Consider the following 576,716-nt stretch of genomic DNA (forward strand, 5'->3'; position numbering starts at 1 on the left):
TCTTAATATCTTTGAAATTTTCAAATGAACTATCGTATACCTTTTATTAGTTTTAATATCTAGTAAATTACTAGTCATATAAGCTTACAAGTAAATATTGAAATATTTAGTTTGATTAGTTCAATCATAACTGTAAGATTCTGTAAAAAGAAAGCAATACACATAAATAACTATCTCCTCTTCTTCACTTCTAGTTTAATTAATTTTTATTTACTCGAATATGGAAGTAAAATAAAATGAGAGAGTAAATCTAAGAAACCGAAACCAATGACGTATAGCGTAGTAATGTGTTTTTAAAGTACTAACGTTAATTAACCAAAAGTATCGACTTTTTATACATCTTCCAGTCGATTTAAGAATCATAGGATCTTCTCTTCGAAACTTTTCCAGAGTATTAAATGTTAAGTAACTACTGAAGTTCTTTCGGTATGCCGATATCCTCTGCGAAACTACATCAAGAAGAAATTAAGGTGAAGCTAATTAAATTAATGGTAGTTTTATTTAATTTAGCATTTACGAAACGAGCGCTTATTAAGTGGAAACTTGAATTGTTGTTTAATTTTTCATCCTATAGACATAGGCGGTTGTGGCTTCTCTATGTGAAATATTAATGCAGAAATGAGAACCATCTTTTACAATATTTTATCTGACTGTGAGAGATTCACTTGTGTAAACTTTCTATATTTTCACAGAACATAGTTAAATTGATTATCTCTTAATCGAATTTTACAAAATTTTAAAGAAATTTTTTAAAAGAATAGCAAAATCTACTTTGTTTATTTACAATCTTAACTATGTCATAAAATATTATAGTATAAATATCGTAAAATGTATTTACAGTATTTATAAATTCTATAATATACAATTACAGTATATAAATAGACAGTACTTTAGAAGTTGTTACACTTTAAGGAAAAAACAAAAATTTCAAACCTCGTGGATATTTTTTAACCCATCTAGGGTTAAATTTAGTCGTATCATAAAATTCAGAATCTATATGTATATGAAATAATCCACAAGCATCTTTCATAGCAAAAATATTGAAACATTTAATATAGCAATTATCTTAGCAACCTTCCTACTTATCAAATAAGTAAAAAATTACTTGATATTAAACTCACGAAAAATATCGACCTTAAAATGTGGTACCAAATATCCCCACATTTTTCGTTAATTTCCTGTTCGAAACCACCCTCCAGATCGCCAAGCGTCCGATACACGATACTTGTTATCGTAACCACAGCTATCATAAAAACGCCGACGATCGATAAAAGATTATATGGCTCCCAAAAGGAGCGTGCAAAGTGTAAACCCTGTCCGATACAAGTGATGGGAGGGATTATTATCGGATCAGGAAATCGATGTCCGGCAGGTGGAAAATTACTGCGAATATTATCCGCGGCCAGCGAGGCAGCAGTTCTATACAAAAGCATTCAATTTCCTCGAAAAAGAAAGAGAGAATGATAACGTCTAGTTGAGGAATAAGGAAATAATATTCGTGTCGAGGTATAATATGTTTGAAAAATAACAAGCTTGAGAATAATTAACACAGAACTACCAAGCCGATAAAAATGACACGTATGATTATTCCTTATATACATTTCATCTTTTATAAATTTTATTTTTTTCTCTCAATTAGTGCTGAAGAATACAAAAAGAACATATAAAATGAATAAACTTTATTATCTGTAAATTACATACGTTTTCAGACATTTGTAGTTGTGGCACATCATTAAAAATAGACATAGATTAGTCACGGTGGTTCTAGTGTCAATTTCTTATCTTACGAACTTTTCTTAGGTTTCATACATTCAAGTTAATTTAAAGATAAAATGGTACATGATGCAAATTTATAATTTAGTTACTCAATATTATATACTCAAGCTAATTTTAAATTAAGTACTATTAGTTATTCAAGGATTTTACAATTTCTATACTTTTCATATAGGATGTTCGATAAAAGGTATTAGAAATTTTAATTTTGACAATTAATTGTCAGTTCTATAATAGGCAATTCTGCTATTATTAATTATTGAGAAAATGCCTAAATTATGCGTGAAATATGTCTGACCTCAGACGTACATTATTCTACTGTCGATGTGGATTAGCTAGCTCAGGCACAGCGAAGTGAGTACAGTATGTCCCGAGTCAGACACACTTCCCACGAATTTTAGAAGTTTCTTCAACAATAAATATCTTTGAAACGAAGCTTCAAATGCAATTTTGCAATTCCTGCTTTTCGTTCTATTTTGATATGTAGAATCACTTCTCAAAAATTTTAACACCTATTGTCAAACACCCTCTACATTTAATAAACACTTAATTCCTGAAAATTGATCTAGTAATTCTAGTGTTAAAATGACTTAAACCAAATGAAGAATATCTTGAAGAAATGAAAGATTATTGTAAACATATAGAAAAGTGTAGGAAAGTACAGTATAGATCTCTCTGGTCTCCTTACCCTCTCTCTCATCTAGCTGAACAGTTACATCGCCCTAGAGAGTGAGTTTCCTGAAGAAAAATATATGTATGTACAGGGGGTTAGTAATTTCAGCCATAAAGCAGGAATCATTTGGGAACGGACAGTAAAACTGTCCTGTAGATCAACGACGAATACCCCAGAACGTCTGCGCCATTATTCAAGAATGTAATTTCAGTTTTCTCGGTAGAAGATTGACCGACTGTTATCAGCTTGTTGTTGCATTCAACGCATTAACCTCGAGAAACGAAGCATCTTCTCTTCTTCTTCGTGGAACGACTCTTTTAGACTCGCTTCTGGATGCTGGGTGCTTTGATTTCTGATAGGAAAGAAACAGAAGCTTCTTTGTAGATTACTAGGAAGTTCCAGAGCAAGAGAAAGAATTTAAAGTTATACTGCCACTTTTAACGATGATTTCAGAATATATGTAAAGTATTTCGTGAATATAGACTCATTCTTGCATCTGCTATAGTTTATACTATTTTTTTCTTATTTTTGTGGACTGAATTTATATTTGAATTTATGCCCACATGCTTTGGAACAACCCTGTATGTAGTAAAAATGTACTTTTTTATGGAACAGTGGAAAATTTAATCGACTAATACTGGACTATAAATTTTCTTTTTCTTCAAACAAGAAAATCGAGTATGTGAATATAGTTCATATTTTTCCTTCTCAGTAAATTATCCAAAGTAAATTTTTTAATGTTTCATGAGGATCTGGTACTTTCTGAATTCTCTGGAATGCATAGATGATATTAGTAGATTAGGTATACAAACTCGTGGCTGAAAGAAATTCAATTTAAGCGGATTAAATGAATTTTTATCTCAGGAACGCGAAATTCGATTTCTTCAGAAGAAATGTGATCAGCTGATCTCAACATAGAGTTTAAGTGAATTGGATTCGAAAGTAGATTGGGAATGAATCCCAAAATTACTGCTATATTTCACAAACTGACCGACAGGTACTATGAAGAGATTCGAAGAAAGCTTCTATTATTAATTCAGAAACTTACATAAAATACAATTCTCTTTCTAAAATCTGAAACTTACAGAGCATTCAATATAAAATTCTGATTTCAACTATCACTAGTAGACAGATATTTACTGTACTCTCTAAAATTTCTTTAGATCTAAAATCCAACATTTCTGAAAGTGTTACAAAATTTCTAAAAAGACTGAAAATATTTCAAGTCACAGTAATCTCCCAAACACATCACTCCACATGTAAATATTGAAATAGGCTTCAACTTTATACAAATTGTTCTTCTTAAAAAATGTATCTACAAGTCAGCTACTATACCAAGAAGACGTCATTAACAATAAAAATTGTGCCATGCAGTTGTCATTGTTGACGGTTTCCAGACACCTCTAACAGGATGTGCCCTGAATTTTTCACTACATTGTGCCGTATAATGATGTCGCTCAGGAGGAATGGCGGCATTTACGTCGCTATTGTATAAATTATTAAACGACTCTCGTAAAAGGCATTCGCGTACCTTTGGAAATTACGAAAATTTACGGAAGCATCCTGGAAGAGAAACTTGCATTTCGAAGAGGGTCCAGGAAGAAAGGGGACAAAGCAACCTTCTTCGAGCACTGGTAGAATTCTGAGGAAGATACGAAACTGGAAATACGATGGAGGACGAAGATTTTTCTCCGTGAAAAACTCTTGAAGGAAGCAGGGACTGCTAGTTGGAAAACATTGAGATTTCTATTTATCCAAGGAAGGGGTCGATTTATTCAATACAATTCCTTCGTGAAAGCTTGGTGAAGTATGACGTTGGACTGAAAACGCAGTCAAACAGTTTTGGAAATGTTTATCTAGCATGTGTATAGGCGAAGAGAAAAGTCTATGCTTAGAAATATTTAGGTATTTAGATTTTTAGAAATTAGAGAGTTAAATTTGAGATTGCTTTCGTGTAATTTAATACAGAAACAAATTTATTCTTGCATTTGTAATTTTTAATTATTTGTCCACATATTGTTCTTATTTTATACCTTATACTATTATTTCGTTTCTATTTTCATTTAGAGTGAAACATGGATGTTATGTAGCACAATTTCTCCTTTTTATTGTCTTTATATGGTCACTCAAGCGTTCTAATATTCCTTCTGTTTATTTCACATTTCATAGTCCCTTTCATATACTGTTTTCATTTTCTCTGTTACGTTTCAATTATGAAATCTTTCGTCTGGATACTGAACGTTCCTTTAAAATATCGCTGAACCTTGATCACTCTGTCAAGACTCGTTTCAAGGTTTTATTTGATGAAGGTTAAGAATTTCGAGCACAGTGCCCGTCAGAGATGCAGCACGCATCGGCATAGCGTGAAAAATGCCTCGCCAGTGACGGTCATAAATTTTTATTAGGGGTAAAAGCGCGGGGGAGGGAGCTCGAGGACGATGCACATTTGTCAAGTGATGTCGCGACGTCGAACGAGGCTGGGGAACAAAGAGATTCATACAGCATAAAATAATAAAGGTCTTTTTTTGGAAATGGCCGTCTCGGGTGATTTGTGTACTGCGGAGTGCACTTAGCCGTGTAGCAGATATTTTTACTTTGGCCACTATCGCGGATAGGTTTTCACTTCAAAAGTAAATTTCGAACTGAGCTCCTTCACGAGAGTTTATATTTAAGGGTTGAAAATTTCAAGCTATAGTTACAAGACTTGCTGTTGGCATGTAATTTTATAAAAATTGTATAATTTATTTTTGTTCCATATTTTTACAATATTTCATAATATTTCGCAATAATATTTCATGATAAAATATTTCACAATATTATATTCCAACTTAGGAATTCTTCTTTCATGCAGCATTTTTAATAACGTGAACCGTGAATAAAATAATGAATTCTTTTGCTTCCATGAAATTAAAAAATGTTCTAAGCCACCTGTCATATTGAACCATTTAATTTTTCGAAATGTATTTCTCCAAGAAAAAACAAAAAACGATTACTTGGAATTTAGTTACTCATTCTGAAACAGCACCCCAGTGCAGCTATATTTTTCTCCATAAATAATTGCACAAGAGAGTTTCGTCAAAGGCGATCATAATTTCGCTCGCGCGGACATTTAATTTATCAGCACAAAAGGACCGTAGCTGGGGGTGCGCGTATCGCCATTAGACTAAAGTGAAAATGTCGCCTTCTTTCTGGTAAAGGCTGGGAGGAAGTAGGAACCATGGGAAAACGAGGAAGACGTAGGTATCCGCTGTAAGAACGCGTGCCTTCGTCTTCGTGGGAGCCGCTGCTCAAAAGAAGCTGGAAGAACTTGAAAGCGAGCTCGTCAGGCCGCGGTGAGAAACAAAAGGTAGAAAACAATGCGATTCCTGATACACGGAGAGAGACGCCAACGCCAACCGCCTTTCCCTTTGTGCGAAGTTGAAATTCAGAAGTGGTCGAGGCTCTAAGCTGTTCGAGCGAACTGCAGGAATTTCTGCAAAAAAGATTCGAAGATGCAGTTTGCAGTTTTAAAAATCTATGGTGCAATTTTGGAAACGATCCGTACGTGTTGAAGAACGAAAGAAACAGCTTTCAAATAAGCTTGGAAGATTTTTATTAAATATTCTGGAGAAAGCAATTAAATCAAGTCTGAATGTGGGAAGCTCTCTATGCAAGATTTTATGATAATTTTTGGATTGAGTTCTGATGATAAATACACTGTTCTTCTATTAATGTAGTTGGTTATTTTAAAAGCTTCAAACTTATCTTAATTTTTTTTTAAGAGTTTAAACATATTCTTTGAATAAAGACTTTGTTTTGAAAGGAAGTTACCAATTATTTAAACTATTTAGAATAGAAGAAATATGAAGACTGTATTTTTCATCAGTTTTCTATAGAATTTTCTGTGACTGACGGAAATAACTTCAGTAACAGGAATAAATCTTTCACCTGTCGAAAAACAAAAATCGCTTTGGAGCAGAACAAGGGAAATAAAGGAGGGTGAATTGGGTGAAACGAGATTTGTGTTAGGAGACTGACGTATTCTCTGATTCCACATAAAAGTTACGACTGGTTCGCAAATACGATAATAAATAATATAAGGTGAATACTCATAAATGTATTTCTTTAAAAGACAGACAATTTTGCAATATAATACATTCAACTATCATTTCATTCTTCAACAACAATCTGACAATTCCAGAAATGCATCTCACGAACACTCTAAATGCAGAACTAAGAATGATAAATTCCTGCAAAATTCTACAGACTTTTAAATCAATTATGTATTTCTTAATTTTATATTTACTAGATTCTTGAGAAAACATTATAAAATTATCACACCACTTTCAGGAACCAAAAAGTCACAGCACCACTACAGTTCTTAAGTCCTTATGCAGACCCCTTATACCAATTATGCAAACGAGAATCCACTATCCATAAACAAGATTGCTTCAGATGTGCAAGAAATTTCTTTCGGAATGAATCTTGTTCACCATCGATTTACTGAAAGCATCGAAGCATCGATTAATACCGAGTACCAGCAACAGAGATCGAAAGTAGCGAAGGGGGTGGTTCGATACAGAACGTAGAAAAAATCGTTCAGTTGGATGCAAAAGAAGCGCCAGGGAGCGTGTAGGATAAAGGAAGCGCGATGCAACTTGAGACCCACGCTCCTGTCGAAGCTTTTGCCTGGTGAATTTTCGTGAAAGCCTCGGATACCTCCAAGACGAGGATCGCGTGGATGAAAGACCATTCGATTCGTCTATTTTCGTGTTCCATCGTCTTCCATCTCGGTTTCAGGAGCCCCTGCGATTCCCCTTTCACCTCCATTTGCCTGCAAAGTGCTCAACCAGTGAAGTCTTTCATTCTGTCGTTTCGCGACACGTGCTATCGCCTGGAACGCGAATATCTTCTCTTGGGTACTCGTCTTGAGTGAGGCATTTAAAATACTGGTATTTACACTCTCGTGATTGTTCAAATTCAAATTAGTGTGAGGGTTTATATAATAGAGATAGAGGCTTGATAATAGTCAGAGAGTGGAAACTGGGAAAAGTAAATTGGGTGTATAATCAAATTTCGTTTCTGAAACTGACGGTCTGTGATCACGATCACAAAAAGCAGGAAGTTTGGTCTCCATTTGGTTCTAGCGCTGAGTGTGCTCAGCGCGAATCAAACCTTGAAAGCGTGAAACATGGCTAATTTGACTGGGAGATCCAAGTTCTTGCTCGAGTTTGAATCGGTTGCTGTACAACTTCGAAACTACTGCCTTGCTTGGAATGGTTGACGATCTTCCATTTGCTATCGAGGGAAGGAATTTGATTCTTTACTCTTAATTAGTCTAGAGAGGATCACAGCGTTTAGGTGAACTCGATTTTTAAGCGAGAATTTTAATATTTGTTATATCAATGATATATTAATAATTGCTGTGCCAATTTAAATAGAAGACTAGGATACTTTCAGGTCATCAGTTTATTAAAGTTACCATTTGGAATTTTGGAAAATATATGTATTTCTTGTTTAACTCTACTTCAGTGTTATTAAAAAGACTGTAATAGTTGGTGAAATAGGGCGATGATGTAGAGCTGTAGATACAGATGGATTCTTGTTTCAGACCTCTGTTCTACTTGAAGTAATTGGCCATCTTCCATTTGTAACTGTGAAAAGCAGGAACTTTTCTTCTTGCTTGGCTTTCACTCCAGTTCAAGGGGATTGTAGCAGCAGAAAATTAGAAAAATAGGTCTTAGAAAAGGGAAAATAAATTTGTGCTAAAATTGAATGATCTGGACCCTTGTTACAGTTTAAGTGTATTAATTCTTATGTTACTTTCCTTAACTGCTTAACTCGTTGTTAAAAACTGGAGAAAAATTTTGGAGAATTAAGACTGATCTTGACCCTTTTTCTCTTTCTCTTGCTCACAGTAAAAGAAACCTCCTATTAGACATTAAATAGGACAAGAAATTTAATCTCGTTTATTTCCATTTGAATTCAGTGACCTCGAAAGAAGTTCACCAAGAAAGAAATTAGGAAGAACTGTTTTAAGGCCAAAAAACAAAATCGTCGTTTCATTCAGTGACGTGAATCTCTTTCAGTGAAACACTGTAGAAGTTCGAAATTGCTGTTCTATTTTAAGTATCTGGAAATTTTACGCTTACCATTACCAAAGTAACAAGTTTCTCTCTTCTTTTAAGGCACTTTTGTTCTATGTCCTTAAAGAAAAGTTTCAAAGTAGAAGATTAATCTTTTAGTGGAAAGAAAATTAGAGAAGTGATTTAGCGTTCGTTTAAAACGATAAAGTCAATTTTTCTTGGCAGTAAAATAAAACAGCTGTATTCGAAAGTCAAGATAACTATAAAATAAAATAATGTATTATCTGAAATAGCATTTGAAATCTTACAATAAGTCTGGTTCTGCAGCGCCTTTCTGATGCAAGAGGCATAGAACAGCTGACCTACTATTGGAAAACAAATATTTCGTTTCCGCTCGATCGTTTCGACTAATTAATTTCTGCCACTTAAAACTCGCCAGAGAAATGGCCTCAGGTATTTGGATTTCCCTCAATTTTGTCGAGCAGCTTCCATAAGAAAACTTTTGTTAGCATAAGCCTCGTTCAGCGGCGCTGCTGCCAGGAAGAAAGACGTTCGCCCCATCTTGTCGGTACACCACCCCAGATTTGTATAATTTGTTACTCAGTCAATTTCACGTCACGCCCCTACATGCACGTCGTTGCATCCAACGCGATCGCGCGCGTTCTCTTGATTCCGTGCTCAGAGCTAAGTACGTTTCAGAGTTGAGAGTTAAACCGGGCCAGGGCTTCTTCTCGACGATGTAAGACGTCGTGATTGTTCCACGCTACGACCCTCATTTCGCTCTCGTTCCCCCTCTCTTCCTATCTACCCCTTCCTCGTTTGTTATTCCGTGTTCTTTATAGTAAACCGCCTGGAAAACTTCCGAGCTCAGCCGAGGTGCATTTCACTCCATCACCCTAGTGTCTTCTCGCTCGACGAATATCCTCTTTCAATTCTGGCAAATACATCCCCTTTAAATTTCTTGTAGAGTTGTGCACGCTTCAGTTGTTAGATTACCCTGGATAGATGTGGAAGTGGAGTAGAAACAAGTGCATGGAAGTGGAGAGGAAGTGTGTTTCATTTTTAATCTTGGTGGTGTGCTGAGAGGGAGAAAGTGAAACCAGTAGAGTATGTATTTTGTACTTTTTATTAATATTTTGTTACACCATTGTGAAGAAATGTTTATATGATGATACGTATTTGGGAAATAAGTGTTAAGATATTTTAATTTCTCTGTGGATGCTTGTTAAGTAAGTAAAATAATTACTTATTCTATAGAGAAAGAAATTCGTTATTTTTATTATTAAGAAGACTAGAGTTACATCGATTACATTTTTCAATACCAATTTAAAACAGACAGACAATTGTAAATGAAAAAAGAACAAGACTGGTACTGGAATATTTTTCTGTATCCTTTAATCCTAAATAGTTTAAAAAGAAGTAGGTAGTACCTACATATTTTGTAATAACAGAGGACAGGAAACTTAATTATGCAAAAAGTTTCAAAATGCTCACAGTATGCAAAGCATACAAAATATCAAAAATAAATGTTTCACCGGTTCCATTTGCTTTTCTGATAAATGTATGTAGTTTAATAATAATTGATGCTTTAACTTTTGCAGAAATTTCTCAATTCACAAATTCATATATCTTCAATGTGTCACACCTACAATAAACGTAGATGTAAACTCAAATGAAACAAAAGGTCGAACTAATGCAAGTAAATTATATAAAATATTACAATTCGTAGCTTAATACACTTCGATTTATATCTGCAATGAAGCGCGTGCATTTGAGCATATTTTTATCGCGATGAATGGATACATTCTTGGATGTGTACCAGCTGCAGGGGGCATTCCTTGTTTATTTCTGCCCGTTGTAAAAATGCTCGTCGCAGCAGGCAGTATTTCTTCTTCTTTGTCCCAATATTGGATGCTTCCACAAAATATGGGAATCCACTTAAGTAAATTTCCGCATACTTTGCGTAAAGTGTTATCGACATGGATCGCTATTCAGATTTCACGTTCAGGCTGGCTTACTAGTAGCACATGCGGCACCCTACTTTATCTACGCGTTTTTTCCATCCTACCTGTATAAATTTACACTTGTTCAAGCCACGAAATCCTTTTTTTTCCACAGTCGTAGAAAACATGGTTCTCTTGATTGTCGAGGGTCGCTGGGAAAAAGAATTGAATTTTTGACGACACCTCTATGAAAATTTAACTACCAGCTTTAGTCAAATTGCTCTGTTACTGGGGTTTCCTATATTCTGTCCCTTTGTGTTGGGTTAAATAATTCAAATTGACAGCGTAGTGTTTGTAATAGGATTTTCTTTCATGAATCATCATTTTACTTTTGGTGGAATAATATACCTAGAAGTGAATAGTCATATTAATCACTTTTATGAGATAGGTATTAATCATTTAAAGTGTAAATTATTACTTTTGGAAGATCTTAAGGTTCAGAAATTTCTAAATACTTTAATGTTCTAACATTTAAATTTTCTTATATTTGCTTCACAATGAATATTAAATGTTTTTGCTTCGTCAAGTATATAACAATAACTATATAACAATAACTTGTCAAAAGAAGGAATATTTACATTAATCTCAATTGAAACTAGAACATGTTCCTAATTCTCATGTTATATCTACCAAATTGCAAAAATTCGAAATCAGAATGCTCATTTTCAAATGAAACATTTTCAGCAGAAATATTTTTAAAATGATTTAAGAATAGAAATTTTCATGAAAAATAATAGGCAATCCGTATCTCTATCTTTTTCAAAAACAAAACCTAGAGCCCCCTTATTTCCTCGCTTCCCAAGCACAATGGCAGCAAAAGTAGCCCCTAATTAACCAACTCCCACTTCATACCATAGCAAACCTTCTCTCCCCAATTAAGAAGAGAACACCCAGCGTTCCGAAAATTGACTCCCACCGTAACTCAAGCCACGTCTGGCAACAATATCCACGCTGGCAGGTACGCTGTCACTCGTTCGCCTAAATAATTTACACGAGTGCAGCGGTATTGCCATTCGAAGCGTCAAAACCATGTGGCAGCGGAAAATTTCCATCGGGCGAGCAATAACGCCTCACAGACGCGTTAATCTTGTTAACCCCGTTCCGTCGTGGCTAGTCGTTCGCAGGGTGAGATTGCAGCCACGTTATGGACTGTCGTCGGTGTCTATGCGCGGGCAAATGGAAAGGAAACGGCCACAGGGTTGGAGGCAAACGAGGGATGAAAGTCGAAGGGGTTGACGAGAACGGAGGGGTGGTTACGGCGGGGCTGACCGTAAAAAAGCACGCGATTTTACGAGCACTTGCGCTAAACGACGAAACGCAATTCCACGGCCGAGCACCCCGCGAGGTGCTTTCTCGAGAAGACGCCACGTCTGCGACGCGACCCCTCGCGTGGCATCGCTGTGAGCACGAGGGTCGCGAGGGAAGCTCCGCGGTGAAATTGCATTGTTCACTCGGAGCCTGCACTTTTCCATTGCTGTAATTTATCGTAATGAGCTAGGGAGACGCGTGAGCCGTGGCTCTGTTGCAGTTCGGGAGAAGGGGATGCTGAGTGGGGAGGAAATATGGAGGCGGAAATATTTTTATTTGGGAATTTTAATGGTAGGAAAAGTTGCTTTTTAGGATGGTGTTCTAGATGGGAAGAGGAAATTCGGGTGGGAAAGTTTTGAGGTGTTGCAGGATACTCGGGAATTATCATTGTCGATTTTGTGAACTCTGTTTCTGGTTATTATTTCTGGTTTTATGCAAATTTGGAATTTATTGTCCCAGAGATGTAGATTTGGTACAATTTATTTACATTACTTACAGTATATAGAAAAGAATTAATAAATTTATGAAATACACTAACGAACAGTTATAGTGAAAAAATAAACATTATTTTTATTAAAAAATCGATGTAGTGTAATGTTGCTGTAAAATTGGATCAGTAACATAAAATGTAATATGTTACTTCAATATATAAAATTAACATTTCATGAAATTCTTTGCAAATAAAAAATTCCAAATATTGAAAATAGCGCATGGATTCTGACAGATTTTGTAAAACAATAAATACATATTCTACTTTCCATGTTATCAACATATTTTTCACTTATTAAATAATCACTATTTGCTCTTCAGCGATAAATTTCAAACGATTCTGTTCAATATCCCTCAAACAAGAATTCATAATTGCGCGCTAATTTTGAGATGCGCGTCAGAGGTGCGCCGCCTGGCGGCGAGGCTTGTAACTAGCAGCATAGTTCAAACGTTGCATGGAGGAAGCACGCACGAAATTACTCTCCAACATTTTTGCTCAGAAAAAAGATAAAAGAACATTACAGAAGTCAACTTTGCACAGAAGTTAATAAATAAGTTGTAAGTCACTCCGTGGTATACTATTTTTGGCGTAGAATTCTTTCTTTCAAAAGTTATGAGGAAAAATGAGTACGCGTCCTCAAATCTATCGTTCAAGGGCACTATTTTATTTGAAACAATGATCTATAGAATCTAATAACACTTTATCAATGTTATTTCAGAGAATTTGAGTCGATGCAAATATGGATTGGGATATTAGACTCAAGGTGGAGAATTTGCTGGTTTTCTCGTTATTTTGGGAGTCTTTTTCTACCATTTCTTGGAGAAACAGCAAATCGACAAGTGTCATGGCGGTCGTAAAACGACGCGGTTTTGGAACGTCTCTTCGAAATGGTGAGTCTGTCAGATTATTATGCTGTGATTGATTATATATTGGTGTACGAGCAAAGTATTATGATGCAATTGAATTTTTAACGCAATTTTTTCGTTATAACATAAAATATTGACACTCGATATGATAATATGTATATGTTAATAATATATGTGTTAGGGAAAAATGAGAAATTCTTATAGAATTACTAATAAACAATACACAATGAATAATTCTGTAATTCTTGGTAATTAAAGATCATATTTGCGTACCAATTTATCATGTATTACACAAATTAACATATGGTACATTGGAAAATTGATATAGTATTACCTTGTATGTAACTAATGATAAATTTAATTAATCAAGCAATGCATTCAACTTTATAATTGATAGCTTTTATAATCATCTATATACAATTGAATGAAAATGATACAAGGAGATTAATGTCATTTATTAAATTTGTAAGCACCTAAAATTATTAACATAAATAGAAAAAATTAACATATGCATATTTACATATTTTTTTATTAACTTAGGAAATATATTTTCATCTTCTGAAATGATTTATATGATATTTTGTAGAAAATATATGTGAAATATTTTGCTCCAATTAATTTCAATATGAATATAATTATATGCATCATAGTAATATAATTATTGCTGTAATTATTCATAAGTAATGCTTATTTTAGTAGTACTCTTAATACTATTACTTATTAATTCATGGAGTAGAATGTTCTGCTCCAGAACTTGGTTGATTGAAAATTCCTTAAGTTTTTTAATTATGGAGACCTCAACGTAGTATTTTCAGAATACTTCACTGAAGTTTCATAATTCCAGGAAACAAAAAAAAATAATTATTCTTATCATAGTAGATTCTTTGCGTACCACTTTACCATTTAATAATTTTTTAATTGTACAGATTGCATCATAATATTTTGAAAATATTTTCCTGAAAATTCGTATTTTTAAAATTGTAAAAATCAAATGTTATTTTTTTTAATGCATGCATGTAAACAAATTAAGTTTCTTATAATTTCATGAATTTGTTAATGGTATTTACTTTTTGTATTTCATATTGATGCAAATATTTTTCTAAACACATTATATTCATATCGATGCAGAATTTTTAAATGATTTGTGTGTAAATATTTAAGAACACTTCGCATACGAAGTCATAACTGAGCATATATGTCTATCATTTGATTTTGAAAAATCACAAAAATTAGCAATTTTTGCCATATTTAAGGATTTCATATCCTTTTGATATCAATATCTTTAGAATTACATATTTATTGTGTCTCAAACCATCGAAACTATTTTTTAAATATCTACAAATAACTGGTATCGATACTTTAGTGCAAGTATCGATGGTTAATCAATTCTTTTCGGTACTCGCGTGTTTACTGGATCGAAGCTTACAAACTATATCAATTCTATCGATAGAATCGGTCTCAACACTACTCAGCCCCTCAATCGCAGGTCGCCATTCGTTTAGATTAAACGCCACCGCCTCTCGATACTTAATCCACGTGCGCTCTGTGTTTCAGCGGCAAGCATACATAAATTCGTAAGCTACCCTAAGTAAGCCAACAAAGACGAGGTTAGACCCTGTAAAGACCGGAAAGTGTTCCGTTTGAAACGCTTCCCGTACACGGTGCACCAGAATTAACTTTCAGCCGTATGTCTCCGTGTATCACGGCACGCAAACACGTCCCGTTACGTAATTCGAAGTCTGTTTAATTCGCCACCCACGAGCCCTGTTTCCCAGCGTGTTTCATAGGGACGGTAACAGGAACTGGCTACGATTTCCGTTCCACCTACTCGGCGCAATACACAGAGCTCTGCTCCAGGAGATGCAGGACTCGAGGACAAATCCTTTCAAACAGTGTCTCTGTAGTCGTGGGGTCATCTCGCTGGCGTCGCTCGTCCCGCAAGATGGAAAAACTTAGATTACCGCATTTATCTTCACCTATAGCTCTCATCCTCCGAACCTCATTCTACCTCTGCCCCCTCTTTCTCTCTGCCTCTGTCCTTGCCTTTCGAGATCCCCTTCGCACGCATTCCGTCTTCAGCCAGAATTCGACGACGCAGCCACGACGATTTTATGAGACCCTTCCAGTTGGCTCTTCGTCTTTCTTTTCTTCTGGTCTCGCTGCGTCGAATATTGTCTCACCTTTGCCATTCCCATTGTGGGGCACGCGCTTCTGCTTCCACGTTGACTTTTGTTGGGGCTGTTTGTAGGCATTTGAGAGCTGGTGTTTGAAGTGGTGTGAGAGTTGGGCGAGGCTGGCGTTAGAGATAGGGGATTCTCGTTATGGTAACGCTTGTGTAGTGTTTTGTGGATAGGAGTTTTCTGTGGTTGATGCTGGTTTGATGAAGAATCGGTTTATGTGGAGTTTCTTCTTTAGGGGTGGTAATTAAGTGAAAATGTCTTGTATGCTGTTTTAAGTGATATTTTTTTTTTTATTGGAAATATATTGGTTTAAATGACTTCCAATAATTATGTGTCATCTGATAAGGTAGAAGCTATAGCTATGGGAGCTTTAAAGCATATCTGACTACTAATTTCGTGTTTACTTTTGCTACATTTTCTTTATTTTAAAGTATATAGTCTAATACTGTTCCTTTTTCAAAAAGTATTTATATGTATAATATTTATGTAATGTTTATATTTATATGGTCTTGACGTGTCTTTATTTAAGATTTTTTTAGAAGAGTTCTGCATTCATTAATTTCTTAAATCATGTTTGCCTATACAATAAAAGTGAATTTGTTCTATTTGTATTTGCAGAATTATTTGAGCAGTGTACAAGGGTTAAAATTTAATATCAAAAGAGAAGCAATTGGTTTGATGACTAATACTATATTCTTTGCAATTTGTATTCTCGTTGAAATAAACAAGAAATTGTAAGGAATAAAGAAGTCTAACAATTTCTCAAGAATCTAAATTTTCGTTTCATAAAAAAAATACAGCAGCATTTTTTACTGTGTGAATGTAGGCAGACATTAAATCACAGTACGGAAAACAGGAATATCCAAAAGCATTCAATTTTTTTCTTATGGCATTCTTTTTATGTCTAACCATTTCAATGGTACAGCTGACCCAGTTACACAAGACAGTGTGTGCTATTATACTATTCTTTTCTTTCTACCTTCAAAGCACATACATTTGATACTTTCTTGCTTTCTACTAAATTCTCGCTCTTTATGTTCCTTCCCACCCTTTGCATCGATTTATTCTCATACAAGGTGCTTCAAAGTGGAAAGTACTTGCTTAGAATGTGGCGAAAAATATTTTGAGTAAGAGTCGACTTATTTTTATTAAATAACTTTTAATATAAAATATGAAGCAGAAAATACTGTTCAATGTTTTACATGTATATCATAATGTACATAGAAGGCTATTTTCCTGTTTTATTTTAATTTCAATTTCTTTTTAAAAATGGTCGAAAACTAACAGCTTATCCAGAAAATAAAATACAGAATTTTATAACGCTATAATATCACTTGTATCAAATTTTCCAGAAGTGGAGCATTGAGTTAAAAAAACACGTCTGCTCGTTCCATTTCAAACTCCACTTCTGTATTAACATGTAACGTTTACACACACCTATATATATAGATTAAAATGAACGATACCTCTACATCCCGCACAAAATTTTGTCATTTTAAAATTTCTGTAACAGTAAATTCTCCAAAGTAACTGAACTTAAGCCCTCAGCAATAACACTCCAAGAAAATATCTCAACACAGAATAGTATTTTCTGCTATCTCCCACTCCACCATGCCTCTACTTGCAGACACCCTTTACACTCTCTCTTGACATTGTTTGAAACACACACAGTGTACGATTTCCCCTGTTTTTCTTCCCCGTTTGAACAGTCCTCGCTCTGATTCTGCGATATTCTTCCTTATCTTTGCCAGAACGTCCTTCTCTATATTTCCAGTATCGATACGCGTGTACACCCTTTCCGTATCACCCCCGTTTCACCAAGAGACTTCCCTCGCCAGCCTCCTTCTTCTTGCATCGTCCTCTCACCCCTTATCCTTCAGTCACACCAACGTTACGGCCCCAGGAATAAAGGAAAGTTTCGTGGATGCCAGGAATTCTTCTTCGCTTCAGCTTTTTCCGTTCGCTGGATTTTTCTGGCCCCCTTCAATCTCCCCCGCAGCCCCGCTTCCCGCGCCACAGATTTACGACAGCCAAGTACGTACTTTGGGAACCGTAATTCCAAAAAAGTTTTCTTCTTCGCGCGCTGAGCCGGTTTAGAGGTCTGCCTGCGGGGTAAAAAGGTGGAGGGCTAGCCATTCCGCGGGAATCCCGTTCTTTAAATTGTCCTGTATCTTCGGAGTGCTGTGTTGTGATACAATTCTCGTGTTAGAGATTTGGTGTTCTTGCGTTTCACTGGTACTCCTTCATTGGCGTCGATTCGTCTTGGAAAATCGAAGCTCTTCGATGTATCGTATTCAATAGGTAATTTAACTCTGCTATGTTTCTGTTGAAAATCTTGTGTGAAAAAATAGTAACATTGTAGAGTGTTATAAATAGAACTAAAGAGCTTTTAGTAGGTATAATATCAAGTAATGAGGAATGTAGGTATTAATAATAATTGTTTCAAAATTTTATATCTCAAAATTTTTGAATTAGGAAATTTGAAATTTTGAAAATTTAAACATTAGGATAAGTTGATATTCGGAAAATTTGAATATTTGAAAGTTCAAAAATTTTCAAATTTCTGAATTTAAATATTTGAATATTTGAAAGTTCAAAAATTTTCAAATTTCTGAATTTGAATATTTGAATAATTAAAATCTTGAAATATTTAAGTACTTGAATATTTCAATGCTTGAATAATTCAATATTAAAATATTTTAGTATTTAAAAACGTGATCATTTTATTTGGAGAGCTCTCCTCAGATATTATCGACTACTGGCAATCAAAATAACTATTCTATTCAAGATAAATATTTATTCTTCGTTCGAAGTCAAGCAGGATCAAAGGTAAAAGAAATCAAGTACTTAAAATTCGAAGTTATACACATGTGTAACTATTTCTTGACTTCGTTCTGCATTCCGAAACAAAGAATTCTTAGCTATTTCGATAAGGATTCGAAGCTCTCGACAAAAGAATTATATTTATTAACTTCCTAATGGTATGTCGATATTCGTCCAGTATCCCGTGAAAACGAGCAAATAACTTTAAAGTTCGATAGAAAATGTAGAACACGATTCCCTCCGTCGCGCATTACCTTTCTTTTCTTACGACTTGCCTAACATGCTCCTCGAATTGCATTGTTAAAGGTCGACTTATAGCATCCCTCTGCTTTGATCGCGACTTAAGAGTCGTAACGACTTTTGGTTATACTTTGAAGATTCAGAAAGAGTACGATCCTTGTCCTTGTTTCCACGTCGATAAATTCATAGATTCAAAGAGTGCACGACGGAACGCGAACAAGATCGGCAATAAAATGCTGGGACAATCGATTTGCCCAGGAATGACGTTGGAAAAATTGAATTCTATGTCCCATGAAAGTCATTGTACACGGTTTATGGAAGTTAGGAGTTTTACAGACATTTTTTTACTGAAATTAGGTTTTGGAAATAGTCCCTCAACCTTCTTCTTTCTTTGACTTTTTCTGGGATTATAGCTGCATCCTCATCTTAATTCTATTCTATACCTGACATACATTCATGCAATATGTATACCTTTTTGATAATTCTGAAGTAGAAATTTTATTCGTTTTCATATAATGTATTTACAATCACATTTTTGTTACTTACCATTAAAATATATTTGTTTACTACACTGTCTAATAAAGGGTTAATGTTTCTGCCCTTTGTAGTACAATTTTTATTCAATGTAAGATTTGAAAAAAATTGTATCCATAAGTTAATTGTGGCAGACACTTATAAAGTAAAGTTTATTGAAATTTTCATAACAATCACTGAGTCACCTATTTGAATAACCTAGTCACAGATAATCGATAAATTATAATCACGTTGTAGCTAGTAATTTATTACATTAGAAATTTACGCCTAAATTATTATTTCTAGATTTCATTGAGACTTACATTTGCATCTCTTTTACACATAAATTTATACATTTATCTGTATCCTATTTTCTCCATTTCTGCATCTAATTTATTCTACTCGATATAACACATTGAACAATAGAAAAGACCCACGAAGTCAGTCACAAAATGGGCAATAAGCTCGAACGAGCCACCGACACAGCCGATTTAGAATCGAGAAAGGACGGTTGAATTTTATGCCCTGGGAGATCGAGCGAACCCGTTGTCCAGGTTTAGGGGTTAGATTCTCGGCGATTCTTCTTCACACGGTCAATGAAGTTCGGTTAATGGTCAGCGAACTTTTTATTTACCGGACCGAGGAGCTCGTATAAAATCATCCCCCAGCGAAGCTCCAGCCGTGTATGCATCCGGGTGAGCTCTTCATTCTTATGCGAATTGCACTTTGAAGAGTCTTCAGATGCCGCGGCGTAGAATGGCCAGTTAAGCGGGTCGTAGTCGTAGAATCGGCCTCCCTTTATAATCGAATAAGTCCTCGTTCCTCGACCTACTTTCGACCACTTTGAAACTGTGAACTTCGGTTCGTGCCGCGTTTAGATAATAACGAGCGATTTTTATTGAAATTCGTTCGGACTGAATGCGAATTAACGTGTCATGGGTTGCTCGTTGCAGCGTGAAAGGCGATAGCGAGGGTCGTCGGGTAAGTGATTTGAATTTGAGATCGTTTTTATGTATTAAGCACTTTGAAAAGGTGTGGATAAGGGAGGGTAGTTTTTAACGTTTAAAAGGAAGGGTTTTAAAGGAACTCGAGGCAGATTGAATTTTTATGTTTGAGATCTTTCAAGTAGAATTCGAGATTAAGTGTTTTGTTGGGAATAGAGGTTTTGAGGGTTGCTTTGGGGAATTTAAACTTTTTTACTATTTTACTAAAGTATAGTACAAAGTATTTTTTAAATGTTTCACGCGTAAAAATACAAATATATTATACTACAGTAGTTAACGTCAAACTATGAGATATAATAGATATAAATGTCTAATATAGGTAATATATATGTATATATTACATGTTATAATTACAGAATATGTATTCTCGTGGTAATGAAATGGATGGGGGACTGAACCATTTGGTGTTTCAAATTTTTTACAGATGCTATGTTAAATTAATCTTTTTCAAGGTAATAATATATTAGATATTTCTTTCTTCCTTTTTTATAATTAAAATCTTAATTAAGAAAGATCTGTAAAATGGTTCACTCCTCTATCTATATCATTAGCACAAGAATGAGTCAGTATCTTCGCAAAATAGAAGCGTTACAAGACAAGAATATTTTTATTCTAAGTCCTACGAGTTTATCAAAAAAGTAACAACTTCAGTACCCACCTCATTCATAATGCTACCCTTCTCTAAACTCGTCATCCTACAAATAACTTAGCAACCCTCACGATTAATAATTCTTTGGAGCAACATGAAATACTCGAATGAAATAATCACAAAGTACACGATTCACATTTTCTCTGAAAATAAATTCCCCAGGCACAGCATTACCAGGTCAGACAATGGTCGTCGATACCACAGCAATTTATGACTCGACCCTCCATGTGTAGGCAGCACCTAATGTCCCCGATTCAGCTGGACAATCCAGCTCCGTGTATTAGATACAGCTGCGCATAACAAACCGGAAAGACTGGAGCATATATAGCGCAACTATAAATGCATGGAAACTGCGTTTGGCAGTTGTGGGTGGCGGTGGCGTTGAATGCCTTCCGAATCGCACGAAGGGAGGAAACGAAGCTCGTTTATTTACCTATTCGAGGGGGAAGCTCACACTCAGACGGTTTCCTGGCTTCGCGTTGGGATTCACGCTTTCTCGTCCGCGAATTGCACTTTTAAGGGGCATCGGAGATCGCATCGCGGAACAGCCAGTTAAGAGTTTGATTGCGCCGAAACAAACCGTCCCCCTAATCGGATAAGCCGCTCCCTGTGTTCGACGTAAATCCCAGGATAATTCGTGACGCCCAAAGATAATTGCGGAAAATTGCCAGCAGGTCTGTCGAAGATGAGTGTGAGTTCTAATCTGTTGGAAGTCTTGTTGATTATGTTTACGTATTTCTTCGATAGTAATTAGAGGAAAAGTAGGGTAAATACTTGGAGGTATTTGAAATATTGAAAATTTGGGGATTTAGAGGTCTGAAATAATTAAAAATCAGAATTCAAACTATTCTTGTGGCAATTACTCTTCGCATTAAACTCGTTAAAGTAGACAATTGTTAATTCAAGGTACTTTCCTTTAAATTAAATCTGCAGTTGTCCTGATTCCAGGTCTGTAGATACAAAATTACACTTTTAGGTGAAAAGCATTAAATCTTAGAGTATTTATTTATTTATTTCATGGGTGAAGGCTTTTCGATTACAAATGAAAAAGAGAAGAGATAAAACGAAAGAAAATTTTTAGAAATGTTTTAGAATTTGTATAAGGTACAGCGTGTCTAGGATTTAATTGCGTTCACAGATCCACAAAAAATCTAGTTTATCCTTGAATTCAATAGTAAAAAATATGAAAAAGTTTCTTATCTTTGAGATCTCTCTACGATACATTTAATTATATCAAGTCAGGAGTAATGGGACAATCAATTTTAAATTATCTTAAATTATCTTAAAGAGAAACGTGAAATCCACAGTATTAACCAAGAAGCTAAACATCTTTCACGACTAGTTCCAATTTTTGTTTAAATATTGCAGCTATCTTGAACAAAGCATCTCCCTTTCAAGAAATATACCCACTTTCCCTCCTCGTAGCGTTAATTTCGCCCATTCACTTAACAGGGAAGATAAAATTGAATCAATTAACGGTTTCATTTCTCGCTTTCGTTTTCGATAAAACGACTGCCCTCTGCCTCGCTCCCTGACCTTTCCAAGCTTAATTAAACTTCGAATTAAACGACGTACTTGCAGCTGGCAAAGAACTATGCATTTTTACAGCGCGCTTTGGTTTTTTACCTTTATCAAAGATTATGTTGTCGCTTTTCACGGGTGAGAGCGTCGGTTGCTCGTTTCGTCAGAGCCGCGAAAATATATCTTCTACCCATTTAGAAAGTGTTTTCACAGGCGTAGTTGGCTTTCGTGCTTTAAGGAGCTGTTTTCGTCGGTCGTACGCAGACTGTGGAACTTTATCGCACTGCTCTCGAGATGAAGGATAAGATTCCTTAGAGCGAGTAATTACGAAGATTCATAAGGATCTCAGTTCTCTACTTATTGAAGACAAATCTCATCAAGTTGATTCGCTTGGAATTAGTTTTCAAATCTTCAGGCAAACCTAACGTACATTATCTCAGGTATTGAAACTAAGAATAGTTGAATAATAAGATTCCAACTGTAGATTTGCAAACAAAGAGCATTCAAATTTAAACATTTGAGATTTAAAAATTTAACATATAGTATCTTTTTATATTTAAACTCGACACTATTTCTCTTATCTCTCGGGATCTATTCTTGTGTCTTTTTATATTTGAGTGTATCTGATTAAGCAATATATAAATGAATTCTTAAAAAAAAGTTTCCAATATTCATAAGTAAATTACTTATATTGAATCTTGGGGTTATAGTGAATAAATATTATGAATTCGATATAAATTCAATACCTGTTTTAAATTTACTAGTTTTTGACTCTGGTGTAGAATTCGCGTAATTATTTTTAGGAAGAAACAGCTGAGAATAATGCACTTAAATGCACTCAAACAAATTGTTTACAGATAGAAGAGGTGGTGTATTTTTTCAAGTGTTTCCAGTTTTATGGCGCAAGTAGTAATACCGCGCGTTAAGCAGAATGTAGAGTCATTTGTTCAGGAAATCGTAAAAAAGCCATGAATTTTCTTGAAAATAGCTACGAATACTATCAGTAAGTCCGTTGAAGGCTATTGATAACAGTAGCTCTCGTAAACACGCAGTCGAAAGTACTTTTAGAAAAAAGGAGACGGAATCTCGTATTCACTCCTGTTTAGACGCGGATTTATTTCATTCGCGTGCTTCTACATTTCCTTACACATTATGTGTAAAACATCGAGATACTGTGAACATTTTTCCAGTAGCCACGTGAAAAGATTCAAAGGAAAAAGTTGGCAGACAAAATGTTATTAACAAGATTCAATGAGCGACAGTGCTGGAATATTTCGCTCAATTTTCTGCATAAATGAATAACATAATGAGGTCATTAATTATGGTGCATGAAAAGAATTGATCATATTGTCCTGTGTTTAAATATTTGAAATTTCTTCGTATAATTCTTCTTCTATTTGCTATATCAACGAAAGTAATGAGAAGCAAAGGGGACGAATTTTTCTCAGTGAAATCGGATGACAGAAAGGCAAAAAAATTCTCGTTATTGCGAACGACATTCATTTCTTCCTACTGACCTGTTATTTAAAGTCTGTAGATTCCTCTTTAAACGTTATAAGTAGGACCTAGAATTTTGGTACACGAACGAGGTTCAAATTAAAATTTCGCGAAGACGAAGAAATTGAATCTAAAATTTTACTGAGTTCAAGACACATGTAGTATCTAAAAGACTTTTTACAAGATACATAATAATCTAAATTTACCTATTTTCTTAATTTCAATTCCACCTTCCTAAGTAATATCGTATAAAATATACTTATCAAGCAATTTCCAAAATTCATTAATTTGTTGTAAAATAGAAAATTTCTCTACACTTGGAAATTTAATTTCCTTCCTAGTGCAACACTTTCTAGTTCCAAGTATCTCTTACCTATATGCTAAAATTATTCAAAAATTTCTAAATTCAAAATTACAAAAATTATCCAAAATTCCAAAAACTTGTCTCATAATATTTTTACTGTATTCTGCAGTCAACCATCACGCAAGATAAAAATTCTATACCTTCTCAACCGCGAACTGAAACAGACGTACCATAAGAAAAATGTGTTTATGAATCACGAGAATCAAGAAATGATATTCGAGTGTATCATATCGGCTCAGCCAACGAGTTCCCCGAGAAATCGTCGAAATTTAGTTGACACAGTTCTGTCGAGGCAGCATAGTTTCCCTGTAGCATAGACGTGAGACTACTACGAATATCGACTGATGAAGCTTGCGTTGATTTCTTCTCCAACGCTACCCTGAGACCACAGGCAGGTAACAGGATATAGGATTACGTGGGTTTCAGAGTGTTAGGGGATTAAGGCAGAGGTTGTATCTCCCGCTCTGTAACTCGTTCTAGGCGACACATCGGCTGTGTCATCACACTGTGCCTACTGATCTGTGCAAACGTAGAGTCAGAGGAATTCCTTTTGATTAAATTTGTGGGAAAGTAATACAAAATAGAGAGGAAATACTAGTTTCATCTATAGAGGAATCGAAAAATAGATGGATTCGATTAAGCTTTTTAGTAAATGAATTTTTCTGTTTCGGTGGTGTCCAGTTTCTGTTACATTCTTTTTAATCTGATGCGTCGCTTTTTTGTTCTTTTTAAATTGTTTCCACGTACATAAAGAGAAGGTGAAATATTATTTATAGGCGAGCAACTTTCTCCCTGATTCATTTTAAGTGAGGGTGAGATACTTTCAGGTTTATTTATTTTATTGTGGGGCAAAGTGAAGTCATCTGTCTTTAAGACATTCTTGCAGAAATTGTGGGAAATATAAAGACTTTGGAGATTGAAAAATTGAGGAATTTAGGAATTTATATTTCAATTTCGAATAATTTGAATACTTTAAGATCAGAAGGTTTGTGGAACAAAATTATGGAATTTGATGGTTTCGTAAAACTAGTACATTACAATGATCATAGTTTTACAGAAGATTCCTACATCTCTTGTTTTACATCAATAATGTCTTAAAATGTGAAACTGTCAATATTTCCAGGTATGAAACTCTACAGGTACGAACGTCTGATGATGTCGAAGTTTCAAAACTTCGATATCTAACAAGACCTTAAAATATGAAGGAATCAATATTTTAGAACTTCAGACTACTAAGCTCTCAAACTGTCAAAATGTCAAAACACTATCTAATTTTAACACAAGCGACATAGTATCCACTTTTTCAACCTAAATAATCTCACAAACTCATCAAACCCTCTTAGACAACAGCAGTACTTAACCAATCAAAGTTCAGAAAGATTACCTCACATTAATTTCATAATTACTCTCATAAACGATAATTCACTCTATACTCTCATCTCTTCTTAGTTCCATCACACTGTCATTCGTTTACCATCTTCATTACTGTACAGCCTGAAAGTTCCTCCACAAAGTGCAAAATTTCACGTTCAGTTCAAAAAGATCCTAACAAAATGACAGATAACGAATTCACAGCGCCGCAGAGTACAAACCCAGCAAAACCATCGATCTCAGCCCCTGATCAGAATCGACACAGCTTAATGTCCCCGACAAACATCACTTGCCAGACTATCAATCTCTACCAGCAGGCCATCGGATGTCCGTTACCATTTCGATGGCGCGTTCAATCAACGAGTTATCCATGCTTATCGATCGTCGTGCACGCTCATAATTATTTTCACGGGACGCTGGAATGCGTCGCAACAGGCCTCGATTCTCGCTCAGGGAATTAATTATCATTCATACACACGAGCTCGGTTGAAATTTCAATTCGCTTACACATCGTTCGCGTTGCGTAGTCCACAGGGTATTAAGATTCGGAATTAAACGTGGGGTAGCGTTCTCTGCCGTGTCTTTATTGTAGGCGAGCGAGCACGTGTTGCCAGGGACACCATCCGAGAGGATTACAGAGGCGAAGGTTAGTAAATTACACGACTGCATTAATTGCGATACAACCAGCCCAGGTTTCGGGCTCGGCTTTGACCTCTCACGCCTCGGCGGCGTAAAATTTCGCGCGGAATTTCATAAGTTTCGGTGCCCTCCCGACCCTGTCCTCGGTCCACCCCCGCATAATTTCAAAACTCTCCGCTGCATTGTGCTGGAGTGCCACCCCTGTCGGTTTAATTAACTCGATGCTTCTGAAGGGGCGGAATAACCGAGCTGGTCGGCCAAGTTTTACATCGCTGCAACGCCAAGATTGACGATTCGGCTGTCTCGTTAATTATTTGTCGCGGAAGGGCGTTGTGAGGGAGGGTGAATCCACTCCGTTCATTTTATTCTAGAAAAAATATGGATTGAGTAAAAAGGAACATTTATATATTGCGTGTAATCAAATAGTTTTACAATGGTTTAAAGCTGATACCAGAGAATTGCACGTGACGCGTGACTAAAGTCATATTTATTTATCGCGTCGTTCCGTACACGTGGGAACGAATACAAAATTTTGTGAAACTAATCGCTGCCCGTGACGTGAAATATTTCCACCATTGGCAGAACAGTTTGTCGAAGGAACACAAGGAGAAACCTTTTGTCCATATTCCATCAGGCACCAATTTGACAACGTAGAAATTAATACTGACAAGCTTCGTTGTTCATAGGTCTCACATCCTCCACTCTCACCGTAACAATTATTTTTCCCGTGTCACTAGCCGTAATAATTGATTGGCGCGAACAAAACGCGGATGAACTTTAATTTGACTCGTCACGAGCATTCAACATAAGCTCGCGGCACAGTGCACCTTCGTCGATAGCGAACGACTCTTCCCGCGTCGTGGCTGAATTAATTTCACCTCTCTATTAAAATGGAAGTAAAGGAACAACCAAATGTCTCGTTACAATGATGGAGGCTGTGAAGGAAAACGCCCTTTTCAAGATAAGAATGAGCGAACATAGGACTAAGGAAGAACAATTTACAATTGTATTGGCTAATAAATTACGAACTTGGGGACATTTCGACGAGATTGGAAATCGGTAAATCTGGTGCTATTATTTAGTGCTCGTTTTAATACCAAACAGAGGAAAATAAATAACTGACTTCATTACTTCATTCAAGAGGTTGCGTGTAAACAGGGAAGAGGCTGTTTTTAAGCTCTAAATAATGAGATGCAATCGTGCAGATCTAAAAAGTATATTATTTCGTCGTTATAAACTCTATTCACTATATCTTAAAATTGTTTAAAGATTTTTAGAAAATTTTCAAATCTTCGAATATTTAGAATTTTCAAGAAGACAAATTGAATAGAATTACATTAATTTTTAAATAGAATAAAATGGACAGTATCAAATGAGGTCTTTATTGTACCAGATGAAACTTATAAAGAAACTAACTCGATATCTTGAAATATATACATGAATATGTACCTATGTATGCATGTATTAGACTTTGCAAAAGTTTGTCATGGATGAACAGATCACGGATACACGTATCTAACAAACTTCCTTACCTGTCACACGCTGCCAATTGAAACTTCATCGCTTCAAGTATTAAATCGAACATTACCATTTCCTGGCTCGGGTGACAAAATATGACTCGTTATTGCCTCTAACATATTAATGCAAAACGCAATGACGACTAAAATTACAGCATCAGTAACCAACTGGAGTGTAGCATTAATTATCCATTCGCAGATAAATTTCATTGTCGAAACGAGCTGACTCCGTGCGCGACGAGGCCAGCCTCTGACGTTTGAAATTCGCGAACGATTAAAATTATGTTTACATTGTAAACAAGCACGCAATTATTACCGCGAAGCTTCCAGTTGATGTAATTACCAGTGAGTACGCGACGCGAAATTAATTTCCAGATGACTTAACTGCAAATAAGGCGTAGAAGGTTCATGAAATTATCGCCACTCGAGAACTCATACATAGAATGTCGCGGCAAAACATTGTCATTCATAAAAAGAAGAATAAAATATCGTATCTGTCTTCGTTTTTTATTTTTATTTTTAAAGTGGCAGGGATATAAGATAGAATTGCATGAGGTGAAGCGAGAAACGAGGAATTGATTTAAAAAATATTTTGGTCAGAGGACAACATAGTAAAACAGTCCAGCGTCCTCGAAAAAAAGATTTAACAGTCAGAGAAATCGTGATACAGAATCCAAGCTTTCCATTAACGTTGATGAGTCGAAAATATTTCGCTGGATAGAGCGACTCCGCGAATTATGGGTAATTGCGTGAAAGCGGATCCTGGTTATTGTCGACTGTACTTTGCATTGAAATGCTTCTTCCCTTTATTTTTCCTTGGAGCTTTCTTCCCCGCTTTCCGCCTTTTTACCTTACCATTTATTTGTCCTGATACAAAGCAGCTTTTTCCCATTCCAGTGTTTACTGGAACAATCCATCACTCTTAATCGCGACTATCGACGATGATTGATTCATCATGAGTCTGATTAATGACCACCATATTCGTTCGTTAATCAACGTCGTCAAAAGTGTGCTTCCTGACGGTCTAGATTAATGATACCATGAAACTAAGTGGTCATTTGTTAATGATGGTTGATAGAAATTCTTGTTTCGTGCTACACATGTGTTTTAAAGTGGAAATGGTCAATCTTTTTCTGGACAAATATTTCATATTGTAGAATTGTTTAATGATTTTTACAATTAATTTATTTGCGTCGAAAAAGCAGCTACGAATCAAGAAGTTATTAGCCTCGATAGGAGAGTACTTTAGAGCACAATCAAGTCTGAAAGTCTTTTGTAGTTACCGCCAATTTTCATTACTCACGTAATAGTAGCTATAAAAGGGTCGAAAGATCGCTAAAATAACGTCGTTTATTAACGACGACGACAAATGTGCGAATATTTAATGCTAATATTTTATTGCGTACCAATTGACGTATCATAAATCTATTATTCACTTACAAAGATGTAATAGTATGTGGTAGGATTTGCATATAAATTCATTTCTCTTCATAAACATTATAATTATGGAAATTTCTTTACTATCCTCAATATTCTTTTATCTTTCCTTTACTGTAATTTTTTTTAACTCTTCCCTTTTTTTCTACAATAAAATAACAAGTGAAATCATCATAAAAGAAAGTCTAGAAATTTTGAATATTGAAATATTCGAAAATTTAGTATCCACAAAAATTTGAAAGCTTTGAAAATTCTGCAAGCTTGTCTAAATCAATATTTGTATTAATATTTCAATGTTTGAAAATGTAGAAATCTAAAATTCCTCGCGTTAGAGAAGTAAAAATAATTCACCTTGAAAAAGGTAATAAAATTGTAATTGGACACTTCTGCATTGCTCTTACTGACCAGTAATATTTTCGCAATTCATCTTATATAACAGAAACGTCTCATATTTTTCTTCAGATCACACTGAAACTTCTCTGCCCACGAGTTTCATTAAACAAAATACGAACTTCCCTTTCAATCCTCATTTAAGTTCCTATTTAAATTACAGTCAGAAACAGTACGTAAAATGTCAGCTGTTTCAAGAAAAAGCGTTCACGCGATATAATCAGGGCGTCTAATGATCAAGGCGTTCTGAATACAGATTGCAGGGGAAGTTCCATCATTTGCCAACGCGAAACCGTAGGAACAGTACGCCAGTTCGCGAGCCGACGGTATACAGTGACTAAAAGGGACTGGAAATCACGCGCTAATTAGTCGCGATGCAATTACTGGCCAGATTAACGACGACCGCGACGCAGAAACAGCGATACTCTTTTTTTCCCCCTCGCGACACTTTTCCCGTGTTAACGAGCATTTTCCGCAACTACCATCCCCCTTCCCTTCTGTGGCGTTCCGCTTGAACTGTATAAGAAAAGTTTCAGAAACGCATCTTTACATTGACGAATCGCAGAAATGAAACATTTTAAATGGATCTGTGAACATTTCTGGGAAAAATATTCATTACCTTTGATGTCGATCTTGGTACTCTACTGGTGAAAACTTGTTCAGGGGTTGTTGGAGTATCGTGCTCTTTTTGTTTATTTCTTATGAACAAATTTCGGTAATGAGAATATCAATTTTTCTGTCTAATTTCTAGAAAATTTTAATATAAGAATGAGAGGAGTGAAAAATTTATTTCTGTAAGTTTAACCCTCTTATTCCTATAGATGTTAATACACGTATCTTATTAAGGAGTATAAACTATACACTAAACCCTAGACAACAGGTGTAAAAAATTTGAATGTTAATAATTGTCGAAAAAATGCTTAAACTATATGTAGAATGTGTCTGACTAGAGACTTATTCTACTTCAGCCGTGCATGAGCTAAATCAGCGCAGTCATGTCAGTAGAATCAGCCCATAAGTAGACACATTTTACTTGCATTTCAGACATTTCTTCAACAATTAATAACTACACAACAAATACAAATTAACTGATTTAAATATAAAAAATAACAAATTTTTTACTTATTTTAACATGCGGAATTATCCTTTAAAATTTCTGACACCTGTTGTCAAACACTCTGCACGTGTTTTTACCTGACAGTGTACAGAAAAAAATAGTGGAAAAAGCAGATTGACATTTCCGTGTGAGGTACCCTGAAAATTTGTAAAGTTTAAAAAAGAACTGAAATTTTCCAATTACCAAAGACCTTCTGTTAGTCAAACACGACGCCAACCCTTGACCCAGTGTATCGGGGCCGCGTAATTTAACCCATTGTGTTATTTTAGCTGATTAAAGCGTTTACATCGGAACGATCGAATTTCAAAGAGTTTCTTCTCAAACAGAATCTTTTAACCGTAGATATTTGTTACTAAAAGACTTTAAAGGGCTCGTTTCAGATTCAGATATTTTATTCTCCGCGCTGAACTTAAACATTTGATGTCGATGTTCGGAGGTTCATCATGATTTCACGGATTCATTTAAACAACCCTCATCATTGAGAAGGAAGTAATAGAAGAAACTCGTTTCGCCGCTATTTACTAACTATCTTCAAAGAAATGTAATCGAAATACACACAGCTTTCCATCCAGAGAGTTTCGCGAGGAAGCCTTATTTCCCATTACCTCTGTAAGGATTTCCCTGCTGTCAAAGGAAAATTTTAATTTTCTACTCGTTCCTTCGTCATATAGCCGTGTGTATCAAAAGAGACTCAAAAGACGACAAGGGGAAATGATTCTCGTTAGCGTTTGGTACAAAACAGAGTCTTTTCGGTGTACTTTACTGTGAAAGTTTGTAAAGTATTGCGTCTGAGATATATCCTGTGGGGATATCATCTTGAAGGGCACAATAGTAGTTGCAAAATAGACTGTAACGGATTACAAACTATAGAAATACATCTCTGAGATATTCTAATATTCTTTGAATAGAGAAATCTATTACTTATGTGGGAATATTTTCAGAGCGAATATTTTCTTCTGCTTCAAACCGATGCAAGTTCAGCACATTCTTCCACTTCTTTCCTTTTTATTGATATGATACAAAATATAGACAGGATGGACCGCATAAATATAGTGATTCATAAATTCGTTCACTATTTCTTGCTATGCTATATTCTATATCTTTTTTCCAATTTTCTGAAAAATTAAAAGACAAATACAGTGACTATTCATAATAATAACAGTTAATATTTCTTGTGTTTAGGTTTCTAGAAATGTATGAATTCACCAAATGCAGATTTAGTAATTGTTCATTAATATTCTATTTATATAGTCTACTTTTTTCTTATTTTTGTGTGCTATATGCATTCATAAAGTTGTACCCAAGTGTTTTCGAAAATCCTATATATTCAGAGGAGATCACTACACTTTTAATTTCCTGTAAATTTTTCCCATATATTAACATGTTCATATTTTAATTTACAATTCATATTTTAATTCTCAAGATATAAATTCTCGAGTACTTAGGTACATTAATTAACCTAATTCTGTTAAAATAAATAAGTAGATACCTACAAATTGAATCTTGCTATTAATATTTACAACCTAGAAACTTAAAACTCATATTCCATCCTGCAGATTACTTACAAATTAATCATATTTAAATACTCAATATTCTTGTATTAAAAATTCCATGAATCATTACGATTCCTTAAAATTCCACGAATTGAATTATATATCACTTCCAAATTAATAACCCATAGTTCATACCCAAACGTGCTTATTATTCGACGAACACGTTACCATTGCAAATAATTTCCTTATAATCTGTCTAACCTTAGCTGGTCGTAATCCCTTTAAATATTATTCTGTATTCACGAAGGCGACGCAGCTAGATTTCCCTTCGAGTGTTGTACACCCACGAGGGAAACACAGATTGCAGGAGGCACGGGTCGAAGGGGATGAGTCGACGAAGTAGAAAGAGATAAGTTTTAGTCGGACCAGAGGGGTCGCGAGTGATCTTGTTACGTGAGTGAAAGCTCGTATAGTGGGTTAGAATAGCTGCAAGTACGTCGACTCCTTTGCTCATCGTTGTCCACAAGAATGAAAGGGAAACAAAGTGATCTTTGACAGGCCAGGGAACGTTATGTAAAACCACTATCCATTTATAATCTCAGAAACAATTTGCACTCGATTCGCCGACCGACTTCTAATGAATATTTAATCGAAGTAATTACCCCCACGTTTCCTCGTTGCTATATGGAGAATGGTAAATTGGAAAAATGAGTAAATCGAGTTTCAGGATTCTCGTTTCACGTTTGGTCCTGGGTAAGGAAATTTTGGGATTTTTTAATTGAACGCTGAATTTTGATCAGAATTTCAGGGGATGGAAGATTCGACAGAAAGAATTTTCAATTCTTGTCAGGTTAACAAGGTTTCAGTTAAAAGAGGATAGACGAATTGGGACAAGTAACGAGATTTGGCAGAGATCGCAAATAACATAAAAATCAGCACAGTATACAGTAAATGGACAAATAAGTAAATTGAAAGTACGATATGAATAAGTAGTATTAGTTTATAATGAACAGACGTAATAGTGAATATAGAATCTCATGGTCAGACAAATTATTGAGTTGAACTACTTTGTAGTCATTGACTACTAGTCTACAAATAGAAACTTGCAAAAAGGATATGAACTATCGAGTGATTATTGTATCACTAATACAATATTAATAACACCCTATATTATTTTGCCATTAATACAAGCCCAAAGAAGTTGAAACTTTATCACAAAGCATGCTCAAATATTTCATTTTCCATATCTCGCAATGAATGAAACGATCACCAAAAAGAAGTAAATTTCCACAATCCTTTTTACGACCACTGTTTCAGCACAGTTGAATAGTAATTTCCTACTGCTTTGCTCATATCGAAACCGAATGAAACAGTGAAGAATATCGTCTGGCATCGATAATTCAATAATGCGGCCTTTGATATCGAACTTTCGATACCCGCGCAGTTTCAATCTGCATAAAATCACCGGGAAGTACTTCGTTATGCATTTTTTTACGCGAGCCCGCTCTCTCGGCTGTAAATAAGCACAGATCCCTGTGTTTGGGTCGTTACCACTGCATTTTCCTTGTTCATGAAACGGCAGCGTAAAGAAAACGCAAATGGAACGACTGCATAAAACGAATTCATGTCCGAAAGCAGGCCATCCCTGCATTTTATATGCTCTCAGTTGCCCTGAAAGAATAGTTGCGCGCTTCATTATCAACTTATGATCCCTTGTATCGGAGACGCTTTTTAATTAAACTCTATCAAAGAATTCCCTTTGTAAATCTCGATGGAAGCCATTTGTTTCTATACATGATGGATGGAAAATCGTAGTACAACTGGCCAGGGGGTAATTCTACGTAGAAAAATAAGGAAAAAGTGTTGGTATACAATTTTTTTAACAAACAATAGTTACTTTAATTAAGCAGAATTTTTTTCAATTAATTACAAACCTTTCACTGGATTCGATTTTCCATTACATTTATTAAAATTATGGATTATTTATATTTTAGGAGTATTTTTAGTCGAAAAATAAAACGTAGGTGAATTATGCCTTTAGCAGCCAATTAATTTGTCGTTTTTAGTGTCGTTAGTTAGCGTTCTGAAGTGCGAATTCGTCAAAATCGTGTTTAACGGAAAATTTCAGTTTACGAAAGTCGTATTTAGCCAAAGTTGCCAAGTAAATTTCCGAAAGTTGCTAGAAGTTTGCGTAACGCGTCAGTGAAAGTGTTTAATCTACACATTATACTAGCCTCTTACGCTGCTTCGAGTTTCGAGTATTAATGTGAGCAGATTAACACGACGTTTAAGGTAAACGAGCAAATGAAGGTAATTAGAAAAGTGTAATTAAACAAATTTTGCTTTAAGAACTTTACCTTTCAAAAAGAGCTATTTCTTCGTGGTAAACGTCCACGTGATAAACGTCATTTGTATTAATGATAGTTAATCAACGATATTCGGGAAAAAATTCAATCAATATTAAATCGAAGTTATTTGACAGTTGTATTTATATATTCCTCCGAATCGATACTGAAACATACAATTTATTTACAACAGATAAATGAATAACAAACGAAGATGGAACCTTTGCTGTTGTTTCATTTCCCACTTTTATAAATATTAAACACTTCGGATTTGATACTAAAATCCGTGAACCGCTCGCGTAACTTGAAATTAATTTAAAGATTGAATGAAATTAAATGAACAACAAATATTAATACACGGGTTTTCAGTTGGCGCTGGAATCTCTATTTTTATCAATATTAAACACATGAATGCTTCTATTAGTTTACTTTAAATGCGCGGAACAGTGATGAATTTTAAATTTCAAATACAAATTCGAAATTAATATCACAGCATTCAACAATTTTGAGAAACGAATCTCTTTGTCATAAAATGCATAATATTACAGGAATGTGTTTTATAATTTAAATAAATAATCTGAATCGATTTTTCAACTTTACGACTGCTGGAATAAATTGGCAATAAATTAAAAATTCTCCAATAAAACTTTGTTTTAATATTACACTTTGCTTCTAACTCAGAATGAGATAAAATATGAACGAGGTTTATTTTCACGCTACTTTTATTTAGCGTTGATAGAATCTTAAGCATTCATTTATTCATGAATGAATCATAAATTATTGACAAATGCGTCTTTCGTGTAAACTCGTAAATTGCCTAGCCATTATCGATCTTTTCGCGTAATAGCAAGTAATTTGCAGCGAAATTCACATCGTTGTATGGCTATTGATCGCGGAAAATGAACTCTTTTTATCGTGCGACGATCGCCTCGTGCCCTTAAGTCGACAAACAAACGCTCTAAAATAGTAAAAAAAAGAGCATCTAGGGAAAAAGGAGAACGCTGGTGAACGCGGTTAGTTAAACAAGAACACGCGGGCAAAGTTCTTCCCATCGCGATTACTTGCAAATAAGAGGGGCATATTTCCTTAAGAAAGCAACTTTTATATGAGCAACAGGCACACGAGTAATTCTAATTCATAGAAAGATAATCAAGTGTATAATCTTAATTTTTCTTTCTCCTTAAAAAAGAGGCATAAATATTGCGGTCCTTTAATAGTCCACCATTTTCTACATAAATTTAATCTAAAAAATGAAAATATGACGTTAATCCAGGTTCTGTTTCTATATTCACAACATCACTTAAAGGTTATTATCGCAGTCCCAGAAGACAGGATGTCTTACGTCAATATTTAATTCCTCTGAGAAATAGGATATCTCACGATAAGTGTCAGGAACCTTAATGGGTGATTTTTCCTGCCACAATAAGACAAAAATAACGAAACTGCGTTTGACATCTCATTTTCGAATTATCAATTACTAAAGACACTTGAAATGTGCTTGAAATAGATCTGACTTATTTTATTGACATTTACTTTTAACCCGATTAATCTAACCTGTCAGTAGAGTAGGTAAGCCATAAGTCAGACATATTTCTTAGAAACTTCAGGCGTTTCTATAATAATTAGTAATCATTCTTGATTTTTGTTCTACTTGGCATGTAAAATCACTCTTTAAAGTGTCTAACAAATAACGCTCTGTATTGTAAACTACAAAATGTTGCTAATAATCTAAAAATCGATATAAAATTAGATTCCAATAAAAAAAGTAATTTACATGTTAAATAAAATAATGTATAAATAATAATTATAATTAACACCTTGATCAAAAAATACTTTTAGTTCACAGAAAATAAATAATAATTTCAGTACGTTCACACAAAGATATTTTCAACTTTTTTCTCTTGTTAAAAATAGAGGAGAATAGATTGAACGTAGAATAGGAGTCTCTTATCGTTTGATGTCGCTGCGGGAATTTAGTGACATGTAGACTGTATATCACATAGATCCCTTTGTTTAAAGTTGGACGCTTTGTCACGAATCGAAGTTCGTAAATTTGAAAAGTAGGAGGATAGTATCGTTAAGGGCTGAAAATTGTGCGCGAACGCGAGGATTTCGCGATATCGCTCACAGTAAAAATTTATTGCTGAACTTTTTCACTTAAACTTTATTTACTCGTGAAGAGATGGGAGCTGGGATTCGAGTTCGTGAATGAAACAATGACGGGTCGTGAAGCCGGATAAAATCGAAGAAAATGGATCAATGTTGTCGAAGGCAAAAATGCTATGAAAACAGAATATACATATATTCAGGTTTTGATATAGGAGTGAGAGAGATATTTCCTATATTCCTACAAATTTGAAAATATACTATTATACTACTTGCTAATTATAATTAGACCTCAGATTTTTATACATTTATAGAAATTTCGCATATGTAAAAAATTATAGAACTCACACAATATTAAAAAATATACAAAATATGAAAAATGAAGTGGAAATTATAGTATTTGAATAGCAAAGAAAATTTCTATTTTGGTTACATTTTTTAACTGTGTTTACGAAAGTATAAAACAGCATAAAAATCATGAGTCTAATTATAATTATTAAATATCAAGTTGTGGAATAACTTACAGCATTCTGTTTCTGAAATAATTACTGATTCACTTTTTCATGTAAATTCACTATGTTCTTATACTATCAGTTCTAAATTGCCTAACTATAGCCATGGAAAGAAAACAATATCCACTGAAAATATTTTATTGCTATTTTGCACTAAAACAAGACACAAAATGTTCAATATTATCAAAGATGCAAATAACTTAATTTCACATTTTCTACAGTTACTGCCGCTCTCCATGGTTCAGCAGTAAAACATTCTAATACTAAAAAATCTCACCAATAAAAGACTCGCGTTTAAATTGCACACATTTCACAAAAACTTGTCGACTGGTACGGTTATGAGATGCAATATTCTCTCGCTTGCCGAAACATTCATAAATAAAATACCATTGAAAATCGCCAGAGTAGTGTTCTCTGTTGAATCCAACAAAGTACGATACTCGTTTTCAATAAATTTTCATACCCAGCGCGAATACACTACCCCTTCAAAACGTAACATCCACTTGTCGGTTAATTAACGTCACATTTATTTGTTTAACGTATTATCGCCGCGTATTTAAACCCATGGAAGTATATAATTTCCAATGGGGACTGATTGAACCCCTGTGCGCGTACGTAGCGAGATTAAAATTTAATAAAAAGCAGAACGCTGGAGCGGGGAGTACGAGAAAAACGCTCTCGACTGCAATACTCTGATTTTCCCTGTAAATTACATTGCCACGGGAGGGGATGAGCTTGCCAGGTTTGTACGCCCAGAGACGCGACGCTCGTAAGAAAAGTGTGATTAACGAGCAAGAAACGACAATGGAACGAGACAAGTGGAACCGGTCCGTTTTTGATCAGACAAGTCAGACAGTCTGAGAACGCAGCGACAAAAATAAGCTGATTCGCTATTCTATTCGTGCAGTCTGCTTGGCGGGCAGCTAATTGTGCATGTAGATTATTTATAACCTGCTCTACCGAGTAAAAGACTGCAGATTCATTTTAGAGATCGAGTAATGTTGGTTTGAAATAGACATTCCACAGAGTAGGCAAATTTTCCTCATTAATAACTAATTATACAAGTCTGCGATGAGGAAAGCTTTTCAATGTTTTAGTAATTTTCAGTATATTTTTGGTACTCAGTATGCAATGAACGCATTAAAAGTTTCTGGGCACATCGCATATAAATGTTTATTACGATTGCTGAAACGGTTGACGCAGGTAAATATTTAAATTAGATATTTTTAGGAAATCGTAAAGATGAGATCTAATGCAAGTTGTAAATTGCGTCGAATAATCGTCTGGAAATCAAGTGATTTATAAATAACTTTATTAAGACTTCGCTGGAGTGGTATCAGGCCTTCATGTTCAGCCATGCAGGTTATTAATCACTGCACGTGAAGGAATACAGTTTTGCCTATTATAAATTTTATATGCCTTTTTTAACCCTCTATTTCTTAGACCTATATTAATCTAGAATAATACTATGGAAAATTTATTCTGGTTACACATTGAGATTTTCAGTATAAATTTAAACATTGTAGTTTCTTAAAATTTATACTATTCTAGTTGCAATCAGAGTAATAATCGATTAATATCTATAACACAATCTACTAATTTCTGATTTTCTGCTCGCATAGAATTCTCAAAATAATATTAGAATAATAATATTACAAACATTCCTTCAGTTACGATGTAGTCATTTCAGCCCCCAATCGACCTAAAACTTTCTCAGTCGTAATTTACAAATAAATTTCAATTTATTGAGCCAAGTAATGAACCACATCCGATAGAGGTAGAGGGTATTAGAACAGATCAGGTCCACGACGATTTCGGCAAATTGCAAATTGCACGTAGCTTGCGACCATTAACCGCTTAAATCAATTACAGTCGTTTAGGCGAGCTTAAATCGTCGATCGATTCACGCAAATCTTTCAGAGATCAGGGCTTCCCGTAGGCTCGTTGAACTCGATTTCCTATGCATATGCAATTGCTGTGTTGAAACTGGTAACGTTAACATATACGTTATTTTGTAACATTAACATTATAAATTCTGCTATATTAACACAATAAGGACACAAAAATTAGCAATACAAGATGTTGCAGAAAATGTGGAACATTTTTGAAAATTAAGTTCTAAGCACAAGAACAATGCATATCAGGAAAGGTTACATGTAAAAAATATGAAATTTCTTATGAAAGTGGAAGAAAAATTTGTTTTAAATATTATTGGGTTGCAGTACTATTTTAGGAGCACAGAAATCTATTTTTTATTAATTAAAACGTTTTATGAGATACTGTTATATCTAATATTACTATTTTATAAAAGAGTTCCAAGTGTTCGTGCGATTTTCTTTCTTCGTTGATTTTCTTATTACACCTAAATGTTTTAATCATAACGAACAAGTGTCCGAGCGATTACCTCGGTTTTCTTCACGGCATTTTAAAGCTTCCCGTTTCTTCCAATTAGAAAAACGAACGTATTAACCCAAGCTTGCGATTTAAGCGGATCCAGGACGAAATGTGCAGCTAATGTTCTTCCTAATTACTGCTCCTTACAATTAGCCCAATTCTCGTCGCAGTAAAAAGATGGAGGGGAACAGTCATTCCAGTAGTCTCGGATGGTGGGTTGAGATTACCCGAGTGTTTCATTAGAGAAAGGTCCATAAAAATAAACAATTCTGCAAATCTAATCTTCCACTTCAAAACAGAGGATGAATGAATGAATTTTAGTAGAATATTTTTAACAATAAATCAGTCGTCTTTATTCATTACATTTTAACTCCATTCAAATCCTCTTTATAATTGAGAGAATGTTTCCACCGTAATTCAGGTATTTTCAAAAATTTGATCTACAAAATGCGAATTGTTTCGGAGTAGTAGAGAAAATCTCGGTAGTCCAGATAGGCAAAAAATAAATTGGTAATTTTTACTACAGACACGTCGCCTAGAGGGATTGTTCAACATTTACTTTGGCCCTTTTTATGGTCGTTGTGTGTAACTGAAAAATCACAGCTGCTCCGTTTCATGGGTTAAATTGATTTAAAAAATTGGACGATAACAGAACTAAACAAACAGTAAATTGCTAGAGATAGAAATAGAATTCTACCAAAGACGAGGAAAAATATATTTTGTAACACTGAAATACAGGAATAAAAATATTTTAAAGAGACACATTTTCAAAAATATGAAATGTAGATTCGTAAATTTGAAATCTACAGAAGTAAAACTATTTTTCTGTTTATCCCATAAGCACAGTTACCTTCGAAAGCAATAGGTAGATACCATCCCCTAAAATCTCACATACACTATCGTACATATTTGTTCATTTTCACGTTATTCAAACATGTAAAATGCACCAAGTAGAATTCTATAATCAAACGATTATACAGGGTGTCCATGGTGAGGCAGGCCACTTGAATATTTTTTCTATATTTAATGACCCGAAAATTGTCCACGACATAATTTGAATGATTTCGAAGAAGGAATATCATGGAAGAACGATCTTTTATGAAAGATCATTTTGTTAATTTTTTTAGATTTTCGTGTTATTAAAAATACATAAAATATTTAGACAGCCTGCTTCAGCTTGAACACCCTATATAATCGTTTAACGTAACATTCGTAACCAAAACTGTATTACACAATTTTACTTAACATTCAACACTTAACACCAATCAGCATAAACAAAAAAGTGCAAGTATTTCATGCACTTCCAATAATATCAGTATGTCCAAATATTTACGCACAGTAGCGTATCCAAAATAACACACTTCAAACATCCCGCGAGCCCTTTTCATCAAACTCTATAAATACCCTCTCACAGACAAAACTTCGCCCCTTTCTACTTCCTCCCACAGAGACACCCCTTCATCCCCTCGCCAGCGCAGCCTCCCGAAAGAAAGGAGGGCCAGGGCTCAGTATCGAACGGTGGTAAAAATTTCACGGGCCTTCGAGCCCCAAAAGGGACGCCTCGGGCGAATTTAATAGTCCGACATGTCGCAGGAACTGCTCTGTCGTGTCGAACTTGCATAGAGCTATTACCGCGAAACGTTACATGCAGCCGAGGCTTTGGCCGCCTTTGCACGAGGCGTCCCTGTTGGTTCATCATCGCAGTCTGCGGGCTGCTTTTGACTGCCTCGGCATAGGTGCAATGAGAACACGGCTAGCATCCGCTATTAAGTAGAACACCAGGGGTTCATTTCCTCGACAATGTTGGAATAATCGTTTACGGAACAAGCTATAACATTGACCGCCATTCGGCCCCACCGCCCACGCCCTCCAACCATTCAACATCGAGGAGCCAGACATATTAATGCGCATCGAAATGAACGACCACGGTGGATTTGCCGCTTGCAAATCGTGTGCATTAAAATCGAACGCGCGACGAGCTCGGATCGTACCCCTGCGGTTTTTAATTGTGCTCGGGGAGCCAGCAGGCGGAGCATGATTGCGCACGAATGTGCCTCGAATCGGATCCTGTATAATTGAATGTATTGGAGTCGCAGAAACTGTGTCAGGTTTAATGAGAATCGCTTTTTTTAGATAGCAGAATGACGGGAGTGAGATATTTGTGAGATGAATATTCTGAGGGGAAGATTATTTATTGTTTTGAGCCCTTTAGGGGATGTAGGGGTTACAGCACCTTAGGGGGTTGAAAGAATGGACAGTTTATCGGGGTTTTTTATGGGGAAAATGTATATTGCGATTTTTGTTTTGGATTTTAGTAATATTTGCCTATGGTGGTAAAAGGAAATTGCGATATCTCATTTTGGAAGATGTAGGCGTGGGCGAAGAAAGTCTGTCAAAACACCTAGCTGAAAATGATATTCAAAGTTCGATGTTATATGAATAAATATTTCTGAATAAATTCTACTTTAAATTATTAGAAAAAGAATTGATTTTTGTCAAGTTCAATCTTCTAATCAGCAGAATCTATAATATAATTAGTCTGAGGATCTTATTCGCGTACTAAGTCGTTTTGATATTTTCCTCGGTTATTTAATATATCAATGCCATAAGCTCGCTAGTTCTGCTGATAGCCGAGTTATTTAATGCAGGAAGCAACTCTACTGTTTGGATGAACTTGCACTTTGAATGAATGTTTAGTTGTGTCATTGTATGCACCGTAGTCTATCGTAGCACATGCTCCAGGCTGAGGTATAATTAGCGGCACGATGGAACTGAAATTATTCTACTAGCTGTAAAGACTTGTGAAGCAAGCTCACATCTAGGTTAAACAATTCTTCTGTTGAAATATTCAACATAAAGCTTCTTTTCGTGTTAGCGTATCAACTACCACCACACTAACCTTAAACTGAGCTGCCTGAAATTATTAAACAACATTTTGTCTACCACGTCAGGCATATATAGTGATGGTTTCATTTGTACGTCTCTGAATGATATTGATTTACTTTAAAGTAAATGAAATTGATGGAGAACTCTTAATAGTGATATGTGGTCTATTAGAATGAACAAAGCTCGGTGAAATTAATGAAATATTTGGGTAAAAGCAGTTCTAATGAAAGTTAGAATGACTGTGCTAGGTTGTATTAAAATAACGACGTAGCCTTGCGGCTAACGTGTTAATTAATTACCGTATAACACATTCCTTTCTTCATCGTACCATACAACTGGGATTCCTTATTACCTCTGACGTTCAGACATAAATCCTGCATCTTGCAATTTGCATACAGAAATTTCAAGAATAGGAGAAAAGAACATGAAATATCACGAAAAAGCTTTTAGTCTACTAGTAAAGAAAATATGTTCGATTAAATTAATTCTAGTATTCATAAAGTAAAATTAATCATTAAATTAATTTTCACTTTAAACGTCGTAAACACGAAACGACTTCCGTACACTGTTACACGACAGTAAGATATCAAACTTTTATATACGTAAATATATTCCGCAATTTAAAATTAAAGCAGGTTGGAGGATGAGAAAGGTAAAGGCTATAAACAATTCAACGCAACCGTTGCATTCCTATCCCTGGAGATTGCAGTCTCATCTTTTAAATAGTCTTTAAGGTACCATCGTAAACCTCCAACTCTATTGTGGTACGGAACGTGTTGACCTATTAAGCAGGTCACCTTGACCAGAAGTTGTTTTTATATATAAATAGATTAATATCTTCTTAGAATTGCAAGTTGCAGCGATTTGTGGATTAAAAATTCTATAATTCTACTTAGGAAACGTCTGTGATTTTTGTATAGAGCGTTCTACAACAGGTGTCAGAAATTTTAAAAAATGATTCCACGCGTGAAAGCGAGATGAAAATCAAGAATAACGAAATTGTGTTTGAAGCTTTATTTTTGTAGGCAGAAGACGTCTAAAACATACATGAAGTATGTCTGACTTGGAACTTATTCTACTGACATTGTTATGGCTCTCCTAGGTTCTGTACATTCGCAGTAGAATAAGTCGCTAAGTCAGACATATTCAATCTACCCCAGTTAGGTGTATCTGAGATGTATTTAAAACAAATATTAACTCAAAAACGAAGCCTTAAACACAATTGTGTCATTTTATAATTTTTGTGTTATTTTAACCTATAGAATCACCTCTTGAAATTTCTGACACCAGTCATTCAACCCTCTATACAGTCATTCACAAACCAAAGTGATTAACTCCACTTATAGAATTTAAACAAACTGAATCCCAAAGCATTCGATTGATTCTCAACATTCTACATTTAAAACAAACACAAATCTCTTTCACGAAGTTAATCAATTCATCGAACGAGCTCATGCAAACTAAACCGAAGTCAGCGATCAATCTACAATCGAAAAGCGGTAATTATGACAGCAGGATTTCTCCCATGATCTCGCCAAGTCTTCCCCCCCTAGTCACCACGCTAATGACTCCCCTGAAAGGCATCATTTCCGTACAATTTATTTCTCCATTGATACGTGTCTGTCCACCCAGTGTTCAATCGCACGCGTCGACTCGCTGGGCGTGTTTCGCGTCTCTTTGTGGCCGTTACAAAAGCGGGCGAGGGAGCCAGGAATGAATACAGATGGCTCGTCGGCGGATGGACTCGTAGCTGGGTCTGGCGAATCGATTTCATGATGCAGGTATCGTCCCACCTCGAAAAACCATCCCCGCCGTCGGGCGTCTCGATTATCCTACTCGACGCGGCGATATCGTCATTCTTTCCGTCGCGTCGCGCTCGCTGGCCGACGATTCTCCATCAACATCCGGAACAATCGAGAACGTGATACATCTCGCGGCGGGATCTCTGAATTCATGGCGCGGAACTGGATCCTCCAGCTGCTTCGGCATGCGCCGAACGTCTTAGACGCACGATTAATGCATAGATCCAGGGTAGACGGCCCACCAGGGCTGCATCCCCTTTCGCGATATTTCGTTGCCGCGAATGTGCTGTTCTCCCTGGGCCAGCTTCTAACGACGACACGGCGGAAAGTGGGAACGGCTCCCCTGGGAACTGTTCGCGTCGTAAGGTACTCGAATTTTCGGGAATCCCCAGCCTCGTCCCTTATGCAGCTACCTCTTCTGCACACGCTGCGGCGGTTAGGCGTTCCGCCTGAATCAGCCTGGTGCGTTTATGAAGCGGCAATAATGACGCTGTTGCGGTACTGAGTTTCTTTAGACGATCAGAGTTTGGAGAGAAGGAAGATACAGAGCGTTTGTCATTTTTCTTCGGGGGAAATTTGTGAAAGATTAACGTGGTTGCTTGTTGGTCACTTTAACCTTGTTTCAAGAAATGAAAGTAAGATGACTCTGGCAGAAAGCTCGCGAAAGCTGGAATATATTTTGTGTGCTAATGACAACAGGAGAAACAAGGCTTTTTTTAATGGCTACACAAATTTGTTTTTAATGAAGGAGCAGGACTGGTGTGATCAGAATAATGGCACAATTTACTTGAAATAAATTGGCAGGACTCATCTGGTCAGTATGTATTACTTTACATATTGTCATGGATACAGATATATACGAATGATGACCAAACTTGCTTTAAATAAATTGGCAGGACTGATACTGCACAAATTATCCTAAAAAGGTTAATGTTTCTGCTCAGTCTGCTTGAAAAAATATTTAAATACAAAAATGGTTTTCATTTTGTGTTTTACATAAAGCATAACCTACATTTTAGGCTGGAACGAAATGATTTCCTATCTCTCTTTCAAGAGTTTTAGATAATGGTGGAACTCTGAAAATGTTAACTTCATTTTTCCCATTGAAAAGAGCAGAATGAAAGAAATGATTTTTAGCTTGAAACTGCAGAAAAATTAAAAAATGTAAAATTATGAAAAATTCAGTCTTTACCGCGACTCAGAAATATTTCCAACAAAAGCTAGCCTTTGCAAGCTTAATCTGAAAGACTGAAGGCAAGTTTTTTCCATCACTACAAAGCAGTCACGCAGTTTAAATTTGTTATTTCCAGTCGAACGCACAGCCCCACAATCTACCTGTAGTTAATGATCCAATAAATTTTACATTTACTCCAATTAACTACATCTCAGTTGATTACGACCTGGTATCCAGCACGATTAAACAGCATACCATACATCGTTTCGAGGAATTCCGCTCATATTCATTGTTTATAATTCTGATGGACCGTGTCCCAGAACAGAGGGGTAATGGTGAATTACCATGGAGAAATTTGATCAGCACGATTGCTTCCAGTATGATTGTACGAAAGTGGACTCGAACGAGCTGACTGTTCCAGGCGAAGCTTTTAGGTTAATATCATAGTTCCTAGTTGCCCGAGGAGCAGGACTTCAACGCGCTTATATCGATCCACGTTGACCCGTGACGCGAGTGGTTATCCATGACTACGCACTTTCATGCATTTTCGCTGCGTTTGAGCGTCTTGTTCGCGCGCTGGACGCAACGACCTGGGATGGGAAAACAATGTGTGTTACGCCTTTCGAGCCTGCAGCGCGTTGCAGTGAGAACGAAAATGCGACGCGTGTTCAGCAAACCAGAAGAACGTTTTGAAGTTCAAGCATCAGGTTCACTCGAAAGCGACGTTTCGTTTCTCTGGAGTTCGGATAAATACCTTTCATACGAGCCAGTGATTTTTGTTTACAGAACTGTGTCGTGAAAGAAGTTAGAGAGAGTGGTGGTTTGTAGGATGATTCTAAATACTAAAATAAAAATCAAGAAAAGGAAGTAGGTCTCTTTTTGTTTCTGATTGTAGAATGAATTTCTGTAACAGCATATTACTATCAATCACTATTGATTGATATCTACCTACGTGCTAATTCCAAAAATGTGTCTTTACTATAAACTCGTAATCACTGAGTTCTGAGCCTACAACAAGAATATATTTCAGAGCCAAGTCCTAACTTAGGTATTCTCAAATGTAACTGTAATGCTAGCAAAGCTCTAAGATACAACCCCTATAAGATACACTATGCACTCAGGATCCTCAAACAGTGGTGTCAGAATCACTTTGCTGCATAAAAGTTACTACTCAATAAAAAAGGGAAGCACACTTCTAGGAAGTCTTAAAACCTCGCTGCTCTACGTGCAGGAAAACGTTAAACAGAAACACAGTGCGTTCCATTTTGCGTTCTCAGTCGAATTCCCTTCGTCCTATCGATACTTCAAGTAGCGCAGCGTGAAAGGTTATAAAGCTGGGTCTACACCAGTGAATAATTCGTGGACAGTGGAAACATTGTGTGCAAATTGTTATTCCGAAATTTTTATCACTTTAGTTGATTTTTCCGCAAACACAATACATGAATAAATACGCGAATAGACGATTTCTAGGAAATATTATTTCCATACTGTTCGCGAACAGTTCACAAACGCTATGGTGTGTTCACACTTTAAGTGTTGATCAGATTAGTGAAGTAACTTGAATTCCAGCTGTCAGACAAAAAGAATAAAAATGGTGTCGAAGAAAATGTCACATATTCGTTTATTTGCTTGAAACTTGCCATGTATGGTACAATATACACCATGGCATGCATCAATCAATGTGCATTTCAAGGCAAGGAAAAATTGAAAAGACGTCAACTTCACTGGAAACTTGAAAGAATATTTGAAGTCAAGTAATATAACACGTTCACATTGGTCAAATTTCCCCAAATCACTTACATTTAAGTCACTTGAATTCAAGTAACTCGACTAATCTGAACAAGGCTTTAACGAAGTTACCGCATGCCGACATGCAGTAACCCAAAAGCACGATAATAGCTAAGCTTCAGGAGGCACAGCAGGGAGGGAATGGATGGCGATACGTTATCCACGGACTTGATTTCGCCACGGGCTAAAGGATCTTGAGAGATGATGAAAAATGGAGGACACGATTTACGAGAACCGAATCTCGAGGAAATACGCGGGAAAGTGTGGCGCGATTGGTGAGGCGAGGAAGATCGAATGGACGAAGAGAGATCGCGAGTAGGGTTCCCCAGAGCTTGCTTAAAAAACAAGGAGCGCCTCTGGGGTGAATGGACAGGGCTGAGAAACGGAACTAGAAACCTAAAACGGTCCCTCCGAAAATGGGAATTGAATTATGTAAAGGGAGCTAGGCAGGGATCAAAGTCACGAACAGGTTGGAAAGAAAAGCAGGACAGGAAGGAAACTGAGTGAGCTATGAAGATAGAAAAAAGTAAGGGGTACGAAATTTAAAGAAAAGTAGAAGACTTTGAGTGAAGAACAGTGGAAGAAAGAGGAAGATAAAGTGGACTGTTGTCTTGGAGAGATAATGAGTTGAATCTTGAGAAGTTGGATCTGAAAGTGAACGACCATGCGGGTCCAAGGTAAAACTGATTTAAGAGTAATTTGATATTTAATCAGGAAGAGATAAATCATCAGGAACATTGTTTTCTCACGTTCAATATTTTCTGGCTGAATGTACAATTCTTCGAGCCAAAGGTGTTTGGGTTTACTACACGCAATGTCTTCAGCGTTTCGGTCGTTGTCCTGTGTACTTTAAAGCATTCAGCTCGATCAAAAGTTTCTTTTTGGTGTCCCCTTCGCGGCGTTACAAAGTCTACTGGACAAAGCAAGTATTCTTTCAGACAAGTTGGACGCGAAAACCTATTATTCCGAGCAACTATTGTTCCATGAAAAAGAGACTCTTTTGTGAATTTTACAGATTCTCTTTAATTGCGGTTTGCCTCTTATTCCATATCTCGCGTGTTCCCTTCTGTAAATTTTGTTGACTTATGCATTTAGTAGACAGGATACGGGCCTCAAAGATTCATTAATTTGGCAACTATAAACCAAAAAAGTGTGTCTCTCTAAATCACTTCTTTTGTTCTTCTGCTGACGATTGTATCACGTAAATTTTAATTAAAAATCTTCCTTTGATTTGCAATTATTTTTCATCTGGTAAAACATAAAACAATTTATGGAAAACTTTTCGTTTCATTCAAATTGTCCAATTTTATTCATTTAAAAAATTTATTTCTAGGAATATTTTTTATTTAAATTTGATCGTCATGTACTTTAAGTCACTTTATGCAAACTATATTATATTCATAATATATCGTATTGTAAATAATATAGCAAACCACATAAATGCCACCAGAATGAACAGCAATTTGACATCGCGTCAGTTCTGCTAGCTGAATCGATGCCAGCTCGGTCGAAGGTTATCAGCAGAAATATTTCGAAGGAAAAATCGTTACGTGCGATCGCTGAGCCGCAACGAGTTGGACTTTTGGCCTTTCGCCGTTAACCACTAATTACAGGGTGATCTCGAAATGAAAGGACACCCTTCTAACCCCTTCGCCGATAAAACGACATCGCAAGGCCCCATTAGAATGGTCACATTTAGTCACCGAAGCCATGTCAGTGGAATTTCACGCAAAATCTGCTATCATATCCTTTTCGAAAATGTACAGTGTGCCAGAAAATTGAGAAAATTGAAAGATTTCGTTTCGCTTTCTTGCCACTTGGTACATGAAAATTAATTACATTTCCTTCCCTTTTGAAATTCTTTCAAGTTTCAAGTAACTAACTAATGAATTTACTCTTGAAAGCTGAACATGAACATTATTTAGATGGTGTTCTTTAATATTGAATAATTAGAAATTTAGTACATGTGAAATATAAATATTAATACTTGCAGAGGTGTCGGCGGGGCTTTTTATACTCAAAAATTAAAATTTTGTCACCTAATTCTTTTCTACTAAATATTTTGAATATACAATTTAAAAAACAAGTGGTGTGTTTTGTATTACAATGTATATCTCAATTTTTACAAGAAACGAACTCAACTTTTTATATAGAAATAAAAAGTGAATACAAACTTTTACGTAAATATTAGCATAGAAAGATGAAGGTTTAAAAAGTCTCTTTTCACCAATGGCCCTGCAAGTGTTAATCTAACCCTGACCTAACATAAAATCTATTTCACTAGTACGATATATTCATATCACGTTGGCACACGAGAATTCCTCTAACTTCTTAAATTACTTCAAAAATAGAATTACGTACTGTTTCATATTATCATTGAACACTTCATTCTCCTCACAAATACCACAAAAACACCATCCTACAATCACACAATTTTCCTCCCGAAAATTTTCGACCGTACCTCATGCGTCAACAGCAGTCAAAGTATTTCCCACTTCCCCATGCAGCCGTTTCCAAACTATCCAGCATTCGCGTGTAGATGCAGGTCGATAGAAGGGCCAAACAGCAGGGAACCGTCTTCCTGCGCTCGTTCGCGAGCGTCACGGCAAATACATTAGATATCGATGTAGGTTCACGTGAAAAGGGCCATTTGCATGAAGAACGGGGGTTCGCAGCAGGAAGAGATTCGTCATCGGCTGCATTCGTGCGTTAGGTGGAATCGTCGGTACGTAGGGCGTAGAACGCTCGGGACTTCGCATGATAACGAGAGGGCTGAGATACGATACAGGAAATGCACCGCGAGTGCATCTGAACTCGCGGCATACGAAACTCGAAACCAGCTCATATTTCCATACAAATTGCAACGCCGCGGACTGTATCTTGGCGTGACGAAGCACGGGGACTTAATTGTTCGCTTCGATCGCTGGGGAAAAACGTGAGGGGGTGGGCATTTTTCTGATCCTCCGTTTCCCACCTCCGTGAGACACGTCGACTATATTGTGGATCATTGTCGGTGCTAATAACGTGATTAGTGGATGGTATAGTATTTACTTGTTATAAGTTCGACAATTTTTCTTACACCTCGCTGTATTGCTTTTGTGAAACGATTTTTTATCTTTATTTTTAATAAAGATTTAAGGGAGAGAATAGCGATCCATATTTTATTTTTTGAAGTAAAGTGTCTTACAATAGTTGTAAATAAGGCTAGTGTTAGGTGGGAATGTTGAGCTAGATTTGCTAGGAGCAAATTTAGATTATTGAGCTAGAATACAATCACTGATTATGTTTGAAACGTGGTCTTTGAGCTGTTGCTTGCAAGGAACTTTCAGTATTGTAGAGTACAATTTTCTGAGTAGATTAGGAAAGCGTTTCGTGGAAGTGTAAGGTGAAACTACTTTATATTATATTCTTAGTTTTCGAGTGTTATCTGAGGAACCAGTTTGCAGAATTGTTTGGATAAAGGTTTTGTAACTTCTAGGGAGAAAGGGTTGTGAGAGAAAGAAATTAACAGAGAAATTAGGAAAGTATTTTTATTACAACACATTTTTGAAACACTGTTAGGTTGCTATGGTAATACTTGCAACGCTGTAAAGTAAAAGAGAAAATATTTATTTGTGCATTCATGATAAAAGGAAAAATTAGAAAAGAAAAATAATGTGGTACTATAATCAGATACGAATGTACTATGTTATTAAAATATCAAACCTCAGTAGAAATTAATTTCTTCTTTATTTGTACATCTTTGCTAATTAACAGCAGTCTGCATTAGATATTTGACGTGTATAAATATCCATGTATGTTATCAACAAATATTTTGATAGAACTACAAGCATTCTTTTCAATTATACTAAGACCGCAAATAGAATGACAGTGTTTCCAAATAATTGGCAAATATCTACATAGATTGAAAACTATCAATCATTCAATCATGTTATGATTCAACGTATGTACAATGTACGACAGTCTGTGGAACTCTTCATCCATGTGAAACTCCATCCATCTACTGTTCAAACAGAGACATAGAATGTAATTGTAGACTCAGTTTACTTGATTGTGATTGTAGAATATACTGTTAGCATATCAGGAATGTAATTAATTTTGTCCCTGTGTATTTAGAAACAACATAAAAATTACCTAATATTATACCATCTACAAAAACAACTGCAATAACAGTCTATAATGAAATCCATGACACTGGCTATTTATTAAGCACACGTGTACTCGACAGATATTTCACTTTAATTTTCTCGAAAATGGAGCCTCCCACGCATTTTCGTTATTCTTTTCGTCTCATTTCCTTTCACAGAATCTACCTGCCCCAATCTATGCCATGAATGACGAAACACCCTGTATTACACCACAGTAATCCTGGTAAAAGAAGCATAGGTAGAGGCAGACTCATCAAACAGACCCAGATAGTTAATCCGTGCTGTGCAAGTAGTACCACAAGCAATTAGGACGGCATCAACTTAATCGCTGCTCGTTCGGGTGATGTCAGGTCGGATGAAGTCCTCCTCTCTCGCGATTTATTCTCCGTAACAGATGCCACACTGTCATCGACTGGCTCTCTGCCAGGAGCCGTGGCCCGTCCAGATGAATATTTAACGTTCGACTACGTCGGCCTGTAGGCCATATGATGTGTCGCTGCGCATTTTACTGGCGTGAAGGGTGGCCACCCTCAACTGCGTGGCTATCTCCCACGCACCAGTGTAAATACGGGGTCACTCGTTCACAGAGATGTTCGACGAGGGTGTCACAGAGGCGCAGCGACTGTGTCCATCCGCTCGATATTGGAGCTCTCGTCTACTTGCTCGCTTGGAACCATCCCCTTTCTACTCGAGATTAATTCGCCCCTCTTTTTTTCCTCGACTTCCTTCCGAAACAGCGAATCGCGGCTGGGAGAGCTGCGGATTCCGCAATTACGCAAACGGTGAATTAAAAGAGTAGCGCGAAGGTTAATTTACTCTATTCAGGGTTAACAATGGGCTTTCAGCTACTGGTCGCCGGTCGTAAGTGGCGCGTTTTGTGTGGAGAAGAATGGATGATTAATTCGATTTTAGTATTACTTCTGGAGGTAGAGTGCTGGATGAGAATGCTTGCCCACTGCACGGGTAAATGGTCATACAGATCTTCCAAGTGTCCTGAGTAGATTTAAGCAAGGATTCTTTTATGGGATCTGTTACAGACCTTTGTGACGTTAACAAAGGTAGCTTGACTGAAGCAGGAACAGCTTTGATAAATCTACAAAGTCGATTCTTAATGATTCCATTAAACTCAGACCTGTTAGAGGACTTTTGTAAATTCTACAAGAGACTTCAATTACTTCAGTTTAACTGTTTTCTCTGGATGTTTGAGAATGAATCCTTGGCAATCTTTGGGGAATCGAGAGGTTGGAGTTCCTGTTTGGTAATCAATACTTTGAAAATTGACAATTTGAAGATGATACTATCGCTGTAGAATGTAGTATTGACAGAGATCAAGAATGTGTAATTTCGAAGCTGATAGTTTCGGAAGTGACGGTTTCAGATTCGATAGCCTCGGAATTGATGGTTCCAAAATCGATATTCACCGATATGATAATTTGAGAATCGATAACCTCAGAATTGGTAGTCTCGAAAGCGATAGTTCGAAAATCAATCATTTTGGAATTAACAATTTAAAAGTCGATAGTTTCGGAATAGATAATTGAGGTTTCGATAGTCTCATAGTATAAACACTGACAGTTGGTGACATAGTCCATCCTCTGCATTCTCAGATTCTCCCTTTTTCTTCTTACATTTTCATACTTTTTCAAATTTTGTTTTGTGTTAGTATTATTCAAGATAGAAAATAATTGAAACCCTTTTAACACAGATTCTACATCATATCAAACCCCATCACTCTACAATCCAGACAAATGAACACAGACAGTTTCGCTCGATCCTCTCCACGCTCCATGCACCAAACACTTGATCCAAGACATTGTTAAAAGCAGTTTTCATTTCCCCCAAACAACCCAGCCAATATTCAAATATCTTCAATTCAAATGGCATTCGAGGATGCGCGGTAGAACGAACATTTTAATTGCTCACACTCCACCGGAAGAATTAATTGAAATCGCGCGGCATAATTTTTTTCCTTTCGTCGATGGTTTCCCAGCGGATCTGCGGAGGGGAACGAAACGGCCTATTGATTCCAATTTTGTTCTGCATTTGTTAGCAATAATGGCCACGATCGCGACGATCGAACAGGAGGACCGGAAATCGTGGATTTCCGGGCTGGAGATCGCGCGAAATGGAAGCGTTCCGTTGGAAATCGTCGAAAGGACGCATGACGTGGTTTGTCCCAATTAATTCTTAACGATCCTCCGATTGGTAACGGCAAACTCGTTCCTTCGTTTTTCATCTATCGATTCCGATGCAAATTCGAGCTACGCAGACCGCAGATACGAGTTTACTCCCAGGTTTGAGTTTTATTATATTTTATATACAGGGTGTCCAAAATCTGATGGTACAAGCGAAAAGGAGACGATTCTACATGAAAAGGTAAGTCGAAAATGTAAAATAAACTTGTTTGATATCGTGCTTCGTTTTCGAGGAAATTGAGTTTTGAATTATGGTAGGGTGCAAGTGTATGAAAAATTCTGAAAATATTAACTTTCATTATTTTAATTTTTTCTGATTTCAGAATATTTTACGAACTTTCCCTCAAGTTAGTTCAAATTCCCATATTTCATTACACGTTACTGTATTTTTACAGAGTGTACAAAAAAAGTTGAAAGTTTTAAAAATGTAGAACGAAAAGAGAAAAAATTAACTGTCCTACATGAGTTTCGTTTTAAGAGTACCTCCACAAAAATTAATAGACGTGAAATTTTAAAAATATATTTAAGGGAAAGAAGTTGATACTTCAGGACCCTTGCAGCACTTAAAAAGTTATTTTAACAGAAACTAGTTTTCGCAGGTGTAATTTGGAAGACTAAATAGATTCTTTTCGTTATTAGAAAATCGCCACACAATCTTGATTTTTTTTGTGCGACCCTAGTAAACAGCTGGTGTCTCGTAAATTCACGAGTTTTTGTTTACGAGTCGACTTTTATGGCGAACGTGACCAAGCTTTATTGCGCAGTAATGCGATAATATTACGTGATAACGTTATATCGCGTAAGTGATACAAAATGGTGGTAATAGAGTGTTGCTATCAATTTATTACGAATTGAATTATTAACGCAAATTGCTCATCTTTGAACTGTTATTTTCTGATTCTATGTTACTTTCTTTCATAAAAAACATTTTCCATAATCTACAAGTAATTGCAATTCATCCTTCAAATATTCAAAAAGTTCTGTAACTTATTATAGAATCTTTATCTGAAATTTCAAATTGCAAATCTTGACGATAATTAGCGAAGAGGAGAGATCCACAGACGAATTCCTTTTATGCAACCAACTTTCTATCATTCCTCGTTATTCGTACAATTTCCTAATGAACACTGTCCGAGAATAATTTTCCCTTTGTCACAGGCAGGACAAGTACCCCCTGCCGTTTTACCATTTTTATTAGAAAAATTTGAATCCCTTTGCGGGCAGAGTTCCTGCAGAAATGAGAAGTTACTTCTGAAGTTTCTCTGACAGACAGCCCCGATTTTTTTTCAAACGGAAGGGAAAGGGAGACGGAGATAGGAACTGTATATACTCCTTGGAATGACGTGACGAGCGAGGCGCGGGGTAAAAGCTTGACAGGAAATCTGTTGAAGTAATTCCTCAATGTAATTTCCTCTTCTCCCCCTTCTTCAGTGGCTTTGGCCGTAGTTGCGGAAACTTCGTTAGGTTCTTCTCTCCACCTTATTTTCTTTAAGTCTCATTTTTCTTCTTAGTCGATTCCACGCCAGAATAGTTGCCCACCATCCCACGGACATATTTGTATTGGTTTAATTTTTCACGGCTCTCTTCAGTCTGGATTTAGCTGAACGCAAGAGACTGAAAGGATTAAACTTATGGTATTCTTTCAGTAAAATGTTTTCGAGATTGTTCTTATTATTTGTAAGGAAGCTTTTTAATAAACCGATTTGAATGAAGTAGGTTAGTTCTGATTGAAGATTAGATATTTAGGCTGTTGGATTATTATACTGTGATGCACTGTATTTGTAATTAGTAGATTTGGTATTAATTTTTAATTACCTGTGTATTTTCTTAAATTATATGTTTCTTGTATGTATGTTTTAAATTATTTTTTCAAACTTTATCAGGATGTTCAATAGATTTGTGTTCTGATAAAGTTTGACTAGGGAAAATTAAAATACCTAGTACAAAAAGGTACTTAAAGGATTTGGAAATAATGAATCTAGAGTGTGCATTGTTTTCAATAATCCAACAGCAAAAATGAAGCATTGAAAATTCACATTGTGAACATGAATCTAATTACCTAGTTGAAATTCCAGTAACATTGCAAATGGAGAGAATGTAGGATACGGTTTGTATGGTAGCTGCAGTATCATTCAATCCATTTCGTCTAATAATGACGTATCGGTTACATTAAACAGTCACCATAGATGACTGGACGATTGTATTCGATAACGATTTATGTATCCATATGGTACAATATGGTACTAAATTGTTAACTTTTACTCTCATCCTATAATTGCTGAATTTTATTAATTCATTGCATACGAGTATACTGATTCACATGTGTCTGTGAACAAGTTCTAAATTTGAGTGAATATAAATTACGAGAATATAAGTAAGGATAGTACTCTTAATCTACTATTACACAGAATAGCTGCAATCTTGAATGAATGAGACAGCGCATAAGTGAGACTTGGTTAATCTAGACTCTACTGTATCTGAAGTCCCCAGCCATCGCAAGAACCCTCCCACGCTCGAAGACAGTCCCACTGGCCTCCTCTTTAGTTACAAAACCGCGACCCGCAGTATCTGGGAAACTTTTTTGCGAAAGTTTAAACGCACCAATTAGCATCGTGGGAGGAATCTCAATTCGACCATGCGACAGTTCAGGTCAGTGGCATGGAAAAAAGGGATACTCTCTAGCCTGTGACCGCCTTATGGCGTTTCTCATACGTGGGAAGCCACTCTGTGACCCTCCTTGTCCTCCTTTTCGTCTCTGACTTATACCATGTAGGGTGGTCCCATAAAATCGGACATATATATGCATACTGGGTGTCCAAAAACGTCGTGGCCTTTTATTATGAATTTTACTCATAATATTAACATGTACTATGTTTTAATGAGACTAAGTAGACGAAAAAATTTCATTTGAACTTATGCTCGAAAATGCTTGAATGAAAAAGTATAAAGATTCTAAGATTTATGGGTGAAATTGTTCTTAGAATTTGTAAAATGGGGTGAATAGAAACATAACTCTAGGTGAGAGTAAATACTATTTAAATACTATTTAATAGTAAATACTATTTAAATACTATTTAATAGTAAATACTATTTAAATACTATTTAATAGTAAATACTATTTAATAGTAAATACTATTTAATAGTAAATACTATTTAAATACTATTTAATAGTAAATACTATTTAAATACTATTTAATAGTATTTAATATACTTAATATTTAATAGTAAATACTATTTAAATACTATTTAATAGTATTTAATATACTTAATATTTAATAGTATTTAATATACTTAATATTTAATAGTATTTAATATACTTAATATTTAATAGTATTTAATATACTTAATATTTAATAGTATTTAATATACTTAATATTTAATAGTATTTAATATACTTAATGGTATTTAAATAGCATTTACTATATACTATGTAATAATAATAAATAGTATTTACTATATACTATTTAATAATAATAAATAGTATTTACTATATACTATTTAATAGTATTTAATATACTATGATAGTATTTCATACATCATATAGTATTTAAATACTATTTACAATCACCTCGAGTTATGTTTCTATTCACCCCATTTTACGGTAATCCTCATTGACAGTAATTGTTTACATGCCCTGACCTACAGCCTGAAGACCTCTATTATCCGCTGTGGCACCTATTATGCTGGGATTTCCTATTGTATAAACAACGTATTCAATGTGTTCGAAATGCATTTAATACTACCAGTTGCAATATAGTACAAATATTTAAGCATTCAGTGAATAGAACCATATAGAAGCATGTGTACAATATAGAAGGGTATGTAGAAGGGTATGTGTACCATTTCTGACCATTCGTTACAACTCCTTTAAAAATTGATAAAAGCCTTCCTCATAACATTTCAGTATACAAAGCATTTTCGGACATAAATTTACATGAACTTTGTTTATCATCTCACGTCATTAATACGTACCATAAGCTTAGCCTCGACCTTTTTAAACACACCGTATATAGAGCGATAGTAGGAAGCAAGCATGGCTGAGCTCTCTGTCAAGGTGATCGCGGGAGTGCAACCGGTGCAACCGTACAGTTAGAACGTTGCTAGTAATACCCCAACTGATTTCCCATATGGCGTCGACGAGGTTCCCTAGCCAGGCGAAAAATTCCACGTCGGTGCGTGAAATCGTTTTATTTCCGCGAAAATATCAGCGAAATAGGGGCCCGCGAGCTGACGGACACGAGCATTTATTTATCGTTTGCGACAACATGTGGAATCGATCAGCAAACGGTATGTAGAACTCGATGCTAGTTTGTCTGTAGAATCGCTGACTAGATGGCAAAAACTGTACTATTTGTCACGTGGCGCTGAGCATCGCTGTGTTTTGTTTACTTAGACCCTTGACTGCAAAAGCTCTGCACAGAATGTTGGGTAATATCGTTCATTTGCTGCTGTAGTGACATAAATCTAGAATTATAGGTTGCAGAAGAATGGGATGGTATCGTTATTTAGAACGAGAACTGTTCTTTTTACATTTTTTTAGGTATGTCAATGTTGCAGTAAGGAAGAGATATCGCATACTTACAAAAGAAGTATCACAAGTAGAAATGATACAATTTTGTAGGAGAGTGGAAAATAAATTTCATTTGACAAAATTGTCTAATTATAGAGAAAAGTAAAATACTATTCAGATATCAAAATTATTACAATTTTAAATTTAAAAAATCCTATTAGAAATCTTTCCCAATAGTTCGAGCAATTCCATGTCACTATAATCTTCACTTAAATACAGTAGTCACTCATTAGCCAAGCATCGATTATTAGATCCCCATCTCTTCACTGAACGAAGAATAATTATATTCAAATAATGAATACATACTCTATATGCATGAAACAAATCTATATGCAGTCTAAAGAACATACGGAGTTATTATATTACGGATAGGATGTCAGGAAATTATTGGGAAGATAACGAGTTAGATCACGCTCAGTTCTCAATTATTATCGCTGATAGTCAACTGATTGGGAGGACAAGTAATTTCAAATAGCAATTTAACGACGCTTCTTTCAGAGGAATACGGTGATTCCCCCCTCTCTCTGTTCGTCTTTGGGGCAAGTAATTTATCGAGAAAATGGCATTTGGGTGGCGCGATAGAAATCAATTCACCAATCCTTTCCCTTCTCGCCGAACCTATAATTCCTTGCGCGTTCGATGGCTACTCCGATAGCGTCGTCCTAATCCGATCCTACTTGGTTTACACGGTACCGAGTCGAATTTAATCCGTATCTAGTTCAGCATAGACATGTTATCGGTTAGTAGAGAGGTGCTTCCCACTTGGTCCTCAATAGAATCAGATTTCAGGTTGATACCGCCATAGCAATATGGTAAAGAATTTCATACGTCGCCCAATTTGAATGGCGCAATATTTTCGCGCCTTTCTCTGGAAAACTTTTGGCTAGGTTTTGAAACATTTTTTAATTTTTTATTTATTTTGACTGTGATGACCTATTTGGATGCGTGTGAAGGTGCATGATGGATGTCAAAGGGCAGCGAGAAATTGAGGTACTAATGAATTGTTGCCACGCAAACTGCACCGCAGATTAGTGGCGCGAATTTGTGGTGGGTACATGTAATCTTGTAATCGTGCTGCTCGAAATTCGAAACCGCGCAAAATTAGAGGCTACTTACAATTAGAGATGGAAAATGATTAATTAGATCTTGGTTAAAATTTGGACTTGCTCGGAATTAGAGGCCACTTCGTAATTGGAGACTAATTTAGAGTTAGGAAATATAGAGAATAAAGAATGTTGAAAATTGAATGTTGCTTGAAACTTTAGAAAAATGTTGATTTCGAAATTAGATGTTATGAATTAGTTAACATTGATGTCGTGAATTATTAAAAATAAGAGCTATCTTAAAAATAGTCTTATTAAAAATAAGAGCTATCTTAAAAATAGTCTTATTAAAAATAAGAGCTATCTTAAAAAAAGTTTGACGAAATGCACGGACTTCCAAGAATTTTTTTCGAAGATGCTCTATGCAGAAGCATAAAATTCGATTCTTCTCCTTTAATTTAAAGAAAGAATCAAGTCGCTGCGATTTTTTTTCGCAAAGTTACAGCACTTCAAAGTAACCCTTACATTTTGATAACACATCGAGTAGTGGCAATACATGGCAAAAATGCAAGGGTTACTTTGAAGTGTTGTAACTTTGTGAAAAAAAATCGCAGCGACATGGTCTTTTTTTTAAAGTATAGAGAAAGGTTCTAGTTTTATGCCCCCGTAAACGAAATCTCTGAAAAAAATTTTGCCAAGGCTTTGCATCTCGTCAAAATTGATAATTTTCAGTTCCGACAAATTGTAAAGTTTGACAAATTAAGCACCATTCAAATTAAAATAAGTGAAGTCAATGAACTATCTCAAAAAGTGCACAAGAAATCTAGTATATTTTTAAATAAAAAATAAATTGCATAGCGAACCCTCAGTTAATTCATCACGATCGTTCACAAGCCCGACCTTTTAGTCCCTTTATTATTCCAGATTCTCATTTCGAATTCCACTTGACGAGAATCGCCAAAAAAGCCACGTGCCCACTGGGATTATCAAGTTACCAAAACCTGCAAAGACAATGAACTCTTCGTAGTTTCCATTTCCCTCTCTGATCATTCTTCATTCTCCTTCATCTCCTCGCGCGACGTCTCTCTTACCCATTCGAGATGGTTGACATTTCTTTCGGAGAGGCATTCGCCCGCTTAGGTATTCTTAACTGACGGACGCTTATTATGCAGCGAGCGTAGTGGGTGACGGACTACGAAAGGCAATACTACGAGACACAGCGAATAGAATGCTTAAACTGGCGTACACTGACGTCGAGAGTGAAAAGGGATTGTCAGTTGTGTGTACTTGAACTCGTCGCGAGACAGGCGACAGGTGTTATTGCGTGTCTTTGTTACTGTACGTGTCGACTCGCGCGTGAAAGCAACGATCGATGATTCGCCACTCGGAGTAGCTTGGATCGATCAGCTCTTTGCGTTTTAAATCAGTGCCTTTTATTTATAGATTTGGTCTTCCTCGAAGAAAAGATTTGATCCTCTCTTAGTTACAAGAGGTGTTTTATATAGAATGCTTGACGACAGGTGTCAGAAAATTTAAGGAGTAATTCTGCATGCTAAAATGAGAGAAAAATGAAGATAGACGAAATTGCTTTTCAGACTACGTTGCTGAGTTATTGATTGATGAGAAAATGTCTAAAATGTGGGTGACATGTGTCTGACTCAGGACTTATTCTACTTACTTCGTTCTGTCTGACTTGGTACTTATTCTACTGATTTTATTTTGTCTGACTTGAGAGTTACTCTTTTGATTTCGTTGTGTCTGGCTTCAGACTTATTCTACTGAATTCGTTCTGTCTGACTTTGGACTTATTGTACTGACTTCGCTATGTCTGACCTGCCTAATGCAAGCGCAAGTAGAATAAGTACCAAGGCAGACACATTTCACGCGAATTTCAAAAGTTTCTGCAATAATTAATGGAAATTCCAGACGCAGTTTCATCATTCTTAATTTTTATCCGATTTTCACAGATAGAATCACCCCTTAAAATTTCCGACACCTCTTGTCGAACGCCCTATATAAAAATTTAAGAGGAAATTCTATACCTGAAAGTAAGACGAAAATGAACATTAAAGAAATTGCATTTGAGCCTCGAAAACAATACACTGCGGGAAATATAAAATAACTTGAAAAATAATATAGATAACAGCATGAAACTTATACTTTGTTATCTTAAAAGGTGACTAAACACGTACAAAAATTTCAAACCTCTTAGACTGTAATTGCACGATACTAAATTCTTTGCTATAACAATCATCCATAATCAACGCCTTCGAATATAAATACACCCTTAAGTATAATTTACCGCGACTCGAATTTACCCAAAATTAAATTAAACCGCGATTCAGATTCAACCAGTTCCTCCTCGAACCACAATACCCTAATTCCAACCTAACCAAGGCTTCAGTCATTGTGTCAGATCTAATTTAATAAACCAAAATTACGATGACTCAATCTGACTCTGTAACCTAATCCAAAGGTACCCAACAATGCTAATACCTAGCACAGTTACAATGCACCATGACATAGAATAATTCCGACATGCATTCAGAACACACCGCCGCGACAAAGGTAATGGATTTCGCTGTATCAGAGATATTAATTGACCGAGGTGTTTGAAAATTACGCGAGTCCTATCGAGCGTAATCTCGACGTGGATGTATGTAGACTCTCTCGCATATAAATTCGCCCGTGGAGGATATCCCAGAAAGAAAAGCAGCTTTTATTCGCGGAAGAATAATAAGCGAGTGTAGTGCATAAATAAACTGTCTCGCGGAGGCGCGTTCGCGAAAGGGACAAAAGGACAGAGGGTCACAACAGTTAATTAAACTGCGGACGCAAGGACGGGGAGGGGATGGAGAGGGAGGGAGGCTCAAAAATCTTTGAGCAGCTATCCGATATCGGCGCGTGGGAGGAAGGAATCACGATGAAAGGCGCTGTGGCGGGGAATAAAAGAATCGGAGAATTTTGATGGCCAGCCCCATCCGAATGTCGATGTTTTCAGCTCCTCTTTTTACGTCGCGTCGAGCCACCGTTTCCACGATATAATCGATAGCTCGCCGAAAGTTGCTGGCGGAAAATAAACGAGGAATCGAAGTCGAGGAACCAATTCTTGTTATTCTATGTCTAGAAATCAATGCCCCGATACTCGCCGATGGTTTCGAGTGTTCCTTTTGCGGGGAATAACACGAGTGAAATGCAAAGCAATTAGTTCCGTAAGTGGAACGAAATTTATTCGTTTAAAAAAGATGCTGTTAAGAATTCTTGTCGTGCCCTGTGCGAAACGATGGGAAATCAAATGAGGAGAATGATGGATCTTCGGGGAACGTATTGCCTGGGATGTTTTTTAAGTCGGTTAACAGTTTTTATTAAAATTATACGAGATGGAAAAGTTTATTTTTCGTTGGGTATCATTGCTGTGAATGCTGATTGGCTTCTTTGGGCGGTTCAAGGAATTGTTTGAAGGAAATTGATAAGCAGATTGCAGATCTTCGTGTAATTATGAGGAATTTTTATATTCAAAATAGTACAGAATTCATATAAAATATGAAATGTTAAGTATAGAATTTATAATACTTGGAGATAGTGGATCTTTCTACTATTTCAATGTAGCAGATATTTTATTCAAGTCATAAACCCTTCACTACCTCTACAACTGACTCAATTATCGCATAGAAAACAATTTTTAAAAACTGTGTAGAATATGTGCTGTCTAAATATTCATTTACAGAAAAATGGATCTCGTGTAATATATAATTTTTCATAAATTTCATTTTCCTTCTCGTCATCTCGTTTTAAATTAAATTTACAAAATACATTTATTCGCTCGATCAAAATTCCCTCTCTGGAAAACATCACCTCAGAGAGCAAGGAATATATTCACATTTTCTAGAAAAAAAAAATCTTTAATATTAAACTTTCATTCAAAAATAGAACGTACTCATACATGAAGAATAAGAAAAGATATTTGCCGACTACGGTCAGACACGCTATAGCACACGACGTTCTAAATTCGTGAATTAAGCAGGTGGGCAGAAATCGAGATTGGGAACAGGAAGGAACCGACGAATCACGAAACCAAATTTTTACCGAATCCCTTCGCGTGAACTCGCGCGACTCCCCCTACTGGAAGTTTCCCTTTCAGATTATAATGAGCCGCTTAACAATTCCGATTTTATTAAGAATCTCCCACGAAGAGGGAGAGTGAGTCAGACTTCAGTAGACTGGAACGAAGGATGAAGAAAAGAGGGAAGTGAAAGGGGGAGAAAGACCTGTCCTCGGTTATGATAATCAAGAAAGGGAGATCCTTAAAAGAGGATTCGGGAAACGGATAATTTATGAGCAATATCTCGTTGTTCTTACTTCATCGCGCGTTATGTCTCTTCCATGAATTAAAGTGACTATTGTAATTATTAATATAGATGATTGACGTTGTATTATTGTTATTACTACTCCATTTATTTACGTAATCTGCCATTCGATGTAAAAAGAATTTTTATTCTTCGAATATCGAACTTTTCTTTAAGTCACTTATTATTAGATTTTTGTGAAAATCGCTTTTTATCGTTAGTAATCGTGGTTCCACTGTGCTTTTCCATTCGTTCCAATGTTCTTCAATTTTTTGTTTTAGGTTGTTTGTTAGGTTGTTAGCTCTTGAACTTATTTATACATAGAATTACATGTTACACTTTTCCTACATTTTTATTTGAAATGTATCAAAGCTGAATCTAATTGAATTCCATGCTGAAGTTATTCACATATCTGTGTTCTAAACCGATCGTTAAAGGTGAACTATTTCTAAAATTCCTATTCTCGTGCTGGCATGGAACATCGATCTCACGTAATAGCCACATTGTGGTTTCAGTTTTCAAAGGGAATAATAGACCAAGATAGCGACTGAAAAACATTGGCAAAAGTTCACCCCGCCGTTCGTTTTGATCCTAGAATTTAAAAACTCTCTCTACCTCTCGCTCGCTCTTTCATTCGTTTTTGTATGCTGTTCAGAATTGTTATCATGGACAGTGTAGCTTTATTTATGGAAGTTGATTCTTAAAACCCTTCCAATGACCACATAACGAGAACAGAATAGAACGGAACAGCGAAATCCGTTGTATAAACGGTTTTTGTTAAGCTTCTGCATGTACATTTCACATCGGGGAAAAAAGGGTGATGGAGCTCGAGATGTTACTGTTGGGAAAACGTGTGGATATATCGCGTTTTATACTTCCCTCGGTTCATTTAACCATCGCTCTGTTATTATTTCTTGTGGTCTGGAATAGAGCGGTAGGATTATGCAAATATGTGAAGCTTAAACATGAAATTCATTCATTATTTATGACATTGGTCATTTATCCTAGAGAAGCTGAAAATATTGTAAATTGAATTTCATTGTACGTTCATTCGATAAGTATGAATCTATTTATAGAATAAAAGAGTAAGTTAAATTTATGAAAATACTGTTTGACGTTAAGCAGTAAATATTCATGAAACTTCAAATCTAATTAAGGTGTTCCGAGATGAAGCAAACAGTGTTTAGTACAAGTCTGATTGAAGAGTTTGGTACACGGAAACTTCATCCTGAGACAGATAAATGGCAAGTGTGGGTAACGAGAGGGAGGAATACATTCGAAATAAATCAATGACAACAGGACAGTTTGTCACGCGTATGACAAACTGAAGATTAATAAATCACAATTTGAGTGAATCTTGAGGTTACTTTGTTGATGGTACTTTGCTTCACTTGGGATCACTTTCTGAACCAGTCGTGCAGTGAAAATTCTACATAGAGAAAATCTTCATTCCAGCTGTTTAGAGATAAATTTATACAAATTTTATGAATAAATAGCTTAGTAAAGCTATTGAAATTAATTAAGATAATCAATTTCAGAGTTTCCATATTCATACCTTAAAACGATTTAGAGCTGAAAAATTTAACTTAATCCACTGTCACTCAGAGCTTCATTGACACTAAAGTTCCCTACCATTATTCCTATCAATGGATCTCAAAAGTATATCTTTCATCATAAATTCATCAGTGACCTCTGAACCTAAATTACTATCCCGATACAAGCTCAACACTGGAAATCAGTTAAGAGTGTATTCTCGTCAGCAGCTTGAATATAGGCTCTCGAATTCAAGGATCGAGTAAAGCAAAAAAGGTTTCAAAAAGAACTTGAATGCATCGTCGAGCTTGCATAAAAAATACTGTACTTGTGAGGATATCAATAACTAGTCCAGTACATTGATTTTTTTACGAACCACAGTGGAATGGTTTATTATTAACACGTCCATCAATGCTAACGTCATTAGAGGTCCATGGATCGAACGATTTCGATGTGAATAGATGTTCGATCGGCATAAGGGCAACGAGGAGGGCTAATGTCTCCAAAAACGTCGGTCCAATAAATTGTCAGTGTCGGTAATCTTCTCTGGAAGTTTTCCGATATTTCATGGTGGTAACAGGTAAATCGGGCAGGCCGTGAAATTGCGAGATCCCAGAGGCCATTGTCGAGTGCCACGATCGATTAGATATCCTCCCGTGAACTTCGCCGGATTACAGGGCTCCTGGTCGAAAGAAGGTCGGGCTAAATTCGAGAGGAGGACATGCGAGACGATTAGGCGACGTCAAATCGGATTACACCAGGGCTGAGCGAGCTCGGATCGCTTGATTGTCTCCACTTGTGGTATTTAAGGATATCGAGAGGCTAACGATCGGCGATTGTCGCATTGACGATTTAATTTCAAGCAACGATTACGTTTAATGGAAAGGAAGCACTTTTAGGCCTTCAAATCGTGGGTGATTTTTCCAGTGAGAAGGGTCTTCTAATCGTAATGAGCTGATGTTTAATCTTGGAGTGGTGATGTACGTCAAATTGACTCTTAATATCAGTGGTTATGTACGTCAAATTGACTTTGTATCAATTAATGATGAGTTGACGTCAAATTGACTCTGCATGAATACTGTAACTTTTACGTTTTCTTTGTAATTAATTTCTATTCTGTCAATTATTCATTTCTATTGTTCTTTGATGAACAAAATATTAGATTAATTTCTATTTTGTCAGTTATTAACCTTGTATTAAAATGTATTGTTGTATTATTGTTAAGTACAATACATATTGTAATATATATTGAGTCAATCATCTATCATGATTCGACAGATTGTTGAATGTTATAGTTTTAGGAACATTTGTCTTTTGCGAAGTAAATGTGTTTGGAAGTTGACACTTCATTGATCACTTCGGTGTCAATGTGTGGCTACAAGAAATGGAGTCCTCTAAAAAATTAGTACCAAACATCTTTATCTCACGACCTCTTGGAACCATACTTTTCAAGCTTCAGTATTTCAAGCCCTATCAACATCTAACTCATTACAATCCTTCACCTGACTAAATTTTTCTTAAAATCAATCAAATTCACTGATCTCTATGTATATTATAAAACTTCTCTCTAATACCAATTCCTCTCATAACTACTTTACTAATCTAATATGACTTCTTAGAAATGTTACAGACACTGCTTCAATACATTTTACAATTCTTCTGAATCTCACAAACTCTCAACATTCAATATACAGAACCTCAAAATTATCTTCTAGATCAAAGTCCAAAATTTATATCAATGGTGTTAGGTAATTAAGAAACTCTTATCCATAAACTCCCAAAAGAGGGACCCCACATATCCAGGAAAACTCTTGTCCTTTGTCGACTCGTAATCGTTCGTACGTGCACATCTCTTTGTCCACGGTTGACGGATAGAACTCATTGTCAGTCCTTCGCCCAGCTTAATCAACGTTAGAGGCCCTTTGACTCGAGTTTCAAATGATTCCGCGGAATTAATGTTTCCTCGTACATTCGGCGCGCGCTGTTATTACGCGCGTTTAACGGGAAACGACAGGCAGAAAGTAGACAAAATTACGGTCTGAATGCATCGTAATACGGTCCATTAAATAAGAAATGCACAAAGCGTGGGTGGCGCGTGTGTGACGCAGAAACATTACAGAGCTACATAGAATTCCGCATGGTCGTGCGAATTAACACAGCGTAAACAAACTCGGTTGCGATGCGCGCCTGCAACCCTCCCCCTCTTCGCTTCGAAAATTGCCTTTGGTGTTTTGGCTCGATTCAGATCGAAACTCAAGCCTGACTGTAGTTACGTTTGCGCGTTCAATAAAACTTGGTTTCTCGCGGATTGATGGAAACTGTATGATGTTTAATGTGAAACGATAGGGTTATAAAATGGTAGATATGAAAGTCTTACGTAAATTCTCAATATTCTATTATTTTTTTATTTCGACTTGTGTGGGTTATTAATAGACTGCAGACATTTATGTAAATTCAGATTTTTATTAACGAGCTAGACATTAAGTTTAGGCTCCAAATACTATAACCTGTATTTTAATTTTGAAATTTTCACAGGCAGAATTTTTACAGAAATTTTTTATTTTTTACGAACTTGAATTTTTTATAAAAGTATAAAAATTCGCAGTCTAGCTATTAGCAACGTAGAGAGGAGTAGGAAGATAAATATAAATTTTTTATTTCCTTTAATCTGATGTATTTTAAGCACCATAGGAGTTCTACAGGTGTTTGCCTTTCGATTGTGTATTACAGTGTATTTTATTTTTGCTGTTCTCACTAGAACTTTCACAGAATTTTTTTAAATAATTTTTTCACTACCGTATGTACAATTTAATTCAGAAGATAGAAGCTTTCTAATGAAGCTTTCTAAACTTTCATTTCCACTTATGCAGATGAAAATTTTATTATTTGTATTACTTAAACATTGAATCCTAAAAGATACTTTTATCTTATTAATAAATTATTATGACACAGGATGGTCCAACACCCCTAGATACCATTCAAGTTGCACGTAAAATATTTCTTCTATCATAAAAATTAAAGGAACTATTTATATGACCTTACGTAAATGAACCACCCTGTATTACCATTTAAAACATGCTCCATCCATAAAAGGTCAAAACCCTCTACATAAATTCACATTCGAATTCCCTCTCACCCAAGTTGACCCTACGAAATCAACCCCAGCTCCATAATCGAATTCCATCCCCGAGTAAAATTACCCCATTGACCCTCGAACCCGCCGAAAGAAAGGAGCCCCTATTCGACAGGGTGCAGTCGATCGCGAGCCCCGAAACGCTTTTTCGTCCGCGAGTCGAAGGAGCCGAGGGCAAATTGCCGCGAAGGGAGGAACGGGGCCGGAAGTGACACGATCGTTGTCAAACCCATTGTCCCGACTTTGGCGGGCGCAGTCAAACGTCGGGGCCAGGCCATTTAGGCTCATCCGCTTTAATTGGCTTCGTTTGTAATTACGCTGGAGGATGGCTGCGGGGGACGGTACCGCGGGCAGCGAGACAATAAGAAGAAAGGGGGGTGCAGGGGGTCGAGGGGGTGGCGGTGCTCCACGAAATACCCCGAATACTGCGCGTTGACGTGGATTGTGGCTTGAAGAGAATCGTGGAAGTGGGTTAGAGAGCGCGGCCATTGTGCGGGATGCTTCCAGCCAGGAAAGACCCGATAGAAGTTCGCTGGACGAAACAAAGGCTTTGCCCACGTTTCTTTCCTTAACCCCCTTTTTCCGCGTAATCGCGTATTCGTTGCTCGAGAATCGTCTCTTGATGAAGCTGTGTTCTTACAGTCAAGGGGGCTGGCCTTCTTGAGTGTCGTTGGGGTTACAGTTTTTCTTCTGATTTGGGGTGATTGATGGACCTGCACATTTGGGGTAGTTGGATCATTTGCTGCGTGTCAGTAGTTAGTGATGGTTTTATATCGTAATCTTGTAGGTACTACAAAGTATCCAAGCTGAAACAGAAAAATATCTCTTCTGGTTTTAATAATACGACAAAAAGATTATTCTTCCGTGATATTCCTCCTTTGAAATTATTCAAATTATGTCATGGAGGATTCTCTTGTCATTAAAAACAGAAGAGATATTTAGGTGGTTTATTTCAGTTTGGACACCCTGTTTAAAGATTTCAAGCTTTAATAATAATAACGATAAAAAACAAAAATAACATAGGAAAATATATTTAAGTGAAATACAGATATTTAGGAAAAGCATGGAAATTAATATTTGGCATAAAAAACCTTGCCAGCATTTAAACCACAGTTCACATTTTCCCTTTTTAGGCAGCAAGGGATATTCGTTAAAATTATCGTATCGCGTACAAAATATATCACGCTGCATGTAAAATTCATAATTTAATTATATTCGTTCGCAAAATGGAGAATTTTAAATTTTACCCTGTAGCTTTTCTCAATTTATTGTTTCAATATTACGAACACGGCACAATATATTGATTGCATTTAATTAACAAACATAATATATAACTGGGCGTAGTATTCAACAAATTTTTACTTATTTATTTTCATTTAGTTTCTGACTAAATGTAGATAACTATTTCTATTTTCGAGACTAAGGTTTCCAAATCTGACTCTATATTATGGTTTCTCATTTTTGAAGGAGGATTTATCACTTCATCTCACTTCCCTACTCTCAAAAATATAAATTCCATCTCCCAGATTTCAGTGAAATCACAAATGCAATTTTTCTAAAAACTCGACGCGCCAATTAATCTCACAGTGATCGAAACATCCACATCTATCGCATCACAGTGCTCCAGCTCGCCCTCCCAGTCGCTCCCGAAACTCAGCCGAAAATTAGTAGAAATTCCCGCACAGACTCAGACCGATAGCCATCCGTAAATACACTGAATGGTTCGTTTCGGTCCAATCTCGGCCCTAACACCGTCGTTAAGCCCTTTCGCCCGCGCTCCATGGCGACAGCAGTCGAACCAAGCGCAGGGTAAACCTCCGCGTCTCGGAGACCACATTGCATCGCCCCTTCAATCAGTCGGTGGCAATCCTGCACCTTTCGATCCGATTCCGTGCAAACTCGAGCGAAATTTCAACAGCCTCGTTGAAGGGACCCTCTCTGGTCGCGAGGGTCGCGTGCATCACCCAGCGTTCCCTGCGAATCGACCGCTTTGCATTCATGACCCGATCCCGCACCGAGAACCGATCCACCCATTTCTCCAGCGATCGCACGCTCGGGGATGGCTGGTCCGCGCAACAAGTTTCGAAGTGGAGGGTATTAAGCCGCGTCGACGGTCCCTTGGATACTGTGCAGCCTCTGAACAGGTTTCCTACTCTGTCGCGAGCCTATGGGCGTCCTAACCCTTTTGCGTGAGTAGGTTTTGTAGCGTCGTTTGAGAAGCTTGAATGCTAGGCGTAGCTTTCAGGTGTAGGATGAATCTTTAGTGTGTGATGGGATTCGCGAAGAACGGGAAGCTGTTTTTTAATGGAGGGGTTGTGGAGTAGGTCGCTTGTTAGGGATTAAGGGGACGAGTGAAGTGTGACGTGTGCTTTAAGAGGAAAGGTTGAAATAAGATGGCTACTTTTACTTAATTATTTAGGTATCAAAATTTTCAAGTAGGTGAGGTTTCAAGCATTCAAGTATTTAAGAATTTAGTTGTTCGAGTAGCGAAATATTTAAATATTGTAATTTTTAAATATTGAGATTGTATGAAATTGTCAAGGATTAGGATTAGGATTTTTTTGTAGAAATTAATTCAGAGCCTTTTTAAGTAAATTTACCATATATTCATCCGAGAAACGATCCAATGTTCAATGTTCAAAGTATTCTCCATTACTTTCAATAGCTTTATTCTTCCTTTCAAGTATTTTCTGAATACCTTAATTAAAAAAGATAACCAGAGTTATAAAGAATTTAACGCAAAGACACCGAATTAATTTCTACACCTAATATTTTACTAATGCTATCTATCATTTTTATCTATTATTTCCGATAAAACAATAACTAAGTTCCCTATTTGCTATATTTTTGTCTTTATTAGTTTCTAAGTAAGTTAGGTCTTAAATGTGTCTTAAGTCCCTTACTTTGAGAACTGTTTCCACTCGATCAAACTAGGTGAAACTGTCCGTAAAAATGCATAGTGAATATTTTTAAATATGTATGAGTAATATTGGTTGAAAATTGTCATTAGTATTCTCCAGGGGTTGGGACACATCACCATGGGAAGCTTTTCCTGTGAGGATGTGCCTCAATACGGGAACTAACGATCCCGGAGTCCCGAGTTAACTCACCAGTGTTATAACTGTTGAGACTACTTCTATTCAATTTTTCATAGCTTTACTTGTGTTCCTTGTCACTTTTAAACACATTAAAATTGCAAAACCTATTAAATCATTTGGTAAAGGTCGGCTTCTAACCAAAACGGAACAATCTTGCTAATTGCTCTTAATCGATACAGATGCAGAAACTCTGTATTTTGTACTTACGAAACAGTTTCGATGATGAAGGTTCCTTTCACTGAAAACAAGTTCGCTTCCTAGTTTCATGCTTGTAATTTAATAGTGTTATCTCACGCCTATATTTAATATACTTTCATTGCTCGCTAGACCAACTTTTATGTTAAATACGATTTCCTTGGAGTCCATGAACTCATTAATAATATTTCTCTTCAAATCCAAAGTTATTTTACAATATGTTTTAGTAGATACACAAAGTAGCACTCTTAATGCCAATATCAGAAATATGTAATTTATTACATTATAAACAATCACAATGGAATATAAAATGTTATTAGATAATTTTAAAAATAAACAAAGTAGAGCTATAATCACTATTATTATGTTATTTATAAATGCAGTAAAATACAATTGCAAAGCCATTTAACCCACTTCTTTAGACAAAAGTGAAAATTCTCACATTCATGTGTCTGACACAAAGGGAACTCTACTATCTCTTCCACTTTCACTCTTTTGTCTTTAAATAATAATTACACAGTTATTCGTTTTATCATTATCATCTTCATTATTACATCATTATTACCCATAAAAAATACAATAAATCAGGATATGGTACACGTATACTCGAGTAAATACATCGAGCTACAGCTCAGTAACTGTAATGCACCTCAATTAATAATTATCCCATATTATCTACTCAATATTACATTTAATATTACGATTCATACAAATACAACGCATTATTCCCCAAAATTAACCAATTTACTCTCCAACAAAGAAACAAACTGCCCTACATTTCTCAATGAACTACCCCAGCAAACACAGCCATTCAGCAAATTTCAAAGGACAAATTTTCATACGAAAATCCTTTGAAGTAGAAGAGTATACACTTCATGCGACCTCAGGAAAGGAACAGAGGAAACGAAAGACGGGTCGATAAAGGCCGACTACAAAACGGCTCAATGCCTCTCGAGTACGTTTTTTCGGTAATCATATGGTTCCGTGTGTGACCACGACACACCTTCAGCCCGTTTCCTGGCAGAAAGGCTGGACACGCACGTTGAATCGGAGAACAGGATGCGTGGGAAAAGTCGTGCATGCGTGGCGGTTCAGATTCGCGTGGAGGAAAGAGGAGGTATTGTTGACTTCTGGAAGGTGGTCAGTCAGGTGTAGAATAATTCTTGGCTGGCGGAATTTGTGGGCTGAACGGCTGTTTGAAAGTACACTTGATACCAACGGTAGCCTCGTTCGAGTTTAAATTACATATTTCCTATCGCTGTCTGCTATCACTTTCTGCTGTACTACAAGCCCAACATTAACTTCAAAGTAATTCTACAAGTGGTCTAACAATTTTTAGATCTGATAAAGAGCAGATATGAGATCCTGGATAATCTGAAACTTTTGGATTGTGTGTATAGAATTTACTTACAGGCAGGGACACAAAAATAAGACACCCTGTGTTTCTTCATACTTTGATATATTAGCTGACGAAAATGTATGTTTTACAAAATCAGCTACAGCTGTAAGTACCGAAGATTCTACGTAGTATTCGTCCCTCAGAAATTGTATATTGTACAACAATGAGATTTTCTGACAAAAGAGAAAGCCAAATATCTATTGAATGTAATTTAAGGAAGCCACTATTGTCATATCTTCTGTTACCTAAATAGATATTTTAGCTGCTATAACTATCAGTGTATTTTTAACTCATCTTATTTTTTATCTTATTTTCGTACGTTTAATTCCCATGTTCATTAAAAAATTGCAAACGATCATAGAAGTATTGTATCGTCCAGGGATCATTGATCTTCGACTGCGCGGCGAAGATTGCATAGGTAAATAAATACAATGAAAATAGTTAACGAAGTCATGGAGTTATCCCAGCGTGGAAATTTTTGTACGGGTCTCGGGTTAATAGGAATGTAAGAGAAAGTAAACTGAAATGTAGGTTACCAGCTTTCAATTTAATTCCTGCGCGAATAAAGGTTTCGGTTTACTTTAATCAGCTGAAACATCAGACTTCCCGATGTGGGTTGATCCTCGCGATGGTATCGTTTTCTGACGAGCCAGGCGGGAAAATATGCAGCCCTGGAAAAATGATCGCCAGCCGTTAATCCAACACGCGGTAATCCACGCTGAAATATTGCTGCTTCGTTTATATTTCATTAGCCCGCGATGATGAAGCCAGCGAAAGGCTAGAAACGAATTCTGCACGGAATACGAAATCCCGCCGATCGATAGCGTTTTATTTGATGGAGTGCCAAGGTGCTTTGGAGAAATCTTTGGGGAACCCTCATTTAAGTTCTGGGGGAGGAGAAACGCGAAAACGAAGTGGGAAGATGTCGACTTTTCTGTCTGTGTATTAACCAATTGCCTTATGCCTCCTCTTGGGCTGTGTCTGCTGGAATTTATTTTAATGGAAAGACAATAAAGCGATTAAATGGCGTGTCAGTGGATTGCTGATTATTGGAGAATTATTTGGTTCTAGAGTTATCAGAAGTAAAAGTAAAAAGAATTGACTGTTTTTATTAGTTTTGAGTCATGTTTCTGGTTGTCTAATATGTGGAGCACTTCAATGCTTATTTCTTGTGAGTATCTGTAACACAATAATTTTTTTTATTGAAAATACAGGAAAGAAGCGAGTCCCAAAATTCGTGAAAATTCAAGATAAAATAGAGTAAAGGATTGTTTCTTAAAATAAGATTAATTAGAATTCTACAATTCCATTAGTTTCTGATACTTAATTTAATTGATTTTCGTAGCCGAAGCAATCTTATGACTGATTGTTCGCAGTGTGAGCGCTGCTGTTCATCAGGATCATTAATTATTTAATTAATTAACGGAACGCTCATTAGTCATACTTCTGGCATCTTATGTTTCCGAGGAGTAGGTAATTATATTTCTAATCCTTTAGTGTCAATTAAAATTTTGACTGAACATCCACAAGTTTTCATTTATTAACGACATATTAGAGATATAATTAATCTCTTAACAGCCTCCACCAATTAATCATTTCACTTCTCAACAAATTGAAATATAGTAGGAATACTCTAGCACAGGCTCACAAATCTCAAACAAACTTATACCGATCATGAAACAAACATATTCAAGATCAAGCTACATGATAGTATCACCAGACCTCATGATTCTCTTAAATATATTTCATCGATAATTATCGAAAATCATTTCTTGAAACAATAGTATATTTCAAGCGTGCCTACGTTCACCCACCCATCCACTCACTTCCTCAGAACCACTCACCCAAATACTTCCACTCTTCAGTCACGAAAGGAAAATCAAAATTCATTCATCCTCCCCTTCAGAACCGAAGGAAAATACCCAGAAATCGTGCACGCGTGACGCAGTCGAAAAATTAATCCGAGGCATCAGAACGGAAAGAAGAGCGTATCAGGGAGCGGAAGTGCATCGTTCCCCCCGAAGCGAGGGTCGACAGCTGGGAGAGCGTTCCCTCTCCCTCAGTCGCTCAATGGCCACGTGAAACGAGCACGTGGAACAGAGACGCTACTCTGTCGCTCTTCGCCCTTTCCTCCCTCCTCGTCGTTCACCCCTCTCCACACCTTCGTATCCCCCCCACCCCATTATCAGCTTCTTTTTTTCGCCTCCTACTCCCTTAATCCATCGTCCTTCTTCCTCTGCCAACCTACCCCCTCCTCGTCGACTCATTGTCCCTCTCACCGTCCTTGTCTGACCTCTGGGCCGATTCTGCCACGCTCGTGTAACATGGTCAACAGGTAGAGAGACAGACAGGTGGCCGGACGATATATTCATGATGTGTACTACGCGACAATCCTGAAACCTAGCCAGTGCTCGCGATGACTCGCAACGGGCGCGAGATCGAAAGCTTTTGGAGCTATTGATCGCGATAGTGGTGGCGTTTGGTGACTGCTGGACCGAGAATTTTTCATCAGTGCTTGTGATTTGAAGTTCTCCTATGTCCTTTGACTGTGCTGGATGACTTCAGTGGTGATAGAGTTAGTAATAAATGTGATCGGTGTTAATCTTGCAAATTTCGTGGACGAGTGGAGGATAGTCTGAGACAGAGTCCTCAGGCGAAGCTGATACTAGGGATAAGCTAAATTAATGAATCCTCTCAAAACACATTTTCATGTTACTTTTGGTGGTGTGGTAGTAGTAGGTTTTCTGTGAGACTCCCAAGTGACGTCAGTGACTTATTATTATGGTTACTAAACGTTTAAATAATAATATTGACAGCTCTTCAGTGGCACCAATATCTTCGTACTAATATAATTACTAGAAATGATCGGACGATAATTCAAGCAATCTTTCCGCGAGATCTTCAAGTGATATTAATTTCCTTCTGCTAACAGAATTACTGGAAATGTTTAAACCATAGTGATAAAATATCAAAATGAGTGTTATCAGTGGAACTGAGTGAGGTTCTTCGATAGCTGTTGACTCAGTAACGATTATTCGCGACATCAAATTTGATTAACGTTGGTAGAGGATTCGATGGTGGGAGGGGGTTGTCTGGCATCCTTGATGACCACGAAAGTGGAACAAAGTGCGTTTCAAGGGCCTTTTGTTGCTCAGAGGCAGGAAGATTTCTTTGTGTCCTATTGGGGACGGAAGAAGTAAGTGCTAGTCGATATTTGTGTCAAGTATTTTCGGCTTGAATGAACTCGTAGGAGGATTCTTGGCCTCGCGTTGAACTAATGCTACTGTTGGGTATTGTTGGATTTCAGGTTTCGAGACGCGATTAGTATTCACGGTAATATTCTCTGTGCGTGCTTGTGCATCGTGTACAGTGTCATTCGAAAGTTTGTAATCTCTGCTGGGTAGTAATACTAAAGTCTGTAATTTGACGTTGACTAAGACGATTATGTGGGATTCAGATGTTCAAAATTAAAATACTATTTTGGGTAATTTTTTAAATGTATAATTGTTACGGTTGTTTAGTTTCTTGAGGTGGTTTCTAATAGTGACAATAAGTAACATTACGTTATTATATCTCAGAATCAGAATATTAGCATTAATATTTAGAAAAATTTAGGGAATTGTAAAATTTTGTAGACTATGTACATCTTTATTGCATTATTAGGTTTCTGTGTTTCTTCTCTCATGGACTTGGTTTTAATTTCGTATCTTATGATTTATGGTTAGACTGGATTTTTATGCAAATTCACATTTTCATAAATATGACTACAGAAATGGAACTTAAATATACATTTTGTCCACCCTCAAAAAATAATATTATACTTTAAGTATAATATTATACTTTAAAGTGTACTTTAGATATTTTATATATTTTCACAAACAGTGAGTACTCTGTACTATTTTGGAAACTTAAATATCTCATAAATGCATAAAAATTCGCGGTCTATTTATAATACAGCCTTCTAGTAGATACTTTTTATAGTTACAGTCTAGATCAGTTTGACACCTAGGCTCGTATAACCCTGTTCACCCAGATCAAAAGAATCATTTCCACAGTGAAGCACCCGTCGCTACTCGAATCACCATTTCAGGTGATCATCGTCTCAGGAAAAATCCGAATTAATGGCATGCTCTTTGCTCGATAAGTCTCCTCGAACAGCGGCAGTCGTTTCTCGGATGTCCTCAGAAGCAATGGTAATTTGTATCATTGTCTAGCGAGTATTTATCAAATCGCTCGTGCCTCGTCTGGAAAGATGGAAAGTGGAAGGAAAACGGCTCCTTGTTTCTTTTTTATCGCATTCAAGAGGCTCCCAAAGGCAGACAGGTTTCTTCTGCCTCTTCTTCACAGTCTTCTTCGACTTGAGAATCCTTCCTGGTATCTCGTTAACGTCGAGAAATCGTGAAAGATGTTCCTCCCCCGCTCCCATTCCGCGAGAACGGAAGACGCGAAACTCCTCGGGTGTCACTTAACCTTCCGGTTTTCCAATTAACCAGAGAACCAATCGGCGCAGTTAGCCTTGGCTTTCCTCGCTGCTCTTTAACTGTCGACGATCGAGGGCTTCCACTCTTATTTCAAACGTCGATCGCCTACGCCAGCCTCTTCGCTCGATTGTTATTGGACTCACGTTTAACGCGGTCTCGAGCATCTTTTAAACAATGTACAAGTGATCGTGCATTTTCCTCGTTCCATTTTTCTTGCAATTAGTTTTATTCAAAGTGTTCTTGAAATACAGTTAACTACTGTAGAAACATAATGGGGTGTCCAGCATGTTTAGTGTAATAAAGAATTTGGAGTTTAGGATGAGACAGGTTTAAGAAAAGATGTAATTATAGTACAGTGTATAGTACAGTGTTTTAATTTCATTTCGTAGTCGAAGCACAATCTATTTTGTTCAGAATTTACGAAGAAATTATATTAATTAGGCAACATTTGTTTTAAATATTCAGAGGAATGCATTTTCAACACAGCTGTTTTAGAAATCGGGTTAGGTGCTTGAAGTAAATATTTCACAAGATTATAATCCTGGTTTCCTGGCTAAATAGAATTTTAATTACGAGGAGGATATACAAATTTTAACAATTTTCTGTATCTGAATTTAGCTCATGTGTTAAAGCATATTTAAAGGAAATACAGGTCATGTTATGCATACCTACGAAATGAGAGACTCGTAATTACTCCTTTGTGTTAGAATGGAAACCGTGGAAAATCTGCAATAGACAGCATATTTAACAAAGTATTCGAAGAAATAGACCGTGTAATGGCGCAGTACTTTTTTTAAAAAAAAAAAAAAAGAAAAATGAAATTCCTCATTAAATGTAACGAAACAGTTCGCTAAAGTGGATGTTGCCTCAGTAGCTAGTGGCTGCTCATTTGCTAAATAAGCAAACTCAAGAGAAGTTCGCTTGAGAAAGTTAACACGAGTTTCTTTGTTACACTTTGAACGCATTTCATTGAATTTTCAGTTCTGTATACAAAGTAATCCATTAACTGCCTTCACTTTGATAGCTTTCAAAGAACTGGACTTTAAAAACGAAATAGGTAACAAGTTTTAAGTAAATCTTTAGTGAACTTACCTACGTTTTAAAATGTTCATATTTCTTGACTATAGTGATTTCGAATTCTGTCAGGTTTATGTTAAAAAATTACAAAATTCGAACAACTTTTTATCATGGAATTTTTCAATTTTAAATTGTCTAAAGGATCTATTATTGAGTAATAGATTAGAAATAATCATACCATAAATTGTTAACAAAGTATACAAACTTGACGTTTTTAATCATGATATATATTTTGAATTTGAATACATTTTTTTACCAGTAAATTAGTTTGGAAGTAATATAGTAAAGCAAGATTAGATATTATACTATTTTCCTCTTCTTTCAATTTCCTAAAAATATCAATAATTGAAACGTTATAATATTATCAAAGAATTACGTATCACGTGGAAATATACAATGATTACAAGTAGAATACGTACAAGGAGAAGGCATCGTACCCAACTTAGTCGTTCAAATCACGTATCGTGTTTTCTATTTATCTATCACTAGACCACCAAAAAGGATTCGTTTATCGCTGCATCCGCAAAATTTATACCAGCTTGAAAGACACTCCTTTCTTTTACCTCTATCCTCGCCGTGTAGAATATTCTTTCAACCGAAAACTAATTCAATATTAGATTATACTACTTACAAAAATTGGCGATAATATTTAGAGACTAAGAAGAGTGTTCTTCAGGAATATTATTGTCACATTTCTATATTGCAAAATTTTCGATGAAGAAATAAAACTAAATATCGAGGATAGATCTACAATAATGACACTGTATTTCAGAATTTGAATCTACAATTTAAATCTCAAAATATATCTCCAGTTTTTCTTGAGAAGCATTATTATCATCATATTTCACCACAAAATTCATCTGAGAATTTGATAAAAAATCATGGGTATAGATACCCACTCTACGCTCGATGGCCAAGAATCCTTCCAAGCGTCACTTGCTCAAATCTACTTCCATCAATAAACAAATACCTTGTTCCACCAAAACAGCCTAGCTACATCACCTCAGTCAGCACTCTCGACGAACCAAAACAACCAGTTCATCAGAACTTTCCTAAACACGTACCCCAGGACGCCAAACAAAAAACGCCATGAGGACAACAAGCATAGAAAACTCCTCGAAGCCGCGGTGTAAATAGTGAAGGAGCTCAAAGAGCTGACGACCAATCCGCAATCAAGATGGTGATCGCGGGTGGTTCCCCAGGCGGAACTGTGTGCAACGCGTCCAGCAAGCTGAGGAGGTCACGTCGATTGTCTTCGACCAGGGGTCTGAAGGTTAGGGCGAGCGCAAACACAGCTGGGCAAGCGATCCCTCGGCAAGATCTCAATCAGAAGCTGGGTTTGTGTCCCATCGTGAGCGTGGCCGATACAAAAGGCCGACCAGCAATCAATTGGGAGCTGAACGAGCGAATCAGCCTCAGCAGCGGGTCCAGCACTGGCCTGGAGGTGCGTCCAGACGCTAGAAAGGGCATCGAATTCAGCGGGAATCGCAAGATGCCGGAGATCGATAGCAGAGGAGCAATTAACGACAACCTGGACGAACGTCGCGAAGGCAGGCCTGGTCTAGAGCTAATGAACGTGTCTGGGTTCCAGCAGGACCCGGAAAAGAAGCGTCGAAGGTCCTGGTCGATCGAGATCGACGTGATCGAGCGATCCAAGGAAGAAGAGAACGTGATTAAAAGCGACTCGAAGTATGAAATTGGGATCCCCAGCGAGGGATCGGCTAACAGGAAGCCTAAGCAGAGGCGTCAGCTGTCTGGTTCGTCGAAGGCTCAGAAATCGGCGAAGAACGAAGACGAGGAGGTCGCGAATGGTAAATGGGGCAGGAAGAAGAGCGATAAAACGAACGACTCGATCTCGAAGAGGCTGGAGCTGATCCACGAATTGAATCAGAAGATCCTGGCGAACTATGAACGGTTCCAGCAGAAGTCGAAACGAAGCCATTCTAAGGAGAAGGAGAAGAGTAGCTCCAAGGATCAGATTAGAGGTCGTGGTACCCTAAAGGACGAGAAGGAACCGAAGGACCTCAAGAAGGAGGAGCAGCTCTATTCAGAAGTGAAACGTAAAAGCAAAACGAAAACCGAGTGCGTCGTTCAGAAGTGCCAGGACTCGCTGCGACAGCGCAAGCTGGACATCAACAAATTCACCTTCTCGAAGGACCACTGCGAGAAGCTGACCACGGCCAAGGACCGAGGCGACACGTACGACAAGAAACGATCTTCCAAGGCCTCGCAATCACGACTCCCCTGCGACAACGAGAACTTCATCATGACAGCGAAGCCTGGCTTCGGCAATCCTGAAAACGGGATCAGACGATCGGCGACAGGCTCTGAATTCGGTACGAAGGACGAGAGGAAGGACTCGCAGACGGTTTTTTACGCCAACGGCGATTCCTCGAGGAGGCACGTAGACGAGGCGATCATCGACGACGCCGATTGTCTGGGGAGCTCGAGATTATACCCCGAGAGCTACCCAGCTCGCTCTAACGAAGCGAAAATCGATGCCACGAGGGAGGACCATCGACGAAGCGCGTCGAGCGGGCAGGCGAATCGAGAGGAAACTCGCGACACAACCGAGCTGAGTCGGGACGAGACAGTCAATAGGCTGGACGAGGGGAGGAGGAGCGAGGCGATCGATCAGAGGGACTTGGAGAAGGAGATCCTAGGGAACCTGGACGAGACTATCGAGAGATTCGATAACGACAGGTCGGAGAGGAAGGCAGAGTCCCATGACAAGAAGACTGACAGTTTCAGCAGCGATTCCATCGAGAACGCTAGCCTTTTGTCGGGAACGAGGAGCCCGAAGGTGGCCAGGCTTCAGGAGACTTTTAATTCCTCGTGGGACTCGGGGGTCGGTGTGGACGTCGGTACAGGAAGCGGCTGGGTCAGGATACACACGGGGATCGAGAGCAGCCTGGTGTATCTGACTCTGGATACCACTGCCAGAGACGTCTGCAGGGACATGCTGTTAGGCGACGACTTGTCTCTGTTTATTCAGGTAAGCGGACCCTGGAACTTCCATGGCTAATTATTCATTTGATTTACGAATGGAGGACTACGTGCTGAACGTAATGAGAGAGGTGAACATGCTAATGAGGAATGTTCAACGACGGTGCGTGAGACGACACTTCTTAGATGTATGGTTTCTAGGGCGTCTTTGGGCTTGGGTTTGCTCGAGTCTGCGAATGATAGAGAGGTGGGGGTTGTTGCTTCTTGGTAGAGATCTTTCGGGAGGTTGGAGTGTGTCAGGAAGGGTGTTTAAAGATTTGGGATTAGTTTTTCATACTTGGAAAATGATTCATTCTTTTTATTCTTTTGTAATATTTGAAGCTTTGATAGTCGAAGCTTAATTTACTGATGCAAGTCACACAACTTACGCTACTATGTATACTATTCCTTTAAAACTACCATAGAACAGAAAAATACGACCTTAAAACACTTACTAAAAACCCAATAAAATATTCAACTATCCCTCCAAATATATCGCGTGAACGTATCAAAATGATCGTGGAAATCTTGTGAAAGAATTTCCACAAACAAAGCAAAAATATGACGGCCAGCGTCGTCCATAGCGGGTTTAAACTTTCGTGGAGCGCGAGGCGAAGTGAAACGTGATAAGAAAGCTCGATTTAAGGTGGAAAGAAAAATGAAAGAGGCTCAGGGGTGGCGACAAAAAACAACGATCCTGAGAAAAGAGACGTGAAAGAGAAGAGAAATGTTGGGGAAAAAATGCAAGTAGAATTTCGACCGAATATCGCGCCGCAGGGTTTATCGCGTGCTCGAGCATTAACGACGCCTGCGACGGAGCAAACCGGAAATCCTGGGGAACTGCAGGATGTCTCTGTGGGGGGATAAATCGCGCGATTTCACGTTTCGTCATTTTCACGATGGCGTACCTACAGACGACCTGTTATTTTCCTTCGTGAACAAAGCGTGAGTGTCATTTAGATTCGTGGTCGTTTTCCTTGCAAGAGGAAGTCCTCCTTCAGTCGAAAGTATACGTAGTCAAAGTTAAGTGCACGAAAGATTTAGGCCTTCTGTGTGGTGTTGGTCTTCTAGTGATAGTGGTGTAGTGAAGTTATTATGGATCTATATATTTTGAAGTATTATTTCAATTTTTTGGTAAGACTGCATAGTATTTTAGGTGAACAATTTGTGTAGGCTACTGATTGAAAGTAGTAGATCTGAATATTACAGTCGGTTACAGTTTCGAATTTGGTGCAGTGAACTATGAATGTTTTTAAACAACTGAGGAAAGTAATTTTTTAGATAAATTTAAAAAACACAGTATAATTAGGAATTTATTTTTAGAAAATTAAGGAAAGAAATTTTACGTACATATGCAGTTAAAAACTTTTATATTACATTAATATCTTTATTGTTTATCAGCTTTAATTACACTACACTTTAATTTCATTTCTCGATTACTGTCACTCATAAAATATTATCTCTGCGTTTGAATCACGTTATTTAATATCGTTATTCATATTATAAAATAGAGGACACGAAATAAAAAGAGTAAACTTTAACAAAGAGTACAGAAAAGAATACAAAGTAAAAAATATACTATAGAAATTAATACAGAACAAATAATATGGAAATTTTTAAAAGCCATGCTGTGCACAGGCTTTTCTGATATTGAATTTAATTGGTAAACGCAACAAAGCTAGAAGATTAAAATAAAATTTTCTCTCAACAATCGATGCAGCAAATGTTTCAATGCGGTGTTCGATACAGTGTAACTTAATTTCAAATAAATTAGGTTTGATTTCAAGATAAGAGGAACACAAAATAAATATTTAAATTGAGGAAGGTTTTAAACTTGAAACTAGTATTCTTACTTAAAGCTAGAATTATCCTCTTTCTACTCAACTTATTTAAAAATACCTCCTTAAAAATATTTCTAAATTGTTTTCCTCATTAAATGAAATTCGATCACTAATAGAAGTTCTACTTCACTGCCTTCGATGCATTTTTAGAGTGATGTAGTTTCAATCCAAAACCTTTCTTATCTACATTTAAGTATATTTAAAATTTTTAAATATTTCATGATTAAGTTAGAAGTTAAACAGCGAAACGAGCAAAAGGAGATAACTATTTTATATGTCGATGTTCTTGCAGATTTCTTCCTCGATATATAGTATCATTGCTTGAAATAGTGGCGGTATTTGTAAACCAATATCGGCTTTCGTGCTGCTTTTATTAACTTTACCTTTATACATTTACCGGGTAATATGTATATTGGAAACGTGATCGTTCTCGGAATCCCCAATGTTCAATAACATCGTCCTCCTGCGTTTCGGGTCACGCTGAAACAGATATTCAACAAAATTAAGGCTTGGAGGAGATGCCTCACGTTCTGGTATCACTGGAACGTGAAACACGAGGTTTCATCGAAAAATGATAAAAATAACAATGCTAATTGTGGCCTATTTTCATGATAGATCGTTTTAATTACTCAACTCCACTTGCATTTTTTAGCACTTTAAAATCAGTAATTTTCGAATCTCATTCCATTTACCTTATATCTGTCGAATCATCATATTAACAACTAATTTTCTTGAAAATAAAATAATAATAATAATGAAATGATTTCTGCTTAAACTAATAAAATGTTCGAATTAATTTAAAATATTAATATTAATAGAAAATTCATGAATAATTTCACTTCTGATATACTACATTTTTCACAATTCGCTACCATAGCTTATTATACAAAAACAACAATCTTAACTCTTTAAAGCATGGTGGGATTAACAATGCCCACGTTTTTAATATCTAAATATGCATGGTGGAATACTTCCTACACCACCTTGATAAATTAAAACTACTTGGAGCACCGTAATAATTCACGAGAAAATTAAAATAAATCAATTTTGTTAAATTTTACAACAAAAAAATTTCTATGCAACATGGTCCTTTTTATTTTCTAAAATTCTGCGTTACAAAGAGTTAAGACACTTTTACCTAGCAATTTCGCATTTCCTTTACGTAACAAAACAGACTTTTGCGCGTCGAAACGCAAGCAGACGAGATCACAGCAGAATGGAAGTAGAAAGGAAATAGAAATGGAGTAGAAAGGGAGGTAAAAGTGGAAGGCTGCAAAACTTGAGGGATTTCCTTTTTCGAGTCGTTCGCCTTTCCCATCCCAGCGAGCCGATTTCGACGTGGCATCGCGCCGAAACTTTCCCTCTTCTCTTCCTACCGTTCGTGGTTGAAGAGTGACGTCGTATAATGAGTAGAGACGTGGCCCTAGCTTCTCAAAGATAACGAGGTACGCGCCAGTAATCAAAGGAGGCTAAGACTTTAAATAGCAGGCAGCCTCTTAAAAGAAGCTACGTTGCTGGTTGCTATTGCTGCCGGGCACTCGAGTCTGCTAGTGTCTATGCACAGACTGTCAAAATAACGACACTCTGACAGTTTGATGGGCCTCGTGTTTTTTGCCCTCCTAGGACCTTTCTTTCTGTCATTGGAATTCAATTATGGGGAAATATAATGAGTCTTCGATGCTATCTCGTGACATTATGATAGGATACAGTAGAGCTACGCCTATCTAAATATTTTAATATCTAAACATTCGGGTAGTCAAGCATTCTATAAATAAATTTTAATGCTGACGATATAGTATGAAACTAATATCTTTATTTAGTATGAAACTATGCAATATACAAAGTATGAGATAATTGAAAATTCTGAACTTGGTGTAATGATTAGATTCTAAAATATAGGTTCTTGTCTTATAGATATTTTTAGTAGTCTTCTATAGTAGAAAGAGTAAAAAGATAAAAAGGAGTAAAAAAATTAAACTGTAAAATTGCTTGTTTGTTCAGGGCGAATTTAATCAATTCAAATTGTGCTAGCTAAACCTTCGATTAGAGAAACTATAATCATTAATTTATTAATTGACTCTAGAAAACTGTTTATTACATTTTATTGTCTATTTACTTATAATAAATTGCAAGATTATACAAAATTAAAAGAAGTTCTGGTATCGTATTGGAAAATAAGGTGTGTCTGACCATGCATTGACCATTACTACTTACTATCTTGTACTCCACTGTGTCGCGTTCTAGTGATACAAACCAATGTATGTCTAGCGTATGTTTGTCTGTATTTTACCACACTATGCAAGTTTTTATTACTTTGAAAATGTACTAAGATAAAACTTCTCAGTTTATTACAATTTTGACGAAAATTTGTGAAGCTAAATCCATATAATTGTAACTTTTAGTTTAATATTTTATAGGTAAAACATGTTTAAATGATTACAATACAATTTCAGAAGAAACTATATAACTTATATTATCGATTCATAATATCATTTATTATAGAAATTATCACGCTACAACAATTACAGTATTACAATTTCAAATATAATTATATCTTTTCTCGAGTATCGGCAAAGTAAGCTGTGGCGTAAATAATTCGCAACTGTGAATTCCTCAAAGTGATTAATTAAATATTAATAGGATCAATGTAATAATTATCCCATCGAAACTCGAGACGTAACTAAATCTCTGATAAATTATTATCAAAGTAAATCGTGATCAATTTCAAATCCCTTCACTTTGAAAACGCTTTTTTATTATAAATTTCACACAATATTTCTCAGGTCGAGGTTACATTACGAATTTCTCTTATCAGGAAATTTATAAAATTAACTTAAATAACAATATATTAAATAACAATTAATATCCACACTCTAAAAATCAAAAGAATCCAAGAAAGTAATAATTCATTCATATTAGTTAATGCCAGGTGTTCTTACTCGCGCTTTCATTTTTCATCCTCATCGTTTTAGCGCCACATTCGCCGCAAGGAGATTTAATAATTATCGGAATTCCATCCAGAGGACAGGGGAATAAAACCCACCAACTGTGTTCCATTTATCTGTATTACTCGTTCGACTGATATCTAAATGAACCGCTTTTAGTGGCAGACGAAACTGGATCGAGCTCTCGGGTATCAACGTCCCATCCTGACTCGATGCTCGCAGTTATCCACCCCTTTTCCTCCGCTAAAGGGTTGACGTGACGGATATTTTTAAGGTCATTTGTTATCCGGATTAAGCGGGGCAGACCCACCCTCTTTTTACGCGCGCTGAAAAACATTCTAAGAAAAGCGACTAAGCTTTCTCGATCCTGGTACATTAGCGAGCACAGCTTTCTGTCATACACTTGTAAGAAAGTCTATACTCTGTGTTTAGACAGTAGATTTTTGTGCAAATAGTATTATAGACACAGTCGAAGAGATAGAAAGTAAGAAAGAATAGATCAATAAGTAAAATAGGTAAATTGAATAAAATTAGAATAACTAAATATAAATTTCTTTCACTTTTCATGTACTATAATTTGTACTTCACTGTTTACGTGTTATATACTTTTGTATATAATATGCAGACTGTAACTTTTTATGCAGTTAAAATTCATGCAGATAAAATATAGTATTATTATTATTATAATACTAGTATTATTATATAATACTAGTAGAATATAATACTATTCTTATTAGAATATAATACTACTTCTACTAGTAATATAATACTAGTAGAATAATACTAGTATTATTATTCCTGGAGTAAAGTACTCTTTATCTACCCTCAAAAAAGTTAAATTTATTACTCTAAGAACGATTACAACATAAAATAAAAAGTACCCAGTTATAAAATCATGCAGGTACTTAAAAAATTACAAAAATTTAGATTTTAATTCTCACTAAATCAGGGAATTCATTTTATATCTATTATTTGGTAACATAAACTTCTCTCAGAATTGGTGGGCAAACTTAACAAGCAAAATTCAAACCATGACATGGTCTCGAAAAAGTAGGTCGTTTTCCCTGTTCGCTTTTTCCGTAAATTCATTAATGGTGGAGAAAGAAGAGGCAGACGTTAATATCGCAAAATACCTCGCACAAGAGAAACGGATTTCCCCCGAGCGAGGAAGTCCAGTCGTCAAAAAGTCTCGTTACTCCTCGAGCGTGGCGAGTTCGGGAAACCAAAAAATTAATTGAAAAACAGGGAGCTCCTCGAACGTTTTAAACTGACGCGATGAGCCGCGGCAGCAGTTTTCGACGAGTACGTGATTTTAAGCGAACGAAGGCAAAATCATGACAGCAGGAGGCTTCGATAAATCACGATTCCCCCGCGATTGTGTACTGTTTAATCGCGTGTTTGTATTGATCACGCGTTTGTTCGTGACATCGACGGCTAGAAATTAAATAAAATTTCTGCGTTCTCCGGTCGAAAATATTGCGACGATTCGAAAGAATAACAGGAAACATCCATTTCCATCGATGCCCTGTTCAGACGTCGACAGGCGCTTTGTTTACCGAAAAATTTAGCTTTTGTTCGGGATGAAATTTTTGATGTACACTGGGAAAAATTATATCGCGAAATTGAAACAATCGGCCGTTTCATTTTTCTCATTCTGGAGCACTCTCGTCCGCGGAACGATCGCTTGATTACTACGCGTTTTTAATACTTTATACGCCGTGGAAAATAACGTTCTCCATTTTGTTCAACAAATCCTGCGGATCAGGTGCTAAATTTAATAAGGTACAATTCAATATAAAATTCATCTGACTGTAGACCTTCATCAAATTTTCAAATGAAATCATATTAATATATAACTATTTAGAATAATGAAAATTCATTTAATAATAACAAAAAGTATGACTACAGATATTGTTGAACGAAGCAAAAAATACAGCTGTGTATTATTTTCTATGCATCCTGTATGTATATAATTCTTATCTATCGATTAAAGCAAACAATACAGTACGATATAAAAATGCCATATTAAAAAAAAAGTTATCGTATAAATAAGTTAAAAAATAGGTTTGGTAATTAGGATAGTATCTGAGGTAATGTTAGGTAATGAATTTTCGGGAAAATTCTCGAGAGTTCAAGGATACGTGAGACCAAGCGCGTAACCCCGCACAAACTTGTCCCGCCCTTATGTAATTAAACACCTGTTCGCCGCGTAAACCGGTCAGTCACGTGTTACAAACTACCTGACTTCCTTGCCGCAGTTTCTCAGGACGCGGACACACCTGTTTCGACCGTGTTCTCAGCACGACAGCTGCCCCATGGCAAATTCGTTGGAATACCTCGCTTCGAATCCAATAAATTCATGGCACCAACGTGAAGTATCGTTAAAATACTATTCTAATTCAAGTAACGCATGAAATTACTCTCGATTCAGATGTAGCTTAAAAATAGAAGATTTATTAATACACAGCGAGTATTATAAAAATTGATTGAAATACGATAATAGTTCATTAAGTTTGAAATTGTATAATAGTTAAATCCTTTTATTTTACGTTTTACGTAATTTTAAAATTTTCTCGTTGTATAAACTGTGTAGCCCTCTATCAAGCGTGACGAGGGGAAAGAAAGTAAGTGCCAGAACGATTCCAGTTAACGAACTTTTCAATTATCTCGACACGAGTATTTTTATCGACGGGGAAATTAACATCAGGCGTCTTCCAATTAACAGTGGCGCTTCAAAATTCATTCTCTGCGTCAGCAGCTTCATTAAAGTGCATTATATCGCGCACAGATGACGATTCACGTTCGAATACGACCCTCTTCAATTAATCCGACAACAAGTTGTTGTCTTTTTTAGACTCGTTAAAATGAAAAATCGCAGCATCCCTTTCCCTCGGAGAAACTAATTAAGCGATATTCCACATTTTGAAGCCGTAATAAAAAGGCGACATGAATAAAAAAAAGCACTAGAATATATCAACGAAGACATTACGAAGAATAATAAAATTTTAACATACTACCAACCAAAAATTCTTTATTCAAAACTTTGCACAATAACTAAATGTCAGATCGAAAAATAGTACAGAGCTTTTCGATCCCTTTTATCATTTAGAATTACATTACAGGCTGTTCGACTATTTGAAATCTCTCGGTGCTCAAGGTTTCCCAAAAAAGGGGATTCCAGTGAAAAAATCGAAAAGCCTGAGTTCACACTGTCGTCATAAATAAACAGAAACTGTGCCAATCCGGGCTGCAGGTTTTGTAAAAATCGTAAAGTTACTGGACAAGCTCGACCAAGCGTAGAGTGCTTTTTGACGAAGCGATCGTTGCTTTATCGTCGGCCATTAAACGGAATATTTCTTCCTCTCCCGCTGTCCCCCCTCGCGCTACGATGTGAACAATATAAAAAGGGACGGCCTTTTAAAAAGGGGGGTAAAGAGTAATTGTGTAGCAACGTCACATGGCGTGCAGCAACAATCGTTAAACAACGTCCAGCCGTAAAAAGGACTCGTTAAATGCGACAGCTCGTAAATTGCTCTTCGTGAACAGGCCGAGGAACACTTTTTCCGAGAAACCGAGCTTCAAAGTCGAAATGAAATCTGAAATGGAAATGATCTATGCATACGCTGCGACAAATTTTTGAGGCTCATTATTTTTATGCTTTGGAGTGTGAAATGTATGTTATCGATGTATCTCGGTATCATTTGTGGGACTAGAAGATTGGTAATTTTATGGTAGTGGTAATAAAAGGGCGTTTAAATGGTGTTCAGATAAGTAGCTGCAGATAAGATGGAAGGTGGTTATTCTTTTTTGAAGATTTTGAATAATTTCTTCTAGAAAAAGTAACGTGAGGAAGGAACCAATATTGGTTTCAGTATTTTCATTTTTCTATATTTTATTATTCGAAAGAATAAGACACTTGTTGCGCTCCCATTTTTTTTCTTTTTAAGTCTTTATGAATCAGTAGCTATTGAATTAAGTGTTCTTGAATTAATTGACTTAATTAAATGTTTAAGATTTCTGGTTTTTTAACAACCTTCTGCTTTCCATATGTTACGATTATTGCTGCACGTAATATTATATTAATATTGACAGTTCAGTAAATGTAAATTGCAAATATAAATTGACAATAATAACTATTGTTTTTGTATCTTATACATTATTATTTTAATATAAGCTATAATGTGATAACATTGTAGTATAAATTGTTATTTAATAGTAATAGTATCTTATTTCAATAATAATGAGAACATGAAGCATCAAAGTTTGGAAATGGTAATAATTTTATTTTTGTCATATTTTTTACTGGAATTTTCATCAGTTTGAAATTTCAGTAAAAATTACATATATGATACAATTTACACAAAATTGCAGAGTTTAACCATTTCATTGATTTCAGTTTTGTAAAAAAGCCAGGTTTAAAATGTTTTGATATTACAGATCATGCTTTCACTCGATACTCAGATAAAAATTTATAACAAATACCCACATTCTTAAGTAACTTCACTAACAATTTCTACATTAACCATTGGATAATTAACTATGTCTTAATTCCCTGTAGACCACATCATTACTAACTTTCATAACCGAAAAAGAAATTATCACTTACCTATCAAACACCTTAACATAAAAATTAATACTGACAAATGTTTCACAGCCCTATTTCACCATTTTTATTCTAAAAAAAAAGACGCTTCAACACTTGTTGCATCTCTGTTTTTATTACACTTCCATCAACAACGTTCTCAGATCGACGACCATAATAGTAAACAGAAAATTATCGAGCCTCGCGAAACGACGTGCCAAAGATGATTATAATCACGATATCGCTGGATTCATGGCTTCATTCTATTTTCCGCGTCGATAACCTTTTTTATATTTCGTATAAAGCGTCTCGATCGCCAGGGAACCGCCATCCGCCTTTATCGCTGCCCTTGCAGCATTCCCAGTGATAGGAGCTCCATGCTCCAGGGGACAGACTTTCGCTCCGCGCTGAAGAATGACAATCGTTAAGGGGAAAGTGGTTAACGCGGCCAGATTAGATCAGGTCTGTTAAGTCTAATTGGACATTTTTTCGCTCGACCGAGAATCGAGATATCACGAACGTACGGGGGAGAGGCGAGAAATTTCATTCGACGAACTCTGCCATGCGTCAACTTCCGCTTCTTTATGTGGAAACTTCTCTTTAGGCAGTTTGTGAGCATTTCGAGCATGTTTAGGGACTTAGTATGCATGATTCACATACCACTCGTTGGTGTCTAAAATATGGTATATTTTTCCTTGGAGAAAATTACTGTACACTCTTGAAAGACACAGATAAGGCATATTTTGTTTATTAGGATTAACGAAGGCTCTCAATCTTGCTCTTTTAAGATTTTTTTGAGATGTTCTAGAGGTGTCTTAATTTTTTTTTTAATTTAAAATTCTTAATTTCTCGCACAAGGCCTGACTGACTCTTAATTTATTTTGCAAACTCTTAATTTAGCTCTTATAATGTTTATGTAATATTTATATAATAGAAATACTGGTTTTAATACTATTGTTTAATATTTTAGAGAATATAGTATACCCTACCTTTTTTTACAAAACTCTATTCTCCTTCAAATCTTTTTCAGTAACAAGTCTATTTATTTTAAATCAATGAAGTGGATGCATTTTCATTAAGAAAACTGGCCCACCAAAATATACAAAAAATGCACAACTTTTCATTCAATTAACTTCTGTAAATAATTTATGAACATGAAGCGTTTTAAATGTAAAAGGCTGAGTTAGTGTAGTACGATTTCACCATAATAACTAAATGTTAAATATAATTTCAACGCTACTAACAAAATAGTTCAACCACATTCAATCTCATTTTGAAGGTGATAATTTGATTATGATTCTATTTATTAATTTCTGTGACCAAACATTTTGGCGAAATTGAATTTTTCACCACGTGCGAGATAAATGCACAGTAAGCGACGGCTTCGACCGTTAATTTATTTTATAATCATCTTTGAAGCATGCATCGAGAATAATTTCGACCAAAACAGTGAATAATTTTGGTGACGAAAATATGTAGCTCGATACAATTTCAGTGGACTGCTGATTGAATTACGTCGTTGACGGCCTAAACGTCACTTTGCTTTCGTTCAATTAGCCTTTAGCCAATTAAAAGTGCAGCAGAGAATGACAGATGATTGGCGTGTAGAATATAGTACCCCAAAAATGTCGAATAGAAATATAATTGTTTGTAAATAATCAAATATATCGTATACCGTGATATATAATTGTGTTTAAAAGTTCATTTTACATAAAATGGAAAATAAAACGTGTATTGATCGATGAAATTAAGAGAATAATATTAAATAATTACTTTTTAAGATAGTATGGATTTTAAGCTCGTCTGAATTTTTTTGTCACGTCACTTTTTCATGATACAAACTTTACAGATGTTAATGTTAAACAGAATAATACTAATAAATAAGCCAACAATACCGAAAATGATATTCTATACATTTTCGCTGTAAAAAACGAAATTTATAGTTACCATTAAATAACAATATCTCTCTCATTTTGAAATTCACAGCACGATGAAGTACTAAAATTACAAATTCACATTTATCGAACAATATTTCTCAACTTTCGCAGAAATATTTTATCCACTCCAAATTCTATGAATCATTTCAATCATTTTCTTTAAACAATCATCCATAACTCAAAAATTAAAATATGTAGGACACATTATTCATAGTAACACATTTTTCTGCTTAATGTAGTTCGAGACACTATGTGTAAAGAAGCTTTCAATTTCCGTGACTATTATTTAATGCAAATGGAGTGTAGCGTCACGAAAGTAGTTCTTCTGTTATCTGACGTTTCTGTTATCTCTACGCATGTGTCTACCTATTAATGCGGATACCATAGTATATCTTTGCCATTTAAATTAACTTGAATACGTGCAGCCAAAGAAAAACAGAGGATCAAGCACTCTCTGAACTCTAGAACGCACAAGAACTCCTTGATGAAGCTAATTTGAAGCATTCGATTGTCCCTCGAAATAACGAATACCAGGGAAATTCGTCCACATACAGTTCACTTTATAATGAGTTTTGTTAATTACGTGTGAACCTCTGGGGGACAGCCTAGCTCCTCTAGCGCGTAGGATCGATAATGTCGTTTCTATCGAACGAAAGTAAGGCTTTCAAAGCGTTAACGAGGATTTTAAAGCTAAAACCGTTCGGATTGTTGAACTCCTTTCTTTCCCTCCATTCACCCTTAGTCTTCCCCCTTCGCCCCTTTTCTTCAGTCGCCCCTTCATTTGCGAACTCACTGACTTGCCCACCCCTCCTCCCCTCTACCGTTCCTTTCCCCCTTTCAATCGATTACTCGTTTTCTTTCTCTCATTAGTTCGGTTATTCCAAAGGTATTTCATTTTTTCTTCTCCCTCGTTTCGTTTCTATGAGCATTTATTCTGTTTCCATCGACGAGCTGAGAAACTTCTCTCTTGCGAGGATTTTTCCTTCTTAGTTGTTCACTGAACTTGTTTCTGTATTTTTCTTTTCGGTTTATCGTGAGACTGTTCATGTTTATGCAGATACTTATTTTCATACATAAAATTAGAAAAGTCGAACCTAATTAAAGACTTGTTTCACCCCTCAATTATTATAAAACGTATTTATCTTGCTGTAGTTTCCATATTTTTCCAGATTATGTAAATTCTGTCCTCTTTTACATATTGAAATTTCCCATAAGTGCATAAAAATTCGCAGTCTAATTATGAGCCACTATATTGTTCAACTTTGCGTAAAATAATATGAGTTGCTAGTGATACTTTCGTCAGTTTTTTGTTATAAGTATTCTGCATTTTGTATTGAGTCAATATATGATTAGAGATATTTTATATTGAGTCAATATATAATTATTAACATCTCTAATTTCACTTGAAGGAAACTCAAAACTTATTGCACAAAATAAGGATCAGCATGTTAATGACGAAATGTATTTTCAAAACTTATATGACAATTTACTATTGATTTTATTGTCCCATCCTCGTACATTCTATAGAATTCGTTCTAGAGCACAAAAGCTTTTGGTAGCCCTTACTAACAATGAAAATTCCACGTAAAAACTAAAGCTCATCGTGGCCTGCAGAACTCCCCCAAGGGCCACGTAAAAAATTTCTTCATCAAGCTCCTTCAAAAAATTTCCACCCCCACACAATATGATTATGAAACTTGCTATTAGGTGATATAAAACACAGACTCAAGAAGAGCACTCCACAAGTGCATTTCTTTCGAAAACAAGTTCGCTCCGCAGCATCCTTTGGTCCAGTGCTCTTCGTTAACTTTAAGTAACATCAGAAGATCAGTTCTGCCTCGCAGAAAGGAGAGCTCCTACTTATCTGAAATGAGTGAGAAAATGCTTTTCCAGCATCTCATCTTCCGAAGCAAAAAGATCTATCTCGAGCGATCCAAGACCGAAAGAAGTCACTCCTCTCTAGCGGGGTTCGAAAAAAGAGGAGCCACTGTTTCATCAGACCTTGGCTGATCGATCGATTCGATCTAGTCGAACGATCCTTTCGTCACCTCGAGAATGCAATGTCCTCTGGAAGGAACGATGACGCTGAACACGTTCTCGAACGAAACTAAATGCCAACAAATTTTTTGGTATATTTAGTTTCCTTCTTTCGTCAATTCCCAAAAATAATGGTTCAGTATTGCGTGTCGTGATTTGTTAGAATGTATTTGTCTGTGTAGCAATACTCGTGTTAATAGATTGGAGAATCTTGATGCAATATTTAGTTAGTCTATTGTGCTAGAACCACTTAGATTAAGTGGAATTGATAATAGTGGTGACAAGTGTTTGAAGGGCTTTGTCGCTCAATGGAATTTAGAGGCTGCTGGAATATTCAAGTAACGTTTAATTGCGTTTCAGTCAGCTCAAACAAGCCTAAGATGTGTTTCGAAAATTGTTGGTGAATGTAGAAAAATTAGATCAATTTTAAGAAGCTTTAGTAAAATTGAAAGAGTCTAAACGAGTTTGAAGATATTTTATCCAGTATGACAGAGTTTAAATTAAAATTTATCGAAGCTTAAAAATCAAGTTTAACTTAAACTCTTAATTTAGAATCATTATGCTTTTTCATGAAATAACTCAAAAATATTAAAGAATTTTCAAGTATGTCTTCATAAGTAGTTCCTTAAAAATAATTCAAATTCTAACTTCAATATCAACTTCATCTCACACACAGGCTTCTAGTATCAACGACAACCTCACCAACAGTAAATCGACACATTTAAGTATACGTATATTCTCATTCATCAGAGTTACTTCTCTTAATCTGATATTGCGTTAATTCTTCATTAACACAGACTTGACATTGCGCGCAATAAAGCCCCATTCCCGTTCTTCGACAAGGATATCCTTTTATGGCAATTTGGGTGTATGGCTGTATGAGCTTTGTCGGCGATGATAGCAACTCCAAAGGAAATTACGCCGAATTGCTGAACTTAGGAGAAAGCGAATAATCCACGATCCCATCTCGGGAGTATTGCACAAGCTGCCTTTATATGTATAGACAGCCTCTGTGTGCACACGCCTAGCCATTTTGCAGGAAGACAGGCCAACAACAGTTTCTGTATTATTGACTACTATTGCAGATATGAATTTTGGTTTTCTGCTGACATTAACATTTTACCTTCTGCAACCTGTGATAGGAACTAGTTTAGCGAGAGGCAGGGTATTTTGCTAATTTTGAATAAGTTTCGTACTTAGGTCATAGAATATTTAAAGACAGAATTAAATAGAAAATAATTGACACATGATGGGAGAAAACCTGTGAAATTAATCGATAAGTAGATTATTAAACAAAGAACATTTTAGATGTTTAAATGAGAAGGAAAATAATTTTTTGTTACAAATATAGTTTTATAACAAAATTTTCCTTATGTTAGTGCTATGGTTTTCCTTGTATTTTTGACAAGTATTTTTATATAATGTTTGAGATACTGAAGTTAAACTTTTGAAAATAGTTATAGTACCTGTTTATTTATATTTTGGGGTATTTTAAGTTGAACTTAGAACGAGCACCAAAAAAGTTTGGTGTAGATGTTGAAGAAAGGTTTCAATTATGATTCTGAAAATGTTTGTTTAAAAAATAAGGAGAAATATCAGATGGTATATACGGTGACTTTTATTATATTTTTAATAGTACGAAGAGAAATTTAAAAATCATTAAAAATCGAACTGATAGAGAGAGAGAAAAAGAAAGAAAGCAACGTCACATCGTCTCTCTATGTGAAGCCGAAAGATCAAAGTTTCTTTCTCAAACTCTGTCTGATTGCACGTAAAAAGGGTGTTTGGCCGAACTGCGACTTTTTCCACAGGGAACTTTTCGATTGACGCGACGTCGAAAGCCAGGGTTGACGATTTCTTATGGGAGACCCGCCTCGCGACGTGGTTGGTTCTTAAACTTTGAAACTCGGAGACCGAGGGCGGTTTTACGATTCCCTGTATTAAAATCGCGCCATAATGTGGTTACTAGGAATTGCTAGGAATTATTGAGAACCAATCCACCATCAATCACAGAATCCTGTTTTGTATCACTTTGACTTTTTTCGAGGCGAAGTGAAGCAATAAAATAAATCTCGTATGCGATATTAAGTTAGTCAGACTAAAGCTTGTCGTAGAATCGTCTTCTTTTCTTTCTAAACAATATTTCTAGTAGCCCACTGTTTCTGTGGAAGATTGATAATATATTCTTAATGCACTCTGAAGTATTATAATAACAGTAGAATTCTTCTGATAGCTAATTTTTCTTCTGCAGTAGACTCTTATTAAATCATAGTCCACCTCTCACAATCAGCCGATGTTATACCATACTTGTACCGAATAGGAGTAGCTCTGAATAAATGGGACTGTAAATAATTCAGTTCTGATTGAACGAGACTCTGTTCTGTGAACCTAAAATGCACGTGAAATATGTCTGACTCGGATGACTTATTCTACTGTCGCTGTACGTCAGGCAGACTAAGCGCAGTTATGTCAGTAGAATAAGTCAAGTCAGACATACTTCAGGCACGTTTTAGACTTCAGATGTTTCTACAACAATGAAGTTAGTACAGGAGCCTTAAATGTTATTTCGTTTGTTTTTTAATTTTAATCTTATTTTACCTTGTAGAATCATCCCTTAAAATTTCGAACACTCTGTACGCGTACAGTATCGCTCTCATAAGTATTCGAACTATTTTACAAGTTTGGAAAATTATAAGTTTATTGGTAGCAATTAATATTTATTGCTTAGACTAACCATTAATTACTGCTAAAAATACAATTATACTATAATGATTATATACTTAATTTGAAGACATAATAGAAATACGAAGCTAATGTAAAGAACATACATCAATGACTACAAAGAAAGCTGTATTTTTCTTAACACGAGACATCCTTCGAATACTTATGAGTGGTGCTGTATAAATAATTTAAGTATAATAAGGGAGCACACTGTGACTGGGCAATACTCTAAAACTCAATACGAGAAACATCTACTAATTTAAATACAGATTAGCTGCAGCGCAAAACAATAAATATCGTAGAAAATCCGATACTCGCACAAAAAAGAATGAAAATAGCTCCAAAATCTCCTTTTTCTAAGCTCCTTTCACGTCAATAAAAAGTGATACACGACGTATCCAATGCCACAGAATTTATTCTACAGAACTTCATCCTCCTGTAACGCTCGTGGAAATGTTTGTCACAGTGTGGACTCGTAAAATATGAAAAATAATCCGTTCGTGAATAATCTGGCTGCAGGCGGCTGACCATTTCTGAACGATGCGTATTTCTGTTTATTGACACGTCGCGCAGGGCGGTGGATCGGTTAAAAGTTTGTCCGCGGGATTATTAAAAATAATCGACCGCCAATAGTACGCAGGCACGATTTTTACATTGCTGATCGTCGTTTCGCCGTGATTAAAGCATCTCGTTTCTCTGGCGGAACGAATGGGACGCGGATACGAAGCGCGACGCTTTTCGAGTACAGTTTTTAAGCATTAGCGCACGTATCACGTGCAGCCCCACGTGAAAATACGCGTCACGTAGATTAGCATTCCCATTGGTAACCGTGTGAGAACATCCCTTTGGCTTTTCGCTTTGAAAAGTGTCTGTTTACGAACGTCGGAGTTTTATGCTCCCTTTTCACTTTCGTGATTCATATCTGCCTTCGTAGGGATTATTTAATGCTTTATTTTAATAATTGGACTGTGTTACAGTAATATTGTAATTTTTCGATTCTGCATTTTGCACTTGTTATTTTAATGACGAGATTATAATGTAATATTTTTTCTGTGACATATTTTGTTTCGTAGGGGTGAGAAAAATGTGGTCGACGTGTGTGGAGAATAATGGGGCAGGTTTTTGTTAATGTACCTACTTTGTATTCATTGAGAATGGCTATAGAAACTCGTGCAAGAAATTAATGTGTAGTAAACTGTGTATTAATAGTTAGCTAGTTACACAAGGTCTTTAAATATGGAGACTTCGATTGAAATATGTTTTTATTATGAGGGATTAAATAGAACTTAATGACAGCTGAATTTAATGTTTTAACAGTGCTTACAGCTGCGCGAGGAAATTGCTAAAATGTCCTAGTGAAATGTATTTTCTGTGTTTTATAAGTATTAATATATCCAAAGCATAATAATATTTAAAAAATAAAATTTTCTATTAAGATTCTATTTCCTAAGTTATGTCTACAAAACTGTAAATATATGTACACGTTCCCACTCGAACAATAATTGTATCAATACTTCATGCTCCAAATATTCTATACGACTTCCCACATTAACTCGAGAAAATCGTCAACAATCATTAATATTAATTTCGAGGCACGCAACAATCGGCAACAGCTCTTCGTCGAGCTAATTTTAAATGCAAAACGAGTTCCATTTTACTCTTAACGCTTAATCGCTAACCAAACATTAACGTCGAGGATTAAATTGAGAAGATTTACTCAGAACGACTGGGAATTGCCTCTCCTGGTAGAATGGTGAAATATTTGTAAACCAAGCGAGAAAACAAACAGGGAGATCGATTCTTCACTCCCCACGTGCTCCATCTATGCATCCTTCGATAAGATCCATTAACAGATTACCCTCGTTTTTCAGTATGGAGGCGAGGCTGGGAGGAGGTTGGCTCTCCAAGAGAAACCGCTGGAGATACAGGACCAATTTCTTCAGAAGCTCGGTTACCAAGACGTGTCAAGGCGATCACGACTCGGAGTCGATCCTGAACTACGCCACCTCATTGCGTTCCACGTGGGTGAGTACGATTTATTTGATCGCAGGGAGCATTGCTTTGCCATCGATCCTCACACGCGAGAAGATTTTAAGATAGATCTTCGATAGATTAGTTGCTTTTCCAATTCTAACAAAAATTCCACGTTAACCCATTAAAGTCCTATATTGCGTAAGTGCAATATTTTACTCGGTGTTATTTTTAATGAATTTAGGTTCATTATTGGATTCTATTCCTTCGTGTTATCGTTATGGAAGGAGAGTTTAATATTTTTTTCGTTACTATTTCTCCTTTCTGATCTAGATTCTACAACGTTTTGAAAATTGAAAAGATTGAAATATTTATAGCAATAGAGAGTAGTAGCTTTTTGTAAGTCAGAAACTTTTTTTGTGGATCTTTTTTATTTAGTGATCGTCTATAATATAATGTCCATTATTATAAACTGAACTTTTATGTCAGTAAAAGAAGACAGAAGGTGCACAATCTATAGGATATCTACATTTAAGTTTCTCAGTAACTGCATGTCTACGCAATTGTGTGCCTTAATGCGTTAAAAAGTCGCGAAATCTTCTGATAAATATTTTCAAACAGACACATCATAAAACCAAAGAATCTGCTAACAGTATCTTCCTAGCATTTTTCCTCTCGCACGATGTTTTATCGATCCAAGCGACTGCAAAAATTGTCAGCCGAAAGTGTAGCACCTTGAAAAAATAAGGGTAAAAAGGTCCCTCGAAAAAAATTGTGGCGAGCTGAATTCTGCAGAGAAGTAAAACTAAAAAGATGCCCCTGAAAAATTACGATGAGCTGAATTAAGTCAAAAATCCTCGTTTTCTCAAGGGACACCACGAGCGACAGCTTCATCCCCTGTTGGTTAGCGCGAAGCCACGTCGAACGGGGTGGTTTTCACGCCAGTTCTCATTTGAGCCCTTTAAATTTTCAAGCACCCCGCCACGACGCACGGTGGAACACAAGCCACCTAACGAAATTTCGCTCTCGCCAACCCTGCAGGAAATTACGTAGGCTCGCCCTTTTGATTGGGAAGGACGGTTTCCTGGGGACGTTGGACAAATAGCTTGTCGAGTTCGCAGAATTATTCATACGAATGCATTGCTCGCTCGATCATATTTTCCCTCCATAAATTCTGCCTCAGTGATTAAAAAATTGGGGACGCAAATCAGTCGTTAAGGAAAAGACTACCACGCTGATTCCATTTTTTGAGAAATAACAAATTTAACTTCTTCTTATGAGTGCTTGAAATTTTGTACCCTTGAACATGTAACTGATTCATGGAAAGAGGATTCGAATCTATGGGAATAAATAAGCGAGTGGATTTCTGGAGAGAATGAATTTTTTGCGAAGTTGAATTCTGAATCTTCGAAATGCATTGCAAATTTGTCGAGTAGGATTCAGTCTGGGAAAGGATTCAATTTGAATTTCAGATATTTAATTCTGTTAGAAATTCGGGGAAAAATTGATGAAAAAGGAAACGAATTCTCCAGTATGGAACAGGAGAAGGTTTGCGTCTTTATAGTGGATGGTAATTACGAGCTCCGTTGGAGCAGTTTCGTCGATCGATCATTTACGAGCGCATAATTACGTGCGTTAATATTGCTAATTAGATGCGCATCGGAAAACGCTGATAAGTATATAATTCAAACGGTCCGATAAATTGCTAGGGAATGGTTAATTAGGTTAATCCGCTTGAACGCTGGCAACCGTCTCGCCGATACAATCCAAAACCAACTAGCAGAGTAAGGAACACATTTTTACGTTTTATACTTCGATTTAAATTTGTAATCATTTGAACACAAATTTCCATTTTACTGAACCAAAAACTTCAAACAACTTCTGATAGAATTACTTAAAAAAAAAAATTAAATTACAAACGATGTAAATAATCTTTTGAATTATTTGAATAACAATACAACTTTTATACAGTAATATAACAATTTTTCACAACATATAAAAATTCAGGAAGAAAGTTACAAAATGATGAAACTTTATTTTAAGGAAACGTATGTTAACTGCTAGAATTAATAATAGAAATTACTCATACTACAGTTACTTAAATCTTCGAACAATCCCTCTTTAGTGAGTTAAAATTATGCTACAACTAGTAATCATCAGTCATATTATACATAATACTAGTCATGTATATAAGTACTAATTAATAGAAATTACTTGTACTACAGTTTCTTAAACTCTTCAAGAATTCCCCTCTACCTAGTTAAAACTGTATCAAGCGACATACTCCTGACAAGAACTTTAATAGATCAATCTTCGTTATTGCTATCGAAGCTATAGCCACTGTATCGAGGAAACGTCAATGTATGAAGCTTCTGACTGATACTATCGTTCCATCAAAACGACTAATATATGAACCATCAACCCGTGATAACCGTGCTACGATGCCCCACGGTGAAACCATTGTTGAGCGTTAATCGGTCGATCGACTAACCGTACAGTTTAACGCGACCGAATTCCACGGAGTGAATGGTCATCACCGGAAATCGGATGTGCATTGTTCGCGATAACTTTACACCATCACTCGAATGACACTGGCAGCGCGTGTTTTCACTATGATTCGCACGCACGTTCACCATTTCTTCTCGCTCCCTGTTTCTACCACAGATACTCGTTTCATATGCAAATTGTAGAATACCGCTATGTGAACGGGACAAAAAAAGAGAGGAAGAATCGTATCAATCACGAATACAAATTTTGAATGCATGTAGAACGGAGGTTTGTAAGAGAACTGTGTTCTACAGTGGAAACTGACTCTACAGATTTTTTAACTGTTGTAGATTCTATGTTTTATTTTTTTAAAGAGATTTTTACGTTAATAGAAGTGTTCTTGTGAAAAATAGTGGACCTAAGTGTCAAGATTGAAAAGTCTTTTTGTTTAAAAAAAATGATACTGCTTATGCTACTGCCTACAAGATTACTTTTAGATTTTTAAAAAGGTGATCCAGTTTAAAGTTTTCTTTCTTGGTAAAAAATTATTGTATGTGCCACATAGAACAGTTTTCTAACAAAAGACAAAATTTGGTAATTTTGGTGCCTATATTATTTTCTACAGCATCACTTCATAAATGTTTCTGTAGTAAATTTAGATTTTTAAAAAAAAAGTGATCGAGCTTGAAGTCACATAAGCCAATTACAAAATGATCCTTGGAACGAATGATCCCTGGCTAATTACAAATAGTGTTGAAGTTGATACTGTTCCACAGTTCCTAATATCCCATTTGAGCTGAACACGTAGTTCTGCACAATCTCCGGTCCAGACTGTGACCTTAACAAAGTCCTCGGTTACTCTTCCACCCTGCCTCTCTCCTTCCTCTTGGCACTTCGGAATGGTTAATCGCTGTTTGCCCATCAAATAACGCTACTAATTGCCCACCACCTTAGATGCACGTTTATTCCTTCTATCTCCAACCCTGGAGATGTACACGTTGTTACAGAGGATATCAACACAGTTTCGAGATTGTAATTAAATGATAGTTCACGACAAAGTTGATCCTCCCTGGAGGAATTGATAGTTTGTGACACAATTGGGGTTGGTAACGAGGATATTCTCTTGAAAGAGCACCACGGGAATATAATTCATGTTCTATATTCTCCTTTTCTTTGAATTTTCTATAGTTATGTTATAGTTCAAATATTGTTACTTTACTTGAAGGACTAAGGTCTAAAAGAACTGTATTGCTATCTGAAACACCAAGTAATCAAATATTCTGTAGACAGTATCTTCTAGTATCTATCAGTATTTTCCATATTCTTAACTAACAAGATTAGAAATAGGTCACCTAAATATTATCTACTTATTTATAATATTCATTCTTCCTTTGCCTTTGAAGTAAGATTTTCCAGCTCTACTTAACACAAATATTAACTTTTGCAATTATGAATCAACCTCATAATAACTTCCAAAGAATTCAACTGCAATTGACAAAAGACTCCTTCATTTAATACCAGAATCACCATATAAAGTCCACTGGAAATTCCAACAAACGTAGAATCCATATAATGATTCATTAAAAGCAACTTTGTGTAATACCAGGATCACCATAGAAATCCTAACAGTCTACCAAACTTGGGATGTCGATTAACAAGCTGAACTCGTATTTTAAAATTAATAATAATTCTAGCCCCCAGATGTTTTCAACATTTTCGCCTTTCTGGCGATAGAATCGTCATGGTCTCAGAGTCTAAACGTCGCAAGGTAGCCCTTCGTAACGAGTGAAACTTTCGCGGAGAAATTCCAAGCTGTTAGCCAGTCTGTAATCGGCATTTAACGTTTCAGCTTGGCCAGCCGCTAGGTCGTACTCTCTGGCAAAGGCGAACGCCTCGTTTCCGGAAGTTCCGCTCCTGGAAACTCTCAGTCGTTAGCGGTTATTATGGTTTAACATGGTCGGTCCCGTGGCTGCGCGGCTCTGGTCAGATGAATTTACTGTTTTAAAGCCCGTCGAGCGTACAGTGGTGACCTCCAACGTTGATATAATCGAGCATATATTGGCACAATGTTTTTCGCAGACAGGGTGCTCCAGTTCCAGGGAAAATCTTGTTACCTGCAATTTTCAATATTTAAATGTCTTGGAGTTCCATTAGCTAAGGATTTTTACAGCTTGGATATTTGATTATTTTAGGATTCTGATATTTTTAATGTTACCATTTTGTTGCTGTTAATTCAGAATTAGTGGAAGTTTGAGTCTCGAGTTTGAAGCAATTCGAAGTTTTTGAAGACTCTAGATTCGAATCACTTTGAACATGATCTGAAGCCTAAAACTGTTGAAAGTTTTAAAGGAGAACTTAAACTTTTCAAACTCTTTTTAATACTTTAGTAGTATTGCTCACACAAAGATACATATTGGAAATGATTCTAAGATATTCAATTGTAACCCCTTCCTCAAGACCTATTAAACCGCCCAAAGCTTCTGAAACTATCAAGACTTTCAAGAGCTCTAAGCTTCGAAACATGTTTGAAGTGATTCGAATTTTTCGAAGCTCCACCTCAAAAAGCATTTATAACAAATCATATATGTAATTATATGCATATAATAATCGTGGGTCTAGCTAATGTACAGCCGATAATGTTAACATGCCATTGGCTGCACTAAATACACACATCAGCTTGTTGATTTCATTAACACGGTTCACTTTGATATTGAGGGGTTTACGATTAGCCATGAAGCCAGGTGGTCGTTGCAACGTTCATACGTGCTGTCAATTGTCCTCTGACTCGTCAAACACGCGCATCACCGGAAGCGTCAAACAACAGACGAGCACTGTACCGTTATCACTGCGCTGCGCATTGTTTTGCAATAGTCACAGCCGAAGATCGGCTCTCCATTACCTTGATTAATGCATCGTTGGACAGCCATGGGATTCATTGACGTTACTCATTTGCCTGTTATCGATAAACCTCTGCTCGCGTACTGTACGAACGTGTGTAATTAATTAGAGAAGAGAGATGTTGTCTCGCGATTATCTGCGGGAAATATAACGAGGCAGAGTTATTAGCTCCTTAATGTGCTTTAATGTACCATAATTCCGTGATAATCGACTCTTGCTCAACGTGAATATACTCTTAAATACCTGCCTCTGGTATACGGTTGTTTTGATAACATATCTTTACAGGATTTATTTTCTGTATATAATTTCTCGACGAATTTATAAGGGAATAAGAATTTTGGGTTTGTTCAAAGTGGTATGCATTTGTTAAATATTGAAAAATGTTACAAATATTTGACGTAAAATACTTGAAATAGTATTTCTTTTAAGGGACTCTAGGTTTGGTATGAACAGTGAATTGATGAATGTTCAGACAGAGGCAAAGGTGGGCATTATCTAGAAAAAAATTATTTCAATAATGATTAGAATAGAAGATAATGTATTTTCGAAGGCTAGGAATTGCAATCGACAACGCGTTTCTAAGAACTGGGGATTCTGACGCGACCCTGAGGTCATTCTCGTGTGACACTGATGAGACCTTGACGTGACCCTCAGATGACCCTGAGATGACCCTAATGTCACCTTAACGTGACCCTGACAAGATCTTGATATGACCCTGACGAGATCCTGATATGAACCTAACGTAAACGTGGTGTGACCCTAACGCGACCCTGACGTGACCCTAACGTAACCCTACCACCCTGCTACCAATCTCCTCCCATACTGTGCAACAATTCTTGTGATGCATTGACGAAAAAGAATATCGAAAGAAAAATCGAAACCACAAACCTCATAAATGCTAATTATTCTACCTCTAATTACACGCGTGTCATTTTTATCGTTAATTTTCATCCATCTCGATAATTTAATGAAAACGACGTGACGAGTTGTTTCCTGTGGAATAGTTGAACGCTGCGAAAAAAGGGACCCAGCTCACGATGAGTCAGTATCACGTAACCACGCGCGGCGTAACACTTTAACTTAATTAGTCTGGTGAATTGTATAAGGCAACTTCGTGTAATGCACTTGAAGTTTACGCCTGCGCCACGCGATGGCACAGAAGCCCTGGAATTGCTCATTAATAGCGGCAATAACGTTATAATTATCCATGGTACGCGTGAACTCGTCCATGGCTCTGTCGTGGGATGAGGGGGTGTGTATGCACGCGAGCGCGCCATTAAATTTCAAAAAGCACGAACGACCGAGCCACTTGTCGACTGGAATAGATACTCGTTTTATTAACGCGCTTAGTTTGGGCGAAGTACTTGTTAGTTTTGCCATTTAGCTTGGTGAGGGATGAAATAAATTGAAGGGGGCTGAGATTTAGGAAAATGAATTTTTTGGAATGTTTTTGTTACAGGGGGTGTTTGGGAAATCGGTTAAACCATTTGAGAAACACTTTAAAGCGTTTAGTTTTTGCTGTTGTAGGTCTCTTATGCATCTGGCAGATATCACGAAATATTTTATTAAAATTATTTTTACATGGCACAAAATAATTTACATGAAATTAAAACAGATATTTAGCTTCAAAACTACCAATTTATTTTACACATTTGTACATATAATTTTTTTTAAAGGTCATCTGACATCTTCATTTTTTTCCAAACTTCATAAAAATGTAATCATTTTTCTATACTTTTAAAAACTTAAATAACATTTCTTTTCTAAAAAAAAAACAGTGAAATAAAACTAGCAGAGCCGTGCATAACACTTCTAAAGCCAAGGAATCGATTTAGGAATCAGCAACGTAACGTGAAACGTTACCTAACGATATTTTAGAAACTTCAAACTGCCTTGTTAAAAACTTCTGTTACCTGACTTACGTCCTTAATCCCTTGTCCCAGTAATACCAAATCTCAGACGTTCTTTCAGCCCAGTAAAAAGTATACAATTAACATTCTAATTGTGTTAGATAAATCGAAAAATTTCTTAAGATCTTTGTGTTAAAAAATGTAAATTATTTTCTGCTAGTCAAATACTATACAAACATAAACTGACTAACTACTTTATCCATGAATTTCATAATATAATATAATACACTTCTTTTGCAATACAATTATAAAAACTAAATACACTATATTGTCTATTTTTCTAGAAAAAGACTCATACTTCTATTTCGAAAAAGAGTATTTATTAGTGTCTCTAAAAATTTCTCCAAAATTAAATGTAGACTTCTCTCACATAGACAGACCAAGCTTCAGAATATTATGCCTCCATTTCATGTAACCAAATGTAAAATCGATAATAAAGAGAAGGAGGCTTAAGGCGATTCACAGTCAGTCAACGACTAACATTCGTGATTCGAGTGAAATATTAATTGATCGTTACGCGAGTTTCATCGCGAGGGGGTGCATAAGTAATGAACGAAGAATACAAATATTTAGGGTTGCGAATACGGTGTTAGGCTGACACGTTTCGTGGCGTCGTCTAATACAGGAGAATTTCGGGCGTGGAGGGCCGAAAGTTGGCCAAGAGAGGAAGTTTCAGTATAATGACAAATGGAACTCGACGGCGGAAGTTGGAACAGAGCTAACGCGGCCTGACGCGAACGATACTTGGTCCATTTCTAAAATTACGTTCAACGACTTGCGAACTTGCCGCGTCGCTGCGAAATTTCCGCGGGACCTACCTTAACAAGTTCGAGTAACTGGGCTGGTAAACATTCGCCGATGGTTTATTGACCCCGAGAAATCCAACTTGTCGAGTATCTCACCGATTTCATCGACTGTTCGCTCGAACTTCTTGGAAACGGATATTTATCGCTACTTTACCTCGCTATAGTTTCTCCACTGTTTCTCTTGGCAAGTATTTAGCGTCTTAGCCCCTTAGTTTGCAACGATTAGTAATATGATAGGGTATTGGCTTAGTTATTCATTTCATTTTTGAGAAGAAAATAATTTTGAATGAATCTAATGTTATATGAATTATAATTTACTTATTTTAAGGAACTATTATGTCATTTGATGACAAATTAGAAAAGAGATAACATAGTTTAACTATCATAACTTTAGGGTATTTTTAGTTTAAAAAATTGTTAGAAATATAAGGGTATACATTGCATGCCTCACCATGCATTGACCTCTACTACTTATTCTCCTGTTTCATGTAGATTACCATGCATTGACTTGTACTACTTATTCTACTTTGTTACAAAGACGACCATGCATTGACTTCTACTACTTATTCTGCTTTGTTGTAGGGATGACCATGCATTGACTTCTACTACTTATTCCCCTGCATTTTACTGTCTTCTGTAGTTCGGTAGTACAAATCAATCTAGTAGCATATCTTAAATATCTTTCCTTCTTAAAAATTACTTATTCACAATACAGAAAATATAAAAATTATACCCCTATAGATCTCACAATTCAAAAATTTAATTTTAATTCCATAAAGACAAACTTTTAAATCACTGTATTTATACTACTGAAAATAATTCCAATCTATACAATTACTCATTTTTGCAATAATAGTGCCTTAAAGTTAACACATCTATATTCTAAACTACAGAACATTTCATGGTCCCATTTGAATCTACCACCCCTTAAAATATCGAAGGCTATATTTATCACGCCCTATATAATTTTTTGTAACAGTCTTTCATTCCATAAAAAATATTTAAAATCCCTCCAAAATAAATTGCTGCTCTGTCGAAAGAAAATGTGAGATCAAAATTTCTTATATTTTGCTTAATTTCAATTTTAAGTGTCGATAAAGCAAAGGTTACAAATTTCAAACAGCACCGCTCTCAGAGTCTGTCATGTTTAACAAACGAAGGTCCCATAGTCAATTGATCATCGTGACGCTATCGATGTTTACCGAAAAGCCAGCGTCGCGACGATGGGGTTCGCGTTGTATGGCTAAACAAAGTTGCGACGCTCGATGGTAAGATGACAGACGGGGGCGGGAGATGACGAAGTGCTCAACTAACGCAATTAACCTGACGTTGGCGCGGCTGCTCTGGTAAGCCATTAAAAGCATAGCCGCGGTGTAACAAGACCTCGAGCACATCCTGTAATTACCTGCAGCTGTAAAAGGTCTTGTACTGGAACTCGGACGCCAAGTTCCATTTGCGGACTTTCGCGATTTGACTTTGTCAGTCGTCCACTGGAGAGATTTCGGTCACTCGAAAGAATTTCAATTTTAAAAGTTAGACGTTAATGAGAGGGAGTCCTATTAAGAGTCAGATTTTTATGAGAGGAAGTGGAAAAGCAAAACCCACGTACATAGAGATTTCTTTCAACCCCTAAATACTGTACATGTAAGTACTTTAATTTAGATACTTCGTATAGGTATTCTTGTATATTCTTCATAATTTTTTTCATTTCAATTTTAGTTTCTTAATTTTGATAAAATATTTCTCACAAACTCAGTGACAAAATTTAGAAGAAAAAGCACTTCTTCACGTGCATTGTCAAAAAACCTTTCATAGAGAAATAACTCAAAATGTAAAAATTTGAAACTTAATGAGATAAGGAAATTAAAAGTTCAAAGTATGAGTTCATAAAAATCGAAACAAGTAATACTATTTTTATGTCAAAGGTAAAAATATAGAATGATAACTACGCTAGAAGCTTTTATCGTTTTTATAATAATTGCAACGAGAGAATTCTCATGGTACGTTGCACCTGCTAGCACTTTGCACGCTGTTAACGATTGATTATATCATATACTCGAAGTTAGCGATAATTAACCATCGTTAATCTGCGAACAAACAGAAGGCCGCATCAGAAACCGCGTGAACGTCAATATTTATTCGATAGACTCTTGTTTAATATGCCCACGGATATATCCGACTCTAGTTCGCCGTGCAAACAAACGGCTTCGCGCAGGACTTGAATTCTCCTCGCCAGGATCAATGAAGACTAAAGGTAAACACGCTTGACAGGAGGCTTATTGAATTAACGTTGCAATTACATCGTCCTGAGCACTTTCAACTTTGCGCTATGTTCTAATGAACAGTATTAAAATTATGCAACAATGGATTCGTCGAGAAAAATTCAGTGAAAAATAACAATATAAGGAATTGAGTCATAAATAAAGTCAGCTTCTAAAAATAAAATTAATTCATTGAAATTAATTATTAACAATGTATTGCCATTTTTAAGGCAATTTGTGAGTTCCTTCTGTATAAAATTCTTAGAATTAGACAAGTAGACTCTACCTGCATGGAAATTTATTTATGACACAACCTAATAAAAAGCTCAATATATGAATAAAATGAATTGTAAGCAAAAGGAAATAAAACAGTCACAATATTTTTATTTGCATCAGAATATAATGCTGGATGATAACTGATACATGGAAACTGCTATAACATAAAATTTAACCAGTTGAAATAATAAATATTCAATTTTAAGTGGGCGAGAGACAAATTCGTTTTCCATTATTAATTTTCATGAGCTGATTTATTACATACTAAGTGGTCATTTAATTTACTAATTTATTGTATATTAATTATAACAAAAATTCAACAGAAATATGAAACACTATATTAGATACATAACAATAAAAAAAGACACAGGAGGAATTATAAAGGGAAGGAAATAGTAGTAACCACCTTACTGAAGCTAGACAAAACGATCAGAAACGGTTCCTGAACGATATCAACGTTTATGCACGTCTACGCATGAAATATACATGATGGCTTCAGAGAGAAGGAACGCGGTCTATGAAGTCTCTGGGGTATGATTTGCATGCTTTACATCGTGAAGCGTTATTTAACGGTGAATTGCAGCAATAATCGGCGGCGAATTCTGTGAATTCCTAGTATTGGTTTAACATTGACGCAAACCTGATGTCGCATGCAAATGTTACCCTTGGAGCAACCAGTTTCAGTACATTTTAGTAGCAAGCGTTTGACTAATGTTTCAGCATTTTTCTTTAACTCCTCTTAAAACGGAGGCTCTTTATTGGAGGAAATTTAATAAAGTCGCGAGTTTCTTCTTTAATTTTCCGCGTTGCCTGTATTCCCTCGAAGTTGCTAAATTCCATGCGCAGAATATTTCGCGCCCCGGGGGGCATGCCAGTTGAAAATTACAATTTCATGAATTCGAAATCTGTTCGGGTAAGTTCTTCCATCGGACTTCATCGTGATTCTGGGTTATACTTTTTAGCAATGTGCAAAATGCTCGAAGTGTATTAAGTAACAGGGTTCGTGGACTGGTTCTGAAAATGTGAAGCAATGAATAATAATGAATTATTGTGATGTTTTTTTGGGTGCAAACGTAATAATAATTTATATAAGTACTAAATTTCAGTGTTTGTTAAAATAGCCTTTATAAACTAATATTAAAAGAAATGTTAAGATAAACTATTTTATACTTATGTTTCTGAAGTACTGCATCTTTGAATTTCTGTAGTTATAAATGAAATCTTTATGGAATAGTATTGAACAGTTCAGAAGTCTTTTTTAAACGATTAGAGTATTTATTAGTAGTAAATGTTAAAAGATATTGCAGAAGTAAATCATTGTCTTATAAACATTTCACATTGTAATTACAAAATATGTAAAGTCAAAGAAGAGAAGATTCCTTCTTCAAGGAAAACTTGAAAAGATGGATATCATAAAAAAACTACCTTAAACAAAATACATGTCTTCTCAGACACGTGATGTTAATGCATTAAAAAATTTAAGAAGTATTTTTTATATTCAAATACTTTAAAAAATACTGAGTAATTTTTTACATTTTTCAGTGTTTTCTTCGAAGTTACATTATATTTTATTTGTAAACTATTATCCTTATATTTAACGACTATTTTAATGAATAACATTACAAAGAATGCTATTAAAATTGCTATTACACAAGATGTTTCATAATTCATGATACAAATTGAGTCTGCATTAAAATCCATGACATCGGTTATTTATTAAGTACCATACCATGCATTCTGAAACACCTGGTACATGTTATTCGCGAAAGAATGTAAAATAATCAATTCCTCAAAACCAGTTATTTCTGTGTTAACCCTCCAACACATACCAGTGCCCAAAAACCCACAGTCTAACCATTACCAGCCTCCTGAAGTCTTTCACAGCTTCCCAAAAATATCAGGAAGCCTTTCCTCTCGATTAGAGCCAATTCCTCACTTCTTTATCTTTTTCTTGCAGGGCCCGCAGCGCCATTAGCCGACCTGGCGGGGTACAGCCGCTGCGGGTACGCGCTCGTGTTGAAGGGGTTGGTTTTTCCCCAGTGGAAACGGCGACCGTTGGCTGTCATTGGATCCAGGCTCTTCCTTTATCCGGGTAAGTGTTCCACTCGAGATTCTGCCAATTCCCCCTCGACCCATCCTCGGCCAGGGATAAGAAACAGTCGGTAAGAATAGAGCCTAAGGCCTTGTCGAGCGGGCAAGAAAGGAGCGCGGACGTCTGCCAGCTTCGTGCCCCAGCCTCTGGCTCGCCTTCTTGCGACCGCGATTATTGAAACGTATATCGTCGAGATAGACGTCGTGATACGGGCACGGTGAATTATACTCGAGTGCCCTGACACTCGAAGCATTCGAGCATTGATTGTTTGATTTGTTGGGGGTGACTCTGGGGATACGATATGGCGTAAGGGTGAGGCCCTGGGTGGGGATGGAATTTATTGGCTTTGAATTAGTATCGTATGTGCTTTGACGCTGTACAGAGGGTGCTATCTTGTTCACGGTTTTTGGAATTGTTTTGAGCATATTTTTTACACACATCTATGACTTTGTTTTTTCTGTGACGATGAAACAGTGTTGACTATTGTTTCTTGTAAAAATATTGAGTGTTCTCTTTGTATGTTCTAGTCTGCTAAACAAATTTTTTAGAGACAGATAGAATATCGACCAGTAGTAAGGATTTGAGTTTCTTAATCATCAGTGCTACCAAGGGCTTTCTTAGTATTATTTCTTCAAGCCTGAGTAGTGGCACGCTTGTTTCTAATTTATGAAAAAAAATTCAGATGTGTACAAAAATTCTAAAAAATTCATTGTGAAAGGAAACCGAAGAACTTCAAATTCGTTTCGTGAATAAATAGAAAATACTTTGATAGTGTTTTGGTTTCCCAATTGTTCATTTAGTGTAATTAATTATTACAGTGCTTTAAATTTTTACCACTTGTAAATCGAAGCAATAGGGCATCAAAAATGTATTGGTTCTACTAAGTGGTTAATGTATAACAAGAAAACACTGTGTAGTAGATTAAAATTTATTAATATGGGGAAGTTAATATGAAAATTGAGCTCCTAAACGCACTTGCAAGTACAAACTTAGAGGTACTAATACTGACTAGCAATGTACGTACTTGGAATGGGAAAAGCTAACTATCTTAAACTACTTCACGATTAATTTAGTATTATTACACGAAAGCTTTTAGAAGTGACTATCAATGCAAGTTCCTAGGAGCCAACAGGTTAACATGCTAAATTATATTACGAAACACTTAACCATGAAGATAGTTAACTTTGTGTTCCCAATATCTATATAAAGTGGTAACTAGTTTGAAAGTAATTCTACAGTTAATGTTAAGTTAGTAATCAGTTAGAATCTTCTGTAGGAAAACATTTAAGGCTGTGAACAGAAAAATTGAATTATCTTGATGGACAATAATATGAATATTTAATCATTTTCAATCTTGTAAAAAGCTCTGAGCCGTTTACAAACCAATATATTCCACTTCCAAGTATCGCATTTTATTAGTGAAAATAAAAGTCAACTCTCTTGCCAGCAATGTTAGCTATTAGAATAAGATGCTTTTGGGCATTATGCCAGCAGGATTAGTAGTTACAGCATAAAGAGTTAAAAGTATTAGTATTTCGTGGACTCTTCCACAGATTAAATTGAGCTATAGGGTTGGATTAAATTTTTTCAATATTTTATGGTACAAAAACAGATGAAAAAGTATTGATTCATTGTTATCCTGAACATAATGAACGTTACATACTTTTAATAAGTTCTTATGATTCACACTACTAACAATAATTTATACAATGTTATACAAATTTCTCTTTCCTTTTTTTAAGAGTTCTGAAATAAGAATTAGAAATAAAATAAAGTTTTTTAATTTTGTATTTCATGTCAATTATCTTTTGATTAATTTATATCGAGTAATATTTAACAAAAACGATACTAAAAGGGGAGTTAAAAAGTATTAGAATTTAAACTTTATTTGCTTCTTGTATCTCCCCGATCATGGATCTCATCTAACCACGATTACTCTACTGTACCGTTTTCTTTCGAAACGAAGATGCATTTCGTTTTGCTTTCATAAGAACTGGAAAGTATAAAAGTCGTAGAGGGAAGATGGGGAAACAATCGAAAGAAGCGGAGTCGATGGGAGGATGAAACGAGATTTATAACTCCAAACTTCGTTGGAACGACTTTATGGAAGTTTCAATTGTCGAATGAAAATTACAAAGTTGAATTACGAAGTAGGACGTAGGTATACATGAAATCCAACAGTAGATTTCTCAATTTCGTCTTTGAGCAAACGTACTTGATGAATTTTACTAGAATTTTTTTGGATGTTTCGGTAACTTTATTTGAGAAACTTTGGAAATGTATTAGACATGTAAATTAGTTCGGGGTTTTTTAAGCAAAATTCAAATATTATTTATGGATCATGAAAGATTTGTTACATGGGAAGAGTCATGTAAAATTATGCAAACATAGCTAGTATTTCTTGAAAAACGATATAAGATAGAAGGTTATTTAAATTTAAAGTAATTACTAAGAACGAATTATTTATAAAAAAGGTAGAAAATTGTTAGAGATATACTAGTATATATTGCATGTCTGACCATGCATTGACTTCTACTACTTATGCTCCTGTATTTTGGAGATGCCCATGCATTGATTTATACTACTTACTCTCCGGTGTTTGGGGATAACCATGCATTGACTTTTACTACTTGTTCCTCTACATTCGACTGTTTTCTATTATTCAGTAGTACAAATCAAACTAGTACTACATCTTAAATATTATTTCCATTCAAATCTTCCTAACACATTCACAATACAGGTAATAGAAGAATTATATCACTATAGTTTTATATCACAAACCAAAGATTTTAACAAAATCTTTACCAACTACTTTAGAATAGCTTTATTCAAAATTAAACACAGTCGAAAAAAAAACAGCAAAATCTCTGCCAATCGTAACGCAATACCCCTCTTAAAAGACCCTCTCCTCTCCCCTAAATCATCAGCCCGCAGCAAAAACAAGATTCCCAATTCGTCCATACATTCATAAAATCCCAGCCCCAACAAAACACCCTCTTCATAAGAAGCTTCCTCAAACCGTGTACCGAATAAATATTAACATCCCCCTGGCTCAGTTGATCCCCCATCGTTGCACCGTCCCTCGGCAGTTTCTTACTCGTCGCCCTCGCCCAACGCCCCTAAATCCCATATTGAATAAGAGGGAAGCACACGATATGGTTCCCCCAAGCTGTCATAAATAAAAGAAGCCGCGAAGTTAGCCACGATGTCCGCAAGAACCGACTGCCTCAACTGCTCGTGCAACACGGATCCAGCATCGCTAGGTTTCCACGGGGGAGTGAGCGAAATGGATGTTTTTATTCACGCTGACAGCTTCTTATCCGAACGACAGCGTTCAGGGTGAAGCGGCCCGCGACACGATAGACGTGGGAAAGAAATCCAATTTAAAGTTCACTTATCAGTCACAGGGTTACTTGTATCGGGTAATGTTACGCCCTTCGACGAGCTCGACTGGTGCTGCGTTCGACGATTGATCGGCGCGACCGAGTCCCGACGCTGCTCCCCTTCCGCCCCTGACTCGTTGATAAATCAGAGGCGAAGATAAATCGGAGCCTGGGTCGATAACGAAGGCGAAAGAAGACGTTCCTTTTCGACGATACGCCCTTATCCGCGAGATTTCGTTCCAGCGAGGCTGAGATAAATCGGGGGCTATTATTTGTTGACTATGGGCACAGTCGTGGGGGCGGGTCGAGTGGATATTGATTGTTCTACCTGTTAACTAGGGGGACGAGGAAGTTGAGGAATGAGATCCTCTGAGTCAGGGTTCGAGCAAAGCGAGGCGGTTTGCAGAATAGGGGAGGATGTGAGGTAGAGTCATGACTGTCTCCAGAATGTAGGAGGATAAGTAGTAAAAGTTAGTACATGGTCATTTATAAAATTCACGAGAATAAGTAGTAGAAGTCAATGCATGGTTGGCTGCATGATACAGAAAAATAAGTAGTAGAAGTCAGTGTATAGTTATCTGTAGAATACAGATGAATAAATAGAAGTCAGTGCATGGTTGTCTTCAGGATATAGGAGAATAAGTAGTAAAAGTCAATACATCGTCATCTATAGAATACGAGAGAATAAGTAGTAGAAGTCAATGCATGGTCATCTCCACAATACAGAAGAATAAGTAGTAGAAGTCAGTGCATAGTCATTTACAGAATACAATAAGTAGTAGAGGTCAATGCATGGTCCGATTCAGAATACAAGAGAACAAGTAGTAGAAGTCAGTGCATGGTCAGACACGCAGCACATCCTAACATACATATCTGTATTAATTTTTTTCAAGTACGTAATCTACATTAGTAACAAATTTTGATACATGAACTTTGTAGTAATTGTATCACATAATAATTTTCAACTGAAACACTTTTCTATTGATCTACTCTTGCTATAAAATTTCGTTATTCGTAGAATAATAAATTTACATTTGTTTTAATATATAAATTCGCAATTCAAAGATATAGAAGAGTCTGAATATACTGAAATATAATTAAAATTGCATGTTTACAAAACTTCATAACGCTATACCTACATGTCGAAAGAGGTCCATTCTATAAACAAATCTGTAAAGAGAAACAAGTTTACGCATGACGTATTCAAACTTTAAATCAATGTTAATAAAACAATCTCTGATGAAGAAACACATTAGCATTTAAATGAACAAATAGCATTAACTGCCAGCAGTTGATGTTACTTAATTATTCAGTGCGATCACTGAACTCTCTGGCTACATTTACATACTTGTACTACTTACTCTGTAATGTACCTCTACAATCAAGATTGCAATTATCTTGCATTTTCTAGTTTATTTATTTATGTAGCTTTTCCCAAAGATCAACAATAGCTCAAAAATATGTTTCGAAAATTTCATTATAGTATAGTTAATTTAATATCAAACTACTTTCACCGAATCATCTTTCTGCGTGGCACAGAAAATTTCTAAAATATTGGACCTTTTTCACCGCGAAATTCCTTTATATGAACAGTATTTATTCCAGCATGTTAGTCTTCCTTACTGTCGCTATCTCTCCCCTGAAATTTCGTTCGGAAACAACCATATACGACCACGATATTCCAGTACATAAATCATTCCCGAGTCGTTGACACTTTTTATAGAATTACAATCCTTCGCCCGTTTACGTAAATGCCTCAAAGCCCGTGGCACTTCTTCCAGAAGATAAAAGCACGTCAGCCTGGGCTAAAGCGAAAACATCCATGGCTCGATCCCTGCTTCCCAACCCCTTCTCATCCCTTTCCCTTTCCCGATGAAACACCATGATTTATCTACGTCCTGTCCTTTATCCTTCCTGTGGAACGATCCTGTCACCAGGGCCGAGTGCGTGCCGCGGATCAAGAATTTCTTCCAACGAAAGGATTTATCGTCGTGACGTGCAATTACGGTTTCAACCATCCAGGTGCGATGGATCTAACGGGGAACATCGTTGATCGTGGAACAGTGCTTGTTGAATTTAACGCATTACAGGTAGAATAGACCTGTCACCAAGCTAGCAGACGAGTCTTTTGAATCTGCTTTATGAATTCTTTTTCAAATTTATTGTGTTAAGCTTTTATGCAGAGTATGGGGCATTTCATTGGTATTGTTATTTTGGGGATAATTATAACTCTGACCTACTTAAAGAATTAAAATTTTCAGTTTGCTGGAAAGAATTTCTTTTGGAACTTTATATTTGAAATTTTTTAATAATTCTGTAATATTGTGTTTCATGAGTAATCCTCATTTCGAGTTTGCTTTTTGCAACTGAAATCAGTAATTTCACAAATTGAATTAAATTTTGCTGAAATGCCTGAAACATATATGTCAAATAAAAACAATGACATGGTAAGGTTGTAGTATACCTAACAATAAAATACCAATGAGATAATATAATATAATAATAATACCATAAAGAAAGGTAACATTAGTACTTCAATTGCCTTCATGAAAAAAAATCGTATATCAATCAATCAAAACTAGTATATGTAAGGCCAACAAATAGCAGCTTAACAGGTCAATAGAATCACTCTAGTAGGTATAACCATGCATTGCAGTGGGGGAAATCTTCAATAGCCTTGAACAGTCATTCGATTTTATCCCAACAGCAATCGCGTTCGTTCGCACCCAAGCCAATCACGAGTCTCCTCTACGTAGGCAAGAGCACCAGACTGCAAATTGCATTCTAACAAAAAAAATTGCTGGCCAATATGTCGAATAAAGCTGCCGAAAAACGGGATGTCTTGTTCCAAATTGATCGATCAGCGACCCTTCCAGTATTCCCAGTCGAACTGAACATAGGTGAAGGAATATATGGAAACGAAGTGATCGAATCACGGTGCAGATTGTGAAGCGACAATTTTTTCGCGAGAAAGAGTAGCTATCACCTAAATATTAAGTAAGAAATTAAATTAATTGTTGAATTCTGATCATTAATATTTTCTGCAATTTTCATTCTAAAGGCTTGTTCAGATTAGTCGAGTTACTTGAATCCAAGCGTCTTGAAAGCAAGTGTTTGAGGCGACTTAATTAACGTGAACGTGTTACTTTACTTGACTTGAGACTTCTTTTGAAGTTTCAAGTGAAATTGACGTCCTTTCAACTTTTTCTTGCCTTGAAATACACATTGAATTTTGATTCAAGGGTACTGTACTGTACAGGGCAAGCAAATCGACAAACATGTGAACATTAAGATAGCTGTTAAAAGTGCATGCTTTATTTGAAAAATTCAGAACCAGACAACCAGCACGCCATTTTTATTTTTGTGTAATAACTTGAATTCAAGTTACATTCGAATTCAAGTAACTTGACTTGTGTGAACATAAACTAGACATCAAGCTACACGAATACAAGTGGCCTGAACTCAAGTAACTTGCTTGATCTGAACAAGGCTTAAGAGCAGTCTTGGGAGAAGACAATCGACGAAGAAGAGACGAAACCTCTGGCCTGCGTGTATTTTCCACGAGCATTGCGAGTCATTTATAGGTTGGGAAATATCGAACGACCTCGGACAGACGAGAAGCCGATGATTCGATTCCGATCACGTTCGGCAAAGCGACGTTCAACTTCGTTTGATAAAAAATGTCGGAATCAATGGACGTTTGTATGGATTCCGCCATTCGCGTCGATTGCTGGCCAATATAGGCCAGAAAATAGCTGCGACACGACAAAAAGGCTGCAAAATGCTTTTGTAAATATCGCTTTGTAAATATCGTTTCGATGTCCTGCGACTGTTTTTGTAACGAAGACCATAATGTCCTTTTCGCAATTTGTGAAAAATGATGCTTTCTTTTTTATTTAACAGAATATTAATATTCAAAAGGGAAGCGTTATAACTTTCTTTCTCTGAAAAAAACGGGAGAGTACTGTGACTTTTTGATTACTCACTCTTGAATTTTAGTGTTAGTATGCTTTGAACAGTAGTCATATCGCAGAGTAGTCACGACTATCGTGATTTCACAGCAGTGTGTTTGATTTCCACTGGGGTTGCTGCAGTTCTCATACACGTTTTCTCAATATCTCTTTTTTCCTGATTTTGGAACTGTTTTAAACGTTACAGGAAAAAGGTAAATGCTACAATGTGAACCACATTTTTACAGATTAAATATCTAGCTTAAAAATATAAGTAGCATAGATAGTAATTGGTAAATACTCTGAATAATAAGAAATTAGTTACAAAATTGTTTCATCCTTCAAATATTATTATCTACACTTCACTTTTGTATTTTTGCATGCTATGTGGGTTCTCTATTTTTCCCCACGTTCAGATTTTCCATAAGTGCATAAAAATCTGCAATCTACTAATTAAATTCATTCTAAAAACCACTCATTCTATAAACTAACGCAGTTGCATTTTGAGGACAGCCAACCTTCGTTGTATTCCAAAGTTGCAATCGAAACAACATTACACAACACATTCAATTTCCTATTATAACTTTAATATTAACTGTTATGCATTTCTCAGTCACAGCTGTCTTCATCCCCTCATCGTTACCAATGTCCTTTGACCCATGAACAATCGACCATCCAACAGCAACACAAGTAACCACTGCTAGATCATTCATGTCCCATATTAAAGTACTCATATTTACTCCAGAATGAATTTCTCTAACAAAATCACCTCTTATCGCATCCCTGAAAGACTGTCAATTAGCTCTAACAGAGAATAAAGAACACAGATTGGAAATGAAGGAAAAGATCGGGTCAAAAGTGTCCCAGCATCAGCTGCTCGACTGTTAAAAGCGAATTATGGCAAAAAGTCCATCCCAGGACATCCAAGCGATTCTGAATCGGCCAGCCCTGAATTCAGGCTACCCCGCAGCGCCACGTCATTTAAAAGGGGACACGCTTTGACGGCTGCTGCTTCGGTAGCCGGCAGCTTGATTAAACTCGAGATAGCTGACGGTAACAGGTGTTCGCCATCGGCGAGGGTGCTGAATCAACAGCAAACAGCCCCTGCAGGACGCTTCCGTCGCCATTCGAATTTCGCGACACTACTTTCGGCGAGCTTCTTTCCTCCTGGAGTCACTTTCTGATTGTGGTTGAGGGAAGGAAAGGATTTTCCTGAATTTAGTCTCATGATTTAGTGGAATTCTTCGTCATTTCCTCTATTGGTGTCCCCGTGTTTCTGTGGTTCTAAAGCAGTTCACTTATGCATGTCACGTTTTCAAAAAATTCTAGCTAAGGCCTGAATTATTTAGATCTAGAATGCAGAATTTATATTTGCAGAAAGGAGAAAGGACAGAGAAGTTTTTTAGACAGGAATAAGAATTTAGGAAGATAGAAGTGCATAAAGATGGGTCTACGCTATACAAATATAACATAAATATAATAAAGATAGTAAAGTTATATGATCTTTTTAGAAAGAGATATATGTGTAACATCTTTCTTTTCTGTTTTGTAAATAGCTATACAGGGTGTCATGTAATTGGTGGTAGAAGCGAGAAGGGTGGAATTCTACATGAGAAACTGAATCAAAAATATAGAATGAGATTTTTTTATACGAAGTTTTGCTACCGAAAAAAATTCTTTGAAAGTTATCGAGTATGCATGCACTTGATCAAGATTTAATTCATGATACTCTGTATAACTTTGTTATATAATACGTAATGTAAATCCACCTTAAGACAATTAACCCCTTTTGCTTTATAACAAATTTAACCCTTAATTAATATAGTGGGGTTACAGCATTTATATTACCTCACTTTTAGTACGCATTTGTTATCTAAAATAGCAATAAATTTCTTATAGATAATAATAAACTGCAAAACTGTGAATTTTCTCTTTACTACTATTAATTATTTTCGATAATGGAATGACAGTATTTCAGCCACGTTATGTTATAATAATGACACGTTTACTGTGGTCGACTATATGTAGAGGAATTTTAAGAGCTGATTCTAAACCTCAAAGTAAAGCGAAATTGTGGCCGAGTCATCGTTTTCTGTTTCATTGCGGTTTTATGTCACATCAACTACAACGTTATTAACGACGCCGCAGGGGATGTTCTTACTATGCATAGTTACATTAGCTTATTGGATCGTTAAACCTAGAGTTGGGTTGTGGATATTGTACGAACTCGGTTTTATTGAGAATTTTTGCTTTAAGTAGTGGTTTAATAACTGTAAAATACGTGTGAGTCCATTGAATTTGCAATTACAAGATGCAAGTTCTCTGAGGATATAATTTTCTAATGAAATAAAGAGAAAACAGTGGGACAGTGTGTGAAACTCAATTTTCATAGAAATTAACTTAGGTAAGTCTTTGAGACTCTACATTTTTTCAAACTTGAGTTTGTAAAATATCAGAATTTAGAGTGGTCTCAGGACAAAATTCATCCAATTTTATAAAATCAGAAAATAAGATTAACAAAAATTGAAAATGTCAATTTTGAAGTACATTACAACGTCTCAAAAACTTTGCCAATAAATATCTAATTCTGACATCTTGGATACCATTACCAGACATAACTTACAGTCACCATTAGTAGCCCTAAATAATAGAAAAGCTCTACTCTACTATTCTGCTTCACATTGATTCCACATTATTCCCTCATGATTATGCATTACATATTCTATCAATATTCAAACATACTATATCCAATTCCACCGTATCATACTCCACCTACTTTCAACTCGAACACTTTTCGAAACCGAGTCTCTCAACAAGCAAAATCCCTCTAGAAGGAAGCTTATTTCCCGTTCTCGCCTTACATCTACAAAAGGAATCGCCTCCATTCTCGATCGCGCAGCACAAATTCAACCGTGAGACGATAAAAATCTCTCCTGACCGAGGAACCTTCGACAGCATAAAGGTTACAGTGTCCCACAAACCCTATTAACTTAGGTCAGTTTTAGAGCGAGAACGATGGCCAGGCGAATTTACTCGCGGACAAAAAGAACATTCTCCTCGCCCTCTCACCCCTCTGTCTAATTTCTGTCCCATGTCGCTCGCCCCCAGGAGTGTATTCCGCTTAAACGAGCCGAATTCTCCCGACCGCTGTTATCGAAAAGTTTGATCCTCTAATGAGTGGGTCGCTTAAATTCATTTAACTGGGAACTCGAATTCCCCCCGCGATTTCCCGCAGTGATGCTCTCCATCGGTGGCCAGTTTTAATGCACTGTATAAACTCGACAGTTAGTCGTCCAGGCCGAATAACTTCCTATCAATTAAGCGCTAAATAGCGAACGTGTGTCGTTTGCGGAGCTGGAAGGTGATTTATTTTGGGGGAAGATTGGATAGAATTAACGTCGTGCCTTAGGTGTTTGGGAATAAACTGTGTTGAGTTCTATATGTCTCGTGAGTGACAGGTACAGGATTCTTCAATTCTTAGCGTAATGAGGGATCAGTTAGAGATCAAGTACAGAGTTTCTGCAATTGGACTAATTGGGATCCCATTATGGATTCTTATATCTTGTAATTGCAATTGTTGACTTCCAAATAGAACAATTGAAATAAATTTTATAAAGGTTTCGAGGATTTGAAAATTTGTACACTTTAAATATTTGAAAATTTTAAATTTTGAAAATTTGTATATTTTAAATATTTAAAAGTTTAAAAATTTGGAAATTTGTATATTTCAAATATTTGAAAGTTTAAAAATTTGAAAATTTGTGTATTTTAAATATATGAAAGTTTCAAAAATCAAAATTATAAAACTTTACCAATTGAAAATTTCTATTTTAAGTATTTCAAAATTTCCAAAAATTTAAATACTAGAAAATTTTTAAATCCAAGATTGAAACATCTGAAAAATTAAAGATTCATATATTAAGATTTAAAACTTCAAAATTATTAAAAGTTCAGTAAATAATTTTGTTCTATTTAACCCATTACATTCTATTTTGTCATTCTAGCCTGTTATCATTTCTAACTTTGAATTTTATTTAATCAGAAAATATCTCGCGTGTCACATGTACTCTAAAATGGTTTCCAGAGACAAAACTTTTATTGGATGGATAAACGTAATCTCTAATTTTAATTTAAAACAATCTCCTACAAATGAAAGCTAAAACTATGTACCTAGTATTTAATACAACTCTCTCTTGCTATAACTGAATACAGTAATACTCGGGTATTATGTCCTAATTGGTTCTAGAGTCACCAAAGTAATCAGAAAATCAAGGAAGACTTAAGTCGAAATAAAATTGAACAGATAAAGGAAAGTTTAAATGTAAATCGAAATGAAAACATAGAATTGTGGACAAATAAATGAGGAAATATTTAAAATGTTGCATGAAATGAAAATCAAATCATCGTCTTGATTTTCTTTCACTTAAAGTTGAATATCCTATTTTTCCCTAGACTCTTCCCTCATTTACATACTTACCTAATTAAGTCAAACACTGACTTGGCATTATTACTAATTTTACAATGAAGTTGATTTTATACTTTTCAAAAATATTTTTCTCTACCCCTATTTTACTAACGTATATGTCAAAAGCCTGTAAAGTTTTTTAAGTTTGTTTTGATAAAATAGGATATTCTCGAACGAAACGATCCATTGAAATCTGTTTGCCTTTTTTACAGCAAAACTGATTGCAGGAGAGAGTTGAAATCTATCGATAACGCCGAAAACGTTCAGTGGATAGTTTCACTTGAACTGATCAAGGGGCTGATTGAATAGTCGCATCCCCAGTTCGACGATCGAAAATTTCACTCTAAACATCGAGCTGACAGATACATTTAACTGAATCGGTAGTCGACTGCTGGTCGAGAACCATTTAGTTTTACTCAAACCGATCAATCGACGATTGTATTCGAAACGATGCTTAAAGCCACTTCGAAGTTCCTATGCACCTCCTCGCAGGAGATCGCATTTAATTGCGTACAATCAAAACATGTCGACCCAGCACATTAATCAGTCTCAGAAATATTCTATAGTCTCAACTGAAATCATTATCGTGATCATTTAATTGGAATATAATATGACATAAATGTTTCATGCTATTTATTATTTTTGAAGAAGGAAGAGACTTTATTATTTTAATATGAATTAACTCTTAGCTCGTATGATTAAGTCACAGTATTTTTACTGTCTCACCTTTCCATGTTAGCTATACTTCTTAAAATATTCATAAATAATTTATGGAAATTAATAAACTAGAAAATTGTGAATTTTTCGGTTAAAAGTATAAATTATTTTTCATAATGAGAGACAGTTCTAAAAAAAATATAGTATTATAGTACTTTACAATCTTCTTTTCCTAATTCGTCAGTTTCACTAATTGGAAGAATAATTTTATTTATCATTCAAAATTCGAAAAAAATATCGTTATATTGTATCAGAAATTGTGTCGATCGATGCTGCAACCGAAATGGGAGCCCCTGTTAGCGCGTGTCAATGATAGAAAACGAGCCAGCTTTTTGGCAATTTACTGTCTGGGATTAGTGGCGCTGGTTAGAGTCCAGCGACTCCACCGACACTAACTGGCGTTAATCGGAACGGTAGTCGCCATTGATGCCAGCGAAACCGCAGAATTTGTTTCCGTGTCGTTAAAGGGCGAAGGTTGGTCGACTCGATTCGAGCAACTCCTAATTGAAACTGACCACGGATGCAGTTTAAATCAGCAAAACGGCGAAACTCCAAACTATTCCGTGGCTCTACTTGTCGCATCCCTGATTGCACGCTTACGTTTTTAGCCATGTAAATCAAGTACTGTTTATGCAAAAGAAACTGGAATTTAATTCGATTGGAAGGAGTCGTTGACAGTGAGTGAAACACATTTTGAATGAATTGACCAATAAGAACATCATCATTGATATTCTAACAATATTCCAGAATATTGGCACTGTAATGACTTTCGATGTTTAATGTGCTGGTAATTAGAAATAAATAAGAAGAGATAATATTAGTGTTTGGCTGATTTGAAGTGACTAGTATGAAATTTCGTATAATGATCTATATAAAACACCATACTAGCTAAGGATTGAACCCAACAGACATTATGAAATTTTAATATCTCCATTAATCACACTCTCCTTAAAAAGTCTTCATACAAAAATTAAAACAGAAAAGAACTAAATAACAAAGTAACTACTTTTCTTTTTTACTCGATCCACTAGGTATTAACTAAAATCATCTTCTAATACTCTCGAAACCAATTAATTGGAGTAACTATCCTCTTATCGGAACCTATTTCGTTGATCGATTAAACCGTCGATGAAGTGGATGAAGGCGATGTCATTAGCATCAGAAAAGAAAAGTTCCGAGGCTTGCTTAATAATGAAGTAAAGCGTTGACCGATCCTGTACTCGAAAACCTCTCGAAAAGTTTTAATTGCCCCCATTTCTACTACAGCTCTATGTTACTTTACCCCTCGCTACCATGATAAGGTTAGTAATCAATTGAACAGAGCTTCCTCTGAATAAACCTTCGATCAACTTTCCGTTTTTCGATGCTACAACTTCCAGTTGTCCTTAGAACTTATTGTTTCTTTAGTGGACTTCAATTAAGAAATTATATCTTGTGCAGTTTCGAATTTTGATGGCAAAATAAATGACACAGTAGTTATTGTATTTCCAATTAGTTTAGGAAACCTTGATTAAACAGATTCTGATTATTTGCATTTTGGGTTCTTCAAGATTAACGATAGAATTGTAATAGTACTGAAAGTAGAACCTAGTTAATGATAGTTTAATAGAATTTTGAAAGGTAGGAATCAAAAGATGTTTTAGTTTAGTTTTAGTTAAGATTTATCGAGATTCTACTGTAACATTTATAAAATATATCAGAAAAAGTTTAACGATATTCGGGCAGGGATGATGTCATAAAGAGTTCAATTTACTTTGCCTTTTTATAACTTCATATATTTTCCTTAGTTTTCATTTTATATTCGTACATTCTTGACAAAACTTCAATTTAAATCCAACTTTTATTTCGCAGTAAAATTCAGCTTAAAAGTCCTTTTTCTAGCAAACGATTCATTGGATCGTTTTTCTTCCTCTCGTATAATCCAGGAAAAAATCGTGCCCTCAGGATTTCGCGGGAATCCATGCGTATTTCAGCGTGCAATTGTTTTCGCGCACGAGCAAATCAGTGGCAATTATTAATTCTCTCGCGGTTGAATGTACGGGGAACAACGTCCCATAAGGATCCCGCGTAAAATATGATATTGTACCAGGCCACGCGTGAAAATGATAATGAATATATATGTTCGATGCGAGCACTCCAAGTTAAACTGCATTCGCTAACTCGTAACTCGCAACTCGCATCGTTGAATATGATAGTTTTGAACTAGGCGGCGGTAAATTGCACTCGCGGTGACGTAAGATGCGACACATTTTTTGGGTGAATAAGGGTCGAGCAATTAAAATGCAACTGCCTGAAATATACACAATTGGTATTAATTAATGTTAAATAATAACCTTGGTACGTATATCTACAGGAATTAGTGATTTAATACAAGTTTTAATATTCTTTTATTTACCTTTGAAACATGTAGAACGTGAATTTTGTTGAGCTTTAAAATGAAATGATTTAAAGCTTGAAATTTCAGCTTCTTCATTTTCCCGAGTGACCTTTTCGTTATTTTTCATTCTTTTTTAATCCTGAATTACTCACGTACTTTCGTATAAATTGTTTACATATTTTTCGTTGTGGTTAATGATCTTTATTCAAAAAATTTGTGAAATATTCCACGCTTCATAAAAGAGCTGTACTAGGCTAAAAAAAGCTCGCTACAATAATTGAAGAATTAAATTTGAAAAATCAAATAAAATCCATTTCAATCCCTTGTGAGTGGGATAAAGGAAGGATTAAATCGATGTATGATTTCACGTAAAATGTGTTTGACTTATGCATTAGCCTGATCACGCAAGGCGCTAGTAGAATAACCAAGCCTTAAGTCAGACACATTTCACACAAAAATCATTATACAATGACCTAACAGCCTAACGTGTCCACCATCCTCATCACTCTTCATTTCCCTCCCAAGGCAAGCCCATAAAAATTAACTCCCCTCACCCAGGAAGCCCTCACACCCCAACCCAGCCATGACATTCATGGCTCGTCATTATTCCACTCAGGTCGCCCCAGGGATATTCATCCTGCGGTTCCGATGGCAACGCCAGCGTATCATCCCTGTCGCGGAGTCGTGGGAGAAATAAATTCCGATTTACATCGGTGTTTTCCCTGGGAAAAGCTGTCGGGGAAATTCGATCACGCTGACAGGCGCGTTGTCAAACCGCGGCTATGTTAGGCGTGGTTCACGCGCCATGGAACGAGCGAGCGGGGATTTAGAGCCGTCACTCTGGACGCCGATCGCCGACTGCCATTGCACGGCGTTCCTGTAATTAGATGATGCGGCTCGATTGCGTCCGCCAGCGCGAAAAACCTCGGAATGGTTGATCCCCCTGTCGTTCGAGGGACGCTAATTGATCGATCGACGCTCGCCCCTTCTGCGACGCGCGCGCTTTCGAATTTCGAACGATTGCCTCGGAGCGAACCCTCGATGAGCCTTGTTCCATGGACGCGTGGAGAGCGGCACGAGATGGATCAAAAATTCGGCGGACTCGAGGGCTCTCTGGGCTGAATGTGAGCTGAGAGTGCTTGGTCAACTTCAAGGGGTAATAGAATGGAACGAAAAGAGAGAAATTGGTTGACTATTTTCTAATGGCCAGAGAAACTTGCGTTTGGTCTTTGGGATTAACCCTTCAGAGAGGGGAGAATTATTGTAGATAGAGTGTAGAGTATTTTCTAGGGAAAACAGCTCGAATTGGATTATTATGTTTCTTTTTTGAGTGACTGTATTAAGGGGACATTCTACCTTGTAGGTAAGAGAGGAGGAGGCTTTTTGCGATTTTTTTTGGCAGGATGTTAGAAAACAGTTAATTCAGGGCTTTGTGGATATACTTGTTGTATAGTTTGCTGTATCTTAGAATTTTTGCAGCACACAGTATCGAATGTTTCTACAGTTTTTGTTAATCGATGAATAATAGTTTTCGTGTACGACGTTTGGCTGTGTAGATGGTATCTTGGGAACCAGTTATCTGAAACGCAAAAACTAAAGGTATTCTTCATGCATTAAAATTAATTAAAATAGTAGATTACATAATGGACACTGTCCTGTATTTGTACTGCATTTTTACTATACGAAAAAATAGATAGTCAAGTAAAATACGTTTGCAAGAGACATCCCTATTTTTACAAAAACTGCGAATTCGTGAATTGTCCATGAAATCTTTTAACTAGCTGTGTACACGTAGGTTGTTTCATGTAACCATTAAAAATGTGTACCGAAACAGCTTTTTTTGCTGGAAACAAACACTCCATGTATTACTACAGTTTTTCCAACATTTCGCAACTTAAAAATATGAGATTCATGAATAAAATTAATGATCTCTTCATTACTGGAAAAACTAGACTGCCCTACTACTGTCTATAACAATTTTTTAATTTACTGAAACCTCCAAACTTAGTCATTAAATTAACTTAATCAATTTGATTAAAAGGTATTGTATATTTAGAACTTCCTCAATTTTTCAGTCAATTATTTATTCTTAAATTATTGTACAGTCAAAGCATATCAGTGATCTGGAAAGCTAAAGTGAAACAGAAATGAGAGTGTACATAAAAACAATGTAAACACGTGTGATCTAAACCTGGAAGGACGTCATAACTGAGTGGATGCTCGTCAACAGTCGTAAACATTTATTACCCACAACCAAGAAATCTCCCACCATCTAGGCTTGTGTAGGCAACACAAAGTACCCATTGACCAATCGTAGCTCAGGAAGTCAGGTCACCGAGAGACTTACGAAAAAGATTCAACAGCTATGTCGTCAGTCGCGCTTTAACCATCATCGAGTGTGTACCTATCCACTGTAGTTGTGTTCCAACCATAGTTCTTTGGACTTTAGCCATCTATAGACGATAATCCTTAGGTAACTACATTGATGTGTATTATTAAAGTGTACTAAAAGTGAATATTTTGGATACTTTTGAGTACTTTTGGATACTAATGGGTACTTTTGAGTATTATTGGGTACTCTTGGGTACTATTAGGTATTTTTGGAAACTTTTTGATACAATTATTGATGTGACTTACTTCTATAAATTTCTTTTAAAATATTCAAGAGATACTTGCATATTCCAGACACCTTTTAATCCCTAATCACACTAACGAAATTAACTTTATATTATACAGTGAGTGAAAAGTGTACTCTATCTTGTGTGTATAAAGTAATTAAAAAGTTATAAGCCTAGAGCCTTAAATACAAAATTTTACTGTCTTTTCCCCGCCAGTATCTAACAATAAAAAGAATCGAATTAACAATTCCTCGCGCGCATCCTAATAAGCAACTGTAACTATCGGCCACCACAGGTTCGAATAAATCATTCTGATTTCAGCCTGTCCCGAGTCTCGACCAGAATGGATGGAACTGGGCGGCAGTGGTGGTGCAGTGTGTTATGCGCCGTCACGTCTCGGTAAACTGGTGCTGCGTATCACTGGATTTCCAAGGGTCACTCAGCAATGTCATCAGAGCCAGCAGCAAGAGGACAGTCACCATCGCGAAACGAGACACTTATATCTCGGCTTTCACCACCCCTGGGACAGAGACTTGTGGAAAAGTTGGATTAAACAGGTAAGTCAAACAAGAACGATTCAAACTGGAATGGAAACTTCGTGTCTCGTGCGTACAGTACACGCAGACTTCCCTTCTCTTGAGACGAAAAATGGCAAAAAGCAGCGTGGACAGCATACCGATAGACGAGAATGTTCAATGCTGCTTTCGTGGAAATTTTGGGCGATTTTTGTTGGGAATTATTTAACGACATTTTTTTAACTTGCATTGACAGAAATCTTTTTCAATTTTAATATTTTTTACTTTAATATAATTCTACTTTTTGATCTAATAGTGCTTTAAAGAACAAGTTGTTGAGGTATAGAAATTTGTTAATATAGAATTATTTGCATGGATCAAGTACTCTCAACAAATTTTTAGCTTTTGATCGCTTACTTTTATCGAGTGGGAAATTGGAGGAAATTGTATTGTAGTAAAATGTGTCGACATTTTAATTACCATACTATAAACCTGTCAGACGTAGGAAAGTGGCAGACTCACTTTTGTAATTATAAATAATATTAATTTTCTTAAGTGTGGAGTTAAGTAGAAAAAGTTTTTAATCGTGTTTATTGAAACGAAAAATGTAGTTTAGAATTATTAAGACACTTGATCGAAGATAGTCTTATTCAAATGAAAATAATTATGCAAAATCGAGTAAAGAATTCTGTCAAATGAATCACAGCTGTCTAAATATCTAAAAAAAAATTTTTTCATCAAGTTTAAAGAATATTATACCTTTCCAATTTATAAATTCTCGATTTTTGATAACACAGTAGCCATATAAAAATGGCATCAGCTATCAAAAACAATTTTGCAATGATTTTCTATCTTCAGTAATCAAACAGTCGTGTTAATTCCAACGATAAAAAGCTTATGCCAACCTGTCGCTTTAATTAATTTTCATGTTAATGTATCAATTAAATATAGTTATTAAAATTGAATAATGTCATCGACATATATTCCGTCCAAGTCGATTATCGATTATCCCATGTTCTGCCAATTCAGCAGGTTGCTTCAATCGAATGAGAAATGTGCCCCGAAATGTTAGCTTTATTCAATTTCGTATCGATATTGACTAATCGCTATCATTAGAATCAGATAAAACATGCTTTACTCATTGGATCTCAGCGCAGCGAGGTATTTGGACAGAATGCAAAGAGTTTAATCGGTGAAACCGCGGATCTGGGGGATTAAACGAGTTGCCAATTTCAATTAGGAGCGCGATTACAAAGAAACTGCCTTCCCCCTCGACGAAGAAAACCTATTCCAACCACGGTTCATTTAATTTCCAATCAGATTTTTAACGCTCGCTTTCCCACCAGGAATATTCTAGCTCCCCTGATACCAAAGACTTGAGACATTTCTTTTTTCGTCCTTAAAGGGTATTATGAATGGAATTTTTCCTCGTGGAAACTTTACTTTGATACTATTCAACTATTAATTGAAAAGTATAGCAATTGGTGAGACTGTTTTCGATGGTAGCTGAGACTATAAATGGTAATATTTGATGGTGATAATTATCATAAAGGAAATCAGCTCTCTGATGGTGCGTTTAAACTAAGCATACGAATGCTCCATTATTCCACACTTTAGCAAAATTCAAGTGACACGAGCATTCTTCCATTGTCGATTTTATTCATTCATAATAATTGAATTTTTCTGAATATTGGAGAAGAACGAACACTCGTTCAAGTTTAAAGTTCAAACGCGCCATTAGGGTGGGTCTACACTACATATAGAAATATAAAGCATTTTAGAAAACACAAAACAGATGTTACACATCTGTCTCTTCTCTATTTTCAAAAAAATTATACATCTTTATTGTATAACATATATCTTAACACAGATACTTTAGCAACTTTGAATTTATACTGCACATACACACCGATGAAAAAGAACCATCACACCATCTTAAAATCAGATATCTTAAATAAAATGAATTTTCGTAAGTATTTATAATCATCAAAATAGCTAATCAATTACTCAGCTAAAAATGTCCTCGATTGATTCATTACTTACGAACGATACAGAATGTTATAACGAAGACAGGTTCACTAACAAGCATCGAACACGACAGAGGGGTGGTGAAGCAAAAAAGAGGGAAAAGGCGTGAAAAGTAAGACGGCTTCCGTCAAAAGTTTCAGAGTCGAAATCAATCTTCGAGGGGGTGGGAGTCGATGTTTGCCAGACAATTGCGAGCGACTTAAACTTTAAGCCTCCGCCGACTGAAAGCAATTCCCAGAGAAAGGTGGCTGGGGATAGCTCGTGGAAGAATGAGCGATCCTTATCCTCGGCGGCGGCTTGCTTGAATTTTGCATGACATCCTGGAAATGAGCATTTCGACACCGCGAAACCGGATGAACTATGAGGGTAATGTAATATTCGGGGATGTGCGAGGCAGCTTGTTACGAGAGACTGGGAATTTCTGGGATGTTCGAAATAGAGGTGGGACGTTGCTGTAGACGTGTGTCTATTTTTCGCCAACTCTGTATTTAGTGAATAGTTAAAGCCGACAGGATGAAACGTGGGACCAGGGTCTATAAAATACAATCGCGTGGTAGGATTCGAGGAATAAAATCGGAGGATATGTATTATCCAACTATGACTGTTTATGGAAATCTAAAATTTTAGAAATGTATCTAATTCTGTAAGTATTGTAGTGTGTATTTTAGATTGGATACTTTTGTGTAATACGTCCATTCTGTATTTCTAGAAATTTTCAGATATTCTGATACTCAACTTTTCAAATATGTGAATATTTCAATTTTTTAAATATTCCAATATTTAAAGTATTAAGATTTTCTGATAATCAAGTATAAGCATTTTCTAATATTCTGATTTTCTAATTTTGAAATCTTCATGATCTTTTTATTTGCCTTAAATACTGAATTATAATTAAAGTATAATAAAGTATCTAATTAGGCGACCTTAGGTGTTAGGTTTGAATTAGATTTCCTTATTACTAATTATTATTTCTTATTTTTATTTCAAATAGAATTTTCTAATGACTATGAAATTCTCTAGTCCCTTGTAATTCATCACAAAAAGACAGTTATCTACCTAAAGTGAACTCTGCTCCACTCGAGAATTAGTAGAATAAACGTTGAATTTCGAACGTGAGCAAGAATGATGATCTAACATAATAGTAGAAAATTATTTGGAAAATTCTAGTATTTTTTTTTCAAGATAGAACACTTTGTAAAATAAAAGAGATCGAAAGCCTTAAAATGCAGAGATAGGATATTGAACACGGAGAATAGTAGAGAAATGAGTGTAGAAGCGTCTGACAATGGAGAACCTGAACTAGATCTTTGTCAGTGCTTCATTAGCCACTGGTGTTTGCTAAAAAAAACGTAGCACTTTTTGGCCAAATCTTCTCCACTTTTGCAAAAGCAAGAGCAAATATGTCTACTGGGATTATGTGGTTCGCTTAATCGTTTAGGTTTCGATTCTTGAATTTTATCACTACTGCTTTTACTGAGCTGCTTTCTTCTACTAAGCCTGATGTATTGGTTCTTGAGGTTTATTCTTTATCTTGGGTAGCTTTTATAAAATTTATGGAATTTGTAATGTTTAATTCAAAGGGTTTGAAAGCAACAAGTTAATGAATTTTAAAGGGAGTGTAAAAGAAAGTTTTGTTGAATATTCAGGTGTTTATTGATTACAGTAGAAAGTCTTGGATAAATCAGACTTGGATACTTTTAAAATATTATTTTAAAATATTATTTTATTTTAAATATTATTTTAATCGTATCTAATCTAATTTGAAATAACTTGTTTTATTTGACTGATATCTCATCTTTTACATACAGTTGCCTTATTTTAGTTCAAGTAACAATTTTGAGATAATCGTTTTGTTAGTCGAAATAATTAAATATTCTAGATTCAACAAGAAAAAGGAAATCTGATATAAATGATGTTTCTTATTTGATATTTCTGCTATTCGAATAAATCAATATTTTCCATATCTTCAATTAATAAGTGTTACTTCAAATAGTAATTTATTTTGATCAATATTCTAATTTTCTGATTTTCTAAATTTTGTTAGACTATCATTAAGTCACAATCTGCTTTGAATTCCATTGTACTCTTGTCGTTAATACTCTGAATAGTGAATATAACAAAGAAACAAAGGGTCCCACTCCCTCTCAAGCAACTTAGAGCTTATTAGAACTGCTGCAAACGAATCTACCTCAACAACCACCACTACCAATAATCCTCTATTCATCCTCATCCACAGAAGAATCACCGTGAATAGACCTTGTACAATACACCCTTCGTGACCTAGCTCATTAATACACTAAATAATTGAAGAACAATAGAAATCCAAAAAGCACGTTTGAATACATTTGATGTCGAGGTGTAATCCTATACATTTTACATTTCTGGATCCCAGAGCCAAAGGATATTAAGTCCAGTTATTCTCTACCTGATTTAACTCTCGAATGGCTGATCTTCGATCATGACGTAAGAGGTCGACCCTGAATCTTTTTGGATGCATACTAGTATATATTTTAAAAATAGTTTCTCTGCCAAAATTATATATTATTATACATCTAAAGGATAGTTAGATAGTAACACGAATACAAGATACAGAAAAAATTATTCTCTATTCATCATCTGCACAGTGTATACACTAAACACTCAGATTAAATCTGATCCAGGGTTACATTAATACGCTTTGGCTTTGAAATCCACATATAATTTTGAAATCACTCGAAAATGGCTAATTTTAGACTTCTACTATTCTTTCTCTCACGAATTCAACTAACACTATGAATAATCAAAAATATAGACAGGTACCTAAACAAGGACCCATTAAACCAAGTCCTCCTGTACCCAAAGAGTCATCACACCGACCAATCAAGGCTATGATCACAATGTATGCGTTTTCTGACGAGCTAATCTTCTGCCAAATATCAGTGAACTTGTCTCCCTCATACAATAAACAGTTCAGACACATTCGTCACATGAATTCGTCAGAATTCAGCTCACGCTGGCCAATATCAGCCCCGCCCCCTTCAGCAGCCCCCAGCACCCCAACACAGCAATAACCATGCGTCCCAAGTGTATTCATATAAAACTCGCTCAGGATCCTTCGCTCGCGACCAGGCTTCATGGAACGAGATTCAATAAAGCCGAATTGGCCCATGGTAGTCATCTCTGCCCAACGTCCGAGATCGATGGTTTGCATCTCGGTCGGGAGAGCTCGTTATCCTCCACTCGCGGCAGAAAGGAAGCTGGTCTCGAAGCAGGTCCAGTGTCCTCCGTGTACGCCGAGCGATATTTGTTTGAGCGCGAGTCACCGACGCTGACTTATGGGATTATGCTCGGCTGTAGCTGGGAAGCCATTGACCCCGCCTGGTCGTCATCCCTCGAAAGGATACCGTCGATTCCGACTGCATTCTCCCAGTCGAACGTCGATCCTGCCGAGAATAAAGAAGCTCCGCGGGTTCAATAAGCGGCACGCTCTAGAATTCAATCGGCATCGTCCGCCCAATATTTCATATTTCCCCGATATTAGCGGCACGAAACTCGACTGGGTAGTTCCTCAGCGAAGGGTTAGGTACTGGGCTGGCCAATAACTGGGATATATCGGTCGATGATTAGGGAAGAGAGAGAGAGAGAGAAATGGCTCGGGATTGCAAATGCATGGGAGAGTTTGTTGTGTCAGGGAAAGCGTCTTGGGTATTGGAACGGTGGAGGGTGCATTGGAATTTGGCGGATGATAGAGGAAATGAAGTGGTGGATTGAGGGTTCTGGGAGGGAAGTTGAGGAGGTAGTTTTTTGTGAGTTAATGGTTGAGGTATTAACTCGTTATTGGATTGATGGTTTGTTCAGAGTAACTTGGGATTATTTCTGATGGAGAATTAACGCTGTAATTGGTACTTTTGATCAATTAGGATTGGTATTACCTTGTTATTGGGTCGGTGGTGTGGTCGATGTATTTTGGGATTATTTCTAATGGAGGATTAACTGTAGAATTATCAAACCTGCTAAAATTACTGGTATAATTATTCCTTATATACATTTTATCCTTTGCAAATTTTTGTTCTCAGTTAATGCTGAATAATATAAAAGAAATGGATGAATAAACGATGTTTCTGTAAATTACATAGCTTTTCAGACATTTGTAATTGTAGTATATCGTTAAAAATAGACACAGATTAACCATGGTAATTTTGGTGTTAACTTCGAAATTTAGTTGTACTTTGATCAATTAGAATTAGAAATTTGTTCGAAAATATTAGAGTATTTATTCAATATTGGCTGCTGTTGCACTGAATACATTCGTGGATTATGTTTGTACGTGAGTTTAAAAATTAATGTTGAAATTGATAACGTTAAGTAATTAAGGTAGGAAATACTGTGGATATGTTACAAACTATTTCTCATTATTAGGTGTTTTCTTTAGTCTAAAATGTTTCAAATTCACATTCAATTTTAGTAAAAAATTTTAGTTTGAATTTTCGATTTACTCAGTATCACTTAGTTAAAAGTTGGAATATTTGAAACTTCAGTATTTAGAATATTTGAATATTTGAATATTTGAATATTTGAATATTTGAATATTTGAATATTTGAATATTTGAATATTTGAATATTTGAATATTTGAATATTTGAATATTTGAATATTTGAATATTTGAATATTTGAATATTTGAATATTTGAATATTTGAATATTTGAATATTTGAATATTTGAATATTTGAATATTTGAACCTAATTATAAACCATCCCCTTAACAAAGTTTAACCATAACAACTGCCCCTTATACATACCATACCCTCTATTTATCGAATAAAATACTCCACGATCCTCAAAGCCCAATAAAACCTCTTAATCCACCTCCGCCCAGAAAGAGTGTTTAATTCCCCAACAGTAAAACAGTAATGGAGTGCATTCAGATCGTACCGTCAAAGGAGCAAAGGGCGATTAACGCTAGGTCCGTGCTTCTGATATCCCTCGCGAAGAATCGGATCAGCCAAAGGAGGAATAGAGCTCGTCGTGAGCGATTAATATAGGATCAAAATCAAAAAAGGAGCTTTACCCATCCGTCGAGGCAAATCCCCTGATAATACCGAAAAGATGGACGATTGAGGGTGGAAGGGAGGGGGTGCTTGATGCGACTGATTCGAAGGATGAAAGACTGTCGGAGCCTAGGGTCGCGAGGCGACGGGAGGAATTCGGAATGGCGCAAACATTGGGCTAAAGGCACAGCCTGAATATGAAATCGCGATGAACAAACTTTAATATCCAAATGTAGATCACGAATGGAGAACGATGGTATTGGCGAACAACGAGGGGAAGATAAGGAACTAATCGGAATACCTTTTGCTTCTCGCTTGAATGGTGTCTTCAGCTTCGTTCGTGTCAGTCTTGGCTCGCGGAGACGCTTATACTGTATGATATCGGTAGAATGGCTGATGTCGGTGACACAGATACGTGGGAATGAATAAAAAATGAGAAATTCAATTTCTTTGGAATTGTTTTCATTGTGGAGGAAATTGGGTTTGGAAATTCTATGCTGTAGTATCAAGCTTTTTATCAAGCGTTACACAGTGTATGCTATTATAATCATTTCATGGTTCAGAAAATGATAAAGCAGTCTTTGTGTTTTATTAGCTGTGCATATAATCCATTTTGAGGAGAGTTTATTCATTTATAACATTTGCAGCTTACAAGGTCGTTAAAAATTGCTTAAAATATTTATTTATGTATTTTAGATAATTATAATGCATTACGTTCTATAGAGAGTCTGACGAAGGAACTTATTCTACTGCCGCAGACAGTAGATACTTGCTCACAGTAGAATAAGTCGACGCTGTGTCAGACACTTTTCATGCGCGAACTAATATCTCTAAATTTCATTCTAATTAATTATAGAACGATCAAAATAAGTACAAATACAATCTATATTTGTATTATTCGTATTTATTTATATAAATATTAATATTTTAATTCGTATTTATTTATATAAATACGAATAAATTTCAGTCAATCGAAATGAAAGATATCTAAAAATGTTTTGAACGTTTTAAGAGAATACTGAACAAATTATGAGGTACATAAAACTCAAGGAGTCAATGAATGCAATTATTGGGAAAAATAAAAATGACAGATCGTGTAATCGATAAAGGTGTACGTACGAGATTATATTGAGAAGTATTCGAACACAGGTGCCTCATCAAAGCATTCGACATTAACGATATTAGATGCTGGACGTAACATGAATTATGGAGAAAGATTTATACTGTTCCCTCCTCTGAACAACTCTAGTCGCTCGAAATATCGGCGTGTAGTACACGTTACACATTATAGTCGCCAATTATTCAACCTGGGGTTCTGATATCAGATAAATTTATCTTGGATATTGGGCAATTTGCTCACTTTGAATAGGCGCTATGCTTGCATGGTGCAATGCTTATATTGCACTATTCCAGCATACATTTAGTCTGACCTTTATTATTAAAGAGCATTTCTCAAATTTTAATCACAGGAAGCCTACATACCTAGCTAAATCTGCATTACATTTAGTATCAAACAGTACCAGTTTCACCACGAAATCAAATTTACTTTAATGCTCAAATATTCTAACGTCAAAACATTCTAATTTCAATACAAATCCCAACGTCGATTTAAATTCAATCTAATATTGAAACCAGTCTAACTACAATACTGAAACATTCGAATATCAAATACACTAATTTTTGTATCACCACAGTTTCTACTTCGACCTCGAATACCCACTTGCTTACGAACACTGTTTTCCTCGAGAAAATAAAACACCATTACCATCTGTTTAGTCAGCAATCTAGTCAGTAATGTTTTAAATAGACACCTGAAGCTCAAATTACTTCGAGTCTACAACTCTATTTAATCATTCTAAACAAATCAGATACATCAGGTGTATCCTCTTTATTTTTTCCTCGATTAAGCCTCATTCGAACCTTCTCAAAATTTAGCCTTTCGAAAATTAATAACCTCTGAAATCTCTGAAAGCAGCGATAGGGTCAGTAACAAAGTCCTCAGAAAAGAACTCAGTTACGCAGGTATCGATTAAAACCGAAACGTCCCTCCGAGATGGAGGAGCATCCGAGGACGAACAGTCTGACAGGAAAACGAGGATAGCAGGAAAACAGGTGGCACGTGAGGTGAATTATTCAGAGCTAACCGAGCGAGGAGCAGAGTCGAGCCACTGCTATTTGTATCAGCGTTCGACGAATATTTAGCAATGGAATTATTCGGGATCATGATCTCGCGTTTCGATCAGCGTGTCACGTTCGCCTGACCCGGAAACTGAGGCTCGATTGAAATCGCAGTCGAAATCAATGGTCTCGGAACGAATTCCCGCGGTGTGGCGCGTCATAGACTGTGATCAGTTGCACGCAGTCAAGAGAATACAAAGTCTCGTCTGTTGGCTAGTTTCGACCCTGATAGGAATTTCCTGTGATTTTATCTCACAAAGACATAACTTTTACTAAGTTATCTCACAAAGTTTCGCTCGATGCATTTCACATATTTCAATAACCTGAAAGTGTTCAGATTCTTCTGCACCTTAGTGTACTTGCTACTCACAGCAAAACCTAAACTGATGAACCTGGAAACTACTGTGCAAAATAACCACAGTAAACAAAATAGATGGACGCTTTAATTTAAACCTGTAGAACTCGTCGATAGTCGTCAAACAAACTATCTCTGTGTACATACACGCGTGGAACAAATCGGGGGTGCAGGAACGCAGGAGCTGCGACTGCTCGCGCCCTCCTGTGTCACTGCATCATTAATTAATCGTATTCATTGCGCCGCACGCCGCTGGGGATTCGAGGTACGGTGTCGAAACCGAAGTCCATGTGTTCGACCATGGCAAGCTGGGACAGCTGCCACCCGCAACCGCGGAACCGTGTTCGAATATTCGGAGAATTAATCTCGCCACTGACTGTTCGGATATATCTGGAACTGGAATGCAAAATGACGTAGGTCTGGTTTTAATTTACCCACGAGTCGCACCCTTGAACTGTAAGAAGTGCTAGTCAGTCAGTCGCGAGTTAGATTCAGGCAACTGTCACAGAAAATATCTTTGAAGTAAAAGTAGTAGTAAATAAGAAGTAGAAACTTCTAATTTCCATATTTGTAATAATATTACACTATATTTTTCGTAAGTCAAGATAGAAAAAGACGCTTTTATTACCTAGATAGAAAACATAGACTTAATTTATTATTAGTGAGCTCCTAAAGCATGGTTAAAAATTTCTGTTCGCAATGGTAGATAAGGTTTAGTGAAATTCTTTAAAATTATTCTGGCGAAATCCAAAACCCCAAACCATAAGAAACTTCGAAAAAGAGAATTGAACTTCCTCAAGGCCTGCGCTGGATTACCCCCTCAAAAGGGGCTGTTTACCCTTCGAGTTTACCATCACGCAAATTCTCCAAAAGGTGTGCGCTTTAATCAGAATGCATTCTTTGACGCGGCCTGTTCGACGCTCCGAGAGACTTCGAAGATGATTTACGCGCAAAAAACGTGAATCTTCTCTGTGCGTCCGCCACCCTTTGTGCCCCGACTAACGAGCGAAAATTCATGTGAACTCCGCGCCCTCCTCCAGTCAGCCTCTATACCGAAAAGATCCTGTGACAGCATGAAAGCGGAAGACAGAGCGTCGCTCAGGGACAGGGTGGAAAAACTGACGCGAGACTAAAGTGGAGGAAGACTGTAACGCTCCAAAAAGCGAGTAGGAGTCGACTGTCTGCCTTTTTTCGGCTTTTAAACACCTCTGCGTTCGTAGAGGAGCTTAAAAAGGACGTGTGAATTAACAAGTTCGCGAAAAACAGAGAGAACGGCTCCTGGATCCGCTGCGCTTCTTCTGTGGCAGATTTCTGTGATTTAAAGGTAGTCTGGTGAAATAATACAATCATTTATCTGAGCAGTTCATTAGCTGCGATAAACAGTTTCAAAGGATCAGTTTGGATTCTACTGTTTAGTTTAATTAAAACCTTGGCTGCCGCGTCAAGTACACGTGTATTATTAGTATTAATTTACGTGGGTATTAATGGGAGTAACAAGAGAAATTTGAAAGCGAGAGGGATAAAGTAATTAAATATGGATATATGTAAAATGTGATTTTCCAGGGTTTTAAAGGATTTTCAGCGTTCAATATTTGTATTTGCTCCATAAATATTCAAGAATTATATCTCGTCAACAACTGAAGAGTGGAAATAAAAAAAGGCAGTAAGTGCCACTTAAAACAAATTGTTTTTTTCCATAAAAAGGATATTTATGTTAGTAAACTGTTCTTCTTGAAATTTTAATTTTGGCAATTAAAATAGCAGTCGATCACTTCAATAAATAATAAGATAACGTTGACTTTCTCAAACTTTCTCAAATTAATCACACAATAAGTTTAGATACCTGTCTCATTATATCATACAATAAATAAATAAATAAGTACTTCAAAAACAGTATTTATTGAAATGATCAACTACTGACTCCTGAGACGTAGTTGACTCCATACTATATGCACCTACTAACTTCTTCTTTGTCAGTAAATATTATTAATATAAATTGCAACGTGAATGAATTACTTAAAAAGAGTCCCTTCTTTTTCTTCAGTTTAAACCTATCTTTTCATTTAAAAAATCGACATCTCTCACTAAGTAATCCACTACTGGATCAACTACCTTACAACCTTCTTCATTTCCACTCTTCAATTATGAAACCAAAGAACTTATCAAGCTCCTTTTAACATCGACAAACCACAACATATTTTAACACCACTAAGATCCCAAACACCAAAATACGAAACAATCGCTCAGACTTACAACCCTTATAAAATTTAGAAAAATCTTATGCTGCATCGATCACCTTCCTCAAATTAGAAAAATTGAATATTGCAAAGTAGTCGATCCCACGGAAATTCGAGAGACTCAGCTTTGATGTGCCACAACATAATATAATAAACCACAACATATTTTAGCACCACTAAGATCCCAAACACCAAAATACGAAACAATCGCTCAGACTTACAACCCTTATAAAATTTAAAAAAATCTTATGCTGCATCAATCACCTTCCTCAAATTAGAAAAATTGAATATTGCAAAGTAGTCGATCCCACGGAAATTCGAGAGACTCAGCTTTGATGTGCCACAACATAATATAATAAACCACAACATATTTTAGCACCACTAAGATCCCAAACACCAAAATACGAAACAATCGCTCAGACTTACAACCCTTATAAAATTTTAAAAAATCTTATGCTGCATCCATCACCTTCCTCAAATTAGAAAAATTGAATATTGCAAAGTAGTCGATCCCACGGAAATTCGAGAGACTCAGCTTTGATGTGCCACTTGTGGAACGATTCGATTACCGACCCAGAAACTGACGCCATAAATTATTCGAAGAATCGTGCGCCGAGTTTGACGACCGTTTCCCTTCGGTCGCTAGATTATAAACAAGGTTTTCCATACGAGGGACTTTTATTGGCCACGTTAGGTCTGAGCTCGCGAGACGCTGAGACTTCGACGGCTGCAGAGGGTCGAAAAGCGGACGCTGGGAGGGGTTGAGGAAGTTGTAACCAGTAAGTTGAGCGAAGTGCCTTTCAGCGATTAAGAAGAAACTTTCGCGATTTACAGTGGATTTCGCAGGCGGCCGCAGACCTCGGCGATCCAATCGAAGATTTACGACTGGAATCGCCATTTGAACTTTATATCTTCCATCGGGCAACTTCGAAATTGGCGGGGCTTACACGAGTATCGGAGGGAGGGGATCGACGCTGGTTTCCTTTACATTTAATTACGAGCGATGCTTGGGATTTTGATCGGTTTAGGTGTTAGGAAAGTAATTAGTGGTGATATTTTAGACTGTGTTTTATTTTAATGATTAAATTCTTATTTTTCTTTGATTTTTCGTCGTTAATCAAATTCCTCCCTTTTCGTGGCACGTTTTTATCGTATTTCATCTACTCTATTCGTTCAAGTAAATTCAATTATGAATATTCGATTAAGTTATGATATTCTATATCGATTCTAACTGAATACATTTACATATTTGGGATCAGTTAATTGGTAATATTCAGGCTAAACAAATTTCGCGTTAAAGCTGCACTAACAGTGCAACTGATTATCTCACACTGCAGGATCTCGTGGAGACAGTACCAAAATTGGATTCCCTCGTCCAATAACCATTTCAAGAAAACCTGCCTTAAAAGGTAATCCAAAAGGCAGCAGATCTTGATAAGAACTTTCATAGTATTTTGAATGCCTCAAATTAAAATAGCCAGTTTTAATCTTTCTCTCTTACCTTCTTTACTTATTTTAGTTCTCAAATTTACCTTTCTAAAATATTGACATTCATTTATGAAGCACCTTCTAGGGTACTTGTCCATATTGTTGTGCCTTCGAATTGAAATAATTATTAAAACAGATTTTCTGTACATAAAATGTAGAATTATTTAACATTAACATATAAAATTAAGAAAAAGTATTATACTTTAAATACAAACTCTTTTTCTACAAATAATTCAATCCAAAGGCACAGAAACATGTACAAGAACCCTGCATCACAATTTTCCATTAACTTTGCCAAAATTCCTTACAATCCCTGCAATATCAATTCCCTCCACACTAATTCCACCCAGCAGCAAGTATTCCAATTGACACAGCTCCCTGTCGTAGTATTAAATAGCAACTATCATCTCGTAGTCACGAACGACACAGTCGAAAGTTAAACTCAATTACGAGGGAGGCATTATGTTCAACGCAGATAGGAGTTAGCTGAAAGCTTCCGCGCAGCTCGGAATACCCAGCGATAAATATCCAAAAATGGCCAGCCCTAATACCAGGACTCTCGCGGGTCTGATCGTTTCGCTTCGCCTCTGCTGTTCCCCAAGGTTCGACGCCTCGACCGCGGGAAATTAGGGCGCGCCGTTTCCGGTTTCGCCAGGAGGCTCGATTTTTCGCTCGGCGATGCGTCCTCGGCAAAATGGCGCTCACGACCGCGTGAATATCGCACAGAATCGCGCGGGGCGCAGGGAAAAAAAAAAGGCAGATTAAAAATTCAGTGACGATGCTGTCCACTTTACACGCGCCGCCAGCAATTATGCGTACGCGAAATTTAAATGCCTCGTTGCAGCGCGCAATCGTCGCTGGCAGGAACGAGTGAATTTGACGGAGCACTTAAATTGAATGCAACGCTCTGCCTTGGTAATAACTGTCAGCGACATTTTGGGAGAGACTGGGAGGAACGATGGGCGCAGTTTTGCGACGAGTAGCGTTTTCAGCTTTCTCAATATTTAGTTTTTTGGGGAAGTGGTTTGCTTTTATTTGGAATTGCTTCTGTTGGGAATTTTATTAGTTTTCGACGGATTTTTCAAATGATATTGGATTTATCGGATGAGACGCATTTACTCTTTTTTAGTAAAAATATTGTTTTTTGCTTCCAAATATTTGTTGTGGAAAAATTCGTTCGTGAGGTAATGAAACGGAATACCTATATAGTTTATTTTAAATATTTATTTTGATATAATTCTGTTGTAGAGGAATTGAGTTAAATATAGTATTTATTGTTATAGTAATTAAGAGGATTGAAGAGATGCAATGTTTGTGCAGTTGAATGAGCGCAAGTAGTTTGATTACTACTGCCATCTGTAGTCCGCAGAGAGAGCAGAAGGAAGTCTTTCGTGTTTCGTTGCAAACGTAGTAATCTGTAAGGTAGTGCATTTCTGAAGAATGTACTAATTGATATTCTACATTAATTTAGTAACCAGTGATAGCCAAAATTAAAATTTCAAACAATTCTATCTAGATAAAATATTGTAATACAAATTTGAAATAATTATCACACATAAGAGGACTGAGAATCAGTAGTATAAGTAAAGCGATGATAATTCTACATGAAAAATAAGTTGGAAACTTAAAATACAAATGTTTGAAATCACCCTTTACTTTGTAGAAAACTGAGGTTAAATATTAATCAAATTTAGAAGATCGAATATATGAAAGAGATACAATTAGGAATGCCTGAGTCTTACTCGAGTCTGACCACTGTCTCTATCTACTGTGAAGTAGAAACTGTCCTTTCGTTCAATGTGAGGTACAGAGAAATATAATACAAAAATCACAATTAGGTAACTAAAATAAATTATATAATTAATTACATCAAACTCAACTAAAACTCAACATGAGTTTTCAATGAATTAAAAACAATTTTTTATGCAAAAAATACAACAGATTTTATTCCACATCTTTGACTTATTTTTTCGAGTAGAAGCACCATTTTTCCATTTATACTACTGGCTCTGAGACACACTGTATAGTTAATTAGAATACATAAAAAGCTAAGCCTTATTTTAGTTAAAAATTTCTTTTATTGAATAATCGATTAAATTTTATCATTCGACTAGTATTCTACTTTCTTATTCCATAACTGAACATAAGAAAATTTGTTATTCTATTGCGAGAAAAAGATACAAAAGAATTCCAGATACTTTCGACAAACTTTATAACCCTACAGCAGTTTATTTATTCAACACCAAAGTTTCTCAAAATTTAGGCCAACACGTACGTATGTAGGTTTCTTTTATACTTTGTTTCCAATGTTCAGAGCAATATTTCTCGATACTCTACAGACTCCTACCTCCTTGAATCTTACGTTTCTCTGTATTTCTTCATTCCTCTGGGACAGTTAAAAAATATTTCCCATTCTTTTCTTCTTCGAATCTCGTCTTCGCTTTCTAGACTCTACTCACGTTCAATTTCCTGTGTAGTTAACAATACACGACACACAATAGACAGTAGGTAATAGACACTAGTGTAAAGAATTTCATCGACACAATTATCCCTTACTTAGAATTTATAATAACTCAACTTCTTGTCTTTGTTATAACTCACTTAAGTTTTCGACTTATTTTTCATGTAGAATTATCATCGCTTTACTTATACTACTGATTCTCAGACAATCTATGTGGGATAAGTATTTCAAATTTGTGTTACAGTTTTTATCTGAATAGAATTATTTTAGCTATCACTGGTTACTAAATTAATGTAGAATATCAATCATAGATAATTTATAAAGTCTAATAAACAGAAAAAATTTGAATTTCCTATTACTCTATTATAATATATTATAATACACGCATTTGATAATATTGTTCGATATCTTTCAAGAAGTTCATAACTCCAGAGCAGGAATCTGCTTTTTGTAGCATACTTGCAAAGTTTCATATGTTATATTGCGTTCTTTTGTCATTGCATTTGAGGCGCTGCACTAAAAAATGTCCTATAATAATTTTCGTCTTGCACATATCGCAGATTTTTGGACTTGACTTTGTAATCAAAAAAGAGTGCATTAAATTTTTGTGTCCTATTCTTAATCCAGTAAGCGTTACTCGATCTTTTCGGTTCATCGAGAATGCTACACTAACGAGGACACTGTGAAGGATCACTCTATACCAAATTATTGATCATTGATTTATACAAGATTACCTCAGATGAGTTTGATCGAATCAGATCTGTCTCCCCATTAATTCGGCTACTCAGCGCTTCACCACACTTCACCCTTCACATTTCGGGCAAACAGGTCTGCACGTCACACCAGAACCACGCAAGCTCACTTGTTACCGAACTATGTACATATCGCACATATTTGTTGGCGAAACCATCGCTCCAAGTATCTTCATCGCGAGCTTCGCTAGCTGACGCTGGCACCCCCGAAAACATGAACCAGAGGAAACGAGTTTATCGCGGTATACGGAAGAATGCTTTATCGCATTATTCAAATACCATGCTCGCGTTCATGCGCGCGTATCAAATATCCGCGCGGCCTCTGTGTTTCCTTGCGCTCGGCAACGCTTCTTCGCAGGAAGTTCCACCACCCACCCCTTATATCGCGCTTCGATAGAAGACACCCCGTCGACTCGAACCCCTCGTCGAGTCTAACCATCTACCGTATCCCCAGGACACTTCTTATATTTCTGCACATACTTGCTGTATTCCTGGCTCGTTGTTCGTATTCCCCTTTGGTTACTCGACCCGTAAATCGCTAGTGGTGGCGAGATAGCGTTCTTATCAGAAACTGTGACACTTGGTCCTCGTTTTTATCGCGATGGAATTTTTAGGGACGCCTGGCCTGACACTTTCGTGAGCAGTTTTTGGGGGTTGATCGTTGTTATTATGGGGTAGAAATGGTCTCGATGGGGGTTGAAATAATGTGTGATTTTAGTATGATTTTTAGTGTGTTATTTTTTATCTGCAAGTAAGAAGTAGGTACAGAATAGTGATGATTAGATTATGGATTCTTGTGCATTTATGAATATTCGAAATATATGGACAGTTGCAGAATATGTTTAATATTGAACCATGTAGAAGATACGAGAAATAGAGTGAAAATTATAGTATTTGAAAGATGAAGGAAATTTTTATTTAGGTCCTACTTTTTTAAATGTATTTATGAAAATATGAAATTGTATAAAAAATGGCATAATTAGCATAGTAGCATAATTTATAAAATATACATAGTGTTCGACGATAAGTGTCAGAAATTTTCAGTGGTGATTCTGCATGCTAAGGTAAGATGAAAGTGGAGATAGACGAAATTGTATTTGGGGTTTCATTTACGAGTTATTTATTGTCGAGAAACTCGCCAAAGTGCGTCTGAAATGTGTCTGACTCGGGACTTATTCTACTAATTTCACTGTGTCTAGCCAGACTAATGTGCGCTGGCACTGTCGACAGTAGAATGAGTCCCTAGTCAGACACACTTCAGTCGAATCGACAATAAACGTTTTTATAACAATTAATAACTCTGAAGTGAATACACAACCGCAATCTTTTTTATCATTCTTCATTTTTATGTTACTTTGACGTTTAAAATCATTCCTTAAAATGTCTGACACTTGTCAAGTACCATTAACCTACTGTTTAGTATAACTTCGTACATCATAAAGACCATTTAATAACCAGCAATCGTATTTGTCACAATTTCAAACCAACAATACACTAAAATACAGAATTCCCAAAACCAAAAACAATCAAAAAATCGCCCCCCAAAATACCACTAAAAAAATGTACCGATTAAACTCCCAAAAGGCTAGGTAAAAAATCTATCAATCAGCGTTAGCCTAACACAAAAAGTTCCATCTACGACCCGCATAGGTTCCATTAATCAAACAACCCAGGGAAACCCTTGAATCGATGAAAAACGGTTCTCCTTCGTTTCGCCAGTCGCCCACCGACATCTGGAAAAACGCATCCGGATCCACGCGAGGAATGATAATAAACGAGGGCAACGTAGTTGCGTATTGCTTGTTCTGGCACTTGTTCGAACAACTGGAGATTGGATCGACACGCTTCGCTCAGCGTGAAATGCAAACGCGAGGATATAAAACAGCGACACGATATGGCGTTCCCCTGCTGACGAGCAAAAAAAAAGGAAACCTGACCGAGAGAAAAGAAGAATTACGGGCTTTCGTTGAGTTCTTGCAGTAAAAGCGTTCGCAGCAGCCAAAAATTCAGTCGCGCCGCGAATTTTCACGACCGAATTCCTTGCGGGGAAAGCAACGAGAGAAACGTACGATGCTTTGTTGTTTCGCGTAGAACGAGTGTCTTTGATTTCCTTTCGACGACTGTTGACGAATTTACGTTAATTGGGAGGCAGTCCTTGGAAACGAAAAAGGGGTCTGAGTTAAGATAGAGATTAATGAGGAGAGCTGTGATCTATAAGGATGCACACTTTTTAATGAGTATTTGTAAGGTTGAAAAATTTGTCGAGTTGAATACATCAGCACCCTTTTTTGGAGATAGGACTTAATGAACTTTTACAAGATATTAGTAATTAAAGCGCCTCGTTGTCTGTGGGTGTTAGTGTCTTGGATGGTTTGAGGATTTGAAGCTTAGAAAATTTAAAGCACTGTAGGTTTAAAATTTTTTAAATTTGAAAGTTTGATAATTTGAATATTTAAATATTGAAAAATTTTAATTTGTGGAGAAATTTTAAGATTGAATTTTTAGACTAATTTTCAATTTGAAAGTTTAAAAATTCGAATATTTGAATATTTGGGTTAATTGTCTTAAACACTACCGTGTTTTTTGCCGTTTCTGGTTTCTTTTTGCAGTTCTCTTATTTTGTTCTCATACTTAAATCCTAGAGCTACATTTTTTTGAAATGTTTAGGATTTCCTATTTTGCTGTACTTGTCGGAAATATTACCACATTTTGCATAATGATTTGAATTTTAAACAAAAACAGCTCGTCTAACTTAATAAGATTATCTACTTCATCTAATTCATCGTACTTTCTTCTTTAATCAGACTATTAAAAATCCTTCCTACTACGATTCATAGTAGCATAAAATAAATATTAGTCATAATTATGTAAGTAAGAGTATCATCCATATGCAAGGTGAAATGGTAGACAAAGCGTAAAGTCGTTCGGTGAAATTCCTATTTAAAATTTAAAATTTTTGAAGTTCCATAACTCTCGCTTGAAATCCCAGAAGTACGTCGTAGTCGAGTTCCACGAGTCGTCATTTTACGCGTAAAACGATTTATAACCGTCGTTTGCTTTCGAAGATAAATATTCGAATATGTTTCCCCTAGCTTTCCCCTTAGTCTTTCATAAATGTTTCATTCGTTCAGAGTGATCGACGCAATAAATCATATAAACGTCGATCCACCTAAGATTACAAAATCTTAGGGCTCATTCTGAATAATAATACTACAGCAATTAATATAAAATAATCATTGATTTGTTTGCTCCTTGTTTAGCACTTTCTCTACTTATTAATTAGGAAGAATTATTCATTGATACAAAAATACTTGTGCCATTAAAAGTATGCAGCCTTAGAAACCATTAATGCTGATGTGCATTAAATTACTTCATAGAAGAATTTACAATTTGCATCGTCGCTTAATGAAACATCCTTCCCAACAAACATTTAACAAGAACCACGAAGTTGAAGCTACGTGCTCCATTCACGAAGTAATGTTTCATTCATTAGCGAAAGGTGAAGCGAAGAATGGTTGCGCAAGAAGCTCACTGTTCTTCCTTCATTACCATAAAACTACCATTTACGAGCTAACTGGATCGAGAATTTGATAATGTTGGGGGACCATTTTGGTTTTGCCGTCTCAGTCGGGACATTACTAGCGACCAGCCGGTACAGGGTACAGATTGTTGAAAGAAGTTTTACGGGACCAGTTGGCACAATGAACATGCAATTTGCAGTAATTTTTCGCATTCAGAACCGTTTCGTAGAACTATTCTAACAGTAACGAGAGGAATAAAGAGAGGAAGAATACAAGGACCGTTAGTCACGTGGACCTCAATGACCACGCGAAATTGATCTTGAAATTGGTCGTTAGACGAGTCTTCTTACCGAATCGCAAAAATTACGCAATTCATATTTAACTTCCTTGTAATCCTTGAGTTTCTTTCGAATTTTCTTCTCTTTCTAACGAATCTCTAATTTCTGGAGAAGTATGAGGATATTCTCACTATTTAATAGAGATATACAATCTCAATTTACTGAAATTACTAACTGTATATCTACAAATTTATTCTTAACAAAGTCAAATATCTGTCAAAAACAAAACTCTAATAGAAAAATTGAGGGGTTCATAACGAAAGCAACCCTTCTCAAACTTTAAGATTTTCTTGTACAAAAATTCCTATCTAGTCATCAGAAACGAAACTCACAACACAGTAGAACCCCTATTATCAAACACATAATATACTTCAATATTTCACCTAAAAAAATTGTCATTCGTTAAAAAAAACTAAAAAATACTAGAATATTCCTTTCATCTCTTAAAGAAGACTTCCCTATTGGAGTTTCGATTTTCATGTACACTTACTTCTACTAAAACCGAATTTTTTTCTACGTCTAATGGAAGACCAGTATTAAAATATTAACGCAACATTCGAGTATTGACCCCAATTAACTAATATCTATCTACAGCCATCTTCTCGCGACATCTCTCCCCACCCATTCAATCGCTATCGCTCGAAAATCTCCGAGCAATAACCCTTCCAAGTGCCACAGCGATGGAAACACCTGCCTCGAATACTAAAGGTACCGTTTGGCCAGCGGCCGCCTGTTGCAACGCTCGAAATCGTCGTCCCCGACGAAACGGCACCAAACGGAGGAACACGTTGCGCGATGGTGGCCAGCTGAGCGTGTTCTTCCGGTTCACGCGCCGCGAAGACACGCGACAAACTCTGCGACTCCTCAGTGACTGCTCGGTCCTCAGTCATGAATAATGCCTCGCATCCGGCGACTGTTCGAGATGCCACCAGAACGCGTCCAAACACACTGATGCACCGCGATTTCTCGATTTTACGACAGTCGTTGGAAACCGTCGTTGCGAAATTTCGACAGGAGAAAGACCTGAGCAGCGGTGCATCCTTGATTGTCGTGAGATACACAGTGGCCAGTTTGATGGAGAACGTGGGGTTTCGGCGATTGGGGAAATAGTGGGGGTTGGGATGTGAAATTCGAGTGTCGAGTGCTGTGAGAGGTGGCTGCAATTGATGGTAAAGTGGAGTAAATTGGTGGGCATTCTTCAAGAGGAATATTTGTGAATGTTCTTTTTAGGGTTTGGAGTTGGGGCGTGGATGGTACGTTGGAAACGTGGGTATTTGAAGTTTTGGTATTGTGTAGGGTGCTTTTATGAATTGGGAAGGAATATTGAAAGTGTATTGATTTTGAAATAGTTTTTTTGGGGTTGTGGAAGACTTGTCTCAGGTTTTTCTGAGGTTGAAGAATTTTTTAGCTGAGTTGAGTTATTTACACCCTTTTGGAAGCTTTAATGTCTAGGCTAGGCTGAATTGAGAGAGTTATTAAGCTCCTTTTGAAACTTTAGAATCTTGGCTAGATTCGTCCAAGCTTCTCGTGCGATTATTTTGCAAATATAGAGATCTAGACTACAAATTTTAACGCAGTGGTTTTGTTAATTTTATCAGGGAAAAATTCCTTGAATTTTCTAATACCATTCTCGGTCTAATTATTAATTAAGGATCAGCTAACAGCATAACTGAATTTTCCTTCTTAGAAGAATACCTCATTATCGATAACGACAAAAATTAACTCGTTATGCTTCGTTTATATCTACCAGAGTTAAATGAACTTCATTATCGCGAGAATATAAAAAATGATAATGCGTAAAAAATAAATTGTAGCGTTTTCCGTGGTTGGCTGAAAATATTTCCTGATGGCAAAATATCTGGTGGATAAAAGCTGTCGTTCCTGTATTCAGAATAAATAAATAACACGCCATGTCACATATACGTGACAAACGATTTGATGAACTGACGACAGGTATGAACAATAGTTTGCATATAGGAAATATGCGGAATTATACTCGAAAACACGTATATAATATTTTATTGTTGAAATATTCACATCTAGGAACTTGTATTTTTCTACAAAATTATATTATCTATATTTTTCGAATTTTAATACATTCATCTCTGAAAAGAGTAATCATATTTTCCACAGGTTTCCTACTCATGAATACTTCACGAGATAGTTTGAAAAATTGTCTTTACTAAAGGAAATGTTCAAAGGCTTTTCCATCACATTCCAAACATTTTGTACAATACTTTCTAATTGTTTTCATTACTTGATTCAATTATACAATTATGTAAGAAGTGTTTGTGGGAAGTGCTAGGTAAACACACGCGTTTGAACATCTTTAATAAAAAAACTGTTGAAGTATTCATTTTTCCAGGACGTCTATTTTATGTCTGAATGTCTTACGACATAATTTGGTCGTCTTAAAAACCTCCAACAGTGTACGTCTTAAAGACTTGCAAAATTTACATCCATAAGACATCTTAAACTCACGCTACATAGACCTCTTAAAGACTTACACTTTTGGACGTCTTAAAGACGTCTATTTTTTATCTCAGCATCTTACAAATATAATATGAATATCTTTAAGATGTCTCATGAATGTCTTTTAACACGTCCTAAAGACATATTGACTTGCAACAGCGGGTGTCTCACAGACGTCATTTGGACATTTTTAGGACTTTAATAGATGTCTTTAAGACGTTTTTAAAGTGTCTCTGTGCTGTTTGGGAAAGCCCCAAAAGTCTCGCCATTGGTCCCTTTCGCCCAGTCTCGAAAACATTTCCTGCCTGCACGTACATTCGCCTATGTAAATAAGCCTGAAGATGATAGCAATCTTTACAACGAACTGTCTGCGGAATTAGAGAGCTCCGTGGCCGGGGCAAGAAAGTGATTAAGGGAAACACCATCCCCACCCAGCCGTCTCCGCGTTCCTCCCCGGTAATTACAGTTATCTGCGTTTCGGCTACGTATTACGGTTATTGTTGCCATTACTAATCAAATTAATGCGCCTCGTACGCTCGTAGCCGCGGCTGCTTAACAAAATTATGCAACGATAAAGCGCGTTCGACCAAGGATTTCGCACGAACAGGCCCGAAATAACGGGGCAACGTGCCCGTTTCAACGCAGCATCATCGCCATCGTCATTTTCGTGTGTAATAGATCGTTACGCGCTGGCCAGCCCAGGTAATTAACGACCGCTAATTAGGAATTCTTCATCGCGTCTGCGATTGTTCTGTCGACTGTTGCTAGTTACGATAAACACGTTGTATCTTTTTTATGGTTCTACTTTATTCTTATTGTTGCTTCTTTTTATAGTAAGGCGATTCTGCTTGGCGATTTTATAATAGGGAAGAGGAGGAAATTAGAATTATACAAAAGAGGGAGAAATTAGAATTATACAAAAGAGGGAGAAATTAGAATTATACAAGCTATAGCTGTGGTGTTAATTATGTTGCACATATGTTGTGTTAGTGGATAGTGTTAGATCGAAGAATTTAGAAGAAAAGGAAAGAATCGTTTTTCTAGCTAAGAGAAGGGGTAGTTTCATCCCTTCTTTTGTAATTAGATAAGACATAGGCGTAACATAAATCGTAATTGGGCATTATTATAGCATTGAATTTAGGAAAGGCAGGAAAATCGTTTCTCTCGAAGAGAAGGGGTAAGTTCATCCCTTTCCTTAAAATGATACAAGAAATAGTCATATGTATTTATTCCAAATTATGATGTAGGTATTGTTACAGCTTCAAAAATGGAAGAGAAAACAAATCACAGAACCTTGGGAAAGCTAATGATTTATTTATTTATCTGACAATAATTATTTGCCTATAAATTTGTCAATTTACGCAACTTAAGAGAACCTCTAAGACTAGGGATTAATGACAAGGGATTCTGAAGCTGAATCGTTGCTAAAAAACTCCTCCCAAATTCGTACTCTTTCCTCTAAATACACATCATCCCTTAAACGTGGGGTGATCAAAAATTCGCCAATTTCCTCCCCCAAAATCAATATTCGAAGCAACTTCCTCCTCCCCATGAAAGTGAACACACCCCCAGACCATGTGGGAAAAAACTGGGTCATACGAAAACCTTAAAAAAAGAAGAAAAAAGAACCTCCATCTCCATTAACAGAATTTATCATCACGATAGAAGCGTGTCTCAATCATAAAACTCCTTCGGTCGTGCCAGAAGCTGTATTATCACGCAGCGCAGGGACCAGAAGTTTCCTAAGGGTTCGAAAGAAAAGTTGCTGGTGTACTTCAATCGTCAGCTTCCATCGAAGGCTCGCGAACAACCGATACGCGAAACTCTTCCCCCTCGTCCTTTTCCTCTTCCTCGCGCCTCTCCTGCTTTCTTCTTCTCTCGTCACAGCGTGCAGGGCACGAAACACGTCCGTTAGCTGGCAGCGCGTCGTTCCGCCTCGTTTCCTCCTCGCGTTTTCACGGCATCGCAGACGCGTGTCAACGAGCCTCGATACGTGTGCCATTTTCCATCTCTGCTTTCCCGCGACACCCTCCGCGAGGAATTCGCCGCCACCCAACTGCCCAAGAGTGATGAGACGCTTCGACAGATATGAGAAATGCCGAACGTTCGCCCCTTTTACGTTAGCGTTATTATTGGCTGCTGTGGTGACAAAGGTTCGCGATTTCGTGAATAATGATGGGGGATACGATGAGGGTGAGGATGGGGGTAAGAAACGTGAGAATTGTCAAACTGGATGCAGCATTTTTATAGTCCTGAGGAGACTTTAAGAATTTTGAGGATGAAGGAAATGAGAGTTTGAAGAAGCTTTTTTTGGACTGTAATCTTGATGTTTTGGTTTTGATGACAGTTTTGTGGCTGGCTTGAAATTTTTCAAGAATTTGGGAACAGTGATTTAAGCCTAGCAGTATATTTTAGGTAATTATTTTGAGTATTTTTACAGGAGTGTTATCTAGAAATAATTCTTTCTAATACGTAGTATTGATATTGATAGATAAATAAATAATGGTAATGATGTATATTTGTTCCCAATCTGGATGTTTAGCTTCGACTAGCTTTCAAAGTGAGAGTATTTTCTCTCGCAGAAACATTCACCCAATGAAAATGGAAATTATGGCATTGGAAAGCTTATGTTTACTAACATATCGCATCTCCACGAGAAAACTGTCATCTGTGAGAAGCATAAAATTCTAGAAAGAATTGAACTATAAAATTCTTAACAGCACTGAACATATAAAACTCTTAATAAAACAGAGCAGACGCAATATCTTAAATATGGTGTTGGCAGGAATTAACTAGCAAGCTTCTTTGATATTAGAGAAACATTATTAAGACAGTATTATATTCACACAAAAGATTACAAAACGAGCCTCAGTTTGCAATTCGAAACTAAAAACCTTACAATTAGTTCATCAAATAGAAACACTGACGATGGCGAAACAAGACAACATCAGTCTTAATTCCGCGCGAATGCAACTGCATTTTCACGAGGTGCATACGTCTCGAAACAGCATGGAACTGCGTTTATCATTGATCGTGTGTAATTCATACTCGCGAACTGGTGTTCCGCAATTTCGTGAAACTTCCAACGACTATCAGCCACGTCGGCAAGGCTGGCGAACTTACGACCAGACTTACACGTCGCGCGAAACCTCGTAAAGTGTCTTTAGCCTCGGAACTCATAATTATTTTAACTCATACCGAGCCAGTTTTTCACTGTGTAGGTCATTACCGTTTTTTCTCCATGTTTTCATGAAACTTGCTCTAACAGTATGCCCACGTACGTAAGTTTTCTTGAACTCACCACATCTTGCTAAGTAATGAAATTATATAAATTGAAATTTGTGGTTTTATGAGCAATCATGGGGGCTTAATGACCATTAAGTGATCATTAAGTAACTTGGACGTTTGTAGGTAAAATCTGAATTCAATGCTTATGTAAAATATGGGAATTTTTACATTTTTTTAAACACTATGTTCGTTTAGAGCTGCTCCATAAAAAAATAAAAATAGATATTTTAATATGATAGGAGATGTGCAGAGTGTTTAACAAGTGATAAGTTCCCATTTTCAGAAGTGAAACTAAACTTGGATCGGGATCACTCTCAATTATTACAAGCCAATACATTTTAATAGCTCCATCGATGTCCTACAAAAATATCTTACACACAAATATTTAAAATGAAGAACGTATTAAAACTAAAATTATGAAAGTGAAAAATTGGCACAATCGAAAGTCGATTCTTAAAATTGGAAATTAATTGCAGAATGCAGCATTAAAATTCTAAAATTCCTCTACCTTAAACAATTTATATGCCACGGTGAATCATCCTGAAACTAAGGCAAAAGTGAAGTAACATTACTTAGCAAAGTGCTGATGAATCTCATAAAAGTCAGTCGATTAGTTCATTAAAGTTCTTACTACAATGGACACAAGAAGGAAGAATAGTGATTAAAAGAAGCCCAGGTACCACGAGATAATTAATCGTCGCTATAGAAACTTCGATTCGAGTATCACGGATGTGAAACATGTGAACGTGTACGTGCGCGATCGATGATTATCTTAGAGACCCGCGAGTGCCTGAAAAATGGTATACACGGGGGATTTGATCGCCATTATGGAGGAACGTGACTTCGACAGGGACACCATCGATACGGACTCTCTCGAGTTCGAGGTAATGAAACGTAACTGCTTCTTCCTGGAAATCAAATACCGCAATGACATTACGACGAAAACAAAGATTTTCGTGGAAACGTTTATCACTGAAACATCCCCAGACTTCATCGAATTAATTTTTTAAACAGGCTTCCTAAAAATAAGGATTCTCAAACTGTTCCATAAAATCCATATTTTAATAGCGTTAAGAGTTTTAAGAGGAAGTGCAAAAATTTGTAACAGAAGGAAAAATTGCGCTAACTTTTTCTTCTACGTTAATTACCTAATTATTCATCGGTTTAATGAACAGAGTATAACTTCTCAAATTTTGGCTTGTTTCCTAACACTCTTCAGGGTGTATTTCCTCTCTCTGAGTGGGAAGTAATATATCTAAGAAGTAACAATAAATTTATAAATTTACCCTCCACAAAATATCTTTTCTGAATGATTCATAAAATTTATAAACATCAGGACATAAAACTAGAGAATTTTTATACACAATGAATCCTAAGTAGTCAGATTTCATCGTCCAAAGAATTCAGAAGATTGTCACGTAGTTTTTTTATTCATCCTCATTAACCAAAACAATACTCGTTTGTTCCAGGCTATACAGTTGTCAGCGTGCCCAAAACAATTGAATCTCAGCAACGGCGGCCTGTCAAAAATCCCTGACAGTGCCATAGCATTCCCTGCCATAGAAGAGTTGGTCTTGAGCCAAAACCAGCTTACAGGCACGAACAACAATCTGGCGCTCTTGCACAGGTATGGAACGTCGATTTGAAACATAGATATCGAAATTTTAGTGTTTGATTCTGGAAACTATCAGTAATCCCAAAATTATAAAATTTGTCAATGTAAAACATTGAACAATGTCTTAATCTGCGTGTCAAATTAGATAGTAGTTCACACTTAGGCTAAAGAGCAATTTTATAAATAATATAATACCTATAAGGAATTGTATTGAAGTTACAACGATTGACATCTCTGCAAATACATTTGATTACACTCAGCTGGTACAGTATCAGCATTATAGCATAATATGATAGAATCACTGTAATTCAATTAAAAAAGAAGAATTTGTAGAACCACAAAACAATCTCTCAACTTCTCAGTTTATTAATCTATATAAATTATTTATGGACATTTTTTGCACTAAATATTGAATTAAAAGCTTAATTAGTATAATCACTGTATGTTATCTTATCCCACCAGCTGAGTATTAAATTACCTACTATTATATATTTAGCAATAATTAATTCTAAATGGTAATTTAATATTTAATTATTCGTTAAATAGTTAATATTTGCTATCTATTCAGTTTAAAGTAACGCGAGAAGATAGATTGGGATAATTCGATTACTTATTTAGAGCGGTTACCTCGGTCGGTGTAAATTGCTTAAGGAGGGATTTGTTTTAACGAAGGTTCCCCAAACTTCATATCCTCCACCTGGAGAGCAACGAGCTGAAGAGAATTCCACGGGAATTACTGGAGCTCAGGGGGCTGACCTACCTCAATCTCTCGGACAACAAAATCGAGAAGGTTCCAGGGGACATAAGCCAGCTTATCAAGTATGTAAAGTCAATTTTATCAGATTTCGCTCGTGGCCACACGCCTCGAGAAACACGTTGGGGGGATATCACTGGCATTCTTTCCGCCAGCTAGAATATTTTTCACGACTCGTTCGACGAAATAACTCGGAAATATTTGTGGAACGAGGATTACATGAAAATGATAGCACACTCGATGTGAAGGTCTCTAATGCAACAAACTTCTGCATTATAGAAAATTTGTATTCTTCTCGAATCTTGGACATTAGTTTCCAAATTTGTTCATTTCTGGTGCTTCTTGACATTCCTATGCACATCGTTTAAAATTTGAGAATATAGAAAATAAGTAGTAGACTTTAAAAGAACATTTAAAAAAATAATATCTAAATTTTGTATTTAGTAATTTTCTAGAGTCTAGAGAAATATTTGATAGATACATAATAAGTACCTCATTATGCACTCATGTGGTATTTTTGACTAAAAGAATATTTCTCTACGAACTTTATTTAATTAGAAAAGTATATAATGAAAATTAAGTTTTAGTTTTCACTATTAATTAAATTTCATCCAAGAAGTTAATGTCACTACTTCAAAATACATTTCCAAAAATGCAGCAGTTTACGAACAACTCAAGGTGGTCGAACTCAAATCCAACTTTCGGTGTATGAAAAATTGTTTGATATTAGAAGTAGCTGTTAAAGGAACGAACGTTCCACGAGACAATCAATAACCGCTGAAGGAATATGAAAGGAACAGAGAAACGTATAAGGTTTCCTTGCACACGACTTGACGTGCAATATTATTGGTTGAAACATCGAAGGATATTCCTTGGTCGATCGATCGCGTTCTTTTAAGAAAGTATATATTTTCAGTAGAAGAATCTGTAATCTAAAATGTTTCCGACGTTATTTGTCTGCTTCATGAGGAATTCATTGAATTACCTGTCGGATTGAGCTATCGCATAATGCTAGATTGACCTGTCAGGGAGAAAAATTACTGACAAGTAACTAGATCTGTTAAAGCGATTTTTTGTTACATTTTAAATGCAACAAGAATATTGGTGAAACCTGTCGACATTCATTTTCGACTCGCTGTAGGAAAAAATTGCTCGTCGCTTCTATATCTACAGGCTGATTCAGAAATGCATGTCAATAATTCAGGGAGTGAGCCACTTTCTTTAAGAATCCATAATTTAAAGCTAAGGTACAGAGAATACATGTTCATATGATGTTTTTTAATTATTTGAGTGTCTTAATTCATTCCTGGAAATATTGACATGCATATGTGAATCATCCTGTATATTAAGAATGGCATCACAGATAATAAAAATTGCAATTTTTGTCATATGAGTTGCATGATAAGAGTTTATTGAAAAATGTGCGACAATTGTTCATCACTGGTTTCATTTATATTTGATATATCATTAAGTAAGAAACTTGGAATTTTTTAATCAAATATTACGTGTGTAAATTAATTCAGTGCATTTTCAGCAAAAATTCAAATTTTATTTATGAGCACTATAAATGCATACTAACGAGTTTATATTAAAGAAGTAATAGACTTCAAAGTATCTTTCCCATTCCTTAGATTGAAATTCCTAATTACATTTTTATCATATGAATGATGAAACTATCATACGAAAATATCTTCTCAAAAATTCTAAAATTTCTAAAAGAATCAGCTTCGCATAAACCCTACTCCAATGTAGAAAAACCAATTATTTAACAAAGATTCATTCATTTAACAGTAATTCTTGTCAATAGTGACTCTCCTCTCAAAAATGCCTCATTAATTTGTCAGCAAATTAAAGATTCCCTCGTCGCTACTGAAACAATCGAGAGTTTCTGAACGCAGAGTAGCTCTCTGCTAATGCACAAATCGCAGGTTCAATTTCCAGAGGTAATCGCGGTTTATCCCGTCGCAGATCTGCCGATAAATCAGCAGGACTTCCGGTCCGACGATAATAGAAAGTTATCCGTTAATTAATCGAACGAACCGTCGAGTCAGATATATTATTTGCCGATTTCCTTGCATCCCAACACCCTTGCCTACTCGACGATGTGCTAATTAAGATAAATTGTCTATCCCATGGATAATTGGAGTCGGTGTGTAACAGGAATCGATACCGAGAGTCGAATCGCGTCACACTTGGAATCTCATCAATTCGAATGGTTGCCCATAGAGAAACACAATAATTGTCATTAATATATTCGAACGCTCGTGTAATTACGATTTCTGTGTTCTTTGTTTTGAGTAACAATGGAGTAAGTGACAGAAATATATTTCTGTTTTTTATAATGTAATACAGTATAGAGACACTCGAGGGGAAAAATAGTATTTATATTTTTTAGATACTATTGTTTAAAGATTAGGAGAAAAATTGAAGAGGTGTAGATTTTAATATTGCATAAATATTTGATATGTTTACAAATTTAAGTTGAAAAATTAAAATTTTTCTTTTTTATTTATATATAGAAAATGGGAACACTGAAAAGTTCCCACGAAATTTCCAAAATGTGTTGTTACACTTTCGTTCCTAATTACCATTCAAACACGTCGAGAATCAGATGGAATAGACAGATCCAACCGTTGTTTTTGCCTTGCTGAATTAACAAACCAACAGACAGTGTATATGTAGAACTAATTTCGCAAAGCAGTAGTTCGAGAGTTGATTTAGCTGTACTAGTTGCAGTTGTATTTAGCTTAAAGTTGTACTTAGACATCGAAAGTTTGCTGCTTAGATATGCAAGCCTTTAGCTCGTATGTACGGTTGCAAATTGCCCTTCCTCTAATGACAAGATTGCATTGATTTCCTATAATTGGGGTCGGTACAATCGCCTTTTACACAAGAGTTGTTGAAAGCTATAATCAGAAGGCAAAAATATTACCTCAATGATTGCAAAATAAAACTGATCCAACTTTATCGAATATTTTTCGTTAAAAAGATCAATCAGTATTCGACGTAAATAAGGTCACGAAATTTGTGAAAAAATTTGGCGGAATGAAAGGTGCATAGGAAATGGGAAAAACGGATGAGCTGATTAAGCAAAGGTAATACTAATATAAAAGCATTTCTATTATCCTCATTATGGCGGAGAGAGGTTCCATAGCATCTGTGAGCGAAAGAGCAATTAAAACTAATAGGTGGGCGTAATGAAAGTAATATAAAACTATTTCCATTATACTTATCATGGTGGAAGAAGCGAACAGCAAAGAAGAGAAGAAAAATTAATATAAAGATATTTCTGTTACACTTATCGCGGTAAGAGGATGCCTTTTGCAGTAAAAATTAATTAGAAAATCTGGAGCACGGGGAAAAAGAAAATGTTACATAATTATACATTCTTTTCTTGAGTTAGAACTAGAACATGAAAATGTCAATGTAGGGTATACATTCAGCCACATTCACACGTGTACTGTTAATTTTACGCGTGGGGAACTGGTTTAAAGACTGCCACTGCATATAGAATTAAAACTTGGACAAACTTCAAATAAAATAAATTGTAAATTATTATTTTTCGGTAAAAAGAAGAATCTAGATACATTCATATTGAAGTGTTAAAATATCTAAAGCCACGTTCCCACTTGACCAACGACCACCACAACGTGCATAGCATAAGAGAATCCTACCTTGAAGAAATTCAACTTTCTCAATTCATCATTGATACAGAATCATCCCCACAAATATTAGGTTGACGCAAAAGTTCGTCCCATTTTTAGTACTAGATGATATTGATAAAATGGAACGAACTTTTGCGTCAACCCAATAATATATAGAGTCAAAAATCCTAATACAAATGTACAAAAAAAAAAGAAAAAAACGACCCATTTTTTCATCCAAGACTTCGTTTTCAAGAAAATCAGTCAAGTATACAAATAGTACACGAAAATGGGAAACAAAATAGGAATGAAGAAAGTATCAGAAGTGGTTCACCCTCAGCGTGTACCGAAATTCGCCTCGCTTCAAGATCTCTCTCGACAGTCGAATTAGACACGCAGATCGAGCCAACAGCTCCAGTGATCACGAGAGGGCCGTATAATCAAGACGGAGATTACGTAAAGTTTCTCGAAAACCGCTTTCCACCGACCGGAAATGAGGATAGCAAAGCCCCGCGGCAGGAGGAACTACGGTGTGAGCACGAACCAACCGATACACTAACGCTGCTCACACACGCGTGCATAGTAGCACGGGTCCAACAGGGGGGAAAAAAGCACGTATATAAAGACGAATACACCTGCATCGTGCAAAACCTAAGCCAACTCTCCGCTTACCAGTAGAACGGAGTTGGGCAACACGCCCGACAGAAATCATACATCGGGGGAGCAGTGGCGCAGAAACAACGGAGGAAGAGCCGCGAATTAATGCGAAACTTTCCAATAATTTCTGAGGATTCTTGCCGCGATTAGCGGTTACGTTTGATGTTGGAGTAGGGATTGGCTGCGTTTTCAAATCTGTGGAATTGAAGTGTTGTGGAGGGGGAATGTATTAGGAGATTTTCTAGTTTTTTTGTTTTTTATTTTTTATTATGCATCAGTAGTGAGTTAATCTTTTCGCGAGAGAAGTTATTAGCAGCGGATTAGAAGTAGACGAGAGCTGCGTTCTCTTTTGGAATTGTATTTTGTGGAGGGTGTTTAATGAGGAGTTGGAAGTTTTGAGGGATGATTTTTTGTTGTGTTAAAATAAGATGAATATTAGGATAGACGACACTGCGTTTGGAGCTTCGTTTTTGAGTTATTATTTGCTGAGGAAACTCGTAATGTACGTCTCAAGTGTGTCTGACTCGAGGCTTATTCTACTGATTTTGCTGTGTCTGACCTAACTATTTAGTGCACGTCGACAGTAGAATAAGTCCCGAGAACAGGGAGCTTTGTAGCGATTCATGACACAAAACGAAGAAAAGATAATATAAAAAGATCTCTCGGAATGGAAAATTAAGCATCAGAAAAGAACATTAAAAAAATCATCTAAGTAACTATATTTCTTTGCTGCAATGACCAAAACTTAATATTAATAACTAGATAACATTAACACAGATTTTTGAAAGACCTCTCATTTAATAATACAATTATTATACCTATAAATTTAAATTGCATATGCACTGCATCTAAAGTGCATCTACCATCATCTATTAACAGCCATTTACCAGTCACTAAACCTATTGGTTACCAAATTATCATAATCGAACTACTACTACTTATTAGATTAGTACCAACAAAATATAAGTCCTATCTTCGAAAAAAATGTTACTGATCTAGCTGGTGAGGAAGCATTACCACAATAATAATTTGAAGAAAAAAAGTCAGCGAATATACGTCGTAGTAATTTAAACGCTTGAACGGAAGCTAGAGCCTCCCGAAGAAAATTGAATTTGTTTGAGTTAGGGTACCTGGGACAGAAACTTCGACTCGTAGAAACATATTGAGTTTACCGAGTGGATGAGAATCGAAGAAACGTATGGACACATTGAAAAATAAATGATAGAACGATGGTAATAGGATTACATTGCTGGAAATTGTTAGTAATTGCACGTTAGGAGACGCGTGCGTTCTACCTTCGTTACGTGCACGTGGCATTAATTAAGGATGAAGGTACTGATTCCCTTATCTGACCTTGCGTTTACGACACTTTTTCCTGCCACCTGTAATTTTATCATGTATAATTGTTGCAGACTGCAGTGTAGCAAAAATGGGAAATACTCAATATTCAACTTCAATTTTAAAGTTAACTTTCATTTTGAAGCTAAATAAAATATAAATGAAAATTAAATATGTTACTAAAGAAGTGTTTGAGAAATTATATTACTTAGTGTTGAATTATCTTGTTGGTAAATTTCTTTTCTTGTACAGAAAAAAATCAAAGACCTAGGATAAAATCTTTGTTGCATGAAGCTCCAGTTAACAACTCAAATTCAGTACTGTCACTCAGTATGTAGCGACTAGTAATGATAGAGTGAATTTTGTTTAATATTATTCCCGATAATGATGTTTGACCAAATGACGTTAAAAATATTGGAATTATAATTAGCACAGGTGGATTGGAGTAAACAGCTCGGTAATTAATGTCAATAATTGATGCACCCAATGAACTCTGCGAACGTGCAGTGGAAGTAAACAAAAAGTTTAACATCTGTATTATTCTGCTCATGCTAAATAACTTTGCCAGTAGATGTTGCATGCTTGTCATATAGTGATATTTATTTTTGGGGATTCACTAAGATAGTAATTAGACTGAGAAAGTTTATAGAAATTCGTTGCTCTTTTTTGAGCAACCCTTCCTGTGCTCACTGTCACGAGATAATTTTACCATTTTTAAATAAGAACATTTTTATTACAGTAATGAACAGTGAAGTAAGCTATCGACTTAAAAGCACAGCGTTTTTTCAAAAGTGCACAGACATCTTCCTGCATAAATAAACTTCAGTTCGAAGAGACGCGAAAGTATCAGCTGTCTTCCTCCACTTTCCTCCCACCTCCCAGTGGAGACAAAAGAACCGTTTAAATGATAAAACAGGGTCTCTGACAAACTGCATGCGCAAGCGACACGGAAAAAGAGCTCCCTCGCCCTCATGGATAATTCCATTATTTACAAAAGCAAGAACGATTCTCGTCGTTACTATCAATTAACATTCGTGAGTCCCATCGTCGCTAAGACCAGTCAGAAGGCCAAACAGAGATTAAAAGCGTCTCACGGCCAAAAAATGACTGAAAGGGCCAACCCTTTGCTCCCGCGAAAAGGGATGGAAGAACTGCTTAAAACATTCATCGTGGTCTCTTGGAAGCTACGAGAGGATCTTAAAGAAGAGTCCACGACGATAGTCTCTCGGCGAACTCCAACAACGAGAAACTTCGTGAGGAACGCAATTTAACCCTCCACTCTACGTGATCCATGTATGGAGCTCGAGAAATATCTTGTGGCACGCTTCAGTGACTACATGTGGTACACCAGCAAAAATAAAGTTCTTATTGTTTCTAGGTAAAAAGTTACAGAGTACATGAGAAATAGAGGGCTAGCTTAAGTTTCTAGTTTCACTTTTTTATTTCCTTTTAAATATGTGTCCTTCTTTCAATCGATGTAGTTTATTTATTTAATAGTGTGTGGTGACTTTGATTCTAAAATGTTTAGTACAAAGGGTATTGCAGGATATGCAGGATATTTGAAACAATTTTTGTATTGTTTTTTTATATTTCTTTTATTTTGTTTCATACAGTTTATATTGGTATTGTACGATTTTCTTGAATATTGCTTAGCAGATCCATAACATTATTCAAGCTTAAGTTAAATACACCCATATAAAACTGCAAAAAAATATAGTGTTTGAATGTTTGAAAAGAGCTTTGAATATTTAAAAATTTGAAAGCTTCAAATATTTTCAATTTTAAAAATTCAAAATTGGTACGTTCACAGAATTACAAGTTTGTATTTCAAATATTTAAAAACGTGGAAATTTGAAAATTTGAAATCTTTGAATATTTCAAACTTCAAAGTTCAAAGTTCAAAGATCTCAGAAATACGAAACAGGTATCCTAAATTTAAAATCTGGAGGTTCAACAAACTCGCAACAATTCAATTTTAATTAGAGTTCCTCCACCTTTGTCCGCTACAGATGAACTAACATTCCACCTGGGCTTCCAGACATTCCCTCAAAAATCCAGCGAAATGAAAACGCTACAGTGATTCCAACATCCCCGTCTCCGCAGTCGACTCGACCCAACCTCCGCGCAGTCAGTGAAAGGGTTCAAATCTCCGCGTCACAGAATCTCGTCGCCAAACGTGCTCCAGATTCGAACAATGCCAGGGGGCAGTCAGCGAAACCGTGCGATTACTTCCCGATCAGAAAGTCCGATCAGAAAGAGCGCACATCCCTTGTCGTTCCACTTCCACAGCGACGCATCTAAACTGATCGGGGAAACCGCTGGAGGAGTCTTCGGCTTCCGTAACGTAACTAGGCCGACGTGTATCGCTGAGAACCGTCGGACGTTGGCCAGTTGCTGGCCGCTGATCGCTGGCTCACGATCGGGCCCCGAGGAGGGCCCCTGGTCCCTGGTACGCCGCTACCAGAGGCTAATCTCTCTGTTCTGTTACGTTACAGTGGCCAGTCGAGCGATCCTTGGCCTCCCTCTTTCTTCGGCATAGCACAGACATGCTCTGCCTGCCGATGGACTTCTTAGTCCTACAGAGAACTCGCGCGAAGGTGCACCGAGCTAGCTTTCTTATTCTTGACCCTAGGACACAGGCGTTGTTCCATGTTCTTCTGGCACGGACGTTTGTAAATTTAGAAGTGCCTTTGGATTATAATATCTTTGAGGTAGAGTCTGTTGAAACTGAAGAGAAGGAAGTTATTTATATAGGTTTGCTTTTTATTGTGGTTGTTGAGATTGTTGACTCAGTTTCTTATTGGGGAATTTGGTGCTGAGTATTTTTGTTAGTTTATTGTATTTTTTGTTGATAGTTAAACCTGTTTCTATTCTTTCTTTTAAAAAATTGAAGCTATGTGTATGAATAATGTATCTGAAAAGGTTCTAATTGTGACACGGTATTACAGGTTTTAATTATGTTTAATAATGGAATAATTGGTATACATGAAGGCTCGAGGCTAAGAGTTGTATAAATTCTGAAGATGAGTCCTTGTGTTCTAGGGTTCGGTAGTGACCATACTTAAATGGGGTCTCTTAGTGGGGAATGACAGTAACTCTTCAAACGTGAAGGAACCCTCAAGTTCTAACATGGAGTCTCGTGGATGTGCTTGAGACAAGATTTACTAGTTTGTAGAAAAAATACTAGGACAATAATTTTATTAGTGGAAACACCGAATGAACTGGCTACTTGCTATTATTCATTAATCATACTTGCAAAAAGAACTTGTGAGCAGTTTTACAACACTTGTGAACTGTTTTAAAACACTTGTGAACAGCAGAGAATTGTGTGAGGAGTTTGATAGTTTATTAGTGCTTGGTGGACTCTAAATTCGACGATTCGAAGAGATTCACAGCAGAGATAGATTATGTGCCGAGTGCAACATACGGCAATGAATTATGAATTGTTGAAAATGTGAGGGGAGCTTTCTGAAGACTGGAAGACATATCTCGAATAAGGATCATTTAGATGTACACGAGAGGATGCCCTGCACATTCAGTGACGTTCTCGCGTTTTAAACTGTAGACAGAATGTGAACGATAAAGAATGGTAAATAAGATGAGCAAATGTATATTGTGGAAATAAGTGTGTGCTTGATAAATAAATTAAAGAATTTATGGGGCGAAAGAATAAAGTAAGAAGGTAAACATGATTGAAGGGTTTTTAAGAGTGAGGAAAAAGAAACATACAATTCATTTACAGAGAACATTTATTGCTTTTTATTTGAAACAGTAACCATCTTGTACCATTTTTTCCATAAATTGTTAACATATCGATAACACTTTCACAATAAAATCTAGAACAGATTATAATACTATTACTACTAATAAAATTAAAAACAAGAAGTTGAAATCTTTCGTTAGAACTAATTTTCAAAACATTAACTAACAAAATGAAATAGTGAAACAGTATCTTTCGATCTAGAACAGATACCTGTGCATTTAATCGCCATTCCTTTTTATAATCCCATCGAATCTGCCCCCATTCAACTTTCAACCTTCGATCCTTACGTCGTACGGTGCAATGGTTTCCATTTTACTTTTAAAAACCGAAAGTCTGTCCGATGACACAGATGCTTACCAGCAGGAAGGTTTTCACCATAATTCGAAACTTTCTACTCAAGTGCACATCCTGTGGGCGGCCCCGTCCGTTTAGGTTCACCGATTCGTTTGTCCGCGCAGCGAGGGTGCAACGCGTGCATCGACCACGATGCACCGTGACTGCGATGCCAATTCATCTCGATTTATTTATTTCCATGAAACGGCAATATGAACGCACGATGCAATTTACGATCGACATCGATCAGGGAGGATTCAGAATTTTTATTTAATTCGATACAGTGCCACTGCATTTTGTAGCGAAAAATGATTTCGAGAGAAAAGTAATCACTAATTCGAGTATGAAATTAAAAAGTGCAATTTTTTGTTGCAAGCATAATCAAATTAAATAACGTAAATTTGAATTTCATATACCTTAGATATTATTACTACGAGAAAACGAATTTTGTGTGCAATGAAACCTCATTGAAAAAGTCTTTTAAATATTTAATCAAATTTCAGGTCAATGTATTATTTAATGTAATATTTAAAACTGTTTTTTTACAGCCTCAAAGAACTGATTTTGGATCGTAATGGAATCAAAGATCTGCCACACGAACTCATCGAGTTGAAGAGCCTAAGAAACATTTCCTTGGCTGGAAATTGCCTCGGCAGTCTGCCACCTTTTTTCAACATGCGAGCCCTCGCGTTAACGGTACGTCAATGCATTTCATGAAAAAATTATTGAAACATTTTGCAATTTCAAATTCACACTGTACTGTTATAGTGAACGGTCACAGAGTGATGTAACAGTTTCCAGAACTTGTAGTTCCGTGCTGGTGAATTTGGTCATTAGCTGACTTCAGAAATGCAGAACTCCTATTTTAGAAATCTGATTAATCTTCTTCATAGAAACTCGCTTAAGTTCGACGAATTTTATCGACAGAAATTATCATTTATTTCTTGAACTGTTATAATACATGCATGTCGTGTTATTACATAATTAAGTTAGTCGAATATTATTGTTTTAGAAAGTAGAGATAAGAAGTGTCAGCTATTTCAATTTATAATGATTGATAATTTATCGTGAAGTGTTTGCTATTTCTTAAGTGAGAAACAATTCAAGATTTTTCACAAAAGTGATATGTAATGATATAATACTTGTCAGGGAACAGGTGTTGTTAATTGATTTTCATATCATAAAAAGTACTCATGTCAGTAATCTATCTTATCAATGGCAGAAACCTTGACTTTTGTCGATAACGATACCTGCACGTGATTGCACTTGAATTGATAATTAAATGCTAAACATTCTTTCGTATGATTGCCCTGAAACAAATGCTCATCTTATCTCTCCATAGGCACACATGATTTTCGTACCTTCTGAGGACAGGCTTTCGCTCGAATTTATACATATTTTTTATATCCAGCTTTTCAACCCTAAATTTTAAAAAACTGCAATCTTATTAAAATTAGGTTACATAAAACTTCAAAATACTTTTACTATTCCAATTATTTTTTTTACCTAGCTAAAAAGCGTATAATAATAAATTTTATTTTCATCTTCACTCCTTTTTGCATATTTATTTTTAATATTTGGGATACAACACGCGGCTTGTATATCCTCAACCACCCCCTTTTTTCTCTTTTTCTACCTCTGTCTCCGATCATTAAAAAACTCAAAGAATCCCTTTTTTTCCAAAGCACTTTTTTATTTAAATTATGCTCCCCTAATATTAATGTACCTAGAAAAATTTTGTTTTCATTCAGTATATGACCCAGCTTGCGCCGGGTACACAAAAAATTAGTCTATAGACTCATCAATTGTTCCCCTCCACGGAAATCTTTAGTAAAAGGCGAAAGATTTATGCGTAATTTGAAGGGAAACCAGAGTGATGAGTCAATCTTATGAACACCTCTATATGTCTCTCCAAGCAAACCTCACCTTCGAGAACATGATCATGCTGGGAGCCACCTAGCGGACAAATGATGAATCACTAGGTTCTCAGGGCCGTACATATGCAAACAGAACCCCCGTACATTATTCATAAACGAAGATATATTAATTTTTATCTTAAAATTATTTTAAATTAGTATACACCTCAAAGATATAACATATTTATTAAGAATTCATATTTTTAAAAATTTTCAAAAAATAAAAGCTTTATGAAAATAAATACTTATGTCAGAACGTAACAATGTCTTCATTATTTTTAGGATGTTCTACCGAAAACAGACAACAACAGATCCTACAAAGATGAGAAAACTAATCAGAATAATTTGTATAAAGTTAATCTACGAAACAATCAATTGAAGGGCAACATTATTCTCGGAAATTATGGGGTAAGTATTTATATAATAATAAATATATAATAATCTATGCATTTTCTGAGATAACAATTATTGACCGTTGCTGTTTCCATTTTCTTCTTTAATCAAGAATTTAACGCATCTAGACGTCAGTGAAAATAGCATCGAGAAATTGGATATCAGCGCTCTTCAAGAATTAAGGAGCATTCGTTGCGCGCGAAATGTTTTAACAGAACTGACTGTTTGCGGAAGAAATCTCGTTTCCCTTATTGCTGGAAATAACAGTAAGATTATTTTCTTATTTCTCTGATAAACAAAATATAAATATAATAAACAGACCTGAATGATATGTGTAATTGTATTTTTGCAGAATTAAAGAAGTTAACTATCGAACCTGTGCCAGTTAATCTTGAGCATCTGGATGTCTCTTAGTAAGTAATAAAATAAAAGAATAACCAATGCTAAGAAAAATAATTTGTAGTTAGTATTAATTGAATTCTTAAAACAAGTGAACGAAAATATTTATTGTATCTATAATATGAGTCTTCTTTAGTAGTATAATACTAAGTATAAATTAATTTCAGCAACAATTTAGACGCTCTTCCAGAATGGACACCGGATCTCCCAGTATTGCGCGCCCTTTTCGCCTCTCACAATTCATTAACAGCCCTCCCAGACAGGCTGCTAACGCAACCATCGAGACTGGAAGTTCTTCACCTGCCCCACAATAGGCTGCAAGCCCTTCCACCACCCAGAAAACCGCTCAACATCGTTCACTTAACGCTGCAAGACAATGCACTGACAGCGCTACCGACCAGTTTCTTCGTCAATACCGAAAAGTAGGTGAACCTGTATTTCAACCCTCAGCTTGATGCAGCAAATATACTTATTACATATAGGAACTGCCTCAGAAGTGGCCAAGCTTCAGAAGCATATTCCACTTGTTATAAGCGTTTCTGTTTATTTTAGAATGCAAGTCTTGAATCTCTCCAACAACCGATTGTCAGAGCTTCCACACTTGGCGGAAGGGAGCAAGGGCAGGCACAGTCATAGCTTAGAAAAATTGTATCTTACTGCTAATTGTCTGACAGACACTGCTTTGGACACGCTGGCAAAATTGACGTCCCTGAGAGCTCTTCATATTGCCTACAACACTTTAGATACGCTGCCAGAAAGGTAGAGGTCTTAGCTAGTGAAGATTAAATCAATATTAGGTTTCCTGATACTCAAAAGCTTGCTAAAAATTGAAGGATTCTTAAGAAACTTGATTAGAATTTACAGATTAAATTTAAAACAATTGCAGTTGCATAGCTTCCTGGAAAGACCTGGAGGAGTTAGTACTGTCAGGCAATCGTCTTCAGTATCTGCCAGATAATGTGGCCAACTTGAGGCACTTGCGCGTGTTACGTGTCCACTCCAATCGACTATTGACTTGCCCAACGTTCAATAAAACGACATCGTTGAAGGTAATCTCGTAATACAAAACTGAAGAACAATATTCGGCGACTAATCCCTGAATAAACTCTATGTAGGTGCTGGATTTAGCCCATAATCAATTGGATAGGGTGAATCTGGCTGCTTTAGTGCCACCCCAGTTACAATTTCTGGATATATCATGTAACTCGAGGCTGCATGTGGACCCTAGGCAATTCCAAGTGTACAGATCCCAGCGTCCGATATCATTGGTCGATGTATCGGGTCAAAATAGACCAAGTTTGCCCTCTCACCCTCATCAACAGGAAATGGTATCCGCGGAGAAGGGTTCGGAACATCCCTGGCGGTTGGGATTTTCGGAAACGGCTGGGTCGAGGGAAAGGTGAGCACAGATCATATTCCTCTGCTCATTGAAGACCCACGTTCATTATGATATAACATGGCTTATAAATTACGACTTTCCTACTGAAAATTATTAATTATTTTTCACTATTTAAATTAAATTAGAGGTTAGTAACCTGCTACCCAAGATAGAGTATAAGAAATTGAAAAATAAATTAAGTTTGATAATAAACTGACTTTTCTATAACTATAATTAAGAATATTAATTTTTACATCACTTTGACCATCAACTGCATTTCATTTCCTCAGACTATACATATCCCAAGTCAGAATGCCATCGTTTTGCAACGTAGAAGGCCTATTCGGTATATTCGACGGCGGTTCAAACCAAGAAGCGCCGAGCGCTCTCCAGGAGATGATACCTCGCCTCTTACTGGAAGAAAGAACCGTTCGCGAGACATCAAAAGAGTACCTAAAATACACACTGCTCTCAGCACACCGAGAACTCAAAGAAAAGGGTCAGAAATACGGAATCGACGCTACCCTGGTTCACATCGTCAGAATTCAATCGCAACCAGGATACCCAAAAATGCCCACGAGATATTCATTAAAAGTAGCCTCTTCAGGAGACGCGAAAGCTGTCCTCTGCAGAGCAGCTGGCCCTTTGACCTTAGCCCCGTCGAGAAAGATCGCAGTGAAAAATCAATTGGGTAATGCAGCCATGTTCCCCTTGGTGGTCCCTGACCCGACCTTCGAGGAAGTTGACCTAGAAGACGACGACGAATTCGTGATAATCGGTAATCGAAGGCTGTGGGAGGTGCTGAGCGTTCAGGAGGCTGTCAGAGAAGCTAGAGCAGAGGCCAGTCCTGTCCTGGCCGCCAAACGACTTCAGGATCTGGCGCAGGCTTACGGCGCGGAGGATAATTTGAGTATTATGGTTGTACGGCTGACAGGACCTAATCAAGGAGACTTGGATCAGCTTATGAGAGAACTAAGGCACGCTGTCGGGAAAAACAGAGGTCAAACGGACAATGGGTGTCCTTGTCCTTGTTGCGTGCCACCTGCCGCTCATAAGCCACCGGGACCTTGCTGCTGTCACGCGAACGAGGGCTATTACCTGAATGGTGTGCTCAAGAATATTGTAAATAGGTGAGGAAATCCGAGTAGTATCGCGTGATATCGCGGTCATGTCTATTTTAGTCTATCACTGTTCTTTAAAGTATCTTATTCGCGAGAAAGGTCTAGATGCAATGGAAATTACTGAAAAATTATACTTATAGTATATTTATAAAAATGAATACTGGGAAAATGTTGATGAAAATTAAATATAATTCTTAGGTAGTAAGAGATTATATCTGAAGTTAAATCCATATATTTTTATGCTCTAGAAACATCTTCAACCTACAAAAAAAATGAATATCTTGCTTTTTCTGTTGACTTAACGTTATTGCTTAAGTTTCTAACTTAAATAAAAATGATTTTGACTTACTTACAGAAATGCAGAATCGGAAAATTCTATTTCTTGGATGAACGAATATCTCTTCAAATCGAAGAAGCTATAAAATAATAGTAAAGTGAAATAATAAAATCTCTCTCTATTTTCCAGGACAAATAAACCACACAATGGATCAGGTAGGTATTTCAAGAATCGTCGTCCTGTGCAAGAAAACGAAAGTCCACCATATAAAGACGATAGGAGTTCTCCAAGCGGTCAATCCGATCAAGCCAGCGACAGCACCTTTAAATCGAGACACCCTTCTGGAAGAGTCTGGCCTGGAAGCGCTGCTTCCAGAGCTACGAGCAAAGCTAGGCAAAGCGTTTTGGTACCTGAAAATGGCGCAAGAAAGGTAATCTACTTTTTTAAGATCGATTCATCCTTCAAACAAAAAACAGCAGTATTCTTATGTAATTGACAATGAAATTATTATGTCAGACACGTAATCACTGTTTTCAAAATATATCTTCAAAAGGGATTATCACTGCTTTATTATGGATTATAAATGTTTATGAAACGAAATGATAAATTATCAGAAATGATACAGCAAAGTACACAATTGGTGCAAGTCAGAAAAAGACAGTTAGAGATACTTAAGTTTTATCCTGCTCTGCAAAACACGAAATCTGAGAAGCAATATCACTTGTGATATGTATATAATAGCATATAATACCTTCTGCTTTGATTGTAAACCCTGAGTCTCAGATTCTCCAATCTAATCAATAAACTCGAACCCAAACCTACTTTCAACACCACCTAAATTTGCGGTATTATAAATACTATCACTTCTGCCAAATCTCTATTAATTTCTTTAAACAACTATCTCAATTTCTTCATCAGTTAAATAATAAAAAGATTATTTCAGCAGGTACAAGCCTGCCTGGTTGGGCAAGAAGACACAGTATCAGAGAGATCAGGCGCCCTCAGTGAGGAACAGTTTCGTTGCTGGGAGTACATGTTGGAACAAAACACTCAACTATTGTTCGACAAGGAATTGGATACTTTGACAAGGACTCCATTACGCAGGGGCCAATCAAGATCCACGCCACAATTAGGAAGCAATTTGCCCTTTCTATCTAAGAGATTTGGCAGCGCTAGATCCTTTAATCCCTCCCTTCCTCGCCCCCCTGTCGTGCGATTCGGCAGTGGAAGAAGATTATTGAATGGTGGACCTAATGCTGCTTATTTCGGTAGTTTGCAGAGGTTAATGCCGTACAATCTAGAATACGATTTTGCAGTCATCCAGGAAAGGAATGGACTGGATTCTTTGGAGCAAGATGCGACCAGGATGCAACAGTACTGGGGAGTAGCCACGACGGAATTGTGATTTTGAAAGTGTGATAAGCCTGCTTAAAGTCACGAGTTATCAGTATTAAAGATTAAGCAATAATATCGAGGGAGTAATCGTTTTCTAACAAAAGAGATGAAACAGATATTGTTGTTTCGTGAATGTACATTCTAATCGCATACGTGACTGATAAGGGAAAGCACGTGATTGCTCCACAAATCGTGTTAATAAAGCTACTGTTAAAGAAGAGACAAATATATTTTTTGAGAAGTACAATTGAAGACTTTTTTCTTCGAGTGGAGTTGGGAGTTGAAAGGTATGAAACTCTAAAATTTTGCCAAAAGTTGTATTTTATTCTAGAGGATACAGTGTCCGACAGAATATCTCAGTTCTCGTAAATGTGAAATACTGTTGTTAAATGTATGCTCTAAACCATATTACGATTTCCTGAATATTGTACAAATATAGAAAACGGGAAGCCAAAGTCAGATATTAAATGTAAATATTACTAAAATCTTTTAAAAGGAAGAGAAAAAGGAAAATTTTGAAAGAATGTTAAATGTAAAAGCTAAATATAGCAGAGATAGGTATCTCACAGAAACGAACTGTCTATTCCCTATCCATTATCACATTTATTCGATCAGAAAATTCTTCAAAATATATCAGTACAAATATGACGAATATAGCTTAAAATTAAAGTCATTTCATAGTGGAACATCCGCGTAAATATATAAATATGTTTAAACAGTAATAGTCAGTGATTGCGATAAGGTATCGTAACAAAATTACAAACTAAACATGGTATAAGTCATGTGATTCCATTCAAGCAACAAACAAGTTGATCTGATACTATTATTTATATTGAACACGTAGTTAGATAGATTTGCAAACAATTTCGAAAACAATTCTTATTTTTTTAAATTGATTATTTCAATATATTTGCCAACTATCTTATTCACCAAAATTCATGTATACTAAAAAAACAAGTTCTAATAATATTACATTACATTATTACTTCATACTTATTTAAATTAATTTAAAACTTGTTTAACTACTGGTTTATTTTAAGGATTTTCTTACATTGTGCTATTTCTTCCATTTTATTAACACTATGCATATAAACAATTTTTTTAAACAAATAACAGGGACTTAATTGTACATTTAATTTGTGTACACCAAATTAATTATACCTTTTCTTATAATTCTGCAAAGATACATTTTTAAAACAGGATAAAATCTACATATATCAACCACTGTACCTGAAGCTACCAAATAAACGGTAAACAATGACTGATAATCACGTACGAAAATTATCTAATTAGCATAAACACGCAGGCTTTTTTATCTACGATCGCGATCCATTGACCCGAAACTGTACATCGGCTTATATACTTATGCCATACACATTTTTTAAAGTTCACCGATAAACTGAAAAACACATAGTGCCCAGACATCATCCAATTATCTCTGTTTTCCCGTCATCTAATGTCTTAACAGTGGCCTTGATAAGCATTATCTTATTTGTCGAGCAACGCTAAATCTATTTCGACAATCATGGGGAGCTCCCTTTACCAAATCAAGTGGATGAATTGAAACAGATAAATGCAGAAGAGAAAGGGAATTCATTTCACTCTTATCTTCACCTGCAGAGAATTCTGATTCTCAAACTTGCGACCCCTCAAATGGAATAATATCACCTTTGCTAGAAAATTACACGAAAGTGTTGATAAAAAAGAAAGTTCAAATAAAGAATTTATCATTTCTTCTTCTCATTATGCTCCTTACAAGTTCAGATAGAATTGTTCAGGTAAAGGTAACGAGCTTATAGAGAAGAACCGAATTTCTTCGAATATGAGAGTAATAAAATAACTAAAGAAAGAGATAAGGGTAAAAGCATGGTGATAAGTTTACAGCGAGAAAATACTACAGTCTGTGATAAAGTACACGTACACAGGTCGTGTGACAGTAGTCGGGAAACATGAAAGTCTTAAAATTTACGAAGAAAGTACTGAGAAGGAAACTTTGAGAACCAGTGATACAGTGAAAGTACAACGCAGTCGTTTAATATTCCATATTGTACGAGACAATGCTACTGCAGACTGTTAAGATAAATAGCGGACATTGATCACATATGTAGAAACTTCGAATAAATGGCTCAATGGATCTTTGCACAGTGGATTAACTTTAGCTTTTCGTTTGGTCAATTGCATGAGTAAGTTGTAACAATGATTGAGACGATTTTAAATGTAAGAAAGACTGTATATATATACGTATAAAAAAACTGTCTAAAATCTATTCAAGTTTGTTAAATTATATTCAATATATTTATACTGAATATTTCCATGAAATCCAATGAAAGTATATCATCAATGTGATAATTTATTTGAAAAAAAATATATTAAAAAATCTGTGTTCTCTTAACAGCTTATCAATAATGTATTGGTATGAGTATTTAGTGTAAGTGTAAGGTGAAAGTGCAAATGTAAATACAAATACAAGAAGAAATGCAATTACATATACAAACAGAAATAAAAATATTAAAGATTATAATGAAAGTAAAAATTGTCAATTAAATTAGATGTCAAGATTTTCAAATGACGAACTCTGATAGATAGATAAACTCGCAGATAAAATCAACTCGATGCTTAATCAAGATATTCTCATTTTTGAAGTAAAAGTTACATTTTAATCCACTCTCTTTTCACTAAAAATACAAATTCCACCTTGTACGCTGCAAGTAGGACAAAAATTCATCTTTTTTAAATGGCGACATTTCGCCGTCCAGAAACAGGCAGAGGTAAAATACATATTTATTAACATCTAAAAATGCATGTATAACTATGTTTCTGTCCCACTTAATTCTGTTTGTCATTACAGCTTCTCTTACATCGAAAATAGAAGCGACAAACAACTTCGTCAGAGAGCTGAATCTATTTGGATTTTTACGAAATATTTGCCCACCCGTGCGACACACACACGCAAATCGTGTCGATGCATTCGAACGAGGCACGAGCGTGTATACACAAATGTAGAACGCACGGAGTCACGTGCGTAGGTACACAGAAGAAAAAGAATGGTGGGGGGTTTGTAGGGTTTGCATAATCTGATTGAAACTCGACGCCACAGTCAGAAGTGCTTCTTCGTCGCGGAAGGTTGTGCGTCGCGGCGTCTCGTGCAGACTCGCGTCTTTATCCCAATCGCTCGTAATTACCTTTTTTCTTTCTTTTGCAATGCGTGTACAAGTTATCGCGTACTTATCAGTGAAACGCCGTGCACCTACTGTTCAAAGCTAGTTTACCTGCTATGATACCCACCAGAAGAAGAGCTTGATTCGGTGCACGTGTCAGAATCTATTTAGTGAGTAACACGAAGCATTCTTTTGCTGGCTTCATAAACATGCTACTATCAAGAAAGCATGCGATTCATTTATAATATGTGACAATTTGCTCGATGAGATAGTTCGTTCTTCAAGGTGTGCTTCAATTTCACTGTTAATTTGTTTCCTCTGAGGAAGCTTAGAGTCAATGAAGAAGACAGTTTATTTTCTTGTGGGAAATTGAGGATTCGATTCTACTCCTATCGTGCGTCATTTTCGAGGAACAAGTAGTATAATCGGCCACGTGTGTAGATTGCGCGTCATTGGTCGTTAAATGGAAATGCGATACAGAGAAATGTCCAGCTCATGGTTTACACTTTTACAGATTTTAGTTACTGTAAACTCAGGGATGTTTTTATTACATATTGCTAGGAATTTCTAGTTTGTTTTTCCTCATTTTTAGTTATGACAGGATAAACAGGAACCGTTTATGTATATGCATTAAGCTAGGCAATAGGCATTTACTGATTGACAGTGTTGGTAAACTTTTTTGTTATCTGGAGTCGTAATTATGATTTTTTAGCTCAAGTGCGCATATTAGCGAAATTTCGGTTGCACGAGTTTTTAGTCATCTGGAGTCAGACTCATTCTCTTTTTACTCGTTTTAATCTTACAATTTCTGGGATTCTTCTAGAGCTTCTAAATTCTAAATTTTAAATCTTAAATTGTGGAAACAGTGTTTGCTCATCGTAATCATCGAAACTTCTACCATTTCTTTAAACTGTTATTTAGAGATGAGTATCTTACACTATACCAGCTTCTTCTTGAAGTTAATAGTCCATAGCTCGCGACATAGAACATGTAATTTCTCAAGCAAAAGTTCCTAAAACTAAAAACAGTCCACACTACAATATTTGCATACACATAAGCTCTTCTAACTACAATTTTAAAAAAAAAACTACCTCATTTTTCTCGTTCTTGTTTCTACCAACATAAACACGAGTCAACGCATAAATTAACCTCTGTGCATGTATTTTACACTCCAAAAACTCGTCGTTCGCGAAAAGCCATGAGACTATAACGAGTAAAAGCAGTGTCAAGTGTTAAGAACGCGTGGTCTCGGTTTTATCGCTTCTAGCGATGACAGTGTCTCTCAACGTTACTTTTCGCGCATCGCCTGTCCCTTTATCGAATTACCAGCCACTTTTTATTACGAAACCGTACGTGAAACCGTACGACACCGAGATCGCTCGAATCCTTTGAAGCTGAATCGAAAGTCCACTGCTGACTCAGCAGATATCGCATCGAATTATCACAGCGTTACCATTTACGATCACTGCAGATTCGTAGCCTGTGAAAAAACTCACGTTGAATCTCGCTGGCGAATCTTGTTTGAAGAAGATAAAAATATCAGGGTACACATACCCAGAAATACCTCCCGAAATATCGTTTTCGTGTTCGATATCTTATTTACTCCAGGATTAATTATCGTCTCAGTGCAACGCTTCTCGACACGGGTAAACATTCGACTTTTGGCACACTGTCGCGAAATGAAAGTTTATTCGAGAACATCACTATTAAATTGGGGCTAAATCGCGATTCGAAGAATCGAGGAACTATGTTAGAGTATTTTAGAGTTTCGCTCTAATATCTTTAGCCTTTATATCTTTCATCGAACTTAGTTTATTGTTAACTGAGAAGTATGCTCGTGAATAAACGACGTGCTTAAGACTTAAGAGTTTCGTAATGGTCAATTTCGAAATGCAAGACAAAAAGTCTTGATGCTTTTTTATAGAACACGCGTTAATCTGGTTGAACAAACAGCTGATCGTAGTAAACAAACTTTTCCTCTGCAAATCTACGTCAGCTAACTGTATTGATTAACTGATTTTCGTCACATAAATGTTAATCCATCCTTTAAAAATTCGAGGTGTAAAGAGACTGTTTCTTCGATTTTATCCGTTCGTTATTTAAAACAGAGTTTTTCCTGTGGGAATATATTTTAAAGAAATGTTAGTGTCGAAAAATTGATATTATACAAATGTTTGAAATTCTTGTTATACATACGTACATGAAATAAGAATTTTTATTTTCTTTGGTATGTACAAATTTATGAGTAAAGACTTTTCTGATAACTGCATTGCAGTGCACTTGAAAACAGCAGTGGAAATTACTTACATACATACGTGACTGCCAATGTTTCAAGGTTAACAAATGAGAACACCTAAGAGACACAAATCGATCGTTTTACTTAATGGTTTTGAAAGACTGAGAACGAAAAGGAAATGTACATCGTTGATGATTGACGTGTAAAATTAGTTTGAAACGATTAACAGATAAAAAATTATCTAACTTCGACTTATCTTTCAAAAATAAAACAATTTTCTATGACGTTCATGTTAACTGTATAAGATAACACGTGTCACATGAAAAGATAATGTACATACAATGATAGTATAGAATACATAATACTATATTTTTATAAATTATAAAACACAATAATATTTCGAACCTTGCGATAAAAAAATATGTATTTTTATAAACTAATGCAAAAAAGTTATATAAACCTATTAGCAGATAGCACTTTCATACTCTCGTAGACAAATACAACGTGTGACTGAAAAAAAATATAACCACCCATTGTTTTGTTAATACGACAATTACAGTGCAATAATTCTGAGGCAGTGAAAACGTAAAAAACAAATATCTACGATGAAGAACATAATGCATGCGCGTCAGTAGTAATAGAACAATGGGTGCCGCCAGTGATCACGTGGCTATAGTTTTGTTCTCTTCAGTGTCTTTTTTATGCCTCCTTTAAGAATGCACCAGTATGCATATCTATGATCTGTACAGATCGATAAGTAGTGACTTTCACAGAGGTTAATTACTATACAGCATGCTCTACAGTGCTCTATCGAGTATTTCTGCGTTCTTTTTTCTATCTGTTATCCATTTCTTTCTTCCTAAGGATAAGCAAAAAAATTCTGTTACCTTGATATTCCTTCCGGTCACGTGAAATCGTGTTTCCTTGGAACATCGAGACACGTGAAATTACGAACCTTGTATAAGCTTGATAACGCTCGTATTAGATATAATATTTATGTTGCCAACATAATAGTGACTAATTAAAAGGAACGTACTGTTAAATATATGTTTCAAGGGCATTACGTTTTTTATTTCAAATATTCAGTAAAACTTACGATGAAGTTCTTGAGTAACATTTCTCACAGATTTTTGTACAGGAAAATTTCTGTTTGGAACTGTTCGTAAAATTGCTAAACAAGTTTACTGTTGTCCTTCCCGCTACGTAGCTTCTAGGAAAATGATTTGCATCATTTTGTCTGATAAAAGTGATAAAGCTTGTACATACGTCATCAAGTACGTGCACCGTTCTACGTCACACAACCTAAAAATAATTCTTCAAACTAGGGACAATTGATTGCTTAATGCGTTTGTTTATATTCGGTCGTATTGCGTAATGAGAAAGATAACTGTATATAAAAGCAAAAATAATTTATCGACTTTGTGTTTGTATACGTCTCTGTGCGTGATTTATCATTGAGATTCTTTCACCTCCTCCTCTTTATAATACACGGAAATGACCTCTTTTTCCGTTAATACTGGTGCAATCCCCTCGGGACACATTTTTTTGAAAATTGTACTCTGCGTGACAGACGTGAACTTGGCTCGATACATACGGTGAACTTAAAATAAACGATTAAACGTTGTAAGCATTGTAAATTCAAAGATTGTGTATATACTGAATAATAAGTGTTCTCTTGAAATGAACACTTAACCTTTAGCCACGTATTTTTAAGGTTACTCACATCCGTATAGAAAGAAATCAATAATTGCTTGTAGGTGATAAATTTTGTTGTCTTGTGCTCTTCAGTAAAGTTACAATTTCTGGGTCTGGGTTATTTAGAAAAATTTGGTGACTGTCAGTGAACGACATTTACTTTCCTTAGATAACCTAAAAAAAATTTCTCATTAAAATTACAGAATTTAAAAAGTAGTATCATATAGATTAAAAAATCTGATGAAAAGGAAATATTGAAAGAAATCGATAGAGAAAGGCGTAAAGCTGCGGTAGGTACAGGTTGCGAATAACACGCTCGAACACTTAAAAGGTAAAAGAATGTTATGTTGCTTTTCAAAGATAACAGGGTTTGAAGTAGTTTCTCAAGTGTGTTGTCACGCGTTGCACATGTGGGGATGTGGCTTAAGAGGATACTTTACGGTAGCCAGGCAGCAAAATTTGAGAGGCACTGAACAAGGCGTTGAACCGTATCCAAAAGAGACACATTTCGTACTTAAAAGTATGTAATTCTATTTCAAAATATTTTTTCAAACAAAATGAGCCACTGAAAAGGAAATTATTGTAAAAATCTAAATTTTCAGTATTTATGAAATGTGTATACAATTAATTCTATCTTCTATGACCTTTCTTCATACAATTCAGAAACAAATTTCATTTTCTTAATTAACTTAATTTAGAAATAGGATTAATACGGAAAATGATAAGTAGTATTTAATTAAAATCATTTAGAAAACCGTGTATAAATTGGGCGAACTAAAAGTATTTTTAGAGTTTAAAAAATGGTTAAATAGTTCGTCTAAAAATAGTGGTGTCTTTCGAAATTGTCTCGGAAAATCCTGTTTCCAACTCGTTGAACTATGCAATTCTTTGAACAAGAGTGATAAATACATATAATGTATAGCTTATCAGTTTATTAATACTTGCTAGTGGGAGTCACATGGAGAATGAAATTGTACTTGTGACGCAATTTTAAACCAGATTTTCTCGATTACGTAAAAGTTGATAGTTTTAGAGTTTAGAGTTTAGATGATGCTGTGAATCACTGCATTGTTAACTGACCAGGGTGAACGCTGCACATCTGCTCTCAGAAGTATCGTATAATATACCTTAATGCAATGCACCCTCTACATTCCTTTGTTGAGGGGTGAATTGAACAAATCGAATGGAACCTTATAGAAAATCGAACAAAAGCGCATGTTGTTACATAATTGCCTTTTATCTCGCAAGCTGGGTGATCTTGTATGAAATTTAATAATAACCACTGCAAGACAACGACTGTAGTGGAATTTTTATTGATATCGTTGTCAATATTTATCAGAAGAGGAAAATGTCTTCATACATATCATTAGAGCTCAGTTCATTTCCAATAAGCGAACGCAAAATTTATCTGCTTTTTTTACCAAACTCTCAACAACAATAATTCCATACATAAATAAAACTATTTTTTAAAAGATTGTAAATTATGTGACTAATTGTGGGCCACATCTCTTGATAGTAGAAATCATAATAAAATATAATAAAATAAAAAGACCAAACAAATTCTAAACTGCAAAAATTTGAATAGAAGAAAAGTGTAATAAAAAGTTAGTGGTAAAACAATTTCCGGAATTCGAAAATTCTCGTCCGACGATGAATTAATACAAAAACGATATTGCGTGCAGTTAATTAAAGTTCCACTATAATGATACAAAATTGCAAGTGTTTGCACAGTATCCATTGATTACGGAACCATTCAATAAAAAAGGTATGTTCGACAGAAGAATTATATATCAAGGTGATCAATTACAAGAATTACCCAAGACTTGGTAGGAGAACTGTGGAAATATTTAAAGAAATATTGGGGGCAAGGATAGTGGTTTAATTCGCGCAACAATTTTTCCTAATTGTTAGCGATACGCTCTAAACTATTTGAAGCTAACAAATTGCAATTCTCGACCGCTTGATAATAGCTGACTCGGTGTATTTTTTACACGCCTCTTCAGACCGTGTCTGCACACCTTTCACGTTTCAATGAAGCTGAGCTATTACATATCCTATATTCTATATAATACCGTGCAACATTATCTGTGTCCTATGGTGTAACCCAAGACGTAATCCAAGAATTTCAAGATCCAAGATGGTTTCACGCATCAGTATTGATATTCGCTGATGAGACTCTTTCACTTGTAAAAGTAGCAACCTTTCTTCTTCTTTGAAACACATTTTTTTAAGCATGTTTTAGCCTTCCAATTTTGAACCCATACAAAATTAATTTTGCAGTAAGTTTTCTCTAAAATAAAATGATTGATTAGTCATGGATAGTTAGAGAGATTTTATGAAAAAGTGCATAAGTGTACCATTTAACATATTTGAGTAGAAATGACCTCTAGTCTGAATGTTTTGACCGTGTATGTTTAAGAGAAAATAGATGGCTTTAAAGCCTGACGTATTCATCCTGCATTGAGTAGAGTTTCCTCTTTTAGTGCGTCGCAACTTTTATCGTGGTTCCCCTTCCGCACTGAATACGGACATTTTTTTAACGAGTACTTTCCTGTCACCTCGTACTACCCCTCGTATTAAATACACCGTATTGCCACCTTTCTTCGCGTATGTGCCCCTTCTTTTTCTGAGAAAAGAGAAACCATAATATAAAAATACTATTAATGTATTCTATAGTTGTAAATAACTCATTCTTCCACAGTGAAAAAGGAAATTTAAGTAAGATTTGTGTTCTGTCTTTAAAACTCCAAGCTTTAAGAAATTTTTAAAAAATCTATTTCTTCTTTCAAGTTCTAGGCTAGAGGACCTCCATTAAGTTTAAAGCGTTCGGTACCTGGCACTTTCTAGAGCTAAAACATTGCAAAATTGAAAACAAACTCGACATTCTCCTGTTTTGAAAATCGTACAATAGATTCCAATCAAATACCATCCAAAATTAATAGATCTTATTGTTAGTCATCCACGACGAATAGAATGACTTGCAGAATCTCGCCAGTGTTAAAATCCCTTGCTTCTTATATTTACACCTTTAAATAACGCATTTTATGTAAATAGATGTTTAGAAATAATTTTGCATTTCATTTTAGTATATAACAAACTCTTTCTCAAAAAGCAAATACAGCCACAGTAGTAGATTCGAATCGGAAAACCTCTGAACAAACTTGATCGTAGTAGTAACTTGTAGCCATATTTAACGACCCAAACAGTACCTAAAATTTGCATAGAAAATTCAGAAAATAATATAACCATTACAAGCCACATAATTTGAACAATCAAGTACACGGAAGATTATTTTTAATTGATATGAAATACTACACCTTTTAGCAATATGGCGGACAGAAAGTAACTACACGGAACTTCGATAGAACTATACCATTTAAAAAGTAAAGTAAATGCTCGTGTATTTGATCAGCCAAGACATGTTTGCTATTTCCCTATACGTATTGTCTATCGACATTGATAGTATAAGTACACGTGTTCAAATATATTTACTTTCTTAAGATATAAAAGAAATTCTAGCTTTCAAAGAATAGAGCCCAGCTAGTTTGAATCAGTGGCCACATCGAGCTGCTCGTGTCGTCACTTCCGCGTGTTCACGGCGTTGCCAAATCGACCATTTGTTTCGTCCGCGGAGAAGGAAAGCCACTGCGGTGTGTTTTGTGCCAGTGAGTCGATTCGTGTGAGTTAAAGTAGTCGTGTTGTGCTGTGAAGAGGCAAATTATGACAAGTTCGATGAATAATATGGAGCGACTGCCTTGCGCGTTCGTTAAATAACACGCAATCGCGTGCAAGGTGAAGACCAGGCTGCCGCAACCAAACTTTACACAGAAATCCAACCGAGCTTTCTCGATACAATAGGTAAATCACATTTTCAAGGAGGAACCGGTTCCAAGCGTACAAAACAAAATCTGCGACGAAGGATGGGAAAGATTTCTTTCTTTTATCGTCCTCATCATTTCTCCTATTTTGTCTAACTGACCCTTCTAGTTCGAAACGTACTTTCCACCTTTCTATCAACGATGTTTCCATGTACGTCATTTTCCTTATGTAATTATAAAAATGTCTGCTACGTCATGATCACCGATGTAAATACTTTAATGTAATATTTTAATGATTCGTTTTCGGTTACACGCTTGTAATGCTAAAGACAAATTGCAGCATGGCTGCCTAATATTTATGTATTATTGGCATGTTTTATCTTGGTACTGTATTTAAGTTATTAATTAAATAATAAAGGAAATATTCTTAATTCCCATGGAAAAAAGGTCTCTTGGTTTCATGTATCAGTGCCTGGTTTGCGTTGTATTTATCTGTTTGCACTCTAATGTGCTATATTTCACTAGCGTGAAGTGTTTTGATATATCCATATTGTTATAATAATTTGCATTTTAGCAAGAAAGATTTAACTTTTAACAAGATTTCTGTTATTCCGCTTCAGAAGAATTTAAAATGTCTAAAAGTCATTTTTCAATTTTTCTAATGTTTCACCATTTTATTAAATTTATGAATTGAATAAACATTTGCTTTATTATTTTTCAGTTTTTCTTAATGAAGCATTACATTCTAAGGTGTAATTGTGAAACTTTCTTTTTCATTAGATTTGTTAAATAGGTATATTATTCAATATTAAATGATGATATCACCATGATTATAACATTTTTAAGTAACACAATAAGAGTTCAATCTACCAATAGACTTAAAAATAAATTATTGAAGTAACAACTACTTAGATATCACAGTTTTTCAAACTGTAAATATGTGTATAAATGCAAGAACAATTTAAGTGTATAAAATAAAATAAATCAAACTCTTTTTTAAGTTAAATAAATTTTAAGAAATAAGGCTATTTGATTATATAAACTTACATTAATATATATTAAAAGTACATTTCATTTACTTAAAATTTTAAAGGGAAATTGATTGAATTAAATTTCTACCAAAATTTGGTCTATCTGATAAATGTCCCAATATTGTCATTGCTGTAAAAACCTCTTAGCATACCTTACAACAAGTCCCTTATTACAGAAAATTAGCTGATGTGAATTGAACACAGAAAAACACAGAAAATTGAAAGAGAAAATCAGTGAGAAAAAGAAAACATAGTAATATGCAGCGGGTATGGTTTATAGAAAACAAAGAGGAGGAATCCAAGCAGCAAGAGGTGCCACGTGAGACTAGCTTCATCGAGGTGGCAACTGAACAAACATCAGACATGAGGGAGTCTAAAAGGGATTGGATATTTAGAGTTCAAGTAATTATTAATATACATGTTTTTGAATTTTGTAGTTTCAATATTTTAAATGGGTACTTTTTTAAATTTGTGAATTTATTTAGGTACATAAATTGGAAAAAAATGAAGTTTTATATGTGGTGGGTAATTTACCTGAGCTGGGTGCTTGGAATCACAACCAGGCACTTCAGATGACACAAGAATGTGGCAGTCGGGATTCTCCTATGTTTTTTGACAGTAACAGTAGTGGGGAATTCTATAACGACGATGGACATGACAATCCAGGAGACAGTTTGTTCCATGAAGATGATGAGTAAGTAGATTTTAAATTTTTTAGTAACATATGGTCAATTTTTCTTATTCATTTCTGTGTAATTCTTCAACAACAGAATGTTATTAATATTTAAGTTATATAACGAAATTTCAGGGGTGGTCAAATATTTTCGCAAAAAGTTGCGCTTCCCATCGATATTGATATCGAGTTCCGATATTTCGTTGCTGTCATTTGTCAATCTAATGGCACTAAAAATTCGGCCAAAACTCTCATCATTCGCAGATGGGAAACTCATATGAAACCTCGCTTTATCAAGAAAAACAGTATGTAATTAAATATAAAAAGAAATACTACAGTTACAGATTGTTTCTACTTTTCAGTAGATAATTAAATACAATAAACTTTGTTACAGTGCCTAGCAATTTTACTAGTGACTCATTGCCAGATCCAGATAAGTTTGGTTGTTATAATGGCTATTGTAAGATTGAACGAGGCTGGTTGACCGATGAAACTGTGATACAATTTAAGCTTTTTAATAATCCAATTAAACTATGGAAGAACCGATTACAAAATAGGAAAGTTCACATTAAGGTATATATTTTTCATTTTTAAACTTTGACTTGTAAATGTTAATAATTAAAAACTAACACCCAGAAAAATACATTTATTTTTTAGATGACACCTGTAAATCTAGTTAGGCACAATTCGTTGGAATTACAACAATTTGGAGGCGAATGTGTAGATGATAGTCTTTCTATGGATACGCAAGATATTATTGATCAACCTGCCTTCAGTATTACGGAAATTGCTGTATGTATCATTGTCTATATCCTTTGTATTGATTAATGATATTTATGTCTTTTCCATTAAAATTTATTTTGACTATAACTTTTAGGTAATGAATGATGAAGAGGCTCGCTACAAGATTCAAGAACAATTTGGCCGAGCTTATAATGAAGACGAATTTATTATCTTCAATGTTGCCGTTCGATATCCTGAAACAGTCGTAAGTAATCATACAAAGAGTCTCGCAGAGAAGTCATAGTAAATACACAACTCGATGAATAACCATTGGTTGGTATTTATTGCTAGCATTGTTTGTAACTTTTATAATATGTATTATGTACATAGGATAGATCTTCGATTTTGTTCCAAAATCAACCTTTTTTTTCTATCTTTTATATGGACAGTTCTACGAATGGAAACATCAAAGGCATTGTCTTCGATAATATATATCGGCTAATTCAACCGACACGATAAACAAGACATGACGTGTCTTCTTTTGGTTTGTCACCTTGGCACTGATGACAAAAGTACATCTTTGTTTAATATATATGGCAAATAAATAAATGTAAAAGAGAAATTAATAAAGGTCGTGTATAGGCATGGCAGAGCAATAAATGACGAACTAGTGGTAATTCATGAGAAAATTAGATACACTAAAGATACGCATTGACCATACCATGTGAGTTTTCAGTAGACCACGAGTAGGCCGGCCACGTCTTCTCTCGCGACTTGTTCAAATTACTTGGTAAAAGATAATTAAACTTGTTCAGCAGCTATTGCCCTCCTTGGAAACCAGAAGCAATGTCACGTTCACTGGCCTGGAATGAAGACAGCCGTCAGCTTTGTACAAAGCAAGACCTCTGGTGCAAATGATGATGCTAACATGCAATCTGATGTATCGATGCTAAGCATCGTCTACCACTTTACATCTGTGTCACATGACATCACACAGAGATATGATGGTTTTGATTGTCGTTCACCCTACCGCACCTATCCTTAGGCTAGTCTCTCGTAAAACCGATCGAATCTTCATTAATTATGTTGTACCACATAAATGGTCGAAAGCATTGAATTTGATCATACATTCTTATTAGGCAAATTATATGCAATCCTCCATGACGCGATAGATCCCCGGTTTACGTGAGTCGTAGCCATCCTAAGCAGTCCCAAGAATTTAGAGATATCAACGCTGTCACACCTCATATCCATCTGTGTGCGTCGAAAATGGTGAGGCTCCCATCACTCCTATATCCTTTTAGTGTACTACTAATATTTTCTAGCTCTGACCAACTCTACTGTACCGTACGTGGCACCGCTGCGCGGCCAATGCCAGACTAAGCTGTCAGAATCTTCTGAATCCGAATTATATAAACTTTGCAGACTTGATATCGAAATTTAATAATGAATGATCGGCAGGTGGTTGCGGGATACGCGTCACCAGGCAGAGTACAGCATTTGGCAAATTATTGGTCTGGTTCATTGCTAGATTATGTAGGAAATAAATGATCTTTTCCTTTGTTCTATAGTTCACTAGTAATTTGTTGCTCTTGCCTACAAATCGTTTGAACTTATCGATAAGGGGAAAGTCGGTTGATGCTATGTGTAACAAAAGATGTACCAATGTCTCAAATATTATAGTTTAGTTCCTACGCAATTAGTGATCAAGGATCGTTAATAATGTGCCATAGATTTTGCCACATTTACGAGAATTCCTAATTTTCTTCTTTCTTAGCTGATAGAAAATTAGAGAAATGTCCTTGATCATTGGACTTAATTAATATTGAGGCAAGCTCTATAATGGATGAGCAAAAAATACTGATGCAAGCATTTGGTGTTGTTGTAAACAATAGTATTTTTCCATGTATATTAACCAGACTGTTTTTTCAGGCATACTTAGTGGACTACTACGTGTACAGCTCAAGGGGTTTCCCAGGAGAACCACCAAATCATATCGGTTTCAGCTACATCTTGCCTAGCACATTACAGTCCAGTGTTGGTCTTCTAACAGTACCAATAACAAGCACAAAACATAGACCAATAGGTAGGGCACTGTCTTTATTTTTCATTCATTTTTTTTTTCTATTTGATCATAAGGAATTACGATTTTTTTTCTTTTACGCTAGGGCAACTCACAGTGGAATATGTTGTGATAAAATCAATTCCTGATTATCCATGGGATATGAGTATTTCGTACGCGAAACATTGGGAACAACGGTGGTCTGGTCTGGATGTAGGACATAGAGGGTTAGGTACATCTTTTCACACAAAAAAGTAAGACACTAGGTTTTATTATAAAAATTGTATGTAATGAATAGATTTAAAAACTTAATCTTATGCATTTTTTCACAGTTGCGCTAATGTACGGGAAAACACAGTAGCTTCCTTAAAGACTGCATCGCATCATGGCGCTGACATGGTCGAATTTGACGTCCAATTATCTAAAGACCATATACCTGTTATTTACCATGATTTCTATGTATCTATTTCATTGAAACGCAAGAAACAAATCGAAGCAATGGACATGCTGGAGATACCCGTTAAAGATCTTACGCTAGAGCAATTACATTTACTAAAGGTATATTCTATATATACTTTATCCCATTTAACTTTAAAGACCATGTCTATTCATATAAAATGATTTATTTAATTTTCATGAATGTCATATACATACTTTCATATTCATGTATATTTACAGACTTTGTACAATGAACAATCATTTTATTTTATATTTTATTGTAAACTATTGTTTGCTAATTGAAAGAATTATGACTATAACTATACATTTTGGCTAACTTTACACAGTACATTACATATATTTTTAGTTTCATTGTACATCATGAAAGAATGTAAATGAAAAGCAGGTCTTGGACAAAACTAAGCTTAATTTCTTTTGTTAGTATCTACTAATGGAACTTCTTTCACCTAACATTCATCCAATAGAATGCGGCTTTCTAATAACGCTGCGCGTACTAATACTTCGCTTTTTATGTCCTTTTTTGTATTGAAGGAGAAATCGATTACCTCAGGGAGTCGTTTCGTGTATGTAGATACACAGGCATACAATCATGAATTAATGGGTGGTGGTAACATACCTATTGGTATTTCTCTCTTTTTAATATTCAACAGGATTTTTATTACCCGGGGGACTCGTTGGGTAAGGTGCTGTATTTCGTTGATAAAGCTGAACAGGGGGTTAACCAACTGGTGAGCTTTCATATCGCTTGCGCCGCCTAACTTGTCGCCAGAATTGATAACCGCCCCAACCACTTAAATAACTCGATGCATGCCTGTTTAAAATTGATTCTAAAACCAACTAAAATTGATACCCAAAATCACATTGTAGTGCTACGATACGTACATACATTATGCTTCGATTAAAAGCTAAAAGCTTTACTTTGATATATTGTAAGTATCAAAATAATTCGATTTGATAATATTGTCGTAATGTAATATCACCAAATAATTTTTGCAAAGGAATATTTCAATGAACTTAAACGTCATTATTAACAATCTTTTCCGCCAGTTTTCCTCCAATTTTCCTCCAGTTTCGCTCATTTTATCTTTTTATATGTATCTTCTTCCGCATCTACAGTGCGGAATTACTCATCGAATAATATATAAATCACATCATCACATCACAGCATGTGAATAATGCCATGAAGAACATGCCACTTTTAATATATTCACATGATTTCAGAGTGTCTGCTTTATCTGGCTTTTAAAGGGATGTATTGTATCAAACATCCATATGATTTGTAAAAGTTTTACAATCTAACGAAACTAAGTTAATAAGGTTTTTTAATATTATCTTTGCTATATAAATAAACGTTTTCTTACAGGTGTATCATGTGGCTGAAGGTCGTGAAAAGAATCCAAGATTCTTCGACGAAGACTTGGAGGATCATCAACCTTTCCCTACACTTCAAACCGTACTTCAAGAATTAGAACAACACGTCGGGTGTAATATTGAAATTAAATGGACTATGCAGCTGAAGGTAAAAACAGTAAATGTATTCTTATTTCTTGTCTCTGTAATTTCATTGTTAAATTTATAATATTGTACATTTATAGGACGGGACGTTTGAGCTTAATCATCCTTTCGATCTCAATCTGTATTTGGATATTATACTCAAAGTTGTGTTAGAATACGGGGGAGATAGGAAGATCGTTTTCTCGTCTTTTAATCCAGATATTTGTGCCATGATTCGTCTTAAACAAAACAAATACCCTGTAGTATTTTTAACACAAGGTGTCACATCAAAATATCCCACTTACCACGATCCAAGGTGTCAAACAATACCAATGGCTGTTCGACACGCCTTGGCTGCTGATATCTTAGGGATCAACGTCCATACTGAAGATATTCTTAGGGATCCATCTCAAGTTAAATTCGTTAAGGATGCTGGATTAATTATTTTCTGTTGGGGGGATGATAATAATGATAAGGCTACAATTCAGCATTTGAAAAAACTTGGATTACATGCAGTTATTTATGACAAGTGAGTAATTTATTAGAATAATATTTATTTGCAGTCAACGAAATAAGAAACTTTACAATAATTGATTACTATTTGCAGAATTGATGAATATAATGCAAAGGAAGTTAAAGAAAGCATATTCCTAGTTGACGCTAGAGAAAATCAGAAAGAACTAATTGCTTTAGCGCAATGCAATCAACAAACTTGCTCACCGCAAACTCAAATCCCTAATCCCCTTAACACAGAACAGGTGGATATGTTTTTCGAGAATATTATTTTAATATCTTCGTTTGGTTGTGCAAATATAAAACCAAAATTGTGAACAATTGTTTCAGAATTACTACATGGACATCGACAAATCACGAAACATGATCACAACCGCATCGACAGCACATTCGCTCACATCTTTTGGTAAGAATAGTATTGGTGGCGATAGTATGTATCCAATGTCAACTGTTAAATTACCAACTACGTGTGACCATCAGGAGAGCAAAGAGATCAATGAAATGGCAAAAGATTTTAGCGATTGCGCGAAATCGTTCGGACACTCGGTAAAAGCTGCTAAGAACATCTCAGGCTTAGTTTGTGGTCAAACGTCGCTGTCGGAGATTTCTGGAGAAGATGAGGCTGCGACGGATTGCCTTTGATGTTTTTCATGGTTTCTTAGTAATTTATGTTCGGTTCTGACACAGAAGACCTCGAGAGGAGGATTACATGAAGAAGAAAATTGAAGAGAACTTTTTGTAATTAATCATTTAATATTGTATTAACAAAGGGGTGAGATAATTAACGTTTCTCCCCTACAGTCCTACGATCCACAAAATTTGGATCACTTTAACGGCCATCATACAGAGTGTATACATAGATCAGTGCACTAACAAGACGACTGATTGCATTTTTTCTCACATCATTTGATCATTCCATGCGATCGGTCGCCTTAATTGTCCATTTTATATTATCTTTTACTTGAAACTCGACACAATGGCCTTTTTTTAAAATACTAATCGTATCCGATGTTGGCTGTATAAAAGAATTTTGACACCTGTTATATTCTGCCCATGGCAGGTAAATGCCGAAGCTGCAATTGTTTTTAGTACAAACATCCTCCGATAGTTTTATTTAGTTCGTACAAAAAAGTGTCACCCCTATCATATTCCTTCTTTTGTTATTTGAATTTTAATTTAAAAATCGAAATTGACAGTTAAACGATATTACACAATATATGACACCGACGTAAATATTTTTTTTTAAAATAAGTTAGTTGAGAAAAAATGGAAAACATGATTGCCTTCGATAGCTTTGAATATTGACAAAAGCTGAAGGGTAACTATTTTTTCGTAAACGTAAGATATTTCACCTCCATTTATTTATGTTTAAAAATATTTTTAATATAACATCCTAAAAATTAAAGGATATAATGAATAGTAGATTCTTTCGTAAATCTTCATTAAATGAAAGATTGTTATTAAAAAGTATCTTTTCCTGCGAATGTAGAGTTGATAGAAATTATAAACCGACGCGAATCACACCTTTATGTCCATAATTACATAACATGGTGTTTCACGAAGAATTTTTACAATTTCTATTAGAAAACTAAATCGGCTATTCTAATTTCTTTTTTAAGTTTGTCTGAAATTAGTACTTTCGAACGTTCCACAAAAAAGATTGTACATTCGCTTTATATAGATACAGTTCTGTCCTGGACATCGATGTGTCCGATTAATCTTGTAATAAACTGCATCAGTGACAAAAACCAAGTAGCGCATGCGATTATCTTTTCAAAGTTTTTTAACAGAGAAGATAATTTATACAGCTATACCGCATTGGTAGTACGCTATTTACGATTAAAGAGGAGAGCGATTGTATCAATCGTTAAGATTCTGGCAGTACACAAATATATCTGTTGATGGTTTAGAAAAGTGTACGACGAAATATGTTATATCTATGGGATCACACGTGTAACTGCACATGTATCGTGCGTAGAGGGACTGGGTGGTTGCTAATTTTTTCTATTGTCATAGAGGCTATGCATCGTAAGAATAAACCAGTTGACGAATATTAATCGGTTCGATAAGTTTATAAATTGAGAATATATTGGTAGAATTTTGCAAATTTTCCGACACAGTATAGGTTAAAATGCGTTACAGTCTTCAAGTGTATACTGATAAAAACTTCATATATATTTCAAATTTCTAATCATGTGTCTGTTTTTGTCTTTCCCTATTGATTATAATAGTTCGAATGAACAACGAGTTATTATCACTAAATAATACAATAACCGATCGGTTTTATAAAAATTCTATAAATATTCACGCACATATTCAAAGAATACGAATAAGAAATATTTTTGCATTTGCATTTGAAGGTTCTAACTTTATTACTAAGAGTACCTGACTTGGAAGTAGCTTATTGAATGTATTATAATGGTTAACGCATTATGGGTCGTATAGTTTTCATTATATTAAGAATTCGAGAAAAAATGAATTTTTTTGTCTCAGCATAGAAAATAATATAAGTCAGAACTCTTTACCTACTTTTAATTCGTTCAAAATACAGACATTCATTAACTCCGTTTTTTTCAGTTACTAACAATATTTATAAGTATCATCTATCAGTTAATCATTTTTCAAATTTTTATATTGTTTTACATCATCTCTATTACGTTAAAACTACTTCAATCAACCATTGGAATCATCTTAAAAGACTGATCAGGAGTCCTCACATTTTCACTAATTAATTTCAACAGTATTCTTAATTATTAAGTAATCTACTGTAGCAATTAGATAATAAATAAAATGCACAATTTATCGTGCCTCATGCTTGTAAAATAATTGTGTTAGATATAACGTAAAATACAAATATATCGAAAATGCGACCATAATGTGGTAACAGTCGCATTAACTTCCAAAATTGACAAATTTTCAGCATGTTAACGTTATTTAAATGTGAATGCAATCACTGTTGTAATAATATTTATTTTCCCAATAAAATCTAGATAAATAGACTATGACTTTTTATAACAGGTATTCATGGAGAAAGTGCATTTCCCCGAGAACATAAAGCAATAAAACCTTCACTGGGTTTACTGGATAAATCCTACAAATAAATTTGTCCCTGTTTTTCTGTTTCAGTTCTCAATAAAACTTTATCACCAAAACATCAATTCTTCATATTTCTATGCATACATAGTAGATATTTTAAATTTCTTCAAATTTCTAGTCGAATTCTGTACAAATGTTTATTTTAATGCAAAATAAAGAGTTGCATCGATGAATATTGAGATTTTTAAATTAAGAAACATTTTTACTTTAAATTTATTCAAATTTCAAACATAAATTAATTTTACTCTCAACGTTAGATTTTTAAACTATTATATTCAAATAAAAAGTAGAATATTTCGATTCTTAAAAAGCAGAAACTAAAATAATTATTCTTACATTGTTGTCGGATCATTCATAATTATAAATATTTATTTTTCTTAAACCCAATGAATGAAACAATGAAAAATTCGCAGAAACTCCAATAATATCGCAAGTGGAAAGAACACGAGCGTAAATTACCGTAAGTCAGAGTGTGCCTGCATTTCAAATATTCTTTTGCGTAGTACCCAAAGCCCAAAGTTTAGATCCTAAACACGTCCCCCGCATCTAATACCTCTTAGCGCACTAGAAGATATCTATTTGTATCTATTTGTCCACAGATATAATCTGCTTAACACAAAGCAAAGAGTCGCTCTTTCTACCGCAGTGAGCTCGCTAATACAACTTCCAAACGAATCCCTCAATTAAAACTCCCACGATAAACAGTAGATTTCCGAAACTCTAGAACATCAAACATCAAAAAGAATTCCTGCACTCTTTAAAAGGACATTGCAATCGTCTCAACGAGACGTTTTCCCCATCGAATCTCTGAAAACTTTCGAACGCTGAAACCGCGCTCGAAACGAGGGGAACTCAATGGCGGTCGAATAGCCCCCACCCTGACCTCGTATGCAGAGACAGTCAAGGTGTCAACAGGCGAGGCCGAACAGAGTTTACGCGATAATTCTGTTCTGTTCGTATTTGTACATTTACTTCTACGTTTATCGCGGCGCGGTCGTACTATTCCAGGCTTAATATCAGCGAGCCACGCTGCGGGGACAACGCGTTCGAAGAATGCGACTGTTCGAAGTGTAGCACAGCGCAGATTTTTCCGACGTGTATGTGTGTATACGTACGTAATGTTTTGATTCAATCGTGGGCCGAGGCTCTCTCTCTCTACTTTGTTAAAGAACATTCTCCGCCGACGTATTGTTTCGCCGACGAGATCGTGGTCAGCCTTCGATTCTCCCTCGGATGTGTCAGGTTTCGCGGTACGATGCTCGTCAGCCGACATTCGTTACATTGTTATCCTTTTTATTTAATAAGCGTGCACGGTTCTAGAAAGGAGCCTAGGCCCTGCTGTATGTACTGTGCGGTGTGATTGTGACACCTCGATTGTTACGCTGATTTCAGATTGGCTTTGCGATGTCAAATGAAGAGATATTGTTTGTGAACAATTACGATATATACGGGGTGACGTACGGTTTTCTGTTTAACCTTTGCCAGTGTGTTCTACAGGGAATTATGAGACTAAAATGTCAGGTAACAGGAAGTTCGTGAATGCCTTATTAAGGAGTTATAGAAATATGAAACGTGATTCGTCTGGTATTCGTGTAGTATTCGATTTGTTGTTCAGTTTGTTGAATTTCGTCGTGATTTCGTATAGTTTTTTCACACGTGACGTTGATTATAGTAATCGAGTCATTTTGAGTAGATATTTTTGAATTGTAAATCTTTTCTAGGGTGCAGCATAAATGAAAATGTGAAGGTGTACAGTCAGGTGACCTAGGAAACTAAGAGACTGGATCTCTCGAGCAGTCTATTCTTGGGAATAGTGTGCATTAAGCTGTTTTTTTAATTAACATGCACAATGTGGTGATCATATATTTAATCGAGCCTGCCAAGTTATAGCACGATACCAGCAGATAACATGAACACTGTTTGCCATCTTGCCTTTTTATCTTCTAGTCTTATTTTTTATTTATAAAACACACTGGTAAAGTCTGAATGGAAAACTATAAGATATCCTGCATATAAAAAGCCACTGGTTGAGAGGATTTTAATTTTAAACTTTTACACTTCAATGTTGTATTTACATTCCATTGTTTCACAGTATAAGTTTTGTTAAAATTTTTGTGTACACTGTTTTTGATATAACAGCTTAAATTACTTGCATAATGGTGAAATGAATTAAAATTGCATGATTAAGTACGTATTAGTTAAATTAATACAAAAATATGTTTTTTCTAGATATGGCACTTTTTGCGGGTTCCTTGCAACATAATTGCTCAAAAACCAATCCAATGAATGCAGATGATGAATTTTATTTTATCAAGCAACAGTGAGGTGAATATACTGTAATGGGGTGGGTCTTGTCCACCACAGTATGGATTACTATATGGAGTTGCCTATTGCGGGGCTTGGAATTAGCTCCGCAGACATCTCCAAAACAAATTCCATGTGATAAGACAAGGAAGGTTTTCACTGATTCTTGGGGGATAATTAGTGATGGACCATTAGGCTCAAATTATACTCAAGATTCTCACTGTGAATGGCTCATAAAAGGTTGAAACTTGTTGAAATATTTTTATAATTTTCTTTATATTTTTACCTTTTATATAACTGTTTAATATGTTTGTATTACTTTGCAGCAAACAACAGTCGTCAATTTATTACATTGAGTTTCCGTACAATGGGAACAGAATGTAGCTATGATTATGTTTTTGTTTATGATGGAGATTCCTTTCGATCTCCATTATTGGGCAGTTTCAGTGGAAAAACAGAACCACAGCAAGTGACATCATCATCTGGTTATGTAAGTGAATGTAAAATTCTTTAGTAATAGATACTACTTACTGTGAAACAAAGACAAAGGGCATCTGTGATCTCATGAATGACTCATGTTTGATAGTGACTAAATAATATTACAATAAAAATTACACATTTTTTATAGATGCTGATATTATTGTATAGCGATACAAATTACGTTTTGGATGGTTTTCACGCGGAATTTTCAGTTACAAATTGTCCAAATAATTGTACAAATCACGGAAAATGTATTAATAATACCTGTTTCTGTGAAAATAATTGGGGTGGTCGAGATTGCTCTAGAGCTCTTTGCCCAAATAATTGCAGTCTAGAAGGAGAGTGTGGTCCAAAAAGATGTCAATGCCGCAATGGTTATTCGGGACAGTCATGCTCGTTACATAGAACACACCCAGAAGGCAACAAGTATGCTACTAAATGTTGTATTATATTAAATATGATAATTAAGTATCAATTTTTACATACTGTGTGTAATAAATAGGTGGCACTGGCTTTCTCATTCAGAAGGTGGTTTAAGGCCACGAGCAGCACATTCAGCAGTATATATAAAAGAAACTGATTCTCTTTACGTTTTTGGTGGCTATAATCTCAATTATATACTAAGTGATTTGGAAATATATCGCTTCAATACAAGTCAGTGGGAAGACGAATACGGTAATGTATTAGGTGAGTAATTAAAATTCTTTACTATAATGGTAAAGAGATTGTTGCATGTTATAATATATTTCTTCAATTCTTTCTTTACTACAGAAGGCACCTCCTCCGCAGAATATTTAGATCCTACACTAATTGCCACTGAATTAAAGCGGATAGATGCAGATGCAAAAGAATTATATGGTCTTCGCACATCGTCTCTCATGTGGAGAGTACTCTACAGTATTCAAGACAATAATACTCTTAGTTTACGTAATCATGGAAACGTAGAAAATGATGGTCAGCGCGGTTGGTCAGAATTTAGAAACACAGCAGAGCATAAAGATCGTGACAGAAAAATCCAAGAAGTCAGGGAAAGTGACAAAAGTAGAAGTACAAGTCGAATAGAGGATTTTAGGAGAAAGCATTCTAGACACCCGAAAGCTCGATACTCACAGACTACGAGGTATAAATAAAATTTGATTTATAATTATTAGATTTAAGTTTCAGGATACTATACTCGATAAATTTGTATTTTATATTATTTACTTCTTTGTTACATTAGACATCGCAGAAATCTTGAAAATCTCTATCGAGATTTTCATACGCCAAATATAAAAAGTGACATTTTGAATTGGGAAGAGCAAAGCGTGGAAGATTCTATGGAAGACACTATTTCCATTCAAGAGCCAAAATTCACTACGGATGAGACATTTAAAGACGAACCTACGAAACCGTCTACTGACGATTTACCTAAACCAAGCCCACGATATGGTCACGCTGCTTGTAGATATGAAGGTTAGTTATATACCAAATTATTAATAAAGATAATACTATCATAATGTAATTGACAGCTTATTAATTGTAGGTGGGTTTGTTATATACGGTGGAAAAGTGCAAGATGGTTCTTTATCAAACGAACTATGGCATTACAACGTTAATACTCGTATTTGGACATTACGGGCTAAAAATTCCCCATTCTATCCACCACAATTAACAAGACACACTCTTACTTTAGCAAATGATTTCATCTATCTTTTTGGTGGTAGCACAGTAGATGGGGAATTTTCGTCAAGTCTCTACAAAATTAAGTTAAATTTGTGTAAGTTCACATTTTTATAAATATTTAATAATATTTTATGTATTTTGTATTTTATATTACGTTGATTTTAATTTCAGCTGACCCTACCGCTAGCACAGAGAGATGGAAAGAAGTACACCCTCGTGGGGGTAAAGAATTAGACGTCCGTGTTGTTGCACATTCAACTGTGTATCACCGCGCTACCAATTCTTTATTAGTCTATGGAGGAGTAGTAGCCAGTGTCGCGCGATTTAGTAAACTATCAGATAGAATGTTTGTCTTTCAACTTGATAGAAAAGTTTGGTCAGAAATTCATTATCCAAGAGCACATCTGAGAGATACTTATGTTCCAAGAGAACGAGCATTTCATACTTGTAATATTATAGGTAACTACATGTTTCATAGTTCAATCATATTACTGTTACTGTAAAGTATCAACAATCCCTATTTCGTCAATTTTTAGGAAATTATTTAGTTGTATTCGGTGGATATTCTCACAGACACAATAAAGAAGAAATTTGCTATGATAATCAGATGTATCTTTATCACCTAGGCTGTCATGCCTGGGTAAGTCACGACGTTTTAGGCTTAAATGATAAAGGTAAGGGACAATTTTATACGGCATTGTGGTTTCTCTTATATTGGGACTGTTATTTAAATTTAATATTCAGACTCACGCTATCCCAAGCAACAAGGTGTATTCGCACATGCAGCAGATGTACGGAACGGAAATACTTTATTATTAGTTGGTGGATATCACGGAAATGTAAACGCAGATTTACTTGCATACACGCTACCACCGATGCTTGCACCAGGAGACGAAGATTACATAGAACCTGAACAAATTTGTTCAAGGCATAAAAGTCTGATGGAATGTGCAGCTAATCCAGAGTGTGGTTGGTGTTCTGCAGACGAGGTATTAACCTTCAAATGTGTAACAAGTAACACGTCTGTCTTTTCATTCTTTCTAAAACAATCATTTCTAATTTTGATCTCAGATATGTTATGGAAGAACTATTGGCAGTAATTGTACAACTAACCTTCAAACAACTCGCTGTCCTGGCGTTTGTCCAGCTCTCGGAGACTGTCATTCTTGTTTGATACACGGACAACCTGGCGGAGGTTGGGGTACTACTTCTCGTGGTAAAAAGTCTGTTTCCAACAAATTAAATCTGGGGACGTGTACTTGGTGCGTTCAGAATGCTCGTTGTCATCACAAGGACGATAATTATGGAGTCTGTGGTCTTCGAGATGACACGCCGTCGCAAATACCAGGCTGGTGGGGTCCAAAAGGCACGGAGATTGTAAAAGTTGAAGAATGTCGGGAAATGGATAAGAGGCCAGGATTGACGTTTTTGAAATATAAACCACCTGTAAATTTTAGTCAACCGGATTCAGTAACAATAGTGAACGCTACTACTGTCGATTTTAATGTTCCATCTATGCAAGGGGCGAAAACAGAATCCGCCCTCGGTGGAGAAATGATTGCTAGGTTAATTGGATTCCTCAGACCGCCGCAGTATTTCTGGGATAGTACAGTGGAACATTTAAAGATTTGTGTCAGTTACAACAGCGCAACGCTACACGTATCGCGAAGCGATGATCCAGAGGAATTGGTAAATTTTATTTCTCATTTAATTATTAAAAGTTTAAATTAGTCTATAGTAACTTGATCGTACAATATAATTTTTTCCCTAAAGCAATACTCAATAACCTATAACAAATTTTATTTAGGAACTAGTCGCAAATTTGACTGCTGAGACATCGCAATGTATTCCAACGAAATGGCCCGATGGGCTTCCAATGATGCTACTTCCAGGACGATATCTGCTAGATTTTGAATCAAAAAGGATGGTTACAACAAGCTACGCCTACGCCAGTAAAATGGAAATTACTCACAATAAGAAAACCGAGAACCCAAAGGTATTCACGTTTGAATATCTCGAACCATATCAAAACGGGTCTTGTCATCAGTATAAAAATTGCCTCCACTGCTTGACTGACTCTTCTTGTGGCTGGTGTGATATTATAAATAAATGTTTGTCCCGCTCAATTAACGAAACGGAAAGCTGCGTAGCTGATATGGAATGGGACGAAGATGGCCGACCAATTCGTGAATGGCATTATTTGACTATCACTCCGTCAGCTTGTGCTAATTGTTCAAATTATATCTCTTGCGAATCTTGCGTCGGCAGCAACTTGTGTGAGTGGTGGACAGAGGAAGCTCGTTGCGCGAGAATAGGCAGGCTACCTAATGCTGTTGTTAGCCTTGATCAGTGTCCAATACCATGTAGGCAACGTTCAAATTGCACGCAGTGTTTAGACGAGCGTGGACGCTGCGTGTGGTGCGAAGCTACACAGGAATGCTTTTCCTTCTCGGTGTACACATCTGAATATCAATTTGGTTTGTGTCGAGAATGGATGGATCAAGCTGGCCTTATGGGAGTAACGTCAAGGTCTGGATCGTCTCTAACTGGTAATGATCAATGTAAGAGCTGCAGTCGTCATACGAACTGCTCCAGCTGTCTGCACTCGTTGAGCTGTGGTTGGTGTTACAGCCTGGAAAATCCTATTTTGGGAGCATGTGTACAAGGAGATTTCAATCAACCACATGTTAATTGTAGCTTAGTCATTAATGAATATCAAAACGCTACTTTAGAAGCTGACGAGGCAGGTTGGGCATACGCTCAGTGTCCAGATGTTGATGAATGCGATTTAGGTTTACACGATTGTCACCCTAATGCATCGTGTACCAATACACACGGTAGCTTCAGTTGCCAATGTAAACGCGGTTTCCATGGCGACGGTAAAGAAAATTGCACGAAAACTTGCTACGAAAAATGCATTAACGGCTACTGCAGCGAAGCGCCTGACTACAAATGCGAATGCTACCTTGGCTGGACGGGACCAGATTGTAGAACAAATTGTGGTTGCTACAATCATTCCACTTGTGTGCAAGGACCTGGCATCTGTGACGAATGTCAGGATTGGACTACAGGGACTTATTGTGAAGAGTGTAAAGCAGGCAGTTATGGCAATGCTACGACACCACTCGGCTGCAAAAAGTGTAACTGCAATGAACATGGAGATAAGGATCAAGGAGTCTGCGATAGGCAAACAGGGGTGTGCTTTTGCCGTGATAACACGCAAGGAGATATGTGTCAGCGTTGCAAGAAAGGGTACTATGGTGATCCAAGAAATGGTGGAATGTGTTACTATGGTTGCATGTCACGAGGTATGCTTGGAGACGAAGGAGCTGGAAAACACGGTCTTGGTAGTAGGCACTCGCAGTTAGCGCTGTGGGAAAATCACTCTGGAGAATCGCCGACGAGAGAGTGTCTTTGGATAGTCAGCCCAAAGACGAATCTTTCTTCTGATACTATGCTGTCAGGAACGCAAAGTGTAATTCAGTTTACTATACACGATGACATCAATGTTAGTTGCCAAGAAAATAGCGTTTATGTATACGACGGACTTCCTGAATTTGTCTCATCGACTACTAGTCATCAGAGTCAACTGCTAGGTGTCTACTGTACAGAGAGCACAGATTATCCCGTAACAGTGGAAGCGAAGTCTGGATTTCTCACTGTTCATTACAAACAGTTGGACGAAGTAGAAGGTTTTAATGCGAGTTATGTCATAATGACGTGCAACAATTGTCCTGGAAATCGAGAATGTCGAAATGGGAATTGTTTGTGTAAAGCAGGGTTTGTGGGGATCGATTGTGACATTGAAATATGTCCTAACAATTGCACATCGTCTAAAAAACAAGGAATTTGTGACAAAGGTTATGGCCGCTGTGTTTGCACTGCTGGATTTGGTGGCCGTGATTGTTCGATTAAAACTGAGGAGCATCAATTAGTGTTTACTGAACTCTTTAATTCTGAATACTTGGCTGACCATTTGGACCATCTGCGGAAGACTTTGCCACGATTCGGTCATACACTGGTTGCTGACAGAAGAGGTAGTTTGTGGATGTTCGGAGGATATTCCCTCAGCCACGGTCCTCTAAATGATATTAGACTTTTTGATACTAAAAATAACACGTGGATGCCTATTACTGTGGAATCCACTTCAGAGGCTTCTATGCCTCAGGGTAGATATTTTCACGCGACTGAAATAGTTCACAGTAGGCAACAGATATATGTTTACGGCGGTTTATCGATGAAAGAAGAAGATGTTCAAGGATTATCAAATAACACTTTAAGCGACTTTTGGAAGTTCAGTTTGCAGAATCAGAGGTGGATGCAAATCACACAAGATGAGTCTAAAAGAGAACCACCTTCTTTGGCTGGACATACATTGACCTTACGTAGGAGTGGAGAATCAGAAAGTTTGATATTAATTGGTGGATTTAGTCCTAAGTATGGATACCTTGATACAGTCTGGGAATTTAATTTAGAAACAGAAACTTGGGATATTATCAGCACAGTGGGAAATGGACCCTTAGGAGTTTATGGTCACTCTACTGTGTATCACAGCAAGTCAGATAGTTTTTATATCTTCGGTGGATATACCTATGCAATAAATCGAACGTTCATTTCTAATAAACTATATGCATTGAATTACAAAACACGTAGTTGGTCTGTGTTACCACCATTTGATGATGATCTTACCGATGGAAATAGTTTGGTAAGTAGATACTTAATCTTACTTAAAGAAAAAAATCAATAATTATAATGGTATTGTTTTATTGCAGCCCCAAGCTAGATTTCTTCATTCTGCAGTTACCACTGATGAATATATGGTGATATTTGGCGGCCGTCAAAATCCTCATAACACTTCTGATTCATTAATTGCTTACAAATACTCGTGCAACTTATGGATACGTTTAATAACAAAAGATATGGAGGTCATCGGTAGTCCTCCGCCACCAGCTTATGCTCACGCAATGACTCATGCTGATCCTGAGTCCAATGCTGTATATGTTGTTGGTGGTTTTGATGGTGGAATTAAAAGTCATGTAACTCTCATAAGTATACCAGAAGATTTGTGCAACCTTTGGACGGATAAATTAACTTGCAGAAAATACTTTGGATGTTCGTTTTGTTCTGTTACTACAATTAGTGGGAATAATGATTCTTTCTGTTTCTCTAACGACATATCGACTAATAAAGATGATAGGTAAGTTTGATACTAGGTTTTAAACTAAATTTTTTAAATTAAGAAAAATATTAAAAATATCTGTGTTTTAGATGTGATATTAATGTTACTCAAGCTCAAAGATCGAATGGAATCTTTTGCGATTCAGAATGGATGGGGAGTAGAAAATGTCAAAATTTTAAAACTTGCACAGAATGTTTAGCAGAATGGCCATATTACACAAATAACGAGCCAGTATGTAAATGGTGTACCAATTGTCCAAATGGAAAGTGTATACCATACGAAAAAGATTGCGACGAATTAAACAAGTGTAATATCAGACAAATATCAGTGACAGATGTAAATCAGTGCAGTGAACGACAGTGTCCAGCGAGTGATTGCGAGAAGTGTAACAGTCTCGAAGGTTGCGCGTGGACTAGACAAGTGTTGAAGACTTGTAAGTTTCAAAAATCGACTAAAATGCAGTACTGTTTGTCGACCTTCTTTAATGCATCTTTACAAACGTTTTCAGCTGAATTGGGTATTGCAGTTACAGGTGAACCTGTATATGATTGGAATTGCGTACCAGATGATATTTTTGAAAGATCAAGTATTAAAATGGGGAGCACACAGTGCGAGAAACGGTGTGCTGATCATAAGGATTGTAGAAGTTGCTTAAAGGGTACAGGAGCTGAAGGAGGATGGCGTGAATGTAGATGGTCAACACAGCTTAACGAAGTAAATATTTATTGATAAAATAATTTGTTCACAATTACGTAACTATAATATTACAGTATACATTTATTTATTAATCAATTCTAGTGCATTTCTCCGTCATATCAACCGCTATACTGTGCTGGTGGTGTTTGTGGTTTAGTATTACGTAGTTCTGATATGGATCATTGTCCCGAACCATGTTCAGTATTCAAGCAATGCAGTACGTGTTTAAAACATTCGCACTGTGGATGGTGTTCTTTAGATTCAGCTAACATAACTGGCCAAGGTATATGTGCGGAAGGTTCTCTCGAAGCACCTACAGATCATCCAGCAGGTGGAACATGCGAAATGTTGTACTATCAACAATTTCCGCGAACAGAGCCACGTAAGTAAATATTATGGATGGATTTCTCTGCTCTTAGCAAATACATTAGCTTATTAGAAAAATTCAATTTTGTATTTAATGTTTGTTTCTCAATTGCAGCGCTTGTAACTACCTTATTCCCACATTACATAGAATCTTTGGAAAATCCAGACAATGTTACAATGTTAATTCCTAGTGTAATATCAAAACCAGTATTCTCTTGGCATTACGTGCGATGTCCACCAGAAAATGAATGTATAAATGGACATCACACTTGTTCTCCCAAAAGTGAAAAGTGTTTCGATTTGGAGGAAGGATTCGAATGCATGTGCGGCGATGGATATAAAACTGAAACGTAATATTGCTTTTTTTTTGGGAAGTATAATAACCTAACAATTTAATAATGAATTTATTTTTATTTCAGACCGTCATCGTTTAATGAATTTGGAAGGTAAGATTTTCATAGTTCTAAAAAATTTCTTACAACAAGCATATTAAACATATGTACATTATAATGTACTTTATCTTCAGAAAAATTTGTGTACCAATGTGCACGCAAGGTTGTGTCAGAGGAACATGCGTGGAACCAAACGTTTGTCGTTGCGATTTCGGTTACGTAGGTGCCAATTGCTCGATTCAGTGCCAGTGCAATGGCCATAGTAACTGCGCAGGTCCAGATAAGTTAGATGTCTGTTTAGAGTGCCATAATAACACAATGGGACCACAGTGCGACAAGTGTTTACCTTTATTTGTTGGGAATCCAGCAGACAATGGACAATGTGTACCATGTCTAGAATATTGCAATGGACATACTCGCATTTGCATTAATGAAAGCATGACTGTGCCGGTAATTTAACTTCATTTTATCGCGTACTAAAAGTGGAGATAACAGTTGAACAATTAATGAAAATGTTTGTTTATAGGATCCAAATTCTATTAATAAAATGTCTTTGGAGTTGTTAAAAAAGCAATTGGTTGAAGGTCCTGTCGCTAAAGCTAAATGTGTAAATTGTGGAAATAATACAAGAGGTGACAAATGTGGCGAATGTATGACTGGTTATTTCAGAGGAACAGAAGATCTCCGCGATGTATGCCGACCGTTAGTATTTCTGTAACAGTTTTTATAATTATATATGTATTATTAAATATATAATATTGGAAACGGTTTCTTTCAGTTGTGAATGTCATGGTCATGGATTCACTTGCGATCCTGTAACAGGAGAAAAGTGCAATTGCGGTAATAATACAGAAAGTGAACCATCTTGTATTAGTGGACCTTCGAAGGGTACAAACACTGGAGGGATTCCTTGTTGGAAGGCACAGTGTAGTAAATGCAAAGAAAATTACGCTGGCAACCCAACAAATGGTCATCAGTGCTATAAAACTGTCACGGTCGACAACAAAATGTGCTTTGACTCCAAATTAATAGGTAAGTCATTTAAAAAGTGATCACGCAAACATATTTCTTCGTCACATATTTTTGATAAAAACTCCATACAAATTTTGTTATCGTACTTCTCATGCTTGTGCTCTGTGCACCTTAATTAAATATTGCTTTTCTGAAATTGCAACATTCTGTTATGTCTGGAGGATCTTATGGTTCGTACTCCTCCCCTGATGTATGTCTTTCATCAATCTTTATATGATATTCATAATATCAGATTATTTTGATTAATTACAGATGAGTGCAAAATGAAACCAAAGCCGCTGAATCCTGGTCAAACTGTATTCTACTTGGTACAACCTCGTTTCTTGAATGTTGATATCAGAGTTATGGTAGACGTGACTCAAGGGGCTTTAGATTTATTCCTCAGTCCTCGTGACGATTCTTTCGTTGTTACTTTAAATTCCACGACGGGCTACCAAGACGTAGGTTTTTAAAATATATTTTTTATTTCCGAAACATCAAGTTCCCAATGTCATCAGAATTTCATCTTCAGGTTGAATTAGACAGCAGATTCGTGTGGCGCAAGGATCCACATACCATGTGGCTTGACGAACATACTCGCAGCAGGATGAAAATCGTTGAGTTCCATCCTAGCAATGCATCTAACGGCACTACCATCGAATCAAGCTGGAACACTGGCCCCCAGTACATCGTGATGGAACGTTACGCTGAAAGCTTGGCTACATTTTTAACGATTGAGAAGAGGAACACGTTTTTGGTCGTCAGAAATCTCACTAACCGATTGGTATTAACTTTACCGCAAGATAAGCACGAGCTCCATCAAACTAAGTTTCATATCGCGCTGAGGGCGATCGACCCTGTTTACCCAGAGATAAGTGGTCGAGCTGCTTATGGAATGATTTTCTTCCGACAGGATCAGTTACATATCGATCTATTCGTCTTTTTCTCCGTGTTCTTCTCCTGTTTCTTTTTGTTTTTGGCCGCCTGTGTAGTCGCGTGGAAAACAAAACAAGCAGCAGACGTTCGAAGAGCACGGAGGAGACATGTTGTCGAAATGCTGCACATGGCTAAGAGACCTTTCGCCTCGGCTACCATCGTTTACGATCGGGATGGTACCGAGTGCAGTCCAAGTTCTCCTCAGCGAAAAACTAGACGCAACAAATTAATTAGTTTCCACAGTGACGTAAGGCCTGTCGCGGTCGAGCCGACCGAGGACGGCGTCGCGGCTGTGGCGACAATTTTTATCAGATTGCCAGGTGGTAGACAGGCTCCCGTTAAATTGGCTCTTGGCAGCTCATTGATACTTTTGACTAGAGTTTACCCAGTCAATAGCAGGGTGTTCCTAAGACGTAGAAACAGTCACGCGTTGAACTGAGCTTCTTTCGGCGGGAACTTCTTTTGTATTTCTCTAAGTTTGCTTATGCCGTCGACAAAATATAGCGATCATTTCCTGTTTATGTATTAATCTTGCAAATCGTTTATGTTGATCTCATCTTTTAATTTGGAGAATGGTTATTAACATGGTGATTTACAAAATAATATTTTTCTTCTTCCCCCCGGAATAGCTTGTGGATTTATCTTAAACATAGATGTCAAGTTTTTAACCAGATTTATTACTTGTTCTGCCATCATCTGCGTTGTTTGAACATTCGCCAGTAATATGGAATCTTAGTCTGATAATTGTATTATAGTCGCGAAGAAACAATTGTAAGGATATTTAAGCTAGGTGATAATATATATAATATATATTGTCATACCATTCCATGACGAGACTGTATGTTTGTACATAAGAATCTGTAAGTATGTATTAATTCGTAATTTACACATTTTTGTAGAAGCATTTTATGTAAACAGGACATGGTTTTGTGTCTTGGAACGTTTCGTGGCTACTTTCGGGTGAAAGTGGAGGATTTTATCGAGTCAAAGAGTATATTTATTTGCTCATAAACGTAATTACCTGTGCAGGAATATGAATGAATAGAGGAGATGGGGCAGCTGCAGGTATTCTTCTCAGTATCAAATTCTTTCTTCATATTTGAAGATTTTAGATCAAGATTTTTAACGCGAGGAAATGTTTCAAATGTATCAAATGAAAGACGAAGGTAATTATGTCATTAACACAAATGTAAATATTATAATGTGAACTGTGAAGCAGGTTGCAGAACTTGATGTAATGATATTCCGTTGGGAACACCCATAGGATTGCATTTGATGTAACAAAAGCGCAATAATGATCTGCCAACTGTCCCTATTTTCTAACAGTTGGTCAGCAGGGTGATTTTCGAACACAATGTGTATACGTTTGTTGTTAGAAGCGTCGTAAGTGCTGCCATGATGACGAATTATATCCGCATAATTTAAACGAACAGTATTAGTATCATTGAATAGAAAGAAGCTCGATAATGCATGAGTGGAAAAGGTTCCTATGCCAAAAACTGATGGAAATATAACAAGCATCATAGCATAATGATATATTATTTATGGCAAGAAATGAATAGAAGTGTAAAGGATTTTAATTAGGGAGAATTGTACATACGAAAGGTGCACATTTACAAATGTTTATCGACACCATATACATATATATCTGATTGTAAAATACTAATATTACCATCATTGATATCGGCTTAAACCTAACGAGGTGGGAAAAAACGTGTCTTCTTATCAAAGATGATAAACCAAGTTTACGTATTAATCAAAATATAGAGATAATAGGGTGTTGATGTAATATTAACGTAAGGGTAGTGCAAGCAAATTGAGAAAGCAAAGTGACATAGCGACATAAATGTAAATACCACGAAGCGTTTTTGCTAAACTGTTATGCGGTACCAAACGAGTTTAATATATTCTGTACAGAATGTTTCTTGAGATAATTGTTATACGGCTTAAATATTTTTCACTGTACCTTCCTTTCGAAACTTTCAACAATTTTCTTCAGTCTAAATTATTTTTCATCGGTGAGAGAGAAATAAATGTATAGAGTACTATTCGAATACGATCTGAGTACACTTAATTTAAAGTATAGCGTGAAATATTCAAGCCGTTTTGGGAGCGTTCTACATGAACAATTTATGTGTTGGAAGAATGCACGATTGTTTCTTGGTCAGGTACGATGATATTATTGAGCAATTGTTAAGTGTGCATATAACAATGCAACACATCTTGTCCATTGAATCTCAGAGTTTATTCTTTTCTCCTGAGTCTCGTCATTACACATTTCATCAAATTACAACTGCTAGTTACCTCTAGAATGAATTCGTATCCCTTTTCGACATTTATTCATTTCCATCACGGTCTACGATTATTGTCCATTTCTCTTCACGCGACCAACTGTCCTAATTATTCATCTGCGAAGTTTGCGCGACAGTCTGTAAACATATACATAAAGACACAGAGAAACTAACATGTATGTACATTTATCTAGAATTACGTAGATATATATACATCTATACATATATTATGTATACATAATGAATGTATAATTTTTCGGTTGTACAGATCTGAGGCGTTATCTTCAAAATGTTCTATTTTATATATAATTATTACATTGCATTCAATGTAAGCGATATCTTCCAATGCCGGCATTGTATCGCGTTGAGAAATGTTTGTAACATACCGCGTGACACTGTCGTTTATAAAAAAAGAAAGATTGTAAAGAAAAGGTTGTGAAGTCCACTGTTGTTGCGTTCCCTGCATGGGTTCTTCAGCTTCACGGATTTATTTGTATTGTGGGAAAGAAAACACGAGGTTGTGCTAATGAGGATTAATGAACTGTATCGAGGAAGCTTTAATAAACGTGTGTAAAATTGGGTTTCATTTGAGAGGTTTTTCATTATAGAGAATATTGAGGAAATGAAATATCTTTCATGTGAAAACTATCAAAGATTTGAGGCTTTCAGATGTAAGACTCAACAGTGAGAACTGTATGCAAAAATTATATTTATATATTTTTAACTTTTACAAAAGATAATATTGATTACTTTACAAATAGTATTGGACATGGTAATTTAAAATTTAAAGCAGATATTGAATTAGACGAACGAATAGAATACGGGTATAACTCGTTACTATAGCAACTATGGAACAACACATTCTGGGCGGTTTAAGATTCGTTCAAGCATGCGATCGAATTTACGTGTATAGCATGTGCACGTTGCATGATATTAAATGCGTAATAATTGTACAGAAAATATTGTCAAATATATTCGAAAGTAAGTTGAGGTGATAGTGTAAAATGAGATTCAAAATATCTTCGCAAAACCGTAATGGTCATAAACGTTTGGTAACATGTGTAGCATGGAGTTCGACAGAAGAAATTTATTCCTGCGGGTATGTTTCAGTATTTAGATGAAATTACATGTATGAAACAAATTATTAATTTCTTTTTTTACAGGGAAGACCATTTATTGATATCATGGCACTTGGAGGGAGGAATCGCGCACTCTAACATTGTGACAGAATTTCCTGATGATTTTTATCCAACAGATATGCAATGGCATCCACGACCGAATTATACAGTTTCAATTACCAAGAAACAATCATTAGATGTTCTTTTAATTACTACAGCTGATGGTATTCACATTCATATTCTTTGTTATCAGTTTGATATCTTTATGATGATTTTTATTGCAGGAAAATACCATTTAGTAAACAAAAATGGACGTATAGAAAAAAGTATTGATGCTCACAAAGGAGCAACAACTGTAGGCAGATGGAGTAGCGATGGTTCTGCACTTCTAACTGGTAAATAAAATATTTTCAGAGTATAATATTTTTCAATTAACATTTTGTTAATGTTACAGCTGGTGAAGATGGTTTAATAAAAATATGGTCACGCAGTGGTATGCTCCGTTCTGTTATAGTCAGAGGAACATTTCCTATTTTATCTGCAGCATGGAGTCCAGATTGTACAACAGTACTATACTCTCAGGGAACTCAATTAATTTTCCAGCCACTTAATTCTAATTCCAAACCTCGAAAGGTTAAATAACTTAGTAAATGTATGTGGTATTTGCATTAGTCATGAACAGAATTATATTTAAAGGAACATTTTATTTCAGTTGCTTGCACATGATGGGCTCATTTTGGTTTTGTGCTGGAGTCAAAGTCATGGATTGGTAATCTCAGGTGGAGAAGATTGTCGGTACAAGGTATTCTTTAATTAATGTTTAATTTTATCTCCTTGGTTCTCACATCTTACAAGACCAGCACTGAATTTTTGCTCCAAAGGTCTGGGATCCTAATGGTACTCAGCTCTTCACAAGTAACATAGGAAATTATCCTATTACAGCAGTGAGTTGGAGTTATGCTGGAAATCATTTTGCTGTTGGATCTTTTAATACAATTAAACTTTGTGATAAAACAGGAGTTAGTTTCTTTCTGTATTATATTTTTTCATGTATTCATAAGAAGAAATTTATCAAAATTAATTTATACTTTTTTAGTGGTCTCATTCATTGGAGAAAGTTAATACTGGAAGTATATACAGTATAGCTTGGTCCAGCGACAGTACTCAAGTTGCTATGGCTTGTAGTAATGGAACTATCTTGACTGGACATATAATAGATAGGTATGCAAAAAAAAATATAAAGTGGGAGTAACTTTTATGTTCATATGTTCATTATACAATACAGGAGATTGGAGTGGAATAATTATGAAGCTACATTAGTCAAGAGAAAAGTGATCGAGGTCAGGAACGTCACTAATGAGGTTCAAGAAATATTAGAGATATCAGATCGCGTGGTTCAATTAGAATTTGGGTTCGACCACTTAGTTGTTATCACACCAGCGCAGTGTCACGTTTACTCGATAACAAATTGGAATACGCCAGCCATATTTGATCTGAAAAATACCAGCGTGTCGGCAGTACTTCTCGCAGAAAAGTATAAAATAATCTTGGTACAAAACAAATCAAGTGTCTATCGTATTATAGAAACGCTACTTTGTAGGCACTTTTTACTAGTTGAATGGAATACTGTATCATTGTACAGTTATCAAGGTCGAGTATTAGGAACTCCAAAATGGAAAGGAATGACTCAAGAACGGCTGCATCCTTCTTGCATATCTTTATGCTCTGATACTTTAGTCATAAGATCGCAAAGTAACGAAAAATGTACGATAAAAATTAATTTTAAATATGATAAGGAAGGTCATACAAACATTCTGATCAAAGTTACTCTTTAGTACTTCACGTTCTGGAAGTAGCTTACAACAAACCGATAATTGAAAGCCAACCATATACTCATCTCCAAAGTATCACGAGAGTGGCCCTGAATCATATTGGTGGACCTAATGATCGACAAGTAGCTTTAATTGATTTGAATAAAGATTTGTTTCTTATATCTGTAAGAACCTCTGGTTTCGGTAGAGTATGTAAAATAGGTACGCGTTTTTTGGATATTCAGAGTTATAATACATGTAATCATAGTTTCTGAAATTTGATTCCTACTTCTGTAGCTGCTATGACTCAAGATATTGCATGGGCGACCGATGCGAATGTTTTAGCAGCAATGTTGGATGCAACATTATCTGTATGGCTTTGTCCTAGTTGTGTGCATTACAGTGATCGTAAAATAATAAGGAAAACAAGGATCGATAAAGAAAGCAGGTTTTGTGTTTAATTATAACCTGTTACATAAAATATGATGAATTATTATTTGGCTAATAATTATATAATAATATTTCTAGCGAATTTGGCAAACAACCAAGTATAGCAAATGTGTATAATGGAATGGTAATGGTTAGACGTGGTGATGGAGCATTGGTAGCTTCTACTTTTTATACATTTTTTATCAGCCTTCATCAGCATATACTAAATAAAAGGTGGAATGAGGCATTGTCTCTCTGCCGTATTGCTCAGGTAATTAGTATAGTAGTTTCCCTTTTTTATAATTACTAGAAAACCTCTGTAAAATATAAAACTTAATATTAGAATGAAATATTGTGGACTTGTATGGCTGTTATGGCGACTGACGATAAAGAGTTGAACGCTGCTGAAGAAGCGTATGCAGCAATCTCAAGATTCGATAAGGTTGATTACATTCAATACATAAAGGTAAGGTTATTTATTTAATGAATAATCGGTAATATAATTAAATTATATTTTTTTCTTTTCGTTTAACACTTTTACTTGCTGGGAACTAGAGTTTACCAAATAAAACAGAAAGATTAGCTGAGATGGCACTTCTTTCGGGTGATTTATTAACTGCAGAAGGCATACTTCTACAAAATGGATTAATTGAAGAAGCCATACGAATTAATATCGAAGTGTACAACTGGAATAGGTATCTTCTATTCATATAGATGCTGTTACCACAATATATCAATTTTTAACTTCATGATTTTGATTTAGAGCATTAGAATTGGCAATTCGACACAAAAAGCAACTGGAGGAAGTACTAAACGCGAGAAAGAAATATCTTCAATTAATTAATAAAGAAGAATCGAATCAAAGTTTTATTGCATACTTAACAAACGTTGCGAAAACACAAGTAAAATAAGTTATTTTATTTATGTTGCACAGTTTCGATCATTTTGCACATAATTTTATATCTTTCTTCTAAACAGTGAGACAAAACTTATTTTCATCAGGAAACCCCTGAGAAAACTTCCATCAAAGAAAATGAAGATAAACTAATGGAATCGGAAACGCAAAAGCATGAAACAGCGGACCAAGAGATACATCTCTGAAAGAGTAACACTAGTTTCGTTTATACAAATTCTTTATTAAAATACATGAAACTTCAGTATAGCGAACCTGCGTTTCAAAGTACTTCAGTTAAAAAAATCTCATGACTATTAAAACAGTATTATATATTACTTTATACAAAATTGATTCAGATTTTATAAGGATTTTGAAAGTAAAAAATATTGTACAATAAATACATTTTGCGTAATTATATTTAACAGGCATCATAAAACTAGAAGTTTTAGAAATATTGAGATCAAACCGATAATTAAGGTGGTAAATATAAAAAATAGTACAAATCTTCGCGAGTCCCAGGTAGTCTCATCTGTCACAGGTCTGTATCGTGTCGCCAAAGCTGACTGAAAGTTGCAATATATTTTTATCAGAAAGAAGAAAATACAAGAAGCATTCTACTCTTATTTAATAATATATTTATATCTTACCCATCCACCATTAGCTTGTATCCATGCAGCAAGATCTTCTTCCAAGACATCTGTCATACCTGAAACCAAAAAGAAGATTATTGAGGGAAGAATTTCAAAATTAAATAAAATGAAGAATATAATATTCAGCTATTTTGTAACGTTATATATTTCATCTATACTAAAACACAGGATCAAGCACAGAAGGGTCGTAATTTTTCCATTAAAATTACTCACCTCTCTGTATGGCAAGCAGATATTCAGGTTTGCCCTGACGCACACAATCGACAGCAATACCACCAGCGATCGCATAAAGAGCTACCACTTTGCTCCAGGTCATCTCTCCGTTTCTGATCATCTCTCTAGAGACGTCTACTATGGCCTCGTTGGCAGACTGATCAGAGGAGAAACTGCTACAACCGATTTGTCGAGCAACACGGTTGAATAAATTCGGATGCATCTTCTCGAGCTCAGCGCCGACTGATATTAATTCAGGATAAACTTCCCCAACAACTGTACCTCCAGGAAGCAACATAGCGCTCCTCATTCTCTTCAAGCCCAGCTTTCGATGAAAGATTCCAGATCGTTTCAAACGATTCCGAATATACTGAGCACATAATGAGGATCCCTGTGAAAAAAGATAAATATGAGTGTCCTGATATTTTATAAAAAAATGAATTACGATGTGACAATCATCGTACAAATTTTTATTGTATGTTTTAATTTAATGCATACAATGTGTTCAGACGTTCAACTAATGTTTAAGATGTTTGTTTCAGGTGAGGACCAGTTGTTTACCTGTGACACAGTCAGTTCAACGGAAGCGGAAACAGTCCTCCAGCGTATCGTGTGAGAGATTTTTCTGGAGACGACATCGCTGACATTGCTGAATCTTCTACGTGCTGAATCGACTACGTGAAAAGGTGAGACATCCTGATTACTGGCAACTGGGAATCCAGCCAAGTTTGAGTGCAGAGATATGGCGAGACTATTTCTTCGGTATGGTTGCGTCACGCTGCTGGAATCCTCCAAACTCCGTAAAGATCCAACGAGCCCAGACATTGAAGATTCCTCCGTAGAATATTCCTGCCATTCAAGCTTCTCCGGCTTAAAAAATAGTCATCAATTTTAATATGAAATCTGAGGATTTAATTCTGAGTGTCTTTTTTTTATATTTTTCTTTTGAACAGATATTTAGGTTTATATGTTCCAATTTTGTTAATATGGGTTAATTTAGACAGTACTGTAGCCTTCATTCAAAGTCAGGAAGCCAGAGTAATACCTAAATTAAGTTATTTCCTTAGGATACACAGAAATATTGAATATTGAAATACCTTAATAATATTAAGAGAAATGCAGTTTGATGATCTCTAAGAGGATTCATAATTATGCAATTTCCTCTCCAAGCCAAACAAGTTTATACATGAACGGGTTAAAACCGGAATTTGAAATATTTCTGTATCTTTTGGTAATACATAAAGGTGTTAAAGAAATGATCATTATTTCCTCAATAGCTTTTTGGACAGGTACAGAAAAGATATTCTTACAAATAAGCATTTATGACTTTGTCACAGAGGTCAGGTATAAAAATATTTAAGTACTTGACCGAAAGAAATAGCTTTGCTGATGAATAAAATAAACAAGACTCTCTAATAAGAAACAAAATTTCGCAGGTGTCTGGTAGGGGTCAAGGAAGAGCTTCAAGCGTATTGATATTTGGAATCCTTTATGGCGATCAGTAATGTACGCGTTTTCGAAGGAGAAACATCGGTGGAATCCTTTGTCCTTGCCAGCGTAGAAAGGCTCGGGTACATTCACACCCAGGTATCGTACCAGTAATTATTATTCCGCTCGCGAGTACAGCTGTTGTTATCTCGCGGCCTTATTTAGACCTTCGTTTATTTGACATGCTTCGCGGCGCTTTGTGTGCTGCTGTTAGGTACACACTGCTATTGTGTGCATATTACTCATTTCCATTCTATTATTTGCCTTTCTTAACGAGGAGGATTAAATACGGCGTGTGTCGTTTGCTAAATTAAAACGAACCGTGCGACGGATTGCAGAATCACGGTCCGTTGAACTCTCTGATTACAGTGACACGTTAATTGAGGTATTCGTGCGGCTGAGGCATTTCATTCAATTACGGTACAATTAAGAATTTAGTATCGGCACGTGCTTCGATTTCATTTCTTGCAATTAACTCGAATTCATGCAATTTACTGGATGTTTCAGACCTGCAGGTGTAGATTTAAATAGTCGATGGTTTTTGTAAACAAAATGTGAAGTCTTGATAGTGCAAACTCATTATCCTTTAAACATTCAAATGTTCAGAGTGTGAGATAGCGTTAGAGTAATTAATACTTGGAGAGTTAAGAGCATTGATGGTTAATATTCATTACATAAGAATTGTCAGTATGGAATACGTCTTTTTGTTACCATTTGTGTATTCATCAACACTGTTTTTGCCTATTTAACTAAAAACATGATTATAATAGCCGCGTTATGCTTGAATATGCAAATAATAATGTAAGAGTAGGAAGCTTAGTATGTATTACAATACCGTATGAAAATTTTGTCTTAAAAAACTGCATATCTGGAAAACAATTAGCCAGTAGGTTCAATTTTTAACAATTTTTTTATTTCATCAGTTTAATTCATTCAACTCAGTAGCAGATCTTTTATGCATACACAGATATTTATAATTGGTAGAATGAGTAATTGAGGGTCACGCGTTTTTCATTACAATAACACGCAATCTTTTTGTCACAACCAGTCGATGAGAAATATTATTCATACGATTGCAGAAGTCGGAAAAAACACGTGAAAACTTAATTACTTGCTGTCTGCACATGCTTGCTTCGAATGCTCGTTAGTTATCAATTATCAACGATGACCAGCTGGTCGAGTATCGTTTGAGAGACTACGTAACGGGCTCGTTCGCTTTAATATTTTCTCTTCTTCACGTTATATTAGCTCACTCGTTTTACAATATTAGAAATTGAGATACTGATATTTAGTTAAAGTTACACGATAATTATTCCATGTTACAGTAGTGACAAGAGGTGCAAACATATCATTAGCTAATTAATTTATTAATTATCCTGTTTGCAATTAAAAAAGATAAATAGAGAAGCTTTAGTTAGACTGCTTGGCTAAGATTCTTTGTGATACTATTCTGTGTTAGTTTATTTATTGGCATTAGAAAGCTCGCATAAAACTAAAAACTAAATGGAAAAAATGAAGAAATTGTTTATCTGAAGATGAGGTTTTAAAAATTATAGTAGGCTTAGAATAATAAATCAAATATTGGATTATAAATTGAAAGAAATACTGTACACACTATGGAACTTAATTACTAAAAAAAATAGTAGAAAGAAATTTCTTAAATTAAGAGAAAGAGGAGATCCATAGCTTTAAAATCTTAAAACTGAATTTCACATTACTAGGTTTCTTGATCTAAATATTCTTTAATACTTCTTCATAAATTCAAGCAGATATACAGTTTATCAAGCATTTAATTAACACAGAATATATCACTTTAAATATTCATTCTATCTCATGCACTCAGATCAACTGCACTCGGATGATGTTAATTCACAGCATAATATGATACAAACATGATGCAAATGATCTAATGCAAAAATGTTAATATTTTCAGTGGCAAATTGAAAGCGACAGACACGTTAAATTGTAAGCTACTGTGCGATCAGAGGAGTCAATTTACCAATGGCAGGGTCGCCTCCTCCTGGCCCCCCAATCGAAAGTCTGGCTTCATTGTAATTAACGCGTGCCCGCCTCATTAGTCACTGCCCTCCAACTTGCTCCACATACACATTATATGCGTAATATATTTCTGAATTATCGCTTATCAACGGTGAGCGTGGTTGATTATCGTTCGGGAGGAGCGCGCGGCGGCGCGTTAAATCGTTTGTTTTATCAATCCCCAAGGCTTGTTTCCGCGCTACAATGATGCTGATAATAGGCTCATGCGTCAATTTTGCATTTTTACTTTGTCTTACGTATAATCACCCATGCAACGTGCTTTCTGCGAATCCGTGATACTTTGAACAGGTGTAGGTGTCTATACGATTATACTTTATATCGATACTTTATCATTTCTCAGGGTTTTCGTTACAGCTTTAATTTACTTATTAAATTTATTGTAAGAGTAAGATTATTTGATAAGATCGTCGTGAATCGCCTATTAATGAGTAGGGGGAAATACTACATTTAATGGTTCATTTAATTTTGCTGTATTAAATATAGGAGTATTTAGTTAAATTTTAATGTAAGCATGTAACATATTCGTACTTCCCAGTTTTCGATTGCCTTGTACAGATTGAATTCCTGGAGGTAAATTATTTCTTAATCACTCGTAGTGCAGTGTATATCCTTTCGCGGCGTACGTTCTGCATAATTGTTTCAAATGATTGATGATGACTTGATCAGTTGAGGAAAGGTCAACGAAGAGTGCTAGGAAAGGCTAACGAAGAGTACACGCTTTTTATTTTTCCTTGCAAACTGTGTACTCGTACGTAAGCGAGTAAACAAATTAGCCTCGAATTCAAATCAAGAAATGATATAGATTTCTTTTAATTTTAACACAGTTTCAATAAATATCGAAATCCTTGACTGAAAACAGTCATATTGTTGCAGAAATAGTTGGCCTGCAATTAGTGATACAGTTATATAAAAAAGGATACATGCTTATGTTAATTTTTAGTCAATTAAATGACTTGTAATTAGCAGGGAATATTAGGAAATAAAGCCTAATTGGTTGGACGTAGACTAACGGAGAAATCTGTAAAGTAACTACTAATTGGTTCACCAGTTTACTTGATGTGGCAATTAGTGAAGTCTTAAAAAGACAGTCGAAAGAAAGAGGGATAAAGAGAGGCACATTTTTATTAAATCAATTAACGACGTTAATGAAATTAAAAAAGGACGTGTGCCACGGCTATAAAATTTTAATCGAGTGCTTCGAATTTTATGTTGAAAGGTAATTAAGTAATAAATTTAGAAGAAAAAATAAGAGAAATATGTTGTCCTTATTCTTTGTTAAGGACAGTTCATGTAACTCTATATTTAATTGTTTATAAAATAACATTTTTATAACGTGGTTTTCAATATAGAAAAAATCATAATTTACATTTGTGAAAATCGAACGAACGTATATCGCGCACGTATAGACAGGTGTTAATTATATAACATTAAAACGTGCGTCCGAGTTAACTCGTCTTTCTTGTAGCATTCTTCACGGAAACGGCACGTGCAAGGTGATATGAACGTGACTAATATATAATATGCATACAAAGACCATATTATTTTTTACACGTGTGAATTTTTTACGATGTACTAATAACAAATATGAACAAAAGTAACACAGTTTTCATACATTATATGCACAAAGTAGACTATCAGTGGAATTTTTTAAAGTAATTTTTAAACATTTTCTGCGAATTAATAAAGCTCTAGAGAGGTAAAATAAAAATATTGTACGATTATGTAAAGTAACGTGGTACATATAATAAGTAAATTTTGACATTTTGTGTGAATAAATAATATTTGATAATTAAGAAGTTATTGTATACATTTTTGACTTGTACATATTCAATTCAAATAATGAAATTTTACCGCTCTAGCAGATTTCTTAAATATTAGTCACGTGATGCGCAATGCATGTGCGCAGAAAATAGTGTAGCATCCGTTATTCGACGTAGGACGTAGCGAGTATAATTTCTTTCATTTAATTAATTTAAACAGTATTTAACTTATTTTAAGCAATGTTTATAGTGAAATATTATGGTACTATTAATTCTCTTTTGATAAACACATTAAGAAACTGATAGCAAATATCATTGAGAATATAGACTAATGTATTGTAAGATTAAAATTGTTTTCTTGCAACCCGCCAAAACTTGCTTTAGTATTAAGGTACGCTCCATGAATTATCTTTTCTATCATTTCTTCGCGGTTCTTATTTTCAATATATTTTCTAATTAATAAGATTTCAAGAATTATAATAGTATAACAATTATTTCTCCAGACTGCAAGCCACAAATATATCAGCAATATGACAACATGTATTCGGTTATCTGAAAGGAGTTACAACGTCCAAACTGGGTAACATCTATAGAACGAGAAATTGCACTCAACACGATTATGTATTCTTGAATTCTTGTCTCAGTATACTTTAAAAGGGTAAGTGAAATATGTTACTATTAATACGTAACTATACAATAAATATTCGTTTATTCAATTAAAAAAGTACGTATTGCGATGTAATGAAATTTGGAGAATGTCGATATCATTGATCACAAAATGGTTGGAAATTATATTTGATTTAATTGAGCCTTTCAGAAGCCAAATAAATTAACGTTACTTATAAAGTTTGTACTCTTATCGTCCGAGCACTTTATTAAAGGTTAACTTTTTAAAATTCAACAAATTTATCTGTGTAATTGTATTTATTGCCATAAAATTCATTTGTTCGTTTATTTCGAGATGAATTATAAAATATTTTATTTACTGGAACTTTAGTTTTCTCTACTTTTTGTTTCACGGAATTAATTTGGCATCTGGACGACTCAGTCTCGGGATTTTCCTAATAAGGAAACTCAATAGCCCGGGAATTTTTATGAATATTTTTGTCATCTTGTTGCAGAAAGTATTTCGTACCTGGCATTTTTTATAAACAACTAATTTACAGTATTTGATTTTACGAAATTGACTCATTTCAATAGAATTTCAAAAGGAAAAAAGGTAGACTTGGGAAAAGAGAATTTAAGTTTATAAACTTATGCTTATAAGTTTAAATTACATTTCCTGCAAGAATCATTCTTTTTATATGAATAACTTGAAAATAGCTATCTTTTGAATTATGTCATTATTGCAATTAAGTGATAATGGCATCTAAATTGGTGTTTCAATATTTCTTAAAAATTAGTGGTACAACTCTTGGGTCTCATAAGTTTTCACGGGTTGTCAAGAGTACCTCTTCTTCGCGTCATTAACAAGCACACGAAGGATAGACACTTCCATTCGCATGAATTAGCATATTTTATTGCTCGCTCGATTAGGTACATCGTCGAATTTGATAGATGACGTGAGCGTAGAAAAAAGTAGAGGAAAGAAATGGAAAGGAGGACGTGGAACTGACAAAACGAAATATGGGTCGAGCTGTAATATTCAATGAAAGATGCGGGCTGGGCGTCGAGGTAACGGCTGCGACTCCCACCCTCTGAGATTTACCAAAAAACAAAGCCCTTTTTCTACCTTTCGCCTTTCGAAAGCGTTCGTTCTCCTTTGTTTTCCTCCACTTTCTCTCTCGTCGCTGTTGTCTCGCGGAGTAAACTTAATCTTCAAGCAGGTTAACACAAATCATTCATTTTGATCATGATTCAATTGGGAATTAGTTAACTAGTAATGAGAGATTGAATAAAATTTGTAAGATTGATTAAGATTGATTAAGACTGATATATTGTTTATTCAGTTTTGTCGACCCACAGTTTAATTCATTTATCTTTTTGTTAATTAGTTGTACCACGTTACCTTGAATATCACGAAGCTGTGGTAACTTACAGCGATTATCTTTAGCAGCCAGTTGATCGATTACACTTTGTCAGAACTATATTTTAATAGTATTATAGAAAACTCCAGTTTAATAATTTTGCTATGTGATATATTGATAATACTGTACGAGGAATTGCTATTTAGGTATAGCTTTGGAACACGTGATTTTGCGTTGTCCGAAGCTTTCTTTGAGACGACGATTTATTACGACCGAAATGTGTCACGAGCACTCGATGCACCGTCGAAATTGTAGGTAGCACAGCGCGTACAATACTGATGACTTTTCAACTGTAAACGATATAACTTGAAGCTGTTATGTCAACGCCGTGCAAGTGTTATCCCTACTTACACCGCCGTACGACGGTTGAGTCACTTAAAAAACCTTTTAAATGTTGAGTAAAGAAGCGTATCCGATTTCGCGGAACTTCAAAGTCAGTTAAATTTAATTTGCAGACGCATTGATTCTAGCTAGATAGCTCAAGCTCCTTTTCGAATCATTTTTATATACCTCAATTTTTAATATTGTTTTTGAGATAAATAGAAAAGAATCAGTTCCTCCAGAGTATTAGAAGAATATCAGTGAAGTAAATTACTTAAAAGTGAGATTTATGGTATCAAATTTTTAATCATGACATGTTTCTGGAATTACTGTAATTAAAAATATTGTTTCTTGATAATATTCAATAATTTAATTATAAGCACATTGTAGTATTTCATGCAAATAAAAAGAATAGTATCGTCGTTCATACAAATAATGAAAGGTAAAATTTAGTTTAGTTTCCAACAAATTTATATTCTCAAAAGAATAATAAATCACGTTTAAAGACATAGAATAGATAGTAAAATTGATTTATGACTTGGACAATAAATACATTTTAAGAGACTGATACAGAGTTAGAAGTTTGTAAAAAATGCCAATAAATAAGCAAAAGACTCCCTTCACTTGCCCATAAATAATGTTGAAGTTGTTTCTTAAGAATTACTAAAACATGCAAGAGACTTATCACTTCCTCAAATACATGAATCAGTAAACAGAAGTAAAAGTGGAAGAAAGATTCGTTTATTAATGGTAATGTTAATAATTAATTTTCAAAGATGTCCGTGCCATGATTTTTCTAAATAAACTTTACATTATAATTTACTTTCATATATTGGCTCTGAGGGTCACATGCAATATATATATGTATAATAATGTCACATGAGATATCCTTCTTAAAATAGAAGGAATAAAATGGGACAATAAATTTGTGTATAACAATATTCTATTCACAACGATGATATGATAAAGTAGCATTGAGAGGCAACAATTTCTTTCCGGAAACGGTGTAATTTACATTATACATATACGTATATATTACATTATATATACAAGTACGTGTGTATATATATAATGTAATATAATATAACAACACTGCGGAAAGCTTGAAAACACTCCATTCAAATTACGTTTATTTTTCCATTTTTTCGTCGTTTAATAGGCATATTTATATTTATATATGTATATATATGTTTATGTACGTATATATATATAGTAATATGTATATATTATTTCCTAGCGTGAAATTCACTGTTATGCTGTGTTACATTAGAAACTTTGAACAATAATACTTTCCATTTTTAGCTCATCATCTTTCTCTCAACGACGGATATACAATAAATAAATATTCATTCATTCAATTTTCAGTTATCACACGACTATAGTTTCACAAAAGAGAAAAGAAAATGATTTTTCGCACTAGCAGCGTTTGCAACCACTTATTCGGAAACTGTTCATTTTTTCTTTTGATAGTCTTGGAATAGTTGAGGAAAGGATAAATAGCGTAGAACAGAAAAATTAATCTCTGCCCAATAAACGTAGTAGACTTCATATAAATAAAAATTAATAGTATGATAATTTAACACATAAATGGAACTCTGCATGAATATTCCCTTTCCTCTAACTATTCTCTCGCATCATTCAAAAATTCACTTCCGCTTGAAACCTTCGTAATCTTTCCGCTGTGTATTTAATTCCTTCCTTCTATTCACAAATATCGGCTTATGTTTCTGACCAGCGTAGTTGTGTACTTTCGTAAAATTGCAGTGAATCCTTTCGATACTTCAAAGCGTCATTGAACAAAACATCCTTTACATTTAAGAAAAACGGGGTAACTCTCAAGTAGTTCCGAATATCCTGAATATAGATTCACTTTACAATGTAAAATGGATTTAACATTTAATGCTATACTATTTTGGCTCTTCAGTGAGATCAGCAGTGTTCCCTTTTTTTATCCGCCAGTTCCACGTAATATCATATAGATTTATAAAACGTCGAAAAACGAGTCTATTGTAACGTTGATACGATTTTTCAGTCCCACTCGATCGATAGGTCGGTAAAGAACTACATAGAGGTATACAACTCGTTGATATTACAAGAACTATTAACACCATACACGTAGATCTGAAAAAGGTTCGACCGCTAAGTTCGACATAACTCGTTACATTTAGAATTGAGTTCAGTAGCGCCATACATAGATTGTACTTTGTCACATGGATTCATCCATCCACCTGTGTTCTCTAAAACGATCGTAGAAAGGAGTCGATACGAAGAACCGGCTGATTACGTGATTACGCGCGCAAGAACGAAGAGTGATTCGGACCAGTGGTACTTAGGCTCCTTTTCTTCTCGTTAAGTGCCTCGGTGTTACGACGATAAATTCAACGCGCAGCCTTATCAAGAGTCAACGCAACAATGTTCGCTTGTCGTGTCACTCTGGGGTATTGATAACATGTAACGGGGGTGAAAGATACATGCGCGATCCTCCTACGCAAACGTTATAATTACTACGCATCGTCGCTTGGACAAAAGTGGTGCCAGCCACTTCTACATCACAACCAAAGGATCTAAAAATCGACACCTCTCAGCATTCATTCCTCGTTCGATCTCTCACTCTTCCATTCCATTCGTTCATTCTAGTTACAAAAAAAAAAAAAGAAAAAATAACAAGAAACTAAACACAGAAGCAGGTACTCTAAGAGTTAAATCGTGTACCGTACGATACCGATACAGATTTCATCACAAAGAGAGACAGAGGGTAATATAATAATAATGACGACAGTAAATGTTAGCACGCTTCTTCAGAATGCCCGAAGTATGTCTTGAACGAATAGTTAACGTGAAAATACATAAGATACCGAAAGCAAAAATCGCGTTGTCTCTATACACGCATTTTCGTTTGCGACTAAGTTACTATATCACTATTGACGATGAATTATGTTTGCTATATAAAATATACAAATACCTTAAGGTACTACACGGTGAAAAAACTATGGCTTCGTCTTTAGAAAACGGATCAATCCATTCACGGCTCGACTAACGTTTTCGTTTTAACGTAATGACCAGTAGAAAATAAAAATGAAGGAGAATTGTCGTTGTTCCAAAGTACCATTCGCCCCCTGCCATCTTCATCTAGTTCCCTTCCACGACGTTATCTCGTGTATACGGACAACTCAAACGATTCTGGCCACACTGATACTCTCTGTCTCTCTCCCTCATATTCAATGGCTCTCGTGTGAGAAAGAGACAGAGAGTATCGGTGTAGCCAGACTCGTCTGAGCTGGGTTGTACATGTAATACGCAAGGGGCAATGTTCATGTAGTATTTATAGGAAATTACATGAGATTAACGTATACATATGTATATGATATATATACACATACATAGTTAACGCGTGACATACATAATATTTAACATATGATATAAACAGTACTCTTTTCCTTCGGCTCTTTCGCACCTCCGTTTAACAACTGATTAAAGCTAGGCATAACAATACTAAATAAACGTTACAAGACTGTTAACACACGTATGCGAGCATTGCTGATAAATCGTATAATTAACGATAGATTCGATGAAATTATTTGCGACGTGTCTGTATACACAAAATGAACCATCTTAAGAACTGGAATTGCGACGATGATTCATCTTGTGCATATAATATGTACGTATATACACAAATGTATAGTAATAGCATCTAGTAGTTCAATGAATATTAAGTATTCACATAAAATAACCAATCTTTTCTTACATATGTACAAACGGGACACCAAGGATTTACATATACAACTGAAAGTGACTGAAACGCTGATTATTGTCAAAATTCAATGTGTCGTACATTACACGCCTTAACGAGCGTTATTACATCGTTTTCTTTTTATACATACGGATTAACTGACGACACAAGGAACGCAAGAATCACCTTAGTCATTTTCTTTACCGCGGACATCGAGACAAATAATCGAACAAAGAAGCGTAATAAAAACGAAGATAATTCTACGTAATCTCAATCGGTATAGAACCTCTTCACGGCGTCTCTTAACAACGAAACATGCACACGTAATACTAATACTCCGCAAGCGACCGAGGATACATTGCCAACAATATACCGGCTCGCGACGAACGCGATAGCCTTGCATATGTATGTGAAGATACTTGTATATAACGTATACAACTCTACATATACGTAGAAGAGAGTTGCTAAATGGCAGTAGGGAATCAAATAAACTGATACATCGTAGTGCCAAGTCCCGTCATCTCTTCAAGCACCAGCGAAACCATATACTTCTAACACCCTAATCTCAAAGTCGCCGCTAGCACAGAGAGGTGGGTTATTGAACGTGGAGCACCGATCTGTCTTACCGTATCTTATGTTTTCGTCCATCCATATCGCTTGCCCGTCTCTGAAATGAATCAATGGACATTGCTTGTACAACTAAAGCTCGAAATCTGACAAACAGATAGGATATTCTGCAGGGGATGGATAAAGGAAGCTTACCCTCCACCAATCGTTATCATCTTGGAATCTGCTGCCATGAACAGCTCTGCTGAGTGATGGACTTTTGATTCATTGTGCGAAGAATCCATGCCTACCCAAGGGTACTTTGCTCGTTCTGGGTATAAGCTAAACAGGAACGTTTCACCTGTACCGAAGTAAGCCTGCCTTTGCCCCTTATCGTTCTTCAAGTTACGCTCGCACCATCTCGTGGAGCAGTAGGCACCAAACACCTTGTGAGAAAAAGAAGAGTATTAAATGTCTGGAAGATGGAAGATGTGACAATTAACTGTGTGAAAATACTACTTACTTCGTTATTGCATGTTTTTATCATCAGTAAGGTTGGTTCGTGTTGCTCTACCCTTACGTAGAATGTTGTTAACGAACAACCATGTTCTTCTGTTGTGTACAGTAGAATCGGTTGATACATGGTGATCCTCATTGGCAGCCAGGACCATAATGTGAATAACTGTCACAAAGTAAATACAGAAGATTAGCACAATATGTTCGTTATAATTGGCATACGTAAACTGTGCAAACATTAGTCTCCAGTAATTTTCTATACCCTCAAAAATATAGCAAACTAAAATCACAGCAGCAGTAGATCATGCTTTTGACTGTAAAAAAGAAATAAAAATAATGTGTGATTACGAAGCAACAAAATATTAAAATTAAATTGTTTTCTCGCTTCAGTCGTGACATAAAATTCATTATTTCGTATGAAACGTCCATACATATTTATTTTCTAATAGATGAAGTATTCGTCTATAAAAAAAACTTTTAATAGTGTCATCTAATATTATTCGTATGAATGTATATACAACCCGCAGACTTCCATGCGGTTTATTTACAGTAACTTGAATGAAGTGTAGTCTACTGTTACACTAATATAATAAAAAGGCAACTAAGTACATTAAGGTACGCTAGAAAACTAAAAAATGCAAAACACATCATTCACCATGCAAAATGCACGAGCCATTCAAATGTAAAGTGAATTGCCACAATATTTAAAATTTTTAAATCAAATTAGCTAAGGCTGTGAAACAGAAACTGATGGTACAGTGAAGGTGACATGATGATAGATCAGCTAATTTACAAAATATATAATTTTGTCTATTATGTGCCTTTTTAATGATACACAAACGACATAGAACTACTACTATCATATTAAACTACTCGTTGCTTTGTTACAACTACACAAGATTTATAATATTGATGTTTGCATAAAGGAAGTCTTGCGCCATGAATGAAATTATATACAAATATGGACACAGGAAGGAATTCTACGATGCAGCTACAAACACGAAAATAAGACAAACATTCCATGCCAAATCAGTAGCATAGAATGATAAAACTCAGCGGTCGTGTTTGTTCAGGGGACTATGAAATAGTGCATCAGGCTATGTGTCATTCGGTTGAATGCGAGGCAACAAATCTCTGGTTAAAGGAAGTACAGCAGAAATGATAAGGAAACCAACGACTACGTAGCCGAAACAATAGACTTGATCTGTAATCGCTGATGTACTTATACCTTCCAAACAAATGTTAAATATCATTTACATTTGTCTGGCCCTTCTTACAGATTTAATTTAGAAGACCTTGCCAACGACCACCACTCTTGCTCAGTCGATGCGATTGTACTCTTATACGTTTACAGAGCTATTACGATAGCCGAGATTGGGAAACCATGTAAACTACCTATATAATATATTTACTTCAAGGCGATTGTATATACACCGAAAACAATATCGACATGCCACAGATAGGCGACCAGCGAACTACAGAAAACTCTGCTTATTGCCGAATTTTGTTTAATGAACGGCCGTTCAGTACTTACATCAGGCATGTCTAGAATCTGGGAGCATATGCTTTGTATGGGATAAACGCCCATTGACAGAGCACGCGGTCCAGGACTGTGTGCACCCTACACCCATGACCATTAAATCCATCATCATTCCAGTAACGCAGCATGACACAAGACAACACAGAACCGTCAGTTATATTTGGCATACGGCTTTCATTCGACTTTCGTATCAATTGGAATAATTATATACGAAACATTGGTTAAAACCGTCAGAGACACAGAACATACAAGAAACATCGGCCAACAGTATTTCCAAATATAAAAGTTACATATATGAATGGAATGCTCGATTCACTGTTAACCAGTGTGTAATCGATGTATAATTTCGGAAAGAAATCAAACGATGTATCCACGAGCTAAGAAAGCATTGAACATAATTAGTAGAAAATTAAAATGCGTAGTTTAAACGCTCGTCTCCACTTTTGTTTCTACAACCAAATCGTGATACAACTGCGACAGACTGAAGTTCGCGAAGCAGGGCTGCATTCACTGATCGAAACTGATGATGTCGCGTTCGAAGCGTTGTCAAGAGCTTTTTTTCTTTGACTTGCACCAAAGACAAGTTCGACCATCCTATCGATCAATGACAAGCACACGTCTCTTCTTGTTCGCCAGTAACAGTCACCATCTATATGTTCTAAGCTTGAACGAATCAATGTCTCGACAGGGTATATCCATGTATAGTTTTTACTTTTTGAAATTGGCGTGTCGTACTTGCGGAACACTGAAAGCCAGTGAAATCCTGATGGAATGAACGATGAATTTTAAACGGAAGAAATCGATGTTATACTATTATTGAGAGAGGCAGTAACTGCGAGAGAGGATAGTCGATAACAGAAACAAAGCTGGCACGATAAATGTCACAATGGGTGAGTATGAATGAATGTAACAGGTAGTAGTTCAGGAACAGAGGGCAGAGCACATGAAACTAACAACACATTTCCCAAAAAGATAATCATACGATACCCTGTCTTTGTATGTGTCTTCACACTCTTTCTGAAAACAAAGTCAATCATTGAACAGGCGTTTTGGACGGTACGCTTTTCTGATACCCTAAGTAACTACAGTTTTAACCGATGATCTTTGTAACGTCTACGTGTTATTTTAATACAAGAATATCAACGGACATAGTCTATTGATACCTTTAAACCTGCAATGTATCTTACAAACGAGGAGTCATTTAGAATATTAAAATATATATAAAATAATGGGCTCACATATATGTACAGTCATTCATCAGTAGAATTTAGTATCTTAGAAATAAATAGGAGAACACCGTCAACATGCCAGTGTGGAAGAGTAATATAATTTCCTTAACTACAAAATTAAGAAAATAGTCCATAAGAATCAATCATAGGGAGAAACAACTAGATAAGATAGAAGAAAATTTTATCATGTACGTGAGTCCACTTGTTCTAGTCAATTTTACGAATATTTACTGATTGACATTGTCATCAGGAAAAGAGGAACTGAGATAACGTACTTCTCGTATTGTGAGCGTGTGCGACATCATCTGAATGTTGACTTGAGATTGACTCGTGGGTAGATTGTCTGTGGATCGTGATCGAGCCAACGATCTGGATCCTGTTAAAACGTTCCTACTTTTAAGAGCCATTTCTGTGCGCAAAAATACCCTTGATATGTATGCTGAGCTGAGTCCGCGTATTCCAAACGCGGTGCGTAAAAATTTAGCTGGCGTTACCTGCAAATTTATAAATACAATTTTAATGGCGCGTGTAAATATTTTATGATCTAATGCCAAAGAATAAATTCTTATCATTTTACTCACCGGTATTTGTCTGATGAATTTCGTGAGAGCAACATCAACACCGTTCTTGGAAATTTCATTCATCCATTCAGAGTTTTGCAACGATGAGTGCTTATAGAATAATAAAATTATAGCCATTGCTACTCGATAGAAGACCTGAAATTGGACCCAAGAAATTATTAAATAAGTGACAATTATGAAAAATGATATAGTGAGATCGTTGTCATTGTTGACAAATTTGCAGTTACTTTATGGATAATACAGTAGAAAGAGTCAATGTGCAAAAAGTGCTCCTTAGACCACATTCTTAATGGCATTCAGCCAATATTGCTTGGATTTCTCATTACTATTCCTGGAAGAATACTTTACATTTATATGTATCTTTTATTTCATTTTCAACTTGAACCAAAGCCAAACATTTTCAATGTGCCATAAGAAGATGCAATAAAAATTCTAAAGTTTCTCGATTACTCTTATATGAGGACTATGTTCTAAATTTTGTGAATATTGACCTTGATGCCTTCGTGAAGAAAACAGTCCATAACTCTGACTAGATGTTGGAAGGGAAGGAGTTGTAGAATCCACCAGATCCAATCCATATAAATCCTTTCTGCTCTGGATCCAGAGCAATGTCTTGCCAAATGTACAGCAGCCGATTTCTGCACAGAAAAATTTAGATTACATATTTTCTTCTTAGTAAACTATTAATAAAGACGATATAACATTTTATAATCCCTTAAAGATTTTCTATGATTTAATTATCCATTAGAAGGCATAGAAGCTTCAACATATAATTCAAAAGTAGCTTTTCATCAGCAAATAATTGTTCTAGCTTTTATCAGTGATTCAACTCATATTTTTATTTCTTTTAATAAGAGTAAAAATTTAAAGGAAAAAATCACAAGACATGAGAATATATTTTACAATTTCTGTGAAAAATATTTTAATAGAAAATTATTTTGCTTCAACCAGATTCAAGTAGACTCAAGTGCTGAAGAGTGATTCATATCTTGAAAGTAACATCTGAAGATCACGTACCACGTGCTTTTTGGTGATTTGCTCTACAGTTTTCCAGACAACTTCGTAGAGAAGCTTCGTTTGCGTAATAAACATCTTGCCTTTAACAGCGACCAGGTTGGCCATACAATGATAACACTCCTCCTCTGCAAGAAAACGTATTTTGTGAATATCCTGATTTCAAGCTATTAATAACTGGGATCACATCCAACAACTGCTCTCTGTCTACATCTTCATTTATGTGATCAGGCAAGAAATTCGACTTACAGCACACGACGTGAATGTCCATTGTGCTTTGCAAACAAATAAACACGCAGCTAAGAAGAAGCTTGGAATGTTTAATCTGCTTATACTTTACCTGGCATGAAGTGAAGAAGAAGTGCTGTAATAGGATAAAGAGAAGGGCTGTAGGTGATGTCGGGACAAGCATATCCTAGCACAGAAACCACCCTGTCTGCAACACTTCTGCCTTTTCTTGTCAAGTTGTACGACAGACAGTGAGTACTATCCACAAACGGCGGTAACATGATCGATTTTTCCGGCAGTTCTAGAAACATATAATTTTCGATTTTAGTCCCATTGTAAAATAAACACTTCGCTCAGAATAATTAGGTGACCATTCATTCAAATCACTGTCACATTTAAGAACTATCAGGTTCTACATATATCAATAAATAAACGTTATCTTCTAATTATTTTGAGCATTGTAATTTAACGTGATGTAAGAGTAACATATATATGTAAATTTATTTACTTAATTACTGTTGGAACAAAATTTCGTTTGTCAATTTATTATCTTTAATATATAATGTAACAAGAATGTTATTTAATGTTAATAAGATAAATATTTTACATGCGTACCAGAATTAAACCTATTGCCTATTTAAATGGAGTATAAAATATTCAAAATTGAAGAAGATTATATTTTTATGTAACTATCACAATTTTTCTTATGCAACAAATTACTACATTGAAAACATGTAACACGAAGAAAAAATTGAAAGCAATGATATCCTATGATTATGTAATAAATGTATATGAAATCATGAGACTGAAAAAAGTATAGAATAACAATCTTCAATCTCATAACTTAATTAAAAAATATAATAAAAATAACATCACTATGTTAATGAATTTCTATTTTAAATAGATGCTAAAACAATTTAATATAGTGTATACAATTTCTTATTTAATGTCACTATAGTATTATTTTATAAAGACAGTGTAAATAAAAGCGTTTGAACTATATAAAATCATGCGCCTGCCATTCAAATAGCGCGCATCAAAAATCGAATCGCGTGATTACGATTCGATATATCGATCTCGAAGGAAATGCGCCGCGGAGCGAAGTGATAGAAAGTCTTTCGTTTTGTTACGATTATTCCATTTATTCTAAATATTTTCAATCCTTTTAATAATAAGAAACAGAAAAAAGAGAGAAGTCTACTTAAATTGTGACTAAATTTAATGTAAGGTTAGTTAAATTCTTTTTGTATCATTTTTAAATGAAATTTTTTTGCATACTGTTTTCAACAACCGAACGAAACCCAACGATACGCATTACATAACCTTGTTATAATAAATTCAAAAATAAAATGTGTCTTTTATATCTTTTAATTATAAAATCATAAAATCTGCCATGTATTCATAAAAATGTGCTTTGTATGTCTTATATTTGTAATTGTAAGGCAAAACAACATGACTGACTTGTTATTTATATTCTCATTTTTTAAGAGAAAAATTCTTTTCAATTTAATTTCCTTTTACTAAAAGTACAAATTCTACTGTTTCGCCTTACAGTCATCGATACTCGACTTATTAATAATAGAAATTTAGAAATAGACAAAAATTAGCCAAGACCAATTTTGAAAAATGTGTAAAAAAAGGGCATAAGTATTAACTATTTATTGTGGACTCGATAATAAACGCTGGTATGAGAAGTTAACGAAGATAAGATTTTTGAAATGTACATTGCTTGCGCAGGCAAAGAAGAAACCCAAAACAAAGAAGGTCAGATACCGTGGGGCCTTCTGAACCTTTATATGTTTATGTGAACAGACCAAAGAGCTTAGTCTGTATTTGAACTTCGAAGAGTGCTAATGGTGGGGTGAGTGTGCGATTACACATGAGCAATAGCTAGTTAAGGTTAGTACAACTTTTGTTTCTATAGTGTGACGTGTATCTGTGAACGTTTAACCTGTGTAATCTCTTCTATACTCTTCTGTGTTGATACAGTGTTGCATTACTCAAAGTAATTAGTGAATCACTTGGACAAATAAAATTATTCATGTTTTATAGAATTTTGTACAATTTTACGATATTTGGTAAATAATTCCATGATTGTAAAGCAAGACAATGTAACTCTAATATTTTTATTTTCGAGATACCGAATATTATTGAATTATAAGAGTAAGATAGTTTCCTGAAAAATATACTTTTTTGAGTAATGTCACTTTTGAAACACATGAGTGGTATAGTTACAACAGTTTATTTATGTTTTTAAAAAAGTGAACGTGTTATTTGTTGTACCGCAATGTGAGTTAATTTGTTTTTCATCATTTCTGAAACAATACTTTTCGAAGATAAAAAGTAATAGTCGCGAGATGACTCTAGTAGTGAGTTAAGCCACAGATGTAGCTTAAGCCACGTTCTCACACGTGTAATGAACTATACAGAACATACTTGAGATACTTAAAGAATTATTTTCTATTCTTTTATTTTTATGCACAAGTCATTTGTACGTGAATTCCATAAGAGAATTTAAAAAATTTTTCAAAAATTTTAAGCCAGTTTTTAGTAAAAATTTTACTTATCTATTTATCCATAGTTTTAAAAAATAGATCGAAAAACGAGGTTAAATTAATATTAAAAGCGTATTCGTTTTTCAATTAGCTGGAACCAATAAATCAGACAGAATCTATCAGTCATTGAGTGACATTCAGACACAACTGTCACACTGCAGTAGGCACGTTCATTCATTCATTGAGCAAATACATTTAATTTGCTGCAACTCTCAATACATCTTTACGACACAAACTAACTACTCAGCATTATAATGTATCCGCTTCAATGAGCTCTCACGACGTTAATTTTTCATACAATACGTCTCAATATACAACATCTATTAATTAACGTCTACTCGAATTAACAACCACATTCAACATCTACTCTGTCAAACTACGTCTGTACTTAGCTTTATCTGAAGCATAATTATTTTTAAAAAAATCATGTACATCCTTGGGTAGGAAAATTAACAATAACACATTAGTCTGGTTCTCAAACTACCCCTTCTCCTAGAAAGGTGCGATTCCATCATAATCGCAGGGTGGAAGAAATGACAATAAGGAAGGAACTTTGAAATTATAAATCATATTTCTTTTCTATAATGGTAGCAGAACTGTGCTAATTGGACAAACAATTTATTTAACCTCGCCAGGGTCGAATTTATTAAAGTTGGAAAACATGGTTTAATTGTTTTTCAGTTGTACTTGTGTAATACTAGGTCTCTCAGTCACATAGGTAATAAGATTTCAAGTTCATTTGTTGAAGAATTTCTCGACAATATTTGAATCAGAAAAAATAAATATACTCATGTTTAGTATCCTTAATTTGCAACATAGGTAACATTAACTCATTAAGGACCAAGTAGTACAATAATACAATATTTTTACATTTCACAGACCAAACTATTTATAATTTTCAAAAATTTTTGAACAATCTCTTCGTCGCAAAATGCTAAAGGAAAGAACAAAATTGGAGATTCTAAATTTAAACCAAATTGTATTGTATTGCTTTAACACAACGTTGGTCTTCAATGAATTAAGAATTGCATTGTGCAGTCTGTCCCAGAGTCTATGCCGATTACGAGAAAGGAGGAAAGGGTTGAGGCTTTCAGAGATCATGCGTAGTAGGGAGCACCAAGGAGAAAAAGCTTGAGGACCAGCGCCATATCATGAGGAAGGAAACGCACCTGTAGTCCCAAACACTTGGTTGACCATGTCCCAATAGAATCCATCGAGCATGTTTTTCCCTTGTGCATGCTGGGCGCAAAGAGCAGGCCAGAGCTGCGCCCTGATTCCGTTGTTCAGTGGCCACGCGTTCTCCCGTATGATCAGCTTAACCTCCCTCTTTCTGCCAGCCTGGAGAAGCGCGTTGACCTCGTTGAAGGTCTTCAGCACTTGCTTCTTGCTGGTGGGCGACTCGGGCTGTATGACGATGTTCGTCGTGTCGACGTGCGGCGGGAACGCGTCGTCGATATCGGCGTTCGTCTCCTCCTCGAGTACCGACGTCATATTCGACGGATTGTCTATCGAGGAGGGTGCCTGTGTGACTAACATCGCAGGTGGCGAAACTACGGTGCGAGATTCTTCTTCATGGTGCCCTTTCTGCCCTTACGCTCTGTGCCGCGCTTATATTTACGTCATGTCCTGGGAGGTTTCAATTTTCATCTGAAATCAGGAGAAATGGGATCAAATTAGCGGTGAGAGTAATTGAAAATTCAGAGCAGTAAGAAATAGAAAGATAGTAGATATTGGATAGTGGTTGTGTGGGGTAATAGTATGGTAATGGATAAATAAAATAGAAAATGTTCATCTTTATTGGATGGTAAGGTAAAAGTAAAGTATGTATGCAAAATAGATGATTTTTCATATGAACATGTAATTAGAGAGTCATACGTTTATTCTAGTTTATAATTTATTTATGTGGAAACATGGCTTTATGAAGTTTTGTATATTTCATTATAGGTGTGGAAACGTGGCTTAAGAGTACGCTGTGTGTCTTATGTCTTATGTACATGTGGAAACGCGGCTTTAAGTGGTATCTGTAATCTACGTACAATAGGATTTTGATGAAATTCAAATCCGAAATATTCATTTTATGCCCAATTTTACTTTTGTTTTTTTATGAGCTACTATTAAATTATGGTTCATAACTCGGAGTAGTAACAGCTGTGAGTAATTAAGGCAATTAATCCAAGTTCTAATATACTTGTGAACTTGACTTCAGATTCTACATCTTTTTATTGAGAAACTGAAAGGAAAGAAAAGAAACTAAAGAATTTAGATAAACAATATTTTAGTAAATATTAATTAAATACTATAATCAGTAGCTAAAGGATTCCAGATTTCATATTTCTTTAACATGAGTGACTGTAAGCCAGAACAAAATGAGTCACGTATTTCTATTTTTAAAATATTGACATTCAAAATTGTATATCTTAATTCTGTGTTATGAATTTGCATCTTATTGTAATCTCGTTCCATAAGGAAAGAGTTCCTTTAATTCAATCTGCTTCAGTCAAAAACAAATTCTATCTTATAGACTCCTCTAATTATAGCCTCCTATAATCAATAACACATGTCTTAAAAATATATTAATTAAAATGTGTCTCAAAAAGTTTAGTCAATTCCAATAAGAGTCTCTTTTCGTAACGCTAGATATAACATGAAAGGAGCTCGTATGCCTAAAGTTAAACAAACAGGTGCTCCTTGTATTAGATGTTTGTTTTCAGGAAAGTCACTACAAAATCTCTCCTTCTTCAAAGAGCCACGAGTTAATTTTTCACTTCCTGTATTTATGTATATTAATTACATCTAGTTCATTGACCTTCCATAATGCCATCATCTTCTCACTAATGCTTCCTAACCATTCAACCGCTATTTTGCCTAAAATCACCCCATTCCCTAATCAACTAATCGCCCCATATTTTCCCCATTAACCACGCTACTATACCGACCAATTCGGGACAATAAGAGCCCCTAAGCCGATGTAAACACAGTGTATTCCCTTCCTAGATGGCTCTGCACAGATAATCGAACTCCAAGCGAAACGGTTCAAATAATCAAACGTCTCTCGATCGTTTCGTACACCGTAAACACGATCATAAACGTTCCTGTCTCACCCCTAATCCCTCAACAAATGTCCTTAGGAAAAGGCAACCGACGATCCTCCCCAGAAGTGCCTATTCCATCTGCCTATTTGTACGCCAAGTAATCCAAGAGCAGCTGTTAATTACGTGTACCTATTATCGCGATTATACTGTCGGTTCTCTAATCTTCCCGCCACTGCATTATTCGTGTCCACTTACAAGGATCGCCACTCGACTCGGGTTCAAGACCGAACGACCGCTCACGATTCCAAGAATCTTCCGTAAACATTCCCAATAATAACCGTGACTGTGGTCTTCGAACGTATCGCCCGCCGTTTAGACCCCGCGATGCTCTTACTCGCAACAGCGCTCCTCCCAAGCGAAAAGAGAAGAGAAAAAACGAGGGGAGCACGCGGGAGGGGCGGATATTATCTGAGCCAACGCATCTCTCTCTCGCGTTACCGTGCAGCATACTTTTCGTTGACGTCGGTTTGTTGAGGCGCGCGTTGCTCGCTTTGCAACTGAAATCAATTGTCTTCTGTAAGGATGCCAGCGTAAATAAAGCTCGCGGTCTGAACAGTCACTCCTCGTGCGTCTAGGCGACATTGTCGAGCAATTTTCGGAGGAATTTGTCTATTATGTGGGATGGTTTGTATGTTTTAGGGTTTTGGGGGTGGTTGTTTTGATGAATGAGTCAAATTTATCGAGTTTACTTGTTGTGGAAATTTTAATGAGATTCACAGGTTATTTTTTATGGATTGTGGGATTTACTTTTGTAAAATTGTTTCTTACTATTTAATTCGTTATTCAAAATTTACACCCGCAGGGGTTAGCAAACTTCATTCAAACTCGTTCAAACCGACATACACGAAACTGAGTACGAGAGGGTTAATCAGATTTTAGCGAGAAAAAGGCAGTATTTAATCCTCTTCTGTCCTTTGATGTCAAACAGACAAAATATTAAAATAAAATAAATCTTTTTTTACTAAAAATACAAATTCTGGATTCATTTTTGCATTGTTTGCGAATAATAAAACAATGTACATGATGTATTGCTTTTTTTAATGTATCATATATTCGAGAGTAATATAATGATCGATAAGTATATCAAATTGTCACCAGGGACAGAAAAGGGTTAAAAAGAATCATTCCTCGATCAAAAAGTTCCCCGCCGCAGCGTCCCCTTCTCGTATCGCGGGGTCGCGCAGTGGTGCCACTACGAGATACAAAAAATCACCGATGCACCGCGGCGAGAATCGAACAATAACGACTTTGAAAGCATCCGTAATGATGCTTTCGATTAATGGTTCGATTCGCACGCGCGGGACGAGAGTGTCGATCAGACAATGACCTCGACGACGTGTTTCTAAAGGAGGCAGCCAGCAGGAGACAATGGATATATAATATCGCCTATAATTAGCCACGGAAAAGCTGTCGCTAATAATAAGGTGAACCGGCCAGATGCAAAACCGTGAGTGACGATAATCACTGCACGGCGTGCTTAATGGTTATTAATAAAATGCGCGAGTTATCTCGCGGCCATAAACGCGTTTAATGCTTATCAACACACCATGTGCGACTCGGGAACACTGCTGTACACAATCCGTAGATAGACTGCTCTCTCGACAGATAAAGCTTTTAAACGATGGTGCCGTTGCGCTCTGGAGGCTGCGCTGCAAACAGAATTCCCTTATCGCGACGCGGAATTAACGTTGGTCAACAGATTAACGATCGTGAAGGAAAATTTCAAAAGGGAACGGTGCTCCACAGTTTGGAGCAGCTTACATTGGTTTATTGAGTAATGCGCACGATTGACTGCGCAGGTGATACCTCTAGAATTAATATCCTACTTTTTGGAGCGTAATAGTCCATGAGTAATATTTAATAAGGTTGTTTTAATTAAAAGGAGAGTAATATTCATCGTCATATTTAGTTAAGTAATTCGTTATTATTTCTGGGACTGTCTTTCATAATTTGCATAATTTTTAGTTCTTTTTTTTTTTTATAAGAATTTTTAACTTTTTTTGAAAGTGATATTACTTCTGGCTTGAGTTGATGATTACTGTGGTTTTTAATATTCTCTGGATACAATTGATGCAAAAATATCGTTTGTTACTACCAGAAGTATATCACCAGCCCGACTAGTTACAACCAGTTAGAACAGCGTGGGACCAATCACTGGCTTTATCCCACCAGTTCTGTTGGTCAGACTGAGAGATATATTTATGTAACTATAGGAGATTGAGAATGGAAAATTGCTTCACAACGATATGGGAAAAGTGGAATGATAGATGGATTGGGGAAATTTGTAACTAATATGAAACGTAGATGTGATTAGTAAGTTTTATAATTTCTTGGAAGTCTGTTAATAATTGAAGTCGTCTGTACACCGATACAGAGCAGTCGTTCAGTAAGAGAGAAATCTTGATCTAAATATTTGGATTGGTTGTTTCTATATCCACTTACGGAGTCAAAGAGACAGAGTTTGCCTCAGAATATAGCCTCGCGGTGTTATTGCAAGATCTACCGCTTGATTTGCAGAAAAGTGCTCTGAAAGAGCTATTATGCTTAAGCGACTTAGTGGCGACGTTTAGACAAATGACTCTCAGAAGTGAGCTAGATCGTTTAAAACCTCAAATGAAAACGCTAAGATAGTGTTACGTTCAACTATGGCAATATTAATTGGGTTTTCCGTGTCTAAATTTAGGTGAACAGTGAGATTACATTTTGAAAGAAATTTTTATTAAAATTTGCAAAAAATCAATTAATGTGATAATATTGATAAGTAGATTGCCACTAGAATATCGAAAACTATGCAATCATTTTAAATATATATATTAAAGCATGTGTCTATCTTACCACAACACTGCGTTGCACTATTATACTGTTATTGGACTATTCTATATCTAGTAAATTGGTCATTATTCTACCAGAGTAGATATTACAAATCATGAGTCTAAATATTAGATATAATATGGCCCAGTATACTATGATAGTAGGACACTGCTCCATCACATTTTACAAATTGATTATTATGGTGCTACATATGACATACTACACAGGATACAATCCATCTATCCATCCATCACTAACACTCAAAAGGCAGTCACAGAAAGGAAATTGTTCCCGTCGCTGTCGAGCAGCGTCGAAATTAAGAGGCTTTGGGGGAACCTAGTCTCAATATTTATAAGAACTACATCTACTATTACAATGTACGCCTTCAGCCAAATATTTGTTCAGAGTAACAAAATAATCTACGATCCTAATTTCTAGATAGTAGTAGACAAGTCCCAAAGCTCGTTATAATAGAAATCCTCTAAGTATATATTTATATACTCAAAGAAACACTAAATGTGCCATTTGTGCAAACATAATAATTAACCACTGCTTAAGATAGCGGGATTCTATATTCAAGAACTTTTTTAGGACCCAAACCAGAGACAAAAAAGATAACTCGACGCTCATCAAATAACGAGACTCGATGCTCCCACTCGTGCAGCATGAAACTAGAAGGCTATTAATACCATCGGTGTGCCAAGATGGCTCAATCACAAAGATTATGTCCCATGCTCAAACAGTCCTCGACTTTAGAAGATCCTTTAATTGAACTGGTCCCGCGATTCTCCAGAGGTCGATGGTGTTCGGGTTGTCGGGCTAGACGCGACTTCGCCAGTGAGACTCGCGGTTGCCGCGGTAGATAAATATTATTGCAACTGCCGAGCGCTCGAACCACTTGATAGTATAAATATATCGCATCGGAGACGATGGCAAACACGCGAACGCGGCAGCGTTCCATTGTCGGATGCGCGAAAGCAAACAAGGATCGGGCTCTAACGACAAATTTGCATAATTCAGCACACCAACGACGCTGTTTCTGGCTGACCTGCGGAGGTGCGCGAATTAGAGGGCGCAGCGTTAGGGGAAACGCGAAACTGGACATTGTCTATCGGTAGTAAGAGTCTATTTCCGTGGGTGTAGGTTTATAGTTTATTTAGAGAGATTGATATGATTTTAGGGTATTTTTGGGTGGATGATGTTTGTGTTAACGCTTTGAGTGCAAGCAGGTCTAGGATGTTTCTGAATCTGATGTTTTTGATTTAGTTACGTAATATATGTACAGTAGCATTTAAATATAAATAATGGTAATAATATATGTTTACTGCGTAAAGACAAGGAATTATTTTGGAGGAATATGTGTAATTTAGAATTTAATTAAGAGACTTATACTAAAGCTGCTTAGAATCTAATGAAAATATAAATTTAATAGGTCCAGATTCTAGATAATCTCTAGATGTTGCAAATATTGAAATATTATCGTTAATGTATGTTTAAATAATTAGATAGTATTTCATACTGTAGCTCATTTAAGCATATTTTAATATGTCGTCGTGTTTTTTGGAGTGTTGAACAAAGTGTTAATTCCTTTATTATAATCCCACATGTTTGAGTTTCTTTTTAAAAGTATCGTGCAAAATTTGAATTTTTTTCACTTAGAGATGAAACCAATTTTAGATGTTTTCGTGTAAAAATATTATTTCTTTAATGGTTTGGCATACATAAAAGAAATTTCCATTTTGTGCGCTCCTTTTCGTTTAAAATGTCTAAATAGCATAATTTATTTATGTAGGTATTTATGTGTACTATCTGACGTCAAAGAGATAACCAGTTTCTTCTGAATTCACTGAAGAAACTAAAGTATGCTGAAAGGGAAAAAACTTGCAAATAAGCAGCACAAACACAAAAAATAAAAATGTCATAAGTAACCGAACTGAGCAAAAAAAATTTTCCAAATTCTACCACGATTTTTAAATCTACAATCTCCAGAAATCTCAAAATTCCCAATCACTTGGGTAATAATTAATAAACCATTATGTACTAACCCACAGAAAATTAGCGACAATGAGGAGACCGCGTTGGGTTTAATAATTAGCATGTCTGTAAGAACTCTGTAAGAATTCTGTCGTGAAAAATTTAGCTTACTAGTTGACGATCGCCGTCTCCCAGAGCAACAGCACACTACATAATTGTCGACGGTGATCTAAGTACTTAATTAGTTCTAGTATAGCGCGTTTACTCGATGTCGCGTTTCTATTGAATCGCTGCGAGGACTTTCGCGGATTTCTTATTATAGGAGTGATTTAATCAGAGAAATTTTATTACTTGGATTCTTTGGTAGTGTCTGCATCTCCTGACGCATAAAATGTAAATGTAACGTGAAGAAGCATGTCAGTTTTGAAATTTGAATTTTTGACGTCCTCTTTTAACAAAAATGAAGTAAAATATTTGCATTGCATATTGGATGATATCCACTTAATTAATAATGAACACATGATAGTGTTTTCATACAAATTTACAGTTACACTCTATTGACAAAATTGAAGAGTTACACTTTCTTAACATAAATTATTATAATATTAACAAGCCACATCTGTTATAAGAAATTAGGTAGATTCAATCCTTTAATAAAACAAAAGGGCAATATTTTTTCTCATATGCTATTTTTATGAAAACTGCATAAAGATCTTCAAAATAAATGATATAAAAGATTTGAAAAATTTTTGAATTACATCTTTTAGACAAAGTCTAGCAATATATTCCAATTTCATTTCTTTGGAGGTTTCTCCATAAGAAAAATTCTCTCAGTAAAAGTATGATAGTTTTCCAAAAATACTGAATGCTACAGAAAAACCAACGAAGCACGCGATACGTATCGTTGCATAACAATAGCCAACATTTGAACGAAAGAAACTGCCATCGGTTGTTAAGCGTCTGGCGGGAAAATTCTCGTTGCAAATTGCCAGAGTGCCAAATATGCGTACGCGGCTCGCTAATATCATCGTAGCCTTGATTCCAACGATCCACCGGAGTTATCATCTCATTCCCTGGCTGGATCCGCTGAATTATTCATGGGCCTCGCCGAACGCATGATTTCACGCGCATAGTATGCCTCCGAATGGATATAGATTCATTTTTTCGCGAATAATAAGACATTTTAAGACGTCCTTTTTCTTATCTTTTCGAGGTTCTTATTTTGAAGAGTAGCACGATCTTCGCGAATATTGAATACAAGGAACAAAGACGTGCAATAGTTGTTCTAGAAATCTAGGATCTAGACGTGCCTATCGAATGGGACGAGAAGGTGGTTTTGCCAAAATTTGCAAAATCTTGAAACACCTCTGCGTTGAGCGCTTTAAGATTTATGAGATATTGGGAAGTGTTTTGTTGGATGGAGTACCTGGGCGCAAGAGACACTAGGCTATGATTAACTCTGATCTCAAAAATTGAAAATTGGGATATATCGAAGCCCTGTCTTATTTATCAGTGACAAAGAAGATAAAAAAGATAACACACGCAGTCACCAGGGACATAAATCTTGCCGTGAAACATACATCAATTTGAAGAAGGAAACAAATTCGATCATTACTTCCTTCTTCAGATTGTTATTGTGCTTTTGGACTTATTCCTTTCTTAGAACTACAGATTCAATTGATACTGCAGAATAAATATTAATTTCGTGACACAAGGAAACAAATTCGGTAACTATTTTCTTCTTTAGATTGTTATTGTGCTTTTGGACTTATTCCTTTCTTAGAACTACAGATTCAATTGATACTGCAGAATAAATATTAATTTCGTGACACAAGGAAACAAATTCGGTAACTATTTTCTTCTTTAGATTGTTATTGTGCTTTTGGACTTATTCCTTTCTTAGAACTACAGATTCAATTGATACTACAGAATAAATATTAATTTCGTAACACTATGCCTGAGTCCACTCTAACTCAGTCATCGTTCGACTAAATAATATCCAATGAGGCGTAGATCAGTTGTTATGGTTTTAATCTGATTATACGTGTTTTCCATGAGAAGTAATAACGTCGCAGGTGGTTTGATGTACTATTACTTTCAGCGTCGCGGTCTGAAGCAATCGCCATGGCTAGAGTAGATCTTCTAATTGCCAATTTTCTAGAATCTTTGCGGTACTAGGCTGCAACACTTGACTGAACCGGAACGTGCAATTACTTCATTAGCGCTTGATTAACGAGTAATTCGTGTTAAGTTGAACTTTCCTCCAGAGCTTTCTGGAGATCTACGAGCAGTTTTTTACGTCTCAAACCTAGGATGAAGACTTTACTCCAATATTGATAATCGATGTTTAGCAAAATTTTTGTTCTATATCTTTTAGTGAGTACAATACAGTGCTGTATCTTTTCGTGAATACAGTACAGTACTGTTATCTGTGAGAGTAATTATTTAAGATGAGGATGTAGTTAATTATGGAATAATCATTAGGTTCATTGAAGCTGTTTATATTCACTTGATAAATATAAAGTATTTTGGGTTCATATTTTCTAATAGAATTTTTAATTATTGTTGATTAAATAATAATGAAAAGATTAATAATATTCGTACTATTTTGATATCACAGAAAAATTAATATTAATTTTGTCCAAGATGTACCAGTTGATTACAACATAAAGTAAAAAGCCTTTTAACCCATTTTGAACAGGAAACATGAATCGGCATCTTTTGTTTTTGCAAACTTGGTCACGAGAGACTGCAATTTCCGATAATATGCAGAAATTAATGCTACACACATTCGAGTGATTTGTCAGCATACGATATACAATGTCTTAATGTTCCACATACTTTTTTATCGCAAAACAGATACAACTTTTTTGTTCCTATTTTCCTATATTTATTACTTTTGTGTTCATTACCCAATCCTCTGAGCAAAAACAACTCGACTTATTTAGAAAGCAATATTCAGTTACTTCAATAAAAAAATAAAAAATACTATTAATAGAAAATATTCTTATTCATAATTAAAAATACTCTTATCCATAAAAAAATATTCATCAAAATAAAAAATGACTGTCAATTCTGAAAATGGGAACGAAGGAGCAAAAACAATTTATCGATCGATCTAGATCGTCGAGGCGCGTATTCGATTTGTTTATCGAGAATTCGAAACTGGAGCTCGATCGAGGCTCGACACCTTTTCCTTTATTACGAGTACACAGATCAGAAGAGGGCGAGCCTCCCAATGGCATCGTTCCAAATCACATGACGCCAGGTGCGCACGTTATGTCCAAGTATTTTTTTTCTCTCTCTCACGCGACACCGCGCTATTTTAATGAGGTGTATCCGTTCGTTATAGACGTTGTAGTTATTTTCACGCTGTTCACATGCTAGTGTCCCTTGCATACGAATGCTAGAATTCTTTAAAAAAAAATAAGTTTGATATAGATAAAAAAAGTGGAAACAGAAAAAAGTCAGAAAATTCAATTCCAATTGCAGCATGTTTTTGTTATTTTGATTTCTTTAGAATTATTTTCTTGTTTCTTTATAATCTCGCCTTTGATTGAAAAGAAATATATCAACGTGTAAATTGATACTGGGAAGATGTCTTTTATTCTCTGTAAGCTCGCTGCTTGTATTCCACAATGTTCAGATAGTGACTAAATAGTTTTATATTAGATTATAAAATTTTGTGTGAATATAGATTAATTTGGGTATCCAATATTCATGCATATAAAATATTTAGTAATATTTCAAATTCAGGGAATATTAAATTTAAAAAAAAATAATATTTAAATAACTTTTTCGTACAATTTTTAATATTCTTTATATCACTAAGTCTGAACACAATATTTTTATTTAGTAGATGTAGAAAGAGAGAATACTCCAAAATTGTTACATAGATTCATTTGCTCAGCGTGATTTGCAATTCGCAGAAAAATATTTCATTAGAGTCTTTTGACCCCTTTTTATCGACCTGCCTGTGTTTACTACTGATTATCTGAGTCTACAGTGATTAATTTCTCCATTTCATTTCCTTATCAATCTTAACAAGGTAACTTTGCGATCTGATAAGCCAATCTACACATACATATCTTCACAGCATTAAAATTTACTTGCTCTTGTATCAAATGAGCCAACGATTTTGCATTCACTGAGACGATTTAATTTAATTAATAACACAAACTAGCGAACAAACAGATAGAAGCTTTCGAAATGTTCTATCTTATCCACTAACTGCTTCTATTAACTAACACAAGCTTCAACAACGCTATCAAAGCCCCCATCTATTACCTTACAAGCACTACCACAACCTTCTAAAATATGCATACATCTACACTTCAATTCAAGCACGTCGCGACTTTTACTACTACTCGCGATAAGCTCGATCCCATCGCTAATTATAGACGCGTCTCTAACAGATAATTATAAGCAGAGGTAATTACTTCGAACACCCCCAGCACCTCGATAATAATAATCGAGACGTATAATTCTCAAGACACGTGTTATCAGCTCACCCTTTATCGACAATTTACCAACACGAATTTCTCAAAACGTCGAAACTTCCCTCGCGCGAATTCGTGTCCACTGATCACAGAAGTGTTAACGCTTTATCTCGTGAGTTGAAATCGATTTGCATGAATCACATTCTCAGGGGCTCGCGCGTACATGACCGATCGATCGAGTCCAAGCGTGTCAGCTGACGCTGGCAATAATCGCCAATCAGCTGTTTATCACTTGCACAGTTCCGCCGCGTAATCGGCCAATGTCGAGCGATTTCGGCGGAGTTTCAATCGATAGCGGGGCGAAGCCTCTGTAGTTGTTACGTGGACGTGTCGCGTTTATGGGTGGGCTATAATTACGAGGCCATTAGCGTTTAATGAAACGTAGACGAGTCGGCGTTATTGTGCAATATCTCGAGCACTGCGGTGCATGGAGACATAGAAAATGGTTGGTTTCTGAATTTTGGAATATTTTTTTTTCCATTTATTTATAAAAAGTTTGTTGTAAAAATTATTTATATCGTAAATAATGTGGCTACTATTTTCTTTTTTAAAAAGATAAAGGATAATAATGTAGAAAAATTGATCTTATACAGATTTTCTATTGTATACCTGCCTCCAAGGCAATATCATGTAAATCCATGGAATTTGAATTTATGCTTAGATTGAAGATTATGATATGGAACTTATATTTCCGACTCAAGTAAATTAGATTATAATCATTCTTTCTTTAAATAGGCGAGAGTATAATAAGATGCATAATAGGATAGTATTAAGATGCGAAATTTCGTACGAAATACAATTTCTTGTGATTCCAAAAATAGGGTGAAACGTTTTTTACATAAACCTGCAATAATAAAGGTGATTGAAATTGTAAAAGTAAAGAAAATTCTGTAAGAATTACAGAGTATGAAAAATATGTCTTAGAAATATTTAAAATATGTTAGTGTATGCAACTACCACTACCACTAAACTACCCCTAAAATATTTAAGAAAAAGAAAATAAGATTCAGAATTCATAACTGTAACAATACTTCAACATTGTAAAAATCGATTTATTTTATTTTATTCAGAGCAATCCAAAGTTAGCGAAAGCAAACAGTAAAATCACTACGTCAACGCCAAGATAACTTTGAATTCAAATATAGAACTCTTACGCTTCGATAGAAAATTTCCATCATCGTTCAACGATCATTCATTTGATATTTAAATCACTTCTGATCGCTTTCCTCGTGACGTCGCAGTGAAAATAAGGAGGGATGAATTAAAAGACAGACTTAAGAGAAGATAACTGTTCAGGCGGTTCCTTAGAGGGCAATATGCAATTACAAACTAATTAAATTAGAACGTAAACCTCTGCGTCGTCGTGAATGCACTCGAGCTTCTCTCTGTCTAATTTTAGTATCGATTGTAGCATGTGTAAACACTGTGAAAACGTAATTGCACCGTGAAAGGAAATCCGCGCCAGTGCATTGGGAAATGCACTTTAGAATGAGTTTAAATTGAAACAATTGAATTTTTAAAAATTGAACAAGATAAAGTATATGGAATATTTTCTATAAGCAAAATTGTCTTAAATTGATCCTCTGACTATCTTGTGCTCAACAAATGATTCAAGATATTCTCAGCCAACAAAAGCAGGGAACAATCACCTCGTTCAGATTGGTAGCATACCGATAGCTCACGATATCGCGAGCATTTAGAAGGAAATGCAAACGCTCCGATAATAATGAAGACAGGAATGAAAAATTTACCATCGAGCTAAAAATAAAATATCTCGCTGAGCAAATAGCAGAATGGCTTGCATACCATTCGATCGAGCTATGTCAAGAGCTCTACAGACGTTACCTCAAGTTACAAGTCGTTACTCGCTATAGTCTTGCCATTCCTTTAGCAGCAAGAAAGTTATAAGTAAGATACTTTCCTTCGATTCATTCGTGTGTTAATAATTCACATTTATTTGCTTATTTGATCATTTAGAGTGTAGATATGGCGAAGGTAGGAACGAGCTTTTAGCGAATAACTACTGTATTCGTTTTACTACTGTGAGACCAACTGAAAAAATATGTGAAAATAAATGCCATGAAAGGCTCGAACACGAGGTGCAATTAATGCGCGTTTTTCGATTAAGCATGGTCACGATGTTCATTATACTTTACCTGTGATTATTTCCATGCAGAAGAATCGATTTCGAACGACCATTAATATTCATTATTTTGTTCGACCGTTTATCAAGAGAAGCAACGATCCAGATGTTTTATTTTACAAGTTTCTTAATTTTTGAAGTTACTGCTGAACAATATTTTACAAATATAAAATACAATTATTTAGCTTTCAGCCTGTGAAGGTCCATTTCCTTTGTACAATAACTTTTAAATTTTGTAATTTAAATTTTCAGTTTCACACAATTGAATTTGTGAATTAAAATTTTATAAATTGCAATTAATTACTGTTTTTTAAATTAATGTATAGAATATAAATAATAGTTTGCAAGAATAATATTAGGTAATGTAAATATAGAATAATACTACAAATATAGGAATAATAGTTTGATTAATAAGTTATTAGAGATTTGAGCAAATCAGTAGACAATACAATAGGGCAGCAGTAGCTTCAGTATATCGTGTATTAGCTCACCAGTAAATTCAGCAAATCGAACGTTCGATAACATTTCGTTCAGTAGCGTTGCGGTTCACACGTGATTCGTGTGGGAGTATTTGCACGCGACTGAATCGATCGAACAGTAACTTTATGACTTTTTCCTACGAAGGTGTAGAAGAAAATGTTGCTCGAGGAGCATTTAAATATGTTTCTTTAAATTTATTTTTTGTGGGCATGTGTCACGTCATAAAACTGTTTATCAGAAGAACAATGCAATTTGGAAATTTTGTATAACAAGTCATTTCGAATTTGGTTTCTTTATTACAATTTTTATTTGTTAAAATAATGGCAGTGAAAATTAAATACTTATTAGATAATAGATCATGGAGTTGTAATATTAATATTAGTTCAACATAGTTTCTATTTTAACTTAATATATTCGTTTTTGAAAATAGAATGTATTTATTAAATAACCAATTTAATAATTTTGAAATATTGTAATGTTATGCACCTGATTTAGATAACGATTGTGTTGATATGTAAGTATATATTTTTTTACGTATTCTCTATGTCTTCCATTTCCTACAATTATGTAAATTACACTGACGTTTGTATTTATGGTCTGCCAGGATGACATAGCATAAATAAAGAAACAATTTATTTCTCGTAAAATAATATTCGAAATTTCTGTTATTAAATATTTTCCGAAGCATTCAAAAAAGAAATGTAGTTTTTTGTTTATATACTAGTATAATAATGGTAAAAGAAGATAATGACACGTTTCTGTTTCACTTAGAATCATTGCTCGAGCAACCATTAATGAATCGTTTCTCCATTAATTAATTCCTACGCGTGAAACTTCACTATCGGAGGAAGTAACAAAGAAAAGCAGAAAAAAATGAAACCCACTATGTGCCCTATTTTTGCAATCGCTAATATTTCGCAAAGACATGAAACAAAGCAAGTCTTCTATAGAAAAACATTGAAATATGTATATTCTTATTATCAGTCATATGTATGTGTAATAACTAAACGTTTCTTTACCAAAAAATTTCTTTACCACAGAAATGTTATTCTTTATGTCATTAAGAAACAAAAAACTTGAATGAAAATTGTATTATATTAGATTTTCTTCAATCTCCTAATGGAGCGGTCGTTCACTCATATAGACGATAATGCCACCTAGTCAATCTACTAGTAGTACCAATACCCTCAATAAAAGAACTAGATCTTGATGATTAAGGTTACGTTTAGATTAGTTCGATCTTGAAAAATAGGACAATCGTTCACTCGCATAGGCGCTAATATTGTCTAATAAATTTTCTAGTACCTGTACTCCACATAAAAAACTAGATCCTAATAATTAATTAGTATATTTAGGTTATCTAAAGTTCAATACTATTGCCCAATAACAACAATAATAATAATGATAGCTAAGATTAGATTTAGAAACAGCTGATGCTGAACCTCCTTTCAAAGACATTTTTTGAACATTTTTATGACATTACTAAATGTCTTTAAGACGTCTTTTGGACATTTTTATGACATTACTAAATGTCTTTAAGACGTCTTTTGGACATTTTTATGACATTACTAAATGTCTTTAAGACGTCTTTTAGACATTTTTCGAACTTCACTGGATGTCTTTAAGATATAGCTTGTTTTCTGTTCACACGATCCCCAAATAATGACCTTATAGTAACAATAATAAATAACCAGTTCTAAAAGGCCCAGTAACGCATCGAATGACACTTTATTAACATTCGAGCAGCCCTTTATCGTCAGTCGATTCCCTTTGGAAAGCGCCGCTCCCTCGTCAACAGCAATAACGCCCATCGATTGAAACATCGATGGCCAGTGATATTTACACGGCTAGGGATTAAATAACACATCGTTATCGTCCCGTTCGCGCAACTTTGTAAATGTCACGCGCTCGTTACAAGTTCCGAGCGTATTCTCGGATGAGATAGGGTGCCGGATATCGAAGTTTCTGATCAAAAGCGTCGACCAGGTCTTCTCGTGGGCCGCTGTTTAAGCGGCTTAAAACTTGCTCTTCCGTGCAAATTCAATTATACCGCGCTTCCCTTTTTTTCCTTCTTCATCCCTAGCAGCGTACGTGCCCGTATTATACATGTCCTTACCAAAGGTGGCCGCACGCAATGGAATCGATCGAAAGATTCACCAGTCCTCGCGTGAGGGTCTCTATTCCCCTAAGCTATTCAGAACGGGAGTGTTCTTTTCGCGAGCACGGCCATCGATCAAGAAAAAGATCGTTCTGCTCGGGACTGGCATGGCATTAGGTCGCTGTGAATTACGTAATGTACGTTTAATGACAACAGTGCGTGGGAGAATTTACGACACATTCGATCGTGGAGAATTGATGGAAAACATGCTTGGGGACTTGTGTAATTGCGTTTGGAAAGTTAGCTTTTTTTTTAATAGTTTCAGTGGGGTTTGTGTTGTTGCGTATGTGGGAACGTGGCTTTAGTGGCTGATAGTTGTGTAGGAATGAGGCTTTATTGGATAGTGTACAAGCGGGGGTGTGATTTAGTGACCAATAGAAGTGTAGGTAAATCACTCAAAATGAAGTTTTAAGCGAGTGTTATTCATGTGAGAACGTGGCTTTAGGGATTATGGAGCAGAGAGTGACCATAAATGGAACAGCATACGTAGATCCATTGGTTTCAATATAAAATCACTCGAATAAATGCAAATTGAGCTTATTGAGTTACAATTGAGTTACACTGTGGAATATGCAAGTGGAAAAGTGGCTTTATTTGAGGAAACGACTCACGATAAACACCCTTCACGTGAAAACGTGCCTTAAGATAATTTTTTAACACTACATAACAGACATAATAATAAGCAAGCTTTAACAAAAAAATAATTCGTCAATTTATATATAGAAGTTCTTTTTTAAGAATAATTTTAATCTAAAGGCACAGAAATAAGGACAAGCATCCTAAAATGATGTAACAAGTAATTCTAAGTATATCAATAACTAATTATTTTACCGTGTTATATTTATTTCGTTCTTATTATGTAACACACTGCAGGGATGCTAATCCTTTAATAAAGGGAATGATTGTTTTGACTCGAGTGGATCGAATGCAAGCAGTTTGCTCGTTTCATCCGAGTATTGATATCGACAGCTTGTCATTACGTTTCGTGTAGCCTGTAACGCATTATCGTTTCAAAAGATAGACAGGCTGTTGTGAATAATTAATTGGAATTCCGTGACTGAGCTTATCTGATAAAAGAGTCTATCCTTCCGACATAAAATTCTTGGGCGAATTAAGGCGCGAGCTTTCGAAAATAACAGACAGAAAAAAAGAAAATTGTGATAAACAGAAATTTAGCATTTGCTAATGGAAGTAGATATTAAATATATGGTCTATTTAATATTTTAGTAACAATTATTACCATTTTTTGTGATTATGAAAGTGGTCCAAGTGAAAAATCTAAAAAAGTTGAATTTATTATTTATTTTATAATGTAAATCGAAAGAATACCAAATAAGTAATAAATTCAACTTTTTTTAGATTTATAATTTAGATTACTTTCGTAATTATCGATACAATTGTGTTATTGTTCGTCTTAAAATTTGTTTTACATAGATACAGATTTAGTAAATACATTGAGTATAGCAGAGACGAGATAAGCCATCATGCGATGATTACATAATAGCAATAAAACACTAAACGGGCATAGATTTAACGAATATTGATTGCAACAAGGATTACCATTGTTTGTACAAATAAAGCAATACTGATAAGAATTCTGATTTAACGAGGTATGACCATTTGTCACGAAGTACATTCTTCTTTCCTTTTTACATTTCTGTTAATTAAAAACGATAACTCAGAAATGCAGTTTAACGAAGTATTAAATTGGACAAATACGAAGGTGAGAAAACTGCTTCTTTTTTAGTTACATAAATATGCATACCTTTGAAATAACTTATCTCGTAAATCATTCGGCTCGCTTAAAAAATGTGAAACATGCATTAACGATGAGATAACAGAAACAAACGAAACATATATGAGATTTCTATTATTAACACGCTGAAAAGATCGAAAAAGGATAGTGTCTCAATTTTGAATAAAAAGATTGTTTTATAAAAATAAAGTACAGAATTACTTGCATTGATTTAGAAACTTTTTTAGGAGATGTGTCTCTCGATTGAGGCTTCCGCTACACATAATTTACTGCGTTGACAAGTACTTCCGTTACAATATCTTTTTTATCGTTCTCATGCACTGTGTTTAAGATCCACTGTCATTAAACCAACCTTTTAATATACTTTTTTTACTTAAATTAATTTCTATAGAATATTTTTGTTAGATGGAAAATACTGATTTTCAAAGTAATATTTTTTCTGTTTTATAAAAAAAAAACATGATTAAAAATTCTTGGAGTTGTTAAATAGATTCATTCGAATAAGAAAATGAAATCGTGATGTAATTTATTCTAATACAACATTTTCACGAGCACGCGTTCTCGCTTCTCGTACTGTGCATCGTTAAAGAGGGATTCCGGTCAGCACAGGTGCGAATAATTTTATGCAAATGCACTGATAAATCCTATTCGTACCGCGGCTTTTTTTATTCCGGCCACTTTACGTACACACGATCGACGGCAGACACGCTGCAATGTGAAGTGCATCCTGCTTTAGCGACGACAAAAATAAACTGCAAGTCTGCGCGCATAAAAATAGCGATAATTGTGGCGATATTAAATAAAGATCAAACACGATGTGTAAACAAATTTTCCCGCCTTTGACGATCCTCTATTTTAGTTCTATTCTTTCTTTCCATTAGCTATGTACATTCCTACGCGTAAATCTGATACCAATTGTTTCATTGAATCCCTATGCTTCACTTCTATTTATAGTCTTGTTTAGAGTTGCACGTATATTATTTCATTTTACGAAATAAAATTGCTTTTAGTTGTTCATGAGACACTCGCTATCGCAGGAAATTAGAATACTCATGCGAAAAGGTTCAGAGGAAATTAATCATGTAGGTAGAAGATAAGATTAAACAAAATATTTTGTAAATAAGAAAAGAAGAAAACGTAAGCAGGAAATTGTTCTAGTAAATCGTTTTCTTTAATTATTAACTTCTATTTTATTATTCAACAAAGTTGACCTAAATTTTTGCTGAGACTCTGATTAACATAGTAGACTGAAATACTGATAGAGAATAATTTTATGAAGCGAAAGATTGTTTTATTGGCTCACTTGTGTAACTCTTGTCTTATTTATTATTCTGTTGATAATCAGATATATTGCAAAACATGATTACCCCAATTCTTTAATCAGAATCTCATTATCACAACAAATTGGAGTACTCAAATGAAATAATTTAAAAGAGAATTAAATGTGTAGATAGCAGATAAGATTAGACTGGATATCTTGTAATGAAATAAAAACAGAACAAATAATGTGCAAATTGTTCTATTAAATAACTTTCCTTAACTTACGACAATCTTTAATTATCTCATTTATAATCAGCAGTGTAACAAAATGAGTACCTTAACTTTTTATCTAGAACCTAATTACTAAAGTAAACTAAAACTCTGAAAAAAGACTAATTTAGAAATTAAATATTTACAAATAACAAATTCTTCTATTAAGCCACTTTTCCAACTCGATACATATTCACAACTCGTTCCCCTATATTATTTTCCTGATCATTTATTATTATTCCATTCTCATCTTTTAATCAGAATCTCATCGCAAGCAGACTGCAACGCCGAAACAGGACAATTCAACAGAGAATCAAATATTTAGAGCAATGTTGCAACCTAGAAGCAGAGAAACCGATAAGCTACAAAATACATTATAGCTTCAGCGGATGGCATCGTTCCATGGAATGCAGACACGCTTTCCCTAGAAAATCCGCTGTGTAAAGCGTCGTAGAGTCGCGTTTCCGGTGGAAGATGATTTTTTCATAGCGTCATCTATAACCGCGGACTTTTCAAGGACCCCTTCAGGGAACTTAATTGTCTTCGCTGGGACAGCCAGTGGCAAGCAAATTTAGACAGGATTTTCTCGAACGCGTGCGCTTCCTCGAATTGTCGCCTTCCGAAAACAGTCTTAACGCGAGGCGAGTTCGGCGCATGTCGAACAGGCACATCCGGTCCTCGCTCGGCCACGGCCCACAAATCGATATTACAGCGAATCCGTGAGGTAAACCACCCGAGCGACTGGCGCTTGCCCAACGATTGGCTCATGTGTTTATTAACGCACGATAGAAGAATTTGCAACGCGCATCTGAACGATTCCATAACGCAATTGCACCGAGGAGAGGCGGCGTGCCTCGAATGCCGATACGGCTCTGAGATTCGACGATGACACCCAGGCGAATCGCTCGTTTCGGTGTTCTGCATCGTCATGCAGGCGATGATTCGCGTGACGAGGTGTATACACATGTCGCGCGTGTATTGTAAAAGTGAGACGACTCGGGAAACGTGGCTTTTTAATTTCAGATATAAATCTGTTTGGTGAACACACTTTTATTTATTGTAAGGAGTTTAGTAGGTAAAGATCAGAATTATGGAATTTAGATAAAGAACTCTTCGATTGTAAATTATGAACTGTTTTAATGGTAACGAGAAAATTATTTAATGCAAGTAACATGTACCATATTTTTTGGAGTAATTGTTCAACTAAGGTAACTAAGTGAAACTACTCTTTATGTCAGTATTATGTGTTTAATAAATTTTTGGTTAGTGTATTTATTATACAAATTTAGATAGTTCTGGTAAAGTGAACTGAATACTCCAAAAAATAATAATTTGATGTTTTGAACATATTTTACTTTTAATTGTTTTTTAAATAATTCTGGCTATTTAAGAATTTAAGTGATTTCCGAATAATGTAAGTATGTTAAAGAAAAAAATTTGATCTCTTCAAATAATTCACATAACTCAACTACTTACAATTAGGTCGAAGAACAGTTGGTGACATGAAATTTTTGCACGAATAAAAATAATTTGAACAAAAGCTCAATTAGCCTAATTATTTGCACGAATAAAAGTAATGTGAATAAACGCCCAATTAGCTTAATTATTTGAACTAATAAACAAAAAATGATATATGTTTCCACAATGAAATTAAAATAAGTGAAACTACTCAAGTAACTTTTTTAAAGAATGATTTTGTTATATTTGAATTTTTTGGAATAATTTAAAAATATTTTGAAGCTAAATGACGAAAAAGTGGGAGGGGATTAATGTTCTATGAATTATGACGAAATCTCATCGCAAAACAGACATAACTGCACCACAAATACGAAAAACTGTGCTCGTGAAAGCGTTTACGACTTTTAAAACACGCGAAAGTAAGGAATAACAAAACGCGAATTTCAACAACTCCTAACAACAGTTAACGCCTCAGGTTATAGGTTTCCGTGCCATTTGGAATCGAACTCGTCTTTTCGCATCACGCAAGTTTCGCTAAATTTCCTTTGTTCACCTGTAGCGTTAATAATTTATAAACCCTTTCCCTATAGACGATGTAACGATATTCCTTTTTTTTTTATAGAATGACCGAGATCTAGAACACCTTATAATACTAAGACCTTCTGTAATATTGTAATATCGGGTCTTCTGTGACCTTTTCTCGTAGGAAGCTTTAAGAAAGTATTGAGTCCAATTTAGAGAGAAATAGACGCTAGTTTCAACTATAGATCAGTCTCCTTTTTGATATACATTAGAATATTACGTAAACTGAATAAATCTGTTAACTGCAGAAGTCTACTTACAGTTGACAAAATATTGTTTCATTTAGACAATGCTTATAAAACTTGCAGACTAATAAAAGTATACAGGCCCAGAATCTTATTCATGTAAACAAATTTACTAGCACTTAGTAATATCTGTTAAAGTAAGATAAAATGCAAAATATTGCTGAAAAAGTGAACTATATAATCTATTTCACAACAGAAAAAGAAAATAACTCGTGTAGTTGTAGAAGCCACTTATCTTTCATAGTTATTGTTTCTTTTTTAATTCTTGTTGCAACAATCTACATGAAACTGCATATAAAAATATGCATAATGATTCGGAATGAACCCCTGTCAAAGAATTAAATATAATTTAATAACGATCTGAACGATTTTGTTCTTTTATCGATAATCTTAGATCTTCTGTAACGCTTCGGTCTTAATAAAAAGTTACGTATCGCTGCACTGATTCGTTATCAGAAAAAGATATCGATTGCTTTCCCGTTATCACGTTCTTATTTTCCCGTAAAATCCTGTCAGCACCAGACAGAACTAACTTGAACTTTACCTAACATGCGCGAGAACGAATGCGATCAGAGATCAAAGGTCCAACACTGATCTTTTTTTGTAAATTTATGCGCGTCAATTTTATGACAATACGCTGAATCTTTATTGATGAAGACATTGTTAAAGCGACTCAGATCATAGAAACTTTTTTTTAAGAACAATGTAAATTACTATATGGAGTTTAATTTGAGGTATTGTATTTCTCTTCTTTAGATCTCGATTTATTTTTAAAAAGTGTAATGAAGAGAATTTTCATTGCATTTCATTGCTCGGTAATATAATTTTACATAAGTTTATAAAACAGAATTGAGATTGAAAGCTTTTATCGCCAATATCTTCGAAATAAAAATATATGACTTTTGCTGATTTGCTTTATGACCTCAAGTTTATGAGTTCAGTATTTTCAGAGGGTAGTAAAGTGACCCTCATGAAAAACTAGAATAACATAGGAATTCATCAAGTATAATTCTTGAGGGTCTTGGGTTTATCCATCTCCAGTCTCCCTTCGATAATAAATAAAAACCAATGTCTCGCTAGATTGCTACCAAAGCGTCTGGGTAAAATAATGAAAGTTGTCTCTGCTCGTTGGGATCGACCCAAACGAGGGATTTCCGAGTCACTTGTACTCAATACCAACATCCAACAACTGAGAAACAGTAGAGCTTCAATTAGCCAACTTGATCACCCTTAGATGGACATATTTTTTTTAGTCTCGTAAGTCCTTAAAAAATATTAAAAAATTCTAAAATATATTATCTAAGTTTCTACTATATTATACGATTATTCGTTAAATCAGATCGCAAATGTAATTTAAATAATGGCGCAACTAAAGAAAATATAGTCTTCTATTTCCTTTTTTTTCGATACCTAGAATCATCCCTTAAATTTTCTGGCACACTAAGAGTGTTATATTGTGAAAACCTTTCTGATAAAAATGAACCCAGAAACTTCTCTCAGAGTTTTTCGAGTTCAGACTCTACTTGGAGTGCATCATTATCTAACAAAAAGTAATCAAATCGAAGCCATGTTTGGACACATTCTTATCACAAGGGCCTTGCCAACTCACAGAAAATCTCCTTCACTGATATAACACAGACATCACAAAAATGAAAAGAAGGAATGTTGACCCTTGGTCCCAATAAGCCAGAGTCTGCAGCGAAACATTACTTCGCGATTACCATTCTGTAATTAACCTCGGATTAGTGAATCTAAATTAGGTGCACGTAGTATCTCTGTTTTAGGGAAGATAACACCTAGCAGGCATATAGAGCTGACGATAGATGTGGAAAACTGTCTTCACATGTGATTCCCCTAAGTACTTCACGAAATTCTATGGAATCCTTCATGCTCTCATCGCAGTGTCGCGCGTGCAGCGATTAGCGCGATTTATCTCATCGAGATTGGCTTTTATTATTGACAAATGTCAGATCCGCGTGGCCACGATTAAAAATGCACGATAGCGTCGGCTTTTGTTAGCGACCGTATCCATCAGATTGCTCGTTATCACGTGTATCAGAACAGATTCATGATCGATCATCGGTGCCCCTGTAGCCTGTTACGACCAAAGGCGATTCGAATGCTTGGACATGAAAATAACAGTGTTTGCGCGTGGAGAAAAGAGACAGACAGTCTCGTTTTTGGAGGTGTTTGCAAACAGGGAAACCTTAAGCCGCGTCCACACTTGAAGTCTCTTTCTTTGAGTTTCTGAATTTTAATAGTCGTCTCTCTCTTAATACGTCCTCGGTAATTATTTTTTACTAACACTGTCAGCACTCTGGGTGGTTTCTGTTCATCAAAGATTCTTTTAATGTTCTAGACTTTTAAAAAATTTACAAAAATTCTGTGTTACTTGTCGATAGCTGTAGAATATCGTCTAATAGTTTTCGTTTGTAAATATTACACCGTCAATTTTTAGTTTCTACAGGAAACTTCAAGAGAGTATCCATCTGTGCTTTAAAATTGTCGATTTGGCTATGAAGAGTTAATTGATCTTGAGTTTCATAAATCATGAACAAAATATTTGGTGAATAATTTATTTTCTCAGTACATATAAGCTTATAAGATTTTCTTTTCCTCGAAATCTCGGTGGTTCAGATTCACGGATCGGAAATTACTGAAATTCTTAAAATATATGTGCCCATAATTATGAAAGTGGTCTAAGTCGTATATCTCTTATTTTGGGATATTGAAAGGATTACATTTGAATAAATTAGAAAATATTTTTATATTAGGTAACATTGTAATTTAGAATTTTATTAGTCTTGATTAATGAAAATTTATTATGAATGTGAAATTTTGTGTGAATCTCATACGAAAATGTTTTTAAAGTTTGAATTGACTTAGACCACTTTCATAATTATGGGCACATATATCGACGAAAACCTAACTTTGATTCTCAAATAGAAAATACAAAGTAATAGCAACAAATCCGTAACAATATCTCCAACAATAAATTTATCCATCTAAACGACATAATTTGGCCACTGTGCGTTAATTAACAAATTCCATCCATTGTCGACAGGAAATAATTGGGAATTCCCGTGGACAGTCTGTTCGAAGGAAAAACAACGGAAGAAGGAGAATTGAATGATTGTTAGCGCGTTAACAGCTACAAAAAAAAAAGTTTAATTACGTAGGTAGAGAGTCGTAAAAAGATAGAAGCGGACGAAGGGTTAAATTGTCTGATAGGCCCCGTGGTATGCCGAGAGCTGATTAGCGAGTTAAAAAAGAATCCAGGCGGATGAAACCCCGTGCCAGCGGAGAAGCAGAGAGACAGAGACGGTATTAGTTTTATTTCGTTTCCTCTCGCGTTCTCCTGCCTATGCCACGAAAGTCCCTGAAACGAGAACTGCCTACTTCCGAGTAATAAAGCCCAATGCCGTAATCATCGTGATTTAACGACACCGAACCGAGCGACCACTGGAGGGTCGGCTCGCGCAGCCGTGCGAATCGCTTTTCCGAGGCGAGCTTTCGCTACCTCTCTTTTTTTAATAATTTCCAATCTCCTTCGTAATGGGCCATCACGAGGAAAATCTTATTTGGAGGGCGATAAACTATGGGGGAGTTTTTATTCGCTATAAACCAGGGAGTATTTCAATTGAATAGGAATTTTTATGAGAAATAGAATGGTTTCAATCTTAGTTTGCAAGAAATTTAATTTCTTTTTTAAAAATAATTTTGCAACGATAGATTTTTTGCTTGAGAAGTATTAACAGTTAGCTGGCTTCGATTGGACGTAGTATATATTTGGATTCATTGGATTTTTAATATTTAATATGAAAAATATTTTGAAATAATTTATAGTAATTTGTACTGTACAAATTTAGATGGTAAAATTGTCAAGTTTATAGATATATGGTAACTCTAATAATTTGTCATAATAGAATCATAGTGATTTAGATATTTAGAGTGCTAATAAATATACACGTTTCTTTATTATTCATATAAAAAAACATGACAAAAAAATTCAACTATAATTACTATTCGAATAATTGTCATTAACTGTGTAAACGACTGAAACAAACTGAATACTTAGTGCTCAAGTTTTTAAAAAAATATAGATAATAAAAATTATATTAATAAAACTATTTTCTAATAAGGGTCAACTTTTTCGAAATAGTGAAATCATACAACTAAAACAGATTCAAAACAAATTTTGCACCTTGTTGCATAAGATTACTTGAAGCTTGAAGTGTTCTATAACTGTTCCTAGGAAGCACAGGGATAACAAATATGTTAAAGGCTTCCTAGTTTAGCAATTGCTAGAAAAATAGCTGTGATTGCATTTTCCCAACTTCAGTAGAATATAAATTATTTTCAGTGACTGTTAAGATGTGAAGGTTCCAGATTACAAGCTAGTTAGTCAGATGCCAAATCCTATTATTCTAATCTCGCATATGAGTAACTTAATTTTTGTGTATAATCCTTCCTCTTTTTTAATTTCGGGTCATCTTACACATAATCACATCTTATAATTAGTAGTAGAGTGTTTAATATCATTTTCAGCGTAGGAATATTAAATATCTATTCTAAAACGTCTAGAATATATTTCACAGCTTTTACAAAATTTCTTTTATTATTATTCCAAGAATTTATAGTTAATTACTAGTACATTACAGTATATTACTGTAACATAACAGTAATAATATATCATGCACTCGTAACTACCAACTGCTATTTAAGAAAAAGTAGACAGTTGATGACTCAAAAATCAATAGGTACTTTAAGAGTACATTCACTCATCCAAAGATATGCAATATACGAATACGTTGTTAATTCAATCAAATAGGTACGTGCCACCAGAAACTCATAAACCCAATCGTATAGGTTTCACCCAGGCAATCGTATTGGTTCAGCTCTAAGATATACGTTAATCAATTATACTCCCAATAAAAAGATATTCTGCATTCCAACACAAATGTATTAACAATCTAGTTAATCAGAGATCTAAAAGGACCACGTACAATCTCCTACAGATTATGTTCTAATAATACATTTTTGTCAATAATATAAAACATTTTTCGATTGACTGTAGAATCAAGGGCACAAATTTTCCCACTTTTTTACAAGTAAACCTCTTTATTCTCGTATCATCCATTTATCGATACACTCGACGACGATAATCACGATCGATACGTCAGCTTGAAAACCAGGAACAACAATTTTCCGTTAACCCAGAAACGCAAAAATAGGTCACGCTGCTCCCCGGGCGTGCCTCGAAAGAGGTCGACAGGTGCTCGAGATCCTCGAGAGGTCAATCGATAGTATCTTAATTCGCGCATTAGGGGCTCCCCTTTTCGAGAACTATAGAGCAGTTTGCACGCAGTGACTCACGCGGAATGATGAAATTCAGAGCGACCATGCAACTGCACGCGAATGCATGCCGAAAGGAAAGAGGGAAAAGGAGAGGGCTTTCGAAGCAGAACCACAGGTCTAACGTCGTTATAGAGCTATTAAGGATCCGTAAATGCGTTACGTTGCAATAACTTGCAATGTTACACCCGGAAGATAGCGTTTCTTAATTAATGTTTTACGACTCGCGAGTACGTAAATCGGATGAAATTACGATTCGTACGGAATTCACGCTTCTTAATTTCTTCGAAGCAATTCTCTGTCTCTGGCTTGACGAAGATTCGCTGTAATTAGCGAATTCTTTGGTACTGTTCCAAAGAGGCTTAGTGGAAGATGAGTGTGCTTGTTGTCTTCTATGAAATCACTGCGGTTCTTAATCGTTTATTGCGATGATTAAGAAATGATGACGTACGTAGAGTAGTATTTTTTGATTACACGTTCATCAATATTTGATGAACATTAACAACATTTGATTGTTGATAAAAGTAGAATTAGTTCTAGACTCAGGATGGTAAGAAAAGTTTATGTACATTTTAATGTAATTGATTGATAGATTATTTGTCTTTCAATATTTTAGACAATATCGGCTTAGAGCACCTATGAAAAGGCAATCGTCGCTTGCATCAGTTGATCGATGGACTGAACAAGTGTTACACGTTGCACACTTTGATTTTCTAAATTTCTATTAGTATGAAATTTGTTATATAAATTCCAGTTATTATGGAAAATAAAATAATAATACGATTACATAATTTTTATGTTTATGTATGATTTACGAATAAAAACATAGTAATAATAGTAGTATTAATGATAATAATGAAAACTGATTCATTCTTAATTTTCAATATAAACTTTTTAATATAAACTATTAAGAACATTTTTATTTAAACACTGTAGAGAAACAGAGCTGTACAAATTTCTAGTTTTCGTGAAAGCTTGGAAATATGTATAATTCTGAAGCCCTCTATATTCTATAGCCCTCTAGGATAATAACTTCAACTTTGGGATTCCCATGCACAGGTAATTTGAGCCACTTGACCTGGGATTATTACAGGACCCTTCCTTCTGGTTTGGGACCCTGCTTCGCAGTTGTTCACAACCTTATTGAAAAGTAAGTTTCTTAACTAAGAATACTTAATTTTCAAAATATCAATCGTGTTCTAGCTAACTTAAATAAACAAATGGTTTTTATTTCTTTTTGTATTTGACTAATCATAAGTGTTAAAGAAGCTCTTGTCATTTTTTAGAATGGTAGATTCAACTCGATACGTTATCTTTCAAACGAAATTATATTTGAAATTAAAGCAGTGAGAACTAATACTGTCACATTTTCAAATAAAGTTATTACTCGATAATTCCTATATCATAATTTGTGTTATCAGCTCATAGTATTTAAGCAATTAATTACCTTTCAAGTTGAAACTATTAAAGATGTACTGTTATCTGTTATTTAATTTTTAAAACATGTGAGTAAAATAAAAATTGTAATCAAAATTTTTTCTAAGTTATCTTTAAAATAGAAATAGTCTACAAAAATTCAAATGAATTATTATTTTCAAGAATTTCTGTTCAAATCTGCCAGCAGTGGTTCTCAACTGATCAATAGTAATCATTTTACTGATAAAATGAAAATTTATATAAATTTGAATATATGAACATTTATATAAATTTTTTATTTATGTTACAGTCTGCTGCATAAGTATCAAGAGCTTGCAAAGAAAATATAATTAATACGTACTCAGCAAAACAGGAAGTTAAAAAGTACTAAAGAAATTACGATTTTCATGGAAGAGGAACTTTTACGCTTCTTAATTTCTTCGGTACGATTATCAGCTTTTCCGAAAGAAGTTCCCCTCAACTATTGAATTATTTATTGAAATACTGCAGATCGTTAGAACTGCTAAGCACGTCACGCTTAATAATTATTATTCAACAAGAAAGCAGGTGAGTTTAACAACTAACAAAATCGTACGAAGAAATTACGATCATTTTAGAAACACGTTTTGCAATCTCGTATTTATTCTTCATACGCTTCTCTCATATCAGTATAGTAGAACCTCCATTATCTAAATTAATGGAGAAATAGAACACTCCCTTTTCCTGACGTCGATGAAAGTTACTGCAAGAAAAATAGTGCATAAAAAAGCAACAGTTGAAGGGATAATTTTCATTAAAAAAGAATTTTGTAAAAGTCTTCCTCAATATACTATCTAGCAAGTTTAATTATCAAATAAAATATCAGATTATTTGGTTATTTCAGATAACAAAATTAATATTTTCAAAATTACTTCGTAAAACGAAACGAAACAAAAATATATGAAACACGGTAATAGCTATAAAATAATATTACTTGAAATAATGTTATTTGAAATATGACCAGGTCTGTTTGAAATGCGCCAGTTAAAGAAACTTCACATTTCTAAACGATTTCTTCTTATCTCAACATGTTCCAATAGATCATATCGTGGCCATCGTCACGCGAGATAATAACGATCTCCTGTGAACGATCTTGTTCAGAAAATCTCGAATATTCGACCCTTGCATTCTCACCAGCTCGATAAAATATTTCAACGAGACATATTACACGGTTCTACGCACGTGTAACGATTGAATATTATTACTTGCATCGGGAATGCGTTAATTTTTGAAGTTAGCGAGTAATTGTGGAATTCGAACGATGCGAATCGCTACGTAACCGACACATGCACGCCAAGTGGTGGGTGTAACGTTTCGCGAACGACACATGTTAACGATCATGTCGGGAGTCTCTGTGGTCTTTTATAATCCGGCTGCTACCGCGAACGCGTGTTCCATCTTCGTACAAATTTGCCTCGTACCGTCCACATGAATCAGATCTGAGGATTATTCGGCTATATTTTTCGTCAATTCAGTGCTGAGAACGATATTTCATCGGTTGTTCGTAACACTCGCTTTATACACTCATTTTTGGGAAGTCAGCCATGAATGGATAATACTTGGAATGGATTAATAAGCGGATATCGATCATGCATTTTCAGCTGAGGTGAAACATAATTCTAGTAAATTGTTTAAATCATCATTTAGGAAGTTGAACAGATCTAGAGAATTGTATGTTGAAAAAATTGCCACTCGGTCCTGGGTCAAGTGTAAATTGGGGAATAGTGTCACGTGAACTTGAGTAAAGTTGAATATAATTTAAATACATTATTTTGGAAGAGACTATTTAAGTAGCATATCTTTTTAGCTAAAAGTCATTTTGAAATAAGTATAATTTATTTGTATCTCTGAAATATTTATTATTCAAGTATTTGGTTATCAGATGAACTAACTTTTTTAGTTTGTGTTCCACTAGTAGAAACTACCTGAAATATTTCCTAAATAATACAACAGTTTAAGTGATACATTATGTGAAATAGTCATTCTTCGAAATTTCCCTCGATTCAGTTTAGAGGTATGTCTTGTCGAAAATAAAATTAGCTTTCAGGAAGGACGATCAAGCATGAATTCCCAATTTCGTCCATTCGTGCTTGTAACCCGTAATCGTGTCGTTGAGAGGTTATGGGATTAAGGGTCGACCCTCGGTGGAGCAAAAAAGGGTCCTGGCCTGGTAGAAAAACAATGACTACCCCATGTGTCGGCCATCGTTGATCGTCAACCATAGGGATCGAGAAAACACATTACAGTGGGCCCAAAAATACCTTAGAGTCCCAACAATCGCCATTTCGACCACTCGTAGGTCTGGAAAAAATTCTTCGTACACAATTTATGGCTACAGGAAAACTCAGAAATATACATTTTGTGTTTCGTCAGTGAATAGTAAATCTAGATCCTCGTGTTTGTGTGTATTATTGTCGAGGGTAGAGTTCCCTCGAGCAAGGGTCGCTGTATCCCAGGTAAACAAGAAATAATGGTAGGGATGGTCCACTTATTCCAGTTCTAACGGTACTGCATCGTGAATTTTCAAAAGTAATTCGCTAATAAACATAAACGTATTTCTTATTAGACATTCATCTAAGTTAAACTCGTATAACCGTAGGTTCGCCCATCTATGTTACAACTGGAACGCAGTAGTTCGAGGGTGAACCACGCGACTAACATTCGTGAGACAAATTATTCGGTAAGCTTGTTTCTTTTCCTGAGTCTATTTTTTCCATGAATTATGAGTGTATCTGTAGTTGTAAAGAAAAAGAGTAAGAGTGACACATCTCTAGTTTCGAGATACTGGTGTTTAATGTTTTGAATCTTAATTTTGTATCGTCAGTACGTCACTGTCAGAAATATAAATTTTACCTCGTAGCTTTCAATTAAGTTGTGAGTTTAATTTTGTTTTTGGAAATGTCACATATGTTTCCTTTCAAGACCAAGTCAAATTAGCATTTGTGTTAAAATGTAAGTTATTTTTTGTGCGTCGAGAAACCTAACCTGCCAAACGCCAGCGAAACTTCAGCGCGAGTGTCAAGGCTCGCGTCAGAAGAGAACGCGAAAACGGGAAAATGGTAATTCACTTAGGAAATCGTTTCACTGAAAAACGTGTTCCTCCGATGCGTTGATTTTTAGCTCGAGGTGTTCTACAGTAAAATCGAGCGAGCGGAGAAACGCCTCTGGTAACTTGCACGTTTAAGAATTTTGCCATCTGAAAATAGACTAATTGACTTATGTAATTCGGTGAACGTGGCCCGTCGAGCCTCGAACGCCCGAGGAACCGCGGCGAGCGACCACGATTATTGCTCTAGGGGAAATAGATATTTGATTTAACTTGCCGCAGATGAGTACGCGTATTCGCACCCGCGTGCCCTTATCGCGCGCGAAACACATTCGTCATCTGTCCTTGGTGAGGTCAGCATAACGTAGCGTGAGAAGGGAAGAGGTGACTCGCCTCGGAGCAACACGATCGCTCCATTTTCAGGTATTTGGAAACATTGCACAATGACCTTTGAGAACCGTTACACATTGTATTTCCCCGTTATAAACTTGAAATTTGGATATCAGAGAACTTGATACTGGAAATAAACTTTCAGAAAATTTTGGGGAGAGTAGTGAGCTTATAGCGTGTATGAGGCCATATTTTTTGAAAAGAATTCCATTGCTCAAATATTATACTTGTAAAGATGTCTGTCAGAAGCGAGAAAAGAAAAACTCGTTTTCTAGGAATAACGTTCGAGAAAATACTAGGGAAAGTAATGAACTTAGAATATGTATTATGTATGTAATTACTATATTATTTATTAAAAGTCTACAGAACGTGGATACAATGTTGATTTCTTGACTTGGGAGAGTTGGCTTCATTTTCTAATATTGATGACGAGTTTATAGCGTATAGGAGGTAATATTTGTTAATTTCTCTTCATTCCCATCCACTCCCTTCTCGTCAGCACACCTCTCAGAGTCTCACTCAGAGAAAATTCCAGAAAAGAGTAGACACAGAAATGAGCTTATAAAATGCATATACTTATGCATATACTTTAAATTCATTTTCCACTATGAAAGAGTTCAGTAGTCAAAGAAATAGAACTTCCCTATCATTTTCAAGTACCTCAATAAATTGCACAATAAACTTCTATAAAAACATTCATACTATATTTCCTTTCTATACACTCACAAGCTGTATCGCGAGTTGCAATAAATTCATACCTTGAATTCTGTTCAATAAAACTCGAACCCCATTTTCCCCTAGCCGAAAATGGCTAAAGAAAATTCCAGAAAGTACTAGAATCCTCACTAGCTTACATCCTATAATACTCAGTATACACATACATTCTATCTACCTACATATAAGCTTCAGCAAAAGCCTACATCTTTTTGACCCAAAAGAATCCACTTCCGGAGCAACAGGAGCGTAAAAAATGGCCCTATACATAGTCTTCGTCAGAGCAACACGTCTGCCCGAACTTCAAAACGATCGCCTCCGCTCGACTTAACCTTCGCCGAGATTTCAGCGATCTCGGTCGAGTGGCCGTTTCGATGGGAGGGTCCCACTCGGCGCCGTTCGACGTTTATTGCAAGGCTGTAAATCAGTCGGGCGAATATCCGCGAGTGTACGCCTGGTACATGGAGGAATTTCGTAGCTTTGAGCTTCAGGGCGACTCGCGCGTGCAACAGCCCCGTTCACAGCCGACTCTAGCTCGTGTGCCATGAGAAGTCCCATGGAACGCCTTAGGAACAATGCATTCCAGAGGACTTCTAATAGGACACGAATAGTACCAGCCATGTTCAACGAAAACCAGCAACACTGCAAGAGTCCGATTTTGCACTGAATAGAAAATGTATGCAGCACTGTGTTTCTGTCTATCTAGTGCAAAATCAGACTCTTGCAGTGTTGCTGTTTTTCGTTGAGCATGGCTAGTAGTAGTCGGCTGTGCCCAGTTTCGACGGAAGGCGAAATTGGTGCAGGGCGGAGCCTAGAGTTCTCTCGTTCCGGGTGGAAAAGCGCAGGCGACAGTACATGTCGCCATCCTCAGAGTGTGCCCTCACAGATCGATACTATTACGCGAGGGCGATCGGCTAAAGCAACCAGGATGAGAGAAAAACGACGTGACCGAGTGAACGCCTCCACGAGAAATAGCGATTCCCTAGCTGCAGTAGTTTAGGTTTAGGCTTCTCGCGACTTCGAAGGTTTCAGTGGTGAGTTAACAATCAAGAATGAATGAACGTATCTTGTGAATACTGAATCCTTGCAGACAACTTGATCTTTCCACAAAATTCTCTTCAGCAATTCTGTATTCAAAAGAAAGAATTCTAGGTTTAAATAATATAGGAACTTAGACCTGGAATAACAGCAAATGAATGTAATTGGGTACGGTTGTACACCCAGTAGCACGAATACCAAAAGGACACATTTGGTGATTTGTGCCTTTTAGGGTATCGCACACCAGTCGAGTGTCTCTAGCTGATTCTCGGTTTATTCTCTAGTTCTCGGCGAGGCACTGCACCGCGGGATCAGATGCACGCTGGGCAGCCAAGCGGTTCGTGGGGAGGCAAGGGTTCAGAGATGATGGAAATAGAGACAGAGTGAGGGGAAGAGGCAAACTGCGCTGATAAACGTATTTACCGCCAATCTAGGGACGTCCACAGTCCGGTCGGCGCGGCCCACCTCAGCTGTCGAACTGCCACGGCGAGGAGCCTCCTTTCTCGCCCTAGCGCGCAGCATGCAACACCTCTGCGATCCTCTGGGCCGGTCCACGGCACGTCATCGACAGGGTTTACTCGCAGGCGATCAGCGCGGACGCTTGTCAACACGCGGCTCAGAAGGGCGCGGAGATCAGGGTTGAAGGCACTGCTCTTCTTCACTCACGTACACGCACTTTCGCTTATCGACAGGCTGACCGTAGCGCGGATACCCGAGGATTCGTACGCGCGCGAAGCCCACTGCTATTGGCCACTGTCGATGCTTTGTCACGTATATGAATCGAGTTTCACGGTCCTCGGTGGCTACGCGTATCCGTCACCACGGGTGAGATATGGGAATAGCGTGGAGGTATCGGTACGAGCGGAATCGCTACAGAACGTCAGCTCGGCTTTGTACGAACGGCCGCGACACGTCCGCGTATCGCATTCCTTCAAGAACAACTGTGTGATTGCGACTTTCGGGTCCCTAAGTCCTCTGCTGGCGCCCTCTTGCGGTGAATTTGAACTGGGAGTGTGTGGTACGTAGAGGGGCGATGTATGGATCGTTTGGATGCGTTTCTATGAAGGGGAAGCGTTGGTTTTGCGGAGTGCCGCCAGGGGGCGAGGAATTGTGATTTATAGAAATGGTTCATGAATCTGAAAGGTGGTGGATTGTCCTATGGGGTTGAAGCGAAATATTGAGAAGGTATTAAGCTGTAATTGTCCCTTTAAAGTCACTCTTCAATTGTTATATAAATGCATGGACTTAGCATTGTAACAAAGTAGGTTTAAGATTAAGTAGAATTGAAAATATTTCTATAATACAAGTAATTTTAATCGTGAGATGCATGTTAGTTGAGTGATAGCGTTCCGCATGTTCGCGGGCCTTACGAAAAGTAAGGCCAGTTATCTGTGTTGGTCGGTTTATCTGTGTAACATCAATCAAAAAGACATAACTATCCTGCACGATCGCCGCGCTTCTCAGTCGCTCCTCAGATTTCGAAGGGTACGGATCGTGGAGGTTCTCAGTGCCTTCCTCTTTTACTTCCCCTACCCCTTCTCCATCCCTTAGTCCATGTCAGAGGCCTGTGAGTCATTGAGGGTACGTCACCCTTGACCAGTGGTCAGATCATACGTTGCGAGGTACAACATCCACCAAGGGACATCGTCAAGTGTATTTATTCAAGAATCTAATCATCTAATCATAGGTAAACTACACATGAAATCTTCAAAATTCAATTTAAAACAGAACTGTTCCGTAATTATTTTTAAAATTTCTTTTATTTGTTCTGTTCCTACTTCTTTCTCCTCTTTACTGAGACAATTCTTATCCTATATTTTTCTGTTTAGTGATTGGGCAAGGTACTCAGCATGTTGGTGCGACGGACAACCTGGATAGTATCAAACGATCTCTCCCAAGTTTCACCAAAGTTCCAGCCTTTATCTCTTCAATGACGGCTTCGATTAGAAAATCATCGCGATTCAACCAGGCTCTTCATCAAACTAATACGACAGTAGGAATGGAGACAGCTTTACTAACAATAGGCGTCATTAAGAAGATCATGACCACTTCCCGAATTTATGTGAAGTATTCTATAATAAATTTATAATAAATTTTCATACTTATTGTATATATCTCATTGTACATTATAATTGTATAAAGTCTTAATTATTTGCAAAAATATATATCACTTTAAAATAATAATCTGCGTTTACTGATTTATTAAACCATATATCTGATACGCTCCTCTATTTCCATCCCAAGGTATCTCTTTAGTAATTGAAAATTGGCATTCGCAGTCAATTTTCAAAAACTTCGAGATACCTCCTTTTATATCATGTTCTCCTGATACTTTAGTCGATTTTCGGGCAAACTCTAAGTTTCCTTTCACGCCAATTTTTGGAGTACCTCTTTGCCTATCATGTTCTCCTGATACTTTAGTCGATTTTCGGGCAAACTCTAAGTTTCCTTTCCCGTCAATTTTTGGAATACCTCTTTGCCTATCATGTTCTCCTGATACTTTAGTCGATTTTCGGGTAAACTCTAAGTTTCCTTTCCCACCAATTTTTGGTATACCTCTTTGCATATCATGTTCTCCTGATACTTTAGTCAATTTGCGGGCAAACTCTAAGTTTCCTTTCCCGCCAATTTTTGGTATACCTCTTTGCATATTATGTTCTCCTGATACTTTAGTCGATTTTCGGGCAAACTCTAAGTTTCCTTTCCCGCCAATTTTTGGAATACCTCTTTGCCTATCATGTTCTCCTGATACTTTAGTCGATTTTCGGGCAAACTCTAAGTTTCCTTTCCCGCCAATTTTTGGTATACCTCTTTGCCTATCATGTTCTCCTGATACTTTAGTCGATTTTCGGGCAAACTCTAAGTTTCCTTTCACGCCAATTTTTGGAATACCTCTTTGCCTATCATGTTCTCCTGATACTTTAGTCGATTTTCGGGCAAACTCTAAGTTTCCTTTCCCGCCAATTTTTGGAATACCTCTTTGCCTATCATGTTCTCCTGATACTTTAGTCGATTTTCGGGCAAACTCTAACTTTGGTTTCCCGCCAATTTTTGGAGTACCTCTTTGCCTATCATGTTCTCCTGATACTTTAGTCGATTTTCGGGCAAACTCTAAGTTTCCTTTCCCGCCAATTTTTGGAATACCTCTTTGCCTATCATGTTCTCCTGATACTTTAGTCGATTTTCGGGCAAACTCTAACTTTGGTTTCCCGCCAATTTTTGGAGTACCTCTTTGTCTATCATGTTCTCCTGATACTTTAGTCGATTTTGGGGCAAACTCTAACTTTGGTTTCCCGCCAATTTTTGGTATACCTCTTTGCATATCATGTTCTCCTGATACTTTAGTCGATTTTCGGGCAAACTCTAAGTTTCCTTTCCCGCCAATTTTTGGAATACCTCTTTGCATATCATGTTCTCCTGATACTTTAGTCGATTTTCGGGCAAACTCTAAGTTTCCTTTCCCGCCAATTTTTGGTATACCTCTTTGCATATCATGTTCTCCTGATACTTTAGTCGATTTTCGGGCAAACTCTAACTTTGGTTTCCCGCCAATTTTTGGTATACCTCTTTGCCTATCATGTTCTCCTGATACTTTAGTCGATTTTCGGGTAAACTCTAAGTTTCCTTTCCCACCAATTTTTGGTATACCTCTTTGCATATCATGTTCTCCTGATACTTTAGTCAATTTGCGGGCAAACTCTAAGTTTCCTTTCCCGCCAATTTTTGGTATACCTCTTTGCATATTATGTTCTCCTGATACTTTTCCTTATTTCCGCATATGAAAGTATCGAGAGAATACGTTATTAATTGTAAGGAGAGGTTTTGCTGAGATTTGGGATATTATAGAAGGATATTATAAAGGATTTATGATGGGTTAAATAAAACATGCGAATGCATATACGTTTTCTTACTACCTTTTTATTGTTGTCAAGTAAGACGATGTAGGTACATACTATACATGTGAATTTTTAAATTTATATTACCAGCCTAATCCAATCACGATGTTCTTCTAGTTGAAGTATGTAATGATGTGGCAGAGGTTGATTCTTCGAGCATCATCGTAGTCCTTTATCACATTACGTAGACCACCGGAGCTGCTTTTCTTGATGACTATACAGAAAGACACAGGAAGGTAGTTCCTTTATGAAAGACGGGAAAGGATTGCGAGCAAAAGAAACATAAGAAACTCCGAAAGCAGTTACGCAGCACGTTTGATTTAAATTAAACATTGAAGATATAAAGCTGAACTTACCTATGATGCGAGTTTGAAACGAAGACACTTGATTCTTTCGCTGGATGTTGTATCTTACGGCTGATCTGTCCACTGATCAAGGGTGGCGTACCATCAAAGACTCACGGGCCTTCGAGATGGATCAAGGGAGGGGAAAGTGTCCTAGGAACTAACAGAGAACCTCTACGATCCGTACCCTCCGAAATCTGCGGGGTGACTGAGGAGCGCACCTCTCACGAAGAGTATTTATTCCTTTTTGTTTTGGGGCAGCACTGGTAACCTGCGTAACAGAAGTTAATTTACGATATCACCACCAGTATTACCATACTGTGCACAGCGTTGTATAACGAGAATTATAATGCCTAAGTACCTTAATATTTTAGATGACTCCAAAGCGTTCTGCATTCCTGCCTCTTTGGCTGCCATTGAACGAATGACGACATAGGCCTTATCAGTGCGAGGTCAGGTATGAGTTGAAGTCAGCCCAGACAATGACGGAGGGATCACCAGAACGATCTGACCCATGCGAAGGCTCGAAAGCGACTGAGGAATTGTTAAGTAGCGGGGTGATTTTTTATACCTTCTTGATCGATATGCAAAAATGAGAAGGAACACGATCATTTCTGACTTTCAAATCTTTCCGCTAATATTTAATTTTAATTCCTGCCACTCGTGGTGCTGTCTACTTTTATCCGCATCGGTAACGTCGATAACAATATAATCATTATTTTGGATAACATTGTCGCGTGTCTATATTACCGACAACGGATATATATTATAGTTCTAGGAAATTAGGTTTTAAAGTACGAAAGGAATAATCGTTATAGATTGAAATAGTTTATATTAAACATATTTAGTACATCATGTTGAAGTTTGCGAGAAACGATATGTTCGTTTGTTCCCAGGTATCTGCTAAGATTATTATATATTTATTTGACACGCACAGTATGGTTTATATAACCTATAATTATAATACATTCTTTAATACAGAATTTGCACATAAAAATTTCATGTATATTTATTATTGATGTAGCAGAATTTTAGATGCTATTCATGTAAATGTATTGCTAATAGCGGTAGTGTATTTAATTTTGAAACAATTTCCCATTTATTGTATGTCAATATTATAGGTGAGACAACATGTTGCAAAGACATTTTCAACAGACAGAATATTAGAAAGAAAGGAACATCTGGAAGTCCAGGAGAATAATGGTGTAAGATAGTTTCTTTACCATGTTTCTAGTTTATAATACATTGCATATATGTTTAATTACTCTGTATTAATTATTAATTTGATCTGACTTTTCTAATTAGGTGAAAACAATAATCTTGAATGATCCACAAACATGTAATTCTTTATCTTTGAATATGTTGAAGTCTCTACTTGTAAATATCAAAAAGGATGAATATAATAAAGATGTTAGGTCTATTGTACTTAAATCTATGCCAGGAAATATATTCTCTGCTGGACATAATCTAAAAGAACTGGTTCGTTAATAGACCCAAACTGCAAAAATAATAGAGGTCCATTGAATTTATAAATGTCACATTCGTCACAGAAAAATGATTGGCTTGCATCATTTAGAGTGCTAAAAATGGGAGACTACACAAGGAAATCTTTGAAACATGTGCAGAATTGATGCAAGAAATTATTAAGAGTCCAGTTCCTGTAATTGCTGCTGTGGATGGTTTAGCTGCTGCAGCAGGTTGCCAGTTAGTAGCTGCATGTGACATTGCCATTTGTACAGAAAAAAGCTCATTTTCTACACCTGGGTAAATTTATTTACTTTTTATAATATAAATTTATCTTTGTTCATTATTATATAAGCTACATATCTGTGATACTATACATTCTTAGTATTACTTTTCTTTAGTGATACAATATTCTCAATATTAAACATATACAATTATTTTTTAGGGCCAATTTTGGGATATTTTGTTCAACACCAGGTATTCCTTTAGTTCGAAATGTGCCTAGAAAAACGGCTGCATACATGCTCTTCACAGGCTTTAGTATTACTGGAAAAGAAGCATATGAAGTAGGTCTTGTAAGCAAAGTAGTCCCAAATGACAAGCTAGGTAAGCTCCAATGAAAATGAATAAAATTATAAATGTTAAAGCACTATATAAAAGCATAACAAATTTTCTGTCCAATAATTAGAGGAAGAAGTTCAAAAAATCACGACAGCCATAAGCTCTAAAAGTCGTTCAGTTGTACACCATGGAAAAACATTTTTATATGAGCAAATGGATTATGATATGTCCACTGCATACTTATTGGGAACTGAAAAGATGCTTCAAAATTTAAAAATGAAAGATGCTCAAGAAGGAATCGACAGTTTCACAGAAAAGAGGAAGCCTGTTTGGAAGCACACCTATCAAAAGTATTAACATACCGATTATGAAATGTGTAATACACTTCCATTGAATAAGTTGTTGTTATAATTTTTATATGATCTTTATCATGTTATGATTTTTTTTATACTATCCTAAGTAATTAACATTTTGTATACACATTTTTATTATTAATAAATGAAATTAGTAAACAATAATGGTGAATATTTATTGTGTAACCCTATTGAGCGTTGAAATTGTTTATTTATTGCAAAAACCGCAAATGAAAAATTCTTGGGGGCACCGGTCCATAATGATACGGCCCTTAAGGAAAGTTGTTAGCGACAGCTTCGACATCTAGCGGCGATCCACGAACTAACGTTTTAGGTAAGACCCGTGTCATCGGGGGCTAGTGCCCCTATAGATAAAATTTTAAAAATTATTAACAAACAATGTTACTATAGAAAATAGCTTAGAATATTAAATAAATCAATAAATTACATTAAATAATTCAATTCTTGCAGTGAATGTATTAAAAATAATGCAGTATTACTCATCTTAAGTTTATTAATTACTTTTGCTATTACTAACTTATTTATTTATTAATTTACGACCAATTTGATGATGTAGAATTATTATAGGGATATTATACATCATTATTCAATGATAAAGGTTTATGGGAATTGTTTATTTAGTGAAAAAACAGCATTTGCATATTTTTGGGGGCACCGGGCCCTGATGTTACGGCCCTTAAGAAAAGTTACTCGCGACAGCTTCGACATCTAGCGGTGATCCGCGAACTAACATTCTAAGTAAGGATCGTGTCATTGGAAACCAGTGCCCCTTTGAATATTTTCTATTTATTAAAAACCAATTAACAAACACTATTATTATGAAAAACAGCTCAAAATATTATCTCAATCTATAAATTATATTAAATAATTGAATAGCTGCAGTGAAAGTATTAAAAATAATGATATATTTCATTATGTAGTTAAGCATTGTATTATTTAGATATGTTCGCTGCACGAATTCAATTATTTAATGTAGTTTGTAAATTGTGATTATACTTTAAACTATTTTTCGTATTAACACTCAGGCGTTAGTGGTTCTTTATTATTTTAGAAAATATTATTTAAAGGGGCACCGATTCCCAATGACACGATCCTTACTTAGAATGTTAGTTCGCGGATCACCGCTAGATGTCGAAGCTGTCGCGAGTAACTTTTCTTAAGGGCCGTATCATCAGGGCCCGGTGCCCCCAAGAATTTTCAAATACTGTTTTTTCAATAAATAAACAATTCCCAGGACTTTTATCATTGAATAATGATGTGTAATATCCCTATATTAATTCTACATCATCAAATTGGCCGTAAATTAGGAAATAAATAAGTTAGTAATAGCAAAAGTAATTAATAAACATAAGATGAGTAATACTGCATTATTTTTAATACAATCACTAAACGAATTCAATTACGTAATGTAATTTATTGATTGAGCTAATATTTTAAGCTATTTTCCATAATAATAGCGTTTATTAATGGGTTTTTAAAGAATTCAATATTTTATTTAAAAGGGCGCCGTCTCCCAATGTCACGATCCTTACTTAAAATGTTAGTTCGCAGATCACCGCTAGATGTCGAAGCTGTCGCGAGTAACTTTTCTTAAGGGCCGTATCATCAGGGCCCGGTGCCCCCAAGAATTTTCAAATGCTGTTTTTTCATTAAATAAACAATTTCCATGGACTTTCGTCGTTGTACAATAATGTATACTGTCCCTACGATAATTCTACATCGTGAGATTACCCGTAAATTAAATAAATAGTCGATTTTCTAATATTTATATCTTTATGTTGCGAATTTGAAATAATAAATAAAAGGGTTTGTAATGTGGTCAATAATTTTCAAAATGCACAGTAGATTTCTTTTATATTTTTAAATTTTAATTATGTTTTTGGTAATAAATAACATATAATTTTTGTAGAAATGTATAATTATGTGCTGATTGAAGTAATAACGGTGTTTTGAACTTCAATATTGGGATTATTATATAAAAATGTTAAAAAACTATATGAACGCATATTATTAGCACACATAATTGGCTTCACGATTTTCTTTTCATCTTTTGTATTAACAGACTAGTGATAAACTTGTGACAACATACTATACAATATCTTCTAAAGTTGTTTTAGACTTTTATCACGATAGTATTGGAAAAGAAAATTCGGAATACAAGACAATTATAATTTGTTTATTACAGGAACTTTTCGCTTCTGTATCGCTGATCATAAATCTGTAGCCAATTGGAAAAAGTGGAAATACAAAGATTGTCTTATTTTTAAGAATCACATGAAAATACATTAACACATTCATTCCTGGACAAAGGGGAAAATGTACAAAATAGAAAATTGAATATTTTTGTTGATCTGAGACTTTACACTGTCGATCACGTTCTGTACGTTTCATTTTTCAATGAAAAATGTTACATAAATGCTTATAAATACAATAATCATACGTATTCTAATATACGTATTTATATAAATTATATGCATATTAAATGTAATACTCTTCAAAAGTATTAAAACAATGCTTGTCATATGTTTCCTTCAATCATTGAAGAATATTCAGAATGTTTCAATTGGAAGTATTCTGTACAAATGTCATGATAAGATCATCGACATACAATAGCATAAGAAATTTTGTAAAAGGTATGTTATGTGTCTAAGCTAGTGTAAATTCATTTTGCTTTGGCTTTTTTGTTATATTTTACAATATAAAAACACTTAAACGATTAAAATATTACGACATTTATCCATAGAATTACCTCTTTCATTTAAAACGATTTAAAGATAATAGCTTTCATTCATTCAAATCAATTTCTTATGAATCGCGTTGTTCATATAAATATGTACAAGACAATGAGAAATATTCATATGGATTGTATGTTGCAGTTACTGTTTGGCACAATATTGTTGTAAATTTTGATATACAATAGACATTACATCATACAAGTTCTTAAGCAGGCACATGTAAATTATAAGTTCTAAAGCATAATTGTACATGATGTGTACCTGTTGCACAGTTATTTAAAAAATGCTTTCACAATTATTCCTTTTAACAACAATAACGAACCATAACAGGATTTTTATACACATATATCATTCTATTATTCTAATATTCTAATTATATTGTACGGAAGATGAATACTATAACTGCAAAGTAAATAATACAATTGCAGAGAACATACATATTACTGTTATGTCCTCACTTCACTTGCAACTCCTGTCACTTATCAATTAAATGTACGTACAAAAAATAATATACCAGTATTTGACTTCTTTGCTTCTGCATAATTAACTCAATGTAATCTTACTACTGGTTATAATCTACTTTGATATTTGGCAGACACGTAGCTCAAATAAGTTGACTCTGCTTATGCATACAGTGAAATAAATACTTTTCTTAACATAGAACTTTTCTTATTTGGTATTTAAGTACTGGTCACTCCCTTGCGAGCTACTAATAAATTTAATATTGGATGTTTTCTTATATATGACACAGCTTTCTTATGAGTCACCATTGTGAAGTCATACCCATTACACTGTAAAATTTTATCATGCATCCGAAGGCCACTCTTTGCTGCCGGTGATCCTTCGTGTACTTCAGTTACATATATGCCCTAAAATGATATGACAATAAATAACGATAAAAGCAGAAAATTCTTAGTAAATGAAACATCCTTACATTATCCGTGTAACCCTGCGGACTTTTCCTAAAATCCTGATCAATTCCACCTCCAATTTTAAAGCCACACTTCATCACTTCTTCTCCATTTTCATTAATCTCTGTTTCCTTGTGTAACGTAATTGGTATCTAACAGAAACGATGCAGTAGTACAATGTTAAAGAAACTAGTGCACTATTAAGTGACACGCGAAATTATTAATCCTTATTAAAAATAATGAATCAAGATCAATAATCAAAGTACATACGCTTAAGCATTCCATAGCAGTACCAGCCTGATGTTGAAAAGCCATTTTCGCGCACATAATGCTGAGTCTTGTGCCTTCGATGAGCTCCGATTGACAATAACTTTCCAATGAGTCAACGTGACCACCGATTGTGCACACACTTCATGTACCGAACAGGTACAGAACAGAAACGAACTCGAGAAACCTAACAGAAAACGACTGAGAAAGTACTGTGGTAAAGCAAAAAGGAATTGAGGATTGTCTCGAGTACGTGATTAAATGATTAACACCGATCACACTCGGCGTTGTTGAGATCACTTAAGATAATTTAGTTCTCACGTTGACAGCCACGCGTACCGCCCAACACAGATAGCAAACTGTCTCAGCAGCAAAGGAAATGCAACACAGGCTCCCTCTCGAGGGGCTTTAATGCAACAGCGACAAGAGCGCCAAAATTTGATTTCCACTGCGTTCAAAGACTTCAAAATTTAAATGTTTCAAAGTTCGAACAGTCGACAATTTGAATATTTTAGGCTGCAGGTCGAAATTCAACTGATATTGCTAATACTGCTGAAGCTATACACACCGTGTTACATGGTGCATACAGTATTCAGCAATTAGTATTTAAAGATTTGAAAATTTGAGCGCCTCGTTAGTTGTAATACATGAATCTTAATAAAATGAAGGATATGTACAAAATTAGATATTGATAATTAAATAAAACTTCATGCATTCTAATACGAGGGATGTGGAATTGAATTTCACCCAGTAAATGTCTGTCCTCCTTTATTAACAAGCTGAGTTAGCATATCTTGTGAAAGTTCGACACTTCGATACGACATTCGATCGTTTTATTTCTTTTTGTATTTTCTTCGCGTTAACCATAATGGACGTCGATTCGTTAATCGAGTTCGTCCACGGATACTTATACGAGGATATGATACATAAAGTCTAAGTTTCACCATTCTCATGTACAAATAGTCCGCTCGTTCTTGGCAGCTGTGCTGCACGAGCCCCTGTGTATCACACGTAATCGCGCATTCATCGCAATAAACAGTTTTCAATTTCCCCAATTTCCCGGTCGAATTTTCTTCTAACTACGATCACGATTTCTGGCTATGATAAAAAAATTTACCATATATCATACGATCATCGGTCTCGTACTTAAATTGGTGCATCGTTTAATCATCGTGGAGTTCGCCGCGTCCATCGCGTCTGTACGAATTAAGCAAGTGTTTACGCGAATAGGAAATTATTCCTAATCTTGCAAAAGGGCATACTCTGTAAAGACTGTAGATTCTTTTTCCTATGGAAATCCTTGAATCGATGCACCTGAATAACAAGGTGCGTACGATTAAAAAATGCATACATTACATCCTTATAAATTTAAATACTGGAAGATCTTTAAGATACTTGTAAAATACCCGTTAACATTATGAAATATAGTGTTAACCGAGGAGGAACTGTATAGAAATTGAAAATGCAGTCTGGTTAAAGTTTTCAACGTAGACTTAAACGGATCCAAGCTGGCAGTATCGTTACCATTAAATTAGATTATGATACAGCAGTCTGTTTTCAATGTTTAATGAAAGATGAACTTTTCGTTTCGTTGGAAACGCAGACGAAGTATGCCCTCGCTTCTGAATTGCGAACGATTAAAAAACGTACGATTATAGACGCCATGGTGTTCCATATCGTTATTATAATTAAGGCAATAGCCTTAAACTAATAGTCTTAGTGAACAGTAAATTCTGTATCGCAGAAATCAACGTAAGCGTAGTTAATTAGCCTCAGTCTCACCACATTAAGAATGATACTTGAGGGCAGGATCTTAACACGATACTGGCATTTGAAAGTCCCAAATTCGATAGATTGATTACCGCGAAAACTCGTTCGATTCCATCGAGACGAATTTCCCCGCGAGAACAATGTTTCACCCTTTGCTTGTTCGATGCGTTTAAAAAACTTCTTACTCTTCATCTGAAATTTCTCTCGAATTCACACTTTCGATTCACATCGACTCGTTAAATATTCTCGTTTACAGTAGACGGTAATTTACACGGGATTTTTTTTTTTAACGCAGAGGTCGCAAAAGATGAAACATCAGAATATTTATATAGACTATTTTATAAAATTCGTTCGCGCTTCGTCGCGCGAATGGAAAACAACAGTAATACTTAAAGTTATCTTTGGCGTTAATTAATAATCGAGCCCGTTCTATGTCGATAAATTGCTCACCCTCTAAATACGATGCATACATGTATATACACGTTGAAACGTACCGTTTATACTCTGTCTCAATCACACGTCTCGTTCGCGGATCGAAACTGCGCGCCTCGACGTGATAGCCCGATCCTCGAAACAAGTTACATTAACAGAACTAATGAAACGGAACGTCGAGACGCACAGTAGCGTCTCGTTAATGCCGATAAGTAGGAATATTGTTACAATTGGCCCTCTGTGTGAAGCAGAAATTGCCGGGACATTAAGTAGATTCGTTTCTCGAAACGTTATTACGCATAACGTACTCCTTCCGGAAACGGGGGATGAAGACGTGGCTGATGGAAACGTGACATTTAATTCTGTACAAAAAGGAATAACGAGAAGAATATTGAAGTAAAGAGAATAATATCGCGAAGGGTGTAAGAAAATATCTAAAATTGTAAAATGGTCAAAATTCGAGTTACCTTTTTATATACACTATAAGACTATAGTTGCTCACAGATTTGTTATAGTTGTAATATATCGATAAATTGTAGCTGCAGTTTAAGGGATATTTTTTGTGTTTTATTATGCAGGTAGAATTTCTATTAACTATACCACGTGAATTATAGTTGTTGTATGATTATACCACAGTTGATTTATAGTTGTAGCATAGTTACTGCATAGCTGCGCTATAGTTGCAGTGTAATGACTGTATAGCTGCACTATAGTCGCACTATAATGACTGTATAATTGTACTATAGTTGCTTTATAGTTGTATTATAGCAGCATTGTAGTTGCAGCTATACTTGAACCATAATCGTGTCATAGTCTTCCGATAAAAATTATGAGTGTACTGTGGTAAAGGTGTAATATAATTTTACTATAGTTGTCATATGGTCAGGGTATAGTTTGGTCACAGTACTATAGCTGTTCCTACCCAAATATTTTGTGCAAAGGTAGTAGTCATGACTGTCGAGCAACTATAGTACTTTTCTAAAACAGCTAACATTCTCTACCGTCCTACAATTACCTTTCATAAGCGAGATACGTAACCAATATATTAACTCGTTATAGTAGCTTCTTTGGCACTGCAAATATTGCATTCTTCGAGCAGCAAGGAAGTCAATTACAAACTCAAATCAACGTTCCCATCCGTGCAGCGTTTCCCATATATTTGTGGAAGAACGATCCTTTTGTGCGGTGATTATGGAAGCAAATCAGAGAAATCCACACGACGCCTCTCGACGATGGCAGTAGTTGTCGATGTTCACTTTCGCGATTCATTCCTCGCGCCTGAACAACTATACACTCTCTGGTAACAGCGTGACTAACGATACTCTATAATACTATACAGTAGACGATTATACTCGAGTGTAACTCATTATCCATCACTAAATTGACTTGTTTCCTAGCGTCCATCCTGTGCTCCAATCGTTCTCACAGAACCCTCCTAGGAATCAGATCTTCCAGTTCAGATCTTTCCACGGCAGAAGAGGCTCTGAGATACTTGAGCGTCCATGTACTTTCACCTGACGGTCATTTCTTATTATTTCTTATTAATTGGTCGATCGATGGTCGCGCAAGTTAACCGAGAAATTACGTACGACGGCAACATTCGATGCAGCAGTCAATTAAAACATTCGTCAGAAATACATTAGGCAAGTCCACGAAGAAAATAGACACAGGCAAGGTTTGCCAAATGTATCTTCCAATGTACCAACGCGAGCGGCGATCTTGGCTCAAGTTGCACTTGCACTCGCGGTCTCTTGGCTTCTCACACGAAGATTCAATCTTTCCATCGACATTCCGCGAGACGCTCAGGCGATTAACTAAACGATTTCGCAAGGATTCACACCGTTCTATGAAGACTCTCGTTAGAATCGCTAAGTCCTGATCATACGTGTATCGTGAACTCCTGCCTTTCTTGTTCCTTCCTCTGCTGGTACCTGAAATGAAGTGGTGCAAGAGCTCGTTAATATCTGGTGGTTCGAAGAGGCATGGATTTCTCATTTTATTTTTGGTAAGGGAAGCATTAGTTTTGGTATCAGAGAAATTATACAATTAAAGAAAAAAAATTGAGTCTCAACGTGTCAGCTTACTACGGTCTACGGAGGTTCGTGTCGATACCTAGCGAGCATAGATTCGACGGCCTCGATCGGCAGTCTACCCAAGCTGCCGCCGTGGCGGGTCCCTGCCGACAGACCTTGCCAGTCGCGATCACGATCACGATCTCGATCACGATCACGCTCGCGATCACGGTCACACTCTACGTCGCTCAATTCGCGGCTGTCGCTAAACCCGCTTGGCGGCAACAACGTCATGTCCTCCACCGAACTACGCACAGTCAGATCAGAGAAGAACGTCTTAATAAAATAAAAGGTCAATGGAAACAGGTGGAAGATTAGAAGACAAACGTCGCTTTATCAGATTCGATAGCACTTAACGAATTAACTTGAACTGGTCCTGAAAGAGATTTGCTTAGAAAAAGTTTGCGTGGAATTTCTGTATTTGACAGTCAGGCTAACCCAAGTCTATTTTTTTCAAAATTGAGTTTCCTACAGGATTTGCTGCTTTTTCTTTGTTTTATTAGAATAACAGGTATTTAGTTAAGTTATGTTATAAGTGACAGAAATTTAATAGAATAAATTACTTTGAATACTATGTTAAGGAATGGGTAATTGCATTTGTTTTTCGGCTCCCTTGAAAAATAATTAAAAAGGATTTGGATTCGATTGGCTCTCAGGTACAGATTTATCTGGTGATTCTTAACTGCACTGATGGAATACTTTTCCAATTTTTATTATTAATACACTTGATGAATAACAATTGATAACACTAGTTGCAAAGTGACACACGGAGCAATGTGACTTCTCTGAAGATTTATTGAGACTCTAAAAGTACTATCTGTCTATAATGCTGACGGTTTTGCAGGATTCCACAAGAGCAATTAAGGGTAAATACTCAGCCCAAGTTAATTTGCTAGCACCTATCAAGCCTTAGTAGTAAATACTTTCTATTGCTTTAATATTTCTATAAAATTGATTAGAACCTAGATATACAGTGATAGAAAAATGTAGGTACCTCAAGCTTCAAAGATCAGTGAATAAAGAAGAAGTATCAGATCGCCACATTTTTCTATCACTCTTTTTGCACCGACATGAAGACTAGCAAGACCGTGACACATGAATACTGATAATATAATCAGGGCTGAGTGCTATGTGGAAACAAACAAACCTTGGCTACCTGCGAGTGGACCGGCTCGGCTGTCGGCTTCGTCGTCTCGCAAGCGAAGGAGAGCCTTCATTATTGGACTCCGTACTTGACTCCACGCCTCGTGAAAATACGTCTATGAACAGAGTCCCCTCGTTAGATGATAGAAACTCGAGACACATGATAACAGAACGTGGAGACATTGAGAATCAAGGGTTACCTCTGCAAGGTTTCACAGGGACCCTGTAGCTGGGTCCAGCGCATTCCCCACAAGGGCTTCCAGATGTGTCGCTTCCAGACCCCTGGCGGCTGGAGCGCAGCTTGCTCTCGGCTTCAGCGATGCTGGGGAAGTAGCGTTGCTTGTGCCACCTTGGCGTTTTGGACCTGCGCGTGAAAGAACACCAGAAAGAGAAAAAACAGGGGGCAGGGAGTGGGACATTAAACGACATGCAAAATGCTATAGATGGATACAGCAGGAGATGTTAAATTGAAGTAGAGGGTTGAAAGGAAACAGTTACCTTTCGAAGTCCACGCTGGACCTCTCGTAATCGATGGTGTTGATGTCTTCGTTCTCCAAGTGGCCAAACGTTTTGAACTGCATTGTATAATCGAGCGTGGCCGTGGTCACTGAACGATTCTCTCTTCCTGGGACGCTGAATGTAGCGTAAGGGCTTATCTCGTACATTTCTGACCCATGATCGTTAGGCTTGTGGTTTTCTTGCTTCACTGGGGAACTGGTGTACACTTGGTGGTTTCTTCTGTTATCTCGTTCGGCGGTGGACTTCAGCTGCACCGTTGACATGCAGCTGGAGAGGTGATGGTGTTGCTGTTGGTGCTGTTGCTGGACGAGTCCTAAGCCTGATTGTTGATTCTGCTGTTGGCCAGGGAGCATCTCTCCAAGATAATTTGTCCTGAAAATATATTACAATTGTAGGTGTTCTCAATCTGGAGATACGAATAGTCTTCACTTTTACTTACCTGCCACTGCGTTTCAGCATCACGTATCCCAAAATGGCAGCCGAGATGATGAGGACTATCGCGCAGACGAGAGGCACCACAACGTAGAGTACTTTTTGATTGGGCATGGCTCTCTTCACGTCATCCTCCATAATCAGATCGTTAGGAGGACCTATACTAACACCGCTTAGAGTGGTTGTCGCGAATTCCATTTGCGTTTGCGTCGATCCAGCGTCGTTGTGGGCTATCAGTCGCAAACTGTACCACGAGGCGGTTTTCAAATCCCTTATTACTAGATTCTCCGTGGCTCTATTTGCAACTAGGATCCATGGCTCAGTGTTGACACGTCTTCGATATTCTACTGTATAGTACTGAATTGGACAACCACCATTCGGCCAGGATAAAAGATTTAGCTTCACGGATGTGCCATTGGCGGAGATGATGTCTCGGTCTCTTGGTAATGGAGGAGCTGCAAGTGCAATATTTATGAAGACATTGATGTAAGTCAAAGTAACAAAAAGTGAAATGATTCATAATTAGATTGCCAATGTTTATGCAAATTCCTATTTTTATAACATAGAATTAGAGGAATGGAACCTACTTAAAGATTTACTTTAGCTTTAAAATATTATACAGTGTACTTATCTTTTAATAATCTACTTTTTTTCTGTATTTTTTTGCGTTTTAAAATTCTTCATGAATGTATAAAAATCTGCCGTGTATCCATAATAAATCATGATCTAAAATTACCAGTTCCTTTCGTTGTAGCGCTGATCAGAGGACTAGGGTCTCCAGTTCCAACGCGATTATGTGCTGTTAAATGCGCCAAGTATGAAGATCCACATTTCAGTCCCGATAAAATGAATTCTGTCTGTTCTGGTGATAAGGCGATCTCTTCCCACCCGCCTTGGTCCCTTTTGTAACTCAGTACATACCCTAGTAGCAACCACAGGAATTTTATTAATAAAAAGTTCTAAATAACTCTGAAGAATGATTTCAACTTTTTTATCTACCTTGAATAGTAGCTCCACCGTTATTGGGATGATTCCATCTCAGTCTTATGCTATTCGTTGTGGTATATTGGAGCTCTAGGATTGGTGCTCTAGGAGGCATCACCACGACCAGAGTGTAAGTTATAGAATCATCACCGAATAGATTGCTAGCTGAGCACGTGTAGTTCCCTGCCACTGACTGTTCCAATCCTAGCAAAAGGAGTAGCTCTGTTTTAAAGTGTTTTATATATTTGCTAAACATGCCTATACATAATTATGTGTAAACGAACCACGAATATTAAGGTGGCCATCAGCTGTCAGATCATAATGTCGACCAGTAGACACCTGGCCATTTCGATATGACCAAATTGGACGTGGCGTGGGATTACCAACAACCAGGCAGGATAGTGTGATCGATGATTTGATTGCTCTTCTTAACAGCTGGGAGAATGAGGCCACTCTAGCTGGAGCTTTAAAAGAAGTCACATAGTTAAATTTAATGCTTCGAAATATATTTCTCAGCAAAGTTAAAGGATCACTAATTTTAAAAAATTAAAAAACAAGTTACAGGAGTTCAAATATCCACAATTTTTCGATCCAAAATTAATGATTCTTTAACTGAGCTATATCATCAAATACTAAAATATTACCTCTAGTATTCGTAGTTTGTGTCACTATAGTAGTTGATTCCCCCTCGCCGAGTCCAGTCGTTGCAGACACCCAAAACTCGTACAATTGTCTGGAAAGATATTTGCTATTAATTGTAATCGATCTTCGTAGACCATTTTACTAAAACGATTAATTACCTCTCGACCAGGCCCCGTAGTTCCATGGTGAGGGTGTCAGTGGGCGATGATGGAGGCTCATGCATGTGGTGAGTGTTGTGGTTGCTGGATCCAGCTTCTCTGCTGTAAACCGTGTACTTGGAGACGTTCCCATTGGGCTGGAGTGGCGGTAACCACGAAACCAATATACTCTCTGCTGTTAACGCCAAGGCCTTGATGCCAGCTGGAGGACCAGGTACTACAGAAATCGATAAAAATACGTATTACCTATTGAGACACAAATATTTTGAATAAAAAATGGAGAAAAATGATCATTCCTACCATCCTCTTCCGTAGTGCAGAAGATTGGTGGGCTCAGGACCCCATCACCTGCTCCTGTGTAAGCCAGAACCCTAATCGAATAGTTAGTATACTTATACAGAGTGTGCAGGTAGGTCTCCACGCTGGAGGTCTTCTTCACCTCGCCCACTGTCGATATATCCACTGAAACGATATAAATATTCAAGAATTTCTGAGATCATCGCATTTTTCTCACTCTTCATTCACTTACTGTTGTCAGTGGGAACTGGTCTATAGTAAACTTTGTATCCCTGAATGATTCCACCGTGTTGATGCGGCGGGGGAGCACTCCAAGAAACTTTTACACTTTGGGAAGACAAAGGGACACATGATACCTGGGTCGGCGGAGTTTCAGGCACTGAAATGACGAACCACGTAAAACTATCGTTTCCTCATTTCTGTTACAGGAACAATGTATCGCGACCCGAGAATTTAAGCTCATTGTACCTCCTTCCTGGGTAGTTCCAACAATGGGCACACTGGCTGGGCCACTGGCGATGCTGTTGAAAGCCTTGATCGATATATCGTACTTGGTGAACTTCCTCAGGCCCGTGAGCTGCACCTTAGTGGTCGCCCAGCCGTTCACTGTTAAACTTTTGCTTTGATTCACGCCTGACGTTGAAGACGAATGTTCAGACCATGTCACTATGTAGCCCAATAGGTCTCCATTGCAGGACTCCTTTGGCGGAGGCTGTGCATGGAGGGCATAATTATTAGCAAGTCTGTTTCAATTGCTGCGATCCAAGGAATAAAGGTACAGAAACTTCAACTCGATTCAGGAGCCACAGTTACATTGGAATTTATTATCTGAGATTTGTATTTGACAGGGACACTGGTTATATGACTTGGACCCAGTTGGAACTCAGTCCTCCAATTTTTTTATTATGGTTTGATTGACGAGTTAAGAGAAATGAACTAGTGATTCGTAATATGAGCATGGATTACTTGAATACCATATGACAGACTCAAAGACTCTGGCGAAGCTAGCAATACTGGCGAAACGTAGGAAGCAATTTCCTCTTAGACACAACTGTAATCAGTCTCAGATAATAACAGCAGTGAAAGCCTAAGACCTACTCTACGTTAATTTATCATTTACCTGCCAGCTGACCATGAGCTCTCCTGGCCCAGCAGACTGGACTTTAATGTTCTGGGGTGGTTCAGTGGGCGCTGACAGATAAAATAAATGATACAGTTTAATAACTAGAGTAAAACTGAGATATTTAAAAGAAGGATGAGTTTATCATTCTCTTACCTTCTTCTTGCGTTTTTGCCACCACAGGATCAGTAGGCGCGCTCACGTCTATCGAGTTTATAGCGAATATACGAAATGTATAGGTCACTGCTGGATGTAATCCGCCCACCAAAGCCACCTCTTGGTCATCAGCTGTCGTTTCGAAAGGCGACAATCCTGTAAATACGATTTCAATGAAAGATTTCATCCACAGATGTAAAACGAGAGACCTTTCAAATGACTGAATTAACAGAACTCTTACGAAGGACCTTTCTCTCAGAGTATAGTTACCATTTTGGGTCGGGTGTATAGTGTTCCCATTATTAGAACTTCCAGGTGTGTAAGTAACGTTGTGCGTTTTCGCAGGGTTCCAATCGTCCGCCAAACCGTGATTCAGAGATCGATACTGAATCACGTAATTCCGTATCGGGCTGTTCCCGTCGAAAGCTCTTTTCCACAGCAATCGTATCGACCGTGAACCGATTTCTATGACTTCCAACGAGGCTGGCGGATCCGGCCTCTCTGTGTTCGACAAAAACGAATGAATCCTTTAACTGGCATGGGAATCAATTCGCTCAAAACATGGGACGAGCCTTTTTTAAGTAGAATGGGGGAACTTGTTACCCTTAATTGGCCCGTTCCCTCACTTCAAACTTCTATGCCCAAATTTTTCTAAAGATGACAATGCGAAAAATGTAGAAATCGTTTCTCTGTATTAATTGTTGAAAGGATATTCCGCTGGAGGTGAGAGAAAACTTAAGTACTGATAATACATTATAAGCTAAACCAGAAATTAATTATAAGGGCTTTAATTATTGGAGTTTTAAAATTGTCTACAGCTAAGGCAATGACATTGTCAAAGAAAATGACAAATTGAAAAATGTAGAAATCCATTTTCTATATTTATAGTTAGAAGGATATTAAACTGCAGGTAGGAGAAAATTTAGGTACTGATTCTACACTAGAAAATAAAATGAATAAAATTCAAAGAGCTGTAATTATTGGAGTTTTAAGATTGACTAGAGATAAGACAGTGGCATCTTGTAAAAGGAAGAATGCATGTATATAAGTACCTTGAACTGCCAAGTAAATAAGATGCTCGCTTCTTCCATAATCATTAGCAGCAGTGCACCGATAGACCCCAGAATCCTGGCGATCGCTGCTCCCTATGGAGAGCTGAGACTTGAGCCCGTTGTCCGTTTTGATTTGACTTATACTCAGACGATGACTGTTCGCGTCCAAACGGTCGCTGTTGTGCATCCACTGCACTTCTATAGGATTATCCCCGATGACTGTGCAGTCTAGCGTCACAGACTCTCCGCGGCGGATCGTCACGTTTTTGCTTTGAAACTCGAACCTCGCTGGCTCTGAAAAGTGAGAACCGCATGATGCCTTCGAATTTCCACCGCGTATTTGGGTAAAGCTATTCTGGGAAAATTTGTACGATTGCTATGTTCTACGTCCGACTGTTTCAAATTTCGCGAATTCCAGTACTTCAAACAAGCAATGAAGATCGGAATCTATTGATTTACATCGCGTTACAAGCTACTACTGCTGTAGCTCGATTACAGGGTTTCGTGTTCACAGGCGAGACGATCGATGGGTTCGGTGCTTGAAGATAATTCTTCAATCTGTGCAAACTGATGCAATATTGCTCAATTTGAGAAAGTAACTCTCGAAACGAATGTACCAATTTGAACGATACTTCTTGAACACGGAATTCATTTAATTATGGTTATAGGGCTACAGAAATATTGCAAATAATATAAATTCTGTTTTTTGAGTTGTATCTTTTCTAAAATATACACATGCATTTTCAAAAATCTAATTCTTCATATTTCACCTACTTTCGTATTTTATACATTTACATTAACTCTATCTAAAATTTAAATGATATTCCATGATACACAAAATAGACCTATAAGATTACAGAAAATTTCACCACGATAATTGATGAATTAAATTTCAAAAATCGATCCTACGATAAGGATTAACAATTACTTGAACACTGAGAAATTTTTCCATGCTTAAAAAAATACTTACCATGAACAGAGACGTAGATCACCTTGCTGAGTCCCGACCCAATCCCATTGTTAGCTCGGCAGAGGTAATGTCCCTCGTCTTGGGGCCCAGCAGAAGCTGTCCACAGTGATCCATTGGGCAATATGGTCAGCCGACCGTCAGAACCATCCACTAGGGGTTGGTAGTCGTTGGAGCTTCGACCCCTGGCACGTAGCCACGTGACGCGTGGAGGAGGGAACCCTTTGGCCTCGCAGTGAACGTTCAGCGGGTTGCCCAGCAGCGTGGCTACGTCTTGCGGCTCGAAGATCCATTGCGGTGGCACTTTGACTAGAAGTTCGGCGGTATGGTTGACTTTCGCCGCGTTGTTGGTCGCCACGCACGTATACTTGCCGCTGTGGCGAGAGGAAAGCTCCTTGAAAACGAGCAGACTGAAGAACTCGGCCACTCGCTCTTCGATCTGCAACCAGAGGAACAGGAAACTTTGGCCCGTTTGTGGTTTGCTTTTGGGAATGGATCATTGAATATTGCTTGACTGAGCTTGCAGAGGTTTAGCTAAATTTTAGGATAAAATAATAATAATATGTATACTATAAAAGGTGATCGTTGATTTGTGATCCTGTCAAATCTTATGAAATGATTTTCTACAGTGTTAATATTGTTAATAATTGAAGATAAGTTCAGTGGAAAAACTTTCCTTACAATGTTTCGCTTAGAGTTAATTTTATCGAACAGATAAGACAAAGAGAACGTACACGTAAAGAGGAAGGTAATGGTTCACCGTCCTTCAGCCAGGAAAAATATATTGGAAGATCGCCGGATGTGACGCTGCATGTCACTTGGGCACGACTGCCTTCTTGTAAATTTGGGGGGAAATTGAAGGGACTCATGATTGGGGGACCTGGAACAATAACAATATTACTTAATCAACGCTAGTTTCCCTTTTTGTGTTCACAAGATAATCCTCGTTAGGGTAGTAATAAATTTTGGAATATGGTTACACTAAAAGGGACCATCGTTACAATGTTATACTCACTGCTAACATTTAACCGGATATCCCTGCTGGCTGTTTCCCCCGATCTGGCTCGTACCATGCAAGTATAAACGCCAACGTCGTTTGGATCAACATTTGCAATCGTAAGATGACCCTCGCTATCGACACGATGCCTTATGTCAAGGGGTAGTTCCACGCCACCGCGAGACCACTCGACTGATGTAATAGGGTAACCCGAATAGGGGCAGGCTATGGTGGTATCGACACCAGCTATGGCACGAACTGGTCCTATCGATCGGATGTAAGGTGGACCTGAAATTATTAATAGGTACGAAGTATTAGTTAATAGTTATTATTCTCTAAGTTCTATATTTCATTTGTATGAAGGTATAGATGATGCTCCTGAAACCCTACACTTTTAAGTAGTAATATACTAATATCGACAATAATCTAGTTATAAGTAGTAGAGTAGTTGTAAGTAGTACAATTCTGGACATGGTCAGACACTCAGTAAGTAGTATAACCTTGTATGTATCCAGACATATGTTATATATTCTCAGTTGAACTCTCTAATTCCCTAACTAAATAGTCCAATTATTGTAAGTAATAGGATAGCTCCAAGTAGTGGTGTAACCTTGTATATAGTCAGACATACTTCAGAACAATCTCAGTTCAATTCTCTAAGTTTTTAGCTGAGTTCATGACGCAAGCTTATAGTGACTCAAAAGTATATTCTTTCTAGTTTCCCCTGTTTTCCTCGTTCTCGTCTTTGCTCTCATCCACGTCAAAGAAATTGCCATTAAAATTAAATTTACCATAAATGTTCAATCTAGCCTTGTGCTCAACTGTAGCCAGAGTGTTAGACGCGACGCAGGCGTAGAGGCCTCCATCTTCAGCGCCCGCCGATGATATGTTCAAGTGACTGATCACGTCCCCTGACTGATCGACGTATTGTCCTATCGCGTACCTGCGGGCACGATGTTTGCGGTTAAGAAGCAGGATATTGATCGATGGGATTTAGACGCGCACCTGTGATCAGTAGCGATCTTGCTCAGAGGCTCTCCATCTAGAAGCCAAGTGAACGATGGGAGTGGTGATCCTGTCGCTGAGCAGCGCAACGACACTGGGGGTCCTGGACGAAGAGCTTGCTCGATGAACGTGTACTGTAGCTCTGGCACCGTGTCTGAGACAGTTGAGTGGGGTACGACGTGAGTTTAACGATAATCGAGTCGTTGGGGAAGTTTTACGTAATGGAATGGGGGATGAAAATGTCGAGACGAGTGATGAAAAAGTGTGGGATAGAAATGCTTATTATTCAAATTAACACTTTATCATTTCCTTTTCTTAGGACGAGTGATTCTTAATTCTCAAATTTTCAAATATTAAAATTTTCAAGCTTTCTCTACTCTTTGAATTTTTTAAATTTTGGTACTTCCCCAAAATATAAACGACACAGTGTAACAAGCAAACCTCGTCTCCTCTAAATAAATTCGAGTTATAACGAACACACCATAAGCTTACCTACTAACATCGTATCCCGAAATACTATCAGAGATGCGTACACTACCACCCCTTTCGCTCGCAAGCGGTAAGCGCAAAGAAACCATTAAACGATCCCCCCTGCTCCGTCAGTCGAAATTGAAATTGAGCTCAGGGAGTTTAAGCATGCTCTACCATTCAATAAATCTAGTTTTCAAGGTTTGCAGTTGCCCGTTCATGTTTAATTCGCCCGACGATTACCGATTCAGTGGAATACCTCCGAGTTTCAATTCCGCGGTGGCCTGGGCGTTCTCCTTGTCGCTCCTGACGAGGCACTGATACATCCCCTTGTCCTTTCGGCCGACCGAGCCTATCACGAGGACCAGAGGAGCCAGCAATCTGATCCTCGTGTCCTGAGCGGTCAATACAGGTACACCGTCGTGCAACCACTCAACGCTCTCGACCGGATAACCCTCCACCGTGCAATTCATAGTGGCCGCCTCTCCGGAATTGATGATCTGTAAATACCCGGGGAAACGGTTAACGATTCGTGCTCGAAAGTTAATGCCCGTGCCGCGATTTACGCTAGCGCGGTTCTCTGTACCCCCCTCTGTCTCCCCCTCTCTCTGCTCTCTCTGTAGCCCCCCTGCAGCTCTGACCCACCCTCAGTCGGTTGGCGGTTTGATGGGTTTCAAAGAGTTTAATGATACGTTGCAGCTTTTTCGCGGACTGCCCCGATATTTCTCGTCGGGCTTTATCTCCTGCGACTAATTTCGAATTGAATCACGCTGCTTGGAAATTATCGTTCGGGTGTTTGTGACTTGGGAGCGGCTGCGCAGCGAATCGGTTTGAAACGTTGGGAGAGTTCGAGGTTTTAACTGGATTCTAAAATTGAGCAGTGTAATTGAGTTTAATGGTATCTGAGTGGCTGGAAGTGAATTCCGCGGTTTGAGAGAGCAGTCTTAATTGAGTTGCGTGATTCGGAGGTGGCTGTGATCGAGTTTCTGAAAGGTAAATGTGAATGTAGGTGGGTGTTTCGTGAGCAGTGTTATTTTGACAGTGGTCAGGGTTACAGTGAGTAGTCTGACTTGGAAACTGATCAGACTTAGAGTAAGTAGTATATCTTCGAAAGTGGCCAGCCGTAGAGTAAGTAGTATAACTTCGAAACAGGTCAGACTTACAGGAAGTAATATAACTTTGAAAGTGTTAGACTTACGGTAAGTAGTATAACTACAAAAGTGATCTGCCCTGCAGTAAGTAGTTAGGTAGTCTGAAGTAGAGCTGTTTTAATTGAGTTGTGTGATCTAGAGGTGACTTTGATAGAGTTTTTAAAAGATAATTGTGAATACAGGTAGGTATCTTGTAAGTAGTCTAACTTTGAAAGTGGTCAGCATTACAGTAAGTAGTACAACTTCGAAAATGGTCAGACATATAGTAAATGGTATAACTTCAAAAATATAAGTCCTACAGTAAGTAGTATAACTTCGAATGTGGTCAGACATCCAGTAAGTATTTATGTATACAACTACTATCTATAATCTACAATTTCGTGCTTATTGAAAGCATAACTAGCAACAATTCTCAGGTTACAGACATTAACTTCAGTGTTTGAAAATCATCTGAATTTTTTCTCACAGCTTCAAAGTCTTATCAGTCACTATTAGACCTCTCCCACTGAAGTTAAAGAAACTCGAAATTAGTAGCAACTAATTTGTGTCCTACCTGATTACGTGGTTGTATCCTGGCGTTGAGTTTCGACGTGACCGACAAGTGTGTTTCCGCTCGTTGCTCACCAAGCTGATTGCTAGCCCTGCAAATGTACCTGCCTGCGTCCTGAGCGTCCACACGGCGGATTTGCATCAGGTCGCCCCACAGCTGAATTCGGCCAAATGACTCCACTGGTATCGAGTGTCCTAAACAACAAACCGACGTGTTACTATTAATATTTTCCAAAAGGAGGTGTGAATAACTAGTGCATTGCATTTATACCAATTACTCTTTATAAGTTCACGAATTGAAACTAAAGAGCTATTTGGATACTCGAAAGTAAGTGTGCTAAATAATTCCACATAATTGTGGGAAAATAGTGTGCTTGCAAATTTGAGTACATGAAATTCTGTGTGATAACTAAGACCTATAATAAGTCGATTTAGAACCAAAGTGAAGCAGGAGAGGGGTTCAGCAGGCAAGTAAAACTTTAACAAGGAGTAGAGACTTAAAAGCGTGGATTAAGCGTGATCACAGTTTCACGAGGATAATTTCCGAAGTCAACTTGGAAGGACTTAGCAAATTATTCAAATCCTGCTATTCAGAAAACAATGTTCGAACGATGTTGCTGCGCGGCGATTATGCAGTGGACGGTATGCTGGGGTAATACAGTATACAATCCCCTAATTAAACCAACCGTTAACATCGCGATACCAGGTAAATTGCGGGGGCGGGCTTCCTTGGGCAGAGCAAGTGAGGTGAACATCCGTGCCGCTCTCTGCGGAGATGGCGATCTGGGATCTTTGCATCAGCCTCGGTGGCACGTTTCCACTTGGTTCTGAAATTAAACAGATCAACAAGAAGATTAACATAATAATACTCTGCTCGATGATAGCTGTATTCTATTTAAACTATAATCGACTGAAAAGTTAAGCTTTAGATTACGAGCAGAAAGGTCTAAGCACCAGTGATTTAACCTGAGAAAAATTAATACACAGGGTGTTCGACAAGAGGGGTCAGAAATTTTGAAGGGTGATTTTATGTTAAAATAAGATGACAAGAATTGTGAAATTGTGTTTAGCGCTTTGTTTCAGAGTTATAAATTGTTGCAGAAACATTTAACGCTAGCGTGGAAATGTGTCTGACTTTGAGCTTATTCTACTGCAGATGTGCATTAGGTGGGACAGATGTTAAAGTGTCTGTAGAACGAGCCAAGTCAGACACACTTCACGCATATTTTAAGTCTTATTTTAGCATACAGGATTCACTCCTTAAAATTGCTAACATTTTACCTTAGAATAGTCTCAGATGGAACACAAGTATATTACAAATATTCATTACTATTTTTTAAACATTCTTATTTCTAGTAAGTATATTCTCATTATTACCTGAACACGAAAGAAACAGTTTTTATTATTTCAATATCTCCCAAAACCATGCAAACATATTTACTAAATGATATCCAGTGTCTTTCACATCCAATACCTTCAGAAACCAATAAAATCATCATACCTGTCACTGTTAACGTCGCAGGCTCGCTTCTCCTTCTCTCCCCCGTCAGAGCATGCAGGGTCAAACACGAGTAGGTAGCTCTGCCATCTTCAGGCCTGGCAGCTCTGATGTGAAGATCGCCCTGGGAAGTCACGACGAATCTTCCACCTACAGCAACGTCAGAATCGATAGATAAAACAAAGCAGCGAAAGGGAAGAGGGAAAATGAATTCTATTTGAACGTGAAAGCTAGACTGGAGATACAGCGATTCCATTCTTCGATATTCGATCGGCACGTAAGAGGATCAAGTCCGTTCCTTCGAATATTTCCCTCGTTTCTAAAGAGGCTTCATATGGAGCTAGTATCATCGTCTGGGATCGTGAACAGAAGCGTTAGAACGTATTTCACGCATGCTACGTGAAAATATCGCGGCCGTTCTGTGACGCTGCCTATCACGATACCCTCAATATTTTCGCTTCGATTGCAATCCGCGGGAGCGAAAGGTTATGCAAAATCCTCGGCATCTGTCGATGAAATCCCGTCGAATCACCCGACGGACGCGTACCGTCAGGCGTGAAATTTTCAATTTACCCGAGGCAGCGGCTGGACCTCTCGGACTCGCTCGTTGGACCATTCGTTGCTGGTTCTTTCGTTTGCTGGAGCGAGCTGAGGATCAGGGACCATCCTCGTGGATATCGTCAGGGGAAAATAGAATATTTCCTCGTTATAGATTTACTGACGAATTGAAAGTGAAGATATAGAGGAAGATTGCTGAATTTCAACCGTCTAGGTTGGACCACCAGTATATTTTGTAATTTATAAATAATTGGGTCTGTATGGCAAGCAATATGTGTTGCTTGTATAGGGTGGTCCAGTTAACTAAGGTCATTAAAATGTTTCTTTTTCTAATTATCGATTCACACAAAGAAATCAGAGAAGAGAATATGATAAAGTGCATAAAATGTTACACTTGGGTTCGTACAGAGTGTATAAAAGTAGATATGAAGTTAAACAAATATTATTGCTTGAATTATTGACTTATACGATAATATTTTGCAAAAAAGACTTATTTTTTTTCACTTTATCATCAATCATTTTTACACTTTAATCTGGGATATTGGTTGCTTTGAGTAGATATTACAATTATAAAAATCTACTTGTCTAAATTTTTATATTATATCCTGGAAGAAAATAATACTGTCACCCTCAAGGCATAAGTATCAACGTTTTATTCCGCTATCTCTTAAATGTTCAAAATATCTTATTACCAGCCTGCAGTAAAAAATGTTTTAATGGTCCAATTTCGGCAACATTCCCCTATCTATGGAAGTTACGAATGTACCCTAGAGACCGAAGAACAATGCATGAACACAAAACTCGTTTGCCATAAATTATTTCAAGGTATAGTGGATGTGAGAACGAGCTTATAACGAGGAAGTATTCGAGGAGAATCGTGTGTAGCTGTGCCCAATTTCTCGTAAATGTGCTGCAGTTTTAGAAGGGCTGATGAGTCTTGGGATCTTGTTAAAGAAAGGTTAGCCACCTAAACGAGGGTTGTTCCTGGGAATACAACCGTGGAGAGACGGTGCCTTTTGTCGATGAAGTTTCTGGGATTGCTCTCTTGCGAATTTCTTAGACTTGCGAGTGCACTTAGTGTGATGGCGTTTCTGCACTGTCAACGTTTCTTGGGATTCTCGCACGTCGAGAGGGAGTGTGTTCGACGGGCAGGAAAGTAGAGATACAGGAAGCACGAGGATTATAAATGGGCGCAGCTTTTTGGGATTGGTACGTGGAGAGCAGAATTTCGGAGTATTCAGATCTCTCAGCGATGATTTTGTCTAGCACTGATTTTTCGAAGTGTGAGTTTGACACAAGCTTCCCTATTTGTAGCCCTCGAGCCTGCTGCCATTAATTTCCTAGAAAAGATGCTTCCCATTCCTGAACTCTCAGGCACAAGATTCTCTTGTATAAAGTCTCCAGACTAGGAATCCCTTAAATAGAATTTTCCAAAAGTGCACTTGCAAGATTACAAGATTCCTTGACATTGATTGTCCCAAGGAAAAAAGCTTTCTATCCTCGGCATTCTAATATTAAAACTTCTCTGAAACATAAAAGCCATCTGCACCCTAGGTAGAAGTCCCCACTCGAAGTTCCACTATTAATGGCTTTCCTATAACACGAAACAAATAACCTGACCACCGAATATTCACCGAAGCTCGCGATCAAGCGAAAAAACCAGTGATAAAACATCTATCAAACAACTGGAGAAACTGGACGAATTCACCAGCGCCCGCGTGTCTCCCTATAAATTCCAGCTCCCGATATTTATTGCGCTCGCACGAAACATCGTTGCCATTCCTTATTTCCTGGACACGCGCGTTCGTTCCTGCAGTCTATATCAGACTGTATCCACACGCAACCAGGCACCGCGGAATCCTTCGACGCCGCTGCATAGTAGACACGGGGAAAGAAATAGGAAATAAGGTTGGTAAGTCAGCCACAGGGTGTGGGTTCGTCCCCGGATGCTAGGGGGGGATCCGACGAGGGGGTGGGTGTGGACGGCACGAAAGGAGCAATTTAATATCGCCTTCCCCGACGGAATAAAAATACGGAGATAAATAGCCCGTAACTTCGAGCCAGGCAGCTCGACTACGTCGTCCCCTGGAACACGTATAACCGCGTCACGCAGGGCTATGGTTACCAGAAAGTTGCTGGAAAATGGGACCATGGACCGTCAATGCGGCGAAATTTGTGGCTTATTGTGGCAAGAGAAAACTGTACGTGGATACCGTCTACCAGGGCTATTGATCTCTATATAAGGCTAAATAGAGTGGAGGCCTAACTTGGTGACCCATTTGAACACTGAATTGAGATACAAAATTGAGAATTTCTGTCGTATTCAATGTGGTCACGTAGGTCAAGCTGTGCACGTGGGATTGAGTGTTTCTTCGCAGTTCTTGTACATTTATGTACTATTTCATTGTAAAAATAATGACATGTATAATGCAAGTTTTTCATTGTAAACTTTGTCTTTAGTAGTTTAGGAATTATGATTATTTATGGCGTGCACTGAGGCATGAAATCTTTTTTTTTTTAATCGCAATGCAAAATTATTTCAAATTGTTTTTAAAGGAATTTTTGTCGATTTTCAACCTTTCAATTGGACAACCTTAATATGACGATCGGTGGCTATGTTCTATCCAGTATTATATAGAGATCAGTGACCAGGGCTGAGACTATATCTCGTCGATTTTGATCTAATTTAAAGCGTCTGTACTGAGGATTTTTGGTGGTTTCAATGACAGGTGGCTAAGAGATGGGAGAAAATGAAGAGCAGAGTTGAGAAATTGTTAATTAGGCTTGCCTATAAGTAACGTAATACGAAGCTTTTCTGTTTAATATCTCGCAGTAATAACAAATACATTTTAGACGAAAGTAGAGGGCTCGTGCCAAGAGGATAACAATCACTCTTCATACAAGAGTTCTTAGAAACGTTTCAAGCGGTTGGAAAGAGTCTTTAGCGAAATGTGAAATTTCGAATAGCTTCGACGACACATTTACGTAAAAGCTCCCAGCTACTTTGTAAAATCTTCGAGCGCCCGACAGACGCACGTTCGCGACAGATTCTCCAGGCACGTATTTCAATTCAGCGTTCGTTCACTCGCGTAAGTATCCATTTGCCCCTCTAGATTCCCTATAACAGCGAATCAACTAGCAGTAACAATTTTTCAATAACGAAAATGTACTGCAACCTCCAAAATATTAAACTTAAACTGCGTGAAACCTTAATAAGAGAAGATAAGTGACCTAAAACTAAATAAAAAATAAGTCTTTCAGTTTAAAAATAACTATTAACATAGTACAAATTTAACTACTAATATGATATATTTCTCTCCTCAAACCTGTCTAATTATCAAACTCCATCCCGATCAGCATTAAATTTCAAGCCACCGTTTCTAAACTCTATCTCCCACCCCCATCGAGCCAGTCCTCATTCCTCCCATCATAAGCGCCCCATGAAACATTCATCGATACTCCAGCGTAGAACACTCAGGACAAACAAGCAACGCCTGACGCTTGGCCACCGAAAATAACAAGGAACCGAACGTGTTCGAAAAGAGAGAAAAAGTCGGCTAGGACCGCGTCTAGTTATTCAAACAGTAACGAGGTTACGCTCCCGACCTCGCCCCTATAAAAAGAAGAGGGTGCGAAGCCAGCGTGTATGATTTCAGGCCTGTGCACGAGTGCATCCAGGGACCACGAATACGCGCGCTAACTCCTCGCTTCGGATCGTCCTGTACACGCTCAAGCATTCATGTCCCATACATATTTATGCCGGTCGGGTGCACGTAACAGGTACGCTCGATGTGTATATATACACATATATATATATGGATGTACAACATCCATGGTCCGTGGAGGCTGGATATCATGGAGAGCATCACGTCGTGTCGGGGTGTGATACGTTTGTTTCGTAACTAGCCTGGTAACATTGTGCCGCACACGTTGCAATGGAAACACCTGCACGTTGTGCATCTGTACGCCCCCGCGCCGCCAGAGCCTCTTCGCCACCGCGTGCATCGCCGCCTGGCGCACCCTCGACGCGGTTATCGCGGTCCTGACCCAAGAACAGAAGCCTTCGACGGCATATCGAGGCGTCGTGCCAACCCTCTGTCATTAACACATCGCCCGTTTGCTCTGTGGAGGTATCGAGCGGGGTCTTCAATCTACGGATGCCGCCCTCGCCCTAGGGACGCGACGACAGACTTTCTTCGTCTGAAAGGACCGAGTGCCAGGGCGGAGATCGTGACGACGACGCGCTGCTTCCGGCCGATTGTGGAACGTGGGCGTGCTCGCTGATAGTGCCAGGGATCAGCGAGAGATGCGAGGTCGATGCCTGTGGGAGAATGATAGGGTACGATAGGGTGGGGGAGAGCTGCTTAACACGCGGGCAATTGATAGGCGGTCCTTCGAGGTTTTAGTACTTATTCAATGTCTGGTCGTATACGGGGTTATACTACTGGGTAACTAATTGTTATTGTTGTGTAGAATAATCAATGTCTATGTTCGAGGTATTAGTCTTTACGAGATGTCTGACAATAGACGAAGTCATACTACTTACTTGGAATTTAGGTATAGACGATGCTATATTACTTGCTACGTGTTTGATGATACACGAGCTTATACTACTTACGAAGTGTCTGATTAAAAAGGAGGTTATATTTATTACGAGGCATCTGGGCAAAAGGAAGGTTATACTACTTACTAGGCGTCTGGTAATATATGAGGTTATACTACTTACACAACGTCTGATCATAGACGAGCTTATACTACTGACCAGTCGTTTCGCCAAGCACGAGGTTATGCTACTTATACAATGTCTGCCTCTAGGCGAGGTTATACTACTGACTATGTGTCTGATCAAACACAGGATTATACTACGTATAAAATGCCTGACCATGGGAGAGGTTATACTACTGACTATATGTCTGTATATAGACGAGGTTCTTCAATTAACTACACTATTTTCTATGACCATTTTCCATGTTGTAGTTATTTTTTCAAATCCCATTTCGAAGGATTTGTACTCCTACCAAAGAAAACGTGAAGCCAGAAATATTAATGGTGGAACGACTCACATATGTGATTTTCCTTTTCAGAGGAAAAATGAGAGAAAATGTTATTAGAAGATTAGGACCTAATAATGAATCTGGATTTCGAAGATTAATTAAATTGGCATTTGCATTCTTTTAGCAGTTCTGGGACTCATAATGGCAACAGTTAACAAATCTAATGGCGATACAGTTCAGGTGCACGCATTAATGTCTAAAGTTGGAGAGTAATTTCAGAGAGATCAACCTCTGAGGTGGAACTTCATTGTCGGAGACAAGTTTGAAGTTACATATCATGAGTTCAAGAGTTTAGCATGCCCCTACATCCACTGAATTCCGAGATGTACATTTTCGAGAGTGGAATAGCCTCTGGTCTAGATACTAATCTTAATATCTGTGGAAGACGACACAGAAGTGAATTGTTACGAAAAATGAAGATGCAATAAAGAAGATTAAACCAATTATGTCGAAAACAATTTTGCAAAATATTCTATGCACCACTTTGCAGCAAAAGTTCTTGTCAAAATATTTAAAAAAATGATTATACACTGTTCCAAAGAGGATTAAAGATGTTTGTGAAAAATTCAGTAATCCTCTCTTAATAAATCTGAATTTTGATATTCAAATCTCCACTTCCATCACTTCAACAGTCTCCATTGACTATAAGAGGTGAACGGTCTTCAGTTCATCTACCGTCAGCCAGGTAATTGCCGCCTCTTGGCGAGAGAGAATAATGTTGACATCTCATTCCCCGGTTAAAACTAGCTGCTGGTGTCCTGGGTACCCCTTTATCTGTCTTTCACCTGAAAATCTCCTTGCCATCCGAGCAGATGACGTCCTCCGACAACGGTGAATTGGTACGAGTGTCCGCACACGTCTGCAAAGGGATCTCTTGTTCTTCTCGTTCACGGTGCCCTTTGCACCCCATATTATGATCACAAGCTCAGTCTTCTCTCGTTTCTGTCGTTCGAAGCATATCTTCTTTCTTCCAATGCGATAATTGAAAATAATAAAATTGTATTTCAGGCTCCCTTTTCAAGTTACTACTTCTTCAAGATGTCTGCAAAATACGTCTGACACCAAGAGTTATACTACTGTCGACGTTAGTCGTGTCAAGTGCAGCAGTGGCAGTAGTATATGTCAACGCGCGAGTCAGATCAGACGCAGTAGCGACAGTAGTACAAGTCAATGAATAACTATAATAAGAAGACTCAAACTCAGTTTTATTACTCTTAGTCTTCTTTTTGTTTTTGCATGTAGAATCATCTCTTAAAATTTTTGAAATCTAAATACATTAAAATCCCCTGTATTCATACATTTAACTTTCTATTCATGTGTAGCTCAGTTATTTAATAATACTAGTGAATTTTCAACTCGGTTCACCAACAAATTTTCATATAACGAAATTCCATTTATCATTTTAGAACATCCGGTTTTCTGAGGCTTAATTATCACCTTCCATAGTATCCTGTCGCACTTCAGCCAGATTTCAACAATTTCCTCATTGTCGTGCATCCTCGCTGCGAATAATAGATCCCTCCTCTATCTGTTCCACGGTTTTTGTCGCGGATATCCCAGCCTATCCCGCTGTTTACAGTTGCGAGCATCGTCTCGTGTACGACCGTATATTGCTATCTGTTCTTCGTCGTGTCCATGCTGATGCCCGGTTGTCTGAATATTTTCCCGTGTTTCCTGGGGATTTCCATATCTCTGCCAGCGTCGCCCTGTTTGTTTTTTCCATTCTCGATATTAAAAACGGTCGAGCGAGCTAGATTCGGGGTCAGGCTCCTCGACTTCGACGTTATTGTCGTGACTCCTGCGGGGCTCGTACCGATTCCTTCCCAGAGACCTTAAAGACATATCCTGCAGATGTTACGATTCCTATACCGCGGCCTGGCTCGCTGGAGTTTCCCATTCGTGCATCGATATTCGTATGTCTCTATTCCGAATGTCCTTTAACTTGAAATTCTTCTCAAACGAAAGAAGATATTGTAGAATCGGGGCAAAGTGGAATTCGTTTCGCGATATTGAAGAAGTAATGTCTGTTGAATTATGTTAATACGTTCAAACGAATTTCCTAGTAGTTTAATTCGACTAAAATGATAGAATTTTTTCCGTGTTTTGCGTGGCTGAAGTACATGCCAGGAATTTACGAATAGAACCGCGAGAAAGGGTGGAAGCGTATTTTTCTGAGGGTGCTTCGAGGACTGTTTATGGAAAAGCATCTAGGGGGGAAAAGTCTCGTGCCATGGAAAATGAAGTTTGAAGACCGCTCTCTCGTTTTTCTCCTGCTCTTTCTCGAGACTGTTTCAGGGATTGTTTATGCGAAGCCCGTCGATGGAAGTTCCACGCGTCAGAAATAAACGTTTAAACTTCTCTCAGACGATTTCCACGGCTCAACTCGTTCGCTAGTTCGACTGCGCGGCTGCGTCGGATTTTTAACTGAAATTAAAATGTCTCTTCCGCGACGACGGAAACATTTAAATTACATTTTAATCGCGATTATCGCGGCTAAGCACGGAAATAGTTTCCATTCGTTTAAATTCATGTTGTTCTCAGAGCGACTGAAACTGACAACGAAAGCATGTACTGATTTTTTTCATGCTCTTTTTTTGGAGCAGCATTTACCCTAGGATTTTATACAATTAATACATATGTGTGTATTATTAATAGATATGTTGAAAAAATATTATAGAAGTCCCCGAGCAATCTTATTTTGTTCATAGAAGAAGAAGGCTGTAAGTAGTATAAACTCGTATTTGGCCAGACATGCCAAAAACTTTCGTTTTTGGAGTAGTACTTACTCTAGGGTTTTATAAAATTCATATACATGTTTTTATTATTGATAGATATGTTGTAGAAGTATTATAGGAGTCCCCGAGCAATTTTATTTTGACTATAGTAGTGTTATAAGTAGTCTAACCCTGTAGTTGGTCAGACACACTGAAAACTTCTTTGAAACAAGATTTACCTCAGGATTTTCTAAAATTAATATTCACGTATTTATTACTGATAGCTATAATATAAAAATATTATAGGAGTTCGCGAGCAACCTTATCTTGACCACAGAAAAAGAAGGTTACAAGTAGTATAACTCTGTAGTGTCTCAGACATATCCACAAACATCAGCTTCCTCTTCATATAACCACATCTCCCCAGATACATACCAAATAGAAACATATTCCCCAAAAATTGAGAAAGAGTCTTTTGTCAGTCAATGCTGCACAACTGCCTCACATGGCAATTACTTCCTCAACAAAATCCTCCCTTTCTCCTCATCAACGCTGTCATTCCCAGAAAAGCTAACGCAGACCCCCTCGAACCCTCCTCTCCCACCCCTAACATGTCCCGAACTTCGATGCGCTGACTTTCAAAAACGCTCCAAAGCGACAAGCACGAGGCGCATGCGAGACGTAGGGAGAAAACTCGGCTCGAGAACGGATCGCGCGCAAGCTCCTAGAGCTGCTTTGTCAATTATTCCCCGGATTCGAACTTAACAACCGTTACTGCGCGTCCCGTCGTCGACGACAGCGACGATGAAAAACACCGAGAGAGATTGTACAAAGGCATAAAGCCGTGGAGAGGAAAGCCCCAGCATCAACGAGGCTGAACGCGTTCGCGACTCTGAAACTGCATGAATGCCGTTGTATGCACGAGCGTGTGCGTTCCGTTGCCTGAAAAACCGGAAAAGGGTCGAGCACCTATTTCCGGTTGCGCGGGGACGTGGGGGGGGCGAGAGATAGGCGGGCCATTATTAAAAGTATAAAGCCACTTCCGCGCGTTGCAATGGCGAGCAAGGGACGGTGGGAACGGGCGAATTAAATGGGAGGAGCACGATCTTCCGACGACGCAAAAATTTTCAACGATCCCGTCGGCGTTCCTTTATCCCCTCCACCGATCTTCGACGAGACCATTCGAAGGATCCCCTTTTTGTTACACGAGAAGATTTTAACCCGTTTCCGAGACGCTTTTGACTTTCTGCTGCACCCTTTCGTTCGTCAAAGACGGAATTTAAGGGAGGAAAAATCGGGGGTCTTATTGGGGGTCTTTGAGAATCTTTGGCTTTTGGAATGTGTGGGAAGATTGCTCTTGTGAAGCTGAAAATTGATAGCCTGTTTCGTGATCTTTTTCTCATGGAGTGCCTTTTTCGAAGGGATAATTCTAGTACAATCAAAATTCTTTAAGTTCTACGATTTATAAAAAAAGTAATAGAAAACGTTTCAAATTGGAACCTTACCTTATGCCTAATATCTTCATAACAATTCTTAAATTTAAATTTCAAGCCTAATTAGAAAATTTCACTTGTGTGATTTGAATTTGTTTTGGTTGGAATGGCTTACAAAGAAATTGCAATTGCTTTAAGTAAAGTTAATTACATTCTGACAGCTTTTATACTTCACTCCTTTTGTATGAGGAGATAAGAAGACCGCTTGATTTTCATCTCTAGAAGTATATTTCTCGTGAATAAATGCAAAAACGGAGTCTCTTGTCGAGCAATCTGATTATCAACGTCAGTCTCATTCAACACCCAGATGTTCGCGAGTTTTATCATCAATATTTTATATCTAGCGTGCGCCTGACTTGTTTACGATTACTATTGTAACATAATATATCCATGAGCTGTGCAAATGTGGGTCACTTCAGACTTCAAGATTATAAATGACACCGCGGTGCTAACATTCGTGGCATTCGCTGAATTTCTGCATTCTTGACGAGGATTTACGTAATTGTTACATAAAAGGGAAGAGAAAATTAGTTTCCCTTTTTATTCAGCTGCTGGATTCCTCCTCATTCTCGGCTTAGAAACGACGCTATAGACTTTGCCCGCTTCGTTCTTTAATCTCAAAAGAGAAATTTAAAAGCACATCAAAGATTATATTAGAGGAATTTTAGAGTTCTTTGTTTTCAATTGTAGACACGCAGATAAAGAATGAATTGTTAGCTTTGTAATTGAACAAACATTTATCCGAAAGTATTTGAATAATGTTTTAGATTCAATTTAGTTGCGAAAAATTAGATTACTTTCTTGAAATAATCCGTGACAACAGGAACGAAATGAATTTCAGCAGTTTTTAAAGTAATCCCGCAAGCGTGATAATTTACGAAACAACGTTACGTGAATATTAATTCACTTCATTCTTTCGCGTTTAAAAATATAAAAATCGCACTGGGTGCGTCATAAAATATTAGGCAGAAGTTTGAAGCTTTAATGCATACGAGTTAAATCCCACCACAGTAGTAATACTTTAATATTAATGCACTGCTCTACTTTTTCAGTAGTTAAAGTCAACTATTTCTCCCGCGCGAGAAGCTCGCCTTGTAAAGTAGGTTTACTTCTTGGGAACACCTTTGAAGCGTGTTATCGCGAACTTTATGAAAGACTTTAGAGGAAACTTAACACTTACCACGATAATATCATTCCACTATTTTTTAAACCTCAATTATTCCACGACTATTCGTTCGAATAATTCTCCAAAGTTTTCCCAACACAGACAAACTTCCAGAATAATAATAATAATTAATTACCAATTCCTCTAATATAGCGTAAATTCACCAAACTTTTCGCGTTATCCGAAAAACTTTGCCCGCCTTTTGGAAACTTGTTCAATTCCCTCTTAACCATTTTCCACGAACCGCTGATCGAGTTCTGAGTTCAGAGATTGCCTCCGAGTTACTGTCCCTCGATCCCTCGGTTTCAGCTCGCCCAGCGACGAACCTCGAACGCGCGTTTCATTTGCAAAGCGTTTCCACCCTTACCAGTGTCGGTGTTGCCAGGTAGAAGAATGGCGTCGTCGCGGAACCAGGAAGTGACTGTCAGGTGCTCTTTGACGTCCTCCCGCGCTGTGCAAGATAAAACCGCGTTGCAACCCTCCACCACGGGGGATCTATACACCCTTACGTCGTAGCCGGGCACAGTCAGCACTGGAAACCGAAAAGAAAGTCTCGGTTAGACGCGAAACTTCGCCCCGACCATCCTTGCAAACCGTAATTACGACTTCGCCTGCGTCGGCAGTTCCTTCCAGATTTTTCTTTCATCCCTGGAAACCTTACGTTTCACAATGAAAATAGAATTCCAGATTTTGCACGCTTATTAGAATAGAAGGCATGTATTTTATGCTTGGTTACTGGTGGGATGGAAGAGATCTCTGACTGTGTGGTTCTTATATATAAGGTGTAACATGTATATGCTTCAGTATTTTAAATTTTCAATATGACAGTAGAAGAAAATGAAACAGTAATACGTAGAAATAATAGACAAGCAGCAAGCTTAAGTAAAGTAAGCAGCAAGTAAATATTACAATTGGTATGTGCAAAATAATTACAAGATAATTGTAGTTGCAAAAGGTTACAGCCTGCAAGGGAACAATAAATCATTCTCGTATTATCTATCACAAGCAACGGAGCATAATAGTTAGTTTTCGATACTTCGCGGAAGACTGTCTCTTCACGAGAAGAAAGGACGACGTTTTGTCGAGGTAAAATTCTCCAGGGCGGAGATAAGATTAGCGCTGCATCCGGAAATTCATTTTCAGCTCCAGCAGCTCCGTCGCTGCTCCATTTATCGCAAGATCTGACAGGTAGCTACGATATTGCTCTTAATAGCACTGTCAAGTCGGTCGTCACGCCGTTACGTCGCTGTCTCATTTCGGTCGAGCACGATTTAAGTATTATACGTAACGCGTTTAAGCTGCTTCACGTTTGCTGCTCTATATTCTGGTTGCTCTTTATATTCAAACGAAATAGGCGTACAAAATGTCTCATTATACGGTGGCTTCATCTGGGAAACCTAGAGATTTCGAGAAAGGAAGGAATGTTCTCTGAATCGAGACAAATTATTAAGAAAGTGGAACTCATCAAAAATTAATGTAACGTTGCAATAAGTCTCACGATCGCTTCCAGATTCATCAGATTGCGATTTAAGAGTTCAACAAAGTGCACAGTACTTTGCATTATAATTACATAGAACTCTAGCTTCCAACAACTCAGAATAATTCTCATTAACTCCTCCACGATGGTATCTACACATCGTATTAAATGGTAAAGTACCATTCACTTGAAGTTAAGAATTTGAGTAATGAAAACCATGTTGTTTTGTTACAACAAGAACTCTTCATTACCTGAGTCCAGAAGATAAATTCCAATTTTCGGTCGATGGTACTCGAGGAGCTCTAGTCTAATTGGAATAACAGTAACTAATGTATGAACGTGTCGATACCAAGCTCGACGCCGATTTCGAGTGAAAACTTCCAGAAAGAGGCAGTAAAGGTACCCCAACAACGTGTTTACCCAATAGGTTGATCTCCCTGAGCGGATTGAACCGATCCAGCCCGAAGGGATCGTCGAATCGACGTCGAAATAGACACGGATACGCGTTACCGTGTCACGTAAACCGTAGAGAAACTTAATCCCGACGATAGCTGCGAGCCCAACGGAAATATCGTTGCCCGCATGGCTGGAGATCTGCGCATATTGGCCTCATTTGCACGTCTCGTTTCGTTTCGCAGCCCCACACTGGAATCTCATCCTCAACCGAGGTATTTTCCAGCCCCGTGGCGTTGTGGGACGCGCTGACATCGTCAACGTGATGATTCCCAATTTTTCAAAAGCTTCGGGGAACAAGAGGCGTCGACTATTCCTGGTGAAATTGCCACAAGTGACTTTTTGAGAAGAAAAATGCACAGCAATTTTTGTTTGATAATTTAACTGCTATCTGAAGATATCGAAGAATATAGAAAAATGTATACAGAAGTGTATTAAAGTTGAACTAAGAATTTACAAAGCTGAGATACGATTGGAAAACCTAAGGGACTGATAAAAATGATAATCTACAAATTCCCCTTAATGAACCTTAATCCAATTTCTATCAATTTGTTCTCCTTTATTCCTTCACTCGATAAAAGCTTTACAATATCAAAGAAGTTTCAAACTTACCACTAACTTACCACTTCCCGCACCTAAATTAATTAATTATAACTCTCTCTATGCTCCGAGCGAAGAGAAGAATCACAAAGGAGTCGAATTAAACATCGTCAAGTGTAATTATTACCCTACAGATACACTGAACTCCTTCGGGGAGTCGTTTGACCCGGGGTTAATTAATTACCAATCCCTCGAAAACAATCAGGACCAAGTGTTCTCTGTTCTGCGTCTTGACGAGGCGCATTCCATCGCGTGCTGTCACACAGATCATCATCGAAAGTGGCGCGACTCGATGAATATTCCCAGAGTCTCTCGTGAGCCTCGGGAAAAAGGGGAGCACAGATCCCCTCTCGTTCTTCTTCCTTTAAACAATCCCGCTCTCTCTCTTCGGGAATAAGTCCTTTGGCGGAGACACGAGGGTCGAGCCGATGTCATTTCAGATAACTTCCTCGACGCTTTTCAGCCTTGTCCGGCTTTGCATCCGCTCTTAACACGACCGCCTCTTTCTTTCCCCTTTACATTGACGAGATCGTGCATCGAGAAGAGCAAAGGTCAGAGAGACGAAACCGCGGAGAAATCAGCGACGTTTAATTTACTCGTGTAATTGAATATTCCGTTTCACAGTCCTGCACGAATCGTGCGTGGAATGACTATGGGAATGAGTGTGGAGGGTCTTTTCTAGCGACACTTTTGCTGGCCTAAGTCACTTGGAATTTAGCAAACTATCATTAGAAGGCTGTGCTGATGAAAGACGTATTAGACTGATTGAAAAACTGTCGACTTCTTTAGTAAAACTGTTTTTTCTTTATTATTGAAAATATCTTCTTTATTCATTCGTTAGTTTCTTGAAGAGAATCTTTTAAAATGGTTAAAGGCTGTTATATTTTACACTCGCGTAGAAAACTATTTCCAAGCACAGAGGAATAGGTGGAATTATTGAAATGCTGTCGCTGGGATAAAACGTTTATTTAATATATTTCTTATGAGGAAAAGCCGCAGAAAAATGAATAAGAAGGCTGTATCACGAGAAACGAGGGATTTTTATAAGAGGAAAGTACTTGTTGGAAACATTTATGTTTATCCCAGAGAGAAAGAGGGTTAAGTTGTTTCTACGTGGAAACGCGTTTCCACACACGAGGAAATATGACATAAAATACTGGAGTGCCTTTTCAAAGATAAAACTTTTATTGTATATACTCGCCACTAAAGAAAAGCTCAGGGAAAGAGAACACCCAGAAGAGACAGGCAAAATACAAATTACTGTAAGATACTGTCAAACGACTCGTGAGTATTTACAAATTGCAACTACCTCAAAAGTTTCACGAACCAAAGAAAAATTCTCTGAAGACGAAGTAAAAAGTATCTACTTAATCCATTAAGGCTCAAAGTTATATAAATGCAACATTTTAGACGCTATTTTCTTTTATGGTGAATTTGAATTTGATATTGAATTTTGTTTCTTTATGTCAGTGTTATGAAAGATGATTCCAGAAATTAGCTTAATATTTTTTTATTATTCTTTCATTTTTCTAAGCTAGATTCAATAATCTTTTAAAAATTGAAAAAATTGAAATACAAGTGACACTGGAATTCATCAATTTTTTTATTAGTCATAGATCTGCTTTGGTGGAACCTTTTCATTCAGTAAATATCTATATAGTGTCTATTATTATAAAATGTTTTTTTGTCTCAGTGTATAACATAAAACACGTATACTTTATATCAAAGGTGTATAAAAAGAATTGTACAATATGATACGACATGTATAAACTAATATACGAAGCTTCAGATCAATCACTCGATTAGTTTTCCATCTACAAAATTTCAAACATACTGCATTGTATATCCCCTTTAATTGAATTTTACTAAAACCTCGCCAGCAGAATTCTTCCAAAGCTTATCTAAAAAATCTAGCTCAGCCAGACAAAGACACCCTAACACCTCAAAAACTCGACTCCCTTTTCCACAAAGGCCGCCCAAAGAATCCCAAGGGACCGATAGCAAAGCACAGACAAAAACAGAGTATCGCACCATCCCTCAGATATCGTTATCAGCGTTCGCCAAGGACAGCAAGCGAGGCTGGTATCTTTTAAACAGCGATAATTAACAGACGGATAAGCAACACGGCCGTGACTCGAAATGCAAACCGGCCGATGAATAGAGAGATACACCGTCGTATCCCCGCGACCAATTAACTGTCTCATTCAGGGTATCTCGTGGATCTGGCTGGGCAGACACGCGAGCTGGGGTGCGTCGGACCGGATGTCCTGAAGTGGCCGACGACGAATGCGACAGAGACGGAGGGCAGCAAGGAGGGAGCGGGACGCGCGGTCAAAGAGCGTCGAGCTGAAAGGGGACGCGGAAACGAAAGGAGGAAACGAAATTGCGAGCGTCGAGTCGGTGGAAAAAGGCGAGTGGAGCTCGCGAGCTCTGGGAAGGGAAGATTCGATGAAGATGGAGGATCCGAGATATCCGTGATGAAGAAAGACGTCCGAGGGGCGAGCAACTCAGTCGTCGAGACGTGGACAGAAAAAGGGTTACAGAAATGAGGAAGGGCTGGAGATAGGGTAGACGTACGAGAATGAAGACGGGAATAAGAAAGAAAATTCGGGAAACGGGAGAAAGAGGGGAACGAAGCGAGAAGCAATGAACGAGGGCTAATGGAAGGAAAAGACAGAAACGAGATACAGGATGGGTCGGAGGCTGGCTAGGGGAATCGGACTCGGAGACAGCGAAAGAGGGAGATGGGAGAGGATGAAATCTTGCTGAATGCCAGGTCACTCGTTTAAATAATTAAACGCGTAATTACCGCCGACTGGAACACATTTTAATGAACGACGTCTTTTCCACGACCCCCACTCTCTCGCGAGTCCCGTTTCAGGAAGGGAGCTTCAGAAAAGCCGAGTCGGAGACGTTTGGAACCCTTTCGTCTCGCGACTTCGAGCCCTTTGCCGAGGCGGCGGGCCTGAACACGCGGAGTGGCCGATAACGAGGCGCCTCTTTCGATCTTATCGCCAGACTCTGGACACCCCTTTGACCTCCTCTTGGTCAGTCGGCTCGGGAGATTACGACTCGTCGCCGCTGAGACGATCGAAATGGCGTCTTGGCTCGAGTGGACGCGACTCGGGACTATCGGAATTTCGATCGAGGGCGTTTGTTAATGAGGGAGCGCCGCCATCGATGGAGGTGGGTCGGTTCTGGGGGATGTTTCCAACGAGTTCGATGTAACGAGGTTTAATTAACGCCGCGGTTCTTGGATATTCGACTTCTATGATCGTTTACGGTTGCAGTCTCCTTTCGCGGGCTGGGTCCCTTCTTCGCCCCTCTGCCACCCTTGGCGCTCCTTTTTTTCTCGGCGGTAATTACATTTAAGAAGCGGAAAGTTGCGCCGTTTATTGGTCCCGGAACTTGTTAGCGGAGAACGCTCGGCGAGAGGTATTTAGCTGGTCTGTTTGCGAAGCTTTTAGATGCTCGACGGCAGATATCTGTTGGAAATCTGTTTCGAACTGATAGCTCGTTATTAGGGGGAGAGGGGCGGTACGTGAAGCGGTTCCTGAGTGGCTGAGTCGAATCGAGATTAATGATACCTTGGGGAAACTTCTTCGCGATGAAGACGTTGAAGGCGCATTAAGTTTGATTCTGCTATTCGGCATGTGCAGTGAGCTTATGGGGAGTGGCAGATGTATTTCTGAGGCTAATTTATGCAGTGATAATTTGAGTATATTTTGGGGAAGGCGGAGATAGAAGAAAAGGAGAGGATAATAGTAGAACAGTAGAATAAGTCAATATGTGAGCAGTCACTGTTCGACTAGTAGGTCGTAGTATACAAATTCTATATTCTGCATCTCAATTAAGGCATTAATTTAAATTTTTTAAAAATTTGATACAGGTTATTTTACTTTATAGTCACAGATATAGTCCACAAGTGTCTAGTCACGAGAATAGAAGTGTGTGTGGTCAGACAAGCCTCTGGCTCATTAAGTGGAAGAACTATGTGCATAGTCAGAGTAGCGTGTACCAAGTTAAGTAGAATAACCATGCACGTGGCCAGAAAAGTACGTCACTCGTTAAGTAGAATAACCACGTATATGGCTAGACGAACAGCTGGCTCATTAAGCAGAATAACAATGTGCGTGACCAGGCAATAAACTGCCCCATTCAGTAGAATCGCCATGTGCATAACCAGACAAATGTGTCTTGTTAAGTAGAATAGCTCTGTACATGATCAGACAAGTAGTTTCCTATTAAAATGAAATCATACATCATCAAAGAAAATAATTCCCACAGGTTAACGCATTTCATCTCGTACAAAAATTGCTCCATGCAGCAACCCTAAACCCTGATCCGACCAGAACATCCACGAGGTGATAAATCGTCGAGGACATTTGAAAGAAACTTCTCTATACGTACTTTAAAATACGTTTCGTCCTTTCACTTTGACTTCCAATTTGTTCGAAAATAGAGCGCACGTCACCGAACTGCACGGGACCGAATTTTCGCCACGGAAAAGAATGTACTGACAATAAATTCGCTAAGTTACAGCGAGCCTGAAGAAGGACTCCATCGATCGGCATTCCCCCGTCCCTTTCTGGTGTTACCCAGCTTCGCGGAAGTTCGTAAGTCGAGGCCCGTCAGCGGTAACAGAAATTCTTCTTCTGGTTTTCGTCGAGTCGTCACGGGAACTCTAGCATAGAAAACTTTCCCGACGTGAAAGCGTCCGCGGAGCCAATTTGAGTCGGCGAGGAGAGAATTCAAGAGCCGAATTTAAGCGCCACCCTTAGAATGATAGAGAAGGCTGTGGGAAATCTTGGTCAGTCTTGTAAAGCCATTGTGATTAAATTAATTTCAAGCTACTTTAGCCCGTTTTTTGCTTTTTTTGAACCTTTCAATAACGTACAAGGATTAAATGATTTTGTCGGTCGAATGTATGAGAATCTTAACTAATTACATTCAACAATTACATAATTACAAATTTTGAAATTCTAAAGTTTGATTTAGAGTGACTACAAATTCAAAAATTTGAAAGTTCGAAAATTTCGAAGAAGAGAAACACCTCGAAGCATCGATAAAATTAGCAACAAGTTTATAGCGATAAAACGCTCACCATGTATCGCAGTTCCTTTCCAGCTTAAAAGTATCCATAAACCAGGATAACAAAACCACTTCACATTAAACACGCTGAAAACAAAACTACCCAATTCGTGCCAGAGGAAATCTATAAAATACCGTTTAAGAAACCCGCGAAGCAGTTTTCCATGGCTCGTTCTCCGCCACGTTATAAACATTCCCAGAGGCGAGTAAACAGCGTTAAAAAGTCAGACGTCGGCGCCATTGGTCGAGGAAGGAAAGGTGAATCGGATCGCCTGCGCGCGCGCGCGCTCCAGAGAGTGGCGAAGTTAAATGGAAGGATTCAGAATTCCCTTCTAATTTCGGTTTCGAAGTGTATGGGACTGTAGGTGTAGGAGGCAGCGCGGCTTTGTGTACGCCAGTAGCGTCGGTCGGCTTAAAATCAGCCATTTAAATGGTGGCTCACGTAAACCCCCGTGCCGGACAAAGTTTTGTCCCGTTCCTCGGGCCACGTTCACCGAGAAAGCTTTCTCCACCCCTTTTCCTACCTGCTACGAATCGAACCTCCGCCGATACAATTTAACGGCTTTCAGCAGCGTTTTCCCTTCGGTATTTACACGGGGCGGCTAGGGAGCGAGCGAGGGGCTCGGAGAGATGTCTCGAACGGAAACGCAGACCGTTACGACGTCTCTGGGCACAATGGGATCTTCCAAGGAAGTTTTAACCGTCCCTAGGTCCAGTCACGTTCGCGTCGAGTGACGTTTGCCGTCTGTAATTGACGTTCATTGTACGCGCGTAAACCTACCCCTGCGGGGGATCGCGTTTCGCCTGGGTGTCGATGGATAAATAAATTTTCGGGATGCTTTCCTTCGCGGGCAATAGGCGATACCGAGGTACGTGACGGGGAAGGATGAAAAGACGTCGATTGCTTTCGATAAGGGCGTCGGGGTGGCTTCAAGGGGTTCCTATATGACAGAAATGGGGTCTGGAGAGACGATTCTGTTTAGAATTAGTTCGTGACTGAAATCGATAATACTCATGGGGGAGAAGTGAAATTTAGAATGTAGATTTTGAATTGATGATTTTGAAGTGGGAGAAAAGAGAGGAATTTCAAGGAGAAGATGTCAGTAGTTGGTCAGACAGAACGTATTCTAAGTAGTATAGATCAGTATTTAAAACATGGTTTACTGAATATTACAGAAGAACCTTTAACTAAGTAATGAGAGGTAAAGGAATTTGTCTAAAGTAACAAAAATTCCAAAAACCAGCAATTCTAGTAGTATAACCAGAAATTCAGAGAGACAGTCTCTACAAACCCTGAGTCGGTCAACCAAAAGCACCAACCCAGGGTTCGGAATGTCGAGCATGATAAACGAGACTAGAACAGACAGCCTGCATAAATCCTACTGGACCTGAGTAGTATGGGTAAGAATTTAGTCAGCCAGCAGAGATCCTGAGTGACACAAGATCAGAAACTTTTCTCGAACCACGTCTACCTAGTCCACCTTCTTGATTGCATACCGAGAAAGGTAATAAGTCTCTTTGCATCGTATATCACCGTAGGAAACACCCTTCGTCCCTCTACTACGAGAATTTCCCTCCCAGTCGCGAGGTATTTGGAAAAAAGCACAGTAATTAATGAGTACCCGTTGGGACGCGATAATGAGACTTGTATCTGCACAGACGCGGGACAACCACGCACAGAGAACTCGTTTCCTCTGCGACATCTCGCGCTATTTTTATGTTGTTAACAGCCCCGTGTCCCTGCAGCGTTGCATTCCCCACTCGTGTAGAGGTTTTTTTTTTAATTATTCGCTCGCGAGAGCTCGTCTGAATAGCTAGGAATCGGCAACTCGAGTCGTTAAAAGGCGATATTGACATATTTCCGTGTGAAATACTTGTGTCGTTCTACACACTCACCAGCACGAAGTGTAACCTCGCGTGAGAGGACGGTTCCCACGGAGCTGGTGGCCCGGCATCTGTACCTCGCGTTGTGGACTTCGGCGCGAAAATCCTGCGCCAGAAATGGCGGAAAGTAGAGGGTGCCATTCCCCAGTAATTGCCTGAAAATAGGAAAAAAGAAAAAATATATTAGCTGTTTGTACACTTTTTTGGTGATTTTGCTTGGAGGTCTGATTTTGTAGACTTTATAGATATTTTCTAGACTGAGTGCAGGATCTTGTAATATTTGAAATGAAATATATGCCTGGGAGTCAGACTACCCCACGTCCATTTTTTTCAAACTTAAGTTCTATACAGGTCTTACTCTTTTCTATTCATTTTATTAGAATAACGAGAATTTAATTAAATTACGTTATAAGTAAAGGAAGTTTAATAATATAAACTACTTCTAATAATGTGTTAAGAAATAACAAAAAAAGGACGTAGGTTAAGTTGGCTCTCAGGTACAGATATGAAAGCTACAAGAAATGTTTGTACAACATGAAGAAAGCGTTTTCTAACTTCTGACTCGAAGCAATTGAAATAATACTTTAACCAGTAGTAGAGGTCTACGTTAATAGAAACTTCAGTCAGGCAAGTAGTATGAACCAATGTTTGCTGAAACGGAGAGCAGAAATTAGCTCGAATAGACACATGGTGGAAATCAATACCCATCTCGAATTCTGTGCAGCAAAATTTTATGTTACGAAACCTATTACCTGAAGTGAAAAACGTTACTAACTTCCATTCGATCAGACAAGTAGTACAGGTCATTGTTTGATCAACCCTATACCTTGTGGAAACCCTTTTACCTTACTCCGTCCCTACCTACCGAATTCAAGCATCAATTTTCACAAAGTCTGTAACTTTCATATAAAAGTCTCCCTGCAAATTACAATAGCAATAATTAAATATGATACGATTGAAATTTAATCCTGCAAAGGCTGAAATCCATTCGCATTGTTTCCGTTCGATTCAAACTCACTCAGAATCCGAAGCATTCGGATTACTGCGAGATATGAATGGACACGTTCGATCTCTCATCTTTTTCGCGTTCCAATCGCGCATTGTTCGCAACATCCCTCCCATTAAGCGTTATTTATCCAGCGTCGTTTTTGGTCCAGCGATTTTACTATCAATTAGCGAGTTTAAAACCGCCATGATGTTTATTCGCCGTTGACATGCTCGTGAACGTTGACGTTGGATGCATTAAGCGTTAATGTAAATCAGTCTCGCGGTGAACGTTCCGCTCGCCAACGCTGCGTTTAATTCTCGTCTGTGTCTACCACGAGTAGAACAGCATTACGCGTCGGCCATGATCGAAGTCCAAAATTCAGGCGTTGGCAGTCGAAATTTTTGACGTTCGCTTGTCCGAGGTTGGGAGCGAGATTTTACGTACTGCTTCTCCGCAACGCTAGCGTTTAAGCGAATTGGAATGACGTGTTTTCCTACCCTTTCCCCCTCTATGCCTGCACGGGATGAACGGTTATCTCCTGGCAGGAAATTACACGTAAAACCCTGAAAAATTGAAAACTCGGCGACCGGAAACCCGTGTCCGTGTCGGGATACACTGTGGAAGAGGGATTAGATGGACGACCTGAACGTATTAGCAGTAAATAATGTGCAATCTGTTTTCGTGTTTTTTTTTTGCCTCTAGGAATTTTTCTGCATCGACATTATCCATTTACTATCCGTTACTTGCTGTCTTCTCTCTTTTTCTGAAGTCATTCTCTTATTAAACGTGACGCTATTTTATTTTTGTAATATTCTGATAATAATTCTGTACCTCAGAGCCAGACTAACATTAGTCCATTTTCTTCATTTCAAGTTTTTTGCAGAATCTTAGTGCTTTCATTCATTTTATTAGAATAATAGGAATTTAGTTAAATTACGTTGTAAGCGATGGAAGTTTAATTGTGTAAATTATTTCAAATACTGTGTTAAGCAAAGGGTAATCGCATTTGTTTTTTGGCTTTACTGAAAAAAGACAAAAATGGAGTTGGGTTAGTCTGGTTCTGAGATACAGAATCCTGTGGTTGTAAGGCAAATCGAAAACAAGTAACACGTTTTTGTTTGCGAGATATTGGTGTGTATAGTTTTCAGCTTTAATATTGTTTTATAGATTTATGTCTTCTTGAACCCCTATTTTTAGGTGAAAAAATTCTTTTAATGCCCTTTCTTTTTTCTGAAAATACAAACTCTGTATTCTAGATCTCAATTGAGACCTTAACCTGAATTTCTTGAAACTGTGACATAGCTCGTTTTGTCTTACAACCACAGAATTATTCTATACCAAGATGATATATTTCATTGATTTACATTTCAATATCTCCTTTTTCTTCACCAGTCCACCGAGTTTCAATGTCTAACAGTAAGCTTCCTCATTGAACCTTCCACCTCAAACATCTCCCTTTCTAACTTTGTTACCTTATCCCTCCTCTGTCTCTCTTTCGAATTTATTTCCCAGACAGCTTCGCTGGCATCGCCTCATCTTTTCATGCGTGCATCGTTACGTTCATGGAAACGATACTACCCCTATTTCCTCCTGAAACACGAGCCACGAGGGCCTGCGTATCCTCGATCGATCTGTGCGTTAAAACACGAGATAACTGGCAGCCAATTTCGTAAAATTGGAGACGCAAATGGTCGGGGAGAAGATCGAACGCCAAAAGAGCTGTTTCGGTGATGAAGAGGGCAAAAGGGACTGCTTTGCAGACAAGGTTGCTCTCCCTATAAACTCGTGACTTCCTTTTGCGGTTTTGAACTCTTACCATTCGCCTCGTGTTTGGTACGTTGTGATTCGACTTTGAAACGATCCAATCTTCTTCGTGGTCGATGGGTCTGGGATTGGAGGAAGAATTGCAGGTGAAAGTAATATCCTTTGGGAATCTTTAGTGGTGATTGAATCGCGCTGTCTATGACAGGAGTCTATTGATGCCGAAGTCTCTTGATTTCGAATCTTTGAAACTGAAATTTTCGAATATTTGTAGCTTATGCTATGTAGCTCTACTTAGAAAGTGTAGTTTTCTGAATTGTTAGTGTGTGAAGCTTTGAATGTTTTTGTAATTATAGTCTACGCGGTGCTTCATTAAATTTCTTTAGATTTTTGTGCAAGTTCGTACTGGTACTTGGATGTAGTTAACCTGAGATAAACGCTAACCAATGGGAGCTTGTGCTTTCCTACGGGACTCAGGATTGCGAACAAACTTACGAGACGACCATTGGATAAGGAACATTTCAATTACTGAGAGGAAATGGTTTCCCCAGGTGTGACGGTTACGATATTGCTACGCGTATAGCATCAAACTTCCAATAATACCAATCTTACACGATCTCGGTGGCTTCGGTTGCACTATCCTTGAGATGGCCACCAAAGCATCTGAATTTGAATAGTGACATTATGGCAACTCGAGTTTCAAAAACACATCACTGTCATATCATCTGCAACACTGCCTATGGTATAATTCTTCGTGCCAAAGTAATAAACTTCTATGAAAATAATTTAGTGACTTCAATAAAAATAGGATTTTATTAAATTAAAACTATCTATGATAGTTTACTAAAATTTCTTATGGATTTTGGGAAGTAATACAGATGATACTTCGAGCTCAGATATAGAATAAAAAGTGTGAAGTCTATAACAAGTGGTACAGATAGACCCTTGACTAGACAAGTAGTATGAGAACATATCTGATCAGACAAGTAGTAGAGATCGAGAATACAATCGAAGAAATAGTAAAAGTCTAAAATTCTATGAAACTAATAACAAAAATTGAAAATCCTGTAATGCAAGTAGTATAAGTCCAGGATTCTATCAGCCACTTAGTAAAGGCCTGTGTTTGACGGCACAAATCCTGGAATTTTATAACATAGACTTCTTTATCGAACTCGCAATATCTGCGTTTCAACGCAGCTGTAAAATTTTTGCGACTCGAGACAGATGTCTGGGGAAGCAGGTTAGGAAACTCCAGGCAATTTACAACGGCTCAAAAGTTCTAAATCCCGGTACGTTAATCCGCTTACCCCTTTTCTATCGTCCTGGTACACTCTTACGAATAACGCCGCGAATTTTCAGCTGAAAAAGCGGATCTTACAAAGGCGCGCTCGATAACTGCAACTGGAATTACGAGAAGCCGTGTCGCGTCATGGAAAACCCGGAACGAGTATCGGATCCTTTATCCGCGGCTGCTTTACCGAGAAAATATCTTCGCAACGAAATAACGTCGTAAAGGGCAGAAAAAGGAAAATATAATCACTGAGTCGTGTGGAGGAAGCAAGTGACAAATGGTTTCTTTATGGCCGCGCGTGGCAAGAATGAAATGGGAAGGGAATTCCACTTGGAGGTGACCTCTGACTCTGAACGGAAACCTTGTATACTTTTTCAGGTACTAAAATTTGAAGTACTAACAAGTAATAATATTTTTCGAGTAATATTTTTAGGTTTTAACATTTCTAGATTCTAACGTTAAGATTAAAGATGAAATATAGTTAGAAAGAAGTGAGAATTTCCTGCTTATTTTTTACAAGAATTTTCAGGTACTAACATTTTGAGGTGACAGGTGAAATATACTTGGATAAAAATAACAATTTCCTGCGTACTTTTTTCCAAGAACTATTCTACAATTTTGGACAGCAGAATTATGAGATTCTCTCAAATAAATTAATTCCTCAAATATTTCTGAATGTTACAAAGAGTCTGCTACCTCGAGAAGCTTCCTAAATATTATATCCACGATCGTATGATACACTGGAGACAAGACGAGCTCAGCTTTATAGGACGCTCTCACAAAAGGACTCCACCACCTTATCAGGACACGTTGATGTTAATTGCTTACCTTAACCCAGGAACTGCGGTGACCGATCTCTGATCTGGACTGGTTATCCAGGTGACGTGCGGCGTTGGAGTCCCATGGGCGGAGCAGCTTAGCTGGGAGCCTGTCGTATTGGAGAAGACCAGCGTACTTGGCGGCTCCAAAACGAATGTTGGTCCGTGCTGACCTAGTACGATTCCCAGAATGCACGCTGAAAAATAAATAAAGAGGTACTGGTTAGTGAAACTTCCCACCAATGCTCTTAAATATTCAATTCTGAGAAGCAGTAATAAATAATTCTCACAGTTACATCTTCCTACACATTTCCATCTGTCACACAGTTCAATAAAAGGTCAATACGTGTCTAATAAACGAATTTCAAATTCTTTTTACATAGTCCATACAGCAGTGGTCTAAAGATCAATGTATTTTCGATTACATTTGTTCTGTTAATAGTGTCTATCTATTTGAACTAATTCACTGATTCTATGTACAAGAAAATGTGTGACCAAAATTATCGTACGATGTTATCTTCTGTTATCATTCAATTTTGAAGCACTCTCTCAGTATTGTATAGTGTCGTAATCTACGCGATTTGTATAGAACACTCGTTCGCAATAACATTTCTATTGTTAACAAGATCAGTTTCCAGAACGAAGGAACACCGTAAAGCGACAAACGCTTCGATGCAGCTTTGGGGATCGCAATTGTGCGTCCACGATGAAGGGGAACGATGGAAAGGGAGAGACATACACACGGTCCAATGCACGCGCACTACAACAATAATTCAGAAACCGGAGAAATCAATTCCGGTAAGCTGAATTCGACCTACATTCCACATCGATTTGACACTACGACCAGACTGAGATTAAACGGGCCTGGGAACGGACGATCACGTCACCGGCCCGCTGAAATATTTAATTCGAAATCCGGGGGATTAAAAAGCGCCGCCCCGAAAGTGGCCCTCGATTTATAGGGGAAATCATTTCACGCTCCGTTCTCGTGAAAACGAAATATACACCGCGCCGTCAATATTTTATTTCGTTTCGCGCGTTATTTTCGCTGAATCGAAGAATCATTCTATTGCCTTCGAAGAATTTCTGTTTCAATTTTTGGTAGGAATTTTTTCCACGTAAAAAGAGATCTGAATTTAAGCGATTTAGAGGAGCAGAGAAGAGAGTCCATTCTGCTTAATTTTGTGAACAGAGGACTGTTCTGAAACAATTTTTGAGGAATTAAAAAAATAGAGTGGAGTATGTGAATTTGAAATGAGCGTGGACTTTGGATGTATGTATTTAATTTCATGAAAAAGGTCGTTCTAGATTTTTATCTATGTTACTTTGTATTTAAGACAGTAATTAGTAGGATGAATTGATTCTTCAAATATTCATGGAGATATAGGAGTCTATTGTACATTGGCTGAGAGAAGATCCTTCAAATAGAGATATGTGTCTTTACAGGTGATACAGATGGTTTGCAGTCTGTTACTTTGGACACCTGGAAATGGTGATTGAATTTCAGTGTTTAAATATAGGTACCACGATCAATAACTGTTCTGCTTCTTCTGCTCGCGATCCGTCGTGAGATTTTCGATTATCTGTCAGAATCTGTGCTTCCTTCGCGACTTTTCATATTTCCCCATGAAAACTTTTCAGGAAATCATTCTTTCAATTCCCATTAAATTTCAATGGCGCGTAAGAACTTTCGTCTACTTAAAACTGTGATGTTCTCTGTAACTACCTTATACACCTAATAAATGATCAAATTCGACAGAAAAGAATTTTTCTTTTTAACTGCATCGTATTCTGAAGTAAATCCCCTCGTTACCTTCTTCCTCGATTCATCCTCCTCGACCATATTACCCAAAACTTCTCAGAGTAGCGCAGACGTAATAATAATAGTAATAATCCACCCCAATTTCAGATAGTTCTCACCCCTCGTCTCCATCGCCTCCTGAATGGTAACTTCTGCACTAAACGTACATCAAACGCGCAGAGCGTAACGTGTCACCGACCCGGTGATTCGCTGCTCGCCCAGAAATGGAATTTCAATTTCCTGCCCAAGGAGAATCGGTTTGTAGCTCCTAACGAGGGATGCAAATTTCATCCCCCTTCTGAGCGTGGAGAACGCAGACAGTCGAGCGCGTGCACGCGAATCCAGACCGCGTCAAAACGTATTTTAAGCCTTGTCGCGGTTCGGGACGTGGCTAAATAATTCAACCGATGAATTATTTCCGCCAGCGCGCCGCACTGTTAACTAGAATCGATCCAGTCGATCGTCTTCCCCGCTGTCGCCTTTCCTTACTCGATTCTGTACAAATCGATTGCACAGGGTCTAATTTTATGCAAGCAGAATCTTCACGAAAATTGCATTCATGTTTTTATATACATATGGAGCTGTATTGTACATAATGAAGGAAATTATATTTTAGAGTGAGTTATTAAGAAAGTTAAACCCTTCCAATGTATTATAAAAATCTTAGTTTAAAGTATTCAAGAATTCGAAAATAATTCGACTAATGATATACAGTGACATAATTTGAAACAAAACTCTGTTGTAATAAATGTTACAATACACAAGTATAATTTTGATGAAAATTGCGTACAAGTTTTTATATACACAAAATCTTAATTTAAAGTATTCAAGAGTTCAAGAATAATTCGACTAACCACACACACAGTTATATACTTGTAAACGAAACTCTGTCGAATAAATATTGCAATGCAATTTCAGGTTTCTGTTTTATTCTAATAACCTACGCCAGGAAACTTTATCTCTTCGAGACGAGCCAAGATTACATCTCCTTGCTTGAGTCTCTCTCGATGGTAGGAATGCATATATTTATCAAACAACGATTGCAAGTTACGACACGGGTGCATAAAGGACGCGAGACGTGCTCGAGACCTCAGCGCCAGCATTCTCGAGCGTTAACGATTTCCATTCGTCGGATTGCGATGTTTCATAAAGAAAGAGGCCTCCTCGAGGAGAGGCCAGGTACGCACGCGACCTCTCATCTTTATCTTCGCCCATTACCCCTACGACAACGCGCGGCCCCGCTGGGAGAAACGTTTTCACGGCTGTCTGCGTGTCGGAGGGGAAAAACGCTGCTCTTTGCATTTCCCGTGCTCCCTTGCGTGGTGCACGCTAACCTTACCAGTGGATCTCACTTAGTTCTCTGGGAAATATGCAACGTCCACTAGGTCTGAGGACTGAGAATCTAGCCGCGAGTCGGAAAAGTCAACGATTTTTCCCTTTGAAATGAAGGCTCCTTTTCATTTAGCAAGGAGGTTCCATCCTTTGAGGGATATTGTAGATTTAAAACTTTCTTTGAGGAAGTCTGCAGTTTTGAGATAGACGACGAGGATTTCTGGATATTCGTCGGTGGTTGGTACTTTGAACTCTGAATCTGTGGGAAATCCAGATAGAGACTGTTTAGGTTGATTCAAGTGTGCCAGGGACTTTATTCCTCAGAAGTAAAAGTAGTTAAGAAAAATTCTACATTTGAAAGTGGGAATTTTATTTTCAGTTTCTCTTTTTTTTCAATATTGTCATTAGAAGAATTCAATTGTGACGATTGATGAGGGTATGAAAAAAGAGAAGAAAAGAATAAAGGAAAACGTTTCAAGTGTTTAGAAACACCAGAAACCCAAACTTCATAAAAAATTCTCATATAGTAGACTACGGATTCTTATATAATTTCATATTTCCATAAACTCAGTTAAAGGAATGGAATTGAAATAAAAATTTATTTCATCTTTCAGATACTATAATTTCTACTCTATTTTCATACATTCTATATTTTTGAATATGATTGGCATTCTATAATTTTTTACAGATTTCAAATCTCCATAAATGCCTAAGAATCCTCAGCCTAATTATCAGAATCGTGGTATTAAAATACACGTACCAATATCAGTATTCATCCTCGCTATTATGAGCATAGACATCAAAGAAGACATCTCGCTAAGAGCTCACCAATCCAGGTACACAATTCTCCCAATAAATTCCAAGAACCCAAGAATCAAAGGAGAACAGAGGGAAATCCGTATTGCTCCTTCGCATTCTTCATTCAGATTATTACTTCTCGGCGTTCCACGGGCGAGGAGATCTATTCCTGAAGTGACAATCGATTTGTCGTGCGATAATGGGGGTTCACGTAGGAAGAAGGGAGCCGTCTCTCTTTTCACAGGTTTTCCTTCGACTTTTATCATAAATTTAATGAAAGCCTTGGAACGCTTTTATTTACTCGAATGGCTTCATTCTTCAGGAGGAACCGCGGCTCGATGAATATCGAGGCGATTGAATTGAATTAATGAAACGGATGCAGGGTGTATCTGTCCTCTCTATATCGGGGGGATTGGATCCGCGATCGAATCGAACGTAATCGATCGGGACGTCGCGTCGCTCCGTGTTATTAATTAAACGTTGACCTATGGTTCGAGTTTAATGAACTCGCGATCCCATCGCGGCTGTCCATCGCGATGCTCCGAAAATTGTGTACGCGTGTACCTGAACAGGAAGCTCTAGGTATGGAAAGGGGGAAGGGCAATGGCGGTTTTTTGATTCAGGTTTGAAAGACGGCATGGAGAAGGGTGATCAAAAGTTTCACTTCTGCCGAGAGTCGACAAGAGTTCGATGGCTGATCGAGTACATATTGGATACTTCAATTGCCTTGGAAATAGGAGATAATGATTAGCTAACGAATTTAGGGAAGTTTCAGCGGTAAAAAATTCAATGTACCTATAGCGCCTCGAACTGAACCACAAAAATTGGAAAAATGTTGGCAATATAATATTACAGGTAGACTGTTTTCATTAAAATATTTCTAAGTTTAACCACTGAACAATTTGATACCTGAACCCAGAATATAATTCTCTACAATAATACTAATAGTAGTTAATTACATTTAATAAGAAGTACTCTTTGAATATCGAAGACAGGAAATATAAACATAAATACATAAAAATAATAACACGTAAAATAATACAATAATAATAATGATGATAATAATAGTAATAAAAATAAAATAAGAATATAAAAGAAACGTAATAAAATAAGAAATTTAATAACGTAACGTCAGGGACTAACAATAGCTCGAGATGCAGCTATTTATATCAAATATGATAATAAATTTCTGTATTAAAAGCAGACATGTTGTTTCAAGGTGGAGTCGGTTCGATCTCACGTAGGCAAATAAGATCAGGAACACATCTTCCCTGGTTGGACAACAGCGGGTTTATGCGCGTTTCGAAACTGCGGCCGCGTGATGGAGATAGATGAGGGGAGTTCGCAGTAGCAGATGTTTCGTACGGTCGTGGAACGCGGGTCCCTTCCAGATTATAATAATGATCAATCTTCGTGTCCTGTGCTACCGCACGTATTTCAGCAACGTGCGATGAATCACAGACGCATTAATCAGCGGAACCAAATACCGCGAAACTGTATATCAACTTGAACGCGGAAGTGCTGGCTAGAACTCATTTTTCTGACAATCCAAAAACCAGTACCGTCGAAATTAAAATTCTTTACAAACTGGGCCCAAGATTTGTCTTGAAATTAATACCTGGGAATCTGCTTTAATCATAGGAAGACACTATTTGAGAAAGATTACTGCGAATATAGGGGGTGGTCCATGCAACTTGCTCTATAATTTCAAAAGTATGCATTGTACAAACAAAGTTTGTATACGAATGTTGCATAATTTGGAGGGTTACATTATGTACTGCATCCACTTTTTTTATAAGTGGAAGCAGTTTTGGAGGTTTGGAGATCAATTTCGTTTTTTTAAATAGAATATTACTAATAAATTGGAGTGAAGTAAGTTGCGTGGACAACCCTGTATATATATAACTGTCGAAAAACAGTCTGTTCATAAAGAAGGATTTATACAGTTATATTTATTTCCAAACGCGACAATATTCCTCTGCAACGTGTTTGTATTTTTTAGTAATTTTAATATTATGTTCGAACAATTTTTGTGAGCCATGTATATACATAGACGAGTCATTTACAATCTTCTGTCAGTGTTTAACATCCCGGTCCATTATTCGAATTTTTTTAATATTTATGAGTAGTCTCCATTGCGATGTATAAAAATAAAAGCGAAATGCCGTCCTACAATGGGAAACGTACTGATTTGTGCTCTCGCAGCGGTTTCCTCCATTCCCATACTCCCGTCATCATTTTATGCATTCATGAAACCCGTTGCATCAAAGGTTCGTAGGGTAACCTTGCATTGCGGCAGCGGTTTTCGCTAGTATATATAATGCTTGCTTCGATTCTACGCGGTTGAACAAAGCACGACACACCGACGTTAATTTATGTTTTCGCCTATGCAATAACTCTATCAATTTAATCGTTACACTGTGAGAGAAACTTTTTCAACGAATTACTAATAAATTCCACGACTACGTCAATGGGCATAGTATTATTCGAAACGAAAGCTGTCTATATGCAACAACACTGAAAACAAATGTTTACAATTTATTGTTCAATCATTGCGAGTTAAAACACAATATTACATGCACGCGACGGGGACCGTGAAAGTGGTGAAACGCTCAGAGTTAATTCACGATCAATTCTAATTCCTGTTCAATGGTCCGTCAGTTTGCGTACTTGGAAATATGAATGTTTGTTATTTTTTTTTAAACAATTCGTATGTGCAGCGGGATCCAACGTGCAGAGAGGAAATTACGTAAATATGTACTTCGGCGAATATCGATGGCACAGAATGGAAGTGGGAGAAGAGACAGACCAGGGAAATTGGCGAAACAACCCGATGAAAAAGCGAGAGGAAATAGGGTGAAGGGTCGAGAAGGGGGAAGAGGGAGGGCATTGTAGATTGGATGGTGACAAGATGCGGTAAAATTGCAACTGTCGGGTCTCACGTTCCACGATCACACGTGCCACGTACAGGCACACCATTCCAGGAGATTTTGCGAGCTTACGATTGAGGTCTCCTATCCATCGATCGATGGATTTCGATAGCGGCCCTTTGACGCACGACTTTCGGGATTGATAGAACCGGCGGCGTTTAATGTTATGTCGTTTTAGTCGACTCCTATTGGTTTCCCAGTGTCGATTGCAACTGAAACGTGTAGCAGCGATATGCTTTCCAACGAATAAAAATCGGTCGATTATTCTGGGGGGTAGAAACATTTCTGTCTAAAAATCTGCGATATTAAAATACACCAAGAACTGATGGCGAGTCCAAGAGTACTATTCGAAAGTAATATATTTTATTTAAATAAAAATTCTTTTATATTAACTTCAATATTACTAAAATAATTTTTCTAAATATCTTTGAAACGATCTCTGAATTATCTTGAAATATTCACGTTTGCATCTACTGGTTTTGATTAACATATGATACACCTGTGCTCACTTTTTCAAAAATACATCGTCATAGAAGCTACATGATTCACGTCAAGAGATGTTTTACGTCATTCTCCGTTATCGACTTTAAAATAAATTAATACCTCGCGATAATCCTGTTCAGAGAATTGAAATTCACGAACAGCTTGGCACGAAGCGCTTGATGAGCGAGCCGATTATTCGACGATGCTGCACGAAATTGGTCTGCGCGATGGCTGAACGTCGAACGATTTCAGAGGGGAGGCACATTATCGATCAGATTATTTTGAAGACGTAGCCAGCTGTTCCGTTCGCAGGCCGAATCGGATACACAAATTATTCACGTATTGGACCGATATCGCGACACATGGACGCTCCAGGCAACTCTGGCAACGCGAAATTCTCGTATAAGCGATTGAAATTGATATCGTTTTGCCAGTGCACGTGGCTTTTAATATACTGCAATGAAATTACCATAGGAAGCTTAAACGTTTTATGTTTTCCTCGATTCGACATATCTTTTTAAAATTAGTGTACTATTACAACAATGGAATAGTCAGAAAAGGTTGAGGTAAAATTATACGCTTCTCAGTAGTAGAGACCAATACAAAAGGAGACAAGAAATTTTTATTCTACACTGACGGATTAAATTCTAGGTAAGTGGTGTAGTCCACTTTGTGGACAGACCCATGAAAATTTTCATTTCATTCGTATAATGAATTTCATTCAGCAAGATGCTGACCTCCAGTAAGTAGTACAAATCAACATATGGTCAGCCAACTAAGGTAAAGTTGAACAGTGTCAAACTAGTGATATGAATCAATACTAAATCAAACGAATACGAAAAAGCAGATCAGTAGTATATATCAGTATAAGTCAGACCTATATTTTAGAGGTTTTTCAGCCCACAAAAAATAATATAACCATACTAAATTCTTTAGTCCTCAAAATTTACTCATCCTACATGAACCACTGTCATTCTTCCACGCAATTCACACCGTTTGCAGCAAACGTTCATTAATCTTGTTTCTTAGCATCCCTCTCTGCTTCTCTAGGTCTGTTTTTTCAGGCACTGTGAACTTCGCCTTTCGTTTGGTATAATTTCAAGCTTGCGTTCAGGGAGCCCAAGCGTTGCTGCTGAAGAGGGAACGACCACGTGAACTACACGACAGAGGGAATTCTCTCGCGTTTCGAGAAGCAGCAGGTCGTGCTTGAAAGTAGAAATACCAATGACTCCAGATCCGCTGTTGACAACTTTTAATTAGCGCGTTGTAAATGAGGGTTGCCGAGAACTTCGATCGAATTGCGTACTCGAGCACTTGGAGCACGTATAAAAGTGAAAAACTGATTTTGTGGGAATCTGATGTTTCGCTGTATAAACGTGAGGACCAACTTAATGCAACCTAGTTCCGCGATTATAATAATTATTGCGTACTTGTTATAGAAATTATTCTAACACATTGGTTCTTGAATCAGGTCTAAAATCAGACTTCTGGCTTTGCTAAGATCTCATTCGACATGTCCACTCTTTTCTTTAAGTAACATCACATGTTCCAGTTTGAGAAGAATGGTTGTAAAAATGTGGAAGAATTTTCTATAGATGGTAGAGTGAAAAGAGCGATAAGTTTTCAAGAAAAGCAATAATCCTTGATAGCGATTAGCAGCGTCGTTATTACAAGACAAAGTGGCTGAGAAGTGGCGCGGTTCGAGGACGTTTGTTATTGGGGTCTGTAATTAGCACAGGGCAATAATCGTTCGCGCCACAAGCAATCGAAAACACGGGGGTAATTGCTCGACACGTGTGGAAAATTGCCGTGTCGAGAGCTCATTCGACTTTGTATTTTCAGTAGCCAATTTGGAATTGCTATGCGGGCACACATGAACGAGAAAAAAGAAACGTGGAAAAATTTCGTTTTTACCATCTGTTTCGATTATCGATTCGTTATTGCTTCATTCTCTGGAAATATGAAAAATTCACTCTTGTGTCTCAATTTAATTGAGAAGTTATCACCTTTTATATCACTTACAAGTAACTTCATCCATTACTTAATATAATTATGCTATTAATCTGTCCTACTGTTTTCCTGTTCTGAAGTTGTAGAATACAAAATACTGTAAGCTTAGGGGAGAAATTAATTATGTTAGTAAAAATGTCAAGTAGTACGAAGCTATACAAACATGTATAATTAATATCCACCTAATAATACCACAAAATCAATTTGGGATTGAAAGATGAATATAGACCAAAATCTATTCGAGAATTGTATATTATTATGTATAGTATAGTGCATAGAATATGCAGAGTATAATATCGTTTCATTTGATGAAAATTGTGAATACCACCGAAATAAACACACATAATTAGAATGTTTTCGAACAGGTTAAAAAACTGGCTAGAAATTCTGACATGATGAAGTACACCATGCATATGTACACAAACATGCAAGTGGAATTAGTATGTACGTGAGCAGACGAGGAATGGACTAGCACACTGTGTACCATACAGCAGTGTTTGGTGCATAAAACAACTTCCTTTAATTATCGCGAACAGTCATGGAAATAAAATTGTTAGCAATGAAAGGGGAAATAATATTTTTCCAATTTCAATATTTTTACAATTTTGTGACAATAAGCTGGAGCTATGGAAATATAGTAACTGGACTATTAAAGTTTTTTCTGTAGTGTTATTACGAATATATCTCACGTTTCCAACATTTTTTTTCTCACTTCCAGCAAAAATGACTCATGCTTTTGACATTCGACGAGCGTGTAACGTACCAGAGCATAAATATCTCACGAGATGTGACGGTAGCCAAGGTATCAGATCCGAAAAAGAAAAAAACGATCCTCGTACATTCATAGAACCCTCGACACGTTCTGAATTACGACAACGATCCTGGAACGTAAAAACAACGCATCGACCTTTCAAATATTTTCATTCCTCTCGTCCGGTTTTTTCGCATTTTATACACTCGCTACTCGTGTACCGCCAGCTCTGGCTATGACTATTTACGATGGTGTTACGAATAACATATATACAGTTAAATTACTATACTATACCCTGTAACGCGTTCTGAATAAGAGCAGGAAGAGAGCTGGACTTTCCAAGCAGAGTTTAGAGTTCGACAACTCTGACACCATTTCCCGAAGTTCTACTGTCGCGTGTGCAACTGCCTTACTGAGCTGTCATTCTGAGAATTTAAGAACCGTATGGGGTTACAGGAGGAAATGGTAGTAGAGACTATACCATTTTTCTTCTTTTTCCAAGGGGAACAGGTGCAATCCTGTTGGTCGGGGAGTTACTGTGCGCGGGGTCATTGACACGAGTGTTTAGTCGGAAAATGGGAAAAGTTCCCTGAGTGCAAAGCTCGGAAAGTCAAACGTTATCTTCATTCAAAAATGAAAGTAAGTACTTCTAAACTCCTAAGGGCTTGCTGAGAACTTTGAATTGTTCTAATAATCGACTGATTTCAGAGATAAGTAACCCTGCGCAGCGACGAAGTATTCCAGTAGTATAACCTCGAATATGGGCAGACATTCTATAAGTAGTATAACTTTTGATACAGTCGGACAAACAGAAGGTAGTACAATAAAAATACAGCCAGATGTCCACTAAATATAAGTAGTATAACAGCGAATATTGTCAGACATTCTGTAAGTAAAATAATTTCGACCATGGCCAGACATTACCTGAGCATCAGAGCTTCTACTATGGTCAGACGGAAAGTAAATAGCATAACAATAAGCAGTACAATCTTAAGTTGAACAGTAAATAAGTTTTTATACATTATGCACGTATTTCTCCCGTGATACATGGAAGGAATAATAAAGAGTTATGAAAAGACGGGAAAGTTGAAAATTTCGCGGTCGAAAGAAAACGGAAGCGAGGGATCGATGATCATAAGTGGTCCCGTTTCGTATATTTCACAGATGTATTATTGGGCACGTAGGTGGCCACGTGTGCGTGCGAAAGCGCGCGGAACGTGACTTAAATATAAATAAAAGTATGGACTAGAACAGCGGAGAAAAGAGGAAACATCAATGCAGAATATTTTACTTTCTCCCCCTGCCCCTACCTCTGATGAGGAATGCATGCGCGATTTCAGAGCTGCATTCTTTATGAACCGAAGAATACGAGGGAGGGAAAACCTGTCTGAATCCCTTCGATGACGCTGGTAAGGCGAAAATTGATGACAGTCAACTTTCATCGCGATTTTAATAATCGATTGTTACATTCAAATCTTCAATACATCTCGAAATTTTATAATCTTCATATTATTAAACTTCTAACCTTTGAAATATTTGAAAATTTGATATTTTATACACTACTAAAATATTTTAATATTGTAAATGTTGAGATATTGAAAATTTGGAGACTCTATTTCTTTGCTTCACTTTTAGAAGTAAAGGAGGTACAGAAAGCTCAGGGCCAGGCCAGTAATATATGATCATATGTGTCCAGGCAAGTAGTACGTGATCGTACACTGTGAGACAAGTAGTACGTGACCATATGTGGTCAGACAAGTGTTATTAGATCTTATGTAATCGGGGACGTAACGTTAGATCGTATATAATCCAACAAGCGAGCACGAAGCAGTATTATGGTGCGAGTAGAATGGGCAGGTATGTGGTCAGACGAGGGAAACGAGATTGTTTGGGGCAGACAAGTCTTATGGGTCAATAATTCATAGATAAATGCGTGTCAAATAACACGATGATAACACCAAGGGGTCTCGAAGCGTTCAGATTTCATGTTGGAGACGATTTAGGTTCCTAGAAAATGAGTAATTATAGAGAGGCCATGAAACGGTGGTCCAAATAAAGTGCTGGAAATTTGAGCTTGACCAAGAATACTTTAGATTCGACTTCCTACGACTCTTCTAAGGTCTTCTAACTAGAACACTGAAATGAGAAGTTGGGAAATGAGTACCCAACTTTCGAGTGCTAGATCAGAGTCTAATTACGTCTAGATTAAGTGTGACTTAAATCTGGATTATATGCAATTCCGATCTGGTTCAATTTCTGCGAACCTTTTGAAGTCTATAAACCGAAATTAGATTTTTGGAAGAAGAACAATTCGCTTGAGGATCCAAGTCAATCAAAAGCTCCCAATTACTTCTCTGACAATTATGCCCATTTTAATCCCCCTAGCCATTTAACTATTCTTCTAGAATTCGATTTCCCTTTAAACGTTTTTCACGCGGAGATATCAAACAAGCGAACGAATTCTTCAAGCAGCACAGTTCCCGCGGTCAGGCTGACTTACGACACGAAGGAGGCTTCCAGACTTGGTGGCGCCTCACGCGTCAAGTACCACGAGCAAGCCTAAGGCGATTATGGGACCGCCTCTGGATCTCGAAAATCTCATTACTGTCTCGACGGCTCTGTTCTCAAGGAGACCTCTTCTCTTCGCGGAAGAACTGGAAGAACTCGGAGAAACGGCAGGGCACCGTAGATGAAAGAGCGGAAAAGATCAACGGGAGAAGGAAATGTCTGGATGGAAGACGCTGGGCGAAGATGAAGACGCAAGGGACGGGGGAACGCTCGCGTGACAGGGGAATATAAATCTTGAAATGTTCTACGATCTTCTAGAGAAAGGGCGACAAAAATCACGCAACTAGTAACGATGAAATACACGAACTTAGAGGAGAGAAAAATATAGAGATACTGCAATTTTTCGTGAGCAAAATTTGTGCAAAATCAATATCGCAGTTGTTTGACAATTTCAGCCTTGTTTTAATAAATAAAACCAAGGAAACTGTCAAATCGATCTTGTATAAATTATCCTCAAAAAAAAGAAAAGAAAATAAATTTAAATAAGGAAATGTTCCCTCTATATCTTCCCTCAATTTGAAGATGAAACTTATCATAATAAAAAATATTATAGTTCGATATTTTATCCTACGAAATAAAATCTCTTCACAAACATCCTGCATCTGTATTTTCTATTTTCCACTTAACTCCTCAAACTACTCCCCACAAAATTATACTCAAGCTAACGAAACAAGTCAGCAAACAGACACAAAATTTTCTCATGCTACTCATCTCGACCTCGTGCATTTGTTTACATCAGCTGCCTCGTCTCATTGATCCCAGTACACCCCAAAGAACACCAGTAGCGTGATCGCAAAATAGTTAAAAGAACCCAGAGCTTGACCATCCCACACCAGCTAACCGAAGCGCAGAGTTTCCAAACGAAACATCAGAAAATTCTCAAGCAAAAAGGAGCGTGTCCAGCACAGGAAGAAAAACGTCTAGAGTAAACTCGTCGGTGGATGTAGGACAAAATCCGCGTGGAAACAAGCGAGACAAAGTAGAAGAAGCACCAAAGGAGGAGACCCGAGCGAAGGGCTGAAGGAAAGCCGAGGGAAAAGCTAACAGGAAGACGCGGGCGGACGCGAGAATATCGAGGAAAAAGGACGGCGTGGGGTGAAAAGGAAGACGTGGAAGAGCGAGGGAATATCGTCGTCCGGGATTCCAAAGTCGACGAGAGAGTAGGTAGTCACGTCGACGTGAAAGATCGTAATTGCGAATTCGTTGACCCGCGAGTCGAGTGAGCTTTTCCACCAAGTCGCAATAGAGGGACGCTGAAGAGGAGAGTGGGCGAGAGGGGGGTCGACGTGGGGGGTGAGACAGGGGGTCCAGAGTGCGGGAGTCACCAAAGGGGAGTGAGACAGAGGGTAAAGGGGTGGGGAAAGAAGAGGAAGACAGCGGGGGCGAGAAGGGGACCGAGGGCGGTGACGGTTACACAGAGAAAAAGCAACGGGGAAGAGATTCCCTGTGTGGGGGTGGCACGGGGCGCGGGCGAGAGGCGCGAGCAAACAGACTTTGCGATCGTTTATTTTTCTGGCAATTATATTCTTCCGTGAAAAGAACCCCCGAGCCCTTTTCACTCGGTATTTATTTCTGTCGTGAATGCGTCGTGAAACGTCCGACCTTCAGTGGTGCTCAAGACGAGGAGACCTCGGCTGTCTGCGTGGGCTCCATGGACCAGATCCAGAAGCGCGAATTAACACATTCAGTACTGATGATGTCGTAAGACACCAAGGGGGATGAACCATCCGTGATGTCTTAAGACATAGCGGAAGGGAGGAGAACAAAGGGGATGAAAAGGTTTCGGTATGCTGGGTAGGACTGTGGAAAACTTCGGTAATGGGCGTGTTGAAGGGAGCTGGGGAGATTGGATCGTCGTATCGCGATGATATTGAGGCACTGGTTGCCGCGGGAGAGAGGAAAATCCGAGGAATGCGGGAACAAGTGGAAACGCAAACTAAGGGGTGCGTAACAAAGACGCTTGTTCCTGGAGAGAGGAATCAAGGCGACAGTGGAATCGACGCGCGAAACGCTCAAACACAATACTGTATTTCTTTTCGCAAATCGAATAATCAGCGCAGAAAATGGTCATGGGATAGAGATAAACTGCTTCCTGAAGACTAATAATTGGTCTATCGGAGATACAGACCGCTTTAGGGGTGGATGTCATTTAAGGGATTACAGACCTGTCTGACTAAGATTACGTTTCTCAAGATTCCAGGCGAGACTCTAACGCGAAACAAGTAATTTGGTTTTAGAAAATAGAATTTAAAACATAGAATTAATGCAACGTCTTTGATAAATGAACAAAATTTTGAATATTTGAAAATTTCTTTGAAAATCATGTCAGTAAAAGCATCAAATTTAATTGATTTTTTAAACTCTCTGAATTTTCTATAACACCCCTAGTCAGCTGATCAATATCCAGACCAGATTGTCCTGGCATTCGTACCAGGAGAAATTGTATATTTATGGCAAAATTTTCTTCTTATATACTCACAAAATAGAATTTCCCGCTAGAAAATTTTTCTTAACCGCCCAAGGGATTGGAAAGGGGGGCATGGATCTTCTGAGATCCAGCAATACGCGAGGATGAAGTTGACAATGCAACACAATGCCCTAGGTCACTTTCACGTTTTCAGATGGAAAGTTAACCCAACGTCAGAACTCTGTCGCATGGGTCAATTCTGTAGTAAAGCGACGACTGATTCTTGAAACGCTCTCCCAGGAAAATTTAAAGGAATGTTCTATTGAAAACGCTTGCTTTATTCACCTTCGCATCCTACGAGCCTCTTGGGATCCAAGCTCTTAGTTTAAGTCATCCAAGGGTCCAGGGCTACGCGATTGCAAATTGGGCAAAAAAATATTGTAAAAGATTCATGGAGAATTATCGTCAATTTTGTGAGAAATCAAGTTTCATTTATAGTTTCTTTGCTGGTTTTTGTCTGTTTGTGTCGTTTAGGTATTTTCTACTTAATGTTTGGTCTTCTAAATTCTTGCAAAGTCAGAGATTACGTAAGATTATGAACATTTTCCTATTGAAGTGAATGGTAATTTATTTGTCTATTCGTAGCTTTTCGTTGCAACTTTTTATCCTTCTGTAACAGGAAATTTATTCAGTACTGTCAGAGACCACATACATTTCAAATAAGCAAGTAATTTGTGTTCTTCGTAAAGAGACTTTAAATGCTTTAATTTCTTGTGAAAATATCCATTTAGAATCCATTTAGAGCACTAATTTGTTAAAAGATAATTGATGAGGCGGTCGACTGAAATAGAGGGGACAAAAGGACTGCGCTCGTGGGAGCATCACGCAGTGTCTCTTTCCAGAAGTTCGATAGGTAATAATTCTTAATTACCGTCAGGCTCCTAATTATTGGTTTCTGAGTTCCTCGATCTGAGTTTCACGATTCGAGCGAGTGGATAACGAAAAACTTGGATTGATCGACATGCAACCCTTCGGTTTCTAAGCGCTGAGGGTTCTTTCATTGAAGAGGACTTTTACAGTGTCAATGAAAACTTTAGAAACTATTCAAACCTTTTGCTCGGTAGTCGAATAAATACGAATGCTTTTCGGTATGGAAACGATCAGAAATGATCAATATGAACTTTTAACACATATGTTAAGGGATTAATAGATTAATTATAAATTCTCATAATTCTGTATCAGCAGAAGGGTCATTAAAATTCAATTTTTAAATTGCTCGATAATACCTCGTGTAATGATGCTTGTCTGATATTCTTACTCACTGCGATCGATACCGTGATTGAGATTAATGAACCCCCAGTTTGCTAACCATCGACACCGAAGCGACGCTAAAATAATAAATCATGTGACTCAGCACGTGGCTCAAATTTTCATTAAGATGGTTTTAACGCCCCTGATATACACCTAATATTGTAATCCTATTTTCGTCATAAATACTTATTAATTACTCCCTGTGCACCAAAATGATTAAAATATATTTAGAAGTGCATCACAGTTTATCCCATTGCTAACAATTCTTCAAACTTTCACTATAAATATGATACTTATCTCTTCAATATTGAAGAAAGAATTGAAGAAGACAAATACAAAAACTTACAAATCCTCTAAATACCTTCTAATAAAAGATTGCCTTTCTTAATTTTAAAGAGGTTACCAATTTCTAGTGACAGGCACCTGTGTTTTTAAATAATGCAAATCTCCAAAGAACTTTCCAAAAATTTCCAAACCCTTCAGCCCATCGCTCAGCTTTTCGCGAAAATCGACTTTACTTAAGAAAATCGAGAGGAAAAGAGCAGAGGAGACAAAAGGGACGCGAAAGTGTGCTCAATTTACGTGTCGCGGGTTCTCGCAGACAAAACACTTTTCAGAAGTCGGGCTGACTAGAGTGTGCCCCGAGGCTCGCTCTTCGAAGCACCCGCCAAAAAGGGTCGAGCACTTAATTAATCGAAACGAGAGGGGAAATTCAAACAATATTCAGGGCGGTGGGCTCGCGCGCCATATGCGGTCTTTAACTTCTGCTCTCGGAGCTCTCCTCTTCCTTTTTTTCCCTCCCTCTGCTCCTTCCATAGCCCGCGTCGTAAAATATTCGAGATTATATTGGATTATAATGGCCACGCTGAATATGCATAGCCTGTCTGCGATTCGTACGGGCCAGAATATATTTTCTGGCCGAATCCTAGATGCGTTTCCCCCCTGCCAGCGCGCATATTTATGGGGCTAATTATTTATTAACGTTGCAGGGATTTCTGACTCTTTCCTCTGCTGCGGTTGCAATTTCCTTCGATCGATCGGTCGAAGCAGCAGAATTGCAAATTACGGCTCGTTAGCGATAATATATTTATCATCTGATGTACACGGAACTGGGGGAAGCTTTTTCCATTTTTACATTCGAGAATCTAATGATCTTAATTATCGAGATGTCTTTGATCAAAACTTCCATGCATTTTAATTACTTTTTAATGCCATTCGTATTGCAGTTTGTGTGTGCAGAGAAAAAGGGATGATTACGGAGGGAAAGATTAATTGGACCGAACGTTCGATGTTATTGCAGAGGTCGTAATTCGAGATTGACTTTTTTATGATTTCACGAGCAAAATTGGAGTAACCGCCGAAATACGATTAGCTATGTCGATGCTATTTCTCTAACGATAAGGGTGATAGTATCGACAGATACGCGGACCCCATAAAACGCAATGGCGTGAGCTAACGGCACGTTAATTAGTTGCACGTGCTGATCGTTATAATTACCGATAACAGCAACATTTTAATCGGTCCGTTTAAATAACCGCGCGGAAATTTGTGGTGGTTGTTTACGATCGAGTATATTGAGGGGTTTTTCCGTATTAATTTCTCGTATACGCACGAAAATGGCTTCCATAAATTTGGCATCGCTGCGCCCAACCGATACAATTCGCACGGTGACCCCAATAATTTGCCAAATTAATATTGCACCGTAGGTATACTCTATTCTCCCCATGTGACTTTCTATTTTGCTCTAATTACAAAAATAAATTAGCATCGTTGTTGTTAATGAAGGAATAATTAATATCCGCGTAGTAGCATTCCTACAATTTACACAGGGAAGTACAATTCGAAATTGCAATGTACTTTACTCTCCAAACTTAGAATTTGGCGGTGATTCGTTATAGAATACAGCTTGATTACAGTATCAAATCATACATTTCGATTCACTATTCAGTAACTTATGGGAAGCGTTAGTGAACTCCAAAATTCGATTGCAATGTACTATCGAATTATCGAATTCGATTACAACGTATCACAGTATTTTGAAATACTTTACTAGATTATACAAAACTGCAATATTCCACTAAAATCTGTATCTCAGTTACCATAATCTCAAGTTCCAGTAACTCTCAAGTTAACAGCCCCAAACTGAGCATAATTCTCTTTCTCTAACTCTAATCTCAATACTTTTATTTAAAAGAAAAAGAAGAAAAAAGCAAAAGAGCTACTTTCTCTAACATATTGCGACATAATACATGACAAAAATACAAACTGCGTTGTTGGACCTGCTCCAAGTGGCTAGAACCACAATAGGCATCTCTGCCACCAAGCAGTTAGATAGTTTCCACCTACCATTTCGCTCATCCACCCATCGCGCACCTCATCCACGACGCGTGTACACGTGTGCGTGTCTTGGTTACGCGATGCATAGGAAGGATAGTCGTCCAGTGGAGAGACATCGATGACACTATACATATTGACAAGACACTCGAGACCGCCTGCCTCGGGTCCTCGCCCTCTAGGTCCTCATCACCCTCTGGCAAACCTCCCCTCTTCCCACCCTCGCTGTTCCTAGCGTGAACCAGTCGCGTAGCGGAGAAGCTGTGCGCCCTGAATGGATCGTTACTTTTTTGATCGAACAGGAATCCTGGTGACGGCGACTGCGTCGATCTTTAAAGGCACTAAGCGGAGGCATGCATGGGGCTTGTCGATATTGGAATCTTTTATCTGAGATTCCCTTTTTAACGTTTTTTTGTAGTTGTAGTATAAGACTTTTTTTAAACGTTAAGTAAAAGTAGTGTTGACTTCTGGTAATGTAGTTATGTTAGGGCACACCATGAGTTATGGAGATTCTATTTTTGTTTTTAAAGGAGAAGTGCAATAGTTTGTCTGTGAGCTACTTATAATAGTTTCTTATATGTCGTTTTATTTTTCAAGCTTCTTTTTATGAAAACAGTAATGTCTCGATAGAAGTTCGATGATATATTTGTTTTCTTAACCCTTTGCACTTCTATGTCGAGTTTGAAGCGATATCAATTGTTTTCAAAGGTACTCCTATGTCAAGTCACCCTCGATATTTTCAAAATTGACTTGAAGTAATAGGAAGTTAGTGGAAAGCAAATTGGAAATGAAATTAGAAGTGCAAAGGGTTCAAACTGTTATCTCATTTTAACCAACCTTTACATTTGAGAAGTGAAGTTCAAGTTACTGGTACATAAAATGATCTCGATATCAACTTCCTCGTGTTCTATAAGGACCTAACTAATTCCAAAACATGAACTTATATCGAAACAGTACTGAATTTATAACTAATAAATTTGTGGTACCATTGTGCCTCTGTATTGTCTGTAAAATAATTCAATGTTCTTCTGATTAATTTCTATTTTCCATTTCTGAAAATATACGATTAAGAGTTAACCAAACTTTAACAATTCTTATAATTCAATCAAGAAGTCACGAGATTAAGCGCTCTAGTTTTCAAAAGTACAATACATTATTAATTTCAGAATCTATTGTCGTCTAATACAAAAGCAGTTTGATCTATGGAAAGATTGATTCTTTCATTTGATCCCCTGGGTCCATCAATTATAGAGTCCCAGAATTTTCAATCGTTGCAGTATTCGACTCAGAGAGGAACTGAAAGGCAGGCGACTCTGCAGGGCGCATCGACGATATTTGCGAACAATCTAGAACGCGTAAGTACGAATCGAACGAACTAACGAGCCTGAACCTCGGCGCGGGGGTTGTCGATAAAATCGCGGGACAATGGCACGCGTTTATTCCACAATGCCACTCGAAACTGCGAGCTCGACGATAGGGAGGCCCTGGCGAAACAATACGCCCCTAAACAATAGCGATATCTTTCTACCGATTCAGATTTGAAACCGATGATGGAATAGCGATTGTTTGGGCTCTCGGAAGGGAGGACGCTCTTGGGTTCGACCGTCCACGATCTTGCGCCTCTGAAAGGCTCGTGGAAGCAAGGGAAGGGGATTGATAAATTGTAGAATTAGGAGTTCAAGGCGTGGAATTGATGACAATTGATGGGTTAATGAATTTCTTTGATTAGGTCAGACTCCTAGCTAATGTACAGCGAGTTTCAAGAAGTTTGAATTTTTAGATAATATTATAATAGTCTTGTTTTCCCTATGGACTTAAGACACTCTAAAAAACATCGGTGCAGTAATTTCCAGATTGAATTTTAAAAAGAAAGCAAGTAATTATTATTAGGATTAATAATATCTAGACTGCGGAAATTTATACAAAATAAAACTTTTGTAAAAATGTAGTAGAAATGAAGACCTGAATTCTGGATAAATCTTGCTAGCAATAAATACCAAAAGTGCAATTATATTCAATCTTATATATTTTTCATGACTTTTTACATGTGTATTTTTAAAGACTTATTTTAATTTGTGTCATATTTGCATAAAAGTCCGCAGTCTAATAATGTCTAGTAAATTGTCATGAACAAAATCACATATGTCACTGTGTAATAGCCATAGATCTCAATTTTTATCTGTTTAATAATTTTCACTGTTTCTATTCTTTTTCAGGCTCTGAACAGTCAGGGACAGAAACCTTGATATCAGTCTCAAGATGATTTAAAATTGCACTTTTACCTACGAAATTTTTGAATCAAGTCCATCGAAATTCCTTCACATTGTCCATTCCCGTGGAGCTCCTGTTCCAACACAGAAAAACCGACCCGCCCAACAAGTAACCAGGAGCGCCACGCGGTAACTAATAAATCACTGGCGGAATCAGCGTCAAAGAAGCCGCCGAGAAGAAAGCGAAATCAGCAGCGTGGCTGAGGGGAGCACAAAAGGAGGAGCACGAGAAGACGAAGTCGACCATGGAAACGCCTGGAAGAGAGGGAGATGCGAGGGCTAGTTTCCTCATAACGCCGCGGAGAGTCTAAAGACCGTTCAAATATTTACTGGGACTCCAAGACCCCCACCCTAGCCATAATAAGTTTTTTATTGCAGTTGCCTCTTTGTTTCCTCGAACCATTCCTCCTGCCTGCTCCTGCTCGATCGCGTTTCCTGGTTGGAACGCTTCTTGCCCTTTCCCTCTTTCCTCTACGCTGACAATGAACTTGCGCGAGGGTGGTTGCACCGCTTTCCTGAATCCCGAGGCGACTACCGTAAGGAAAGACGGCCCTCCAACACTTTGGAATGCGGGTTGACGTTGATTGCCTGAAGAAGCATCCCTGGGATTCCCCGTTTACTCGATGATAAGGTAAACATCGAGAGAAGCATCGATAGTGGGGTTGAGAGCTCCTTTTTAGGATTTCTGAGGATGAGGAGGGCTCTTATGTTGTGGAGATTTCTTTAGTTGATCTTTTTGGAGAGAGGGTACTTGGAAGTAGGTTTTACTACGCTGTAAGTTATGTATTCATTCAAAATAGTACCTTGGATAGAGTATTTGATAACAGATGATAGAAATTTCAAGGGCTGAGGCCTCGTTTTCGAGTTATCAATTATTGAAAAGATATCTAAGGTAAGTTTGAAGTATGTCTGACTAGACTTCTCTTACTGACTTATTCTACTGATGCCGCTGCAGATTATGACAGTGTTGTAAGTATAACACAGGAAGAAAAAAAATTAAATATAGTGAAGTGAAATATAATAAGACTCATAGGAAGATTGAGGTCTTTAGAATGGGGTGTCGGAAATTGAGCCTGAAATATGCGAAGTCTAGCAAAGGTAAAGTGAACAGCGAAGAATAGATGTAGCCTGACAAAAGAGAATTCTAGGGGAGGTGACCTTCTAAGGAAGAAAAAGGTGTTGTCTAACGAAAAACAAACTGCAGGAAGCAGAGAAAATGAGAAGAAGACCCAGATACTAAGTGAAGATACCGAAAACGAGAAGTACAAAGCAAGAGAGCCCTAAAATCATAGAATCAAGATGTATATAGATACATCCATCACAGTGAATTCTAAATACAGTTTATCTTTACAGAAAGCACACCGAGGGTCTAAAATGTAAAGATCCAGAAGTCGATACAAATGTACAGAAGACAGTTCTAGGGTCCAAGAAACTCTGGAAAAGAGACACTCAAAGAAATGAAAAGCTACGTAGCAGAAATTCTACAGTCTGAAACGTAAAGTAAGGCATGTTTTCAATTTCAGGTGAGTCAAAAAGGAAAAAAGATTGCACGAAAGAAAACTTGAACAATGGGAAATCAAGACTGAAACACGGTTCAGAAAGAGAAAAGAGACTCAGAAAAAAGTACATAAAGAATCAGAACGAGGGCCTCAACAAAAAAGAAGTTAATAACGAATCTTTAAAAAGAGGACGTTAGAGGTTAGGGCGTTTTCACGTATTTTATCATTTGAAAAAATTTAATCTTTATATAAATTTAAATACAAATTTGAAACAATTTGTATTTTTGTACGTATAATATACAGCAGTTAAATTTCTAAGATTTGAACGCTGCGTACAATAAGAGAAAGAATTTATTTTTCCACAGCCCACAATCTCCCTGAAATCACTCAAAAACCACCCCATGGAAAGCAGTTTCCCAATCCCGTTCTCTCCTCACGATCTAACAATCTCATCACAACGCTCTATCAGCGAACATTAAAGAAACAACGAGGCTGCCCGTTTCGAGATCAAAGCCCGACGAGCGAGCAGATTCACACATTCACATGCTCTTAGCGTGGAAAAAATCGGCGCGGACAATCGGCAATAGTAACAGCGAGCAGGAATGATCCTCGCGAAGGCGCGCCGCGAGTGATATTAATCCCGCGCTGAAAGGCGGCGAAAGGAGCGAGAGGGCGAGAAAGGGAGACGGAGGCGATGGTAAGAGGGTGGAACGCGAGGGCCCTGTCTTTGAGGCTCTTCGTGGGCGCAGATGGCCCGGAGGACGAGGCTCTTTGTAGCTCGTACATCTCGCTAATTAAATAAAAAAAGTTCCCTTCCTCCGTTTCCTGCTCTCTCGCTGTCGCTTCACCTGCTATTCTTCTGGGTGTCGGCCCGCGGGCAACCGTCGCCCCTTGTCTCTGACTTGGGAGGGGAGCGCTCTGAGATGGCCGCGTGGATCGGGGAACCGCGTAGAGGACGAAGGGATAAAGCGGTGCACCAACCCTTGGGTATTGTCTTCGTCATTGTGGCTGCGTGTTTGCATTATTTAGGTTCTGTGAAGCGTGCCGCTCTGGTATCGTTACTCACTTGGTGGTAACGATATCTGAGGCTTGGATGATGCTTCAGATTGAAACATTGAGAGTTACAATGTAAGGGGCTCATACTAAGATATTTGATATCACTTATATTATTGTAACTAGACTACAGATGTTTACGTAGATGTTCATTTTCATACAAAAGATTAGGAAAATGGAACCCACTTAAGGACTTGTTTTACACTTCAAATATTGTAACATGTATTTCTTTTTTGATAATTTTTCCATTTTTCCATGTTGAGGTGAATATCTCAATACCTGAGCTCTTAAGATGTCAAATATGCCACTAAGTGAACCACCAGAAACTGCATATTCTGATACTGAAATTATGAAGTCCCAATAAGAGAGGATACTATGTTCACTTAATACATAATGTTATATATTAACTAGTGGATAGGCAAATTTTAAAATTAAAGTAAATTCGAAAATTTAGAAATATAAAATATTACAGACCTGAAGCAGTCATAGAAGTGATAAAAAGCCACCTTTCTCCAAGAATATCCTTCTCTATCATTAATACTCCACCCTCTCAGAAGTTATACACCCCTTCAGCAGAAGTCCAACGCAATTTTTCAACCGAACGTTCACGTTACCGACGATAGCGAGGAATCAAGAGGCAGGAATCACAGAGGGAACAAAGAGTCGCGCAGACAAGGGAAGCCAAGCGAGGGATGGAAGAATACGAAGGAAAGGAGGAGATCGAACGAGTGTGGCGCGAAACAGAAGACACTCCGCTTTGATCGGCGACGATGGGGTGGCGAGGAGGTCGGAAGTATCGGAACTTCGACGCGTGACGGTGTGCTTTTACGGTGCCACGAGCGACACAAGGACATACGAGGGTAGATTGGCCGCGGATCACCCGCGGGCACCATTGTTTCACTCGGTGTAAAAGCGCGCGCAGAATGACGCGCATTATTCGCTGCGCGCTGAGGCCGTATGAATATCTGCCCTTTCTTTCCCTCGCGCCTTTGATTTCAGTGATCGATTAACGCAGCCCGCTGTTTAATTAGATCTACTGAAGACTTGCGTGGCGTGTCGGAGGAAGCACCTTTTTCAGGGATCAGAGGGTGGCTAATACCCGACTTATACAAAGTCTCTTTTCTTTTTTCGTTTAACTGTATTAACCTTTATAGCATTAGTAGAAGCTCACGAGGAGAATATCTTAACTATACAAAATATGGATCGATGGATGTATTATGATACTTCGCGGTATTTTCCCAGTGGTTGCGTTTATGCGTTTGCAGTAGACAGAAAGGAGGTAGAGGGTGGTAACAGCGGGCGTCGGAGATTAGTCGAGATTGTGGTTCGCCTGCGGCACTTTCTCACGTTACCGGCGTTTATTACGCCCGCCACGGTAAATAGTTAATTTATTAATGTAAATAACGCATTGCGCGCCGCGGCGAACCTAACCGTAATCGTATAATAAATTCGTCCAGGATGCTTTGTCTTTATTCTTCTCATGCCCCCTCCGAAGTTTTGCACCGCCTCCTCCCGCGTAATTCGTTTACTTAAACCGACAAATGAGAAAGAAGCAGCTGGGAATTTAGACGCAATCCGAGCACGCTAATTTGGGGCGAAGCTGTGGTTGATACTGTTAGAAGCTGTCTGTGCGTTGTGTCTCTACACAAACTAAGTGGCCCACTTGTCTCCATTTTCTCATTAAGAATAATAAACGCGAATCTATTAACATTCTCAAGCTCTGTTTTTGTTTTGTCAATTATTTTTAGCTTTCTCTAACATATTCGGTGTGATTATCGTTTAAATAAAATTGTAATGACTTTTTAAATTATGTTAGCGCTGAAAATGTAAGGTACAGCATGAGAGTATTTGAAAATTATGGAGTTTGAAATGTGTACAAATTAGTAAGTATGTTTTACTGACAAGGAACATCACTTTTGGTGTCATCTTTCTATTTTTTGTAAAACATTCAAATTTTTTTGAATGCCATTCACAAATTGGGGGTGGAAAAATATTTTTCGAAAATATCTCGAACATTAATATACCTATGAAAAGAATGGTAAATATGAAATATTTTCTGTAAAATACCGTAAAATTCTGTACACCCCAAGGTCCTCAACCCTCAAGCATTCCATCGCGGCGCAGACGACAGACAGCCTAATTTCGACGATTCCATAACTGGCCTCGCCGAAAAGTTCCAAAAGCCGAACGCCTGTCGTCAAACGCGCCGCGCTGCCGCCGGTTCGTCGGGAGAACAGTGGATGGAACAGAATGAAAAGAAAGGGTCCCATCGGCGGGTGTTGGATGAACAAGAACGCCAAGCCACACTGGTATAATCGGCTTACACCAACGCAGCCTGACGAGCCCGTGAACGGACGGGCAGACTTGATCCCAAAAGCCTCGATACCTCCCAAAGCCCCGATATAACTCCTCCCCTCTCTCTTCCGCCCTCAGTCGCTCTCCTAAAGCCGAGCCCTCGCGAGCCTCCGACGAACAGAATGGAATACGGAGAGCCGGGTGATCCGTTCGTATTTCGCGCGAAATGTGGCTCGTGCTGCAAATTCGATGCGTCCTGCTGACAACCGCTGGCAGGAGGATATTAATGACCATTGCGATCGAATTAATCCCTACGATTCATTTCCATTGCATCGACGACAAGGACGGCTAATTGGGTCGGAGTTGGATTAACGTGACTTCGGGATGCTCGAAGATTTGCGTTCGGGTAATTAGGCAGATGGGTATGGAATCTTTGGAAAAATGTTTGCTTGGGTTTGGCAGTGACAGAGGTGGAGTTAGTGGAAGTACGTGTGGCTTGCCAGTTTTCTAAGGATGAAGGTTAGAAGAATTTTCAGGGTTGTCTGACCGCGTATGTGTAAAGGTTATACTACTCACTGAGTGCTTGATTTAATTTAGGGTTCACTACTTACTGAGTGGCTCATTTAATTTAAGGTTAAACTACTTACTGGATTACTACCTGAATTCGAAGTAGAATCAGCTTAGTGTATGTCTGACTATATGCTATACTATATGTGTATACCTACATGGCTGACCATTTACTCGAACGTACCACTTATCTTGTGTCTGACAGTATACGGAGTTGTACTACTTGTAAGATCACGAATAATTGATAATCTATGAATTACTATATAAATTCGAAGTTAAACTACTTAATTTATGCCTTGCAATTTATTAGGATGTACTACTTTATACGCGTCTGACCACATACGGAGTTATACTACTAGCAGGTCCTTACAAAGAAGCAAAGATATTTAATTATGTGCCAGCTTATCTACCGAAGAAGATTATAATTACGAAGATACCTCTGTCTCATTATACCTTGATGAATTAATTTTCCACTCCCTCGTAATTCTCATACACTCAATTTTGCTCAACACTTCAGACTTCAAACACCAAATACAGACCTTCGCTGGAAATCTGTATTTCGTATCGAGTACTAATTGCCTCTGTATTCATCGTGAAATCCTTCAACGTTACAATGGATACCGTACGGTTACTGTCGAGGGTTAGCTTGGCAGATCGAGAGTCCCGGTATCGAAACGAGAAGGGGGTTTAGAGAGGGCGACGAGGGCAACGGGGTCGTCGATAAATTCGAGGGAAATGCAGGATACTCTCGTAGGGCAGAGGCTTCGCGTTTTCAAAGAGCTTTCGAGAAGCGTGATACCGCGTTCGACAGGGTAACCGGACCGTTTTTGACCTGGTTTCTGATGCCCCGATGTCTTCCATCCCCTGCCCGCTGCGCAATCGATGCTGTGTGATGTGTACTATGGCCTGAAATGCCTCGTGCAAGGATATCCGATACGTTTGAAAACTGGTATTGCATATTCTCGTTTGCGAAATATCACGTTTGCGCTCGTACGCGATTTTCGCCTTTTATTTCTATTGCTTTCTGCTGCTCGAATCAAAATACGTATAGAAATTGTATATGTGTATATCATTCCAAATGTTTTATTTCTGCCGAGGATTCAGCGTTTTCTTTTATGATAATGGAAGATTATGCAGGGACCTATTAAGGGGTACTTCAATAATTCAAATACTGGATCATGGAGCTCGATTGTTTAACGAGGGGAGAGGATCTGTAATGAGATAGCCAATTATACAACTTCCTTTGTGACCAGTTGTACGCATCACGAATACACAATGGTGATCTAAAATTCCCTTCCGATTATTCGCGATTTCAATCTATCGAATGCTTTTCGTGCAGAGTATTGTGTAAGAAAAAATTTCAATTTCGCGATTGTGTGACCTGTATATGGGTCAGGGCAGCTTGATCAATGATACCTGACAATGCTTCCAATAGCTTTTCGTTCAAATTTGAATAAAAGAAATGTGTGGATTTTGTTGATGATGGAATATTGTCTTCATTATTTTTCGTTCGAAATTTTAATGGTTTTACGAAGATCATTTTGAAGAAATAGGAAAGAGAAATAATTTTTTTCCTCGCGAAAAGAATTCTTTCTCACAGCTATGATTTTGACGTACATAGAATTCTGAGATAAATAATATTTCGATTTAGTAAGCCACGTGTTTCGAAAACGCTTTCCAGGCACGCTACAAGGTGGTCCTAGAGGGTAACTGAACTGCACTTGACCCACTTCCCGATATATTGCTATCATCTCCTCGCGCGAGAAAACTGTGCTTCAGATCAAAGCGTGCCGCGAGAAGATTGTTCGTTATATTTTGATTGCTTCGTCGCTGTCCCGTTTCATAAATTCCCTCCCGCTTATGGCATTCACAGCACGACAGCGGAATTATTCGCTCCTATCTCCTCGGCAATCGTTTTTGAATTCATCTCCTCTTCAACCTTTTATCCCCTCAACGAATATCATTTGAACATCTTTGGGTGAATACCTTGTCCTACAGAACAAGTATTAGTCAAAAGGAATCTTTACAATCTGTGAATTTCGAGATTGCAGATTCTAGGAAATTGATATTCTGGATTGCAAGATTTTCAAAATTGAGAATCTTCAATTTCGAAGTTTGATTTGAATTGCATACAGTTGTTGTCGAATAAGTTAGAGAAATTTAGAAAATTTTGTTCAATTGTGTTAGAAATTGAGATTCTGGATTGCAAGATTTTCAAAATTGAGAATCTTCAATTTCGAGCTTTGATTTGAATTGCATACTGTTGTCGAATAAGTTAGAGGTATTTAAAAAATTTTGTTCAATTGTGTTAGAAATTGAGATTCTGGATTACAAGGCTTTCAAAACTGCGAGGCTTTAATTTCGAGCTTTGATTTTGAATTGCGTACAGTCGTTGAATAAGTTAGAGGAATTTAGAAAATTTCGTTCAATTGTGTCGGAAATGGACAAAACACAGCTATTCGCGAAATTCGAAAATCGTCGCTTAATTCATCGTTAATTATCAACCACATCAATCGCGGCGTGGAACAAAAGCTCGGGGAACCGCGCAGTGTAAACAGTTGAGAGTTACGGACGGCTTGGTCGCAAATTTAGGAGTCGCCGCGCAACAATAATAGCGGCAAACATTCGAATTCGAGAACAGTTTCCACCGGGCGCTGCTTCCGAAAGTGCGGCCCGCTACCTTCGAGTTCGTTTCCAATTATCTCGGGGAGTGCATCGCGAGTGCACTTGAGCGAAATCGAAATCGGGGAATTTTCACCTCGACAATATTGGAGAGGGAAACATCGAGCATCGTTCGTGCAATTTCAACTGCCGAAGATTTTTTGCGAAATTTCAAAAGCGACTCGCTACCCTTTAAATCATCCAGAACGAAATTTAACTTTCTCTACCCTCCTTCAGTTTTATTTAAGTTCGTTCTAACATATACACGCCTCGCGAAATAGTGCCTGTTAATTGGCTACGTTTACAGATCACTAGATAACGATTCAAAATTGAAGAACAGGTCAAGAGTACTTAAACTTCTTTCCAGTGAATTTGTAATATTTTACTGCTTTACTTTTTCAAGGAACTTTATAGTAGAACTTTTTTATCGCTAGATTCGGGATGGTCATACAAATAATCTCAACAAAAAACATCTTGCAAAAATTATAACATATACTTTGAATATTTGTGCATATTATATGCAGTCTCTATTTTTTTGGTAGGTAATTAATGCATAATTATCCACATCTTAATTATCACGTTGATTTTATAATAAATTTTAAAATAATTCAATAACTACTACCATTTATTATAATACCTCTATAACAATAATTCCCCTTTTAGAATAATCCTTTTTTAAAATTCTAGTGACTTCCAACTCCTTCCACCCTCAAACCTAATTAATCAAAAACACTTATTATCACCTGCAAGATAAATACTTTAGAGTAGCCATCAATTAGCTTCAGAAGAGGTCATTTGATACCTTTTTCTCTCATCTCTCATCCCTCACCCCTGGAAAACTCGAACGATCTCCACCTTTCGAGGAGAGTCGAGAGCGAGGTTTGCGTGCGAGCCAAAACGCATTAAGCGTAACTAGCCTCTGAACATGCTCGAGAGGGGCATTCGCCATATTTGTTACCGGATATTTTGAGCCCTGCCGCGCGTGCACACGTTATAAGCGTCCAATTATGGGCTGTTATCGCGGAACTTTTATTCAAACACATTCACGAGAGTCGTGGCCTTAATCAGCTTACCAGACAGAGAGGAGGAGAGATCGAGGATTAGACTTCAAAATTTGATGTAGAGTTTGTTCAGCCACTGGGAATGAATAGAGGGAGAAAGCTGGAACCATTATTTTGCAAATAAAAGGGTGAAAAGTTGAACAACGACGTATCGTTGAAGGGAAAACAACTGCATGGAATGAAACGCTTCGCTTTGGGGAATGCCTCGAAAGCGAAGCGCATTTTTCAGTTCTGAGGAGATTTCGACAAACACGAGCAAGGTATTCGCGTTGCACGCGAAATTAGGACTTCCGTGCATGCGGGAGTATGCATCATTGAATGCAAGAGATTCTTCTGTGCAATAATAGTGCTGTCCGAAGAGGGAAATAAAGGTGGATAAATCTGGAAGATATAAAGTTGGAAGGTGGTAAACTCGTATCTTTGACAATATGAAACTACGAGTATAACCAGAGGCGATGGTGTCTCTAGGGTGTTTTAAAACTCGTGATGGGAGAGAACTAATCGAATCTCAATTATATACTACAAATTTGAACTTTATTACTCTCTCGCTTTCAAAGAAACACGTCCTGTATATCCATCCCTTTTTGTAAGAAATAAAAATTGAATCTTGTAAAAATTAATAACCCTAAAACGAAGCCTCAAACTTAATTTCATGTCTCGATTCTTGTCTTCTCTTCTCATGTCTCGATGTCTTCTATATTTCCATATAAAATCACCCTCAGAATTTCTGACACCCATTATCGAACACCTAGTACATTATCAAAAATAATATCAGTGAACCTAACAATTGAATCGAATGAACCTTTCATACTCTAACAAAGCAAGACGACGCGATTATTCCTCAGAGCAATGTGACTTCGTTTTTGCTACCTGCACCGTATCCCGATTTTGTTAATTTCCCGGATGCAAGAAGGGATTTAATGCTAGAAGCGCACACAGCGAGGGGAAAAACCCTTGCTCGCTCTTACGCCAGGGGATTACGTCGTTCACTTTTAAATGTACGCACGCGCGCGGGCGCAACAGGAGGAAGAAATTTTAAATCAAGTAGCCGGATATTGCAGCGGAGGTAGGCGATCCCCGTAATGCTTGATACATTCCGGAAACAAGGAGTTCGGGCGAGTTGTTATAACTCGGTGTTTCGAGCTCGATTGCGAGCGAGCTAGCTCCCGGAAATTGCCCTGAATCGTGGCTACACATTGAAAAAGATTAATCGTACGGCGTCGTATTTACGGTGGCAGAGCTCCAATTATTAACAATTAATTTTCAATGGCCTCCTATTTCGAGAGCGGCGCGAGTGTTAATGCTCTTCAACTATGGCATGGCTGGGCGAAGAGAAATTGGCTGGGATGAAAAATTGCGATAATAAAATAACGATGGGAATTCTCTTCTCGCTCTTTCCAAGGATACTGTGCTCTTGGCTTATGACAGTTTCCTCGCGGGGGCGCGATGTATTGAAGAAGAGAAATAATATCAGAGTGATTTTATTTTGTAACCTCTTCGACGATGTCTTTATCTTTGAAAGGAGATATTCAATTTTAGAGAAATATCTACGAATGACTGGAAACAGACATTACCGTGATGCAATAATTGTTAAATAAATAGAAGTTGAATTTGTGGTAATCTGTTGGTACTTAATTTAGGAGTGGCTTGATGAGTTTAATAATTACAGAAAAAGGGATGTTCCATTAATGGATAGTGATTAATTAATTACATAGAAAATATTCTGTGACTCAGAATATTTTCAATTTACTGAGTCATGTTTTAGTTTTTTTAGAGCTTTTGAAATTTGTTCTAAAAACTTTTATTTATCTACTTTTACATAGAAACTACGTTAATTAAGATGACATGCAATCACGAAATACTGTAAACTAAAAGTGAAAAAATTTGTTGGTATGTCATGAAATACTTATTAATTAATTTAGAAATAATTAATATCGTTCTCTATACATGAACGAGTACCGACGCTGTAATACATAAAATAAAATTTATTGATTACAGAAGCGTAAAGCTCAGGTTCTAATTCAATGCTCACCATGAAAACAGATCTACTAATTAAAATTATTCATTTCTGTATTAACCTTTCCCCGTTTGTGTTATACACTTCTATACACCTAACACCCTTCTTTACAACTGCATAAATAAATAAAGAATACCGATTTCCAAACCTTTCACGAATTCCTACAATTTCATTTAAAATATTAAATCTGTTAATTAATTCATTTCCTCGTGAATTAATTAATTCATGAGAATTTCCTCATTATGAGTAGCTACATATTTTAAATTCAATTTTAGTTTCAATCACTATCGAAAAATAAATCGAACACAATTTCATACATGGAACTTAAATTTTCCTGAAAAAGGCACCAAGTTAACTCATCCAATATTTTCACAGAACTTTTTCCCCGACTTGATTTCAAGAAATAATGGACTCATTATTGACAAGCGATCTGCGAAATCACATTAACGAACACGACAATTAATTCAATCTCTTCTTATATCACGATCCGCGTGAAATGAAGCTCGGAGAAGCTCAGCCTTGTCGGCGGGGCTTACATCCCCAAGCGTTGACAATCTAATGTAATTTACTTCCCGTTTAACGTAATTAAAGTGTACTTTGAGGTGTGGCGGGACGAGAAATTAGCAGTGAACTTCGGTTCGCTGGCAAACTTCTCACGGCGAAATCGACACCGCCTCCGATCCCGCTTATCTTGCAGTATATTTCGCGGGAAATTTCGTCGTTAGAGGTGATTTGCGAAACACCATCCCGCAACCGACGAGAGGAAACGTACATAACAGTTTCTGAAGCAATTCCCTACAACTGTGATATTCTTTACGTCGAAAGACCATTTTACCATTTTACCATTTTTCTTGGGAAAGATGTATACGGTTTTCTACGTGATGACTTTGAAAAATAGAAAAATTATGTAGCATGACTTGAAGATTTGAAAATTTGCACAGTTCTAAGTAAATTAATAGCTGTGAGAGCAGGAGATCTTTGAATACAAAATAGATGTGAAATACGTGTTCCTGAATCTAAATGCACCGAAATAATTTCCACAATTAATAGTTAAATTCATTCTGTACTACTTCAAGTAAAAGTCTACCCATGAATTTTAATACTACACTAAATGATAACTCACCAGTTGCTCCACGATCCAGCTCACTCGCAAGTCTCTCAAACATTCGATTACACTTTCTAAATTAATCCAATTTCACTAAAATCCACTCCTTTCCAACACATTCCACTTAAAACAATGAACCTCATCATTCACAATTTACCACTTCACGTTCCCACTGACAATGAAACACAAATCCTAAACAAAACTCTTCGTCTGTACTTTGAAACCAGAGGCAAACCAACTGGTATCCACTTTGACACTCCACAATCGACCCAATCGAGGCAAAGAGCGTTCCGAGAAACGATAGGAAGGACAATTCCTTCGAGGGCCCAGAAGAAAATGCTCGTCGTTTCAAAGATCTGCAAACGATGAAGGTGAGAGGGGGGGTAGAACAAGGGGTGGGGTTGCGATTGAATTCAGCCAGCGCGGGTCCTGCAGGTGGGGGGGAGGTAGGAAGAGGTCTCGGTTTATCCGAGGGTCTCCATTTCGCAGCCTGCCTCTCATATTTGTACATTATTGAGGAAAAAGGACGGAAGGGTGGGGTTAAGGATAGAAACGCTGAGCGTGGGCTTTTGACGCCAGACGCGGCGAAGCTTTGGAAAAGCGGGAATACGGGAGAGAGCTTTGATATACGAGCGTACGACCTCTCTCCTTCCCTCTTGCGATCCACCAACAGCCTGCATCCTAGCAGCCGTGACTACCAATAATCGAACGTTATTGCGTTACCAGCGGCTGAGACCCACAGCTAGCAGTCGTAACACGTGTACACTGAAATGGAGAACGACTGTTGCTCCAACGAGAGAAAAAAGGTCGTTGCAGAATTCGCTGGAGCTGGCGATTCGATGTTAATGTGTCCACCTCACCCCCTTCCCTGTTCTGATCTGTCTGTGTCGGTTGGTGACGATCAGGGACTTCAGGCGAGTAGAATTTTTTGATGTCAGTACAATAGAAGTAAGCGTGGGGGTGTGACGTCGTTTGACTGTATTGAGTCCCCACGCTCCCCCACTCCTACTTTATTTATAGTGACGTCATAAAATTCTGCTCGCCTGGCACCTCTGATGATGATAATGACGGTATTGGTTGGCAGATTGGTTGTCTTTTATGTTAAGGGGATGATTAAATTGTGAAGGGGTAGAGATCTGAGTGGAGACTGATTTTAATATTTGAGTGTAAAATGGGGTTTCTAAGAGTTGCAGCTTAATTTGCATTACTATTTGTGATTTGATAAACCACTATCTGGGAGAAAGTTGTGACCAAGGATGATATGAAACCTGCTGTTTGGTGACGTCAAGAGGTAGAGAGGGAACTTTTCAAATGAGGTGGGGATTCGTAACAAGCACTAGTTGGTGGGGCGATTCTCACCCCATTCGAAAAGTTCCCTTTCTATCTCATGACGTCACCAGACATCAAGTTTCGTATCATTCCTGTTTGTGACCAATAGTTAAGGGTATACGTGTCTCTTTGAAAAATAATTTTTAAACCGAAACACACTGACTGTCTTTTAATGCATTTTTTTCACATTTTTTGCAGTCTTCATATCTGAATCTGGTTTCAAATCCTTTAGTGTTTTCACCAGTTATTTTTTGCTATCAGTTATGTAATAAAATCCCAGAGGTCATACTATATTATAACATTTGAATAAAAGGTTGTTGACTTCATGTCAATAAAGGATTCAATTTTTTTGCAATTTTGCTTCATCAAATTTGAAGACTTCAACAGAATATTCATTGCAACAGAAAAATGAGAATTGGAGATTCGATATTGACCAAAGTTAGTTGATCCGTAATTGGAGCACACGGGCCAACACAAATAAATGAGAATAAAAATTCACACCGATTTCACGACAGCTCCAACATTCCCTTTTCATTCTCGACGTAGCGATATTTCACATCGAACTATTCTAGAAATAAAAATTAGTTGCGCCGTGCTTGGAATATGGTTTACAAACAACCGAGGCATTCAATTCGGTAGCATACGATGGGAAAGAAGTTCGGAAATGATCGGGCTAACATAGAATTCTGTTTGAATAAATAAATTGTTTGCTTCGAACATCGAGCACGCGGCACGCTGTCATATCGCTTGCTACGTACAATCAGCGTGGACAAGATGAAAAATAAATTTCCAAAAATTCAACAAACATAGAGATAATCCTCATCCCTCCATTCTGCATACAGCTCGTATTTCTCCAACAAGATATTAAGCTTTCAGAGTATTCAGAAAAATATCTGTTACTCATGTCACAGAAAAAGTCCCTATTCACTATAAGTTCGCTAGATCGACTTCTGTATTTTCCCTTTTTTATCGAAAATTTTATAATGAATACTATTCGACTGTAACCGTAACATAAATTTTCCAGAATATTTGAAAAAGATGTTAAAGAAGTAACTTTACCTTTTATAAATATTATTAATAAGTAGAGTTACATCAGGTTAATAGGATAAAAAGTGAATGAAAAATTCTGAGCATTTTCACTGATATTTTTCAGAAATTTACGTATAACTTTTATTATTCCAGCTCTTTCGAATTTTTCCCAAGGCTTCAAGCATTTTATGTCACAGACAACAGACATTTGCATCTCCTTGCACCCCCTAAAGCTCGCAATAACAACAGAAAGGAATAGAAAGTGCCTCCCTCTCAACTCTCGCGAATCCCATTCGAGTGCCACTGTCTATCGATTGTCAATTCCTCGAAAGGTCCACCGTGTATATTCGATAATTCCCTCGTGAAATTTTATAGTGGGATCTGTTCTGTGGCTCGAGAGCGACGAGGCAAGAAACGAGAGTACAGAAGCACTCGGGGATCCTCGTACGGGAAATATGGTCGAGTGCCTCTCCAAAGATCCTTTTGCTCTCGCATTCTTTCAGTCATGAACGTTAATAACGACGGAACGTTATTGCATTATTCTGGCCTGTTAAGGACGACCCTCCTCCGAGCGAGAAAGGAAGATATTTCTGTGTGCACACCTCGCATTGGTGGATCCATTATGCCATGATTACGTCGAGTATCGCGTTTTTAACGAGGAATCGACGCGGTAAAACCGCGGAGCCCGAGTGTTCTGATGTCCTTGTCTCATTCTGATTGTTGAAACCCTTATGCTGCGGCGGAATTACTGAGCTCGATGATAATTTGTGCGTCGAGAGGCGGAAGTCTTTGCTTTGTATTATTTAACGTCGTAATGTTGGAGAAAATGTATAATAAGGAAGATTAAGTGAGAAACTCGTATAATTCGAGGAAAGTTAATTTGATTCTACTGAAACTGTTTTTATAATGAAGAGCTAATTAAAACTGAATCTTTTAGTAAAAGTCAATTTGCTGCAATTTCGATGGTATTCCCTTTCACAGATGTTTTAGTTTTTCAAACGACGCCTGTTAACCCCGACATCAATATTTAAGTAATACTTAAGCTCTCTATCAATATTTCTACTCGATTTTCCATTGTTTGGAATGACAATATAAAACAGAGACTGTCGGAAACAAACGGGCGTAAAAATTAACAAGAAACTTGATGAAGTTTCGCAAGTAGAGTGACCAAGAATATCAAACACTTTTCCTTTTGTAAGCAGTGGAAATACCCCTTGGGGTTTTGCTACCCCGAATGCTATTGAAAACCCAAGAAATTTTCTCAGCGAAATAGTTCATACCTTTTCGCGAAAAATACTTCCATGAAGTTATCTCGATATTTACCTACCCTTCCCATTCCATATACAGGCGAACTTTGTCAAAAATCGAGGATGTTTGTGATAAAACTGTTCCTCTTTGTTATTTGCTGAATTTCAAAACGAAAAATAATCTTCTCTTCTCAATTTTAAACTCTTTTATCGCCGATACAATTGGAATATCCTCTATAACCCTGGGTGTGTTATCTGTGCCGAGGACTCGAGAGCACAGATAATACAGAGAACAACGTCCCCACTGTTGAATCGCGACCCGAGAGGGTAGATTCGCGGGGATCGAACAAGGGAGCGGCGACGAATGAAAAGAAGGGGAAACGGGCGCGAACGAAGGGTATTCTGCGGTGTCTTTTTTAGTCCACTTATCGGGGAAGCACTCAACTACGATGGCTATATTTAATTCAGTGCTTAGGCGGTGAGCTGGGCTACTTGACTTTCTTTCCTTCGGTTCGATGGACTCCAAGCTAATTCAGTCGCATTTCGAGCATCTATCTGTCAGTTTATTGCACGACGATTGTCACCAGAAAGTTATTTTTCTAATGACGACTCTTTTTATAAAATTATACGAAAGTTTGAACAATAGTTGAAATACTATTTCATTCATGGAGTTTCAATTTACTAATAGGATTTCATATTACCTTCTTCTATTCTACTATTTTTCATATTCTCCCAACTCACAGCACTTCTTACGATAAAAATTCTTGCAAAATTATCATAATCAAGCGCTCGAATCCGTTCGGTTCAGGAAGCACCAGTTTCGTTCGAGCCAATTCGCAGATTGATCCGTCCCCATCGAGTCGATGCAAATGCATTGATAGAGACGGTGGGTCGCAGTCGCGATATCTCGTCGACGTATAAAAACGTCGAGGGGAATGATGCACGTGCAGAAATATCGCGCCGCTAAAGCGTACAGGGGAGCACCGTAAATCTTTTCGCTGAGATCTGGCCACGGGATCGAGATGCCTCTGCTGTTTTTACCCTATCGCAAAGGACACGACTGTATCAGCTCCGCAACGAACAAACGAGGATTATCGCGAGCAGGATAGATACGCGACATAATCGACACGATTTACCAATTTAATCGGATTCCCTCGATTATTATGTAGATAACCCGCGGCTGGCAATAATTGAATTCGACCATTCGATACGTCATGGAAACGCTGAGAGAATTTGGCGAATTTCGCTAAATTCTGGGGGACGCTGGACGTCGGAATTTTCATTATGGATCGAGTATTCTTCTGTCCGTAATTTAGAAAATTAATCGAATAGATTCAGAGCTGAATACAGATAGTGATATTAATATGCTGCGAGAAAAGCGTGACGAATTGAAAATTTGTATCTTCTACTTAGTTAATATACAGATTTACCATCATTTTTAAACTTGGACGAAAAGTGTTTTTAGAGTTTAGTAACTAACATGTCTTTGATATACTGTATCCAACTGAAATTTTGTAGATAGAAATTTTCTTCTCGCTCTTTCCAAGAATTTTATGTTTTCGACTTGTGACAGTTTCCTCGCGAAGGTGCAATTTGTATCGACGTGTACGCGTCGATATTCGAGGCGATCGAGCGGCCGTGATGGATTAGACTCGAAAACGTGATGGATATCGCCTGATGAAAATACGGCACTATTCCGATTAAGACTACAGAGATAGGAGTGCATTCATCAAGAGGATGATCTTCATTTTTTTGGGGTGAAAAATGAAGTGAATTTACGTTGTAATTCTAGATTGATCTAGTTACCACTGAATAAAAAATATGGTGCATTGGATTGAAAGCTTAATCTGAAATATAATATGAGACAATTGCTTTAACTCTAAGCACCTTTTCGTAAGTTCAGAGAGCTTACAAGTTTGCTTTTATACTGTAGAAACATTGCTCTGCAAACCTTAGAATTTTCGTGATACTTTACACTTTTGCTTCATGAATATGTACTAGTTGCCCCTGCAAAAATTGCGCAGTAGGAGCAGGCAAATTGTATTTTAATTTGCATTTTTTCGAACCCTGGTCTCTTGACTCCGCAAAAAGAATATTCAGTTTGAAGAGGCGAGGAAAAAAGAAACGGCTAGGGTTCTTGATTAAATCCGATTTAGACGAGACGATGAAATTGCAGCTGATTCGACGGAATATTATGTGAAACACATTTATGTAGAACGCCGAAATTAATTCAGCGAGAAGTTGTAGAAATTTTTAGACAAACAGGAAACATGGAAGTTCATTCTACAGAACTTAAATCGACACTCTAGCAAGCAGAAACTTTATTCATTCATTCGAGGACCGTCTAAAAACCTGAAAATCTATGAAAAATGGATTTCACACTTCAAGCTTTAGAACCATGTATTTATCTACGCTAAAAATATAATTTAATTTTTCTACTAACTCTGCAATTTATTTCACATGACCTCTCACACTCGACAGAATTTAAAATACACATAACTCACAAGGAACATCGCTTTAATATCGTCTTCCTATTTTTATGAAACTTGTTATACCAGTAGAGCGTCGAGAAACATGTGTCACGTATTTTTTTTTAATTACTCATATTGATGTTTAGGAGGTAAAGACCATCTCCAAAGTTGAGGTGGAAAAAACATTTTCCCAAATATCTCGAAAGCCAGATATTCTCGAAAACAGTTCTTCAAAAAAAGTCAAGTTAAAACTTCAACTTTTTCCATTTTCATCGTTCTATATAGTGTTACAAAAAATATGAATATAAAAAACGACAGTTTCGACGTCTACTATCAATCCTACGAAACTGTTTCGCATTTCCCGCAACACTCCATACGTACATCAACCCAGAGAAATGATGGCCCTCCATAGAGAAGGGCGTTTCGTTCTAGCCACAATCGTCGGTTTCCCAAAATCGAACTGAAACGCGAGCGCCAGCACGGTATTTGGCAATTTCCAGGGTTGTAATATCGCCGCGATTACAGGGCTGTTCGGTCGGGGCGCGTAAACCCGATTTGTTGTGTCAAGCTGACAGCGGAGACGAGAACTTTAACATGCAATAACGAGCATACGCGTCGACACGGCGTCGCGACACGCCTAGCGCCGTTGCTGGACCGTGATGGATTAGACGCGGGAACGACGTATGACGGATACGAAATGAAAATCTTGTTCGAAACGTACACCGTGGATCATCGTGGCCCGCGAACGCGTTCCCGAAACGAGCACGAGCTTCGAACGCCTGCCGTGGATTATTCGAATTCTACAACAGAAATGGGGGATACAAATTCACGGATACGCTTTCAGGATTCGGAATTCGTTCGCGGAATTTGGTATGCGAGAGCTTAGAGGTTCGTTTTTCTCGTTTAAACGAGTTAACTCTCGTTTCATTTCAGTTGATGTTTGAGGAGTTTGACGTGATCTGAAGTTTATGACTTTAAAGGAAAATGGTAAGTCAGATATTTTTAGCTACAGAATATTGAAAGGTTGAGCTCCAGTTCTATTTCTGAGCATTGGAATATAAAGTGTTCGAGGGCATGTGTTGGAGATTTTAAGACGATTCTACAGACTAAAATAAGACGGCAAGGAAGAATGTGCCTGACCTGGTATTTGTTCTATTGACTTCACTCTGTCTGACTTAGGATATACTTATTCTACTAATGTCGCCGTGCCTGACTTGGGGCTTACTTATTTCATTGATTTTACTCTGTGTGACTTGGGACTTATTTATTCTACTAATTTTGTTATGTCTGACTTGTCACTCTCTTATTCTACTGACTTGTAGCTTACTTATTCTACTGACTTCGCCGTGTCTGACTTGGCACATACTTATTCTACTAACTTCGTTGTGTAAGGTTTATGGTTTATTTATTCTACAGACATCGTCGTGTCTGACTTGGCACTTATTTATTCCACTGATTTTGCTGTGTTTCACTTGGAGCTTATTCAACTAAGTTCGCAGTGTCCGACTTGACACTTGCTTATTCTACTAATCTCGCTGTATCCAATTTGGGACTTATTCTACTGATTTCGTTGTGGCTAATCCACGATAGTAAAATAAATCCCAAGTGAGACACACATGATACGTATTTCACACGTTCCCTTACCGATTAACAACTCTGGAATGAAGCCCAAAATGCAATTATGTCATCCTAGATTTTCGTCCAATTTTAACTCATAGAATCACCCTTCAAAATTTCTGACACCTGCTGCCAAACGCTCTGCATAATATCTTATTATATTTTTCGACAATCTGCTTTCGTTCGAATAAACACACGGCAAACTGATGCTCGCTTAATAAAGACACTGCACTGTTCGCGTTGCACCCGTTAGTTTTACGCGAGCGATGAAAACTAGCTGGCTGATCCCGTTATTGTAACAGCGCCGTTTGATCGGCGTTATTGTTAATGAAATTTGCGATACCTGCCAGCGATGTGTTCCGCTTTGCGGTCCGGAGTAAATATTAAGCGCCCATTTTAGCGCCTCTGGCAACACGCCCTCTGCGGTCACGCAACGCCGTGGAAACGTCCAACGAAGCCGTAACACTCCACGGATGAAATCGATTCCGACAAAATCGACGGCTCGAAATACGACACCCTCCAACGCTCGCGAACACGTTCATCGCTTTAATCATTTCCTCTCATGCAAAAAGTAGCCGCGATACTGTTGAAAGGAACGATTTTTAACAAATTTTTCGATTGACCTATTTAGGAGCTTTGGATCCTCTGACGCTACTTTTATTTGTTTGAAAATGTTACTTCCATGTTGATCAAAAATTTCAAAATTCCCAAGGATTTGTATGATCGTCTTATTCGAATGATTAAAGATAGTAGAAAAGTTTCAACAGAAGGGGTTGTTATTTTATATAAAGCTACACTCATGATATTCTACTATTGACCAAAAATTTACCGATCTGAAAACCTAGAGAGAGCTTTATAACTTGCGCAATATTTTATGTTTGAAGCACCTTCCCTCAATAAATATGAAAAACCAGTTTGCAATCTTTGCAAAGTATCCTCTGACTTACGTCGACTTACATTATACAATTTTTCAAAAAGTTAGACGATCTACGTCAATTCGAGCATCAGGTTTGCTTCATCTCTTTCATGTGCTCGCGTCTGGTGTGAAGCGAGGGGGCAATTTTCCGACACTGCCGGTATTCTTTCACGGGGGAATGGAACAAGGGGCGAAAGCGGCGTACAGAGAGGGTGGACGTCGCAACTTCATTCGCCGACAATGCTTACGTTGCCATAAGTTCACTTGGCCTCGCCCTATTCTGAACTGCTGAAACGTGACCGTGTTCTCAGATCGAAGCGTTTAGTTTACGAGATAACGTGGTATCTGGTAACACGGGGGCAATTCGCGTCGAACCTGTCGCGTGTAATCCCATTATCATTTTCGGTCGAAGACCCGGCGATTAGCCAATTCGGATTAACCCCACGAAATCGGTAACTCAACGTTTACCATCCAATTGCTGAGATCGATTGTCTAAGACGCTGCTATAAAATAATCGTTTATTGAGATATTCTGTGTAGAAAATAAGAATGTGATGGGTAGCGTTTATATTTTGTAAATAAATCGTTTGTTTTTGTTTAAATTGTTTGTTTTTGAAGTGGCAAAATTGAAATTCAAAAAATAAATTCAAATTCAAATTTTAAACTTTTAAATTTTCAAACTTTTAAATTTTCGAACTTTTAAACTTTTTAGTTTCCAAACTTTCATGTAATTTCCAAATATTTCAATTTTGAAATTCTAAAATTTTCCAACGTTCATATTACATTTCTAGATTTCTAAATATCAATATTTTTATTTACCTCAAGTCCCAAGTTCCAATTTCAGCAAGAATCTAAAACCTCTAAAGTATTCATCACAAGTGACCTCCTAACATGACCAAAAAATTAACACAATTTTCTTTACTTTGTATATTCATAAATTAAAGTCTCTAACATACATCCCAAATTCTACGCATATAGTATCTACCAGCAAAAGTGAAAGCCATATTTGTCCACAAATGATCAAATAATAAACACAGAAACAGTCTTCACATTCTCCATTTCAACAATATCAAAACTTCTAACAAGCACTGTACAACCTTCCAAGCTTAAACCGAAAGAAATTCCACCGAGTCGAGCAACAAAGTTACCCAGGAATATTCAGCAGAACTCGTTGATCATCCTGTACGACACAGAGGACGCGAAAGACGCGAGCTGGAGGCAGATCCGTCGAGGGGGTGGATCGTCCATTTTCGAGTGGACACGTACCTTCGCTTAATGCCAGTTCACGGTACGCGGTGCCGCTGATGTGGGGACACGCGTGTAGATGTAGATAGAGGAGGGGAGAAAAAGGAGAATACGAGTGGGTGGGCGGCAGCTAGAGTCACAAAGAATGGCGATCGGCCGAAGGGTGAGGAGCGAATAGGGGGTGGTTGTACGGGTAGACGTAGGAGAGAGCGAGTATCGCGATACTCCATCGGCCAGAAATCGATAGGGGGATGGCCAGGAGGACTGGGACAAGGGGTTGGGTGGCCTGGTGTCTGTATTTTTCGCGAAAGCATCACGGACACGGATACAGTCGCGTTACACGTGGCTCTCAGCTGTGCCTGCGAGCTTCGACGCCCGCGATGAGAAGTTTGGGCGCTCGACGCTCCCGTGGATCGAAGTTTAGACGCTTCTTGGCGCTCTGAACGATTGTGAAATTGCTTGTTAATGCTTCCCTGGTATGTAGGTGAGTTTCAGGGCTGAAAAGGGTTGAGATAGTATTGGTGTACACGGTGACTCGTGGATTTGTTCGTGAAAGACTGTTCAATTTACATGTTGCTATTTTAAAGTTATTTTACTTTTTATATTAGGGTTAAGAAAATTGAACAGATGCTACGAGTAAGAAATGAAGTGATAGAAAAAGTACATCGTACTTGTTTTTGAGATTAAATAATATTCTTAACAAGAATTTAGGAATTTTGTAAGTCACTGCAGTTGTAGCTCACCTGAGATAATAGTGATAGTATAAAGGATGAGGACAAGTAAAATAGTAAAATTGAAGAAATTATACTAGCAAGACTATTAATATGGCCAAGCATTGAAAAAAAAATACAATGAAGTAGTAAGAAATATAAAAGTACCGACAACATAGAGTGTAAGTAGTACAAGTCAGTATATGGTCAGACATGTATCATACTCAATCGAAAGAAGGGAGCAACTTTCTTTTTTAGTAATTTCTAATTCTGTTGTACAATTTTTAAATTGAGAATAACTAATGAAGGTCTGACTATGTATATGTTTTTAAAATATACATATAATTATTAACTTGAAAAAAATAAAAACATCAAAATTTGTTTTAAACGATAGAATTCTATCATGAAACTCTACGCCAGAACTATCCATCAATAGAAAAAATGAGTTACAACCTTTTTCCTGTAAAATAATTTTCAAAGTATCACCTTAGCTAAATAATTTACTCATGTAAAATGAGAAAACGTAAAGAAAATGCATTTCTAAATAGAGAAAGCAGATTTTGTTACAACAAGTATTTAATTATTAGTGTTTCGGAGCGATCCAGCCTAATTGCCTATCAATTAACCACGAGAAATTAATTAACACTTCATCTACCTCGTTAGAAACTTGTTAATCCAGGGAAATTATTCAGGCTTCACTTTAGTAGCTAGACCACTGTAGCGGGCATTAACTGTTTTATTGAAACTCCTATTCTTCAACAAGGAACCAATAATTATATAATTATTTACTAAGAATTACTCCCAATAAATATGGGAAAGAATTTATATAGAAATCCCATATTAAAGTTACAATATTATACGAGGATTACTTGCAGCGTAAACGAAATGCAGTGGTACAAACCACAAGACTCCCTCTCAAAAGACCAGCAGCATTACGATCCGACCTGAATCGTGTCGCGATAATTAACCGACAAATTTCATCGTCGAGTTTTCAATGCAAAAAGCAAAAAAATCGTCGGTTCGGAATCCCGTTAGCCTGTATACCAGCATAATTAACGAACAGCTTATCCGTCAGCATTTTCTACTCGAATGATTCGCTGACTTCTTCCTTCCTGCGTTTCTACCCCGCCCATCGAAATTAACGATAAAGGCAACTCATCGTTCCCGCCAAGTCTGCTTAAATATTTGAAGAACTACTTTGCGAAATTCTTCCCCCCATCGAGTAGTGCTTGAATCGAGGATCGACCGATTCCCATCTCCCTGTTTCACTTCCTTCTTTCCCTTTCCTATTTCTTTTCTGCCGTTTACTCGTCAATATTTCGACGCAGGTTATCTCCCTTGCCTCACCCACTACCTAATGGATAATTTCTCTATCCCCTTCCTCCTCCTCTCCCTTATCCGAGAAACTTTGTACGAACGCTTAAAAAGTCTGTCCGATATGGTCGTTGACATTCGCCGATTGCCTCAATCAGAAATCAATAGGACCGTCTAGCAGGACCGATACGCAGCCTCGTCTACATGTCAGTGTACTCTGCGTCTACATCCGCCGTCTGTCGTGCATGTTGCACTCTGTTGATCGCGGTTTGATTACTATCAAAGTGTTGAAGTTTGTCGTTCTGTGTGGGAAGGACGGTTCTTTGAGAGACTGTTGGGATAATCATAGTCACAGTAGCGTCCTTTCATGGTGGTGTAAGTTCGAAAGTAGTGGTTATATCGAGAACTGAGAGGGTGTTGGAAGAATGGGACTTAAAAGGAATGCAATTATAGATGTCACTGGCTGTCTTTAGACTTCCGAAATTGACACGACCTTTTGTTGGAAAGCGATCGTGATATAGTATTTTTAGGTGTGAGCTATTCTTGATCCATTTTTAGTCACCTAAATTTGTATGAATCTTTTTATAACTTTTGTCGTGGAGAACAAACTTTGTATCTAAAAATGTGAATGATATTTAACCTTTAATATATCCAAAAATTTGAAAATTTGAAGAGCTGGATATTTGAGAAGTTAGAAATTTGAAGAATTGAATTCGTTCAAGTAAAATAAATAGTTTCAAGAAATAGACTAATAAAGAGATAAAAATTTCATTAAAATTATCCAAGAATTAAACTCTAAGCATCGAACAGAGAATACAAAGCGAGTGTTCATATTCTTTACAAAGGTCGTTATATTCTTTTCACCCTTTCACTCTTTCACCGACACAATTATTCAAAGGGGGATTCCCCGAAAGTTCCAGAAACTGTCAAGGAAAAGACATAATAGAGTTCCTACCCAGAGATTACCCACTACATGCATACGGAGCCACCTGTTTTAGCCATCCACTTCTATTTGAAGAACCAATGAAAATGTTGAAGCAGCAAAGTCCACCTCGTATATAACTCTGCATTACCCTCTTCTCTAAATATTCATACCCTTCCTCAACAATTTCAAACAAAATAAGCATAACCACTACCTTACTACCTCTAACGAACACAGAGTCACCAAAAGAATATTCCCAAAAAATTAGGTTCCCTCGTGGCCGCCACAAAAATTAATTTCAATCGAACAGAAAACGAAACCTGATAAACGAGCTCAGCCCCGAGGCTGCAATCTACCACCCCCGTATGAATCACAGCATGAAACGTATCAGAGTCGCCGGTAGCATCGATAAAGCAGAAAATGAGAATCACTGAGCTCTTCGGTACCAGAGTGTTGGCACAGTGCTCGTGATCGATTACTCGTCATCCGCGCGCGATGTCCCGAGTTCGACGCCCACCGCCCGCTGCCAAACCAAACGTACTTCTTCCTCTTTTTTCCACCCTCCCCTCCCTCGTCCAGCTTCTCCTCCGCCGTCTCCGCGTCCTCTCTTCCTCCTGTTCTATTTCCTCTGTTCCTCTTTTCCGCGTTGCCATCGACCGTAGGCTCCGCACGTAGATAGCCGTTGCACGATGGACGTGTACGAGAGACGCTCCACCTTTTTTCCCCTGCGTCTGGCTTTGTGAGAGGTGCGAGGCAGAGAGCCCGTCCTGACGGGGGAGCCGAAAAAAGGAGACGTCGGGACCCTTCGGCTCGCGCTGCCCACCGATCTCTGCCAAATCAAACTCGAGCCGTCCTGCTCCCGATTCGAGGGGACCCTAGCCTCCTTCGACCCTTCGACGCGACTGGTTATCGATTCGAAGGTGAGCGACGAGTGGACACCTTTGAAGTTGTGGACACCACTCGTCGATGCAGGGTCAGATTATAGGACGAGGGAGGGGAGAGTTTGTGCGTTTTGGGGAAAGATTGTTGTGTGAGTGGTAAGGGGATTCTGGGGGTTGAGGAGATTTCGAGTATCTGGGGTAGAATCTTGATTATTTACGATATCTGTAACTCAGCGTTGTGTATATTGAATATTAGGATATATTGAATATTAGGAATATTAGACTGTGGATGATTATGTGAATTCAAAGTTTCGTGATTAGAATTAGAAGTGCAACCTAGTTGGAGATTTGTTTCTCCCTTCAAATACTATAAAGTGTATTTAATTTTCGATATTTTGTGGATTTTGTATATTATATAGATTCTGTATGTTTTTGCTTATTGAAATTTCTCATAAAGATCAGCTGTCTAATAATGACAATAAGAGTACAGTAGAGCATTCATAATAATCTAATAGTAATCTTGCAAAGATAATAAAACTAGCTACAAAAAAATACACCCCTTTCCATTGCATGAAGTACAACCCCATATTTCTCAATAATAGAATTTGAACTTTGACCTACAGAACTCTAACAAAAAATTACAATCCTGTCACGAAACAATGAAACCCCCTCTCCATCAACTCAAAAAAGATCCTCACCCCCTTCGTCAATATTTCAATAAACCAATCAACGAACCGTGCATAATACAAGTAACAAGCCTACTCAATGGAACATCATCGATGGTATCAACATCTTTCATGCTCCACGTGAAACAGAATCCAAATTGCTCCTCAGGTCGAAGTTTTGCGAAAGATGGCAGATTGTCGGGGTTCCATTGTCTTAAGAAGCGTCCCCCATATAAATAACAGGCTTATCGCTCCATTAATCTATACACAGTACGGCCCCTGAACATGCCTCTGGGGTACACAAACCCCTTTCTACCCCGTCACTGTCGGCTATTATCGAGGTGAAACGGAGGACAAGGGTGGCGGGTGACACAGGGACGCGGCCAGAAACGAGAATAAGGGTGTCCTGGACACGAGTCACACCTCGATTGCTGCCAATTCTCTATTGTCGTTGGCAATCGTCCACCCTTCTCCCTTTTACCTGCTCCTTCGTCCAGTTCTCTGGGACGAAGAATTCGCTTTGCTGCTGGGACGTGGAATTTTCTCGAGAGGGATGATTCCAGGGGATGTGAAAGTCCCCTTGATTGCCTGGACGAGTCCTTGGTCGAGGGTTTCTTATGATTTTATGATTATCGGGGTTGGTACACGTTGCTGATGCTTTCGAGTGATTTTTAGGGTCGAAGGGACAACGAAGTGTAAAGGCGAATTTGGACTTTTCACTTTGGGTGATCATCGTGGATCAATCATGTGCACTGAGAAGTGTAAACGTTGTTTTCATCTGCATTTCATCCAAAGTGAACATTGAAAAGAACTCGTGTTTAGAGAAGTTATTCTAGGAATAGTTCCTTTTCAAAATATTTGATATGAAAGTATAATCCATGGACAGACTTTTAGGAACACAAAATAATATCCTACATAATTTTAAAATATGAATTATTATGCATTTCTTTGTGAAAACATGGCTTAAGATCAGTTCTTGTTTTAGAACTTCTACTACTTTTCATCGGCTCAACAATCTCTTAGGAGGAATTACTTTTCTTTTTTACTAGGAAGTTACAGGAGGCGCTTCACTCACTTGAACTTTCTTTACTTTAATAAGCAAGGATTATATTGATTAAAGATAAACTTTATCCCTTTCGCAGTAGTAGGAGTTCCATAACTGTTCTTTTAAAACCACTTGGCTGTAAGTATTAATAAACTTTCTAAAATCGTGGACTTACCGATCAGAAAGAACAGCAGCACGGCCGAATCCATTCCCAAAGCCAAACTTTGTTTGAATGTAATCAATTCAATGCATTCTCGAAGCACTCCTGTAACAAAGCACAAGATCGTTAGTGAGATGCTTAATGAGGCTGAACATGAGTGATGAAGAAATTTAATCCTAAATTAATATCCACGAAAAATATGATGAATGTTAATTTTCAAATAATCAGTGAATCCATTTAAACAATCAGCAAAATAATGACGACAGGGGTATCATTCTTCTGTTGTGAATAATTACTTCATTAATCAAAATAATTCATTTACATGGCTTCTGTTCCATCATTATATCTTCAGTGATCTGCGTATCAATGCATCTGCATACAATAATATTATTTAAATGTCCAGAAGCAAAACTTTGGGACGTATATTCACGAACAGAACGCCATAATTATGACAATAATTGGATCTACATAAATTTCAGGTAACATAAAAATTATGTAATAATGTTATCAATAAGACACATCAATATTTCAAGAAAAGAAAACTACAGCACAATTAAACTATTCATATTATGTAATATTAAATGTGTTTTCCACTGTACACAATTTTCGCTCAAGTATATCAAGTAGGATACTGAACTATATTGCCACTAAATCGAAACAATTAATGAAACAACCACACCACAAATCCATCACAGACTCACATTGAACCGAAACTCATGAGGCTCACTAATTTCATAAACATTCCCTTAATTGTAACTCCCACGTGCCACCATTCGACAACACGAAAATTACACAGCGGAATTACCTCGTCGGCGGTCAGTAAGAGCTGGTGTCGCTTCAGAAACGAGTAAGCGTTTCATTCGGAAGATCGAGTAAACCGTGTTCTCCCGTTTATTCAATAAATTCGTCCGAACAGGCCAGGGGTCGTAATGCTTATTAGGGGCGACGCGTTTAACAGATTTTACGGGGTGGCGTTAACAGGCACCAGGATGTACGTGGGTCGAGGATCGGGGCGAATTAGCATGGTGTCTCTACATCTGTCGGCCATTAATCAATTAGCACGATACCCAACGCGTGTATGGGGTCCACGGTGTAACGACTGTTAGGGCAATAGAGTATCCACTGGCCAGTAAAATTTCAAGCTAAATGGGACGCTCTGTTAAATGATTGTAACAACCCTGTGGGAGCTGTAATGGAACTTCTCCAGTGACGAAATCGTTCTTTGTGGAATTGCATGAAACCATGATTCGTCATATTTTTTAATAAGGTAGGTGACCCCAATTTTGCCAGTGCTCTAAAATTCACCACCCATGAGAAATTCATTAGCCTAATTAAAATCGCAGGTCAACATTAGTGTAAGATTTGTGGAGAGAATGAACTTCGTTTTACAACTAAAAGACAACGTGTTCACTAAAAATTACAATATGTTGATGAATAATACACATTTTTGTTTAAAATTACTTACACGAAGATCTCTGTTTAGTGGGACTGGTCTTGTTTAGTATGCAAATTTACTAGGTAGTAGTACAGACAATCTTTCAAGTTTGACTGGTAAACTCTGTAAAAGAATTCTCTTAGACCAAGTTAACAACCCCTTCTGCTATAATATGACAAAATTGCGTAGCCTGAGTATCGCAATTTCGCTAATTGCAATCTTTCACTATTTTATTCTAAACTATGATTAAAAATCCTTTTTATGGATATTAATGTATTGTATGTGTCAGATAAAACTCTAAGCTTGACAAAACGTTCAATAATTTCACTGCATACCTATTTCAAAATATTATATAATATTTTAAACGCTAGCATGACGAAATTTGGGTCACCTACCCCACAAAAACTACTAAAATACTGAAATATTTGATAAATATGATATATATCGTTTTACATGACATGATCGATTTTTTAATTCCATCATATGGAAGTCTATCGAGGGAGAGATTTCATTTCAGGCACAAATGAATTCCAGAAATATTGCATTTGCATGTATGAGGATTACGGGACAAAGAAATGAAACACTTACGATGGTATTAATTGATGAAGAGACTGTCTAGACGGAAGAGGTATGCGTAAATATGTAAAAACGATGAGACACTTGTGCTATTTCAATTGGTTATCTTTGTACAGTATTCTCATATAAAACATATCGTATAAAATGTTATAAAATGTCAATATCAAATCTATTAAAAATATTTCTAAATTCTACATTTTTATTGACTCTATAAAATCAAAGGAAACACTTTGTGATACACTTCTGTGATACATGAAGTATTAAAATATAATCCTGCTGATTTTATTAAATTTCCTACACTCTCAATAGGTAGGAGAGATAATAGGAACAATGTAAAGCCTTTGTCGATCGTTACAAAAGCCTGCTTTAAAGCCTTCTAAGGGATAAAAAGTAAAAGTATACCTATTGGAGCACCGTTCCTAGCCAGCCCTCGAATTGAAACGTATTAACGTCCGTACACGTATAAGCCGGTCGATAAGCAATAAGATTGATGGTCTTGTGGGCAAGATATTCATTTATTTCTGAAGAGCGACGTGCTATTTTTCACAACGTCCTTCGACGAGCGTAATGCATTTATCTTAATATTTCATGCTGCCCCGAAGACCGAGAATATACGTACATAAATATCTACATATTAATACAATACGACCGAAACAGAAAGAGATGGGAAAAGACAAAATTCCATCGAGCTTTACTTTTCACGTGCGAGCTGACAGTTATATGCGTCATCATAACGTCAAGATAACTTGAAAAATAGTGAAAGCACATTACTTATTCCTCAGACATAAACCAGAGGAAAATTCTCAAATAAACTCTGACAAACTTCCTTGTTTTCAAAGAAAAAAATATAGTAAAATACTTAACAGAAGAAAATTATAATTTCTTGATTTAAAGCGTGTTTAAGAAAAACCAAAATAAGTAGCAATAACCAGAGGTAGAAATGGCAAAAATGGCAGTTAATCCCTCACCCTCTCTTCCCCACAGTTATAACACAAAATGTCACAAGTTAATACCTAGTTCTCTCGTATCTCCACGACGACATAAATTGTAAAAGATGAAGAAGATCCACATTCACAGGAGACTGTCCTGATCCCACGAGATCAATGACTGAGATTATGGTCCAGCAAGGGCTTGTGCGGTTGATAGGGGTGCAGGGTTGGTAAATAAGGGACGAAGCGCGAGGCTGGCCGCTACCGAAAACGCATTTAGTTGGCGTGGCAGGAAAAGGTCTGGGGATAGCTCGCAGAGATGGCGGTCGTACTGGGGAACGGAAGCGCGACGAGGGTCATTTTTCACGGCGCGGACGTCCGTTTCCGGTCCACGATCGCCGCGAAATACAAACAAAAATGGCGCTGGAAGTGTATGAGAGACGAAGAGGGACAGTGACCAAGAGTGGAAGGAAAGGACAGCGGCCTTGGGGACGTGGCCATTTTCTGCTTCCTTTTTCCTTTTCCATGACCTTTTTCTTTCCTTTCCCAATTGAATTTTTGGAAGATTGAGTTTAGGTAATAAATAAGGTAATTCCAGTTATAGAGGATGACCCAATTGAAGTTTTACATTTAATTATCTTTTACACTATAGCTAGTCTCAAAAGAAGGGTTGAAAATGAAACGTGCCCTGTTTCGGTTTAAATATTTTTTTAAATAAGTTATAGTTTAGAAGATAATTACATGTGAAATTTCAAATGGATCATGCTGTAGTTGTAAAATTGAATTACACTAATCAGTGAAGCTTGGAACGTCCGACACCTTCGACGACCCGCGACTGAATAACAAAATATTGCTTTTATCCTTCCTCGATTGATTATGTGCACGTTTTTCTGCTTTACGTATATATGTAGTAAGTGTAACCCAATGTACTGTTAAGGTCGAATCGCGTCACGTCTTTCCTTGCGAACACGCGCCTCCACGAAGCCCTGTTTCTAGGACGAGATGGTAGGTTCAAGGGGATGATTTATGGGTTGACCATGTGCGCTCGAATTTTTTTCCTCTTAAAGGAAATCGGTTTACGATCGGTAAATGTGATTATAATGTATCGTACGTCACGAAACTGTCGTGAAATGAAGAGTTTAAAAGGTGCCGCCCTAGAACGATGGGAAAGTTACTAGTCACTTTCAAATTTACTAGTCAACTTCTCTCATTCATTTTTAAAGAAGTATGTTCTCTCAAGACATTGCATTTGATTAATCGCGAGATTTCGAATTTTTTGAATAAAATAAATTGGTTACTAGTTACGAGGGTAGATTAGAAAGAGACTAATAAGAAGTTCATTATTCCTAGAAGCAATAAACTGAATTTTTACTTGTAGATTAATTAAAATAATTCTGATGAACCTAATGATGAGAATTAAATCTTCGATGTTTGTAGCTTTTCTTACAAAGAGTGAATATAAATTATTTTTCGTACATTTTGGAGCATTTCAAAGCCATATCGCTTTTTAATTCTACGAATCGTCAATTGAACCGCGTGAATAAATAAATCTCCTCGCGTTTAGTCATCGCTCATTGCTGCCCTGCCTCGCGTCATATAAATTCCATTGTGGACTAGTAGTAAAAACAAATTCGGGCGCAACAATGACTATATTGAAAAATACTCGAGATTGGTACATTTTTCCCGCTTGGTCGCAATGCTTTACAACCCTTTGCAATTTAAATGTAATAACAACAACGAGACCCTCGACGTCCGTTTTCATCGAAATCGATTGGCCAGTGCTTCGACGATCAAAAACAAATTCTCGTTCCTCCCTGAAACACGAACCAATTAAATGCAAGCCGCACCAACAAAACGATTGTTTACCTGACACGAATCGAACAAGGAATTCTCATAAAATATTCTACGCTCCCTGTGGAAATTCTTCGATTACTACCTATTCAACCCATTACTACAGGAATTTTAGAGCGAAGTCTACTACTTCAAACTACCACTGAAAGTTGAATAAAACATTATTCCTGAAAATAAAATTACATACTTACTCCTTATAATTTCACAATTTCTTTACTAATCATATTTTACTTTCTAAGAGTCCTAATTAACCTCTATGATATTTTAAAAGTGAGAATTATAAATCTGATCACAAATATCAGCAAAAAATTATTTTTCAGATTTTTCGCGAATCCTAATTAATTTCTAAAATTTCGAGAACTTGGAAGTAAAACTCATCAACGCATCAGCCCTCCCAAAATCCTATCTCGTTAAAACATTTCAGAACTGAAACATTCGTCACAGAGAACAACCACCCACGCAAGACTCCTCCAAGAGAGACTCGCCAGCGAATATTTCGAAAATACACCATCAGGCAGAAGATAGCAACGACGCGTCGGAATTATTAAAGGTCTCGAGCAAGGGTGGGAACATCAAGCGTTCTCGGTATCGCATGAATGCATTATTCGTTGAAACGCTCGGATACGGTGAGTAACCATAGACCGTGGGCGAACAGATTTCGTTCGATCATATGACGAGAAAACGTTTTCCAACATCTCCCCGCGCTGTCACTTTGCTCGACTGTTTGATGCTTTTACTCTGGATATCGTGGCCGACTCGAATGCTCTCTCAAAGCTTTTTGCGCGGAGTCGTGCGGTGAAAGAAGTCACCGTGCATGTGCCATCGCGCTCGTCAAGGGCCCCAGAATCATGTCATCATTCCGACCGTGGTTTTTACAGTTCGCGGCTCTAGGGCTGACTGGCGTCTTCCCCTTTGCCACCCTCTCGCCCTCTGTTCGAAATGTACAAACATAACTCGCGAATGGCTATACGTTCGTTTACTCTCCCCTTTGACTCGTGCAGTGGAAAATGGATGGGTAAAAAGTGAATTTTCTATGAATTCGATTCTCCTCGGAGTAGCGGGAAGAAATGGAGCTCTTCATCCGTATGTCTGCCTCTTTTTGCCAGAGGCTCACAGGAGAACCTGAAGGACGAGGGTTCGCGATCCGACTGGGGAAGATTGCGTAAAGGGCGATTACTTGATGAAAACTGGGGGGATTTGTAGTTAAGGGAAGGTTGGGAGATCTTGTGATTATTTCGAAATTTTTTGAGGACATTGATGGTAGGGGTGATTTAGAGAAGAGTTGAAGTATTGATAATAATTATTTGGGGATGTGAAACACTATTGAAAGACACTAAAACTCTATTCCCACGAAATACTGATATTACTTGTCCCACTTTTAGTAATATATTAAATGGTATTACTTCATTTTTTCGTACTTTTCACTGTATTTTAATTAAATTCAGTATTTTTTCTACAAATAGGAATCCTTTCGTGACTAAAATATTACAAGCGCTTTAAATATTAATTAAAATACAAAAAGAAGTTCATGCACCAATTACTGTCACTGCAGAAAACAAATACTGTATGCCAATTACAGTACAATTATCATGTTTTCAATATTTTAGAAGTGCAAACATATTACGTTTTCAATTCAAATATTCAATTTAAAGTTTTGAATTTATAAAAAAAATTAATATTTACAATTTACTAATACTGCACTTTGTTACCTGTGAAAATAAAAAAGGAATGCATTATTCAACCCCCATTCATAGACGCCAATAACACAACCAACTTTTCCACAATAACTTCACTTTGTCTACTCTTTCCTCACACCTCGAGCACCCCAACCAGACACTGCCACGTTTACCTTATCAATCAGCTTCCCCAGAGCCCCATCTTCGACTTCCTCAAACTGGTCACGACACTCCCAATCCCATTAAACAGCCCAATGAACGCGAATCCCCCCTTCAGCGTTAGAATCGCGCGTTACAGGGAACTCTCGTGACATTCTTTCAGACAGGGTCGGCGTGAAATTACGTGTCGCGATACGTTTCACCGATGCTCCGTTCCAAGAATCACCCCCTCCATCGGGCCGAGTAATGGAAACCATTATTGCAGGGAATATCGAAAGGATTTGCGGCGGATTCGGCCGGGGCACCGAGTTTAATCGGCGGAAAATCTACTTTGCCAGAAAATTACGATATTGAATTCGTTGGCACTTTAACAAGTTCCCCGGCTGCCTCCGCTGTCGGGTTATTCAATCGATCGCGCGGAAAGTCTGGCCCTGCCTTTTGTCCGCCCGCGAGGATATGTCTAAATCGCTTATCCCGAACGTCTCGGCTCACCTGTTGAATACCAAAGGAAATTTTAACGTGGATCCCGTCGCGAGCGCGATAGGACCGTGGGCGGGAGTGAAATAATGGGGAAAGGATCTCGCGGCTCGCTGACCGTGAACAATGAACGGAATCGGTCACGTGCGAGGGTGCTCTGGCCCTTCTCTTCCTTTGCGTTCCACGGTTTTCGAAACTCCTGAACGTTTTAACTTTCAAACCCCTTGCCGCTGTTATCGTGAGAGGAGAATGGGGTTGCTGTGAAAGCGAGGAGAAAAATATTTAATTCCCTTTGAGGGTGGATTCTATGTAGTCTCTTTTTTTGAGGAGTGATTTTAGGTAGGTTGTAGGTATTTATTTATGGTAGAAGAATTGGTTTACTGGTTCGATTTTCGAAATACAATTTTGTAGATTGTAATACTATAAATAATTATTGTTTCAGCTTAATAAAATTCAATTTTATTAAGCCATTGTAGAATAGTTGAAACTGGGAGAAACATGGAAATTGTAGTACTGTGTTCGATAAATTTGAACTCTTCCATCACTCTACAATAATTGTGATCTAGAATAATTGTAAAATAGATTGTGACACTTTACTTGAAAGAGTTAAGACTCAAAAAATCATCGAATGAATATTGAAAATAAAATTAATATTAGACACTCTTCCCTTGTCAAATTTGCTAGTCCAATTTCATCCCCCTCCACAGTTTTCACAAGAGTATACCCTCCTGCCACTAATATTACCGCTGAGCGCAATTAACTTTAAAGAAACAACCAAGAGCATGCTGGATGGTACGGATCATAGTAAAGCAAACTTCTCTGAATGCAAACACAATAAGCTCCCAGCGGGAGTCTGTGTCACGTAACGTCGCGTAAACAACCTGTAACACTGTGATGCTTGGGCTATTATGAAATCCAATAACGCAACTTAAGACATCGTTATACCATGGCAAGTAAACCAGTAACGCTGCTACTTTGTTACACCGGTTACGTAATCATCAGCTCAGCCCGAAAGTCGACGAAAGCGCAGCTGGCAGCACCGATACGACCTCGGTGACATCGATGCCTGAAGAATGGCTACTCCAAGGAGGAGCCATGTAATTTGGACCTCTTGGTGTTTAAGTGGCTATAGGATTAAGTGACGATGCTTGAACGCCCCTGAAGTTTTAGTGGAAACGGAAACTTAAGGATATGATTTCTGAACAGAGTTCTGCCATAATCTATGAATTATATATTTTTGAGTTTCAAAGTGGTGTCGATGTTATGGTGGAAGCAGTGTAGTAGGATCTCTGTGGCTCTATTATTTGACATAGAAGCTGCATGCATAATTACGTATGAGTAATACATTTTTAAATCACCCAAACTTTAACTCGGGGTTTATGTTTTTAAACCATCCCAATTTACGATTCTATTCTCTAAAAGCAGGATAAAATTGAATATTTAAGGTAATTCCAAAAGCTTAAGTTTTAATTTGTTTTTATGGCTAAAACATGCAGAGCAAAAAGAGAACGAGCTATTGTTATTTAGTACAGCTGCGTATATCAAGTGTTACGTGAAAATAGAATTTCTGAAAATTCGAGAAAGAATCCAGAAGACATCGTCGCGTCTGATTAATTAAGCCTCCCTTCAGGTTTCCTGTTTGCTGAAATTACGGAACGCAATTTACGTGTCGTGGCTGGGGAACGTTTTTCACACACACGCGGCAAGGGATACAAACGGGGATCATTTTTAAGGGTAACGTAAACTCTCGACAAACCTTATCTAAACTCCTCGCCCTCTCTATCAGAGAGAACGATTACGGCTGTCAGTCTACGCTCGCTTTTTCCTCTCGGTTTTCTCTAACCGCAAGAGAAATTTCCACCCTTTCGACGCTCGATATAAGGAAAAAGAGAGTCGACTTTGATGGTGCCTTCGGGAATACGTGAAAAAATTTCTAATGCACGACGAGTTGAAAGAAGGGAATTTATTTATTTTACAGAGGGGAAAAACAAGTAGACCATTACGAACAGAAAGAGCCAGAAAGCCTTGCAACTGACAACAACAAATTTTGAAAAACGTTTAACCATTTCACTTTGATCCCAGAATTACTTACACAAACTTTTTGCGTATTTTAAAAATTAAATTTCAAAATTCTGATCTGCCATCAAGATCCCATACGAGCGATTAAGGATTGAATCTGTATAAAATTTATTGATATAAGGTCTAACCTTATTGTACTATTAAAAATACTCGAATATTTCAGAAGACCAATTTACTATCGAAATATGTTCAATTTCACTCATCGTCACACTTATATTTTAATACCCTGGTATCGAAACGGGCCATAGAATCAAACAATAGGAGGTTCGAATGGAACAGATAAAGAGAGAGGAGGAGGAGCTGAAGGACCTCGTTAAAGTGGTCGAAGCGACATTCTGTTCCGCTCTTCAGCCCTGTCGGCTGTCACGATATACGAACTTGCGCTGGTCGCTAAATTGGAAAGAGTCGACGACGAAAAAGGTTCGATCTGCTCAAATCTGCTGTACGAGGGCACTCGTGGCATCTGATAAGGCGGGGGCGTTCAATTAGTGCCCCGGGGCACTCTGTCGATCGATCCGCGAAACGGTGTTGTAAACGTGCAAAGAGTCGCTGGTAAATATATACATCTGTATACATTCCAATCTGTCGATAAATCAAATTTGAAATCTGTCTGAAAATGGAAAAAAAGTTTATTCTGACGAGCAGTTGACACTTTGATAGATTAATATGTAGTCTCTATGGGAAAATATACCTTGATGAAGTAACTTTATTGTTTTATATGCGTTTGTTTATTGCTACCGAAACGATTAGACTGACACTAAAAAGATGCTCTGTTGCAGACTTTAAATTTAATTGATGGTTTTAAAGAACATACGTGGAATTTAAGAATTTCATGAAGCTGAACTCCAATCTTCAAGGTAGAACTTCTTATTTTCTTGTCTTTCTACTACCCTTAACTCTACTACCCTCTACTACCTTTAACGCCAAAGTTATATTAATGATTCAATCTCACGTTTTGAGACAGAAATACCTAACATTTGAATCTCTATATGTACTTCAACCTGCTTCAACAATATATTATATAGAAATATTATTTTACCTATTCTCAACAACACCTCATCCCCCACTAATCAAGCCTCAAAACCCCTGGCGCCTCACAATTCACCGAAATCGTAATATCCATCTCACCTTGCCCCAGCATCCTCAGAGCGACAAATTCGCAAATTGCCAGAGGAACAGGCCGCAGGGAAAATGGGCCGATATTATTACAAATCGACGGGGGAATCGTGGCGCTCGTAAAGTCACAGGAAGATAAAACAGTGGGTCGCGGGGGCGTAATAAATTACCGTCTCGCGGATATAAGGTCGCCAGCCGTATCCACCTTGCGCCTGGGCCAATCTCCGGGCTTCCCTCGCTCTCAATTTCCACCGTTCCTCGCGCATAATAAAGCCTCTTTGTCTCCCCGCGACGGACCGACGACGACGGTGGCAGGCTTGGAAGAATTTATTTTCTCCTTGCCAGCTCATCTTCGATTCAGCCGATTATCATAGCGACGGTGAGGACACTCGAGGGACAGGGGCAGCACGAACGAATCCCCGAGGCTTAATGAGAAGCCGACCCCTGCTCGGTGCAAATGCTCCTTCTGGGAAAGGACGAGAATTTCATCGGCCATGGAGGAAAGAATCGCACCTAACGGAGGATTATCTAGGGGAACCTGCCGCTATTCCTGGTCGTTGGTACGTTTGTTAGGAACGAGGTTAATTGAAATTGCGGGGACGACGATGGCGAGGCGGATTGGCGTTGATGTCGGGTGGAAAGATCGCCTGGTGGTGGCGAGCTTGCTCTGTGACGCGATACCGCTGAGAGGGCAATGATGCTGATTCCAGAGGGAATGGGAGAGATGCAGTTTCGAGCATAATGATGGGGTAATGCGATGGGGAATGGTTGCTCGATGGTGGTGATGGGGTTGAGTACACGTGAACCTTTGGATTAAAGGGTTTCCGTACTGTGATCACCTGGAAACTGGGGAAAACTTTAGGAATTAATTGTGGACAAATTATGATTGAGATTTCATTCATTTTTGGGAATTTATTAATATACGTCTGAATAACTGTAGGTTAGGAATTTTATAAAACGATATAAATATTTGGTAAAGTTTTGTAACTTTATGTCTAAAGTCGTTCTTCATATTCAGGCGAATGGTATACAATAACAACTTTTTTTATAAATTAAATTGTATTTGCTATGACGTGACTGAGCTTTTTTTGTTATCTTGCTTAATCGCTGAGAAAAAATGTTAGAATTCTTTTTGTGATTTTATTAGACAAATTTGTACTATTATTGGTTATATTTAATGAACAAAAAGTGTTATTAAAAAATCGTCAGTGATGTCATAGCAAATATAATTTAATTTATAAAAAAAATTTGGTTTTCTATATTAGATTAACCAGGTAGTTAAAATCACCTATACCATTTTGAAGAACGCTGTTGAACATGAAGTTACATAGCTTCAACAAATATTAATATTCCTTTATAAAATTTCCAATATGTAATTATTAAAATGGATATTAATAAATTGCTAAAATGAATAAAATCGAACATGTAGTTCTTCCAGAATCAATTTTTACAGCTTTCACTACTTTTGAAGGAGTCACAGGAAATTTCATTAGGCTGAGGTTTCTTCAAATTTAAGAATATATCGTGATTGATAAGGCTAAATAATGGACATCCAGTTGAAATTGTAAATTAGAAAATCAGTATTTTCTGGAAATGAATTTTAATTTTTAAAGAATTTATTCTTGAATAAAGGAACAGGAGAGAAAAGTTTTCATACTTTAGTTAGAGCAATATAAGATTACTGTTACCGTATATTAGCCACTGTAGTCATATTACAAGAAATAAAATAGTATATGAGAGAAAGCCGATATTTGATATTTTCGAAGAATAGTGTTAGACGGAAGAATCCCGTGAAAGGGGTAACTACGTACAAGGAAAACGAATTAAGCGGTCAGCAGTTCTCAGTTTTCAGTAGAATACTCCCTATGCGTCAGGCACAAGAAACTCTCACAAAGTTAAATGGTTCAACTGTCGTGAGACAAGCGGGAGCAAGGATCCTGCATTACTGTTTCACAAATTGTTCAAAAATAGACGATCCTTCCATCGACTTATATCAACACCTATGATAACTGTCATACGGTTTTAAAATATGTAGAAATTCTACTTTTATTAAAAAAACCTCAAAAATCAATATTTTAAGCTTGTATTATTCTACTGAACAATAACACTACATTTATGTTATCATAAATATAATATTATCATATATATGAATAATCATATCATATATAATGATACTACTATTCCTCTAATAGTTATACTGTCGCTAAATTAATTTTTGGTACACTATTTAGTAATACTAATTTTTGAAATATGCACCTTTCTCAGACTCTTGTCTGAGAATATTAACAATGAGTAGAACTTTATACTCTTCATAGCAGCTTTAAACTCAAAGCCAGTAGGTACTTACATACGCCGCCTCACAGATTTATTCATGTAGAATTATTCAGTTCACATGCCAAATCCTTCCACAGACAAGTACGAAAACACTACACACACTCTCCTTAATTCTCCACCCTCAACCACAAGGTCCTCGACATCCCCAAAACCCAGAGAAACTGCCACGAAAGACGGAGACACTGGCATAATATGCCATATACAAATCGATCGACGACTTCCGTCTTCCACGAGAAATCTCGGTCGACTGCGAGTAACCTGCTGGAAGTTGAATAGCCGACGCCGCCGCAGGGGGTAAGACAAGGACGGCCAAGAGTTATGCATTATGATTCGCTGTTCGCAAGCCCCCTTTTCACCCTCAGCCAGCAAACCTAATAACATCACTTGTTGCACGGGCCGTGACCCCACCGCCGACCCCTGCTCCACGGTCGTTTCCCTCACCCCCGACCTCGCGCAAAACTATTGCCCCCCAGACGCCGAGGAAAGTCCCGTCTCGAGGATACCAGGCCGCCGTCTTATGAATTTCATTTATCTCGGCGAGCATCTAGCACGCGAACGCCGTCGCAACGCGCCACGACGACTGCCACCCCCGCAGTGCTTTTCCCTGATCGTCGATAGCGCCCATTTACGTTCATGCATTCGACGATCGAGTAGTTTACGGATTAAAGCCTTGTTCAGATTAGCCAGGTTAGTTGAATTCAAGTGGTTCGAATCCAAGTGATTCGAGATGACTAATGTGAACTAGCTCATTAAAATTCTATTATAATATTTGAACTAGACTTAGGCTCATTAGAGGTCTGTCCACAAATCCTTCAATTCGATCCATTTGCGCTTTGTCTAAATGATCTTTTAATAAGAGGAATTTAGTTTATCAGTAGCGACACGTCGCAATGAAACTCGCTGGCGAATTTGAAATCGATGAGAGACCAATAACGGTGTTCCGTGGCGTGTTAATCGATAAAGTTCGGGTTTTTGCATGGCGGCGTTTGTTCCCACGTAAATTGAAAATTCGTAGGCTCTTTAACAAACGAGCGTCGAGTTGCCGATTACGAGAGGGACACCCGGAAACGAATGTCTGACCGAATGGGAATAATCGACTCCGTCTCTGTCGTCGCGCTCGTGAATGGGTAGTAATGGTCGCATTGGCACGCAAAATTAAAACTGTCGATCGAATCGTGCAGCGAGCGTGGACATGTTTCCCCGAATATTTTCAACCTCGGATTCGCTCGACGAGATATCGGCTCGTTCGACAAACAGCGACGCGAGTCAACCTTTTGTCAGACGGTGTAATTCGAATATAACTTTGTCGTCGTGATTACGGAGGCACTCGTGGAATATCGAGTCGGTCCTATCAGACGTCGATAGCACTCGAACGGTGCTTGTTTCGTTCCTGCCTGCGCCACGTCGCGTCATCGAACGACATCGTGATGAATCGTTGCTTGAAACGACTGCAAGATTGGAACCCACTGTATCATTTAACTTGTTTTATTTGGGCTTGGAGAATTTCATTGTATCTCGATGCTTTTTTCGATTAACGAGACTTAAGTGTCAGGGGAAAATGGAAGAAGGAGTGTGTACGAGTCTCCTCAAACTCGATTTGAACTACTTGAAATTTTATACTGCAGACGTACTTGAGGATTAAAATAAATCAAACCACCTAGAAAATTTGAAATTTTATAAATTTAGAGATTTCAATGTATGAAAATTTATAAATTTCAAAATTTTTAAATCTAGAAACTTGAAAATTCTATAATTAAAAAATGTCAATGCTAGAAAATATACAACTTTTTACCAATCAATATTTTTATCAATATTTTTACTCTTAAAGAAATATCTACATACACTACTCAAATATAATAAAAAATATAAATCCATATCTACTAATGATGAGTAGTTCCAGCCATAAATAAACTGGAGTCCATGATTTTCCCGACTTTTTGTCCTCATCCTTCATCCTGAAGCTCATATATACGTGTTACGAAGATCACGGTGATCTATATACAAAGAAGTCTATATATACCACAGGAAATGCCCTTTTGCAGCCTATCCGCGCGTGTCGCCAGACGCGGGAAACTCCTTAAGGCTAATTCCCTGAGCCGCTGAATTATCGCGCGGATTTTGTGCTGAGAAATGGCTCAGCGTCGTTTTCTTACTCGGCTCAACCAACCGCCATCCGTTTCACAACGTCTGCAGTGTTTATGGATTGCTGGTGCTTCTGTCGGCATTCCAGATTCACTGATTCTAATTATGACAACTGTTTTTTCCTTACAAACCAGAATAAAAAATTAAGAATTTCATTACAAGACTCAATCTTTTTTTCTTGGATCACATAGCAGATTACTATGGAAATTATCTTCACAAAAATTACTTGGTGTTCTACTTTGTGGCTACATAAATAATAATTTATAGAATTTTGTTTCTATAGTCAGTCCACAAAATATTTTCACCTATTTTTACTTTAGATCATTGATGACGTCGATCAATTCTCTCTTTAATTCCTCGAGTATATAAGTATCAGAGAAGACAAGTCTGCGCCAGTATTATCAATTTAAAAGGATAATCTAAAGCTCAGGAAAGCATCCCAATCGATTGTTGGTGAAATGAAAAACGAAGAGAGACACTCAGTTCTAACGAATTGATTGTAAAATTTGAATACCGCTGGTCGACAGAGCGGGCTAGGCTGACAAACAGTGTGAAGATGTTATCGAGTTTAAACGCAAAGCCCTTAGCCGAGTGAAAATTAACGATCCTGTTCGTGTTCCTGCCACGAAACACCGCGTCGCACAAAAGCACCCTCTAGACTGAGCGTTGTTTATGCGCTCGGCCACGATAATAAAATGAAAAACGAGACGAAAGCAGGACTCGCGGGACAAAGGGCTCTGAAGGATTCCTTTGACTCGTTCGACCGCTTCCTACCCCATCTGCTATCATGTAATAAATGTTTTTATATCCTCCGCGCCTTTGTTATCGGGAGCTTCGACTTTCGTTCCTTTCCTCGCGTTGCGGAGAATTCCGATTGTTATTGATGCGAATAGTTTCAAGCTAGGAACTGGTGAAGTGAAACTCGCAAGGGAAACAGTTGTGGGGGTGGAAGTTTTTGGAAGTTGCAGGTGAACATTCTAGATTGTTATGGGCGAACACTCTGGAATGGAAGCCATTTTTCGTGGGAATAAATGCGAGTGTGTCTCGAAGAGAAAACGCGGGAGAGGATAAAGGAAACTGTAGTTGTGGATATTGTAGTTCTTGTGATGGACATTTAAAGTTGGATAGAATACGGTGGAATGAATTGTGGATATTTCAGTAACTTCTTGATTCTCTCTGTGGTTTAAAATTATAAGTTTCTGTTTCAGAGCAAGACTTGTCTGATCACTACAATACTTTGCAGATTTGTTTACATGCTTTTAATTGACGCATATGAAATGTAAAAGATAGACAGGTCAAACTTAACTCCTGATAGGGTTTTTAAGTGTAACACTTAATAAGGACAGAAATAAAGTAAGTAGTATAGCCTCGAATATGACGCGACCTCTTCCCAGTAGTATAACCACGTCAATTGTCAGACAATCAGAAACTGTAATAATACGATACATCTAAGAATATATATTAGAATATATTTAAAGTCTGAGGATCTTAATTGAATAAATCACCCTCTATTCCCCACTGTTTACCGCATCCCTCGCCACTCTCCCAAAAGAAATTTCCCTCCCTCTGAAAAATCGAAATAGTGAGTCAATTTCTCGATACACATGATTACCCACCACTCAGCTGAGCATCCCGAGCTCCGCCGAGAACCGAGTCTCATCATCCTGGAAAGGATCTTCGTTATCGTTCTCCAATTGCCTAATTCTCGGAAACGATCCCCTTGGTGCACGGTCGAGGCGAGGAGCCCGCGATCCCTTATTCCCCGCACGCTTAACCCTTTCGCGATCGATCGACACCGAGAGAGGGCAAAAACGAGATAAAAGGAGAAGAAGCAGATACGGAGCAGGAAATAGAAGGAAGGAAGCTGGGCGGTGGGGTTGGGCTGGGAGGGGGATGGGTGGTAAGAAACGACAGCGGGTTTTGGAAGGACTTCGAAGGGGCGAGAGGGACAGCTGTGGGAGAGGGAGGGGACGGGGGTGAAAGGAGGATGTGCTGTCGTTCTGAAAGGATAGATTGTTAAGCTACGGCTGAATGGGAACGTCTCCTTTTTACCTCTCGTTCGGCCTTTTCTTTCGCTCGTCTCGCAGCCGACTTTTCGATTTTCTACGTCGTCGCGAAGAAAGGATATTGTTCAGCCGGCAGGAGCAAGCCAGGAGACGTTCAGAGTAGGGGGTGCACAGGGGGGCAGAGAGAAGAAGGACGACGCTCGTTGTCGCTACGAGGATTTTTCATCAGCGTTTGCCCGGCGAAAGTGCTGATTAGCGGGTACGTCGATGAAATTCTTTCCTGCCTGGTTCGGGCTTCTGATGGAAGAGGACCCCGCAGCCAGGACCCTGAACGCGTATTTCAATTGTTCTGATGCGGCGGCTGCAGACCCTCTGCGCTGTGAAGTCGTAACGAGGACGAGAGTTACGTTGCTTCGTTGGATATCTTGCTGGTAGATGTTTCTTAGACGTCTGACCATATACGTGGATATACTACTTGCTGGTGCCCGATTATAGGGGAGGTTACACTACCTATCAAGTGTATAAGTGAAGGCATGGGTAAATGGGTTCTGCAGTTTGATGGATGTCAAGCTATAGACGAGGGTACACTACTTACTGGGCGCCTGACTATACGCTGACTTATTCTACTTATATAACAAGACAAACACTGAGAACCACTTTCTGAATTGACGCTTTGTGTTATTACCTTTTCTAAGCTGAAATGGTGGTCAATAATAGTTTAACAGATGCAAAAAATGAATAGAGAAAAGTGTACCACAATTTTACAACCAGGAACTATATATAGAATATAAAAAATATGCAAAGTATAGGGATACTTCAGAATAAACGAAGATTATTAATATAAATGACAATATCTCTTACAAAACTAATTACATGTAAGTTACTCTAAAACTAATTACATACACAAATGTCAATTTCAAACTTTCTTTTGCTCACCACTGTGCTCCTGAGAATTTTCTATCTGACAGAATATTGTAAGAAAATGAGAATCGTTCGCTCGTCACTCCAAAGAGTCTTCTTGCAGGAAGACAGACGTACCGACAGATCGTTTGAGCAGGTTTAATTTCCGGTCGTATAAGTGTCGAGCGATGGGGGGCGAGGAAGAGACAACGATTCGAGTCGAGAAACGAGGAAGATGGTCGACTGGGACTTGAACATGGTGGGGGTTGAAAAGTAAACCACACGACGACGTCCCTTGTTACCTGGTCCTTGTAGGAATGGAATCTTTTATGCGGTCGAAATGCAATCAACTTGCATCGTATACGCCACACACGGATGTAACATTGAAATATCGCCAGGAGATAACGTTCTGAGCATGCTCGTCGAGGAGAACCATGTTTGCCAAATCACGATTCGGTCGATGCTATTTTCGAGCGAAATTATTAGGGGCGTGAGGCTTAAATGGAATGATAGTTTAATATTTGATTGGGCGCTTGTTGTTAGATACCAATGGCACAGGTCTGCACGAGGAATGGAATGAATCGTTTTGAAGATAAATCTTCGTTACATTTAAAAAACCAAAAAATGATAATCCCCAACGAATCATATATCTTTCGCAAAATGCAACTGTAAAAAATAAATTTGGAGGCAAATTTATGGCCGCGCAACGTAACAAAAATTAATCGCCCAGTCTCGCGAGAGAGAACAATAAACAATGTCAACAGGGTCTCATGTAAAAGTGCTTCGCGGCTATTTTACAAACCCAAAACGATACAAAATGACTGCTACAGGAGGGACGATCATAAATCAAGGGAAGATCAAGCGTGGTCACTGACCAACGAGAGAGAACGCAGCACGTCAAAAATTGAGAAACTTTTTGGATAACAGTAACATAGACAAAAATAAAATACAACAAAGCAGGGTGTTTCGGGACAAGTTTCGAACACTTTGACGAATTGTTTGACGGGACGTTTTGACTAAAAAATATCGCGTCTTTGGAATGAATGCTGTTCGAAAATCCCCTTTTTGGTTTCATGGAATATGAATCTTTCTTTCCCTCGCTGCTTCATGGAACATAAATTTCTTTCTCGGACTCTTCTCGCAAATTCAAGATTAGAGGAACGATTTTCCCCTCGAGATAGCCCAGACGAGACACGGCAGACTGTTAAGGAAACGTTTCTCCATTCTCCCGACTTTCGGCCAACATACTTTAGGATCAGTAAAGTTCGCCAAGGAACCGTGACCGTTCCATTAGCCAAGAAATTCAATTATCCCGTCAGGATATCCCTCGATAATCGAGCTTTCGCCCTCTGTCGTGTGTTCTATTAACGAACTTCTCGGATAGGGGAAGAATGCACAGGACAGTCGAAGCTGATAAGATACGAATGAAACAATGCAAATGTGACTCACTAGAGACCAAACCACCCTTCCTGGTGCACTTGAATGTTGCAATTCGAGATAGTTTACTCGTGGCTGAAACAAGAAGTTTTATCTGAGAAATCTTCGCCATTTCTGACGAGTCTGCAGTTTAATTTGAATTTTCAGAAAAACAGGGTTTTTAATAAATCGAAAATTAAAAAAGATGTTTATTTTATAATTAGCCTAAGTATAGCAAATTAGAAATTTCAGCAGAAGATAAACATACCTATGCATATGGAGATTTAGTAGCTACTAAAACTTGAAATAAATGATTGTCTCTAGAAATTTGAGTGAAGAGTGCTTGAGGTGTCAGACAAAAGAGTCTGTTTATACGATTGCTGTTTCTCTGAGCATCACACTTCAATTTCACCCCTTTCATACTCAAGTCACAATACTAACTAGTCATTGCTCCACATTCTAACCATCAATTCTTCATTTTCTTTGAATAACATTCCCCTAAAGCCAGAATCCAGGAAAATATAATACCAACCACAAAACATTACTCCCAAATTAAAATAATAGTCACTTCACATAAAACACACTTTCAAGTTCATTTTTCTGCTCTCGAACGCCTTTCGCGAGACTTCCTTACCCAAGCGTTCGCCCCGAGAGAAAAGCTCGCGATTCAAAAGATTAAGCAACGATAATTAACCGAACAAAGAGAACAATACTTTCCATTCACCTATCCGACGTGTTTCACACTTCCCCGGCGTCAAAGCAGTCGCAGACACAATCACGCTGGCCATTCAACATCGACTACAAACAATATGATTTCTGTTATAATTAAGCGGCGCATAATGGCGTAACCAGGAGACCGTAGAGAAAGTCGTTTTAATTGCGGAATCTTAGCCAGCTTTTCTTTGCCCGCCTCGCGCGAACAATAGCCCCAAGCGCGTTTCAAAATTCATCCCCCTCCCCGTTCCTGCACCCTCCTCCGACAGGCTTTTTAGCGACAGGGAAACAAAAGCATGTCTGAGGAGCGCTCGTTTCGAGGGCTAAACGTTCCGCGAAACAGGATAATAGTCGCAGGCTTGTACACACTACAAACATCCGTTTCCTGAAAGACGCTCGCTCGCGAATGCATGGTAAGCCTCTCGAAGTGGTCGGACGATAATCGGCAAAGGACAAGCGAAGCCTCGTTTGATCCCGAACTCTCGACGAGGCGCACGGAAACGAGACGATTTATGAGTGTTTGTCGTCGTGCAGTCACTCTCCTGGGTAAAGGAAAACGACCGAAAGAGGACGAGTGTTTTCCCTCGGTCGCGGCTTAAACTGCAAAAATCGAGGGACTCTGAGGAGGATGGCTGCCTTTGAGCGGCTCTTTCCCCTTTGCGTGGACCTTCGACGAGGATTACCGTGCGCGTCGAACCGATGCTTTCAGGAATGTACTGATGGGTACTGATGTTTAAGTGATCTTTCGATAGGGGAATTATAGTTTCTGTTTGGGTTTTGTTTGCTGGATTTTGTAGTTACTTTTTGTTGTTATTGTTTTTGTAGTTACCGTCAAGGACCCACTTCCTGATCAGAACGCAATTCCTGATGAGTTTATCTTCTTGATGGGACATAATTTAAGTGACCTGAATTATGATTTAATTATTAATATCTAAATTAAATTAAATCGAAGACGATACATATATTTATATGAATAAAAAACAATTTTTTGGATTTAGTTAATTCTTTTGTGAATGCGTTAGGTAAACAATGCTTCTTACTTTTAAGTGATCATGAACTGAGTCCTTGACGATATGAGCATTTTCAAAAACTTATATGTAGTATTACAAAATAGAATTTACGTTCTTGATAGAACAAAATAAAATGCATGTTCATAGTATAGAATTAAATTCCAAAGTTTTAAACATAAATATCTGAAAAAGAGAAATATTCGACTCACATTGCTTTACTTCATAATTTTCACTAAAGAAAACAAATATTTTTCCCATAAGATCTCAAACTATAATTATTCTCAAAAACTACTAGACTGAAAGATAATTTAACACAGAGTATTAGAATAGTGAAAAATCATTAGAATCTGTAGGGAAAATCGAACCTTGAGCTTCTCAGTCATGGTCTGACCAATAACGAGGATCGTTCGATGAAGGGACTTTCACCCTCGGCATTTACTGAGATTATTGAACTATTGTGCGAAGCTGTGGGTTTGATATTAGCTGAGAATGCAAAAACCAAGAGGAAGGGAGGGGCGAAAGATGCGAATAGCGTATCGGTGATTGGAAATGCCCTTTGTGTTTAGGTTTCCAGAGTTCTGATGATGGAATCGCAAGGTAGGGAACAGATGATGACGGAGGAAACAATACGCCCCATTGTTGATCATACACCCCCATTGTTGTGTTTAGATGTGATTCACCGCAAACGATTTTCTGCTGTCGTGGAACTGTGAAAATCAATGCTTACAATTGTCTTTGTTCCCTCCTCTGTTCAAATTATGTAATTATGGAATATTAACGAAGCTGGCTGAATGGAAAGCAACGCTATCGTGAGTTCCAAAAGAGTCCGAGGGGCAGTCAGACACCACCAAAATCAAAAATAATTTTTCGAGGGGCTCTACATTACACTCTACACTCTTTGTGCTCTGCTCAATACGAAAAACAAATATTTACTTTAATAGACAGAAATTTCCAGTTTCTATTCTGCAACAAAACTTCAATAATTAAAACACAAACAGAAAATGGCGACACTAATCAAACAATTTTATCACTGAAGCTACTTCAACCTTTCCTGAAACACTAAATTTCTTTTTTAAAAGCTTTAAAAAATTTTCCATCCGGAATTTTCTATTCGATCATCCATCACTAGTACACGACAGTACCCAACAATAGATCTCGAATAATCCCTCAGCATGCAAAGAGTTAAACCCTAAAAGCACGAAGGACGAATTCACGAACGTCCATTTCACCCTCAGGGCCACAGGAAGCGTCACACAGACCCTTAAATCTCCCCCAAACAATAAGCCAAAAATTATCGCAGAATGGATATCATAGACGGTTTTTCGCATTGTATCAGCGAGGATCGTAGTTCCGTTCGGCTGGTGGCCAGCTCGCTAATGGAAGGATCAAAATTCATTCGAAATTTCGCCCAGGCTGATACGTTGCCGCGCAATGAATAGGACATAAATTTCAACCCCCACCCTCACTCACACGTCCCCATTCGCACGGTTTACTGCGCTCGTATACGTCCCTGTGCCCGTGACATTTTCCGCGATGGCGACAGTAACACGCCGCGAGACTAGGGCAGAAATGGACGGCGGTGGGAGCTCGCGAGAATTCACGTTCTTCCGTTTCCGCGAAGAAGCGAGGCGCGCGTCGTTTTTTTCCCTTCGATAAATCGCGCCGCTCGCGCGGAGAAATATTTCCAGGCGGGTCACAGTTATTTTCGCAGCAAGTGGTTTGCACCCCGAGCGACAACGGGGCGGCTTGTCCTCCCCGCTTCCTGTCTAAATTGCGCGTGTTTACGGCAGCCCTGTTTGCACTACCGCTTAATCGTTTGTTATGTTAATGTTTAATCGTTCTACACTGCAAACGTCACGTGTTATTTGTTCGAGTAAGAAGTGGGGATCTGTTTCACGTTTTAATAAAATTGAAAAGGGTTGGTAAATTATACTGCATAGAAAAGTTTTGGGCGGAAACTGAGCAACTTTGACTCATGATAATTTCATGAAAAGTTTGTAGGGTCAATTTGATACTAAATACAGTACAAGATGTCAGAAGTATAATACAATTATTTGTAAGAATCATACAAAAATACACTTATTTCGTGTATCTAGTATACGAAAATTAAAAAGAAGTAAAGTGTATAATATTCAAAGTGCGTTTTTTTATATACTCCCTTCCCAAAACTGGTTTGCGATAGAAATTCTATCATGGATCAAAATGACTCTACATTCGTCTTCTGGAACCATTTGAAACTAATCACCTTCCGACGGTTGAAGCCTGAAATTTTTACTCTAAGATCTTGTACCACAATTTTCAGTCTAATGCACCCATATCACTGTAATCTTTTAAAAATCTAAGGACCTGTTTATCGCAGTAAAAATTACAAGGTTTGATAGAATGCTAACATTTTTTTCGGAAATTACATTTACAATTACACAAAACTGCAACCTTCCCTTTTAATTTAAAAAAGAGAGTAAGTCTCTACGATTTTTTTCGCAGAGTTACAATACTTTAAAGTAACCCTTGCATTTGTGTCATGTAACGCTGGCATGAGCAGTACCCGATGTGCTGTAAAAATGCAAGGGCTACTTTAAAGTGCTGTAACTTTGTGAAAAAAAATCGCAGCGAGTTACTCTTTTTTTTAAATTACAGAGGAAGGTTCAAATTTTATGTAACTGTGACCGTCATTCCCGAAAAAAATTTTGTTAAGTCCATACCAAATGTCAAATTTCGCAATTTTCCATTTGTAAACATGCCTCCAAATTTAAGGAGGTACAGTAATAAAAGTGAATTAAACTTAAAATTGAGACATAATATCTCAAAGCACAGATTTCAAATTTTACTTTTAAAAAAAATCGTGATCCTATGATAATTTTTCGCGGAATTATCGTCAATCGAAGTTGAACAATATTTACCAAAAATTTTTCTATTCTATGTTTTTGAGCTGTATATTTTTACTAGTTAGAAATATTTTTATTTATACTAGCATATATTTGCATCTATTTCCAGTGAGCACGTGGAAATAAAAAATATCAATTTTTGTATCGCTTATTATACACACTATTTGAAGTAAAATTTTCAAAAGAGCAAGTTCAAACGAAAGATCATATTCATTAAACTTCTTAAGAGACATTTTCTGATCTCCTTAACAAGGATTACTTCAGAAATGTCTCCTGCATTTTCCTTTGTGAGATAATACACCCGAGCTCAGTCCGCAAAACAATACGAGTGCCTAGTAATACTGTCCACATACTCAAACATTCAATTAAGCTGAAGATGTTCAAGCAATCCAGGCTCTCATTAAACCATGTTCGCCTAATTGAACCACCTCTGCAATATTCAAGCTCATTCCGCGATGCTATCGCTCCAATTTCTCTCATTTTTACAACCGCCGAGCTGAGATAGTCCTTTTTTTATTTCGTGGCCGCTAGGCCATCACGTGTAGTAGCGTATCCGCAGTAGCCTGCCTCGGATGACCATTAACAGAGTCTCCCAGTCCATCGAAAATTCATGTTTCCATTACCAGCTTCGAACGCCTATCGACGTATCAGCGGGAGGAAAAAGAGAGAGGGTCGAGATCCCGCCAAGACGAGGGGAGAGGGAGCAAGAAAGACGACGAACAAGCCTGGATCGCGCGTTTCATCTGGGCCGGTGTACTAAAATTTATGTTCACCGCGGCAGTAACCCGTTTTATCAGAAACGAGAAAAACCGCGCGCGATATTTTATATCTTTTTACGAGATGGGGGTTGCTCGTTTTCCGTCTGGCGTCGTTAACACAGCGGGGCGTCCCCGTATCGCGAGACACGACACTTCGGAGGCGAAAGTAAGGCGTCTTTACGCTAACGTCCCGAAGAAACTCGCCATTGCTGTGAGAATTGCTATCGAGGGGCTTCGACTTTGCAGAAGTTTGCAGAATTCCAAGTCTAAATCTGACAACCATGCCACAATTTTTAGAATCGAGACACAGTGAAGACAGTTCCATAATGCACCAAATTATATCAATTGAGCAGCTCAGATGTCATGCTGATCAAATTCATTTAAGCCATAAAATAAAAAGTAGAGAAAAATTGAACTCTCGCTTAACGTAGCAGCAGTTTGTGGGTCATCAAAGGTGTACACTGATTCCCTCATAAAGGATGTATTCACGTATCCCGATTTCGTGCAACATCGTCGCCATGTGCGTCGATAACGCTCGCGAGGACCACGTTTCGCTGATATGAAACGCGTTCGCAGCGATCCCTGGTGCATACACCGGATGCCTGGTTAAATACTCGTGGAACGCGTTCATTTACCACGTTAGCCAGCGAAAGTATCGGTCATCGTTGCAACAGGACCTCACACGCGCCAGCCAGTGTACTATGCCCTCAAAGGGCGACGGTTTGTAGGCCTGGTTGCGTGTACAGCCGACGAGAGATTGCTTGAACAGAATACTCGACTGGTTCGACACACGCTTCCATCGTAATTCAGAGAATACTCCTGTCATCAAACGTGGGTCGAGATACTGTGTCACTGGCAGAATAGTTGTGGACATGGCCCACCTAAAATTACTGACTCGTTGCTACGTTTAAGGCTGCTTGTGAAGGGTCTCGCGAATTATTGTATTGGACAAGGCTGGAGGATACAGTGCGAGTAATAAGCTTGTGGGGGAAGATTCCCTTCTTTCTTATGTTCTTTTGATAGTGACTGTATGAAGCTTATAGGAAGTGAGATCCTCAGAAGCTAGACTGATGAACTTTGTAGGTCCAAGTAAAAAATTTGACGAAGTTTAATTTATCACTTATTTTGTAACATAACTCGAGACAATATCGAGTAAGTAATGAATTCAATCTTTTTAGATTTTTTACTTAGACCACTTTCATAATTACAGACACATTGATTAAAAACAGAGAATATTGAATATTTGCAAATTTACTGTAGAGAGTACGAAAACATTATTTTTAATGCACTAAAACAATTTGACTAGTGTATTAATAAAGTGGCTCAGTTTGGTCTTCAAAAAACTCAAACAACAGTGTTTCGCAATAATTACAAGGCAATTCCCTATTAATAGAATACCTAAACAAGTTCAAAGTCACTGTGCACTCATGGACTCCCAATATTGAAATTAGAGTCGCAGAGAGAATTTCCCAGAAAAAAGGAACTGGATGGGCAACGAGACCTCAGAGTCCAGCGCCACATCCACAGGCGTTATCAGTCTGCCACATTCACGCATCATTAATGTATCGTCACGAAACAGTGTCGTAGGTAGCGGTGCAACGAACAAACATCAGTTGGTAGGACAGTAAACAGAGTGGTAGCAGCAGCAGATGCAGTCGCATCAGGGGATCGATGGCGGCCTGCACCGGACTCTCGGCGTGCATTTGCGGCGTGACGCCGCGTCGCTGTGTCGCTACGTAATGAATAGGACATAAATCCAGCGGCCTCCTGCCGCGAGGCGAGCTTCCACCCAGCTATCTCTATACTCGCGCGAGCTTGGCGGCGTGTGGGTGGATGGATGCGCGATATCCGCCGAGCGCGAAACGGAAAAGCAGCGTTCTTCGCTCGTATTCCCCTGTTTCACGCGGCGACACACTGCGAGGCGGGGGGTCCATAAATGACTGCGCCATCCTTGCTCGAATTTGCTACCATTCAGGGGGATCGATCTGCTGATGGGATTGAGGTGGCTCGATTGCCTGATTCTTTTGTGGATCAGCCCCTGCGCTCTTCGCGAGCGAGACAATCTTTTCGGGAGATCTCTTGTTATTTCTTATTTGATTGGTAACTACATTTGTGGCTAAGTTCTTTTGGAAATGATAAAGTTAGGTATTTGTTTATTATTTTTTAGCGATTTTTGTAGACATCTAGGAACTCTGATTTCTGAAATCATTTTTGTATGGAAATCGGCAGTTGTTCAATTTCGAGGAATGAATTTATTTGACTCTCAACTAGGGACACTTAATTTTAGATATAGAGTTGGGTAAAACTTGTGTAGGTATTGTTAGTAAATATTTATAAAATTAATACGATGTTAACTGAAATGTAGAAACTATGTAGTATAATATATATTCTCAAATTTCATTATAATATCCTTCATATTTAAATGAGAGCAATAATAAAAATGCTTATGTCATATGGAGTCTACCAGATTCCATGTCAATATTCAAGAATTAAGGTAAGGTAATGTAAAATTAAATTTAAAAGATTCTTGTTTTCAAAGAAATATTGAACAATCTAGAAATGAATATGAAAATGGATGATTTGTTAAGCAAGAAACAGATGCTTTTCATGAATCTGAATGAATCTGGAGGACCTCCTGAGTTACACCACAATGTACACCACTTCTGGCAATGTTGGCAACGATCTACTGAGGAACTTTTACCGCGCGTTAGAAACTCTTCCATCTTAGCTAAGAACGACAGGAGCTGAGTGTGTGTTATCGGGATATCGGATCACTCGATACCAAAGAATCGATAGCATTGTGCCCTTACTCACTAGTTTTCGAAGAACAGTATTAGTAGCTTCAAGAAAAGATTAGTAGATTCAGGAAAAGAAGTTCTCTGGCGAGTTTATTAAGATTTGCGAACTTTCTCCCTCGTAAACACATTAAGAACCGTTATCAATTACACAATGTTCAATTTTATGCGTTTTGACCAAGCGAGGGAATGCTCGTTCTTCTTTGACTTCAGGAAACTTCAATTATTCATAAATGAAAAAATCGAGAATAGATTAAATTTAGTTACAGTATTGAATCTATAATTTCTATGTTTAAAATTTGGTCAGAAACTGATCGATGGTGGTATTTGAGCATGACTGCTCCCTATCAGTATTCTTTCATTCATCTGTCGATTTTATTCCTTCATTAATAATTGAATTTTCCTGAAGTGGAAGAAGAACGAGCACTCGTTCGCTTGGTCTAATCGCGCCACTATATAAAAGAGAATAAAACAGACTCCAAGTCTATTCTTATACCATAAATTCTGTGAAAATAATTAGGCAATATTCAATAAAAAATATTCAGTAGAAATTCGGAGAACTGTAACATTAAGTCCTGAAACTTCCCAAGAAGATTCAAATCTCTCATATGGCCATTTCTCTTCCCTCGTCGAAACATATACAAGCAAAAGGCAGGAAGCACATCCCAGCCAGGGTCGGTTGGGATTAAAAACCGTTCCCGATATCGTGCACGTAAATTTCGTGAGCGGGTCAGTCGCGAAAGCATCGACATTTAAATTCACCGCGGGAATGTCGGCCAATTCGCGCCTGGATCGAGTTTCTTTCCCCATATTCCCTCCCGGAAACTGTAAACGAACTCGAAAAAGCGAACACGTCCGCCGATCCCGGAAGCGTCGTTTCTCTTTGAGGGAACGTACGCGGTACTTGCGCGTCGATACACCAAAAAAGAGGAAACGCGAAGGGGTGAGTCTTTCGGTTTCCCTTTTCTTCCCCTCGTTCCCTTTTTTTTTTTTCTTCATCGAAAAGCGGCCTTTGATCGAGCACGCTGTCGAACATTAGGAGCAACATGGCCGAGCGACGTCCTCTTTTCTACTCTTTTTTAATGCGTTATCTAGCCGAGGCAACGGCGTACGATGAATAATTTACAGGCTGAAAGGTTTTCGGGCAAACATCCGAGGCTGCGTCGATTTAAAATTCCGATTGACCGGTCCAGCCCGCCCTGAAAATCGCCCGCGAGACCCTTCCAGACCCGTGGAAATATCCGGCCGCTTCCGATCGTCGCGACTGATCACCCTCCTTCTTGCAAACATCATGAACTCGTTCGGAATTTAAATCGTCCTGCTCGAGCCGAGTGAACTGACTACGGTGGAAAATATCTGTTATGGGAGGTCGGGGAAATGGAGGGGAGCTATGATCATACACACTGAAGATGTTATTGGGCAATTCTCCATCATTTGCGTATTTATTGAGTGGCTACGTAGTTACGATTATGTTATAAGAGGCCATAAGTTAAGGCATGCAAGAGAAAACTAGATTTTGAGGAAAATTATTTGAAATTTGAAAATTGAATAAAATTCAATATTTGAACATTTGGATGCTGGATACTTTAACCCCTTGCACTCCGTTGTCCCTTCTAAGGGGCAAAATGAATGGAAAATGAGAACCTTGGAGTGCAAAGGGTTAATATTTCAATGCATGGAATCTTGAATGTTAGGATATTTAAAATTTTGAAAATTTGAGTTTTTGTATTTGGATATTTGAAAGTTTTTAAATTTGGGAGATTAATCGCCATCTTTTCTAAGTTCTCTATAACATCGATTTCGTGAGATATTAAATAAAGAGAAACTAGGTATCAGTATAAATCGTATACTAGTTCCTGCAAGAGATACGGAATGAGTATCTATAAACTGAATTCCACTTGAACATAACAAGGGAGGATCTTCTGTACAGTCAATTGAAGATAATAGTATACCATTACGTCTGGAAGAAAATTGCTAACATTGAATTGTAGTACGTACCACAGATGAAATTTAAAACTCCTAACCCAGAACAAAGTAAATTGAAAATTACTGAAAAATGAATCTACGATTTTTCCATAAATTTTCCATCTGCATTATCCTCCTCTTCTATTTAACTTTAAATAGTACCGAAAACAATCGAGCACAATCATTATTATTACGTTCCATTGTACATTCCAGAGGACCACTTAACTCGACCTCCTTCCAAGCCCTCATATCGTTTCGTTCGAAATTATGGTTAACTACTCTCTCATTTCGCGGAATAAATTCCATTAAACCAACCAATGATGGTTCCACTGTCCTCCAGTATCCTTTAAAAACGAACCTCGATTATATCGATCGAATGGCGAACGACAATTTGATAGCCGTAGGTAAAAAGAAGGTAACGAGCTTAAAAGCAACAAACGAGAAAGAAAACGTTCCCCTGGAAACGGTGTTTTTCGCTCGATGCGCAATTCTCTGTCGATGGGATCGAGCGCAATCGAATTTTCGACGTTCCTTGACCCTCTCACGTTAGAGAGATTAACGACGTCCCCACCTTCTAGCTTTTTCCCTTACGGTAATTTATATTTATGAAGGCAACTTTTGTATTTATGATCGGGACTCGTGAACCTGAGAAAATTACATCCACCGGTACATTGAAAGTTCCCAGCAAAAAGGTGCTTACCATGCAAATGGCAGACTAGTGTTTTAAACTGCTCCTTTGAAAGATACAATCTTCCGGAAAGAGATGTCCTCCTCTCTTGCTGCGACCTTTCATGGACATAAATCTCCTTTATGAGTTCTCTTTGTTTGTGAAAAAAGTCCTTCGTAAATAATATATACTTTCCTGAAGAGGACGTCTCGACGTTAAATAGAAGTATTAAGAAGATAATTAAAGACTGAAGAAGACAATGTATTGCTTGAAGAACATCGCAAATATTGATCAAAAAAGGGGAATATAAACCTCCCTAAAAAATGACAATTTTTCTCCTCATAAAACGCCATGTGTCAACACCTCAAAATAAATTACCAACACCCTAAAGAACCCACAGTCTTCATTATCTAAGAATAAATCAAGGTTCCAGAAGCATGTAGCCATTGTCACCGACGTCCAGATATTCAGATAATCAGATACACGAGTACAGAAGGGCCTAATCCATGCAATTACTATTCGCCAGCGATAAATAGCCGTACACCAGGGAGATAAGCATCTAAATACCTAGTGTCGTGGGCACCCTCGATCACCTCGCCCCCAATGTAGCGACGATTAGCTCCCCATAGGGCAGGCCTCGTGCATGGTGTAACGCAATATAAACACCTTATGATTGCCCTTGGGGGATTTCATGCCCTAACCAACGATAAGCTCGGTCTATTTATAGGAGACGTGCTTATTCAGGAGGGTGAAACGTGTAAAGGGTCGTACAACACTGCAACTCGCGGGTTTCGACGAGGGACAAGCGTCCCAGAGACGATTTAATGCGATTGGTGACATATGATCGAACGAAACGCTTCGGTGGAACAGGTGGCATTGTGCCAGTGATGGGCCAAGTGACCCCGAAAAGTGCAGGGCTGTCTGTGATAGAACGTTCCTTAACTACTTGCTTTAAATGACGAGCTGTGGAGATGATTTCTGAGATATCTGTATCCAGTTTCTTTTACTGTTTCGGTTATTTGGATAATAATAATTAGTAGTTATTTATTTTTAATATTTCATTCGTCATTTAATAGTATACTTATTAAACTTTGTATTTTTGGAATGGACTTCGTATTAATTTTGAAATAGCAAAATGAAATCATGGCGATTATAAAAATTTCTGTTTATCTTGGAGTTCTGTAATGAAAACATACTAACTCTCAAAAAAGTGTATTACAAATTAGAAATAAGTAAAGGACTGATTCAAATATCAGGCACTCGAGAAGTAGCGGAAAAAATTGCAGTGGAATGCAACTTGTTAGCAAGTCGAGTATCAGTCAGCCACGAATTTTTGCAACGACCAATTCGCGGGACCTCAGTTGCAGGGGGCAGAAAATGACGAATTAAAATTTCACGGTTCCGTCGGGGAAGAGGCCAAAATAAAATGTTTTCGGTTTGTTACGCCGAGAAATTTCCATTGTGGGTTTACGCAATTACAAACTCCCCGACTCTGTTCCCCGTTTTTTGCGAACTTAATTACGCAGAGAAAACAGTCTCGCTTGCAGTGCGAAAAATCGAGTTCTAAGAGTTCTGCAAGTTCATTCCTGGAGCCCACGACCCTGCTTCCTCGGTCGAAGTCTTTTATTCTACTCTAATGTTCCCTTTCTTATTCTGTCGATCATATTCTAATATGTATGCATATGCTAAATAGCTGTATCATTATTTTAAAGTATTTTAATGCTGACCCAATTTAAGTACAAAAAGAAATTCAACTCTTATTTGGATTTTTATAGCTTCTAGAATTTCGTATAAATGTATATAACAATGAATAATTAATGTGACGTTTCCTTGGCAAGGAAGGATAAACAAATTTTCTTCTCAAGAAGGATAATCGAATATTGCAAATTTACTCCCTAAAATTCTACTAATTTTTTCCTGCTAGGTTTCAATACTCCACGAAAAACTAATCGCAAATAATAAAATTACGAGCTAAACTTCTTACTGTGCCTAAGAGATTGTCACTGAAGGTTCCCTTCTCCTCTTAACGAAGGAAAGAAAGGAAAAACTAACATCCCTCTCGCGAATATGGTACAAAGGAACCGGAGTAAAATAAGCGACAGGCCATTCAAACGGGAGCAGACGCTCGAAAAGCGACGAAGGCCACTTTCAAGAAACTGTGCCGAAAAAAAAAGGCAGCACGAAGTTTGTCCGTAACGTGGCCGCGTCTCTCCAACCCTCCCCGACCCCCGTCCCAACCCCTTGTCGAGTGCTTTCCGTAAATGAGAGTACCACCCATTGTCTTCTCGTTGCTGTTCCTAAACTGTGTCAGAGCATTACCAGGGCTGTGCAATCGCGGATTTCCCTTAATCGTCGCTGAAATTGCGCGCGAATGCAAACTACACGGGTGTACACGATTAAAAACAGCTTCAGAGACTGAACAGGAAGTCGAGAAGTAAGTGTATCGTGTTACCTGCTTGTTTCTGGTAAATAGATTCCACTGAAAGATAATGAACAGAGAATCATGGAACGCAGTTGTTCATATTTCACGTGTATTTAGGTATTGAAATAGTTACTTCGATCCGTTTATGTTTTAATACCAGTGTAGGTATTATTTTAATTTAGGTGTTTCATTTTGAAGAGTCAGGTAGACCTAGTTATTTGGAGAATCAAAATATGATTTTATAGATTTTTAGGATAAAAGTAAGAATAATCAATTTTAACTAAATTGCTCTTTTCAAAGCTAATTTAGTTAATGTGGCTATATTAGATACATAGTCTACTCAACTATGGAAAAAGGTAGTAACTGCAGAAAAATGTGATATTAAGTTTTTTGCATCGTATAATTTTGAGTACTTAGCACTAATATATTTTATTTAAATACTGCTTTTCTCCACAATTGGGCAATACCGTGGATCCTAAATTTTAGAAATCCTCTTAGAAAAGTTTTCTGGAGGACAAGCACTTTCCCTTCCTCGGCCTGCAGCCAAGTAGAAATGTCACTTTGAGAAAAAATTGAATCAAGGGGGTGAGACAGTAGAAGCTTTACCCTTTCAAATAATCCCAAGCTCAGTGCTGTACGATTTTTTCACAAAGTTACAGATTTCAAAATTGAAACTGAAGATTTCAAAAATTCGAAAATAGGAACATTTGAAAATTTAAATCTTTGAAAGTTCCAAATTTTGGAGCTAACGATTTTCTATAGCTACATGTGCAACATTTCTAATACTCTCCCAAAATAATCCAAAACAAGCTGCTATAGCAAGGTGTGAAGCGTGGCCAAAAAAGAAGGGGAGAAGAAATAAAAACAGGAAGCTCGCAATCGGGGATCGACGCGGATTCTGCCTCGAATTCTTCGATGTTCCGCGCGTGTTTGCCGTGGCAGCGGGCGTAGGACGAACGTGGAGAGGTATTTGGCCCGATGAAAGGCCCTTTCAGGCTGAGACAAAAGCGCCGCTGGGTTTCCCACGCGATCGATCCGCGCCTATGGACAGACGGAGCCGATGAGCGGACTAATTCGAGAAGCAGTTCTCGAATCGGCGTGTCGCGACGCGCTGAAAACCGATGCGTCGACCGCGACTGCCAAAGGAGGAACGTATTCGAGGTGACTCGAGCGTGAGGTCAGGGAAACGAGAGATCCAGAGGGCCTCTTCTGGTTGAGCTTTCCCTGCCGCCTCCAGTGTCTGACGCTCCATGGTTCTAGGAGGCGATCGACACCTTTTGGGATAATCGAGGTCTATTATCGATAATAAATTGACCCCCTGAATTTTTATTTTTGTTACAGAAAGGTTTCGAAAATTCGAAATTTGTTTTACAAACAAATATTTCGATTATTAAGGTCTATTCGAATAAATGCTCAACTTATTTTTGACAAAAATTCACGAAGAAAACGGTTTTCAAATTTATTCTCGATCTCACTGCGTCCTTTAGTTAGTCACAATTTTTCGAAACACCTTCAATATTTAATACCTACACTACCTATTTAATTGTTGTCCAAAGCTGACTATAATTTTCCTAATTTCTAGATAAGTGACAAGTAGATAGACAGCTAGGACTTGGAGGCACCTTTCTCTCGAAGTTTTAAACGTAATCAAATAACCATTCTGGCATATCTCCAATATTACTGAGATCGATAGTCATGAAAAACAGACATTCAGTTCTCACGAATTTACAGGTATTCAACATTTTAAACATATCTACTTCAAGCTTTCTTTAAAATTGATTTAAAATAAAGTCTGTTCAACAGAGGTAGTCCGTTTATAATAAACACTATCGAATCTGCGATTTAACAAATTCACATTCGAAAACGAACACCGTTCCATCATGAGAAGCCAGAGGGAAAAAAGGAGCCTTATTACGAGCTGAAATCGTTAGCGTGTTTCCAGCCGTGGGAAATATAAATTACCGAGTTGAAAGTGGATAAAATGGCCAGCCCGAATCGATGTCACTTAAAATTGGAAACGTCGAAACGCGGCGTGTTATACTCGGCAAATCGCTCGAATTAACCGCGACCCGAAGCGTCACTTCAAAGATCCTCGAGCGACGCCCTATGACGAACTTCGAGGCAACCGTCGAGCGAGAAAAGTTCATCTTTCTTCGTTAAATTAGAACGAACTTCTCGATTTAAAGCTGGGTCAAGTAATATCAGAGCGTTCGAAATAGATCGTACCCGAGAGGCGATATTTTCTGAAACAATTGGGTTTACGATAAACAGGTCTGAGAAATTGGAAGATAAAATGAAATTTTAGTCGCGAGAATGGGAAATAATGGAAGCCAGGTGTCGAAAACGAATGAAGTCGTCAACGAGGGTAATGTTAACACTCGCCACAGAAATCGTAAAAATATATCGAAGATAGAAGAATACATGGAAGGTTGTTCCTCGAAATATCCACGTCTTTGGTGACCCAGATTTGACCCCACGAGCTGTTGGGGTAAACCGAGGACACGAGGAGCGAGTATTGCATATGCCGCGATCCCGCAAAGGGGCCTAATTCCCGTGTTAAATTTTTCCTTGGTACGCGATCGTAAACCGGATGGACGAACGTTTTCCCGCTAATTACGCGTACGGAAATACACATAGCCGCAGGTGGATGGCTCACGTAGATCAAAGGTTGCTCTAACAATGACTAGTGGAGCCCGACCTCTGTCCCCTTGTCCTTTAACCAGGCTTTCGACCTCGGTATTCCTGGCGACCTCGGCATTATTGGTCCCAACGGACCTGTATGTACGGTGCTGAACAAATTATCGTACAAAAATTTTGTGGATGAGGGAAAATTAATATTTTTCCTGTATATAGAACATTTTCGAGACTTAGTGTAGCGTATTGAGCATGGTCTATTATATTTAGAGGAAAATAGTCAATTATTGATATTTTTGGTAAAAATAAATAAAGAATAAAAATATTTGTGGATTCTGCGACTAGAAAACTTGAGAATTTTAATAAAGATTAATTTTTTAACAAGAATCTAATAGAATTGTTGGTAATGCTAAGTGAGATATGGGTTATTCAAGATGACCTGATTAAGTAGTGTAGACCCAGTATGTGGTCAGACGCGTAGCGTTACACTTGCTGTATTATACCTACCATTATTGTATCACCTAATTGTATCACCTAAATTCTTTTGTAAATTATCTGTTGTATGAAAAAGTATTGCAAATGAAAATTTGTTGGTATCGAAAGTAGCATACTCTCGATAAAACATAACTTTCGTTTGAAACACTCTTATCACTCAACAAATAATCTACAAAAAAATCGGATGATATAATTACATGACTGTAAAACAAATTTCTACTTAGGTTCCATTTCTTCACCTGCATCCATAAAAATATAAATTGGTGTAAAAAATCGAATTTTAAAATTACCACTAATTACTAAACATCCCGTCTACACTCACAAAAATTGTTTTAGTATTCAGGAAATATATAACCAGAATCCCTTAACCTCGGCAAATCAATAATTAATTCCTTTGGTTCATCGTGACAGACATTCACAGCTATCGAATTCAGAAACGTACATACATATGCGGCGCACTCGTGGCTATGTGCATACATGGCGGTACATAGGTGGTCAGGTGAAAGGGCTTGGTGTATCGCAGTGTATGGATGTCCAATGGGCAAATACACGCTAGGCCGAGCACGAAGGCACCAGAAACTGTCGTGTCATTACTCTGTCGCGAGTCTCCGTGCAACGGCCTCGTGAACGGGATCGTGAACGGCATCCCACGTCGTTATCGAAAGGGCGTGGTGGTGGCCTTGTGATCGATTTTAATGCTATCCGATCAATGACAGACCGATACGTGTTTTCGATAACGAAGTACGACCGTTCGTTTGTTATTAGAGATACGCTGGCGATAAAATTTGTTTGATTTCACCCGTCGATGTTTGCTCGACCGTTTACGGTAATAACGCGACGATGATTGTTTCCGAGGGAGAGGGGTGTGAACTCACCGTGATACCAAGCAAACGTGATATTAATCTAATTTTTTGTTATTACTGTGAACGCGACACGACATCAGCTATTGTTTAACGTAACGTATTTTTTGGTGATTCAGACAATACGAGTACTATACGTTTGTGAAAAATTGTACTATTTGAAAATATACAAATTTGAAGATTTGAAGATTTGAAAATTTGAAAATTTGAAGATTTGAAAATTTGAAAATTTGAAAATTTGAAAATTTGAAAATTTGAAAGTTTGAAAGTTTGAAAGTTTGAAAATTTGAAAATTTGTACTTTTGTACATCACCAGAATCAAATGAAAGATTAAATATTCAGGTTTTATTAATTACTTATTTAAATTTAATTTCAGCCTTTTATTATTATAGATACTTAGCCCCTACATAACTGAAATGCATAATAAATCGTATACTATCCTAAAAGCAAATATGTGTATCCTATTTTCAATGAGTTATACCACGAACATCTAGCACTAATCGTATATTAGAATATTGCGTCTGAATATTGCAATATTTTACTACTGAAAGTATTGAAATATAGAATAATGATAACATTTGATCCACAGTAAAATATTCATTGCTGAATCGATTATTGCTTTGTAAATAAAAACACGTGTATTATTTTTGCAAACAACACCCAGTACCACTGAAAATCAATGCAAAATTTTCTTATTGACAATATAATTAAACACTGGTTGCACGATTGTTGACTTAACTATAATTTCAATTATACCGCTTCGTGTCCATCGAACCATTTTAATTACCTGTACAACAACAAAACTGTTTACTCTCTGTTAAAATATACAAAACAGTGTAAGTACACAGAACGAAACTGTTTATTAACTGAAACAATTTTCAAATATTAATATTGATATACTATGAAGTAGTTGAGTAACGTTGAAGTGTCCAATAGACTAGTGTCGCGTCACGTTCGATTATCGAAACCGTGTAAATTTAATAGTATGTGTATTTAATTGGTGAATCATATTGATTGATAATAACTTAAAAGCGTTCGTACACCCCCGCGAACATTGCACTGCGCTGTATAACGAATTGACCTTAAACACGCGACTAATTTCAGACGATCCATTAAATTCATTCGTTATTGGTAATTCGGTCGGAACGAGTTTCGAAATGCAAACCGCAATTTACAACTGGCGAATCACCGATAATGTTGATTATCGATTACAATTGAATTATTACCCAGTTCCTGATCCTCCTCGATGTCATGCGATTATTTAAGGTCCCTCGATCAAGTCGAAAATTAGATAAAAATATAAAAAGCGACAGAAATATAAACGTTGAGACTCACGTCAGAGAACTTTGATCAATCGGGCCTGACCATCGGGTTAACCGCCGAACTGCAACTCCCACGCTGAAACAGAAATGAAACACAGTTTGTTATTAATATGTCATGTAAGGGTAACTAATAATTAAGAGGTGACTATTTCTAGCAAAAGTTCCGTTTATCAAGGTATGTGTTCTCTCGTGAATCATGAACAACTAACTTCGTACTGAGAAAGCTCGCCTTTTTAAACCCAACAGTGGAAGGCGTTTCAAGCTGAGGTGGAAGCAGAAAACTGATTGGTCAAACTAACTTCTCCTTATCGTGAATGTTAAAGCAAGGAGAGGTGGAAAAATATCGTATTTTCTAAATTGCAGTCTGATCAGGCGGACAAGGGTGTCTGGCAGAGCACTTCACATCTGGCGGCTCAATTCTTTTCAATTTCAAGTCAATTTTCTAAAACTGAAATATAGTATACCGTATTCCGCTACAAACATTATCAGAAGAAGCGGTAATTGACTGGCATGCGACGCTGGCGCGTATTCTTCTCTTCAATACAAATTGTAGCGATTTAAATGCCATCAGGGTCACGAATTGGCTATGTACACATGAAAATTTGTGAACCAGAGCGAACTCGATTCGCATCGAGATCCATGATAACGTTCTCCTTCGCGGTACCGTCTTCTCGCCACTTTATGAAAGCCAGGCGAACAATTTGAAATTTAAATTCGAGGCCAGCCAACAGCCTGGCAGTGTTACATGTAATGGACCAATGTCGTACGCCAATACGAGGATACTGAGGGTCGTATATTAATTAGAACAATAATTCCTGGCGTGTTGGGTCTAATGGGATGCAACGGAGGAATTAATTGTATTTGGCAAGAATCGAAACGCTCGGATTTGTGATGCAACGAGGCTGAATAAAGCTGTTAAAGAACGATAAATTGTGCTAAATATTCTTACATATGTATTTTTACATATAATATTCTTACATTTATACCTTGTATATACTCAATGATAATATTAGTTTATCGAAAACTAATTGAACCAAAACGTATCGATGGGTTTGCTGAAAATTTGATTACAGTATATCGAATATTTGGAAACTTTGAGTATTCCTGTTATTACGGTGAAATATATTTGACGAAATATTGGTTCGTTACTGGAAATTGTAGCAACGAAAATTTTGAGATTTCTCAATCAATGCTCAAGTAGTTGATGGGATTAATAAATATGTAATGGATGTTTGTATGGAGGAAAAATGAACATTAATAATCGAATCACTGAAGTTCGAATTTATCTGTGCGAAAATACTCCCTTTGGAGAATAATATCGCCTGTTAGCAATCGAAGATGCCATTTATAATCATACAATTGCGGTTAAAAACCGATCAAAGAGGAAGTTGAAGTTGAACCTCTAAAACCTGCCCGTGTTTTTCCTAATTCACTTCAGAAACCAACAGAAATCCTCTCATCACGCTGCGTCTTGCTCTCCACCCCCAACTGGAACTTCCTAGTCCCTTCTCCTCCCTTCTCCTCCCTTTACCTACCCTTTGCGCTTTCCACCGCGAAGCGTAGAACGAAATCGTAAGCCGCTTAGGGACTTAACGGACACGACGAAAATTCTACCCTTTAGCGGCAGTTCGTACGAAATCCCAGTGGCCTGTTTCACCCTGCTACCCCCGACATTTTTTCTCTTGCCGCAGATTCGTACCGAGTATAAACAAAATAAAAAATCGGAAGCCTGTTAGGCAGAGATAAGCAGCTGTATTTTTGGTTAATAAATGATGAAAAAACTGTTCCTGATTTGATTTCTGAAAACTGACAGAAGAGTGATCAAGAAATTCTGAAAATGACTCTTTCGAAAATAAAAATATTTGGAGCAGGTAAATATGTTTTAAGTGTTGTGATGTTACTTAATGAAACTTTTAGTACAGTTTGAAGAGAGTGAATCGATTTTTCTCGCGTTAAATTTGGAAACTGAAGAAGTTTTCTGGAAATTGTAGAAAAAATATTTTTCGCCATAAATTCAAGTGAACGACCCACAATTTTATGTGGCAATATAATTATGCATTCTCTAGATCTGTCTTCGATGGATCAAACACTAAAATCAAGAATCTTTGGACAGGCTAGTCGTCGTCTAAGCGCTAAAATAAACGTATTCTGACACCGACACTAGAATTCCAGATGCTGGGAGGCGCGTGAAAACCGAGAGGAACGTCTACTATCGAGTTCCACGCGGAAGAATGGAAATTCTCTTTATTCGTCCCCGATGTCACTAGCGCGCACATCAAACGTCCGCCTTCGTCCGTCCTCCCATCCACGTTTTCGCATAATAAAGCCGGTATAGGAAACGTCCCGTGACATTCGAGAGTCTCCTGTTTCAACGCGTTATTTGCGCCCTGAAAACGCAGAACGCTGCGTCCTATCGAGTTTCCCCGTTCCATAAAGCACTTTTCCCCAGGCCTTGTCTAGATTCTCGGGCCTGGTTACGAAATTCCAAAGCGAACGATTCTCTCGTCACAAGTGCCGTCATCGTCCACCCCCGACAGCTTGTTTCCCTTGTAATACGCCTGGGATTGCACCGACGGGGCTCGACGATATATTTCCGATGATTTGGAAAATTTGACACGGTTCGGGGAAATTTTTGCTTCTTTTATGATGGATCTATTTTGAGGTGTTTCCTTTATTTTTGAGGTGCTTCACTTATTTTCAGGTGTTTCACTTATTTTCAGATGTATCACTTATTCTCAGACGTATCACTTATTCTCAGACGTATCACTTATTTTCAAATGTATCACTTATTTTTGAGGTGTTTCCCTTATTTTCAGCTGTTTCCCTTATTTTTGAGTTGTTTCACTTATTTTCAGCTGTTTCCCTTATTTTTGAGGTGTTTCCCTTATTTTCAGATGTATCACTTATTCTCAGATGTATCACTTATTCTCAAGTGTATCACTTATTTTCAAATGTATCACTTATTTTTGAGGTGTTTCCCTTATTTTCAGCTGTTTCCCTTATTTTGAGTTGTTTCACTTATTTTCAGCTGTTTCCCTTATTTTTGAGATACTTCTCCTTATATACATATGTATGTATGTACCTCATTCGTATTTAACAAACTGTGGTTCACCCTCTTAAGTTTGACAAACTTTTTCAGACCCTCTACATAAAATTTACCCGACAAAAAAAATACACAAGTTATATTCCAGAACTATTTTTAATACACAAATCTCACCAAACTCCTCAACACCATAATTTACTAATATTCCTAAAAAAAATCCAAGTAAATATTACCAATATTACATCAAAGAAAAAAAACGACAATTTCTGTCAATTCAACCATTAAAAGAGCCAGAAATTATCAAGCAACATACAGCCACATTAACGTGCTTTCATCGTCCCAGTTGTCGCCGGATGGGGTTAAAATTATTAACCCAGCGGGAATCCCGAGGAAACTGAGGACCCAGGGTAAACGAACGAGAGAAAGAAATACCTAATTAGCCCTTGCGCTTCAAACGGGGCAACTTTCGTTGAAGTGGCGAACGAAGAGGGATGAAGAACTCGAAGAGGAAAAATCGTCCCGTGTCGTCGACTCGATAAAATCCCCGTCGAATGAAGATCCACGAGAACATCGGAATCGAGCACGAGCCCCTCACGCGTTGTTACGTGAAAATTCCCATGAAATATCGTCGAAGAGAGGGGTGGAGAGGCGAGAGAAGGGGAACATCGCGAAAGAATACCAAGAATTTTCGCCGCTGGAAAGTTCGCGTCCACGATACAAGCGGGACAACGTTATACTTGGAGGAGGGCGAAACTTTCGCGTATTTGAATTTCAAACTTCCGGCTCCGTGGCCACGGAGAGAATATCCGCCGAGAAAAAGTTCACCGTGGACTGGTCCACGTCGGATGGCTCGAATTGAAACAGGCTCTAGGATACTTTGTTGGGATTCCAGCGACTTCTGCCGGATCCTTTCGTTCCCAGCTAACCCCAGTAACTTCCGATGAAATTTGTCTCATATCTCGCCGATGTACCGCTTGTTGTGTGGTCAGGGAGATCTTGGAGCAGGGAGGAACTTTCTGTGGCAAGTTCCTTCCTGGTAGTAAGTGTCGGTGATGCAGTCGAACGAACAACTCTTAGAGCTGTAACGATATAACGATCGCATTTTGTTAGTTCACGAAGTCCCCGTGATCTTCAATTGATGAAGTTGTTAAAGAAGATTCTCTTGATTATGTGCTACTTGTTGATGTTTCTTGGGTGGTGGGTCTTCAGTTATAGAGATAAGTTTGAGGAAGTCTTTCAAGTTGGAAACTGTAGTCTTTGGAACGTCGCCTTCAGGGCTGACAAAAGATTTGTTGGGAGAGTAGGTTGAAACAACTTGAGACGATAATTAGGAGTCTGGGTTTGTGCTAATTAGCATAAAATGATTCTAAGGAGAATTTTCAAATTTTCGAAGTCGTAGGAATTCATTTTCTAATTAATTTTTTGTAAAAATTAACATGTTTTTATGCTTCAAGGAGTAAGCCTTCAAGATTTTATATGCAACAAGAGAAATTTGGTACCATCTTGTCAGTGAAACACATTTCTCAGATACTGCGTTTATTATTCGTATTTTACGATGCTACCAAGGTAAAAGCTACACGTTTCTGCTTTTATTCTCTTCAACTCTTATAACAAGCATTTTACAATACTCAGTTCGTCTTTCTTGATTTATGAGTGCAATTTTCTTGCTTTAAAAATGGCGTTCTTGAGATATAACTTATCATACAAGTATCCACATTAAATGCAGGTATCAACAATACAAAAATCTGTTCGATTAGAAAGAAAATACAAAAACTATACCAAAGAATATTCATCGATTACACTATTTTATTTCCCTAGGAAAGCTACTGTCTGCTAGGTCTCTTTGAAATTTTCTCTCACTTCTAGTCCCCTGAATAATGCACTGCCGAACCAATCCAGCTCACCACATTTGAAGGCCATCAAATCGGTCTTGCAGCTTGTTTCGCTTCGAAGCTGGGTTTCGCTCGAAAACTGCCGCGAATGTACGGCTTTCCCGAGATCTAATATTCACTAAGAATGGAAGAAATAGGTGGCCCGACTCCGTCGTGACTTTATTCGACACGCCTGACAACGATCCTGTGAAATATTGCGATTCTATATTCGTTTATAGCCGTCTCAAAAAACATCGAGGAAAACTGGGAATACTGCTTTATTTACTGCCTCAAAATCCTCACGAAATTATCTCGCTTCTTTCAAACTGAAATTTCACTGATCTTCAATCTCTTATTTATTCAGTTCTTTCCCCTTTCAGTAATCAAGATTTAGAGAGCCTCTCAAACACTGACTTCGTTTGACACGCCTCGTTGACTAGCAAATGCAGCGATGGAAATTGATCGACAATGCCTCAAAGAGAAACATTATATGTTCATCGCTGTTTATCAACGACGACCACCCGTTTGTCGTTCGAACAACGTCATGTTAGTTCTGCTCGGCAAACCATAAGCTCTGCGATTAGTTCCCGCGGCAATTTGAATGATTGAAGTCATACTTGGAACATATATACATAAATGAAGATAGAATAAACAGTGTAACGCAAAGAATTAAAGATACGTGACAAAGTTCGAAATTAGATTATACTTGCATTATAAAAATGTCGCAAATTGTAAAATAGTACAATGGAGGGAAATTGCATTTCGCGCCGAATGAAATTTGAATAAATCATAATTTCATTATTGCCGTGGGAACGAGGGGGACATCGGTGCCGCGTTCGCGGGTTAAAAGACTCATGGACTGAAACGGGATCTGAATTCCAGCCACGGATGGCGCAAAAGGAGGCGCCACGTGAAACTTTGAAATATTTCAACGGGAAAAGCGCAAGTGCTAAACAAGATCCGCGGAGATTCCCCAGCGCATCAAAAAGTCGGATTCACTTTTAAAAATGCATTTTCTGTGTACATCTCGCGTGACTTCCCCCTCCCTCCGCGATCCTCGAGGAAAGCTTTCCACCTCGCCTCTCCGCTTGAATTCGTTATTTGATACAATGTAACTCCATAAAACACTCCTGCACGCTCAACGCTTCCTTTTTACCCTAAATTACAGGGCATGTTACTGAGTTTCGCGACAGTTTGCCTTAACACGTTTCATACTGAACTTTCCAATTTTTAAGATTAAAATTTACATTTTTTTTTTTTTTTTGTAAGCATTGGGATAGAGAACAATATTTTGCAGTTGCCATGGGCTGAAACTCTGAAAATATTTGTAAATACATAAACGGATATACGCATGGGAAGAAGGCAAAACCAAATAGTTGAAATTACATTCGTGCGCTGAGCTTTGAGGTCCAGCGGTGAGTATTATTAGAGAAAAATATAAGCGCAAATATTGCCATGGACACACGACATAAAACCTGGATTAAAATATACATAAATCCGGTTCAGTGAACTGTAACATTGTGGCAAGGACGTTTCATATGAGATATCTCAAAATATTCGACAGATATTTTTTCATAGTCACCTATATCTGTATTTACGGGGTAAAAGCAATCCTCTCTGTTAAAACCCAAAAGCTGATTTCGTAGAGGCTTTCAGGATATAATAAAACTGAAGAAGGTATTAGAACCGAAAAGTGTACAGGAAGATCTTTATGGATTGAAGATCAATTTTGTCAGTTGCAATGTACCAGAAAAATTACAATGTATTGTAGAAAATCAAGTTTAAGAACACCACACAATTTTTATATTTTGAATATATTCTGTCTATTTTACTTATTTAATATTATCTTTCTACCATTTATCTTCGAGCAACTTTTACAATTTTCCCTTCTTATACTCTTGAACACTACATAAAGAAGAAGTAAACACAGTCAACTTCTGAAGCATCTAGTATAACAAGCAACATAATAAATCTTTCTTTCCTAATTACTACTTTCCACTAGTTTTTTATGATTGTCAAAGAACCAACATTTTATGGCACCTTTTCGTCCCAGACGTTTTGGTATACCTGGCGCAATTTTCGAAGTTCCTCTACTCAGACTTAATACTATAAATAAATAACAATAAAATAATAAAAACGATTCAGATTGAAATCCACATCAAAGTTTGGAGCGTCTAGTATAACGAGCACCGTAACAAGCAATCAGAAATCGCAAAGAAACCGAAACGAGGCGTATCGATGAGCTCGTCGACAGAAAGCTTGATCTTCCGCCAGCGTTTCAACGTTCACCCTAACGAGATCGAAGCGATCTGGCTCGCGGTGCCGGTCGTAATTCGCTAATTACGAATTATTAAGTAAACCGTGACGGAAATCGGGGACGCGCCATGAACGGCGAACGAGCAAACAGACGAACGGACAGTGACAATTATCGAGGATAAATTTGGCCTCGGCCAGCTCGAAGCTGTCGCGCGGCGTGCGCCCGTTATCAGAGCCGGATAACAGATTTCGCACACCGCGGACGCGATATCGAGCCGCGCGGAACACCGGACGACCGAGTAATTGTCGTTAACTGTTTATAATACAGGCAATTTTCGAGACCCCTCTCGATTCCGATCCCCGCCTACTTTCCACTCCTTTTTCATCGCGATTTTCGCGGTTGAACATTATGCTGATAACTGTTCTTGCTAATTGAAAAGGGGGAAATGATTCGTGAATTATTAGACAGTTATCGTTGTTTAAATGTGGAACTTGTATCTGTGAGCTGTGAGATTAATATGGGGAGTCGTGATTGGTATATTTGGTTTGTGGAATTGAGAAGATGGGACTTGTGGTTAGGTCTTGTTTAGATTAGTCGTGTTACTTAAATTCGAGTGGCTTGAGTGCAAGTGATTTGGGGTAATTTGGGTAATGTGAACGTGTTGTTTTACTTGATTTGAGATATTTCAAGCTTCAAGGGGAGTTGACGCCCTTTCAACTGTTCCTTGCTTTGAAATACACATTGATTGATGCGTACTGTACTGTGCAGGGTAAATTTCAAGCAAATCGACAAACATGTAAACGTCAAGGCAGGTTAAAGCGAAGATAATAATTTTAAGCGTTGAATTTATGATTCAGTTTGATTAATTATTCCCAGCGCAAAATAATTGGACCAGAACCAGTGATTTGTATATTCATGGTGCAGAGTTAAATATTGAATAAAAATTGTATACTGACCGACTCTGAATATTATTTAAACGTCCTTAAACATGTTCAAGTAGTTCCTCTAACATAAACAAACCCTTCAATCATTTCAAGAATACGTACAACATCCCCTAATTAATTGTCCTAATGAAACTAGCATAGTTATCTTTACAATTCTCATTAGTAAAAGAATCTACAATAACTCTTGTCTTAATCCCTTTAAATTTCATTACAGGCAAATATATATACAAAAATCTCACTCAACGAATCCAAAAAGCCAGTCTTCTATTACTCAAAAATTCTCTCCCTCCCACACTCGTATCTCCCTATTAATTTAGAAGATCGAAGTTTACCACCGCACCTGAAACCCCCAATGGACTTTCCACATCTCCATGAAAGAGAATACTCGATGCTACAACTGTAACACAAAAATATGACCCGTAACGAGTATACAAGCTCTTCCAGGGAACACGACACCATATTTGGGAGTAGATGAACGTGCGCTAGAGAGTGTCTACCAGGACTGTTTAACTAAAAAAACTGAAGCGAAGAGAGAGGGTCACGATGGAACGAGGTTGGAAAAACGTAATATAACACGATATTTTCAGCGAGCGAATCGCGGAGATCCGAATTTCCATCGTGAAGACAGAACGACGACAGGGGATTCGACGAATTCTCGCAGACGAACGTGGAAAAGCTGGATTCGCGTTGTAAAAACGGGAGAAATACGCTCGTCTACGCTCCTACCCCATCGAAGGGGAGGGGTAGGAAACGAGAGAGTCGCATTTTCATGGCCGACGAGAATCCGATAGCCGAATCGGTAACGCTGGCTTCATTCACTGGGAACAAGTTTACGAATGCCAGGGAAATCTTTTTCCCTCTCGTCATCTTCGCCCGTCGACGCGGAAATGTTCGATTTTCCCCTGACAGGATCGACTGCCGCCCCCGATAAGGGAGATAACGACCGTGACAACGACAACAGAGGAAGGAAGGAAAAGAGGGAGCACGTTAATACGAATGCACGCGAATGAGGCGCGTCGCTGTCGCGGATTCGCGGGGAACAATAATATATTTCGCGTCGAGCCATCGACGTGGAAATTTGTGTAAAATTTCCGATGACGCGGAAGCAGACGTTTCGCGTGATCGAGGAGAAAGAGAGTGATCCAGGGTGGCTGGGAAAAGTCATGAGCGACATTGAAGTCTTGTTAATGCATAGGGAAATTCGTGGAAAAACTTTTTTAGTCGTAATTGGTGAACCTCAGCGACGTTGAGGTTTGTATTTTAAGAAGCTTGGAATTTGGGTCGTTGTCAGAATTATTCTATATAAAAGAAAAATTAAACATTTATCTACCTACATTTCAGTTTTTATAATACTGATTCCCAGATTTAAGAATTTTAGAATCTCATGAAAATTAATGAACTTTAATTACATAAATGTAATTCAAATACCATCAACTGTACTAAAAAAGGATACAATGAAAATAGATGCTATTAGAAATAGTGTAACACTTTTAATGGAGAACCCAATTACACCCTAGCAAACAGACAAACTCTAGAACTCAACTTCACCCAGCTATAAAAGTTTATATTCTGACACGCTAAAATCTTAACGATCCTTACCAGCACTGACACTTAACCCAACCAAAATCGACAATCAACACAGAACATCGCGATTCTCCCACTTAAGGATGGCTTAACCTCCCGTTAGACGCCCATTGCACGTCCCTATCTCCTCCACGATCGCAAACACAATCTTATGGTCGCAAAGCGACTCTGAATTGTCATTCATGAACTTTCCTCTGGAATCGTGGAAACCTACTTTTCCTGTTCTCCCGCGTGACCCCACGACAGCTGAGAAATCCTCGATTCCTCTTTCTACTTACCCCCTGGCCCTTCCACTGGTCGAAAGTTTCAACGCGGAAAGATTAATTAAAAGTAGAGCAAAACAGTTTGCCCCGACTGCGAGAACGACATTGAAGTTCTTAACTGCATCGCGATTTACGTATTCTTCCCTGCCTCACCCTTCACCCGACCATCCCTTAAAACTCAGTATTTCCACGTAACCGACGATTCTTTTACCTCGCCAGTCGCCCCGTGTATTTCGTCGTTTCAGCGCTTTTCCGCGAGTTTTCCTCGAACTTGGTCGCCCAGACCTCTGCCAGTTTCCTTTTAAAGTAAATACGAAACGCCCAGCTCTACCCCTCTTGACTTTCTCGTTTCGAAAAGTTTCGATTCGCGACTTTCTAATCTTCCCTGTTCTTTGGTTCGAATGCCTCCCCCCAGGCTTTTCGAGATTTTCCGCCGTTTGGCACGGTCCCCGCCGATAATTAGGGAAAAACGAGCGGCAAGAATTCGGTCGCGACTAACGAACGTATAAATACGCGGGGGCGTCACGTTTACCTTGTTTCTCGTTTTCTCCTTGCTGCTTCTTCGGCTCTTTTCCTTCTTTCTCCGCGATTCGGCGCGAACTTTTAACGATGGAACTTTATCGTTTGACCCTTGTTAACGATTTGTGATTGATCGCGAGTCAGCGCGTTGCCTTCCGCGAGGAAACTGGTTCTCTGGTCTGACGCGGGTCTTGTGAGGACTGGTTATTAGGGACTTGGTGGGGGAAGAAGGTTGTTTCAGGTAATTAGGGGTGGAAAGGGATTGGGTGCCTTCTTAGAAGGCATTTGAAATTTTTTTTTGGGGTCATAGAGGTAATATTAATTTGTCGACTCATTTTAGGTAATTCCTTAGAAGTTATTATAAAAGGAAAAAAACTTCAAGTTTAAGAAAAAGTAGTAGAAGAGAAATTTCTACTATTTAATTTTATGTCCTTTGGTAAAATTCAAATTATATTTTCTTATTCATTCATTTGCAATACTTTGAGATTAAGGTAGGTAATATTCTCTCAAATAGCACTTAAAATTAAATACCTCATATTTTTAACGTACTTTTTTTCTAATAAAAACGACTTTTAAATCATAAAACTGCTACTGCCACGCCTACTTCTTAGATTGTGATTATTAAACCCCCACGAAGGCACCGCGATTTATTTAATGAAATACAGTAACGTGGAATCTGATTGGAATCGTTAACGAGACGCAAAAATGCAATCAGCATCGCGTGCACGCAGCCATGATGAACAAACGAACAGACCATTCATAATCTCCACGTAGACCTCCTATAAAGTCCTAGCAGATCTGCAATTGATTGATTTGAAAATGTTGTGGTTTGTGCAGATGACAGCTCAGTAATGAGTTTGTCAGTGAACGACGGATCTCTGTTGGTTGTGACTCGAATATTGGCAAACATATTTTTCCCAGTAGCTATAATTTATTGAATTAAAACGATACCTCAGGACCTGCTACAGCATCCTCGAACTCTGTGTCGACTGGGCCAAGAATAATTAATTATCATGTGTAACTTTTCATAATATTGAGTATCATTGAACGTTCGTCTAAGAAACTTTCTTTTCACATGCTATACAGTAATTTTCCTTCTACCAATTTACTTGGATCTGTCGATCCCTCATAATTAACAATTCCCCAATCGAATCTACTTGTTCCAGCTCACAGAGGGGCGGAAAAAACTTGGATGAGTCGTACAAACGAGATGTCCCCTATCATCGCAGAGTCTACTCAGTGAAGAGACATATCCAGAATGCAACGTCGATGTGCAGGATCTAGCAATAAACCGTGTAGCCGCCCACTGGAAGCGATTCGATTTTGCGCTTATACGAGCATGCTTTCGGTGCTACTATAGGGACGTCACCATTACATGCGTCAATTATGTCTGCAAGATATTCTCGACTACAGCCGCCGTACCATGCAGTCTCTGTAAACCTTCAATGCTCCGTTATCTTCCCGCAAAAGGATTAAACATTGGCACGTAGAAACATTATTGCTTCCTGAATACCTCGTACATAATATAGTCTTAGAGGAAAAAGAGATGTAAAGGAATATCATTTTTTCTGAAGCATACTTTTGCACGATTAACATGGAGATTTGTTGACAATTTTAGCCTTGTTTTATATATAATAAAGAAGTTTTTTTTATCTTAAATAAGATCTTGTAAAAAACTTAATTTAAAAAAGAGTTGACTTGTACTGAAGTGACTTGATAAAATTGTACGAATTTAATTTTAATAAAATTGGTAGAACTGATCTGCACGAATTCTAAGAGAAATATGTCGAAACAAGGAAATGTTCCTTCTGTATCTTTCTTTCCTCTAAGAATATAGTATATTCAGAGAAGAAAAACGATGAAAGAGAAATTCCTTATCCATCGTTGCTCTTTTTTAAAATAAAATAGATATTATTTTAAAACAGAAATAGAATTTAAGTTAATTGAATTATTTCGTCTTGCTGATTTATTGATTTTTCTAGTTTTCCAATTTCCAAGGCAATCACTTTTCCTCGAGATACTAACACCAGGAAGGAAATACGTAACGATATAAAGATTGACTCCATCAATTCCACTTTGGAATTGATCACATTTTTCGTATTCACGCGAGAAATTCGAATCTCATAGAGTCCGAGGGATCGTGAGAAGCAGGGTAAATAGCAAGTTTTTTCAATATGTGGTACAGAGATAATGGTACTTCATTATCTTTTGATTATCATATGAAGCGATATTATTCCAGGGAGCGAGAGACGCGGCCGCTCTTTAAATTAAATCCGTTAACGGGAACACGGGGATAAATCCTTTTGAATTAACACGTTTTTCATTTAACGTAACGTCCGCGTTTCAATCTAATAATTATACCTGCCAACAATATAAATTCGTCGAATCGCAAGCTGGAGAGGCTAGCACGAAACGAAAACATCCGTGCAGCCGAGTGGAACGATGATACGAGGAGGGAGGAGGAAAAAACTAAAACGACTCATTTTCAACATGGAATCGCTGGAACACATTTTGTCTCGCGGCCTTTCCCGGAATAGAAAAGCGTAAAAAAATTCTGCGTACGCTTTCGCATTTCTGCCAAAAGAATATGGCCAGCTTTCAGTGTACACCTTCCACGCGGTAGCACTCATAGATCCTTTGCCATGCAGTGGACTAATAATATCCTTTTTGGTTCCACGTTGTCACATTCTTTCAAGCCTGGGAAAATTTGCTGTTTGTTGAACAAATATTAAGCCATTACTCGGCGCTAGAATCATGTGCAATGAGCTAAAGAATATTTCACGCTTCAACAGAAATGTAGCGCTAGTAGTACAACCTGCGATTAATCCTACGCCTACCTTCCAGAACTATGATCAATTGAATCGATAATAGATTTGCTTTAGGATGTAAAATATAATATTCTAATTTAAAGTACTCCTAAAAATTGTAAGTTAAAGATCAAAACGACATCCACTAAAGTGCTCCTATACAAATTCTACTACGCCATCACCGTGACAGTGCCAACAAGATAATTGAATTCCACGTATATCCCAGCATCCAAGGCACAGGTTGTTGACTATTCAGAAACTGATGCGGACGAATTAGCCAAGTCGATCGAGACACGTACACCTCTGCGAGCGTCTCGTGCACTGTGCCACAGGCAACGCTCCACGATCGTCTGCGGTGCGACCTAAATGTCAGGTGAACGACAGTGCAAGCAGAGTCTATTCGTCTCTCGAGAGAAAGCGTAACTCGCGATGATCCTTTCTCACAAAAGATACCAAGATTGCATCAGTCAAGCAACAATGCTCGAGGAAAGTATCGACGATCGATACCGATTGCGCGGGCTCTAGAAGTCCTGGCGTTGTATATTATGCGCACGCAGGTCATTCATCCGGGTGGAAGTACGCGTGAGATCTGCGCAGCTGACGTGTACGTACGCCGCGGCCAGCCTCGAAATTAACGGACACTGAGCGTAATTATTTCAATGGTCACAATGCTGGTCGGCTCGTTGTTCGACCCAGATACGGGGTGAGGCAACCGAGCCACCCACCGAATCTCATTAAATTCGCGATCGGCCCACTCAACGCTGTCGACGAACTGGTGACCATGATTCCCTCTCTGGCGACTTCTGACGACAGCGCTGGATGCGATTCCATTGATCGATACCCCTTGCAGCTTGTGGCGAAATAAAGGGATAAAATATGGATAAGAACGTGGGGATGAAATAATGAGCATGTGCAAACGAGGAGAACCTGGAGGGATTATTAATGAACTTTTTTACACGTTGCTTTAACCAATGCTCCTGCTGCCGTTTGTGGGCTTTATTCCTTAAGGGACTACATCAAGGTAAATGAGAGATACAAATTGTGGAATTTTCTTTTTGTAAAGAGTAGAATGGATGTCGAAGTCAACGTTTTCCTGCTGAAGATTATAGTTTCTGGGGTTTTAGGGTTCTTTACTGTTACATGAACGTCGTAAAGTAGGGTGTTTGTAAGTTTTTAATTAAGTTATCGAAAGAAATGAGTTCTTGGTCTCGAGAAACGCATTTTTGTTCCATTCTTAATTAAAAGTCCCTGAAACATCTGAGTAATGCTGTAATAAAGGTCGCGCGATAGTTTGCACCTGCGTGCGTTTAAATAACTGCTGTTCAGGCGGCCTGAACAGAAGTAAAAGGAGCAGAAACATTCATACGAGTACCATTGAGAAAGAAAAAGAAAGAAGCTCTTATCGCCTTTACTTTAATAAAAAATTTCTCGATTAATTTTCTGAGATCGTGTACTTTTAAGAATTTAAATACTGAGAAATGTATAACAAAAATTACATTTAATTTTACCATTCTTAATACGAGAACCGCCGACAATACTGAAATTGAAGAGAACAGAGTGTACTACGGTTAATACGCTCACGCCTTTCAACTAATATTTCTTTATTCTAACTTTTTCTCTGCTATCTCGTGTTCTCTAATGACCTTCATATAGTCAGCTTTTATGAAAGCACGAAATTCTCCTTTTTATTATTCCAATTCCTACTTCCCTATCGTACATTCTGATTTTGAAAATTACATCTGTCGTATTGCTGCGGCAACTCAATGCCAGTAAATTGCATTAGCCGTCCTTTGTGTAGAACTCCAGCATGCCGCAACTTTTTTCCCCCAAAAAAATCCGAAAACCGAGTAAATGGCAAATAACAGGGAGATGCTGTATCGAAGTTAATCGAGAGTCGATCGGGAAACAGTGAAAGAAGGCTGCAGAAATATCATGGATTCCTGGTATTTCAACGATATTGGAAAAATATAAAAGCAATATTACAGTTTCAAAAGAGGCAAGCATACCAAGTGGGATTATCACCAAGTACCTACCAGAAAAACGCGGAATAAAAATAACAATAAGCTGAAGGGAGTATCGAAACTACAAACCTACTTACGAAATTGAAATTCTGCAAAAAACAATAAATAATAAATCATGAGTAAATATCAAAAATACTAAATTTTAGCCCAAAAATCGAAATAAATTCACACTAAAAATTCAAGTCAATACCTATTAAATCATTTAATCAGAAGGATTAAGTTATTTAAAAGCTTGTGGATGTTTGACTCTCTGTGAAGTTCCCAGGATTAATTTCACAAAATAACCAAGTGTTAGATAATGTACCTACTACTCTACAGATATCAGATGCTGTACCACTCTACAAATCTCAGATGCTGTACCACTCCCTATACAGTGGGAGTATTAGGGACAGGAGATTGACTATTGGAGGATGCCTACCAACAGCATCATCTTCATAGAACAGCAAAGTCACATTGTGGGCCAAGTGCGCTAGAGGCAATCGGGTTGTCCATTCTCAAAGGCCATGGAGACCTGAATATGGCAGATCAGGCACTTGTGTCTGGAATCCATTGATAGGTCATTCCCAAACAGACGGCCGATAATCTATACGGCTCGTTTAGCCACAGGCAGGAATGACACTTGGCACCGGTACAATGGCCCACCATTGACATGCTAGACTACTTTTTAACAGACACCAAAATCTTTAAACTTCCCACCACAATCCCATAACCATTTTTACCCTCTGTGAGCACACTTGATTTTTTACTGTTCTAAGCTTCCAAACAATCGGAAACAATTCTAAAATACTGACTGAAGTCTTTATTTTAATATACCACCGTTACTCGAGTCAAAGGTTTACAGGATTAATTATGAAAAATTCACTGCAGATCAAATGTGCCCGCGAAGGGTTAAAAGCCCACCACCTACATTATCGCATTTCTATCTCGCAACGCGATGAAGACCACTCGATTCATAACACCAAATGACTTTAAAATTATTCCACCCCCGTTCTACTTTCCATCCTTCCCCCCGAAGCCTCTATTTAACATGGATAGCATCAAATGAAAACGCTTGAAACTTATGATTTCCAAGAATCCGATGGAAATTAAAACGAACCGCAGAAAAAATTACCGACACGGGCGATCGGTCATTTCTCTCTCATTATCTTCCATTAAATACTTCCACCCTTCTACCCCAATTATTCCCAGCAACCCAGCCGCCCTTTAATAAAGCAAAATCCATCGTACACTTTAATTCGCCCCAAATATCGCGATAATCGTCCGTCTCTGTATTCCATCTCGAAGTGTACGATGCATCGTCCTCCGAGGACGCTTGTCCGCCAGCATCGAAGGGGCTGCGACTCAAGGGATCAGTCCAGCCGAGGTCGCGCCGCAATATCGTGATATCGCGGTATTAATAATTCGTTCGGTGCAGCGGCGCGCGTTTCGGCTCCTCCAACCCTGTCCAACGTCCCTGCGTGCTCGTCGCATCCCCTGGTGCAGCAGGATGCACGCGGATAAGCTGGTCCGAGGGCCGCGGCGCAATTAATGGATGAATACCAGCGGGATAACAACCTCAACTTTTTTAATAATAACCCCAGTTTTTCGTCCAGCGCTCCAGGAGCGAAAGAAGCTTACACGGCCAGTCCTGGATTTCCCATAAACGACACGCTCCCTCGCCCCCTACCCTTTTTGCGCATTTCCCGTGTTTCATTCGCGTTCTTGTTTGATTTTCATCCGATTGCAGAGACACCGGAGGTGTTTCTTCCTTTTTCCACGAGGTTCTCGTTTTTCCTACGTCGACGCGGCCATTGTCTCGCGCGCGGCAGCTCCGTGGAACGGGGACGTACCTCGACTGTCACGGTGGTACCCCGTGCGTGTGGTTATTGTGTCGAGGCTTATCGTGAACGAGTTCGGTGGGAAACGTATCGAAGTAAATGGTGAAAATTATGTGACGTGGCTTTGGGAGCTTCGAGGGGATTGGGTGAGTAATGGTGGGAAGAGGGTTTTGTGGATGTAGTAGAATGGGTAGAGGTTTGGTCAGACAGGTCACCTGAGATAGAATTTTATGTCTTGGTGGTAAACTCAAGTAGGGTGGATCAATATTTAATCCTCCGAGTAGTATATGTAAAGGTTTCTTTGAAGTGGATGATGGTGAACAGGTTACGCAAGTAGTATGGATCGTAATTCGATCAGGCAAGTGGTACAGGTCGTGGTACTATAAGCGGTGTAGGTCATATGCATCAGAAAAGTAAACGAGAATAAATTCTGGTCAGATGAATAATAGAAGCTAAAATTTTGTTACATAGGTAGTGGATATTAATAGGTGGTCATTAGTTGTTGGTACTAGATACTGCAGAGCTACTATTGGACATGTATGTACTTCTAAGAATGAACGTGCTTACTTATGACACAGATCAATTCCTTCGATCTCTAAAAAATGATTCTTTATAAATATAATTGAAAAGTGATTCTTTATAAGTATAATTAAAAAATTATACTTTCAAATTTGAGGCGGAATAGCCCCTTAAAACTGCTGATACAAATTAATCGATCAGGTGCTACAGATCGTAGCTCGAGCAAATAAGTGGTATGGTCAATGTTTGAACAGCCAAGTAGCACAGGTCAATAATTTCAATCTATATTGTCAAGTCTAATTAACTAACTACTTTCTACTGCCATCACTGAAATGACTATCTTCAAAACCAACAATTCCAAGGAAAACAACCCCCTTCGGACACAAGCAAAACCCTCGAAAGGAAATTCTGTAACGCCTGAAATTGTATCTCCTTGCAACAGCGACGAACTCATCAACAGAACAATCGCGACCTGAACCTCAAATTACTAAAGGAAATCTTCCAAACCTCTCGTAACTGTGTCCAAACATCATCCATCTCAAGCACTCTCTAGCATGCAAAAAGTGACGCAAGCGGATCGCGACACGCGAACCAACGGAATTAAATTGCAAAATAGTTTCGCGATAAATAACGAGCGGAAAGTTTATCTGTAGAAGCTGCTGCAGCTGCGAGCTACATCTTCTCTACTGTTATAAACTATCATTGGTATCTGCAGGCTGCTCTTACGTACTCTAATGAAATTTAAAACAAAATTATGTAAACGTGGTACCAAAAATGGATGTTTTATGAAACCCTGTAATAGTTACACCATTGAATTAATTTCTGATACAATTTATCTATTGGAGAATTAATTTCTGACCCATTTTATGTGATCCTTTTCTGTTTTAATTTTCCCTTCAGCTACTGGAAAGATACTAGCAAATAGTCACTCTGTATGTACAATTATATGGATCTCTGTGCGTCCTTTTCTCAACCGCCAGCTCTCCCATTGGGATCCACGAACGAATCGAATTTAATTACCGTTGTGCAGATATTTACTCCGCACACCAGCGACCATCGAAGGCAGGAAAAGGGGAGGCGTCGACGACGAGCTCGTTAAAAATTTAATTTTCCACGACGTCGGGCCGACCATTCCGTCGCGCGACTTCGCCAAAGGTCACCCAAGATGTGTACGGCTGGATGGAATTTATTTAACGGTCGTAGCGATTCGCAAACTTCCTATCGATCGGGAACCCTTCCCCCAAGCTGTCCCTTTCTTCCTTCTCCCTATCTACTTCAATCGAGATTGCACCAGATTCGGGCATTTTTCGTCCTCTGGTCTGCCTGGTTTATCGATACCGAGCTTTCGAAGCTGGGCGAGCAGGCAAAGGTAGCCGCGATTAGAATCCCTGCTATCGATTTAACGAATCTAGCAGCGAATATTTGCCGAATTTGAAACTTTACTTGAGGATTCTTTATTAGTTGAAGAATGAAAATGAGAGGAACTTTAATTAGCTGTGCACAGTATTTACTTTCTATTGAGATACTTCAATTATTTAATTATTGACAACCTTTTAAGCTTAATTTGAGAATAGGGGACACCCTCTAAAGCTCAATTTAAGAATAGAAAACAATTTTCTAAGCTCAATTTGAGAACACAATGTAACTTTCTACGATTAGTTGAAAACACGAGACGACTTTTTAAGGTCGAAGTAATTTTTTATCCTATCGAAGAAGAAAGTAATGAGAAAGAGAAAATAACAAGTGATCTAGTAACGAGTTCATAACGAGGAAGTACTGTAATAAGTTAAGTAGTTCGACTCGCGTCACCACGTTCACAGAGTCCCACCAAGTTCCCAACTGTCAACTTCGATCGCTTTTGGAAACTTCCTGCGGTCAGTTCACCCATCGTTCCCAACTATTTTCAGCGATCTTATAATTTCCTACGGGAAAAAGTGGAATAGTGCTGACGAGCCACGAAGACAATTCCCCTCCGTACGCGAATTCGATTCTTTAAGTTTTTCGGAGACTCTGGAAACTTTCTCCATCACCGTTACTCCCTCGTTTTACACTCCATGTACGCGCAGTAATGTTGACCAGAGATAAGACTGCTTACCACTTTTCTACGAATTTCCTCGAAATGTCTCTCGAATAAAATCCACATACTAACTGTCTCAAAACATGTGGACACAATTTCAAAGTGAACCAGCGGCATAAAAGTAACAAATAAATTTGCACAAATATTTCGTCCCAACTAACCTCACTTGTGAAGTGTAAGCAACTTTACGTCTCAATAGTTGTGTAATGTAACAATTTCATAGAACTTCAGACTTTAAGTGCTCCCGTATACGTTGACAACAGTAGCACAAGCCCGTTTCCCTCAGAATACGAAAATCTGCTCCCCATATGCAGAATATACTCGCAAATTCTCCGATACCAGCGTCGAATCGTCCCCCATAAAAGTAGTTCCAAGTTTCGCTGGAATCTTTCGAGCTCGAAGGCAAAAATGCCCAACATCGGTGGACCACTCAGCCGAAACAGTGGATAGCTGCTCCCTGTCGCAGAAACGAGCGTCATTAATTTCATTAAGCGGTAACCAACGGGTAACGAGTGCTTATAAGTAACGAGACCCCCTTGAGCTCGCCAGCAGCGCGTTGGATTTACATTCTCGTCGTGTTACGATTTCATTTGCATGCCGTCGGTGTTCCTATTACCGATTTCCTAACGACCGAAAAACGAGTACCGCGACACCGGTGCTCCTTTTTTCCCCCTCTGCTCGTCCCTTCATCGAGCCAGACCGTAATCACAATTATCCTGGCGCTGAGCGCGCGGACAACCGGAAAAATCGAAGGATTACACCCCTCGCCCTGCGCGTTCCTCGTTACCCTTCTAGGTGCATCAATGCAGATGAAGCGGAGGGGAAGGGAAAAGTTGAGGTTTGCTGCAGGAAGTCGTAAGAAGTGGAAAGGATATTTTGTGATTAAGAACTGGGGTGTTGGCTGGGGTTGAACTATGGTTTGAAGTTGGTTGGACAAGTAGTATATGTAGGTCTGCTTAAGTAGTAAGTAGAATAGGTCGAAGAAGAAGTTGCATCAGTAGTATAGGTAAAGATATAGGTTGCACAAGTAGTATGAGTCAAGATGTAGATTGCAGAAGTAGTATAAGTCAAAAGATGAACTGGATAAGTAGTATAGGAGAAGACACAAGTGGAATAGGTCTACTTTGGAAGTAGAATAGGTCGAGATGGAGGTTGTATTAGTGGTATAGATTAAGATATAGGTTTCACAGTGGTATGATTAAAGAGACCGACTACACAAGTAGTAAAAATTAAAATATGAACTGAATAAGTAGTATAGGTCAATATATAGATTGGACGAACAGTAAAAATCAGGTTTTGATTAAACAAAATTCTCAATAGAATCATATAGATCAAATCTGAATATAGCTTCAAATATTTATTTTAATATAATATTATTATTATAATATTTATTGTAATATTATAACAAAGCTATAATTATGATGGTTCAAAGATTTCACGAATTCAAATCTGTTTTACTCCAGTTAGAAGATAAATAAAAAATTATTTTAAGTGCTTCACGAAATGAAACTTTCACCCTGCTTTGTCAAGTTAAAAGTTCATGACAAATTTCAAGTAAAAAGCCATCAATAAATCACTTCCAAATCAATTAGATGGAGATTTCCCAAAGCATTTCCGACACAAACAAGACACGGAAGCTTGAAAAGTATTTCAGCCCATGAAACTCGACCGCTAAGGCAGGTAATGAAGTACCACGAATCCCTCAGGAGTCAACAAAGTTTCATTAAAGCGGAAGTAGCTCAACCTGCTACCGTTCCCCTCATAAATGAGTATCTTCATGTATGTAACTTAAATCGATTCCCGGCTCGAGTTACCGACACCGCCGGCGTGGAACATCCCGCAAAGTTTAATTCCCTTCGCCTCCAATTATTCTGATGCACCAGTGGGACACTTTTGTTTAACTTTGCCCGGCCCATGAAGACGTCCCTGCCCCTTAGAAGCGTTCTTAAAGTGCCCCAATTATCGAACATGCTCTCCTCAAAGTCGGTTCACTTTCTCAACTCACACAAGAATTTTGTACATTATTTCATACTTTGTACTTTACTTTAGTAACTCAGGAATAAAAATCCACTGAAATGGCGATCGTACTACAACTTGAAACAGTTTCACTTAACTAAATATAACTGAACAGATTATTCCCTTGCAATATGACTGAATTAAGAACTTAGAAACTTTGGTCCCTTTACAGTGATTGACGTCTGCTCAAACACTGACCTATTCTCCTGAATAACTCCATACACGAAAGATACTACTTCCAAAGTACAACGTAGTTTCAAATGTTCCCAATATCACAGGAATATACACTCCCCTCCAAAAGTATTAAGACACCTGCTTATTTAGTATAAAATGTAATTTTTCACCCAGTGTAAAAACATTCATTAAAAACACATGCTAAGTGTACTTCATATTCTTCGCCTGCTAAAATCCACATCATTTCTCGACATGATTCCTTAATTTAATTTTCTTGTGCAAAAATGATGTTATTTTTATTATAATGTTAACTACATATACTTATTATAGTTCAATATTAAAAAATGATAATTTCCTAATGGTTTCCCAAGTTTACTTAATTTTCTCCAAATGTCCCAATACTTTCGGGGGCCAGTGTAATTAGAATATCAACAAGACACACTCTCCCAAAGCGTCCCTCTGCACATGGCCCCTCGAATTCACCATTGCCCCCGATTTTCCGCCGTAACATTGGCGGGGTTGAGGGAACGTCGACTCCTGACACCGACGCGCATCAGTGAACCGTCTACACGCGAACAACGGGGGGAACCCGATACGCCGTGGACGTGATCGAAGAAAATCCTGCGTGACTGGGCGAGAGGATTTAACGACCTCCCGTTTATATCGGGCCTCCGTTAGCTGGCTAGGGTACAATCCAATTTTTCCCCTGGCCCTCCCCGCCGCGGCGCAGGCCTTCGTCGTAATGCGGGGGCGGCGGCCACCCTTTCATCCCGCCTCTTACCACCTTGATCCCTCTACCAGCCGGCAGAGGCAATTACCTATGCAAAGAGGCGAAAAAGTAACGACGGCTAGACGCATCGACGGGATTCACGTGAACCTGGAACGCGCGTCAGGACGACGTCGTTCCAGAGCCAGCCAGCAGTTTAAGCTCGTTGTCCTCTCGCTGGTGCCAGAGAGGACCCACCAGGAATGGGGCTGGATGAAAATATCGACTAACGGGGCCCTACCCTGATAAGCTTTCGCGTTAATGCCACGTAATCCTGGACTTCTTGGGGGGGGATGCCGCCTTCGCCGAGTTTTAAGGGGATTACGTTCGGAAATGAATTATTCCACCAGCCACGATGGACGCTGGTCTTTCTTTTTTTTTTTCTTTCACTTTTTGCCGTCAGGACTGCAGAGGTTTCCGGTTTCTGCTTCCGCGAATTCGGGGTAAGAATATTTATGGAGGTTCGTGGTTGTTTTATGTGCTGCATGTGCTATTTTTTTCCCTTCTGATGAGGAGTTAGTGTTGTTTGCCTCGGGGTGTGTTTGAAAACGGCAATTTTGGAAGTTTGTTGGAAATACATGGATCACGTGTTAAGTAGAACGTACCAGTCATGGTTAGACACGCTTTGCAGGCTCTTTTTAGTTCTGTGTGGACTGCAGATCTTTATACATTTGTGGAAAATTTCAATGTACAAGAAAATACAGAATATATACTATATGAAAAAGTATAGAAATAATTGAACGATGAATATATTTAATAATATTTAAAGGGTAAAACAAGTCTTTAATTAGGTACCATTTCTCTAACCTTCTCTTTGAAAACAGGAGTTTGAATAAGCATTCGTAGCGTATACATAACTAAAAAGGGCCTGCAAAGCGCGTCTGACTATAACTGGTATGTTCTACTTAAGACGTAGAATTTATAATCCAAAAGCTAAAGAACATAATTATCGTGCCACAACTTTTTGTTATATGTAAAAGTATTGTATATCACGACAGGAAAGAAATATATAAAGTTTACGTTTGACAAATATTTAATAAATATTTTAATAAAACTGTAAAATACTGGCCCAAGAAATACATCAAAACCACCCTCATTAAATCTTCTATTTACAATTTAACCCTGCGATTGCGCCTGAGGGCACGAAAAGTGAAAACAACGAACCCTCAGAATCCCTTATTCCCCTCAAACAGCGCGACGATGCGGTAAACAGGGGTAAGGCGTTCGATGAACGCGGTACACACAGCTCCTTCGGTCGCAGCCGACATTAATTAATTGCGGTCAGTCAGCGGAAACGACGTTGCCGTTCTATCAGCGGTAAATTGCTCGACGTTTTGACCCCTCGCCCTCAGCCGAGTGTGCCTCCGGTGTAATTGAAATTTAAGACGCGAAACGAGCGCATCGACCACGACGACTCGGCCCTGGTCGTTGCTTCGACCCCGATTCGATCCAATTAAGCGCCGCCTCGAGGGATCGAACCAAGAACGCTGTCGTCGAAGGGCCGCGCCAGATTCGATTCCGTTTCCGCGGGTTTCCTACCCCACCACCCACCCTCCCTTTACTGTCACCTTCTTGGGGGACAAGCAAACAGAAGCCACCGTGAACTACTTTCAAGGGAACTTCGACTCAAGCTCTGGAGAAAAACGATGAACTTCTGATCGGGCGTTTGTAGGTTTTTATGTGCACCCGAGGGGGTTGTTTGGGGTGAAAAAGAGATCCTGTGATGGTGGAGCAGGAATTTTTACGTTGGGGTAGATTTCTGTCACTTCTGTGGCACTTTGAGAGTGGTAGTCAATGGAGAATAGTCTATTGCGAGCAGGTAGTGTTGGGTTTAATTCAATTACTGATTATTTAATTTCGAATGAAAATTAAGCATCAAAATAATAGGTAACTACTTTTATCCTTAAGTTAGACGTTATATAGACGCTATTTAGACTTGTATAAGTGACTTCGTGGGTAGAATTCTACCTCTGGAAATATAAAATTGCAAATATCTGTGCAGGCTTTATATTTAGAATTGTTTCAGAGAAAATAAAAGTGTGATGTCTTCGAAGAAAATCAACTTAATTACTGGTGAGATTACATGGTACCAAAATAACACAGTAGTGTTAGTTCCAGAGTTCTGAATGCATATATTACGAATTATGTCTGAAGTTTGTTAAATGAAGTTTTACTGCACTCAGATATTCCAAGAAAATGAAAAATTGCGTGTAATCTCCTCACGTTTTCATGCTCCTGAGTTGCTCACAGAATGACCTCTCATTTGGAACACTCTGTACACATAATTCCAGCTTTCACAATCATCTTCAGGAAAAACCAGCAAGACACATAATTTCCTGCCAAGAAAGCAATTTTCCAGCATCGCGGTGAAACAAAAGCCCGTCATGTTACTCGAGCGAACATCGAAAGACAGTAATCCCTCTTTTCCCCTTAATCAACGAATTACATCGTCTTCGATCGTTTCTCATTCAGGGCTAATGTCGTTCAGCTACCGAGCATTCCATTGGTTTAATTCCTCCCCCTGCTCCTCGCCGCGATCTTGTTCGCCGAAGGAACGAACAAGGAGACGTGAATTACATAAACGTTGTCTCCAGTTAATCTCCCGCGCTATCGAATTGGATTAAATCTGTAGGATTCCCGATCCTCGAGCGATCACTCCTCATGATCTCGGGACGCACCTTATCGCGTGAAGAGCAGCTGGAAGACGTATCTGGGTCATTCTTATCCTTTCCTACATTCTTCCAGAGGTTAATGTTCGATTTCGCCTGGAGAGGGACACAAAACCACGCTAATGCAAATCCGCTTGGTTGGAAACGTTTTAAAACCCCTGCGCGAGCTCTAACGCCGCAGACTGCGCGAGATTAAACGGCAGAGAGGTAGACAGGAGTAGCGGAAAATCGAGGAAAGAGTAAGAATATTGCCAACCCCTTCTCTATCTACGCTGTCCCTTTTTTATTTTTCATCCCCCATCGATATCCAATTCGCGTATCGCGTTGTGATTCGAAAATCAGCCATTAGGATTACAGTGGGGCCGCGAACGTACACGATCGAGAAGTTCGAGGAACAGAGGGATCGCTGAGCCCTTGGTCGTTCCCTCTGGTCCTTTAAGCTTAACCCCGCCGCCGAGGACTGTAAGACATTCGACCCACGACGCGATGTACGGGCAAACACGGATTACAATGGCCGTTAGCTTATACCACCCTTGTGTGCAATAGAAAAGTAAGAAGAAACCTTAAGGGTGGCCTTCGTCTACCCTGTTCGAGCAACTTTAATGGCACCCTCCCACCCCCGACTTGTAACTTCTTAATGCGTCTACGCTCACGGGCTGCTTTATTGCTGCGAGTGTCCACTGTCTGGGTATTGTTCGATCGAAGGGTTTGAAAATTGGAGAAGAATATAGGCAAGTGAATATAAAACCTTAGAGCTTAAGTACTTCAATATTTTTTTGTCCAAGACAGACATTCTGCAAACAGGTTTTATTGAATCAGTTACTCAAAATGCCCTCGTTAATTATTTCAAGTGTATCTCGGGGGAAAAGTAGCAAGATAAAAATTTCTAGGGATAAAACAGCAGGCGGAGTCTTTGGACGACGCTGGACACGAGTGGAAACCGCAAAAACCGAGTCATTAAGAGAACAATGCCTATCACAAATTTCCCTCTTTTCCTTCTCGCTGCGACTATTGTCCAGTAAAGGGGAACACTTTTTTCTGCGGACGCTTGTATCTCCCTATTTATAGATGTAACTCGTTTAGCCGGAAAAAGTTAGCAAGACGATGACTCTCGACGACGAAACAGGGTTTACCAGGGAAGGGAAGCGATTAAAATGTAAAAATATCGGTAATCGTCGTGGGAAAGGATTTTTCATCGTCGTTTTTGCGCAAGGGGCGTTGCGGATCGATACAGAACAGGGTGAAAAAAAAACGGGGAAAAAAGGATTGGATTAGAAATGAAGGGAAGGCCGAAAGAAGGAAGTCAGCCAGGCTGCACTTCCGGCGAATGGAAGATAATAAAATTACCAGAGACTGAAATCGTGTTTCGAGGAATCGAGTTTGCGACCCGACGAATCGGTCGAACCGATTCGCGAACATAGATGCAGGAATTCGTGCTTCAACGAACCCCCTCTAATTCCCTTTAAAATCCTCCATGGAATTTATTCTGGAATACTCGTGTTGTCACTGTAGACTCTTTTAAATACTGTGCTTTTACAAGCCAGTGGCTGAAAAGATTTACTCGAGATATAAATAAAGTTTCACAAGAATTTAAGTAATCTTAAAATAAAACACCTTATGTCATTGCAAAATTAATTTACATAAGCCTTGATATTTGCACAGATTCTGAGTATTTCTATGCACCATAGTCGAGGTTCTATATTTCGAGCTTTAACCGACATATGATTCTTTTACAAGTAGATTAATATTAAGATTGACTCAGTTTTTCCCAAACTATAACATCTTTATAAACAGGATGTCCCACGTATAAGATGCCACACTATCAGTGTCTTATTAAAAAGTTATAAGAAAAATAGACTCTGACAAAGTTTGGCACCTTAAACCTGGGACACCCTATACGCAAGCACAGAATATGCAAATATCTCAGTGTAATAAAGATGGGAAAAAGAATATCGAAGACACCCTCTTCTCTTGCAACATTCAAGCAGTACCATCGACCAGGATTACACACCTGTTCGTACGATAGATCATTATACACGCTCTATGCAGGGAAACATAATCATACACGACACATTAAACCAAACGAAAATGGTCACGAGAAAATGGATCAGTCTTACGGCATTCTTCCCTCGATTGCGCCGACATTCTCGTTTCTCGCCCGCCCTTCCCCCTCCCCCGTGACGGAGCAAGAATTACCAGCCGAAGAAAAGCGAAGAAAGGAGGAAAAAAAGAAGAGAAACGGGGGGAAAAAAAGAGGGACGCTCGACTCTTTCGGCGCGCGGAATCTCGCGCAACTCGAAAATGAATGGCACTTCAATCCTCGGGGCCGGGTGGAGGGGGTCAGGCGGGGGTGGTATCTCCCGCTGTACGGGGAGGACTCCATTGTGAAATGATACAAAGAAAGAAGGACAAAGAGGAGAAAGAACGGAGATTCACGAGTGTCGAAACGGACGGAGAGGGAAAAGTGGAAAGACAACCCTCGTACAAGGGGTGACAGAAGGGGAGGGAGAGAGAGGGTAAACACGAGTGTCACGTGTCTGTTCAAACACGGCAGGCCCGTCTTTCTTTCTCGCCCCGTCTTTTGCTCCTCTTCGCGCGAACACGCGAGCACGAGGGACCAAGTCGAGGAGCACTCGAGCTTCATTGCATAATACATACGCGGGACATCGGAGTTACCTCGAACACTGTGCGTTCCTCGCTTTGATACGTCGCGGGAAGGATCGTTCCGACATCGGGCGCCAGACACGAGGATGCTTAGCCACGGTAAACTACTCGCGCGATCGAGATCCGATCATTCGCTGAAAATTTCCTACTCGATTTGGCGCTTCGCGAAACAAGTTGGTTTTAACCCTTAACCGATCTGGTGAAACACGAGAAAGATAACAATCTTCTGGGGTCCTGTAATGTCCTAGTAATAAAATAAGAACTACAGTTTACGAGGAATATATTACCAAACTTCATTATAACATATGACACATTGATAACATTTGTTACAAAATAACACACGAAACAATTTGACTTAATTGAAGATTACTAGGACTCTAAGAACTATTTGTCAGTATGTTAGAAAATTACCAATAAATATATCTGTAATTGTAAGAAAAAAGGATCTAAGTCATATGTTTTTATTTTCCAGATATTGGCGTTCAAGGTTTTCAGCTTCGATACTGTCTCTTTGAACTCTTACTTTTAGATGAAAATATTCTTTTAATGCCCTTTCTTTTTTCTAAAATATAAATTCTATATTTTAGATTTCAGTTAATGCTTTAGCTTGATTTTTTTGAAAATATGACATAGCTCGTTTTACTTTATAAACACAGATATAATGCCTGGTGTTTTATAGGACCCCACAAGAGTAGTTAAGAGTTAACGCGAGATTTAATTTCCTTTATAGTGAGTATGGAAAAAAATATTTGTTTTGTGAGAAGTAATTCAGAATTGAATAAATATTTTTTGATGATACACTGGTTGACATATTTTCTGTTGATACAGTGGTACGATCTCCTATGTTTAATCTCCATTTGTTGCATTGTTACATTGGAGACCATTGTTTGTTCTCCAAATAACAAGTAAATACTGTATTCATGTTCCCAGAGGATCTGAATTTTCAGGAATACTGCTGTTTCCTGAATTTACATTTCAATAATTACATTTAGAGTAATTCTAAATATGTCTAGTATATTCTTGACCAATCGAAACATTTTATCGCCTCTTAAGAGTCTCCCAATAAAGTACGCAAAGTGTCCTCGGGGATGTCACGATTTCCATAAAACATACGTTCGCGAAAGACGTTTTGAGAGCCATACAGATAGCTTATTAATTAAGCTGACTTTTACGACAGCGCCGTAAGGAATTAATAACCGACGGGGAACGCTCGTAACGCAGCTTTACGACATGTAATTATGCCCAAATATGACAGAGGGATTCTCCTCTTTCCATTAACCGGAGAATCACCTGTAAAATACTGACAAAAGCGTTAACGATTCGTTCAAACGTAATGCAAATGGGTTGGTTTTTTCCCAAAGCAGACAAAAAAGTATCCACAAAGGCTGAAATAACTTTTATTGCGTTTTTAAATTTTTCACTGATTTTCAGTATTAAATAAAAAGAGTATTTACTATTTTAATATTCAAATATTAAAATTTTTTAATTTCAACTTTTCAAGGAAAGAACCGTATATCTCCAAATAGGAACCCAATATCAATATTCGATTTTTTACTCTTATTCGATAAAATAGGCCAAGAATTCTAATAAAGGATAAAAGCATTTTATTATTTGATCATGTCGTTTCAGCGAAAAAGAGATATAAAAATATTAAACTTCAACGAAGGAATTCACATAAATTTTACGAATCAGTCAACCAAGACAACACTATACAGGGTATTTCGTAACATATGGGACCCACTTCGAGAGTTCATTGTATGCTTAAAAATAATTTTAAAAAGTCATATAAATATATGTCCTATATGTCTTCGTTTATGAGATATAATAAATTTTATAAACAGATCAATCTCTCTGTTCGGTTTCTCTTTCCATAGATCGCAATGATTAGATAATTTTGAAACCAATATTTTGCAAATAAATAGAATGGTCGTGGCAATTTTGGTAAAATAGTAATTTTGAGCATCTTCTGTAAAGGTAATTCAGAAAATTTAAAATAAAAATTAGAAAAAGGAAAACGAAGAAAATTCACTGTATCTCGTGTCATCTCACGAGGACAGATAAGACATGTGCCTATATGACCTTTTTTCGTTGTTTTTAAGCACACAATCAACTCCCAAAGTGGGTCACTCATGTTAAAGAACATCTTGTAGATTCCTTCACGATTCTCGTCAAATTCAAAATTGAGGGCACGACAAAATAGTAACAGGAATAAATGTCCGCTATTGAGGGAATGGAAAGGTAAAACGTCGTTCCATTAGACGTTCCAGAACTCTAAGAGGCGATCCTGGTTGGCCTTCGATAAACTAGGGAATTACTTTCCACGGCAATCGCGACATTCGTTGCGTTCGGTTCTAAAAGGGCAGCCAGAGTAAACCCGCCCATGTAACTTGGGAAACGTCTTACACAGCCCTCGTAAAGCAACGAACGGAACGATGGTTACACGGTAACTCGAGGCAACGTTAGCGAAACATCGCCGCGCTGGGTACAACAATAAGAAAGTGGAAGGAAAGTGTCGGCTGAGGGACGAGAAATTACAGAGGCGGCGTAAAAATGCACCGCTGGACGATTTTACGCTTCGAATGGAGACGCCAAATCCCCCTGCTGCGGCTCTACATATATCTACGACCCCAGTGGCGTAATCTTCCTTACACAACGCTGAAGCTCCCCTCCTCCCGCGAAAACGGAATTCACCTTCTTCGTTATTTTTAACAAATTTAGTGGAACTTTCAACAAACTTTATTATTAAATGAGATCTGAAGTTCAGATGTCAGGGGAGGTGAAATTCTTTTCGAACAAGCTTAAGGACACACTTCACTCTCTGAAAGAGAGAAGACAGATTCTCCAGGAATAATTCTGATTTATTTTCTGTTCAGTTTCCTGAAACTATGGTGGACCGAATTCTCTGGCACTCGCGGGTGACAAGTTTATTTTTAGATGGGTATCTTATATTAATACCGAAGAACGTGCGGTATTTTTGGAATTTTGTGGAACAGAGAGTATCCATGTTAGAGGGTTGAAACTGTGCATACTTTTTGCTGCTTGTTTGATTTTTTCACGTGAATTTTTTAATACAGAGATATTTAATATTCACAAGAAGCGTTTTTACATTCGGTATTAAACATAATGTTGATTATACTTTATACTCTTCTGTGGTCTGAAAAAATTCTGATCTGTAATTAATTTATAGAGACCTGAACTATGAAAAATTCCAAAACAGCGAAAATAAATTTTTTCCAGAGTTCTATATAAAATAAACCTCTTAAGAGAGAGAGGGTGATATTGCTTTTTCCATTAATGTTATATGCTACAGTTTAAAATCGCATTCCACACAGTTCCACGATTTTATGGTGGAATAAGACCTCCCATCCTCTCAAGAAACGGAAACTGCTCTCAGGGAGTAGCATCGATTACTCTCCCCAAACAATTCACTCTAACAAACGTTCAAGACGATTATTTCCCCGAGCTGAAATTAAGCAACGTCTAAGAATATCCCGAGAATCGTAAAAATTCCTGCAGCCTCGGTTCGGTACGGAATTCCAGTGGCGCGGGGGGTGTGTTGCAACCCCCTCTCGGAACGAGTACGGTTGGGCCGCGGGAAACGAGCCCCGGGAAAACGAACTGCTTCGCCGTGAAAACATTTTTAACCTGCCCGCTCGTTTCTCTCTTTAAATCGCTCGATACCGCCACGATACGTTACAGAGATCCAGGGTGCACCATTCGCGGAGAGACCGAGCACTTGACTCGTTTCTCCACCCAACGACGAGGATCAGTTCACGTCGTGGTCACCCTTATCCCTTCCGGATAATCGTGCCGCGATCTTTGCTCATCCGTCTTCCTCCAGTTTTTCCTACTCTCCTCGCAACCCCTATCGTTCACGTAATCGCGTTCAGGGATGGGAACGACCTGCTAGCAAAAATTGAACTATGGTACTTAAGCATCTGTCTAAGGGAAAGGACAGGTTTTATCTGACCATTTTGGAAGCTGTGAATTGGGTGCTTGATAATTTATTGGACGTGTGCTTGTAGGTATAAGGCAAAACGATGGAATTCTGGTTTTTATCAAAATTGAATTTATTCTTTAATCCCTACTGTACCAAGAGTTAATGAAACAAATTTTGAAGGGGTGGTGTTTTTAGATAATTGAAGATTTTTGTTTCTGATGAGAACACTTTGAAGGGCAGATAAGCGTTAATCGGTGGATAGCAGAAAGTGAGTGAAATAGGAGACAAGTTAAGAATGATGAAATTGTAATTACAATGTCGATTTGAAGTTATTAATTTTTAGAAACTTTTCTGGAAGACATCTGAGGACTGTCAACCTGTCAGGCAACTTGCAGCTGGCAGTTTGCCGGGCCTCAGGCAGTTTTCCTCCGAATTTTCGAATGTAGCTGAAGAACTTGTTGCCAACAGTCTGTAAATGGTGGATAACTAACTTGGAAATATTAATATTAAATCTACTGTATAAAAGATTCTACAATATTCAGAGAAATAAATGTTAGCCTTCTTCTACTATTTTTAACGCTCAAATTTATCTTACACCTTTTCAATTTAATGGTATAAAACGTATCAATAAGAAACTCAAATATTACCTTTCCATTGTGAAAATATTCCAATTATTTTTTCTCACTTCACCGATAAATTTCACTTGAATATTAAAAAGATTAAAATTAAAATACAAAGTAGAACTGCTAGTTTCATCAATATGATTATTAAACAAATTTAGAGAAATTTCACAGCGTACCCTACTGCCCTTTGATTGAACACTCTGAAGCGCTAATTGAATTACTGCCACTGCTAATCGCATTACGCTGTTTTATATCAAGCGACGGATACGATGACCTCGAGTTAGGTGGGACGAGAAGCAGATAATAGGATATTTTTAACAGGAACACTCGAGACACCAATGAAAGAGGATCGATGAGACTGTTTCTCAGTGAAGGTGGCTTCAGTGTCTCCATTAAATCCACCGTCTCGTTGCTCCAACGAATTGAACCTTTCCGTTTCGATTATTGTACCGTGGAGCGTACGCGCAATCCGATTTACCAAGATCCTGTATACTTAGTTGCGTGCTTTCAGTTCGAAGAATGAGCAGAACCACGTACAAGAGAGGTTCTTATGTTGCGAACTTCAAAATAGAGATTGTTTCGCTGCTAAATAGATTGTTAGAGAGAGTTTCTGTAATAAAGGATTGAATTCAATATTAAATATTCAAGTAGATATTCAAATATTCAAATGTTCGAATATTCATATATTCAAATTTTCAAATTTTCAAATTTTCAAATTTTTAAATTTTCAAACTTAGATTTTCAAATATTCAAATATTCAAATTTCATCGCTATTTGATTTATTTCCCATTAATCCTCTAAATTTGTTTCTGGACTTCGTTTTTAAATTAAACAAGCTACAGCCAAACAAATGAAATACACGAAATTGAAGCAGCCGTGATAAAAAACGAAGCGCAATCATTCAGATAAAATCTGACCGAAAAACAGAATGATATAGATCCTAACCGAATATTCATTTTCGCTAAATCTCCGACATTCCTCCCCCTCCCTCTTTTGTTTCTACATTCATGTCTCTTTGATTCAATCCCCTTTGACGTCTCCCCGCGTTCCGCAGTCATCGACACGGTCCCCCATGAATTTATTTCTCCCCACACGCGGACTCCCTCGACTAATGAAAATCCCCGCCGTTGGAGATTATATCCCTGTTTATCGGTGACATTTTTACGTCCTGCGCGCTAATTATCCCACGATGATGAAATACCACGTGGATTAGCCGCGCTTTCCAATTAGCTTGACATCAAGACATCCCTTCATTAGCTGGTGTCTGATCAAAATCGTCTCTATCCGCCGATACGCTGTCCCCGTTACGCGACGGCTGATTAAAATCCTGCGTATCCACTGAATGTTCGAAGAGTGCGTGACTCGCGCTACTTCGATGCCTGCCGCGTACGCACCCACGCCCCCATGGATCTGCATTCACGTTGGCTGACCATTCAACGATGGACGTAGGGAATAAAACTCCGTCAGCGATTCCCCGAGTGAATTTTCAACCACGTAATCACGCCGAGGGCTTTCAAGGAGGAAATAGAGGAAAGGGAAGAAAAGAAGAGGAAGCGCTAGAGTATGCGTAAACCGTGCAAGATGAAAATTTGCAACGTTCAGTACAGTTTAGTAACTCGATTACCGTTTAATTAACACGCACTCGGGCGATCCATAAAATTCATAGTCGCACCCCTGGGGGAACGAGCGTTCCCTAACTTTTCCAGTAAACTGATCTTTCCTTCGCACAGCCGCGTCTCTTGTTAAATGCGAGCTTGCTGGGGCGGTAAAACTTCTTTAAATCTGCTGCCGTGAAAAATACATCGCTCGCTTTCGCGTGAAAGATTGCGAGCCCCTGTATCGTGAGCGTTCTTGCTGTGTTCGAAAATTATGAAAAGATAAGGGATCCTGTTTTTATGGGAGCCTATATGCACCGTATTTTTTATGCTTGCGCGATTTCATGGGGATTGTATCTACTGTGTAAAAATGGAATTGAGTTTGCAGTAGTTTGAAGTTGCAATATTTGCTTGAGCCTTTCTTTTACATCGTTTACAAAGTGCTAGCTTGTAAGCTGAGGAAATTTTGTTAGTGAATTGATAATCAGTATTGGTAAACCACTTTGCTGTAATGGAGCTTACAGAGATATCTTAAGCATTCAGTTCTGGGACATTTACCTTATCTTTTAAGTTCTTTTAGGTATTCCATGGATAGTACATAAACAAAATTCCTACATTGCCATATTTTAAGAGATACAGTAAGAGAACAGAGATGAGAAAGAAGAGAAAGGGAGCACAGATGTACAAAATTGTCATTCTCTTAACCCACATATCAGACAAATCACAAAGTGCACGAAAACCATGAAGTTCACAGTAAATGCTAAGAAACTGCTACTAAAATTTACGATTTCGAAGCCAGAAACGAATCTCCACTGGAGCAAGATGATATTGGCACCGAGGAATCACAGTTGACGAGACAACCGAGCGTGTTCCATAACAACCGGAAGCGATCTTAAGTGTTTATTAATAGGAGACCCCAGAGCCGCTGAGGCATGCACGTTACCTGTTTGATTATGCACCGGTTTGTGTAGTAATTAGCGAGGCCTGTTTGCCCATCGTCGACCACACACTCACGGAACTGTAACTCATGTGACCCGGTTGCAAGCACTGAATTACATAATACACCCCTAGCAGAGAGCGCTGCAAATGACATTTCCATGACGTATGCGTGGCTGCAAAATGAACGGGCCAGTGTCCTCGTGTCGCGGAAACACGTTTTAATCCAGAGAACAGGGAAAGCTGAGCTCTTCGAAAGAATTACTGTCCAGCCTCGGACAACGACGAAAGTCCATGTGTAGCCGGAGGGAAGTGCTTAAAGCCTTGTTCAGATTAGTCGAGTTACTTCAATTAAAGCAGCTTGAACGTAAATGATTTGAGGCAACTTGACCAATGTGATTGTGTTACTTTACTTGACTTGAGATATTCTTTCAAGCTTCAAGTGAAGTTGACTTCCTTTCAAGTGTTCCTTGCCTTGAAATACACAGGGAGTGATGTGTACTGTAGTATACAGGGCAAATTTCAAGCAAATTGACAAACGTGTGAACGTCAAAGTAGCTGTCAAAAATTAAGGAATATTTTATCAAAGGAATATTTTATTTGAAAAATTCATAATGTTTGTATGATAACTTGAATTCAAGTTACTTTTGAATTTAAGTAACTTGACTTGTGTGAACATAAACTTGGCATCAAACTACATGAATACAAGTGATTCCACTAATCTGAACGAGGCTTAACGAAAAGCTGATGACGAGTAAATACGTTGAAAAAGGATGGAAGCAATCATATAGAACATGTAAATTACTTTTCGGATAATTGAAGGTTTTTATTATTGAGGGTTTCTGAAGACAACTTTTCGTTTCATTTTTACTATTCTTGATTCTGTATCGCACAGTGGTATTCTGTACGATTTAAGAAACTTTCTGGAGAAGATAGGAAGTTTCAAACTTCCCCTAACACATAATTTCACGTCTAGACATACGGAACTCTTCGAAAATTTAAGACGTATCACGAATATACATGAATGCTCCTTTCGTGGCGCAAAAGAGTGGAAAGGTTCAGTACGCGAAGAAATTTAAATATGAACAATGGCCCATGAATTACCATAACTGCGTAGATCTCCGCGAAGGCATGTTGTGTTTTCCAGAAAAGAGGAGAGGAGTGATAGAGTAGAAAGAGAGAACTACAGTGGCGACAAGAAAATAGAGCTGTGTACTGGCCGACAAGTGGAACAAACCGGAGGTAGCACTAAAAGAAGCGTGAAAGATAGCGATATGCTGAGGAAAGTGGTGGAAACGTGTAAATGGTTGGACAAGTAGTGGTAGGTGACATAGATAAATGTTAGTGGAATAGGTCACTCCTTATTCAGAAATATTCTTTACAAGACTGTAAACAAAAATAAATACATGCATGTAAAAGTGGAGAGATGATTAATAGTCAGGCAAGTAGCGTAAACTGATATAGGACGATTCCAGTAGAATATGCCAATGTTTGGTCAGACGCGAACATTCTAACGTTATAAATCAATATGAAGTCCTCTTATTTATTAACAGAGGTATATTTATTACTCAGTCAAGTAATGTAAACTGACATTGGATGATGCTAGTAGAATATGTCAATATTTAGTCAGACATACTCTTCTTAAAATTATAAATCAAAGTAAAGTGCAAATATTTCCAAACAGAGGGTTGATTAATAATCAGTCAACTAGTATAAAGTAACTCTATAGAGTCTGATGTAAGTCTGACTAGTAGAATAGGTCAATAATGTCAGAGTCAGCGCCCCGATACCACCATTTACATTTTTCTCGCTTTTCGAGAATTACATTTTACATAATTATCAGATAAGTAACAAACTCGAATCAATTATAATAACCATCGATTATTCGAACAAGTAGTCTACATCACTGAAGTTAAAAATAATTGAAAAAAAGAAACCGTTTTTACTTCTCCCCTTATTTTCTCCGACATCGAATAGTAATTTTCCCTCCCAGCACTCCTCTCCACAGTATGTAAATCCCCGGGAATGAATTTAACCTTGATGGAAGTGAATTTCAGAGGCAATTTAAGATCTCGATGTCTATCGTGCGAGGGCACGAGCGAGGCGGGGCGCGAAAGGCATATCGACGATTACGCGGTTAAATGGCCCGGAAGTATTAAGTCGATTGTGCCGGGGACAAAGTGGATTAGGAGTGTAGCATAATCCCCTCTCTACCTTTCTGGCGGAACCATAAAACTTTCCGTGGAATTTTTTCTGCCCCTTCTGACGAGCGCCGATTACGAAACGCATCCAGCTTTCAGGTCAACGTTTTTTGCGTTATTTTCTCGAGCCAGAAAAACAATTTTTCGCAGAAAAAAAACTGGAATTAATTTCTTTTCTAAATCTCGAGCATCATCCAGAAACTGCAAGTTCTTAAAAAAAAAAGTAACGACGAGCGAATCAGTATATTAATTTTTTCAGGAGTAATATAATCCTTATATCATTCATAAAACAGACTAACACACCTCGTATATTCAATATAGTAGATTCCTCGCGAACAGAAGTGAAATACTAAAATTCACACGAGGCGGAGAGAACCGTCGAAGGGGACAGTAACCAAGCACCAAGGAGAGTATAATTAATCAAGTTCGTTATGAAAGAGCGTTTGCATCGACGTATCGCGTCGCCCGACGGGAAAATAAATTTCCCGCTGAAATACCTGCGCCCTGGCGCCGCGCAACGTATTCATGAGACGAACGCGAGGATGGAGTGGGAAATGGATGACAAGAATTAGATTCCTCGCAGGAAAACGCGACCAGGCCTTTTCTACGCAATGCCAGCGCGTCAAAGCTGACTTCATCTCAGAAAATGCGCTGCTCTCGTGTTTTTTCCCCTTCGAAGCCTGAATCATATACTGTTCCTTTTCAACGAAATACGTATGGATCACTCTTTCCCCGACACAGAATCATTTCTTGATGCTTGTCTCGTGTCGTGAGAACTAGGAATGCTTGATAGAAACCTCCAGATCAAAGGGAATGAGGAAATAGGTCCATTTAAGCTCGCTGCATTATTAGCAGACTATTATTGTGGCTTTTCGGGACGTGCAGACGAGCTTGTCAGTCGAGAGCGAAATTTAGACCGTTTACTAGCTCCGAGCAAATCCTACAATTCTTTTCGCAGATGGGTGAACTAAGCCAGTTGGGACGTAAGGGGAAGGTACCTAATATGGCCTAGTAAAAATTGAATCAGTGTCGATTGCAAGATAATCGACATTTTTGTATTTAATTTGTTTCAAAGTAAAGAGAAAGTATTTGTGTTTTATATAGCATAGGTCAGAATTGTTGAAATCTACAGGTATGCGAAAATCGGAGATCTAAAACAGATGTACCTAAGATGGTCTACTTAAAAAATATTGACTAATTCATTATATATAAAGTTGTAACATCATTTTCACATGTGTCTTTATTATTAATTGCTATATAAATACTTGTTGACAAGTGTTTTCATTGGGACTATGTGTGAAGAATGGTTTTCTAATAAAAATATAGAAATTTTTTATTTTTTAGTCAAATTGTAGCAAGCCAATAAATGTTTGCACCTAATCATATTCATTAAAATACTTTCCCTTCACTAATTGCTAATCACATGACGCTGCAATTACAGTATGTTTCTCTACACGTGCTTAAGTACAAATTCAGTAAAAAGCACGATCAATTTTAGTCCTGGTTCACGAGATATTACAAGCAGTCGTATTAGGAACTTGGATTTCATTCGGTACCTTTATCCTCTGCGATCTAGGAGACTTATAAGATCTCCATTTTCGGGTTTATGAGATTCCCCGTGAGCCGACCGAAAATTCAATTTAATTCTACACAGGAATAAGACGTCTGATAGAAACGAGGCAAGGCCAAGTAAAGGAGGCTCCAGGCCGGGTCAGTCATGCATGCGTCATGACGAGTTTCGTCAATAGTCGTGAATTGTTAATCGTCGACTGGTATATCCTGAAGTCAGTGCCGACTGTGACCGAGATGAACGACTTGGGTCGAGCAAAGATAACCGCTGCGCCGAGTATACGACTCGAAACCGCGTTTTCCTTAATATAGAAACCTAGGTGCGGCGGCAGTTGCAGGGGTGCATAAGTAAATAGGATTACAGCGAGGAGGATGAACACGAATAAAATGTTCTGAAGCAGCGGCATTCGTGTTACATACAGAAAATATTGAAACTTGGGGAACTGAAATGTTTCTATGCAGGCATTCCGAAAGACAGTAGGAGATAAAAGAATTTATATACTGGTAAAAAGAATTATGATATAGAAAAATTATGGGCAGAAATTGGCTATTTTTGACTGACGATAACTCCGCGAAAAATCATCGTAGGATCATGATCTTTTTTTAAATTACTTCTTGAAGTCTGGACTGTAAGATACTATGTCTCAATTTTAAGTTTAGTGCACCTCTACTATTGTAGCGCCTTAATTTTGAAGGGATGTTTATCGTATTGAAAATTCTAAAATTTGACAAAATGCACAGACTTCCTAGAATTTTTTTCGGAAATATCGTTTACAGGAGCATAAAGATAGATCCTTCCCCTTTAATTTAAAAAAAGAATCAAGTCGCTACGATTTTTTTTCGCAAAGTTACAGCTCTTCAAAGTAACCCTTGCATTTTTAGAGCACATCACGTAGGACCAACACATGACGAAATGCAGGGATTACTTTGAAGTCCTGTAACTTAACGAGAAAAAATCGTAATGACTTGATTCTATTTTTAAATCAAAGGGGAAAATTCCAATTTTATGTTCCCGTAAACGATATTTTCAGAAAAAATTTTTCCAAGTCTGTGCATCCCGTCAAAGTTGGCAATTTTCAATATGACAAACTACAAGGTTTGACGGAATGGACAGGCTTGCCAAAATTTTTCCCGTAGATTGGTTTTGCAGTAGCATATACCTTGAACCTTCCCCTTTAAGTTAAAAAAAAGATCAAGTCAGTTCGATTTTTTTCGCAAAGTTACAGTACTTCAAAGCAATCATTGCATTTTTGTCATATATCACCACTACCTGCTGTGCTCTAAAAATGATTCCTCGAATTTATTTGTATTTTCTCAAACTCAAAAACCCCAACAATTTTTACAACATCCTCGCTACCTCAGAACAATACCTGACCATGCCACAGCCTCTTCCGCGATGTACATTTAATGCATGGCTTTTTAATCGAGTCAATGAGGCGCGCGTGCGAGGAACGACCAAGTAATGTATACATAGATACAGGCGTATAAAAAGAGGGCATAAAAAAATTTACGAGCCGTTAAAACGAGATATTCGCTGCCGCTGCACCGAGTAATCTACAGTGTAAAAATTTACGACCGCTCACGCCCTCCGAATTTCTCTGTGGCTATTCGAAGGGGATGGTTCGCGCGTCGACCAAGCGAAAAGCGCTGAACCCGCGAGTGTACTTTCGACTTCGAGAGGCTTTTATATGTCGAGCGGGGAAATTCATCGTGCTCGATACACTACACGTTACACGTCTGCTATAGCGTGTTCAATTTTGATCCACGAGAGGACACACATTGATCTAAAATGCGGACGCCTGTACGTGTCGTATACAATTTGCAAGCGATGAACGGTTTCGCGTAATACTTTTCATCCAATCAGGTTCCACAGATTACGAATTCTGTAGGGGTTAGTGTTTCAGCGAGTGCAGCTATGTTTGCACCAATCAATTTTTAAATTTTCTCTAGCTGCGTTGTGATTTTATACATCAAATATTCATCTTGCACTAAAATTATACTCAAGATAGTCATAGCTTTAATTATCCCAAATATTTTGTATAACGAGCTACGTATCATTATTTTTAACTTTTATTTCAATATTTCTTGTATTTTTTGTTATTTTATATTTGTATCGTATTTCTTTCTTTTTTTGTAATTTATATTAACGTATGAAATATATAATATATAAAAATAAAGAATATAATATATTAGAATTATACTTTGATTAATCTCGCCCTCACCAAAGGGCAAGGACTTCAGTATTATAAACCCACCCACAGATTTCGATTTTTCCTGTGTTAATCGATTCTTAAGTGCACTCACAATTAATCGCACCAATGTATAATTTGTATCTCTGGACGTATTTAATGCGTTCTGTTCGCCACGACGAAGTTCCCTCAGCTCCCTGCCTCGTGGTTTGCAAAGTAGTCGCGTTTACAACTCGACGGAGTTTAAGGCCGCGTTGCTGGCGAGTTACACCGCTGGAAATAAACCCGGAACGCCGACCTTTTGAGGCGGCCATTACAGGATCACGTTAATTACACCAGCACTTAAAGCGTTGCCGCAGAAATTAACGCGAGGTTTCCGTGGTAGGTACGTTCTTTTTGCCCTCCGATGGTCTTGTTTACGCGAAATCTTCGACCACTTCTAGCCACGATTTCCTTCTTTTTTCTTATCACGTTACCTCATTTATTTTATCTATTTTCGTGGGTAATTCCAATGCTAACATCTGAGGTTTTAAATTTTGTTTATGAGGCGCTGTGGGTTATTTACGCCCAGGTGAGTGGCTTAGATTTGTGACACGTGGATTCCTGTAGATTAAATCTTGGAATATTATAGATGTATCTCATGTGATGAAAATAATATTTGTTTCTTTTTAAATTATAATAAAATTGTGAAAATTGTTTATCTCGAGCGACACGCTATTTAATATTTCTATAACACCATATATTATATGAATACCATAAACAATGTATGAAAAAATCTAACTTAATATTAATGAGACATCATTGTAAGTATATATTTATCGTTTCTGCTAGCAAGACTCAACATAAAATGTTCAAACTTCTTAAAAAGCGAAACAGGAACGAAACCCATTCGCTTCTTCAGACTAAAGTTACAAGCTCAAGTACAAGTACAAGTTTCGGTATAAATCTGGTACGAAATTGGACAGCCAGACGAATTTTTGACATTTTCCACTAGGCAACATGTTTGCAAGTATTCCACGATACTCAGACACTGCAGTGGTAATGCCATGAATTTTTAATATTCAACCCACTTTCGAATTACACTCAAGCTTGGTGCTAATATTTCAATTGATCGCGGAGCGCGTTTATTCGCATTGACAGTGGGAAAATGAAATTCGCGAGAAGCAGCACACAGGGTAGCTGACCGATTATACAAATTCGCTTGGAAATCGATTGTTGTGAACGCGTTCCTTATATACGATGTGAATGGTATTTTACCTACGACTCGATTGAAATTTATCGCGAGAAAAATTATAGTGCTGAATAGTCGGGAGTGTGATATAAAATTGAGTGAAAAAGTAAACTAGTTTACGAGCTGGCAAACTAGAATAGTTGATAGTTTCGCGTAAAAGAGGATTATTAAAATCGTCCGATCGACAAATAAATCAGAATATTTCACGGAGAATGATAACACGGACTCAGCAGAGGAGCCTGCAAACGCTCTGTCAGCGAAAACGGATTCAGGATGGCTGGAGCGGACAATAACGCGAAACGATTATTAACGAAAAACGTCCACGATGGAGCGAAACGCTGACTTAAATTTTTAAACGTCCGCTCGTTTGCGCGACTTTATAATGTGAAACTGCGACAGCTAGTTAGTATTTAATCCAGCTTCAAATCGAATCATGGAGATCATGACGAGAAAAGGTATACAGAATCGCGGGAAATAGAGCTGTTTTGCTGGACGTTCCAGTTCTTTAATTAAAAAATTTAGAAATTTATTTAACTTCAGAAATCTAGCGCTTCGTTAACGCAGTATATTTGATAAGAGCAGGAATCAGGTATTCTTGGCAGTGAAAAGGGAAAATTTGAACTATAACTAATAAAATTATGAAAAATAATTGGGACTAAATAACTCGGCTAATGATTCACATTTGTGAGACCTATTATCAGCTCATCTAATATGAACCACGCGTATAGAGGATGATCAGCTTAACTAGGAACCCTCTAATGAATATTGGTAGCACTTACAATACTACAGGATTTACAATAAATGCTGCCAACACTCGGAGGGTTTTCAGTTAAGCTGATCACCTTGTAGAATCCAAAATCAAGCAGTACCCAATTCGAACTTTTCCGAAAGCTGAGCGACAATGCACGCTGCATCAAAACTTCAAACTAAATCAGACCCAGCAGCGAGTTTATCACGACAGAATAATCCAAACATACAGAAACAAACGCCAATTCCATTTCAACTGTGTCTTCAAAACTTCGAAGACTCCACTCTCACTAAGGCTCACAACCGTGACATAACTATGCAGGAATTCCACGCCCTTGCTCTTATCATTCACCAGAGAACAATTATCTCGAAACATAGAGACCTCGGGGCCATTGTTCTCCAACGATTAACGACAGACAGGATCCTTCCGATCTATCGATCGCGCGCGCGACGCTCCGACTGTGGAGGGAAGATTAATCAGCCGTCAGAACGTCGTGGATTAATTTATCAAACGAATTAATGAATGAGAGAGTTATGTGTCGGGTTTACACTCGGAGGAACGTTAATCGCCGTAAAACATGTGCTCGCGCTGCAGATACAACAGGGAGGGAACGCCAGCGTCAGGGAGGGGCGATAAGGGGGTGGAAGCTTGCACAAGCTGAACAACAATGAGCCATGTAATAAAAACGGAAGGATGACTGGCGTAAAACGAGATGGAATGAAACACGGGCATTCAGGCTCTGGGAATCCAAGACACCTCGAAACGAGCCTCCAACGCGTTCGGACTTCGTCGCTGATAAACGCGTCTCGAAAGCAGTGATTACGGTAATGGACGTTGTATGGGAGGGATCGGGCATTCAATGGTTCAGTGGAACGATATTAGTGTTGATTTTAACTTTAGACTGTCCGTCCTAGAGTCAGATAAAAGCTCGAAACCAGCGCCAGTCGACCCAAACGGATTGGTGCGAATTTGAGGGAGGTGGAACGAATTGGGACGAGTTGAAAAGAGCTGGAGCCTGTTGAAACAAGATAGAATGATTTAGGATCGGTTAGGGAAAATTGAAACGATTTGGAACGGGGTTGAAGTGAATCGTGACGAATTGGGGCAAAGTGGAGCCCGAATTCATTATTCTTATTTACTATGTACTGTACTGTGTTTTATTTGAAGTTGTAGAGAGTTGAAGAAGGTAAATGTCTCAGTAGCTAACTATTCCTTGGTACCTGGACACTAACGTTGATTTTATTCAATTTTAAGCTTAAATTCTAATATACCTAACGAAACACATTAAAAAACAATTCATATTCATAAGTGTTAAAGCTAGTTGCAGCTAGTTCAAAGTAATTTTAAAGAATAAAACAAATCTTTTCTTCTTAAAATGACCTTACAGAAAAGCAATTTCCCAAACCTTCTCCAAATTATCACCCTCTAACTTTAAAATTCATAGTATTAAACCAACATGAAACAAACAAATAGAAAAATAATGACAAAAAAAAAGTAATGCAAAGCACTAATTGTGAGTACACTTTTCGCATAGAGGAGAGAAAACACGATCGCAAAAGTCGAAGAACATTCAAACGCTCAGAATTTTCGCTGGTTAGGGCGTCGGAAAAGCCTCTGGCCGCGATAAAAGTGCAGTAAAAGGAATCCAAGCTCGCTCGACAGCCGTACGAACGTCTCTGGCGCGTTAATTGTAATGGTATTAATTACGATAATGGAGCCCCTCGCCTCTCTCCCTCAGTCAGCTTCTCCACCACTTATACCCTTACCCCTTCCATTCCCTATCTCCCTGGCCCATCCCCAGTTTCGAAGCCACGTCCCCCTTTTCTCATCCCTTCACACGAAGTCAATTAAGTGGATATCTCAAACGAAGAAATTCTAATAAGCTCGGCGGGAACGAGCCGACTACTGGGAGAGAGAGATCATTATTTTTCATTCCCTTTTAAAACAGTTACGTTAATTTCCCTCACGTTACTTTTACGCCGAGTTTAATCGCGTTCATTGGCGCCGTGGCATTATTGGGTCATCATATCGGGCCCTTTACCGAAGCCCTTCGAATTTATACCCTATTCCCTAGGCAAACAGTTAATTCCCTTTTATTCAGTGATCTCAGGTGCTTCTTAATTTATTACATTAGGCTCGGGGCGTTAAGTCCGCAGAGTGGAATATGGAACCTTTGAATATCCAACGCTTTGGGGATTGTGCTGTGGGACCAGCTTTAAATTATGGAAGAAGCGTGATACCACGTTCAATTCTTAGTGCAGGTGTCCGACAACAGGTGGGAAAATATTTAAAGGACGATTCCAGGTGGCGATAGAGATGAAAATAGAGGGTTTCTTCTTTTTCACTAATATTTGAAAGATTAAACGAATGATGTCTTAAGTCTGTCTATACACGGTATATTCTACTAATTGTAAGTTTAAATTATACGGTATTCTACTAACAAGGACCGTCACTTTAGCGTCAAATATTAGACACATATTTCTTCAGCTATTGATATTCACGTTTAAGAGGTGAAAACCATCCCCAAAGTTGGGGTGAAAAATACATTTTCGTAAATATCTCGAAAACTAATGCAGGTAGAAAAAAATGGTAAATGTACATAATACGAGCTCACATAGCATGCTATAACAACTTTGTTTCATATTATAATAACAAAACAGATCTAAAACAAGGAGAAAATCATCGTCTCACGCTATGGATTTGCTATAATATGCAAAGTGATTTCACATGACTTGACAGTAATGTGTTCACACCCCAAGCTACCCAGGCGAGTACCTTGTGTACCACCAAAGTTGAAGTCACACCCCGTACACCCTCTACACTGCCAGTTCTGTTGACAATACACTTTACGATGCATTCCACACAACTTTCCATTAAAAGAGCACGCGCGTATGCAGTAAAACTCCGAACAAAAAACATTCCATTTCCCGTATCATCGCGGGGACGCTGGCGTCGCGTCGTAAATTCGGAAAACCGCCAACCCCGCGGCATCGATATTCAATAACACCGATAAAATCGTACCTACTGCATAAAGACACATACTTCCGTCATCGATCTCCGTACCGATGCCACTCTACGTTCCGCCATCGATATCGCGGTGATCTCTCTGTATCAATCTCGTCCTGGCTCCCACCGACTCGATACGTACCAGAGTGCCACTCGACTGCGTTCCATCGCCGAGTCCTCGCGACAGAGGCAGGGGGAGACGAAAGAAAGGAGGAAAGAAGGGACTTCCGAGGATCCCTGCTTACCCTGACGCGAGGGATGCAACCCCTCGGCGGGACGAGACAGAAGGAGAGTGGCTCAAAGTATTTCCGAAATGGCAAGTGGGAGGCTTTTGTTCGGACGAGAGCACGAAAAACTTTTGTTTCACCTCCCTCCACGGTACGAGTGGTGTCAATCGACGTCCCGTAGCCGTGGCATGGGACCCCTGCCGTGTCGGGACAATCCACCGACGATTGCGATTCTCATTAATCCCTGCTTTAATTCGCGCCCGCGTTCTCCCAACTCCGACTGCGCTGATGAATGCACCCGCGAGCTTGCTTGGCTTGCGATCGCTTAACTGTGGCGGGTCAATTATTTAATCTCCGATGAGAGGCTTTGCTTCGGTTCTGAGGTCCTTTTGTCGCGGTAACAGTGTTAATACTGGGAGGGCTGAAGTTTCTGGCGCCCTCAAAGAACCACGTTTTAACGAAAATAATCGTTGTTCTGTGGTGTGAAAGTGGAAATACGTCAATGGAAGTTTGTAATACTGTAGAGCTGCAAATTTTGATTAAATATTTTTTTGTGAAGATTTCACATCAGTCCCGATTTACTTGAATATTAAAGATATTTAATATAGAAGACTCTGAATGAATTTTGGCTGCATTTGTATCTGGATTATTTGTTTCATGTAACAGTAATATATTGACTATACAAAATCCAAATGTTTGTGATTAGTACGTGTGTAATGTACACACATTATTTTACCACAGAAATACATATAAACCCATATAAATATCTACTGCAAATAGACAATCGTATGTATACTAACATTACATTCAGAGTCCACGTTGGAGAAAATCTTGTCGAAGGTTGGTCCACCAATCGAGCATATCATTAATTTTGTTCCAACATAATTCGACTTTTAAAGAAAATTAATTCTACGACTTTTATTCTCTTCCTCGAATATCACTAATCGCCACTAACTTTCTCTTAAAATCGGGTCGGAGGAAAAGTCCAAAGAGGAGCTAACAAGCTCGCAAAGCAAAAGGAGGCACCTGCATTCCTCGAAAGTGGGTTTCGAATTCGATGAACTAAACTCCGCTGATAATTAATTGCGCGAGGTTGCTCGGTGAATTGTTAGTCTCCAGTATCTAAATTCAACGACAAAAGACGATGGAACAAAGTGGATTAAATAAAGAACAGAGACAACAGCAACGAGAGCGCGACGAATAATGTCGCAAGTGTTCACCCCGCGATATTCATCGATTAAATAAATTTCAAATTATATCCCGATGTAATGGCCGCGCCGATTGAATTAACGAGAAAGTATGAATTACTGATTAACGTGTTCTGTGTGCAGGTTCGGCTGATTTATAACGGGCCAACGTCGCCACGTTAATTCATAACTACACCGAGAAATTAATTATTCCGGTCAAGTTATAAATGTCTGGCGAAATTGTGTCGTTTCCTTGGTGACAGTAACTTATCGATGTATCGATGCTATTCGTGATCGTTAAAAGCGCAGAACAACGATAGCGATAAAGCAGCGATGAGCTTAATTGGCCCATCCAATGTTATTACCGCTATAAATGCATTAATTACGTCGGTTTAATGTTTAAGGGCTGTCTATTTTCAACACTGATCTGATAGTGTTTCTGTTGATATTGAAACGAGACGGAGCAAGTTAAATAAGGTTGAAAACAATTGGAGCAGATTTGAGATGGTTGGAACAGTCTTGAATGAGTTCAATCGCATAGAAAGTAATTCTAAAAAGATTGGAGTACTTAAAATCAATTGGTGAAGGTTTGATGAGGCTTAGATTAAACTTGGAAACTTCTAGAGAAGTTAAAGTAGATTTGAAAAAATCTAAAGATGTTTAAGCTCAGAAGAAGTTACACTAGATTTGGAGCAATATGTAGCTACGAAATGAAAGTAACTGTTAGAGGGCTTTTTTAAGCTGTACTGACTTTGAGAAGATTATGCACAATTACACTCCGCCGCAAGATTAAAAGATCACTTATTTTAGGTTGATAAATTGTCGATATTTCAGCTACTGTAACTTCGTGAAAAAAAATCGTATAATATTGAGCTTGAGTTTCTATTAAAGGACCCTATATTCAGGTGGAGAAAAAGAGCTTAATTTTTCCCCAAATATCTTTCAAATTCAGACGTCTATACGTAGCTCAATAAATCTTTTCTGCAACATGTAGTAGAGTGAAATCAAAGGGGGAAATCTTCTTTTTACAACAAGCCTTTAGAAATTGATCTACAATTTTTTTTCGCCAAGTTATTGCACTTTGAATAAAGTGGAGCACAAGGTACAATTTGAATGAAGTGGAACCCAGAGTACACTTTCCATTGAAAGTGCGATATCTCGGCAAAAAAAGATCGTAAATCGATTTTTAAGGGCTCGCTGAAGAAAGGAAGCTTCCACCTTTAAATTCCCGCTAAAATGAATTATAAAAAGAAATTTATTGAGCTGCTATACGATCTTTTTTCACAAAGTTACAGCAGCTCAAATATCGACAATTTTCATTCTAAAATAGTGATCCTTTAATTTTGCTGCAAAAGTGTAGAATTAAATGAAATCCAAATTACTCAAATTAAATTACTTTTTAACTGAATTCGTACAAATCGATACCAATAACACCAAATTCGTAAAAATCAATCCAAATGACGTCTCAATATCGGTTCATTGCAAACTTAAACAAGTTCGAGTAACTTGAAACTGGTCAGTGTAAACTGGAACGTATCCAAGCAAAACAAATCTGACAGAATAATTGCGAAAACACGTATTTTAGTAAGCGTAACTTTACCGTAATTTAAACAGAAATTAAATTTCAGATCTCTCGTTGCATCAGAACAGGTTCAAATATCAACTGCATCATAGAAGCACAACAATAAAGTCGCACATCATTAATGGATGATGGTACTAACGAACGTAGGAGCTCGACACTAGAGCAAAAACAGTGAACCGCCAGCTCTGTTCCGTGTAAATTAATCATTACTCCGTATCGATAACTGCGTCATTATTTGCGTTCGACTCGATATCATGTTTAATATTTCAACTCGACGGGGCCGAGATGCATGCATCAATGCGACTCTCGACTATGCCACGTCCGCAGGACGTGTCTTTCGTGACATAATAACCGATAATGCTGCGCGTTGTGCGATAAATTTCATTCAACCCTGGAAACCGAGCCGAATATTGACCGTTCGCTGAAAACGCAGTCGTCCATCGAGACGTGTCGCACGAACCGCGACATACTCTTTCAGTTCAAATAGTGTCACTGTTAATGCATTCTAACACCAGTATCGAGAGGTACTTACACACTTCTGTCCATTTCCAAGAATAAATTTTCCCACGCGAAATGTAACATTAATTAAAGTTTACAGATCGTATTACGAACAGAATTATCTAAAAATAATACTTTTTTTATAACGAGCTTCTGCAATTCGTATTTTTAAATTTCTAAATATTCAAATAGGTATTTAAATGCTCTGATATTTAAATATTTTAAGTACTCAAATTTTTTAATTTTTCAGAAGAATATTTACGGGCTATGACTCTACTGCTCGACTGTCTGACCACTAGTTTTGTTTGCACTGTAATATTTTATGTTTCAAACGCAGTATTAATTTTTTTTAATAAATTAGGTATCATTCGATCGAATCTGTATCAAGCCTTTTAAAACGGGTCATAAAAACGTAATACGAATATGTTATGAAAAAGAGATTGAATAAAAAACGACGGTTTCCCATGGCGAAACAGAGGGGTGCAGGACACGAAACAGCGGATAAGAGACACGGTGAACAAGTTTTACGAGCGCGTGCAACGACCTCGAGATACGCCTAACTCGAGGCTTGCATACAAATTCTATCAGGATTTTACTATTGCCCGTTAAATTTTATTACGATATCACGCGTCTTTCGCATGAAAAACAGAGGGAAAAAAAAACAACCAGCAGGCAAAAAAGTAAACGAGAGTGCGGAATCAACGGGAGCCTTGAATCAACAGGATAATTATGAAAAAATAAGTTCGTGTTTACGAGAGGTAAAGCAATAAGCAGATAAACAAGTTTCTTTCTCGTTATCGAGGAAAAACGAACTACAAAACAAGCAGTGATTGGTTCCATGATACCTGCTGATAAAATCGGAACCTACCGAAACCAAAAAAAGAAATGTGAAAAGGAATGTGATACACAGATTGAAACACTTTGTAATCTGAGTTATCAATACGTCAAAATTAATAAAGCAATTATTAACTACAGAGACAATATTGAAAGAAATGAATCCTTCTGTGGATTAAGACTTCGTCCAAAATGCTGTAAGAACTAAAAACATGCTAAAACAATAAATTCCAGTGGAGCACTTAACCCAAAACAATGTCCAAAACAGAAAGGCGTGAAAGGGTGATGCAAAAATAAGTAGAAGCTCACATTTATCACTGCTCACTGTCAAATACCAATTTTCCCCGAGCACAGTTTCCCCGAACACGGCCAAAAACAAGAAAACGCGGTAGCGGGCACTTCATCAGCATCAGCGGGATGAATTAATCGGTCCTCGTCGGTGCCTCGTCACCGACATCATTACCAATCAAAAGGGCGATTCGTTATCGCGGTAACAGGTGCCGAGGAGCGATCAGCGCAACAAAAATACGAGGGCTGCAAGGTACGCGCGCGCGAGAGAAAGGAAGCCCATTAGCGTTCGCGCGAAAGCGAAGTGGTCGTTCATTCATGAACTCGCCAGACATAGCGTTCTACCTACTATCGTACTACTATTACTACTACTACTACTACTACTACTACTACGACACGGCCACGCCACCACCACTTTTACGCCGCCGCCACCCTCGTCGAGGGCGCGTCGGTGTGGGTTACGTGCTCCACCGCAAACCAGGCACCGCCACCGCGATACTGCCACCCCCCCTGCCGTTCCCCCATCCGCCCCCGCGACCCCCAAGCGTTCCCAGCGTTCTTAACGGAGGAGTTTCGAATACTCCTCTCACCCCGACCACGACCCCCTTTTCGATATGCGTTCAACGACGGCCACCTTGACACTGAAAGTGCCGCCGAGGATCGAATGCCCGCGGAGATTAATTCGTGTCCAACTTTCGGGGATCGGTCGCCCACGGTTCTGCAGGAAGTTCCTGGTGGAAGGAGAAAAATATCGCGGAGGGAAACCAGAAATGACAATTGTAAGTTAATGGGGTAGTTCCGTGGTTCAAGGAGTTTTGGGCAAGTTACGAGTCGAGGGAGCTGAATCGACGAGTAATTGGGGTTGAGGGCTGTTCAATGTGAAATTGTAGCTGCTGGAAAAATTGCTAACTGCTTTTTTGAGAGGCATTTGCGATGGCTCTGCGAGGTTATAGAGGTACCTGGTTAGGAGTACGTAGTGTGCTCTCAAATTATATAGGTGCTGTGGAATATTATGGGAGGTGATTCTGTTTCTCAGAACTGTAATTCAAATTTAGTCAAATGCATAAATGGATCGAAATTTTAGAAATTTGAATATTTGAAAGTTTCAAAATTTGAACATTTGAAAGTTTCGAAACTTGAATATTTGAATACTTAAAAATTTGAATATTTGTATATTTGAATTCTAGATATTAAGAAGCAGTTCTGTGAGACAATGTACTTTCATTCTTGAAGCTATATTCGGCTGACTATAATGTTACCAAAAAAATTGGAGAATTTAAAATTTATGTACCCAATACTAATAAATGTTTTCAGTCGTAGTGCATCAATATTTGGCAATATTAATTAAAAGTAAATAACAAAAGAAAACAATATCGTTGCACAGAATCGCTACAGCATCAAACACTATAATTAATCCTATACAATACTCTGGGAACAAAAAGGCCTGTACTATTTTCTTCTTTACGTCTGCATGCGACACTTTTACGATCACTTTATAGACGCTCCGCTGCGAATAAAGTTGTCACAGCTTGAAATAAAAACAACCCTGTGTATTCTACCCCCTCTCTTTTTACGAGAAATTCTAAAAATCATTTCTCCTCGCGGACAAACCTCAACAAGTCAGGAATTGGAATTATTGATCCACCGAAAGTGATCCAATAAAATATTCCATAAGATGGAAATATATTCATCTTTTAATCTACCACCGCGAAAGAAAAATCATTATAACTCTTCCATTGTGGATCGCACGAATTCAATTATTACTCGTAAATTCCTGCTCCTTTCTCTTTCACGCGATTAAAATTCTATTACGAAATTATGAAATAATGCAAGCAAGAATTACTAGAAACCAAGTTTTCCACGAAACATATTTCTTGGTTACTTTAAATTGAGTACCTTCAGTCAAGCTTTCCTTCAAATACCACTTTGTAACATTTAACTAGATGGCAGATTTAACTCTCTTAACTTCATCAGAATTTTGTGATCGTGAAGTTTGGGAAACTTTGGAACTGCAAACTCATTACATACGATTTACATTTATCGAAAAATTCACTATACAAATTCCAGTTACACAAGTTAATTTATTTACAGATCACGTAATAGTTATCCAATTATTCATGTAAAATAACGTGAGACCCAAAATACAAACACATATTTGAATTAAAAATAGTTACTCTAAAAATTAAAATTGAAAGCATTGAATTAATGATTAATGTGAGTCTGAATATTCTGGTTAAAAATAATTGAAAATTTCATGCCATCTTCCTCTCACTTAATTTCAAATTTATTTCGCCCATATTTGTCGATGATTATTGAAAAATTCGTTCCATTTGGAAAGAGTGTTTTCCAACGAAAGATTCAACGAAAAAACATCGCTCGTTTGACTCTGAATTTGAAAGAGAGCCCATCCTGAACGATGTGATCTTTCCCCGTCGACAGCGTCAAACGATTACTACTGCGAATTTTCGCGCGAGAGACACACAGCCCCCTCAAAACAATTCGGTTGACCTATTTCCTTCGTTCCGAATGACAGACTGAAATCAAACTTTCCACGAGAAAAATTCTTGTGAAAATACTCCCCTCGGACGTAGCCAAAGAAAGATTGATGGAAACGAGATCCTAAAAGATCTCATATCGAACCTCATGAACGAGCTATTGGAACGATACCATTCGATTTACATTTTTCAAGAGCTCTAACTAAATATTGAAGAAAATAAGAAGACTAAAGTTTTCTGGATTGAAAGATTATTTTACGAAGCAGAGCATCATTGCTTTGAAATATTAAAATATCGACTTGAGAACATCGATTGTGTATCCTTTATGATAAATTGAATTACTTTTTAACTGCTTTTAATAGAAAAGTTTTTTTACTTCACTTAGTTGATTAATGTTTTATTCTTTAGACAATGATTAAGGCATGAATTGAAATTCTTTGAGAATATCAATTATGTAATTCTAGGCTTAGAAGCATGGGATAAAGGACACTGTGTATCGAAGGAACTCCTGGGTCTTTGGCATCGACGCCTTGACCCTGAAAAGCCACTGAACTTCATAACTTTCTAACAAGTTCTCAGGAACTTTCTACGTGAGGGTAAAAAGCGACAAGGATGCATATCAACATAACGAATGATGTATCGATGCATTTCCAAATTTTCGATCACTTTTTATGCATTAATTTGAAATTAAAAAGATGAAATTTAAGTTCCTCGGAATTCTCTCCTAAAAAATTTATATAAATAGGTGCTGGAATGAACCAAGTCTACTTTTTTTACCACCTTGCTTAAATAGTTTCTACATGCTTGATTTCCAAATATGAAACTTTACTTCATGATAATTTAACATTGGTACGGAAAATTGTAAAAAATTATCGAGAAATGTAGACATTTACAGGAAGTTATATTAAAGTGTGGAAATGTATAATTTTTAAAGTATGACAATCTCGTACTGCAGAAATTATGAGAAATTCTATAAGGGAACAAAGTTATTAACAAGTGTAAGCTCTTTTTTATATACTTTGCATTCATAAATAATAAATAGATGAAGCTTTGAAGCAACAAAATTAAGTAATTCCATAGAGATCACGGAAATCTCATGTACTATATTTACAACTCCGGATATTAAGTTGTTCCATCAGTTTTTACCTCTCTCAAAGCTCTCGGGGCAGTTCGAAAAGATAAAATGAATTAGTATCTTTTGAGATTTTTTATTCACTGCAATGCAACCGAGAAAAATATATTCAAAGTAAATTTCTTTTTTTTTTAAGAAGTCTCGACTTTTCTGAAAAAATTTGTTCACGAATGATTACTAAAGTCACTCAGCATAGTATTAAAAATGTCTTTGTTCTGTCTTAAAGTTAAAAAAATTAGAAAAAATGAAACCGAGTTTCCAGATGAAACGAAATAAAAGGAAAAATACAGCACGATCACCATAACTAGACACATTAATAAACTACACAAAAGCTCATGGAACAACCTAATAAATATTTTCCATTGTACACTCGACAACGTGAAATAAAACAATGCACTCTACACCTTTAATCAAGTCGAACATAATAACATTAACAACAGAAACAAGCATTCCTTTTACAACACGTTTCCGTACCGCCTCCAACAAAAATTCCATCAAACCACGACTACAGAACCACGAAGAGCAATCCAATCGTCCACCAATTAACATAAAAACCGTGTCGCTCACTCTGCACTGACACGCAGGACTTGGTTCACTCCGACCCCGCGTCACCAGAACCATCGTCACTAACAAGACCAAGATCACCAAAATCCCCCTGAAAATAGCTAACAGCTCGTTAGCCCCGAGACGGATATCCCGCAACCGGCGTGGAACACGTGGCTGCCAGCGTTTCAGCCACCGTTCCTTCGCCCCCTCGGCGCCGTCTATCCCCCCGATCCACGAGTTTCACTTGCACGAGATCTCCCAAAAAATCGGCCGAACCGATGCCCCAAAATTCGCGAACTAATCGCTGTAAATTCAGCCTCGGCGACGGTCGTGCTCGACAAGGGTGTGCCGTGAAAAGGGTGGTCGAACGTTGCAACGTGAATTGATAAAAATCGTCTCACCCCCCCGCAGCAGCCAGCTAGCCCTCGCAGCTTCCGCTGGAGCTCCGACCGTAAACACACGTCGGTGGTTGAACGCGCACTGAAGTTCGCACCGCGGATCCACCATCCGGCTAGGATCCCACGTCGACCAACACCAACCCCCTCCCGACCCTCGCGCCCCACCAGCCGCTCTCGCCAGCCGGCATCGACGAACAACCCCCCTTTTTAACCCTCCCGACCAGGCCGCCACTCGAAAACCGTCAGCCAGCGTCAACCGTACACCTTAGCGCAACCCTTCCTCCCCCGACCCTCTTTCGAGCTGACACCTAGCTGGTACCGCGGACGCGAGAACACGTCGGCCTGGTTGAAGTAGCTTCTTCTTATCTCGAGGGGAAATGGAAGGGGGACCGATCATATGGTATGGTGGTCAACGCGAGTCTTGTTAGCTGTTTAAACTGATTTTTATGTATTTTTTTGGAACTGAATCCGAATCCAGAAGCAGATTTTTTTTTGTTATGTATAGCTTTCTTAGAAATTATTAATTGGAAGACGAAGCTACACACAGTTTCGTTTATCTTATTTTAGGACGTAGGATCGTCTTTTAAAATTTCTGATGCCTGTCGTCGAACATAGCGAACCTATATCCAACACAAGAATATTATGGAGTACAGACTTTAATGTACATTCGAACATCCCATAATTAATATCCTCTCGCGTTTCAAGTTTCATCTCAAAACATCAGAAATGTTTTGAAAAAGAAACCCTATCTCGAAAAGATAAAGCATAGTCGCAAAAAATAACAATCTGCACATCAGAGCTCAAATATATCAGTGGACACTGATTCCCTTCGAAAGCAGAATAATTCACAGTCTCAGTTTCCAGGTACAGAATGCTTCAATATTTTTCATGCTTGCAAAACTGCAACCCCCTGCATCCCTTACTAGAATTTCAGATCACAGTCCCAATCTCATTAACCATCATCCCTCAAAATACCAATCATCGCATCAGTACACTGAATTCAGATCCAGATTAAAAAATACTATAATACTATGCTAGTAAAAATACTATTAACATCAGGTATTAAACATTGATAAACACAAGAAACACAATAGAGTTCCCTTTTCAAAACATTTCTGATGTTTTGAGATGAAATGTGAAACGAGAGAGGATGTTAATTATGGGATGACCGAATGTATATTAAAGTCTGTACTCTGTAATATTTTTACCTGTGTAAGCGGCAGAAATTTTTAGGGATGATTCTACGTTCTAAAATAAGACGAAAATTAAGGTAGACGGAATTGTGTCTCGAGCTTCGCCATTAAATTATTAATTGCTGAGAAAATACTTAAAATATGTACATGTAAAATGTGTCTGACTACTGTCTTATTCTACTGACTTCGCTGTGTCTGACCGAGCTAAAGTACGTGGCCAGTAGAATAAGTCCTAAGTCAGACACCAACAAATGTGAAAAAATTATGTAAGTTAACATTTTCATAAACCTAGTTACAGAAATGGAACCTTAAAAAATAAATAAAAATTTTCCTCACCTTTCAAGTAACATAATTTGCACTCTGCTTTCCATATTTTCTATATTTTTGAATATTTCACACATTCTGTAACTTTTTATACATTTTAAACATCCATAAGTACACAAAAATCCGCAGTTTAGTAATAAATTATAAAATTTAAATAGTCATTATATCATCAATTACATATCAATCGTTTGTATATACTTTATGCTTATTACACTACTACACAAATAGTATTATTATTGCACCAGTAATTAATAAAATTCCAAATAAGAACAATGCCAATAACAATAATAACAATCTTACACTTTATCCTTTTAAAACTCAGAAATAAAACATATCAGGAAGAAATGATATTTCCTGTATCTGTTTCTAGGTATGAGTATAAAGAGGCCAAAGCCGACTGCAAAAAGCAACGAAATGCACACCGAACGCCAATGCGTACAACTAAAGTTACGTGTACAAAACGTAAAAGATAAGGCGTTATCTAGGGGAAAAGTTCTGCTCTCTTGTGCTTTTATACCTCCAGTCTAATAATTTGCGCACCGCTGCAGTGGTATGCACACTGGTCAGTGAGCAGGGCTATCAGAAATACGTGTTGATATTCTGAAACTAATTATCTCGCATTCTGGCGCCATGGATGATTTTAACACGACCACGTAAGAGGCTGGCGCGCAAGGGAAGGTTAACCATCACGGCTAACCACGAGATCACCGCGAACCTCGAAGCTTCCGAAGCTCTCCGCGCAGGTTCACCCGCCTCCTGCACTTACTGAATCTGGAGCGATTAATAGATGGTATGCGAATAAGCGGGTGAGACATAATCCTGGCAGTGACGCTAATACAGTATACGGATGAATATAATAAACGAAATAAACCGACTGAAATGAGCGACTGTGGTATCGTTGAAATAAAGGGGATGATCCTGGCATAAATGACTCTAGTTGTAGAATATCATTATGAGCGAAATTACTCGATAACAATCAACCATCACAAAATACGAGACATAATTAACATGAAATTAAAAATAAATTTCAGTTGAAAGGTATTTAAACATTATCACGTAGAATGTTTAAATATGTGTAAGATGGGTTAATATAAGCCCTGCACATTGATAGCATACGACGTCTTGCAGACATCTATTTTATGTCCATTTTATGCCTGAACGTCTTACGACATAATTTGGACGTCTTAAAAGCATCTAACACAGTACGTCTTAAAGACTTCTAAAATTTAAGTCTATAAGACGTCTTACAGAATTACGTCTTTGGACGTCTTAAATACTTTCATATGTATCTCAACGTCTTCTAGACGTGATTTGAACCTCTTTAAGACGTCTTATGAATGTCTTTTAATAACTTCGAACGTTTCAAAGACGTCTTTTGAATATTTTTATAACTGTACTGGATGTCTTTAGATATTTTTAAGACGTCTCTGTACTACACGGACAGCCTTTACTTTTTTGTAAACATAATACTCTTCACCTAGAGTAGCCTTATCCTTTTTATATAATTCCCTAGTTTTTTAAACTTTTTCAAATTTGTCCCTAGAAGTATTAATATTTTCCTACTAATAAATTCTGCATTTAAAGATTGAAAATTAAAATTGAACACTCTGTATATTTATATAGTAAATATACGATTCTTGTTATACAACTGCAATGAGTCAGTTTTTTAATTAAAAAATATCCCGTTTTTTAAATAAAGGAATACTTTTTTATAAAATGCTATATATAATATACGTTGCTATTCACAAAAATGTATTCCGCTTTTTTCATTTTGTTTTTTGTATTTACCAATACAGAGTGTATGATATAGAATAGTAATGGTGGATAAAGTGGTAAGCAAACAAAGAGATTAATAATGGCGCGAAATAAATTGGCATGAGAAATTGTACGCGTGATAATATTTATACAATAAAGTCATAAAAGAAGAAAATAATATATGCAACTCACGTATCGTGTACCCCAAAATACGTTGTTTCCATCAAATGGATGGGATTTTCGTAATTTGAAACCTGAAAATGCAAGCAATGCCAAGGTATAAAAGCTTGTCTAAAAATTTTAAGATGCAAGGCTTTTTTATAACAAATTACGTATTTAAATGAGAAAAATCTATATTCCTATATGTCTTACATGTAATTGACAATTACTAGTCAAATACACTTATCTACCTTTCTGGTTTATCATTATAGTAATTTTTTATAGAAAATCCGTGAAATTTTACCTTGATAGGCAAAATTCAATTGCGATGTAATGTACATTGTCACTTTGGCTCCCTTTTCACAATGCCTCAAATCGACACTCAATATTTTTCGTGATTAAAGTGACACAACTTGCAAGACACACATTACCTTTACGTACAATGATCAATGATAACACTAGTTATAAAAAGACACAACTATTTTCTAATTTCAAAGCAAAATTCTATGAATAATTAGCAAAAATATGAGAGCGTCGATGTTCTCTTGCAACTTTGAAATCCTATGGCTAACCAAGTACTACGTATGTCAGTTCATCTTCATACCGGAAGTCCACAATTAAAATTTCAAATTTTATTTATTTATTCTATGAATTAAATGTTGGAAATGTTATTTAAAAATATTGTTTAATTATACTGTGAAATAAATATTAATTTGTATATGTAATATACAGTAACTGAAATGTGATAAGTACATCAGAAATTATAAATTTGAAAAAGGCGGGAATTACTGTGGATTAAATAGTTACTGAATTGACTACCGCAGTAAGGAAACCGGAAACGATTAGTAAGTAGGAAATTTGAATCACTTTTGAACTGATTTCTTGAGAAAATGTTTGTTTCTATAATCTGATGAATAGTATATAAAAAAAAAATATTTCTAAAGAAAAAAATGTTATACAATTACTATGTACTCATCTATATTTGCATGTTTTGTTAATAACATATTTCATCATTTTAATAATGCTTATAAAAATGTTAAATAGCATATAAATATATTATCAATTATCGTATTGTCATATTTACAGAGTATTTATAAATGTGATATCGTAATGTCATCGTATTCAACATTTTATCTCAGATACGAATTATTAAGACTATAAAAGAATAAATAATCTCGCATTACAAGAGAAGATTATTAAAACTACTTGATTGTATGGACCCTCATTTTAGAAATGCTTCTGGCAGTATACCATTTAAACTGCGTTTGGTGTGTATTAAGTAAAATGTAAAAAGGATCATACAGTTTTTAGCTTACAGTTGTTTAAACTATTAATATTCTTAAGGCTATCAGTTACACGTTACAAAGCATTTTAAAACATTTTAGATTAGAGTACTTTTGTGCGATTAATAACGTTACAAATTGCAACGCTCTCTTTGACCTATAGTACACAATAAAGCATTAAATTAATATGATTCTCTTGAAATTCCTCCTTTCCGATCCATTCTCAATTCGATAATACTTCCAATTATCTTATGTTTAATCAACATTAACGTATTGTCCTGTAACTGTAGCCGTTTGGTGATATCTTCGTCTACCTGCAAAGTCTTCATTTTCTTCGTTCAACTGAGTCGAACATGTTTCAACGCCTGGGTGTATAGGTGTAACAACAATCTGTTCATAATCATAAACTTTTCTCCTAGATTTAAAAACAGGAATATTAACATTTTTTAATAAATCGTTTCAATTCATAGTATTAGTAATAATCACCCCATAAGCCTCAATAGTGCTATTCTCAGCCACTTGAAGAATTTAAATTCCGATGAAACTCCTGGCTTAACCGCGGGATTAGCATGCCCTACGTAGCTCCAAACAAGGAAAACGACGACAATATTGGCAATAGCATAACCCCAGTGGACGAGAAACATAATGAGTAATTTTATCATACACTGTAAAATAAATGTTCATTATAAACATATCCTCGAATAATTCTTGTACAGAGCGAATGAGAAAACTTACACCTAAAAGCGAAAGCCATCTATTGCATAAAGGACTATACCAATTTCCTAATTTATTATGAATATGAATTTTACGTTCTGGATTATCCACATTTTCATCAACACTTGGTGAAGAATCTATGTAGACATTATTCTCAGAAAGACTAGGATTTCTCTGTAAATAATTAAAGAATATATTAACCTTCTGCTATTGCACGAAGATTCATTGAGACATACTCACCACAAGATTTTTGTGTCTTATTCTTTCCGGGAACAAATTATCCAAATCGTTATCCATATCCGTTATGGAGTTATTCCTACTTGCAGAACCATAATTGCGATCAAACGTCGGCGACTGCGTTCGAAATCTCTGTTCCCGACTCAACTGTATGTCAAATGTCTGCGCGAGAGCAAAGTAGGCATAATCCAAGCATGCGTATGTTAAAAGGAAAGGCATTGTAACGATTGGCGCGAGTGTATTAATTTGACCAGTAATGATAAAAGTAAGCGTAACAACCGCGACCACTAACATCGCATAGATGGGTACTTTATTCGGTCCTCTCTGAAAAATTTGTATAATTTCAATGTTAAAGAAGGCAGCGAAAATTTAGTTATAAATAACCAAAATATACTCACTCCTCTTTGCAAGCAACTCATTCCAGGTATAACATTCTGACTAGCTATAGACTGAAGAACACGAGGAGTGCCGTACATAGCACCCAAACAACTGCTAAATGATGATACATAAAGACCTGCTAAAAGTAGTACTGAAATTGCTGATACTGTTGATGCTATCATAAAATTCGTGAGAAGCGCTTTACGAGTACAAGTTGCCGCAAGAAACATTGTAAAACACAGATATAAAAAAGTTCTGAAATCAGATTAGAATTTCACTATTAATTTTTTTTCTGATATGTATAGGAAAAATATTTTTAAAGAGGAATTTTTTACCCAGTTCCTACTGCGGCCAATGTACCATTAGGAATATCTGTGGATGGATGCCTTAAATCTCCACTCATATTAATACCAGCTAAAACGCCAGTCACTGTGGGAAAGAATACACCGAACACTGTAAACCAGCTGTATCCATTCTGGTAATCAGGAAAAGTGTTGTTTCTTAAGTTTCCTGAAAGCCATCCTTCGAAACCAGCCTCTAGAATAATAATATTATATATATTAATTGAATTATAAATAGATTTATGATATGTAGTATATATTATGTACTATAACTTATCTCACCAATATTCACGTGAGTAAAACTTCCGACCATAAAATCTACTCCAGCAAGAAGTAAAATTAGTAACAAAATAAATTGGAGTTTTATGACCCATTTGACTCCTGCAACATTGATAACAGATAACAAGACAACAGCTGCACAAGCAAAACCACGTTCTGCCCAAGCAGACTCTAAACCTACTAGACCAGCCATAGATTCTCCAAAACCAAGAACATTTAGTGCACAACCCACAGCCTGAAAAAAATGTCCACATGATCATTCTAATAATGTTAATAGATTAACAAGTGCCTCACCTGTCCAAAACAATACAGCAATCCAATAGATCCACCAAATCTTGATCCCAAAACATGAGATAGTAAAAAATAAACTCCTCCACTTTCTACTCTGCATCGTTCACATATTCCCACAGCAGCCAATACTGTTACTAATACAATGCACACTAAAACAATTACAAAAGGAAGTGAAGTTCTTTGTAATTCTGAACATGATTATTGTCAGTATATAAAATTATTTTTACTATTACCTGTACACAAGATTATTAGTACTGCATTAAGAACACCTGCTTGACCTACAATCCATCCTGATCTCAAAAATACAATGACTCCAAAAATATTGATTAGACAAGATGTAAATACACCATCCCATGTTCCAAACAATACAGGTTGTGAGATAAAGAAGTTTGATTTCCACCAGGGGTCAGAACTCTGAAAAGAGGAACATATGTTCAGAGAAAATAAATACTCTTTGTCTTTACAGCAGAATTACCTACATATTCTTGAGCAAACAATTCATTTGCTCCTGTTTGATACATTTCAGGTCCAAGTTCTTCATATGCCCCATTGTTCCTGCGTGCTTCATTACTTCTCTGTGTTTCTGTATCGTGTAAACCATATCTAGACCAGTCAATGTCTCTATTATTTGTAGCATCTCCATTTGATAATTGATTTCTTTCATTTGACTCCATTGTTTCTTTCGTAGAAATATATTTTGTAGAAAAATTAATTACTCTTTATTAGGGATTATATCAGTCTTCTATTTTCAATTCCAAGTTTGTAAAAATAAGGGATAATAAATTGGTAGATAAATGGATAAGTTGCCTCCAAACATCTTCATGTCTGTATTAGTTACAGCAGCATCAATACTATTAATGCAAAATTGTTTTGTTGCAAATATGATTTAATGTGACAGAGAAAGTGTTGGATTATATTATTGTCACATTAAGAAAAAGATCTCTTTAATGTTTGTTGGTAATGTATACTGGGATAGGTTAGAGTACGATTCCTACGTTTAAATAAAGAAAAAATGATTATAGGCCTTCATATCATTATTATAATTTAGTAAAATCATCTTTTCTTTCGATTTATCAATCACTTATATCACCCTTATCACTTCAAACATATCACCTACTGGTGACGTGTTGTTCCACGATAGAACGACCATTTTTATCTAACGGTATAAGAAACGTAGTTACGTAGGTGTATAGATTACTTCATCTCCATAATTCTTTGTACCGTTTCTACTTTGGTATTCTTTTCACTCGTGAACCTCATTTTTATCAAACGAGCAAAATAAATATTCAATAATGTAATAATAAGGATATAGAAAAAATAAAACTCGATTATATACAAAAACGATTAGTATTCATACAAACATGTACATACCTACATGAAGTTTGGAGGAAAAAGCATTCTTATTGTCTCATCGAGATATTTAATTGATTGAAACATTTGGACATGTCGTGGATTTAAAATATACATTTATTCATATCAATTATAGATTATAAACAAATCATACCCACATAAATGTATTAATCTAGAAATACATTCATTCATACCACGCACACGTTTCATGAAGGTAGAAAATCCAGATAACTATAGGATTTATTGAGGTCATTGTTCGTTCATAACATAAGATCTACGCACAGTCTGAGAACACCGCTAAACACTCTCCATTCATGTGTCCAGTCAAAACATTCTCACAACACAAAACATACTTTTTCGATTCTTTTGAGAACCGAATTCAGTATAATATAACAATAATCGATAGTTCTATCTCTCGAAGTATTAATTTGCGTATTTACAACAGCATTCATGCTCCCCTCCTCCACTTTTCGCCATTACTAAATTTCGTCATTTCCCGACCGCTTACACCACAAGTGCCGATCCCAACTCGGCCATTTACATTTTCTGGCGTCGCAAATATGCTTTTCTTAATTACTCCCTTTTTCGAGGACTAGATATATATTTAAAAAATTAAATATTAGTAATTATTCAACTCATTTACAAATTTTTAAATTGCTCATCAACAATACCTTGTTAGTGAATGCTAGCCATTTATTTTTTTCCATTTCACGTTCCTCTTCAAGCTCCTTAAATCGTTGAAGTTTTCTCTGTTTCTTTTTCTTCAGGTATTCTCTCTGTTTATTAGGATCTGAGCCTGCTACTGCAGCAGCTTGCATTTTTCTGTAAATTAATAAATCTGTTGCTTATAAAAGTATCCACTCCAAATAAATCTCTATTGGGACAATGTACTATCATAAAAACATTAAATAATTTCCTAAATATAAAAATATCAATAATTATGTAATAAATATATATTTGTTAATACTATAAAATATAGTTGACGTTTAGTATCTCCCAATGACAAATTAATGCTATATAATAATTCACTCAATTACCAATCCCATAAATTATCCTAAGTCTTATTCTATTGAGTACTTAATCCTAAGGAATGAAGAGACGAAGAATAAAATTTGTAGGTAATAATATTTCAGCATAAATATTCTATTATTTCTTGTTACCTTTTCCTGGATCCGAGCGATGTACACAAACAGCGTGACACCAAGAGACAAATGAACAATAATGGAATTTCAGATCGAAGCATACCAACCCGTGGTGTGATTATCGTGGCCAATTGGGATTAAAGGAACGAGGAGAAAAATGAATGATTAGTAATTATTGTTCTTATTAAACTTATCCCACAATGTTCCTCAATAAAACTGATACGTGCTCAATATTATAAGGGGGGATTATATATAAGGGGGGATAAGTTGCCAATAAATAAAATTCATTAATTGTCTCTACAAATACTCACTTTGATTTTTGATCTGCCCAGTCTGATGCTGGCCTTTTGGCTACTGATTTCAGCTGACTAAGCATTGTGACATCTGTATTTTTGTACTCATTAAATGTTACATTAACAACACCATCCTCACTTATTGCATCTATGGTTGCCTCATAGTATCTAAAAAGATCAATAACATTAGAATAAACATATATCCCATGTTGACTACATTTTATGTAGTTAATGTTCAATACAATAGAGCTTAATTTATATGGAGTATAGATTACAAACCAAGGTCTACTATATTCAATCCTACGTATCACAGCATAAATGTTTCACAATACAATTATACGCATAAGTGACAAGTACTTACTTGCCATCCTCGCTCCACGGTGCCATGCACTGATCACCAACCTTCCACTTATTGGCCAGAACTGCAAGTAAAATAGGATCTTTAGCATCCATGCCATTGGCTTGCCTTTTTTCCTGTTGTTGTGATTTAATTAAATCATGTGTCAGCTCTATTACTTCCTCGAGATCAATTTTTAATTTCAGGAGTTCTTCATTTGTGGGATCCGTAGTAAGAGCTGCTTCCACCTAAAATGGTAAAACACAAGGCCCATTTATTATTGTTGCTTAGTAAACAACGAAGGGATCGCCTAAAATGGACTCGCCATTCCACCATTTGGATAAGGTTAAGCAAAAAAACAAACACTTTACCTGCTGGAGCTGCAGTTTATAATTCTGTAGGTCATCCATTTCGAGGCCTGAATCAGCAGCGTACTAGCAAACACGAAAATAACGTCTATCAACCGTTCTTTTCTTTTCTAATGCTACTGTCAAGAAAGCAAGCAAAAGCGAACACTGGTGAACACCCTCCCCTCTATGCATACACACGAATTTGCTGTAAACGTGAAACAAATTGTCAGATGGCGTTTCTGTAGCGCGTGCATTACAAAATTGATAAAAATTAATATAATTATTAGCAAAGAAACATGTGACAATGATTTCTTTACAGGCAAAGGTGTAGGGGAGATCTGGATATTAATTTTATAAGCAATATTTTCGCTCATCAGATATCTGAAATAACGATGTTTTAGGTGGTCGGTGTTAATGAAACACCCTGTATAGATGCACATTCGCATAAACGTCATATTCATATGCACGCGATTAAGTAATACATCAATTAAAGGCATATTGTAATTTCTGTTATTGGACAATTAACAGACATTATAGTCATGGCATATCCAGTAATTATATGTTTGAATTTTATATAAAAATGTGCTCAAGAGTGGAAATTTTTATTTATATAGTACTAAATGCATGATTCAGTGTACTGTACTTGTTTACAAAACTATCATTACAATAACTAAAGTGACATTATTTTTTTTTATGCATAATTTTAAGTCTGCTTTAAAGTACTGCTTTTGTATCTTAACAAACATTTGTAATGGACTTGAAGTAATCAAGTTCAATTTGAATACGCTTGCAAAGTACTTACTCCCACGCTTTATTGTTTATTTTCAGGCATCAATGTATGGAGCACCTGATTCTCAACCACAAATAAATCCGGAAGTACAACAGTGGTTTAGTGCTGTCGATAGAGATGGCAGTGGACGAATTACTGCTGTAGAATTGAAATCTGCATTGGCAAATGGACAAGGCGGTACATTCTCAGATACTGCTTGTAAATTAATGATAGGTGTGTTTCTGACTTTATCTTGATTCTATCAACAAATAATATATGAATAATATTACTTTTTGTTATATACGATTAATTACTTTATATTTTATTTTTTTATAGGCATGTTTGATAAAGAAAAAAATGGCACAATAGATGTATATGAATTTCAAGCTCTTTATAATTACATTAATGCATGGCTGGGAGTATTTCGTGGTTTTGATCATGACAACTCTGGTAGCATACAAGAAAATGAATTAAATGCAGCTTTAACACAGATGGGATATAGATTGAGTCCAGAATTTATTTCATTTTTAATAAAAAAGAGTGATCTTGGTAATCATTCTTCTATTACTGTTGATCAATTTATTGTACTGTGTGTCCAAATCCAAAGATTTACAGGTGATTAATATTATCAGATATCATTTATTTGTAACAAGTGTATAACAAAAGTGAAGGTGTATGTTTTTATTATTTTTATCACTTTGTTACAGATGCCTTTCGAGCAAGGGATACAGATATGACAGGAACAATTACTATTGGATTTGAAGACTTTTTGGGTGTTGCACTTAATTGTAGTGTATAATGTTTGCTTTTTTCGAATTATCGTCATTTCCAATATATTTTACTTTTTTAATTTAGACTATTAAAATTGCTTGTAGCTTAATACAAGTTCCACTTTCGTTAAGATTATTATGATAGTATTACAATTGTCAGTAGAAATCTTTAATGTTATTTGTATATACATGTATAGATATATATTTTAAATATTAATCGCTCAGGGCATAGTTAGAAATTTTATAAAAAAGATTATATTTAATTTTATACAAGCACCATAATGTTCACTAATGCGTTAAGCTATTCAGAAAAATATTTTTAAATTGTAACAGAGAATTATCATGTACTTCACCAGCGCTTAGCACAGTAAAATTTTAATTCCTCTGTATAAAAAGAAACAATAAAGATATGCAAAAAATATTCATTATACAAAATGATTGCTTTTTTATCAAAAATGCATCCTAGTAGTTTAGAGGTGGCGCCACCCAGCGGTTACATTTTACAGTATTTATGCGCCTATAAATAGGGCAATTTATTAAAACATTTTTAGTTGCTTTTAATGAAAAATTAATAATATTGTTATTCAATAGCGCTAAGTAATGTTTCAATAGTTTCTATCAGAATTCTACAGAACTTGAAATACAAATAAGTGCATAAATAAACCAATTTCTATTTTGAGAGTATGATCACAGTTAAAGTGAGTCGAAGGAAGGTGAATAAGCACAGTGGAGAATGTTATAACAATTTTTATACTTAAATAGTGACAAGCATATTATTTAATCTTTGTTGTAAACAAGGTGATAAATATTTTTATAAAGTGGCAAGTAAGTTTTAATATTGACAAAATACCTATAAATACAATTTATTATTATTCTCATGTTTCTTTACTGTTTTTAGAAATGGTCCCTACAAAGTGTTACATCCTCAGCTGTATTCTAATTAAGAAGATTATTTATATTTCTAGATATAAATAGTAAAAGATATCAACTTTAGAGTTGAAATTTTTTCTAAGAATGTGTAATCTCTTTACCTCAAATGACAGTGTTATGAAACACTGAAGAAATGTCTTGAAGCATACATATATCACATGACAATTCCTAATTTAGTTTTTTAAACATAAGACTATTTGCAATGAAATAGAAAAATACTATTAATATTGAACGTAAATGTAATTATGTGTGATACTATTGTATAATATTGTAAACAATTTATAGGAATATGTATTATATTACATAATTGTTTGCTTTGGACAGATGTTCAAATGATTCTGCAAGTAATGAAGAAAATACATGGCAAGATGATTCAGCATTGTTTTATGCAAGGCAAGCATATGAAAGAATACAGGAATTTAATAGATTAAAGAGAGCCAGATATCTTCTGGATGCTATTTTTCTCACAAATGAGTTAATTTCAGATGGTTCAGATGTAGAAATATTAAGCCTTGCAAGCACAGTAATAAATAGATTTAAAAGTTTAGGAGTATTTAATATGCTATTAGGTAAGAAAAGTATTTACAGTATGAAAATATACCAAGTTATGTATTTAAAAATTTTTTAAATAATCTGTAATTTTTGCAGAAAATTCTAATGAAAATACAAGAGCTTCAGTATTGAAGCCTTCTCATACTGGTATATATCACTGCTGCACATTCTGTTCAAGTGGTGGTAGAAAGGAGGCCATCTGTGGTTGTGGAGGAACTATGCCAGGTATTACAGAATTTTTTTAATAATGTAGCAATATGTTATTCTTCATTATTCGCAAATATTATTTGATTGTAGGTGGATATCAAGGTTGTGGACATGATCACATTGGACATCCAGGTCTTAATCATTGGTCTTGCTGTGGATCAGTCTTGAAACATGGGCACTGCTTGGTTCCTCAAAAAGACATACATCAACTGCTATTTTGACACTGCTGGTTTGAAATAACTTCTATTTTTTCATAAATTTATGTGTATATATGATTATTTTTGTAAAAAATTTATTAATAGTGTACATTATACGTTTCACATATATTTTACAAAACCAATACTTTACTCTAACGTGATCTTCCTTATCTTACTTTCTACAGCTATTACAGGAATGTGCGAAATTGTACCTCAAATGACAGTCTTTTTGCATTACAGCCTTAATCTTATACCTTATCACTGATACTATCACATGACAATTCATATTCATGTATAATTTAATTTTTGTACTATATTTTTTTAAGCATACATTGCTTTTTTCAGTCTTATGTAGGTACTATAAACATACCGATAACCCAATGAAATGAACGTATTTCTCGTTTCGTTAGAAGGACTATTTGAGAATGCATTTCGGTCGTACTGTGTCAGAAGCATATTTAAAAGCGTCTTTGCTCTTTGCAATACTGTTGCTAAGTATAAAGCAACCCTTTTTCCAGCTCCTGCAGAATCTTCACTTGCATGGCCTCTATGTAAAGTGCTCCACATGCATTCTTTGCAAGTCACCTGAAAAAGTAACTTTCTTATTTAGAGAATAGTTTATTTCAATGAAAAATTATTATACAATCAAAAATTTGAATGGTGAACCTGTTGACATGCGATGCAATAATATCGCAATGCGTGTGTTGGATGTTTCTGACAAAGTGCTGTACGTCGTACTTTCGTAGCTTCCCAAAGTGGTCTAATCACATGTTTCGATGGTCTTAATTCTATTGTGACTTGTTGCTGATGTTTCAACCCACAGTCTGAACAGAAATTCCGAAGACATGTGGAACATTGAACAACTGCCTTTAAAAGAATAAAAATTTACAGACGAAACTTCAGGTACTTCACTTAATTTAAGTACTTATACTTACAACAATTTCGTCTGTACAAGCATCACAGAGAACTCTATTTGCCAGCCTGCATCGTATAGCATCCATGACTAGGCGATGTTGAAGAGGATAATGTGGCGGAGGCATTTCTGAATTAGCGTTTGGTAGTCGATAATCGCATAAAACGCACATTTCATAATAATTATTCGTTCGATCCCCTGTTTGAATATTGTACATTCTTGTATCTTTTGAAAAAGTATGAACAGCTATGCATATGAAATATCAAACGACTGAAATAGTGCTTTCAAGCTAGAAATGTATTACTGTTTTAAGTTCTAAATCACTTACTTTTACTCATTAATTCTGAAACACATGGTGAACACATAGGATGTAAGCAAGGAAGAAGTCTCGGTTCTTGCATCCTTTTACCACATCTTGGGCACAGAAAATCATTGTCTTCTTGTATTTCAAGAGAAGAAAAGATTTCTTTTTGCGTGTAATCGTCGCTTATTTGATTTCTTATGTTGTACCATGAGTCAGAGTAAGGTTGATAAATAAAATTTGCTTTATTTGTATTACAAGAAAATTGCGCTTTAGAGTAATTGTCATATCTGAATAGGACAAACGGAAAAAGTTATTTAATTATATATGAAAAATTCTTGTAATTATCGTTGAATGATTCATCCTCTTACTCATAAGCGCGAAATCTCTACGTGTATGAAATCAACGATTCAAGCGTTACATCTATCTTTAGAAAATAGCGGAACCTTAAATTTTCAAGGAAAGTTGACTAAAAATATTCTTTGTATACAAAGAAAATTATAAACAATTCTTACCGTTCACTTTTATCAGAACTCAGAGATTCTTCATTAACGACAGAATGTGCTTCTGCAACTTTATTTTTTCGCTCATGGAATGTGTAATTACTGTTAAGTTCTTCCTTATTTTCATCGTCCATCGACTTCTTGCAGCAACAGCTTTTTATAGATTGATATTTGGAACATTTAATGAAATCCATAAACAGCAGGAAGTTGCTAATCTAGTAGATAAGTTAATAGAATTTAATATAAATTAATCAAATATATTGGAGCAAATTGTTTCAAAATTGAAATATGTTAATAAATAAACGTTACATAAAAATACGTCGAGACTTTTGAAATTAACTAGATTTTGTGATGCAAAATTAAACTCACCAAATTTTAGAAATGTATCTCTGCTTGTAACGCGCTGAGAAACTCGATGGATGGTATGAATACCCTTTGCACTACTTCGCGTTTGCCATAACGTAATGAGTTAAAAATAACGTTAAAGCGAGCGCATGCGAAGCGAGTTCGTGGCTGTTTTATACCAAATTCCAAATCATGCTTATGGCTTATTACGAACATTTGTAATTAACAAAATATGAAATTATATAAATGTTAGGTGAAATTAATATTGTACATTAACTATATGGATAACAAATTTTATTATTTATCCATACACGTGTAAAAATAAGATCGATGATATACATATTAAAGAGCAAATGTTACATACAAAGGATATATGGGTAAGGAATGATTACTATGTATAAATACTAATTCAAATACTTTCTAAGGCCGTGATCAAACCAGGTTCGATCTGTTGTGCTATGTAAACCGCCAAAGTGTATAAACAGCGGTGCATCTACGGTTACATAATAATAAAAGCCTCGAATTCGAAGTATATAATACAGATAAATAAGATATATTATATCAAATAAGTTAAACAAGATGCAATGAAGTGAGTTTGCATTCATATATCTTCTCTTTCTAATTGGTACCCTTAAGTACATCTATTTCATTAAATTCTTTTTTTTACAGATGGCAACTTTCTCCATTCAGTGAAATTGTATTGTTCGTTTTAGGTACGTACTTAAATTACAGCCCTGTAACTGACTAGTACTTTATGATTTTTTGGCCAAACGTACACGAATTTGCGACGCTCAAGATCTTACGTTCTATGTATCTCTGAAACGTGGAATTAAATTATAAACTATTTAATATAATGGTCTATTTAAACTCTAATAAGTATGATCGTTACCTCATGTTTTCACTCTAGATCCCACTTTGATAAATCCGTTTCGAGATTTACCATTCCTTACTTGACTGCTATTTTTCGTTTTACGATGTTCGAAGAGGACGTCATCAGAATCTGTATCCGATTCGGATAGTACCATTTTATGTGTGGAAACTGGAATTTAAATTATTAATTTAAGTCGTGTAACATTATCGTATATCTACGTGTAAGAAGAAGTGTTATACATGAGCTACTCTCGTCTTCTGGTTCTGGTTGTAAAAGAGAATAACGTGGTGGTTTTTTCTTAGATCGAAGAGATCGACGTTTGCCTGAGCAAATTCTTTGGCATAAGCAGACAAGTCCCCAAACAAGACCAACCCAACACACGACTAGGGACAATAGTGCTATTATCACGTATAGAATACTCCAATCTAAAACAAATTTTTTATATGATTCTATCTTCAAAAATTTTAAAAAAGTACTTTTTGTTTGAAGTATTTATTTCAACGTACCGCAATTAGAGTCACCATTACCAAAATACTTCTGTATCAAATTTTGCATCCAGAATGCCTCGCACATGCATAATCTTGTTTCTTGGTCGCACACTCCATGACCTGCATAAGAATAAGTTTAAGATAAAGTGATTCTGTGTATTCTATGATTAAAAAATACTTACCTGAACAATTATTTTGGCACACAGCTGTATCAATATTCGCTACGGACAACTGAAGAAGCCCAGAATCCTGTCTCAATTTTTCTTTCAGCCGTTTAACTACTTCTGGTCCTAGCATGGTCATTTTGCCACCTTTCTTCTCAACATAAAATACCAAGACTGCTCTGCCCGTGTGGGGCTCCGCTCTTAAATTTCGAACGATAATCGATGCTTCGTCTCGCAATAACATTTGCAGTTTTACTACCAATGAATTTTTCTGTGATACTGTTAACATGTTTGCTCCGATATTTAATGTTAATTCAACCAAATGTAAGAGCTGTGGATCTATAAAAAACAGGTGTTTATTTGCAGGAAGTTTTTCCACTTTTTAAGTCACTTACCAGGTTTCACTATTACGGATACAGTGTCCTCGCTACTGAGACCTTGATCATCTATTACTTTTAACCTAAAAACATATCTACCTGGCACAATATCTGTCACCTACAATAAAAAGATTGTCATGTAAGATACTCATAATACAGGGTGATCCTTTCGCTAGGAGACTCAAAGCATGCAATGTTTTTGTGGTGACACTGTCTTTGAGTCTTCTAGTGACAGGATCATCCTGTGTATTAAATGAATGTTTTATTTGCACATAGCGATACGATTACCATTAAAACTGGGGATTTGTCTGTATTTTGAACTATAGTTCCTATTGCGAGGCTAGACGGATCCCTTGACCATACCCATTCACTAATTCTTAAATCATCAGTCGATTGAGATCCATTAATAATTAGTGCACTGATTGGTTCAATAACAACTTGATCTCCACCCGCATTCGCTTTAGGAGGAGCGTTCTTATCTGAAGAATATAAGTAATGTCACTGATTATCTTAAATAGCGTTCAAAATTTTAAATAATTGAAATAAACTTTGATATGTACTTTGTGTAACTTTTACTTTAACGGTATCAGAGTCTTTATTTCCATTGTCGTCGATCACAGTTAACTTAAATTCGTAATCACCCTTTGTCAATTTTGTAACGTTAGTAACCGATTCATTAACTGCGGAAAATTCGGCGTTATTGGGTCCACTATAAAAAAGATTTATTATTGCAGGTGAAACGTGCAGAATAAATTTATACATACCTTACTTGTTCCCAATGGAAAGAAACAATTTTGATGTCGTCCTTACTTTTCCGACCATCAAGTACAGTTTTTGTTTCTGGTAATGCTATAGTGATATCTTCACCAGCATCAGCTGCACACGATCAAATAAAATAGAGTTTATAATTGCATCAACTGAATATTAAAAATGTGTGACCTGTAATCATAATTACCTTTTGGTGGCTTATTCGTCGGTGGTTTCACAAACACGTGAACTTCAGCTGTAGAAGATTGTTCAGAATTGTCTGTTACTTTTAGTACGAAGGTATACATTCCTTCCTCCAAGTTAGATAATTGTAAATATGGCGTCCTTGTATTTTGCATATCCACCGCCTTGTTTTGATCAGAAGGACTTTTCGTCCATTCCCAACTCGCTATTCCGTGATCGTCTGTACTTAAATTACCATTAAGTGTCAATGTATTCTGTGGCAAATATATAATAATATCTTGTCCTGCATTCGCACTGGGTGGATAATCAGTGACTTTTAAAACTGTTATATTTGCACTCGTGGAGTTTGTAATATGATCAGAATCTTCAACAGTTAGTCTAAGGAGAAATAAGTCCATTGAATTCATGCTTAATCGTTAAATAATATAGTCTAGTTTGTATCTAGTATTTTTATAACACAGTACTCACTTAAAAGTATAATTGCCAGGAATAAGATTATCTAATTGCAACGTGGGTGTATCAACTAGATTAGGTTGATAGCCAATAGGACCTTGCTGCAATTCCCAGTGATATGAAATGACGCGATCGTCATCTTTGCTTGATGAGCCATCTAACACAGCTCCTGTATTTGGTAGTTTCACGACTTGCGAGGCAGGTGAAATAATAGCAATTGGTGCTTGATTGATTCTTTTAGCTGCAAGAAATCGTGATAAATGATGAATATTCTTCTGAATAATATTTTTATTATAATTAATTATAGACAAACAAACTCAACTTACGCGGCAAGACACTGACATTTGCGTAAGCTTCGCCATAAGCATTTGGACTGTTTACTGTCACTTTGAATGTATATAAACCTTCAGAAAGATTACTTAATTTAACAGTCATACGATTTTGATCAGTCATTATACCAGTATGACCTTCTGGCTGACTTAAAAGACTCCAGGCATAATTATAATGTTCATTCTCCTGCTCTGCTGGCACAGTATAAGCAGATAATGTTACTTCATTTTCTGGCAAGCGTACTTCCTTAGATACTGCAGATACTAATAGTCGTTTCATTGGTGGTTTCATTGATGTGCTAGGATCTTTCATACTCTGTACTTTCACTTGTGGTGTTACTGGAAGCACTGTTTCTTCCACCAAAGTACAAATTCCTGTTGTCATAAATAAGAATTACACAAAAGTAATATTAAGTGATAACTTTAACATAATTTTCAGAAAAAAAAATAATAATACCTGCAAGATTACGTTTGTATCCAATAGAGCACTGACAAATACCAACATCAGATTGGTCTTCACTTTTAACACATATTTCATTTTCTAAACAATTTGTCTGAGTAATACAGCTTATTCCATTTGATCCACCAAAAAGAACATGATCTCTTTCTGTACCATCCATAAGCAGAGGACTAAAAATATCAAATTCAAAAATGGTTAATTACAAATATCTTTACACAAAGCTTTGCAGAAAACTTAAAACTTACCCAGTATCATCATTTGTTTGATCCAATAATTCACTCCACATTTCATCATCTTCCACTGGCTTAACTAACACCATGCTTGGTGGACTTTCATTTATTAAATCCATTCTATACAAAGGTATACATAATTTGGAACTATCACACTGTACATGATAACAAGTACTATTGTGCATCAGTGCCACATTGCAGGTAGACTTAGTACAACATGCAGCAACACAGTGTTTCATATTGTTCAAAGCAGGTTGACTAGTATATATTCCACTAGAAAGATTACCACGAGGTGTATAACTCGTGAAAACCTTGGGATATAATCCAGGACATACAATTTGCCATTTTGTGTCCCAGTCAGAGTGATCCCCAATGCAACTTCCAAAAAGCAATAGGTACAATCCCAAGTAAAAGATCTCTGCCATCTTATCTAAAAAGCAAATTAAACAGTCTTCGTAAAAAACGTTATTATGTAATTGTGTTTAAATAGACATTCCTTTAAAAGCTTTTACCTTATCGTTCGCACACTCTAAGATAGTAAAAAGCGTTCAATTTATCGCAGAGAAATTTTCAGGTTATTTTACGAAACATCTGTCACCTTATGGATTGTTCTACTATCAAACGCCAACCGCAAACTGTCGAGGGATTGTTCCGCTAGTATTAACTTCGAGTTGTGTGCAGACGTATACGGCACGGGCTTATCATATATTAGCAGCATGTTATTATCAACACCAACAGCTAATCAACTATAAGGGTATTTATCATATTTCCTCTTACGCCGGAATAATGAAAGGTCGTAGGTAGATAAAGTTTAATGGCTCGCTGTCAATATTAAAACTATATCGCTGTTAATTAACAACTCGTGCTTATCAAACTTAGGAAAATAAGCGAATTATTGCAAAAATTTGCACACTACTGTCGTTTGACAACTTGCACGCCTGTATCACTTGCGCTCGACGCAAACACTTGCAGATGTCGACACCGGCAAAAATAATTGAAATAATTAATTAACCGTGGCGTTTACAAAGTTGTTAAACCGTGAAGAATTTCCACTGTGTTACTTTTATTACATCACATTATCTTCTACAGTGTTCAATTTGTAAACGATACGGCCATTATTCGATATTGATTATGTAAATTAAGCAGCTTGTGGATCGTCGGCTTATCGCATTGTAATAGGATGCAAAAGTGTATGTATAATTAAAATGGTTTTTATATTCTACTTGTTTCTCAGTACCAAATTACCAATTCTATAAGAAATATCTTGTATTTTTACATCGACTTAAATATTATACAAAATTGATTCACAATTACATTTTGATAATTCATGTTGCAAAACCGAAGTTCATTCAAAATAGTAAATATTCTAATACTCTTCAGTACAGATTTATTTATTTATTTATTTCATACGGTAGGAATCCATAAAGGATTCTACCAAAGCTATAGCGTGGTATCAATCCAGTAGATCTACAGAAAAAAAGAACGAAACAAGTTTCCTCTGAAGCACTTTCAAATCTCCCACCTCGATGCGCAGTGTTTACCACGCAGATTAGTCGGTCCCGCCGCAGGTGAGGTATTTAAGAAGTTCTTTACTGCCGTGTATTCAAACGCCGGAAAAGAGGTATGAGCGAGTTCGTCGTGGGTGGCCCGCGAGTGAACGCAACCTGTGTGTGGTCCGAGCGTTCGTATGCTGGATGCGGCTGTCGCGAGCGCAGAAGATGCAAGACGCTTTGTTCGAGCGAACCGGAGGGCTTTCTCCGTGGCGAAGCCTAATTGGTGTCTGGTCTTGAGTAAAGCGCGCCGAGGTACTATTTTTATTCTCCGAAACGAGTTCGTTGTTTATCTCTGTGCTGTGCACGTGACGTTTTGTTTTTAAATGAGGCCGATAATGTGCCGGGAAAGCGCAAACTAGTTGCGGCGCCGTATAATGATTCACCGTAAAGTAACACGACGCTCTTCCTCTACACATTTCGTACGCGAGCCAGTGTTAATTCCTTCCATTTTCAGATGATGCTCCTGCTGATTTTTTGTTTCCTAATCTTCCACCGAGCGTCGTCGGAATTGACGCACGGTTTCGCTGGCAACTCCAATGGGGAAAATGAGACATGGAAAAGCCTGGAGTTGAGTCCCAGGCAAAGGATCAAGGACTCTAGTTACCTGCTGGATAGGTATCCTATTAGAGAATTGCCATCCGATCCTTTGAATTGTCGTAGGCCAGCAAAATGTGTGGAAATGCAGAGGAGTACTTGTATGGGTACAAGATTACCATATACTACTACTACGTTAGATCTCATACCTGAAAATATGAACCAGGATGATGTAGAGGTATATTGAAGAATTTTAATGCAAATTCATAGCTTGTACAGTTAGAAGTGCACTTGGGATTTTCTGAGTTGGGGAGGAAATCTGGGGATGGCTGTAAAAATAAGAAGTTCCTTTTGTGCCCATATACCTGGCTCCTCAGGTATAAGGGGATTCTATTTAAAGTCACCTCAGGTACTTCCTGCCCTAACTGTACTATTGCCAAGCAATTCTGTGCTAGTAGTAATCTTACACAATATTTTTGCAGACTTAAGTTTTAAGTTATGTTATATCAAAGAAATATCTCTGTGTTATTTTATATTTCAGGAAAAACTACACGTATTACAAGCATTAAGACATATACCAAAGTGTTGGGCAGTTGTACAACCCCTCTTGTGCTCAATATTTATGCCAAAATGTATCAACAACACAGTGGATTTACCGTCTCAAGAAATGTGCAAGATGGTTTCAGGACCTTGCAGAATTGTATTTAACCACACAATATGGCCCAGCTTTATTAAATGTGAAAATACAGAATTGTTTCCTAAGTTGTGTAAAAATGATATCAGAGAATTGAAGTATAATATTTCGAGCAAATGCTTGAAACCTTTGGTCCCAACTGACAATGCCCTTGCAATTTTTGAAGGTGTAGAAGGTTGTGGAACTCAATGCAATGATCCCCTCTTCACGGAAGAGGAACATAAACAAATTCATTCTTTCATTGCTTGGGCTGCAGGAATCTGTGGTTCATTCAATTTGTTTACAGTTGTAAGTATTACGTAAATGAAATATAGTATGTTGTAAGTCATTTAATCTATACATTGGTTTTCATTTCAGGTAACATTTTTAATCGATTGGAGAAGTGCAAATAAGTATCCAGCTTTAGTTATATTCTACATAAACTGTTGTTTCATGATATCTTGTATTGGCTGGCTTGTTCAGTTCACAGCAGGAAGCAGAGAAGTGATTGTATGTCGTAAAGATGGGACATTAAGAATGAGTGAACCAAGGTAGCAAACATTTTATTTCTATAGCCAATGTTGTGTAATTTATTGTATTTGTCCAAAATTAAGTTCGATGTTAACATAATTCGTGCACTAATGCATTTTCAGCGGAGAGAACTTATCGTGCGTTGTAGTGTTTGTCCTCGTATATTATTCTCTTATGGCAGCTATGGTGTGGTTTGTCATCCTCACATATGCTTGGCATATGAGTTTTCAAGCATTAGGCAAAATACAAGACAGGATTGACAAAAAACGTGCTTATTTTCATTTAATCGCTTGGTGTTTACCACTCGTTCTTACTGTCACTATTATGGCATTAGGGGAAATAGATGGAAACAGCGTGACTGGTATATGTTTTGTGGGTTACAATAATCACATAGTGAGAGCTCTGTTTCTGCTTGGTCCTGTGTTAATTATGGTACTGGTTGGAGGATACTTTTTATCCAGAGGTATGTACACTCCTGTCTTAATACATTTTATGTATCACTCTTTGTAACTAAAATAACAAAATATGTTTCTTTTTACGCTTCCCTAAAGAACATAGTCTGTAACAATCGTTTCAGACTTGCAACAGTAAGTGTTGAAATTTCACTTTTTATTTCATTTTGATATATTTAACATTGTGATTATTACTTTCAGGATTGATTACGTTAATTCGGTTAAAAATAAGTAGCCAAGAAATTATATCAGAAAGAGCAAGTTCTAAGATACGGGAAACTATCGTGCGTATGGGTCTATTCTCAATTTTCACTTTTGCTGCGGTTATTGTAACATTTTACTGCCACATTTACGAGTTCCAGCATTCTTGGGAATGGCATCAAAGTTTTAGGAACTACATGATGTAAGATATGAAAACTTAAAAAGATTATAATATAGAATTGATTACCATATTTTTAATATTTTTTTTCTTCGTAGATGTGCTATAACGACAAGATATTTAGATATCTCTGAATGCAAAATGGAAGTTCGACCGAGTGCTGCCAAAATGCAGTTGCACCTACTTTCACCATTTTTTGCTGGTATCTTAATGTCTTCATGGGTTTGGACTGGCTCGACTGTCGATACTTGGACCAGATTTCTCAGGCGGTACGTTTCTATATATTATATTTTCTTGACATTAATCTATATCTCATAAGTATTGAATACTTTGCAGAACCTTCAATTGCGAGACAGAAGAGCCAATCAAACTAAAGAAGCATAAAGTCATTGCTCAAGCATTCGCCAAACGGAAGACCTTTAACAACGCTGGTCGATTATCCATCAGTTTCCACAACACTCACGAAGATCCAGTCGGTTTAAACTTCGACTTAAACTCTGTAGCCTCTCAAGACTTCAGTTCTACGTGGGCTGCTGCTTTACCAAAATTAGTCACGCGGAGAGGTGCGCTAGTCGGAGCAACAGGCTCTGTGTCCAGTAATAGAAGAAACTCCGTGGACTCTGAGATCAGTTTCAGCGTTCGCCGAGTGTCTGTAGAATCTAGAAGAAACTCCCTCGATTCTCAAATATCTGTCCAAATAGCTGAATTAAAGACTACGCGAAAAGTCGCCAGCAGCTCGCGCGGTCGCCGTGGGAAGCGTCAGCGAGACTTTCGAAAATCAAGATCAGTTAAAGTGGGCCCCTTATTCAGAAAAAATAATCCAGCATCACAAGAAAGTCAATTAGGTGCGCAAATATTATCAGCGTTAACCATAGGTGGTAATTCGAAAGCTCCAGTACCTATTCAAATGCCTAACATGAAAAGAAGATCGGCGAATGCTGGTCTCGATGAACGAACTTTGAACCCTAAACTATTCGACGGTAAGAACACTGGAATACTTTTGCCATTCCTGTTTCCTGGACACAGTGGCAGCGATGACGTTTCGAGCAGCGAGGAGAAACAACATCAAGAAGTAACAGGGAAGGACGTGGATGTCGAAGGTGGCAACGTCGAGAAAGACGATCAAGACAGTGAGAGTGAAGATAGTCAACCAGAAGAGGAGACGAAAATGTTGGACCCTGAGGAACAGCCTGAGCGCAGCAAGAGCAAAACCAGCAACAAAAGTTGCAAGAGCTATAGTCACGACAGTGACAGAAGAAGTAGAGACGGCCGCAGGAGCAAATATTTCTTGCAAGATGAGACTATTTTGAAACACTTGCTTCAAGAGTCGAACGACATCAAGTTGAAGAACGAAGCAGAGATAAAGGAAGCGTACAGAAAAGTCGGAATAGGGAATCTAGCTTCTAGTATCACGTCCTGCTGTCCTGAATTAACAAGACTCATGCAACCTGACCCTCCCACTGGAAATGCGCGAGAAATAGCGACGCAAACGTCGCTTCCGTTAGATATTTTAGAAATGGAGGAACTGAAGCAGAGTATAGATGAAATCATCAACAGCCGACAATGTAACTCAAAGGGAACACAGATCTCGCCACAATTGAATAAGAGCAAAAACATTGCTGCATAACTCTGACTACTTTCTTGGGAATAATATCGAGAAAGTGACTGCAACAAAACGGACTGTATGAACAATTTTGTTTATTTTAGTGATAAGTACTGTGCAGCCAAACGCGTCTTTCTTTTTGTTCTCTTCACTGTAACTTCTTCCTCCTGGTATTTTTACCTGAGATTACAGTGTTCCCTGAAAAAGAAAATGAGATTGCATGATAACTCAATAGTGCCAAAATACTATGCAATTTATCATTGTACATTCACAAGTGCAATAGTGCGACTTCCATTGTAAATAACATTTTAGAATAACTTGAATTCAACAATGTTGATTACTTTCATACGTTTTATTATGGATTAAATGATATTGAAATTTCGATGGACCTATAAAAGAATTGAGATTTTGTAATATTAGTGATATAAACGTATTTTAATTCTTTTTATACAGTACAATCTGACTCTACTTTTCTGATATTGCTCTGTACATTACAGTATTTGCAATGTGTATATTTTACACTATGAAGATTATATACAAATGTTTTTTACATATACACGACTACAATTCATTTTATAACTTACAATTTACATTCCTAATATGACTACTATCGTAACTACAAATTCTATGAAAATTGGAAAGATGTCAGCAATAACTTGTTAACTGAATTAAGGAATAAAAAAATTAGTAAACAAAGCTTTAAAAATAAATTATGCAAGTAATTCATGCAGAAAAAATGTATTTTCAAAAAGAAGAATATGTAAAAGCATAAAATGTGATTTATACAAGTTACTGAAATATGTATGTTTATACGTACATATGTGTCATTTTTTTTACAAAATTAGATATCACACACATTACAATTTTAAAACTTATTTTCCATAAATGTAAATTGCAAATTCCTATCAAGTAACATTAATTTTAAAAATATTGAATTATCGCATATTATGTTAAAATTTTCATGAAAATTTATTTTCAAATTCCCTAGCGACTATATAATTATAAAGAATAATTCTTGTAAAAAATTCTATTTCAATTTATTTCATATTCATTAGGACTATTATAGGATAGCCATACTTTTCTAAATTCACAAGGACCTATGAAAAGTGAATAACAAATTTTTATTTAATTCCGTCTAAAGATAACAAAGAATATTAACAAATTCAGCGTTATTCGTTGACTAAATATTCCATCCTTGTATTTTATACAAAAAGAAAGTCAAACATGATATCGCGAAAAATTCACTTCGCGTACTTGAATATGGGATTACCCATTAAAAGTTTGTCTTCTCCGCTCTCGACAGTTTCACGTTTCACCTTCGACGAACAGGAAACATATACGATCTCTTATTGGCCTCTAAACGCCCATATGGTCCTCTTGCTTCGAGCCTCTCACGCTTTCAAATCTGCCTCGTTACTCTCGGTTACGTATTTTTTTCCTACACTCGATACAAATACATATCCCGATTTTAGTTTCCACGGAAAAGCATATAGCGTAGCAGTGAGTCTGATCATACGTTCTTAAAATACGGAACACACATGTAATCACAACTCCTGTCCCTAATTACGTGCACCACGTGTCCGTTCCTTTAGGTTTATTTTATTTATTGCCATGACTCAATCGCCAAACGGTACACAAACAGCAACCATTTCATCGTGTGTACGTATATGTGTGTTTTGTCAGTGTTTTTATTTACAAGAGCATGGATAATCAGGCACTACAGTGTAAATAGTATAATAGTTACAATTAGTCCTCCCTCAGAAGCCACGCGCGTAACGTATCGTCTATATTTACATGCTCCAGGCTCCAGCAATTTTAATACCTCATGATCGAAGTTATTGCAGTAACCGCACTTTCCTCGAGCAATATCCACTTAGAACACGCTCTCTTATTGCATGCACGTTAACTCTAGATTCCAAAACGATTTGCAGTCCGGCTAACGCGTGCATGCTATAATATAGGAAGTAACTGGGAGAGGAGTAGACAATGTGTCGGCATGTTTTTGGTTTTATTCACCGCCACCTTAGGGGAGGAGGTAGAATACGGTATCGAAGTCAGCGTCTAATCACCAGACGAAGCTACTTGCTCTTGACATGAGACTTTTGATGTTTAATGTATTCGTTACCCCAGACCAAGTTGTCCAACGTCTCCCCGACATAGTAGAGGATCACACTGATTGAGAGCAGCGTCAAAAAGAACAGGAGTCGTAAAGGCAACGTTAACACTTCCATCACAGGGTACACCCAGGCGCCGCTCTTCAAGTAGATTATGTGTATCCTGCAATGTGATTATTAATAAAACGTGTAATAGTAATTTAATAGCGATAATACTCGAAGTCAAGCTATTCTTCGCGTACCAAACCAAGTACATAAACATAAACATAAAGTGGCCAAAAAGTCCTTTCGATCGTTTCGGATATGTCCGCGGCACTAATATCGTTTCCATTAACGTCGAAACCATGATCATCGTGTGCATCAAGTGATTCAACCACCAGGGGAAGTAAGCGTCGAGGACTTTTGGGAATACCAATTCCCGATCCACGAACATTAGAGACCAAAATGTTATTCCGACGAACTGGAAATGTAGAGAGCAAGTTAGAAAAATTAAACAGGTATATCAAGCTTCGAATTTGTATGTTGATTCGTAGAATTTACCATAGCGACGGGGAAACTGAGAACTGCGTGCACATAATCCTTTAATTTTCGTATAAATGGTGGTTTCTTGGGACTTACGGCATTCGTGCCGAATACATCATTCAACATGCATATAAAGAAAAATACTGCTTGAATGATCTGAAACAAACGCATTGAGATTACAGCTCACTGAGCCACTTACTATAGTAAACATATGTTCATCAATTAGATAGGTTTATTAATTTATTCTATGCAGTACACAAATAATAAATCGATCAATTGATCGCAATTGTTAATTGTCGGCCATTTCTGAAAATGTCTTAAGTAAGAAATCGAAAAGAAATTGCTAATAATGATTCGTGGATTAGAAGCTAAATACATATATTCTGATCGCTAATCGCATTAAAGGCTGCAAATGAGAAGATGTGATAGCATTTGCATGTCAGATAACAGGATGACAGTCACTTGACCGTTCATAGTCGACGTGACACATGACGCATGTCATCATGAACTGCATGTCAGAGTTTGAAGATGAGATAGAGTGGCGTTCAATTGCTAGAGCTCTCCAAACCACTTCATTTTGCCAGCACAAAATAGTCATGAGTGTAAAATTGTTCTGTCTCCAAATAACCACGAAAATATCACATTTATCAATTTAGGAAAAAATGTATCTTCCTAAAACAGTTGACATGTAAATGAGTAGCACAAATACTTTCCATTCTACGTTCTCATCGACTTCGATTTCCCAAAAGATGATATTACGATCTGTCACAATTTTTCCGTTTCAATATTAATCTGATCCCCGTTTCTCTGATCACATATCCGATACAAGTACCACGTATTCTCGTATAACAGTTTTCACTATTGCATAACCTCTGCAATAGCAACTTCTGGCGCAATTACTCGTTAAAACTGTCGTGTATAGTTCAAATACAAAAAAAAATTTTGACAGGTATTACACCTATCTTGAAATAAAAAAATACTATCTCATTTAACCTTAATCTTCATTATACACTTATGAAATTTCAATTATTTTTCATTATTTTATCCCAAGGGGTCACTACTCATGTACTTGGAATCTAAATTATGTATGCAAGATGTAAACAGTCGCTGAAAAAAGAAATCGAGAATGGTCCCGTCGTCGATACTAACCGCGTCCCAAAATGTGAGAAACTTGAATTTCCCGCCGAAATCGTTGTGTATTTTTGTGGGAGAAGGAGGCACGACGACGTATACGTAATCATAGTACACCGAGAAAGCGAATTGCACGCAACTGATCACGTGGAATACGATCAGTAAGCCGTCCCGCATCTCACAGGTGTCTCTTGGTATTCTGAAATAATTTAACGAGTTTCTATGGCAAGCATCATTCCTGCATGATCGTAATTCGATGCCAAGAAATGTCCCCACGATACACTTTAGCACGCGCAGTTTCCTTCGAAGTCAAAGATGATCAATAAAGCAAAAGAAAGATTCAAATTTTTGGATCCCCCATTTCTATGGTGACAGACTTTCCCTTTCGATGCTGTAATAGTAAATTGTACTTGATAAGATAATAATTATATTCGTAATTGAATTTTTCTAGGTAACTAAAGGTTCTGTGCATTTGCATTTATATCGTAATGGCGTAAACCGAAAAAGTGTGCATACAAAGAGGTGAACATAATGTTTACAAATTACGTAACGGAATTTACTCTCGAATTACGTAAATTGTGCGCAATCGAGTTGTATTATAACAGCCGAGCAGTGGGTGCACTGAGTTTTACGTACAAGAAACTCTATCTGACCGTGTAATTCTTTAATCGCATCGTTTGCAACTTAAGTTTATATCTTTAAAATCAACGAGTCATCGTGCTTAGGCTATGTGTTAGAATGATCGGTAAAACAGTTTCAAAGATTTGTTTTCGAATGAATTTGAAATTTTAAACACTTTCGTAATATCCGCTTTTATTCAAATTTGAATCAAAATTTTCAGTAAAACAATACGCACTATTAATCCTGATTCATATATTGGTTATTATTTAAAAAGCATGAAAATAAAATAGATAATTGTGGAACGTTGAATATAAGAAATTTTGCTATTTGAGTATACAAATTCCTAGAAGTCATTCGACCTCGAAGCATCATCATAAAGTTTAAAGTTTAACTGTCACATGTATTTATGAAATAATTCCAAAAACAAACAGTGTATATACACAAACAAAGTCTAATCTTATCAATAACATTAGACCATTCATAATAGTTCATAATAACAGGTCAAAGTACAAGATCGCCATCAGCGAAATATACGTTTTACAATTAGTCCGAAGATCTCATTGCACACATGTATCTCCATAAAAAGGGGGGATCCGTTTCAATTATTCTAATTTTAGTATTATCGAAAAGAACACAATTCTGAACATGCCAGCCCAACTAAAGACCACAATTCTAAAGAATCTCGGTCATGTCAACGGGTCAAACTACTCTGGCCGTGTCTATCAGTGTGCAAGCATTTCTCATACGTTTTTTATTTGTATCAGGTTCCCTTCCTGCCCGATCAATCTTCCGCCTTCCCCAACCAAAATAATCGGCCCGTGGAAAAAAAATACACACATCGGCTTTTTCGATCACATGTACGCACGACACCCGGCAGCGATATCGACCGCGACGATGGTCTGCAACTAACTGACGGACAGGCGAAAATACGCTACGAGGAAGAGAGGAATACGCTCGCCATGTGCACGAAGCCCGCTGTGGAAGAAGTGAGACTACATCGGTCAAGATCCGAGCCAGTACGCGAGAGTGCGACGAAGATGGGACCGCGACAGACGAAGGAGAAGTCAGCCTGAACAGTACATATATAGACACAAGTTGGAAGAAAAAATCAGTGCTAATCTGACACGATCGCGTGGCTGTGCTAGCAATTGCATTCGTATCTGTACCAGCGAGGTCGCTGCACACTGATAAAAGTGTTGGTACAGTGGGTGGTAGCACAGTTCTATGCAAGTTTCATCCTTCCATGGTTCTCTTAGTAAAGCTCATGCTGCTGCCAGGGAAGTATGTAAATAAACAGAAGGCACATGTTTCAGTAGGTAGATATAGGGAAGGATAATCAGGAAAAGGGAGGTATACGAGACAGAGGTTAATTGTGACGAGAGAATAAATTCGACTGATGCTCCTGTACTGCGCGCACGAGATGCGCAATTCTCTCTTGGGACAGGAAACCAGAGTCGAGTATTATTCGATTCTTTTGGAATAAATTGTACATATCTATCTAAATTTCGGAAGTCTTTAAGAAATACGCTAGTCGATATTTTTAAGATGTTCAAATTATGTCGTAAGATCTTCAGGCATAAGATGGACATAAAATAGACGCCTTCAAGACGTCGTGTGCTATCTGGGCATGTATCTGTGACAATCATTCGAATAAATTCTTATTAGTCGAACATTTCATCCGAATTATGAAGGTTCGAATACTTTCGAGGCGATGTAGAATTTACGATATAAAGTCAAGGTGATAGTGCTGATTATTGGTATTCAGGAAACGGTTCTACGTTATTCGAATGAATTATGAGACAGCAAACACGGATATTAGGTTTTCCTAGCTTAGCAGCAAATTTGTAATGCGTTACGCCATGTCATTATACATTTACAGAAGTTTTAACTTGCACTTTCTAATTGAAGTTTAAAACTTGGGTCGTTTCGCTGGGATACGTCGCGTGCTTATCCCTGGCCACAGACAAGAGATTGAATCGTAGACTACAAAGAAACTATTGCCGCAATGAGTTACGTGATTCTTTGCTTCTCGCTATCGTGTGACGATTACACCATGAGCAGTAAAAGTCATTTCAAATTATTCACAATTACGCACGAGCTACTTTTCCCTAGGAAATATTCCCAAAACCTCCCGACTGGATATGCTACAATCACTGAAATGTGTCTTCTTATCGATTCATACTGCATGTGGAAATATTCGTCGGCTAAGCAGTTATTATAATCAGTTTCCTTAAATCGATAGTACGATGATGATGCAAATAGATTCAAGCGCTGCAGGTCGAATATTTTTTATTTTAATTTATACAACTCCTAGTCATATTTCCTAAATGTAAAACTTGTTAATTAACATAAGTGAATGATAATGTATTGTCATTTAAAAATTTATATATTTTCAATATGTCATATGCAGTACACACGGATAAGAACAAGGCGCGCTAAAATGAGAAAAATTATATTTACATACAGATAGTAAAAAACGAGTAACATTGTCATTCACCTTTCCTTATTTCGAGAAGATGGTTTTCATTGATAAGAAATTTCAATGAGCATTCGAGCTATGTTTGGATTCAGGTGATTATATTTTCAAAACAATGAGCATTATGATATCTGTTATTCAAACAAAGTGTGCTCGAAAAGAGCATCTGGAATTGCATGCGTTGTAATGGGAGTTAAACACAAGCATGGCGCCATCTGTGAACGCTTCCTTACATTGTATATCTCGAACATGATATAGCGAATCCCATTTGACACAATAAACAAACAGTTCGGTAAAATCACGATATTATACAAATCATTTTCACACTTTTAGTGCGTAAACTTTTGTCCACAATTATAATAAATGTACATACTTTCCCGTGTTCCGCTTATTGTAAATGTAAACACAAGGTCAAAGAAGTGTAACTATAATTCCCCGATAACGAGAACAGGTGCTCGAAAATGTACTTGACGCGTTTCAATATTATTGAAAAATTAAATATCTGCAATAATCTTTCTCCAAACATAACTTTAGTTACTTCGTCAAGATCTGCATAACGATTCTTAATATTTCGTATTATATACGGTTTACTGACTCGTCTTATCAACTCTAATTTATTTGAGGGACATTTTCGATTGAAATAAAATACGTGAAATAAAGTGAACTTACCACGTCCCATATTGTCAGGTATTTGAATTGTCCTGGATCGAACTCTTTGAACATGTTAACTATTATCGGTATCCTTAGCGCGAAACTTCTGTACAGCGTGAACGCGTACGTCAGGAACATCGCCGTGTGAAACAATTGGCTTATCGTATATGCCATTTTGTCGAAACGCTGCAAAATAGAAACGAATTTGTCGAATAAGTACACTGGTTTCCGATGCGGCTGCCTCTTGCCGAGCTTGCCACGGCAACTTCGATAGCCCCCCATGTTCTAACGATTTCTCGGTTTTTCGGCGATTCGGTGACGTTTTAGGTTATGTGCATTCGGCAATCGATAACACGAGTGTTTCTTCGCGTCACCGAGTGTGTACAAGATTGCTTCCTCGTTTCTAGGATGTACAGGTAGGTTTTTTCGCGATGTACGGAATACAGTATTCAGAGGCGCGAGGCGTTAAGTGAAACGATATGCGCAGCGTGATAGCGATGATAACGTTGCGAACAAATCAAAATCGGTATGTTATTTATACTTTATTTAATTAAGACGGCGATAAAGCTGCGATATTTTCATAATTATGGATATACTGTTTATGAGATCGATGAAAATGACAATACTTTTCGTAAACACATTCACGAGGAATTCTAATCGTCATATCACGAATTCGATATAAGTACGTAATTCGATGGAGAATTATCGCGCAAGTCTGAATCTGTTTCTTTTCCCTCGTCTCTTTCTATTTGCTCCTCTATGTTTCTATAAATTTTATTATGTGGATAGGTATTGAATATCGAATAGAGCATCTGTTTTCGACACTTACTCTGTGAGCAAAGAGTGAGTAAAACGACTATAATATTCAAGGAAATTCCAAGCAATGAGATACAATAAATCAACTATTTTTTGTCTTGTTTTTTATAAACCGATATAATGTCTAAGGCGTCGCAATTCAATGATGTTTTGACATAAAGATTTTCATTATACAAGTGGCATTATTAGTAACGACAGAATTAAATTTTCATTTTAATTAAATTGAAAATTCAATTCCCCTCGTTTACAATATTGCAAACGATCTTACAAAAAGTTGTAAATGAAGTAAATTACTTTCATTATATAAATGCAACGACAAAGTACTATAGTATTTAAATTTGTATTAAACAAGCTCTAATTCTATTCATCATAAACGAATACATTCCCAAGGAACAGTTACTTGAATCGACTGCAATGAATACTTATTGTCGTTACTTAACTCTTAATAATACCTTCACTGCAAACGATTTAAGAGTTACAGAAGTTAGTCGTTTATGCAATATTAGTAGGGCATATCTGTGGTTGTGAGTCATTATACCACAAGCCATATATTTTTATTTTCGTCGGAACTTTAACTCTACATTACATATTCTGGTTTTACCATATTTTCATTTTTCGAACGAATTTTTTTTACTAAAAATATAAATCCTACCAAAGCATAAATTCAAGTTATTTAAAAATATGATATGTCATTTTACTTCACATAAATATTATAATTCAGCAAATTAGCAGTTCTACAACCTTCGAAAGCAAGGATGACAAGATGACCGAGTGGGGGCTACCAAGGTAAACACGAATGACTTGAACTGACATTTTTGCGAAACAGATACTTCAGACATTAATGTGATAGATGTAACATTTACTAACGTTTATTAAAAAAGTAAATTGAAAAAAAAAAGGTTACATTATATAACAGCCAGAAAATATCTCGCTTAATCAATTGTGATTGCATAGAATCTGACAAGAATCATTTCTTTCGCCCATCGAGTTTACGCAAACCCACGCTAAAGCTCCAAAATTCCAATAATGAATTACTTGAATGACAGTCGTGTTAAAAAAAGAACGCATGGTAGAGAGAATCTCGCGGATCGAACTGTTCCAAGTTTTATTATATTTTTATAGCCAAGCTATTTTGGAAATCGCAGAACGAAATGGCTCTCACGATTTTGCTCGAAAATATTCATTGACATAGCACGTTTGATTGATGGACGGCTCATCACTACTGATTGACGGTTATCAATACGAACACGAACAATTATAGCGGCGTATATGAGACATGAACGAGCGGACATCCTCTCATGGTGAATGCACCGATGATTATATGGATATTTACGCGCACACCTGCACTTAGGGGAACTGGTTCAGTCTACCTTGTGTTTTCAAGCAGAGTTCAATGTCAACGTCGCGGGGAAATAGACCGCAGAATTTCCTCGAGTCATTTTGATATCAATTAAGAATACCCCCCACCTCACGTGACGCAAGTTTGAGTCACGCTGTTCATTGAATAAATGGAAAGTAGCTTCTATTTTCCTTGAAAACAATAATAACGAAACGTAAAAGTTGTTTTACAGGTTTTTTCAAGTGCTACCTCGAATGTTTACTCAAGCAAATATAGATTTCTTTTTTTAGGAGATCACGATATTTTTATTGTTGCGTTTTCATTTTTATTTTCAATGACTGTAGTTTTTTTGTGACCAGTAATTTTGTTTCACAGACAATTTTTTGTTAATTGGACGCGATTCTTATAAAATTTTCGTCGATTTCATCAGTTCTCTACTTTCTACATCTCAAAACACTTTGTCAACATCTTTGCTCTTATTGTTTACCCACTAACTCTATTTCCCACAAAATCTTTCCAAAGTATACTCTCATTTCCCGATGACCTGTTTAACTTCGGCTGCTCCTCTCGAACTTCGCGCAGAATCAATTCCCCACATTAACCCTGCTGTTCTCCTAGTCTGACCTAAAATACTTTCCTTTACTTATACACAAAGCAGCATGTCATATCCAAAAGAAACGAAAAATACAGCAGATTAACTTATCTGAGAATTCTTTTGTTTCTCTAACTGGAAGTCACTGAAAATTACCTAGAAAACCAAGGCAAATACTTTTTTTGCATTGTCATCAGTAATTTGCATCTACGTAAGTAATGCATCTTAAACTCTTCTGCTTCTTAAGGCTTTTTCTAATCCTTCTTGTTTTCTCACTGACAAGAACGCGCAAATTGCGAGGACTCAATCAAATATTTCTCTTTTTGTATCTAGAACCATGGAGAACAGCACAGTTAAATCGTAATAAAGCTTGTAATATAGTAACAGAAGTTCTTCACACTGTTCCACGTCAGCCTAATTGCTCATAATTCTCCACGAGAATTGAGTCTAACTCATCGAAACGAATTGAAAGAAAAAGTTCTGATAGACGTATCTCAGATTAGACGCGTACCTTGAACGATTCTGGTTGCTGATAGTGATCAAAGAGGCCTCGCCATGGACAGGTTTTATCGACGCTTGTATAGGTATTGCGGACGCGAGGCACAGTAATTGAACTTGCAGATAGCAAGCCTAGTTGATCCGCGGAGCAGAACAGCGTCGAGGAAGAGCCGGTCGTGGACTGACAACCGATCCTGCTCCACAGCTCACATCCACGCGCCATCAGCGACCGTCAGTTTATCGAAATGACGAGGTCGTCCTCTGATTCGTTGTCGCGCTTCAAAAATCTTTGGTAGGGGCTCTTCTTATCTAGGCGTCTTCGATTCTTGCCTCTTGATTGAACAACGGCCGAGGTGAGGCTATCTCGAGGAACAGGCTTGAACAAATGTTGTGTCTCTGAAATGAAGATGAGAAATAATATTTTGGAATAATAAACTTATTGTAAATAAATCTTGGTTTCCTCCTTTTTAAACGTAGGAGAAGTAGCTTTGTTTTGTATTAAGGCCAGATTTTTAAATAATTTTTTTATTTGAGTTAACGAGGTAATAAGGTAATCGTATTGTCAAAAGTTGTAATGAGATTGTGTTTTATATTGTTTAAATGAAGTAGCTTTTGTTCATTCTATGTTAAACGTCGTAATAGAATTTCTGAATTTGTGAAATTTTGGAGGACGTAAGTTTTAATGAATTGAAATATTTTGAAAACGATTGAAGGAGATTGCTGACCTCGCGCTACCTGTAAAATCTTGCGAAGTTGAAAACTTGATATTGAGGATGATGCTTCTCAGCGAATACGCTGATACAGCAATGAAATTCTAGAATTATGTATTTTTTGCTGAGCTTAGTGAATTTATATTTAATCGGTACAGTGTCTTTACTGTTATTTTACTTGACATAAAGAATGTTATTTTATTTATTTTATTTTTTCCCGGATCTGAATATTTAACAAAATGCATGATAATGTTTATTTACAAATATTTTAATTTAAAAATACCAATTAATTTATCAGATGATCCAACGACCCTTGAATTTGCTACGTCATGCAGTATAAAGTACAACAATAAAAATCTTTAATTTATCTCATGATACATGTCTGACAGATTTGGTGATCAATTTCTGTCAAACTTTATTAAGTAGCAAATGTTTTTTGACGTTGATATCAGTAAGTAATACGCGTATACTCAAGCATTATTGTAAAATATGTAAACTTTATTATGTAACAATAGAATGTAATAAAATTGCTTATTTGTTCCTTTAAATTGAATTTTTTTTTCAAATCTCTATAACCCTTAGTACTTTGTTTATTTTTTTCTATATACTTACAAGTTACAAAATTCAGAGAATTTATACATGTATTCTAAAATCCATTTCACAATGATATAGAGGGAAAAAATTGTTCATGTATTGTAAAACAGATATTTCGACATTTTTATCAGAACATGGACTTTGAAATAGTGTAACCAACTAGTGGCGATTTCTGATTCGCAAACATTAAAAAATAAGTTTAAAACACCGTATTAGTGGTACCATCTAGCGGCAGTTCTTAAGAACTAAAAGATTGAGTGCGTTTAATCCAAACGCAATCGCTAGGTGGCGTCACCAGCACCTTTTTTAAAGCTAATTTTTCAATTTTCTATAATTACACATCTTTTTCTCATGTCAGTACGAGGTCTTTCACCCCTATTGCAAGGCATTCGTGAACGCTTATGTTACTATAATTGAGAATTCGAAACTTGAAACAATTTTTAACTTTATGGATTTTAATTATACCAGTTTAGTTGAATTCCTCACCTTGTGGCTATTGCGTTTCTAGGTTCATATATTAATCAAAATGTGACTAAACTATATGTGATAATTTCCTTTCTGAATAGAACTAAAACAATTTGGCAATTTAAGCAGTAAACCAGCTGGAGCACAATTGAATTGTGTGTTCAGTCAGGTGATTGCTGCTGTTCGCGCAGTCGCAGCTGTTCTACTGCATAGGCGTAAAACGACAAGTTTACAGTTGTAAACGGAGTGTAAATTTTACAGCCGCATGTAAAACACAGAAAAAGGTGATTTCTTCAATGTAAAACGACGAAACTGGATCGAAATAGAGCTCTTTGTGATTGTCGTATAAGTAAATATAGACAGAAACAGTGACAAGGAATTGGAATCGTATTACGCCATGTTCATCGATGTGCAAAAGGCACACCAGATGTATTGCAGGATCCGTGCAAGATGTTTATGTTGAATGTTTCTTGCACCCGTCGAAGTGCATGGTCACGTGTTTATTGGAAGCCACACGACGTTCATTTCAACCTGTGAACTTCAACACAACAAGTAAATCGTTTACATTGTATGCAAAACGATATGCAGGAGTGCTACATGCATATAGCTGTTTTTTAAACAACCTTCTTTTTGGACGTTATAGTAAAACCTTGTATAACATCGTCACGTACGATCACTTATTTTTCTAGAAACGAACTGTATATTGTCAATTAAGAAACATGTATACATTCAAACCATTTGTGTTCACAAAACACAAACCTAATAGCGTAGAACGTCCAAAGGGCAGAAGTGGACACAGGATAGTCTGCGATCACAAATATTTATATTCTTACGGTGGCTTCAACCCATGTGTCTCTGATAGTGATCCAGATATGCAAAATGATCAAACATGGATCTCCAGTAAACCGCTTTTCAAAGAAGTATGGAAATTCAATCTTGCCACGCAGCAATGGAAGCGTCTGCCACAGCAGGATAATATGCCTAGAGAATTAGCATCTAATGCAGTTATATTGATGGGCAATATGCTGCTAGTTTACGGTGGGACTGGTGTACCATTTGGAGATAGCTGTAGTAATCGTTTATATTTGTGTGATCTTACCACTGGCAAAATGAATATATTTCCTGCGAAAGGAGATCTGCCTGATCCTCAATATGGGCAAGCTGTAATATGTCATGGATCATATTTGTACACTGTGGGTGGCACTACTGGATATGAATATACTTGTGATATTCATAGATTTCATTTTGGAACTTGGACTTGGGAAACTGTTTATATATGTTCTGGTAGAGATCAAAATGAACCTACAGGGCGATACAGACACGAATTGGCATTTGATGGGAAGCTTATCTATATTCTGGGGGGAGGAACAGCTACAGAGGCATTTGGTTTCTCAGTAAATACAATAAACTTTAATACACCATTTGTCTTTACATTGAAATTATAATTTATATAATTTTACTTTGTTCATTTATAGGAGATTCCTGCCTTCGATCTAGAAATGAATAGATGGGTAATATTGAATACGTATGGTGACAATGAGGATAACACAGTACCAGAACCTAGACGTTGCCATGGTTCAGTACAATATACAGACGAAAGAACAGGTGTTACATATGTAGTTATTTCTGGAGGATATAACGAAGATCATGTTTTCTCTGATGTTTGGAGGCTAGATTTGAGTCTGTTACAATGGACATGTTTAAGGAAATGTATATTACCGTGTCCTGTATATTTTCATTCAGCTGCTCTTACTCCAGAAGGAAGGATGTACATATTTGGTGGTATTATTAAGGAAAATAATAAGGTTGTTACATTTTTCTGACTGTTCTATTTGTGAAGAAGAAGCAATTTTCCAAAAATTATTTGAAAGTGTTCTGTTTCAGGTTGTACGAACAGATGCAGTTCATTCGGTATGGTTAAAGATCCCTAAATTATCAGAGATGTGTTGGCAAGCATTAATTTATTATTTTCCACGTTTAAGATATAGGTCACCAGTTCATTTACTTCGTAAGGGTGTACCTCTAAAATTCGTGCAAAGAATTGATTTTTTTGACTTTTAATTAGTAAAATTTTAGAATGTTGCCACTCCGATCCTTGTTACCAGTTATTTATTCTATGAATATTGTAATTGTTGAGCATTATTATTAATAATTTATTTACAATATTTTTGTAAAAAAAACATAGTGTGTTGACAATTAATACGACAGATTATCAATGGATCACTTTCTTCAAATTAATTTACATTTGTGCAATTGTCATTGAAAATACGTATACTACATCCATATACAGTCTTTTTACACTTTTTATAATCAATCAGAAATTTATTGTAATTCATTTTTTATGAGAATATCAACAACTTTACATTTTACATAATTTTATTTTCTTTACATATTCCTTTCATTCTAATTTTTATTTAGGTTTTGATTATTTATTTTATTTTATTTTTTAATGAAAAAGTAAGACGAACATAACGTTCACAGTAACGTGATCATAAGACAGGGCGATTTTTCGTACCAAATATACGTTGTTTCTTTTTCAAACATACTATGAACGTTCAAAATTTATCATTATAGAGTGATAATAATCACGCACTAAAGCACAGTATATAGCTATCAAGAAATCACATAGTATACTTTTATGTATATTTTTTTAAAAAAAAGTATAAACAATAGAAGAAATCTTTATAATTGATTGCGTTTTTAGAGAATTATATCACATTATATAAATTAATGTACTGTAGAACTGTTATAAATAAACTTTAGTTTTAGTTACTTCTCTATTAATTGATTTAATTGTTTGAAAAAAAATTCAAGAACACAAATTGCGAAAATTCTTAAATTTAGTTACATAAAACATTTTTGCAGCAGAACATTATTCATTTATAATTAAATTATTTAGTTATAACGATTTTTTACAGATTGTAGTATCAAGAAAATTATTTATTAGGAAGTGCTCCATTGCAATTAAAAATCTTTTTATGATAATATTAATAAGAATATTAATTAATTAACATCTATAATTATTGTCTATAAAATGTTACATATTATTTTTTTAATGAATGTAATCTGATCTGGGAATGTAAATATCAGATTAGTAGCAATCAATACAATGCAAAATGTTAATTAAATTTCTACTATGCAACTCATTAGAATAGTACATCTTCTGCTATTTTAAGATCTGTTACTAATTATGCCTTTCAGAGTAAAATATCACAAAGTACAGATATTCTGTATTTCACTTTAATGTCCACTGCTGATATTTTGCATACATTAAATTGACTTTGCATACATTAAAAAGCACACAAATGATAAGCTTTCCAGAAAGGATTGTCAAGTTTTTTAAATTAAAAAACAAGACAAAATTTAATCAAGAACTGTATTAACCTTCTGCAACAGCTTTAACCAAACAAAAAAGATGATATAATAATATTGTTTCACTTCTGGCACAAAATAATATAGTAACACAATAGGACATTGCCTTTCCCTGTATCTACAATTTCTCTGAAACAGAATTTCATATCAACAAGCAAATTATTTGCGTACCAATTTCGGAGTACAAAATAGCTTAAAAATTACTTTGTTAAGTACGCAATGTAAAATACTACTAATTATTCTTAATAGACTCGAGATTGCTTTAAAAGGACTTGGGGGAACAAATGATGTAAAGCGAAAAGCAAACAGAATTACGTGAATGGCGCAACTTACAAAGGAAGTCTTCGTCTTAATATTAAGTAAACGAAATGCGTTCACATTCACAATTCTTATTGTTTCGCGAATGAACGCACGCCGATATACTGAACCACACGTAAATTATACTTTTAAATATATATATATATTAAATTTATATATATATATATATATATATAAAGGTTATTTCTCTCATTGTTCTATTCTCGGTGCTATTTATTGTCTAAGAACGCACGCCGTAGGTGTGCATTAGCGAAGACGGATTGTAAATAGGAAATTGAATACAATTAAGCTGATGCTCTTAACCTTGTTTACTTTTCTTCACTGTACCCTCTGATACGCAGTTGACACGATATCACAATTAAATACCGAAAGTGTTTATATAAATTTGTTGTTGAACTTGCAACTGCGAATGTCAACTCTTCTACTCGTGATGCGAACATAAAAAAACAAGAATAATCTTTATATAAAAATACTGGCATGTTACGATATAGTTCATAAGAATAATGTCATCTTTACAAAAGTAGAAGTCGTTTGGTTCACGACTGTAAACTGAGGGAACCTATTAAAACAGCAAGTGTTTTCAGCTGTGCAAAGACTACATCGAAATCTAAATTGGTACATTAACGATGGCAATTTAGATCTCATTGGACAGTCTGCATGTTATTCCACACGTTGCCTTCATCGCATTTACAATAATGGTGAAAGTATATCGCGTATTAGCATTAGCACTTACGAAAAGTCAATGATAAGACTCGATTGTTAGATATTACTATTACGTTCCAGGTAGCACTCGACGTCTTAAAGAATATTTTATGTATATTTTGTGCCTGAACGTCTTACGATATAATTTAGACGTTTTTAAGGCTTCCTAAATTTACGTCCATTAGACGTCTTAAAGACACAATACATTGAAGTCTCAAAGACGTATGTTTTTGGACATTTTAGAGATGTCTTTTTTGTCTGAACGCCTTATAGACGTAATTTGGAGGTTTGCAAAACGTCTTATGAATATCTTTCAAGACGTCCTAAAGATTTGTAACTTCAGATGTTTTAAAGACGTCTTTTGAGCATTATTAGGATTTTACTAGATATATTTAAGACTTTTTTAAGACGTCTCTGTGCTATATGAGATCTGCTCATGGGATAGTTAACGAAAAAGAAATTCTTCGATATTTCACTTCAACTCTATTGTTATGTAAATGCATACACTCGAGACGATAATGAGAGGAAAAAATAAAAAAGTAGTTGCCATTCATAGAATCAAATATGCTAGGCTAAATATAAATAAGACTATTATCCGTAGACTGACTGTAATTGTAAATCAACATTTATAACTTCTGATCGTGTTCGAACCAAGAGAAAATACGTAACGAAATTCTGTGAAAATAAATTGTATGTTTTACAGAAAAGTGTTTACCCCTTTAATTAAACCAATTCTCTAGAATAAGTATCATCTCCAAGAAATAAGTTCTTCATCGCGCAACATATTCCCTGTATCTAACATACTCAAATCTGGCGGGAAAACAGTGACAAAGCATTACGCACGCAATACGTTTGAACGCTACGTTGAGTATAACATTTGCATTTATTCCAAACACATCGTATCAATAAACGTCATTCTGCGACAATAATCTACAACGATCAAGTCCGAGAATTGAAATATCCAAAGTCACGATAATTGATCTTCATTGAAAGTAAACTAGAAGCAAAGCAGCTCGAAAGAGCGGAACAAACTCGAAATTTCCAGCGAAGAATTCCCTGTCTCGACAAATCGTAAGCATCCGTTCGGGGAGTTTCGTGCGTTTCCGTCTCGCGCATGATCGTCGGGCACAACAGAGGGAGCAGCCTAACCCGATTAACCAAACCCGCGGATCGGTTCGTTTCGAAGCAGACGTCTGCTCTCTCCTCCAAGTGGCAGTCTGCTGTCTTTCTGCGTCGAGATAATCATCGCTGCTTCACTCCCATGTCTCCGACGTATCTGACTCCGCGGCACCTCGAAATGTACGGTGAAGTGTTCATGTAGTATTCGTTGCAACCGTAGACACAATTCACGTGCCAGACGAACACCAATTTCATCCATCCATTCGACCATCGACCATCGACATCGGCTCGAAACACCTCGAAACAGGCGAAGAGAGCCTTTAAAAACGTTCATTCGACATGGAGCAGAAGCGCCTTTACAAAGTGGTGCTCACCGGAGGTAAGCAGTTTTCCGTCAAATTAAACACGACTCGTTGTCAGCGGCACAGAGTTTCAGGGATGTCGCGGTGAATGGGATTTTCTTTCGGTCGAATGGATGCTTCCATGCTCGTTTGTTTAAACAGCGGGATTACGAGAGTATCCTCGAAGGAGGCGATCCATACGCCTTCGCGGAAACCACGTGCTCGGTCGAGTTCCTTACGATCATCGTGTTTCTTCGCTCTGTGCTCCCCTGGCCCTGAGAATACGAGACGTGTCGATTGAATTTTTTGCTGCGTGACATTCGTGTGTGTACACACGTTGCCACGCGAGCTCATCGCGTGAAAATATTGATTGAGTTCCGGTGCAACGCGAGGGAAATTGCATCGAGCTTTTTCTATCGTCGATTAATGTAGACTCTAAGTTAATTTTCGTAACAGTTACCGCTAAGAGTCTGTGTTATCCAGTGATCGTGGTTGTTCGACGTTTCCATTCGCGTTACGTTTCGTTAATGCGTTTTAAAAAAGCTCAAAGGTTCTGTGGCTGTTCGAATCTCGTTACGTATAGTTCACTTCGAGACGACTCGAGACATGTTGCTCAGAATGAAACACGACTACATCGATGCATTGACAGCTCAGCGTGTCTAAATTTAATTCGATAAAAACGTCTTCGAGTGTCATTTACATAGCATTGTGGTAGCGCATCGGGTATAAACATTTATTTATGCGTGCTAGTTCGTCGATGGTCGAATGAATCGGCAGAAACAGTAAATCCATTTCTAAAATTAAATGCAGAGAATCAAGTGAAAGACACTTCAGAACTACTGAACTTTTTAATTAACCCTCCATCGGTATAATAAAAAAGTTTTATGGAAACTTCGAGGAGTAACATAAAAGAAAGTACTAGAACTAGTAAAATGAAATTTCATTTATTTACTCATCTATAGACATAGTCCATTTCATCCTAAAGACAATAAAAGTACATAATTTAATATTGCATTGACAAAAATATCGTACAATAAAAAAAAAGAAAAATTTCTGAATATAATGTTTACCCGAAACGTATTCTTATGCAGGTAGATGCAAACAAATTGGAAAACTGAATAAAATAAGATATGTGAATAAACGAAGCGTAGGTGTTAGCTATAACTAAACACAATATTGTAATTCAAATAAACTAAAACTAGACATAGAAATAATAGTAAAAAAAACTAATAAATTTAGCAAATGAGCTCTTATGAAGTAGTACGTGTATCCTGCATTGTGCAACAAATGAACGAGATAATCGAACGATTATTATCGCATCATTTTTCGTTTCATCGAAAGCAATGACCAATTCGACGTGACAAGATCGATGACAGAAATAGAGCGCGTATTCTAGAATTATTAGCCCCGCGGTAAATAAAAGCTCGCGACGAATCAGCGTCACGATTTGCTCGAATCGAACTCGATGGACCGGTATATAAACACGATTAACCTTTCCAATTGGTTTGTAACGATTCGACGCCGTGGCGAATGGTGGACAAACCCAGCGCGAAAATATTGCTCATTGTACAGTCGTGTGGATGTTTTATTCATAGTCGACCAAAAACAAAATATGTATCGGTGGCCGAGACGATGCTGAGATAACGTTTTCGTTTAGCTGCTAATAAATCTTGATTGCACACAGCACAAAGATGCCACGCTAGTCTTTACGACAAGAAAGAGAGCAAATATCCATATCTCCTCGAATTTTCACCAGCATTTAGATCTTACTCGGTCTTTATTTTTGTATGTCAAGGCTCGGAGATATTGTATAAATATTCACAATATGGTCTTCTGTTATTACTAAAATGCGGATATTTATGCAAACTCCTATTGTCGCAAGCACAATTGAAATATGTTTCACTTTCCACATTTTCCATCTTTCTGTATGTTATATGGATTCTGTGCTTTTTTACGTATTAAAATTTCTCATAAATGCACGAGGATTCGCAGTCTAGTTGCTACAGATCTTCACTAGCTTTTTTGTAGATAGTCAATTGTGGGTTATTGAAGACTCAGCCTTGACATCGATCGTGAAAAGCTCAAAAATAAAATCCTCTCGTTACGCGAATCAGTTTCGCGGTAAAAGAGATAGACCCCTAGCAAAGCATGATTATTCCTGCATCGATGAGTCCACGTTTGTGTCGGCGTAAAACAATTCAAACCAGTTAACGAATCAATGAATGTACAGCTGGCCAGCGACGCGAGAAGTCGATCGTATTGCGCTCCCGTATATTAACACAACTTGAATCGCGTCTCGTCCCGACGAACGCCTTTTAATCGTCAGCCACTTGATCATTATTTCGCCTGGGGGCATTGTTCGAATCAAGATCACTCAACCCATACGAAAAAGAACGTGTTTTATTAATCATCGTTGAAAAAATACCTTTTAACTCTTTTAAGTTCTCAGCTAAAGATAGGTGCACCACCTAAAATGCAAGAAATAGATTAGAATATTCAGAGAACATAAATTTATACAAAAGAAAGATTTGTACACTTTTGGATGATAAATTTAAAAAAAGTCCGAGTGTTACACAAGAGAAATAATTGTTTTGTCCACATAAGACTCCATAGTTAACATAAAAATGAAGAACAGATATTCAGAAGCAGGTCACGCAGAGTTCACGCACAGGTCAGGTAGTGATTTTGCTGGGACACCTTGCGTCTGATCGTCTCGTCATTTCTATTTACGTTGCGCGAGTTCAATAGCCACGTGGTACCGCGGAAGTCAAGGTCAGCAACGTCGCGACCTTCCGTCTTGCTCTCATCCGAGCAAGGATGAATGCATCTGCGACGACCAGTCGCTCTTGCAACTCTGTTACATCCTTAATTACAATCAGTGATTTCACGAAATGGAAACACAGCGAAGTTCCTTGCAACAGACGGCGAGGCCATTTCCTCGCCCTCGTTCGACCGTTTCCTCGTCTCAGACTCTAAGGAAAACTTGTTCTGTTTCAGGACCTTGTGGCGGCAAAACGACTGGGCAGACTCGGCTGTGCACGTTCTTCGAGAACATGGGATGGAAGGTAGGCATGCTCCATTCGTCCTGCTACGCTTTTGCATAAGAATACCGCGTCCCTTTGTGGAAGGATCTCCGTGAGTCTCTTACGTGCCCGTCCCTTCGAACGACCGTATTTGAAAACTACCCCAAACAGTTCAAGAGTCTCTGATTGATTAGAAAGTGGCACGTGTGATTAATCAGAACCAGAGAACACCTCTAGTGGTTCTGATATCCTTTGCTAATGACATAGAATAATCTGAGGGCCGCGATTTCTGAGTAAACCTCTAGCAAACTTACTCCATTTTCCTACGAGCGTCGGAAAAAGAACGACCTCGAATGGTTGTCTGCTACTCGCGCGCCAGATCTCCTTCGTGGATGTTTGCTTTTGCAATACGATCACATAGAGTGGCAGACGTAGTCTATATGCGAGTTACCGTAAAAGTAGAGCCACGTTACGAAGCAATGAAAGAATAACAGAGAATGTACGAGAGAAAAGAAAGAGAGAACTTTAAATACGAACTGGTTTTGGGGTGATCATCCTTCGTTGTGGATTCGATAGAGCGCTGGTTGTCTTCTTTTTCAGGTGTTCCGTGTTCCCGAGACAGCGACCGTGCTGCTCAGGTATGCAATCACACGATATCAAATTTACAGAGACGGAGAAAGGAAGAGATAGTCGAGAGGCTGTGAAGTCACACGAATTTTAGCGAAGCGTTTGAGTCTTGGAAAACCGCCCAGGCATAGTGTTTCCCTCAAAACCTCCCTGAACGAAAGAGCCAAGAACTCTTTCATGGGTCCTTGGATCAGAGTTGGGCATTCTTAGAATCTTTATTTAAAAAAAAAAAATAGTTGTCTAATCTTTTATTCTTGTGCAAATTCTAATAGACTGAAAGTTGGTCAAACTTTGCCCAGTTCTCCAAAGCATTGAAGGAAACAAAACAAGTGGTTTTCATAGCAACAATTGCTTCACTTTTATTCGTATTGTTTCAGCTCAAGCTTCTTCCTCAGCTCTCAAAGTCGAGCCATAGAATTGTTAATCGAATCAAAACGTGACCGTATTAATTTCAATAACAGCCATATCTAGTAACGGCCACGTACAATGCACTTACTATTCAAAGAAACCGCGAGATTAGACAAGGTGTTTCAAAAATACGTATGAACACTTCAGGAGCTGAGTCTATACACTAAAATAAGTAAAAAATGTTACATGAACATATGTCCTACTTTTAGAGTTACTTTTCGAATTATGGATGATTAAAGACAATGTTCGAAAGTGTCCATCATCCATTACATTTTTGTCTTTGGAGCCATTTAAAATGTATTGAGTATTCAATGCAAATGAATAATGTGCACGAACTGCAACAAAAGATACAACATGGATTTGAGGCTACTCGAGGAATACCTGATACTTTTGAGCCAGTACGAAACTCGATGCTAATTGTAAGGCATGCAGTAGCCTGTGTTGAGACGTGCAATGGACATTTCTAACATTTTCTTGAATCATCCATAACTCGAGTAATAAGATATATAGGACACATATTCATATGAAATTTGTTGCTTATTTTAGCGTGTAGATTCAGCTTCTGAAGTATTGACATGTATTTCTGAAACGCCCTGTATAGCATATCGCTATAACAGTGTCTTTTGTCACCAGTCGAACCAAATATTAATTCTATTTCGATCGCGACAAGTGTGATGACTCAGTGGTAGTAAAATCAATTCCGATTGAAAGAGCATTGTGCATGTGTTACGAGAACGGTGCTTCTGCGAATACACTCGTGTTCTACATGGTTTCTATTCGAGGAGCTACTGAATAGTGACACTGGCATGCCAACATTCCACGCGTTTTTTTTATAGATAGAAATCTGTCCTTTCTCACCCTCTACCACAGTACAGACTCGTATAATTAACAAAAGAACGATAACTATCTTCCAGATAGATTTAGTGTCTCTCATAAGCAGAAACGATTCATAATACATACTGCGTCGTATCATTAGTTGATATTTCCTCGAAATTTCCACCACTCGCAGCCCTAATTTAAGCAAACCATTTCACCCCACGTCTGCTTTTTCCATTTCAGCGGCGGCATAAAGTTTTCAGACCTGAACGCTGAAGAGGGTAAGTCCACGTCAACTTTTCATTTTCTACGGCTAGTTTACTTTAGCTTCGCGGTGCACGTCTATCTCGAAACCGCGCGGGGGTGGCGCGACTCGGTATTAGACTTTTAATCACGCGCTCTCTGTGCCTCTTCTTGCCATAGTTAAAATTCGACTTAGCGAGTCTTGCAAGAGATAGAGAACAGCTAGCAATCGACTCGAAAATAGTTGCAAGCAGGGGTAGTCGATGATCGGGAATAAATTTCGACGCTTTGAAAGCGAGAAGTGCCCTTTTGAAGTGATATCTTTTACTGGATATACAGGTTTCGCGAAGCAGTCTGTGGCATTTGCATTTCCTAAGGCTACGTTTTCTAGTTTCTGCAAGTAAATATATACAATGTAGACGTTACCATTTTCTGCCTAGCTGCAGCTAGGATTAACAGACGATGAAGATTAAACTCCGGCGCATTTAAAACGCTTTATAGGTCTTGCAGAATAATTGATATCTCATTCTTTCTAACTCTGTGTAATATTATTCCTTCTCTACTCTGAAGGAAAATAATTCTGTACCAGGTAGTTGGCGAACAAAAATTTGAATTCTAAATCTAATCCTCCCTCTGCAACCTGAGTCAATCATGACCCAGACTACTCTTCTGGCTTATTAAAGAAAAATTAAAGGAACATATAGCAGTAAAAAGGATTAGATAATATTCTAGAAACTTGGAAGAATATCTAAGAATACCTTTTGATTTTTTAAAGTACAAAAAACATAAGAAAAATGTCCCAGTTTGCAGAGAACTAAAAGACGACAGTCTCTAATGGCAGTCTCTAATAAACGACTGAAATAAGGTCTATAAGGTGTAATCTTGAGTCGATGTAAAGTTGAATTACACGGTGTTAGAAAGGATTAAGTCAAAGTCACTTCTAGTTTCTAGAAGCTAATTTAAAGAGCGTAGTTCACGAGGCCTCTAGCCAGTCAATAACGATCGTACTTCAGGGTATGATGATCAATTGAAGCGTGTATATACAGGATACTGTTATCTCGCGATTACACTACCGGATGCACGGGTTTTTGCGGAGACACGACAATGTCACGGCGGGTATCGATCGATGGCTCGTGCGAGAACACCACGAGCACCTCTCGTGCCCTCTCGTTTTATCCCTTGGCTGCTCAAGTATAGATATCATTGCGTATGCGTCGACTGTCATGATAATATCGACGAAACTTTCCGTTAGTCCATGGAAGCCATGTTTAGTTGCACCCTCAAATCGCCTTGGTGGCTGCCTTTTAACACGTTCGTTCGAGTCACAATTTTATTTACAGAGACTTCGACATTCTTCCTCTGAGCATATTACATAAAATCTCTTTCGTAGGCATTAAGATTACTGAATGATGATTAAGTATAATTAGTCCACAGATAAAATGGTAGATTCCGATGACTATCTAATAGATATGGCTTGGGGAACAACCAAGTACTATTCGTATCTCCTGAAAAGTATTCCTCGTTATGCGTTTCAGATTTCTCATGGGACACGAATAGTGCTTTAAAATATAAATTTTAAAGACAGTCTTTTCTCTCTACACCCAAAACACGCAACGAGATTACAGCGAATAAATCATTTCAGTGGTCAGCTGATGTATCAGTAGCTTACTCGTGTCTTGCCAAAGATACAAGCCAGAGTTGCTACAAGAGCGTAACTTCAAAACACAAAGCTTATGCCAAGGCAATTCTGCGCCCTATAGAATCAAATTCACGTCTCCATTTTTCCTCTTTTCTCCATCGTTCAGAATTCCTGTCGTGTTATATACTGTTACGCAATGTTACGTCACGTTGCGTCATCACATCATCCATCTTGCGTCAGCTGAGAAATTCGGGAACGCAGATTCGAATGGTGCGAGAGATTCCATAACTCGATACAAACGGTTCAATAATAGAAACCGAGCAGGATGTTGGAAAGAAGATACGATTTCGCTTTTGTCGAGTGTGTCGAACGGTTCATAGAGTCACTTGTGGGTGGGCCAAAGAAGAATGGCCAGTGAATAGCATCGTCTGTTGATTGCGTAAAATCGAAACAGGCAGCCTGCCAAGATCGCGGCCGCGAGAGACCACGGTGTTTTGGAGTGACGAACCGGACACGCGATTGCTCGCGCTTCACGATGTTCTGAAATGATTATCTGATCGCGAAAACAAAAAAAACTGCATCGAAATTGGATCACTCGTTACTGAGCTACGAAGCCACATACGAACTGACACATTAAACGTACGCGTCAAACTTATGACACCCCTCCTTTTTTACGTTGGGGATTAAAAATAATGTCGTTGAGGATCCTTATTTGGCACGTGGTGCAGAAGATCGTTGAGTAGTACGGGATGTTGATCCTTAATGGACAGAAGTCTGTGGTCACGATTGCCTTCAACCCTCACAATGAGATAAATCGAGTCGTTCAGGGATTCAAGTATTATTTCTTTAATATAGGCAATTTCAAATTTTCAGATTTTCAAATTTTACAAATATTCAAACTTCCAAGCATTCGAATTTTTCATTTTCAAATTTTTTAACTCTTTCAATATACAATTTGTTATTTCTGTTTTCCAATTCCTGAAGTTCTGTATTTAAGTTTTGAGTAATTTCATTTTGGTACGATAACAATTAAAAATGCCACTTAGCGAGTCATGTTCCCAGTAAACAAGGAAGGTCTTAATCATTAATGGACTAGCACGTTCTGAATGAATAGTACACTCTAAGATTAAAATATAATATTCCGCGTTCAAATAGTCATTCGAGAGCACTGTCCGCGACCGACCATTCACTTCACAACTGTCGTTGAAGATTAAGAGAGCGATAAGAAAATCCTCGGACCTTCTCTCACAAGCAAGCCCAAAAATATCCACCGATAACCGACAATGGGTATCAGGTCGTTATATTTGACTATCGTTTATGCGCTAAGTTGCTCGAATGCGTTATCGCTTGACGTAACATAAATATTTGAACCGTCCACTTTTAAGGCAGCCTATAATCGTTCAGCTATTATTACTCCGTGGTGGGCACTCGTCGGCAGGCTTTTCCTTCGATAGGTCACGACCTCCATTTTTCCTTTAACCACCTGTAGGGTCGATTAATCGCTTAGCGACCACGGAGCTCTATTGTTGGTCGATCTTGGATCCCAAACTGGCGGAACTGTTTCCGCAGGGGGGAGATTATTAAACAGCATTGTCTTACGTAATCCCAGCGATTATATTATCGCAGTGATTTGTGGACTACGATTGTTGTAGTGATCCATCGTAAGAAGACACAGGCTTCTATAGCTTTTTCGTGGAATCGTACTAGAGAGAATCGTGCTGCACGAATATGCGTCGAATGAATTTCCGTGACTGACGTTGAAAGTATTTTATTTTTCTTTCCTTTTTTAACTACGATCCTTGACTACGCGATGTTGGCCTCTTTCGGCTAAGCTCTATAATTACCCCGTGAGTCGACAGTATTTATCTGCATACTGGGGCCCGCGAAAATATTTTCGAAGCGGAATGGTCGGATTCTCGCCCTTCGAGATCAACCATGGATAATAATACGCGCCACCGAAATTATGTAACACGAAATTGGGATCAGAGTTTCATTCGGAGCAGCGAACGCTCTACTTTAAAACTCTAACTCGTTTCTGTTGCTGATCGTTTGCCGCGAACACGAACCTGTTGTGAAACGCGAATATAAAGCATCCTCGCGACACCGTGCCAATTTCATCATTTTCGGGAAATCGAAACACCGATGGCATCTGGCTGTTGGCTTGAGCAAATTCGAGTCACTGAAGACTGGGTTTTCTGTACTCGCTATAAGCTCACGATCCTTCTCGAATGTTGCGTAGGTTTCAGTTTCCTTCTGCTAGAGTCAGAAAAGAGGAGAATCGACTTCAAGGAATGAGAGAATAGCTCGGGGGCTATAAAGCTAGGTTTACATTAGGCAACCTTTGGTCATGTAACCAAGTTGATCAACCTGAAATTGATCAAAGTTCTTCCTGTAAATCCCATTTTAATGTATTAAAGTGTTTCTTAGCCACCTATGTTGGTCAAATGAGAGTTCCTTACAAAACGATGAATTTAAAATTGATGTGATACTATATAAATTGCAGTAATAATTTTTAATACTATTTAGATCCATTCAAAAAAGGTAAATTTTAATATAACAATTATTGGAAAATAGGAAATTCAATTGACGAGTGTTTAACTCTTGGACATCTGCCTTTAGCTAAGAACTACTTTAACCAAGTTGGGATGACAATTTTAATCGACTTTAGGTTGATCAACTCGAATGCCTGACTAAAATTGCTCAATTTAATTATATATCTTAACGAGGGAATACTGTACCGATTTCTCGATCGTTGCATCGCGAAATCTTTGGCGCGTTTGCTTCGTTCACGCTTACGTAAAGGTATCGGGCGGCTCTAATCCGCGGCCTTGAAACGTTGATACAAATCAGGCTTCCTGTCACCGAATCCTCCTTTTGGCTTCTTCGCGCGTGTACGCGGTTCAAGTGGCATCGATTAGACGTCGATTTTTATCGAAGCAAACGTGATTGCACTTCGCCAGGGGCTTCGCAATTAATCGAGGAACGACGAGGTAATTGGCTGTTGTAATTCGGTCGTAGGTCGTCCCAACAATCTGCGCTTCTGTCGAACCAACGACGAACTCTTTGACACGAGTTCGTTATACCGAGCCCAGGGTTATTAATAAATATTCATGCTCGACGAGTCTGCTTAATTGTTGCTCCGCGATATCGTCCTCCTGGCTCGGAGCCAATCTCATTTGATTATGTCTTAGCATTTGGGAAATTGCCTCGAATTCCACCTTTGGGATTCTGAAGTATTGCTCCTGCGTCGTGACGAACGATAAACAGCCCCCTGTTGCAGAGGGAGAGAGAAATGGGAGGAAACGATGGGTCCAAACAGGGCTGGTTCTGAACCATAAGTCTAAGTCCAGACCTATTGGTAATTGGTGATCGACAAAGTTGTTGGTGTAAAAGTCGAATACAGAGTGAACAATCCTCCTTTTTCTGTCTAATGAATGGAAGACAATTGACATATGGAAATTGTAATTGGCCCTTAGATCGATAGAATTGTCGGTAGGCGTGTGCTTAGGATTAATCACCTGCGTGCTAGAAACCAGAAACATTTAGCTGCTTTGTCAATGTAAATTACGAGTGGACTTATAATTTAACTCGACCAGTGAGAATCTAATGTTAGTGTGTCTCTTTATAACAGTTACATGTAATTAATAAGAATAAAAAAATCCATAAAAGTGTTTGAAATATTTGTTTTCATTTTATTCAAATAATAAGTTAATAGAGATGCAGAGGATTCCAATTGTTGAATGTTTTCATAGTTATCAAATACATTTACAGTAATATTTATATTACTGTGAATGTTAGGAAACATCCTCAGTTTCACAGTAAAATTTGTTACATCAGTTTTACGTTTATGACGTTCAGGAAATACAAAAATTATATTTATTCTTTAAACTGCACTATTGGCCTCCCTACGCGCTGCACACTTACTAAAACCAGCCCTGGGCCGAATGTTTTTCCACTTTCGTTAAAGGTGAAGGCTGGAAGAGGGTCAAGAGGGTATTTGCAAGCCCGAGTAAAATCCACCCTTCACAAGCCTAGTTTTTGACGCGTCGAATTCCCGCGGAAACGAAAGCTGCCCGCGAATGAAATTATGCCTGAAAAAGTAGGTGGATGCGTCAGGGTTGCCTCTCGTGCCACTGGGAAAATGATCAAACGAACTGCGTTCAAACTGCTCTAAGCGCAAGTCTCTTCCCCAGCCTGTAATTTAACAGCGTCGATTCATCGATCAGTCCTTCCTCGTGTTTCTCCTCCTTTTTGCAAACTTTCCATTCGACGTTCTGGATAGAATCGCCTCAAAACACGAGAGCTAGATTCACAAAAGAAGGAGAAACTTCATCGACCAACCTACCCTAATTTCCAGTCTGTAAACAGTAATGTAATTAGTAGTTGGGTTAAATTTGTTTGGCAATGGTAAACTGCAAGTATGAGAAGGATTCAATTAAGGTCTGTTTTATGTGCCAGAGAAATTCGCATTTGCATTTTATGTGACATTTAAAGATGATTTGTTTTATGGCTATAAATATGGTAATCTTCTTATATGTAAATTTATTTAATAAGTTGCTATAAAGTTCCACTTTGAGATTTATTGAAATTCGCTACGTTAACTTCGCAGTAAATACTCCAGATTATTTCTTTTTAGTCTTCACATATTTTTAGATCATTATTAACAAAGTTTTCTACAGCCGTTAATCATGATCAGACTGCAGACCTTTATACATTTATGAGAAATTTCAATATGAAAAAATATAGAAATGATCGAGAGATAAATACATTTTATAATATTTAAAGGGTGAAATATGTCTTTAATTAAATTCCATTTCTCTAATTTTATGTATAAAAGTAGGAATTTGCATACACATCCGTTGCCTAATCATGGTACTACTCACTCATAAAAAAAATAGAATAGGCTGAAACCTGACGAGGATAGATCCTCGAATGTTTTTCTTGGCAATGAGAGTGCTTTTATGTTAGAAACTTCGCCTCGAACGAACGTGAAACGCAATTGGCTATGCAAATGGAACAGCGAAAAAAAGCAACTAAGTTAATGAAATATTGATAGGCTGTAAGAAACGCAATGCATTAGTCCATATCCGCTCGTGGTCCGTTTCTTTTCGCGAGTTTAACCCCGCTCCATACTTCGCTTAACTTATAGATCCTTCCAAGGTCAAGCTGCGCCCAAGATTAATGACGACTGAGCATAATTAACGAGGCTTCCGGTTATGACAAGATATCACGGGTTTCAATAAACACGAATAGGTCGAATCAATTTGCTCTGATCAGCAAAAGCGCGGCGACACGTGTTTGATGCAAGCGTCGGTGTACGTAGAATCTATTACGTAGATTTTCTTCTTGTGTCGGTACTCGGGGGAAAAATTACGTAAAAAGTTTCATTAGCTCGTGTCGAAACTCGTTTGAAGGGGAACTCGAAGCTGTGCAGTGTTGGACGAGTATTACTAAATTGAGACGAATTAGCGTGGCAGTCTTATTTGAAGACTCGCTTGCAAGAGGAATCCTTTTACATTTTTCTTGAAGTATGATGTAAAGCATTTTAGAATATTTCATAGCTAGACCTCAGAGGCAGGATATATTAAGTCACTTCTTTTCAGTGTGATTTAATACACTGGTTTAGGGATTCTAGAATCTAGTATTAAATTCCCTTAAGAATATTTTTTATTCCTAATTTTGTGAATATTTATTCTCTGCAATTTGGTGTTATTTTACGAGTCCTCATTAGAAATCCAAGAACTCGTTATATCTCACAGAAATCGCATCAAATTTCGCTCCGTACAGGGATCTCCCCATCTGCCACTGAAAAACAATCATAAACGTATGGTTTGCATCGCTCACAGAAATAGTATCCATTTGTGCAGCGTTTCATTTTTCGAGCTTTTTACCGAGGCCACATGTCTGACTGGCTACAGTGTTTCGCTTTCGTCAGCCAGTACGCAGAAACCAGAGTCCTCCCCAGTTTTATTAATCCTCTCGGCGGCTAGGGTTGAACCAGTCGTTACACAACCTGGTAGGGTGAAATCAATGTAATCCCTATCGCGAAACCGAATAAAACCCACGCTTTGTCGGACTAAACGCTGCTGCATATCCTACTGGCTTATCTCCTGGAAAAAAATCTTTGACTCCACCAATGGCGAACCAAAATATCACGTCCACCCCCGACAGCCGACGATGCAGGACCGAAATACAATTCCCGACGTCCTCGATCAAAGTTTCCCCAATGAAACCGCTTGTCGTGTCGCTCGCGAATGAGAAAACGAAGATAATTGCGAGGGGAGTCGACAGAGCTCGCGTGCAGTACCAAAGACTGCAAAGCGGAATAACGATGAACCACGAATGCCAAGCAATCTCGATGATCGACGACAAACGAAGATGAAACCGCCGATAACAGTCTCGGTTCGCTTTGAAAAACGATTTAATTAAACCACAAAGGGGGGGAAAGGGAACAGGGGAGGGTAAAGGGTGGGAGAGGGATCCTAGCAGGCTTATCGAGGTGTGGTGTCTTCAAGGTCGGTTGGTTCTAGCTAAGGGATCCGGGTCGCGTCCTTCGATTACGAAGTCCTCGCAGCGAGTTTACAGGAGCGGATCTGACAAGGGCGAGGCAAGGTGGCCGGAGATCTTGGAAATTGACTCCGGTGAGGGTGAGTCTTAGAAGTCTCCTGTTGGAGGGCGATTAAGGACGAAACCGGGTCCTGTTTTATCTTCGAGAAACTGGATCAGTGAAAAGGGGGATCGCGGGACAGATATCACGAGCTGAGGCATCGAAGACTCTTACGCTCTTGGTTCTCCATGCAATTTTTAGTCTATTATTTTCCTTCGTTTTTCTTTGGGTTGGTTATACAGGGTGAGTCACGCAACTGTATCAGCTGAATTTTCTTGTAAATTACTTATGGCACGAGAAAATGTTGCAAATGAAAATTGTTTGGTATCGAGATCAGGCTCTTCTTACTAGAAAATTCAGGTGATAGCTCTTTTCTTCTCTAAAATTATACAAACGATTTTCTCATATAGTATCGTGTCTTTTGTCAGAGACCATAATTTTTTGTGATTTAGTTCTCAACTATTGACACCGAGGTACGCTTTTTAATATTGTCTCCATTAACTACGAAATCTTTTCTAATTAAGATTTTTTATATCTATCACGTCTCACCTCTATATCTCGAATAAAATCGTATTAAATTTGTGTGTGTATTGGCATGTGAAAACTGGGCGTCAGTAGTTAAGGGTTAAACGTTATCGAAAATAAAAGAGGACCATCGTCCGGTCGCCTTGCTAGAGCGATCCGAGTCGATCCTTGCTGCTAGACACCTGCCTGTGGTCAATCGAAGCGCGTCGAAGTGCTACATCTGATCATTTATGTAATTCAGCATTTTCATCCGCTGTTCTTAATCGTCAGATACTTTCTAGAGCGTCCTCGGCGAGAGCTGGCTCTCGCGGCTTATCATGCTTGTATCGATGGCAAATCGGCATGTAAGCTCGAGAATTAATAGCCTTATTAGATAGATTCTCAACGTCTTGCGATGCCACTTGGCTGTCAGCCTGTCGTGTACAGAATCAACGCCAACACGTTCGCCGACAATTTTGACGGAAACGCAAATTACATTACCGTCGTTCTGCAAATTTACTGTAACATTTGTCCCCTGAAACTGAGCAAATTTCGGGCTGAGTTAACACCTTCGTAATCGAGCCACTTCTTGATTCTTCTGGCTCGAGTGTCTGTCTATTCTGTGTGGCAAAGTAGTGGCCTGTAGTGATGGGCTAATTAGCACTCTGAAGACGATTTGAAGTCAGTTTTTTTTTCGGATTTGAAATTGTACTGTGTACAATCTAACGTCTAAAATTTGAAGATTTGAATCAATTTAAATATTTGAATATTTGAAAATTTGTTAACTTCAGACTCACGAAATTTCCACATCCAAATCTTGTTTCAAGAAATGGCGAAAATGTTATTGAATTTATAACAAGAAACTACTGTTCTGAATGTCTATCGCTACCTCAAGTCGTTTCACTGTAATGCAATCGTACTGTTGCAGTTGCGCTAGACGTTGAACATGTCACTGAACGCAGGGTATTTGGTATTCATTTCCGCTCATCCGTGAAAGAGCGTTGAGACGTTTGGAAATTATCGGCAGCGAAGATCAAATTGCGAAGTCACTTGCAGCGGATGTAACGACGTCTGAGTCTCACGATTTGGTAGAACCAGAGACGACTAGAAGTCATTCGAACGACTATTGGACTTCGTCGAGGCCTTTAGACGACCACTCCCATTAACTGAAGTGTAGAATGCATTGTGACAACATACATGTGGCCAATACACGCGGTTAGCTAGTTGCAACGATACGTCGTATCTCCTGCAGACTGATACGAGCAATAAGAGCGCGATAGCAAAATGTGTTGCACACATGGAGACCGTGTCCTGGTGGAAATTCGCGCATGTGCTCGTTGAAATTTGATCTCGAGTAGATCTGTCGATTGCGTGATGCAACTCGCGTTTCAGCTATTTGCGATAAAGAAAAATTTGAATGTTTGCATTGGAGAACGACGTTCTAGTGATATGAGTTCTACAGTTGATAAATGATGTGGATCTACAGTGCTGATTACAGAGAGTAGTAAAATAGAGTATGCACAAATGTTAGAAAATATTGAAAATGAGGTCTAGGTGAAGAAATTATGTAGATACATACTCTTTTTCTTTAGATATGTTTATGAAGATACTTATGCATTTATTTACATAAACTTCTGCAATCTCGAGACACTATAAATACACACATCTGTAGAAAGAAAAATTTAATATTTCACAAACTATATTAACTATCTGATACAATTTTAAAATTTAAATCCATTTTAAACTCAAAGCTTGTAGAAGCTGTAACGTAAGAAAAAAGGGGACTTGCCAACTAAACGGCTCAAAGCGTCAACCGAGACGTGGATCGTATAATTAAATAATTTCGAGTATATTCGGTGGAAGGAGTCCATATAGAGTAATCCAATCAACGAAATTAGCTACGTCTGATTTCCATGTTTGCCTCCTGGTAATTGCATTCGCCTCCGTGACAGTAATTGCACTCGATGTCTCCCTGGTCACAATAACGATCGCTCTAAAACCGAGATTGTACATCGACGTCTTTCTAACCGACCTCAAGGAGCGAGATAAGGCCTGATTCATTGTTTGCATTCGTCTGACTTATAATCTCCCTCATTTATTAACGCGTCCATCATCCCCCGTGAAGGTTCTTCAGGTAGCTTCAGTAAACACAGCCTCAGGTTCCACCTGATGCGTCTGCTCACCTACAAAAAGAACGCACTGCCTTTCAAATGGTACTCCACTTGAGCGAAATATCCATTGGTAGCGTCGTGTCATGCAGCTTAATTAAAAAGACCATCCGATCGTTATCGTTTATCACCGTGTCGTAGGCTAATAAACGGACGTCCAATTAATCCTCACACAGCGTATGGCGTAACCGCTAACGTGAGAAAGACGTAGATCCTCCTGGCGTCGTAGTGTCTTCTCTAGATCGTGTCGTAGATCGTTGAAGTAATCGTTGAAAACGTAGCCTGTCCTCAGACTCGTCAGGCACAGATGCGGCAAATGCAATGCAAAATCATTCACCTGATTTGTTGCAGCATTCAAGTTCCAAGAGAACCTCCTGCGCACGATGATACAGATCGAGAACACGTTCTTCCAACTGGGCGAGAGTTGTTCACGGAATTGCCTTATAATCTGTGATCGCGGTGCCATGGATGCCTCTGCATGTAAGCATAGACATCGATCTTTCCATTACGCTTCGGGAATCAAAGCTTCTCTGACGTCTAACATTCTCCTCTCGATTCAGTTATTTCGAAGGACAAGTGGGAATTGATGATGGCCTCGAACGGCTGGAACAACGTCGAGTTAAGGGACAACAGATACAACCAGATCATACACATGGTCTCGGCGGCGAACGGCGCCGAGGAGTTCTACTCGATGGAGGACCACGCCTGTCGATCAGAGAACGTCGAGCTGGCCAGGGAGCTCGATTACAAGGCAGCCGCTGCCTGGGTCGGTCACCCTTACTTCGACGTCATCGACAACTCCCAGGACTTCGAGACCAAGATCTGCCGCATGATCGAGTGCGTGTGCCAGAAACTGGGCATCGACACTGGGGACAGGCTACGCGCAAGCAGTCGAAAGGTCAAGTTCCTCGTTAAAGGTCCTCTGCCCGCGGACAGCGAGTTCCCGCCGTTCCAGGACTTCGACGTCGTACACAACTACCTCCAAAGCAACAACCCGAAGATGCAAGCTCGACTCCGCAAGCGGGGTCAGAAAGGTACGAGAGAGTGAGACGACTGAGGACTGTACCTCTGAATGGCACTGGAAGTCAGTCGAGATGAAGCTTTGGTGGGTTTCATGGGGACAGAGACTAGTCCCGAAATGTGAAATCAGATTCGACTATTTAAGTCTGTAGAAGACTCATGTCTTTGTATATGTTTTCGTATACAGGGTGATCAGTTTTATTGGAAACACTCTAATAAGTGTTGGCAGCACTTACAATGCTACAGCATTTTAATCACCCTGTATGTATAATATTGGTCGCTTATTCGGAAGAATATCCACTAGTCATTTGCTCTGTTTGAGAATTTTAACACGTTCATAGTCCTGTAACCCATATGTAGGTCAGGGCAATTCTATATTTTATTTTATAATTATATTTTCTTCAGATTGTTGTTGAATTTCTGGTGAAAATGTATGTAGATTGATAATGGCATAGTTTTTTTTAAATTTTATGAAGATTGAGTGGACCATGAACGTGTTAGGATGAGATAAAAGTTTATCTTTCTGCTAACGTGATATTAATATTAATAAATTACATTGTCTATCTTTGTAGGACACTGGTCTTATATTCACACTATCAGGCGTCCAAAAATATGCGGTCAGGTAATCGAGGTGAAGACACAACTGACCCACAGAGATTACTTGAACATGCTCGCCCAGCGCGACGACTCGCATTTCACCATCTTCAAACGTCGACGTTGCTTCCTCATCAATAATCAGTATTTCCAATTAGACATATACAGGGAGCCAGCTCATCCAAGGTAAGAGGATCGTCAACTATGGAAGACAATGGTTTCATCGATTCTGAACTAAACGAGGTTAATGCTTATTACAGGTGTCGAGGTTTGATGTTGCTTGAAACGTACACAGCGTTAACGGGCGACGAGCTGAAAAATATACTACCACAGTTCCTGACAATCGAGAAGGAGGTCACCGGAAATCCGGATTACAGCATGTTCAATCTCAGTTTACGAGAAGAGTGGAACAGCACTAATAAATACTGCCACAATTTACATGGTACGTACATGATCTATTTATTTGTCATCAAATCGCATGATCGTGAAACGTGATGGTCGTATGCATCTTTTTTTTAAGGGTAGTTAGAGATGTAACTAGTTTAAGATAGGATAACTTATTCCATCAATCTTCTTCCGCGTAGCCGATCTTTCACTTGATCAGTCTCTTTTGAATTGCACAGATTACGCTCTTGCAGGCTTGGCGGAATCTGGATCGGCAGAAAGTAAAGGTCTCGATTCTTCAGATGCAAAAGATGTGTCAGCTAAAAAACGAGTAAACGGGGTTGAGTCTAGAGTCAATGGTATAGAAGTTGATGTAAATGGTGCAGATAAAATTGTTAATGGCGTGAAAAATGGTGTCCATGATGTTGCGAATGGTAGCGCGAAATGTGTTGAACGGAATAGTATAAAAAGCAATAGTCAAGGAGAGCAGAAATGCTGTACACGCGATAGTCCTACGAAAAAGATAGCCGGTAGTTTGTAAGGGAATGAAGGAAGAGAGTGAAGGAATATAAAATAATAGTAATGGTTTCAGGACGAAAACGCGATAATATGACGGTAAAAATAGGGCAACGATAAGAGGCAAAATTTATTGAAATAATTCCAAGGGAAAGATGAAGTATTTTATTGGCACTGGCAGTTCACGTAAATCTAAAACTTCCTATAGGCAATACGAAAGTGACAAACTTGTAAACTCTAAACACCTATTTTCTAAACTGATCTTGCGTGCTACATCTGAAGATATTCCATGCAAAATGTACTTCATAAATTCGATTGTAATTTATTTTTTACCGATCTGTTTAACAAGCGATCTCGTTTAATATACCGAGTATTTTTACATCTAAATCACCTCGCTTCACTTTTTCATCTCTTCAACTTCGTTGTATATCTTATTATCTGGAGTATTGTCGTAATTCTTTATTTAAGCAAAATATTATTAAATAATTGTGATACAAAGTAACATGTAGTGCATAGCATAAACCTTACTATGTATTATCCAAGAACATACGATCAGTGTGAAGTATACTTTTCCTTAGAAACGTTTATCGTTGACTCAATAGAAAATTTAATATTACGCACTAATGTAAAAGAGTTTAAATAATTTAATTTATAAATTGTATCATAGAATATGGAAAACTTTGTTCTCTGCAGTAAATCTAATTACGATTTGATTTCCAAAAAAAAAATTGTTTATTAGTGACCAGACTTGTAAAAGATGAAGATAAATATCTTCTAATGCATAATGGTGGAGTATTTAAAAAAAGTATGGTTCAATGATTGTACTGTTCTGCAGTATTGTCAGAATTTATGTATTATACACACGGCAAGGTAATTGTCAAGCATAGTACTTAACAGGTATATTTCCATTAAAAATTTATTAAGTCCATTTAAAAACATTTTAAATTATTGGAATGATTATTGGCATAAATAGTATCAGTTGCTGAGTATAGCATTTCACGAGGAAAGATGAGTAAACAAATGATTAAATATTTCATTTATCAATGATTATTTGTTTATCATTGATCATAATGAACGTAAACTGTGATGGTTATATATGTATATGCTTATTTTACACATTTATTACAAGTTTTGCCATTGTTTAGAGACGAAGTGCCTGTGAGATGTTCAGTCGTGGAAATGAAAAGAATGATATATAAATATATATTTTCAATGAAAGATGCAATAATCAGTTATTGATGCACTTATACCATATATAATTGATCTGACATCATATTGTACCCATGATTATCTAATAAAATGTCATGTGCCTATCATTCTTTCAATCCATTTAAGTACCCACCTGTTTGCTGTATGCATTAATTATTAACTAAAATTTTGTTTTCAGATTAAGGATTATACTTATTTCATGTGGTACAACTAGGAGGTGAATATAAGCCAATAACTTGGTCACTGTGTTTATTGCTATTTTTCAGAAAATTTTCATAATTTTACACTTGTATAAAATAAAAAAAAACTTACATTATACATAATTTTGTTCGATTTCATGGACATTTTCCTAATATTACAGCGAAGTTGTTGGATTCTCCAATTTATACATTTTTTAATCTAGTTAAAGTTTCAATATGTGGGAATACTTATTAAAAATATTAATAACTTTTTGCTCTGAATGTACAGAGTATATAAATTACAATGTATGTTGGATGAATGTTTACAACTAACAATACTTAAGTAAGTAGATCACATGTAAAGGAAGTAATGCATTGTTAAATGGACAAGAAACGTAAAATTAACAATCATATATTTACTTCAATACCGAATGATTATAAGCCCTGTTTTATATCTTATAACATTATGTAAAAAGGTGTAAACCATAGTGGAAGCGTAGTTTTTTTGGTATACCACAATTATCTACTGCTGTTAGTACCTAATATAGATACTAGATTAAACAGCTTTATCGAGAAAAAATGTTAACAATATTATACACAATTCATATAATTCTTCTTTATACACAGAACTCTTACACAATGGACAATTTTTTGCTTTGTACATCAAACAATACTTAAAACTTCTTAGAGCAGTGGTGATACTTCATAGAATACTTTTAGATACAATAGTACCCTGAAGATTCATAAACATCTAAGAGTTCTGATACAAAGAACTTTCAAACAGCTGTCCCGTTTCAGTAAGAGAGGGACATACAATTAATTAAATTTTATAAGAAAACCAAAGAATAAGAAGACATGTTTCAGTTATTCTGGACAAGTTAGGAGTACCAAGTCTAAATAGAAATATGCTTACAAAGCTATTTGCATGCAAGACAATGAATTTCATTTATGCAGGTCCCTGGAAGTATTAACTATACAAGTAAAATGTATTTTTTATATACATAACAAATACTTTCTTATAAATATCAAATATTATTTAAATAATTCTGAATGTTTTAATTAATTTTGAAGTAGCTATAATTTGTTATGTAATTCTTATTGGAAGCGTATACTCTCTTTAGTATATAAAGAAATACTTAGTTTCTGGTACCATTCTTCTGTTCATACAACATTTTACACTTTGTAGTATCTATTTTCGATGTATGTTATTAGCAATTCCCTTTGTATGAACCCATCTGAATTAGTAAATATGTAAATCATAAATTATTTCTTTGTTAGAACGGCTAATCGTGTGTTAGTATTTAACTATGCATTTAATACAATTATATTTATCTACTAATAGCCTTAGCTTGTTGTGCTTTGTACATTTTCAATACTTTTTTACTAGGTACTAAGGATTGACTTAATCCTGGTCTTTTTTTACGTTTATTCATTTGATTATTCTCTTGATCAACTTCTTCATCATCATTCATGGAAACTTGACCATTGTATTGAGTCTGGCAAATGACTGTTTCTTGTGGTATTCGAATTGCTTCTAATTCAGCTGCTGTACGATGTAAATCGGAGTCATGTGCAAAGGTACAGTTATGGCCAAACCGGCATCTGCCTTTTCTGTAGTTCCAACAGATTTTTCTACCATTTATCATTTTAGTATCGTCTAGAGTTGGAGTCATTTTCACATGTTTTTCCAAAATGGCACTCTTTGCTTTCTCTGCTTCAACAAATGGGTTTGAGAAGACTGAAGTTTTCATGGTGGGTATGCCATTAAAATCGGGAGTTGGCAATGGAAGTTTTTCTTTGGAAGCTGTTTCATTTGGTATCTCTTTATCATTCTCATTTTCTTCTTCCTCATCTTCGGCATCTTCTTCATCCTTAAAACTAAGGGTTAGGCAATATCAGATTACAAAGAACAAGTTCAATCTTACGTGTAAACACCAACTGTGCCTTAATATATCCATGCTAAAAAAAATTACAACACATTTCTATAATGATAAGCATAATTTTATGAATTACCTATAACTTCAATCATCCATAAAGTTTTCATAAATTAACAAATATAGCACAAAAAAACATAACAGAAAAATGTTAAATCATTAAAGCTGATAATGTTACTATTCAAATCAACAATATGCAAGATTCAACAGAACACGAACTTATCCTTCATGATCTTTTGAGACGATTTTATCTCACAAAACAAAAAATAAAACACATTTGTACAATGTAAGGGATTTAAAGCACGAGAATTGTGTAACTGTTCACTTTTTTAAATAAAATTTATGTAATTCTGAGAGGTTAAAGGAAAGAGGAAAACAAACCATGAGACAAGAGGATTGCATTGGTGAAAACTTACGTGTAATCGGCACTATCTGAAACGTCGTCACCGCTACTTTCTGAACTCGAGGAAGTCCCATAATCCGCAACCAAGGAAGCCATCGTTCTTACCAATTAATTAACAATATACCTTAACAAACACTAATCTAATATAACCATTATAAATTGTGATGCTTACTGTCGGCACTAAGAAAATACGGCAACGTCGCGAATTAACGTCACCGGAAGTCGTTGCTAACGACACCGTTATGCTCTTACAATAGGCGGGAAATGTAAACGTTATCGTTAAAACGTAAAATATATTTTTAGTACTTTAATCAATTTTAGTATCTTATTCCTAAATGATTTTTTATTGTGTAAAGGATAATAAAAAATTAAATACTAGTATATATATATTTATTACGTTAAGAACATACTACACCACAATCACTTATACTAAAAGTACAATAAATATTTTGTTTTAATTGAAAGCTTTTCCATATGGAAAGTTTTCTATTTCCAGATCCTATTTTTTCTATTAACAGTCGTGTATTAGGAACACTTGACCAGTAACTTCCTAATAATGCCTTAACAATACTTATTGTGTTATCACTAGAACTCGTGCTAGCTGATTTCTTTGTATCAGGTGTATTCCATTGAGTAATTACATTAACAGTAATGACTGATATATGAAATTCATTGGCAATATAACGACACATATTTGCTAAATAATTTAATGCAATGTTTGATTTATGCTCATGAAAGTATTGGTATATGATTGCTGATAAAGAATCAATAATTATAAGTTTAGTGCAACATTCTTTCTCCTCTTTCAAAGCTGTTTTCAACCAATGCAAAACTTTAAACAGCTGCTTACAATTTTGTACATTCCATACTTTGATACTATTCATAATTTCATCTACAACCTAAAGCATGATATATTTGCAATAAATAACATATCATATTGTTATCATTGTAGATTTATATCTGTATCAATACCTGCTTGCTGTAGTTTTTTCTTAACAACATTTGTTCTATTCTTGAACCAGAAAAGTCCCTTTTTGTATCAATATACCAGACAAGAGTATTAGGTTTAAGCGCAATGTTGCAAGCAATTGTAAAACATAATTGCGTCTTTCCACTTGAAGATATGCCGCATATCTCATATATCTGACCAGGATATAAACCACCCTTTAACAATTCATCTAAACTAATCAGTTAAAACACTCATTATTCATTTCTTCATTAATTTCTTATTAAATAATATTGTTGGCATGTAATACCATAATAAACCTGTTGAAATGATATTGTTCTGTTCTATCTGAAGTACATCAGAAGCACTTCTTATTATACCTCCACATTTTTTTAAAATATTTTGTTTAATATCAATTATATCCTGTAAATTTAACCTTAGTATTATCATTTTACATTACTCTACATATTACAACATTTTTTTAAATATATCGCGTGTATTTTTTGCATTAATCATACACAGTGTACCTTAAGGGAAAGTTCAGTAAAGGTGACTAATTTTGCAGAATCTTCATCTATAAATTGAATAACAGTACGAATATGTTTCTGTTCTAGCTTCTGTACCACAGCATCCGATAATTTCGGATCAATGTCCGAATTTAATTTCGTCATACTCAAGGAAGCTTCAATTCCTCCCAAATGTTCATTTCGGTACTTTGTTTATATACGTCTGTTCAAAATCAATCGATCGAAGATCCAAACTACTCTAAACTTCCGGAAAATTAAAATCAACGTGTACACGGAATTTAGTCGAACTCACGTGACACGCATAATTAATTTCTGGGAAAAAAAAATATATTCATCATATGACTTCAAATGTCGCGTAACATTGCAAGACCTTTACAAAAATCGTGAAAATTAGTTGGCGAAACATTTATTTTTAATCGTACATTTTAAGTGAAAATTTCAAATGATTATCGCACATACTACGTAGATCAGTGTAAATATAACAGTGGTACCCAAAAGATGATGCGCCGAGTACCCAAATGACCCCAGCGTCATTCTTACGATACGAGTGTAAGTACGTGGTACACGCGGACACTTCGTTAACGAATGTAGAATCGAACAGAGCCAAGAGAAAAACGTGTCGTAAATTCAGGCCAAATAATTCACGTTTGTTATTCCATTATGATTCACACGCGATCCGTTGTAGATACGATCACAGTTCTCGCCGTGAAAGTTTATAGAGAATTCGTCGTTGCGTTTGAAAACGTGCTCAACACACGTTACTCGGTGAAGAGCCGCACGTGTGTTTGCCACCGAACTTTGTTTGAATTCGGTTAGAAAATACGGGTAAACGACGACAGAAAAAACCACGTCCAACGAAGGTCGACCGAAGAGTAAGTAGAAATTCTTTCTTCCTTTTTCTCCTCTTCGCTTTGCCTCCTTTTACGAACATCGACGACGTACTTAATAGTCAAGTTAGCACGTGGTGTGTCACAAGTATGATATGTATAATGCGGCATCCATGTCGCGCTTGCTATGAAATTTGATCAGAATTGTGGCATATTTTTCCTTAAATAATTTTATTCTGTGAGGAATATTCGATCGCTAATAATTGATAATTGAATGATCGACGAAGAGTAAGTCCCATACAGGAATATTGCAAGGGATTTGGTACTTGTAAATAGAACGTTTTAATAAATAATTTCTGTTTTTACAACTGTTTGAAGATTGATAAATCGAAGAATAGATTTACAGTTACAATAATACGAGTATAATACTGTTAAATAGATTAAACACGTGGATATGTAGCAATAATTAGAAAGACAAATGTTTAACGAGATATATAGCTTCAAGATATCGGCATGTTTACTTTATAAATTGAATCGAAACGCTTGGATAACGATTCCGTCTTCAATAAGACGGGAATGTAAAGTGATGTAACGTGGTATGTAATGTATGCCCATATTTGTCGATCACGCGCCCACCTTTTTAAAATCCTTATCGATAGACCACAGTAATGATTTTAAAATTCAAAGTATTTCCAAGCCCATCATTTCAAGTTTCGTGGAAATATTCATCTCATACTTTACAAAATGAAACTGAATTTTTTAATACATAAAAGTCTCGTAAAACTGAATTTTTAGTTTGAATAAAACTCTCATGGGTAAAGTTCCCCTTCTAAGCTTATGCCCTATAATTCATATTTTATCATCAATCTTACCATGCTAAGCGATTTTTGTGATAATGGATTTTACAGAATGCATGAGAATTCCAGTAGTCAGGCTAAATAGTTGCTGATTTGATTTGTTAGTCGGAAAACCAGTCCTTTTAATATTTTTACCAGTAGCCAATCAGGAGCGTTCGTCGGTGCCACGTTGCCAAGTATCCGGTTGCGGGCAGCCAATCGGTGAATCGGTGCCCAGTCGGAGCGGCATCTCTCTGTGGCTTGTGTAAACGTAAAGCAGCGAGCAGCTCTCGGTCTGGTCGCGGTCGAAATTTGTCGGGAGCCGTCGCCATGTTTAGAAGTGTGCGCGTCCTTGAGCAAGTCGAGCGAAAATGTTCTGTAAAATATTAGATATAGCTCATGCACTGTACATTACGTGAGGTACCTAATTGCAATTTAACGCTCGCCGATCACGGGTGTAACAATTATTTTCGTGGATGGCTCGCCTACGTTGCAGAATTTTGTGATTACATTATGGTAAGTCCGCCCTCCTATCAGACCAACGCCAACATGGCGGACGAAAAATTTCCTTTGTATCGCCGCGAGGCCCCACTGACGCAATTGCGAAAAATATATTCTCCTGGGTGGCGATACGATTTAAAAGACCGGGGATAACGTTCTCGCTGCCAAAAATCTCCGCCAATCGACCGCCGCGACGGTTGTTGTTATTGAATCACGATAAATTGACGTTTTTCTAATAAGAAGACTCGAACGCCCTGAATGCTTGATATCGGACGTTCGCGTATTCAGTGCAATCTTTCGATATTTTAAATGACATCGCTTGTTTCGTCGTCCAGTCGATGGTTGATATGTTTCTCCTCTTTCCGATGCTCTGTTTTTTCGCGTATTTTTTCTTCTGCGCAATAAGCGTGTTTTACAAATTCCAATGTGGTGCATCAGTCTGATCCTCGGGGAAATTTTGATTTCGGCGCTTTTTTCACAAATCAATTAACGTTCTCGTTCCGACTCGTGAAATTACTTTACTTGAAAGAACGTTGAAATGTACATATTTGGGCTGAAATACTGTGATAAATTGTTTACATACCTCGAATTTGTGGAAAATAAAGCATAGATATCGGATAATAGAGTTTACAGTTTGTGTTGTTTCTCGTTCGTGCTTTTCTCCGATTAACGTTTTTAAGCGTTTTTTCGAATTGTAAAATAATCGTATATAATTACGACAGAAATGTGTTGTTTCTAGTTTGATCTTTTAGGATTTCTAACTTGGAGTTACTTTTGAATTTTTTCACTTTTTGAGATACCACTTTTTCTGTCCTTGTTTTCATTTCTCCTTTTTTGTTTCTAACCTGATGCATACTTAAATAAAATATTCAATTTTGAAGTAAATATGAAACAAGATAGATGTAAAAATTTTGTTCCATTGTTGTGTTGGTTCAATAGCGTAAGAAGATATTAACATTTTATTGATGTTTTATGTATGAAATACAAATGTGTTCTGTATTTTACATTGTAACAATCACAGTGTATATTATTGAAGAGGATAATTTAAATGTATATAATTTTCAATCCTTTGATTTCAATAAGTTAATTTTTATTATCAATTTATGTGCTTTGTATACATAATTACAGGTCAAAAATAAATGTCTATATTCAAATATTTTATAGTTATGCTAATGTTATGTATTGTTTTACTATTGATACACATTTTTACCATTAAATAAATTTAACTTGTTTAATAGTTTTGATCTTCTATTATATTATGATTTATACGATAATTTATAATTGTGTTTATTATATATCAATATCATTGTGGAATTGTATTAAAAATTGAACAAATATATTGTCATAGAATTTAAAATAATGTCTTCAATGCATTTTTAATTAAATTTTACTCATGTCTGTAATATAATTTCATTAATGTTACAGTGTGATGTGTAATGAGTGATAAGCAGACTGCACCTATCCTGCCCCTTAATGGGGGTGGAGGTAACAATGGGGGAAGCAATGGAGGTGCACCACAACAAACTGTTAGTTTGCAACAAGTTCTTGCCACCGCTCAAGGACTTAATGTCCTTGCCACTGGTGCAGGACAACAGTTTGTTATTACTTCGCAGGTTCCTGGCCTTACACAGGTGCATATCTTTATTTTTAATCATCGTCTCTTTCTTAAATTCTATGCGTAACTCATTAATAAAAATTGTACTGTTGCCGCAGGTTATACCAAGCAATGCAACAACAAATTCAAACATTCAACAAGTTGGTGTTACAAGAATTGTTAATATTAGTGGTACACCGCCACGTGCAAGCGCTGTGGGTGTTGCAGGTGCAAGCTGTACACCCCTTGCATCTCCTACACGTCAAAATTCACCTAAAGTTGTTCTAGCAACGTCTCCAAAGCTTGTACGAACTTCTATTGGAAATATGTTTGTTGCGCCTACATCTCAAGCTTCAATGCAATCGCCGCCTGCGAGAAAAAAGTTGAAATTGGCGGATACCACTGAAAAACCTACCATGTGCGCCGATGATGCGATGGGCTATAGAAGAAGAATTTTAGAACACAAAATGAAAAGAATGCGGGCAATAAGAGATAAATACGCTGAGAATGCGTCAGAGTTATTCTTCCTACATGCTGGAGGCAATATGATGGACTTCCAGACGTGGAGAAAGAGACCGCCGACGCCTCAGTATCTGCATTTTTTACGGCAACATAGATTAGACCCTGACGATGACGATGAGGATTTAACAGTGCCACTGCCAGTAATACCAGATATTCCACTAACGTCAACTGTAACAACAGCTGTATCTACAATAGTTCCTGTGAACCAGAGTGCAGAAGTAAAAATCTCTGGTATGAATGTTACACCAGTTGCAGTGTCAACAACTTTGCCTGCCGCAGTAGCTCAACTTAATCAACAAGGTAAACATTTAGTTATATATTCCTGTGATATAATCTAATGATACAAATCATTATATACTAGCTAAGTATCCTAAAAGTTATGCTATTCTGTATTTAGCCTCAATCATTTTTCTAAGAGTAATAGGAGGGGCGTTTTTTTCAATTAAAAAAAAAAATGTAAAAAGTATAGAGTGAAAAATTGTTCTTAATCTTTCTTCCAAAGAGACTAGGAATATATTTATTACATTATCCGCGGTTGATGGCATGATTGATACATGACGATACGGCAAAACAATTAAAGATTTTAGTATGCATTTTATATCAACTGAATAATTAATTTACACAATAGGGCATATACCAGGTAGGCCTCAAGGGGGCCGCCATGGCATGGTGTTTGCCTTCAGAGCAGCAATTCAATCTTCACCAGTCACCGCTCACCCTCCACCTACTTCTACTCTAGCACCCACGCTCATTATAGGTGATTACTGCAGGCTTATCATTTGATGTTTAGATTCATTAATTTTTCTTTCTTACGAACGATTTTTGCCGAGTATTGTGATTATTTAAAAAAAAAAATTTTGTTCTTATATCGAATTACAGATAAAGTTTTCATTCAGTGCTTTTTGTGTGCTAGAGCAAGCTGATAAGTGATCAAGCTTAAATATGAGTAATAGATACAAGCATTAATTTCTATTGTACTAGTTACTGATTAATTGCACTTGATATTATCCTGCGCTATTAGTACGAAATAATGCGGTGAATTTTCCTAATTACCAAGCAGTAATGCATGTTGCTTTTTAAGTTATAAAAAGAGCAATAACTTTTGTTCAACAAAAGACTGTAGGGTTCCATTTTTCATAATTGGCACTTTTCAATTATAATCGTATAATATCATTCATGCAGTGATTATTTCCTTGAGGAAGTGTGTTGCACATTACATTCACTTTTAAGTTAATAATTTATGCCTTGTGATATGCGATCATTTTTAGTACTCGTAGAGTATGTGTTCACAACAATCCCACATCGACGGCTGTTTTAAAGTCATTTTTTGAAGCAGTCCACTCAATGTGGGAAGATTAATTCGCAGCATTTGTAAGGCTGTTTAGCAGTTGTGCTTTTCGGCCTAAGGGCGCTGTCGATACACACGTTCTTGATAATTGAGTTGTTTGTGTAAATGATTGTTTGCATATTGAATTATTTTCTTTCACTTTTACAGGTAGCGCACCAGTAGTTACAAGTTCACCAAAATGCGTAACGACAACAGTAGCAAGTCCTGTAGCAGACAAACCGTCTACAACAGTTGCGGCTATTGCAACTACTACAGCTACTACAACTACCACTGTTACTACTACCATAACTGCTACTCTTACTTCTACCTTGACTGCATCTACAACTACTACGACGGCAAAAACAACTACTTCATCAGTTGTTGCTCCTTCTCAACCTGTTGTTAAACTTTTTAAGTTACCTTCCTCTAATTCCACATGTGATGCTACAAATAATCAAGAACAAATCGTAGAAAAGGCGAAGCAGGTACAGTGATCTTCTTATGAGAATTTGTGTATATCTCGGGAAGTGTGCAAAGTGCAGTTAATACGTTAATATCATTTCAGGAAGCATATGTTATGCAGAGGATTGCAGAGTTACAACGCGAAGGATTATGGTCGGAAAGACGATTGCCTAAAGTGCAGGAGCCACCTCGTACAAAGGCTCATTGGGACTATTTGTTAGAAGAAATGGTTTGGCTAGCCGCTGATTTTGCTCAAGAACGGAAATGGAAGAAAGCTGCAGCGAAAAAGTGCGCGCGTATGGTACAGAAATATTTCCAGGAAAAAGCAATTCAAGCACAAAAAGCAGAGAAGTCTCAAGAGCTTAGACTAAAGAAGATTGCTAGTTTTATTGCTAAAGAAATCAAAACATTCTGGGCAAACGTGGAAAAGGTAAAATATTTGTGAATTTAATATTTAGCATGTACCTGTTCATTTATGTGTCGTAAATACTTTTTACCCCACACTATTAAGCCGACAATTTCAGTGTATTCCAATTGAAAGTGTGTGCTCGTTGTGGGAACAGCAAAGTCTGCTAGTTGTGTATGGTTGTATTAGTTATTCAGATACGATCAAAGAATTTATAGCAGGACACTCATTTACTAATATTTAATGTCATAATTTGGTAAGAACAATTTAGTTCTATGTATCTTATTTTTTGTTATAGTTGGTGGAGTATAAACAACAAACGAGACTCGAGGAAAAAAGAAAGCAGGCATTGGATCAACACCTAAATTTTATTGTTGGTCAAACAGAAAAGTATTCAACATGGTTAACAGAAGGACTTAATAAAACTGATGGCCCCCAAAGTATACCAGCCTCTATGAATAGTTCTCGAATATCTTCACCCGTTCCACTCGGCAAATCTCATTCCGATGGTATGTTAATGAGATTAAATGTCTTTATCGTATTATCTTAATTGCCCTAGGTGACATCTAGTGTTCTTTTTTGATACAGAGGATTTCCAACCAAACCAAAGTTCAGATGACGATGAAGAAACTATAGCTAAGGCGGAAGAAGAATTAAAATCTGTAACGAATCATAAGGAGGAGGTCGAATTATTAAAAAAAGAATCGGAAATACCATTAGAAGATCTCTTAAAAGATTTGCCACCTAATTACCTAGAAGATAGAAGTAAAAGTTTATCGCCTAGATCGAAAGAAGCTCCAAAGGAAGTAAGTCTACGAAATTTTTTTGCTTCAGAATTGAAATTTCAATTACATAAGAATATATTTCATAAAGTCTTATAATTTTTCGAAAAGGAAAATGAAAAAACGACAGATGGAGATACAGATTTTGTGGCGGCGTCGGACGAATCCTCAGACGAAGAAGAAACTATTATGGAACAAGAAAAATTAGAAGAGAATGCTGATTATAAACAAGAAATAGATGATCTTAAGGTACGTGTATATTTTTTGAGTTAAGAAAATAAAGCAACGAATGCTTTATACACAGTTTGTTCTTTTAGGCTGAAAATGAAATGTCCATCGATGAGCTTATGGCTAAATATGGTAATATACCGGATGTATCAATGGATGTTGATCAAGATCAAGGTATGTCTAAATTTTATGGTAACAAATTAAATTCTTTCATGTGTACTTATATTTCGGTGATGATAATTTACCAATCCTGATGGTTCAAGCAATGGTTCTCATTCTTGATTCCTTTCTTTTGATGTGACTCGAGGCATTTGTCTGAGATTATTTGAGATATTTACAAGTTTCGTAACGAGTACGAGGATTGTTCACAAAATTAATGAATGATTTTATTGTTTCAGAATCGGATAAAGAAAGCACAAAAGCAGAAGAAGGCCAAGAGAATGACGAAGAATCTACAAGTAATGAAAGTGAAAGTGAAGAGAGCGAAAATGAAGTCGGGGAACAAGAGTCTCAAACGCAAAGTGATAATGAAACTGACGTTGGGCTGAAATCTCTTTTAGAAGATATATCCATGGAGAAATCCTCAGATAATAAGACTGTGGAAATGGAGGATCATTCTGATGCTCACAATGAAATGGATAACGTGGCAGCATTAGCAGAAAGTATACAACCCAAAGGAAACACTTTACTTACTACTAGTGTAAGTTACCTTAATTGCTTTCTACTATTTCAGTTGTCTAGAGCCTTTCAATCCAAGGTGGTGTAGCAGTTATTATTTGCACATGACCATTTCTGAAAGGCAGATCAACGTGATAGTCTTATTTAATAAATTAAATCATTGATTTGTTTTAAAAGATGATCACGACAATCTTTTCATATTGTGCATATTTGTACATGTTTTCCTTTTATGATCTTGAGTCTCTATTTTAGGTTGTCACTAAAATTCCATTCCTCTTAAAACATCACCTTCGAGAATACCAACACATAGGATTGGATTGGCTTGTTACGATGTACGACAGAAAATTAAATGGCATTTTGGCAGACGAAATGGGTTTGGGTAAAACTATACAAACAATTGCTTTACTCGCACATTTGGCTTGCGAGAAGGGTAATTGGGGCCCACATCTTATAATAGTACCAACGTCTGTGATGCTTAATTGGGAGATGGAATGTAAGAAATGGTGTCCTGGCTTTAAAATTTTGACGTATTATGGGACACAGAAAGAGCGGAAACAAAAAAGAACTGGTAATGATTCGTATTTTGAAATTAATATAAATGGGAATAAAAGTACAGAAGCTTGACGTGCTTTTTTACCTTAGGTTGGACAAAACCCAATGCTTTTCATATATGCATAACATCGTATAAGTTGGTAATACAGGACCATCAGAGCTTTAGAAGAAAAAAATGGAAATATCTTATATTAGATGAAGCTCAAAATATTAAAAACTTTAAATCACAGAGGTGGCAATTGTTACTAAATTTTCAAACACAGCGGTAAGTGTCTACAATACTTTGAAAGGATGCGTATAATTAATATGTAATTATTTCATGTAAAATATTTTTTTTTTTTTATCTTAACAGACGATTATTGTTGACGGGTACACCGCTCCAAAATAATTTGATGGAACTGTGGTCTTTAATGCACTTTTTGATGCCAAATGTGTTTCAATCGCACAGAGAATTCAAGGAATGGTTTAGCAACCCAGTTACAGGAATGATCGAAGGAAATAGTGAATATAATGAAAACATTATTCGTCGTCTACATAAGGTCTGTACGTAGTTTATTCTTGTGTTTACTTTTCCAAATATAATCGCTACCGACACAAATGCATGACAATATGTTACGTATTTGTTTTATACATTTAGCGAGATATTAAAGTAATTCTCTATTAAAACTCGCGTGTCGGAATCACTTGTACGACATACGAATCCTGTCGGGAGAAACAATTCTATTAGTATAATTTACGTTGCATTTCCTTCTTCTTCAAACATTCAAAAATTAATTATATACTTTTACAGGTTTTGCGGCCTTTTTTGTTGCGAAGATTAAAGACAGAAGTAGAAAAACAATTACCTAAAAAGTATGAGCACGTCCTCATGTGCCGTTTATCGAAACGCCAGCGATATCTATACGACGATTTTATGTCTAGAGCAAAGTAAATACAGTAATTTATATTAGAATATTGAGAATTTTTATTTCTGATGTCCATTACTATTTATTTGTATTTTTTCCAGAACAAAAGAAACCTTAGCCAGTGGTAATTTGTTGAGTGTCATTAACGTTTTAATGCAACTGCGGAAAGTGTGTAATCATCCCAATTTATTTGAAGTCAGACCTACTGTATCACCATTTCAGATGGAAGGCATCGAATATGTTACAGCTTCCTTAATATGGAGTGTTCTTGATTACGATCCATTCAAGGTAAGAAAGCAATATTTCTTCCTTTTAAATTTAATTAAAAAATAAAATTAAATACTTAAATTAAATAATGAAACTTCCAAGAACAGAAAGGAGAATAATGTAATTATTTTTGCAGCATATCGATTTATCTAGTATTAGTCTTCTTCTGTGCGATCTGGAATTTACTCTTACGGCATTTGTGGCGCATAGAGTAAGACGATTACAAACGCCACGAAAGTTGATAGAAGAAATAGATAGTCAACCAGACCCACCACCAAGATGTCCACCTGGAAAGATTAAAATCAATGTCCGATTATCCAATCAAGTTAAGCCACCGTCTACTCCTCAGCAAACTCAAACAAAACTAAAGAATTTCGCTGGAATATTGCCTACACCGAGAGTTGGAACATCCCCTTTAATAAAAACATTAAATAATCAGAGCACTCCAGGGCAAGGTAATTATCAATGACTTGGAAGACGTTTGATACTGCATTTAATACTTTTAGGATTTCTTACAGACATATTGTTGTTAATTACAGGTGTAACTTTAAGAGTAGCAAGTGGACAACAATTACAAGGGTACTCCGTGCAATTGGTACAACATCAGGGTAGCGTAAAAGGTAATATTTTTTATTGTAATATTTTGTTTTCTGTTTTATATGTACGTTTACTTCTAAAACCTTTAATCCTGATGCATCATCGATCAGTGGTTGCACTCAAATCGTTGCTGTGTAATCATTCTTGCAGTGGTGCTAGAAAAAATGGTCTCGGGCCAGCTTGTTTATAATTTTCCTGTCTTATAAGCATTCTAGAACCGAGAGTACATTAACAATACGAAATACTTACATTTAATTAAAATCTACCATTTGTAATTCATGATTTGTATAAAACGTATTTGTTGTGTTTGCTTCGAAAATAGCAATTCCTGTCGGAACACTAGCACATAACCCACAACAAAGTACAACAGTGACACCAACTACAGCAGCAACGAATGCACAGAAGATCACAGTAGGGAATGCAAATATCAGAGATGGACTGCAACGATTAACCACCCAGACAGTCACAGTTAAACAAGGTGATTCCGTCCAAAGAATAGCAGTGCCTAGTTTTGCACAGCTGGTTCAAACATCTACTGGTAGACATATCATTCTGACTTCGAATCAGCAAAACACTAACACAGGTTTGTCTCATGAGTGCTCGTAATCCCACTGACCCTCATTTAGAATTCATGTTCGGGCAATGTGAACCATCATTTACTTCCTTTTTCATATGTCCATATGCATATTTTAATGTATGTCGAAAATGTCTACCTAAAAAATAATATAAAATGCATGATTATATATAACTTTTCTTTATGTTCTGAAGAAATATATAAAGTATTTCAGGCCGACAAACTTTGCTAGTATATTTGAAAAATCATTCTGTACAAAAAATATTTTACATTGATCTAAACTACTTTACATAAATTGTCCAAAATGGTAATCTGTGCTAGCAAAGTTTGTTAGGTTCAATCTAGAACATCCTGTGTATTTTTATTTTAAATGTATTGCCGAGCTTCTTCGTTGGGTCTGCCAATAGTATGTGCCTAACACTTTCTCTCGTGTACTTTCAGTTTCATTTCCAGTAATGACAAGTGGACAACGTCTAACTGTTTTATCTAAGTCTTTGATGGGCCTACCTACTTCGGGAGCAACAGTAAATAAAGTAGTGGGAGGAGTAGTAACGACCACAAGCGGAACAAGTGCAAGACCTGTGATGAGGGTGCCGCCTTTGAACGTCACTGCTTCTCAAGCACAGTCTCCTGCTGGGAATGGACAATCTCAGCAACAGCAACAGCCAATTCGTTGTGGTATTGTTACTAGACACGCACAAAAAGAGTCTGAGAAGGCACAAATAAAAGAACGTCCAAAGTCCGAGTTTTATTTGGTAAATGTCTTGTCTATATAGAACATCAGAGCATTACACAATTTAATTGGTGATACTTAAATGGGGAATACTTTTTTACAGCCACAATTGGAAGAAGAACGAAAACAAAGAAGGCAGGCCAAGCTTCGTCTCCTCGCGAATATCAATGAAAGAAGATGCGCAGCTTGCCCTCTATACGGTGAAGATTTATTTATGGCTTTGAGAATCGGGAAACCATCTACAGCTTGTCGATGGCATAATGGTTGGCTCCATTGCGCGACTGCTAAGGAGAACGTGCGTACACGTAGACAATTTTTCTCTCGCACGGAAGCTCTTGCTGAGGCGATCAAAAGTACAGAACAAATTGTCGAGGAACTTAAAGAAGTTTTTGAAAGGTTCGTGTATAATTAATAATTTAAACAAAAAGTTTCTTTTGCACATTTGATCATCGTGTAAATCTGTTACAGATTCGTTGTTCATGTTCCTGCTGTATGCGCGCCTGCTCCACGTTTTCATGTTTCGCACCCACCCCCACACAAGTTACTTGCTCAGCGACGAATGCAAATGGAGTTGCAACGTCAATTATCACCGAAATTAGCGTTGCTCCATCCAGTGGCTAGTGCAATGATGACGCAGTTCCCAGATCCTAGATTGATACAATACGATTGTGGGAAATTGCAGTCCTTAGATCAACTTCTCAGGAAGCTTAAATCCGGGAATCATAGGGTTTTAATTTTTACGCAAATGACTAGAATGTTGGATGTGCTGGAAGCTTTTCTTAATTTCCACGGCCACATATATTTGCGCTTGGATGGTACCACTAGGGTAGATCAACGACAAGTTTTAATGGAAAGATTCAACGGTGATAAGCGAATATTCTGTTTCATTTTGTCAACGAGATCTGGCGGTGTGGGCGTGAATCTTACAGGAGCAGACACCGTTATATTCTATGATAGTGATTGGAATCCTACGATGGATGCTCAAGCGCAAGACAGGTGTCATAGAATAGGTCAAACGCGGGATGTACATATCTATAGGTATGTGTAGCAGAATTTACTGTGCTACATCTGTGTATCATCTCGCGAGCGGAACACAGTACAGGGTGATTAGTTTAACTGGAAACCTTTTTTTTTACAGTTTACAGATAAACTGATGACCCTGTATTATAGGTAGTTTCTATATTGAATATATATTATATTGTTCTGCTTCCTATATTCCAGGCTAGTAAGTGAAAAGACCGTAGAAGAGAATATTCTCAAGAAGGCCAATCAAAAGAGACTGCTTGGAGACTTGGCCATCGAGGGTGGTAACTTTACGACAGCGTATTTCAAGAGTGTAAGTGTAGATACCTAATACAAAATGAAAATGCTTTATATTGAAGCAATTTAATTATTTTAAATAATATCTCCACAGTCTACGATTCAAGATCTCTTTAACATCGATCAAACCGAGAACGATGCGTCGGCACGAATGGCGGAAGTGTTGGATCAAAACAGAGATCGAGAAAAGTTCTTGCAGAAGGATGGTCAGCCTCAGAGCGTGGACGATAAAGTGGCAATGGGTGCGCTCGAGAGTGCTCTTGCTGCTGCTGAGGAGGATCTCGATGTCCAGGCAGCGAAGACTGCCAAAGCGGAGGCTGTTGCTGATTTGGCGGAATTCGACGAAAATATACCTCTGGACGACGCTGACAAGGATGACGCGCAAGTTAGCAAAGCTGAGCTGGAAGTACAGAACTTAGTGTCTCAGGTAACATAAGAATTGTCCTTTTTATAGTTGAACCCTATTTTGTATTAGTATGGTAACTTACAAATAGTTTTGAGATATCGTTTTACAGTTTTTTATAGCAATTTTCTTAGCACAATTGGTAATATTATGACATATAAAATATAACCTAGTTCATTTAAAAAACGAGGGTTCATTATCTAATTGTCATCAAATAGGTTAAGTATACCTACTCGCTACCGACACAAATGCATGACAACATGTTATGTATTTGTCTTATATACATAGCGAGATATTAATGTAATTCTCTATAAAAACTCGCGTGTCGGAACATTCATACGACATACGAATCCTGTCGGGAGAAACAATCCTATTATTAATAATATATTATATTTTTAATTAAACTGTCTTCATAACTCAAAATTCGATTTTCTATGAGTTAACATACTAATGCAGAACATGGTCCAGTTGGAATCTTAGCATCGAGGTTTAATAACATAAAATAAAGATTTCACTAAAATAATTTGTTTTGCAATCAGCTTACACCTATAGAACGTTACGCGATGAAGTTTGTCGAAGAATCGGAAGGCGCGTTCTCTGCAGCGCAGCTTGCTGCTGCAGAACGCGAGCTGGAAGAGCAGAAGAAAGAGTGGGAGTTGGATCGACTGCGAGCCTTGCGTGAAGAAGAAGAGAGGCGGATGCGGCTGGCCGACGATGATGAGAAACCCTTGACGTTCGGACGAGAGGATGCGCAGAATCAGGTTAATAGTGCTAGTAATTCTAAGAAATTAGTAAATAAGAAACTTCCTGCGAGGAGGGGGAGGAAGCCGCGTAGAAATAACATTAAAAGTGTTCAAGAATCGGAAAGTGAAAGCGAAACGACTACAGAATCAGAATCAGAGTCTCAAGAGGATGTCGTGGAAGACAGCCTTGACGAAGAGTCGAGTCATACGGAAAGTCAGAGTCAAGGCGATGAAGATGAGGAGGAGGAGGAAGAGGAAGAGGAAACGATGAACGATCGTAACGATTCTGAGAAAGGAGGATATCGTAAGCGTAAGAATCGTTCCAATAAATCGTTCAGCCAAAATCACTTTGATCTCAATAGTCCACGGACAAGATCCAGGGGAAATGTGAAGATAAATTTGTGGACGTTAGACGTGAGTCCCATTTTGCCTGGAATAAAACCAAAATGTAGAGGTAGAGCCAGTAATTTGCGGAAGCAACGAGAACTGGAGATGAGAATGAAAGCTGAGGAAAGTTTCGTCTCGCCTTTACCACCAACGTCGAGTCCTAAGAAGCTAACGAATAATACGACGATTAAGCACAAAGATGAAAGTGATGCAACGAATCAGAAGACTGTGTTATCGTTGGAGAGAAGTAAACTCTCGCCTGGAAAAGATTTGACTGAAAATGTCGAGAATTGTAAAACAATCACGAATCATTGTAATAGTACGCCTTCGCCAAAGGCAAAATTTAGGAAAAATGTAGATGCAAAAGAAGAATCTACTTCCATTGTACGTTTAGACTCGTTAGGCGCAGATACTTGTTTTCAATTGGACGACTCGATATCCAGCGTTTCGGAACAGTGTAAAGTTTCAGAATCTACTGCAAAATCTACGCACAAGTTAATAGTGGAATGTAATAGTGTACGAAGTGATGGAAGTTCTAACGAATATTCTGAAAATTCTGACACCAGTTCTACTTCTCAAGATAATAGTTCTTGTTCGACTTCAACGAAGTCAGGTACTCTAAAAATGATTTCTGATTCGAAGAATACAAAAACTTCGATGACTTTAGATGTGAACGAAGAAATCAACGTATCAGAAAATTCATTGGCTAGGCCTGTGAACAAAGTAGTAGAAGACGTAGAAAAAGCTAAAGTGAATTCCATGAAAAAAGAATCAAGTAGCTCCAATTCGGAAAACATAACCGATGATAATAAACAGTCGAAGGAGGAACCGTCTATTTCTGTCGAAAAAGTCGACGTAGAACATAAGAATAGTTCAGAAAGTGACGCAGTTGAAGAAGAAACGAGCGAACAAGAAAACGAAACGAGGGAAGAAAAATTAAACGAAGATTCTTCGAATATCGAGGTGAAGCACGAGTCATCTAAAGATACGTCTATTTCTGTGATAGAAACAAGCTCTAGTCAGGAGTCCGACGAGAGAGAGGAAAACAGTACTAAATTAAACGAAGACGAAGAAGCGAAAGCTGAGTCGAGTTTGTCGACGCAGAGCAACGACAATAAACCATCGCCTTCCTTAGATATTCCTGATACTGCTGACTCAACTGTATCTGACCCTACTGAAGAGAATAAGCTTATGTTTCGTAAACCGGATACGGTGAGTAGTGGGGTAACAACGAGGAGCGCGAAAATGAATCTCGCTGCAGAGAACTCTGAAAATAAAGACTCGGATACTTCAACGACACAGCAATGTGAATCGAGAGAAGTTGATAAAAGCGGAGGCTCGATTTTAAGTGCTCCTCGCAAAGAAGGGAATAGCAAGGTAACACTAATCAAGAGACCTGACACACCTCGGCCTACTGGGGAACAAGGAAGAATTACCAGGTCAAGCGCGGGTCGTTCTTTGACGCCTCCACCGAGTAATACCCAGAGTCCTACGAGATCGCTGCAAAGAAGACGCCCAGACACTCCTTTTCCCGAATGCCTGAAAGGTTCGCCTCGACCAGTGACGAGGTCTACGTCGTCCATAAATTCGCCATCTAGAAACGAAGAACAGTCATCGTCGTACGAGAAGCCCACAACGCGCAGTTCGAGGTCCTTGGACAACGGTTTCATAAACCCAGCCCTCTTTCGAAGAAGCAGTTCGATACCACCGATGAAGCCAGCGTCAGATACAAAAGACCTCGCCAGTTCCAGCACCCCCAGGACGAAGAGGTTGAGCGAATCAGCGAGTGTAAATACAAGCATCACGAAACGACGACCAGACACACCGGTTCCTATATTGGAGCAGGGGTCAAGGGTCACTCGGTCTGGACTGAATTTTACGTTACATTCTGGTAAATCAAGCCCCAATCATGTACCTGTACTTAGAGGGACTAAGCACATCCGTAAGCTTGATTCCTCGACCGATTCGAAGAGCCAAGAATCCTGCGACAGTGCTTTAACCTCGAGAACTGAAGTGCAGAGCACAGATTCAAATGGGAACGCTGTTGCCTCGGAGGACCTCGCGAAACAAGACAACGAAGTGAATGAGAAGCCTCAGAGGACGGCGAAAGTGGTGGCGATTCTCACCCTGGACACAAGGAACACTCACAATAACAAAGCTTCCAGTTCCGTTCATGGAAAGTCTCCGACCAGCAACTCTACCGATTTGAAAAACGCTAAGAAAGGTACTGACTCTAATTCCAGTGTTTCCGATTCCCCAGGGAAGAACTGTGTCATTCGGATCTCTGATGTTACTTCCAACTGTAAATTGGACGGATGGTGTGACTCTGGAGATCGCGTTTCCTCTGGCGTGCTTTCGAACGTGGCGAGTACTTACACGAACTCTGGCAAGACTGGGAAGACCTCGAGCGTGAACAAGACCTCGTCGACGCTGAATTCGAAGATTAAAACGGACAAGGTACCGCTGCCTATGCAGTCCGCGGTGATCGCGCTGGTGGACTTGGATAACGATTCCAGTTACGACTCGTCCGACGTGTCGAAAAGGCTCAGAAGAACGATCAAACGAACTCGGCTGTCGTCGTCTTTCACGAAGCCATTGATGGGCAAGACGAGCGAATCGCAAATAGTCGACGCATTGGACGACGAAGAGGAGCAAATACCACCGTTGAAGAAGTCCGTTCGTTCGCAACTTCCTCCTCCTCTCGCTTCTCCTTCGTCTCAGACGACGACTCAGTTGGAGAAAATGAGCAGCGGCACTGTATCTTGAGTCTCGCTAAAATTCTATCGCTGTAACATTTACCAGCGAGTATCTGTTTATTACTTTTTGTATAAACATATGTCTCCAGGATTCTGAGACACGCACGAACGCAATGTCCCTCTTGGACTGTTGCTAATCTCATACTTGGAGTCTAGCGTGCGTGTAATCCAAGTACTCTCGATTATTTTTTTTTCTTTTTTTTTTTTTAATTTCGTCACGTAATATCTTCTTGTAAATATATATATTACAATATCACAACGTAAAGGTAAAGATAAGCAAACAAAGTGAGACGTTTCTTTCGTTGTACTGAGTACACGCGTGTAATATTTTTAGCGTTGTAAATTGTGCTCTCCTGTAAAGGTTTTTTGAATGTCTTTAAGTGACATTGTAATTTATACACTTGGTGATAAAAGGAGAAAGGAGAAGTAAGACATTTGACTGTATCATATTAGAAGATAGAGAAAAAATTCATACTATGATTCATAGCTTTAGTTCGTTAGTTAATCGGCCCGCGAGCATACGGGTCGCTTCGACGAGTTTTGCGGGCAATTGGTCGTATAAAACGGGGGGGTTGGGGAAGGGAGGGGCAACAATAGAGGAAAGAGAAACAATTGAACTCAAAATTGACAAAATAATGCGCCGTACTTTGCTCTCGTATAACGCCTTGTATTACGTAACTTTTGCAAGGTGAAACGACCTGATCACACATGCTAGATTTAAGAAGTTTATTCGTTTAACTGGTATGCCCCACTGTAATATTTAAGTTGCGTGCCTGTATTTTGTATGATCGAGTGAGTCCGAGGAAAGGAAATAAACAAAATATTCCTTGCTACGAAATAATGTGTTTTCTTATTTCTTGGTACGTTTCCAAGTCTGTTCGATCAAAGGTTCAGTTTCGTTTTGGTGTCAAATTTTGCTCAGTGTGCTTGGTTATATACAACATACCATACAGAATGTCGAGATCATTCATTCAAACGCGAAACGATGATCTTGCATTAATCGCGATGTTTGGTGTGGCAAGGCTAACATGACCGCACATTAAAGGGAGAACAAAAAAGTATTATTGAATCCTGATTAGATGGTAGCATGCAGTAAAAAAGCTCCAATAATTATTACTTTGAAAATGGCACCAAAACACTGCCTTTGCCATTCCAAACTTGGAGTCAGCCAAGGTATAAGCAGGCACATTGATGAGCGTCTTGCTTCAAGCAAATATTCGATGTTTACGCGAGATCGAAGTTACGAAATCTTTGAAGAGAGAGCAAATGAGCCTTTGAACGAGCAAAGTGTATGTACACTTCCTATTCATTTCCTAGAAATTCCAAGATCATTCGTAAACATAGTTATTCAAACGCGTTCAAATTTCCATAATTGCCCAACGGAAGAATTACGAAGGTATCATGTAAAACAGAAGAGGAAATCGAATTTTATACCGAACTTCGCCATTGATTAGAATTGAATATATAGTGTACACCGCGCTCGTTCGACGCGAATATGTTTAAGTCCTCTCGAAACAGATTTCTTTACTATTAGTTCACGAATTAGATCTCATAGTCGGCTTTTAATATCTTGCAGATATGGTTATCGGATGACAATATGGAGCAAATGCCAGTAAGTATAAATCTTAGATAGCTTTTGATTGAACCGTGACATGGATAGAAGAGTACATTCACATTTCAATTATCAGATGTGGTGTCCTCCAACGCCTCCCACGACGGATAATGATGTTTACATAGATTATTCTTTGGGATTCCTTTATGAAAACACTCCAATGTCAGAAGCTCAATTGCCTCCGATATACATTAAGAAAGAACAGAAAAGAAGCAGAGTGGACGCTGGATCTACTGATCGTGATGGTAAGCGGATATTAAAGAACGAGTTGTATAATCTAGTTTTTTATTTCAACGATTATATAAAATAACTGGACTGTGATTATCATACTAGGACGTCGAGTGGGTAAGATGCGACACAAAGAGGAATCGGTTTACGCGCCGAGATCTTTGTTTGATCGACCTTCGCCAGCGCAAATGAAGATGCGTCGCGACATGAAATTGCATAAGTATCGTCCGATAGTTCGACCACCGATTCCACTGCCAGGCATAAAGCCCTCGCACATGTCCAAATCGTCCGCGGACCAAGAGCATCTTTTAGATTGGATGATACACGAGGATTGGGCCCTCCTTCAAGCGATTCAAATCTATCAGGGGCTACCGCTAAATTTAATGATCTTGTCCCCTGGCCATACTCCCAATTGGGATCTGGTCGCTGATATTGTCAACAATACTTCTCGAATATACAGGTCCCCTAAGCAATGTCGAAGCAGATACGAATCGGTAATAGTACCAAGGGAAGAAGGGAAGTTGCTTTACGATACCACGCCGAAAAAGCAAAAGAAACAGAAAGGCGTATACAAGATGCCTCAGGTTTCCGAGGTATTATATTACGATATTTTTCTTCTTGTACATTTGAAAGGAGATATTTGTCGGCAAAAAATTACCATTTTTTAATCGTCTTCTTTTAGCAACAAAGTAAAACAAACAGGCCAATGAAAACGTCTCAGTTATATAATCAGGATAAAAATCATTCGTTTACGTTAATGTGCTGTCAGAGATTCGATACCATAAAGTCTGTTTCCAATAAGAGAACGCCTACTGTTAAACCATTACTTGTTAATCCATTAATGAAAAACCCTACCAATGCCGCGGTTCTAGCTGAATGTGGTATTCAGTATGATAATCCATTGGCTCCTATAGAAGTTGCAACGCGACGTGCTGACAGGATTGCAAAGGAAAAACTTAAACATGCTGTTAGTATAATACACAATATTATTTTAATCGTAGAAATTTTATATTTCTTTATAATTTACAATATCTCAATTTTTTTCCAGGTTCTAACAGCTGAGCAGCAGCAACAAGTAGCTGCTCGCTTATTGCAACAACAGCAGCAACAACAGCAACAGCAGCAGCAGCAGCAGCAGCAACAACAGCAACAGGCTCAGCAGCAACAACAGCAAGCTCAACAGCAGCAGCAGCAGCAAGCTCAGCAGCAGCAACAACAGCAGCAACAGCAACAGGCACAGCAGCAGCAAATTAAGCTACAACAACAAGCGCAACAAACTATATCGAGCACTACGAGTCCACAAGTGCACCAATTGACGCAAGTTGCGGCCACAGTTACAACAGCAGCGTTAACTACTATGAAAACTGTTACAACCATGACCAACGTTACTACCTGCGGCACGACAGCTGCCACGTCAACCGTCAAACCTCGTGGTACATTAACAATGCAAGATGCACGAACAACGCCGACCGTCGTTAGCGTTGCGAACTTGCAAGCTGCGCAAAGAATCGCAACAGCGAGCTTGGTATCTGCCGCGCAAAGTTCATCTGCAGGTACTCAAAAGGGAATTGTCGGAGTTACTGTAGCGACTGCATCTGGCAGTAAAACGCTGACTGCTGCACAGTTACAGTATTACAGACAGCAACAGGTCCTCCTGCGGCAACAGCAACTGAAAGTACTGCAGGCTCAAGCCGCAAGCGGTCAGAAGGTGTCGGTCGCGGTTTCCGCTGCTGCTGCGCAACAGAGAGCCACGTTGATGAAGCAGAACATAACTGCAGGGACTGTTACTCAAGCAACCATTGGAAAGCAGACAGTTGCTCGTACGGTATCGGAGACCGAGATGGCTGCTCTGATAAAACGACAGGCGCTACAGCAACAGGCGAAAGCGGCAGTGGCGCAGGTACAAGTGCCCGCGCAATCTGGCCTAACCCCCGCGCAGATATTTGCGCAAGCTGGACTGCAAGTGCAACAGACAGGGACATCGGCTGGCGGCACGCCTGTTGCGACCTTGGTGAAAGCGGCGAATGTCGCTGGCGTTCGAACAGCGACGCCGCAACAAATTCGTCAGCTTGCTCTTCATCCTCAGATTATCACGCAGAGGAAATTACCCGCGCAGAAGGTTGCGCAATTGACGCAAGTCGCTACTAAGGCTGGTGTGCAGACGCAGCTGATTGTGCAACAGAAATCGTTGCCCGCGACGATGACGGTGCAACAGTTTCAGCAAGTCATGAAGCACGTGCAGCCGTCTGCGATGCAGCAATTCACTCATGTATGTGGAGAGAATGTTTGATAGCATTATCTATGATGCTTTTCGTTTCCTAATACAATGCTACGATTTTAGGTTTCCACAGGGCAGGCTGTCTCGCAGCCTGGTCAGGTGGTGTTAGCGAAATCTCCATTGCAGACAAGAGTGATTCCTGTAGCTTCGGCCGCTTTGAAGCAAACTATTCAAGTCGTTACTGCAAGCAGCGCTCAGTTGAGGCAAGCTGCACCCGCTCAAGGGAAACCTGTTGTCACGACGGCGAGAGGTAGCCCAGGACCTAGTCAAGTTAGACTGCAGACTATCGCCCACCCCGTGCATCCCCAGCAAGTGCAACAGCAACAGCAACCGCAACAGCAACAACCGCAAACTCCGCAAGATGGTCAACCGAAGTAAATGTGCTTTGTAAGTGTCACTCAAATCGACTAAGTATTATGACCTTGTTTCTTTGAAAATTGTATAAAATAACGCGCGAAACAAAGTCGAGATGGAGATTTATAAATTGATAATTGTTTAAAACTGTTAGAACATTCCAAAATATATTGCCAGAACGTTTAATGCAGACATCTCGATCTTTATTGTGATTGTATCTTGGTTTAAAACAATATTTGCAATATTTATGCCTTTAGCCATTGCGTAGTGAAAAGGTATTTTGTACTATAATTTTGTTTGTGGAGAGTGACATTAAGAATGCAGTAGTAACTATATCGTAGTTCGATCAGTATTGAGGTGTTCCGGTTTTATTGTTGTAGTATATCGTCTTTCAAAATTTGCTGGCCGAATTTCTATGTAATATTAATTACTTGCAGGACCTCTTTTAATAATTCTTTTTAGTAACTGCGAGATAAAGTTTGCTACAGTTTCATTTGCAAATGTCATGTATGTGTTCCATAATCGTTCCATGACGTTGATCGAAGTGCAGATTATAATATTACATAATTATTGATGAAACGTACTTGTAATGTGTTATCTCACTTTATCTGATCATAATTCGAGCCTGAGTAGAATGATTGATTACTAATACCGATTCTGATGACGATTAGGTTTTCTGCGACGCAATTTCGTTTAAGAGGTATGCATATATACCACTTTCGATTTTAATATACTTATACATATTATTTCGCGAAAAAAAAAAGATTAAGTATTTTACACAAAAGGTATCATTGTGATGATGCTCCGCGGCAAACGTGTATTTTTCTTGAATTTTTAAGGACTAGTATGAAACGATTTAGCCTCGAAAAATACGCTTATCTCGTTGATAATATACGTGGATGGGAGGAAGAAAAGAGAGTAACATACGAAGCTACGACTGTATGTACCTATAGTTACCTGTAGGGTTTAAAATGTTTCGTTCAACGATGCGATGTTTATACTAGGAACTTTATCGAATTGTATAAGATTGTATTAATAATATATATATACATATAAATATGTATAATTCGTGTATCATAGACGCTAAAATAAATCTCTCGTATGTATTTACGCGTGTTCTGTACTTGAATTTGCGCGTTACTCTATGAAGTGTTAAATTCACGTATACTTAGGAAAGTGCTTGTAATTGTCTATTTTTAACTTCCACTTGATAACTATTTGATAAACACTCTTGCGGAGTTTTACATTTTATATTATCTTCTCTTTACTGACCCGTGGATGTCAGTAGAGGGGATACTATTTAGATTGTCATGTAAGCAGTGTATGCTCGATACACTTTTTCGATGCTACGTAGTGTCGAACATACACTATTAACAACAACTGATATAGCTATATAAGTATTGTGATGACTCTCCCGATCTGTAGATAATCTCGTGCAGGAAGTATTATCAATCAGTATAGCGAGGAACTCTGAAGCTTCACGTTGTCTAGCTCTAATCATGGGAGTGTTACATTCGTTCGTGCCAAATGCATTTTCCGCGTTTTTATTGTTTGCTGGCTTTGTTTTCATCTTGTGCCTTTACCTGAAGTACAAACACAATTACTGGAAGAGAAGAGGCGTCCCTTCTATTCCAGGTCATTGGTTCTTCGGCATTCTAAAGGATGTAGTTCAATTTCGAACTAGTCCTTCGTTCGTGTTTGGCGATATATACAATCAAGCGTCCGAAAATGATCTAGTTGGCAGCTACTTGTTCCAAAAGCCCTTCCTGATAATCAGAAGCCCAGAGCTGATCAAGCAAATTTTAATTAAGGACTTTAAGGTTTTCTGTAATCGTTACTTCAATGTTGAATCGTTCCATGACAAAATCGGCACCTCCAATCTCTTCTCGTTAAAAAATCCAGAATGGAAATACCTAAGGTGAGTTCAAGGATCATCAAAATTAAATCTGAGGAAGATACTAAGAGTCAATCCTTCATCTTTCTTTTCACAAGAACCAAGTTGACACCTGTGTTTACCAGTGGGAAGATAAAGAAGATTTTCAACTTGATGGTTGAAACTGCGGAATCAGTAACGAAGTACTTGGACAATGAATTTTCCGACAACGAAAAAACGAAATCTATCATAGTTAAAGATATTGCTTTGAAATACACCACCGACGTTATATCTAGTGTCGCATTTGGAGTTTACGCAAACTCCTTCGATCAGTCTAACAATCAGTTCTTCAGGAAAGGTATCTAGACTAGAATATTTAATATATGTAGTTCATTTACTCTGTAATGCATTCTTATGAGAGGTTTTCCTTTATTAAAAAGCTCAAGAAGGACTTAAAAGTACAGTAAAGCGAGGGTTTCAATTTATCATCATGTTCTTCTTCCCGGCCCTATCTCGATATACTGGTATCAAAATGCTTGGCCCATCAAGCAGCTACTTCCGAAAAGTATTTTGGGATTCGATGGATACTAGGGAGTTGTCAAAGACTAAACGTGGAGATTTGATTGACTTCTTGATAGACATGAAAAATGAGAAACCAGACAATCACAACTTCAGTTAGTAAATTACTGTAAATGATCTACTATTAGAGCTATTCCGATAATTGTTAAACTATGACTGACAACAATTTGGTCACAGAATTCCAAGGGGATTTCTTGGTAGGCCAATCAACAATATTCTTTATTGCTGGCCGCGAATCCAGCGTGGCAACTATATGCTTCACTCTTTACGAACTCGCTAAGCAGCCAGACATTCAAAAACGAGCGCGTGATGAGGTCTTAGAGAAGCTGAAACTTGAAGGATTGACTTATGAAGCTGTTCAAAACATGAAGTATCTTCATCAAGTACTATCAGAAGCTTTGAGGCTGTATCCACCAGCTCCGCTATTGGATCGAGTAGCCACTGAAGACTACAAAGTACAATAATTGTTTAATGAAATATTCACCTTTCAAGTAATTACATTACAACAACAATTTATGTATTGATCAATTTCTTCACATTTCTTTATAGGTACCAGGAACTGATATAGTCATAGAAAAGGGCACGCCGATCTATATACCCTTGTGCGGCCTTCATCGCGATCCAAAGTACTTTCCCGATCCTCTGCGCTTCGATCCTGATAGATTCAGTGATGTGAATAAGGATAAAATTGTGCCAGGCACCTACCTGCCTTTTGGAGAGGGTCCAAGAAATTGTATAGGTAAGAGTTGTCGACTAAAATCATTTCTCGAATTTCTGCTATCATATTGTTTAAAATCTTTCTTTTAGGCATGCGATTGGGTCAATTGCAGTCTCTCATTGGAATAATTACAGTACTGAAAGACTACGAGCTTGCAGTGGATCCCGAACAGGAAGGTTTAGTCGATCCTAAGAACGTTTTCTTACAGGCAGTAGACGGATTCCGATTGAAATTGACAAAATTATAAGATAGCGCATAATGTAAAGTACGAAGTTTTTGTAAAAACTTTTTTATAAAATATGACGATTATATTTTTTTCTATGTACAGATATAAAGTTTTCAATACTATCTTACAATAAATCTTGTGCAAGCCATTATTTACTACCGTCTTATTTAGGTAGTAGTGTTAAATATTTTTTAAATTCTGGAATTACGCATTCTCGTGGATTCAATGGTGTTCGCGCGGTGAGATAGTCGCTCAAATACTGTGGCATGAAACAAAGGATACCTTTGCTTGCCAGCATCGCCCAATCGATAGGTTGGCTGACTTGCCTAACATTTACGAAACAATGGGTGATTTTCTTCCCTGTTGGGCTTGTGTCATACGGCGGTCTGTAATTTAGAGTATAACGATAAACTTTTAACTATCACGGTACTCCATTAGAAGAAAAAATAAATTTACCTTGCTTGAACAACTTTGCCACCTCCTGCTTCGATTAATCTTCTGAATTGATCGTATTTTTCTCCTGAAGCTAATAGCAAAGCTACCATGTTATAAAATGGTCCATTTGGTTCCTTTAATAATTTAAGTCTCCATTTATAGGCAGCAGCTGCAATAGTTTCTTCAATATCCCCACTTGGATCTGGAATTATGCCCCTGCTTTTTGGGTTCCCCCACTCATATTTTTCCTCCTGATAATGAAGCAATTAAAAATCATTAGTCGCGCCGTTAGTCATTACAGACTTACGTGACGGCTAATCGTCAAGAATACTAACATCAAGGAATTTGCCTTCCTGTTCAGAATCTCGTAAGTACATGCAATGTAAAACCCATTTGCCAGATGCTATGCTACCAAGCATCTTTTCATTTCTTGATGGTCTAATACAAAGCAAATGCGTTGCGCTTACGTCAAAGTTCGCGTCCATTGATACGTCACCACCGAGATCTTTAATTACTTGTTCGTAGGCCGTTCTGTCCTATTTAAACAAAATTGCATACCAATAAAATATTAATACTTTGTTTATACATTCACAACATACTTTAATTCCTGAAAGCATGAATTTCAGTTTTCTTGGTGGCTCAGGTTCTTCTTGGGACTCTTCTTCAGGATGTTCCACGGTGTGATCATTGTCGATGGTGTTTTCATTTGGTTCTTTATGCATTGTTGACTGCGTGCGTAAAACTCATTACAGTCTATATCAATCGAAATTGACTATACAAAATGAACTGATTTAAACTTACTCGTTTCGAATGACTTGGATCTTCCCACACAATAGCATCAATTGGTTGAGAATCTTTTACAATGACTGCAACAAGGAATATAAGTAGAACGAAATATAGGCGACAATAAAAATATTCGAGTGCTTACATTTCTGTATGGGATCAGAGGGTTCTGCATTGTATGTGTTCGCGTTTTCTCCTGAAAGAGAGTATCTATTTTCTGGTGTGCTCGATGTTCTCTGAAGTACTTGATCCAATTGTGCGATTTGCCTGCAACACATGAACAATTACATACGTATAGCCCAAAGAACACATTAAATAGTATAGAAGAGCTTGTATATTAACTTACATATTAATTTCATTATTTTGTAAAGGAGTATTTTCGTCTGTGAAGTTTAATTTTCTGTTAATAGGAGTAATAGGAGCTGTTCTACGATTCTTATTCTCTTCCGTATCTGGCGTTTCTGCCGATGGTTCATTATCACCACCACTTAATGTTTCATTTGCCTGCTCCTATTATATTTAAATTTGTTAACATTTTTTACATCACAAATAATTATGAGTAAATAATTATTGATACCCACTTCTAAATTGTGACCTTGGTTTTTTAGCTTTTGCCACAATTGCTTTTTTAATTCGGAAAGAGGCTGTAAAATCAATTGAATTTAGAAGGTTTACACATTTTTAGGGAAGTAATATTATAAAATAAACATACAGTGCTAAGTGCCCTCTTTTTCAGAGGAGGTTCTTCTACCCTCAAATCTGGGAAATTGTCTACCCATTTAACCCATCCTTTCCTCGTGTCTGGTGAAGGATCTGGTTTAAATATCTGCCCATAAGGTGTTTCTGGTGTGGACACATGAAATGGCGATTGTGGAGTTTTGTCCATAATCAAACTAAGTCTTTTATTTATTAATGGTGTGTCACCAGAACTACCCTCCTGACTCTGTAATAGGTAAGAAAGCATAATGTAAAATATTATCGTGTAATAAGGAAAATAAAACATACTTGGAGATGAGGCAAGTGCCGTTTCGGAGTAATAATGTTCTTAAGAGGTAGTTCAGTTGGAGGACCCATTTGACTTGAACTGCTTTTCGAAAGACTAGTATCCGCATTAGAAGACTCATTTGACCTTGCAGGGGCTTAACAATCAAGTCATCATAAAAATATTCACACGTACTTTGGATTATATATTACAGTACATTTATTAAAATTTCACGTACCCATGGTTTCTCCTACCAAATACGGAGTTTCATCTACTCGTCTCGATTGCGCCGCACAAGATTTAAGCCATTCAGCAGTAATTGCTGGTAATTTCCATTTCACTGCTGCATTATACTTATTTCCTTCTGGCGTTGGGCAAACTAGATGCGTGCTCCCATACGTGTTCTTTTCAATGTTAGTTTTACGTACGAAAATATCTTGACACCTGACATAAATAGTATTTTAATATATGCTTCATTTACTAAAATAATTGTTTATTAATAAAAAAAAATAATACATGGCACCCAATTCTGCAGCTAATGTCGCCAAGTACGTTCGTTCTACACCAGTATACATGCTCATTGTAATTACGCAACCTGACAAGGGTTTTGAGTGTTTCTTTATGGATAATGGTCTATGGTAATACATAATATCAACTATTTGTTCTTGGTTTACACAGTCTTCCTATAAGTAATGTTAGCAATGGAATATGTTAAGATATTAAAATTTTAAAACCAAAATGTACTACTTACAATAAACAGATCGGTAACTATTTCATTCACTGTGTGTTTTAAAACTGCACCACATTTTGGTACAACCCCATAATCTGGCACACCACCAAATGTGCTGGAAACAACTCGTCCACCCATTGCTGCAATTGTTTCGGCTACATAACTATCTTCGTCGCTGAAGCCGATTACGACGAAAGTGAGTCCTGTGTGTTAATGCATCATTATTTCTGTTTGGATGTTACCATTATTATTAAAGATACTCTACCTTCAAAAAGTCTGTCATTCAAAGTTGAAGTTTGACTGATTGGAACTGCGCTATCATCTGCTGAGTATTTGTTGCTTTGTGCCGTTTCAGAAGCTAATTGCTGTGTATTTCTCGTTCCATTCTTTTGATCGTTAAGTAAAGTTTTATCATTATTTTCTTCTGGAATGGGAGTCTTTGGCTTCAAGAACTCTTGCATCGTGGTATCATTTGTGGAAACTACATTAATAGCAGCAGAAATACGATATGTGTAAATTTTCTTTTTAACAAGTATGTAAATATTATTTAATATCATTACCAACTGTATCTTGAAGATATTGTTGTACAAGATCAGGTTCTTTCTCTTTTTCAAGCATGGCTAATTTTTTGTCGATATCAAAGGACGGTATAGGAACTTTCCTTGGTTTTTGCAACATCATTAAGTTCTAAAACATATATGAAGCTTTTAAGTATTTACATTATTTCGTTAAATTTGTACTTACTTTTTTACTTAATGGAGACGGAGCTTCTGAGATGTCTCGCAGCGCATCATTTTTCTGGCCAAACAAGAAACTTTCTTCTGGTGCAGGTCGTTTTAGTTTAATACTTTCTTCCAACCATTCCAAAGTCAGTATATAGGGACTATAAAAGATATTTATAATGTCATAAACATAGAGCCAGTTCGACTACTAATTCGTTACATACCATAATCCTTTTGCCTTCATCAGTTTTAGATCGCCAACTGCTTTATTCCCATCTCCGACAATAACATGCGTTAAAGCGTCCGATATATCATCAAGTCGCGTTGCACTTCCTACGTTCAATATTTTGTTGAGCTTATCTCTTTGATTAGAGGCAAATCCAGCAAGATAAATCTAAAATGGTAAGAAACATCTTCAAGAAATATTAAATTAAGATACTAGGAGCTGTAAAAGGTACTTCCAATTTTCTTACATTGCATCCATCTAAAAACGGGCCAGCCGTCTTAGCTTCGCCGAAGGTAAGTCTATTCAAAATTGCGACTGTAGTAGCAGTGACTGCTAAAAATTTAATGAAATTGTAGAATAGTACTTTAATAAAGAATGAGTTATTTTTTATATCATGTTACTAACTAGCTGAAATATTGGTAAGCGGTGGTTCAAAGTTAGAGACATTACTTATTGTTGTTGCCAAACTTTCATCCACACAGTTGCCCTGTTGGAGTTCACATGGTATGGAACTTATTGCAGAACAATTAAGGGTCTCACATGAGGCTACGGTTTCAAAGATTGTGGCATTAACATTTGATTAAAACTTATACTTCAGAATACGCTTAAAATCATGCAAGAACCTTACCACTTGATTTTTCAGGAGTGGAGCATGCTTTCAATGATTTAATTAAGAAATCTTTGAAAGGCAAAGCATAGCCAACTTTTACACTTGCATATACCCAATCTGGTGTTAAGCAAGCAATGTTTGTTTGTTTCGCATACTTGAGTTTTTCACTTATTGGACTATTCTCAGGTGCAAGTACTACTTTCACTTTTGAACCATCTAAGGGACCCATAAATGTCTAAAAGAACAGTACTGTGAGAAATGGCAATTTATGTTAAAAAATAGGATCGTTTTTAAGAGATATTATCTACCCCTCCATTGTTATTAATGAAATGTTTAATTTCTTCCTTCTGACGTCTTGGGAGGTTCGTTGATGTTACAACTAAATTAAGGAAAACGGGTGCCTTATATTTATCAAACATACTATCATCTGCTTTAACAAACTCCTTTAAATTTGTTTCCCAAATTGCTTCAACCCACTCTTTTGTAACTATTGGTATTTTCATATCTATAGCAGTCTGTTAAAAAAGATGAAATGTTAGGAAGATATTGCCTCAATTTTAATCTGTTACTTCTCATACCTCATATTTTGCAGACATCACAGAAGCAGTTACAAGATGTGTTACACGGCTACGCAATTGCTTTGTGAAAATACCTCCCATATACTCTACTAATTTTTCTATGTGTTCCTGCAATCATAAGGTTCTTAGATATATCCAATTCAGTAGTGTAATTATAATGATATGTAATAAAAATACTTTTTCTTCTGGAGATAAACCAGAAGCACATATGCAAAGGCCTCGCATAGCTGTTGTGTATACTGGGCTTGTGCCTTCTGGAATTGGCTCTCCATTAATAAAACAAAGCAGTAGGCATTTTGGTCCAACTATACTGTTAAAATAAAACAATATTTTTTGCATAAAACTAGTTGTGATTACATACTTTCTTTCCATTTTTATTAAATACTACTTACGGACATTTAAATGTCTTCAGTTTCTCAAATGTACTACCTTCAAATTCCTCCATTATAAAGACATCATTTTTAACAGGTTTCATTTTGATACATTTTTTTTCATTGATCCACATTGGTTGTAAATCATGCTCACAACATTTCTGAAATAACAACTTGTTAAACTTGCTATTCAGAAGCTTCTATTTAATTAAACGTTAGTTTACTAACATTGTATGCATGCCACATATCTTCAACACAGTCATCTTCAGATTTATATTTATTTGGCACAACAAAGTAAAGATTCACATCCGCATCAATTTGACTCTCCCCATTTACCATTTTGATTAAAAATGATAATTAATATGATTAATTGGAAACAAAGTGCTCCAAAAAATAACACTTTATTCTCACTGTTTATTAAGAATTTTACTAAGTAAATGAAAAATATTATAGACTAGTGTTCATATCTCAAAGTTTTATTAAAGGCTTAGGAAACATGTAAACAATAAAACTCATATTATTACATAAAATAATAAAGAAAATGATTCATAGTGATAGGTTAGACCATTTCCCAAAGGAAATTATAAAAACACATCAATTTCGAAGCAATATTTTGCTGTATTTCAAAGACGATATTCCGAATGTTTTAGCAATATTTCGCTTATTCTTAGCAGTTGAGAAATTTGTATATTTCAATATATCAAGACAACAGTTCTGTGCAACAGAATTTCTCGCGCTCAAACCTACTACGTTAATCAAGCTTTTTAACCTGTCAAACCAGTGAAACGAGCGGTCCTTGCAACTTATAAATTTAATTGTAGGTCTATTACAAACTTTGGAAAAAATTTATACAAAAATGTATAAAGTATATAAATTAATTCTAAGTGAATTTTATATATTATTGTAGCATTTCATGATTGTAAATTAATAGTTTTATAGAATTTTTCATAAGAAGTATTACGAATTTCATCGCCACACTCTTCAAAATAATAGAATAATTGAAAATTTTCTGTAAGTAACTCGAAATGTGTACAATAATTTCTCTTAATATTAACTGAACACAATTCCATAAAAATTATTAAAACATGTAAATGCATTTGACTATTTTAAATGCATACAAGTTGGCAGTACTGAGTATTGAGTGCAAGATTCAAATAATTTTAACCGCGCTTCGATTTTATCGGACATGGCGTCTGTGAATTGCATAGTGATAAATTCTACAAAGTTTTTTACAAATTTGTTGTGTTTGTTTGACAAATTCGCCGTTCTAACATTTGCTGGCACAACTTTAAAGACCTACGGATGTTCTGCAGCTTTAATTTTAAGGTAATTGTTTTAAATATGACTTATTTGTACACGATTTGAAATCCGCAGTTAATTCGAAATTTCGTAATTCTTTCGACTTAAATAAATTTAATTTTGTAATATAAGAGCTCAATCTAAACAATTTTTAACTAGTCTTTATAATATATTTTATTACGAACAGCAATTTCATGATCATATTTTAGTTCCATCTCCTAATATATAATAATGATCGTATAATAGTCATTCATATCTATTTCGATATTATACATATAATTTCATAAGAGATAATTTTAATAGGATTTATTTGTTGCATAAATTCATATTTATAGTTTCTAACTCTAGAATTCCATTACCATTTCTATGTCACTCCCAACGTTACCCAGTTTTTTATAGAAAGCGATCGTTGCGCTTTCCGCGGTCGGAATTAGAATTCAATTTTGCCGCTACTCTATTTGCAAATTTGGTTCAAATTGCGCGCGTCTACATTCCGTTCGTGGACGCTTTGGAAGTCAGACGTGTGTAAATCTGCTCTTATTAAACGTGCCTAATCCTGCTTCTGACGACTTCTGAGTATTCACAAAGGTATATTTCGTTAATTTAGGCACGCTATTACGTATTTAATGAAAAATTTATCTTAGTTTCAATAGTTTTAACGATTATTACTTGCTTGAAAAATTTTAACTCTTCATCCGTCAATCGTCCAAGCCTTCGTTAATGTTCGCAATTTCTATTGTTAAATATAGTTTTGCATGCTATCATATAAGTTAATGGACGTGCAATTTCACGTGCAATAACGTGATGAAGTGTAAATTAAGTGAATCTTTACATTTTATTTCATATAGCTGACACTAATGGTGACCGTAGTTGCCCTGAGAATTTCTCGCGGCCATTTTGAACTGCAGCGCAGTGCGCATAGTCAGTGACACCGAAGTTTTCGCCTGAGAATTTGCTACTCTGGATTCTGGAAGCTGCGCGCGCAGTCCTGTTCGAATGGAATGACGCAGGCATGCAGATTTGATCGCAGAGGTAAGTTTTTTACTATTTTCTTTGGTATTATTGCAAAATTTGGTAGATTTTTGTCTGCTACACGAATATATATGATATGTGTGTATTATTGTGCATTAAAATTATATGTATCATTCGATATATTGTTGAATTACGTGAAATATTCAAGCCTGGTGTTCGCACGATACAAGTGAAAATGTATAGAAAAAAAATTAATGTTGAAAAAGTGCTAGAAAATAGATAATAAACGAACTAGTTTATTATAAGTGAGTCACTTTTATAGTTTTCTTGTGTTTGTTCTTTGTGGTTTTATTGGAAACTTGAGTGTTGTAAATATTCGGAATGGTTAGTAACCTTCAAAATTTTTGAAAGAATACAACTTACAGAGGCAGTCGGCGTCCCCCACTCAAGGACATTTTCACAAGCTATCTAATGTGTACGAAAAGTCGTCACTTCTTAGGAGGACATCAGAAGGTTAGGATGTCTTAGCGTTTTTGCAAATATTAGGGTAAGCATTCTGTATCCATACCCATTAATATTTAATCATTTCTTATTACTACTAGTGCTCTTATATATTCCCTATCACTATTTTTATCTAAAATTAGTACACTTTTATTTAAATATTGTTTGATACTTTGAAAACTGTTATCATTTATCATAATTGCACTACTTTCTCCACTTGGTGTTAATTAATATATTTACACGTTTCTTTGAATTAAAGTACAATATATGCATATGTTCTAGATTCAAAAGACACATTTATATTTGCATAAATATATTGTGCTTTTTCTGTTGCAGATTCTTTACTACAAAATTCATTATCCGGATTCGAGTTTCTGTGCTGGCCATTTAACGATGAAGACGAATTCACGCTTTGTCCAGTTGAGGGTAAATTCCAGTGTTGGCGATTTCGGGCGCCGGAACGTGAAGAATAATGTAAGTATCATTTTATTTTATTAAAACTGTAACTAATTTTAAAATTAGCATTTAAAGTTTAGAGTTCAGAACATGAAAATTATAAAATCTGATTGTTTAATATTTATTTCCTTTGTTGCAGGCCCAGCAGACACCCCCTGGGTAATTCGTCGAGCTGCCTTCATCCCGTGGGTGTTAAGGTAACGCATGTTTTTGGTTCCTCCGGTTACCCAATCATGCCGTAGGACGCAAAGGTCCGAAGCGGCACGGGTGGCTGGTTGTATTTTCTGTTGTTTACGAGCATAGTGACCGCGGGTATATGTTTATACTCGTGAGTAGTAACGTTTCTTCTGTGTATTTATTAGCTCAGGTTAGGGTCTTCTTGTACACAGGGTATTTCAATCAGATAAATATTTTTTGTCGTTACTATAGATTTATGAATATTACAAACTGAGAAAAGATTGAAACAAATTTTTGTAGAGTAATATAAAACAAACATATAAAAGTGTAATATACTTTTATATGAAATGAAAAGTTCTATATGATAATTATGAATCAATTAGTACATTTATTTTTATATATTGATTGAAAGTGAATTTATATTAAATAAATAATTCACGATTTTAAGCGTTCAAAGAAATGTTACAGTATAATTAATTTTCATGAAAAATTCAGATCGTTTCGTAAGAAAATATATTCCATTTTGTGTACAAGAAGGTATTACGTGATGGGTAGATTTTGTTGTCAAGTAATGGGCATGCACATTTTCTGTCTCTCTTTTTTAAATAAATATTACTTTGACAATGAGATCACCCAATACTGACTTAATCTTTTGAAATTATTGAAGTAAATTTTTCGTTTGCAATATCAAGTAGTGTTTTTTCTAATATTAAGAATATTAAGTAGAGTTTTTTTTCCTAATATTATGAATATCAAGTAGAGTTTTTTCCTACCATTAAGAGTATCACGTAGAGTCATATTTTTAATAAAGAGAATTTTCAATAGAATCTGTTTCTTGCTGAAGGCAAATCAGAATAAAATCATTTTCTCGCTAAAGAATATTAATAAAGTCGAGTCACTTGATCTAAAAATGAAAGATGGTTATAGACCTCTAAATTCACTATATTAATCACTTTCTTAGCTCAGGATTTTCAGGTACTAATCCCGTACTCACTGCCTCTGACTCATTCACGTGCCCAGGTGCTACTTGGGTGGGTGGAGGCGATGAGGCACGATGATCTAGCTCTTAAGATTTTAACAATATGCTTAGCGACTGGCATTGTGTTAGTGTATCGTGCACGACGTATTTTCCACTTTGTGTGTGTGTGGTTAGGCTGTGGAATTACGTCGGTTTTTTATCAAAGTAGTCTCACAATGCATATATTCCTTTGCTTCCATGATGATCTATTGTATGATAAATATCTTATGGAATATATGCAATACAATAAGTAATCACATTCTAGAATATTACAAATTCACTATATTATAAATCAATTGAAATCACTATATTATAAATTTTTAAATCAATTGAAGTCACAATATTGTAAACTCGTACAAGGCACCATATTTTAAATTAGTGTTCATAGTTTGTATACACGCAATGTTCGCTAGCCTTTGCCAGTCGATTTCAGGGAAATGGTACGTACTTTAGAGTGTGCTTGTTGTGTGCCAAACTCGGGTGACGGAGGCGTCCCGGGACGTCCTCCCTAGTTTAGGTCCTGCACCCGGGTGTCATGTGTGAGAACCGTGGAGTGAAAGAGACGGGGGTGGGGGTCGTGGGTAATCAGTGTGATTGTCTTTTTTGCCATTTTTTAGCTACACAGCTAGAGGATCAATTAGATAGGCAGGTAGTTTACCTTCTGGTGTGCCTGTTAGATGTAAGTAGGTAGGGCCAGGACAGGTCGTCGCAGTCTCTCTGATCGGGTAGGCGCGTTCTCGCGTGGCGACTTGCCTCTGGGGTCAATCCATTTGAAGAGTCGAGGCGAACCTGGCACAATGGAGCATGCCATTGCTTCAGTCTTGCTCTTGGCTCTTCAAATTCAGCGACATTGCACTAGGGTCGCTGAGCCGCGGTCGGAAGGACAGGTTCGAACGTTCTGCCCAAGATTCAATAGCTGTTTCTTGGGTCAATCCATTTGGAGAGTTGAGGGTGAACCTGAGGTGATGGAGCATGCTATCACCTCAGTTTTGCCTATTGGCTTTTCAAATTCAGCGACATTGCACTAGGGTCGCTGAACCGCGGTCGGAAGGATAGGCTCGAACGTTGTGATCGAGATTCTGCGCGATGACACGAACAGAGATTCCCTGGGAGTTCCCGACTCCCTCGCAATTGATGGTCGTGTTTTCGTGCTGTACCCAAATTCGAGAGCTTTGGTTTGTTTTCGTGGAGGGGAATCTCGAGCACTTGGACTTGAGTTTTAGCTGGGTGGACCGCCCGAAGAAAGAAGCTGAAGAGTCCTTGCAAGAATGGGAAACTATTAATGGCTCGCCATCCTCGGATGGGGAGTCATTCTTGTTACTACTTTGTCACTATGCTCGTTTTAGTTTTGTAGTAGTAGTAGTAGTAGTAGTAGTAGTAGTAGTTTTATTTGGCCAGCCATGTGTTGGTAGTACATAATTTTAATCTTGATGATGGGCAATTCGCGGTTTCAATTAGAGTTGCGAGAAAATGAAAATCGCGATTTTGGTACTTTAAAGGAGTTTTTTCTTGAGTTAGTGTTGCGATATAGATAATCGCGATTTTATTACTGTTCTGAGTTAAATTCGTTTGCAATTATTGATTTATTTTACGATACAAAAGAAGTTTGTAGTAAAAAGTAATGGAATATGAGAAACAGTAGAGTTATAGAAATAAGATTTTTTTTAACTTCGTTTTAAAGTGAAATATATTCTCTATTAAAGAAAAATAATTGCTTCCTATGATTTTCGTTTATGAATTAAAGTTTTGAAAAATTGTATAAGTTTTGTTGAAAGTCGACAAACGTTTGCCCAAAAATTCTCTGAAATTTTCATTTTTATACTTGAAAAAGTATAATATTAAATAACACTTGTGTGCATTAATGCTGTACGTGCATTAATGCTTTTCTTTCGAGAGTCATCTACATTTTTGTATCATGTATTAATCAAGAATGTAAGTTTCTGTTACAGAATAGCTTTAATTGTAAAACGTCGAGGGAATACAAAATGGTTCATTGGAATGGAATCTACATGAAAATGACCAGAGTGGAAAAACTGATTACAAAAAATGTAAGTTACATTCAGTTAATTAAGCTAATTATATGTTAAGAAATTAGATGGATTAGATTAGATTTCTTAAATTAGGCATACTAATTTTTGGCTGTTGTATGATATTTTTCCCATAATTATAACAGCTCAAAGATTGACAATTTCTTCGGTTCTAAATTAGTAATCTTTTAATTCTGCTGAGAAGAGTATTTCCATAACATTTACTGATTAGTCGTCTTGTGAATATATTTCAGAAAGATACGTCTAAAATATAATTTTTTATATAAAAGGAAGGCGGATGGGATAGCAAACATAGAACACAATATTTTCTTTATGATATTTGCAATTCAGATATACCACAATTTCTCTATCCATCAATAATACTAATATTAAATATAATAAACATGAATCTTGAAAAAATAGGTCGTAAAATTTTACGTACATATTATATTGCATATAGTGTATTTAATTATTTGCTAATATAATCTATCTTCTAAAGACGAATCCTTTTCGGCGACTTTTAATATCGACCAGTTGCTGTGCTTGTTTCTTAAGAACATTTCTTGTCGGCACATCCTCTTCTTCTTCGGATGGTATAGTTGCTGGTGTTGCTGATGAGGGAAATCGTGGAAATAATTGTTCATTTGTTCGTATTGCTTTTCCTTCCGCCGAAGTAGTTGTAATTGACACTGTTTCCAACTAAAGAATTGAAACATTTCAAGAATTAAAGATAACAATAGAATAGGAAATAATTTAGAATCGAAGAATTAGAATTAGAAATACCTTATCAGTTGGCACTTCATTCAGAATTTCGAGATACTTATCCGACCCACCCAAAGCTTCAATTATTGTCTCCACTTTTTCGTTTATTAATTCAATTAACTGCAAAGGATTCTCTATTCCACTTAAATTTTCCGGAAACGTATCAAGTATATCCTAAACAAAAATTCGGTACAGACTGTTAGAAACATAGAAACCAAATTCCCAAGAAGGAGTCTCTTAAGTATTCGAAATTCGTGTCTTCACATTTTCTCCCCCAAATGTTTATACACACCTAGCAGAGAAGTGAAAAGGGAAATAGAGAACAACTTAAGCGCGTACGATTCTAGGGATCGATTGAATCAATAATTGATGATCTCGTGAACCGAGCTCCGTTCCGAAGTGTTTACTTTCGATCGGGTCAGGAGGTGTTAATGCATAGACACCAGCTTCCTAAGGTGAGAATTAGAGGCAGGAATCTTTGGAGGATATCCATTGGTGGACGATGAACGAATAGGACGCGCGTAGGGTGTTAAACCCGCAGAGACAATATAGTCGAGACGAAAACGCGAGGCGGCACCATTACGATAAGCGCCATCGAAGACGGCCCTACTAATTTAATTAGGAATTTACAGGATATTTCCATCGACAGTTTCAACACAGCACCATTGACTCTGATGAGATTTGATTCCATAGATACCTTGCCTTGGGAAGTGTTAATCCATCGCAATACCTTCTCGGTTTACCGAACGAGCGTATGTTAATTGAAAAGCCTTCGTTACAGCGAAAGCTAATTACCTGATTGGTGGCAACTGTGTGAAAACGTGGGTGACTTTTATTGACTTGTTTTCACCTTTTTTGTGTTAGGTTGATATGGAAACCTTACCAGGGAAGCACTTAACTTGCTCTGCTTCAGGTTTAATATAGGTTTGCAGGGTGATAGTTTATAGACCTTCGTGGTTGATCACGATAGCCACAGTAAAATAAGAGTTTTTATTATATGTGGTGTAGTGTAATATCCTGGAATTAATTTGTCTCGATTTTATAATAAAATTTTTTATCTACAACACAGTAGATAGAGTGAGTCATGGATCATATTTTAGTGATAACTCAGTTTCCATCAAAATGTCAGACTCTCACCTCCCAGCTCCCATTTTATCAGTTCAACATCCACTATCCAAGGATCCACTTACCCTATACTTATTGCACAGGTTCCACAACGTCGTAGTAACATTTCCCAGAAGATTCTCAATCCCTCGTCTCTCCTCTTCCGCCTTCAATTGTCTCGAACGTTGCTCCTCGATCTGACAGTTGAGCTTCTCCACTTGCTCCGCGTTTCTAGGGTGCATCACCTTTTAGAATATCAGGAAATTTAGGCCACCTTTGGCGAGGGACAGTATGGGACTCACTGTTCCGCGTTCTTCGCCTCGGAGAACTTTCTGGTCTCCATTTCAGTGATGAACTCCTGCCTCTGTTTTTCTAAGGACATTTTCTCCTGCTCCGTGGCCAGGCGCATTTTCTGCAGATTATCCTTGGTTGCCCGCTGACCCAGAAACCGGTTCAGGACGTCCTCGGACCTGGAAACTCCTGTGGCACTGCGTAGCTTGATGAACGTCTCCTCCAGCCGTGTCACTTCGTCCTTGGTGATGTCCTCTGCAGCCTGTACACGGCTTTTCCCTCGTATGTCGAAATCATCCCGCGGACGCGAATGGAATATCATTTTTTCCAATCGCTCCAGTTCCGTTTTTCGCTGCAGCACACGTTGCCTGGTGGCAGAAGTCGGTTTAGTTAAAGTAAAACTTGAGTACAGAGAATGGGGGTGTGAAGCTGAAATTTAATTCATAAATGTGAGCCAGACAATTGTTTTCCTTCTAATTCGAAAGCATGTTGTTTAACTCTAACTTTACTTCTTTTTTCTGAAAAGATAATTTGACTTCTTATGTCTCAATAATAAAAAATAATTGAGAATTTCTATCCAAAAGATCCAACAATATTTTTTATTTCATCAAGTAGAATAGTGTATTATTCAGCTTTCACAAAACATCACACTCGTTTTGTGACACCACAGTGTGAACCATTGATAGAAGATGAGGGGTTGATGATTTTAAATACAGTTTATGAGATTTTATTCTAGACAAGCTGTGTAAGTCTAGCTATATTTTGTATGATTATTACTTCTTCGAACCTGTATTCTTCGAGTACAGCATTTCGTTCTTTGCTACAATTCGTCACTTCGATTTCCTCCCTTATTAAGGTCTCCTGTGTATTGTCTTTCAACTTAATTGCCTCTTCTTTAACTCCCTGTATACAAAGAGGTTTATGCTGATTTTCTGGTTCTTCAGCTTCGAAAGGTAAAATTGTCATTAAATTTCGTCCCTTACCTGTAGACGTTTTATTTCATTCTCGTGCTCTTTGATTTCATCCTCCAGACTCTTTAGGGAGGACACATAGAGTACTGACTTCTCTTTCAAATCGGAACGCATTGAACGATACTTCATTCTTGTTATGTTTGCTTTCATTTGCATCATTCTTATGTGTTCCAATCGCACTTCTAGTTGAACTATTTTCTGTGAAATTATAGTTAGAATTACAGAGAGGAATGAAGATGATGTGGACATATGAAAAACAGAGTTTGTACCAATCAATTTTTTAATCATTAAAGTTTCACACTCTAATTTATGGATATTGGGTAGTGTAATAAATAATACTTTTGTAGTCAAGCAAAAATTTCCTATCTATTTTGTCGTAGAAAAATAATCTGCCTTACTATACAAATTTTTAACTTAGATATTTCAAAAAATAAATTACATGTGAAATTATTGCATTCTTTTCTATTGAAGTCGAAGAATTAGGAACTTCTACAGTATATTTCTTGAGGTTGACAGTTATCATTTTTCTTATTTAGTAATTATAGTAAGACTGATTGTTGTCTACGATTGCAGTATAATCAAGGAAGAACTAAATTCACTGCATTTAAGTGCAGACACAACAGGATGAAAAATTAGTTTGCAACAATGTGTCTGTCATTATTCCTACTTACGTTCCTTAACGGATTTTCCATCTTCCTTTTGAACAACTTTCGCATTTTATCGTTCACTAATTGGTCATATTCTCCCAACAGGGTGTTTAATTTCTGCTGTCTCTAAGAAATATTCACGGCGAAGTGTAGTTATATTTTCGCGTAAGATACACATTGAAAGATTGATATCTCGATTCCTCACCTTCTCGCGCTGATACTTAATTAGATCATGCTTCTTTCTCAGTCGCACATTTTCCTCTTGCACTTTGCTGATTGTTTCGGCTAAATTACGTTTTTTCCCATAGCCCGAGGATTCGCGGCTCATGTGAACCCTGTTCTCCGATTTTCCCTCGTTCTGTAACGTGTCCTGTAACAATTAGTTTTTCTCGAGAAACGATTTTTCGGTTATTTGTTCATTATTATACAGATCCCTAAAATGTTTCGTTTTTTATTATAATTATAAGCGAAATTATTTATCTATCGACTTAATATTTTATTACATCTTTTGTTCTCGCGTACTCCAGGTACAGCTCTTTAACAGTTTGCTTGAGTGTCGTGATTCTTTCTGTGTACTCATGCTTCTTCGCTTCATATTCTTCAAAAGTCGCTTTCCTTTGTCCTTCTGCGAATAAAAAGATAGACGTTACATTATTAACGCGTCTAACCTCGTACAGGGGCGACGATAGCATCTACATATTCTCTTCGTCAGAGACGAGTTATGAATAAAGTGGTCGTATCTATTTGTGTGGTGTCTATGTGCACTAGGAGTGTCTTTTTACACGGAGATGCAAGGTTATCAAAAAGTCTTAAATTAATTAATTTGAACAAGTATTTGAATATTGGTGGTTTAAAAATTTGATTATTTGAATATTTGATTATTTGAATATTTGAATATTTGAATATTTGAATATTTGAATATTTGAGTATTTGAGTATTTGAATATTTGAATATTTGAATATTTGAGTACTTGAATATTTGAATATTTGAATATTTGAATATTTGAATATTTGAAAGTTCAAAAATGTTTAAAACTGTAGTTTACTAGAATCCACATAAATTTGGTTTTTATTATTTAATAGTTATTCTTTTATGACCAGTTTATTCTATAGTTTATTCTCTATTTATGACGACAGAATAATTGAAATCGCCGGAATCGTGGTATTAAATATACTGTACTATCTTTATTATTATGTTCATCTACGTTCTCTTGTAAAACGAATTCCAAAGTAAGTGAGGTTTTAATTGACTATCTGTGTACATAAATCGACCTACAAGCAACTGAGCGATAATTAAGCTATAAAGCAATATTAAAGCGTTTCTATAATAATGGATGAAGGATAGAACAAATATAAACCGTGACTACCCTGAAGGTTCTGATAGATAGACTACGTAGCCGTAATTATGATATTTTGCATTCATATTTCATGAAAAAAAAATGAATTACGTAGATTACTTTAAATCGACGTCACGATTTTCGTTAAAAGTAACTAGGTCGTTTAAGAAAATTCGCTAATATTAGGTTGTTGGTTGTTCTTTGAGGCAATTTCAAGAGACCACAGAAAATGATAATCATAGGGTTTCACGAGACAAGCTTAAATCACGTAGCCAGAGGACATCTGTGAAGAGGTTTCTTAATGTTGTATCAATGTTATCGTACTGTAAAACTTTAGACGTTAACAAAATGTAGAAAAAAATCTTTCTCTTACTCATGATAATGACTTCTACAAAATGAGATCAGATATTTACTATCTAGTACTATTAAACATCGCTTAAAGTATCAGCATGTAGAATCTCACTCGAATAAAAATATAATCGATTGGCAGCAGAAGTTACAGTCATCTAGTAATTATTTCAAAGCAACTTTGTAGATAAGCTAAAACTTATTCAACAACACGTAATAGAAATGCTGACTGCGGTATCAATTTTATTATTAACATTTCGATAGAAGTAC

At 37.2% G+C, this 576,716-nt stretch overlaps 26 protein-coding genes, 4 long non-coding RNA genes and 2 other non-coding genes across 64 annotated transcripts in view; 14 read left to right on the top strand and 18 right to left on the bottom strand.

The window, feature by feature from the left end:
• The first annotated feature begins 79,335 nt into the window (after positions 1 to 79,335).
• Phlpp (PH domain leucine-rich repeat protein phosphatase) lies at positions 79,336 to 175,621 on the top strand. Its single transcript, XM_076376793.1, has 17 exons — positions 79,336 to 81,153; positions 99,078 to 99,231; positions 111,773 to 111,907; positions 129,739 to 129,974; positions 157,547 to 157,704; positions 158,365 to 158,511; positions 168,730 to 168,877; positions 170,380 to 170,505; positions 170,603 to 170,756; positions 170,843 to 170,903; positions 171,057 to 171,311; positions 171,442 to 171,648; positions 171,776 to 171,938; positions 172,005 to 172,288; positions 172,558 to 173,397; positions 173,855 to 174,095; positions 174,612 to 175,621. The coding sequence occupies exons 1-17, from the start codon at positions 79,336 to 79,338 to the stop codon at positions 175,068 to 175,070; spliced, it is 5,586 nt and encodes a 1,861-aa protein (XP_076232908.1). The 3' UTR covers positions 175,071 to 175,621.
• On the bottom strand, positions 169,938 to 170,058 carry LOC143178647 (U5 spliceosomal RNA). Its single transcript, XR_013001830.1, has one exon. It is a non-coding gene; the product is annotated as a U5 spliceosomal RNA (small nuclear RNA).
• A 2,549-nt stretch (positions 175,622 to 178,170) lies between the features above and the next one.
• LOC143178159 (glycerophosphocholine phosphodiesterase GPCPD1) lies at positions 178,171 to 196,185 on the top strand. Of its 7 annotated transcripts, none has more exons than XM_076376671.1 (16): positions 181,409 to 186,007; positions 187,175 to 187,400; positions 187,484 to 187,692; positions 187,807 to 187,976; positions 188,066 to 188,244; positions 188,329 to 188,463; positions 188,549 to 188,659; positions 190,327 to 190,480; positions 190,563 to 190,710; positions 190,789 to 191,014; positions 191,566 to 191,643; positions 192,279 to 192,434; positions 192,511 to 192,938; positions 193,017 to 193,167; positions 193,253 to 193,328; positions 196,049 to 196,185. In XM_076376671.1, the coding sequence occupies exons 2-16, from the start codon at positions 187,257 to 187,259 to the stop codon at positions 196,162 to 196,164; spliced, it is 2,481 nt and encodes an 826-aa protein (XP_076232786.1). In that variant the 5' UTR covers positions 181,409 to 186,007; positions 187,175 to 187,256; the 3' UTR covers positions 196,165 to 196,185. The 7 variants fall into 7 exon arrangements, with proteins under 7 accessions (XP_076232781.1, XP_076232783.1, XP_076232786.1 ...); XM_076376672.1 differs by lacking the exon at positions 196,049 to 196,185 and adding an exon at positions 193,403 to 195,921 and having other exon boundaries at positions 181,412 to 186,007; XM_076376666.1 differs by lacking the exons at positions 181,409 to 186,007; positions 196,049 to 196,185 and adding an exon at positions 178,171 to 178,388 and having other exon boundaries at positions 193,253 to 195,921.
• On the bottom strand, positions 188,318 to 197,280 carry LOC143178160 (uncharacterized). Its single transcript, XR_013001727.1, has 3 exons — positions 197,134 to 197,280; positions 189,116 to 189,257; positions 188,318 to 188,648 (listed from the first exon to the last, which is right to left on the bottom strand). It is a non-coding gene; the product is annotated as an uncharacterized LOC143178160 (long non-coding RNA).
• Positions 197,281 to 198,357: 1,077 nt separating this feature from the next.
• Positions 198,358 to 211,921, top strand: Megf8 (multiple EGF like domains 8). The gene is made up of 23 exons (XM_076376664.1): positions 198,358 to 198,562; positions 198,649 to 198,812; positions 198,951 to 199,228; positions 199,305 to 199,489; positions 199,574 to 199,922; positions 200,022 to 200,254; positions 200,325 to 200,558; positions 200,636 to 200,923; positions 201,001 to 201,138; positions 201,209 to 201,453; positions 201,536 to 202,153; positions 202,272 to 205,169; positions 205,237 to 205,661; positions 205,733 to 206,076; positions 206,152 to 206,357; positions 206,442 to 206,721; positions 206,821 to 207,055; positions 207,125 to 207,151; positions 207,232 to 207,547; positions 207,624 to 207,799; positions 207,876 to 208,129; positions 208,382 to 208,569; positions 208,641 to 211,921. Exons 1-23 carry the CDS (start codon positions 198,358 to 198,360, stop codon positions 209,481 to 209,483), a joined length of 9,129 nt encoding a protein of 3,042 aa, XP_076232779.1. The 3' UTR covers positions 209,484 to 211,921.
• A 418-nt stretch (positions 211,922 to 212,339) lies between these two features.
• On the top strand, positions 212,340 to 215,955 carry Oseg5 (intraflagellar transport protein Oseg5). The gene is made up of 16 exons (XM_076376673.1): positions 212,340 to 212,434; positions 212,499 to 212,677; positions 212,738 to 212,848; positions 212,908 to 213,086; positions 213,166 to 213,255; positions 213,335 to 213,472; positions 213,550 to 213,674; positions 213,739 to 213,987; positions 214,054 to 214,217; positions 214,289 to 214,486; positions 214,562 to 214,712; positions 214,793 to 214,964; positions 215,037 to 215,159; positions 215,249 to 215,388; positions 215,457 to 215,595; positions 215,696 to 215,955. Exons 1-16 carry the CDS (start codon positions 212,340 to 212,342, stop codon positions 215,792 to 215,794), a joined length of 2,352 nt encoding a protein of 783 aa, XP_076232788.1. The 3' UTR covers positions 215,795 to 215,955.
• Positions 215,956 to 215,986: 31 nt separating this feature from the next.
• Positions 215,987 to 224,047, bottom strand: LOC143178162 (bcl-2-related ovarian killer protein). 6 transcript variants are annotated; one of them, XM_076376677.1, is made up of 6 exons: positions 223,796 to 224,047; positions 219,939 to 220,175; positions 217,013 to 217,321; positions 216,452 to 216,842; positions 216,236 to 216,294; positions 215,987 to 216,151 (listed from the first exon to the last, which is right to left on the bottom strand). In XM_076376677.1, exons 2-6 carry the CDS (start codon positions 219,987 to 219,989, stop codon positions 216,017 to 216,019), a joined length of 945 nt encoding a protein of 314 aa, XP_076232792.1. In that variant the 5' UTR covers positions 219,990 to 220,175; positions 223,796 to 224,047; the 3' UTR covers positions 215,987 to 216,016. The 6 variants fall into 6 exon arrangements, with proteins under 6 accessions (XP_076232792.1, XP_076232791.1, XP_076232790.1 ...); XM_076376676.1 differs by having other exon boundaries at positions 219,939 to 220,186; XM_076376675.1 differs by having other exon boundaries at positions 223,766 to 224,047.
• A 777-nt stretch (positions 224,048 to 224,824) lies between these two features.
• Sky (GTPase-activating protein skywalker) lies at positions 224,825 to 271,326 on the bottom strand. Of its 4 annotated transcripts, XM_076375988.1 has the most exons (12): positions 271,194 to 271,326; positions 237,214 to 237,691; positions 233,602 to 233,790; positions 233,265 to 233,389; positions 232,739 to 232,885; positions 232,248 to 232,382; positions 231,942 to 232,160; positions 231,425 to 231,454; positions 230,432 to 230,518; positions 228,905 to 229,063; positions 228,598 to 228,827; positions 224,825 to 228,502 (listed from the first exon to the last, which is right to left on the bottom strand). In XM_076375988.1, exons 2-12 carry the CDS (start codon positions 237,578 to 237,580, stop codon positions 228,361 to 228,363), a joined length of 1,830 nt encoding a protein of 609 aa, XP_076232103.1. In that variant the 5' UTR covers positions 237,581 to 237,691; positions 271,194 to 271,326; the 3' UTR covers positions 224,825 to 228,360. The 4 variants fall into 4 exon arrangements, with proteins under 4 accessions (XP_076232103.1, XP_076232100.1, XP_076232101.1 ...); XM_076375985.1 differs by lacking the exon at positions 231,425 to 231,454; XM_076375986.1 differs by lacking the exon at positions 230,432 to 230,518.
• Positions 270,511 to 272,928, top strand: LOC143177800 (uncharacterized). The gene is made up of 3 exons (XR_013001655.1): positions 270,511 to 270,766; positions 271,055 to 272,457; positions 272,600 to 272,928. It is a non-coding gene; the product is annotated as an uncharacterized LOC143177800 (long non-coding RNA).
• A 1,782-nt stretch (positions 272,929 to 274,710) lies between these two features.
• Positions 274,711 to 275,514, bottom strand: LOC143178259 (uncharacterized). The gene is made up of 3 exons (XR_013001750.1): positions 275,372 to 275,514; positions 275,023 to 275,281; positions 274,711 to 274,880 (listed from the first exon to the last, which is right to left on the bottom strand). It is a non-coding gene; the product is annotated as an uncharacterized LOC143178259 (long non-coding RNA).
• A 263-nt stretch (positions 275,515 to 275,777) lies between these two features.
• Positions 275,778 to 277,537, top strand: LOC143177994 (enoyl-CoA hydratase domain-containing protein 3, mitochondrial). Of its 2 annotated transcripts, XM_076376367.1 has the most exons (6): positions 275,778 to 275,906; positions 276,132 to 276,215; positions 276,316 to 276,489; positions 276,587 to 276,774; positions 276,920 to 277,080; positions 277,163 to 277,537. In XM_076376367.1, exons 1-6 carry the CDS (start codon positions 275,865 to 275,867, stop codon positions 277,390 to 277,392), a joined length of 879 nt encoding a protein of 292 aa, XP_076232482.1. In that variant the 5' UTR covers positions 275,778 to 275,864; the 3' UTR covers positions 277,393 to 277,537. The 2 variants fall into 2 exon arrangements, with proteins under 2 accessions (XP_076232482.1, XP_076232483.1); XM_076376368.1 differs by lacking the exon at positions 275,778 to 275,906 and having other exon boundaries at positions 275,980 to 276,213.
• A 3,280-nt stretch (positions 277,538 to 280,817) lies between these two features.
• LOC143177925 (tax1-binding protein 3 homolog) lies at positions 280,818 to 281,685 on the bottom strand. Its single transcript, XM_076376245.1, has 3 exons — positions 281,326 to 281,685; positions 281,079 to 281,207; positions 280,818 to 281,013 (listed from the first exon to the last, which is right to left on the bottom strand). Exons 1-3 carry the CDS (start codon positions 281,380 to 281,382, stop codon positions 280,825 to 280,827), a joined length of 375 nt encoding a protein of 124 aa, XP_076232360.1. The 5' UTR covers positions 281,383 to 281,685; the 3' UTR covers positions 280,818 to 280,824.
• Positions 281,686 to 285,311: 3,626 nt separating this feature from the next.
• Positions 285,312 to 410,573, bottom strand: Dscam3 (Down syndrome cell adhesion molecule 3). Its single transcript, XM_076376710.1, has 32 exons — positions 410,521 to 410,573; positions 372,900 to 372,989; positions 324,092 to 324,278; positions 319,236 to 319,378; positions 310,086 to 310,250; positions 298,738 to 298,884; positions 297,923 to 298,063; positions 297,241 to 297,431; positions 295,796 to 296,036; positions 295,069 to 295,222; positions 294,855 to 295,006; positions 294,082 to 294,351; positions 293,801 to 293,946; positions 293,070 to 293,505; positions 292,100 to 292,393; positions 291,318 to 291,548; positions 291,048 to 291,203; positions 290,892 to 290,962; positions 290,240 to 290,483; positions 290,004 to 290,150; positions 289,775 to 289,936; positions 289,475 to 289,691; positions 289,319 to 289,407; positions 288,959 to 289,138; positions 288,690 to 288,878; positions 288,427 to 288,612; positions 287,698 to 288,145; positions 287,238 to 287,630; positions 286,940 to 287,103; positions 286,753 to 286,855; positions 285,637 to 285,843; positions 285,312 to 285,455 (listed from the first exon to the last, which is right to left on the bottom strand). Exons 2-32 carry the CDS (start codon positions 372,931 to 372,933, stop codon positions 285,404 to 285,406), a joined length of 5,940 nt encoding a protein of 1,979 aa, XP_076232825.1. The 5' UTR covers positions 372,934 to 372,989; positions 410,521 to 410,573; the 3' UTR covers positions 285,312 to 285,403.
• A 59,562-nt stretch (positions 410,574 to 470,135) lies between these two features.
• Positions 470,136 to 473,796, bottom strand: LOC143177886 (solute carrier family 12 member 8). Its single transcript, XM_076376153.1, has 10 exons — positions 473,177 to 473,796; positions 472,931 to 473,111; positions 472,701 to 472,846; positions 472,410 to 472,641; positions 472,122 to 472,323; positions 471,807 to 472,041; positions 471,412 to 471,732; positions 471,193 to 471,345; positions 470,944 to 471,122; positions 470,136 to 470,872 (listed from the first exon to the last, which is right to left on the bottom strand). The coding sequence occupies exons 1-10, from the start codon at positions 473,369 to 473,371 to the stop codon at positions 470,713 to 470,715; spliced, it is 2,004 nt and encodes a 667-aa protein (XP_076232268.1). The 5' UTR covers positions 473,372 to 473,796; the 3' UTR covers positions 470,136 to 470,712.
• Positions 473,797 to 474,143: 347 nt separating this feature from the next.
• Positions 474,144 to 476,330, bottom strand: Spf30 (Splicing factor 30). Its single transcript, XM_076376706.1, has 5 exons — positions 476,191 to 476,330; positions 475,844 to 476,067; positions 475,501 to 475,650; positions 474,719 to 474,869; positions 474,144 to 474,639 (listed from the first exon to the last, which is right to left on the bottom strand). The coding sequence occupies exons 1-5, from the start codon at positions 476,227 to 476,229 to the stop codon at positions 474,496 to 474,498; spliced, it is 708 nt and encodes a 235-aa protein (XP_076232821.1). The 5' UTR covers positions 476,230 to 476,330; the 3' UTR covers positions 474,144 to 474,495.
• Pef (penta-EF-hand domain containing protein peflin) lies at positions 476,301 to 478,122 on the top strand. 2 transcript variants are annotated; one of them, XM_076376709.1, is made up of 4 exons: positions 476,301 to 476,357; positions 476,998 to 477,172; positions 477,275 to 477,553; positions 477,646 to 478,122. In XM_076376709.1, the coding sequence occupies exons 1-4, from the start codon at positions 476,301 to 476,303 to the stop codon at positions 477,735 to 477,737; spliced, it is 603 nt and encodes a 200-aa protein (XP_076232824.1). In that variant the 3' UTR covers positions 477,738 to 478,122. The 2 variants fall into 2 exon arrangements, with proteins under 2 accessions (XP_076232824.1, XP_076232823.1); XM_076376708.1 differs by lacking the exon at positions 476,301 to 476,357 and adding an exon at positions 476,584 to 476,720.
• Positions 478,123 to 478,280: 158 nt separating this feature from the next.
• LOC143178076 (E3 ubiquitin-protein ligase TRIM45) lies at positions 478,281 to 479,627 on the top strand. Its single transcript, XM_076376517.1, has 5 exons — positions 478,281 to 478,533; positions 478,607 to 478,877; positions 478,963 to 479,207; positions 479,287 to 479,415; positions 479,488 to 479,627. Exons 3-5 carry the CDS (start codon positions 479,198 to 479,200, stop codon positions 479,616 to 479,618), a joined length of 270 nt encoding a protein of 89 aa, XP_076232632.1. The 5' UTR covers positions 478,281 to 478,533; positions 478,607 to 478,877; positions 478,963 to 479,197; the 3' UTR covers positions 479,619 to 479,627.
• A 69-nt stretch (positions 479,628 to 479,696) lies between these two features.
• On the bottom strand, positions 479,697 to 481,761 carry LOC143178075 (tripartite motif-containing protein 42). 3 transcript variants are annotated; one of them, XM_076376516.1, is made up of 6 exons: positions 481,681 to 481,761; positions 481,324 to 481,526; positions 480,836 to 481,098; positions 480,530 to 480,705; positions 480,261 to 480,461; positions 479,697 to 480,179 (listed from the first exon to the last, which is right to left on the bottom strand). In XM_076376516.1, exons 2-6 carry the CDS (start codon positions 481,503 to 481,505, stop codon positions 479,916 to 479,918), a joined length of 1,086 nt encoding a protein of 361 aa, XP_076232631.1. In that variant the 5' UTR covers positions 481,506 to 481,526; positions 481,681 to 481,761; the 3' UTR covers positions 479,697 to 479,915. The 3 variants fall into 3 exon arrangements, with proteins under 3 accessions (XP_076232631.1, XP_076232630.1, XP_076232629.1); XM_076376515.1 differs by having other exon boundaries at positions 480,530 to 480,732; XM_076376514.1 differs by having other exon boundaries at positions 480,530 to 480,753.
• A 174-nt stretch (positions 481,762 to 481,935) lies between these two features.
• Positions 481,936 to 486,918, bottom strand: LOC143178074 (dyslexia-associated protein KIAA0319). Its single transcript, XM_076376513.1, has 15 exons — positions 486,492 to 486,918; positions 485,995 to 486,409; positions 485,747 to 485,919; positions 485,287 to 485,664; positions 484,976 to 485,201; positions 484,512 to 484,885; positions 484,321 to 484,432; positions 484,117 to 484,265; positions 483,845 to 484,035; positions 483,575 to 483,674; positions 483,198 to 483,518; positions 483,034 to 483,135; positions 482,767 to 482,952; positions 482,546 to 482,695; positions 481,936 to 482,472 (listed from the first exon to the last, which is right to left on the bottom strand). The coding sequence occupies exons 2-14, from the start codon at positions 486,402 to 486,404 to the stop codon at positions 482,547 to 482,549; spliced, it is 2,871 nt and encodes a 956-aa protein (XP_076232628.1). The 5' UTR covers positions 486,405 to 486,409; positions 486,492 to 486,918; the 3' UTR covers positions 481,936 to 482,472; position 482,546.
• A 746-nt stretch (positions 486,919 to 487,664) lies between these two features.
• Smo (smoothened, frizzled class receptor) lies at positions 487,665 to 492,239 on the top strand. 3 transcript variants are annotated; one of them, XM_076376326.1, is made up of 8 exons: positions 487,665 to 487,921; positions 487,987 to 488,304; positions 488,608 to 489,048; positions 489,118 to 489,290; positions 489,393 to 489,733; positions 489,924 to 490,125; positions 490,200 to 490,370; positions 490,438 to 492,239. In XM_076376326.1, the coding sequence occupies exons 1-8, from the start codon at positions 487,907 to 487,909 to the stop codon at positions 491,726 to 491,728; spliced, it is 2,952 nt and encodes a 983-aa protein (XP_076232441.1). In that variant the 5' UTR covers positions 487,665 to 487,906; the 3' UTR covers positions 491,729 to 492,239. The 3 variants fall into 3 exon arrangements, with proteins under 3 accessions (XP_076232441.1, XP_076232442.1, XP_076232443.1); XM_076376327.1 differs by having other exon boundaries at positions 487,665 to 487,916; XM_076376328.1 differs by having other exon boundaries at positions 487,747 to 487,784.
• Positions 491,780 to 502,686, bottom strand: LOC143177971 (androgen-induced gene 1 protein). Of its 6 annotated transcripts, none has more exons than XM_076376334.1 (6): positions 502,478 to 502,686; positions 499,238 to 499,405; positions 494,359 to 494,496; positions 494,061 to 494,278; positions 493,830 to 493,981; positions 491,780 to 491,902 (listed from the first exon to the last, which is right to left on the bottom strand). In XM_076376334.1, exons 2-6 carry the CDS (start codon positions 499,391 to 499,393, stop codon positions 491,853 to 491,855), a joined length of 714 nt encoding a protein of 237 aa, XP_076232449.1. In that variant the 5' UTR covers positions 499,394 to 499,405; positions 502,478 to 502,686; the 3' UTR covers positions 491,780 to 491,852. The 6 variants fall into 6 exon arrangements, with proteins under 6 accessions (XP_076232449.1, XP_076232445.1, XP_076232444.1 ...); XM_076376330.1 differs by lacking the exons at positions 499,238 to 499,405; positions 502,478 to 502,686 and adding exons at positions 495,490 to 495,670; positions 496,930 to 497,072; XM_076376329.1 differs by lacking the exons at positions 499,238 to 499,405; positions 502,478 to 502,686 and adding exons at positions 495,490 to 495,670; positions 496,839 to 496,960.
• Positions 502,687 to 504,777: 2,091 nt separating this feature from the next.
• Positions 504,778 to 506,692, top strand: Slim (scruin like at the midline). The gene is made up of 4 exons (XM_076376121.1): positions 504,778 to 504,785; positions 504,923 to 505,627; positions 505,709 to 506,038; positions 506,118 to 506,692. The coding sequence occupies exons 2-4, from the start codon at positions 504,953 to 504,955 to the stop codon at positions 506,292 to 506,294; spliced, it is 1,182 nt and encodes a 393-aa protein (XP_076232236.1). The 5' UTR covers positions 504,778 to 504,785; positions 504,923 to 504,952; the 3' UTR covers positions 506,295 to 506,692.
• A 3,091-nt stretch (positions 506,693 to 509,783) lies between these two features.
• Positions 509,784 to 530,282, top strand: Ttd14 (TRPL translocation defect 14). Of its 4 annotated transcripts, none has more exons than XM_076375928.1 (9): positions 509,784 to 510,123; positions 513,083 to 513,150; positions 513,709 to 513,746; positions 515,203 to 515,240; positions 526,472 to 526,600; positions 526,681 to 527,154; positions 527,713 to 527,920; positions 527,995 to 528,176; positions 530,022 to 530,282. In XM_076375928.1, the coding sequence occupies exons 1-9, from the start codon at positions 510,084 to 510,086 to the stop codon at positions 530,024 to 530,026; spliced, it is 1,182 nt and encodes a 393-aa protein (XP_076232043.1). In that variant the 5' UTR covers positions 509,784 to 510,083; the 3' UTR covers positions 530,027 to 530,282. The 4 variants fall into 4 exon arrangements, with proteins under 4 accessions (XP_076232043.1, XP_076232041.1, XP_076232040.1 ...); XM_076375926.1 differs by lacking the exon at positions 530,022 to 530,282 and adding an exon at positions 528,373 to 528,659; XM_076375925.1 differs by lacking the exon at positions 530,022 to 530,282 and adding an exon at positions 528,358 to 528,659 and having other exon boundaries at positions 509,785 to 510,123.
• A 136-nt stretch (positions 530,283 to 530,418) lies between these two features.
• Positions 530,419 to 532,549, bottom strand: LOC143177773 (uncharacterized). Its single transcript, XM_076375930.1, has 2 exons — positions 532,373 to 532,549; positions 530,419 to 531,900 (listed from the first exon to the last, which is right to left on the bottom strand). Exons 1-2 carry the CDS (start codon positions 532,453 to 532,455, stop codon positions 531,351 to 531,353), a joined length of 633 nt encoding a protein of 210 aa, XP_076232045.1. The 5' UTR covers positions 532,456 to 532,549; the 3' UTR covers positions 530,419 to 531,350.
• Positions 532,550 to 532,738: 189 nt separating this feature from the next.
• On the bottom strand, positions 532,739 to 534,193 carry Rad51d (Rad51 recombinase D). Its single transcript, XM_076376519.1, has 4 exons — positions 533,833 to 534,193; positions 533,616 to 533,728; positions 533,332 to 533,542; positions 532,739 to 533,258 (listed from the first exon to the last, which is right to left on the bottom strand). Exons 1-4 carry the CDS (start codon positions 533,974 to 533,976, stop codon positions 532,758 to 532,760), a joined length of 969 nt encoding a protein of 322 aa, XP_076232634.1. The 5' UTR covers positions 533,977 to 534,193; the 3' UTR covers positions 532,739 to 532,757.
• A 918-nt stretch (positions 534,194 to 535,111) lies between these two features.
• Positions 535,112 to 536,161, bottom strand: LOC143178086 (uncharacterized). 2 transcript variants are annotated; one of them, XR_013001718.1, is made up of 2 exons: positions 536,006 to 536,161; positions 535,112 to 535,871 (listed from the first exon to the last, which is right to left on the bottom strand). It is a non-coding gene; the product is annotated as an uncharacterized LOC143178086 (long non-coding RNA). The 2 variants fall into 2 exon arrangements; XR_013001717.1 differs by having other exon boundaries at positions 535,112 to 535,846; positions 535,920 to 536,022.
• On the top strand, positions 535,876 to 556,819 carry Dom (domino helicase). Of its 4 annotated transcripts, XM_076376528.1 has the most exons (30): positions 535,876 to 536,011; positions 537,422 to 537,627; positions 537,710 to 538,412; positions 539,608 to 539,924; positions 540,005 to 540,331; positions 540,606 to 540,816; positions 540,896 to 541,113; positions 541,201 to 541,338; positions 541,407 to 541,491; positions 541,716 to 542,017; positions 542,248 to 542,563; positions 542,638 to 542,812; positions 542,900 to 543,086; positions 543,338 to 543,474; positions 543,554 to 543,740; positions 543,856 to 544,174; positions 544,259 to 544,339; positions 544,639 to 544,899; positions 545,332 to 545,645; positions 545,727 to 546,019; positions 546,092 to 546,661; positions 546,845 to 546,959; positions 547,038 to 547,370; positions 547,886 to 548,107; positions 552,809 to 552,844; positions 552,921 to 553,089; positions 553,178 to 553,665; positions 553,755 to 554,039; positions 554,121 to 555,341; positions 555,414 to 556,819. In XM_076376528.1, exons 2-30 carry the CDS (start codon positions 537,433 to 537,435, stop codon positions 555,726 to 555,728), a joined length of 8,520 nt encoding a protein of 2,839 aa, XP_076232643.1. In that variant the 5' UTR covers positions 535,876 to 536,011; positions 537,422 to 537,432; the 3' UTR covers positions 555,729 to 556,819. The 4 variants fall into 4 exon arrangements, with proteins under 4 accessions (XP_076232643.1, XP_076232640.1, XP_076232641.1 ...); XM_076376525.1 differs by lacking the exons at positions 552,809 to 552,844; positions 552,921 to 553,089; positions 553,178 to 553,665; ... (1 more) ...; positions 554,121 to 555,341; positions 555,414 to 556,819 and having other exon boundaries at positions 547,886 to 551,791; XM_076376526.1 differs by lacking the exons at positions 552,809 to 552,844; positions 552,921 to 553,089; positions 553,178 to 553,665; ... (1 more) ...; positions 554,121 to 555,341; positions 555,414 to 556,819 and having other exon boundaries at positions 544,639 to 544,794; positions 547,886 to 551,791.
• LOC143178645 (small nucleolar RNA snoR639/H1) lies at positions 540,397 to 540,532 on the top strand. Its single transcript, XR_013001828.1, has one exon. It is a non-coding gene; the product is annotated as a small nucleolar RNA snoR639/H1 (small nucleolar RNA).
• A 356-nt stretch (positions 556,820 to 557,175) lies between the features above and the next one.
• On the top strand, positions 557,176 to 559,239 carry LOC143178085 (cytochrome P450 6k1). The gene is made up of 6 exons (XM_076376529.1): positions 557,176 to 557,622; positions 557,697 to 557,935; positions 558,018 to 558,251; positions 558,334 to 558,611; positions 558,706 to 558,895; positions 558,964 to 559,239. The coding sequence occupies exons 1-6, from the start codon at positions 557,204 to 557,206 to the stop codon at positions 559,119 to 559,121; spliced, it is 1,518 nt and encodes a 505-aa protein (XP_076232644.1). The 5' UTR covers positions 557,176 to 557,203; the 3' UTR covers positions 559,122 to 559,239.
• Positions 559,240 to 559,263: 24 nt separating this feature from the next.
• On the bottom strand, positions 559,264 to 564,876 carry Mus101 (mutagen-sensitive 101). The gene is made up of 25 exons (XM_076377239.1): positions 564,766 to 564,876; positions 564,559 to 564,734; positions 564,344 to 564,476; positions 564,167 to 564,274; positions 563,897 to 564,103; positions 563,607 to 563,823; positions 563,384 to 563,524; positions 563,226 to 563,308; positions 562,977 to 563,146; positions 562,775 to 562,913; positions 562,591 to 562,717; positions 562,296 to 562,511; positions 562,052 to 562,233; positions 561,817 to 561,983; positions 561,539 to 561,744; positions 561,324 to 561,457; positions 561,031 to 561,261; positions 560,900 to 560,962; positions 560,665 to 560,828; positions 560,464 to 560,585; positions 560,337 to 560,401; positions 560,135 to 560,263; positions 559,871 to 560,071; positions 559,557 to 559,786; positions 559,264 to 559,486 (listed from the first exon to the last, which is right to left on the bottom strand). The coding sequence occupies exons 1-25, from the start codon at positions 564,874 to 564,876 to the stop codon at positions 559,264 to 559,266; spliced, it is 3,945 nt and encodes a 1,314-aa protein (XP_076233354.1).
• Positions 564,877 to 571,473: 6,597 nt separating this feature from the next.
• On the bottom strand, positions 571,474 to 573,095 carry LOC143178516 (uncharacterized). The gene is made up of 3 exons (XM_076377240.1): positions 572,940 to 573,095; positions 571,771 to 571,923; positions 571,474 to 571,686 (listed from the first exon to the last, which is right to left on the bottom strand). The coding sequence occupies exons 1-3, from the start codon at positions 573,093 to 573,095 to the stop codon at positions 571,474 to 571,476; spliced, it is 522 nt and encodes a 173-aa protein (XP_076233355.1).
• A 56-nt stretch (positions 573,096 to 573,151) lies between these two features.
• The window catches only part of Ccdc151 (Coiled-coil domain containing protein 151), a 3,945-nt gene continuing 380 nt past the window's right edge, over positions 573,152 to 576,716 (bottom strand). The window contains exons 2-7 of the mRNA XM_076376808.1: positions 575,266 to 575,387; positions 574,968 to 575,120; positions 574,787 to 574,888; positions 574,128 to 574,313; positions 573,932 to 574,047; positions 573,152 to 573,512 (exon numbers count right to left, since the gene is read on the bottom strand). Of these exons, the coding sequence (XP_076232923.1) occupies positions 573,152 to 573,512; positions 573,932 to 574,047; positions 574,128 to 574,313; positions 574,787 to 574,888; positions 574,968 to 575,120; positions 575,266 to 575,387 (1,040 nt within the window). The remainder of the gene's footprint in view (positions 573,513 to 573,931; positions 574,048 to 574,127; positions 574,314 to 574,786; positions 574,889 to 574,967; positions 575,121 to 575,265; positions 575,388 to 576,716) is intronic.

This window comes from Calliopsis andreniformis, chromosome 4, assembly GCF_051401765.1.
Source record: "Calliopsis andreniformis isolate RMS-2024a chromosome 4, iyCalAndr_principal, whole genome shotgun sequence".
In the NCBI taxonomy this organism is placed as follows: Eukaryota; Metazoa; Arthropoda; class Insecta; order Hymenoptera; family Andrenidae; genus Calliopsis; species Calliopsis andreniformis.

What these genes read in the sequence shown, in the direction of transcription:
- Phlpp (XM_076376793.1), top strand. Translation starts at nt 79,336, where the DNA reads ATGGTGATCGCGGGTGGTTCCCCAGGCGGAACTGTGTGCAACGCGTCC. An exon ending in CCTCATTGCGTTCCACGTGG is followed by an intron (nt 99,232 to 111,772) that starts GTGAGTACGATT and finishes TTTTTCTTGCAG; the next exon opens with GGCCCGCAGCGCCATTAGCC. An exon ending in AATCTGGCGCTCTTGCACAG is followed by an intron (nt 157,705 to 158,364) that starts GTATGGAACGTC and finishes GTTTTAACGAAG; the next exon opens with GTTCCCCAAACTTCATATCC.
- LOC143178159 (XM_076376666.1), top strand. Translation starts at nt 187,257, where the DNA reads ATGCAGCGGGTATGGTTTATAGAAAACAAAGAGGAGGAATCCAAGCAG. An exon ending in ATAGGAAAGTTCACATTAAG is followed by an intron (nt 188,245 to 188,328) that starts GTATATATTTTT and finishes TTTATTTTTTAG; the next exon opens with ATGACACCTGTAAATCTAGT. An exon ending in TCAGTATTACGGAAATTGCT is followed by an intron (nt 188,464 to 188,548) that starts GTATGTATCATT and finishes TATAACTTTTAG; the next exon opens with GTAATGAATGATGAAGAGGC.
- Megf8 (XM_076376664.1), top strand. Translation starts at nt 198,358, where the DNA reads ATGGGGTGGGTCTTGTCCACCACAGTATGGATTACTATATGGAGTTGC. An exon ending in CGATACTCACAGACTACGAG is followed by an intron (nt 199,923 to 200,021) that starts GTATAAATAAAA and finishes TTGTTACATTAG; the next exon opens with ACATCGCAGAAATCTTGAAA. An exon ending in TAGACAAGTGTTGAAGACTT is followed by an intron (nt 206,077 to 206,151) that starts GTAAGTTTCAAA and finishes AAACGTTTTCAG; the next exon opens with CTGAATTGGGTATTGCAGTT.
- Oseg5 (XM_076376673.1), top strand. Translation starts at nt 212,340, where the DNA reads ATGAGATTCAAAATATCTTCGCAAAACCGTAATGGTCATAAACGTTTG. An exon ending in TGGTTCTGCACTTCTAACTG is followed by an intron (nt 212,849 to 212,907) that starts GTAAATAAAATA and finishes TTAATGTTACAG; the next exon opens with CTGGTGAAGATGGTTTAATA. An exon ending in CAAACGTTGCGAAAACACAA is followed by an intron (nt 215,596 to 215,695) that starts GTAAAATAAGTT and finishes TATTTTCATCAG; the next exon opens with GAAACCCCTGAGAAAACTTC.
- LOC143178162 (XM_076376677.1), bottom strand. Translation starts at nt 219,989, where the DNA reads ATGAAGCCAGACTTTCGATTGGGGGGCCAGGAGGAGGCGACCCTGCCA. An exon ending in AGGAGGCGACCCTGCCATTG is followed by an intron (nt 217,322 to 219,938) that starts GTAAATTGACTC and finishes CTATTTTTTAAG; the next exon opens with CCGGAGAAGCTTGAATGGCA. An exon ending in TACAAGCTAATGGTGGATGG is followed by an intron (nt 216,152 to 216,235) that starts GTAAGATATAAA and finishes TGCAACTTTCAG; the next exon opens with TCAGCTTTGGCGACACGATA.
- Sky (XM_076375988.1), bottom strand. Translation starts at nt 237,580, where the DNA reads ATGTTAGTCACACAGGCACCCTCCTCGATAGACAATCCGTCGAATATG. An exon ending in AGATTCTAGACATGCCTGAT is followed by an intron (nt 229,064 to 230,431) that starts GTAAGTACTGAA and finishes ACTTTGTGACAG; the next exon opens with TTATTCACATTATGGTCCTG. An exon ending in TAAAAACATGCAATAACGAA is followed by an intron (nt 228,828 to 228,904) that starts GTAAGTAGTATT and finishes TTTTCTCACAAG; the next exon opens with GTGTTTGGTGCCTACTGCTC.
- LOC143177994 (XM_076376367.1), top strand. Translation starts at nt 275,865, where the DNA reads ATGTTGAAGTTTGCGAGAAACGATATGTTCGTTTGTTCCCAG. An exon ending in ATATGTTCGTTTGTTCCCAG is followed by an intron (nt 275,907 to 276,131) that starts GTATCTGCTAAG and finishes TCAATATTATAG; the next exon opens with GTGAGACAACATGTTGCAAA. An exon ending in AAGTCCAGGAGAATAATGGT is followed by an intron (nt 276,216 to 276,315) that starts GTAAGATAGTTT and finishes TTTTCTAATTAG; the next exon opens with GTGAAAACAATAATCTTGAA.
- LOC143177925 (XM_076376245.1), bottom strand. Translation starts at nt 281,382, where the DNA reads ATGTGCGCGAAAATGGCTTTTCAACATCAGGCTGGTACTGCTATGGAA. An exon ending in CTGCTATGGAATGCTTAAGC is followed by an intron (nt 281,208 to 281,325) that starts GTATGTACTTTG and finishes CGTTTCTGTTAG; the next exon opens with ATACCAATTACGTTACACAA. An exon ending in CGCAGGGTTACACGGATAAT is followed by an intron (nt 281,014 to 281,078) that starts GTAAGGATGTTT and finishes ATATCATTTTAG; the next exon opens with GGCATATATGTAACTGAAGT.
- Dscam3 (XM_076376710.1), bottom strand. Translation starts at nt 372,933, where the DNA reads ATGGATTCGGCCGTGCTGCTGTTCTTTCTGATCG. An exon ending in TATACACCCGACCCAAAATG is followed by an intron (nt 291,204 to 291,317) that starts GTAACTATACTC and finishes TCGTATTTACAG; the next exon opens with GATTGTCGCCTTTCGAAACG. An exon ending in AGCTCATGGTCAGCTGGCAG is followed by an intron (nt 290,484 to 290,891) that starts GTAAATGATAAA and finishes CTCCATGCACAG; the next exon opens with CCTCCGCCAAAGGAGTCCTG.
- LOC143177886 (XM_076376153.1), bottom strand. Translation starts at nt 473,371, where the DNA reads ATGGAGTCAAATGAAAGAAATCAATTATCAAATGGAGATGCTACAAAT. An exon ending in ACTAATAATCTTGTGTACAG is followed by an intron (nt 472,847 to 472,930) that starts GTAATAGTAAAA and finishes TAATTGTTTTAG; the next exon opens with TGTGCATTGTATTAGTAACA. An exon ending in TGCTGTATTGTTTTGGACAG is followed by an intron (nt 472,642 to 472,700) that starts GTGAGGCACTTG and finishes CATTTTTTTCAG; the next exon opens with GCTGTGGGTTGTGCACTAAA.
- Spf30 (XM_076376706.1), bottom strand. Translation starts at nt 476,229, where the DNA reads ATGGATGACCTACAGAATTATAAACTGCAGCTCCAGCAG. An exon ending in ATAAACTGCAGCTCCAGCAG is followed by an intron (nt 476,068 to 476,190) that starts GTAAAGTGTTTG and finishes TTACCATTTTAG; the next exon opens with GTGGAAGCAGCTCTTACTAC. An exon ending in GGCTAGCATTCACTAACAAG is followed by an intron (nt 474,640 to 474,718) that starts GTATTGTTGATG and finishes ATATATATCTAG; the next exon opens with TCCTCGAAAAAGGGAGTAAT.
- Pef (XM_076376709.1), top strand. Translation starts at nt 476,301, where the DNA reads ATGCTACTGTCAAGAAAGCAAGCAAAAGCGAACACTGGTGAACACCCT. An exon ending in GTGAACACCCTCCCCTCTAT is followed by an intron (nt 476,358 to 476,997) that starts GCATACACACGA and finishes GTTTATTTTCAG; the next exon opens with GCATCAATGTATGGAGCACC. An exon ending in TGCTTGTAAATTAATGATAG is followed by an intron (nt 477,173 to 477,274) that starts GTGTGTTTCTGA and finishes ATTTTTTTATAG; the next exon opens with GCATGTTTGATAAAGAAAAA.
- LOC143178076 (XM_076376517.1), top strand. An exon ending in TTGTGGAGGAACTATGCCAG is followed by an intron (nt 479,416 to 479,487) that starts GTATTACAGAAT and finishes ATTTGATTGTAG; the next exon opens with GTGGATATCAAGGTTGTGGA.
- LOC143178075 (XM_076376514.1), bottom strand. Translation starts at nt 481,505, where the DNA reads ATGGATTTCATTAAATGTTCCAAATATCAATCTATAAAAAGCTGTTGC. An exon ending in AGTTCTGATAAAAGTGAACG is followed by an intron (nt 481,099 to 481,323) that starts GTAAGAATTGTT and finishes TGTCCTATTCAG; the next exon opens with ATATGACAATTACTCTAAAG. An exon ending in ATTGCATCGCATGTCAACAG is followed by an intron (nt 480,180 to 480,260) that starts GTTCACCATTCA and finishes TTACTTTTTCAG; the next exon opens with GTGACTTGCAAAGAATGCAT.
- LOC143178074 (XM_076376513.1), bottom strand. Translation starts at nt 486,404, where the DNA reads ATGGCAGAGATCTTTTACTTGGGATTGTACCTATTGCTTTTTGGAAGT. An exon ending in AAATGTCAGTGTCTTGCCGC is followed by an intron (nt 485,202 to 485,286) that starts GTAAGTTGAGTT and finishes GATTTCTTGCAG; the next exon opens with CTAAAAGAATCAATCAAGCA. An exon ending in AGAAGACGAGAGTAGCTCAT is followed by an intron (nt 482,696 to 482,766) that starts GTATAACACTTC and finishes TTTAAATTCCAG; the next exon opens with TTTCCACACATAAAATGGTA.
- Smo (XM_076376326.1), top strand. An exon ending in CATTCAATTTGTTTACAGTT is followed by an intron (nt 489,049 to 489,117) that starts GTAAGTATTACG and finishes TTTTCATTTCAG; the next exon opens with GTAACATTTTTAATCGATTG. An exon ending in TGGACCAGATTTCTCAGGCG is followed by an intron (nt 490,371 to 490,437) that starts GTACGTTTCTAT and finishes AATACTTTGCAG; the next exon opens with AACCTTCAATTGCGAGACAG.
- LOC143177971 (XM_076376330.1), bottom strand. Translation starts at nt 495,648, where the DNA reads ATGCGGGACGGCTTACTGATCGTATTCCACGTGATCAGTTGCGTGCAA. An exon ending in TCAGTTTCCCCGTCGCTATG is followed by an intron (nt 494,279 to 494,358) that starts GTAAATTCTACG and finishes CTACATTTCCAG; the next exon opens with TTCGTCGGAATAACATTTTG. An exon ending in GTTGGACAACTTGGTCTGGG is followed by an intron (nt 491,903 to 493,829) that starts GTAACGAATACA and finishes TTTCTTTTTCAG; the next exon opens with GGAACACTGTAATCTCAGGT.
- Slim (XM_076376121.1), top strand. Translation starts at nt 504,953, where the DNA reads ATGTATACATTCAAACCATTTGTGTTCACAAAACACAAACCTAATAGC. An exon ending in CAGAGGCATTTGGTTTCTCA is followed by an intron (nt 505,628 to 505,708) that starts GTAAATACAATA and finishes GTTCATTTATAG; the next exon opens with GAGATTCCTGCCTTCGATCT. An exon ending in TTATTAAGGAAAATAATAAG is followed by an intron (nt 506,039 to 506,117) that starts GTTGTTACATTT and finishes GTTCTGTTTCAG; the next exon opens with GTTGTACGAACAGATGCAGT.
- Ttd14 (XM_076375925.1), top strand. Translation starts at nt 510,084, where the DNA reads ATGGAGCAGAAGCGCCTTTACAAAGTGGTGCTCACCGGAG. An exon ending in ACAGCGACCGTGCTGCTCAG is followed by an intron (nt 513,747 to 515,202) that starts GTATGCAATCAC and finishes TTTCCATTTCAG; the next exon opens with CGGCGGCATAAAGTTTTCAG. An exon ending in AGACCTGAACGCTGAAGAGG is followed by an intron (nt 515,241 to 526,471) that starts GTAAGTCCACGT and finishes GATTTGTTGCAG; the next exon opens with CATTCAAGTTCCAAGAGAAC.
- LOC143177773 (XM_076375930.1), bottom strand. Translation starts at nt 532,455, where the DNA reads ATGGCTTCCTTGGTTGCGGATTATGGGACTTCCTCGAGTTCAGAAAGT. An exon ending in TCAGATAGTGCCGATTACAC is followed by an intron (nt 531,901 to 532,372) that starts GTAAGTTTTCAC and finishes CCTAACCCTTAG; the next exon opens with TTTTAAGGATGAAGAAGATG.
- Rad51d (XM_076376519.1), bottom strand. Translation starts at nt 533,976, where the DNA reads ATGACGAAATTAAATTCGGACATTGATCCGAAATTATCGGATGCTGTG. An exon ending in ATTTCAACAGGTTTATTATG is followed by an intron (nt 533,543 to 533,615) that starts GTATTACATGCC and finishes TTAACTGATTAG; the next exon opens with TTTAGATGAATTGTTAAAGG. An exon ending in GAAAAAACTACAGCAAGCAG is followed by an intron (nt 533,259 to 533,331) that starts GTATTGATACAG and finishes ATCATGCTTTAG; the next exon opens with GTTGTAGATGAAATTATGAA.
- Dom (XM_076376525.1), top strand. Translation starts at nt 537,433, where the DNA reads ATGAGTGATAAGCAGACTGCACCTATCCTGCCCCTTAATGGGGGTGGA. An exon ending in CTAAATTTTCAAACACAGCG is followed by an intron (nt 542,813 to 542,899) that starts GTAAGTGTCTAC and finishes TTATCTTAACAG; the next exon opens with ACGATTATTGTTGACGGGTA. An exon ending in CGACAGCGTATTTCAAGAGT is followed by an intron (nt 546,960 to 547,037) that starts GTAAGTGTAGAT and finishes ATATCTCCACAG; the next exon opens with TCTACGATTCAAGATCTCTT.
- LOC143178085 (XM_076376529.1), top strand. Translation starts at nt 557,204, where the DNA reads ATGGGAGTGTTACATTCGTTCGTGCCAAATGCATTTTCCGCGTTTTTA. An exon ending in CAATCAGTTCTTCAGGAAAG is followed by an intron (nt 557,936 to 558,017) that starts GTATCTAGACTA and finishes TTTATTAAAAAG; the next exon opens with CTCAAGAAGGACTTAAAAGT. An exon ending in GGGTCCAAGAAATTGTATAG is followed by an intron (nt 558,896 to 558,963) that starts GTAAGAGTTGTC and finishes TCTTTCTTTTAG; the next exon opens with GCATGCGATTGGGTCAATTG.
- Mus101 (XM_076377239.1), bottom strand. Translation starts at nt 564,876, where the DNA reads ATGGTAAATGGGGAGAGTCAAATTGATGCGGATGTGAATCTTTACTTT. An exon ending in ATGAAGGCAAAAGGATTATG is followed by an intron (nt 562,914 to 562,976) that starts GTATGTAACGAA and finishes TATCTTTTATAG; the next exon opens with TCCCTATATACTGACTTTGG. An exon ending in ATATCTTCAAGATACAGTTG is followed by an intron (nt 562,512 to 562,590) that starts GTAATGATATTA and finishes CTATTAATGTAG; the next exon opens with TTTCCACAAATGATACCACG.
- LOC143178516 (XM_076377240.1), bottom strand. Translation starts at nt 573,095, where the DNA reads ATGCACCCTAGAAACGCGGAGCAAGTGGAGAAGCTCAACTGTCAGATC. An exon ending in ACCTGTGCAATAAGTATAGG is followed by an intron (nt 571,924 to 572,939) that starts GTAAGTGGATCC and finishes ATTTTTGTTTAG; the next exon opens with GATATACTTGATACGTTTCC. An exon ending in ATGAAGTGCCAACTGATAAG is followed by an intron (nt 571,687 to 571,770) that starts GTATTTCTAATT and finishes TCAATTCTTTAG; the next exon opens with TTGGAAACAGTGTCAATTAC.